Genomic DNA, 526,850 nt, shown 5'->3' with positions numbered 1-526,850 from the left:
GAAAGTTTCCCCCACATAGAAGAGGAGTTTGGTGATGATGTAGCTAGGCTGGTAGCTGGTGTTTCCAGGTTAAGTTACATAAATCAGGTATTAATATTATACACCGGTTATGTAATCTGGTTTTCTTTTCTTGGTATTCTGCCTTCAACTGATGTCAAACGGTGACACATTCATCTGTGAAATGTGAGGGATAGGAAAGAATGGTGCAGATATTATTTCAATGAGAAAGTTATAGACATACAAATTCTAATCAACTGTTGCATTCTTGAAGCTTTTACGGAGACACCGCAGGATAAATTTGAACCAGGGCAGGCTTGGTCATGAGGAGGTAGGACTTATATTCTACATCATAATATAGAATCAGCCATGCTACAATTACTTGAAACCTGAGATGTAATAAGAAAGTAATGGAAAATTATATTATAAATACAATTAATCATTACTGAAGAATAATTTTAGATTTTTGTTATGTCTCAATCTTCATGTAATTTTATGTGTTTCTTAGTGCTCGCTTACACTTTAAATATCTAAGCATTATTACTTTTGTGCATAAATATGACTTTTTATGTAGTGATTTTCCATTAAAGCAATTATGTGGATACGACGGGCACTTAGTTGTATCAAATTCAACTGAATCAAGCATAAGGTCATAATAAAAGATTAACTTGATGTGTTTTATTCTTAAAGATGATCATCATATGAGCACCAGTTTTTTGCTGCTTCAGTTTTCCATATCTCATGCTTGCATTCTTCATCTATCAGGCAAATAATTTACGAGTCATGCTCTTGGGCATGGTTGATGATCCACGTGTAGTGCTTATAAAGCTTGCAGATCGCCTTCACAATATGAGAACAATGTACTGACTCTAAACTTACATTGATATTATAAGTTTATATTGTTATCACTTTCTTTTAATTCCTCAATTTTGATTTCTTTTTTCAAGACTAGTTTTGACTCTGAAATGCGCACAAACACTAAATTGTAATGAAATATTTCTGCCTTCTCTTGAAGATTCTAAATAATATATAAACACAGAACATGTTTATCCTATTATCCTTCAGTTATTGATTGCATGGAAATGTTTGTTGGGACATGGCCAACTAACAGAAACTTTTTTTGGTAACGTGGTACTATAAATAATGCCCCCTTAGCAACAAGTGACCAACTTTAGCTGATAAAGATAATCATATTATTGTTTTGTTGGTTGCTTGGAATTTTCTTGTCTTCTTCACTATGAAGTTTTAGGCTCATAATACTAGCCGATGGGTTACGCTCCTAGATGAAACTTTTTTTTACAGTTATGCTCTCCCACTGACAAAGGCTCAAGCTGTTGCAAAAGAGACCTTGGTAATTTGGTGCTCACTAGCTTCCAGATTGGGTTTGTGGGCAATGAAAGCTGAACTGGAAGATCTGTGCTTTGCTGTTCTTCAGGTCTGCTCACAATTTTTTGGTTGTCATAGAAGATCTAAATATCTGATAAAACTGCTTCTAATAAGTCAGTTGTGGGAATTTTGATACATTAAGCAAGAAAATCATAGTTTTAAGTTTTTCCTTGAAGAGTTGAAATCCAATTGCTTATTTTCTGAGTGTACAAAGACCCAAAAATGGAGATTAGATGATTACATCAAGAATAATTTTCAGACGTTGTGAAGAAACTAGTGCAGGAAACACATTAGTATGATGCCATTTGGGAGACAGGACTTAAATGACTGTGTAAGTAAAGAAAAGAGCAAAACAATGGACATTGTGGATATAGTTTCAATAAAGCATCAGGTAGTTTCTAAGCATTTTTTGGCTACTTAGAAAATGCAGTTGCGAAGCTTTAAGTACCTAAATTAAAGAAGAGGTGGAAATATGGTTCTATTAAAGGTTAATATGATATAATTTGGATGAACCTTATCCCATTGAGTGATTCAAGCTGTTCAATTAGTTGTACAAATGTCTGAAAAGAAACATGCAGTGAATTTTGTTTTTATTAAATTTATTACTATTTGGCCATTACCAAAAACCAGTATGTTGTATTGCACCCAAATGTACCTTGCTATATGAGCATTTGTAGTTCCTTCTTCAATAGTATGTTCTAATCTTCCTTGTATAAGCAGCCTCAAATGTTTAAGAAAATGAGAGCTGATCTAGCATTGATGTGGAGCCATAGCAGCAAAGTAGGAAATTCAAAAAGAATATCCAGCTCGCTGCCCTTAAATGAAAAAAGCTCAATATCTGACAATGAAGGGTCCATAGCAGTTGATGAAGATGTCACAACCATGAAGGCAAGCATTTACGAGGATTTCTTTTTGTCTTTTTATGCTTCTGTCTGAATGCTGTATCCTGAGATTGTAGAAATCGACACTAAAAGAATGAGGATTATAGTTCAAATTAAAGTCACTGCTTAGAAACTTCTGTTTTATATATTTTTCAGGATCTTTTGGAAGCTGTAGTGCCATTTGATGTATTGTTAGATCGGACTAAACGATCTAAATTTCTCAATACTCTAGGACAAGGTTTGGAGCCTCGCACAAGACCAAAGGTTGTGCAAGATGCTGGAATTGCTTTAGCATCTTTGGTAATTTGTGAGGAGGCACTCGAGCAGGAGTTGATCATATCAACTTCGTATGTTCTTTCTTTCCGCTTTTCCTTCGCTGCTTGCAGTTTTACAATTATATATACACACAAACAAACATATATGTCGTCATACAATTTTTATAATAGCCTTATTGTGTCAGTTGGTCAATGTTAAGTGTTCTCGCCGTGTTATGTTTTCAGTTATGTTCCAGGAATGGAAGTAACTTTATCCAGCCGTCTAAAAAGTTTGTATAGCATCTACACCAAGGTAATGCACTTCACAGTTTAATATGTTTGAGGGCTTCTGTGCTTGATTTGATGTTTATAGCAGTTATTTCAAGATAGGCCCTTGTGTAGTATTCCTTTGCAAGTTTTTGAAACATTACGTTTGTATCTGCACTTGTTTTAGATGAAGCGGAAAGATGTCAGCATCAATAAAGTTTATGATGCCCGTGCATTAAGGGTAGTCGTTGGAGACAAGAAAGGAACTTTGCATGGACCTGCCGTCCAGTGTTGCTACAATCTTCTCGACATTGTACACAAGTAAATCAAATTGCACTGATCTTCTATTTTTGTATCACCCTCCTATTTCTTTACTTTCATTTATTTATTTTGGGATCTAGGGTAAGCGATAGTTTGTGATAGATGTGACGGAATGGTAGTTTTATGCATTTATATGATGGCGTGTATGTTCAAATTTGGGTAACGTGAAACTCTTGCTGTCAGTAACTTAATGAATTGACTATTTATATGACTATTTTGCCACAAGTTTATCTGTAGCGCAACTTTCTTTTTCCAGACTCAGAAAGATAACAGACTGATTTCCAATAGAAGGGGACTGTATATATAAAATTATTGTAGGGGATCCCTCAATAGAAGGGGACTATATATATACATAGGCAGATTGACTTATATAATTTCTAATGTGCAGACATTGGACCCCGATTGATGGTGAGTTTGATGATTACATTATCAATCCAAAGCCCAGCGGCTATCAGGTCAGATTTTCCTGTTCATGATTCCATATTTTTGGAAGGTCCTTTTAAATGATTTCACTCCATTCTTCTCAATTTCTAATATCCCCAACTCTTGAGCCATTTTTGGACTGTTCCAACTGAATGTGATATAGGTTTTATATGTATTTTGTAATGTATATGTTTTGTAACTTTATCAGAGGGCACTTTTCATATCTTAACTGCAAATCCCCATCTGCAGTCTCTGCACACTGCTGTACAAGGTCCTGACAGATCACCTTTGGAAGTTCAAATACGAACACAGGTGCCAAACTTCTTCCAAATTTAAAGGAGATCAGAATTACTTGCTACCGTTTGTTTTTAAAGTTTAGCTGACACTCGTAAATTTCATTTCATATTATGCAGAGGATGCACGAGTATGCTGAACATGGACTTGCAGCACATTGGCTTTATAAAGAAACTGGAAACAAATTGTCTAACATAAATAGCACAGATGAATCTGAAATAGATGCGTCATCCTTTTTCTCCACAAATATGGAGGACCAAAATTCTACAGTAGATGATTTGTTTCAGAAGTATAGTTTGTTGAAAATTGGGCATCCGGTCCTTAGAGTGCAAGGAAGTCATCTTCTTGCTGCTGTTATCATTAGGTATATAACTACTTGATGTCTAATTTGCATAAATTGCTCTACGAACATGCCAATCACTAAGATTTGTGTTAAACTTGACATTGCAGAGTAGACAAAGATGGAAGGGAATTGCTCGTTGCAGTGAGCTTTGGACTGGCAGCTTCTGAAGCAGTAGCTGATAGAAAATCTCCTTTCCAAATAAAACGGTGGGAAGCCTATGCGAGGCTGTACAAGAAGGTTGGCTTGCTTTACTTCACATATTGATTCCGTAGTGTAGTTAATCTAAAACTTCATTCATTGATTCCATAGTGTAATTAATCTAAAGCTTCATTCATGGAAAGAGGTTGAAATCTAAAGATAGTTTGTCACTTGAAGTTGACCTGCCTCCAAGCTTTCTTAGTCTACAAATCATCATCATCCTTGCCTGTGTCCCCTTCCTTTCTTTATTTGCAGAGAAATTACAAAAAATTTCAAAGTATCTCCTAATTGAGTTCCATTATGCTCCTTCAAGTAACAAGTTACCCTATTTTCTTTGACTTCATATTCCAGGTGACTGATGAGTGGTGGTGTGAACCAGGACACGGGGATTGGCGCACTTGCCTAGAGAAATATGCACTCTGTCGAGATGGTATGTACCACAAGGTATGTTTAACATGTACTTCCTGAGATCTGTAGGCCACACAGATGATCTCAAAATGAAATTGTAATTGTATGTTCAGAATTAGAGAGAAAATTCAAAAACATATATAGCAGCCTGAGAGACCCAGAGAGTGTATGAATGTCAACAATGTGAAATGATTCAGACTGAAGCATACAAGGACACCAGAAATCCACAATTAGGTTAAATACTGCTTCCTTGTGCAGCAAGACCAGTTTGGGCGATTGTTGCCAACCTTCATTCAGGTCATTGATTTGACGGATCAAGAAGAATCTGAATATTGGGCTGTTGTTTCTGCTGTTTTTGATGGAAGACAGCTTGATGATATTACATCGACACCAAGGTTTACCTCAGCTGCATCAACTTCCATGGAAACTAGCATCAATAACAAGGTTTGCCTGTGACCTTGCCATTGTGAAGCCCATTTTGTTAATGACCAGTTTGTTGAAATTTTCTTGCTTAAATTTGCTTTGTGTTTGCTTTCGAGCATGATAGCCTTATTGCTTCATTCCATAGTTATGATCTATTAATCATGGCTCCTAGATGACCTACTGCTGCAGTCATTGAATTGCATGGCTTGCTTGTAGTGTGATTTTGGATGTGGTAGTCTCTCTCTTAGTATTGCTAAATAGTAGACACACAAGACAGACAGGGCAAATGCTAATTAATTAATGCCTGCTTTCAAATTCAAGGTGCGGTTGTTAAGGACAATGCTACGGTGGGAAGAGCAGCTACGCTCAGAAGCAAGTCTTGGACAAGCAAAGCAAAGTGAAAAGTTTCAGGGCAGTCCTGCTTCTGTCGTCCCTGGGGAAGTGGTGATTATATGTTTGCCCAATGGTGACATCATGAGGTTGAGAACTGGCAGCACAGCTGCAGATGCTGCTAGAAGAGTAGGACTGGAGGGAAAACTGGTCTGGGTTAACGGTCAACTGGTCTTACCCAATACCAAGCTCACAGATGGTGACGTGGTTGAAGTTAGAGCATAACAAGAAATTTGGAAAGAGGGAAGAAAGAAACTGTTATTTGAGTAGAGCCAAACAATTTTAATTTTTTGGTCTGCTATTGATTTCTTTCAGGATGAAATGGAACAGCTACTTACTGTAAATATGACAAATTTTACACCAAAAAAAGAAAGTAAAAATCTGGCTACGATACAACGTACTTGTTTTTTCTTTTTAAAAATAATTTTTAATTGAATGTTATTCTCTCCGATATATAAGTCGTTCTGATTTAATACAAAAAAAGCTAATCGTTCTGATAAATATGTATATTTCCATGAAAGTCATGCTGTTAAATATCAAACTTCCTGTTGTAAAGTCAACAATGGAGATCCCAAAATGGCAAGCCCCACTACCCAATTGATTGAATAATATTAATGATGCTTGTCTGCCAATTATTCGAGTGAAGCCAAATACTTGTGAAGTGAACAGCCAATGTCTTTGGCCTATAAATAGATACCTCCATAAGTAGAAGAGGGTGCTTAGAGAAGAGGAAGAGAAGGAAGAAAGAGAGTGAGTGAGTGGAGAGGAAAGAGAGCAGGGAGAAATTCTCCAAGAGAGAAAATTCAGTGAGCCACACATATTGTAAACACTAAAGTTGTAGCCCTATTATTTTATATAGTGGAAAAGTTACTATTGCTGCTCTCCGAGGACGTAGGCATAGCCGAACCTCGTTAAATACTGTGTTTCATCTACTTTACGTGCAGCTCAATATTCACACATATTCCAGTTCATTTTATAACACTTCCAGGGCTTTTCTTTTCTTGTTTGGTTCCAACACTCAAGTTTTGATCTTTACCCCATATAAAGCAATGCAATAATTCCATATTCTACCCATTTCCTTTATTTAGTATCGTCAATCCCCGGAGTTTCTCGAGTTGTTGCAAAATAATTTCTCCTTTAATAACAGAACAGCGAATTTGAACAAGTGCACGCTAGGCCAAAGGAGGAAGGTTTAGTTTTCGCTACCGTTCTACTCACCCTTTCCGCTTTCAGTCCAAAAAAGACGGATTCCGAAATAGGCGCATTAAGCGTGACGTTCTGAATTCAGAACATAAAAATTGGAAAAGACATTTATTTCAAAATGCAAAATCAAGCAAGCCAAGTATCAATGACCTGTGAGTAACAATGCAGCAGCAAAATTCTAAAAGCTACAGAAGCCAGCCAATAATTCTCGATGCAATGCTCCCTATTTTATAGTTACATCATTTAGGCATAAATATGAATAAGAATCTTCCCGAATCTATGTGACCAGGATCCAGGCTTTTCACTAATGCTGCTAACTTGATGGTTAACCAAGCCCTGTACCAGACTTAATGATCCAACCAAGTTGCTCATGTGAACCAATGGGCTTTGTTGGATTAACGCCTCTCGACTACATCACTGGAATGCTAAGAATTATTGGTCTGCACTGAATTTGTTTCTGATGATCCAACTATATCTTCAAAAGCTTCTATGGCAATGGTCATATCATCATCAATATCAGCTTGTTCTACCTCTGCCATAACTTCATCCCTATCACCTACCATAGATTCCACCCCATTCTGCACTGAATCTGAGTGAAGTTTAGGTTCTTCAGTTGCTTGCTTTGGTTCAGCTGAATTTTGCACCATGGGTTGTGGATATGGATCAGTTGAGACGGTCAGCATAGTTGTCACCAATAGATTCTACAAAAAAGAAAATGCAAGTTGTAAAGCTACAAATAAAAAGTTCAAGAAAATATAAACAATAAATATGTAAGTTGGAACTTAAGTAGACTACTTTAGTATTAGTTAAAATAAGGTTGGCATATATAAGCTTAAATCAAGAGTTTTCTTTGCCCAAACACTTAAGGGGAAGCATTAGAGCAGCTTTATATCATTCCAACTAAGGAAGAAACCCACTAAACTGATGGAAGATGAGTAAATGGTGGAGATAAAGTAACCATTTACATCCCCCCATTAAAGTTGCTCTTAGCAACATCAGATGCATTGGGATGGAAAACAGTGAATCAGGTTCTTCATTACTATACCTTTTCTAGTGCAAAAGCAAGCTTTGAGAGATTTGGATAGGTGGTTTGTGCATCCAAAAGGATCTGTTCAACAAAAATTTCAATACAAAATTACATCTCGTAAAGTGATACATATTATAACATAGCAAGGGAATAATAGTGCATTAACGTATCAGACAAGCAAAAAGATGCAAGCACTCATTAAAGGTCTGCAAACTACTCCTAAATTATAAAAACTACATCCAATTGCCACCATTTTTACAGTTACAAATGATAGGGAAACAAACTTCTAAGGAGAACAGAAGGGTGAAAAGAGGGGGCAAGAAGAGAATAGCAGTTTCAGAAAGGTACCTATTGTACTTGACCCCAAAAAAAAAAAAAAAAAGGGTACCTGTTGTTAGACAAATTCAACCCAACTAATTCAATGCATGGAGCTTTGAAAAGTGTCGACAAAGGGATGAAAGACACAATCATAAAGAATACTGCAGAGAGGTAACGCATGACACATAATATAAAGGTGAAGTGAACACCTCGCAAAGCCTCTGAAGCGTAAATGGAGGACCTTCGGTAAAACTATTAAGAGCTGCAGTGAAGAAACAAACTATAAGCAATTACCATTAAAAATTGGAACTGAAAATTCAATAAAACTGTAGACCCTAACACCATAAACTAAAATATAATTTCAGCTCCACGCCCTTAAGCTGATTTCATATATGATCAGGGGAATGAGAATACCTTCATCCAACCTCTTCACCAGTTCTGGGTACGTTTCTCCTAAAGAAGCAATTTGCTGCTCATCTGCCATTTTTCCCTCAGGATACTCCGACAGAACCTTCATAAATCAAGGAAGAAGAGCAATAGAGAGGGGGAAGAGAGTGAGAGAGACAGATAAATACCATAATCTTGGAACTAGAATGCAATTATGCACATCTATTAAGAGTGCTTGTGTGCACGCAAGTGAGTGACAACCATAAATAGCGGAAGACCCGCATGCTGGCATACCTCCCCATACCTGCTTCAGCTGAAAGGATAGCATGCTTTTTAATTTGTCCCAATCATGCCTGTGAGATATAATTAAATAAATAAAGTTTAAATACCAAGCAAAAACAAATGGATTACGAATGTTACCTTTTTGTACATCATACCTAGAGTAAACACAACACACACATACACGCACCAAGAATAATACATTAATATGCTACACACAAATGAGAGAATTTCACGCCAAAATAACAGCTTACCAAAATTTTCCGGTGGATGCAATAACTGCTAGTATGCCTCTAACTTCTTCTTCAGCAACCTCATGCTTGGACTCCTTATATCTAAAATATCAAGTTCAATACAGCACTTTCTTAATATGAAATCAGAAACAAAAAATAAGTAACATGAACGTGAATTTCCTTTTCTACGGTCTCAATTTTAAGGAAAAAATATTTACTGATCCCTAGAATATGTACATCACTGAAAAGCGTATTGACTAGATAGAAAGGCCCGTTAGTGCACAAAGCTTCACAAACAATGCATCACTGTGGTATAATATGTTGAAATAATTCAGCGTAGGGAAGCAGCCGAGTAGTCAGTGAGAGAAGCTCCCATTTACAACAATTAGGTAGTTGCATCACACTAGACGGTTCATATACTTCCTTGTTATTAGAAAACGTGTAGGATATACAGTAAAATGTCTAGGGAAAGAAGAGCGTACGCATTATTTAAACCATCAGGAACAATAGTCTCATGTTGATTATCAGCATCACTGGTAGAATTCATTAAGGGCTGTGAATTCTCATTTGATGGCATCTCCATTCAGATCCCTTAGCCTAGTTCTGATGATAAACGAGACATAAATGTAAGATCAACAATTATATTGAGTGCACAACTCAGAACCAATTTGACTGCTGAAAAATAATACTCAATTAAATTTCTCAAATTAATAAAGTTTAGGATTCCATTAGCCAGACCTAATAGCTGCGGCCTACTGATTTCACTTTCATTATTTTTTTCCCCCCTAAAAACAAGTAAACGACCTACGGCAAAAAAAAAAATTGAAAATTTTGTGTTCTTCCACTCCGTTCGGTTACCGGGAAAATCAAGCAAGAAAACCCTAACTGGCATAAATCTTGAAGTTTGTGGGGGACCCAAAAGAAATGAAAAGAAGATAGGAAATTTTGGAAACTAGTTTCGTCTATTTCGTTTATATAATCATGGCCGGGCGTTTTCCCGGCAACCAAACAGAAAAGGTGAGGTTGAGAAAGAGATATGGAGACGTTACCAAGCTTTGGGTTTCTTGAGAGCCCAAGGAATCGATTCGAATCTGTGTTTTGCGAGAGAGAGAGAGAGAGAGAGAGAGAGAAGAGAGAGAGAGAGAGAGAGAGAAATAATAATAATAAAAAGAAGACAAAGTGGTGGGAGTAGAAGTGAGAGAGGGTGCCTGCGACTGCGAGTCTTCTTCGCAACAAAAATGGCCAAACGTGCAGAACGTCGTCTTAATTAGCTTCTTTGGGTGCGAGAGCTCAGAGAAGAGCAGCTAAAACGTCTTATAATCATGTGTCCTCCAATTTTATGTTGCCACGTGACGAAGAGTTGTAGCCTTGTAGGTAAAAGCAATTGGGCCGTCTCTTTTTAGTTGTCGACACACGACACACAACACACAACACACAACACTGCCTGCTCTTACTCTTAGTTGTCGAATGCATGAATTAACTGCTCTTAATCGCTTGGGCTACAGCCTCCTCGCTATTTTCTTTTACTTATTGGGTGGGTTAAACTCCTCTCTTGTAATATATAAATATTATTATTATAGATGGACCACCAGTTTATTATAGGCCATTGACATCACAAAGGAGCAGGAAGGAGGAGACTACGAAGTCATAAATCACATTCCAAAGACCATCAACTTAAATATGTATATAATTTACGTATTAAAGAAAGAGAAATAAATAAATAAATAAAACCACCTAAGATACTGCCGGAAGGCAAATTGGCCTTTCATGGTGTCTTCCAACACGTTCTGACGACAACAACAATAATATACAGATTCATACTCCCTACAACTTCATTTCGCAAAACAAAGACAAAAGGATGTACATAGAGAATAAACAGCCATAATCCAAAGCAATGGCTCAGAGAAACACACACAAAAATTACAATTGGAAAAGGTGGTCGTACTACTAGCTAAAATTCGTGAAACTGAACCCTCGTGTCTGTCTGTCTTTCTGTCTGTCTACTCTTCTTAAAGAGACATTCATCCACGGCAGTGCCACCATCACCTGGAAGGAAGTTCTGATGCTTGACCACTAGGCGAAGGATTTGACGAATTGGAAGGGCCATTATCTTGAGACGGTGCCCCGCCCCACTTCAGCTCTACATCAGACGGTTCAACTACATGCACTGAGCCATCAGTCATGCCGACTGCAATCTGGTTAGGCTCAGACGGATGAGCTGCTATAACCAAAGGATAGGTGGGGTTGCCGCTGCACAACATTTTACATCAGTTTGCAAATGTCAAATGAGGCTACAAGTCTTTATAGATAAGCCCAAAAGAAAAAAGCAGAAGATTAGAAAGAAAAAAAAAGTTCCCGTTCAATAAACAGCAAAATACTTTTCCACCCACCTGAGAGAAAATGATGGTATATACGCAGTAGGTGCTACTCGACATCTGAGTCTTAAGGTATCAGCATCAAAAACTCCAACAGCACCGTCACAAAAGGTAGCATAAACCAATAGACCATCGCATGAATATATTGCACTTGAGATGGGAGCGGCAAGTGCATCTTTTGGAGACCACTGCCATCGTAGATGCGAAAAAAAGAAGATAGGAAGAAAAAAGAAAAATCGTCAAATTAGAATAAAGATAATTAATTCAGTTTTACGATAGATGCAAATGTCTAAATAAGAAACTTAAATTTAATTTTATACAAGTCTTATAGATCAAACATTTCTAGACAGATAACTTTTATGTTAGTTCAACATTTTTCTGAGACAAGGACTGCCAGGTTAAGAACTTACTGAGCGCAAACAATCAAGCTTGCAATCATACACAGCAAGTTGGCTTTCATGAGCAACCAACAGGTGTGTGTGATCATTATGAAACTGAACTTTTGTTTCTCCAACCAACGGGGATTGGCGACCAGCTGGTGCTTGTATAAACCTTGTTTTCTTTTTCTCCCATCCATCAATGCTCCACACGCATAACTGCAATCCAAGTCACCGACGTAAATAAAAATGTCATGCAATTAGATAAGAGGAATAGCATTGCCTAGTGTCTTTCAATTAAAGCAGTGGCTCTTCATAATGATCCAAAAAAATTTGTACTCGGTCATAGGAAAGCAATGCTTTAGCTTTAAGTGTGTGAAACACCTCCATTCATATTATTATCCCCTTTAAATTAAGGCATTACATCCACCTTCCCCAACAAAATAAAGCAAAAAGGAGAATCCACACCCAAAAAACCCACCTAGTTGTACAAGAAAACAAATACAATGAGCAGCAGCTTAACGTTCCTCTTGAGGATAGGAAAGAATTGCTATACTTGTTATAAAATCACTAACCTGGGTATCAGCACCTGAAGAAACCAGTACATTAAGACTTTGAGAAAATGCAAGGCCTGTAATCCGATTCTGATGACCCTTCAGTTTGGTTTTAACCTGCCAATCTCATCCAAGGTTTAGTTTATCAGATAACCAGACAAACAGGCAAAACCTCAAAAGACATCAAGCAACAAATACAGATAAAACTAAGAGACATGCTTTACCTCATCAACCCTAACATTATATATTAAAATAGTAGAATCCTCCATGCCAATAGCAATTATATTATTGTCTTGAGGATGAAATGCCAAAAAAGTGGCTGCGGGAGGGGGAGAAACAAATGTTGTCATGACCTGCAAAGTACGAGGTGGATTCGGTCAGCAAGATCATTAAAGGAGATTGCTCGAGTATATATGACAAAAGATGATGTACAAAAATGTGCTATAGAACTTTCTAGATGGTTCTAAAAGAGACAGCAATGACATACCTTAAACGTCATCATGTTGAACAGAGAGACTTTCCCACCAGATGCAGACATGACATAAGAATCATTTTTGGATAAAGCAATACACGCAGTAGATTCCTCAGCTGGTTTATTGTCATTCACATCATTAGTCATGAGAGTTCCATTGGGAGGCTGCCACAACTGTGGTGTAACATATGCAGTAGCCTGAAAACAAAACAAAACCACAAGGTAGAAATCTATAAGAAACACCAAATTTAAACAGGGAGAGATTCACTTGAGGAAAGACAGAAGCCAGACCTTCCCTGATGGATTCCTTTCATTACGCTGCCATTTCCAAAGCTTGTGAACGGCATTGGAGGTGAGGGCTAACAGAGCCAGGCCATTGTTTGTGTACATTAGTCTCACAATCTGCAATTAGCAAATAATTTCTTCAATTATGATATTGTGGAGTCTGTAATGTAAGGAGTAAATGATCTAGTCCACTATAGCACATACATATTTGTTGATTAATTTGCACCAGTTTTAGAGGCAAAATCAACATACTTATGTTTCTCTAACTGAATAAAATATATCTTTAAAAAAATCTGGTTTATTTTGATATAAAAGAAAAAACTAAACCATAAAGTTCGGGACTTCTGTCTCATATTTTATGATTATAGGTGTTAATTAGGAATAGTCCTCTACACCTTTCCAGCAGTTGTAGAGTCAGGCAATCGCAGAGCTTTCATTTGTGAGGGATCCGCAATATCAGAAATTTTCCAGCTCTTAATCTTGTCTATATCCTCGGAAATCCGAGGTTTAACATCAACGAGCCTGCTGTTCTCCATAGTACCCTGCAGTAAAGAAAACCAATATAAACCAACAAAAACAGAGAGCATTAACAATTTCATGCTTCTTAAACTTACCAGATTACTGATAGACACAGCTGGTTGGATTCTATCAGGACGTTCCAGGGCTGGAGGAACAGCATTAGGAACATTCACAATGGGGCCTAGTGCATTAACAATCAGAGGCTGCTAGGAGAAAATTAAGCAACAAAACTTGACATGAGAACCTCACTGGCAAATAAAAATATAAACAATGAAGAATTATGCCAGCATAAGTTATCAAATACAGCAAGCTTCATATTGATTACAAGAATGATGCCATCAAACATTTACCAAATATTGACTTAAGGACCACAGAACAAAAACTACCTTAGAGTTGATGGGCTCAGAAGTGCCTCGATTTTTCTCCATAGCCCTTCCCTCCAACATTCTAATCAAGCGCAAACCATCATTATTTGCTAAGATCTTAATACCACTGTCATTCGTTGTTACAGCCAACAGTGACCCTTCTTTGTTGAATCTCAGTCTAGGACTAGCCTGCAAAAATAAAAGGGGCAAACTAGTCTGACTTCTGCACTCTTCAATGGTATAGAAATAATGTAAAGGAGAGCACTACTGACAGGCAAACCGCCATCTGCATCAACTGCTGTCAACACATTGGTATTATCCATATCCCAGAACTTAATTTGAAATTCATCACCAGCAGCTAAGAATCGGTTCCTTGTTGTGTCAAACTGGACAACGTCTAAAGAGCGCTTCCTAAATCCAGAATATGTCCGTTTGATAGCCCCTTCACTCTCATTCCACTCCACCAGATGGGATTCACCTTCTTTACTTGTTCCGCATGAGAAGAGCCTGCATATACAACATGTATCCTCACTATGCATACGTATGTATTTTAGAAAGAAAATTAATGGCTTACAAGCTAAAAAGTTTTAAGGGAAAATTTCCAGAAAGGAACAGGATAAAAGGTTTAATGTTATACTTCGTCAGATAAAAGCTGCTTCATACGTAATGAAAAATCTTCCTTACAGTGATATATTAGTCAAATAATTCAATATCAGATTATAACCAGCATTAGACAAAAGGTATAATGGAGTACTTCTCCATTATCTGAACAAGATTTACCTGGTTCCATCTGCACTATATGACATCATGGTGCACCAAAGTCCAGGAGCATCATAGTCCACCCTTGATCCCAAGCAATCGTATAGCCAAGCTTTAATCTTCCCATCAATAGCAGTTGAAAAAATGAACTGATACAAGGAAAAGAGGCATTGATCAGAAGGATGGGTGCTTATCTGATTTTTCCCAGCTTCAATTGTTGTGTGGATGAATGTCAGACTCCAATTACAAGTCAGCATATTAAAAAGATAAATTAGAGGAAAGCCGCTGATAAGTTTCTAGAGAATATATACCTGAATATTTTCTTTGTAATGAGGGCAAACTGAATACACAGGAGCTTCATGGCCTTCAAATGTATATTGTCGGCGTCCACCTGCAGCATCCCACACCTGTTGCAGAGAAATTTACAATCAGGGTGCCCGAATCTCTTCCAAGTATAAACCCACATCAATTCTTACAGCTAATACCTTAATCACTTTATCATCTCCACACGTAACAATACACAATTGCTTGTTGGGATGAGCGAATGCAATGTCATTAACCCCACCAACATGAGCATCAATCTAAAAAATGAGACAGATAGTCAATAACCAGTACCTAGTAATTTCACAGGGAGAAAGTTATACGAAGCACAAGCTTACCTCAAAATGTTGTCTCAGTTCTCCAGTTGGATTGTAAGTATATATCTGAACAATGTGCTTCGAAAATGCAACACCTGGGCAATGTAAAAGGCAGGCAGGTCATAAAAATGTAAAAGCAAAAATATACTAATCGTTTGTCTCATTCAGTCAGGAGGGTACATACCAAGCATAAGTCCATCTGGCCCCCAAACACAACGATTCACTGATATTGCAGCATCATTCACCAAAGCTGTCTGAATCAGGATTGGTTTTAAAGTACAATCAGTTACTCTTCTAGATCATGATACTAAATTGTACCAAAATTTGGTATGAAGGTGTAAACTACCCTGGTCTTGGTGAAAATAACATAATACTTGACATTATGACCTTCCTTGAACAGGGGTTACGAGTTTATGATAGGGCCAACGGCATCATGTAGCCCATTACTGACTATATAGATAGACAACAGGAAACTAAGAATAACTCCTATGAAGTCATAGCATACAATACCTGCAATGGCGTTGAGGCAGTTTGCATATCCCAAACCTTGAAAGGTTTATGTACCAGCCTTTCCCGGGACCCTACTTCCCAAAGACTGATGTCACCAACATTTGTCCCAACTACAAACCAAATAACCGGAAACTTCAGAAAAATGAACCAAAAAAATATTTAAAGACCAAATTATCTTCAAGTACAAACCTAGAAGAATAGTTTGTTGTTGTGGATGAAAGTCCATGCTCATTACATTAGATCCTTGACTAAGGGTACGAACAACAGCCTTAGGAAGGTCATCTTGCGAGTAGACATTGGAATTATGCATCACACCAGAAAATGACACCTGCAAGACCATGGTGAGGATGCGTATTTTTGTCATTGTTTTTACTTGAACAGTGGAGGGAGATCTTAGCACTTATTACAAGTGACAAACATGGTAAAGGAGCTTGACAAATAAATTGTTGCTCTTCATACCTCATCAGCTTGGCCAGTGCGAATACGCTTCATCAAGTGCTCCGAATCAGCTGATTGATAATCCATCCCTGTAACACCTGTAGGAGTCCTTGGGTGCTTCAAGAAAGCAGCTGTATAAAGCAAACATAATGGAGAAACATCTTATTTAAGATATTAAAAAGCTCTAGGGAACCAACAGAGAGCTAAAGCATTTAGAATCAAATATGAGCATGCTCACCTGCACTAGAAGGCTGCACGAGACCAGGAGGAGCTGCTGCCACAGCAGGGTGAGGCAATGAAGGATTAGTGCTAGACATCCAACCAGGAGATGGGGAGACAACAGGTTGGAATGGCTGCAGAATGATAAAGAATCAATCCAAGTATTGTTAGAAATTGTTGCAAATCTCTGTTATGCAGATGAATAGGAGGTGCAACTCACGCCATGGGCACCAATAGGAGGAAATGCGCCAGCCTTTGGAATTGGTCCTACAAGGGGACTGTTTGTCGGAGGAGGACGAGATCCATTAGCAGTTGGAGTGCAAGAATGATCCATAAATAGTGTTTTAATATCAGGGTTTGGACGGGGATTCTTGCAAAGCTGGTGCTGCCAATTGAGACTGAAAATTCAAATAGGGAAATAAGCTTCAAAAGAGCGACTCTAGTCAGAAGAAAATTCAATACCAGAAAGAAGTAAAAACATCAGGATCAGTTCTCTTATTAATAAGCATACAAGAAGGAATTATGGGACATCCAACGGTGGCAAAATGTCATGTATCAAACAAATGAATCAATTATTGATTAATAAGCTATTGCAAACGTATCCTAAAATCCAAAAGAGGCAAACTCGCAACAGGATTACCAGGCATCCAGTAGCTAACCAGAACCCTGTGTAAAAAAAGGTTATCGCTGGTTGACCACAAACTAGAACAAAAGAAGTAAAGATAAGTAGCGAGAATTACCTCTGATTTATTAACGTCCGTAGACGTGAGCTTTTGAAGGCTGGAAACGCAAGCTTATCGCGAAATAATGGGTTCGCCTCAATGAGCTTTTTAAGTTCTATAAGCATAATATTCCGAGCCGATTTTGTGTCTCCATACTTGGAAAGCTGCTCGTTTTGCCTGATGATTTGATACAAATAGAAAGAATATATGAGGGCCAATTCCAAGCATACCTCCATATTAATAAAGAAGCAACAGAAGAAAACAAGCAGTACCTAAAGTTATCAAGAGTTAGCAACTGGGTGATCTCCTTGAAAAGTTCCTCATTAAATGATGCAAAAACCTTAAGGTCCTTCACAAGAATCTCAACAGCCTTCGCCCTATCCTGCCTGATAGAAGGAAACACAAAATCAAATTAAACTATCAAACTGCTGAATAAAGGCATATTGAGATCAAATTCTACAATGTTCGGCTCAGCTTCCTTTCTTTATTTTGATAAAACAGCCTAGAAAACCATAACCATTTTAAGTGCCTTTCTAGCATCAATTTCGTATGGAAAATTTGGTACAGTCAATGGATGACAAAATCAGCTTTCTGCATCAGCTTCCGCATGTTCATGAATGTCGAAAGCATTAGTTTTGAACCTCACCTGTCAAGAGCTTCCAAATACTTCTGCTTCCTAATTTCAAAAAAAATCTTCATTGAATATCGGTTGTCTTCCACTTTAGTGAAGCCACACAAATAGCGCTCAACTTCATCCCACTCTCCAGCCTGAACTTGATCCTCAAAATGTTTCATATTGAAGAAAAATCCAGACTCTTGCTCAAGCCTAACGGTCCAGAAGAAGCACATCACACACAAAGCCACAGCAATAAAAATACATTTAAGCCCAATTTATCTTGCTCCAATTTTCTGCTGAGGAATGCAGGGAAGAAAAAGACAAAGGTAACCAATATAGTGCCACCAGTCAGCAAAATCAAAGGCTGGTTTAGAAAGGCGGTTTTGTTTTGCAAGCTTGGTATTGGCAATTTCAAACAGAAAATACAAAAAGAACCAAAGATAGGCATAAATGTTTACAATCTTCTCTTCCCCGCAGTTTCCTCAGCAAAGCAAACAGAAAATGAGACAGAACAAAACAGTGTAGGCAAAACAAACTTACTTATGAACTGTTTCCTTGAACTTCTCTTCGTCTAAGAACTGCAATATCAAGAATACCAGTTCCCTACTTAACGAAGACATTGCCCCAGGTAATCCTAAGCGCTCCAGTGCAAAGATCGAAAGCTTAAATCAACTGCAATTTATTTGGGTTTTACCCGAACTACTTTCCGGATCCACAAAGACAGTGAAAATTTGAACGCCCAGAAACTATTTCTTCTTCACCTCGCTTCTGGTGCAAAGAATTTTTATTTCAAACCATTCAACAAGCACCTCCTTAAAACACCAAGTTACGCAGAGAACCCACAATCATCTAACCTTCTTGTCTGCCCAAGCAATGCCCCTCATCCCCAGACAAATTTCCAAATAGCAGAAAACCCACACAAAAAAAGGCACAAATACCCAAATAAAAACAACACGAGAAAACCTCTTGTTCAAGCAACCCACTTCACATAAACCCCAAATAAGCCTTAAATTTCAGCTTCTACAATAAAGATCCAGCATTTAGTACAAGTTGACATGTGAAGCATAAATTAAAGAGAGAGACCAGATTTTGGAGCTGGATTTGACAATATGTGGAATCTTTCTTCCTTCACATGACATGTAAATCAAGGTTGAGAAAATAACAGAGCCTTACTGAGTCACCAGAGGGGAGCAAAATGAAACATTTTTCTAGGGTTAGGGTTTCTTTCTGAAGCTCTTTTATTCCTCTTCTTCCTCTCTCTCTATGTGTGCGCGCTTTGCAGCTAAACTCTGCAACAACCCTTACTTTCTCTCTCTAAAATGTTTACTTTGTATGTGTCTCTTTCTCTTTTACATCTTTATATACTTTTTTCTCTCTCCAGGACAAAGACAAAGCTTGTGCTGTTTTGTGCTTTTGCTGGGGCACCTCTCTCTCTCAGTCTTTCCACTATTATTTTATTGTTTTCCATTTATGTTTATACATAGAACACGTAATCCCTCTCTCTCCATTATCTATTTCTCTCTCTACCTGATTTTCCTTACTCCCGATTGGACTCTAGCGACTAAACCACACTAGTCTGAGAGAGCGCTTGTACAGAAGAAAACCCTAGGCGAGGCGAGCGAGGTGGAAATGATAGAGTGTGAGAGGGTCCACCCTTGTATTGCCTGAGCTCATCTTCTCATTGGTCAATGGGTCCTATTTATTTTAGGAACGCTTGTGTGTGGGGCTTGGCAAGCATGACCTTTAACGGTAACATAATATACGTGGGATTGATGGATTTTACTTGTTTTTTTGTCCAAAGCAATGAGAGAGACTCGTATCCGAAAGAGGCTCATTAGGTCGGCAGTCATCATTCGTTTTCTTCCACTTCCACTTCCACTTCTGCCCCTCGTTCACTTTAATTCAACACTCTATTCAAAAGACTCGTCAAAAACATAAACATAAACAAAATTTTAAAAGCACCTTCATTTTATTTTTATTTTTATTTTGTCAGAAAAGCCCCTTCATTTTCAAAGTCCTTTTTTCATTGAGTTTCAATTTCCAAAATAAATTTTAATTTTGAAAATATATATAGCATTTTCTTATATAAAATTTAAAGTAATTAATTTTCTTTTATATCAAAACCATAGTTTAAGTATTTTAAATTATCTCATATACGTAGAAAGAGGTTCAAACTTGGATACATATGGTAGGCATATTGTGCTAACTAACTAGCTTCACATATATATACACGTCCAATCTTTAATATAACTTCAATAGTAAAGCACATATATTATTTGAAAGGAAAACAAAAAACAAAAAGGAACGGTTTAGAGCCCATTTTACATAAAACTAAGTTTGGACCACATTCTATATAAAACCGACTAAAATTTGTTAATTTTCGTGTAAAGAATTGTTATTATTTATTATCTAAACACTACATTTCCTCTATTTAACTCAAGGTGTATTCTCGTTATTCTTCTTAACACTTGACAAGTGTTCATATGTATAATCATAATTAACTTTTTGTTTTGTATATATGGAACTATGGTTATGCCCATAAACACATTTCAAGTATTAAAAATAAAGGTTATTTGCAGCAATGGTCCCTCAACTATACCCGTAGTTGCATTTGGTCACTGAACTCAATTGTTAGTTGCAGAGGTCACTCAATTGAATGTTGTGTTGCAGCATTAGTCCTTCCGTCAAACTCTATTAAATTTTATGTCAAAAGTGAGGATGAAATTCATCCACAACCCTCTCCTTCATCCACAACCCTCCATTGTCGCAACCCAATCCTTGCTTCTCCTCCCATGTACAAAAATATGGGCAGAAAAAAGAAAAGAGAGACAACTCGATTGCTTCTCCTCCCTTGTACCAAACTCGCAACCCAATCCTTCCTCCCATCCCAACCCAAAACTCATTGTAAACCATCAACCATAAACATTCATAAATGGGGAGAGAGAGAGAGAGAGAGAGAGAGAGTGAGTGAGTGCTCGCCTCTTCCTTCCTATATTACAACTATTAGTATTAGTGAGGGATATGGATATGGGTTTGGGAATTGTGTGTGTGTATGTAAGGGTAAGATATTTTCACAGAAAATGGGGGGCAACAGGCTGTAGGAGTTGCCTGCTGGTTGGGTATCACATATATAAGAGGAAAGGGGTTTCAGAAAAGAGAGAGAGAGAGAGAGAGAGAGAGAGAGAGAGAGAGAGAGAGAGCGCAGTGAAGGGCTCTCTCTGGGTTTCTTTTGTTTTTTTCATTACAAATCTAAAACAGGTTGGGATTTTTATTTTACGATTTAAGATTGAAAAATCTAAACTCGAAAACTCAAATTTCAAGCTTGAAATTGTTATTAAAACTCAAGAAAGCTCTAGAGAAGAGGGAGGGTTGTGGAGGAAGGGGAGGGTTGTGGAGGAGAGGGAGGGTTGTAGATGAATTTTCAAACTCATCCTCACTTTTGACAGAAAATTTAACAGAGTTCGACGGAAGGATCAATGGTGCAACACAACAGCCAATTGAGTGACCTATGCAACTAATAATTGAGTTCAGTAATCCAAATACAATTACGAGTATAGTTAAAGAATCATTACTGAGAATAACCCTAATAATAATAATAAAAATACAACTTAAATTAAAATGATGAACAAAAATGCTCTTATTATATATTTCGGTGCTTTGCGAGATCATTCATGACATGCCAAAAGAGTCAATGTTAAATGAATGGACATGTCATTGTTGTATACCAAAATTAATATACATGTCATCTTTTGGAAAATGGACAGATGTCGTGTTGCACAAATGAAATGAGGGTTCGGAAACTTACAAAACCTGTGTCACGTGTTGCTTAGCGCCCATTTCCAGCTCAGTTTTTAGCATATGCAACTACTTTTGCTTTTTTCTTTTTCATCTTTTTCTCCGGAATATCAGGCCACACACGAAATGGGAAAAGTCCAAGTGCTTGGGACTCTCTCAGCCAAAAAAATTATATTTTAAATTGCATGTGAATTTATCTACTTATAAATAGTTTAAATTATTCTAACATACAAGAAGGAAATTCCGCACTTAAACGCAAGAGGGCGAGCTTATTATGTTTAAAATAGCATTATAGAAGATTTGTATGAACAACATTAATTGACGACCAAAAAACAAAATAAATTAAACTCATGAAGAAGTTTTCCCATATTTTTATGATAAAGTTAATATATATATATATAGAGGGAGATAAATACTTCCCACTACCGTCTTTCTTTTCCTTATTTTTTGGTTTCGGTTGTGGTCCCACTACTTTCTGCTTTTCGCAACAATAAACAATTTTTATATTAAAGGACTTTTATTATCAAAGAATCTCATTTATTACCTACCAATCAACCTGTCATTGTCTGGCCTAGTGCGGAGTAGCTGTCTGGTGTGGGGTGATAAGTAAGTGCGCTTATCAGCTCTTCGAATTGTGTTCCCACTTTTCTGACACTTATTGTATCTTTCTTTCTTTCTTATTTTCCAGATCTAACGTAATGCTAGGGATTTTGTCGTATGTAATACGTATACCTTAATTCCATCTAAGTCCTCACACCAAAAGGAATATGATGATTTGGTATTGCTATTCAAATTTAGGTTAAAAGATATAATACGGATCTACTAAAATTTGGTGTTATAAACATTATTGTAATGTTAGATGGACCATCATTTTAACCATATTAATTTAACACATCATCTTTAATTATTCTCTAGAAACGCCATCTTGCACTCCAATTCGAATATTATTTTTTATAAATTAAATTAAGTTAAAGTAATTCAGATTATCGCTTGAGAAGTTGTTCTAATAAATTGTCATAATAGGTCAAATCACTTTCAATGGTAATTAATAGATGATAATCTTAAGATTAGGACTGGGGACCACTTGGAACAGTTGAAGTGGATTTGAATGAAATTTCACGCTTTGCTCAGTTACTGAGTCATTCAGTGGCTCAGAAATACACACACAGACACAGAGGCACAGGCATGGGCCGCATCCCCATTCTGCCATAAACTTCGAGTCCAAGCTATTATTATGATTATTATGATTATTATTATTATTATTATGCAACCAAACCAAACCCAACCCAAACCCACGTTCAATTTCAATTTCAATGCCTAGTAATCTGCAACCCATTTCGAACAAAAACAGTTTAATGCGCAACAGGTCATTTTCTTTGTGGCCACGCCTCAGGAGCTCGAAAGGTGTCCGATGAATCTCTCTTTTTACTGATCCCTTCAGACCAGTCAACTCGAGACGTGGCGAAGTATCATTAATGATTCGCTGCCTAACTGTACGGAACAACACGAGTCGCTTTCATGGGCTCTCTCTCCAGCGAGCACGTGGACTCCTTTTTAATAAAGGCCAAATCCAATGAATTTAGAGCACTTCCTCTCCTCTCCTCTCCCCTCCTCCTCTAGGACATATTTTTTCAATTAAACTTGGGTCAAAGTGAGAAATTTCCAACATCAGGCCTCCGATTCATTAATTGACGAACTGACTTAAATCATTACCCCTTTTTATTTTTCGTATTTCTGAAAATAAAATTTTGAAAATCAATCCCACTAGCTCGTCTGTCTAGCGATAGAAAAGGCCCTAAATTTGAATTTCGAAATCTTTCATGAGCTCCATCCATACCATATATTTATGTGAAGTAGAAAGCTTTGCTGATTAATCAATTGAGTTGATCCATCCATATACAGGCATACATAAAGGATTTATACTATTAGAGCATCTTACCCCAGAACCTGCAAACTTTCTTGCCTGCCATGGCCACACCTGATTAGTGGTAATGATGAAGCTTATTCAGCATCAAGAATCAGCAACTTTGGTGATGATGACGGAGGCATAATTGGCAATTGTAGATTCTGGAGATTGCCGAAGCCGTCCGATCACTGAGAACAACTCTGATGAACGGAGGAATTGTTTGCACGGCGGATGCGAACACATCTTTGCCAATGAAAAGAGAGCTATTTTTAGAGGTGACTCATTTACTGAATCTTTCCTACCTGGGTTCAGTGCTACCACCGAACAGTCAGCCACCAACTTCAGTAAAGACTGCAGCAACGTATATAAACACCTCACCAGTTAATGCCATTGCAAAGTGATTCAATTTCAAAAAGCATGGCTCCTTTAGACATCAAATCAAGAACACAAACCTGCATCGCTCCTTTAGATACAATGTCTTCACAAAGTTTGTTGGAGTTGCGGACAAGATTGCTTAGTGCACCGGCAGCATTTGCTTTTGTCTTGTCTTCTTCGGTTGAAAGCAGCAAATTGGCAAGATGGGGTATAGATCTTCGTAGCTCATCATATAACATGTCATTATGGTAGGCAGCATTTCCGATCTGCAAAGAGATAGAGAGAGAGATATATATATAAATAACTGCATATTTGCAAGGCCGCATATGTTTCTTTCTGTTTTTCAGCCCAAAAAACAAATTTACATAATTTCTGATTGTGGAAGAAACAGAGTAAACAATTAAGGTTGACACATTTCATAATAGGATGGTGAAAAACAAGTTATAAACAATATTGCAACAGACAGCCGAAAGCAACATAAGTATTTTATTGCATGGCAAGAGAACTTACAGCAAAGCAAGCAAATTTTCGTGTCCGTTTGTCTGGATCAGAGCATCGATCAATAAGGAGGCCAATGATTTGATGCTTTGCCTAGATCATCATCATCTTCCGTCGTAAGATACTAAAATAAAAATAGTAATCTAACCTCCTTTATACATGTGTACGTGTGTGCTTGCAGAAGATAAGTGGGATGCTTTGATTATCCAGAAAAGTAGTGTGTTGACAGAACCTTAAAACAATCTATTGTTCACTACTTACTAGGGCACTATAAAAGTAGGAGCTGTGCCGGCACATATTGCCTAGAGCACTGCAAGTCTTTGAGCGCACATTAGGATCCTCATGGGTAAGAAATTCCTTAAAGAACTCCAGTACAGAAGCCCCGTTAATGTATTCGTAGAATCCCTAGACACCAGAAGCTCCGTTAATGTATTGATCCAGGATGTTAAATGCAGCAACGATTATTCAATCAAAACCAAATCTGACCTTGTCCATGCGAGCCAAATCAGAAACAATCATCAGAACATCCAGCATCACCTCCCTTGGGCTTGAACAATCGAGCAATCTTCTCATCCTAGTGGGATCCAACAAGCCTTTACCCACAAGTTGAACTGCCAATGGTCGGTGACCAATCATCTTAGCAAGAAAGGCCACAGGCCTTCCTATATCTTTTAACTCCAAATTATCTAAACATCGAAGAATGATGCCTGGCACTCCCACCTGTAAACTTCAGAAGCAATTGAATGAGAAACATATAAGTACCTGAGTACAGGATGATATTCAGCAAATTAACTCATTCTGCATATCTAATATATTAATAAGCTTTATACGCTGCTGTGTAATATCTCACGAACACCATCCTGGAAAAAGAATCTAAACAAACCCCAGCCCCCGGCCACATGAAGAGGAAAAACAAAGAAAAGAAGACCGAACCTCCAAAAGGTTTTTAATATACTTTCCCAGGTCTTCCTCAATTACTTTCACCATGTCTCTGTCTTCCATGCCAACTCTCACACCTGGTGAACCCATGTTGAGAAGGGCCCCGCTGTTCACTGAAGCAGTGGCTGATAGCAATCCCGGAGCATTCTGTACGGCCACAAAAGGAAATGCCAAGAGATCAATTACTGCATTTATTATATCTCTCACACCATCCTTCCCTCCACCAGGCCCAACCCAGGACTTTACGAGCTTGAGATGCATATCAGATATCAGGTCAGAGATGAGCTTGATGTGATCACTTCTGAGCAAAATCTGACGAAAAGTTAAGGCTCCACCTGAGAGGCAGTGACATATTGACGATATTGTCCACACAACTCCGATAGGGGAAAGCCCAACTTGATCATTTGTGCTGTCAACTTCTTGTGGAGACACATTTTGTTGGTTTTTGGCTAACAAACTGACTAGAAGAAGAGGGATATTGCTCGTACACAGCTGTTTGACAACTAAGGGTCCTCCCCACCTCAGTCTGGACTCCAGCAAGCCAACACATCCATCCCTAAGACCATGCCAGTATGAGAGAGCACTCTTGGTGCCATTAGGACCCAATTCAATTCCACTGCCTGGTGAAACTTTGAGGTAGTCACATAGTGTGGCACTTCGAGGAATCAAAGGCACTGCTACTTCGGAGACAGAGGACCCAACAGAAGCTCCAGATTCAAGCGACAATATGGAAGCCAGTGCCAACATGGCCGATGCTGTATGAGTTTGAAAGGAAGTGTTTGTGCTCTCATCAGAAGAAAAATGATGAGCGAGGACAGAAAGTCGAGAAAGCTGCTTCTTTGGGGAGGTTGTCAACATAAATAATGCAGAATTTCTTCCAGTTGCCTTCAAACATTGTGCAATTGTTGCAAGGATGAGGCACGAATGCAGAACCAAGGTAGTGGGATTAGTTAATTTGCACTTCAAGTTGGTTGTTTCAATTGCTTGTGGATCTCTATTTTGAGATGAAATGCACAAAGACAACAACGAGAATATCTCTGAAATAATGGTTCCATCACCCCCACCACTGACAACAGTAGTTACAGGTAGGGAACTAGGCAGGCCACAGAGCATACCAGGAACAATTCCATTATGCAAGCAGCACCTCAACAGTAGCTGAAACATGGAAGAACAATTGCAGAGTCGTTCATGTCAAATTATGAAAGCTAGATGCAGACACAAATGTTAACTAAAAACTGCTGGTAAAATTTCTCAAGATAATTGACTTCTCATTATTTACACTTCTGAAAGACTACACATACATGGCTATTTACATGTGGATCTACCATGTGTTGAAATTTTCTTAACGTAGTTAGGATGAGAGAAACACCTGAATGCTAGCATACAGTGAAGCCTCAAGTCGTTGATGAAGGCAATAATGTATAGCAACCTGTACTGCTTTTGATCTAAGGAATGCCCTAGTCACTGCAGCAACAAGTTTTGCTGATTCTGTCCCAATTAAAGAACTTTGATCTTGATCCCTAATGCCAAGTTGGAGTGAAGGACTGCGCATAGTGTTAAGTGGAAATGAATAGGCATTTCTTTTCATAGAAAGATTTTCTGATGCATCTACCAGCAACCAAATAGCCCTACATGCTTCACAAGCTGCACGCAGCATATTTGAAGAACCTGAAATAAGACTTGACCCCGCAGTAACTAAGCAGAGACAAAGTTGATCCACTAAACCAGATGTTTTAGCGTGATCCAAAATCTGTTTCCATGTTTCATTAGGATCAGAAACCGCCTCAGGAACTGAAGTTGAAGAAACTGCTTTAAGGCCCTGAGTGACTCTGGTTAACACAACAGTTATGCAAGCAATGGACTCATACAGAACTCGTCCGGATGCATCTTCGCTGCAACCAACAACCTACACATTCAACAAGATGAGAACTAGAAGCAGGGCCTTTAAATTGTCTCAATAAAGCAATATGTACCATATCAAAAAGAACCATACTTGCGAAAAAATATCAGCAAACGTAACCCAGTGCCTGAAATATGAGCCTCCAGCGCCACTTCCGGCATTGTCTACCAAAATTTTAATTATTGAGAAACTCTGCAAAAGTAAGAAGGCAAGGTTTCAGAGAGGGAAAAACACTTTTCTTAAGATACTAAATTAATAGTTGCAGAAGATATAGAAAACACATTTCAGAAGTGTAAGTAGACATTGCAGGGGATGGAGAATATAATATGCTAGATTTTTTTTTTCAAAATTTTAATACTGAAATATTAATGAATATTGAGAGGTGCAGTGTGCAGATGCAAGGATCGTAACAGATAAGCTTGACAAGGGAACAATTTGAAGTCAGCGAAAGGTACAGTAAATTACTGACAGCCAATCATAACTCAAGATACAAAACTTAGAATTAAGAAATTTCTAAATAACGCACTTATACCTTTGCTTTTAACTCATTCACTTCAGAAGCTTTCATGCTAACTATGATGCCAGTGTAAACAAGAAGTTCATGTATTATTTCATCAAGTAGCCCACTGGAATGGATGGCACCAGCCGCAACTAAGTTTGAAAGGATCCTCAAAGACTGGTTTGAATTAAGAATATCTTGATCTCTGTATAAATATGACAAACATTCAAGTCTTTCAGATAAAGATTTGGTAGGTATCTGGTTAAATCATTCTTAAAAAAAGGTAAGAACCAGTATAACTTGACAGGAGACTAAGAAACAAAATTTTACGTTATATTTAGTAGAGGAGTGCAATTCAGCTTTACCTGCACGAATTTGGGGATCCTTGGGAACATCTTTTAAGTGGTAGCAAAACATGTGCTACTGCTTCATTATCTTGACTAATTATTTGTGCACCTTTAACTGTACGAGAGTTATTTTCCAATCTGTCCAAAATTTGGCAACCTGAGGCAAAACATTACTTAAGTTCACCCCATTATAGCAACATCATGTAACTTATGAAGTAATAATTGCAACACTTATGCTTTTCCATTAATGAACACAAATCCAGGCCTCATTCATGATATACTAGAGTTATTTCATTCAATTCTTAATCTTGACATATGCAAACACACACACACACACACACACACACACACATTAATCAACAGGGGCAGGAATGTCAACTTTGTAGCTCCATCAAAAGGTTTCCACTTCCCTTTTAAAATGCACTCTCCCTGTCCTAGTGAAAAAATAGTCATACGAACTGATGTAATTTGTCCTGGCATATTAAACAAAATAGAATCAGATGATTTTCCTTGTTATGGAGGCTTCATATACCTGACTGTTTAACTTCATTAGGATTTGCAAATCCTGGGAACTCATTTGGGGAAGAATTGACTGCTGTGCAGTCAGGAATGTCTGATTGAGCATCACCCTGAAAACTTATTCCACTGTTGTTTTCTGAAGAATCTGGAGAGTTGACTTTACCAATGACATGGTAAATAGTTAATGAAAGATAAAAGAAAAAGAAAAACATTTGAAGTAGAGAAAAAAGTAACTACCAGGAGAAGAAACAGCCAAACCAACTGATGTTTGAACTGTGTTTCCTTCACCCCTCCATGCCGCAACACATCCTCTTTCTGCAGCAGTTGCAGAACGCATTTCCTGGAAAAGGTTTAACAATTGTTACAGTTACAACTAGATATCTCGACAGCTGTCTCTGTTAATAAAAGACAAAGAACTAGTACGTCTTGACCTCGTGGCATATTAAAACACTGTGAAACGTAATACAAGGTTTTATACTACTTCAAACTTTATAAATGTAAATATGGAAGTAGATATGTTGAGATATCATTACCCTAGCCTCCACTTCATGAGGCATCTCTTTAACAAATGGGTGCTCCAGAAGAGCTGGCCAAGTCAATCGATTTTGAGGTACCTGCTCTCAAGAATAAAAACACCTGTTAATAATGAAAGTTAGCAGAAATAAGCATTGAAACTTTTCAACTGAAAAGCCGTGCATTTCAAATTGTATAACAACCTTATTGAGCAATCCCTTCAGAAAGCTTTTAAAACTTGGACTCATGTTGTCAGGGTATTTAACCGGATCCTGAAACATTTCAAAGTAGCATTAGATTATACTTTTTTTGAAATACCTAAATCATACTTAGATTTGATTACATGTACCTTAACAATGTGCCTGATGAGTGCATATACAGAATTTGTATAAAATGGAGGCTGGCCAACAAATAATTCATATCTGTTGAGCACACCAAAAAAAATAATTATTTCAACAATATGGGGAAAAAGAAAAGAAAAAAAAGATAAGGCAGAAAACAGAGCAAACCCAAACAGGCTGTGGAACTAGAAATCTAAATTATATTTATATTTCGATTATGATATATGGAAAATTGCAATTAGTTCCTGTATGAAATCCTAAAAAAGAAATAAGGAAAGAAAGCACATAACTTGAAGGAATAGATTAAATAGAAAGCACATAACGGGAAAGAATATATTATAACATGGGTCAAAATCTAACAAATCAGAAGCAGACAAGTTAAATAGAAAATCAAGGAAATTGTTTTAATAGAAAGAAAGAAGTAAGGATGCAACATACAATATTACTCCAAGAGACCATAAATCCGCAGTGTGATTGTAGGGTTGTTCCCGTACTAGTTCAGGTGCCATGTACAGAGGAGTACCTAATGAACATTAATGAAGACTTCACTGAATGGGCAAACAAAGTAGCAAAGTTCCTCCAGGATCTTCAGGAAGTTTCCTAAAAGTTAATTTAGAATAGTAAGCTAACCTTTAATGGATCGCAAAACAACAGTATTTGTGGACATTGCGCGTGCAAACCCAAAATCACAGAGCTGTAACAGACAACAGAATTTATAAGTTATCTGAAAGCAGACATGCACTTGTGCACTTACATAAGGATACTTGTGTAAGTTCTAAAAGGAAATAATTAGGTATCTCACCATGAGAACTTAACAACATAAATATATAATATACATGATAACTGCGAAAGGATAGCAATGAAGAAATAAATTACTAAATAGAAAATAGAGCAATAGTCCTTTGTCTGCTACAAAAGACACAGTGCTATAGTCCATATGATGGACATGAAAACAAACATGAGACAGACGAGGGTACTCAGCTTCAAGACATTACTCCAAGTATCTACTGCGGAGTACTAATGATAATAACGCAAAAGAAAAACTGTACATGATTTAAACATAGATGAAGTTTATGTTAAACCACTATGGCTATTTCTTGTAATCAGCTCACCACATGTATAAAGTAGAACGAGGGGACAAAAGGCAACAACAATAAGATTGGTTAACAAAATGAATTAACTCGCTACAGTTGTTCATAAATTTATGTTAAGCATATAGAGATATCAGTAGAATCAACCTTGACAATAGAACCAGCACCAATTAGAATGTTTTGTGGTTTCATGTCACGATGAATGATACGGTTGGAATGCAGATAATGCAACGCTCTCACCTGTAACATTCAGTAACAAAGAAAGTTTACTGTATTTGTTGTGAACAATTAAGGAAAAAGTATAGCACACAACTGGAAAGACTAGACAGCCAAATATGATAAACAATTGAGATGGAACCAAAATTCGTAATAAAGAAAGTACCAACTGCTTTGCAATTGCTTGAACTTGTTCTTCGGGAAGGCACTTATCATCCTCAAGAATTTCAAATAGCTCACCCTGCATATCAAGAAATTCATTGATAGTTAATGCGTCTGAACATATTCCACAAGAGTCTAGATATTCTTGTGCATCTGCAAGAGTTTCCAAACTAACAAGCTAGTCTAGATAAATTAATGCAGTTATAGTGAAGACAGGGATCAGTACTTGTGCAAATTCTGTGACAACACAGAACTCTTGTGGGCTTTCAAAGGAATCAAGCATTTCAATTATATTTTCATGCTTCAACTTTCTTAGGATCTGCACATTTGGGAACAGTGAATATCACAATATCAATCATAAATGATAAATGAAATCAAGTTTTAATTGTAAACTTTGTTTGATTTGAGATAAAATTGAGTCCAATACCTCAATTTCTTGTCTTAAATTGTGAATATCTTTGTCGCTTTTCCCATGTTTCATGATGAATTTCATTGCAACAGTCTGAAGCAGTGATAAAAACATGGAACCTGCATAAACAAAAAAGAAGAAAAACAGATAACGAAAAATTAGAAGTGCAAAAGGTGCGTACCTGCCCGGTGTACTTGCGCCTTCCCTTGTATACCTTCCCAAAGGAACCTTCGCCTACAAGCTCAATCACATGGTAGTTCTCCACACCCATCCTGTAAGTCTGCAGCTATAATATATCTCTACCCTTTTCAGTCCTGTAAGATAAACGAGCACCAGAACTATTAAACCTATTTGATGCCGCTCTCATAAAACTCATTCATGATTGCTAGATAAAAATTTGGAAACTAATCTCCTTAAGTAATGATAAACTTTGATTAACGGTCAACTTCAGAAGCAGCTTCTAGCTGGTTTAGTAAAAAAATTTATGCAAGTCTAGGTTCAAAAACCATACAGGTAATACAAAAAGGCTAAACTCAACCAAACTTGAATTGTCATAAATATGCTCCAATATAACCAATTTGTGTTTTGAATTTTAAAAAATAACGAAATCAATTGACTACCCATTTATCACCCTAACACAAATTATTCGGAAATTAAATAATAACTTCTAGATCCTAAATTGAAAATGAAACTACAACCCTAATCTTCATGAAAATGAAACCATGTCTGTCTGGTTGCTTAGAGAAGTAAAATAAATGAATCGCTGAATACTTTACCAGACAACCAAATAAAACGAAAGCAGATTAGGAAAGTAACAAATAAAGGCATAAAAAAGAAATCCTGAACTTCAATCTGAATATAAAAGGAAATTGCTGATCATTTTAGAAAGAGTATCGAAGTGAACCTGAAACTGAGAGAGAGAGAGAGAGAGAGAGAGAGAGAGAGAGAGAGAGAGATATTTGAAAATTGGGAATAGAGAGGGACTGAAAGGTCGGGTTTTGTGGATTTTCCCCGCCCATCTTATTTAAATTTATAATTAAATTGACTAGTGCATGAGCGAGAGGGGCTTGGGCCTTGGGAGAGTTTGGGCCTTGAAATAGATGTCGTTAAAGTTATTCAAATTCTAGCGTTGACTTTGAATACGTACTTCAAACGACACTAAAAAAGGCATTACGACTTTGAAGTTTCATTTTTCCTTTTCTTTTTGGAGAACGAAACTTTAGAAATCGAGATGCACAGTATTTGTTGACACTCGGTATATGTCGAGCTCGTTTGACCAATAAAAACAGAACACTCGGACCTTGCATATTGCTTGGCAGAAAATGACCGAACCATCCTCCACCTCAGCCTTGGAGCTACCTTGGGGAAACTCGAAAGGGTGCGAATCAGCCACGTCGATGACAAGACCTTCCCTGACAACGGGTTCACCGCCTCTCATGAGAGTGCCCATGTCCTCTCCAAAGCCACGTGTAAACCACCTAACCAGATGCAACTACAGTTGCGCGTGACATGCTACTCTATTTGCATCCACCTCCTAGCAAAGATGAGTGAAGTTATCATGAAAAGAGGATGTGGATGATCCCCGACTGTTCGCTACCTGACAGCTTGGTGTGACACAAACAGCTCGGCTCCGAGCTAAGATGACTGCCTCGTAATTATCTTGTTAAAATTCCCTATAAATAAAGAGACATAAAGTTCATTCCTTATTCTTCTCATTATCCCAAGATAAGCCCAACACAACAAAACAAATCTCCTCGCCTTTTCGTCTAAAAGTTGTATTCATATTTCATAGGTTGGCCACAGGAATATTGAGGGTTAAACATTATTCATATTGGCCTGCCTGATCATTCTCCCATTGCCAAAAGACTTGATGAATACAAATTGAGGAAACTGGGACCCAATTGAAGCTAATTTCGCTGCCACAGAAGTCTACTTTCTATGCTCCTTTGTCCACCTTAATTAGTGGTTAAAAAACTCTAGGATTTATTTCCAAACAGAATGATCTCTGTAGAAGCAAAATATGATATTGTAGAGAAGTTGACTAGTGTGTATGGAGATTTAGAACAAGTAAAAAAACAGAGGGACAAAAATTGTCAGTCAGTGTTACCAATGTACTGCGATGCCTAATGGTTTTTAAGGTTATATAACTTACTTGTAGTTACCTTTTTTTACAGTCAGCTTTGTTCTGTGATGAGAGAGAGAGAGAGAGAGAGAGAGAGAATTGAATTCTGGAACATATTGATGCTGCCAAAAAGTCATAGTATATATCAATAAGCAAAATTGACTTCTTCCAAGCCCACCATCAGGATTGGGTGGGTGAGCTACATTATTACTCAAGTAATTAAAAAGACCTTAAAGATTCAATGACCAAAATGAACTCCCAAAGCTCTCTTAAAACTCTGAAGGAGGCAAACCAAGGTTTAACCCCACACACTGACTCTTCACCAAAATTCAATTAGAGGACCACATCCAAAATTCAATTAGAGGACCACATCCAAAATCAGTTTCCATTGCCAGCTTTGTTCACAGCCATTTGGTTCTCTGGGACTTCCTGCAAGGCAATTCTTGGCTTCTCTACCATCTGCAGCACATCATCAAAAAGAAACATTATCAGTAAGACAAAAATCATAGTACAGAAATCTAACAATTTCAAGCAAAAGAATAGAGGGATAGAGAGAGAGAGATTTGGAGCCTCACCTTGGTACCATTCTTACTGTCTCCAATATTTAGTTGATTTTTCAGCATTTTCTTCAGCTGCCTTAGACTCTTAGTATCAAGTTCTTTTTGCACGGTGTCAGTGTCTCTCTTCATCTCAACTCCTCCGAGGATCTTATCACTACTCTCAATGTCTTTCTCCTCCTCGTCATCAAAGATGTAGTTCATAATGGCCGATTGTTTCTTGCCTGGAGACTTTCCGGATTTTGAGAGAGATGGACGAGGAAACTGTAGCGGAAGTTGGTCAGCTGCTGCCAATGGTGGCAATTTTGGAGTGCCTTCATTGTCATTGGTAACCATAGAAAATTCTTCTACTGGCATTGCCTCCTGAGCTACTTTCATAGATTTTGGTATCTCATCTGACAAAGGATTGAACTGGGTTACCGTGGCAACTTCTGCTATAGAGTTTTCAGAACTTAAATCACCCCCTTCACTCACTTGCATGTAATCATTTTTCTTATCCTCGAATGATTCTTCATCCATAGTCTCATCTTCACAAGATTCTTCTTCACTGATGTCATCACCAGAATCTTCTTCTGAGCTGAAGTCTGATTCAAAATTGAATTTCTCTGTGTAATCGCCCTCTGCCCCATACATTATTGAGTCCTTGCTACTTATCATAGACTGTCGTTCATCAGACAAGCTCAGGGTCAAATTCAATACCTGGGGTTTAGCAGCTTCTTCTACATTGGTCACGTCCTTGACTTCTCCAGTCTCTCTTACAGGGGCAGATTTTGAGTCGAAATCTTGATCTTCTGCTGCATTGGTTTCAGATTCTTTTATCTCCAGGCTTTGACATTTATTTTCTGGGTTCTGAGCTTGACCATGATCGGAACTCAGAGTCAATGAATTGGGGTCAGTGGATTCTTCCTCACTCAGTGATTCATTTACTTCTTGTAACAATGAAAATTGAGCAGCATTAGCATTGCACATGACCTCAGCAGAAATATCATCAGAAACTTTGGCAGCTGTAGATTTTTCTGTTCCTTCATCATGAGGTTCTGTAGCAATCACAAACAGATTCAAATAAGTTCAACGAAAAGGAACCACAAGAATTGAATTGAGAACCATGAAATCAGATGAACAAACATCCTGGCCGTAGTAATATATAAAATGCAATTGAACTTACCCTTGTCATCTGTTTCGTCTGACCCCTCTTCATGAGATACATCCACAATGACATCTGAGGCTGATTTTGGTTCGGATACCCCAGATTCCACTTCTGATTTTACCTTTGAGTCATCTTTTACTTTAATCATATCAGTCTTGTTAGGTTCTTGAACATCATCTTTCAACTTCCCTTCATTCTCCAATGGTCCATTTGATTTTGGTTCCGATGAAACTTCAGAAACATCAACCCTCTCTGAACTCGCCTCTGATACTGTCTGCATATTAGACCCTGTTTCACACCATACCATGAACTACGTCAGATAACAATACAACTAGTTGATTAAAAAGTCAACCGCATGTTATATAACCCCATCTTACACTACTTATAGTTATCCAGAAACCAAACGGTCTAAGCCAGTCTAAGCTACACTAACAAAACTTGATATCTGTGTAGTGCTAGGTGTAAATCATCAAATGAATGCAACGCTGGACTTACCCATATCAACTGAGCCATTGTTGATTTCTGTGGAAAGTTCATCCATCTTAAAAGACATACTGTTTTCATAATCCAAGCTCAACTTTGCCATGTTCTTTTCCAGCAGCCTCACCGATCGCCTGGTGTTATAGACGCTCTGCACCGAAGGATTCTCCTTCTGTGTGGTGTTCTGTCGAGCAGAAGCAGCGGGAGCCCTTCTCCGGGTGTTTGGTGCGGCAGGAGTTTTAGGCACCTCAGTCTTTTCTTGGTCCATCTCTTCAGAAACGGCTCTCCTCGTCCCGCGGCGACTTTGAGTCAATGGCTGTGAGCTTTCTGGTTCTACTTGGATGGGCTTTCTACGAGTCGAGGTTCTGCCGGCAGTACGAGGGATACTTAGTGATCCGTTCATGGTTTTCTCCGGAGATTGCTGGGGATCCGATTTGGATTGGTTCAGGAACTCTTCAAGCCCTTCGACCTGGTACAGTGATTTGCAGAACAGTCAGATTCCAATAAATTAATAAATCCATCCAGCGTGTGTTGTTTGAAATCGAAAGAATGTTAAGATGATGGGAAAACAGAATCAAAACAACTGCATGTTGATAAACTCTTTTATTTTCTTGTGATTCTCGGCATCCAAACAGAAAAGGAAGTTCTACGATTTCCGTGTTTAATTTATGTTGAGAAATTATGAATTTAGGTGAGCAATATTATGTAGGTTTGTAAGGCATTAGATCTGTTAGCTAGCCCCATAACTACTGAGCTCAACTCAACATTAATCAATGATTATATAGGTTTTTCTTTTTCCGGTCATTTATCACCAACCAAACATGAAAGAATGTTGAACATGTGGTTTACACTAGAAAGTTCGTAAAGAGATAGTATATTAGAGAATTCAAACCAACACAGCAATTCCCAGAATATCTGAATCTGAAAATGTACTGATTTTGGTGACTTCCAATATCACTTTTCTTGGCAACCAAACGGATTTCAAATCTATAATGTTAAAGAATGTAGAACATGTGATTAATTAGAAAGTTCGTAAAGAGATAGTATATTAGAGAATTCAAACCAACACAGAGTAATTCCCAGAATATCTGAATCTGAAAATGTACTGATTTTGGTGATTTCCAATATCACTTTTCTTGGCAACCAAACAGATTTTAAATCCACAATAATAAAATATCAATTAGGTATGAATAAAAAGGGGGATAAAAGTATTACATGTTCAAGAGCCTTGAGAGAATCGGCCATGGCGACATTGGTGAGGTTAGCTGGGAGTTTGTTCTTCTTGCACAGAGCCTGGAGCTCCTTTCTTGTGAGGCTGGAGAAATCCATAGTGTACGGGAAACCCTAGATGATCAAAACAAGCTGTTTTGGTCTTCGCAAGAGAGACGGCTACAGATTGAGTGAAAAATGTTGAAGCGTTTGAGAGAATGAAAGAGCGATTGGGGATATTTATACATGTATAGCCCTATGTATGGGCAAGACCAGGAGAGACGTTTGGAAAACCCTAGAAATTATGACCGTTGGAGCGCGGATTTGAAATTTGAAATTATTGACAACAATTTCTTTTTCTTTTCTTTTTTTAGCAAGTGAATAAATTATAAACTCGGGTCACGTGGGTAAGTATTGGCGTAACTGTGTAATCGCGGACAGGGGCAAAGTATGGAAAATTCGCATTTGGGAAGATGCACATCGCATTAGAATTGCACTTGTTCAGTGAATAGTTGAGTTTTTTTTTTTTAAATATTAACCTAGGCTTTCTCCAAAATATTTTAATTTCACAACATTTTTTTTAATTAATTAAGACTTACACAAAATTAATTAAAATGTCAATCGCATAACCTCAATAACTAATATGATCATATATCTACGAAGACTCGAAGAGTTTGTAGCTCAAGTTATTAAAATTATTTATCCTTACACTCAAAGTCCTATATTCAATTCTCTCCTTCCACGATATTGCTCATATACAAATGTTATAATATGTCATTGGATTTTGTAACTTCCCACATGTCTTCGTAGTACCAACCACTAATAAATAAAAACTTAACTTATTTCCCCACAACCCATTGATCCAGTATCAGGGGCAGAGCTATGTAGGGATTCAGTTTGATCCCAGACCACCTCCCCTCAATCTGTTTACACTTTGCGTTTAAATATTATATATGATATAAATATTGTAATATATTATATTATATTTGGGATATTTACAGTGAAATAAACCTTTTTTCTGGTACAAATTAACCATTAAACTCCATAATCACTCTTTTATTTTCAATTAAACCTATTAGGTTATGTTATGATATTTACACTAAAAAATTCTAATTTTTTTCCTTCTCGTTCTCTTCCTCTTCCTCTTTTGTTTAATTTAAGCTTAAGCTTTGTGATTTTTTCCCTTCCTTTTTACATGTTGAGTAGGGTACTTTAATATTGGGATTTTATGAATTGTTTGTATTTCTTTAATAGTGTAGATGATGAGATTAATATTCAACCATTTTATAATATAAAATTAAAGACAATTATGATTGCAATGCAGGAATAAATTATTAATCAATACGAAATGATATTATGAAATGGGCTAAATCGAGTAGTTAGTATCATATTAACTTATTATCTAGTTAGCGCTTGAGTGCTCCTATTCGAATTATTTTATAAAATTTTATGAAGGGTCTCCTTTAATGCAAAATCTTGACTTCATCACTGTCTAGTATGGCGTATCTTATTGAGCTCTTATTTCTATATGCAATTTCATATGAGTTATCTTTTTGGCTTCCTCTTTACATGTTATCCAATTAAATTAATATTAAATTATAGCATCTCAAGTGGTGTGATATGATATCAAAGGTTCTCAACTATTTTAAGAAACCATTTTGACTTTTATTTTAAATGTTGGTTTAAGTAAGTACTATGTTTATCATGTCTCTTGTGAATTGTTTTAAATCTTATGACTTTTTATTGTTCAGTACAAGAATTGGAAAATCAATTCATTAATGGAGGGAAGTTTGATATTTGAACTTCTGGCCACTCACACTTTTTGGCATGCATAACTAAACAGAATATGAGCAAATCTATGTGTGTTTTTCATAACGATTTATTTGAAACAAACTAAAGATAAAAGTGCATAGATAAACCAAATAGATAATTTTGTTGATGGACTTATAATTTCATTATTTTAAATGTCCATCTTAAGATTAGATAGCATGCTAATTTCATTGTATTATATGTATATGTGACGTCGGATAAAGAGAATAAAAAAGAAATTGAGGAATTCATAATATTTATGTGTGTTTTTTTTCCTCATTAAACTCCTTTATATAGACAGACGAGAGTTACATCAGCTGACAAAGTTAGTGTGCATCCTTATTGCACCCGAGTTCAATCCTTCTTCCTGCACATTAGTTTTTAATATCGTTTAGTTAGGGTTAATTGGACCTAAGTCCAGAGTTATATATTTCACATTATCACTTGGGCCCAAGTGGACATTCATAGACATTAGGCAGGCCTAGAATGTGAACAAGCTAAGTTTCGAAAGGTCAGAAGCGCAGGTAGGCCTATAAAAGCCCAAATCGTAAAAGATGGGAGCCCAAAGTTGTAGTAATCCGCGTGTTAAAAACCGAAAGCTTGCGCAGCACGCGTTGCTTCGGAGCATGTGACACACAAAACTCGTACGATTTCCTCCACAGGCCACAAGCCACAGACAAACAGACCCCACTCTTTTGCTCGGCTGCTTAGCCTTAGCCTTAGCCCACCTTCTTCAAACAAACAAACCGTCACAAAAACCCGAACCCAATGGTCCCAACACACAGAGTCCCGAGTATTTTAATTTCGAAATTTTGATTTTTTTTTAAAAAAAATTTACAGAGAGGAAAAAAACGTAGGCTTCCGGAGAGAGAAAGAGCAGAAAACAAATAAAATAAAGCATAGAAATGAAAAATCCCCAATTCTGAATGGAAACCCTAGCCCCAACCCGAATCCCTCAAATTGGACCCTCCATTTTCGTCTATCTTCGGATCATCCGTTCTTCACTGTTCTTTGCTGGAGGCTGAGTCAAACTCCGACTCCTCTATTGTTCACAAAAAGAGAGCAACCGAGAGACACAGCGAGATATAGAGAGACAGAGAGAAGAGAGATATAGAGTGCGTGAGTATATGTGTGTTATGGGGAGTACGGAATCTGGTACGGGCGATTTCAGCGTAGGATCGATCGTTTGGGTGAGGAGGAGGAACGGGTCGTGGTGGCCGGGGAAGATAGTGGGCCCAGAAGAGCTCTCCGCTTCGCATCTCACGTCGCCTCGCTCTGGGACCCCCGTCAAGCTTCTCGGTAGAGAAGATGCCAGTGTGTATGTCTCATAGTCCTTCCCTAAATTTTTCTTAATGGTGGCTTTTGAACCCATTTCATGTTACTGTGGGCGTTTTTGGTTGTGATTGGATATTTATGTAGAAACGAGAAAAATAATTACTTTACTGAGTGTCTTCTCCGTTTTATTGTATACATGAGCTAAAATAGCGCTTTTGCTGTTTTACTTGAAGAAATCACAAAAGCTTAGGACAACATGTTGGAGCAGAGGTAGAAACCCATACCAGAAACTTACTGCAACTCAGTGGTCAAACTCGTTTATAGGGTTTTAGCATCAACGGAAATTTTAAATCCTAGCACTGAAACCCCATTATATCACGTTTTGCTATGCCATTTTAATCAATCAAGTTTCATTGTACATACAATTGGTTGGCACCTAAGAACTATTTAGCAGAATCATGGTTCAGGCCTTCTGCCCCTTTGCCTTATCCACCTAGTGGCACAAAAATTTAGAAATTATGTACCATGGAATTTATTAAAATGTTATTATAAGAGGGTCGTCTTCTCATTTCAAACTGGAGAGTTGTAACGAAGTATAACTCCCATTGTTCATACTTACTGATTCTTCTACTTACATGCCTACTTTGATTTTGCCAACTATTTTAGTAATGATATTCCGTGGTATTTCTTCTCAGTGATTGGTACAATTTGGAAAAATCCAAGCGTGTTAAGGCGTTTCGATGCGGTGAGTTTGATGATTGTATTGAGAAGGCTGAATCATCGCAGGGTATGCCTGTGAAGAAAAGAGAGAAATATGCACGTCGAGAAGATGCTATTCTTCATGCGCTTGAACTTGAGAAGCAGCTGTTGAGAAAACAAGGAAAGTTAGGTATAACTTCTGAACGCTTGAACAGTAAATTATCTGGTGCTGTGAAAAAGGAGTTAGTTATATCTTCCGAAAGTTTGGGAAATGACAATGTAAAACCTGGAAATTCCAAATCACATCAGTTTTCTAAGCGACTGGATACGTCTCATAGAAATGATATTATAGGCGGTCCTCTGTCTTCCCAAAGAACCAAAGAGGGAAATCAACTGAGTGGTGAAGATGATCATGCTGAGGGCATGCCTCGGATGAGAGGCTTGCAGGACTTTGGTCTCAAAATTGCCCCTTCAAAGCGAAAACTTTCATCTTCTCTTGCTTTAAATGGTTCTTGGAAACCCACAATTGATGGTACTGTTCAAGCTCTTGCTCGTGGTGGTCTTAGCATGGGAGGAACAAATCATGTGAACGGTAAAAATTCTTTAGAGCAAATGAAAAGTTCACATGAGGGATTGAGTGATGAACTTTTGGCCAAGAGACCTGATAAACGTCATCCTCTTGTCCTAGTTTTGCAGAATAGTGCAAAATTAGCTGTCCCACAGTCCTTGCAACCTGACAGTGCTACTGTTTATACTTCTGTTTCAGGAGTGGAGCAGACGGGAGTTGTTTGCAAAGCAAAGAGGAGTAAATGTGTATATTTGCCTGCTGAGTCTGGTGAATCCTTGGAGTATGAAGCAGCTCCTTCAAACCAAGTTGAGATCTCAGCTTCACCAGTTGGTGCTCGTTCTCATGCCGAGGCCTTGATTGAAGAGAACACTTCTGGCTTTACAGAAGATGAATCTGATTCCTCTGAAACTGATTCTTCTGAGTCCGAGTCTGATTCTTCCGAGACTGAACCAGATATGGATGAAGAGATGCCTTTACTCTCAGGTTCAGCTTTTACTGTTTTTTATATTTTGTCAATTCCATGGTTTATGTAGTTGTTAGATTTTGTTGATGCAGAGTAGCCCTACTGCTCAGACATGTTAAAAAATCAGCTCTATGATTCTTGCTTATAATATGTATGCAGGACAAATCTCTTTTAGTCTTTCTTTTTGCAGTTACCTCCTTTATTGTTTGGTATGCATATCATATTTCTTACTGCCATGAAAGTGCATATTACGTGTAAAATGATAACCTCATTGTCAAGTTAGAGTGTGGTTAGCCCTTTCTTGGGGTATGGTGATTTTCATGTATATGCAGCTCTCGAAGTTTGTCATTTTGTGAACTTGTGTGTTTATATTTATTTTTCACCTTTTGTTTTATTATTCTTTACAGAAATTTGGTCAAATTGCTTTTAGCGATTGAGCCATGTTATGGTTCATGTGAGGTTTTTGTTGATTTTCCAGTCAAGATTCCATTATCTGTACCATGTTATGGTTCATGTGATTCAGAAAACTTGCTTTTAATTTTTTGCACTATGATCTCTTGACTTCAGTTAACATGAATAACTTGTTGAATACGCATTTCACGCCATGGAGTTGGTTTTCTGAGCTTTGGCCTCAAGGGTTCATAATGGCTATGCCACTTCTTTGTCCTCAACCTCTAAATCTTTTCTGTACATGTACCTTTAGAACCAGAAGTTGGGAGATATGAAGCACGAGAACATGGAATCATGGTTGGCGACGAGCCAGATGAATCAACACATTCTGGTGATATGTCTCACCTCTACAGTCATGACCCTTTGTTTGCTAGTGAGGCTGTGTCCAAATGGCAGTTGAAGGGGAAAAGAAATATCCGCAATCTTACAAAAAGATCAATGGATGCAACTGACGGAAGAGGCTATATTTATGGACCATATTCTGAAGAAAAGGTATGTCCTTTCAGCCAAAGGTTGTTATAGTTCCATGTTTCTGTTGATACATTGATTTTAATGATTGTCCTCATAGGGCTAATGTGGATAATAATGATTTTCAGACTGATTGGGAAGACTCGACCTGGGAGGATAGGTCTGCCTGGAATGAGTACTGGGACATCAAAAGAGATCGCTTTCACCCGGTTTATGATGGCCGTTATCATTATCGCAGGAGGCCGAGGTACTTGATAGATGTAGACTTGAAGGTCCAGGCAAGTTACCAAAAAGAGCCAGTTCCTATTGTTTCTCTGATGAGCAAGTTAAATGGGAAGGCAATAATAGGGCACCCAATCCAAATTGAAGCCTTAGAAGATGGTTCATCCAACTCTCTTCTTTCAACAGTTGATGAATTTGGTGAGGAAGCAGTTGACAATAATGGGGGTGCAACTGTTCCACATGCATGGAGGACTGCAAGGAGGACGGCAAATGTTCGAGTTCCGCGCCCTCATTTATCGTCTGCGTTGGATGGTGATGAAGCTGCTGACGACCTTCCCCTTTTAGATGAAGAAAGCAGACCACCATTCAAGAAATTAAATTTAGGGAGTTTCAGTAATAAGGCAACCCAGGGTAAGAGGAACCTTCTTCACAACTCCCGGCTTCCCACTGATAGAAAGTTGTCAAAAAAGGTGGCCAAGAAAGTCAGCTTATCATCTAGCCAGAAAACGAGGACTTTATCTTCGATAGCCATTGAACAGAATTTTAGTAACAAGCCAATACATCTTGATAGCAGTAGTTGTCAAAGGGAAGGGCTGATGAAACCGGAGTCTTCTGGACCCACAACTGTAGCTTGCATACCCGTGAAATTAGTATTCAGTAGGTTACTTGAGAAGATCAATAGGCCCCCATCAAAAGCAGCTAGTACGGTTTTATTGAATAGCGAAAAGGAGAGAAATTCATGATAGATTACTTGTACATTGTTATATAAGCACAATAAGTTTATACTGCTAGTACAACATTTATTGCTAATATCTTCTTTCCAGCGGAGCACTACCAAACTGGACCGTATAAGTCAGCATTTTTCTGCTGTCTTTTTGAATAATCGGATGAAGCAGGTAACCGAAGAAGCAGCCGTGCACAGCAGACTGTGTTGTCAACTGCATTGCATTGCATATTTGCTGGATGTGGATTTCTGAGGATTTATTTGAAGGAACAAAGCTCATGTTAGTCAGATGAAGTAGGTATAGATATAATTCATAGGGAAATGTACATTTATTTCCATACAAGCTTATGTATCTTGCTCTGTTTATCATAACTAATTTAAGAAGTATAGAAAGAAGCGAGGAGTCTTCTGTAGATGTTTTATTGAATTTGTAGTTCTCTCTTTGTATCGGATTAATTAACAAGGCAAGAATGGGAGCACTTTGTGTGCGTTGTTGATATTTCATTCTTTTTTACTTCTCTCTCTCTCTGTTTTTCAAATTTGGGTCCGTATTATTTATTACTACTACTGGTAAATAATAAATCTGTAATTACTATTTTATTGGCACTTTCTTACAAGTTGTTGAGAAAAGGTCTTCTCTTAATTAATAGTGATAGAGAATCAAAGTTTCATCTCTTAATTTCATCTCTTAAATACCAGTTGTTTTTTGTTTTTGAGAAGTTATACCTTCGTCATTGACCTCAAAAACTTGAGTAGCCCAACCCATTTAAACTTGGATTGGTTCGGTCTGTTTCATTCAAATCACCAATTGGCCCAGTCCAACTTTCGTGTCTTATTGACCCAGATTTGGATTATAAATAAAAAGTCCTTTATTGGTTAATAAAAACCGCAATGCATTCCCATTGGGAGAATTGGTTTGCAACTTGGTTCTCACCACAGGGGATCCGAACCCCTTGACAAAGCCACTTTCATTGTCTCATTCGCAAAGGTAGATACTAGAGTAGAGGGCAAGCTCGGACCAAAAAGAAAGAACGAAAAGAGAAAAATTAGAGGGAAAGCTTGGAACTTGATCGGAGAGAGAGAAAGAGAGAGAAAGGGACCTGAACTGGTGAGTTCGTTTTCCTTCATACCGTAAACGAAACGAGAATGCCATGTTTCTTGAAAACACTTTTATAATGAAATTCCATTGCGATTAAAGGGTTAGCAGGTTCTCGATTATTTCGGGTTTTCAAAAGTAAATTTTATTTCTTGAACCGTGAATACCATTTATCATACGGCATGTTAGGCCCTCGGTGGTAAACATTATCACTTTCTTCTTTCGGCAGTTTGATAGAAAACAATTGATTGAAAAAAGAGGAACTTCATAAATTGTGATTTGTTTAACTTAAAAACTTTTTTTCTTTGGCTTAGTATCACAGCAAGATTCTTTCTTTTCTGTTGTTTATGTTTGTTTTCAGAATAATAATGCTTCTGCAATCTGCATACTCGGATTTATGGCTTTGGTTTGATTAATGCAAGAAAAAATTCATATATATGTGGCAGGAATTGTAATAGATTATAGATGAATTGGACAAGGTTTTCCACCAAGGTTTACAAAGCTACTGCAGCAGATTCCAAATGCGGTTCGTCATTCTGTTATACTCGAAAACCCCATCAGAAAGCTATTCACGACACTCAAAGAGGAAGTCTACCGGCAACTTCATGGCCTCAGGATGGAGTTGGTGCTGCTACTACTGCGGCTACAGATTTTCGAGATTTTGAACAGAGGTTCATTGTTGCAAGAAATGTCATTTGGAGGTTTAAAGGAAATTCCATGTGGTCTAAACAGAGCCCGGTATCTTTGTCTCGTCAATTTGGACACAAGGCTGGTACTGGTCGTGATCCTGACTTGACTAGGGACTTCCTTGTACAGCTCTGGGTTGCAGATAGGAAAACGGAACACTCCAAAAGAAAGAGAAGAGGGAAAGCTGTTAAGTATAGAAAAGAAACACCATACCACTATTCATCCTATGGATGGTATCCGGATGCATTTTTCAATGCAGCAGACCCTTCTGGCCAACCACCTCTAAGCCAATCCATCTCGGGATTTCTGAAACCGGAATCTCCAGAAGAGGTTAATTTTTGTCTCCTTTTTGTCCTTTTCCACGCTTAGAATTTCAGCTTTAAGATTTATACACGGAGCTGCAATAACCTTATTTTCCATGCTTATCCGGGTATATGTTTTGTAGTAAGTATGCCTGTTTAAACTTTAAACTAGTTCTATGCTCATAAAGAGTAGCAATTCAAAGGTAGTTTTACTCATATGTAACTGGAATGTTGTGATTGCTTTTACTGTTGGAAACACATTCTCTTATCTAACCATGCTATAACTGTTACACCACATTTTCCTACTTATGCTCATCTTTTCAAGTTTTTAGTATCCAAATCATCCCCCGATATGCCTAGTTTGAGTAACACAAAATGTCTTACTTGCCATTTGTTGTATTCTTTAGGTCCAGGTGATGCCTCTTCTTGCTAGATCAAATATGCTGATTACGAGGGATATAGAGTGGGCAAATCTTGTACTTGGCTTTGAGCAGGTGATTGTTTGTCCTAACAATCGTTCTTCCATGCTAATTTGTATGCTCATACTCTCATGGTCAGAAGACTAAGATTATGTGCTCAACCTTGCTGATATTGTGTGGTAGAGGGGATTGCATATTTGGTGGTTCTTAAATTGTCAATTCGACTTCTATTGAAAGCTCTTGGTTTTTTCTCCTCCCCTCAAATGTTTGGCCTTCAGTCTTCCTGAAATATTTTCTGAATTTAATAGGTATCCTGCTTCTATTTCAAATGTTTTCATAAATGCTTTTATAATGCTTCATCTGAGTGAACAGGTTTTAAAATGTCAAGTAAACACAGTTTTGAAGTATGGTTAACAGATGCTTGACTCACATCCTCATTCTCTCTAGATAATGTGCGTCCTTATATGCTCTGCTATATGACATGCCTTTCAGATCATTTTCACTCAATCTGGCTTCTAGTGGTACTTTAGTTACTAATTGTATTTGACATAATTCCAGGAAAACCGGTATGGAATAGTAGATGTGTGCTACCCAGAGTCGGTGAGTAATCGTTGTAACTCATTTCATCCTCTTGAGGTTCCCATACAGGAAGTTTAGGTTTTAAGTTAATTACTCATTTTCTGTTACTCAATGTTTTGTAGCCTGTGGGTTTGATTCGTGAGCAGAGCCATGTTATTACTAGACAGGTACTTTCTAACCCAATCTTTACCATTTTTGACTCTTTATTTTATTGATATTCTGTCATGTACAGTATATGTAGCATGAGCATGGCATTGTTTCTCACTTGTTAAAGTTTATATGCTGGCCAAAGTATAGAATTACTTACGTTTGACAACTTATTGCTTCTTGTCCTTTATGTCATCTTATAGAGGTTTTCCAGTGCTTATGCTTGCTTTTCATGTTGCAGTTGCTTCGCCTGAGGCGCCCTTTTGTTGCTTATATAACTGATGCCATGGGTAATGAGCTCTTTAGGGTGAGGATATAGGGCCTTTTAAATAAATAAATTGTAATAATTTGGTGGATGCCCCAATTTTGGATATATTGATGTTTCAGCTTGACCCCTCATTTTACCTTATTTAGGTTCGCAGGCCTTTTTGGTGGATAACCAGCTCAATTTATGCAGAGATCAATGGCAAGGTAGGACAACATGACATATTTTCTCTGGCGGTGGTCACGACAGTGTTAAAGATTGTTGAGTATATGAAATACATTCTGGTTATTGATGGTGTTGGATGTCTGTTACTCTCTAGGAAGTTGGTGTGGTTCACAGACGATGGCATCTTTGGAAGAGGGTGTATGATTTGTACCTGGGGTAATTTCCAAATGCTTTTTTCTCTTCCTGTAATTATTTATTTAAACTCAAAATGAGTTGATACATATCCTCAAGGTTAGTGCCCTACATTGCACATTGTTCCCTTATGCTGCTTTGTTGTTGAAACTGTGGTTTTATTCTTGGTCTTCTGCATTGCTTTCATCTTTTGCGTCTAACCCCAAGATAAAATGGTTTGTAGGGATAAGCAGTTTGCAGTTGTTGAAAACCCTGGCTTCTGGAATTGGACTTTTACTTTGAAGGACATTGATGGTGAAGTTTTGGCTCAGATAGATCGTGACTGGAGGGGTTTTGGCTTTGAGGTTTGTTTTTGTTTTTGTTTTGTTTATGAGTTTCATCGTGTCAATGTAGATAACTGCCATCAATTATGTCATGTTTTTGAAGATGCATTTGGGGACCTGTATCTTTTGAGATTAGCAATTTATTGTAAATTTGATCTTATCAAATGATGAGTTTCTTGGTTGTGGTTCAGTTTTTATGTATATTTCTCGTGTTCGATTCCTGACGGATGTGTAGTGTGGGGCCACCTCCCATTGTTTGTACCGGCTGTTGGGATCTGCATGTGCCTTCAGGGATTGATTAGTTGAGTCCAAGATGTTAAAAAGAAAAAAAAAAAAGCATATTAGGTTTTAGATAATTCTTTGATTCAACACTCACGGAAGCGTAATGCTCTATATTTCTGTTGCCATGGTTCTTTTATATTTGCATTTACCGGTTAAAATATTAGTTTTTATGTGGCATGCCAGCATATTATGTTGCATGCATACCAACTAATGTTTCATTATGCTTCCACATCATGCAGATTTTTACTGATGCGGGGCAATATGTGATCCGTTTCGGGAGTTCTGATCCCAGCTCCAAGACCGGTGCTGCTAGCTTGGTAGAGTACGCAATCAGAAAATGATATTCTCCTTACTATGGTGTATTCCATTTAATATTCTTGCCACTTTTTTTTTATGGCAGATTGAAGAGTTGGAAGTCAGACGTCCACTGACTCTGTTGGAGAGAGCTGTAACTGTTGCTCTGGCTATATCGTTGGACAATGACTATTTCTCAAGACATGGTGGATGGTAAGCCAATGACTATTTCTTAAGACACCACGGCTTAGAATGTTCAGTGGAAGTTCTGACTTTGGTATGTATTTGCACATCATGGCTTTGGTATGAAGCACTTATTTGTGCTATAAGAACTTAGAACCAGCTCCAATTTATAGACTGAGGCACTCCAAATTTCTATCATCTTCTTCGCATTGTTTTCGTAGTTTATCTTGGAAACTGATATATGTTATTCTTTATCTTGTATATCTTGGACATTGTTACAGTACTTAATATGCTGCCTCATTCCTAGTTCTCAATTGAGAGATAGAGAGTTGAAAACGCACACTAATTTTGTTTGCACGTGCCTGTGCCTGTGCCTGTTTTTTTTCGTTTCCAGGGGATTACCTTTTGTTGAAGTAGGAGAGTAGGTCTGGCTGGCTGTACAGATGAAAATCGATGTGGTTACGTGGTCATTCTTAATACATGAGGGCTCAAGACAAGGCCCGGCTGCTTGTTAGATGTGATTCTAGCGGGGATGCTAATGTTCTTGTTTCTTGGTGAAGACATAATTGTACCATTGAGTCATTGAATTGCTTACTTTTTATGATCGATTAGGATGACTTGCAAAGACCATATCTTGGTATTCTCTGCAGCACAAGAGACATGCGCAAAACTTGAAAGAAGAGAACTTTAGTTAACTCTAAATTGGAATTTGGGTTTTGATAGATAAGTTGGATCATCCTATATCAATGAACTAAAACAGAAGTTTTGAACATGAGAACGACTGTTGGAAAAAGTTTAGGCCTATATTTAGGTCGCTTGGAAAAAGTTTTGTTCCACCTATAACAATAAGAACGACTTTTGCGTAGTTTCACATGTTGAAAACACAAGCTGGAAAGTTGCACAAGAAAAACAGAGAACGCATGTTAAAGTTGCCTGCCAAATTTGAAAGTAATATAGAGGACCACTGTTTTAAAAAGATCACATCTTTCACCTTCCACCTTCCTTGAGGGCGTGGGCTTTGTGTACCAAACGCGTGCTTATCATGTCAACGCTTCTTTTTCTTTTACGGTTACCAAACATTTCCACAGTTAGCATCGTCGATCCAAAAAGCTCAGTTTTTTTCCTTTCTTCTGCGGCGATTTGCTTGTACGCGCGAATGTATGAAGTTTGAAGAAAAGCATTCTTTGTAGATTCGTTTGATTGGTGCGAAGAACATGGCTTCAGTTCACGGAGGTAGGTATTGCACTGAATGTATGAAGCTAAAAGTGATGATAAAGAAGAAGAACTTTATATCTGTTTTTGAATGGAAATTGATTGGTTGTGGATTGTGTTGCTTTTTCTGTTTTCGTTTTAACAGGGATGGCTGTTGTGATTATGGGTGTCAGTGGTGCTGGGAAATCGTAAGCCTTAATCTCTGCTTTCTTCTTCTTCTTCTTCTCTTTAAATTCTGTGTAACCACCGGTAGCGTTGATGTGTTCATAAGTATTCTAACTTCAGGGTACGGGAACATACTCTTCTACATATTAATTTCAAGGATCTTATAAAACTAACAATTCTTCTAGATATCAATATGTCTGAAAATAGGCAAATAAGCCGTAGTCTTTTCTTGAAAGAGTTTCTGGAGCCCTTGATTTGTATGTAATGAAAGCCTCCTCTATATTACTGTTGTTTGATGTCATGACTGGAAATCTCAGCACAAGAATATCTCCAATGGGACTGCTAATTCTTGGAAGCTCATTTCCGTACATGTGATGGTTTGTTCAAATGTCCAGCTTTTTGTGATATTATAAGTAAAATTTCATTAGTTTACTTACTGTTAGCCTAAACAGTATCATTTGTTTATTGATAAATCTCTCTTTCCAACCAATTCTAACTTATCATGTCACACTGAGCCAAGAAACTCTGTATCTCTTGAGGAGTTGCAGAGCCATGTTCAGAAGCACAACTGTGTAAGAAAAATATGGGATTACATGATTATATGTGTATGTTTCTTTGCGCTTCGGTTTACAACAGCACATTGGATCCTAATGACCTTGTCAAATGCCTTTTATGTGACTGGATTTAGATATCACGGCGTAGTTAAGAAAGTTGTAGCTTCTTATATCTGATCTTTCACTTTTGTAGCTTCTGCTTCTCATGCATTTCAATATTTTGTTCAACAGGACGATAGGTGAGATGCTGGCAAAAGAGACAAACTCTAACTTTATAGATGCCGATGATTTCCATCCACAATCAAACAAAGGTACATGCAGCTTTGTATTTGATGTTGGCAACTTCTCTGATTTCTGATTTCTTTCCAATATTCTACTATATTTGGATAAAGATGATAAACAATCTTCTATCTTGTGAAATATTCATTTCTTAAATCAGAAAAGATGCGTAAAGGGATCCCCCTTTCAGAGGAAGACCGGATGCCTTGGCTTGAAACACTTCGAAATGCCTTAAGAGAAAAGTTGGTCGATGGAGGAACTGTAATTCTTGGGTGTTCAGCTCTGCAGAAGCGATACAGAGAAGTTCTACGATCCGCCGACCCTAATTATGAACTTGGAAGTCATGTCAGTCTGGTGAAGTTCGTCCTGTTGGATGCACAGGCAGAGGTGCTGGCTGCTAGATTAGAGAAAAGAATCGCAGAAGGGAAGCATTTCATGTCGCCTGCACTTTTGCAGTCTCAGTTAGGCTTGCTTCAGATTGATGATTCTGAAGGGATACTTAAAGTTGATGCCACTTTAAGTCCTCAAGACATAGTAAATACCATTCAAAGATTGATTTTCAGCTTTAGAGTTAAGATTTAAATTAGGAGTAGCAGCCTGGCAGGAAAAATTGTAGATTTCTTCCCATTCTGGTTCGAAAGAATCTACCATAAAACATTGTTCTGAAAACTTTTTGGTGCAGATGAATGCCACTTTATTTGAACAGATTATTTGATCGATCATCATATTGAACGTCGATATTTGCTTCTGCTTAATTTGATGGTGCCCTATCTTAATTTTCTTCCCATTCTAATGCTTCAGTGATCAGTTTTAAAAGAGTCTCAAATCCATCATCTTGAACACCCATTGCGTGACATAGGAAAGGATTCATTAGCATGTTTATATGAAGATATATGATATAATCCTATCCTGTGTTCTTTTGAATTAAACCAAACACTTAAGCACAAGTATCAAAGACAGACAAAACACACAAAAGTTACGTGGTTCGGCAATTTGCGCCTACATCCACGGAAGGTGAGAAATCCACTACTAAAAATAATTACAAGGATTTCCTATTTGCCTATAACTCTTTATACTTTTATACAGGGAAGTTGTAAAAATAATTTTGTACCGAGAGGGGTGCAGCGCACATGTCTGAGAGATGAAGAGTTGAAACACAACAAATATGTATTTTTTCAATTTAACTTGCGCTTCAAATGAAGAATACTGACGCAAAAAGGCTCCATGTTCTTGTACTTCCTCATGTTCTTGATTGATCAGCGGATCCGATTCAAATGAGCAAAAGGCTCAGGGTTAGATTTGGGAGCTGGTTTAGCCACCTCAGGGACCCCAAACACATTCCAGAATCTCAGTGTTTCATCACCAGCTGCTGATGCCACTGTGCAACCATCTGGGCTCTGAAGATAATTTGCAACATAAGAGAATTTAGTATTTTGTCTAAGAGGAAACATGATTTATGATGATTATAAAGGTAAGGTTGTTACCTGAGCCATATAAAGAACTCTAGAAGTATGGCCAGTGAGTTCTGCAATTTTAGCCATTGAGGGGTACTTCCAAAGAGTAAGCTGATTTTGGGTAAATCCATGTGAACTAAGCAGCTCTCTTTCATTCTTGTTCCACAGCAAAGCACAAACCTGAGAGCCAGTGTCGACTGAGTTCAGGCATGCACCTGTGTGGGTGTTCCAAAACTTTATGCACCGATCACCCCCACCTCCACCAGAAGCTAATAAGTTGCCCTGGAAAGGACACCAAGCAAGGGCTTTCACAGCAGCTGTATGGTCTTCAAGCCTGTGAAGCCACTGAGTCGGTGAATTAGAAGATGCCACTGATCTGTCCCATATATGGAGGAGGTTATCATTTCCTCCACTAGCTAATTGCTGGCCTGAGGCTGACCATTTAAGCCCACAAACCTCTTGTTCATGTCCTCTGTATGTCTCAACAATGTGTGATCTAACTCTTACATCATTATTAACGATACAGCCATCCATTCCTCCGGTTGTAAGAATGTGATTGTTCCATGCCAATGAGCCTACTCGCGATCTGTGGCAACCTCTCAAAGTTCTCAGCTAAAGAAAGAAACATCACAATAACCAAAAGAATGTTAGAAAAATTGGGCAGCAGGTAATATAAAACAGAAAGGGAGGAATACGAAGGTACAAAGATAAAAGACAACAAAAACAAACCAACCTGCTTATTAGCAGTCGAATCCCACAACTGTACTTCAGAATTGTCCAGTCCAATGGCAATGTGGCGTCCATCAGGTGCCCAGCTGACACTGGTAACAGGTCCGACTTCATCCTCAAACGTGGCAAGCTCCGAAGTAGAACCATTGGTAGCATCCCACAAATAAACTGTGTTTGCAAGAGCTATCGCGAGAACATTGCAGCTTCCCCAATCCAACAAATTCAGGTAGTAATCATCCACAAGGTCGGGAGCATCCAATGTCCTCTCTGAAGTCTGCATATATGATCAATTCGTAAGTTGTCAGTTAAACACAACAAATGCTTTCAAAATAACCAATTCAGTTCAAGCAAATATAATCCATTCATGAAATCAAAATCAAATATACACGTACTTGAGGAATGTGCCTTCGGGGCTTTGCTGGTTTATCTTGTGGTAAAGAAGAGAACTCGCGTGGGAAGAGCTCTACAGGGGCCGGAGGCTTGTTCTTGAAAGCAAGGATTCGAGTCCGGTTCATGTTCATGGCCTCAGCCAACTGCTTCCGATAGGCCTCTCTTGATGGGGAAGATACCATAGCTGGGTTTTCCTTACCTTTCCTACCTTCAGTCAGCATGAAGTGCGCGAAATCAAAATCCATCGCTGATCTATTGGGGATGAACCTGTCCAGCTGGTAGTCACATAACACAAGCACATCAGAATATCAGTCTATTAAATATTAAAACCCACATTTTAATCACATTTCTAACTGTTTTTCAAATTCAATTTAACATCAGATCCCAAAATAGATTAACGCTCCCTATACACACATGCGGGTAACCAGATTCAGAAATAAAAAGTCCAATGAATAAATAAAATCCAATTAGAAGTAAAACAGAACCCCTAAAATCAGCAATCAAACAGATTGAACCCTAATAAAGATAAACGTCATATAAAGAACTTGGTATGGATCGAAAATCCAATTCAAAGTAAAACAGAAACCCCGATTTCAGTAGTCATATAGATCGAACCCTAATTTTTTTTTAAAAAAAAACCTCACATCAGATCCCAAAATAGATGAACATGAACCCCAAACGCTATACATACATATAAAAGCGTAAAAAGACTCAGAAATGAGAAGTCCAATCGGTAAAGAAAATCCAATTCACTGTAGAATAAAAACCCTAATTTCCGATATAAAATGGATTGGACGGTAATAAAGATCAACGTGTAAAATAAACAAGCTTACATTTTCCCTAGAATTCCTTTTCTGAAGAAACGGTTCTCGAAGAGGGCACCTAGAATCTGACTTCAAGATAGAAGAAGAACTCATTGATCCTGCATCCATTATGTTTAATGCGCACAAAAGAATATATGTGTGTATATATGTGAAAAAATGAAAATAGTACGAAATAGCAGAGAAATCAAAAATGAAAATTCCTGCAAAAAGATGAATTAGTGTAAAAAAACCAAGCCTGCAAAAGAGAGTTAGATTCAAGAATTGTATCACTACGCAAGAAAAGAAAATTGGAGGCCGCGTTTTTAATCTCTGAGCGTTGCAAAGAATTGCGTATTCAGAGAAGAGGGGAGAGAGAGAGAGAGAGCAAGTGATTATTGATAGGTTGAATTAGTGGGTTTATATAACGATGAGATAAAGGGGATGACTAGGGTTTTCAGGTAGTCTGAATATAATCTTTGGATCTAATTTCAGAAGGAATATTTTGGATGTGGAGAAGACCTGCAACGGCTATATTTACACAGAGCCGTTGTAATTTTGTGTGACGAAAAATGCCCCTGCATCGACCCAGGCCATCGAGACGACAGACCATCCATATACAGGGGTACTACAGTAAAAGTACATTTACCACATTGGTCAAATACATGAGAATTTATCAAAAATAGCCAAAACTTGACCCCCAATTTAAAAAATGTCAGTTTTTGTAAAATATTTCAAATATAGCAAAACACTCACATAAATAGACACAAATGCCCTCAAATTTAAAACTCACATAAACCTAAGAAAGAAAACCTTATTAGATTGGGAATCTTTGTACATACGTTTGCAGAAGTATTGCTGCCCTCGTCAAAATAGTGAGTGCAGTTCTTCCTTGATTCTTCATTCAGTTTCTTCTTCGTCTATTCTTCATACTATATTATATTACATATAGGGTAGACATCTAACAACAATTATTATTATTATTATTTTTTTGGTGAATTAAACAGAAAATTGTATACAGTGAATTTGAATTGTGAAGCATAAGAAACATATGCCAGACTTTTTCCATTCACATCAAGATATAAGTTTTCTCTATCTACAGATGATTGCACTTTAAACTTCCTTGCCTAACTTCTATGATTTTTACTTCCCTTTTATATTTAACTTGCATTTTAGGTATTAATATGGAGTTTTAATTACAATTATGGCAGTTAATGAAATGCTTGAAATACATTATAAATAAAATATGAAGTCTAATGGCAACAATGTAAAAATATAGGAATATTATGACATCTTATATCTTACTGGCCATTTAAGTTTAAATTTGGGTTTTACACATAGATTTATAAAATGATGGGTATACGTCTAGGAAATAAAGATAGTAGGGACCTATCTTGGACAAACCCTAAATTTTATTAAGAAACCACAAAAGGGCACAACAATACAACAAAAAGTAAAATTCAACCAAGCTCAGCAACAAGGATATAATTTTTTAGTGGAAAATGTTGGGAACATTGACTTACATGATTTGATTTTTCTTTGGCCTACAAATCAATTCTTTTCTGTGGAAAATTCTTTTGACTTTGTCACTCAAATTGTACAAATATGGTTGTGTGGCTTTTATAAGGCAACATGACGTGTGGGATGGGCTGCCAATTTTAAAACTTATTAGCTTCTTTGAGAAGCCAGTGCAACATTTATGTGTGTAGGGGAACACTCAACGGATTGATCCATCGAAGAAGACAAAATAATGGTGTCATTCGGATAGACTTGGGCAATTGATCTGGCAACAAGTCTTCCAGTCGTTTGCCAAGTTGGTCTCTTCAGCCTCGTTTGTTACGGAAGATTGTCTTGGCATGAACTATTCTAAGAAATTGTCTTGGCTTGAATTGGCTTAAGTTGAATAACACTTAACCAATGTTTGGTGATGCTTGGATTGGGACTAAATTTAAATTGATTAAAAATATCAATAAATAGGATGATATATTTCAACTTTTGTTCTTGTGTACAAACGTGGGTTAAAAAAAATCCAAAGTTTTATTTAATAAGGTTTATTTTTTAGGTTTATATGGGTTTTAAATTTGAGGGCATTTGTGTCTATTTAAGTGAATTTTTTGCTATATTTGAAATATTTTACAAAAACTGACATTTTTGAAATTAAAGAAAGTTTTGGCTATTTTTTATAAATTCTCCAAATACAACGCACCACTGAGTTTGAATTCATATCTAGTAATTTCTTTTTGTAAAAAAATCCTATAATCTGACTTTTCAAAATTTCCCTTAATTGAAGGAGATTTTTTTCTTGTTATCGAAAAATTGGAGATTTTTTAAAAAAATAAGGAATAATTGGATAGTTAAAACGGTAAGATTGATGTTTTTTACAACCAAAAAAAGAAAGGAAAAAAAAAATGGCAAAGTCGGTTAACGCAATAATTTTTGGAGGGGGGGAGAGAGGAATGGAACATGTGAGGTTGGAATGCTCACCGCTTTAACTAGGGTGGTGAGCATACACCTTGAGTTAAAGTGGTGAGCAAAAATATTTCGGGTTTAGGGAACTATCAAAGCCTCCCCCACCATTCTGTCAAAATTTCTTGAATTTTTTACGAAAGATCTCCATTGGTCTATATATTTCTGCCAAAATCATAACAAAAAATCAAAGATGCTGGATCAAGAGTGGACAAAGTTTGTGAATCCATCGAGTTCCTCCATGCAATATGCCACAATCAAAATTTTGGAGAGATTACTACCATGGATGAACCAGAAAGCATTTCCCTTAGGTTTAAATAATCTATTCAGCTCCTATTCAAACACATTCGGTTTCTTGCACAATGTGTGGTATAAACAAAATCAAATACAATCCTAAGGAACGACAAACCGAAACAGGGATTATAGAGCTATGCCACCAACAGATTATACACTGCATGAAGAAAACTGCCCATTTCCTACAATGGCAATCATTACTTCTTCAAAAACTGCTCATAGGCTCTCTTACCATAAAAGTTCAGTGATGCAACAGGAATAACTGAACAAAGATATCCACGAATCATGTGAATTGTCGTCTCATGTATGTGTCTTCGTGGACGAATACTGGTTCTTGAGTGGTACTCGGTGGAGGGAACTGGGGTTGCCCCATAGCTATTGCCCCTGGATTAGGAGGAGCAGAAGTGCCCCATGGACTGTTACTGTCCTTTACTGAATTTAAGGTGACATAGTAGACAATTCCTAGTACCACACTTGCAAGTGACAAACCGGCACCTCCACCAAACACTCCAGGTTTCACAACATAACAGTAGTAGTTGCCAAAGTACATGCTTTCTACACCATGCCGATCATTGAGTGTAGCACCAGTGAGCAGCAGAAGAAATGCTATAACAAACGTGAACCTGCACCAGTGTGGAATGTGGAGTATGGAGTGAAGCACATCCATTGTTAATCCATTTTAAACAGACAGAAAAATTTCAAAGCCAACTCAACTTAAACAGTTAGATGCACCCAAAATAAGAGGAGAAAAGAAGTATTGGTATTTTCTTTTTAAACTGTACAACATTAAGAAACTGGCAAGATTTGTTTAACCTTTCACCCTGACAAAGGCCAAACTGTCAAAACCAAGCATGCTTTTGGATTAGCAGCCCAAGTCATTTCCTCACGAAAGTATAATATCATAAATGATTATAATAAAAGTATCAGACGATAAGAAGTGTTCTACCGTCGATTCACCATTCACCAAGTTTCAGTTGAGAATTACCAGGAAACAACAAAGCAGAACAAGGCTACTGTCCAGTTAGAGTTGGAAGGCTGGGGGCTCCTCTTGCAACAAATGCAGCCCGTTGAAACATTTAAAATTATTTGAGCTAGCATAAGAGCCACTGCAGCAGTTACACCAAGACCAAGAGCTGGACTCCGAGGATATTCACATTGAGTAACGGAGACAAACCGAACCTGAGAACCCTGTAGGGTTATGAAACAAAGTAGTAGGGTTATGAAACAAAGTAACAGATCATTTCCAGCATCGTTTCCACTACATACTGAGTGTCAACAAAAACTGGGGAAAAACTAAACCCAACATCAGAGACAACTTGTTCAAAGGTTTTAAACAATCCCTCCAAAAATGACAACTTGTGAGAATATCTAACAAATTGAGGTCCAACAATAACTGCCAGATGGAGAGGGAAGACATACTCTCTCCCTTAATCTCTATCTGAGATTCTTACACAAACACTGCTCTTTTGGCATTGAAGGTTAAGATGAGTTATTTGTTCAAAAAGATAAAGATTAAGATGAAAGGATAGCGCGTAGAAGATAACACGAGATTTTTAATCAAGTTGTAAAACATTAAGGCACTTTCAAAACACGTTCTAATGCAGTGAACAACAGGCAAAATTGCTTTGGCAAACTATACTAGCGAGTTTCCGCACCCTCATTTTGGAACCCGCAAAAGTAGAAGCATTGAAAGCGAATAAAAGAGCTGAAGTTTGGAAGTTTAACCAGAGACATTCAAAGTCAACACCAAATATGATATTAATTTCCAGTCTGGCAGTCTTCTAGAAAGGGGTAGGAAGCGTTGAAGTCAGTCAAAGAAGAAGCCATTTATGAAGCTAAACTAAATAGGAGAGCTGGGTTCGGGTGCCAAATAAAAATATACGGAAAAAAAAGGTTTCAGCTTTCGAACAGGAATTTCAAGCAGAAGCAGTAGGAACAAGAAAAATAACAAGAAAGAGGAAATTTGCGGAAAATAAAAGAAATAATCCAAATTATTCTCAGTTTGGTCGAAGCAAAGGAAAAATTGAAGCGCCAAGCTTGGGAATTTTCACCCTAAGCTTTCAGTCCACCATACTAATACAATTTCATGGCCTATTTTGGAATATTACAACAAAACTGAAGATTCCTCTTTCACTTTCCTTATTTCAGAGCAACCAAAACGCAGGGTTAGATTAGTGTATAAGCAGAAAGGAAACAAATTTGAACCAACCCATATGAAAAAAGGACAAGAAGATCTAAGCAAAACCCACTTAATCTTTTTCGATTTACCTTGATTCTTGTTACCTCAGCACCAAAACCTGTAGCAGCTGATAATAGCCCCAAGAGACCCACTGCGCAGCAAACCAGCAGTACCTTTCTCTCCATCTCTCTATCTCAGCTAAAAAGAAGCTCCCTACTCTCTATTTGGGTTGGGCGTAGATTTCGATTGTGTCAACTCTGAAGAAGAGAATACGTAAAGTTGGTGAAGTACTGTGGTGAGTTGCGTGAATTATGATGTCCAAAGATGAGGAGCCCAGAGGGCACTACTCGACTGGAATGGAACAGGTAAAAAAGCGCCAAAAAAGATGCCCAAAAAAAAAGGTTATAACTTTTTATAACTATCTTCGATTACAAGGTTTGGGAGTATTTTTGCTCACCACTTTAACTCAAGGTGTACTCTCACCACCATTCTCAACACTTGACACGTGTTTATTGACATAATCATGGTTCTATAAATATAAAGTAAAGAGTTAACTATGGTTATGCTAATGGATACATGTCAAGTGTTGAGAATGGTGGTTCGGGTACACATTAGGGTTAAAGTGGTGAGCAAAAATATTTCCTTTTTCTTTTAGGGTTATTGACCGAAATGATCCCTTCATTTTTGCTCCAGTCTCATTTTAATTCACTAACTAAAATTTTCATTTCAATAGTCCTCCAACTTTCCATTTAATATCAAATTGATACTATTGTCAAAATCTGTCAATTTTACGTTTAATAAAAATGGTTCTCCATTTTTAAGTACAAAAGGGAGCCCAACAACAGATCAAACAAACAGAAGGCCCAAGATAATAAATGACAAAAGCCCAATTAGACAGAAAATAATAATAATAATAAATTTTTTTAAAAAAAAGAGAAGAAGGTTTTTCAACTTTTTTGTGAAAAGATCGGAACAAAACGTCTGTTCTTTGCAATTGTCCGTTTTGTGTTTCCAACCCCAACCAAACGTTCCTCTTCTCAGTCGCCATTCGTAATGGTTCCTGGAAATGTCATAACATGCGTAGGCGGACTAGTTGTAGTACTGTATAATAATCAACTGGTTTTTTATCACAAATGGTCCTTTATATTTATGAAATTATCACGAATGGTCCTTGAGATTTTTTTGTAACACTAATAGCCCTTAACGTTTGTGTATTTTATTACAAATGGTTTCTGCCGTTATAAATTCTGTTAAGTGTGACATGAAAAATAAGTGGAGCCCATTTGTCCAATTACATTGTGACATGTAGATAAAAAAAAATATTTTTTTAATTTTTTAATGAAAATTCCTTTTTTTTTTTTTTTTCTGCAACTTTTCATCCCCCTTCCTTATTACTCCGTCTCTCCCCCCTCTGCCCTCGCTCTCCACCCTTTGCTCTCTATCTCTTCTCCCTGTCCTCTCATTCTCCCTCTGTTTTTTTCTTTTCCACTGCCACCTGCAAGAAAAAAATATAAGATATACAGTTGCTCTCCACCCTTTGCTCTCCATCTCTTCTCGCAACCCGCAACCCATGCCCAACGAATCTCTTCTCACAGCCCTATCACACAAGGATGGTGGCCAACGAACATGGTTTTTGTTTTTGGCTTATCCCATATATGTACTTCTGTGAACCAAATTTATTTTAACCCAGTGATGCTATTGAACCAATTCCATATGGTTTTTAGAGGAAATTACACTGTTGCAATAATTGATGCATGATCTGAGGACTGAGGGGGCAGTATAATTTTAAACGTACTAGTAGTGGTATAACTAAACAGGAGGAGGAATTAAGAATGTTTTCATTGAAGACCGTATACAAGCAATGCTCCAACCCCGGCAAGACCAGCCAGAAGGCCAATGATGACACCAATCGGAGGCAAACCACCACCAATTGCTTTTCCGGTGTTCACGTCGTATCGTGCGAACCTCTTCTTTGGTGCTCTGCATTGAGGGCATACGTATGCATCCGGCTGCATTGGCATTGCATTGCATTTTATTAATATAAGATTAAGAAGATAGCTTATGCACATCAAAAGCACACTTGTCCAATTACCTGCTCTTCAAAAGGCTTCTGTAATGTGTATATGAATCCACAGTCAATGCATATATGAGTAGCTCTAGCCTGAAAATGGTCAATGGCGCACCAAATTCAATGTGGAAAGTAACAGAAGCTTATGAGAGTTTATAGGGAAGGGAAGGGAATGGATTGATGCTTGCCTTTTGAGCCTCAGTTAGTTTCCTTCCAAAGCGAGGAGGAGCCGGACGCTTTGGCAGTCGTTTAACATCTACAGAAGCACCACCCCTGCATTAAAAAAGATCAGAAATCAGTTTGCAACTTGTGTTTTGGTATTATATATTTCTTAAATTTGCAATCTAAAACAAGTGATTGAAAGAGAACCTGCTAACAACAAAGTAAACAGAGTCTGGCTTAGCTTGGACGGCAGTTTTTGTAAATCCCAGCTTATCTGCCGGCCATAATTCATCGCCAAAGAAGCTGCTAGTGTAGAGGACCTGGTCCCCTGCCTTGAGCCCTGCCTTTGCTGCATTCCCACCTCCATCCACGGCCTAAATCAACGACATATATAATATATTGGTGTGGAATTAATTTTATAGAAAGCTCATTGAAATTAGATCATTTTGCTTCCCTGCTTGGTACTGCACCTGCTACATTAATTAACATAATAAAATATTAAAGCAAATTGCAATTGATTGAAGAATCTTACAGTGATGGTAACACCACCTCCAGGCTTTTGACCCAAAGTGAGGCCTAATGGCTTGTCAACCTCAGCCTCAATTGTCTTTGAAGCCCCGGCAGTTTTTGCTGTAATAATCCCAAGCCCTGTTCTTGTTCTTGCGTTACTCCTCTTCTCAGCCTCAGCTACAGCTACGAAAGAACCAAAGACACCCCTTTTGGCTTCTCCAAGTGACAAGCCTTGGAAGCTACTTTTCTAGAGAGAGAGAGAGAGAGAGAGAGCAATCCTTAAAAGACAGGTTCCGGAAGAAGGGCAAGTGATATTTTGGGCATTAGTAGATACAATTGGGTACGTACCTGGCATTGATTTGATGGCAAAAGTTTTGGACTTGTAAGAAGCTGTGGAGTTTTGATGGAGTGGTGGTACTGGTGCCTGGTGAAGGTGGCAGAGCAAGAAGAGGAGGAGGAGGCAGCTGCAGCAACCACCGCTTGTGACATGTTTGCTGCTACTACCAAACTCTAAAGCGTACGACCAGATCACACAGATAAGCTGGAGAGAGTGAGAGAGTGAGAGGCAACCACACGCCCTCTGTTCTTGTATTCTTTAAGGTCTTGTTTGCTGTTTGCTGAGGCACACAGTGTTGCAGAGGGCCAGATAAACTTTGATTGGTTGACAAATAGCCACACGATCGGCTTTGAGTTTTAACGGCTAGCCAGCCACAAATTATGAGTAGCAATAATACTTTTCTTTTGAGATGCAGGTGCAGCAGCAGCATTGTTCAAAAATGGGCTGGTTGGCCCAAAAGGGTTCAAGCCGGCCCAGCAGTACTTTTATAAGCGGGTGGAATGCTTAGCCAAGCCTGGCCTACCACGCACTCAGGCATCATCCTCTCTTTCGCGGTCGAATCGTGAATGGTATTTCTTGCTTTAATTGAAATGAATTGAAATGGACCCTCTCCATTCTATAGGCCTCATATTTTTGGTCAGTTAAGACATTTGAATCTAATTAGACTCTGTTGGTTGGCGCAATTAATTTTCTAAGTAACCACCAGCGACCAATAATACCACTCATTCATTTTACACATTCGAGCATTTAGCATAACCTGCCTCTTCACACATTGTTGGTATACCTATACCAAAATTTTAATAATAAACAAAGACTACACATGTTCCTCATGATGATACTCCAAACAACCTTTCTTACTCTACACAATTATATTAATTAACACTCCCCGCACATTTTTCTCTTGTAGCACATATTTAATATAAGTTAAACATATCTTAGTATTAGTAGAGAAATATCCAAACAAAAATATTTTCTCCACGTAATTGTTGTTTTGTCTTTAGTCCTTCCATATATATATATATATATATATATTTATTTATTTATTACATGTACAATCATTTGAATCGGAAGGGGGATTTGTGTGAATAATATTTGTTAGTTTTTTCTTGTAGACAAATAAGAAAAATACAATATCTACCCATATTCGAAACCGAGATTCATGCTAACATAACATTATTTGTGTGAATAATATTTATTTCCCTTCTCCTTGCAGATCACTCTTTCTTCTGTCGAAGGATCTATAAGATCGAAGGCAGAATTACTTCTAAGTTGAGTTTAATAGTGATCATTCATTTTTGGATATAAAATTTTTGACAATATCTGTTGAAATCGAAGCAACGACCACACCACGTGGAGGGGGAGCTTTTCTACACACTAGACGCCAATCCTGGGTGGGAGTTGAGCACCAAACCAACTAGGTTACCCTCCATCGGCCTAAAAAAAAAAGGGTCCAATCTCTACCTTATTTTAATAACAACAATTGGGTTATGGCTCCATGTTTGCCCAAACACAACGGAATATTCGAGTTCCCCTTTAGCATAAAAAAGGTCTTGAATTGTTAATTCAAGACTCTTTATTTTTAATTAGGTAAAAATATTTATGAAACTTAAACTTAAGAGATAGATTTGATTTAAAAAAACTTAAGAGATCGATGTGAACAAAACTTTACCAAAATAAAAACAAAAGATTCTATTTCAGCCAAAGAATAGTACGTGTCCTTCCGTTTTAATATAGTTAATTTATATATATAAAGCAAAAGGCAGAGAATGGTGAAACATTCAAAATACCAGAAAATGTTATTGGTTAATGCAAACATTAAGAATTCAAATTATTAATTAAATGAGGATAATATGATAAATTCACACTTTTTCATATTTAAAAAAATTAAAAGAAAAAGAAAAAGCAGATAATGGATCCTATTTTTATGAAACACAACTACCTATTATTTTTTTTAATTTTAAAATAAATTTACTTATTTTTTAAAAAAAACCTCTTACAAGCGCGAAAACGCGTGCAGAGAGACTATTAAAATTATAATTAAATGACGAAGAGAAAGTTTGCACATGTCAACAAACGACTGACGGACCCTGGAGAGTCAACAAACGGCTAACGGACCCTGGAGAGTCAAACACCCACTCACCGACCCACCGAATAACAAGTAACAAACGCCTCCAAAGACGCCGTTAAAGGATTGGAACGAGAATATTCCATCAAAAGAAAAACGACACCGCTTTGTACTAGCAAATAGTACGGGACGGACGGGTAGGTGCGGTCCAAAAGAAACGAGTCTCTCTGCTGGGGCAGGTGAGGCGTGAAAAGAAAGAATCAGACGCTATCCTCTCTTTATTTCTGTGTCTATATAAACACTGAGTCATCAAACAACTCTTGTCATTACAGAAAAAAGCCAACGATCGGTTATTCCCTCGTTTTATAAGCTTCTCTCTCTACCTTCACACACACTCTTTATCTTTGTAAACTTGAGCTTAGTCTTATTTGTATGGCCGCCAATTCGAGCAGTCGAGGGATCGTGAGCTTAGGGAAGCGAGTCGTCAACGAGATCCGAGCGCGCGATTCAACTCAGCTCTCTGCTCTCACTCTCAGGTACTTGATTTGAGTTTCTTCGTGTTTTACTGGTATAATTTTTCTAGGAATTACTTTTGATGAGACTATTCTTCATTTTTGTTTGGAAAATCTGCGGGAAAGTCGTTGAGCATATTGCTTGCTATTGATTATGTGATCAGTTTGGATTGTTAATAATTTTATTTGATGTTAGAGAAAAAAGTTGCGATCTGAGTTGTTTGATGGTCTTAGAGTTTGGCCTAATTCTTTGGAGTTTTTCAATTTATGATCTGAATACCGAACGAAGAAAAATAAAATAGTTGAAATTTATTTTCTTGTCTATATTACTATAATTAATTATGCGCGACTATTCTGAATCTGAATCACTTGTGGAGATCCATTCCTTCTTTTTTATTTATTTATGACAGAGGTGTGTGTGTGTGTGAGAGAGATTCCTGTGAAAGAATTGCTTTCTCTGTTTTAAATTCTTTGCTTTCTTTTTAGTGCCACCTTATTCTCATTTCTGTAGACATTGATGCAGAGTAGAGCTTAGATTTTGAATTTCCATTTCCATTTCATCGAATAATTTCTGCTTTTGTGACTTAAATGAAAATTACAAATTGAAAAACAAAATGCTGAATAATATTTATCTGCTTTTTCGTACCGAGAGGGCTTCATTGCCGTACTCAGTAGTTGTGGATCGTATGGATAAGGACAGACTGCTGTGCTGACTACGTTTCTTATTGGACGATTGTCCACCGTATCATAGATGTACTTAATAAATTAAAAAATAAAAGATAAGGAATTTTTTTTTTAACTTTTGTTTTGGTAATAATAAGTTAATAACGATTGGTGTTTTCGTTTATGTGTCTTGTTCCTTTTTTGTGTGTGTGTAAATTTACATCCTATATGTGAAACTGGTGGAGTGCCGCCATGGACATGCATATCATCATATCATATGCATGGCCACGGTATCTCCCAATGAAATATCGAACTTCTTTTTCTATTTTTGTTTGTCAAATAAGTATATTAACTTCAAATAAGAACTAAATAAGTGATCTAGGGTTCAAAACTTGCATGTTTCATGCTCTATATATAATATATATAGCTTTTCTTTGTGGTTTCATTATTATTTTTTGTGGGACTGAGTTTGTTTCGTATGATAAATAATTATCGGAATAGTGAGACTCCACCGTATCATATTGGTCTGGTTTTACTTGTTAAAGTAATGGGGTAGCTATCTTCTTCTAACATTAATATCAGGAATTCGTTTATTTTGACCATGAAAGATTTTTTTAAATATTTTTTGGTCAGATATTTGGTTTATTATAATTTATATTTTGGATGGAACTTGGAAGGATACCCATATACATACATGCCTGCATGACGAAAATAGGCCGGTGAAGTGCAGTGTGAGAAATGCATAATAGCAGCCCACTCCACTAGTTTATTTATTTGGGGAATGGAAAAGTTGTTGGGTCGGTTTCTAGTCATTATCTTTTTTATTAGATAACATGTTGTTGGTCATGTGAGTAGCATCGCCTTCTCCGTTGGATTGGATGGACTTTGAATATCTTCTTTCTTTTCTTATTAGGTGACACCTAACCCGTCTAAAACTTGCGCCATGGTTGGCAGTCACGTCTACCCTAAGACAAATCCTCACCCTTTATATATGCTTGGCTATTAGGGAATCTAATCTAATTTAAGATAAACTGATGCCCAATTTGCAAGGTAGGCAGCTAATGAGTACAAAAGATAGTGGGCCATCCGTCCATACTTCTTTCTTATCGTCTCAAAAGATGAAAACAAGTAGTAGCTAGGTTTATTAATTTGAGAGGGAAGGTAAATTTAAGCTTGTCTCCATGTTTGATGGAAAAGTTTTGTCCCCTACCTCCTCCCCCTCTTTCAAGCATATGAATGAATGGCTAGCTAAACTGCAATCTACGTAGATTAAAGTTCATTTCATATACCCTTTATTTTGTTTAACTAACTTAAAACTTAAAACTTATGCTATATGTGTTTGTGAGTATGTTTTAATTAATTTAATGATAATTGGTTCCTAGATAGATAATTGATGTGCATATGTTTATTTATGCGTGTGTTGATCAGGAGGGCCGCTCACGCCTCAGTCTACGACAAGAACCCTGATGAACAGAGTCAACCCAGCATTGTGCCAGACAATGTGATCCCGCCCCAACCTGACAAGTACTGGGCTCCACACCCTCAAACTGGGGTATTTGGGCCTGCAGCTGAACATAATCATACCGCAGGTGGAAAGGACGGCTCCTCGCCTGCCGATATTGGCGAGGGAGCCTCGGTGCTGGAGCAGAAGGCTTGGTTCCGCCCTACCAGCATCGAGGACTTGGAGAAGCCTCACCTTCCCTGAGTCTGAGGCAAGACAATTATTAATCAACCTTCCTATTCTATAATATACAGATATCCGTCCTTGCAAAGGAATATATTACGATATTAAAATAGAGAGAGAGAGTCGGTGAATCAGTTAGATAGGGAGTGTTGAATATGTAGATTAATCATATAAATAAGGGTTATAGGTAGGCGTGGTGCACGCCCTGCCTATGCAGTAGTACTTGTATTTTCTATTGCGTGTTGTGTGCGCGCGAACTACTATATACAGAGAGCAGTGGGTTGATGTTCATATATCATAAATCAGAGAGCTTGAGTTGTTGTTGTTGACTGTATGTTATATTATTATATGCAACTTAATTATGTGCGTCCTAGTTATTATGGGCCGTGTTTCTGCGGTATATTGCTATATGATACATGGATATGCCTTTGAACTTGTTCTCTCTCTCTCTCTCTCTCTCTCTCTCTCTCTCTCTCTCTCTCTCTCTCTCTCCAAATTTAGTAGGATGCGAATCAGTTGATGCCAAGCTTAATGAAACTAACGTGAACTTATGAAAAAGAAATGAAGGATAAAAGGAAAATTTGTAACACAACACAAGTTAACCAAAAGATTAGTAATGATCGTGTTCTGATCAAATTAGAAAGTTCATGCACGATTAATTTTTTTATTTATTTATACAGGGACGCGGCTGTGATTGTAAACAAACCAACTAAATCAGTAAATCAAGAGTTTTGCACCCCTTTAGAAAGCAATGGCATGCACGCAGATGCCGTTAAATTAAAGCAGATAATCATAATTTAAAATTCGAAGATAATTATACTGATCTTCGAATCGATCGAGGCCTTGGCTAATAATGACGCCGACTCAGTCATAGCACCTTCCTGTTCATGGCTTTTCTTTTTCTTTTTCTTCTTCTATACAGTATTGATAATGATATGGTGTTCGTTGGAATTTTTGTGAATGGATACTTTTTGTCCACAAAAAAGCATGCATGACCTTTAATCCCTTCCTAACTGTTGGATTTATCTAAGTAATTACAAGTTATATGAATATTTTGCAGAGCGGATGGCTCAAAGGCCACTAGGGCTTCAATTTCAAAACCAGGCCCCGAAGATACAATTCAGCATAAGGACATTCAACCAAAGGTAATCCATTGAGTTCCATTCCTCAATTTTTTAATAGGAACATGCATATAAAATATGGAAAGAGGGAAAAAAAAAAAAAACATGTGGAAAAATGCATATAGCTTGAAAGTTGCATTTAGTTTTCTTGAAAATATATGTTTGAGTTATTTCTTCAATTTTTTTAATGTATACATGCAATATTGGGGAATGAGAATTTAAATTCTTTATGATACCTTCCATTCTAATGATTTCCAACTATTATATTGCTCAGTCACTCTTTTTGACTTTAGTGTTCCAAAGTGTTAGGCCACTCCATGAATGCGTTTTGAATCTAATTTTCCATGTCCTAAAAAAAAGTCTTGCTCGTATTTACTCTTTTTAACCCCCCAACAAAAACATAACTCTCCTTCCTAGTTTCTTCTAGGTGTAGAGTTCGAGAAATATATATGGGAGAGGGAAAGAGACTTAACTCACAACTACTACACAATCACACTCAAATACAAAAGGAAGGGAAAAAATATATATTTATATAGTATAGCCGCGCGGCTATACTATCGAATAATAATAAATTCGAATATTTAAAGGGTATCGCCAGACGGCTATACTCATTACGTATAATAAATTCGAATATATTTACAGGGTATAGCCGACCGGCTATACTAGTTAAACAAAAATAAATTCAAATATTTAAACAGTATAGCCGCTCGGCTATACCCATTACATATAATAAATTCCAATATATTTAAAGGGTATAGCCGGGCGGCCATACTCGTTGGAAATAATAATTTCGAATATTTAAATAGTATAGCCGCACGGCTATACTCATTACATATAATAAATTCTAATATATTTAAATGGCGGCTATGCTCTTGAATTATAATAAATTCGAATATTTTAAGGGTATAGCCGCCCGGCTATACTCAATACGTATAATAAATTCGAATATATTTAAACAGTATAGTCGTGCGGCTATAGGCTTGAATTATATAAATTCAAATATTTAACTGGTATACGGCTATACTCATTATGTATAATAAATTCGAATATATGCAGACGGTTAGATTACTGATTGAGTGTTTATATCTTTGATTACTGAAAAATTAGTTATCTCTTTGATCCTCAGATCAATTTCTTGCTTTATGTTTGACTCTGATATTTATATAGTCAATGTTTCTATGGTCATATTCGTACAAGAGATGAGGGACATAGAGGATTTATCAATCTATCAGCTAATTCTTAATTTTTCATTTGAATTTAGGATTTATCAAGTTAACATCCATATTGAATAGCTATTAGAAGAAGCAGACTTTTCGAATTTTGATTTGAAACAAAGTGTGAGAAAACATATAAGGGTAACGCTCTGTGTGTATCCTAGGACTCTGAAATGTATTTTGTTCTTGAATTGCAATCTCAACTTAAAGTTTGGTTGACAGTGATGATTTCACGTTCATCAGTAGAATTGATTGAGTTCAAGAAAGCAGCCGAGCAGCTCCTGCGGTTCTGAATAAATCTGTTTCTCTACGAAACTCTTATCAGTCCAATTGCTGAAGCTATTTTAGGCTCCAGTATAGTTCTTGGAAATAATAAGTTGATATGTGATAGCGTTTTCTCTTTATCTCATTCGGATGCCACATTTGTAAATGTGAGAATGTCGTTGAAGTTAACCGCAAAACTAGTTTAATGTTGATAAAAACATCTGTCACTGTCTCCCCCTTGCAGGCAAATAAGGGTATTTTTTGAAACAATGGTCTTACTGGAATTATCTCTGATTTCTCGAAGAACTTAATTGTAGATGGGACCGAAACCGAATAGTTTGAAACCATATGTTACGCGAAACTTACAATTTGTCAGGACGCTAATGTACTATGTAATACACAAAGAGCTTCAGTTGATGAATTCCTCAAATAATTTTAATAAATATCCAACTTATCACAAATATATATCATCATTGACATTCACGTGAGTCAAACCACATGAGATGAGATGATAAGTGTAATTAATTCATTCGGCTACGGTGTACCCCGTATGGCAGCAGCACTAAAAACTGGCACTCTGAAATGCCAATTGTTCCACTACATTCGGCTACGGTGTATGGAAACGCGCCTGTTTGAGTTGCAGCACAAGCTATATCATCAAGTTTCTAACATCGTAACCAATGCTGCCCTGCATAGGCAGGCACCAAGTTGATAGCCCACGAAAATGACTCGTGCTTTGAAGTGAGAGTTTGTGTTGCACTTCCTTGCTCTGTTGCCCATGTTTCCAACCGCTAAACCAGAGGGGCTAGTCTTAGCTGTTGTCTTTCCAACATATTACAACAGTTCATCAGTGCAACTCTTGCTGCTTTATCAGTTGTGCATTTTAATGTGGCGAAAGTTAACACCCCATCTGGTTTGAAGTGTTTGTAAAAAAGCGGCACAGCCATCACGTAAGACCTGAGATTACGTAAAGTGAACAACAAAATTCACGAGAGAGAGGATTAAAAAAAAAAAAAAAAAAACTCACCGTCTTTTGACTGCTGAAAGGATCATAGCCTGTGTCCATACCAGATTGAACAAGCACATTGCATCACAACCCAACCATTCACTACTACTCACAATTCCTCTGTTGAAGGACCATTAAAGCAACTTGTAACATCTGCCTAGCCTTCCTATCCGGAGTGCATCCAGCATGTTCCATTTCCTTGTAAACCTCAGGGACCTGATCAGGAAACCACTTGCATTTTGAGAGATTTAGAATAGAAATCAAGCTTCCTACTCTCTTATTCATCATAGCTCGCATTAAATTTTAAAGTTCATGAAGAATATATAGTACCTTATCGAACTTCCTTGCCCGAATACATGCCTTCATGAGGGTAGTATACGTAACCACATCAGGGCTAAAACCCTTCAGAAACAACAAAACCATCACCATTAGCAACTCAGCAGCAAGTACCATGAGAGAACTGTATTGGTTGAAGAAATTCAATATATCTGAAAAAGTTATCACCCGCAACTAGACAAGTTTTATGCAAAAACAAGACTTACACTTTCATTTATATGGTGATAAATGGATAAAGCCTCTAAATGTCTACCAGCAACACCGAATGCATTCATCAGCACATTCAGCATTATGACATTCAGTTCAATTCCCTCAGCTTCCATGAGCTGAAGTACCTTAACTGTCTGTCCGCATAATCCCTGCATTAACGAAAAAAGAATGAGATTATGGGACCAGATGTCGGTGCATTAAGTGAAAACAATTTGGAAGGGGCAGAAAACCTGCTGAGCGTAGGCATTTGCTAAGACGCAAAACATGCTGGCTGAAGGAATAAGACCTTCGGCCTTTAGGGCAGATATACACTCTTCTGCATCCTTAAATTTTCCATATTGCCCATAAATATCAACCAAAGCAGCATAAATGGTCCCACTTTTCTCATGTCCTCGGCGTTTCATATTCTCAAAAGTCTTCTGTATCATATCCCACTTCCCCTGCTCCCCCAGTCGGCTGATAACGGTGACAAAGATCTTTGGATCAGGATATAACCCCTGTTCCTGCATCTCAGTTAACAACTCAAGTGCCTTACTTATATCACCAGCCTTACAATGCCACCGTATCAAGGAATTAAACGTCGTTATATCAGCCTTTACACCTTCTTGTTTCATTTTCACAAACACTTCCAAAGCTTCATCCACCTCACCATATTTCCCAAATGTATCAATAACGCTGTTGTAAATCTGTTTGTCTAATGTCATCCCCTTCTCCCTTATCTCGCCCACAATGTCCATTGCTTTCTTCCACATTCCATTGTCCCTGTAAAGACCAATAACCTTACTGTACACAAATGAGCTTAGCCGAAACCTCTTCCGCTTCATCTCATTAATCATTGACCAAGTATCTTCCAACCTCCCAGCATTGACATAGTAATCAAGAAGAATCTCATATGTCTCTTGATTTTTCTCGGCCCCAAAATCACCCATTACCGCCAAAACTCTAATTGCCAGTCCTAAGAGGCCTTTCTTCAAAAACCCTCTGAGCAAAACATTGTAAAGCTTAATTCTTGGCCTAAGCCCAAAAGATATCATTTCCTGAAACAACATATCAGCCTCCGAAGTCCTGCCAGTACTTCCAAGAGCGTCAATCAAATGAGCGTAAGACATTGAATTGGGTCGAACCCCAAGAGCTTCCATTTCAGCAAGAAGAGCCATGGCCTTGTCAATTTGCCCTGCTCTACAAAAATCACTTATCAAATGGTTGAATGACTCACCAGAGAGTTCCTCACCATTTGGGCAGTTAGTAGTTGCATGGTTTTGATCAGTTAATGCTATGAATTTGACTTCTTTCACACCCTTTCTGCGCTTTGAGTGAGTGAAAGAACCATGGAACTTGTATGTATCAGAGTATTTGAGACAACTTGAGCACAACAAAGGGAGAGGAGTGAAGGCACCTGTAGATGAAAGTGAAGGTGACTTGCGACCCAAAATGGACTGCATCAGCATCTCTATCTATGTCCTTGTGTTAACAAAACGGTTAGGCTTTGCTTTTCTGCCTTGTTTTTCTTTGGCTGTACAAGGCGCTTCAGGCACTGCTTTTTTGCTTTGTGGAATGACGATGATTATAATTTGACAATTAACGGGGTGAAAAGCGTAAAAAGATGGAGTTTAGAATTAGAATAAGATGACTGACACTGGAGGCTGACCCAATCAGGCGGCCCACTTTGCAGGTCAAACCCAAGTGTGCTGGCCCAATCACAAGCCCATTTGAAACTTCCCAAGTCAAACCCAAGTGTGCTAGACGTGACATTGGCATCAGTAGTTTCAAGTTCGAATTTCTATGATATCTTGACAACGTGTGTGTATGAGGATAATACCTCATTCTCTTTAGGCCTCATTTGATTCATGGGAATGAAAATGAGGCTTGGAAATGACAAATCAATTGCTTTTCATATTTGGTAAGTTATGGCATGGAAAATGGTTGTCTTGCACATGAGAAAATGGGGAAAAATGAAGCCATTCTCCCTCGTTGGATTTTCTTTTCCCTCATCATGAAAAAGTTTGGGAAAATGAGCAAATATTAAATGCACATTTTTAATGATAATTTTGTCTCCATTAACAACTTATAATTACAATATATAATTAAATGCATTCTTTTTTTTTAATAATTTAATTTTATATGAGCATAATTTAAAAATTAAACAAACTTTGTTTTACATTCCTATGCAAACCAAACATGTGAAAGGAAATAAAGTGGTATTTCCTTATTACTTTCCTACTATTACCAAACATGATAAATGAATTTTTCATTTTCCATCCCTTGAGAAAGAGACAAGGAAAATTATTTCTCATTTCCTATCGCTTGTATTAAATAAATAAAAAATTAGGTGAAATACAACTCTATTATTATATGACAAAAGATGAGATGACTCGAAAATATGTTTCATTGCTCAAGTGGCAGCAGCAGCACCGAAAACTCGCCTGTTTGATAAAGTTTCCCTGGTCAGTGGTGTGGTGTCCATTATTATGTTTCCAACGGCTAGGCTAGACCAGAAGTTCAGAAGTTCAGAACACAGGTAACAGGTTCCACCATCAAATTCAAATTAGTGCAACTCTTGCATTTTACTATAATATGCTATGGGGCTACACACAGAAATAATAGGCTACACCAGAACACAGGTAACAAGGAAACTTCATTGAAAGACAAAGCTAATACAACCACCAGCAAAAACAAAGGTAGCAAGGAAAACGAAAACGTAAATAAAATTTTGGGCCATCTTCTTGTGTTGGGCTGGGCCTTAATGGGCCTTAGTTAACTTACGATCGAAGTTTGGCCAGTTGATTTTTAAGAAGGAAACTGTGGGAAAGGACAAGGCCCAACACTGCCGACCCAATACGAAAATAGACTCATATCAGCCATTATAAAATCCAAGAAACCCTAGAGCACACAGTCATTCTTGCAGCCGCGAGAGAGAGAGAAAGGAAGAGGAGGTTCATCTGCATTTTCCTCGGCGGCGATTTCAGGTTTGGTTTTCCCTCGCTATTCTTTCCCCCTGTTTGTTTCTATAGAAGATTTATGACTACTCGGCGTCTCATGTCAATTGCTTCTTTCGTTCCATGAAAGACAAAAAATGATAGCCATAACTGAGCTTCTGAGTTTTAAGCAAGCTTTTGTTTAATGTGTTTTTTGGGTTCTCAAGCGTATACTTGAATTAGCTATTGCTTAGATCTGTAGCGTTTATTATTTCTTAGAAGGTGCAGTTTTTTTCTTAATTTGTTCTTTATATCTGTTTGGCATATGTCTTGCATTTTATGCACTGTGGCAGAATATAGAGGATGCGTCTATTTTATTATAATTTGTATGAATCTGTTTTTTGGGTATTTATTTGTTCTTAGCGCTCTCAGAAGAATCTATATTGCATTTTTTGTTCGTTGTATGATTTGTGCACATTGTAGTTAATTCCGACTTAGGTGACTAGTTTACAGGTGAGCCATGGTGAAGCACAACAACGTTATCCCTAGCTCCCACTTCAGGAAACATTGGCAGAATTATGTCAAGACTTGGTTTAACCAACCTGCCAGGAAGACCAGGAGAAGAACTGGTGAGTAACAGTATTTTTTCTATCACCTCTCTTGTTTCTTTGTTTTACATGTAATTTATAATTTGACTTGAATATTTCTGAAATGTCATCAGCTCGCCAAAAGAAGGCTGTCAAAATCTTCCCTCGCCCAACTGCTGGACCTCTCCGTCCAATTGTTCATGGACAGACTTTGAAGTATAACATGAAAATTAGGGCTGGTAGGGGCTTTACTTTGGAAGAGTTGAAGGTAAGTTTATTGGTTTTACCACAATGCTATAACCTTTGGCATTTCTGCTATTTCTTATGGATTGCTGATATATTTGATCAAGGACCATTGAACTTTTGCTCATTGCCTCGCTCTGTGTTTTCCACTTTGAATTTATGAAAAATGTACTGTAGATTTTGTCCAGCTTGTATTTTAGGAGTTTCTTGAAGTTCATTACAGGCTGCCGTGTTATAAAAATAAATATGTAACCTTGTTTCTCGCTTTTTTGTATCATGTTTTACCAGTCTGCTGGGATACCAAAGAAACTTGCACCAACCATTGGGATCGCAGTTGATCATCGTAGGAAGAATCGTTCTCTTGAGGGTCTTCAAGCTAATGTGCAGCGACTGAAGACATACAAGGCCAAATTAGTTGTCTTCCCAAGACGTGCTGGCAAATTCAAGGTGATGTTAAATGGTTGATTGGATTAGTGTAAGAATGTTTATTTGCTGTCTGCATGATATCTCATCTGGTATGTATTCATTTTTTTGCCACAGGCTGGTGATTCTGCCCCAGAGGAACTTGCTAATGCCACCCAGCTCCAAGGTTCCTACCTTCCAATTGCACGGGAGAAGCCTTCCGTTGAGCTAGTGAAGGTTACTGATGATTTGAAATCATTCAAGGCATATGACAAACTCCGTGTGGAAAGGATGAACCAACGTCATGTAGGTGCCAGGCTTAAGAAGGCAGCAGAGGCTGAGAAGGAAGAGAAGAAGTAGAGAGAGCCTGGACCCTTTAAATGAGCCCTTAAAATTTGGTTTTGTTTTGGAAGGTGTTTCGTTTTAGGTTTTGATCTGTTTACTGGACATGACAATTTTAGAGTTTGTAATGTCACTTAAATTCGTGGAAGTTAAAGATTTTATGGTTATTAAAGCTTCTTATTTGATTAATGCGGATGGTTTTGTAATTTGGTTCATCTTATGTCACTTGGTTTCAATTGTAAGGCTAAAGCATTTGCATTGACCGCATGACTATTATCTTCAACACATTGCGTAAAAGGAAGGTACGTTAATGCTATGCTCGCATTGGTTGATGGAATATCCAGAGTCTGTCATCTCAATTTCGCTTTTCAGAAATGCCCGATGCCTTCAGTTGTTTCAGTTACGAAGTTGGGACAAGGCTGTTAACAAAAAGAGTTGTCCCCAAGGCTGCGTTTGTCTATAACCGTTCCCAGTTAGATGCAGTTATCATAAAATGAGACGTGAAAGTAGATCAGGCAGGACGTTTAGGTTGCTTGGTTGCTATATGCAGTGGTTTCGTTTCCTTCAAGTATTTGGATCCAAGTCCGCTTCAACTGTTCATTCACATCATCAATGATGTGAAACGGTGCAATCCCAAATCACATAATCTGTCCGCAAACTCAAAACCCCATTTAATTACAAAGATGGAACAGCAACACGTACGAGTAAGTTTAATGTTTCTCTTTCAAAAACTACAAAAGAAAAAAAATGGTTGTTTCAAGGTTTCTTCTTCATAGGACTTCCAAATCTAATACCAAACACACCAAGAACCATCAGTTTTACACTTAACATGGATAGGATGGAGAACATGTCCTAACCAAATGCTTTCAGCAATGAAACTTCCAGATTGACAATGTGCCATATATGAAATGTGCAAATAATGCTGCAAATGCTCAGTGGTTAGTATCTCGCTTTTGTTCTGCACTCAATGCTTCAATGCCTGACAAAAAAATTGTTGTCAGCAAGCCGGTATCAGGATGTTAAATAACTTAAGAAATTAGTTGTCCCCCATACACAATAGTTATCATTGCCAGATACCTTACTGAAACTTGGAAAGGAAGAAAATATCAAGCATAATTTAGTTCAGAGTTCAAACATCAAATAACTCCCTAGTTCCTGATACGTTAGTCCACAAGACATACTGTCATGAATTACTAAGGGTTTGGTTAACTTCAACCACGGGATAGCTGTAAAAATGCAGCTGAGTGTTACCTAAATTTGACATGTTTAGATTCCGGGTGTTTGCGCACTTTGGCCACAAGTATATAAGAAACTTCTAGGCAGATTCTTCTTTTCTTATTTTAACCTAAATTCGTTTGTGATCTAACATATTCAGCTGAACATCTTGACTAACAGATTGTAAGGAAAGTTTTTGGAAGTTATACCTGAGAAGCCATAACCCATGTTCTATCTATCCAATCTTGGCGTGGTCTCAAATCAGAGTGCTCAAACAGCAATTCATCTTTTGTACCTTTGAAGTAAACTCTGTACCTTGGCCCACGAAGGACCTTGCGGATCACACCTTCCCACCATCCATCATTATAGAAAGCATCAACCTCTTCATTCAGACTAAAACTTTCAACCACAACAGTTTCAGGTGGACAAGGCCTTATGTGCTGTGCATCGACCTCTTCTGTCAAGAACTCTTTACCATCATCTGTTTTTATGCTCTTATATCGAATGAGAAATTTGTCCTTCCCCATTACTTTGACAATATTTGCAGCAAACCAAGCACCTTGAAATCCATCTTCATCAGTGCAAATCTCAACTTGTGTTCCTTGTACAAAGTCCTCTTTCATCCAGAGCTTTGGTTCCTCGGTAGTTGAGACATCCTGCAGTCCAAGTTTTGAGGAGTTTGCATTTCAATTAAAATAAGATAGAGGAAATCCACAAAATAGGAGATAAAACTAGATAATGAAAAAAGTAAATGATCATATCAAATACACTCTACATGTTCAACTATTAAACAAGACATCAGAAACATTTGGTTGCGTCTTACAAGGTTTATGAAATTGACCGTTCAACCTTTAAACTCATTTGGAGATAATTCACAACATGTAATAATTGTCTAACCATTGATATAACTTCCTTAATCAAAAGAGAAGGCCTACAAACATATTCTTTACACTTGGTTGCATTTGACAAGGTTCATGAAATCGACCTGTTCAACCTTTAAACTCATATGATTCAGACTTGTTTTTTATTTTATTTTTTAAACACGAATAATCAAAGGAAAAAGTAGAAATCTACCACTCTTTCTCAACTGCAGGAGGGCAAAAGACCGGTCTTAAATCTTTCAAACATTCTCAGAATCAAGCAATCCAATCTTCTAATCCAACATAAGCTATATGTCAAGGAAGGAGGAGACTGGCCAACAGATCAAGCAAAATAGGAGGGAAAACAAGGTTCGTATACTCTCCCAAAGAATAGCAAAGCAGCTAACGGGGTATTTGGCACTAAACATGGTTTTCAGGAAGTCTGTCATGAATATACTACCTCTTTCTCTGTCGATCATTCTCGACTAAGATCAAGTTTTCCACAATTCAATAACAATAATATTGGTTTTTCGCCTTATCCCCTGACTATAGTCCCATGAAACTAGTTCAAAGGTCAGCTGATCACTGGTCCTCCGATTCCCAGCTCAAGCCAAATGGAAGAAAAAAAAGTAGAAAGGAAAAGAAAAGGCTCTTTACAATATGCGCATATATTATTTCAAAGCAGAACAGAACAGAACAGAACACCCGTAAATTTTCATACTAGGAAAATACATACCCAAATTACGAAATAGATCATGGGAAAAGCACGTAATAACAAAAGTTATTCATTCTTCGGGCTTTAAACCAAAACTAAAACCAAATGCTTCTCATATCTCCTATCCGGTAACAAAACAATCATGGAGGGCAAATCATCACAGAAAACCGCAATATTAATATTATCGCTTGAATTGAATAATGGCACACCAAGAAAAAAAAAAAAAAAAAAAAGGCAATCAAGAAAAAGGCGATTCATTACTTACGCCTTGTTGAAGAGGTGGAAGCCAAGAGCCCTTGACCCACTCCCGGTGAAGCCTGAGCTCCTCCGACTCAAACTCAAACTCCTCCTTGGCAAACCGAAAATAAATCCCAAACGTCGAGTCCTTCATAACATCAGTGATGACTCCCTCCCACCACCCGCCACAGAAGAAGGCATCAACGACGTCGCCTAACTTGAAGCAGCAGTACTTACTTTCTTCGGGCGGCAAGGGCCTTATGAGCGCCACGTCCACCTCTTCCTCCACCTCGTTGCGCTGCTGGTGCCTCTTCCTCCTGCCTAGATTGCCATCAATCTTGGCCTTCACTTTGTTATATTCAACTTTCAACTTGGTTTTATCTCTCGACTTGCCGATGATTTTTGCCGGGAACAGAGTGCCACGCATATTGTGGATTGGACTGGTCACCTCCACCTCGTCGCCAATCTTGAAATTGGAGCCAACCATTGAAGCTCTCTCTCTCTCTCTCTCTCTCTCTCTCTCTCTCTCTCTCTGGGCACCGCCTTCCCTTTAGGGCTTTTCTCTTATTTTTCTTCTCAACTCAAGGGGTTCGTTCGCATCAGGTACAGTAAAGTAGTAGATAGATATAGGCGGGAGATGAAGCGTTGGGGCGGGTGGGTCCGTCAAACCAAAAGCGGGTCTTTTCTTCGTTTACAAGTAGCTTCTAATTCCAGTTATATATAATTTTTTTTCAATACTTGAATGGTTTTATTATTTTGGATTAAAGCAGTATAATATAGACTACACACTGATTGAAGAAATGTTACCAGAAAAGTGAATATCTTTTTATTTTTGGCCAGAAAATGTTTATGATCAGCTTATCCCGCTCAGAAAAATTAATTCATAAAATGATATAAAAACCAACTTCTTCCCTCTCAGAAAATTGAAATGACCAGATTAATAGAAAGCCAAAACTGGACAAAATTCTCTGTTGCGCGGCATATGTCAGCAACAAAATACACTCAGAAAAGAGCTTTCAATGATCAACGTGACATCTAACAATTACTTTAATTACATAATAGTAATGTCTTGGATATGCTAGGACCCAGGCTTTCCTCCTGTTGCAAGTCATACGCTCTTCATTATAACACAGTGGTTTTTGGACACGGGCGTTCCCTGCAAGCATGATCGAGTCTTGGATTGCACCATGGCAGCATGGAACACTACTGCCAAACTAAATGCACACAAATTCAATCATATATCTCAAATTAAGATAAGTCAACAAGTTTCTTGCAATTTACTACAATTGAAATACTTACACACAACAGGATAATGCTATAGTCTGCAAGCCGCCTTCTTCCTAGAGCTTTTATCGCTTTCCTCGTGAAGATGACAAATAAGATCCTTGTTTGTATTTTAATAATTAGGCCTCCGCCCAAAAAGTACATAACGTTTCTTCCTTTTCTAAAAATGCACGCAGCAAACAACTCTTCAGATTACCATGGAAGTTAATCAGAAGATTCACTTTCAAGGGCCGGAATTCTGCGGAAACGTGCAAAGTAACGTGAATACGACACATCAATTTTATTTGACGACACTGATCTCTTCCGCCTTGCCAAAAACCCTTTCCCAGAAAGTGAATCGTGCAAATCTCCCAGGTCCATCTCTTTCCTGACCCGACCACTTTCAAGTAGAAACCTGAAAATCAAGAACAACAAAATTGTAAACGAATCTAAATTGGATGTCAAACATAACTGAAGAGCAGGATATTAAAATCACAAGACAGAAACTAACGCCTTGTAAAGAGAAAAAGCCCATTAGTGTCACACAATTAACTCTCATACATGGAAAACCATACCGCTGGCGAATAATTTTAAAAGCTTCTTTTGTTGCATAAGGTAGCCCTGTCTTTGGATCACGGTACCTGCAACATCAAATAAATTCATTAAGTGGACGTATTATACAAGATGGCCAGCTTAACCTAAATAATTGTATGTTTCCAACACCATCAATCCTCACACTCTCCATGGCCACTCAGAACTGCTCTAACATTTATCATCATTTACCTAGCACCACACATTCATTCATCAAACAGCATGCTTATTAGTGCATTATGTAAGAGGTGGACAATTGCCGTGATACACTAACAACTAACAATCAATCTTTTCAATCTCTCTCTCTCACACACACACACACGCACACACACGCACGCACACACACACACACACACACACACACACACACACACACATGCTCACACACGCAAGCACACCCACACACACACAGCAGAAACCATGACATCAAATATAGGCACTTACTTGGCAGGTAAACCAGTAACTGCACAAACAGCTTTCTCAGGGTCTGGAAATTTAAAAAAAAAAAAACATAAAAAACATTGTTATGAAACATAAAACATAAAAAATAAAAAATAAATCCCTGAGCGACACATTCATCTAAACTATCACTTACAGGGAGCAGTCGTGGTAGAGATTTCAGACTGAAATGATAATCCTCTACTGAATTCCAGATATGAGCAACCTAAAGAAATGTAGTTTAGAAATTTCTTTATCAGAGAATGATATTGCCACAATGATCAAATTTGTGTATACTAACAGTATATATTTTTCAAAAAAGAAAATGAAAAGATCAGAATATTGTAAAGCTGAAAGCATACCATCTTTTGAGAAATATCGTACTTGCGGGCCAGTATAGACAGCTTTGTGCACAATTGCTCTTTTCTTAACTTCTTCCTCCCTTGCTAGAACACGCTCCAAATTCCTCAAGTTCATAATTTCTGAAGTTTTGCAGGTAACAATTCAAGTTTAGATACAGCCAGCTTCAATTTCAAGTAAATATAAATAAGTACCCAGCAATTCAAATCACATACTAATTACGAATATTGAGGCTTAAAGTACAAACCTGTTTGAGCTGCTTCTAAAAGCATCTCTTCTTGGGTCATCCTCTTCTCCTCGCCTTCCTTTTTTCTCTTTATCGGCTAGTGCAAAAGAAAATTTATATTCATTAAAAATAGTATGATATGTTAATCAACGCAATGATCTCACAAACAAATACCACCGGTCTGTAATCAGAATTTGGAGTAGATTCAACATCAAATGCTATTGAAAACTGACCTTCATGGTTGCTTGCAAAGCCGCACGTATTGCATCCCTCTCGGCTTGCCTGATAATCACTGAAGTTCTTGAAGATTTTCTCACGATTCTCTCTCCTTCTCCTTCCTCAGGAGCATCGTGATGCTGTTCAGGTTGGGAAGATTTCTCATTTTCATCCTTAGATTCTTTCTCTAATTCCGTTAGCACTTTCTTCTTCTTCTTCTTCTTGCTTGATTGCTTTCCCGGAAATATCAACCGCTTCTTTGTCCGAACTCTGTAATTATAATTCATTGAATTTAACTAAATTCTGAGTAAAAGAAATCTAAATGTCATTGGGGTAAGCAAAACTCAACCTTTCCTCTGCCTCGTTGTTTTCTACTCCTTCGTCCGGGTCTGGCTCCTACCAACAATTTAAGCAAGTCTAAGCAAGATAGAACTGGTAGGAAACTAACATTTGAAGTGAACAATCCAAGAAAAAAACTCACATCTTCGTCGAAGTCACTATCAAACTCGTCTGCAACCTCAGGCTCTGCTTCATAGTTACCATCCTCTTCATCCTACCAGAATATAAAATTCATAAGGGTAACTATAAATATTTGACTAAATTCAGACTTTTTTTTGTTCATGCACGAAAGAAGAGGTTACAGTAAAACACACCTCTTTAAGAGCCTCCTGATTCCAGAACATCTCGTCCTCTTCGATTTCCTCATCAAGTAATTTGGTCATTCTGAAAATCGTAAAACGAAAAAAAATGCTTGAACCTCAAATCAATCGAATTCATTAACCCAGTTATTGAACTTTAGTTACCTCTTCCCTCTGGTGGCGCGAGAGGTACGATCGAGAATCAAAGGCGGGTCAATTTTGGGGGTTTCCATGGCAACCCAAGAGGAATTACAAGGACGAAATTGAAATATCGATTTGATTTGGATCAGCCGAAATATGCCCTAGCACCCCCCGCCAAAGTTTCAATCTCAGTCTCACTGATAAACTCTCACCCCACAGCCTAATTAGTAATTCATACGTGAAGAGAAAGAGATAAATAAAAACGATATGTCGTTCTATTTGTGGCTGATTATAAATAAACGGCATGTCGTTATTATAGATTTTCCAGATAGAGTCGAGTGTCGTGTTGTATTTGAGTGAATTTCGGAAGAAGAAAATTGATCGACGTTGTAGGCTTGGAGCTTGCTCAGCCAAACCGTACAAAGACGAAGCTCACAGTGCAGTTGAAGTAGAAGTGCTTCGAGAGGCTCTTTCTATCTTTCTTCAAACGTAGTCCATCATCTCAGAATGGCCACAACTCTTCGTTGCCCTCAAGCAGTAGCACCACTTCCATGGAGGGCGAGAAGGCCCAACAACAGCAGAGGCACAATCCCAATGGGGCCCCGCCAGGTGTCGAACATCCGGGCCTTCGGGCGAAGCGACATCGGAAGCTTCGCGAGGGACGCGTGGCGGAGCGCCAACGACGGATTCGAGCGGTTCCTATTCGAGGCCAAGAAGACGGCGGAGCGCTTGGACCGCCGATACGCCCTTTCGCACCGCTTCGACACCATCGCTCAGTCCGCCGCCGCTCGCGCCCGTGAAATTGACAGAGACCTCGAGATTGGGACTCGCTGGCGCGCCTTTAGCATGGATTTTAGCAGAAATTTGCCTAGGGTTTGTTCTATCGCTTTTACCATTTTGCTCTATTATGTATATGGATACGACGTGGTGTTGTGTTTACTGAGTTCTTGTTTGGTTGGTGTTTGCAATTTGTGCAGTACAGGAAGCAGCTTAATGATTTCCTGGAAACCCCATTGGGAAGAAGTTTTGCGGTAAGTTAACATTTGCTACAATTGTGTTATGGTCTTCAGTTTATGTTCAACTAATTCAACTAATTTTTATTTTTTGAATGATTTTGAAGACAATCTTCTTCCTGTGGTTTGCATTATCCGGATGGCTTTTTCGGTTATTGATATTCGCTACATGGGTACTGCCATTTGCTGCTCCTCTGGTCATTGGAGCGGTTGCCAATAACCTTGTTATTAAGGTATTACTAGCTGCCTGCTGCTACAAGTTGAATATGTTAATGTTTGTGTTAGTGTTACTGGGTATGTCTCATCATATTTCATAATTATACTAGCTGCGAAGTCTGCAACTAAACTGAGTGAGTTTTATGGCAATTCAACTTTGTAATGTTACCAATCAGATAGTTCTTTATAGGGCTAATTGTGTTTGTTGCACCAAATTTGTACAGGGGGCTTGTCCAGCTTGCAAGAGGCAATTTGTTGGTTACAAGAACCAAGTAATTCGTTGTGCAAGCTGCGGAAACACTGTGTGGCAGCCAAAAGGGGACTTCTTTTCAAGAGATGGTAGAGGTCCGTCTTCGTCGAAATCAGAACCGGAGATTATTGATGTTGAGTTTGAAGAGAAATGAGGAGATACCCAAGTTGTGTGGAAGATCACGCCTGGTAGACTTTTAGATTACATACATAGAGAAAACGCAAGAGTTTTTACATTTCATTTCTGCTGATATAAAGTCTTATTCTTGGTTTTCATCTTCTTGTAAATTATGCCTCCTGTATTTTGGAAGTAAGAATTGTTCAATCATGCCATTTGTATATCGTTTGCTTTACTATAGGAAGGTTGAGAAACAAAATACATGGCCTTTTTGCTGATGACGAAAAAAATCTTTATATTGATAGGCAGTTCTTCTTATGGTCTGCAGTGAATCAAGTTAGTATGAGTGATCAGCAAAAGTTTTGGTGCTCCTTGTGGCAGTTTTAAGCGAGAAAATTGGTATGTCTTGAGAAAGAAAATTAAATTTACTGTGCTCTTATTACTTCAATTTTCTGTATTATTGGGCAGCAAGCTACTCTCTTCCTTTTGGCCAAGGGTCGTAAAGGTTGTGTAGCATGGATTTAGCTATGTCAATGTAGTTACTCTGTCAGTATCGAGCAACGAAAAGAAACCGGTCAAACACAAATGCAGATATACAGTGCAGAAAAGCTCATGAAATCTTTTACTTGCGTATTTTGAAGTCATGTTTTTAGAGGAGAATCTCGTATCTCTGTTTGTATACTCCAAGAATCTGCTTTTGTTGCAGTGTATTGTTGTTTATTGCCATTTTGAGCTTGGTATCATTTTTGTTGAGAAGAAGGTATGTCGTGTGATGATTGATCTATAAGACGAATGCACATGAAATCAAGCAAGAAATAAACACCGGCATTATGCACATGAAATTGATGTATATAACAAACACCAGCATTATGCATTGACGAGTTTGATTATTAAAAGCTATAAGCCTGTATAGGTTAGGTTTACATGACATCAATTATGCATCTGTAAGAGACTAGAGATGCTTGACGTCCAAACTAAAGACTGAGTTTCATCTTTAAACAAGAGCTTGATATTTCCATTGTTGCTCCTTAGGCTGATTGAAAGGTTGCCCTGACCCTGAGCTTCCTGGGTTCCCTCCATCACGTGCAAAATCTTGTCTGCAAAGCGTTAAGTTTTACTTCACAATTCTAATAAATAATTAAAAGCGTAGTTCAGGGGAAAGAAACAGGAAAACAAAATCAGAAGCCTTTGATCTTACATTCCTTTCTTGTGGCTAAGAATCCCAGATGCTTCTTTTGGAGGCTAAGCATGAGCTGACTATGCTTTGAATATATGCAGGCCCACCCGTATGTTCTGCTTCCTGCTTGCACAAACAAGAATCTATCTTTATTTTTTCATATAACAGCAAAAGCAAAGGTGTTATATTAAAAATCTGTCCTTGCATTTTCTTTTACCAGAAGGAGTGACAACTGATAGCTCGGCTTTTACTTGAAGCAAATTTTGGCTTCTTGGAAAGTAGGCATTGCCCGTAGCTCTTGCTTTGAGCGCTGCAACTCCTCTTAAACCTGGCAACTTGTCATCGAGTTAGTTAACGTGTGTCTTTTATGGGAGAAAAAGAGAGAGGAGGGGTTATCTGAAGATTATGGTGAAGGAAACATTGATCAAAACATTACATGTTGCAGCAGCAGCTGTAAGTGTGATCATGTCGTCGGTTGTTTGGATAGCCAAGCCGGAGTTGATGGCAGAAGAAACATTTGTTTTCTGTGCACCCAATGACTCTGCGGCTTCAGCACATACCGTGGTAACCAGAGCTGCGGCAGAAGCAACGATGTCACCTGTAATGGGGTCGACGTCTTCCGCTGATTCTATGCTGCTGTTCTTGCAGTTGGAAGCAACGCTGGCAATAGCTGCAGCCAAGCGTGTGACAGAAAGGGCTGCATGAACGCTTGCTGTGTGAAGTCGAATATCATCTTTCTTCTTCACTCTCTGCAGTCCGAATATGCTTATTAAGGATTTGCCTCCTAACCATCCCTTTGTGTGCTTGGAGTTCATCTGTGAGAGAGAGAGAGAGAGAGAGAGAGATTTCCTAATTAGACGGGTCATTTTGAAGTGCACATGTGTGTGTGTGTGTGTGTGTGTGTGTGTGTGAGAGAGAGAGAGAGAGAGAGAGAGAGAGAGAGAGAGAGAGAACTAATTACCCATATCGTGTCATCCACCCTACTGATCATAGGGCTTCTAGTACTAGTTTGGGATGGCAACTCATCTATGACTTGTATCTCCAGTTTCTCTTCTGGTTCCCCTGAATTGAACGTGTCTTCCTGTTTCCCTGAGGTCCAGTTGTCATGTGAACCAAACAAGTCCTGTAAAAATTAACGTCATATTTATATGAACTTGAAGACAAGATATACATGATACATGCAAAGTGCCAAGAATTTGAAGACTCTCTCACACTTGATGTAAACATCTGCTGAAAGTTATAGGCTGATGGGCTCCATGAGCGACATAAAAACTCCATGGCATGGACGGGGATCTGTGGAATCTCCGAAGAGCTGCAGCGAGAAGAAGAAGACAACGTTTTTTGTTTTCTCTGTAAGCATTGTTCTGTTCTGTGCCAAGACTCCAGCTTCCCATTCTAATCAACAGTATAATTGGGAAGTCAATTTCTCTTGTTTGTTATTTAAACTTTTCAAGATAAAAGTCTATATGCTGGCTTTAGACTCACTGTGTTAGTTGATTGGTGCTGGGTTTTAAAGGAGACTGATCTGCCTGGCCTAACTGTCCCTGGCATTTCCTCCATGAGAACTCAAATCTTTAGTCAATGCTACCTGTACAAGAAAATTATATATATGGATATAAGCAAAGCCATTTTCGACCAACATTTGATGATTTATATGCATGGGGTTTATGTTTATCTCTTGCATTGCATTAGTAGATTTTTATTCTACAAAACAAAGAAGAGGAATCCGAACGTGAAACAAAAAGGTCAGAGAAGAAGATGATGAACATAACACAAAGTCACAGTAAAGGCGGCTTCTCTTCTCTCTGTAATACAAAAGAAGGAAGAGTTACTTACTGCTCAGAATAATACAAAAGAAGGAAGAGTTGCTTAAATAGGAAAGCTAATGAGAACGCCAGTGTACTTTTATTACTACTTGAGGAAGGTCGCAACTAGAACTGAGACACTTGCCCAAATGGGCTTTACTATATGTAATAAAGCTCCTGGATTTGTCCATTCCGTTTATAATTAGGAACGGGGGTATTTCCAAAAATAATATTCTCTTGATAGCTTGTGAGATTCCATCTCTTTGCCTACTTATATTATATGCGGTTCTTGTGTACGCATGAGACGACTTTTATAACGAGTATCCTTCTCTCTCGTTCTTTTTGTATTGTTGAATCGAATTGATATCTTAATTTTGTGTTGGATTGTATAAACAACGCCTTAGAAAGCTTAAGCAACACTTAAAGATGGGGGAAAATAATGGTTAATGGTTAAAATAACGACATTCTCATCCCAATTGCAATGCCTATTCTCGGGATATGTCAATAAGGCATAGACTAAAGAGGGAGCGAAATTTAATTATTGGTAAAAATAGGCATCATCATCCTATTTTAGGTTAATGGGGCTCTTGGGATCACGTGGGAGCCAAGAAAGATGACCAATTGTGTCTTCTTTGTTCATTTCTTTCTCGTGCCATTTTAGTTTTGCCCAATCGTTCTAATACAACATGCAATGATGCAAAGATTAAGGCAATTGCACATGCAATATATATATAGGGATCCATGCGCCCCCGCCCCTCATGCCATATCCCCATCATTAATCTACAATTTTGATGCACTTAACAATGTGGTCCTTCAGCCTACTACTACTACCACTGCTAATATCATATTAATGGAGCGCTAATCCAAATTGCAAACCAGTTTGCATGCATTGTTTCAAGGTTCAAATGTACGTTTAATTTTTAGAATTTTCGAATTACGGTGTTATTGTGATATGTTTTCTCTGGAAAGTCAAATTGCAAACAGGATCTCTCCCATTGGGGAAAGAATTTTCACTCAAGCCTGCAAAAATTGCATACCAAGGCCAAACGTACAACCTGATTAAAGAAAAGAAAAGAAAAGATAAGATAAGATAAGATTTACAAATTCAAAAATTAGCTTCGTCAACTGTACGCATATAATGGATGACTTAATGAGACGTAAATTCAAAAATAAAACATTCAATGACAAAAATCTCGTTGATTCCACACCCTATATCTGTTCTGTTCAGCAATACATGTGTTTCTGTAGTAGTAAACTTGTTTGCTGCTCGTGACATTATCATGTAACCAAACCAAATGATGGTTGGTTGCAAAGGCAAAAACGACGCAATGACTTGAACCTATACAAGAAAGACACCATAACTGGTATTCCCACGATAAGAACATGTGTTCATGCAGCATGCAGCTTTGAATTATAAACTTCACATTTTCAACTTACTATCCCACCTTACAACACGTATATATGGATGGGGGCTACAACCTTTCTATCTTGTAATCTGCCGCAGAAAAGCTTAGCCCGCACATGTCAAAATAATGATACAATCTTTCTCGTTCGCTGCGTACGACCTTGACATGACAGCAAGACAGGCGAGTTCCAACAAGTCCATCATTCATTTCGGATGGAATAATACTTGTCCGAGAGTGTTGGAGATTTTGAGATTTCATTCATAAGGTTCTTGAACTTAAGGCTGCAATCTCCACCACTGCAGGATAAACAAATATAACAAAGCAGTAGAAGATTCATCAATGTCAAAATAAACACATGCACGCAAAGGAAAGCAAAATACTGGGGAAAGGAGGTCTGACTAATCCAAAGCCCTAATTCAATCCAACCTCTTTACCACCTAGCCAAGGACCACAGTTATTTCTGTTTTACTTAATCACTCCAGTCTATAGAAGACGAACAAATGCACACAAGAATTTCACGCAGAACCTACATCAGGACATAGATAAAAGGCAAAGGGTGAAACCTTATACGATGCAAGGATGCAATTGCTCTAAGAGCGCTGCGAATCATATCTTCATTGCGATCTACTTCTTGCTTGACAGCATCTTGCTTTGGCTTAAAGTTAATAGTTTTTTGGAGAGGATCCACCAATGAGTCCAGCACTGAAGGAGAGAAAATTTTACATTACATAATATACTGCAGACGATCCGAATATTGGGGGGGGGGGGGGGGGGGGGGGGGGGGGGGGTGAGATCAGTAAATTAACTGACCGGCCAGAACAGCAGATGGACACTTGTCCGCAAGCTTTGAGAGGATAAGATGACAAGGCATCTTAACATCATAATGATCTGGAAAAGCAAAATCCAATTCAGTTAGGAAGGTAATAAATTTAACAAGCACCACATGTTAACCATACATCTTCAAATTTGCATAAACCAAAACTAAACTCACCGTCCAAACCAGATCTAAGATAAGGAACAATAAAAGATGAAGGGTTCACTTGATCAAGACAACTGTCCAGCAATGTGTCCACACATTCAAATGCAGCCTTCCTTAACTCAAGCCCATCATCCACAATGTGCTTAAAAGGGCCAAGATCAACTGTCCTGATCAATTCTTTCTGCACCCAGAATTTTCATGTTAAATAAGATAACAACTCAAGAATAACACAGGAAACAAATTAACGAATGATAGAAGGTGGTGTCGCGTAAAACATGGAGCACAGCAGTATTAATACCATGAATGTCCTATATTCTGTAAAGGCACTCTATATCATACATGCATCAACTGTGTAACATAGAGATAAACTTCAAAACACTCCACCAACCTTGATGACAGTTTGGTCATAAAGAAGTGGCAACAGCTCTGGAAGAAGCCCCTTAATCAGGTTTGGCTTATTGTGGGCAAATGTACTTAAAGCCAACACAGCCGCACGCCTAACATGCTGCATGGAGTCATAGCAAATCAGTCACCACAAAGTCAACCAACCTAGAACATAAAACAATACTGAAAAGAGAAACAATCAAGGGGGGAAAAAACAAAAAAGATGGCATAAACCCAAACACTTAGTTTATCAAGCACTAGAAATCTGAGACTTACCCGGTCATCATCCTTAATAAGCATCAGGAATGATGAGATTTCAGGATATAAAATCTCATCTATCTTCTCTGGCCTCTCAACTACTGAATATTTAACTGCAATGACAACAGTAGCTCTTGTGAAAGCAGCTGGGCTGGTTGTTCGCACCTATAGGGAATTAGGATTAGAAACATAGATATGCAACCCATCAAATAATCTCAACTCATAATCTTATGGAGAAGGCACAGGGTCATTTGACCAGATACCTTAAGTGCAGGAACAAGTTTTGCAGGTTCAATAAGTGCAATTTTACCCAGACATTCAGCTACTACATTGCGAACGCCTTCTTCCTCGCTTTCACAGTGATTAAAAAGTAAATTAAGTATCTTCTCAACACTCGAATCCTGAAACTCTGCTTTATCGACAGACTGCCTTACTATGACCTGAAAAATGGTTGAAATAAACTTAAACCCAACAGAAAAAACATTTCAGGAAACAAAATCAGGCTCTTAAAGTTCAGAAGAATGCACCTCCTTCAGAGAATGAAGCAAGAGATACTGTTTTTTCTGTTGATTGTCAATCTGGTCCAAAATAAAAGGCAAATACTTGAGCAGGTTACCAACAGCAATATTGCCAAGAGCGTAGGAGGCTGCAGATTTAATCTCTTCAAAAGGAGATTGAAAGGACTCAATGACAATATTCTCTATATGGTCATGGGAGCTTAGATCTTTCCTCCTTCCAATCTCCCCGAGACACAGCAAAGCAAGGTGCTGCTTAGCCTATATCATATGAAGAAAGCAATTATACTGGGCTCAAATAAAAGTTATACATTAACAAAAAAAAAAACAATAAATCAACTAGATTCAATCAATCTACCCCAAATTTATAACGAGAGTTTGCCTACCACCAAATTGCCTTCATTTTTTAAGATTACCAAATAATAATAAATCGTGAAAAGTTAATTAGTCCATCCCTATTTGCTTACAAAAACCAAAACACTGTAATCTGTGAAGATAACCCTAACTGAGTTGTTTTCTTTTGGGAGGGGGGAACTTACTGAATTTGTACTGCTGTCATCTTTGAGAATTTCAGTTAGCATGTTCACGGTAGATGAACATTGCTGATCACCAGCAGCAAGGCAAAGGACAGCCACACATTGAGCTATTGAATACAAAGCTTGTTTTGCAACCCCACCTGACTGGGGAGATGGTTTAGCACTTGATAGCAGAGAGTCTAGTAAGGTATCAAAACTTGTGTTTGCAGAATACACCAAGGAAGCAAAAAAGTTTTGCAAAGCCTGCAATATCCAACAAAGAATGTTCTCAAACATGTGCAAAGTTTGTAGATCAAGACAAAACACCAGTTAGATAGATAAAATTACCAAAAGGGCTTGCCCCTGCAGCAATGAGCTCTTAATTAACGTTAGTGCTTGCGGAAGAACTTTGTTTCTAACAGCCAAACCAACAACCGGGCTTGACCTGTCTGCCATCAAGGTGCAGCAGAGTTCCAGGGCGAGGGCCGTCATATGCAAGTCCGAATCACTGGAAATGGGTATTAGATAGACACTAGGGTTCAGAAACTAAACCACCCAACCACCAATCACACAAAAATTTGAAAAGAACAAAATAAAATTGGTGGAAGTAGCAAGAGAAACCTTATCAGTGTGGCAAGTTCTACAATAATAACTTCATAAGCAGATGAGCCAATTTTATCTCCATAAGCAACAATTAGGGAATTCAGGGTCCCCAATGTTGCCTGTCTTAGAGGCCGATTAGCCTGATTTCCACAAAGGCAAAGAATATTAAGATTAATTTCATAGGTCTTTGAGCGATTCTAAGAAAAATCTCATAAAACATTTTGTAAAAAAGGTTATGAATTCAACAACAAATTAAGAAAATTTCCATACCTTCCTTAAGAATGCAGTCAACTCTGCAATCACTTGCTCCAACACACATGATAGATCTATTTTCAGTGGAGAAGCAGCAATGACAGCAAATGCCTGGATGCAAAACACTTAAGGTCTTAGAAACTTAACACATGTACATAATAATACGGAGTCCCAAATGTATATCTTCAGAAAAGAAAGGCCAAAAAATAGACATCAGCATACAGATGGCAAACGAACAGTCACACCCAGTCACAAAAATGAGCAAAAGAAATACCTTCACAGCTGTAAGTCGAGTGATCTCATTTCCCATCCGATCAACCAGTACAGGAAGGCATACAGGTAGTTCAACATCAAGGTTATCACCAAATGTTGACACAACTAGACCCATGCAAGATATAGCACATTCCTTTACCTCCTGCATAAGAAGAGGCATGAGCCACAATACAGACAAAAACAATTAAGAAGTAAATATAAAGTAAAATTTAAGAAATTTTACTGACCTGATCTTGATCTTGGTTTGTCAAGCGTGACATTATGGCATTATATATTGGATGAACATAAGGTTTGAAATCAAAACCATCCCCCTACATGGAAAAACCAAATCATATAAGTAGAGAATGGTTTAATTGCGCCACAAGAATAAGATTGCCAACTAATTTACCTCAATATTCGGCCGAACGACACGGACAAGTTCCCCACACACCCTTAATGCCTCAGCTGTGACTTTGTAATAACGCTCTCCCACAGCAGATAAAACAGGACTAGAAAGAGCCTGCAAGAATATGAGTTTATATTTTATAACGTCCCCACACCAAATGCAACTTGTGGTCTACTTCACTTTTTTTTTAAAATAAGAAACTTGTGGTCTATTTCTCGATATCATATCAGCGTATTCATAACATAGCATATTCGTACGAGTTACTGCACTTACCTCGATATAAGGATGGAAAACAGAAGGAGAGTGTGAAGCCAGCACCAATCGTGCAAATATAAGAGCTTCAATCTTCAAATTGGAGGTAGAAGACTTATCCTAGAAAAAATTAAAAGGAACCCCCCAAAAAAGAAAAGGGAACAAATGTCGGCATCAGAAAAAAAAAATTTATATTAGTTCAAAATACACTTCCAATTTGAGACAATTTTACTTACACTTAATGCCTTTTCAATTCCTGGAATGAGTGAACCAATGTGATCAGCCAGGCAATCTGGCAAGACCACTACAAGCTCTTTCAAAACAGAAAACGTGCCAACCTGAAAATAGATAAATGTTATAGTTCATAACATTCCCACAACGGACAATCCAAAAGATACTTAAAAAATCCTACCTTTGTCTTGATAGATTTCTCACGTAGCTGCCTATTTATAGATCTGACAATCTTTGGCACTTCTTGCTTCAATAACCATCTTGGACTGTAAAACATGCCAATAATTTAGCAGAGGCATCTAATAACTCAGAACTAGGACAAGTTCAATTCCCTAGTTAAGAATCTAAGATTTAAAAAACCACACTCAACCGAGCAAATGCTAGATAAGAGGCAAAAGAGAAAACAAACTGCATGTACTTTGACACTCAGATAACATTACAAGTTTACAACTAAGTTACCTCTGTTCATTTATCTCAATCTGTCCTTTTGTAACATTTCCAGTCTGCTGCAACAGTTCAATGAATGTATTGAAAACATCCATCTGCAACAAAATAATATCAGATAATTAATCCCGTGAAGCTTAATGAGAAGATCCAATGACATTCATTCTGGTTTACCTTGACATTTTCCTCCCTCTCTTTAAACCTGTCAATTAATTTTGGACAAGCCTGCGGAAAAGCAGAAAGTGTTTAATGATTTCATTGAAGGACTATCTGAGAATTGAAGGAAATTAATCATCACACTTCAAGTCGACGAGAGATCCATACCAAGTAAAATGCAAAATCATAATGTTACAAATATATCAAAAACACAAGAGAGCACCCAAAAACATAATGAGAAGTTTCAAGAGAAATTGCAAAGATACCTCCTCATACAGCTTTGAAAGCATCTCAGGACGGGAAACGATTAATGCCGCTAAGCATTTAGCTGCTGCTCTTCGGACTTTCCAGCTTACATCTTCATCATCCGTATATTCAGTCGCACTCTCACTACAACATAATAAAGCCAGCATGTTTAGAAATCATAAAGTGTACATGTGATTCTGAATCAAACATAACCTCAAACAGATTGAAAACATACTCATCTTCTTCCTCCTCGTGCGTTTCATCATCAGTATCCTCCTCCATGTTATCAGTGAAGTTCGGGTCATAACTTAGATATTCCAAATTAAGATGAAGAATTTCATCACAATAGGAAGAAATATCCCTGGGGCACCTAAGCAGAAAACTTTCTAATGCCTGCAGTCAAAATAAAGCATATATGAACAAAACCAATATATATGTATATAAAAAATTGGTTTAGACATAACATACCTTTCATATAATCCTGGAAATCTAATGAAAAATACCAACACAACAAAGAAAATCATACATACAGTACCTGCAAGCTGTATTCACGAAGCTCCTCATCATTCTCTGATGCACTTGTGCAGTAATTAATTAGCACTGGGACAGTGTCAGAAAGATGGGGTCCAAAACGATATCCAACAGCACGACTGCACACCATAATATCAAACTAGTTACCAAAAGTAAGTTATCTCTAGACCGTAAGCACATTACACGGTATCTAAGACTAAAGTCAGATACTTGTAATACGTGAGAAACTACGTTGACAGTGAAGTCATGTGTTCCACTCTTTTTTGCCCATGTATGCGCCCCACTTGAAAGTCAAGCAAATCAGCAAAAGAATGCATACCATAAAGCTCACCTTAAAGCACCAATCATCTGAATATTTGTACGAGTCATTTCTGATTTTGAGCTTTTATTTCTCAAGTTCTGAACAACTTCAACTGTTGCCTTTGCTAACAAATCATCTGACAAGCTCGAAGCAAGAGAAGCTAAAGGCAAAACAATTTGTCAAGTTCAATCTACCATTCAATTTACGAAACAAAACAAGGAAAATCTACATCTAATTTCTCAATACCAATTTCAACAAGTATGAACAATAGTAGTACGATAGAACCAAATCAAACAGGTTTCTACGTAGATGGTAATTTATGCATATTTCTTCATAAAATTTGGTTAGTCACAAGCCTCAGAAACTATTAGAATTCAGAAATAAGTACACCACTAAGAACCCAAACCAGAACCCTTAGTTCTGAATGGTAAACAAAAACCCAAAATAGTAATTTTTTATTTTATTTTTAAAAACTGACTAAATGTGAGGGGCAACAGTCAATCCAAACGGCCTTCAGATCTTCGAAAAAACTAATACATGTTTGAGGTAAGCAAAAGTGACTGCAAGGAATCCAGTGAATCTTACCAATGCATGACACAGTTTTCTTCCTGACACCGGCTTGAGTGGAACTCAACTGAGACAAGAGAGCACCTAATAGCAGCTCATGGTCGGTTGCCATTAGATTGCCAAACTTATGAAGAACATCACATAAGATATCAAGACTTTCACATTTTATCTCTTGGCTCATTCCCTGGGATAAATTAGAGCACACAGATTAGCAAGAAAAACCAAAAGTTGGCATCTAGAAATAGCAATGCAATGGAATAAATGAATGAATTAGATAGAGAACAGATGATAGCAGAGGAAATGAAAGATAATATAAATTGATTCTGACTAATCTCCAGTTTTTTCATTGAATTTAACCACTAGTTAATAAGCCCTCGATTTGATTCTAAAACTCAAGAATCAATGGAGAAAGAGAGTCACTGATCCATTCAACCAAGGGACATGAACTCATTTTCACTAATTTTAATTATGGTGTTCCAGTCCTTTATAAACATGGCCTATAAACCAGTTTTCCTTCTAAATCAAGTTGGTTTAAGCATCAAACAAAATTGAAACAAATACAAAAAGAGAGAGCTCAAATGTCCACGTGGAACAAAAACAAAACCAACTTATGCACATCAGTTCTTTGTGCTCCTAAATTTGTAATTTCTAAAGCCTTTTCAATGTTTATACAGCTTTAGTACTTTCCAAAGGGTGATAATTTACAAATTAGACGCATCTCTAAGGCCATCATGGATATAATTTTCTAGACTACATATGCAAATCATCAATCTTGTTAGGTGCTTCATCTCCAAGTTAGTAGCATCCAACATATCTTATTAATTGATAAAGGGAGCCTTGACCCAAAAAGGAAAAAAAAGTCTATAATAAAGTGACAAAAGATAAGAGTTACTAACTCACTGGGCCAGTAATTCCATTAATCAACTGTGGCAAAATAGACAGAAGAATAGACTGTGCAAGAGATTGAGTAGAAATTTCAGCAATAATAGTCTTCAAAGCTATGCTTGCAATGTCACGATGCTGATCCTTCTCCTTTAGCAATTTCTCACAAAGTTTATTTGTCATCTCCACAACTCGTTGCTCGCTGACCTTCTTAACTAATGGAGCAAGACTGTGGTATGACATAAAAACAACAAATAAATAATCAAACTAAAAGTTGTATAAATTTGCTACTATAGCATCTGTATCACATAACTTTTTCTATTTTTTCACTCATTTTAACATTGATACACCGAGAGAACATAAGGCATCGACAGCATGTCATGCCTACTTTTGATTTGTAAACCACTTCAAATTTCAGGGACATGGTACTTGAAATCACCCATGCCTGAAATGTGCTGGGAGACTTCCATAACATTCTACTAATTACCTACAATCTGCGTCAATATGTCTAGAAACTTATACAAGGTTACTTTACATGCAAAGAAGTACCAAAGCATTACGAGTTTGTATGCTTGTTCATTACAATTCAACACGAGTTACATAACAATCACCCAGAACACTGGCCAGAATATTTGTACAACTACAACCACAATAATGAATGCTGAATAGAATTAAACCAGATACATATTCCATACCATTTCACAGCCAATCCAGATACATCACCCGCAACGTCATCAAGTTGCTGAATTATAATATTTGACAACTTTATCTCTAGATCACCATCAGCTTTAAAATTTTCTTTGTTTAATTCGCTCAACAAATCAGATGTTGCCATATATCTGAAATCCTTATCTTTGCCGGTCATCTGAAAAACAAACTCGAACAAGTCAAAATGTATCACACATGCAGCACAGCCGAAAGACGCAACCAGTAAACACACATTCATCTTCCTTTAGCCAGAAAACACCTAAGATGATCACACCTTTTCCAGTATGCCGGTCATTGCTAGGTTCGCCATCTTGGCGATACTATATGAAGGGTACTGTGTGCAGCGAACTGAAGAAAAAATGTTATGCTCGCCTATATCAAAATCTGACAAGAAATAAAAAGAAAATTCAAGTATTAGATAATCAGAGATTATGAAACCCAGTACACATACTACATGTACATAAAAGAAAAATAAACTACCATACTATTTAACCCAACACGAAAAAGAAACCCCAGCGGCCTAATCAATAATAGCAACAAGTTTATAACTACGAAAAACACCAATTACACAAAATCGGAAAACTAACCCTAGCGACATTGTCAAACTAAAAGCTAGCGATAAGCAAAGCTATAAAGTATATATAGATTGTATAGGGTAACAATGTATGGCAAACTTCAATGCATTCAGATACACCATCAGACGCATTCGGCAGAAAGCCTCCCAAATAGTCTATCAAAAATAAATGGTGAAAGAAGGAAAAAACGAGAAGAACAAATTAAATAGAGAGCGGATGGGCAAAAGGGGGAAGATGGAAAAAAGTTGAATCGGTGAAAAGAAAAGTATAAGAAGAGAGAGAAGCTAACCGGCGGTTTGGGACGACCGGCAACGACCGGCGACGAGCTCTCAGTGAGTCACAGTGGAGGGTTGGTTTGGTTCGGAGTTCATTTAGCGTAGGGCATGGTGGAGAGAGTGTAAGGAAGGAATACCTTTTTATATACGTGGACAATCAAAGCACTCGACTTGTATCCCAAGATCCGCAATATCATCCCTCCACCTGGAACTTTGGTATCCCAAATCACGCGCCCAACTAAACATTTTTCTTTTTCTTTCTTTTTATTTCTTTACATTGTGGGGGTTTTTTTTTTTCTTCTTCTTCTTGCCAAAATCCTGATTTTCATACATTTCTTTAAAAATGATCAAATATCATTCTCCACGTTTTACTTCACAAATAACTGTCATTACTTAGCATCCAAGTTCGTTAAAAATAGTCACGTGTAATTATGTCAAATACAATGACCTGATATATTATTTGAAAGATATATAAATGTAACTTGATACGTGTATATTTCTTTCAAATTTTAGTATAACTCGAAATTTGAAGGAAGGTGGACTAAGTTGAGTATAAGGTAAGAAATTAGCAATTGAGTTAAGGGTTGAGAACTTGAGAGACCATCCAAATTTTGAACTAAACATTGATTATCAACTGAAAATTGAAAATCCAAGTAGCTATAGTATTTCTCTTTTTGGTCTAACGATAATGCCTATGAGGAATCCAAATTGCGAAAAAAGTGATTGAGCCCATTATTGTTTGTTTGATTTGCTGGGCTTGGTCCATTGTGAAATTTAATCGGACGGCCCAAATCTCTTAGTATAATTGGAAGATGCGCTTTCAGAAAAAACAAACGAAACCGAAAAGGAAAAAAAAAGGAGTGGTGGTCTCAAACTAACTTTTTACAGCAAAGATAAACATTATCTATATATAAAAAGGTAAAAAACAGAGAATGATAAAGCATTCAAAATATTCAATATTTCGTTAGAATATATATGCATGTAATTAAGTGACACTGAATATTACTAGTTCTCATATATATGAAAATAATACAAATTTTTATTATTAAAATCATTGTCACCATCTCAATCGACATACGTACTAATACTTATCCAGATTTCCTTCACTTTAATTTGATCCGTTTCAACCCCAGAGATTCCAATAAATCATTTCAATTGCTCTGTATATATATATATATCTCATAATCAAATGGATTTGAAAATGAAATTTCTATTAATGAATGCACGGAAATCATTAAACAATGATTTGGGTGGTAAGCAGGGTTTAACTTATATACAAACCACTGCCTTCTTGCCAGCCACCATGCATATTCTTGTGCATGTATTTTGAACACCAAGATGCAGCCAAGAGAATAAACCATTCCAGGAGGAAATGTTTTTTTTTCCTTGATTTTGCCAAGGTATATACGGAGATATTCGTTTGGTGCATCTGTACATGCGTGTTGTTTTCATAAATTTTGTATATTAAATTAAACGGGGATAGCAACCCTTTTAATTAATAAGTGCATGCTGTATAAGTATATGCTGCATTGCATGCGATGGAAAAGTAGTCATGCAGATCGGAGAGAAGAAAGAAATGATGGAGGACGAGAAGTCCAAGGAGGAGATGACGAGAGTCGAAACTCTGGGATTTAATGAACTGCTGAGCTATGCAGACGCATTGGATTGGAGCATGATGTTTTTGGGGACGTTGGGTTCCATTGTGCATGGTATGGCTTTTCCAGTTGGATATCTGTTGCTTGGCAAAGCTCTCGATGCCTTTGGGAGCAACATCAATGACACTGATGCCACGGTTAAATCCCTCAACAAGGTACTGTATGTAAATTAAGTTTAAAAAGCATGCAGGCTTGCTTCACTTCTCTCATGAGCTTTTTTGTTGTTTGTAAATTAGGTTATTCCATATGTGTGGTACATGGCCTTCGCCACATTCCCAGCTGGAATACTTGGTATATATATATTTCATTTCCAACTAGTATTGAATGTCCATGTTAGTAAGATAATAAACCTCTAATCATATCCTGCTGCTTGCTTGGAGGGGAGTTTTGCAGAAATTGGATGCTGGATGTATTCAAGTGAAAGACAAGTGGCACGTCTAAGATTAGCATATCTAAGAGCAGTGCTCAGCCAGGAGATTGGAGCTTTTGATACAGACTTAACAAGTGGCAAAATCATTACTGGAATTAGTAACCACATGAGTATCATACAGGATGCAATTGGAGAGAAGGTTTAATTCCTAGCTACTCTTGCTCATGAGTCATGACAATTAATAATGAATATTAATATCACTCGCATGCGGCATGCAGTTGGGTCATTTTCTGTCATGCCTTGCAACTTTCTTTTCTGGAATTTTGATTGCTGCCATATGCTGTTGGGAAGTGGCACTGCTTACCTTTTTGGTTGTCCCGTTGATTCTTATAATTGGAGCAACCTACACAAAGAAAATGAACGCCATCTCCGCCGCAAGAATGCTTTACCAGTCAGAAGCTACGTCTATGGTAGAACAGGTAACAGCTAGCTAGCCAGCTAGACCCTGCCAGTGCCAAACAACAAAGATATATATATTACTATCTAACTGATTCCTGTATGCATCATCATCACAGACAATATCTCAGATAAAAACAGTGTATGCATTTGTTGGAGAAAAGTCTGCAATCAAGTCTTTCTCAGAGTGCATGGGAAAACAGTATTTGCTAAGCAAAGGAGAGGCTCTAATAAAGGGAGTTGGAACAGGAATGCTTCAATCTGTGTCTTTTGGTTCTTGGGCTCTCGTCATATGGGTTGGTGCTGTTGTAGTCACTGCCACGAGGGCAAGCGGTGGAGATATTATAGCTGCTGTCATGAGCATTCTCTTTGGAGCTATGTAAGCAAGGAAGCAAGCAAGCAAATTTCTATATATGAATTGACTGTTCAATAATTAACCTCAATGAATTGGTTTCTATTGAATTTCAGATCACTCACTTATGCTGCACCCGACATGCAAATCTTCAATCAGGCAAAGGCTGCAGGAACTGAGGTTTTCAAAGTGTTAAACAGAGAGCCAGTTATAAGTTATGATTCAAAAGGGAAGACACTTGATGAGATTTATGGCAACATTGACATACATGATGTGCACTTTTCCTACCCGTCCCGGCCGGAGAGAGCCATTCTACAAGGATTTTCATTGTCAATCCCAGCTGGACAGACAGTAGCCTTTGTGGGCAGCAGTGGGTGTGGGAAGAGTACTATCATCTCCCTTGTCGCAAGATTCTATGATCCCTCAAAAGGTCTGTTGTTGCCTCCCTGCTTTTCAACTCCTTAACCCCACAACTAAGTAGGCAGGCTTTTCTTTGAGTTTCCTTGTTGCACAGAGTTCTTCTTATTGTTACATGAAATTGATAAATGTACGTACGGATGGATATTCAGGGGAGATTTTGATTGACAACCACAATGTCAAGGACCTTGATTTGAAGTTCCTGAGGAAAAACATAGGAGCAGTTTCGCAAGAGCCATCACTGTTTGGAGGGACCATCAAAGACAACATGAAAGTTGGTAAGATGGATGCAGAAGATGAAGAGATCCAGAAAGCAGCAGTTATGGCAAATGCACACTCTTTTATATCCCAACTTCCAGATGACTACTCAACAGAGGTCAGCAACTCAGCTCAACTCATTAAGAGTATAGTATATTAAGACATTATGATAACTTGTGCACTTTGGATGAAATGGGGGTCCAGGTGGGGCAAAGGGGTGTCCAGTTATCAGGAGGACAAAAGCAGAGAATCGCCATAGCTAGAGCCATTCTAAAAAACCCTCCAATTCTTCTGCTTGACGAGGCAACAAGTGCTCTTGATTCAGAGTCAGAGAAGGTGGTTCAAGACGCCCTTGACAAGGCCATGCAGGGAAGGACAGTCATCTTGATCGCACACAGACTATCAACTGTCATTAATGCGGATATGATTGCTGTTGTTGAAAATGGCCAAGTTACAGAAACAGGGACGCATCGTAACTTGCTTGACAGCAGCAAATTCTACAATACCTTGTTTGCTATGCAGAACCTTAACCCCGTTCATGACTCAAGGTTAGTAATATTAATTCACACTTGAAAATCTCCCTTGCTTAATGCTTACACACGTAACGTAATAGCAATAAATCATAACAACCTAACCATTATACAATGTGGACTGAAAAACAGAGACACTAGTTCCTCTCAAGAACCTGCCAACACCCAACAGATTTCTCCCGAAGAGATAGAACAAGCCAAGGAACCTAGGGAGCCTGACAGCCAGCTTAAGGAGTCTCCAAAGCATGAAGAACAGGAAAGAAGAAAAGCAGCTATATTCTTCAGAATCTGGTTTGACTTGAACAAGCGAGACTTTGGAAAGATTGCTCTTGGTTCCTTTGCAGCAGCTTTCTCTGGCATATCAAAGCCTATCTTTGGGTATTGCATTATAACAATCGGAGTAGCATACTACGAGAACGATGCTAAGAGGAAGGTCGAAAAATTTTCAATCGTCTTTTCTGTAATAGGATTTCTTTCATTATTCTCTCACACCGTGCAACATTACTTCTTTGGAATGGTGGGAGAGAAGGCCATGACAAACCTGAGACGAGCTCTCTATTCAGGTATCATACAGTCCTACCCGTAACAATCATCTCATATTTTAAATTCTGCTTCTAGAAGGTAATACAAAACTACAAATTAACACCCATCCATTATAATCTTGCAGGTGTACTACGCAATGAAATCGCATGGTTTGAGAAACCTGAGAACAACATTGGTCCGCTTACTTCACGGATCATCAATGACACCTCAATGGTTAAAACCATCATTGCTGATCGTATGTCTGTTATTGTTCAGTGCATCTCCTCCATACTGATTGCAACAATTGTGAGCATGGCTGTTAACTGGAGAATGGGCTTGGTAGCTTGGGCTGTGATGCCTTGCCACTTCATTGGTGGTCTGATTCAAGCCAAGTCTGCTAAAGGATTTTCAGGTGACGCAGCTGCTGCACATTCTGAACTTGTTACTCTTGCTTCTGAGTCTGCAACCAACATAAGAACCGTTGCATCCTTCTGTCATGAAGATCATATACTCAGAAAAGCCAAAATATCTCTGGAAAACCCCAGGAGAAAGTGCAGGAGAGAAAGTATTAAGTACGGCATAATTCAGGGTGTTTCCCTTTGCTTATGGAACATCGCACATGCTGTTGCATTGTGGTATACAACAGTCTTGGTTGATAGACATCAAGCAAGCTTTAAAAATAGCATAAGGTCATACCAGATTTTTTCTCTTACAGTACCTTCAATCACAGAATTATGGACACTGATTCCCACTGTCATCTCGGCCATCAGTGTGCTAACTCCTGCATTCCAGACACTTGACCGCAAAACTGAAATAGAACCAGCTATACCAGAAAATTCAAATCTTGACAGAATCAAAGGGAGCATCGAATTTCAAAATATCAAGTTTAATTACCCTTTAAGACCAGAAGTAACTGTCCTGAACAACTTCAGTTTGCAAATTGAAGCTGGAAGAAAGGTGGCCTTTGTTGGCCCAAGTGGAGCTGGGAAATCTTCTGTATTGGCCCTTCTGCTCAGATTTTATGATCCTATGGAAGGAAGAATACTCATTGACAGAAAGGAGATAAGGGAATATAACTTGAGATGGTTGAGAAGACAAATAGGGTTAGTTCAACAAGAGCCTCTTCTTTTTAGCTCCTCAATCAAAGCCAATATCTGCTACGGGACCGACGGGGCTTCTGAGACTGAGATTGTGGAGGTGTCTAGGGAAGCAAACATAGATGAATTCATAAGTAATTTGCCTGACGGATATGAAACAGTTGTTGGGGAGAAGGGCTGTCAACTTTCAGGAGGACAAAAGCAAAGAATAGCCATAGCTAGAACACTGCTAAAGAGGCCTGCAATTTTGCTCCTGGACGAAGCAACAAGTGCCCTTGATGCTGAATCGGAGAAATCTGTTGTGAGTGCACTGGCTGCTATAAATTTGACAAACAATGGGGGCATACTGTCAAAAACCACACAAATTACAGTCGCACATAGGCTTTCCACAATAATAAACTCAGATACCATTATCGTCATGGATAAAGGCAAGATTGTGGAGATAGGTTCCCACTCAGCCCTTATAACAGCATCTGAGGGAGTTTATTCAAGATTATATCAGCTACAGAACTTGGCAGAAGAGTAACATAATACATTCAGTTGCCTTGGAGATGTGCATACAGCAAGGGCACTTAAAAAATCCTTAGGACTATATATTTTTATTTAGGAGCTTAAAGTAATATTCTTGTAGCAATTTCGTATTAAAAGGGGGTGGGACGAGGTTAATGACGTATTAAAAGGGGCGGGACGAGGTTAATGACACAATGAATTGTTGAATAGAGAAGCACAGAAGTTGCAACATATATTCCTATTTATTGATAAATGAATAAATTTGTTCTCGGATGATGCCATTTGGACTCTAAATACAATGTACACAAGAGAATACACTCCCGGATGGAATCAACAAAACTTAAGAAAATAATAGACTAACAGGTAGTCATTCGCTCCATCAACATCAACTAAGAATATAAGAATGTTCCCTTGAGCTCCAGCAGGCTTTATTCCTCACCCTCAAAAGTAAGTACACCCCCAGAAAGCAAGCATAAGGGAGTCACTTTTCGTGCTGTGTCTCCTGCCAAATCTTCCAGGCAGCTAAAAAGCAACTCAAATTGATCATAATGATAACCACGATAGCCTAGATTAAGAGCTTGTAAAACATCACAGCATCCTAGCATCTGAAGAGTAAGAAGATCTGAACCCCTGACTCTCTGGCCATCTTGCACATATGAAATCCACTAACAGTAACACATTTCCTCAATATCAATCCATCATTAGTCAGGATCATTTGTAGAGAAGAGGTCAACACAGAAACTGCAGCCAGAATATCTTCAGAAATCAAATTGTCTTTCTAAGGGTGGGGGACAAGCCTTAAAACGAATATCAAATCATTCTCTTTTAGGCTGCGTTAATTTCAAACATATCTTATCTTTCCCTGTCCTGTCAACACTCACTGCATATAAGTGAACACTAATATAGCCACTTGTTCCTCTGTTCACGTATATTCAGAAGAACAAGAATCCAGATCGCAAATGTTCAACAGGTTCCTCTAGAACTCCAGAAAAACACTTTCTATTGTCTTGAGCAACTCCACTTCCTCCCGATTTGCTATTCCAGTATCAATATAACACAACTGAGATAAAATTATTGCATCAAGTCCAGTCCAAATGAGTAGTCAAACCAAAGGCAAATGTTATATTTAAATAATCATTACCTGGTACTGTGGCTTTTTCAGTGTGTGAACCCCTCTTTTGATGAACTTCTGCCATCCGACCTTTTGTTTCAGTGATCTTTCCAGATCTGCTGTTCTCTGTAATTGTGTGTCACAAGAGTGAAAAGACAATTGTATTCAATAATAAATTGCAAAATACAGATGTTAAACCTAAGATGCTCCACAGATTCCTACGAATTGATGGAACATTACATGGCCAGGGTCCAATATTAAGAGATTGTGCTGCTGCATCCCATTATGTTGATGTTTGACTTGAATCCCAACAACCGTTCTCGAATGTCCATCGTGTTGGAAGTACAAGGGTCTGCTCAAAGAACCTCTCTTCAAATTAGAACAAAATATAAAAATAAAGTGTGCACTCTTGGTACTATAGCTACTAACTGAGATAGAAACTTACGTTTTGTCACTGACAACAACCTGACGATTGCCAGATTTGGTAAAATTTTTATCAGAAAAATAGTTCCAGATCCAATCAATGAGAACCTGATGACCCTTGCTATTTCTTGTAAACTTATTTCCCAAATTCTCATTACTTTTGCTACCCAACGAGTCACCAAGAGGAATACTAGAACATCCAGACTTTTCATCCCCACTGGAACTTGCTTGGGAAACATCATGATTCCTTGCCAATAGATACCTATCCATCGGGCCACAAACCTGAATTGCTTTCCTCTTTCCGCCATTATGTATTCTCTTTACTTCTTTCCCAAGACTTGAACCAGGAAGCAAAGGATAAAATGATTCAAGTTCCTTGGGACCAAAATCTACGATTCTTGCTCGAAGCCCAAAAGAACGGAAAAGGGCAGCACATTCAGTAGTTCCAATCCATTTTTTTGAGCCATAAATATTATTAGCAAAATGATCAGAGCCAAGTTCATCAAATCCCTTTTCCCAAGCAATCTCAAGCCATCTTTGGAGAGATGGAATATCAGGAACAAATCCCCAACCACCAAATAAAACCTCCCGAGCTTCGTGCCTTTGCATAAGCAAGTGGGAGCTAAGCATTTGGATGTTACGCCACCCACAACCCCACCCAACGTCCTCAGATGGAATGCTCTGAAAATGATCAATATAACCGGACACAATACTGGTTGTATTTCCACGTTCTGACTCCAAACAGTCTCTCAGCAAGGCCATCAAGCCATGTTCAATTTCGTAGAAAGTGGTCCTAGTCTGTAAAGCAATCAAGCAAGAGACTTTATCCTCCATGCTAATTTGTGCATCACATCTAGAAATTGGCAAGTCACTGATTGCTTGACTATTCTGCGGGTGTATCCAGTACGAAACTAAGAAGTTAGTAGACAGCTTCAGATTACAACTTAAAAGAAGACTAAAGAAGAAGAAGAAAACAAAGTTGCTGTCCAACCATTTGTTAACGACGTTTCTCTTTTCCCTGAGAAAAACGAATAAAAATCCTTTCTTGCTTATAAAAACCCAAGAAACTTTTGTTTTCATATATGATTTGAATGGGCAAGCCATAAGAAGAGAAAGTAAACGAGAAAGTAAAAGAATACCATGGATGATGATGGAGGTGAAGAAGGGGCAAGAGCAAGTTGTTGGGCAAATTCCAAGTCCCTTGCTGCCAGTTGTTCATCTTCATCCTCGACCTCAAAGTGGCTGTTGGCATGCCTGCAACAATTCATTTTATTTACAAATCACATACATAACCACAATCCAGAAATTTTAAATAAATAAAAAAGGATTAACTTTCTTTGCTTTGCTGCAAATATTTATGCAGCTATATATTATGTGTGTATGAGTTGCGTATTATAATACCACTCAAGTTCTGAGGATGGAACTTCCAGATGACAGAATGGGCAAGACGACGGATCCATGACCTAAATTTTCTCCGAATTGAGCCAAACAGCGGGAAGAAGAAGAAGAAGAAGAAGAAGAACAAATGAAAGAAAATTGTAAGCTCTCCTAGTTTGAATTGCGTGGGCGTTCGTTCATCTTTCTTTCCCGGATCAAGCCAGCCCGACTCTGCTAAAAGGATCGGACTTCGGATTCGGGACGGGGCTGTAATGGGCCTGACTGTGTGCTACAGCCTGTTACAACTATAGCGGAATTGGGCCCATAATGTTAAATGATTTTTTTTTTTTTGGGATAATTCTTTCTATTTTTATTTCCAAAATTAATAATAATTATTAGTTTAAGCATTTTCCCATCTCCTTTTTCAAGTTAAGTTCGGTTCCGTAGGAGATTGAAATTTGAATATATGTTGATTAAAATTTAGTTGTTTTCAAAATCATTATTTAAGTAAAAGGTGATCAACTGCGATTATTCCCTTATCAAGGTGGCAAATTCCAAGTTTTTCTGAGAGAGAGAGAGAGAGAGAGAGAGAGAGAGAGAGAGAGTAATGATCAATAAAATTCAGTAAACTGCTTTAATGATAGTAAACTAGTTATCAGTCATGATATTTACAGTCAGTTAGTCCTCCGTTCAGGGCATTCACAGGAAAATGCATGTTCTTGTCACAGCGTGGCAATGGTTGCTCCAGTTATACACACAGCAATCTTTTTAACTGGGAAGCTCAAGCTTCCCTCTAACACAAGAAATACAAGTAACCCACCAATGACCAAAGCTGCAGTATCATTATGCTTCTTCTTTAGCAAGCACCCTCATTCCACTCTTTGACAGTAGAAGGTCTTTCATTTCTTTATAACTTCTGAGCTCCTCCAGCGCATCAGATGTCTTCCGAGGCATAAAGAAACCAGAAGCTGTAGCAACTCCTCCCTCGTGTTCAGGTTTCACAGACTGGGATGAGTAACAACTTGAATCTTGGCGCAGAGGTGGAGCTGTCCTCAGCATCTGAACCAGAACGCCAACCGCAGCATCATGTGATTTTCTGCCTATTGGCAATGACTGTGATGTATACTCAGAAGCTTTTCTGCCATCAAGATTTTGACTGCACCAAAAACACGAATAGAGAAACATATGTAAGATACTAAGCAAGTAAGCTACGCATATTTGCAACAAGCAACATACTAAATGTAACCTCAGATCAAGTGCATAAGATAAGGCTAGAAAACAAATGCATGGCATATCAATTCAAGTCAATAATAGTAAATAACCCATCGTAACTAGCGAACATCTTATCCGTTTCATCCATTTCAATATACTTGAATTCTTAGTTTTAAATTTTGAATAAGTAAATATAAAAGCATGCATAACTTCTCGATGCATACAAGTAATGGTAGAATACCCAGTCAACTGTCTTTTGAAAATTTGACAGATGCTTATCTCCAATTGAGCCAGCACTAGGAAAGCAACTGTCATTTCAATATCAGATTTTGGTGGCATTTCTTGCGGCCAAAGTGAATCCCTACACGAGCTGAACCAGGAAAATGATAGAGCATGATGGGTAATCATGATCGTGCAAATAAAATGCATTGTTTTTTCTATTTGTATCACAGGGATTCAGGTATTGTGAAATAGATCCAACCATGTTCTGTTTTTTGCTGCTGCTTTTTCTGTCATAAAACTCAGCAATTCAAGAGGCCCGGAACAAATAACAGTTAAGAGTGAGAAACAGAAAAAAGATGCATCCAGAAAAGTAGCCACAGCAATTGTGAAGGAAACAACTTCAATATAAATAATACCATTACTCAAATACAAATTTCCTTAGGCCAAAAATGGGCCATGACCGTACATAGATTTTAACCATAAAGATTAATTTAAGTACCTGACTTGAGAATCTGATGTATCAACATCATCCACGTCAAAAGGACATGAGAACTCAAAACCATCCAAATCATCCTGGAAAGATAATCTACTGGAGCTTCTAGAAAATCCTACACGTGGTGAGCCACTAGAAGACAACAATCCTGAGAACCGCCCTGAATCATCTTTACTGTCTTTCATCACCTATGAAACAATAATAAATGGTCTTACTAGAAAGAATGAAACAAACAGTTTAACTTCAAAACTATAAATGTGGAGTGAAAAAGCTGCTAAACCAGAAAACAGGGACTACCTTCTGACCAACCATATGATTTGATGTTCCAGGGTGCATCTCACCGGCCCTTGAAGCCTCTAATTTTCTAAATGCTCTGATTACGGATGGAGACTCTTGAGAGGAAGCGTCATTCCTTATGCTTCTGGGCGAGAATGGAGGAAGAGAATTTCTACTTGGATCAGAAAGATTGGGGGACAGGTATCTAGGGCTTCTGCTCCCCATTGGAAGAGGGATACTAACAGGGGCAGTTCCTGAACGAATTCGAGTTTGCATAGGATTTAAATTTCCACTGGACAAGTATGTTGGGGGAGATGGGGATGGAGATGGCGAAAATGGAGGTGAAAGCTGATACTCATCGTAACTCATATTTCTCTGATGACCACCTAGAGGTCTATAGTTTTGAACTCTGTTAGCAAATGTATCAATAGGAGGAGATCCAACGTCATGTGACATTGGAGGTGCACGATATGCAGGTGGAGATCCGACTAGGGGTTTATTGTGAATAAAAGGAGGTGGCCTGCAGATGCCACTTGTCCAGCTGTGTGGGCGTTGAAGTGGCACAGTATATGGCGGTGGTATTCCTCCTCGCGGAAAGGAAGTTGCACAAACACCCTTCTCTGATGAGGGGAAAGACCTCAGGGGGTCAGTGGCAGGACTACCAACATAATCTGTAATTATCCTTGGTGGCATTGGTGCTGCAGGCTCAAGATTGAAATCAGATAGTGTTGAACGGTAAGTCACGGATAAAGAAAGGCAGCCAGGATGAGCCTCTACAGGAGCAAAACTGTACTCCTCCATTAGTTCCTCCTCCGCCCTTGAGAATGGATCTCTAAGTGAAGACACCTTGTAAATAATATCAAAATTATAAGTCTGACTAGATGTACTTAGCTGTCTAAAGATCCTATAAGCTGGAAGAAGCCTCATATATGAATAAAGAGTACGTAAAAGTATGATTGACTTCTTGTATGTCTTCTTATAAGAGGCCGAAGTGTCACCAGTTTGGGGAGCCACAACCCGCGGAGTTTCATACCGGACAACCCACCTCTCTATAATCGTCTCAACAGATGTCCCCTCCACAGAATTCACATATAGATTGTCAACGGAAGAAGAACTAGGCCCTCCACGAACAAGTATTATGTCAATTATCATTGGATCCATTACATTTCTGTGCCAAAAATTCAAATTTTCAAGAGCTGCAGGGCGGTCCCCTAGTATTAAGTTGAACCACTTGTCACTCTTTCTCACTTGAGGAACGGATGACAGGTCACCACTGCGATCATGTGGGTGAAGAGAAGGGATCCTAGAGTCCAAAACAATATGCAAGCTCTTCAGTAGAAACTGGGAAACTATCTGTTCCAATTTCCCTGATTCGAGCTGAAAATTATTCTGAAAATCCATAATTCTTAAAACTAAATCTCTAACTAGACTCCAAGTCCCTCTTAAACAGCATTTCAGTCAGAAGCAATCGATACCACAAAAACCACTCCTTGCCCAAATCACTTAAACACGAAAACCCGAATTCTGATGAAGTCTTGCACTTGCATTGAACTATACAACTGTTCGATGTGTACCAGTGTATTCTCTGATTAAACGAAGAGACATAAGCAGAGAAAATGAAATACCCTCTTCAAGGAAGCTTTATGAACCGTAAATGTGTACAGAGAAGTAAGAAATTCAACAATTGACCTTGATGATGATGCAAGAAGCAACCAGGCAGCTACTCTGTATAAAGAGATTGAGCAAAATCAAATGACCCATATAAACGAAAATAAAAAATTGAACATATAAAGCATTCAATCACCCATGAGCACCGGAAAGTAACGGATCAAGCATATGGGTCTTCGGATGATCCAAGAACATCAAGAAATTAGCAACAATCATAGCAGTATCAATCAGACGACATGAAAAATCAGAGATCTTGAAAAAGAAAACCCAGGATGATATTGGAAACGTAGTAGAATAATATAATATAAAAAACATGCATATCAAATGAAAAACTTACCGAAAGAAAAGAGCGAAGGTAATTGATGTTCTTCTTCTACAATGCAAGAGACAGCAACGTCGAGGATTGCGTAGAGCACAAAGAGCCCACGCAGTGTATCTTTCTCTTCCTCACTTTGTTGAAGTACACATTTCAAATTGCTTTGAATAAAAAAATCTCTCAATCATTTGTCTTGCTTTAAGTTATGTCATTGCAATAGACTGGCCGGAGGGGATAAACTTAAAAGGACGATCAATTTATTATTATTATTAAAACTAAAAATACCCCGGAGGTGAAATTAAATTAAAATACCCCTGAGTTGATTATGTGTTTTTTCTCTTTCAAGTTATCATTTAAAGAGTAAATTTTTAACATTTTTATAAAGAAAAAAACAAAATTCTTGCAATCTAAAATAAACAAGACATTAGCAAATAGTGGCTTTTTTGTTAATGGGTAATAAAACCCTAAGCCCATCACATAGAATCTATAAACTGAGCCCAGTCCATTATCGTCTTTTCATACTGAAGCCCATTATAATTTTTCTTTTTCTTTTTTCTTTTCTTTAAATTTGGTAGTTGCCTACTATCTACGAAGTTTTCTGGGGAGGACGGAACTTTGGGCCAATGGATTTTCCCAAAGGCAAGAGTTGACAAATGCATGGTAATTTTAGTGGGAAGGGACCCCACCCACCCCCCCTTATTCCCCTAATCCTTCTACCGACACCAATCAAGCTGACGATTCACCATTATTTTATTTAATAATCATGATATAATGCAATGCATGTTCAGTGCTCACCAAGTCATAATCCATGCCTCACCAGCGTACACTCTCAATTTCACCAGGGTCCACTAGTTCATTCTCAAGCAAGTCTCCAGGGCCACGCGGTTGAGATAATAGAAAAGGAAAATGGTCATCGTTTGAAGCAGGTAATATAGTTTGTTTTTTTATTTTACCTTCACATACAATTTAGGACAAGATAAGCAAAACGAAAGAGTGTATAAATAAATATGGCAAATCTAATGTCTTAGATTACTAATTAAGATCGTATTTCGGTCCATTGTGTTGTCATAAAATGTAATGGAATTCGTTAAAACTCCATTTGGATTGAAAGATATTCTAAATTCATGGATTAATATTATTTGTTTAGACTATTACAATCTATGTTGCTATATCTAAATTAATTATTTCGAATCCCTCCATCCAAAGAGAGTCTAAAATAATTTAAGAAACAAAAAAACAAAAAATAGGGATGGTGATTATTGTGAAACATTTGTTTATTTAGATGGTTTGTATTTGCTAAAGTTGTTTTAAGTTTAAGAAATTGGTTTTGTCAACGGAGTCTAGTTCAGTGGAAAATTATCTTAGGCCATCTCTAATCATAGGGTTAAATGTAGTCAAATACTATAAATTTAACCTTCCAAAATATTAATTTTTTAAAGAATAGTGTATGACTAAATTTTTACATCTCCAGCCATGCATGGCTATATTTTAGGATCCTTTATATTTTATTATTTTGAGAAAAACTATAGTACAACACTCATACATTCCACAATTATGTATTGATTAATTTAACTAAGCTACTATTTAGAGACAATATTCCATATATAACACGTATACGTTAATAACATTTAAAAGACTATTTTATATATAAAAAATAAAAAAAATCCTAACGGCTAGCTACCATCATCAATGACATTAGTGGACCTTTAACATTGGATATTGGATATGCATTTGGGAGAAATGTTTCGTGCTCTTGCCCACACTTGATAATTTATCTTTTTGAAAAGCACATGTTTTGGGCCTACATAAAAAATTTGGCATAGGCCAAAGTTGCCATACAATTGACTTAGTTGGAAGGCTAAAGAGCCAAATGTGGCCCTCCAAATTTGACCACATTTTTTTGTTACTCGAGACTGGAGATGAATTTTGCATTATTTTATGTCCGTATTTGACTTATAGTCCATAATTAAAGATGGCCTTAATTTGAAAAAAAATATCTCATATTCGAATCTCCAAAAAATAAAAAAGTTATGGCTCTTGATGTACTTTGTAATGTGTGACCCAACCTTTAGGAGATTAGGACGGGCCACCCACTTGTGCGTCTTCTGCGACCTCGATAGGCCACGATCCTTTGTCCAATAATTACCCACTACAAGGATCCATTTCACAGACATAGTATTGTTTTGTTTTGTTAGTTACCACCACACATCTTGTCGGGCATTTGCTTTCTCGATTTTATTGATTTGCCTTTTATTTACTCCTAGGTTAATTAAAGACCAACCCAAACAAGCTCAAAACTTTTCTTGATTGGGTCATTGGTCAATAAACAATGCCATATGTGTGAAAACAACGAGAATTTGGTCACCTATATTGACATTAATCAACTGAATTTTTTAATTTTTTAATACAACGCGCAGCCTGCATTAGATCAGCAATTTATTTCTAGAAATAAAAAGTCGCCTCATCTCAATCTCCTAATTAATTATAGTGATGAAAGTTAAAAATATATATATATATATATAATTAAGAAAATATTTTTGCTCACCATTTTAATTTAAGGTGTATTTTTAACATTCTTGTTAACATTTCACACGCGTCTATCTATAGGTATAACTATAATTAACTATTTATTTTGTATTTGTAAAACTATTGTTATGTCCATATACACGTTTTTAGTGTTGAGAATAATAGCGAGAGAAAAATGCTCACTCTAATTAAACGAGGCGCGACATGATTAGTTGGGTAATGACGATATGGAAGGAAGATGCCAAGTGAAAAACAATAAGGGAAAAAGAGTTGTCAAATACCAACGAACGAGTTAAATGACAGATGCAAGGGCGTAAGCAGAATCACAAATTCGAAAGCAAGGTAGATACATTGAACCTGGACACACAGTTTTTGCCCTTTATAAACCCCACCACCAGACATACTCTGCAACAACACTTTGTTGTAAGCCTTCCAATTCCAAAGAAAGAAACAAAAATGGCGGTAACAAAGCAAGTGCCGGAGGTTGAAGAAGAGAAACTGCTGAGAAAGAGGAACGAGGAGCTGGAGATAGAGCTGAGAAAGAGCCAGGAGAGAGAGGAGCGCATGAAGGCTGAGCTGCAGAAGGCCCGTGAGAGGCTAAGAGTCGCCGAGGAGGCAGAGGAGCGGCTCTGCTCACAGCTCGGTGAGCTCGAAGCGGAGGCCGTCGATCAGGCTCGTACAGATCACGCTCGGATTCTGGCCCTCATGAACCAGCTCTCTCAGGCCCAACGCCTTCTCCAGGCTTCATCCGTTGCGCAGCCTTTGGGACTCGCTTCCAAATGACAACGTACAATAAGCTCAGTTACTAACCGTTTCGTCTTCTTTGATTTTTTTTCTTCCTTTTTTTATTGGTTGAACAAAAAAAAAATTGGAATTTGGTTGTTATTATTGTTGTTGTTGTTGTATTTTTGAGTTGGGATTGGTCCGTTGTAGTTGTTGGTTGTAATTGTGTGTTGTGTAGAAAGTAATTTGATGATGTGAATCATTTGATTTTGATCCATCTTCTCTTTCAAGAAAATAAAACAAATATATAGAAGAAGAAATATAAAGTTTGTTACTTTGATCTGATTAATTTCTCTTGAGCAACAAGGTTGCATCTTTGTTCTGTTCCACTCCCTCTCCGATACTTGAAAGTCTGTTGTTGTTTTTGGGGTTTGTAATTTCCGTCCGGCCACCAAAACGAAGAAGATGAAAAAGTTGTAATCTTGGAGGAGGTGGATGTCAATTTGTCAAATGAATGCATAAGCAAAATAGTGTCAGGTCTGGTCTGGATTAGTGAATAATTAATTTGAATGAAGATTGAAGTGCAATCATGGTGTGAATGCTGAAAAGTTGTTTTGTGGACAAGTTGTGACTTTTGCTCCACCCAACGAATAAGTGGAAGAAAGGTCCACTCGTATTAAGGGATTTTTACTGGATTATTCCAAATAATTATCTTCCGCCGGGGAACAGGTTGGTTGGTTATAACTTGTACGCAACATGTTTGAATTGAAAAAATTGTGATTTCAAAGTTTTCTGAGCGCGTTGATTTTGGGCAGATTATGTAGCCCGCCGCATTACTGTAATTCATCTGTTTCATTTTCCGAGCTCTCCCTCTTTGCTTAGGATATGAAGTTAGTCTTTTTTTAACAGTAGAGTACAATCTTACGTAATTCTTGCCTAACTCACGAGTTTAATTTGACATTTTAAAAAAAAAAAGTGATGTGATTGTGAGTGGACTCCTAGAGAAAGAAAATGGCAACTGAAGAATGCAGTATCAAATCCATTGCTTTTATCTCGAATATGAAGACTTGAAAGCAGAAGGAAGAAAGAAAAGGTATAGACTATAGGTCCTTCGTCAAGGCGCTTGACAAATGAAAAAGCTTGACAAATGAAAAAGCAATCTATAGAGACGTGACGTGCTCTCACAATTCACAGCAAACGGGTCTTGCATTATTGTCGAGATCAAACGGTACGAGAAATGGCGCGGTGACACCATCGCATAGCGTTAATAAGTTATTATAATATAGATGGATGGACCACACAATTAATTAATTATTATAAACTTATGATATAGTATTAATGAATAAATACACATTATAATATGGATAAATTTCAATTCAAATTATAACACAACGCGGAGGTGTCACGTTGTTCACATCAAGGAAGAATTTATCCGCAATTAGGCACCTCACGTTAATTTCCAACTTCGTAGTACTATTCGCCAAGGAAGGCCACGGGACAAGGGCAACGTGAAGGTGAAGCTACACTGCAATCACATCACATCTGCAAGATTACAAAGAAGAATGGTTGCCATGTGAAGCTACATCTGTCCAAAGTCTATGTGTAATGCTCTGCTGTATCTGCATGCTACTTATTACACATGTAATGTAAGGTCCGCTCGCATCGTGCATCCAAGATATCAAGTACGGGTATTCTCGTGCGTACGATACAAATCTGGCAATTGATCACTGGGTTGCCTTTCTGGAACAAATAAATCCCCACTCTTGAATTTACTTTTATGAATTGTTACTTGTGCAATCATGTTGGCATGCTTGAAGGAGAGTTCCTATAGATCTTCAGGATTGCAAATAAATGAATTTCCATAAATACCAAAATCATGCCATCATTATTTTATCCAGCAAATTGTAGCGGTTGAATATTAAGAACACAGTTGACAGCAAAATGACATTATCTCAACTGAAAATGAGTCTACTGAGGTTTTAACTGGAGAAAGAAGGGGTTCTTCAGGAAGGCCAAGCAGACTAAATCGACAATAGGCAGTTCACTTCAACTACTAAATCCTCGCCTCTCTTTTATCTCAGGGTCCCTGAAATCAAAAATTAATCACCAGTGAGATAAACTCAGAAGTTCAAGGAGGCAATATAACTATTTATGGAGCAGGAGTAAGACCTCTGAATGTGATCAAGAATGAGAAGCCTTGGTCCAGGAGGGATTTTCACGTCTCTCAGTGCACTGAAATGCATCACAAATGGAAGGAAGGCCATCAAAACATATACAAAGTGACTTTACGAGACTATGGGGGTGAAAGAATTTGAAAAGCCTGTTACTTGCCTGTCGTTGAGCAGAGGCAAAGTGTTGTCTGATAATAACCCTTTCTTGAAATTCTTCTCATAATTCTGGAGGCCAAGGTTACTCAACATGCTCCTTGTTTTAGAGTAGTAAATATCTTCAGTTGGTGGTTGAGAAAATTTTTGCCCCAACTGCATCAACCATGTGAAAGTGTTGTCAGCGCAAATAAGTAACCAGCACCAAATCAGTGACTCAGAGTACTAGCACGAGACCCCATATAGATTCATTTATAGTTGGGTGTTTATGAAAAATGTTAGTTCCAAATCTTCAGCTGTCTCCTTGTCTTAAAAAGGACTTGTTCGCTTTGATGTCTCCTAAAAGCTTGCAATGCAATCAAGTACAGCTAGGGACTAGAAAAATGAACACACTTTACCTACTATCAAAATGATAATTAGATCTTGTTCAGGCTCACCTTGAAAAGTCCACCTTGAACTAGTGCGAAGAAAAGTCCAGAAGTGGCTGCATTTGCTGCTTGATTGGGGCCGCCCATGCCACTCACCAGTGAAAACAGGGCTCCCGAACCAAAAGCAGCCACCATGCTGCAGTACATGGGAATAACAATAAGGTTGTGGTAAAACCAAAAAAACACGCCTATCAATATTAAAAATAAATGAAATCTATACTACTTGCGCATTGCAGGTATGATATTATGAAGAACAATTTGATATATGATCTACCTATAGATACAGAAAGACACTTTTCTATGTAAAAGAAAAATGCGGGGGGAGGGTGGGACATACACAAATAGATGGAAGATTTCCCTGAGAACATATAAAATCAGGAAGAAAAGAAAGAGATCCAGATCTAACGCTCATAGAATGAACCAAATAGCAAAATGGCTCTGGGACCAAAAAAAAAAAGCATATGCAGTTTCAGGGAGTACCTCAGAAATTCTGCCTTAGAACTATGATCTCTATGAAACACAGAGAGCCAATAAGTTTCCCTTTTCCATAAGTGGACCAAAGGAAAAAATTCACAAAAGTCTGTTTCTTACTCCTCAAATGACCTATACACAGACATAAAGGCATCGAGGCGATGTCTAAAAGGTGATAGGATAAATTTCAAAAGAAGGGTTAACCTAAAATTGTTTCACAACTTATATAATTTTAGGTGAATCTCAGAAGATTGAACGTGAAGAAATTGTGCTAATTTCTACCTAGAATGATTCACTGAAGCAATCAAAATTAATAGCCAGACTCAGTTCAACCATAACACTAACTAATTGTGATTGGGATATCATAATCAATACGGAGGAAAGAATAGGCTCACCTAGATTGAACATCCTCCTTGCCTCTCAATCTTTTCATGACACAGGATATGCCGGCATTGACACCAGTCATAACAGCAAAGTTGCGAGCTTGTATCAAGGGACCCCCAGCAAGGGCCTACAATCAAAGTGAACATTGCATATATCAACAGAACTGCTCCACCAAGTAACCACGACAACTAATTCAAACACTACCCATGTTTCAAATTAATCTGAGATCATAGTGAGGGAACATGTTTTCTGTTTAATTAGGTTACAATTAAAGCATGGGATAGGTTTCCTTAACTACAAACTTTAGAGTTCATAATAACATAAATGACGAAATGAAAAAACTGTGCCCCTTCAACAAATCCTTAAAACATAAGAACTTTTCAAAGCTTAAACAACACAAGAAATTAAAACTAAAAAATGTGAAAAGTAATCAAATTGGAGTTTAAAGTCAACAAGAGGAGGGAAAAGTTCTAAACTTTGAGCTGACTAATTGCATCATTTTTTGCTTACTAATTGTATACTTCGATCCTATCTGAAAACCACATATTTGAAGAATTATAGGTTTCAACCAAGCCAAGATTTTCCAGCACTGAAAGTAATCACGGTAAGCAACGTCAAAGAACAAAAGAACAATTTATTCCCGTGAAATAAACTTTGCCCGTGTTTGATTACAGAAAATTGATAGAAACAAGAATGAAATATTGGGATTATAATGTAATCCAAATGCCAAATGGGGTTGAAGGGGTTATGATAAAGGTTCAACTTTTCTCAAAAATTTCCCTATAGAAATCCAATCCAATCCAATCATAGGTAATTTGTAATACAGACGAAAAAAAAAAACTATAATATGAGAGGAAGACCTGAGCTTGCTTGAAAGAGGCCATGGCTTGAGGGTTGAGGCCGGCCTGAGGAGGAGGGGTGGGAAGAGAGGAAGAAACGTCGTTGGTGAGAGTACCCATGAAGGCACCGATGGCAGCGCCCTGTGCGCCGCTTGTGAGTGTGACGACGGCTGCCTCCACAGGCAAAGACTGCTTGGCCAACCAACCCTTGAACCCACTCTCTAGCTCCTTGAACCGAGCCTGCAACTGCTCTATTGGGTTTTGGTTCTGCTGAGGTATCACCATAACTCCCTGTTTCCCTTGTTGCATTTCTTTTCACTTCCCAATTCAATTTGCTTCTGCCTCTTCTTCTCTTCTGTTCTCCAGCACTATTTGGAGCGCGTACTACTAGGGTGTGTGAGGCTAATGGATAACGAAGTTTCTTTCTTTTCTTCCCTCTTTGTATTTTATTCAACCTCCTAAGTTCCTACATTTGACCTATTTGATAAACATATTTTTATAATTTACAAATTCAGCAACAATATATTATACTCGCAATTTTAATTAAAATAATAATCTAAAATTTTACCCATGACATTTTATGGAAGCAAATCAATCCATAATTATATCATAAAGTACCTAGAATAAGCTAAATTGGATATATATATTTTGCATACGGATATGAACGTCATTACATCATTTTGTATTTGTGGTTGAATGATCATCATTTTTTTTTTCAAGTTTTTTGTTTTCTTTTGATATAAACTATATTCTACTTGAATCTAATATAAACTACGGAAATGAGGATTCAAATTCGGTGCAAAATTGAGAGCACATCTGCTCTAATAAACTCGACTAAGTCCATGTATGTATCAATTTTCTCTAGTTGAGAGATGAATTTTGTTGCAAATATTTATTATTTTTCCCTTTTTTTTATTTTTTAATTGTTTTGTTTTTGGTTATAGGTAGGAAGGCTCAAGGCCCAAAACACACAAAATTAACAGAATATGACCCTTATGCCGTGCAACGGCAGCCCAGGTTGAGGCCCAATAATTTTGTGCGTGTCATAAGCAGGACCGAAAACAAAGGGGAGATATTATAGCAGGCAGCGGCACACACAATTCCGCAGCGGAACAGTGTGGTTCGCAATAAACATCAGCCGATCGAAGAAAAAAAAATATTTATTTAGTTTTGTAAGTCCCGCGTTTTTCTTTTGTTTGGCGGTACGGTGGTTAATTATCATATTTGGCGCAAATCACACTCAGTTTAATTTCATAGTCAGGCACTTGTTGTAGGAGGCTAGCAGCCGTCCAATTCGTTCTTGCGCAGTCGACCTCTCATATTCCGGTACCTTCTTCGTTATACTTGACAGAAACTTGTATTTTGCTTGAGAGTGTGAAATGTTCGATATCAGATCCGCAATTCTAGTTTCTGCTCTAAGTCTCTCTCTGATTTGTAGGTTTGGCATTTTTACAAACATCTTAAGAGCATAGGTGCTGATTCTTTCTTCTGTATGATAATCATTTGAAATGCATTAAAATTTGTCATGCGAGAAGGGGTAAGACGAGGAATGACGTATTTGGTTGACCCAGACTCGGTCTTGCAATCAAATTAAGTAATATATTACTTTCGAGCAGCCAGCAGGAATGAGCACCTCGAGGGAGGAGTCTCCAGATTGGCTGCGCTCTTTCCAGGTAGTTTGAAGAAGAATCATTTCATTTATCTTTTGCTGGGCTATATATTCCATGGTCTGATCTGATGGTTAGGTCTTGATGCATTTCAATGGTTAAAATTACTTTGCAGCCTTGTGTTTTCCTTCAACTTTATTTATTTATTCTGGATGCTAAGTGTAAGGTTTTCTTTGTTTTCAGGTACCACCAACTCATTCAACGGTGTCATTATCGTCAGATTCCGAGTCTTCACTGAATGGTGTTCCTTCAGGGGACGATCAATCTGATTGCCACGTATTGTCTCCACCTAAATCTTCTAAAATTCCCGATGAAGATGAGGGTTTAGATAAAACTCTTACGAAATCTGTTGCAGAGTCTCCATCAAAAAAGAGATTAAAAAGCAACTCTCCGAAACAAGGGAAAAACGTAGAAGATCAAATATCCCTGAAAAAGAAGAAAACAGACAAACCCAAGGAAGAAGGTAACACAGAAGCTTTGGTTGAAAATTTTGGTTTCCCTGATCACGATGTTCAGAGACTTTTTTAAGAGAGAAATTTTGTTCAGGAAATTGTGGTGATGTGGAAGTTGCAGAGGAAGAAGCATCCGACAAGCCTGTTGAGCCTCATGTAAGAGTAATCTATAGAAGCAATGATGATTGCCTATATAATCTTTTCCATAATGAGTTGCTTTGGTTATATGTAATTTGCAGGTATCCTCGAAGTTGCCTTTGGTGCTCTCTGAAAAAGTCCAACGTTCAAAGGTACAACAACAAATTGCTTGGTTGTAGCTTGTATCTATAGTTATCAAGATCTTGTTCTTAACAGAAGAAATAAATTAAGTTGAAAAGATATTGTTCAATAGCTTGGTGTTCTAACTGACCAGTTCTTTTCCCTTGAAAAAAGAATGGGGGGAGGAGAAACCTGTGATTAAATAAATGATTTGCTTTTTGTGCAGGCACTTGTTGAGTGTGAAGGAAATTCAATAGATTTGAGCGGTGATATGGGTGCTGTAGGACGGGTAATAATTTCAGATTCTAAATCTGCAAATCGGGAAATGTACCTTGATTTGAAAGGCATGTCTTGTTCATATCTCTTTATCATGTAGACAAATGCGCTGGTTGTTTAGCTTTGCCAGTACAACTTATTGTGCTGCATGTTTCCGTATTAGCTGCCTACATCTGATTGGTTTGCTTTTTTTGTTTAACATTACAGGTACCGTATACAAAACAACAATAGTTCCTTCCAGGACATTTTGTGTTGTAAGTTATATGTCTCCATTTACAATTTTAACATTGGGGATCATGTCCTTAATTATGTAATTACTTTGTAGGAATCAGATATCTTCTCCTCTATTACTAATGAAATTACATTTTAAATAATAAGGATTCGACATGACACAAATTTTTTCTTGTCCAGGTTAGCTTTGGTCAATCAGAGGCAAAGGTTAGTTAATCATTTAGTTAGATTAGCTGAAAAAATGCAGGATTTTATGAAGAAAAAAGAAATGTTAACTAAACTTTGAATTGTATATTCTTTGAGCAGATTGAAGCTATCATGAATGACTTTATTCAGCTGAAACCACAATCAAATGTTTATGAAGCTGAAACAATGGTTGAAGGTTAGAGAATTTTCCAAGGGGATTTTGTTGTGATGGCAGTTTCTTTATTTTTGTTTTGTATGTTTCTTAAAAACAACTCGTCATTTTGAATGTATAGGAACCCTAGATGGTTTCTCATTTGATTCAGAAGATGAAACTGACAAACTTCCTAAAGCCATTCTGCATCAAACTAATCAAAACGAGGAGGATGTTGAAGAACAAACTAAGGGGAAAACCAAGGGGAAAGCTGAGAAAGCATTGGTACGTTTATGAACCTTAAATTTCCTTTACAATTTTTGTTGGGGTAAATTAATCTTCAATGATTTTAAGTTGTTTGTCTACAGACTGTTGTAAGGAAGAGGGGTAAAACTGCTGGAGGGAAGCCACAGCCAACGAAGAAAGCAAGAAAGAAAACTCAAGTTTCCAAGAAAGCCAAGAGCAAAAAATGAGGCGTACAGTTTTGTTTATCATTTCTTGTTACTGCAACAAATCATAAATCAGTAACTAGATGTTAGTTCTCATATTGACGAAAGTAGAGTTGATTGAGGATTATTTAGTGACAGATTATTGTATAATGATGGCCATTGGTGGCCAATATTCTGAAAATTTAACATACGCAGATTCGTGGTTACGTACAATATTTTACATTATTGTGGATTGCCTTTGCCTACAATTAACTGAGCCAGGATCTTTATGATTATATCGTCATGAATCATAAACGTCATGCTTAGAACCATGTCGTTGACCCCTTTCATGTACTAAAGGCTTCGGATTCCTTTCATATTTCTAAAGTCAATTGATCCCCAACATTTCAATGCACTTTGGCGTGCCTGAATGAATTATCTAATACATTCTTAATTCCTCTTCGAAATAAAATTTCAAATTCTTTGTTTCTTCAAACCTTCTGTCCCCATGTACTTAATTTCATACCTTCAAGAGAGTATGTAGAAGAAGATGAGAAGAAGGATTAGTGACGGAATCGGTAAGAGCATGTTTGAAGAAGAAACCATCTGCCGCACAACCTTTTCACTGCCAGGCACTTGATATCTTGGAGGAGCTAACGAATCATCCGGTTGTGTCGTCCTGTATCAAAAATATATTTCATTGGACAGAAAAGAGTTTTATGGTGGCTTCATATAAAAATTAGAGTTGAATTTGTTTGAGTGATGATGGGATGAAAAGTGTACCCGTTGCCGTTAGGGCAGAAAACAATGGCATATTCAAAGGCTTTGCATGTAAAAGTGCTTGTGCCATCATCAAAAGCATAACTGTATGCTCTTGGACAAGCCCGCTTGAAAATGGTTGAATAAAAGGAAGGCTGGCATGTTGTTGGGTTAGCAAACTGTCCACTGCAGCAGTATTGGTCCAAACCAAATGCATCGCAGGCACTCTTGCACCCAACCACACTCCCTTCGTTTACACCTCCCACCACCTGAAGCTCTTTTGGGCAACCTGCAACAGTTTTTTTCGTTTCAATTTTAAAAATTTGAAGCATCTGGTGACCAACTTGGTTCAGCATATAACAAAATGTGTCCTGAAAATCGAAGACTTGTGTATGTTGGAGCATGATCAGATTCGAAGCCTTACCTATGTTGATATCTGAAGCACAGCCAGTAGCATTGCAGGCACCATACACGCCGCGTGGAGAAGCGATAAGGGGTAGATTGTAGCCGTCTACAATGCTGACATCGTAAAAATCTTTATCATTGCCATTGCCAAGGGTTATCTCAAAGAGTGAGGCAGGTGGAGTGGCACCGTTGCCATTACATTCCAGTCTTCCTCCACAGTCGCCTGTTTGACATGTGCCCGCTCCCAACTCATCAAATGTGCAACCTGTTCTTGCCCAGATACGTCCTGACCATTCTGGAGTAGGAGGAATTCTGGCACTTTGGCCAGAGTCCAACCGGAATCCAGTTGTTGGGAGTTGGGGCCTGCCCGAACCAGCTAAAGTACCTGGCCAGATGGTATCCGGGCAGTTGTTTGTTATAGTGAATGTGCACGAACAGGATAAAGAGAAGAAAAGGGGAAAGAGGATGAAAAGGAAACAAGGGAAAGTTTGAGGTGTCATTGTGTAGGTGATAGGTTTGGCTTTTTTAGCCTTTCCTTTTTCAGGTGGAATGGATATATTTATGCAATTTGTTGAGAATAACAGGAAACGACCAATCTAAGCATATTTGTTGTATTTTGAAGAATCTGTGAGGGGAAGGGATTGTGTGCCGTGCGTGACAATACAAATCCAAGGGGTTACGTTGCTGTGATGAAATTCTCGGCCACAAGATGACATATTTGGGTTTAGCATTTCTTCTTTTATCTTGGATGGCCTGCCTCCTGCCTCCTGCCTCCTGCCTCTTTAAGAAGCGATTCCTTTCTTTTGCAATTGCATGGCACACGACGGATTTATTAGTAGTAGTACACATTACACAATGGAAGCTAAATGCTCTCTCTCTCTCTCTCTCTCTCTCTCTCTCTCTCTCTCTCTCTCCAAAAGAAACTTAAAACAATATCCTTTAAAGATGTACGAGGAGAAGTTGCAGAGAGGCAGAATCAGTGAGGTTAACGTAACCTAAAACACGAGCGTGGCGTAGTAGGTATCACCGCACAATGGCATTTGCTAAAGAGTAAATGCTGCACCATCATTTAAATACAGCTTTGTGTTGTGTGTATACCATAATGTGAATTAACAGAATCAAAGTAAAGAACAAGCAACAGGAAACACAAGCATTTTGACTAATTAATTATCCAATAGATGAATGGAAAATTAAGAGGAAATTACTATAATGTACACAAACGGATGATGCCAAAGTAATCAAAATATCTTGGCATCACCACAAAATTTATAACAGAAGGGGGCTTTCACCATATTAAGAGATTCGAAAATCCTCTAGAATAAGAAGGGTTTGAATTTAACAGTACTTATAACTAAATTAACTGACCTAATATAGTAACACGGAATATCCTAGTTACAACTTTCAATGCACTTTCTACCTAATCAGCCAAATTTGGTCCTAATTGCTTGCTTAGCCCAGTGACTTTCAGACATGCAAGCTCAAAAGGATTTGCCTTCCATGGAAAATATTAACGAACCAAATAGGCCATGGGCAGGACAACTCAAACACAACTTATTTGGACCTGCCACGGAAAAAGGAGGGCACCAACCACCAGCGTAAGATCAGATGAACATAGTGTGAGCTCAAAAGCAACTGAATATTCGCGCAATTTGCGTTGATGGCTGAGCAGAAATTGCTCTGTTTTCCCCACCAATAAGGCAAACAGAAAGGATCAATGAACTTGAATTCGAAAGCTTGACTGACCTAACATGTCTCTCTGATGTGCAATCATTTCTACATGACATATTTAGGACAGCCAGGTAAACTCGTCAGCATCACCAGGTGTAGCTTTCTTCGCCAACAAGTGATGCAATTACCTACATGAGAAAACGAAAGACAAAATAAATAAGAAGCCATACCAGAAAATTTCTAAATATAAGACATTGTTCATTATTAACAAGCATATTTAATGTCTCCTCGATAGCACATGCTTCAAGCCCTGCAAAATTGACATTAACTTCAGATCCATACTCCCAAATAACCAAAGCAAAAGTAAATAAATTAATAACAAAGTACGATGATGAAAATAAATCAAAGGTGTGAAAACCAGATCATTCCTGTGTAACCTGTACCAAACTAGGCAGAGTAACTCAACAACAACCTATGCTGCATGCACCGGCAGTAAACAAAAATGAAAGATAGTACAGATCCAAATAAAGAAGTAACTAAGGGAACCACTTATTATTACATATAATTAATTACATTTCTGCATTACAACCATCATGTAATGCAAATCAATAGGAAGTGCTCCTAATAAGGCAAAATAATTAATGGGATAAGACAACAAAGTCACAGCTAAATCATGACACAAGTCGTACAAACGACCTGAGAGCACCCTGTACTGAATATAGCTCACATTCGAAGCAGTAAGGTTAGCAAGAAGAAACATAAATCCAAGATTCATAAGCAGTTAAACAACCCCTGACCAACCCCCGAATTGACATTCCTTGTTTAAGTCAAGCTAATGTTTGAGTTAAATTGCAGTAAACAGGACTACAAATATAGATTGTTCCTACAGACGGGTAGGACACATTAGGTCCGCCACTTAAGTACTCATCAAGTTCATCATCCATGTCCGTTCGACGAATGAAAAATAAGGAAAGGTTTCAAAGGAACAAGATAAAGATAAGCAATAAAAGTCTTCCATTTATCTTATAACTCTAGCTCATATCCATGCCATCTCCAACTTTGCTGCAGATCAGACTGACTGTAGAGAAGGATCTCTCGAAAGGAGAAGGATGGAACTGGGCATCCCGTCTGCGCTTAGAAGAACAACTGTCTGCAGAAGAGTTCTCTGACTCAAGCTTCCTCCGGACCCCTCTCACGGCCTGTTCCTCTGCTGGTGTAAGGGGGAAAATCTTTCCGCTTGCTCGACAAAGGGAGCTATGGTTATCATACAGGATCCTCTGGTCACAGTTTTTGTCACAGATGTGAGTGAGTCCAGTTAGCTTGCAGCAATACATATTCGCGCAGACATGCTCGTTCTGGCATTTCCAGTCACATTTGTGAACAGAAGTTGACCCATCTCGGCCCAAAATAGTCGACAGAAAAATAACATTCGTAGGTCCTGCTACCACAGATTTGCCATCCACCTCCATTGCAACTGCGAATTGATGAGCTAATAAAGTCAATTGAACAGATTCCACTCTCGGAGGCCTTTGCCTCTAAAGGTTCTACAGATGCCAACACAACGTAGAAATTCGTTCCCCAGGCTTCATATGGAATCTGTTTAATAACTAAATGCTTGCATGAAATTTCTACAAAGTCCTGACTGTTCAACTTCAGGAACACACTCTGTTTATATATATATATATACCGGATCTCTAACCATATTGTACAACATTGATCACGCATATATTTTCACATCACATCAAATCCTCACATTTAAATTCTTTTTTAAAAAAAATATTGCTTAATAACGTTTTCCTGACAAAGATGGTCCCACAGACATCTTATTTATATTTCTTTTGTCTTTTAGAACCAAGCTGCTCAAAAGAAAATATTTTTATTTGGATAAAAGAGCATTGTTAGCATCCCCAAGATCACAGCAACACTTACCATGGCCCATATGAAGCCAGCAAATAACTTTCTTCATCAGATCTGATACATGTATGAATGTGGGATATAAAATTATACAATTTTATTCCTCTAAAATCAAGAAACAACGTTTATATTTTCATTTACATGATCATTCCTAACACATGCAAAGAACTATCTGAAACAACACTAACAAAATCAAATTTAGAAAGACAAATAGGAGAAAAGAAAGAACAAGAATAAGAAGAGAATGACTTACTTGTGCTTCCAAAAGTCAAAAACAACAACACGCGTTGTGCTTCCACGCAACCCAGAAACAGCAACAGCACCACCTACTCCTCACCTTCTCTCTCTCTCTCTCTCTCTCTCTCTCTCTCTCTCTCTCTCAAAGACTCAAACTTTCTCTCGTTATCCAAAATGCCTAGCAAGCTAACAAAGAAAACGTGAGAGGAGGGGTGGGTATTTATAGATAGATAGTGAGAGAGAGAAAGAGAGAGAAAGTGGGGTACGGGGTAAGGGGGGTAGTTGACGTTGAACTGGGAGAGAGGATATTGTAGTTACAGTGTTTGGATACAAAAATCCAAAAGCCCAACCCAGCCCAGACCCAAACTCACAAAGCGCCAAAATGCCAAATGAAATGCGAGTGAAATTTCGGGTCAATTGCGGGTGAAATTCGTCCCCCCACATTTTTTCCCTATTAAAAAAAAGACCCGATTCCCGAGTGGACTTGACTTTTTGAAGGGTTTACCTACAAATGTGGATAATCCAAGTAATTTTTCTATTTTTCTATTTTTTCTTTCATAATTAAAAATTAAAAAAAATAAAAATGTGAACCCCGAGGTCGGAGAGAGTGTGACTCGGACTGTCATGTGCCCCGGTCCCCACCCCCAACGGTCTCTCTCTCTTAACGATTCAAACGCTCTCCCTCTCTCTCTCTATGACTTTTTAAACGTACCACCATGTGGCACGTTGCCGTCATTTTCGCTGAGCGTATGACTTCCCAGGCCCAAATTGGCATTTCGAGTCTCGGCCCAGTTATTCTTGGGCTGTGAGCTTTTGACCCGGAACCACTTTCTCCACCCGACTTGCTTCCATTGCTCTTCGCTCTTCGCTCTTCGCTCTTCAGTCCTCCCTGTTTGCTAGGGTTAGGGTTTTCAAATCCACGCGCGTAACTCATCTATGCTCTCAACTCTCAGTATCAGACTCAACTATTAGGTCTGCTCATCTCTTTTTCTGCTTCAAATTATTTACTTTTTGTTGCAAGTCGTGAACTTTGTAAAAATCTGAATCGGAAAAACATCTGCTTTGTCAATGATTGTGTTTTATTTAAGTCTTTGTAATGGATCGATCCAATTCTTGTCAACTTTTTTAGGTTTGCTCGAATTGAGAAACATATTTTACTCTAATTGTTATTGTAGATGCTTCATATGTGTCACTGTGTAATAATCTGATTGATGCTATATGATGTGTAGTGTGTAATTTTGTTTAGCTATAGCCTGCCTATATGCTCTATATGTATTATTAGGATTTTCATAATTTTTTATCAGAAATTTGGATTTGTTCTTTTAAAAGTCTGCCCAGCCCAGTGTTTTTCCAGGATTTTTGACAAAATCTGAACTTTATTTTTCCTGTAAGTTTTGGGCTTTGTTGACTTATCATTCCGTATTAGGTTTTCTAGTAACTGTGTGTTTTCAGGATTCTTAACGAAATCAGTACTTCCTAGTAATTTTTGGATTTTGTTGCTCTGTCAATCCTTATTCCTTATTGGGTTCTAGTGCCTCTTTTCGCCTTAAATTTCCTTGTTTGCTGAATTTGAGTTTCAAAACACAGTTTAGGTTGCTTTTCATACAATATTTTCATCTTAAATTCATAATATTTGATAGATCCAATGTTGTGCTGTAAACAGGTAAAGGATCATGGTGGGATTTAAGAATAGGTATATGGTATTGGAGGTTATCTTGGATCCTAATAGAGAGCTGGTGAGAAAAGATCCTGTTATAATTACCTCATATAATGTTACAAACGCTATCAAAGACAGCATTCTTGAAAATTTTGGGAAGTGTGGTCTGGCTTCATTGTTTGGATCATTCCTAGGTAAGTCATGGTTCCAAGTAATTATTGTTTCCTTCATTGTTTATATGGACGTTTGCAACTAATTTTCAGTAGAATGGCTAGTGTAAATTTTGTTGAGCCAATTTTTGTGCAGTGAAGTATGTAAATGACATTACAAGGCTGTGTATCATTAGAGCTTCAAGGGAGGAATATCAAAAAGTATGGTCTGCAGTTACTATGGTCAGGAGTATTGCAGGGTGCCCGGTGCTATTTAATTTGTTGGACCTAAGTGGTGAGTTAAAGAATTGCAACAGAGTAACTTGTATGCTGATGATGCCTTTTATTTTCCTCCAACATAGCTTTGGCTTACATAGTTTTCAGAACAAGTATATTAAAGCAGAGGTTATTCTTTTTTTTTTTTTGGGCGATTTAGATGTAACAAGGTGTCATCTTTAAATGTGGAAGTTTTTGACTCTTGGGTTTTCGTTATTTAATCATTGTGCTTGATTATTGGCCGAAGGAGAAATATTGTGCTTAACTTTTATGGTGATTGGCGAATTACTATTTCCGTAGAAGAAAGCACAATTCTTATTTCAAACATTGTTTGAGACATCTTAAGAGGTTACATATGTGTTACATGATAATGTGCATTTCTTTATAGAATATCATCATTATCATTGCAAAATACTCAAGCTACTCTAATGTTACTGTCAAAACAAAGACACATCGTTATTTTCTTCCGAGTTTTTCATCTGTCAAAGAAAAGTCATTTCATTTCCCTTTTCTTTTACTTTGTATCAGGAAGCATCAAAGCTTGTAAAAAAGCTGCCTTGAAGTGTGATGAACTAAAATTTGAGCAGCACAAGATTGCGGTTGGATCTAATCTTTCAGCTCAAGATACTCAAAAAATGCAGAACTATCTTGACAAGATCAAAGGCCTGGAGCACTAAAGTTCAACTGCATTTGGTGTGACATACTTATTCAGATGGCAAGTCCTGTTCCTATATCTTATTATTATTATTAATTTTAATATATGGGCTATCATGGAAAAAGTATATATTGGTTGTTAAATGGAGCCTTGTTATTGCTCGGTAATAACGAGCTTCTGGTGTTATAGATCACAATCAGCAGTCAGTAATGGCTGTTGGGATTTTGAGTTTATAAAAATATCTGCTTATTCATATTTCATAGAGGGGGTTCTTACTGTGAATCTGGAAAGGGGTGGAACTCTTTAAAATGAAGGAGTTGATCTGTAGCAGACATAAAGTAGATGTTTATGTCTTCTTTTTTATCTAAAACCCGAACTCATTCTTGTTGAACATGTTGCAGGAATTTGGTGAGCCTTCCTTCCCCGTCTCCACGCCCTGGCTCCATTGGTGTTTGGCGTCTATTATCCAGCCAAATCTGTGGCTCGTATGGAATCCTGAAAAGTTAGGAAAGCTGAAAGGAGAGGAAGCTTGCAGGAACATCAAATTTGCTTCTAAATAGGTGTGAAAGGTTATGTGGTTGTAAAATCAAGTAGTGGATTAGGCAGAGGAAGTATTTGATTTGCCTATATATCTATCTAGTTTCTTGGGGAATATGTGCTTGTGCTGTCGGGTTTGTGTTATTTACTAGTGGAGGGGACAAGTACGTGTATTGCACATACTCTGTTGTGATGACGATCAAGCAAGTAGCAAAATTCATTTTGTATAAAACTATCCAACAAGCGAAGCTTATTTTTATTTTATATATACAGCAAGTAAGAACAGCTTTATGTTTATGTTATCTCTGTGCTAGAAATTCAAATGGTAACGATTATAATATTTCAGATAAATTATGAGTTGTTAGGTTACAAGGGCACTATGTGAGCACTAATGATGGTGTATGGTGGAATATTTTAAGTAGCAACCTTTAGAATCTATTTTGTGTGAATGATTGATACCTTTAGAATCTTTTCATTCCGAAGAATCAATTGATGTTGTTGGGACCTACTACATAAGATAATGTCACCTCTCCTCTCCCATGGAGAAGCTTGCCAGATGATCCTCGGAGAAGCCGAATAATATAGAATGGTTTTTATCAGCCATGTGGATTTGGCATTTGATGACAATTAATTTAAGTGTGTACGTTAGTTATAAATGACATAAGTTAGGGCCTAATTGGAAGTTCGATATCATATCACCTCTTGGCCAGTTGGCCCTGCCTCATGAAGCTTGAGATTTTCAAGTGCTTTGCTTATTAGGCATGTGTGCGTATTTGCATGACATGAGAGCAAACTCAAAGTGGCGTACGGCTCTGTAATTTTCTTCAAATATCCAGATAGATTCACATGCTCAAACTCAAAGTGGGTTGGTGCTGATCAATATTTTCTAGGTAATGAAATAGATAGATAGATAGCATAGCACATATTCATGGAATGTATGTTTTGTGAATTTTCGCATGAAAGTTCTTGCCCCAACCATTTTCTTTATACCAAAGTCTGCACTCTGCAATGTGGGAGGAAGATACTAGTAGTGCCCTGTTCCTTTAATAATGATGAGAAACCAGACACAGGTTGTTTTCCATTAAGCATTGATGTTGTTGAAGGTGGGCGGCAAAAGGCAGAAAGACAGTTTGCTTTGTGAATTGTATTTGCTGAGCCTGATTAAATTCAAACGCAGTTTGCTTTGTGAATTGTATTTGCCGAGTTTAGTGGTGGGCGTGGCTCAACCCTTATGCGTCTAAAATTCTATATTTCCACGTATGAATCGCATTTTAAGCGCTCCATCTCCTCTATGTCATGTGTAGCTGGCTGGCTGTTAAGAAGATACATACATACATACATGCATACATAGCCTTATAAAAACCCACCTCATTTTTCTAATTTTTATTCACCCAAATCACTCACTCCACACAACATAACACAAAAACCACACCCGTATTACACTTGGACTCTCCCTCTTTTTCTTACCTTGCTCTTTGAACCTCCCTTGAAGAAGGAGAAGAAGAAGAAGAAGAAGAAGAAGAAGAAGAAGAAGAAGAAAACTAAAAGAGGGCTTTCTTTTTTCTGTTTCTTTTGATTATTAAAAATGCAGGAAAGAGTTCTTGATTACATTTTGGTACCGGCAGGCCTCCTAGTTATGGTGGCATACCACCTTTGGCTTCTCTATCGAATTATAATGCAACCAAATAATACCATCATCGGCATCAATTCCATCAACCGCCGCTTCTGGGTCTACGCTATGATGGAGGTAAAACCCAACCCAACCCAACCCAACACACACCATCACTTCACTTCTTTTATTATATATATGTGTTTTCCTTCCTGTTCATATATTATTGTATGTTGAATGATCTATCGATCGATCCCTCTTGATGATTCAAAATGATGCCTCTTATTTACCTATCATTTATCTTTGAAATTTTAAAAGAACCAACATGAATGATTGATTGATTGATATAAAGACTAATTCCTTATTGACCAATTTGCTTCTGGGCATGCATGAAATACAGGATGCGCCAAAGAATGGTGTTCTTGCGGTGCAGACACTGCGAAACAACATAATGGCATCGACCCTTTTGGCCTCGACGGCCATTATGCTCAGTTCTCTCATTGCCGTGTTGATGACAGGTGGCAGCAAGGATCGAAAGGCGTTTTTCGTCTTCGGAAACAGAAGCGAGCTCGCGTTTTCCATCAAGTTCTTTGCCATATTGGTCTGTTTCTTGGTGGCTTTCCTGTTCAATGTGCAGTCCATAAGATACTACAGCCACGCGAGCATTCTCATCAACGCCCCCTTCAAAAAGATGTCACCGCATCACAAGCATCATTATCTCACAGCAGAGTATGTCGCCAACACTGTCAACAGAGGCAGCTATTTCTGGTCCTTGGGCCTCCGTGCCTTCTACTTCTCTTTCCCTCTGTTTCTGTGGATCTTTGGGCCCATTCCCATGTTCGTGTCCTGCTTTGTTTTGGTCATCATGCTCTATTTCCTGGATGTCACCTTTCAGTTTGGATGGGTTGTTGGGGTTGCCGATGAGGAGGAGCACAACAGCCTTAACAAGGATGAGGAACAAGGCATTTCATTACCACATCGTTAGCATTTTAATTAGCATATTACAACATCATTAGCAGAGAAAGGAATAGTAACAAAACTGCCTACAAGTATTGAACCAAAGAGCAGTTCAGATTCAATACAAGTTGAATTGAATTGCCCAATAAGTTGATGTAACAACACAGTAAGTTGAAATAAAAGTACCATTAGGGAACGCTATGCTCTGCTGGTCTGCTACTGTTATAATATTTAGAGACAGAGACAGAGGAATCTGTTGCTGCCTTATCGTCTTTTATTCTAGTAAGGAATCTTGGGCCGATGCAGTGAGATCATTTGGTCTAAATAAGGCATTTGTTCGTACACATTTCCAAAGAGCACGAAGCAAAGTTTGGCCATGTCCCATGCGAATCAACATCATGCCGAGTTCAGGTAGATTTATTTATTCTTGAAATATCGTAGTCACTCAAAAAAAAGGCATCAATCACATGGAAGTAGCTCAGCAGGCTTCATGGTTGATATTACTAATAAATCAAAACAGACAAAAAGGCTTTTGTTCTTCCCCTTTCCTTTTCTTTTCGATGGAAGAGACAAAAGTTAAAGCACAAAACTAACACTTCGGATAAGTGTTTCTCGTGAAGCAGGTGACATGTGACATTGACAAGGTGGTTGTGAAAGGTTCATGATTCATATAGCCCCATTAGCCAAAAAACAAAAAAGATTTGTGATTCATTTAGTTCATAGATTAATAAGAAGCAAAGTCAATAATATGTATAGTGGCGTCATCCAGACGCCGCCTAAAACTAAAGGGAAGAAACAGAAAGCAAAGCCAGGAAACATGCTGTGGATGCAACACAGTTATAAAGATGCCTCACAAAATCCCCGTTACAAGAAAGTTTATTTTCCTCACAAAGAGATCTTTCAGTTTCATGTCCCATCCATGATCCATTCGATCAAGACATTTAAAAGTTGGGCCATGTTTCAACGAATTGAGTTCCAAGAGAATTGTGAGCTCTCTGTCCCTCTGTCTTGGCTGTCTTTAACCTCTGATTTGGCCCGCGAATGTCCATTAAACAAACACCAACTGTAGCCCGTGTGCAAAGTTTCTTTTCCTTTCTTTTTTTCTTCTCAAGGAGCATTTCATCTTCAGCCATCCTGCCAGCGACAGGAAGTCCTAGTAGCTTCTCCAGCTAATGTAGACTTCAAGTGCTACTGATAATAAATATTCTCACGATAACATAACAGCAGAAGAGGATAGAATCATGTATAATCAAAAGAAGCAATTACATCTCATATTACTCAGGATGCTGTTTACATAATCTGTCATTCGATGAAACAATAAAGTAAAAGATGTATCTCCCACCGTTTCTTCGTATCTTCAAGATGTCTGCATTTTCAACTTATTATAGTGCGCCTAAATAGCATGCTTGATTAGAGTGATGAGCTGTCCAAATACTTTCATGAAGCCCTCAATCTTGTTCATTGTTATGTTCGTTCGACGGAATGCACTGCAGGTAATGGTATTCAACATAATGCTACCTGAAAGAGAGAAAGAGACTAGTTGCTATGGAAACAAATCATGCTTGATATGAATTAAACAAAAATACGAATGCTTACTCATTAATGTGCAAGAAAAAATCCTTTCTGTTGACATCGTGGATGGCATTCACATGCAACTATTCTTGACAGTCACGTCTTAATGTCGTCTAATTTCAATTTCAACTTCATGTTTCCAGCTTGAACCACGATTTCTTCTTTAGAAGGCTCCACTTTTAAAACTGTCGCTTTCTTACCAAGGGAAGAAACAAACACCACATTGCCAACCTTGGGAAGCTCAAACTTCTCTGAAATATAAGAAGTGAAAGACATTCTTAGTTGAAAACTCAGCCAGATTGTCAAAGAGATTTGAGAGTCTCAAAAGTTTTCATTGGTTTTTCAATACCTGATGATGATAAAAAGGATGCACTCCTTCTTTCCATTTGATGTTTATCATCAGTTGTGCGTTGACTGTTAGTTTCCAATTTGTGCTGGCTTTTATGCGTTAAAGCAGGCTGCAAAGGTTGAACCAGAGATGCACGGTGCTGTCTTACTTTTTTGTGAAGGATAGAACGAGCCATTGCAGCAGCCTCAGATATTTCTCTCATTTTCCTAAGTCTTTGATCATTACTATGTTCCATAGTCTTCCTTTTGGCAACCAACAGTTTCTCATACGACTCTCTTGAGAGCCTACAAGTACAAGCATGAGCAGATATAAATGCACCATCTGTAGCCATAGATTTATCTATGCAGCATGATTTGACTTTGTTAACAGATAGCATTGATTATTACCAAAACCTCTGCATGGATTTTATTTTATCAACTTGGATGCCCTAAAATTTAAGTTATGACATCTCTCATTTTCATGTTATTGTCTGTTTTTAACAATTTTCTTTCTTTGTTGAAGATTTTAAGAGTAAGTTCACATCAGAATTATCTAAACTGGGCAGAAAAATCTTACATCAGATGATGCTGTCCTTCATATAAAAGCTTTTGAAAGCCCTGCTTTAACCGTTCCATATCAATTATAACCTGCCATGGGAATAAACAGATGCATTTTTATGCATGACTAAGTACAACCATCCAAAGAACGCCTATAATATATTTTAAAAAAGAATAATAAAAAAGTTTCTCTGTAAATGCAAGAAAAAGAATAAAAGAAACATATCAGAAATTTGTTTTTCTGCCGTTCATACAGTGTTTTTCCTTAACAAATAAGGAGATACATATAAATTAATTAATATAACAGTAATAAAATCTATGCATGTTACCTCATCTATCCCCGCACTAGCTGCACCATATAGTTCGCGGGCATTATCTACTACTTTACCAGGTAGTCCTAACCTTTCAGCTATATTGATTGCATTTGAACGCCCTGCAGCATAAATATCACTCCTTGAGTCTTCATGCAGTAATATAAATATATAATGTAACAACAGATCGGAAGACCAAATGACTACTAGTTGCTTGAGAAAAAGTGTTTTAAACAAATTTTTACACGATAGTAAATTGCAATACATACTAACAGAAAAGAGACCAGTTACTCAATTGCGTATGGAGATGCATATATTATGGATCGTCCCTTCCTCTCTCTTCGGGAGAAAAGATTTAAAAAGGAAAAAAGCAAAACAAAAGTTAAAGTCGTTTGTCAGAATGAAGACCTGGTACTCCCCAGAGAATCCTGTAAGTTGGCTTTAACTTCACATCATCAAACTCCATACATGCATTTTCAAAGGCGTTATTGCTGTCAAAGGAACAACCTCATCAACACAAAACAAGACTTAATGGCAGGGTAGATATTCTATGGGCTCATATAGATTTTAAGTAGGAAGATGGGGCAAACTTGGCTTCAATAAACCACATGCAGAACAACTTTGACTAAATGTCTGACAACCACCACTTATTTTTCCAGACTCGATGTATTAAACAATTGAACTGTAGTAATTCATTAGTTGCATCTTTAACTTGTATGCCAATACCTGTATTTCAGGGTTTTGAGTTCCCCGTGATGTGTTGTAGCAATTGTCAACAAAGCACCAGTTTCAGCAAAAGATTCCAATAGAGACATCCCCAGTGCTGCTCCTTCGTGGGGATTTGTTCCTGCACCAACCTACCAAAAACAAAAGGAGTTGATACCTGTATTCATTTGTAATTCCTTTTCTGTTCTGGTAACAATTTGTTACATATCATATTCCAGAAAAGGCAATTTGACCACACCTCATCCAGTAGTACGAGTGAATGACTTGTTGACTGTGACTGGATGTCCTGCAATATGCAGTAGAGATACTGGTTGAATGTTTCATATCATAAAAGTACACGTTAAAGATTTTCACGAAATTCTTGTAGTCAATCAAGTTTTTAACTATTCTACATTTGTACTTGGTCATGTTTATAGATACACTTTCCAAAATAACTCTTTTTCTTACACTTATATGTTTTAAGTGGCCGGAAAAGGTGGAAAGCGATTGGGTCAGGGATTGTTCATCGCCAATGTCAGCAAAAACTGAATCAAACCAAGGGATTTGTACTGATTCAGAACACAAAACATGAAGGCCTGCGATATTTAGAAAAAGGGTGTCACAAGCCACGCAACTTGATGAATTGCATTTGTGATTAATTCTTCAGTCCCTGAATATTCTCTACCCTCTTGTAGAGCAAGCTGAGACGAAGTGTAAGAACCTCATATTGATAAGAAAAATGATGAGAATTACATTACATGAGTGCTTCCTATCCAAATAAGGATACTAATAAAATATAATAATTAAATTACATCAGAAACATACGTATGCTTGTAAAACTACTGGTAAAACTCCACGAGCTTAAAGGATGATTGAAAGAATTGAGAGATATCAGATAAACCTGATTTTGCCATCATAGCTGCCAATCCTACAGTCTTTAGGCAAATGGTTTTACCCCCCGTATTAGGGCCAGTGATAACCAAAACTCGAGTTTTTTGAGCTATGAAAAAATCAACTGGAATTGGTTTAACCTGTTCCAGTTTTATAGCCTGCCAAACAGAGGTAAAATAACCTTAAAAACAGAATAGTCGTATAACAAAAAATAGAATGTCTGAATACTAAGAGATAAGAATTTATTATCACCTGATATTATGAATAATCAAAATATTTAAGAAAAATTACCTTCAACTCTAAGGATGAAATATCTATATTTTTTCCTGCTTTCTGTGTAACATACTCTCCTTGCAGTTTTCTTTTGATTTCCTAACAAGGAAAAGGAAAATAACCAAAAGATAAGTAACCAAAGAACTGTATATAAATACATTTGTCAAGAAGCAAGCTATATGTGCAACGATTCATATTTGAGAAGAAAACAATGACTGTCGACAAGTGGCAATCACCTCAATGCAATTCCTCCTGTGCAAGGAGTAGACGACCACTCTATTAAAAGAATAAAGTAAAATAACGTCGATTTAAATTAATTATATATCCTGAACCATTATTCAGGAACTGGAATAAGACAAAAACTAATAATAAAAAAGTGGCACCAGGTTATGGATATTGCATAAGTACCATAGTGGCAATTTTTAAATCTTTCCTGGCCTTCTGTAAATTTTGTCTATGCTGGTGAAGTAGTAGAGGATGATAAGCCTTCGGCAGATACAACACCCATTCATTCTTTGAGGGATCGGATTGTTGTGGATGTCTGTTCCCTGATAAGTAGGTATCAGAAGTGAAAGAGCCAAGCCCTCCTGGTAGAAATAGATTGGGACATGTTCCACCAAATGCTAGACCATAAGTTGCTCGGGCATTGACCTACAAGTTAACAGCCCAAGCTAAGGAATTGCCAACTAAAACAAGCAGACAAAGTAGTACCACAAGGGCATTTAGAAAGCAATTCCATAAGTCCCATTGAAGAATAAGATGTGTGTGTGTGTGCGTGTGCGTGTGAGAGAGAGAGAGAGAGAGAGAGAGAGAGGGGGGGGGAGGGAAGGGAAGTATGAGAAGATATCATTAAATGGCGGCAGCAACCTACCACATCCAGTTGGATTATACTGTTTGATAGTTGTTCAATGTTATCAAGATCCATTTGCATCTGTGCAGTAAACCACAACATAAATGTAATTTTTTTTTTCCAAAAAAGGAAAAGATTATATAGCCAGAATAAAAAGAGTTATAACCACATAAAGCCACAAACCTTTTCAGTTAACATTAAGAGAACTTCTGCCTCAGCTTCTGATACTAGGGCCCTTGTCCGTTGCAACTCATCATTTAGAGGGATAGCAGATAATGGCTCAACGATGCTTTCTATGCCTGAACTACTATAACATTATATCACTTTCAGGATTGAAATAATCAACAACTGAGATGAGTGAGTGAGAGAGAGAGCCACACCAATTGGTTAAGACCTATAAAAAATAAATAAAGAGTTCTTTGCATGCTCAGAGGTGATAAACGTTATACAACAAACTTAACAGACCTGGGCAATAGGAGACCCTTAAAACTTGTCAGTTCGCTAGCACTGGATTTTATACACCACCTGCCATCAACAGTACTCACTTCCTGAACGAATGACAGTATAATAATTAGGAAATCATCTTGAAGATTCTACGAAATACATCTCTGAACTTGAGCTTCTTACCAGAGAGGGTGTTTCACTGTCATCCCTAATTAGGCTGTTCATTAACTGATTTATCTGAACAGGAGGAGCAAGCGGTTGTAAGAATAAGTTGTGAATGAGAATGAAGAGAAATGATAATTTCAAAACCATAGCCTATTTGAAAGCTATCACTTTACATTTTAAATAAGCATGAGAGTACATGTTAGAAAAACATTTACAGTGTGTCTGGGTGAGGTACTTTAAAGTATCAAAGAACTCCTAAAGTGATAGGATTTAGAACATGCGTCTCTAACATGTAAAACCCACCAAGAAGGCACACAACTCAAACCCACTAAGGATAGGGTCACTATATTACCAAGCAATTCATGGTCTACTTAAATGTACATAGGAAGTGATCATAAACAAAATAAAAAAGTAGGAATTTACCTTTCCCTCAAGTGTCCGAACTTGATTGCGTAATCGTTTCAGAGTAGGACTCTAAAAACAAGGAATACAAGTTTTGAGTGAGACAAGAATCCAGGGAAAACAGATAGAACATTTATAAAAAAAAATTCAATCAGATAACGTTAACTAAAGACTTCTATTGAAGCACAAAGAAGAAACGCAAAGATTTATTAGAAAGGGAAAGAAAACAATAAATATAGACTAGCACAGTCAGAAACAAACCGCAGAGTCTTTAACACTGCCATCTTCCTCTATAACTTGCTGTATCTGCTTAACGAGTGATCGGTTAATGACAAATCCCAATATCTGCACAAAACAGTTAAAAGTACATTCAAATGCATTTAAATTGTATGCTTACAAATAACAATTGGTAGTAGTTTATTCAAATCTCAATGTTGTGTTTACCACTGGTGAAAGAGGCATAAAACGTGTGTACCAATCTGCATCTTCCTTGATTGCAACTTTAAGATTACTCTGTAAAACCTCTGCGCACTGTAGCAGCGCCGCAACGGCCAACGCTTCGTTCCCATCCAGTGGTGAACTCCTCCGAGCATGTTGTATGGCAGATTGCACCTTCAAACACAACAAAGCAAAAGGTTAGGTGGGCAGTGGGCAAAGTCATCAAATTTTCATGAAAGGAATGATATTAACTTAGATGATTACCAAAACGACATTGAGGCCGCTAAAATCCAGAGAGCAAGCACCGTGCTTGCGCATTTCTACGGCCGCATTGGTTTCGTCCAAAAGTCTGAGGCTTTCTTCGTATGTCTGATTCAAATACCATAGCTGTGCCTATGTATTGCAGTATTACACCAGCAGCAGCAGAACCAATGTCAATATAAAACAAATGAAGAAGACAGAAGATGAAGAGCTTGTTGGAGGAGTACCTTAGTGGCTTCGCGGCCTAAGGAAGTACGAGCAAAGGAGGCAACGGAATCGCAGAGCTTGTCCCATTCCAAAACCCTAAGACTGTCGTAGTGGGCCTGTGATATTTTGTGGGACTGGTAATTAGCCGAGGAGATGGAGGAGCGTTTGAGGAAATTAGCACGGTTGCTGAACTTTGTAAGAGTAAGAGTAGCAAGAGGAGTGGGAGAGAGGGAGACGATGGGGTTGCCAACTCCAAACGTTGCGCAAGAAAGCATTTCTCTCAGTCTATGGGTTCCGTTACCAACGGTCACAACTGGCGGGTACAATTTATCGGCGTTTGTCCTCAGGCCGCCATTATGCTGATGATGACGACCAGGCAACGTGTGGTGTAGCTGCCGACTAGCCGTATTTTAGATTAAGGGCCGACTGATCTTATAGTGGGCTTCAAATAACTTAACGGCCCGGTTCAAATGTTGGAACTGGGCTTATAGTTATAGAGGGATGGGTTTATACCTTGATATGCAAGTAAAATTCAGGCTCTCATCAAGCCCACACCCTCTGGTCGAACTGAAGCCTTGATGTGCAAGTGAAAAGAAGAAACAGGAAAAGCATTCTTGATTGTATAAAAAAGCAGCCTTGGTTGTCAGGGTTTTTCTCATTGCTCAAAAGAAAATATTGTTTTCCCTCCTCTTACTACCCTCTTGAGGTACAAGCCTCTGTAAATATTGGTTTGCCTTAAAGTTGAAAGCTTATGATGGACGTAGGAGAGGCTCTCGCGATTTTAATGGTTATGGTAGTTCGCTTAGAGATTGCAGCGGAGTTTGGATTTCTGATTGTGTTGCCATTCTGGGTGATAGGAATCTTCTAACTGTCGAGATGATTAGACGCTGACCATCAAGTTTCATCCTCTTGGTTCTCTACTTGTGGAATTGTTGGGCTCTTTTCGGGCTTGTGATTTGATGCACTTGTAGATAGAGAAGAAGTATGCAGCTGCTGGCCTTGTTAACTCCAGGTCTCTTTGCTCTTGACAATTCTCTTTACAATTGTAAGTAGTTCTTAATTGATGATTTGGTCCTGTTTTAGTTTTAGTCTTGTGTTTATAACCTCAATCACGCTAATAACAGATATATACGCAAATGCAACAAACACAGCACAAAATCGAAAAGGAAGAATAATGTGGAGGCTGTTTTAAAAAAACTACGTTTGTTTTGGTTTTAAAAAAAAACTAGCCGTTAATTTTGTTTTTCTTTTGTTGCATGTACATTGAAAACGCACAAACGCCTGTCTGTCCTCCTCTATTACTTACTACTGGTCATGAGACAGCGGTCAGTAAGAGAAGGTGTTACCATACAAAGATAGCCTAACGAAAAAAAGATGACAAAAAGATATCAAGTCTTTCTTGCACAAACGCCTGTTGCCGTTGTTGTCGTAACCCATTGGCGGCTTGGCTAGATTACAAAAAAAATTAGAGCTTGACCTCCAACAAGATCAATTCAAATGAATCATCAGTCCAGACCCATAATTCAGAAAAGTCCGAACAAAACCGAGAAGCCGAGGACGATCAGCCACACAATGTGAACCAAAAGCAGGGCTTGAGCGGAGAGAGGGGCAGAACCCCCATTACCCACCTCACAAAACCCTAGCTTGGCCACTTTCACCCCAGCACATTGAGCCTCCTGGCACCCACACCAGTAGGTCACACCGTCCACGCCGCAAACCGGGTCGGGTCGAAAGCAATTGACGGGGCACATGGGGCGGGACCAGGGTGACGACGACGAAGACAAGGGAGACGACGGAGTCGAGCCACATCGATCGGCTGATTGGGAATCCGAGGGCAGTCGGATGATGGTAGATTCATGCTCGGATCGTACGGTGGGGAAGGAACAGAGGATGAAGATGGGGAAGAGGATTAGGAGGATGAGAGGGATTGGTGATTTTGCGAACTGGGGCTCCATTGTTTGAATTTGAAATAAAGGCGAGCTCGTTTCTTTTCTTTCTTGTTTGTTGATGAGAAAGAAAAGAAAAGAAAAGCTCGCCTTTTTATTCTTATGCAGTTGATGTTATGGAATTGTTGGGGAAGCTAACCCAATCCTCTCCTAAAATCTTCCCCAAATTCAAGAAAATTGAGGGGAAATCATTTAATGTCCAAGCTGCAAATCCTTCTTCTTCCCTGAACCTTCCCTAAATTTGAGAGATTGGTTCTCCAAATCAGGTTAGGTTAGGTTAGATTGATTTATGATGCTCCGAAATCTGAGTTTACCATGGAAATGTTGTTCATTGACTACTTACTCAATATATCCTCATTTCGGTGGGAAAAAAATAGGGGGGGAAAGGGATCGACCTTCGAGTTCATCCCTAATTTTTAGGGGTGAACGAAGGGGACGAAGATGAGACACTTGTTTGACGCGTAATGCCTTATTGGGTTAATTGTGCCTTCGATCTTGCGAGACGGCGTCGTTTATGCGTCAAATAGATTTTGACACTGAACGCTGAATTCGGCCGGAATATGGGGACAGCCATTGCCTTTGGACATCGACATTTGAGTTTGTGTGCTCGTCTTTTTTCAGTAAATCTGTTTTTAATAGATTACAACTCTTTTTTTTGAACTATTACGTGTCTTGAATCTTGATTGATTAATTTTGGTGTCGTCTGCAATTTTTTTTCCTTTTCTAAAAACACGTAAAAGAACTTTACCAATTACCACCCATAGAAATAAGGAGCAACAACCTAATTAATTTTGGGCCGAAAGGAAAACTTATTGCAAATTACAATACTTACCAAAGAAAACTTACAATCATGTACATAAATATAAACACCATTATTTCGCAAACTATATACTTAGACTAATAGGCCAAGGAAACATTCAATATTTTGTCTAAGATAGGTTATAACTTATAATGAGGGTTGACAGTAAGGGGGTCCTTAATAGTAGTAGCCGATCAATGAAAATATTATTATTGAACGGTTCCTCAACATAGTCTCCTCATTAGAGAACTTACGGGCTTAGCCCATTGCACATTTGTTATTTCTTTTTTCTTAAACTTTTTCAAGTTAGTTTAGCTCACGGTCCAGTCAATTCCTAACCCAGTTTATCACCTTCAACTGTAGCCAAAATTACTCACCCAAATAAGTCCAACTCAGCCCATAGTTGTAGCATTGTAGCATGGGCCTTCACGTATGCCGCCAGAACAGCCCATAGTTGCTTGTTTCATGTTTTTTTTCTTTTCCCTTTAATAATATTTATTCTTTCTATTTTCTTGATTTGGTCAAGTCTAGAATGGTGGAACAAGAGACACATGGTGTTGGGGCAGCCATGAAATGGGGACAGGAGCAACTGTAATAACTAACTGGAAGCGCATGTCTCTGTAGAGGGAGAGCAAGAAAGGCGGAGGGAGGAGCAAAGGTGAGCTGTGGGATTTGAAAAAGTCAGGGCATATTTATATGGAAATTAGAATGGGTGCAAAATGGAGGTTTTACAGGCCGATCCAGTGAGTTGAGAAATTCAGACCAACAGTTTCTCCTAATCATAAGACCCATCCTTCCACTATATGAACCCATCTTGTCCTAAATTCTTCCCTCAGCCTCAACAGCACCTCCTCCTCCAACAAACAGCAACAGAAAGTTGATAAATAAAAAGGAGAGAGCTTCATCGGAAGAACTCCAAAGACTCGCTCATTCGTCCCATATTTGATCATAAATCATGGGAGGCTGCGCGAGCAAACCAAAGGAGTTCGATACCGCCCGCCCTGAGGCTCTCCCAACTGAGTCCACCAGACCCGAGAAAGCAGACCGTGAAGCTGAAACGACTACTGATAGTACCAACGTTGCAGCTAATCAAGGGGCGGAGGACACCACCAACACCACCAATGTAGAAGCTGAAGCACCTCTGGTAGATCTCTCAGAGCCAAGGGAGGAGGAGGAGGAGGAAGCCGCACCTGTTGTTGTTCCTGCTGCTGCTGCTGCTGAGGCTAAGCCTGAGGCTGCGGCTGCGGCTGAGGTGGTACCAACTCAGAAACCAAAAGAGGAAAAAGTAGCTGATCAAGTTGAAGTTGCTGCCAGGCAACTAGCAGAGGTCAATCTTGTTGAGGCTGCTAAGGAGACCAAAGAGAAAGAGCTGCTGCCGGCTCAAGAGATCAAACCAAAGGCCAAAGAGGAGCAGCCTGCTGCAGAGATCAAACCCAAGGCCAAAGAGGAGAAACAGCCTGCTGCAGACATCATCAAACCCAAGGCCAAGGAGGAGGAGCCTGCTGCAGACATCAAACCAAAGGCAGCTCCTGCCTCAGAGGGCAAGAATAAAGATGCACCTATTCTCACTGTTTGATCCATTGCGCTTCCAATCTAAATCTAGCTACTAATTAATGTGTCTCCCAAAAAAGAGCCATAAAGTGCAACACAGCATTGATGGATATATTGGTGCACTTTGTATCTGAATTTTTGGGACTCCACAACCACAAGTATTGAAAATCCTATTTTACTTATATCCCATAATTATTATCTATGCTATATGCCTCATAGTCGTTTACTCTGGAGTTTTAAGACTAACATGTGTGATGCAAAATATTTGATTAGGACCATCATTTCTTTGCTGCAGAAGAATCTGGCAAAAATAGATCACATGCTCAGAATTCAAAATTGGATTTCTGTGACTCAAATAATAGCTACAATCTTTGCATGGAATTTGCATTACTCTTGCATTACATGGATAAATACAAGAACAAATCAGAAATCTCCTGGAGATGGAGCCACAGATTACTAACTTTTCACTATTGACAGCCAGCCTCCCAAATATACTACTTGGGAAGATTTGAACTTACGAACATTATTAAACTTGATGTCAATTCTACAAACAGCTGCCCCACCACTCTGTATTCCCTTATAAAAATCGATATTTTCTAGCACCTTTTCTGTTACAAAATTTAAAAAGATGGTTCCTTTTGATCTGTAAAGAGTCTTCCACTGAAAAGGCTTTTATCATTACTATAAATGCCCGAGAAAATGGAAAAGACAATTCCAATAAAATTATGACTAAATTGATCTGCTAAGCCCACCCATTGTTATCACTTTTCTGAGGCAGGTCCAGCAAATGAAGGAGCGGCCTCCTTCTCCTTGCTAATTTCCTCTAGATCAGCCTTACTCTCATCCTTCACAGCCAGCAAGACTAGAACCAGCAACAACGGATAGCTCACGGTAGTGAGCGACCAATTCGTAACCAATTGGGTGAGGAAGGACACCTTGTGTGTATCAACTTGCCAAGCAACAGCTGCCCCAGCACTCTGTATTCCCTTATAGAATCCAACATACCTGCCATACACATGCACAAAAGTTGTTAAGCATCACAATTAAATTGATCACAAACTTTGATTACATGTTAGCCTCCAAACAGTCACTTTATTCTATCACACAAAAATCATTGAGATATTAAAAACTTGAGCAATAAGGCATATTCTATTATCTGATCTGATCTATCATCTATGTTACCTGCTTAGGGTCTCAGAGTCATTAGCCAAGGCTCCAATAACCCAGTACACCATGCTCTGGAACATGGAATCCAGCAAGCCAAAACTGAAATACAAGACGAATGGTCCGGCAAAATCCGAACCAGAGTCCTTAAAATCCAACTTCTCTGGCAAATCACCGCGAGAGTAGGTTAGCTGGTTGACAAGCCCACCAACCCAAATTGCAGTGCTAACAATACTAACCACTGTAATGCCAGCAAAACCCCTGGTCCTCCTACTCTTGAAACTGAAATCCATTATGTATCCAATCCCAATCGACCCCAACATCTGGGCTCCCCAATAAAACACATTGTTCAATCCTCTGGTTCTCAAATTAAACATAACCTGATTGACATTGTTGAACTGGTAGGTGTAAAAGAAGTTGCTGGACCAAGCAGCAGGGATTATAAGAAGCATCTTCCAATTTCCAAACAGCTTGGCAATCTCAACAAACTCAGTTGAAACACTAGAGTACTGAATGTTGGTACACTTACTCCCATCATCACGAACAACCTTGCTAGGCGGCAAAAGGGCCAGGGATAAAAGAGTCCCCACAGTCATGAAAACCATGAACCCGATATAAGTAGCATCATTAACAGAAGCTGCCTCGCTTCTATTGTAATTAAGAACGAAGGGAATTAGGCCTCCAATGACACCACCCATGTTGAAGATACTCCAGAAAATGGAAATATATGTCCCTTTCCGATTAGCCGGGGGATAGGAGGTCATGATGGCACCTTGGCCAGCCCAAAGCAGGCCTGCACCGACTCCAAGGATTGCTCCAGCGACAATTGCAAAAGCCTGGTGCTTGTGGTGATTGTAGTACAAGAAGGAGCCAGCGTAGAGGGGATAGGTGGAGCAGGCTGACAGGAGAGTAAGGCGAGGGCCAAGGATGTTGTAGATACCACCGCCGAGGATGCCGAAGACGGCGAAGGTGGTATAGAGGGCGGTGGAGGCGTTGTTGGAGGCTGTTGGGTCAACCTGGCCACCACCACCCATGCCTGAGAGGGCATTGAACATGCCTGGGCAGCAAAAACAGACAAACCCAATAAGGCTCACTTGCACAAAAGGGGAGTTGTACCTGAATCTCGATTGGGGCACCTCAGTGCCTCCTGATTCTTCAGCTCCTTCGAAACCCATCAAGCCAAGATGATGACTTTGACGATTTTAATGGTTTTTGTGATTGCTGAAAATGAAAAGTTTCTTCCTTTCGGAGGGGATGGGAAAGCTCGAGGCTTTATTCGGGACAAAAGAGACAGAAGGGAATTTGGGGAAGAGGGGTTGATGCTCTGAGTTGGGGAGGCCAAAGAGATGACAGGGGTTTTGTTTTGAATGCAGAGTCCGAGTGGGGTGTGGAAACTGGAAAGTAGAAAAAGACTGAATTTAGGAGCAAAGAGGGAGGGGTTGCTGGGGCTGTTTCTGATTCTGACAAGCACATGCTATGTATTGATGGTAGCTTTGATTTAAGTTGAGAAGATATAGTCCATGATGAATTGCAAAAGGTCAAAAAAATAACAAGGAATTTGGAATTTGGGATTTGGAGGAGACGAATTGCATTGCAAATGACAATTTTGGTTCCAGGCTTGCTTCCTTTCCAGAATCCAGCGGGGTGTGAGAAAGAGTGAGAAAGGTCGAAATATAAATCCATGATCCCCAACGGGACGACGTGGATGAATCTGCACAATAATAAAACTATTAAATAATTAAGAAAAAGTCAATCTCAATCAGTTTCAGTTGTTTTGTTTTGTTATAGTTGGAATAGAATCTTGGATTTTAATTCCTATGTGGACCCGCTTCTTCTCGCAAAAAATAACAGGCCAGTCCAGAGACCACCAAAAACATGACATATATTTTTAGTAATATTTTTTTTCACTTGAATGTTATTAGTAACCATAAACCAAAAACAAATGAGTTGGGAAAAACAAGGGTATTATTATTATTATGTCTTATGCCACCCTGTCCTAAAAAGATAACATACGAATATGTTAAAGATTCACTAACATAGATAATTAAGTTGGGTGGATTATGTCTAATTTGCAGGCGCATATTAGAAGGAAAGGAAGGTCCAAGTCCAACAGCTTGACTAACTAATACTTAATGAAGGAAACCATACACTTGCCTTGTTGTTTTCAACTTGTTTGGCTCACCGTTCTTTCTTTATATGCTTCTGCTTTCAGCAAAGGGAGCTCTCATTCATCACTCTTGACAGAAAAAGTCATATTTTGCTGCGACAAATAAATTCTCTATCACACATAACATAGTGATGTTAAGGCATTTAAATAACAGCAGGCCAGCCGGCTGCAACGAGTTTTCAGTGATCATTTTTGTTGTTTTTGTGGAAAAACATTTGACAACACAAGCTCACTTGGGTTGGAACTTGGATGGATGTAAAGCCTTCCTTTCATCAGAGCTCATGGTGGTCCAATCAAGAATTGACCATCAGTAATACGGTTGTAAAGGATAAGGGGATGATGTCGTTCATTTCAAGAATTGACATTATAGGCTTGCCTTCTCTTCTCACTTTTTCGCCTATTGTAATTTCTGGAAGCAGCTCATAAGATGAAAACAAACGAAAACACCACCAGCCTAGTCCTACTACAACAAGACCAGACAAAATATTTTATATATCTTTTTACGGGTCAGTTAACTGCAAGAATTCTATATTAAGAGTCTTATATATTAGATCAAATTAGTTAGCCTGATCTAATCACCTCTTAAGTACCATATATAAGACCCTCACTATAGAATGACTCCAGTCTAAACTATTGATTTTCAAATCTGTTAGGCAGAAAGCCCATATCCCTCTTCAAAAGTCAATCGTTGTATTTGTATAAAGGGGCCGAAGCCCATCAAGAGCCAAAATGGGAGGTCCTCGAAAACACAATAAGGACCTTCCAGGCGGTTCACTTCACTCTATATCCACAGAACGTTCACCACTGTAATAAATTAGATGAAAGAACAATCACAAGGGAAAATAACCAGTTCCAACCCAAAAAATTTCAATTCCTTGATATGATTTGGCATCTGTCATTCTGTCATTCTCATTGCAAAGATTTGACACTCATTAGTTAATCACAGCTCAGATTAAGTGGCGCATCCTACCTTTAGGCTAAATGAACAAAAAGAAAGCATCCATCCTACAATGAAAGAGACTGGTCTGGTGTATAAGAACCCCAAAAGTGGTTTAATTGTGCAAACAACTGAAACAAGTCAACTCTATGCTCCTTTCTTGCGGTTTTGAAGCGAAAACCCTGGTTCCTTTGCATCATTATGTTCATCAACTGTTTCCTCAATCAGTCGAATCCCACGCTCAGATCCTTCTGAGGAAGTATCACCTTTCGTGCCTCCAATTGTTGCAATAGTGGAAGGATCATTAACCAAGCTTTTGTAGATTGTTAGTGCTTGAGAAATCATGCCAGCAGGATTATTTGAAGCACTAGGAAGCAACACTGTTGTGCCCTGCAAAAATTTTAAATAAAAAGAAGGAAAAAAACTATTTTATTAATCAATTGAGCATCATTAGATACAGCAGCATATATACATAGTTAGATGGTTCTGCTCTCACCTGTTTGGCAATATTACCAAAGGCTTCGACATACTGCTCAGCAATTTTCAAGGCAGCTGCCTGCAAATCAGACCATAATATTAGTTCCTTCATCCACACAAACAAACAAAGCACACACATAAGATTTTCATAAAATCTGTACATCGCATGCCAACATCATGGAAGACAAGTCTATATGATCATTGCTTATAAGGAAAAACTATTCTCGGCTCTAGAAGATGCTAAGGAAGAACTGGACCCTTTTCAGATTTACTGATACTTGAACAATTCAATACACTATAATAACATCAACATGGAAACTCATCCACATCCACACCCACACCTTCTGCAACAACCTATAGAACTCATGATTTTTTTTTTTCTTTTTTAAATTTACAATCAAATAGAATTAAAGGATTTAGAAGCTTTGGCCTATTAGACACTAGAGTATGTGGATGGCATCCAGTTAGATATTTGATATGAGATATAAAGGAAAGCTTAGTGGGTCAGAGGGTTGGGGAAGAAGAAGAAGAAGGAACATCATGCAGTTAAATATCAAAATCTCAGGTAAAATGTGAGGGGTTAGAGAGAATAATGCATCACCTTCCACACAAAATCTCAACAAACTAAGCTAAAGAGACCGTAATGTAGCAATATTCTTTCAACTTCCCAATTAATAGTAACCCTATTTGACAAGATGCACGATGGGAAACCATATGATGTTGCATATTTTATATGAAAAATAAGCAAAATAAGGATGAACTCATTTGGAATGAGTGACATGTGTTGGAGCCTGAATGGACTAAGAAAACAAGTGCCAACCAACTATGTGCATATTGCCAAAACAAACAATTTAGCACCACCTTTCTGGAATCCCCAAAACTTTATTGAGAATACTACAAGCACAATGAAGGAGATTGAAGAACCTCACCTCTGCACCGCCACTTTCCTTGAGAGTCTTTGACACAAGGGTAATTCCTCGAGATGTTGCATTTGCTTTAGCAAGGATGGACTGTGCTTCTCCTGTAAAAGAATGAAATGAGAAGAATGAAAAAGGGACAAATGACAAATGGAAATCTAATCAACTAAAGGAACATCAACATCAAATTAACCACAACTTTGCACACTACTGGGACTAAATTATATCAGAATTGCAACTACCTTCTGCTGCTAATATTATAGCACTCTTCTTTCCGTCTGCAATGTTTATGTTTGCCTGTCTTTCTCCTGTGAAAGATCAGAAACATTAGTTTCTGCCAATGCTTATTCTACCTACAAGTGTGACTCGAAATACTACACTTAAAAGAAGCACACGAAAAGACAATGTCATCATCTGTTTGCAACCCTTAAGGTTCACTACAGAATTTCACTTTGCACATATAATTGAACTATAAAACGAACATTGAGTTCCTTACCTTCAGACTCGAGAATTTGAGCTCTCTTTTTGCGTTCTGCTTCTGCTTGCATCTCCATAGCTTCCCTCACCGCACGAGGAGGAGTTATGTCCTCTAAACAAGTATGAACAGTCAAGCATTTACGAAATGATAATACAATTTGATAAAAATAATAAAGAGTATCTGATGAAACACTAGTAAAAGGTTTCTCTTACTTATTTCATATCGGAGGCACTCCAAGCCCCATGCTGTAGCAGCCTTGTTGAGCCCTGTCTGCAAAATGATGCCCGCTCAAAATATTTCTTAACCTAATATGCTAACTTACAAAGAAAATAGAACTTAATTAAAGCTGATGTAACAACGTTTAAAGACAAGGGTACGCAAACTGAAGGCATGCCCCTCATCAGACATTTGCTTATTACCAGAAAATTAACACAGAAATATCATCAAAATACAGGACAAAAGCTTCTTAGCAGAGACTCAAACCAAAACTGTGGCTCTAAATAAGACGCCAGATTCTTAATCTTCATAGTTATCAGAAGCAAAAGGGAAGATAAACATACCACTATCTCATCATTGAGGGATTCTCTTTCCTCAAATGTCTTGTCAAGAGTCATTTTCCCAATTGCAATACGCATAGTAGTCTGTGCAAGCTGAATAGCTGCATTAATAGGATTGTCAACGCCATAGGAGGCCAGCATAGGATCCATAATCTGCACCCACACAAGAGAAAACAAAGCTCCGTGTAACCCACTAAAGAAATATATATACGAAGGCACACAAATCCGATTCAAGAATGTGATATTACCCTGATGTAAAGCACACCATCAATCATAAGGGCGACATTGTCTTTGGTGATAGCGGACTGGTCAGGAACATTGATGACCTCTTCTTTCAAGGAATGCACATAAGCGATTCTATCCACAAAGGGAATCAAGAAATGGATACCAGAATCCAGAGTCCTGACGTACTTTCCAAACCGCTCAATCACAAAGGCCTTCTTCTCAGGTACAATCCGAATGCCAAAATTCGTCGGAGGCGTAATCTCATAGTTTCTACACATAAAGATCCAAATTTCTCACTCAAATCGTATAAAAACCACCAACCCATAACTTGAAAAAGCACGCACACATGAAACCCAAACTAAATCTGTTTGTCATTTGGTATTTCCAATAATCCACCAACCCAATACTTGTAAGAAGAAACACGCAGGAGTAGGAATTACCTGAGATCGCGACTGCTTCGGTAGTTCCGAACTGCGAGCAGATTGTGTGAGGAGGCAAACGGGGAGGAAGATGGAGGGGAAAGAAGTGGGTTCGACTGTTTGAGGATTAATGACGAACAGGTGGTGAGGGCTCTTACACCGGCAGATTGGGAATGGTGGAGATGCCTTAGAGCTCTCAACGAGTTGAGGGAATTGAGCTTAAACATATTCATATTGTTGGCTTTTCTCTTTCTTTTTTTCGGATTTCTCTGCTGCTAGTAAGAATTCAATGGGGGGGTTTTACAAAGTCGAAGGGTTTTATGAAGCCCTCGTGGCCTTGTTCAAATCTATCCTTATTTTCTTGCTCTCCAAGAAGAAGTACGGTATTTTCTTTTTCATTTCTTTAACTGATTGCGGTTTTACCTGAAAATTTCCTCGGCCAACACTATATAACTAACTATTACCCGAAAATTACCAGTAACATTTTGTCCTTTTTTAAAAAAAAAAAAAAAATAATGTCGGCTTCCCTTTGAAAATTAAAAAGAATAAAAATCAAAACTATATTTTTGATAGGTTGATTAACAATTGGCCACATCATAATCTCATAGGATATTCGAGTTGCCCCAAAATTAGCTCTCAAAAACTTGTGGTAGGCCTAAGTTGGGTATCAACGTTACATAGCAATAACAGTGATACTCTCGGATGAACTTGCGTCAATGGGTTTCATTTCAGGCCTAGTGGCAGGCAGCTCCTCTGGCTTACTTAGAACAATGGTGAATAGTGAGGCCCCCAACCCAAGAAGGGCATGCGTAAAAAGAATTCCAATTGGCACCTGCAATTGATATTGCGTATGACTTGTAAAAATACATGAAGGAAATGAAGCACAGCAGCACATGTTGCTAATTGGCTTTTACATTTGCAATCTATTATACAAACATGACCATTAAAGGCCGCGACGTCCGAACCTCAATCAAAAGACTAGTAATTGTAGCTTCATTTGAAAGAAGCACAAGAATAACCAGTGCAAAGGGCGCCGGTGCTGTTGTAAGGGAACAGAGCAACCGGTCGACTCGGTGGCAACTCCGGGATTGGTCTCTCCATGCTAAGAAACTCCACCACTTGCTCCATACAAGGCCTCCCCTTGGTCACATTCAGTGTGCATAGCAACCCAATTTGCATAACTCTAATTGCTTGCTCCAAGTTTATCACTGTGCCCATCCTCCTATCCACTACCCTCGCCATTTCATCTATCTCGTGCATTCTCCATGCAAAGTCCAGCAAGTCCCTCTCCTCCAATTGCCCCAACTCTGCCTCCAGTCTCTGCCTCCCACCAACCACTTCCAACACAAACAACCCAAATTCAAACACATCCGCACTTTGGCTCACTGCTGACTCGAACCTTTTTGATTCTGCACCACATAGCACAAACCCAAAGTCCCCAAGGACTGCGCGGAAACTAATATCAAGAAAGACGCTAGTTGTTTTCAAGTTCTTGTGGGATAATTGATTGGAGTGTAAGAAACTGAGGGCCTCAGCCACATCTTTCACAACCTTGAACCGCCGAGTCCACGGAAGAACACCCATCCCAAATAGCCATTTGTCAAGGCTCCCATTGGGGAAAAACTCATACACAACCATGGTTTCTTTCTGATCTTGACACCACCCTCGGATCGGAACCAAATTTGGATGCCTAACCAGGCTAATGCCCTTTATTTCCTTCAAAAACCTTCGCCTATCAAATCCTTGAGAGTGCAAAAACTGCGAAGAAAACCGCTTCACAGCCACTTGACATCCATTCAAAAGCTTTCCTCTATAGTACACACCTCTCGAGCCGCTACCCAGAAATTCATACTCGCTGAAGCATTGAGTAGCCAAGGAAAGCTCGGAGATTGTGAAGCAGCGGGGCTTGTTGGGAGGCCTTGGTCTCTGCTTCTTCTCCGGCAGCACAATGGAAGTGTCTGATATTTCTGTACTTTTGCGCCTGCTGTTGTAGTATAGGCTGAGCACAACAGCCAGAACCAAAACCAGCACAGCAACAAAGATTAAGAATGTGCCTGGAGGCTCAGCGCTCGTGGTACCTGCTCTGCCATGTACAATGATGTTACTCTCGCATGTTTCCACTGAAGGCGTCCAAAGAAAAGCCTGGCTAGTGGAGCTGAAATTCCAAGAGAGGACGCTGTGGATTTGGGTATGGTTGCCAGTGGAAGCTGAGAATCCGACGAACATGTACTCGTTGAGAAAGGGTGAGAGATCAAGAGGGCCAGAGAAGATCGGCTTTGATGGAGGACTGTCATTGCTGCCGCCGTCTGATCCTAAATGAATTTCCATCCAACGGCGTGAGCCGTCGTAGCCAATCCAAACTCGGTGGACTGAACCATCGTCGAGAAAGACACCAACATCGGAAGCGTTGATTGTTTTGGTGGAGACGATCGTGCCGAGGTTGATTCCGACATGGTTGTCATTGGGGTCTCCGAACTCAGGATTGAGACGCGTGTCGAACTCGACTGCTATTGCCTTATAATCATCCTGACAAGCGTCGTTGAGCATGCCGAGCCACGGGCCAGGCCTGCCAATGGTGAACTCGTCGGGGACAATTATGAAGGTGAGGCCACTGCCACCATGATCAGAAGAATTAGCACTGAAATTGGAAGAAGAAGAAGAAGAAGAAGAAGCATTGTGGAATTGAAAAGAGAAGGTTGTTTGGAAAGAAGCAGGGGACTGGGTGTGAGGGTCAAGGAGACGGATGGGAGAAGAGTAGAGGGCTCTGCCTGCTTGGTGTCTGAGATGATCAATATCATTGCCGTTGCCGTGGGGTGGATCATGATCATCAGGGATTTGGATGGCTGATGAGGCGGAGAACTTGGCACTGCCAAGAAGCTTTACATCATCTAAAACTCGGGGGTTCTTGGAGAAGCTGAAATCTGGGAAAGAGAGATGCTTGGTGACGTTAACTAGTGGTCCATGTATACGGTGCTGCTTGTCACTACCTGAATGAACTAGAACTGTGTGTTCGATAAACACCAAGCATATGAACCAGATAAGGCCATAGTTGTAGTTGCAGCAACCCATTCATATATTTTGAAGATTTGAAATGCTTTGATAATGGAAGGAGGTGGGGTGGGGGGATCCAATAAAGAAACAAGATTTGGACGGCTACAGAAAATACTTGTAATAGTTGGGATAAATACGTATTGATATTGGACAAGTAGTTCTGTAGCTTTGTTTGATTAAAATCTGCAATTAGTTAGTTATGATTGAGAATCAAGTCGACAATAGAAAGAAATAGTGGCCACATATACAGGTAAGATAGGAAAGCAGGCAAGTTAGAGAGAATTTTTTGATTACAAACATCCTGAACTGAAACTGAAGAAGAGGAATGATGAATCATTTGTTACCAATCATATTATATGACAGATTATGAGTCTCTCATCATAGTCATGCAACAAGTCATGGACGATGGAGATGGGCTTTGGGTCCATGCCATGTCCCTATACTCTTTTTGCTCTCCCACTGAGTCTTCATTGGAGGACCACCAGTTTGTGTCTTTTTCTTCTTTTTCCTTGGCTCTTGTTGGGCTGTTGTCGACCACCAGACTAGACCAAATCAAACTCAGATATTCAATTCTTACCCGCAACGTATCATGTGTAATATCATTGATTCGACCCTTCAATAAAACACTCTCAAATACCAAAAACATAAACATGAAGAAAGAATGTCATTAAAGATAGGGCCGGGCCAACCGCGGGTTGAAACCATGGAAGCCCAATATCTATCTAGGGTAGATCAATTTTGTGTGTTTCTTGTTGCCCCGTTCCACTTCCTTCTTTTTCCTTCTTAACCTGTTATACTTGTTTCTAAATCTGTGTTAAAATGTAAACCATACAAGTATTATAATTGTGAATCGCAAAACCGAGCATCGAGACATCACATAATTAAGCGGTAGGCACAAAATTTGTTCCCCCATATATATAAGGTCTAACAGAAAATCAAAAATCTAATGAAAAATTACTTTTAACACAAAATTATCGATCAGACGTCAAACAAGCTTATAAATGATGCCAACTCCAACAAAAGGATAACTTCAGTTCCATGAGGAAATTAAACTACGTTCGGAAACTAAAACAAAACAGGCACAGTTCATTCCTCTTCAAGGATGGTTCCCTTCTCGCTAACATAGATACCATCAAGAAACTTCCTGATATCCTTGTTCTTCACATGGCATTTCTGTCAAAAGATCAAATAAACAAAATTAAGGCTTCAGCATGTGCAACTACCATGTTAAAAGCAACAACAATAATACAAGGGTCTCCGAGCATTTGTAGAGAAAGAGAGAAATTGATACGAGTGATACATAGCGAGAGAGCGAGAGAGCGAGATAAGGAAATATAGACCTGGTTGATCAGAGCACATGACCGAGAAACAAGCTCAATATCATTTCCGTCCAATATCAGCTCATCCTTCACCTTTTCAGATCGGAGGATAGAAACCCCATCAAGCATATCCACCTTTCTCACCTGATTGAGCAAACACATAGTTCATCAAGACCCACACACTATAAATCTTTGTTAGTTAGATTAAACAAAATTGTGCCATATCAAAATCAGTTATTGGCTCACAGGACAAAACATTTTAACCTAACCAATGACTTATTCGTTAGTAATTCATAACTGCAAACAGCACAACATTCTAATTTATCATCATAACCATGCCATTCAGGTTTCTGAGCTCAAGCAAGAGCTTGAACACAGGTCTTTTTCACATGCCCATATATTTGCATGAAATCATTTCCAATACCTAATTGCATTTTATGGGGTCAAAAGCCGCACAGATTCCAGATAAAAAAAATGGTATCATCTTTCTTGAACATAAAAATTAGTGCATATGGGACTCATATGATAAACACAGAAAACAAAGTGATTATAAGGAGGACAAATGACTATTCTATTTGAAAATATTTCTTCAACAATAATAGTCCACATGCTAATGAAATCTGTTTCTCTTCCATTGAAATCGAAAACAAGTACACAACTGACAACGGTAAACAGCATATGTCAGTAAGGTCTAAAATATCTAATGTCACCTAATGCCTAAGCACAGCCATGAAGTCGGGCTAACCAGATAACCATAGACTACAAGCATGCTTTCACTAAATTCAAACGGAAAGTTTAAGAAATTCCAAAACATCAGCACAAAAGGATCAATAAATCTCATTTCTAAATCAAAAAGGCATACTTCACAAATCAAAAAACAGTTGTAAGAAACTATCAAACAAACAAAAACACCAAAATGCACAAGAAACATTGATCACAAATGACTCAGATACAAAAAACGCAAAACAAAGCAAAGCCAGCTAAAATCTAGCAAAAGGGTACCTTCTTTTCACCCAAAAAGTTACGGATCTCGATCGACTTGGCTGCATTAGTGATGGAAGCATTGATGGGAAAATGGGCATATACAAAACGCATCTTGTAGCGGTAGCCCTTGGTGACACCAGTGATGAGATTCTCAACATGGGAGAGGGCAGTGCGAATGGCTGCGCTGGTTTTGCGTGAGCCAAACCAGGCATCGATCTTGAGCTTTCGCTTGCCGGTTTCCTCATCCTTGATGAGCTGAAAGTCCAAGTTCAAATGCTTGAAGTTACGAACAAGCTTGCCACGAGGACCTTCGACCTCTATGATCTTGGCATGGACCTTGATTTTGACCCCATCTGGGATGTCCATGGTCTCGGAGGACAGAATGGTCTTCATCTCCGCTACCTCTCTTTATCTCTCTCTCTGCGGCTCTGGTGTGTAAATGAATGATTTGGGAGAGACAGCAAACCCTAATGTGTTATGTATGCTTTATATAATACGATTGATGTTAAACCCTAAAACCCAATTTATAAAGGCCGGGCCGTTCGTAGCCGAAAGAATGGAGCCCAATATAAATCTGGGCTTGATCAGACGTAGCAAAAATGAATATGTTTCTTGGGCTTCGAGTGGAAAAGTCATAGCCTGTTTTTATCTCAAATGATCATTGAAGTTCACGAAATAATCATATTTCGCCCTTAAATTTTTTCTGTGACATTAATACTTCTTAACATTACCCTCTCCATCTTATTCTTAATTTTAACCTAATTGTTATAAATGTGTAAGAAGCTTGAGACAACAAAAGTGAGTTACCTATCGTATCAAATCAGATCATGGGTGGGTACCAATCATTTTATGATGAGCGAATTTCAACCATTTGATAACAATTCAACTTCAACCCCATATTCTTTTGGAGAGAGGGAGAGTAGAGGGTAGGGGTGAGTTGCGGGTGGGGATGGGGTGGTCAAGTTAATGAGTCCGCCCTTTACATATAAATTAAGCTCCCCTCATTAATTTAGAGAAATTTTATATAAAATAATAATAATAATGCATTGTTAATTCGAATCATATAACCAATTAAAAAAATTAATAAGAGACCATAATAATCCTTTGACACCTCTATATTGAATTTGAAGTGATCATGAAAAGTTGGTGAGGGAGTTTGTTTGAACCTCCAACATGGGTTTTGTTTCAAATTCCTTCCCCACGTTGATCTAAAAAACAATCAGAGTTTCTAATGGCCGAGATTAATTGCACATATTTGGTCAAATGAGAATTTCAATAAAAGGAGAAAACAAATGCAGAGGAATAGAGATAATTTGGGTAGTAAAGTAATATGAAATTGCCACGTATAAAACATATTTATTCATTAATTAAGATTTGATTTTGTTTTTTCAGTAAATACATAAAGAGTTTTTTCAACTACTACTTAGTTACGTGACGATGTTAAAAGCAAAACCAGGTACAAAGATGATGATCAAAAGTTCAAAACAGATCTCTTATCTTTCGTGGTTGTTTATAGCAAGCAACACACAGTTTCAGAGGAAGTCAGTTAGGTGAAAGGCGCCGCACAGAGTTTGAGTTTTGAGATATGAAAAGGCAGGGCAGTGAGCAGAGGCCGAGGCAAGGCCAGAAATAATAGAGAGAGAGAGTAGTGGCATGGCAGTGAGGCAGAGTAGTGGCTGACACAGAGAGGTTCCTAACGACGAATATATGGCATCTGTAGCCATCTGTGCCCCATTGGATTTTCTATTTCTAATGCGCACTTGCATTCATTTCTCTTATTTCTCTCTTTGGCTCTATGTGTTTTCGGAATCATAACATACTACAAATTAATTAGGAACCCCACGGCAGTTCAAGAGTTCGAGAGAGAGAGAGATGGATATGGGTTTGTTGAAAAAATGGTTTAAGTGGTCAGAGTTGGTGCTGGCCATGGTGATGGTGCAGATATTTGTAACTGGGATGCAATTGCTTTCCAAAGTGATATTGCGTGAGGGAACCTTCATTTTTGCACTCATGGCCTACCGTCATATCGTTGCTGCCATTTGTGTTGCTCCTTTTGCCTTCTTTTTCGAAAGGTTTAATATTCTTTGCTTCACATTCTTCTCGTGATGTTTTCTCATCTTTTCCATGTTTTAACTGTTTTCTTTTTTGGTGGCATTGTTGCAGCAGTGTTAAACAAATCAAGTTGGGTTGGTCAGTTTGGTTCTGGCTCTTTGTCAATGCCTTAACAGGGTAAGCCGTGTTTGGTTTGGTTGGTTTCACATCAAGTTTGGCATATTTTGCTATCTTGACGCACTTTAAAGATTATTGCAAATCTAATCTGCTTTTCATGCATTTTGTTTTCTACTTTTATACAAAGTGGCATTTTAAATACATAGAAAATAATAAAAATGCAGGATCACATCTGCGATGGGATTGTTTTACTATGGCCTCCGAGACACCACGCCTACATATGCTACAAACTTCCTCAACTTAATTCCGATAGCAACGTTTGTGCTCTCCATCATCACTAGGTAAGCTTATCTGAGACACCCCTCAACTGAAGCTTTGTGTGTGTGTGTGTACATATATATAGAGAACATGTTGTTAGAAGTTTCTTTTGCTTCTGTTTTGAATTGTTGCTTGCAGCATAGATAAATTGAACCTGCAAACCAGAGCAGGCAAAGTCAAGACTTTTGGGGTAATTGTATGCGTTGGGGGGGCCCTCACTGCTAGCCTTTACAAGGGAAAGGCATTTCATATGCGCCAGCACAGCCATCACTCTCATATCACTGTCAACACAACTTATGCTCACTGGACACGTGGCACTATCATGTTGGCCGGTAGCTGCCTGTCCTGTTCTACATGGTTCATAGTGCAAGTATGTAATTCTTTTTGGCAAACCATTTGATTAAGCAGGAAATGTAGCCTGCCATGGTCTAGGATATGATTTCTGTAACTGATGCTGGTAAATGTTCTTGTTGTTTCTCATGAACAGGCTAAATTGCTCAAAATATTTCCATTCAAATATTGGGCAACAATGCTAACGTGCATTATGGCAACCCTGCAATCAACAGGCATAGGCCTATTTTTCGACAGACGGGCGGCTTCGTGGAGGTTAGGGTGGAATTTGCAGCTAGTTACGATAATTTATTCGGTAAGCTTAATTACAGACCATCAAGCACCACTTCTTCCTTGATGTGTAAATTTTAACTGATATCCAGTGGTCAAGACTCAAAAGGTTTGTTTTTTCTTTGAACTCTAGGATAAATTATGTGCAAGCTGCTGAACGAATCGATTGTAATTGTTGTATAGGGAGCGCTAGCCACAGCTGCAACGTTCTGCTTAATTTCATGGGCCATCTCAGTCCAAGGACCTCTCTATCCTCCCATGTTCAACCCATTGTCTCTAATTTTTGTTGCCTTATCATCAGCTCTCATACTTGGCGAAGAGATTAGAATCGGAACGTACGAGTTTTATACTTTGCTAAGTATTTACTGTATGTATATTTCTTACATTATGCTGCAAATATCAATCCAAACTTAATTATTTACTTTGCTTGGACTCAAATTTCTGCAGTTTGCTGGGCATGATTCTGATCATGTTTGGATTGTACTCCTTCTTGTGGGGTAAAAGAAAGGAAATGAAAAGCCCAGATTTGCCAAAATCAGAAGCTCCGGTAGTAGCGAAAACAAATGGTGAGCTGCCCGCAGCGACAGGGTTGCAACTATCACCCGGGTGCTGATTGCACTGCTAATGTTGAAGATGGTTGTGAGGAAAGCCATTTCCCAGAAAAAGTTCACATCACAGTAAGCAAAGAACTAGTTCTAAACAAAATCGAAGGCTTTTTTTTTCAATCATGTTGTACTTCAAAGGTTGTTCAGACTGTATCTTGCTTTCAGAAAACAAATTTAATTAGAACATAAACTGAGAAAAGCTTCCCTAACAATTTCATGAACCTCTGGTGGGTTAAGAGCAACATAACAGTAAACTAACTCTTTCATATCATTCCAATCACAAACACCCTCGTACCGGATCATCTCTAGTATTGATTCCCTCATGTCAAAAATTGGGTCTGTGCTGTACTTGACCAAGCATGCACTACCTGCAAAAACACCACAAACATCATCAGGCAAGCTGGCTGAGAGGCTGACTCTGTTTCTCGACCTCTGCTTCTCTTTGTTTTCTCTCTTCTTGTTATGTTCCTCGGTGATATCCATGGCTCCTGCCTGCAAAACGTAACACAATGCTTTGCATGAAGAAATTAAGTAGCTAGCTTGAATTTGTAGTAGCAATATTCAGCCATTGAAAGACATCAATGCATGCGAGCCTGCTTCTTGTGAATATAGGCGGGTGCCAATGGAGAATTCATGTGAAGAATTTAAAAGCACACAGTGTCAGTGAGTGAGTCATTCATGGATCGGATCAGAGATTTAACGTTGCCCAAATTGCATGGGCTTCGACCCGCCATCGTACTAGCCCAAGCTTCCCCTTACTTTTCGCAAAACATTTTGGTTTTTATCATATCAAAATGTAACTCATTCTCAACTTTCTGCGCCAACCCATTTGTTTTGTTGCGATGAGTCTCTAAATGTCACACACCTGACGCCATGGCCAAAAGCTGATGGCAACTTGCACGCCTAGTTAAACCAACCCCTCATGGGTCCGTGGGGGCAATGGGGCATGGCGTGAAAGGTCCTTTCTCTGTCTGTGGGGTTCTTTCACGCCAATTAAGCAAGATACAGTCAGTTGACTTTGAAGTACATAATGATTTTTTTTTTTTTAAAAAAAGCCTTTGACTTTGTTTGCCAATTTCGTTTTTTTCCAGCAAACTGCAGAAACTCGAGTCCAGGCAAAGTAAATGATTAAGTTTGGATTGATATTTGCAGCATAATGTAAGAAATATACATACAGTAAATACTTAGCAAAGTATAAAACTCGCACCTTCCGATTCTGACCTCTTCGTCAAGTATGAGAGCTGATGATAAGGCAACAAAAATTAGAGACAATGAGTTGAAAATGGGACGATAGAGAGGTCCTTGACTGAGATGTGTTGGCGAGAGTCCTTATTATATTAAGATTTTGATTCCTTACTATGTTAGGATTTTGATTAATTACTCTCATGAATTCATAAGGCCAATGGGGCATGGCGTCTGTAGAAATGTCTTCATCCATCTCCGAAACTGATAGGTCCTTTCTCTGTCCTCACTCTCTCATCTCACGTCTCCAATCCAATTGTTTATGCTTCAGATTTGGAATTATACGTCTGACTTTGCACAATATAATTGAATACAGATCATTTTCATTCCAAAGCGAAACATGCCAATCTCGTCCATCGCTGACGTGTTGTGATGAATAGTTATGCCTCCCATTCCATGTCCATATGTAAACAAACAATTAATCAAATATTTCTCGACTTCCTTTTGGGGCCACCACCTACATTTGGCGATTATAAGTCATAACTTTGGGACCCATCATTTATAAGATATTTTACTAGGATTATGTTGAGGACATATGAAAATTAAATACTACTCTGTTTGCTTTATAGAGTGTAAAACACACACTAGATAAGGCCGAATCGAATTTCTTTTTATTCATCCACGACCACGACCACGATCACGACAATATTTGATTTGAGATAGATAAATGAGACAACAAAAGATCACAATCTCTCTAAATGATGCGTTTATTCTGTAAGGCGTGGCCAAGATCGAATGCTTGCAGCATCTAATACCTTAAAGTTTTGCACAATGCTAGGAGGACCAAGAGGAACAAGAGAATGAAAAAATGAAGTACCCTTTTCGATTCGATAGTGCTATATTCATGGTAAACGTTAACTCAGGCACATTATTTGTGGTTGGATCTTATCACCCTACCACACCCATTTTATTTAGAAAAATTCCGACTTAGGCGTGTGCATATTACACGCCTTGAGTGCACGTCGATGACTATGACTGCCGGCCGGTTGATAGTAAATCACAATTTCTAACTTATTATTAATAAACGATGTCTGTAATGAGTCGGATTAACAATCCTAATCATTTATGCGCTCATGGCAACAAGCACTGTTTTGTATTAATAATTAGCCAATACAAATCCTCAATCCATATCCAACAGTTTTCCTCCTCCTCATCATCAACACCCTTTTCCAACTCTCGGCTGAGGGAGAGGATGAAAATTATGTGGACCCCCCTATTGTGTCAACCTTGCCTTGCCTACGTAATTACCGAGATATTCGACCTTTTATTCTCCCTGTTTTAATAATAATAAAGGTGATTTAAAAAGGCAGTCGCAAAATTTACAATAAGAAAAGGAACTTATTTTAAAATAAAGAAGTGAACTTTTTTTTTTTGGGCAACGATGAAGAAAGAAACTTGAAACGTGAAAAAGAAAGCAAGAGGCAGAAGAGGCCGCGTTGGTTATAGGCAAAGAAGGAACCTTTGGCAAGTCTTGGGGAAGAAGACTCAAATTGCAAAACGCGAATAATGCGCGCAAGATTAGTATTTTTGGGGTGCCCTAGGAAATTTGCCATTTGCCCCATTTGCAAATTGCAACTTCTATACATAGAGAAGAGAGGAGAGAGTTATGGCCGCGGCCATGTAAAACTCTAAATATTATTCAAAACACGTTCTACATAACTGCCGTTTTGATAAAGACAACAAAAATGAGGTTGGCCTTTCACAACCCGCAACAAGTTGAAGAAGGTGGTTGTGGCGGTGGTCTTTCTTCGTATTCTTCTCTTTGAGAGGCCGAGGATCACTCCCCACTACCGGTATTTCTGTTAACTTTTCCTTTTCTCCCCAAAATCAACGTCGTCCCCAATATTTTCTTTTCTCCTTTCTCTTTCGAATGCAATCGGGTCAGAATCCGTCTTAGAAAAAGCAGTTTTTCTGTTGCATTGGACGACCAGACCATCATCATTCGGCTATCAGAGCCCATTGTTTTATTGTTTTGTTTTCACCAGGCAGGCGAACTGTTTTGCATTTTAATATTCTGGGTGCTGGTGATATTGTTGTGTGCAAATATTATATATTATATTTTAGTTGAAAGGTGGGTGCTTATTGGTGAGGAGCAGACAAGACAGCATGACTAAAATGAAGAGCAGGGTATCACGAATTGGAAGCTACGCAATTGCATCTTCCAAAAGAGACGGCCACCATCAACAGCCTTGCATTACGTGCACCACTTTCAACATCCTGGCTCCAATCTACAAGCGCCTCAACCATGACGTACGTATGCTATTCATTCTTGTTCATTTCGCAACAATCGTAAAGGTTTCATTTTTGAGTTTCATTGTAAAGCTTCGATATTTGATGCTGTGTTCTATCATTTGTTAATGGGTTATTGTTGATTTTGCCTAAACCATTGTTCATTATTCGTATATGTAAGTATATATAATGAAAAGCTTCTCCTTTTTGATTTTATAGTCCATAATTTCTGATGGGTAATCTTAATTTGGCCTCAAGCCAGATTCTTCATTTATTTTATGCCATGATAAAAAGTCTCCTCTTGCTTCTGTTTTACAATCAATTTTTATAATGGGTAATCTCATTTTCAATTCTTTTTGTTCATTTGTTATAAATTCAGGACCCCAATTGTCGAGAAAGTGATTACAGAGCGTATTGGCTGGCCAGGAATCAAAGGATATTGGATTGTTTGTTGGCGGAGAGATCTTCCATCATTTGTCTTCAGGTTTTCATTTTAAACTTACTAACGGATTAGGATTCATTTTGTGATGGCGTAATGCTAATATGGTGCTTATTATCTCTGTATTTGGTGCACGGATTGGCACAGGAGTTCTGGGTAGGAAATGAAGAGCTAGTGAATATTTATGAGAAGCGACTTGGTGATGCTGGTTATGTCAACTTTCAGCTAGCACGGACCAACAACCGTGGCGATGGTACTGTCTTCTTCATTGTGAATATAAAGAAAAATCTGTTTTTTAATTGGGGGTATTAAGGAAACTGTTCATCCTATTTTTATTGATCTTGGCCCCCGCCCAGAAAATGAAAAAGGGAAAAGTTTCTGAGAAATCTGTCAAATGAAGAGATGGGGGTATGAAAGTACCACCTTTGATTTAGTTAGACAGAGAATTGACTACAACATATAACTTCTGATTCAGGGTGATCCTTAAGCTGACTCTTGTGTTCTCCAGTAGCCATTTAAGCTTTGTCAGAATTTCCTTCTTATGTCAGTCCTAAATAACTGTTTATAACTTGAATTTGAAGCACAGACACATTATACATCATGATTCATAAGGGTTTCTGCTGGTGTACAGGTTTGCTGACTGCGGTGCATAAGGACTACTTTAGAGTTGTAAACTATCAGGAGATTCTATTCAATGATTGCGGTGATCGTGTTGCTCAGTTGTTACATGTGGAATTAGCTACCCCAATTTCACAGTTTCGAAACAATGATATTAGGCAGGATATCCTCATTGTGAACACCCACTTGTTATTTCCTCATGACTCAAGTTTGTGTATAGTTCGATTGCATCAGGTAACTTCATTCTCTATTGCATAAACATTTTGTTAGTTATTACCTATTACTAACCTAATGGTATTATCCTCTGACAACATCCTGTCTTTTTCTAATCACAGGTCTACAGAATCTTACAATACGTAGAGTCTTATCAAAAAGAGAACAAGCTTAATCCCATGCCCATCATACTCTGCGGGTATTTCTAATGCCTTATTATTTCTGAGATTTTTTCCCACTTTTCAAATTATATTCATTTGTAACCTTTTGTTGCAATCTATTCTTGCTTCAGTGACTGGAATGGAAGCAAACGTGGACATGTTTACAAGTTTCTTAGGTCCCAGGGGTTTGTATCTTCTTATGATACTGCTCATCATTACACCGATGCAGATGCACACAAGGTCAATATCTTCAACTTTACACCAATAGTTTCGTTTCCATATGCCTGTAACTCATGTCTTTCATGTTTTTCATACAGTGGGTTAGCCACCGAAACCACAGGGGAAACATATGTGGCGTTGATTTTATATGGCTTCTCAATCCTAATAGTTACCGCAAATTACTAAAAACAAGTTGGAGTGAGGCGGTATTTGGCATGTTCAAGGTCAGCAATACATATTACACTTTTTTTAGTTGCATTGCCATAAGACCTTTCTCAGATGTAGTTGCATGAAGTTATATACTTTCAAATGTTGTGTTCCTTTAAACCGACCTTTCTTTCGGTCTCTGATGGGAGAGAATTTTCGCATTTTCAGTATCTACTACGAAAAGCTTCCCTGACAGAAGATGATGCCTTTGCCTTTTTGAAGGCTGATAATCCTGGTGATTACATTACCTCTTCAGGTTTCTGTGAAGCACTTCGACAGGTGTGATATCAATTGAAACAAAGATTTTTTTTTTCTCTCTCTCTTTTCACTCTTGTTCTGAACAGAATCTCTGCCTGTTAGTAAATATGCCAACTGGTTCTTGTTATATTATGCAGCTTAATATGACTGGTCATTGCCATGGACTTAGCCTTGAAGAGACCAAGGACTTGTGGGTCCAAGCAGACATAGATGGAAATGGTATTCTTGATTACGCAGAATTTCAGGTAAATTATCTTCACCAACTATTTCTCATTACAATTACTCTTCTATACACCACCAAGATACTTGTAAAATTGCATGTAGACTTTAAGCACCACCATTAGCAGTGCCGGGAGTTTAAGCTTATATGTAGGAAAAGGCTTTTGCTTCCTGGTGCCAGTGGGCTTAGTTTGTTCACCTATGTGGGTTCTTCTGCGATTTGGTTCTAACAATTCAGCAATTTAAATCTATTTTGACACCATTAGACAGTTTCTTCGTTACATTTTGTAATGTTTATGTTACTACTATTGGCATTGCAGCAACGAATTTGGAATCCTACGGGATCAGAGCAGAGAGATGAAAGTGGTAATGACTGTGATAGTGGTTCCAAGGGAAATCAGGAACAAACAATTGGTTTCAGTGTCAAAAATGCGGTTCTCTTCCCTCCTGAAGTGGAGAAAGGAACTTGGCCTGAAGACTACTCTCTTTCCGATCATGCACGACTCACAGTGGTGTTCTCACCAATAAGAATGCCATGCTCTCAGATGATTCCCTGATCAACCTCAGGTGCAGCGGAGCTTTGGTTTAAGACTTGTACATAAAGAACCCAAAACCTGCAAACTGGAAAAGGTCAGTGGCTGCCAGATCGTGGAGAATGGATGTAAAACCAGTTTTCTTCAGCAAAGAGAGTAAAAAGAACTTCGATCGTAAAGCCAGAGAGAGAGCAAAAAGACCGTCGATCGGGGTTCCTCATTTCTTCCTGTGCCCGTGTTCGAACCTTCTCAATCTTCCATATACAAGTAGCTCCAACAAACACACTAGAACTGGCCCTTTGATCTGCAATTGATAAATTGAACTAGCATCTGCATTACACTCGGTTCTATATATTGCCTCCATTGTTGCCCATTGATGTGAAAAAGGAAGCTAAGAGTAACAAACAAAGATTTGTGTAGCCGTGCATTTGCATATGTGTCTAGAGAGTTGCATAGCAGTGCATATGCGTAGGCTTGCAGCGATCCCCCACTATTTGTAGCATGGTGAGATGAGATGTACCAAATTAGAGGGTTTTTGTACTTACGGTGCATTCAGCATCAATGTTAATACAATCATATCGCAACTGATTTCGCTATTCTGCAGCACGTTGACATATTATGACAGCAACAATAGTTTGTGACAGACTTTTATCTTCTGGTTTGGTTTCCTCAATATTATGATACTAGAATATGCAAAAAACCACCAGATCTTTTGACTCTGTCCATTAATTCAGATATTTTGAAAATAACATCCTTGTTTCGACTGTGATTCAGAAACCCATTACTTGTGATTAACAAAGGAGCATGCCGGAAGTTTTAAATGCAATGATTAGAGAACACAATAAACAGTTAATTGTGTTCTTCTGCCAAGCCTAACATGAAACTAGAAAGAAAAAAAAAAAAAAAAAAAAGCACAAAGTTTGCAAAAAGATGTAGTAAGTGGAAGATGACCTCTCTCTTTGTTAGTTTAATGATAAGGATGATTCAAAAACCCTTTTGGCTTTCTAACATAACATATTAACATGGTATATATGTAAAAAGAGTTTAAGATTAGATTAAGGATAAAGGTCCTACTACTTGCTGTCTCCTCCTCAAATTTGAAATCACTTTCCACACCCATTCAAATTGCATTAATGCAATGCAACCCTGCAGAATGAAAAATATTCTTTTTCCAAGTCACTTTTCTTTGTGTTCACACTATTACCCATGATAGGATGAAAAGATGAATTCATGATACTATATATAAATGAAAAATTAAGCAAAACCTCTTGAATCATTTAGAATCCTAATTATAAAATGTTGGATTAATAAATTGTAATCTTTTGAAAAGTATAAAGTAATAAAGACCACACTAATTTAACATATCAACAGCATAACTAAATATTCGAAGCTTTTTCTCTTTTTCGTATACAGAATATGAATATCCCGAGTCTTAGGGCTTTTTTTATTATTTTTTTCTGGGTTTCCCACAAGCTTCTCAAATTTTATTCATTATAAATATCGTGGAATTTGTTCTCTTTTTCTTTCGTGATAATTATATTTTCTGTGACACATATAAATGAATGCCAATGGCGTCTTTATCATCAATAAAATCAAGGCACATCACTATAATTTTTTATTTTTAAGATCACTATTATTAATTTTAGACTCCATATTTCCATGCATGATGCTAGCTAGCCATCACTACGGTCACTTTGTTGCTACCAAACTATTTTTCTTTTAGTAGTGAGGGAAAATAGGATCCCCTTGTTTGTGATTAAAAAACCACATCGTTTTAAATCACCCCCAAAAAAAAAAACACACACACAAAAACAACATCATTTTGGCATTTATAGTTGAATATCTAAAATTTTCGAAAATATGAACAACAACAAAAAAAAAACCCGACTCGAGGAGAACGCCACCAACAATACAAATATTACATTTGGAAAATAAGAAAAATAATTATTGCACAACAGTCTAATGTGTTATGTTAAAAACGTCAATTTCAATTAAGTAAATTCTTATTTAAAATATAAAATCTAGATTTACAGTAAGATAACATACCATTTTAGAGTAAATAATAAGAGCGATACCTGAAAAAGAATAAACATACTAAAAATGTTATTTTCACACATTCTACAAGAACAATGTATATTACTATTGGTTTTGTTAATTAAAAAATCTCTCCACTACGTCATTTTTATTGACAAATCTTGTATATTAATGTTCTTTTCTTTTCCTTGGTGCTAAAGTTTCAGTTTACCTATCACTGTATCATACTCGTTGATCCTATGACATCAGTCTCTTTCTCCTTTCTCAGGCCACCACATTCAAATTGTTTTTTCTTTTGATAAGAACATTTCAAATTGCAAAAATACAAAAATAATATTATGAAAATAATAACGATAATATATAGGAGGGCGTAATGTTCTTAGCAATTTCATAAAATAATGAAACAAGCGGGACCAGGCTACCAGGTAAGCCCACTTCTATTACGTGTCCGTATAGGATTGGCTTGCATGCACAACCCGTCCTCGTTACCTTCGTCGCAACGCTTCCTGAATTTTCCATTATACCCCTACTTTCACTTGAAAACTACCGCTTCTACCCAAACGCGTTATCCTGTAGGACCTTTGATTCTATGGGAACGATGGCATTCCCGAAATTACGAATAAAATGATGGCATTAAAATACCCCTACTCTTTGTGGGACGCGGTAAGTACGTGGAATTTAAACGCGGGTTGGCAGTCTGATTGCTAGATATAAAACGAAGACTGAAAGACCAACTCTCTCTGTTCTTTCTTTCAGCAGAGTCTCCCAACTTTCTTTACTTTCTCTGGTGAATGAAAAAGTATGGGCCACATCTAATCCCCTTTAAAAACCAATTCTTCAATTCAACTTCAAGAATCCTTCCGATTCCTAGGGTTCTCTTTTGGGTTCCTTGAAAAAACCTTGCTTTTCTACTGTTTCTCTCTCCCTCTCTCTATCTCTGTCTCTCCAGTCTTTGTGAATGTTGGTGGTGGATATGGCAGTGCTCTCTACGAATACCCTGCCACTGGGGTTCAGATTTCGGCCTACGGATGAGGAGCTTATTGATTATTATTTGCGCTCCAAAATCAATGGCAATCATAAGCAAGTCACTGTTATTCGTGAAATTGATGTTTGCAAATGGGAGCCCTGGGATTTGCCTGGTATTTTTCTCTCTCTCATTACTTTCTCTGTTTATGGGTTTTGATTGAATGTAGTAAAAAATGGTTAGACTTCCCTTATGATTAAAGCCTTATAGTAGAAAACGATCCATTTATGTCTTATTTAGTTGTTATATTCACGATTCACTTTCCCTTCACTTGTAATTAGGCAGGGATTTTGTTTAATTTTTGAAACTTGGGTAAATTTATAAACTTTTGGTAGCAACTACTTGATTTTCTCACCAATCATCTATCTTTGGATCTTAAATTTGGAATTTTTTCGCTCAATTTTAAGTTTATGTTGTGCTGCAGATTTATCAGTGATACAGACAACGGATCCAGAGTGGTTCTTCTTCTGTCCACAGGACAGAAAGTACCCAAATGGGCACAGGTTGAACAGGGCTACAGGTAAAGGGTACTGGAAGGCCACTGGCAAGGATCGTCAAATCAAGTCAGCAACAATCTTGATTGGAATGAAAAAGACCCTGGTCTTCCATACTGGTCGTGCTCCTAAGGGTAAGAGGACCAATTGGGTTATGCACGAATACCGCACAACACAAAAGGAGCTTGATGGCACTAATCCTGGCCAGGTTGGATTTTTCTTCAACTCCTGTTTTGCTTCTAAGTTTTCTGATTATTTTGTTTAAGACATTTAATTGATCTTGGCTTCTCCAGTAATTGTTTTACTCTTTATTTATTTTGTTTCTATGACCGTATTTTGTTTCCAAAATCGTTAATGTTAAGTGTAAATTGTATAATTTAGTAAGGGAGGAATTGGTGATTCAGGCGATGAAGGGAGGAATTGTTTGATGGTTTGGGTGTCATATCATAATTGATGGAGCCTGCCAATAAATATTGGAATGAGGCAACCAAAAAAGAACAAATAAGGTCATCTATAGACAAAACATGTACATTTGTTAGTGATTAGCGAACCCCAATTATGAAGTATTAAGAAGCAATTCGAAAATCTCAATCTTTATTTGAGTCTCTTTGCATGGAAATAAGTACAGTTTTTAAAAGAAAGTTCTTTAATTGTTTGCATGTGTGGTTGTATATTGCACTTTTGTAGATATCCAAAACACATATGCACATATCACTGGCCTGTAATTTAAAATGACTAAAATTTCAAGTATTAAATCAGATGACCGTGTTTGTTGCTAATTTCCATGTTGTATTATGCAGAATCCCTTTGTTCTTTGTCGTCTGTTTAAAAAACAAGATGAGACTATCGACGATTCAAACTTTGCTGAAGTTGAACCTGCAGTTTCATCCTCTACTGCTGCCATATCTTCTCCTCAAGACACGCAGTCTGATCATGCACTGGGTCCAACATCACCATCATTTGAGAGGCTAGATGAAAAGCCGACTAAAGTAGAATGTACCATTGCTGATTATTCAAATGGGATGGAACCAGACACTCTACAACCTGTTGAGTGCCCTAGCAACACCTATAATGGTTATGATGCAGAAGATCAACTGAATGTGCCGCTGGAGGGATTAGACATGTTTTATGATCCCCCGCAACAGCCACTTTTTTCCCCACTGCACTCGCAGATGCAAACGGAGCTTTATTACTGTGGCAGCAATAACTTCAACAACGGTCATCAGGGGGTGAAGATTCAATACGGCACCAATGATCAAGATGCAGATATTTCTGAATTCTTGAGCTCAATTTTTAATAGTTCAGGGGAGCACAGTGATGTAGATGCATTTGTGGCAGTACCAGTGAGTGGAAACTTTCATGCTACTTAATTTTTAATCAAAATCGTCTTTTCAAGTTTTGCCTCCAAACTTGCAGCCGTAAATATCTGCAGCACTATACTAAAATAGTTGATTTCGGTGTCATGTGCTTTTAAATAGTTGTATCTAGAAAATTAAATTTCCATTGATCTCATTTCATACAGTGCGAGACAGAGCTTCAAAATCCTGTTCAGTCTGAGGGGAATATTGACAGAAAAGGTCCAGTGCAGAATGAGTCAACTCAAATAGATTGTTGTAAGTATTTTCTGATATGAACATTTTTTAGTTTCGGAGATGCGTGCATTACTAGATGAATGTTATTAACAGAATGCTTTCAAATGTAGTTCTTACTGGAGACGCTGGGACTGGAATCAGGCTTCGGACTCGGGAAACACAAAATCCAACTAGCACCGAGAACTTTGCGAGACAGGGTGATGCACCAAGAAGACTACGGCTTCAGCGTAAATTTGAAGTACTCCACTGCTGCAATTTATCTAAAGATTGGAACTGTAGACCAGAAGACCAAGAAACAAAACCAATGGCTGTGGAGGTGAGAAGTTTGTGAAGCCCAAATAATGTCAAAGTCTGATGAGATTTGTTCAGGGATTGGTAATCCTTTTAACGCTGTTTGCAGGAGATAAGAGATACTGAAGAGAAAGCTATTGATGCAGCTGTTAGTGATGTTGTTGATGCTGCTGTTAGTGATGCTGTTGATGCTGCTACTGATCCACCAAAAAAAGAAACCATGTCCACAAGACTAAACTTCACCCCAGAGGGCAGCATTCTGACAGGCGAAAGGGTCCCTAACGCGATCTTGCAGGGCTCTCCTGCTGGTCATTCTATGTGGTCATTTGCCTTTCTGTTTAGGGTAGTTGTTGTGGTTGCTTTCTTGTTCATAATGTTGCTAGCTTATGGAGATTTCATAAGTTTTGAAGCTGCTGGAAGCCCTTTAACCGTGCGTATGGCCTGAGCCCCATTTTTGAGGGGGCTGTTTTGTGAGGCTCACAGGATAGATCATAGAATTGTTAGGTCTGTTGATATTTATTTTTTACGTGCTTATTTTAGTATAACTCAGACCGAGTTCTCGTGTGTTTATGTACAGCAGCTAACAATTTTGAGGGTATTTTTCTTCCATAAATAAAATTATGAACTTTAGTTAAGCTGCACGGATTTATTTGAAATTGATCGGTTTTTTTTTTTTTTTTTTTCCCTGTATGGTTGGTTGCCCTTTATGCAATTAACAACATTAGTCTAGTGAGAGTGAAAAAAAAAAAAAAAAAAACTCTTTTTGGGTCAAAAGCAAAAGCGTTTACGAAATTACGTCTTTTGAAAAGTAAAGCGGAGTGTGTTTTGCTACCATCGCCAAAGTAAAAGCAACGCGCTTTACAAGTGGAAGAATATTCACTTCATAATTCTACCCTTCTCTTACAGTCAAGTCAACAGCTACTCTTGTCCTCTTTCCGACCCATGTCAGTTATTGGTTTTCTTCGCAATTTCGATCATACCAACAACAAAATGGATTCTTGTTCGATCGCCAATTTTCTGCTCGTTTTACTGCTCTCACTTGCTTCTCTTTGTCCCGTCCACGGCACTCATGAGGAGGATCATAATACCAACTATGCAAAAGAGATTCTAAGCGCAGCCCAGCAAGATAAACAGTGGTTGGTCTCCATAAGAAGGCAAATCCATGAAAACCCAGAACTCAGATTCGAAGAGTACAACACCAGTGCTCTTCTACGCAGAGAATTGGACCAACTTGGCATCACTTACACATACCCAATTGCCAAAACTGGTATTGTTGCCCAAATTGGCTCTGGTTCGAGCCCTGTTGTTGCGCTTCGAGCTGACATGGACGCCCTCTCATTGCAAGTAAACCCCTACTTCTTTTTATTTTTTGTTCTGTAATTTTGAGCAAATTTCTTTTTTCGTTTTTGTTTTTTGTTTTTTGTTTTTTGTTTTTGTGTGAATTTTATAAGAGTAGTAATTGATGGCTTGCGGGGTGGGGATTTTTAGGAGCTTGTAGAGTGGGAGCACAAGAGTAAGGTTGATGGTAAAATGCACGGTTGTGGTCATGATGCTCACACGACCATGCTTCTTGGCGCTGCTAAGTTGCTTAATCAACGGAAAGACAAACTTAAGGTCAGTTAAGTTTTATGTTGTGCAGTCTGAGCACAAGTTTCAATTTTTCTGTGGATTCAGCAAGGAAAAACATCACTATATAATACTGATAGAATAGAATAACTGGTTCAGCTTCTTCCCAAGAAAAACCAAAGCAAAACCCTTTTAAGGCAAGAAAAATTTGCGTAAAACTTCTCTTTCATATGGTGTTGAAGGGAACAGTGAGACTTATTTTTCAACCTGCGGAGGAGGGAGGTGCCGGCGCATCTGAGATGATAAAAGGAGGTGCGCTTGGTGAAGCTGAAGCAATATTTGGGATGCACGTTGCTTATGGAATACCTACCGGAACTATAGCATCCATTTCAGGGCCACACTTAGCTGCTGTTTGCTTTTTTGAAGCCAAAATGATCGGGATAGGCGGGCATGCTGCAGAACCCCATCTTTCTGCCGACCCAATACTTGCTGCCTCATTTGCAATTTTGGCATTGCAACAACTCATCTCAAGAGAAGTTGATCCCCTCCATAGCCAAGTAAGCGGCCTCCCCCCAAAAAAAACCACCCCCCCCCTCTTTTTTTTTCTAAAGAAGAAAAGAAAAATCTTTTCATGTTACTTTAATTTCGTTCCAATTTCTATTGTTTGTCAACTTGAACAATTGGTGAAGAGACAGTTGCTCGACATATCTGAAAGAACTTATATGATGACTCTATTAAATGTAGGTTTCAGAGCCTTCATCTGTTTATGTTTAGCATTTATTTTTCTATATAAGATTCTGTTTATTTTTCCTGTCCTTTATCCTCTTCTCTCTGTTCGGTTAACTCTTCTCTCCCACATTGTTTCATCACGTTCAATTTTCAGCCTGTTTTGGTATGCAAGAATTATGCATATAGAAGGAACAAAGACATAAAAACCTGCACTTCAGCTTAATGCTAATAGCTAGTTTTCTGCTGAAGGTTCTGTCCGTTACTTATGTTAGAGGTGGGAGTGCATCCAATGTAATTCCATCACATGTTGAATTTGGGGGCACATTGAGGAGTCTTACAACTGAAGGCTTGTGGAAACTCAGGAGGCGGTTGAAAGAGGTACACGCCATTCGCTAACCATTTCTCATTACACTTAATAGATAAATTACTACATCATTGTCATCACCACCCTATTATCTTTACTCGAAAATCATGCCCGATGTTATGTCGTAGCTGAGTAGGTAGGCTGTTAGCTTGTTTCAAGAGAACAAAGATAGAAGTGAGTGAAGTAGCTGGTTCATATTTATAAAGTTGGTGATGCCTTAAAAACTGGAATTGCTTGCAGGTTATTGAGAGCCAGGCAGTGGTGCACAGATGTAATGCATATGTCGATATGAAAGATGAAGAATTCCCACCATTACCTGCTGTTTTCAATGATGAAAGCTTGCATCTGCATGTGAAGAGGGTTGGAGAACTTACGCTTGGTCCTGAAAATGTGAAGGTGTGCGAGAAACTCATGGCAGGTGAAGACTTTGCCTTCTATCAAGAATTGATACCTGGAGTGATGTTTAGCATTGGAATTAGAAATGAGGAAGTGGGTTCAGTTTATTCTCCACACTCCCCTTACTTCTTTCTTGATGAGGATGTCCTTCCAATTGGGGTAGCATTACATGTTGCCTTGGTGGAGATTTATTTGGAGAGCCGCCAACATGCAGTTAAACAGTAAAATTTTAGAGCAACTGGTGTGGAGCGTTTTGGAAAGACTTGATGGTTTGGTTGCGTGCTGCTATATTGTACTAAGCAGTGTCAAGCTGATAAAGTAGTGTAAGAGAATGTATTGTTTCAAACAAGTAAAGAATTCGTTCTTGTTCAATGATTCACTTGGGTACGGATAAATAATTTTTCTTTTTTAATACAAGTAATAATCTAAACTATAAGGAGAGGGGTTTTTTCGCACACACACTACTGGGGTGTCATGGGAGTTGAACTTGAGACTATTGATCTGCAAATCAATGTTCATTTCCATTGGGTTAGACCTTATTTACACAAATAAATAAATTTAAAAAAGGTAAAATAAAATGAAATTTTCAGGTGGAAGTTTACTAGAAGAGTAATTTAAAAGTGAACGTTTCATTTCCTCATATTTGGACCCATATGGATGTACCCGATGGACAAAGATGGGTCAGGCTTTACAAACTATTGCAACGTCCATGTACAACCCCAAGACAACCCGATAAACAGTCTATGATGATGCTATGCTTGCTTCATAACATAAACTATTGCCTAGCAGCCTAGCCATTCTTGGATTATCTTTCGGCCTCTTTAGGTGAAACTCAATGCCTTACACTTTTTTTCTTCTTTTCTTTCTTAATGATACGACTAGTTTTCTGTTTAATTGGAGAAATCTTTATATGTTTGCGGGAATATTGAATATTGAATAATGCTGTAATATTTATATGTTTGCGGGATCATCAAATGATTCAGAAGACCATGTGTATTTAGTACTAGCAACAAACAAATCCAAAAATAATTGGGTGGTTGATTATGATTACTTTACTAACCAGGCTAAGTAATCATCCAGATTCTTCTAACCACCCATCCCAACCAATGCAATGCATTGCATGGAGCGCACCCTGGCTTGATTAGAATCTCTTATTTAGCTTAACCTTTTGAAAGTGCAAATCAATCTCACCCACGTAACCTAAATCTTCCAACTTTATTATTGAAAAAAATGGATAAAGGTAATCAAGGTGGTCAACCTAAATTCTTTTTGGCTAAACTTTAGTTAAGCATGAGGCCGCACAAGATACGTTGTTGGTTGGTGAAATTTGGTTGGTCCTTCAAATTGAGTGGTTGTGATCATTCACCAAACTTCTCAACTTAGGGCTTCTGTTGGTGTCCCTTTGCTGACTCACTCCCACGTGTAACCACCATGGTAAGTTGGGCCTCCTCTTTCTGAATTGGTACGAAAGAAGAAAATCTTTTTGTTCAGAAAGTTTCTGCATTTAACTTTGGCTCTTGGGAAACAAACCAAACAAAGGAGGACGATCAGTTTTCAGCTTTAGTTTCAAAAGCATGGTTGGCTTTGATTTGACACAAGGAGATATATGAACCAAAATGGATAAATATTTGCACCAAACTTACAAATTTTAATCTCCTCCTCTCCTATATGTATTTGCTGCAAATGGGTAAAGGTAAGCTGCACCTGCATGGTGAAAGAAATACCATCACTCTTTTGGTGAGGAAATTAAAGTGGGAACTAATTAATTAATCACCAAGAGAGAGAGAGAGAGAGAGAGAGAGAGAGAGAGAGAGAGAGAGAGAGAGCTTTTTCAATAACCTGTGAAAACAGCAACAGAAAGATAAAAGGGAGACTTAAGCTTTGTGATGTGGAGTGGAGAAAGCAACCCATGTGAGATCAACTTTACTTTCTCCTGGATTTTTATTTACTCGCAAAACTTGGGATGCAAATTTCACATCCCCACGCTTCTTCCATCCCAACTCAAGAGAGTTATATATGATTCATGGAAATTGGAATATGGTAAATTCTACGTGCAACTTTATCAAATTCTTTTAGAGTCCAGGGACGGCATAAAACCTACAATTAATGGCTAATTTAACCTGGACCACCAAGAAAGTTGGTCATCATTATCTAAGTACAGTATGAAAACATGCAGAACAGCAAAAACCCAGATCAAAAGTATATTTACTTTTTTTATCACCTCAAGTAACTAAGGCGTGATCATCACATAAAATGATGATGATCACTGACGTGGCAAAAGACTAGAAGATCATAGAGCGATGATGGATGGTTTACCACAACAGGGTTTATAGAATAAGTTCCTTCAGGAGCAAGGTATCCAGGTTGTACACATCAGATGCTACAGATGTCTGACACTTCACCGCCTAGTCATGAAAAATCCACCAGTCGGTGGGTGATGCATGTATTATCCTTTTTCATCAATTGGTTTCTTTTTCTCTTTTTTTTTCTTTTTCCATAATCTATCTAATTCACCTCCCCTTCTCTCTATAAATCTGCCAACTCTGCTCCACTGTTATCTCCCTCTTTTTGTACCTCCTCAGTCTTGGAGATTGGAAAAATAATTCAAAAAGAAACATTATTATATTAACAGGTTCTTTGTATAATTTAGTGGCACTGCATGTGCTCTTGAATAACACAGTCACTTTATATTCTAATAACCCAACCGTCCATCTCCATCCATCCATTATACTCTCACTCCCCTCCCCCGCATATAAAATCGCCCCCTTCTTCATTTGTTAGCCCTCTCCCCTTCTCTCTCTTTATCATTATCTCTTAAATTTATCTGTGCAATTTCAGATAAATCATATATTTTGATACTCAATTTATTCAGTGAGATAACAAATGGGTGAAGAGGCTAAGCAGGTAATTAGTGTGTATTTGCATGTTTCCTGTTTCTTTTTTTACTTATATAACATTCATTCCATTCCATGCATTTGCTGTAATGCTTATTGCTTGCTCTTCTTGGTTTTCGTTGGATAGGAACCAGCTCAGGCAGAGGCTAAGCCAGAGGAGAAAGCAGAGCAGAAAACAGAGGAGAAGAAAGAAGAGAAGGCAGAGGAGAAGGAAGAGCCAAAACCACCATCTCCTTTTGTGCTATTTGTAGACTTACATTGTATGGGATGTGCGAAGAAGATTGAGAGGTCCATCATGCGACTTAGAGGTCTTTCCTTTCTCTCCCTCTCGCTTTCATTTGCATGTCTGTAATTTGGTGTGCATTTTTGCTAACGCGGTTTCTTTTGAGAATGCAGGGGTGGAGGGGGTTATGATAGATACGGCTAAAAATGAAGTGACCATAAAGGGAATAGTGGAGCCTCAAGCAGTGTGCAACAAAATCATGAAGAAAACCAAGAGAAAAGCAAAAGTCTTGTCCCCATTACCAGCTGCTGAGGGTGAACCCATGCCGGAAGTTGTTGCTTCACAGGTCCATGCGCAGAACCTTAATTAATCAGAAACATTAAACAAACTGAAATTAAGTATGTTGAAACACTGAGCCAGTAATAACTTGCGGTTTCTGAATTCTTCTTACTGCTTCAGGTTAGTGGACTAGTAACTGTGGAGCTCCAAGTTAACATGCACTGTGAGGCCTGCGCAGAGCAACTTAAGAAAAAGATACTCAAACTCAGAGGTATTTACAGTTCATGTACTCAACTTAAGTTAAACCTAATTAGTCACGTTAATGACCTAATTTACTCTTCATGTAGTTGGCAATGTCCTATCACATTATGCCTTAATAATGATGTCATAATAATTACTGTCAACATATTAGCAGATTCAGGAGCAAGATGAGATAAATTTGATTGTGACTGAGCAGTCTAAGAAATAGCAAATTAAAGTTGGTGGCGAAGGAACTTCAGAAAAGGGTGCATTATGTTATGAGTCTGCCTGCCCTGCTTTCTTGTAGCCACGTTGATCTTTACAACTAAGCATATAACCAACCAAATTTTGGGCCCTATCTGACGTGTCCCGATAGAGCTAGATGTCCTCAGATTCATCAGTAGAGCTGTAAATAAGTATGGCTTAGGGACAAAACTGTTTTTATGTTTCCAAGAATTGGGGCCTATCTAATTAAACAACTCATTAGATATACAGTTTAGTTGAGGTTAATTTAAACAACTTGATTAATTAATGGCAGGAGTGCAAAGTGCTGTGACTGATCACAATAGCGGGAAGGTGATGGTGACAGGAACCATGGACGGCGACAAGCTAGTAGATTATGTGTACAGACGAACCAAGAAGCAAGCCCGAATCGTCCCACAACCGGAGCCTGAACCCGAGAAGAAAGAAGAGAACAAGGAAGGTGATGACAAGGCAGCAGAAGAAGCAAAACCATCAGAAGACAAGAAAGAAGAAAATGCAGAGGAAAAACCTGCAGAAGAGGCAAAGAAAGAAGAGGGTGGTGGTGATGGTGGAGAAGAAAGTAAAAACAAGGAGGAGGAGAAAGGTGGTGGTGAGGAAAACAAGGTGGTGGAGGAGATGAGCGGCAGTTACGTAAATAGTGGTATGGATGAGGAAAGTATGAAAAGAATGATGCAGTACTATTATCAGCCGCTGTATGTGATTGAGAGAATCCCACCTCCTCAGCTGTTCAGTGATGAGAATCCAAATGCATGTTGCATTTCATGACTCACCAACTTCCAACTTTGATGATCAATCAAATATTTCATAATAACAAGTTATTAAAATGTTGTTATGTTACTTATGTGTAGTATATTATTTATATTTATATATATATATAATGTTTTTCTTTTCTTTTATACATACTATATAGCAAGTTCTTCCACTCGTGACCAGAATTTTAGACAAGTAATTGGGTGCATGGTGTCAAGTAGTGGAATATTCATCCAATTTGAATTATTCTAGTCATAATTAATAACTCGAGATGATCCACCAATATATTATTTTTGGTACGTCGAATGTTCTTGTTTCCTTGGTGGTAAATATATTCTAGCCCTTCAGATTAATTACTAATTAATAGAGGAGAAGAAGGCTCGACCTAGTTAGAAGCTTTTCATCCGCTCTATGTGAAAAATATGATTATTTTTTTATAAAAAAAGTCGAAGTTGATCCACGTCCACATATAATACTGTTGAATCACGTTCCATAAAGCAATAACATGAGGGTACGAAAAGAATTGGATTGGGACGACGAAGAAAGGGTGTTCATGAACATTCAGTCAATCTCACTAGTGAATTTTTGGTTGGAGGCTAAATGTCGCATCAAACAAACACAATCTCTATTTTTTTGTTTAAAAGTAATCTATGATGATCTAATCTTTTTATATATCCACTAATTAATGAAACTTAGTCAAACCTGATGGGCAGGAAATTGAAACTCCTCCTTGATTACCCCCAAAAAAAAGGTGATTAATCAAACCCAAAGTTTAGGTTGGTGTTATGTCACACGTCGTATAGATAGATGGATAAATGGACAGGATACAAAATCTGATTGGGGCCGCCCGAGATTCCCTGAGAGAAATCAGAGCTGGTGTGGGTTTCACATGGTGGGGTCCAAATGTATTTGAAATCCGAGTCATCTGTCTGAATGAATAAGCCAAGCCAAGCACAAACATGGCCGCTGGGACCCACTATCCAAAACTGTAACGTGGCATGGGTGGTGAGCTGTCTATTTGTCTTATTTTGTCGTATATACAAAACAGGTACACACCCGTCATGGCCAATGTCAAATTGTTTCTCAAAAGTGGGAAGACAATGTGAGGTCGGGTAAGCAGAGGCCAAAGTGTTAGAGAGAAAAGCCAACTTTACTCTCTTTTTTTTCTTTTCTTTTGTATGATTACAGTACTTAAAAACAAAAGTGTTAGAAGAAGTGATCAGAGATGGAGCTAAAGCCTGAAGATGATATAAAAGCATCACTGTAGAGAAAAGGATGACAAAATTAAAGCACCTACTTTCTTTTAACCCGAAATAAAGCATAAACATCTAGTTTCTTTGATTATTCTCAACGCATCAATGGTCTAGTCTGCATTCTAGTTACTTGAGAGAGAGTTCTAGATTTATTTGATCGTTTTTGTTCTTAATTAACCTTAATTAGCATGAATTTAATAACAGGTTTATTTAAAACTATAAAGGGGTCTTGGTACGATGCATGCATGCATGTGCATGGTGGCATCACCAATGAGAGCGCAAAATGATGACATGATGCCCTGACTACGTAATGCGCATTTTATATATATATATATATATATATATATATATATATATGTAGAAACTAGAAACCCCAGACATTATATATAATGATGACAACCACAAAGGAATTACGATCGCATAGTTTGTATATAATATTCTATATTTAAAGTTACGACAAAGCTAAGTAACTAGTAAAGTGTTCCAAGTTCCAACGTTAGAAAGCCAAACTTGTTTGTTAAGGAAAACAGAAACAGCCCACATGGGATGGGAGTCATAATCTGAAACTACAAGTCCAATGCATATGAAAGGGAAGGGAGAATACATACACTGCACTTTTTTTTTGTATATCCAACAATATAAAGCCAGCGCTGCTGACACATCCTTCCACTCATCTCACTCATAATCCACATGACATGCATCTTTGCAATTTACAAACCATGATTTCTCTAATCAAAGTATCTTTAATTACGATATGACATAATACTAATCCTTTCTCAAATCAACTGAAAAAGCCGCCATCCATATCCATGGATATGTTAAAGGATAATACTTAGCCTTCTTTTGTAAAGGAATTCCGGATTACTTAGCTCAGTCGACTTTCTTCTGCGATGTCTACAAAATATATAAAGCCATGCAATACAACAACAGAACATCTAAAGCTGCCAAGCAAGAACGATAGCCATCTTAATTGCATGCATATTTGGATGTTGTTCAATTAGAGTTAGATTAAACATGGCCGATATGCAAATTGTTCTGGCTAAGGCTTGCAAAAATGTAGAGGCGCAGTATGTGGAGATGATGGTTCCTCTCTATTCTCATGGATGTGAGAAGAAAGTCAAGAAGACCCTCTCCCATCTCAAAGGTAAACTAGTAATTTTCATGTATCTTTCTTCTATGTAACACTTTGTAGCAGCAATCGTTTCTTCGTTCTTCTGGCTAGGTAGTTTGACTAGGCCCGATCGCAGGCGCTTCACAAAAATGCAGCCCGCAAGGAGACAATTAACTTTTGTGGGCCTGTGTGTGCATTTACATTATCTTACAGTCTGGGTTGGTCCAGTAACAGTTGGGGAATTAAGCAGCAGCAAAATACTAGAGCTTTAATTTTTCTTTCCCTTTCCTTTTTTTACTCAACTGACTGGTTGAAACTTGAATTGGAAGTCAGTTTGAAATTATTAATAAATCTCAAGATATCTAAATGATATTTATGCATATGTACAGGGATATACTCGGTGAAGGTGGATTACGACCAACAAAAGGTGACAGTGTGGGGAATATGCAACAAATACGATGTGCTTGCAACCGTGAGGAGCAAGAGAAAGGACGCCTGTTTTTGGAACCCCCAAGACAACGACATTGCCTTAGAATTACAATCGCAGCCTCCCTCAGACTCAAGCTCTCCTCCAATTTCATCAGCTTCGAGATACGCAAACTCTTCTTTAGCTCTGATCAGGGTTCGCTCTCTAAGCTTAAAATTGAAAGCATGGAAGAAAGTCTTCACTAGATCCTACTCGTTACCCTGATCCCGAGAGAGGCTTTCTCGAGGGTTATTCCTAATAAACCCTAATACTTTTGAATTTGTATCTAATTTTCTAAAAAATTAACTTGAGGGGTACGTACGTTAAAGAGAATTGTCTGTTGTCATCTATTTCCTATTATAATTAGTCAAAAGAAACTGGGTGCTGGTCTAATATTATATACCCAGCCAGTCTTTCTCTTCAAATTCGTATTATTTGGTAAGATTTGACAAGTTAGTTCTCTCTTTGGTTTGATTTTCAGGGGTCAGCTTGATAATAGTCAATCATACCTCCATCCATACACTGTTACGTACCAACTATTTGTGGGTGGGTTGCAACTTGCATTGCACACCTGCTTGACAACACACAGAATTTTCTCTACCACTTTACTGCAAACAAACATGCAGATAAAGCAGATCACATGGCATTTTGTCCTGCTGATTTCATGCCAACCATAAAATATAGCATGTACAAGAGACTTTTTAGCTTTCAAGCCACTTGTATATCGCCGACGCCGATCCATCCAAAATCGTCGAAGGGGTTGTTGCCACGTGATCCAACAAAAAAGTTTGAAGACTTGATTGCACAGAAGAAAACAAAAGTCTTATAACAAGGCGAACAAAACGTTGGGCTGAACAACTTTAATCATGACTATTTACGCGTAAGCTGACCAAACCCCACACACAGTGACAGTCCGTTCCGTTGGGCTGAACAAGTTAATCAACTTCCCCATATAGTAATTTCTATCATAAAATCAAAAGAGTAATCATAGAACATACCAGAAAGAAAGTTGAAAAAAAGGCCACCGGCTAGCTTAGCGACATAGCTTGCTTATATTATATATTATGTAGCGTGAATTTTGAATTCAATGGGGGCTACACGTTACAACAACGAAAAGGTACGTATATAACAAGGCAGAACGCTTTGAAGGGGAAGGGTGTCTTGTAAATTCTATCAAGCTAGCCACCTACCAACGCCAAGCTCTCCTTTCTCTGCTGTGAATTGGTGTGTGGAGGAGGAAAGGAATCTGAAGAGAATGATAAGGGTAGGCGTGGTTGCAGAACTGTTAGAGGCATATAGAGCAGCGCTTTCGATGATGACAGAGCACCTCTTACCGCCACCACCGCGGCGGTGGCGTAGCGCCCGTTTTGATGGTCTCATCAATACTATTCGTTTAGTTTCTCGCCCGGCCTCAACTCCCGACTCTGCCTCTTCTTTCTATCTGTACTTTTAAACTTAAATTTGGTTACTTAATTTGCAATATCTGTGTTCAATTTTTAGGATGCTGTACTCCGTGCGTCCTTGAAATGGTGTACATCTATATTTATGAAATTCTTTGTTTTCTTTGGTTTATCTCTTCTTCTTCCTTTGTTTTCTTTTTTTCTTTTTTTCTTTTTTTATAAATATTTTTTATAATAAGATTTACCTGAGAGACAGAGACAGAGAGAGATGTTTGTCTGAGATTTCCGGGCTGTTCTTAAATTTGGTTTTTTTTTTTCCCCTTACTATAGTAAATTAGTGATAGAACTAGACAGAGGCATTATGTAATATGTATTAAGCAAGCAGACGCGAAGAATTATAATATTAATTTGACATAAATAACCTAAATGATGGAATGGGATCATGGGACTTCCTATTAGATGACAATTTTTTATAAGCTTAATTATATTTAGATATATCCACTTTACATATGTTATGTGAACCTCAAACTAAAAAAACAAAACAACCACTCCATGTTCCTTGTTGCTTGTTTGGTTTTTTTATCACAATAACCTCGCGACATATTATGTGGGACCTATTCTTTCCCATAATATATATATATATAATGAATATTCAATATCATATGAACTAATAATATAGCAACATTAGAGAAATAGGTTGGCCGAGAAACCTAATTTAGACCTTGACTACATTTTAATGTCATACATGCATGTGGCCAAAAACGTGCAGGTTCTTGAAGATTTTTCAACACATGTGAATATATTATAATCCATAAATTATAACATGTTTACTCACTTCTTCTTACTATATTTAATCAATATGGAATATCCGTCCCTTTATAATATCGAGTTTGAATTGCCACTTTATTAACTAGAATAGTTTATAATATCTCATTTTCGGAAAAATAAAATAGAACAGGCTATCCATCCCTTCGATGTTGTGTGTAACATATCCATTATGTGTTGCATTGCACATTTAATTCAATTGAAACAATGTAAAAGGGGAAAAACCAAAACCAAAAACAAAATAAAAATGTAAAAGGGGAAGAAAAGCTAAACGTCAAAAAGCATGAGGTGGTAAATCATTTATGCACAATTACATGGGCTTCTTTGGAGATAGGCATAAACCGAAGGCCAAAACTAAAAAACAGAGTGACGTTCACCCAAATTCTCTTTCCTTGTTTCTCTTGGACGGTGAAGACCCAGAGGACACTGCCACCAGTCACCACCACTGGCTCTGCCTCTCTCTCCTCACTCGTCACTGTTGTGGTATGAATTTCTCTTCAATTAATGCAAAATCTCAGATTTCTTACGATTTCCAAACGGATTGATGTGGTCTCAATAGAAATTAGAAGAATCCCAAGATTTGTTTAGGATTTTGTTGTATATAATCATCTGGGTTTGGTTTGGTTTTCTGATTGATGTAGCAGTAGGGCTTAGTTAAGCAAGACAGCTATTGATATATTTGATGCTACCGTTTTATAAATTTTACAGCAGCTTTTCTGCTTTTGTTCCTCTTGTTTTCTCTTCGTAATTGGGCGATTGCTGAAAACCGACGGTTCGGTCGTCCTCACTTTGCAATTCTCAGAACATCATATTTTTCCCTGATATAATTTCATTGTTATTCTATCATCTTTATGTTGTTTGATATTGCGTTCTTCATTAATTTTTAATTTCTGTGGTAAACGGGCCTGTTTTTGAATTTTTTTAGCTCTTATTGTTATTTCAAAAGCTCTTAATTGATGTAATTCCTAGTGGGTCTTGATCAATTTACTTCATTTTTGTGTTAGAACCAAAATATAAGAATGACGGGATTTGGGTCGTATGGAAATGGAGGACCTTATCCATATTCATCATCGCCTTCAAGTTTGTCGGCTTTAGCGCCACCTTTTACTGTCGATCGGTCTGTGCCCAAACCCATTTCAAGCCCACTTGTGGATGTGACCGAGACGCCTTATGTTGCCCCCTTGAATTCTTCTTCGCACAATTGGCTTCCTTCTCACCCTCCCATTACAGGGTCCAACTTCTTTGCCAATCCTACCCCAGAGTTCAATTCATTGCCTTCATCAAATGCGTATAGATACGCAGGCTCGCAGATTGTTGACCCACCCAATACAACTTTGCCTCCTTTGAACACTATTACACCCGCTTCATCCAATGCATTTACATATGATCAATCCTTGGATGCTGTTGCAACTAGTTTTGTTGAGGCCAAACCATATTATCCCTCTTATTTGTCACCTACAATTCACGGGGATAGTCCCTTGGTGGTTCCTGATCAACCTAGTTATGATTGGCTATCTACCACTCATTTTGCTCCCTTGGATGGCTGCTCTCGCAAGGATTACACTCAAAGGCCGCCTGATTTAAAGTATACAGCACAATGGGGTGGCTTGTGGAATGGACTGTCAGAGTGGGAGCAGGGTAAACAGGGAGACTTTGATGGAAGTTTCTGCTCAAAGAAAACTGATGTATCGGGCTCATTTCTATACAAGAATTTCATGAACCAAGGTATGCATTCCCCACAGTTATATGTCTATGGAATTTTTTCAGGTGGAAATGTTTGGAAGCTAATTTAACTCCTCTGTCTTATCATGGTAGTTTGTTTCGGATGTTTTACTCTGTTTTTAAAATTTTGTCTTTCATAGTGTTCATGATTTCAAACAATTACCTTTTGCTTCTGTTTGTGTTGCATGTTGCACTTTCAACAATTTTTGTTGAATAATAGGATGAGCATATGATTCTTTTCTTGCTTTGTTTTCTGTTAATTATCTGTATAATATGCAGAACCTCATTCCTCCAATAGCTTGAACTCATTTGAAGAAGCATCCCATGGCATCAATACTCTGGGTTGGGAAAAGCCTGGTGGGTCTGGAAATGCGCACTTAGGTGATAAGTCCCTTGTGGGGAAAAATTCCAAATTCACCCCTTCTGACTTTTCAAAATCTGTCATGGGATCCCTCTCGGTAGTTCCAGAACCCCATCTTAAGGCACCATCCTCACAATGTGTCACTAAGACCTCAAACTGTAAAACACCATACAGTGTGTCATCTGAGACACAACAGCTTGATGCTAGTCTGGATTATATAACGTCCATTTCAGAGTCGTCCCCTGCCTTTGCCACTAGAACACCAGCACTTGGCACTAAACTTTCAGAACCAGGGACAGGTTTATTCAGAAGGTTGAATTTCATAAGTGATGCAGCTGATACAGATCATGGTGATTATTATTCCTCCGGTGTACAAGAGTCTCATCTGCCACAAATTTCTGAAGGAAAAGTTCTTTTCGATTCAAGCCAGCTTGGCTTTCACCTTGGAGCAAAGGATTGCTTCTCTGCAGAATCATCATCAGCAAGAAATGAGGAGCTGTCAAATAATAGAAATATTATCAACAAGGATGCCTGGGATAAAGTTTTTAAAGCGAAGCCTGGACTTCAAAATTCTCATGTTGGTCTTGATGGTTTTAAAATGGCATTTAAAACAAATGAAACCATCAATTCTTTTCTGAGTTCGTCTGACAATGTAGATCCTAATAACCCAGGTGTGGACTCGCCATGCTGGAAAGGAGTTCCTGGTAGTTGTTTTTCTCCATTTGGAGCATCTGAAGATGGAGTACCAGAACAGATAAAGAAACTAGAGGACTGTAGTGGTTTGAATATTCACATGCCGATGTTTCCACTAAGTGCTGGTGAAAATGTTTCCTCCCAAAAGCCTATCAAGAACGCAGTCGAATACAATGAATTTGGGTGGCTGGAAAATGGTTTGAGACCTCCTTTGAAGAGATATTCAGTTGCAAATTCAGCTTTTGGAGAACATAAATGGGATAATTCCGTGAAGACCACCTATGATGCAGAAACAAGCCATGATAGAGGACCTCAAAGTTACAGGGATGGCCTCCATCAATCAGGGAATGGAGACAAGTCCTTGGGTCTCCTTGACGATTCTCACGCCATGCAACAGGGTCATGGAGAAGATGGATTAGCAACGGAAGTAAAGCAAACATGGAGTTGTGTTGCAGATGTGAAATTGAATGCAAATGACACCATGGAATATGGTTCATCACATGTGCCTTCTCATGTTGTGGAAAATGTATTGTGTTCTTCTGCAGAGGATGCTGCGACTAAGCTTTCCAAATCAAATGGGGAAGAATCTATGCTGAAAGTGGATGTCCAGATGCTTGTTGATACATTGAAGAATCTGTCAGAATTGCTGCTTACTAATTGTTCAAATGGCTTGTGTCAATTAAAGAAAACAGATATTGCAACCCTAAAAGCTGTGATCAATAACCTGCATATATGTATATCGAAGAATGTTGAAAAATGGTCGCCTATGCAAGAATCACCAACTTTCCAGCAAAACACTTCTCAGTGTTATGCAGAGTTAAGTGAGCATCATAAGGTATGGTGCTTAATTTTTTTTGAATTTTATTCCAAAATTTAATTTGTCTGATGAGTAATGTGTGTTTCATTATGCAGTTACTTACTATCTCATATTCCTGAATAATTGTGTTTTGCTTGGCCGAATAATCTCTTCAGGTTCTGAGTGCAGACAGGCCCCTGTCAGCATCTGCCCCTGACATTCAGGATCAAGTTATAGGTTCCATTCATGTGAAAAGTGACATAGACGTGGTGAAAGAAGATAAAATGACCCAGGTACTCTATCTCTAGCATCATAGAGTATAATGCTAAGTTGTTTTCTTCCCATTGAGGGATGAGGAAGTATAAATGATTATGTACTTATTGTGTCATTTACCTTGGTTTTCTAGGCTATAAAGGAGATTCTTAGTGAGAATTTTCATTCTGAGGAAACAGACCCTCAAGTTCTCTTGTACAAGAATCTCTGGCTCGAGGCTGAAGCTGTATTATGTTCCATTAATTATAAGGCTCGCTTTAATCGTGTGAAGATAGAAATGGATAAGTGCAAGGCAGAAAATTCCAAAGGTTGATGTTCTCAAACTTCGTAGTTTTCTGTCATATAAAGGATAAACTTATATCTTATCTGATTTTCTTTATTCTTTTTTTATGATTCTTTTTCAGACGTCTTTGAATATACTGCAGATATGATGAAGCAATCAAAGTCTGAGGTTTCCCCTGATTCAAACCCAGTTAATCCATTAACACCTGAGGCTCAGGGTTGTCCAACTTCAAATGTTCCGGATTTACCTATTTTAAGTCAGGAAGATGAGGTTTTGGCCAGATTTGATATCTTAAGGGGCCGCGTTGAGAACACAAATTCCATTAATGCTTCCAATGCGGCTGAATTGAGCTCCAAGGCTTCTCCTGAACCCAGCAAGGTTGAGAGAATCGCACCTGAAGCAAATGGTACCCCATCACCTGGTATCTCCATCCAGGATTCTTCCATATCAAGCACAATTGGGGTGACAGATGATTATGAGGCTTCTGTTATGGCCAGATTTCATATCTTAAGAGACCGGGTTGAGAAATCAAAGTTCATTAGTGCTGTCAATATGGAAGAACCATCAAGCCCGAAGGTGTCTCTTGAACCCAAAACTGACGTAATTGTACCTGACAGAAATGATGGCTCAGCATCTGAGTTCAATCTTTTTCAGGACTCTCCTCCTTCAATCACAACCAGCCACGCAAATGATTGTGAGGCTTCTGTTATGTCAAGACTTCATATCCTCAAATCCCGGGTTGACAACTGTAGTGACATGCATACAGAAGGGCAACAACTGCCAGAACCCAAGATTGAGGTAATTGCACCTGACACAAGTGATAGCTTAATGCCTGAGTTCAGCATCCAGGATTCTCCCGTTTCAAGAGCAACCAGCCAAGCAAATGATTGTGAGGCTTCTGTTATGTCTAGACTTCATATCCTCAAATCCCGGGTTGACAACAGTAGTTACATGCATAGAGAAGGGAAACAGCTGCCAGAAATTGGTGGTCTTGGAAATGCTGGTAAGAGACACCCTTGGCCAATTATTAGCAAGAGATCAGAGGGTGGAAGTTCAGATATAAAAGAGCAGCCTATTTTGCGAAGTTTCAAAGCTGACAATAGTGAAGGCAAGTTGGATACTGCTAAGGAGTTCCATCTGTTCGTTGAGGACGATCCACTGACACAATATTTCAGGATCCACAAGCCTGCAAATCAGCTTCCTGCAGGCGGGCATGATAACTCTTCATCAGATTGGGAACATGTCATGAAAGAGGAGATTTGGGGGCAGAACTGTTGAATCTGAAGCTGGAAACCCAGATGTACCTGGGTGGTGAACGATTCCTCTTTCTTCTGTGCTTAATGTCATATAGTGTCTGGGTATATGGTCGTGGTGGTTGCTTCAAACAGTATATGACTATTTTAAAAAAAAACTCAAAAGTTAAAAAAGAGCTAAATGACTCTTTGATATGTTATGCATGTACAAAGTTTTTGAACTTATTTAAATATTCCGAACATGTGTGTTTTGTAATTATCATAATTATCATCATCTGGTCTTGCTGTCGATCTATCGTATGGCCAGGTAAAAGCTTGCATTTGATCATGAATATTGCAGTCTCAAGCAAATGTTGTACGAAACAATTTTACATTTTAAGATTTTGGCATCATAGATGTCCAGTGTAGGATTTTGTACATAGAACATGCACTCGGTATAAGATAAGATGCGACTTCAATGTTCTGTCTGATAATTAATTAACATTTTTTTATAAGTGAGATTCTAATTTATTCTAATTTAAATTATGTGGAGGAGGATTGAATTCGGGTGGGTGTAGGGTGGGAAACATATTTGCTCTGGTCAACCTGGCTAAGCTCATGTAGGCAATTAATTAGCATTTTAAAAGTGTTTCGGTGCAAAACCAAAAAAATCCACTGGGGCACGATAGAAAGCCTCTTCCAAGACTCCCAAGGGTAACAGCTCTCTACCTGGATCCTGGTCTTAATTTGAGCTAAATTACAAACATTTTCTTATCCATTTTCAGAACTCTTTGACAAGGAGGAGCCCCATTTTAATGGAGGGTTGTGGGATATGAGGGCTCTAAATATTAAAAATACACTGCTTATTTTATCGTATCCAAGTCACCTTTGTCTGGACCGGAGACAAAACCTCATTGTTAGCTTTCGGTTTCAACCTGTTCCCAGGAAATCACATATAAAAAACTACATCCTTAACTGCATGCATTTGGATTTCCCTGGTTTCTGGTCAACCTGGCTCTGGCTGCCACTGAAATGTAATCCCAGTTCCTCATAAGTCTTGCTGGTGGCTTTTGATATGATGCAATAACAGTATAAGCTAGTCATATATGAACCCACTCTACTTGTCCCCTTCTTCTACTTGCTCAATAAACATGTAGTAAATCTTTGGTGACTTGGCAACAGCGACATTCCAGTCTACTGTCTGCCTGCCTGCCTATCTCAGTTGGCACGGGTTGCTTAATTTCCTGGATCTTTAATAATAAATTCACAATTAAATACACTTTTTTCCGGCTATAAATATTAATCATCCTGTCATAGGCCTCCAATTAAGTCAAGTGGGAAAATTAACCAGTAAACAAAATGAGACCACAAAATCTAAATCGTGTATCTATTGTTTTAATTGCTGCTTTGTTATGTCGAAGTGTGCATTCACAGCTCCAAGTTGGGTTTTATACAACTTCATGTACCTTAGCGGAGTTAATCGTCAAGGACGAGGTTAGAAAAGGGTTCTTTAAGAACCCAGGAGTTGCAGCTGGTCTTGTAAGATTGCACTTCCATGACTGCTTTGTTAGAGTAAGATTAATGTCCCCTAATTAAGGCAACTTATTGTTTTCATGTTATCAATGGTTCAACTTAACAAGGAACATAAGTATATTGGTAGATTCTAACATGCACGTATGTTCCTCCTTTTGACTTGACTACTAGAAATGAGGTTACAATTGTATACTAGCTGTCAGGCTTGAGCTATTTGAGTTTGACAGAGAGGGTAAACTAATTTAATTTGTTGCTTCTTTAGGGCTGTGATGCATCGGTGCTCATTGATTCCACTTCCTTAATTTGGGCCCCTATATCTCCCTAATATACGTACGTATGTGTGTGTGTGTGTGTGGCTACTTTTTGTATCAATTTCTTATCAAATCTGTGATCTCCATGCAGACTAGAGGGCTTGGATATATCGTTCCTGCTGGAAGAAGAGATGGCAAAATTTCACAAGCTTCAGACACATTCACGAACTTACCTCCCCCATCATTCAATGTCGACCAGCTCAGTAAACTTTTTGCAAACAAGGGTTTTACACAAGAAGAAATGGTTACTCTCTCTGGTATTAACAACTCTGATCTGAATTCTTCCTTGTGAAAATCCTAAACACTTTTCTGTTGCTTTCTATTAAGTAACAAATACAGATGCTAATGAATCAGATACTGTGATTTACAGGAGCACACACCATTGGCCGCTCTCATTGCACAGCTTTCAGTAACAGATTGTACAATTTTAACAGAACATCAAGGCAGGACCCAAGTTTAGACCCCCCGTACGCTGCTCAGTTGAAGCGGCAATGCCAACAGGGCAACTCAAGTCCAAATTTTGTGGTTCCGATGAACCCCGCCAGCCCTGCTGTCACTGACACCAGCTACTACGCCGACTTTCTTACAAACCGAGGTTTGTTTACATCAGACCAAACTCTCCTCACAAACTCAGCAACCGCAAACCAAGTCAATCAAAATGCCAAAATGCCCTTCCTTTGGAGGACTAAATTCGCTTATGCAATGGTGAAGATGGGCAGACTTCAAGTCTTAACAGGCAATGCTGGTGAGATTCGAGCAAATTGCAGGGTTATTAACAGCTAGAGAGACCAGAGAGGTTTTCTTATGCGTGCTCCTCAAACTTAAGGATGGGGATGCTTCAGCTTACTTTTCAATTCTAGTTATTTGTTTGTTTGGTTGTCCTTGTATTTGTGTTTTTTCGGTCAATGGTTGTTCTTCTATTAGTTAATAACATAACAAGCACCTTGCTGTTATGTTAGCCAATAATCACCAAAGTAATAAAATAAGTGCCCCCGGTTAACCTATCACCATTTACCTATCAATCAAGTATTAAAGTAACCAAAAGATATCAAGAGATGAATAATGAAATCCTTAATTAACTCATCAAGAGTGACGGGCATCAGCAAAACTAAAGACCCTCACTGCGATTGTTTTCAGTCCCCCGAAAAATGAAAAGAAATGCATAATCCAGCCTCATAGATGGGCGTCCCATTTAACTAATTACGACACCAATTCAAAAACACTCATCATCAAGTAAACAATGAGCATGAGGAAAATTATGATTGCCCAAATCAAGTTGTGAGCTCCATGATAGCACTGACGATGTCCCCGCTGTGAGTCTTGAGAGCCTTGACAGCTTTGCTCCTTGACACCCCAGCCTGTGTCATGACCAAATCAATGTCCCTAGGTTCCACCCCGGCTTCATCAACCTCTTCCTCCTCTTCATCTGCCTGAGCTCCAGCAGCCGCTGCAGAAATCTCTGATTTTGTCATCACAGAACTCATGTCTGGCATCCTGAACTGCTGGGCGGCCTGTGTCTGCAGCTGAGAGCTCAAATCCTCTATCTTGGCCTCACCAAATATGACATAGGTCTCAGAATTTGGACTCTTGAAGATATCAGGTTTCGAGATGAAAAATAGTATCTGAAACACCCAAAAAGAAGAAACAATGAATATTGTGCATGTTATTACCATATCTCAATTAAATGAGCGGGAAACCAAACAGCAGCTTACATTTTTGGTTCTCTTGATGGTGACCCTGCTAACACCCGTAACAGGCTTCATGCCCAGCTTCAACATTGCCTTTCGACTCTTCTTCTCACTTCTGCTCTGCTTTGAAGACTCATTTCCACCTGTTACTAATTCTCTAATCAAGATCACTTGAAGACAAAGATAGATAATATGCATTTCATTGTAACTGAGTAGCAAAAATGCTCTAGCCCACAATGAAACCTCAGCATGAATGAATGAAAAAGTTTGAATTTTTATACTTCAGAACAATGACTCAGGTCGAAAAAACTTTCAAATTTTCAAATCAAAATCACCCAAGCTAATTTTTATGCTTTCATAGTTTCTGTTAATTCTTTTATTTTCTCCCTCTAACATGCTCCAAACCCAAAACACTCCAAGCATTACAGAAAATCCTGGAACAGTATATAATAAATCACAGAAATGACAAATACGCCCTAAAATGGAGCAATTGACACCATAACAATGAAAACCCTCCTCTTTTTCCGGAAGGAAAACAGGGAAACCGATAAAGAAGATAAGACGAAAAGGACGACCTTGAGCGCCATCTTCCTTGTCATCATCGTCGTCGTCGTCGTCGTCATCCTCGTCGTCTTCGTCCCTGTCGTTGTCGTCCTTCACGTCCTCAACCACGACTTCGTCTTCTCCCTTGTTCTGTCAATAGTCGCAGTACTGGGATTACTTAAAAATATAAATAAATAACAAAATAGATAATGTAAATGAGGAATATTGAATTCCAAAAAGATAAAAGCGAGGAGCTTTACCTGATGAGAGTTCTTGAGGGATTGGTCGGTGGACAGGACCTCGTCGGCCGCCTCCGTGTGAACCAGTGGAGCCGGTGACATCTTCGGCTTCGTCGTCTAAACTCTACAACTCTAAAACGGATAAATATGGAGAGTCTTAGCCGTTTGGGTCGCACGCAGCAGTCTATACAATAGGAATGGGGATGGCTTTTCTGTTATATCATTGGTGATTTGCAAGGGTTTCTCTTTGGATTTACCATTTTTACATGGGCCTCCAAGTTTTGGGCTTTATATATCTTTCATTTATTGCTTCGGCCCACACATACACACTAAGCCAATTCATTAAATTAAAGGAAAATGCTAGGGAGACCAACTTTAGATACCAACTTGTGTACCAACTCTCTAATAGAGTGTGGGACCCATTGTATTGGTGGGCTCCACCTCTATTAGAGAGTTGGTACACAAGTTGGTATCTAAAGTTGGTCATGCAGTCGACTCATTCTATAGTTAGATAAGGCCCTATCTCTTAATCGTTATCTCTTAATCGTTATCGAACCAATTTGATTCAACGGAGATAATTTTTTATATTGATTTTTCTATATATTCCATTACAGTTTATACTGCTGAATAAATTGTTAATAGATTCTTATCTGAATAAAAGAACAGTTCTGAATAGCAAATCCCATTAACATAAATTCATTAAAAAAAAAAGAATTATTGTAATGTTTGATCTAACCCATAATGAATAACAAGCATTCCTTAAAGCATTATTTTTATTTTGTGTGTAATTTTTCAACCTGTATGCATCATCTTTTTCAACAAAACTGGAGTGACCGAACACCAGTTACAATCATGTAACCCCAAAATGTGACAGTTTAAACATAGCCACAGGGCAGTGATAGAGTTTTTTTTTTTTTTTTTTTCTTTTACTGTGTAGATATAATTGCTCATAATAGATATTCCATTTCATGATTCATGAGGCATATGCAATTCTGATTAACTCTACTAAAAACCACCTGCAGCTGCAACTGCTGAGAATAAATCAAATCAAAAGCATAGAATGCTTCTTCTGCATCATTTCATAAGATGTAAACTACATATTTTCAAGCCAGACATAATACAAAGCCAAGTACAGTACCCCCTATGAACAACAAAATTACTTGAACTTGACCACCTAATAGCAAAACAGTACACTTTTCTTGGAATTTCTGGTATACCATTAACTGCAATCTGGCTTAAAACAAGAGTTTGGGAGTTTGTTCATTTCTTAGCAGCCGCTTGCTGCTTCCTTAAATATCTTCTGGACTTCCAATCACCAATGTGCTCAGAAGCATGGCAATGTGCTAATTTCCATAGCACACATGGAGCTGCTGAATCACATACATAGCAGTAGCACTACAAACAAATGGTGAATTCAGTTTATATGTCATGTTAAACAAAAGAAATGGGATGCACTCATAATTGCAAATATTTGAACTTGTAAACTCTATTACCAGCTCACAGTAGCTTTCGTGAGGCGTTGTTTCAAAAGGGAATTTCAAACAGAGATGCCTTGAATGTGGATAATCTCTACAAGCAACCTGCACATCATCAATTTAAATCAAGACAAGGCTTGATAAATTCACAAAACTAGCTATTCAAACCCTCCTCTGAGTCTGAGGTATAAATTAGATGTAAATGCAACACATTGGCCTGCATTCAATGTTTGGCTTCCAGAACTTGGAATTACAAATGAACAAGAAACATGTTTGAAATCTAAAGTTTTATGCTTTCGATTTCTCTGCTTCAGTCAATATAAACAGATAAGTGTTAAAGTTCATTTATTTGTTTCAAAGACCTAGAAGGCTTACAGGCAAAATGGGGTTACGATTTCCACAGCAACCAAACAGAGCAACAGAGAAAGAAAATTGATTGAAAAGAAAAGAGCAGAGAGAGACATCAAATGGGTCATGGGGAAAACAAACAACCTGGCCTTTCTCAGCAACAACGGCGACGTCAGGAGACTCCGGAGCATTATGACCAGCAAAATTATCGGACACGGATAACTTGGATAACTGAATGGGCTCAAATGGGTCGAAATCTAAGATGAAACAGTCATCGACTTCCTCGAACTGCTTGACATCGACCTTGTTTTTGACACAGAGAATGTGTCTGACGGGGCTGCCATCTTCCTCCAAGGAAGAAGACGAAGTTCTCGGAGCGACTCTCTTTTTCTTCTTCTGGCCTGAGGGGCTCGATAACTTTACCGCTTTCATGTTGTTTTCACTTTCCCCCATTCTCTCTGTCGCTCTCGCTCTCTTTTGGTTACCCAGGATTTGAATCTTTTCGAATTTCCCCGAATGCTGCCCTCTTCGCTGAACAATGGCGCTTTGACTCGCACGATCCCACATCATTAAACGACATGCTCCTTTTTCGAAACGGAAACGAGGACCGGCATCAATTGAGACACTGAGATTCGATACGGCAAAGTGGCCCAGAAGGCCCATGGGCTACTGCCATGCAACATTTATATCCAATTTGGGCCGACATGCCCATAAAAAAAAGATATGGGTAGTGTCCTTGGTCCCAATGATCCAATCATTAGAATAATACATCCCTCCATTTTGTTTGTGCAAACTAATCATAATGTAACAAATATTTTAATAAAAAAACGTTGAACTAATGTTTTGTGATGGCTAATTAATGCTGTGTTAGTTTGTTGGTTGGATGGGTTAGAAATAAAGCTTGGAATGAAGAATGCAGGGTTGGTGAAGAAGTTGTTAAAAGAGGTGGCCTTTTGGACCTTTTCAATTCTGAATTTTCTCGATCCTTTTTATCGTCTCTCTATCTGGGAAAACACTCTTCCAGAAGAATAGTGGGGCCAATATGTGGAATTGCACTCCTTCTGGTCGCCAATAGCTGCATCCACTGTCTACATCTTCGAGGAGTTGGTGAGATGCTATCCCATCCACAATCAAACAAAACAACACAGGGTTTGTTTACAAAATTAATCTACTTTGTGCTGTTTTTTGTTTTTCATGAGTTCACTTTCTGAGGCAATCAGCAAGGAACTCTGCCATCTTCTCTTTGCTAGCAAACTAAGAGGAACTCTCGTTTTGACTCAACTGATATGAATCCTAGGAGCATATATATCTCTTACCACAAGAACCAAACTTGTTACATCTTCAGCTTAAGTGGAGTAGAAGAAATCAATTATATATATATGATGAAGAAGCTGAGGCATAATTAATTTTGTTGCCTAAGTTGAAGTAACACCAAATTATACCATGTGGATGGGTTCCACTCACCTACTGATTTGATATCTGAGCTCAACTTTGGTAAAATATAACATTATAAGATAATATACATATAAACCCATGACAAAGGAGATCTTAATTTTATGCGCTTGGGTCTCATCAAACTCAAACATGCCACCTTCTTGAGCCATCACTGGCAATGGCATGACGAGAATATGATGCTTGATTACGAATGATAACATGTATATTTCTCTTAAGCATAGTATTAGTGTCCATTTGCAATTCTCCCTAATTAGGCATGTTGTTTAGACTTTAAACCTTGCAATAAGACATCGCACAACTTTCATAATATGTGTTACATTTATTCAATCGGAATTGTTTTTCAAAGATTGAATTAAGGGATTCACTCTTTAATGTTAGAGTTTAGATTTATTAAATCATGATTACATTTGTTTGCGTGAGATACAAATTTCTGAACTCTAATTAAGTTCAGGAGGAAATTAAATAATTAATCAATGGTGAAGTTTAGAGCCTTAAAGGTCAAGATGTGTAGGATGTATGTGGGGTCATGTACTGTTGTGGTGGTGGACACAGGTAGCACATCAAGGTGGTGGGTGAGCAAAAACACCATATATACATTTATATAATGCCACTGGTTAGCACACCCATTTCCTCAAGCCTCTGTCTTCTTCTCTGTTTTACCTTCCTCAACTTCTCTCTCTCTCTCTCTCTCTCTCTCTCTCTCTCTCTCAGAGGCTCTCTGTCTAAACCCACCAAACCAATACCAATACCAATACCAATACCAATACCAATACCAATACCAAAATGGGTTCAACTGGTGAGACTCAGATGACCCCAACCCAAGTATCAGATGAAGAAGCCAACCTGTTTGCCATGCAGTTAGCCAGCGCCTCTGTTCTGCCCATGGTGCTTAAGGCAGCCATAGAGCTTGACCTCTTGGAGATCATGGCTAAAGCTGGACCTGGTGTTTTCCTTTCCCCCACAGACATAGCTTCTCAGCTCCCAACCAAGAACCCAGATGCACCTGTCATGCTTGACCGCATGTTGCGCCTCCTGGCCAGCTACTCTATTCTCACGTACTCTCTGCGCACCCTGGCTGATGGTAAAGTTGAGAGGCTCTATGGTCTTGGCCCTGTCTGCAAGTTCTTGACCAAGAATGAAGAAGGTGTCTCTATTGCCCCTCTCTGTCTCATGAATCAGGACAAGGTCCTTGTTGAGAGCTGGTAACCTTTTTTCTTCTTCCTCATCTCAATTTAACAATCAGTTATCAATGTATTGTTAATGGTTTGATCAAATTTTCAATGTTACTAACTGTGAGCTGTGACTTGATTGCTTTCCTAGTTTGTTCATCTAGGCCCTCCTTAGCCTTATTCGCTTAATCATTATGCTGGCTGGGGGATAAGCCAAATTATTTTATGGGGACTTGATTAGCCGAGAAAGAAAAAAAGAAAGAAAAAGGCAGAAGATGTTGTTGAGGCCCTGCCAAACCTTTTTTGACTATTGTGGGTCATTTTAGTATAGAGAGACGATACTTGTTTCATACTCAAACAATATTCATTATATACAAACAAAATCTCTATGAGTCATGACTACTAGTGGTCTTTTGAGGATCACCATTCAAAATCTCTATGAGTTGGGAAGTGGGGACCACCACTTCACCTACCGCAACATAGTTCATTAAACGACAAGCCGTTTTCTCCATCTTTATAAATTATATGATCTATGCTTTTGGCTATGTTTCTCAGTTTCTGTCTATGAATATTGTTGAGCGACACAAATGAGTTGGATGTAGGTTACATTTTACTATTTTTCCATTTTGGACTTGTGTAGGTATCACTTGAAAGACGCAGTTCTTGAAGGTGGCATTCCATTCAACAAGGCCTATGGAATGACTGCTTTTGAATATCATGGCACTGACCCCAGATTCAACAAGGTCTTCAATAGGGGAATGGCTGACCACTCTACCATCACCATGAAGAAAATCCTTGAGACATACAAAGGGTTTGAGGGCCTGACATCAGTCGTGGATGTCGGTGGCGGGACGGGAGCCGTCCTTAACATGATCGTCTCCAAGTACCCCTCGATCAAGGGCATTAACTTCGACTTGCCTCATGTCATTGAAGATGCTCCTCAATATCCCGGTATAAATGTGCATCATATTACCTTTTGCTTAGTAGATTTAGCCACTTCACAACATATAAGTCCTTTTTGACCTCTATGGATCTTTTGGATATAGGTGTGGAGCATGTTGGGGGAGACATGTTTGTAAGTGTTCCAAAAGGAGATGCAATTTTCATGAAGGTGAGCTAGAAATTATCTGAAACCTGCACTGTATCTTATCAGTTATTTCATTCATGAGAATAGGTTATATATAGACATCTTGATTAACTTACTTAACCCATTAATGATGCTAAGGTGATGTTCATTATATTGGGAACTAATATCTAATTGGGTGTGCAATGTTACAGTGGATATGTCATGATTGGAGTGATGAGCATTGCTTGAAATTTTTGAAGAACTGCTATGCTGCACTTCCAGACAACGGGAAGGTGATTCTTGGTGAGTGCATTCTTCCTGTAGCCCCAGACAGTAGCCTTGCAACTAAGGGAGTTGTTCATATCGATGTGATCATGTTGGCTCACAACCCTGGGGGAAAAGAGAGGACAGAGCAGGAGTTTCAGGCCTTGGCCAAGGGAGCTGGATTCCAAGGCTTTAACGTCGCGTGCTCTGCCTTCAACACCTATGTTATAGAATTCCTTAAGAAGAATTGACTGCTTCACGGGCTTGGTATGCTGTCATCTGCATACATATTGCTTTGGTTTTTGACATGGTGATCAGATCAGATCCCATGCGGAGTTTACATTACACCATATGTAGATTTTAATTGCACAAAAAGTAATAAGTGTTTCCATGTTGCTTGCTTGTACCTAGTGAGCTTTTGATATTTGGATCCATATATATGACTTTCTTGCATCCAGAAATAAAAAAAGGGTGGGGAAAACAAAGAAAATGGCAACGAACAAGGGGTAATTCATGCGAAGAAATAACAAGACATTCATATGATATTATTCAGAACCTTACAGAGCATCTCAACCCTCTGTATAACATGAAATAAGTTTACAAAGAGGCCTTGCTGCATACAATAACAATTATATGGCCAATTATTCCAGATGTTACAACAATGGAGGCAAGTAGTTCAGAGTAATAGAACAACCAATAAAATAAACCAGCAGAGTGGAAATTATTCAACATATGCATAAGTCAAGACACTTCAAACCTTTCAGAACAACTGCGATGCGCCAACCTGTGGCTTCCAATACCATGCTGCAATCCCTCCACCCCACCAGGTTATAAAAGCAGCCCTACATGCCATGACGAGAAATATATAATCAGATTGGCAACAACTAGCAAGACACAAATTGAGGCTACTGATCGGTCTTGAAAAGCTCCAAACAATGCTCTTGATTCAAGTCCCTAGTCCAAAACTTCTTATAATACTCTGTGTACGTGTAGCCCCTATAAATGGCTGCAGACCCATCATCTGTAAGAGCCTTTGCTGGGCTGATCAGTGCGTCATCTTGTGGGCAGAGGAATGAAGCCACTGATAGCCTTGCTCTGTCAGTATTTGTAATGGCACGGTGCCACACACTCCTATAAATCCCATTACTCAAGGCCTGCAGCAATTCACAAGAATTTTGTTATTCGAAGGTGATTCGATAACATGATACTTCGAGAGCAGGAGTAACTGCTTTTGATCACTTGAGTGACAATTGGGTTAATTCATTAGATTGATTGTTGAGTAGAAACAATGAAGGGGGTACCTGTAATTGGTCGCCAAGGTTAATGACAAAAGCGTTAGGGTGGGGATTGACAGCAATCCATTTGCCATCTTTGAGAACTTGAAGGCCAGCAACCTCAAGGTCTTGGAGAAGAATTGTTAGGGCATTTGGGTCAGTGTGTCCTGGCAGCCCATAAGTCAGCTCGGGCTGTGGACATGGCGGGTAAAAGTTCACGGCCATATGCTGTCCTTGCTCACCCAACGTACTCTTTATGTAATCCTTCTCCAGCCCTAAACTCTCCGATATTAACTCCTGTAATCTGAACCCCAGTTCTCGAACTTCTTCAGAGTACTTACTCACAATGTCCCTGCAACCCAAAATGAATTCACGTAAGAAATTTGATATATTCACCCCCAAAAAAATTAATTAATAAAAAGCCAACCCCGGCTAACACACCCCAATATTTCTAAAAGTTGGCCCAGATAACCGAGCACAGTTATTGGAAAAGCTGACCCGTTAACCTAGCCCAATTATTCAAAGCGCTGTCGGCCTGATTGGGTTTTGGATTAACAAGAAAAAAGTTTTCATTTTGGACCGGCCCGTCCCACAGTAATCATAGCCACTAAAAGAATATCAAAAACTTGGGTTTCCTTTTAATGCCCGTACTGAAATCCGGGAGATGCTACAATAAGGGGGAGTTTTAGTGAGGGGTTCAATCTAACTAACCATTCAATCATTGAAAAAGTTTAAGTTGAATATTTTTTCTCTTTCTTATTGAATAGTGGGATTGAACCCCTCCCACAATCCCCTCATTATAGTATTTTGGTTGAAATCCAAGACTTTCGCCAAAGTGTACGAGTGTTGCAAAACTCTATTTTGTTTTTGGTAATAATTTAGTATTTTCTATTATTCTAATATATAAGATTACTTTTCTCAAATTCTAACCTTTAGTAGTGTGTGTGAGAGAAACTTCTCTCTTCTATAATTTATGACTATTGCTTGTACTAAATAAAGTGTATAAGAAGAGGGGCACGTTACCCATGTCTACACGAAAAATCTAGTTCATAAATAACAAAGTAGCACGTTATCGTATCTCACCCGTATTCACGTGGACCACGCGATTTAGGGCATGTTTAGAAGTGCTTCTGGAAGGGCCAAAAGCGCTTTTTAATAACTAAAAGCACTTCTAACAGCGTTTGGCATTAAAGTTTAAAAGCACTCTCAAGTGCTTTTCCACAAAGCACTTTAATTTCTTTTTTGAAAATTCAAAAATTTTATAATAAAAATGCTTTTATTAGAAGCGATTATGAATAAAAATACTTCCTAAAAAAACAGTACCAAATGAGCCCATAATTTGAATTAATAAAGTGGCCTCATACGTGTGGTCTCCCAACTATTTTAATAGCTTTAACACACAATTAACATAGAATAGAGACAAATAACCCCAAAAACAGAAAAACAAAGTTAGTCCACTGAGTCCTGATCAAACGTGCGGGACTGAACCAATGAAATATCCATCACAAGAAGTGGTGTGATTGTCAGGAATAGCAAAGTTTTTCAGTAAATTTAGGTTTTACCCATAAAAAAACTTTCACTTTTGAAAAAAGCCAAAGCTTTTTCAAAAAAGACAGAATAACTTCTCAACTTTCAAACCAAAGACATGTAAATGTAAAGGATTTCTTAGGAAATTAAAAAATAAATAAGAGTAATTTTGTCCATTTTTACTTCTTTTAAAAATTTTCTCTCTCCTTTGGGTTTTTCCAAAGTCTCCCAAGTTTTTCTCCCTCTGCCGTAGCACTTGCTGACATTTATTTTCAAAAGGTTGCCTGACCTCTGTCGTACTCTTCCATGCAAGTTTATTGCTTGGCCACCCGATTAAATTAAATTCACAAATAAATTAATAAAATTGATACCGTGGATTGTGGACCACTATGATTACACGGAACCTATGAATTCATCCACCACATGATTCATTCATTCCGCTTACGTCAACACGGACTAAATCCGACTACGTCATAAAACTATTTAAAATCACAAAGCTATCAACGGCTGACACATCGCCTCTTCCAACCGAAAATGCCGTTATCACCGTCAATCAGGGTAAGGGAAAAGATAACCCGAGGGCCCGGCAAAGATCAAAATTTATATATCACCGACAGCTACGCCACATCAATTTGTCTACCTATCTATGGCGGGACATCCCAGTACAATCCCCACCGTCAATCGGATATCCTGTTAAGAGTGATGGACGGTAACGATGAACACAAGATAATACTGCCAAGTCTGCCTAGGTGTTGACAAAGTCAACCTGGACCCTATTTTCCTCCTGTTTATATTCAGAAAGGACTACAAATCGCGCACGACTATACGATTACAATTATTTCATTTATTTCTTAATAAACTAATAGAAGTGGGTTTCTACTTTTAATACAAGGATTATTCTAAATAAATAAAAACAACACAAAGACTATACTTTTGCAGTCCTTTAAAATATTTGCATTATTAGGTCTTTTTACCACACAAAAAAAGAAAAAAACAAAACAAAAAGATGCTGCGTACCTATTCGTAAATCTTTCTTTTAGGAACGCCATGTGGGCACATGCCAAAGTCAATCATGAAGATCGTATTCATATCGAATGCATCTTTCTCTGATTTTAGAAATCAAAAGAGCTAAAGTATGAGATCCAATCGAAGGCCAATTACCATTTCCCACATTTGTCATATGCCTTGTTTATGCATAAAGCCAACTCTTAATCAACATTCTTCTGAGAACCCTAGCTATCACCCACCAAAACCCTAAAATTTAAACACTATATAACTTACATCACACTAAATTTATCGTATCATTCTATAATACTTGAGTTTTAAATCATGCATAAAAGATTGTAGAATATCTAAGATTTCAGAATGTCTTCCAGTAAATTTTAGAATATACAAAGAGTAGGTCAATACTTTACCATTATAAAAGTTCCTCGTATCGTAGTAGTTATAACTCATGAAGTCATCTTCTACAAAGTTTAGTGATCAGATAAGCATGTCATGTGTCATGAAAAAATATGACGTTAATTTGTTTGCATTATTTATTTCTCTCAACATCGAACTCATTTTATTAAAAGACCCATATAATATAAAGCAACGTGGCAGACAGTCAGCACCGCCTTTGCCGAAAGAAAAATGCAGCCATTGGTGTGTGAAGCTTATCTCAGAGAGAAGGAGACAAAGTAATAAGAGGGATAGAGAGTTAACGTACTTGAAGGAAGAAGGATTGGAGGGCCACTCTGGAACGTACTTCTCCAGAGGATAGCAATGGAGTCTGAGATAGTCTCTCCAGTTATGAACCTTCTCCTTTTTCACATTAAAACTTGTAGAAAGCCTCATCGTCTTTGATGGATCATCTGAATACAACTTCATCTTTTCCTCCACGGGAAGGCTAAAGAACTCAGTGGCCGTCCCTAACATCTTTTCCACTGCTTCCGTAGACACACCATGATTGATAACCTATGGTACCAAAATCAACGGATATAAACAGATCCCAACATATATATATATATATGAATTATATACGTGACAAACAAGTTCTTGATATGATATAGAGAGTGAGTGACGTAGATACCTGAAAAAAGCCATAAGACTTGCAAGCATCACCAACTTGCTGCACAGTTTCGGCTCTATTCTCCGAGGCCAAATTAATTACAGGAATGTTTTTGCATTCGGAGACTTCAGACAAGCGAGGTCGCTCGGATTCTGGTCTGACATAACCTTCCGGCAAGTTTTCGTATTTGAATCCGGAGGAGAGGACTTTGGTTTCCATGTTTCTTATAATTTTTGGGGGAGGGGGATGACAAAGACAGCAATTAAAAATGTGCAGTCTCTCTCTCACCGTCGCTCTCTTGGTCTGCCTGCTAAGCTTAATTGGAGTAAGTAAAGTTCCAGGAAGATGCACTTCTTAGTGACATTGCAGATGGTATTATATAGAGGCGCTGAGAGGCGTGTCAGATGTTGACCATTGACTTGTAGGCTTGGGTCTTGCAGCCACTCAAATGGGGTTGTATATAAATGGTGCCATTTAAAAATGAAAAGTGGGGCTTGAGTCATTTATCATAAACAAGGTTTAAAATATCGTTAGTTTTGAAAATATCGGTAGTTTAAAAATATAAAAATTTTAATAGAAATATCGGAATGTTATCGATATAGATATAAATTGAATAAAAACCATAGAAATTATAAGAAAAACTTGGAAATTTTTCTTGAAATTTGGGAGGAAGTTTATTTGGTCAATTATCTATTATTTTATCACAAAAAATTAGAAGAAAATGCCTTGCAGGATGAGTTTAATTGATTTAAATTGATTGTATACCAAGCTGACAAACATTGCGAGTGTATAAAATATGTAATAATTAATGAAAGAATATTAAACATAACATAATTATTTATTTATAATGATTTACTATAATATTTTACACTTTATACATTGTATGGTAAGATACATGAGTGACTTAGTACCATATAGAGTTCCTATAAGGATTAAATTTAAGTTATTTACATTAACACCTCATGAGGTTTTCGACTTTTCACAAAACTCCTTGAGGTTTTAGAAATTAAAAGAACACCCCATCAGGTTTTAAATTGTGTTCACAAAACTTCATTTTATTGATTTTTCATATAAAGATTGATGATTTTATACCAAAAAAATAAAAAAATTCTCCAAATGACAAAGTTGGCATTTGAGATTAGATTGCATATATTTCATTGAGGTTAATTTTGTCGTTTGCATAAGTTTTTTTTTTTTTTGATGAAATCATCAATTTTTGGACAAACAATCAACGAAAAGAGGTTTTATGAAAACAAACTGAAACCTCAGGGGTTGTTCGTGTAATTTTTAAGACTTGATGAGGTTTATGAAAACACAAGAAACCTAAGGGGGTGTTAGTGTAATTTTTAAGACTTGATGAGGTTTATGAAAACACAAGAAACCTGAGGGAGTGTTAGTGTAAATAACACTTCAAAATTTTCATTGTCTTCATCATCTCGATATTCTCAATATTATCGATATTATAGCAATATTTTGGCCAAATATTGCTAAAGTTTGAGAGAAATTATTGATATGAATATTTTCCGATATTATCGATATTTATACGATATCTGTATGGATACGTTCCAAAATATCATTAACCCGAAAAACGATAATATTCTCAATATTTCATCGATATTATCAATATTTTAGACTATGATCATAAACAGTTGAGAAAAGACGAATAAAAGTACTGGAATTGCAAATAGTGGCTTTTCTATGATCCTCTGATTCTTTAACTTTAGGCATGCATCTAAAAAACCTCACCTAAACTGAAGTACTTCCATTTGATGCATGGAATGCTAGGGTTCGCATTTTTCATATCTCAATTCTCTTGAGGAGTAATTGATGAATTGCATCTAAAAGAGGTTATTTTAGTTTTATGCATTAATTGAATTAACAATTGGTGCCAGTTTAGCATTGTTGTGCTGTGAAAATAATCGTTGTCAGATTTGTTGTGAGTGAAATCAGCTGTGAGATAAAATAGTTTGGTGTTTGGTAAAATTTTTGTTAAAAGTGTTGTTGGTATTGATTTTACGCATAATCAGAAAATGATTGTCACATAATCATTAAATCCAACGCCTCTTCGATACTGATTCCTGCATAATCATAAAATGAAAGCACATCATTAGCTACTTTCCCTTATAGCTTTCTTTCACAGCAATTTTTAACAATAAGTGATTTTCTCATAGTTTACCAAACGGGTTGGGCTTCTCAATTTTTTTTTTAAAATCACTTATTACCCTAAATAAGCAATGTCAAACAGGCACTTACTATCAATCTATCTACATCTCAATTTAGACCACAAAATTCTGCAGTGACGTCACACATGAACTAGTTTTTTTTCCTAGATTCCCAGGATCCACCACAACCCTATTGGTCCACATCCGAAAAGCTATCTTTACTGCCTTGGCTATATATGTCTAGCTGGCTACCTAGTCAATCCTCCTAGCTGGCTTTTTTTTTTCTTTTTTTTTTTCGATCTCTCTTTCGACCAAAAATTAAATTTAAAAAAATTATCTTTTTTTTCTTTTTTTCTTTTTCTTCTCTTTTTGTAATGAGATATTTAGTGATATACCCATTTCTAGCACTAATATTATAAATAAACCCTACACAATTGAATTCCTATAAACAAACCCAAAAAAAACCCAAAAAATAATAGCTGGCCTTATTGAATTTAATATTAATTATTAAATTACTTTGATGCCCTATTGAGTGCTTTGGGTATTTTTATGAGATTTTGGGGTTGGGCTTGTTTTAAGAAATTGATGGCAGTTTTGTAATTTATAAGAAGTTAAAAGCTTTTTTGTTATGTTGTAAATGGACTTTGGGTGTGTTTCTAAAGTCCATTTTATATAGGGTATTTTTATAATTTTGGCTCCCATATTGGGTATAATAGTGAATCTCCCTTTTGTAATTCGCTAGGGAGGGGGAACATTAAATTTAAATTAGGTTGTCTTAAGATTATTTGTTACGAGAATCGAATCGGAGTGCATGTTGGGGAAAGGTTAAGAGTTTGACTCACTTTTTCACTGTGGTTCCACCTCATATGCCTTATAGTACGTAGTAGCCTCCCTGGCACAAATTATTTAAGGCTAGCGTCTACGTTGGAGACTTGGAGTAAAGAAAACGCTATTTATTTGTGTGGTTGAAAATGGGCAATATACACCCTAGGCTATAAAAGACGATACACATACTTGTAAGCTGGTTAGAAATGCTAACCATACATACACATCATTGTGGTTTACACGTAAAGGTCGGGTTTATGATATCTATATATAGAAGAGATGATATTGTTGTCAATTTTAATTCAATGATTACATATTACATGTGATTTAGACATTGCTGCGGGTTTTTAAAGCTAGCTGCTATGCATATGTATTAAGCACGCAGATAATGACTTGCATTTTTGAGGTGGAGGTTTGGGTATTGGCGGTATCTGTCACATGTCACATATGTCATGTTACATATATATATATATATATATATGACGAACGTTGTAATCTTATCTTTAGTTGGAACTTGGAAGGATGACTTTGGAGTGCGGTTGAGAGTAAAATGCCATGTATCAAAATGAATGATTGGTATTGAAAGAGGATGAAGGTTTTATGGACCAGAAGACTCCAACCCTAAACCCACTACCTTTTGAGTGTGAGTGTGTTGGCCCAGAACCCATAAAAAAAAGGTGGGTTGACTGTTTGTTAGTGTTTGTGTAGTATCTTTTATTAAGAACCTTCAAAACGTGCAGGTGCAGGCATATACCATTTAACCACTACCGGAGAAATACAATGCATGTGATGTGAGCTTGTGATCGATGTTTATATGGCTGGCGGTACAAAAAAAGGGGGGGAAATACATGTGCCTATTTTTTTGAATGGGGCCAGGTGACCGGGTCCCTATTTTCCGTTTGATATATATGGTTTTGAAAAAGAAAAGATGGAGGAATTTCTCCTCCTCGTAAGTCATAATGGAATGGTCATCATTGGTTTTTTCTTACTCGTCACTCATTACGTAAGCACACTACAGCAGATAGCACAGGAGGCTGGCTTGCAGCCACTAAGATCCTAGCCCCACACGTGGCCATCATACCTATAAAAACCATTATCGATTTTCCTAGCCCAATTGTGTTAGTATTATTCTTTCTTTTTCGAAATCGGTTTGAATTAATTACTGCCTAATTTGCACTTTATTAGGGTTTTGGGATGTAATCATGTTGACCGGGAGGGTGGCACCCCTGGTTGACTGGGGCCCTGCCTCGAGTCAGGAAGAGTAAATGAGTAAAACAGGTTTGGGGCAGACGGATCCTTGTGAATTATCTGGATAGTGAGATCCTTGTGATCCTTTGGGACAGCCAAAGGACTATTTTGAGAGAGAGAGAGAGTTTTGAAGGAGTGAATGTAGAGTTTTTTTGGATATGGCAGAATTATTACCTTTGTCTCAATGTAGGTGAATGATATTTATAGGGGAAGAAGATGGATTATATCTCTTTAAATTCAACCTAGAAGAGATCCTCAGCCACCCTCCATGCTAGGATAAGAGGGTGGCTAGATTAGTGATGTTTTGAATGAGTGAATGCGTGGAGTTTTTTTTGGATGTGGCATAATTATTATCTTTGTCTCAATGTAGGTAAATGGTATTTATAGGGGAAGAAGATGGATCATATATCTTTAAATCCAGCCTAGAAGAGATCCTCAGCCACCCTCCATGCTAGGATAAGAGGGTGGCTATATGCACTAGTTGCTATGCTGAGACGATACCTGGCCTGGATTTGAAGCGCATTAAGTGCTCATTTTTAGTCTTGTCCTAACACCCATGTAGGGTAACTTGTTCAGAGATGCGATTTCCCTTTGATTCTCTAATCACCTTGATTTGCCCTTCAGGTTGGACTCAGAGGGATCTTCTAGTGGTTTTGACCGTGAACATATACCATCCGACCGACCTTGGTCTGGTAGGGCATATGATCCGGTCGGATCGGTTGATTTGCCTTTAAAATAATGACCCGTCACGACGAGTCGGGTCATATCGGCACACGGGAGTATCTACTTTACTGACCATGTAGCGCCATACTATAGGCTTGGCGTCCATTAATAAATCATGTTCAAACGAAAAAAAAGTTCTTAAAAGTTCATGTCGTCATATAATAAGTGTTGGCCGACAGATACGATAAATCTAGATGGCCTACAATTACAATGCGTGGTATTTGTTGTTATAAAATTTGTTCACACTTAAATTTCAAACTTGCAATCAATTGAGATTTAGAGACGTTTTGTCCTACTCTCTTGTACTTTTTTACACAAAGGTAAATTAAGTCCCACAATCAGCTCTTTGCCTAAAAAGTTTGGTTTCCAGTTTTAAAAAAGTTCAATAGCGCACTCGCAGAGTTGCAGCTGCTGCAGAAAACTTTTACTCGTTAGCCAGCAGCAATAGGTCTAAACCTTTCCAGATCCAACTTCCATTATAATATTTGTTCTTTTTTCTTTTTTAAGTGGCTTTTTGTCTTCATATCCCAAATTCTGGACCATTAATTCATTAATTAATTAGTTATGGTAGGTTAAATTATGTGCCCCATGCCCTGCACCCATGCAGCTTGAGCTAACCCTGGGTTAATTCAGGGAACCCCAACCCAGTGCAAGTTTCCTGGTCATGACATCATCTTTTGAACCCACGTGTGCGTCATCCGCTGACAATGCCAAGTCTCTCTCTCTCTCTCTCTCTCTCTCTCTCTCTCTCTCTCTCTCTCTCTCCTCTGGCATTACCATATCCGACACGCATGGTGACTTGATCGACCTTTGCAAGTTGCACCGAATATGCATGCAATGCCCCCACATCACACGTTATCATCATCATCTTCTTCTTCAATTGGTTGGAGAGGAATGGAACCTCATCTTCTATATCCCAAATTAAGCTCTAATGTCCAAAAAAAGGTTTACTAAATGCTGACTAAAGACAATGATTCGACGACTCCAGCTAGCTGGGTCCCCTTCACATTTGATTTGATCCCTCACTAGTTTTTTATTTGTCGGTATCGTAATATTCTAAGAGTGATACTACATTTACCACATTTTTATCCTATATTTTTATATCACATGATGTGGATGATATAAAAATATGATATACAAATGTAGTAAGAGAATGAATTATAAACATGACCAATAAGTTAAGGGTCATGCTAGAGAGACCAACTTGTGTACTATCTCTCTAATAAATATGGAGCCCGCCAATACAATGGGTCTCACGCTATATTAGAGAGATGGTATATAAGTTGGTATCTAAAATTAGTATCCCTAGCATTTTCCATAAGTTAATAGCTACCACCGCCAATTGCGTTGAGTGCACTTTATAATCACAAACATTCTAACACGTTCTTATAAACTAAAACATTATAAAACAATGACTCTTAACAAATTAATCACCTTTTCATTTTTTTCTTTTCCCAAATTGATGTCATGACAGAGTACCTTGACTTTTATACTTTAGTTATGTTTCTAAACTCTCCGCTAATAAGCAATAACAATGATGTATTAATTGTAACGTGAAAGCTTGTATGTAAATCTTATACTAGTGTTATAAATCAAACCAAATAGCAAGGCTTAATACAAGTATTACCCTCACACATAATAATTTTTTGTCGTATTACACAAAAAGTCGTTCCTCGGAGTCCGGGATTTCCTTGCAAAATGCCCTTGATGCTTCCTTTGCTTTCCACACTTGCACTCAATTACAAAAAAATTAGTGGGACAAAATTTAAACACCCAAGGGCCCTTGTTCTTGGGACAATGCGGTCCTACAATTACGAGAAAACATTAAGTTTGGGCCCATTCGGCTTTAGACCAAAAACAGCTATACCTCATTAAAAGTCCATGTGGCAATGAGTTGGAATTAAAAGTCCATTTCTTTTTCTTTTTATTTTTCTGGTTACAAAAATCCAAATCCTTTTACCAAATCTTTTCGTCCATTGGATTCTGGCGTAAGTAAATGTCTTGAAAGCCCATTAGCCCAGTCAAATTATGTGTGCGAGCAGCACACTGGTAGCTTACTTTGACTGTTTGACTTGTTGACCAACCAACTTTTCAGTACCAACTACATGTCGTTTCTTGAGTCAGCAATCGCCTGCTTCTCAAATGCATTCGCCTTGAAAATCCAAACCCCAACTCCCATCTTCCGAGCTCCGACCCAAACATTTCCCCACCCAGAATACCTCTGCTTCATCCTCTCAACCAACCTTTCCGTCACTTTCCCCAGAAAAAAAATTAAAAGAAACAAGAAAAGGAAATGGAGAACTCAGCACAAGAATCCCATCTCGGTCAGGAGAACTCGGTGACGTACGAGTCTCCGTACCCTCTCTACGCCATGGCCTTCTCTCCCTCCCAAACACGAAACCGACACCAACACCACCGAATCGCCGTGGGTAGCTTTATCGAGGAGTACTCTAACCGGGTCGACATCCTCTCCTTCGACCCGGATACCCTTTCTGTAAAACCAAACCCGACCCTCTCCTTTGATCACCCTTATCCACCCACCAAGCTCATGTTCCACCCAAACCCTAACTCCCTCCACAAAAGTAACGACGTCTTAGCGTCTTCTGGCGACTATCTCCGTCTCTGGGAGGTTCGAGACTCTTCCGTCGAACCCATCCAGGTCTTGAACAACAGTAAGACCAGCGAGTTCTGTGCCCCATTGACCTCATTCGATTGGAACGACATCGAACCCAGACGAATTGGGACTTCCAGCATCGACACCACCTGTACCATTTGGGATATTGAAAAGGGGGTCGTTGAAACCCAACTCATTGCGCACGATAAAGAGGTTTACGACATTGCCTGGGGCGAAGCTAGGGTTTTCGCTTCGGTTTCGGCTGATGGGTCCGTGAGGATCTTCGATTTGCGGGACAAGGAGCATTCTACCATTATCTACGAGAGCCCCCAGCCTGATACCCCTTTGCTTAGATTGGCTTGGAACAAGCAGGACCTGAGGTACATGGCCACCATTTTGATGGACAGCAATAAAGTTGTGATTTTGGATATCCGTTCGCCGACTATGCCCGTTGCCGAGTTAGAGAGGCATAGGGCTAGTGTAAATGCCATTGCTTGGGCACCCCAGAGTTGTAGACACATCTGCTCTGCCGGGGATGATACTCAGGCACTTATTTGGGAGCTGCCCACGGTCGCAGGGCCCAATGGGATCGACCCCATGTCAATGTATTCTGCAGGGGCAGAGATTAATCAGTTGCAGTGGTCTGCTGCACAGCCTGATTGGATTTCGATTGCATTTTCTAACAAGATGCAGCTTTTGAAGGTTTGAGGTGCAGGACGCTTTTCTCATTTGGATTGTGAAGTGCATTGCTTTGAGTCTATGACTGATATGTAGTGATCTGTTTTGGGTAATTTGATGCTTTTGATTTAAGTGTTGAATAAAGTGCTTTGCTTTAGGTGAATTTGGGTGAATTTGAGACTCATAAGTATTGCATGACCGAATTGCTACTGTGAATGCCAGCATACTTTATTGTTGCAAATTTTGTGTGTGTGCTAGTTGGAGTTGCAGAGTTAGTGAAATACATTTGCATTTGCTGTAGCGCCCCTTCTCTCTCTGCCTATTTGCATAGTATATCTGTCTTTCTGGTTATGCTTTGTAGTCATTTCTCTTGACATTTTCCTTGTTTGATGATACTCACCTCATTTCATTGCATTTGTGCACATCACATTTTGGCGCATGCTGTTGCACCTGGTTTGGACTATCAAAATGTTCTTCTGTTTGAGTTTCTATTTTTATTTTATTTTCTTTCTTTCACCGTTCAAATTACAGCATAATGAATTGGTCCCACAATTTTTCTAGGGCGAATTGTCTCTAGCTTTGCCTGCATTCTTCCCCTTATGGCCTTTAACTTTAATTCTTTACCCTCCTTGCAAATATTTCCTTTGAATTTCCGATGCCAGCGATCTGCTTGGGAGTTAGTGGCCTTGTGCTAATATTGCAAGCTGTATTATACAATTGAAACCCAGCCACTGAAATTTTCTTGTGGATGGGAACTTTGCGAATGTATTAGTAATTATGGAACAGGCAGGCATACTCTGCACCTTCAGTTATCATATTTAAGAAAATTGTTCTGTATAAATATGCATTCTATTTGTCTGTTTTGTAATGCTGGTGCTTTCTGCTCTAGTTGTTTTTTCACTATTGATGAGCTAGCAATTAATGATAAGTCACCCTCATGGAGGGATCTCCTACATGGCTTTGTGTTTGGTATTGTTTTGTTAAGCTGCTACTATGCTTCTACACATTGTTACTATCCTACGCTGATACATTGACAGTGGATTGTGTATTCTTTTACCGTCCCCTTGAATTCGGTTGTTTTCTCCCTATTAACTGGATAAGTTGCATGTGTAATTTCGTTCGATGCAGGCCTCCTGATGGAAGCAGTGAAGATCACTTGGCGAGTCAGCTGGAAGTACTTACTTGTTCAGTCAGCTGTAGGGTTGTTTGTAAAGGAATACGGTTAGCTTTGAACTGGTAGAGATCTATTTATTGCTTATTATCTACTAGTCTTGTCATCTTGGTCTAGAACCCCAATGAGAGTACCGTATCTTACCCTCTCACTTTTCATCCCTTGTTAGATCCAATGTTAATTGTACCTGTTAGTGTTGCACTCCCTCGATTGCAAATGTTATAACTTATTTCCTCATGTTTGACAGTACTTTATAGAAAGAAAAAGAAAGTTGTCAAGAAGATTTTGAGTGGTTCTATCTATGTATAAAAATGAAGTGGGGGAAGGATTTATCTGCACTTGGTAAAAGAAGTGAGGCTAGATTTTTTGGATATCGATTTCCGTGCTTACCTGTTGCATATTATTTCATGTCTCATTCATCCCACGAAAGAAGTGAAAAATTGTTAATGGTACTTGGAAATAACGGGCAACGGATGTTATTTTTTATTTTATTTTTTTCGTCGAAAGGGCAATGGATGTTTGGACCTGGGTAAATCTGGTTTCAGTTCAACCTGCTATGCCGAATACAGCAAATTCATTTATCCCCCTGACATCCCTTTCCATGGTTATTTGCATCACAAATATTTTCTCGATGACAATTGAATGATAGGTGCATTAGTAACTTTGTGGTAAATCCTTTTTATTGGTTTATATCTAACAACTAAGGCAGGCTGAGTCTTCATATTGGAATGAGTTTTCACATTGGAATTATAAGATAGTCGAGGCGCAGCACTTTGTAATGGATATATGTGCACCACTTCAATTGAAAGTTGTAGGGCGAGTTTAGTCTAGCATCATCATCGAGCAATTGAATCAGTAAACTTTACGATACGCCAAGACATTGAACACGAGCCTTAATAATCAGTTAATTTTCCAAATTTTCGATCCATTATGTTATGACGTGGTGTGTGTCCATGTTTAGAAAGAATATTCTGGAATGAGCATGCATGGGCATGGCCCTGTAAGTGGTGCAGCAGCAGCTCCTTCACCAGCACCAGTTGAATTGCAATTTTGCATGGGATTTTGCTTGCAACCCTTGTTTTTAGCGTACTATCCATTTGTACGCAGTCTCTCTCTCTCTGGGGCCTTACGTCTCACAGCTAAGCTAAGCTAACAATCACATGAATGAATGGCCAGGGTAAGTCAGCTAATATTAAGGCTTCCTCCTTTCATAACTAAGAAAGAAGTAGAAACTAAGCATTATAATGTAGATAACAGCTGAAAATGGGAGCTATCTAGCATGCTTGACGCGTTGAGAAAACCTCACTTTTTTATTGTTCAATCAACAAGAGAGAGGAAGAGAGTGAGAAGAAAAGAGGAGACTTTTTGAAGGCATGAATTCGACGGCTCCCAATTTGTTGTAGTGACGGAGATTTTATATAATTTAAAGTGAATCATTGGACACATTCCCAAAGTTTGTAGACTGCACCTCTCCTCTGAGATATCATATCATTGGAAGCATATATATATGTGTGTGTTCCATAAGTTAACAAAATTAATGAACACGTGTGTGTGTGCAATAAGTTAACAAAATTAATCAAGATGTGTGATCGCTGATTTCAATGTTCTATTAAATAATTTGACCAAATGATTAGAGCATAATTGTAATAATTAATGCCAAATATATATATATATATATATATATGCAAGTTAAAGATTTCAGTGATCTTCATAATATGATATGGTGGCCGCCAACAAATTGAATATATACAACCCTCTTAGACTTAAGCTATGAAAATCGCATGTGATAAGCTATAACATTAAACTATATCCTCAATCCATAATATATATAGCAAGTATATGGTGTTTCTGTATATATAATACTCCCAAGACTCTGGATTAAAGAATGCGTAGTTATACTTGTGTGATGAATTAATTCTTCAAGGGGAAGACTCTGGATTAACGGATGCACATAGTTTGTGTTGTGATTAATTAATTCTAAGGGAAGACCCACCTGTGCCACACCACACAAACATATATAATTGAGTTGTGATTAATTAATTCTATGGGAAGACCCACATGCCCTACCCACACACATATATAATTGACTTCATAAATATGATATATAGTGATCGAGATATAGCTAATTATGGCTAATTATGTTTAGTCTAATGAAAAAGAACTTTGACTCGCAAATTAATAGTTTCATATTTAAACTTTCCATCACACCTTATAACAGGGTGTGTGAGAAAATCCCATCATCCTTCATAACTTTGGGAAAAAAAAAAAAGAGTCATCAAATAATTGATGTATACATATATTTGTTAGTTCAATTATCTATCTAAACGTCTAACCACATATGTCCTCACCTAACCTCCCAGCTGTCCCCATGTCCCTAAGGCTCGGGTAACTTGGTGAACATGTATTAGTTTTATATACACTATACTAGAGAGAGAGAGAGAGAGAGAGAGAGAGAGAGAGAGAGAGAGAGAGAGAGAGTTGTTATATATACCTCATAGTTGTATAGAATACTGTATCATTTGAGTTTGTAATTAGCCTGTCTTGAATGCTCTTCATTTACTGCCAAAGGGGTTAGGTTTAGATCCTTCCACTATCCTCTTTGTTTTCTGTTTGTGGTCCTTCAACCATCCTTTCATTATCTTCATTAATTTCGTAGGTGAAGGTCCAAATCCATCGTTTCACAACTTCAAGTGTATTGAACTAGTCTGCTTTTTTGGGTGCATCAAATCAAATGAGCTGCCATTGCGGTTGATATTGATAGCAATTAATAAAAGTATATGCTTCCAGTTCCAGTATTTGTGGTCCCTCACAACATTCATTAATATCTGATGGGAGAGGAGGATCAAGCAAGAAACAATAATATCATCAAAATGTTACTCTCTCTTCTCAATCTATTCGGGATCAAGCTACACCACTCATCCAAACGTGGTCAATATCAAAAGGATAATTATATTCTTGATCCCCAGCCCGAGATCAATCCTTCAACTCAGTGGCTGGTACCATTACCCGTCCACTGCATAGCTGAATCCGTGAAGAACCAACTGCCAGTGGTGCAATACCGGGACTTTCTCAAGATCAAAACAGGCCAACCAGCAGAAGCAGAAGATGACTACAATAACAATGATCATATGTGTATTGTGTGCATGAACAGCATGGAAGGTAGCCAAGGGGTCAGAAAACTCTGCAATTGTTCACATGCTTTTCACAAGGAGTGCTTAGATGTTTGGATCGATGAGGGTCAGCTCACATGTCCTCTCTGTAGATCTAACTTATTGCCTAATTCCACTCCAAAATCAAATCATCATCATCACCATAAGGAGGTGGGAGAATTTGGAGAGGATCCATGGAGGGCCGAGAGGATGATTTACTTGTTTGGTGAGGATGAGCTTGCCTAAGCCTAGCACCAAAATGAGAGCTCACTCTGTACCAAGCTAGTTTTAAAAGGCTGAACGCATATCATGTAGTCTCTTGAAAGTTGTATTTTTTGGTTTGTTTCAGAAATCAGAATGCCTTTTACGTATTCTTTGAAGTCTAAAACAAACAAATTACTGAAAATGTTCATTTGTTTGTTTAACCTTGTTCTTTGATCTTCGATCTTCTTCCCACCCACTTGTCATATTTACTTATACATATGTAAACATAAGTAAATATAATATATAGGTACTGGTTTTGACAGTAAACGGAAATTGAGAAGAAAAAGAAAGAGGTGAGGAGAAAGCATGCAATAAGTGATGGCCTCATCATGAGCATGACTCGAGATAAGATTTGCACGTTCCATCATTCGCATGGACCCTACTTCTCAAAATCACTTTCCTAACAGCCAGGCAACATGGAGATGGACACCTCTTCATTTCATCAACACGTATATACTATATAGTTTTTTCACGTGATCTAATTTTTAACGAATTTCGTCAAACTCATTTCATTTCATTTGGTGTATGAAGTGGGGGAAGGATTTCTCTGCACTTTGCAGAAGAAAGAAGTGAGGCTAGTTGTATTTATCTTTTACAATATTAAAACGAGTGTTAAGTTCAATTTGCTCTCTTCAACTTCGAATATGGAAGAAAAAAAAGAGAAGAAGATTTCCCAACTTTGCTGGCCGCTCAAACCTTACCTTGTGTCTTTAATACTACTCTTCACAGTTTATTGTTGAAGGGATTAGTTTAGTTAGGTTGATCCTTTCAGGATTTCACTATCAATTTTCATAATTGAATTTGAACATTGCATTCCTTTCACTGAGTCCGTCAAGACCCGTACGCATTTCCTATATGCCGATCTAATCCAAGATTTATATTTTATACTATAGCTGAGATATTCCAAGAGATTAAAATTTGACTTTGGCTGGCATATGCGTCCACCGACCTTACGTCTCATAGTCAAAACTTAAGCCAAGCTAGCTGCGCTATCCATCACATGAATGAATAGGCAAGGGTGAGTCAATGCGTCCACCGACCCTAGACTTCCTCCTTCCACAGACTCTTTTTTGAAGTAAAAACAAAGCATTACTGGCTGAAAATGGGAGGTAGCTAGCGTATCATACTTGCCACGCTGAGAAACCTGACTTTTTGTTCAATCAATAACAGAAAAGAAGACAAACAAGACTTTTTGAAAGCATGAATTTGATGATGATTCAATATAATGCTCAATTACCAACTGCATTATTGAGTGACTACTACTTCATCATCATCTCATCTTCAATCAACTTTTAATTATTCATATTGCTTCCTTCAATTTCCAATATATCGCAACTGTACACAACATTAAACTATCCTCATCAATCCATAATATACACATATAAATATATATATATATATATATATACACATATATCTATATATGGCGTTTATAGTACTCCCAATACTCTAGATTAACCAATGCATAGTTGTGTGATTAATATTAATTCTTCCAAGGGAAGACTCTGGATTAACGGATGCATTATGCATAGTTGTGATTAACTATAATTCTTCAAAGGGAGAGCCACATGCGCTATAATTGACTTCATAAATATGATATATATTGACCTGGAGAGAGAGAGAGAGAGAGAGAGAGAGAGAGAGAGAGAGAGAGAGAGAGAGAGAGTTCTTATATATGGTAACATTTGAGAATCTGATTACCGAGGGAACTTGCTGGCGGCTCAAACCTTACCCTACTGTCTGTCTAGAATTTTTTCCAAAGGATGTAGATTTAGATCCTTCCACTGTTCCACTACCCTTTTTTGTTTTCTGTTTTTGGTAAACCATTCTTTCACTATCTCTTCATTAATTCGTAGGTGAAGGTGGTTAGAATTAATCGTTTTCACAACTTAAAGAGTGTACAATTATTAGCTAGTCTACTTTTTTGGGTGCATAAATATAAATGTATGTGGGGTTGCCTTTGTGGTTGATACAGTATATTTGTGATTGTGGTCTCTCACAACATTCATTCATATCTCAAGTACTGACTACACTTCCTCATGGGTCAAGCAAGAAACAATATTCTCATCAAAATGTTACTCTCTCTTCTCAATCTACTCAGAATGAAGCTACAGTACTCATCCAAACGCGGTCAATATCAAAAGGATAATTATATTCTTGATCATGATCATGATCACCGGCCTGAGATGAATAGTTTGCCAGCAGCAGCTACAGCTCCTTCGCCTTGGTGGTTGGTACCATTACCGGTCCACTGCATAGCTGAATCCGTGAAGAACCAACTGCCAGTGGTGCAATACTGGGACTTCCTCAAGATCAAAACAGGCCAACCAGAAGCAGAAGCAGAAGACTCCAATACCAATGATCATATGTGTATTGTGTGCATGAATAGCATGGAAGGTAGCCAAGGGGTCAGAAAACTCTGCAATTGTTCACATGCTTTTCACAAAGAGTGCTTAGATGTTTGGATCGACGAGGGTCACCTCACATGTCCTCTCTGTAGATCTGACCTATTGCCTAATTCCACTCCAAAATCAAATCATCATCATCACCATAAGGAGATGGGAGAATTTGGAGAGGATCCATGGAAGGCCGAGAGGATGATTTACTTGTTTGGTGAGGATGAGCTTGCCTAAGCCTAGCACCAAAATGAGAGCTCACTCTGTACCAAGCTAGTTTTAAAAGGCTTAACGCATATTATGTAGTCTCTTGAAACTTGTTTTTCTGTTTGTTTCAGAATCAGAAATCAGAAAGCCTTTTACGTATTCTTTGAAGTCTCTCAAACAAACAAATTACTCAAAGTTATTGATTTGTTTGTTTAACCTTGTTCTTTGATCTTCATCGATCCCACTTGTCATACTCATACTTATTATTAGATGTAAGTACATATATAGATAATGGGTTTGTCCGAATTGTTTTCACAGAGACACGGAAACTGAGAAGAAATAAAATTAAAGTAAGAGGTGATGAGGAGGAAAAGCATGCAAGTGGCTGGCCAGGGAGGATAGGATGGGATGCATAATGCATTCTCGTTCGGCGCAAAAGAAAAGAGACGACTTTTTTTTTTAAGGCACTAATTTGACGGTTTCCAAGTTGTAGACATGCATGAAATCATACTAAAAGTCTGTGATCCAGTACTCAAGAAAAGGGTATAAAAAAAAGGGTCTCTGTGTTGGAAAGATTCAGTAACTTGACAAAGTCAAATATGTGAATCAATGAAATGCTCAATTGATGTGTCTACGGACCCGTATATATGTCAATACAGTAGCTGCTGGTCATTAGTTGATCTTGTATATTATTATTACAAGCATATATATATATTCATGTACGGTGTACGTACTTGTACATCAACCAAGAAACTGAAACGAGAGCCCTTACGTACATTGACTGGACTTCATGTGATATTCAATCAATTTATTCATCAAAGATTTCCAATATATTATACATATACATACCCAATTAGTCCACATACATATACATATATGTAGTGGACATAGTGGTGGTGTTTATATATTCAGAAGACTACGGAATTAATGAATGCATTTACATGTAAAGTAAGTAGCAGGATCGAGTTTTAGTAAAAATACAGATATATTTATAGTTCAGTTGAGGCGACTTTTTGATCATGTATAGTTTTTACAATGCTCGAGTCACTATACCCAATTCCAGTGCGGTATCTGATCCCTTTTTTTATAGTAAATGAGATTTAGAGTCAACCCAGAATTATACAAATAAAACACGACAGAATCATGCTTGGTAAACATATTTAGTATTATATATTGTGTAGTTGTTGTATTTGAGGCCAAGAATAAGCAGTAGGAAGCCAAAAAAAAACACAGTAGGTAGGTAGGGGTTGTCTTTGTGCTCCAAACAGATATTATGTTTCCGATTGGGTATTTGTGATGGTGGTCTCTCAGAACAATAACACATGTATCTGATGATGGGCCAAGCAAGAAACAACAACATGCTCATCAAAATGTTGCTCTCTCTTCTCAATCTACTCAACATGATCAAGATACACTATCACTTCTCATTCAAACCTGATCAATATCATAAGAATAATAATCATACGATTGATGATCATGCTCATCAGCTGGTCCAGAATAATCTGGCAGCGGCAGCGGCTCCTTCACCTTGGTTGGTAGTACCATTACCGGTTCAATGCATAGCTGAATTCGTCAAGAACCGACTCCCGGTGGTGCAATACAGGGACTTTATCAGGATCAAAACAGGCCAACCAGAAGCAGATGAGCCCAGTAATAATAATATGCGTATTGTGTGCATGAATAGCATGGAGGGTAGCCAAGTGGTCAGAGAGCCATGCAATATTGCTCGCATGCTTTTCATAACGAGTGCTTGGATTTTTGGATTGATGAGGGTCAGCTAACATGCCCTCTCTGTAGATCTGAGCTAGTGCCTAATTCTACTCCGAAAACGAAAGACCATAAGGAGATGGGAGATTTTGAAGAGGATGATCCATGGAGGGCGGAGAGCATGGTTTACTTGTTTGGTGAGGATCACCTGATGAGCTATAGCATTGGCAGACTAGACAATCCATCACTTATATCATTTTGGATGACCAAAACTCGAGCTCACTTTGTAATTTTGATTATATTTCCTGTTCTTTCTTTCTTCTTTCATCTTCTTCCCACTTATCATACGTACATAAATAATATTTGGGGTTGTCAGAATTTTTTTTTTGACAGATAGACCGGAAAATTGAGAAAAAATTGAGGTCAAGTTGCCTTGTACTGTTTCTGGTTACTTTTCCCACATAGCCCAAACGCTTCTTATGGCCCAATATTACGTCAACTGATAAATTAATATGTCAACAAAATTTCATACAAAGCAATATTATGCGGTGTAGTCGAATACATGACTTCAAATATACGATAAATTACTTGAGTTATAAATTCCTTCACATCTGTATTATGTCAACTTGATAAATGCAGGATATTCGTATAGTCTTATTTTTTTAATAGAGGATATTCAGATAGTCTCTTTTTTGGGTCAAATATTCATATATTCTTGATTGATTGTTCTTGTTGTTTTTATTTAGTTATTAATAAATTGATCTACTCCAAAATAGCCGAAGAAACGTAGCGCGAATAAAAATGAGAATAATATACGATACTGATGCCCTCAAATTCCCACCTCTTATTTTTCCTGTTCTCGTCTTCTCCATCTTCTTATTCGAAAATTCTATGACACAGAGAATGGACCTCCTCACCAAAATTCCGTCATTCTTTCGATCAAACATGAACCACCATTGTTGTAATTATCATCTTCATAATTGTTGACATGCCACCGCCGCCGATCAGAAACAACCACACCAACCTTCTCCAAAACCCCAACAACAACCTCCCAACCCTACGCGATCTCCTCCTCACGGCCCTCTCCTTCTGTTTCCTCTTCTCTTCCTCCACCACCAGAGCTACCCTCTTCTCCAAAACCCCATTTCTTCATTTCCCTTCCTCCCCTCGCCGCTTTCTCAAAATCCCCATCATGTCCCTCCACCACTTCTCCACCCCACAGTCCCTCTCCGACTGGCTCAAGCCGCGCCTGCTCTCCGACTCTCTGGCCTCCTGGGGGGTCAAGCCCGGCACCAAAAACGTCCACAACCTCTGGCTCGAGCTCTCCGAAGGCGAAAGCTCTCTAGCCGACTCAACCCCTCCGGTTCGAACTGTTCACGTCGTCAAGGTACGGATCATCGACGATAAATTCCGGGTCTTGATCGAAGCCCACCAAGAATTATCGGACGGTAGCGTCCGAAGCCGAGGCCGGCCCTTGTCGGAGAAAATGAAACCCGGCGAGGACCCCGAATCGGCCGCTAACCGGGCGGTTATGGAAGAGCTCGGTTCGATTTTAGAAGGGTCGGTGAAAGATTCGGGACATAGTGGCATTCTAAAAATTGTTCCGGGTTCGTATGAGAAGAAGGTGGAGGAGCGTCATTCGGCGTCGTATCCGGGCTTACCGGCATGCTACGTTTTGCATTCGGTGGATGCTTGGTTGGATGGTTTACCAGAAGGAGAGTTTTGCACTGAGGAGGAGCATGAGTATGCGAATTGCGGAGAGATGAGTATTGCTCACGAGGCTGTGTCTGTCAAGAAGCATTTTTGGAAATGGGTTAGTCTTGATTCAGTAAGATCTTGATTTGGTTTTCTGAGCTTGAGCTCAATTTCGTGACTTTTTTTAGGATATGAGAGGAAAAAAAAAAAAAAGGCTTCTTCCCAAATTCACAATGTAATGCGGTAATGGTATGTTTCTATCAATTGTTGGGTTAGAGGATGTATGATGTAGGTCTTATTAAGATACTTAACCTTAAAAATCCTGTAAGATAATGTTATAAGCTTTTTGGCTACAATTTATTGCGTAGTTCATGTCTTTTTTGCCATTTGAGAGAACTGCTTGATTCAGTTTTCAGTTCGGATGCATCCATTACTTTTGCTATTAATCAGTAATGAAGAAAAGTACGAACCTTCTTGTATGTTTTAAGATTGTGTGGTTGTGGTAATTTTTGCTTCAGCTGTATATCTCCATGTTTTCCTTGCAGGTTTTAGTGTGCACGATTTCTGACTTGATGATTCAATGTCAAACTCCTCGTTTTGTTTGTCTTTTGGGAGTTGATTACTAGTCACATACTCACACGCATAGAGGGACTTGAGAATGCATTTGCCTTAGGATCCAATAATGGTTTTTTGGGGAAGCATGTGATAGAAGGTTGACAGTCATAGATCTCTGAGTTTGCAAATTAAATGAATGAGACCACTTAAACAAAGAAGCATACAGGCTACAGCTTGAATTTGAGTAAATTAAAGGCGTCGGATTGAACAGTTAGTCATACCCAATGAACTCTGTCAATGATTTAATCATTTGATAATCTACAAATGAATACTTGATGAAGCTGTTGGTTTACTTGTGTTTAAGTGAGTGCGAAGAGATTGTGGTTAAAATATATTGGTGTTGCGTTAACTTAGCCATTGTTTACAGTTTTTAATAGCTTGTCTCAAAATGTCCTAAATCCTTTAGTAGGTTCAAATGCAGATTAAGAGTATAGTAGCAGAGGCAGCTAGTTGATATAGATATAGATATAGATAGAGGGAGAAGTACTCCAGTGATTTCTATTTACAGCTTCACTTTCTTTTTAGGAAATGGCGCTACAAATCACTCCCTTTGAGTTCTGTAGTTGAATATGAGTTATATATATAACATATGCACTCAAAGGTCTTGAATATCCCATTTAGTGTTTGGTTATGTCTAGGTCTTGAATACTTTATGTCCCTTGCTTCAAGATTTGAAATGGATTTTAGTATTCTTATTCAGTATGCTGATATAATAATTTGGATATATAGAAATCTTCCATCCAGTTCATGGTCACCCTTGAATCTGGATCAGCTTATTGGAAGTTTTACCATAGAGATGGACCTATGGTTGGTTGTTGCTACTTAAGATCGATTGCCTTGTTGTTCATTAACTTCTGTGTCAACTAACAACTGTTGCAGTATTTGTCTGTAGAATGTTGACATTTTATTAACTCAAATCATTTGTGTTTCATCTTGAACTTTAGCATTTCACAATTCTAATGTGGTGCCTGTAAAATGCATTGCATTACTACATAGCAGAAGGATTCATAGGCTGTGAGTAACAGAGGCAGGGTTTCGAGTCCTTGTAGTTCGGACGCTTTGCTAATCTTTGTGTGTATGGCAAGTTAAGTTTGAATTTTGGCCTATTCATATGTTATGCCGTAGCAGTTAGTTTTGTATGAAAGGAAATAATGTTTAAGATGATGGAAGAAAAACAAGTAGAATTTGATTTTGTTGGCATGCTTTGAGCTCTCTGTTTTTAGTGCTTCTCCCTCCCTGACTCCCACATGGCGCTGTCTCTCTGACTGGGGAAATAAAGTTGGATGGCTCTTTATATTGTGGAAGGACATAAAAATCTGCTCCCGTTGTGTCACTCTTGTAGTTTTCTTGTAAAATTTATGGTTTTGATTGAATTACCGGATGGATGGTGAAATGCATTTCTAAAAGCACTTTTGTCGTGAAGTTTGTGAGGTTCTTTCAGCTATTCAGAGTCATTGTGTGGGGAACATATCAGGTAAGGAGACGCTAGCTTTCTTTCGTATCCTTAAAAAGTAGTGTTACTTTTGAAATTTGTGGAACTAGATGTTTTTTCTTTTGGGTTTAGAATTATTTGTTTCCTTTTGCTTTTTGAAGACGCAGGGAAAGCTTTTTTTGTCAGCATCTTAAATTTTCAAGTATTGAAGAGTTTCTGTGTTGCAAGATGCCAAGATGGTAGTGTAGTGCAGTGCAGTGGTTGAGTGTGAACTAATAATACTCTGATTTATTAGCTATCATTTGTCACTTTCACCTGCCATTTAAGGTTAATTTGCTAATTGAAGGAACCAAAAAGGTTAATTTCAAAGTTAATCAAACTGGAGGCGGTCAAAGGTGAAAATGCATCCACCTCCTCCTCCCTCAAAGGCTGTAAAGCTGTAAAGCCAAAGCATATTACTATTTGTCATACATTTGATTTGCTTCTATAATCTATTAAAGTCTCTGTTGGGCAGTTCCCTTGTTACCCAAAAAAATTCGATTATAATTTTAAACCAGTCAATGGGTTGACTAATCCTAGTTTAATTGAAAGAGGAGAGAGAGAAAAGAAGTAAAAACAAATGAGTTTTCTGCCCAGAATCAGCACAATTCTGCAGCATATTCAATTGACAAAGCCATATAAATTTCTAAGTCAAGCTTCAAGGAAGATACAGTATATTTCACACAGATTCTGCCAAAAGAGGCAAAGAAAGAGTCCATATATGCATGAAGCCATTTTCATGTGATTACTAATTTAAAGGCGAGGGTTGAAGTGTAAATTTGGAGATTCCTTAACGAAGAAAATAATGGGTTTCTCTCCTTTTTCTCTTCTTTTTCTTGTTGGCATCTCACCTATCATTACCTCTTTTATGTCTTTTACCGGCAATCCTTCCTTTCTCCTCCTCATGCCCACAAGCACAAGCAAAGTAGCAAAGTAGCAAAGCAGAACAGCAACAACTCCTCATCCATCCTTGCCTTCCCAAAATTAAACCCACTACTCAAAAAAGAATCTATGGCAACATCCCTTTTCTGAGTTTCTCTTCTCATCACCATTGGCCTTAAGATACAATAGAGTTAGGCAAGCTTTTCATTCTCACTTATATATGATCAATACATGCAGTCCTATATGTCAATCATATATGATTGCTAATTTACAAACACTTCAGAGGAACAGAGCAAGATACATACGTGATCAACATGACCAACCATATATTAATAAAAAACCAATCAATATATAGATATAGAAGAAAAAATGTAGGCAGGCTAGTCATGATGTCATGTTAGAAATAGATCAAGTAGTATTTCATACGGTGGTAGAACACTGAGTTCCTTGCCTTGAAGTGAGTGGACCAGTTGGGATAGAAGGACCAAAAGCCATGACAGCAAGACAGTCCACGTTCACTCTGTACTTCCCGGAGACCCAAGTCCCGACCTTCCATCGAAGCCTCCCGATCACTTTGAGGTTTAAAACCAGTCTACCAGCTGTTTGGTCACGCCCCACTTCATAACCAAAGGAGGGAGCCACAGGCAGACCTGTTCCCACCAAAGAAGCTGTCAAGACATTGCTGTCTTCATGTCCTTGGTAGAAGGGAGGAAGAGAAGTGTAAACAGTGATTTGTTGACCCTTGTATGCGGCATACACTTTAAGCTCGTCGTAGTAAATCCCAACTTTCTGGTTTGGGTTCTTGGAAAGCAGAGTGAGCTGAACAGAGGAGTTGAGAAGGTGGCCGCCTGAGAGGTTGAGCTGGTAGATATCGGCTTCTTTGAGTGAGAACTCTGGTTTGGTGGGGTGCAGGATAAGCCAAACAAGTAATATGATAGACAGAATTGTGGTGGAAAGTGTAGAGAATACCAGGAATAGCTTCTTGTAGAGCTTTCCAATGCTCAGTCCTTGCTTATTGCCACAGTGTTTAGGAGATTTTGTGAGGGCTTGAGACATTTGCAGGAAGAAATAAGAGATTGGTTTTCAGAGAGAGAGAGAGAGAGAGAGAGAGAGAGAGAGAGAAGGTTTACAGGGCTAAGCAAGAGGAGGGAGATGATGGGGGGTTAATAAAGAGAGCACTGGGAAGCAGAGAGTAGCAATAATTTTGCTCTTTTTGGACTTTTGACTGGCAGCTCCTCCTCCTTGCGGGACTTGGCTGTAATATATTTACTTGTAAACTTCTGGAATGCGCTTCCAATTTAAATGTTGAATTAAAATGTTCTAGATATTAACCTTAATATGTTATATTGTTAAACCGTCAATTTATACTATTATTAATTTAATTAGGAGGATTCGTGTACGAATGTGTGGTTTTAGATTAGCTGTTAGCAGTATAGCACACACTTTTAGATATCTGAAAAGAAAATATTACGTGTTTGCGTAAATCATATTATCAACCATTGGATTATTAGAACATCCATTAATGTTGACCATGTTCCAATCCTTGCTGTGTATCAATCCAACACATCTGGTAGGGTTGTTCTGGCATGATTTATGAATGGCCCAAGCCGGTGTGGGGAGCGAGCTTAGCCTTTTCCTAAAAGCAAATTGGATGGGTTGCTACATATATTCGCCAACTTACTAACTTGCAATTGCAAAAAGTTGCATGTTTGAATAGTGCGCAGTGAGAATGACATGAAAATCCAGAAAGTCGTGCTACTTCAGTAAACCCCTTTGCGGCTTTAGAGTTGAAAACAACTTAGGACTTGAGAGGAAAATTTCTTGTTAATTAGGAAAACAGGGTAATCAATTTGCCTTTTTATAATATGCCTTGATTGATTCATGAATATTCGAGGCTCCTCTTCATTTCATTCATTGTCTTTTTGTTATTTTCATCTGCACGGCAATCACAGTGGTTATTGAATCCATGGTATAAATTCAGTCAATATCAAGACAAATAAACATGATTCATGAATATGCAGGCTCTGTGCTGCTATCTTAGAGAAGCCCTGCAACCAATTTTATTAGTTTAATTAATTTATGTACACTTCTCATATCCCATTATGCTTTAACAAGAATTATAATGTAAATTAGAGCTACCATGATGATCAAAAGCAGAGGATACGAAGAATATCTGTCTTAGCCAGAATCAGAGATTGGAGAAACTTTTGGAATAATTGAGTGGAAAGTGAAGGCTTTTAATTTATAAAAGAGCAATAAGAGATGGCATAGCCAATAGCCGATAGCCGATAGCCTTTTCTTGTTGATTGAATATGAGTGAGAAATGGTGCAATAGCCCCCTTCTCTATCTTTGTCCTCCCTATTTCTAGTAAATGCAACATGGTCATTAAAAAATTGTGATTAGGGATTAAAATATAATTAACTAAAGGTGCAACCTTGCTTAAGTATAGAGACTGAGAGTTTTCAAGTTATGGGTTTTTTTTTAATTTTTAAGAACTTATTTAGGTGTGCATCAGAAAGAGTTCAAAAGGAGAGAAGACATGGAGAATCTGTAAACAGGCTTTTTGGAAATCACTGGGAAACATCATCAATCATTCATTTCTTGGTTTATTATGACTTTTTGTATCTGTTACTTTTATGTTAAGGAAAGGCCATGTATGGTAGAAGACTGTTAGTTGATGAACGTTCATTGGCCGTTCGATGTGAATACTCAGGAAAAATTGTTGACACCAAAGTGGGGGTCAGTGCCATTGAATGTGAATACTTGACAAAACTATGCTTTGGCAGAAAAATACCACTGGTTTTGGTTTGGTTTATTAGTATGAGGGACCCTCCTTTTAAGAATCATGAAGAGAATATTATACAATACAAGACTTGCAGGCTTACAGTAGCTCAATCGTTTGAAATTGCGAGGTGTTTGGTTTTTGCTTTTTTGAAACTTTTTCAGGTTTTAAGCCCTTCAACAAAGTGTCAAGAGAAAGCACATCACCTTAGTGATTTCTCATCTACTCATCTAATAAAAGTTTTTCTTTCTTCTTAAATTTTGCTTATTTCTTCGATTCGGGTCCAAAAAAAAAGTCTCTTTATGACTTTGATTATATAACAGGGATTTTTTGGCTTTTCATTTCATTGATTGTTTAGAGATAAACATGTTCAAATGGGGCATATGATAGTAGCCCTTTGGCTCCACCACCATCACCTTCAGCCAATCCAGATTTGTGGAGTGTGTGTTGGGTCACTTTTTGGTTGGCCCTAAAATCATTGCATTGGGAAGATAACCAGAGCTAAGAATCTGATAGATCACCAGCAAACTGCTGGTGGTGATGAGACTGACTCTTGTTTATATGCATTTGTATTTTTGTATCCAGATATCTTCAAATGCCAACATTATTTCACCTTCAAAGCTAAACCAGATATGCACAATTTCATCACGGCATGACTTGTATTCAGTCATGATGCGTTATTAGTCCAAGAAAAGCCTTTGAGTTGGTTGCCTATAAACTAACACTCGTTTCGAACTTTTAAATTGGGCTACCCCTTATGGGAAATTACCAACCACAATTAGTGGGAAGAAGGCATGATCATTTTGATGACATGGACGACTCCGAGAAGTCTCTGTTTGGACAATAGTGCAGCACGCAGCAGTAGTGGAGGCTGTACCCAAAGACGTATCTATCTATTGCTGGTTGAAAATGATATTTATGAATTGGAGTTGCAGTGGAGAAATCGCTTTTCGTTCACCCCAATCAGAATTTATATTTGCAAAACAAGTGATATTTATTAAGCACTCAAAGATGTCACTGTTTGAAAACACCACCCATTTAAGCTGTTCGAAGGGGCACTAAATCATCACTATCAAGTATAAAACACTGATTTTGGTAATTCCCTTTGTTAAATGAAACAGTTCTCCTTGCCGTCTCAAATTACAAGATGATAAGTATAAATTAAGTCTGTATACCAACTAAGATCTGAAATTCTGAATGAACAAACCTATGACTAAGCAGCCCTAAGGAAATTTTAAAGGTAAAAAAACATGTACAACCCTCTTTTACAAGGGATACGGTGGTAATATGAGTTAATGGATATCCACAACAAGATGAATATGGAAGTGGTGTCAGAAGCATCTTCAGACCTGTATTTTTCTCTTCATCTTTGCTTCTTGGTATCAGATTCAAAAACTGAAAATGGTGTACCAGAGCTATACTACTCATCCTGCTATCTTAATTAACTTTAAGTACAAGAAACCACGTAGTTAACTATCATATGTATTGACATCAACTTCTGCAGGTGAAGGATCAGTATTCACTTGACGAACAAACTGCCCTTTTATTCTGGGACGCTGCTCTGCAAGTTTCTTTCTGCTCTCGTAACGAACCTGTGAATCAAAAATCTCGTTAAGGAATTATAGAATTACAGTGTAGTTTGATTTGAAAATCTTTGTTGTTTTTGGGGACAGGTTTTGGGAGGGAAGCAATGGTATTAGTAAAAGTGAGAGTCATTATAGAAAGGATAACGAAGATATTGATGTACCTTCTTGTCATAGCACCTATCTTTCCGCTTCAAGCGGAACTTATTTAGAGCTGCTTCTCTTTGGATGGACCGATGAGAATTTCCACTGTGAGTAAAGAAAGTGTCTTCATTCTTGCTCTCTGGAGCAGTCCTAAATATAGCTCCCTGATCAACATTGCTATTACTTCCACAAGCACTTCCATAACCCATGGTATTAAGATGACCTGCAGTACCATTACAGAAACTACTACTTGCACTCTGATCTGTTGTTGAAGAAATATGCCCTCGGTCCTCATCAAATCTTTGATCCTGATTGTGCAAAGTTTGTTCCATGGGAGCTTTGGCATGTTGATACAGTGTGCCGTATACTTGCTCAGATTTATCTTTTTGAAGATTTGCCGGATAAAATGTATTCATTAGGAATGAGGATTCCTGCTGAGTAGCTGAACTTGGCATTGGTGATGGACTTGATTGTGTACAAAACATTGGAGGCAGTGCAGTACCATACCCATTGCCTAGATTATTAAACCTTATACCTTTCACAGGAACTGGAAGAGGAAATAGTCTCTGCTCATGGCATGATGTTCCAATTTCAGATTGGTTAGATTGTCCTGTAGCTAGAGTGATAATACTCCTGGGAATACTTGAAGTTGTACCAGGCGTATCGCAATCAGTATTTGTATTGGATGCTTGCTTTTCAAATTTAGTTTCATGTGCCTTTTGTTCATCACAAACACCAGCCAATGTTGTACTCTGGGGCTGCATTGGCCTGTTGATGTATCTGCAAGATGGATCATTGATTGAATTAGAAAATAAGTCCAGTGAAAGAGTAAACTGATGTCCACAAATCACAAAAATCAAGTGCAGAAAATGAAAATGGAAACTCACCTTGAAAAGGCTGAGGCATTAGAATGGCCAAGAGTATGCCTTTTCTCAGTAGTTTGATTCTCAAAGCCACTGGAATCAGATCTTCTCAAGGAGAGATCCAAGTGTGGAGCAGAATCAAAAGTTCTAGGTCTATTACTTGAAGAAGAATTTCTCTGGTTTCTGTTTGGATAATTATTAAATACTCCAAAAAAGTCAGTGGCATCTTTAGAAGAGTTGACAAGGAGATCGTTATTGTCACAAGCTTCACTAGCCATATTAGCATCCCTCCTTTGACTTTCTGGACTGACACCCTCGCCTAGTGAAATTGCTGTGTCCATGTCCTCATAGGCATCAACGGTTGGCCCTAATTTGATAGACACATTGTAAAATGTTAACAGGCCTTCCTACCAGACTGAATAGACAAGAAGCTACTAAATTGGAAAGGTAAAGCTGTAATACCTCTAGCTGCATTTTTGTGCATAACCAATTTCTCGCCAAAATTGATGTTTGCTTCATCTTTTTGCATTCTCAAGTCACCCAGAAAATTTTGGCCCTGTATTTGCTGCGAAAATTCCTGCATATCCACTGGGGCACTCTCAGTTTCGAAGTCCGGCTTCGTGCAAGAGCTCTACAAGAGACAGAAAGCATGCAGTCAGTCTACCGAAAACTTCATGTAGCCAACCTAAATTGATTTACACATACATCAAGCATTCTGGGCATTAGATAGGTTGGTCATTACAATTCTACACTTGCTTGAAGGGTTGTCAGTCCACTTTACAAGGCATTTAAAGACAAGCTAATTAATGCTTTCTCTGTGCCATGTACAAAATATGAAACACAAACCTGAGAATCGGTCCCTTTCTCCATGTTCTCCTTGTTTCTTTGAACAGATGCCCCACAGCCACTTGAATGATTGCTTGCCGCATCGTTTTCAGAAGTGGCTTCATTTTTTTGTTGTCCAACACTCTCATCCTGGGGGCAATTTCGGGTTAACTGATTGACAATAAAATTCAATAAAGGTTTAGTCAGAAACAGTAAGACAAGATTTCCAAACTAAACTAAAGAAAGAACAGAAAGTTAAGAAGGCATACAGATTGTCTCCTCCAAACATGCTGCCATAGATTTGTCAGCTCATTCTTCCTAATAGGCTTAACTAGATAATCAGAAACACCTCGCATCATGCATTTGTAAACTGTGCTAATTGAATCTTGGGAGGACATCACTGCAAGATCACAAAAGAAGGGAAAATTCTTTCGTTAAACACCACTGCGGTGAAAAATCAAATCAGTTAATATGTCATATCCACAATTATTTGTTTTGTAAAACATACTTATAACAGGAATGTTTTTGCAGATCTCATGGTCCATGATTAGCGAAAGCAAAGCGAATCCAGATATTGACGGCAGATCTATTTCTGTCAGTATGAGGTCTATGTTATGCGGTCGTGCCTTCAGTATCTCCCAAGCTTTTAAGCCGTCAGGTACAGCAGCAACTGCTCAAACAAAAACAAGATCCATATGAAGTTCAATGGGTAATGTGTCAGCCTTAACACAGACCCTTAATAACACTAGCCTGAAAAGTTTCTTGCTTTAACAGAAAATATAAGCCTTTTAGCGATAAAATCTGCAGTATATTATCTGTACTACTAACAAGAAGCAGCAAATGCCAAAAAGAGTGACTTGAACCATTAACCCCTTTATTCAATAAACTCGAGACACGTGAAAGTAGAAAGAAACCATTCTCTCACTGTAATTAGAACTTAGAACTAGAAGTCTTCCTGGTTATGGTTAATTCTAAACAAATTTACTACTATTGGCCTATGTTCCTTGTCAGCACAGGCTTCAACTTCAAGCTAATTCAACAAAATTCTTCAATTATTCATCCGCACAGGCCCAGAAATAGAATACCTAATCTTTATAATTATGAAAGAAAAAGAGAAAAAAGAAAAAGAAAAAGCAAATCATCTAACTCATTAGATGAACACAAGCTTAACACACACCAACAAACGATCGCCAAAAACAACCCAGTTGATTATTTAGCAAAAGACGCTAGATAATTGAACAAAACCAAGACTTTAAGCAAAAGCAACAACAGTACAGCAGAGCAGCCAAGAAAGAAAAGAGCCACTGACCTCTGTAGCTACATTTCCTAAGAAGCGCAGCTATAATATGCCTGGTGGAGTCATCAGCTTCGACCAACAAGACCCTCATGTTCATGGTAGGCAACAGCTTATCCCACCTCATTGTCCCAACTGAAGAATCACACTCACCCCCATCCTTCTTCTCTGTCTCTACCCTGTCTTTCTTCGCTTCACCCTCTGCTTTCAGTTTCGCTTCCATGTCCTCACTACTCAGAACCGCCTCACCCATTTTATATTTTCTATTTTCTATTTTCTTCTCTATGTCTCACGTTGGTTGAACCCACGGAGGAAACAGAGAGTCTTTTGTGTCTCAGTGAAGCAGCTGGAGAATTCGAATTCTCAATATCTGAATCCTTGGCTAAAAGGAGAGAACTTTTTCTCTGCTGAAAAAATATCTGAATTCTCAGTCTGAAGTTTAGTGAAGGTAATCGGACGGCGACGATACCGATTCCCACGAAATCTAACGGTGTTAAATATCTTAACCTACCACGAGAGAGGAAAATATCTCGAACAACTGTTCTGGGTGGGACCTGGTGGTGCCACGTCATCAACCCAATCTAAGACTAGGGCCATAGATTGATCAAAAGGCGAGGCGTCATTGGCTTCTGCATTTGGTGGTCCAGATTTTAAAGAAATCATTTTTTTCTCGGAAGATTTTTTGGGTGGAGACAGGTGGCAAGGTTGTGGGTCCCTAGAGGGAAGATATAATATTAAGATCTTTTGGCAGATATTTTTGAGTGCATGAGGAGGAGGCGATGGATCCCATGGACAGGATTGAGACACGTGGAGCACTAGTGGGTGGAAGTTCATTTGTGGCCTTGAACTCTAAAGTAGTCAATGGACCGAGCAATTGGGTGGAGGTTCATTTTTGTCATAATGAATTTGGCAATCTCAGAGGCTGTACTCGCTTGACTATTAGGGCATAAAAATGTGTGGTTGTTAGGCTGTGATTGGGTAAAGGCCGTTGACGAATTCTATTGGATACAATAATATATAATACCCACATTGCCATTGGAGTAGAGTATTTATTGATGGGTTAAAATATTTCTAAACCGACATTAGTGACTCTAAATCCTTCATTATAGCGACTATAATATTTGTTTAATGGGATTAAGACAGAGATTAAAGACCCCTCCATTTACTCTCCTTTTTTTCTTTCATGGGCCATTGTCCCGTGCTAGATGGCATCCATCCGTGCATTCAGTCCCCATATTCTCAAAAGCTATGTGTGTGTGATGGTCATCTAGACACATCGCATCATTTTCCATTTCAATTTTTTGTATCTAACCTAGTTGTTTCTTTTCCTTAAACCATACTCTTCGTTTGCACAATGATTGACTTAATTAAATTTATAAAATAATTACTTGGGTGTCTACCAAATATGTATTTGCTTCACTCATCTATATTAATCTACTTTAGTTTATTCCAACAAAAGAGGACGAAATTCAAATTTGTGAATTTTTCTACTATTGAAAAAAGAAATACCACTAAATTTACCGAAAAACATATTAAAATCCGCAGCTATAATGTGCATAGGCGGAACCAAGACGGGAAAGTGGGTTTGGGCTGTTGAGTTGAAAAAATGGGCCAGACCTGAACAAAATGGAATTGGGACGGGCCACCTCCGGTTTTTTATTATTTATTTTTTTCAATAATGAAAAAAAAGTTCCAACTTGACAAATAATTCTCACGCGACCGAAAGAGATTTTTGTGGTGTTTTTTTTTTTTTTTTGGGGTCAATTATGTGGTCTGCCATATAACATGTTGGACTAAACGTATCCAGAGACGTGCCTATCCGAATGGGAAGGAATCGGACAAATGGAATTTTGGGACGATCTCGGATCCAACGTACCATAACCACGAGCCATCAGGCCCATCACTACAACACAAACACGTGTCGGTGGGTCTCCCTCTTTGAGGCATTGAATGTAGACGTTGAATCAACCAAAGAAAACCATCCATCCAATCTACACCGTCCAATCACGTAAGTACAGAAGATATGCGGTTAAGATTTCTACTGTGTCTTACACTTAACTGTAGAAGATGAAGTGGATAATGTGTGAAATTGCCACGTGTGACATGGTATATCCATTTCTGTCATCTTGTCCGCTTGCTCTAGAACCCATAACTCTGCTCCTAAAACCCCTCTTATTGATTTTCTTTCATTTTTTCCTTTCAACTTTCCATCTATCCAAACACTTCCAGAAACTTATCCCAAACCTAAACTCTGCGAGTATCACGAAATGGCTACTCTGTTCACTTCCTTGCAGATGCAGACAACCTTTCTTTACCCCCTTCATCCCTCTTCCTCTTCGGCTTCTTCTCAATCAATGTCCACTCTCTCATCGACGCTTCTCACAAAGCCCCAAATCTTCACGCTATCGTCTACCTCTTCCACTTTCTTCAACCCCGCTAAGCATCTGAAACCCATTTCCATTGCGATTAGACCCACAAACAAGTGCCATGGCAACTCACTCTCTGTACGGATGTCCTGGGACGGCCCACTCTCCTCAGTCAAGTTGATCGTACAGGGAAGGAATTTGGAGGTATATAAATTTTTAGCTTACCTTACCTCTTGTTGGTTTTACGCGGCGGGTTATAGTGCTTGTTTCTACTTGTAGTTTAAAGTTTGGGCTTTACAAGCATTTTGTTTTCTGTAATGTATATGTTTTGGACTAAGCCTTACAGAGAAGACTTGAATTAAATCACATCTACTATGATCCGTTCATGTTGTTTGTCGAAAAGTACATTATGTGTGGAAAATTAGAAATCTAGGTTATATTTTGTAAATCCCATTCTGATATATTGATTAGGTGTGGTGACTTCCAAAGCATTTTTCATGTGATCAATGATGTGATGATGACTATTGGTTGATGACCCTGATTCTGGTGCTGTTTCTATCCACAATGCTCTCCTCTAATTATACAAGGAGTGGACTTTGAATGTTAAATTTTTATCCGTGAATTTAGTTATCTGAAGCGGTCAAGAAGCATGTGGAAGACAAGGTTGGCAAGGCAGTTCAAAAGCACAGTCACCTAGCCAGGGAAGCTGATGTTCGGTTGTCTGTTCGAGGTGGAGAGTTTGGAAAAGGCCCAAGGATTAGGAGATGCGAGGTATTATTACCCTATGCGCATTGGCATGAATAGTTTAGGTAATCTGGAATCGCCATAAATGGTTCGTTCATAAGGCATTGTGTATTTGTGTTTGCTTAGGTGACTTTGTTCACGAAGAAGCATGGAGTGTTCCGGGCTGAGGAAGAAGCTGAGACACTTTATGCAAGCATAGATCTGGCTTCTTCTATCATCCAGAGGAAGTTGAGGAAAATAAAGGAGAAGGACTCAGACCACGGTCGGCACATGAAAGGTTTTAACAGATTGAAAGTTAGGGAGCCCGCAACACAAATAGTAGTGGAAGAGGAAGAGGAAGAGACAGTTCCCCAAGAGGAGGAAGGAGACTTCATCAATGACGAGGTTTTCTCTTGGACTTCTACTTTCCTCCAAAGTTATTCAGTTTTATATTTGACATGTGTTTATACTGAATTGTCGTTACATCTTCTCTTTATTAATGGTTTTTTTATTATCTAAAATTGAAAAGCAACTTATGGCATTAGAAATTGTTGATTGTGGTGTACGAAACAGATGGTTAGTTCATCTTAGTTTTCAAAGGCCTTGCTGTCTGCTTTTAACATTTTAGATATTTCTACTCATAACATTATAAAGAACTGCAGGATGGGATTGAGTGCAAAAGTTGCAGAGATAAAGAGTTTTTGTGTTGTTGTTGTTGAATAGTGCCAATAATCGTTAGACTGCTTTGGTTAGCTAGCTAGATGACGTTCTTCTCCATCATATACTCATTCTTTTCTTCTTCTTGTTCTAGATTGTCCGTATGAAATACTTTGACATGCCACCTTTGACTGTCGCTGAAGCAGTTGATCAACTGGAAAATGTTGATCATGACTTCTATGCTTTCCGAAATGAAGAAACTGGTATGAACAATAAAATCACAGCTGCGTTATTTTCTTTGTTCTTGATTACTATCAACCAGTGGTTGAAATTTTTCTTTGTTCTTGCTTAGGTGAAATTAATATAATATACAAAAGAAAAGAAGGAGGTTATGGGCTTATTATACCCAAAGGAAATGGTAAAGCTGAGAAATCGGGGCATGTGGTGATAGAACGAGCTAGAGAACATTCCTTGGCAGAATAAAGAGGCCTAGCAAAGTGCAATCCTTCTGTACAGTTACGTTTTCAAATCACCTCATAGATTCCTGAAGGCAACAGAGTGTTTAAAGGCGGAGGCCTGATGAGACGATCGTTGATTCAGAGTTTGAGAGGCATAGTTTTGTAACCCATGGATGAAAGTTTCTGCGGATGTACAATTACAAACAAAATTCCATTGGTGCCCAGCACAAAGGAAGCTGATATTACATATTTTACTTTCATTGCATATACATTTGCTCAGTCATCTCTTCCTTCTCAGTTGCCTAATGCTAATTGAGATTTAACATAACATCAATGTGAAAAAGGGTGAGCGAGAAAGAATGATAGAAAAACCGATACAGATATGGAAAAGATTTAATATATAACCCTGTCAAAAGGTGTCGCAACTCATTCTTTTTTCAAAACGTCGAAGTGGTTTTGTTCTTGGAAGGGTACAGAAGGTACATTATTTATCCGACAAAACTTCCATTTCCTCGTTGAGATTCTCATTCTCAACAACATATGCTGGCTTCTTTGTCGAAAATCTCTCGGACGAAACAGTTAAGAGCTTATTCAATGACATTCCTTCCCCTAAAACCTTCTTCCTTAGTTCATACCTGGCTTTGATTCTGTCATCAAGTTTGTAACCAAGGAATGCCGGAAAGTTCAATAACTCTCCAACTTCACGACCAATCTCATTTATCAAGTACTCCATCTTCTTCTCTATAGCACTATGACTGTATTGCAGTATCTGCGGATGCTTCGTGCTCATGATAACAATGTCGCCGCACGAAAGCCCATAACTCAAGAACAACCCAATTACCTTTTGCAAATTATCACAGCTTGTCCTGGTGGCGGATCCCATTGCTGCAGCCATGTCCTTGGTTCTATATTTGTACCCAATCTTCACCAAAAAGGCAAGTTTATATGCAAGGTTGTCTTCAAATGACAAGCCTAGAAACAAGGGTGCTTTAATCAAGAACTTGTAGATATCATTTGAGCTATACCCACATTGCTTGAGAAAATGAATTCTAGGACGCAATTTCCTCTCCCTGCTGGCGCTCACCACATTGGGGAAAACAAGCAAAAATTTGAATATTTGCTCATCAGTTAGGCCGGCCAACGACCTCAATAGCTCTACATGGCCTTTCGTGTGATCCACGGTGTAACTCAAAATTGCAGGGAGCTTACCCAACAAAGTCCCTGTGGCATCCTCATCTCCGCCGCTAAGCTCTGTGAGAAACCCAACTCTTGGAACCAGCTGGGTGTCCAGATCATAATTGAGTAGTGTGGGACGTCTCACAATCAAGTCGATTCCACCAAAGCGGCTCAAGAATGCGATGGTCCTTTCAATTTCTTCAACTGACTTGAGGCACAAAGCCTTGTACAAATTAAGTTTGTTCAGAACATCAAAAATCTTCTCACGGGGAACTCCTCGGTGAAGAAGCAATCTGACTTTTTGATCAAAACCCACCAAGAATCTTGCTTCTGTTGTACCGAAAAGGCGCTTCAGCTGCGGCGGCTCAATCTTTCCTTCAAAATCATGGCGCACAAAATGTAGGAAAGCATCAATTTCGTCAGCTGTTAATAGACTTGGACATTTGGTAATCAAGCGAGAAAGCTCAAGGCCATCAACTCCAACAGAGCGGAAGGAAAGAATCCGAGTACGTAGTAAATCCAAAGACGTCGACGTGAGTGCTGGGTTCTTGTCCAAAACCACTTGGGCTTCTTCCCCGTCGATCCCAATTTCTTGAAAGAATGAGAAGAGCATCCCTGGAAACAAGATATAACAAAAAAAATCACGTTGTGTTTTGTTTGTGGCAATGTGTTTGACAATAGGTCTCTGAGAGTTGCATACCCATTTCGGCGAGAGCATTGGTGGCGGAGTTGATGCAACGGCATTGGATAAGAATCCGTTGATTGGGTCGCAGACCCACTTGGGTTAACAATGGTTTTGGGTCAGCCCTCGGGGTTCTAGTGAACTTTAACAGAGAAAACCATTCATGGTTACGGAAGGTTGAAAGTGAAGGTGGTGCGAAATAAGCAGTAGGCTGAGGAGATGGTGGGAATGAAAAGAGAGAATCAGAAGAAGAAGAGGGAAAAGCGTGCGTGAACAAAGCGTATACAGCGACCATGTTCGTGATAAAAATGGTTTCTCTCGGCTCAAATGGAGCTTTTTATTTACAGTCTTAACCAAGGGTTAACGTTTGTCATCGGAAATTAGTTGGGGTGAGACAATTTAAAGACAATGTCTGTCCGGGCCATACCTAAATGGGTTATTTCTTGATGGATTTCCAGAATGTTTAATTTATGGACCCAATGGGCCTACAAATAACAATTTGAACAAAATCGTGCAAATTTGAAGTTCCAGCTTAGTTTTGAGGTAATTCTAGGCAGCGACACAACGCTTCTTGCAAGTTGCAAGACATATCCTTCAACCCCATTCTTGTTTTTGCAGAATACACTGATATCTTTCGTTAGAATGATTCCCTAGATTGAATTGAATTTTCTATCAACAGGTTTGCAGGAACCGGAACAACAGAACAATCCTTCGGAGCAAACACTTTTCTATCGTGCATTACAAATGAAAGAACAAATTCACTATTTCACAACATTTTGATTCCTAAGGACAAGGCAGCATGATCACCCCCATCTCCAAGTCCTAAACGAGACCAAAACGCATATACTCCTTTCTGGAAGGAGATCAAAGGGCCAATCAAATCCAAACACTGAAAGAAAGACCGCTGCCGCCATTGATTAAGCGGCCTCTTTCCAGTGAAACATTTTTATGGTGACTGATCAATCAAGCCGTGTATTGCTTTTGGATGTCCTTGAGACACGTTCTCAGAAGCTTTCCTCCATTTTTATTGTCGGTAGGAATGCCTTTAATAAGTATAACAGAGGAGTCACCCTTTTTCATTTTTCTTGGTGATCTGTTCAAAGGAAACCTGCAAGACATTCGATAAGAGCAGAATAAATCGTTATCACATACAAGCAGCAGCAGAATATTGAAATCAGATAGAACTTGCAAGTGCACTTGCCCTTTCTTGGCATCTTTGCTTTTAGCATCTGGCATGTCTTTGCCAAATTCCTCCCCTCTTTCATTAAGACTATCTGTTGTGTCCTCGCAGGCTTCATTGCTTGTGTCATTCTGTGAATTCTGTCCCTGGACAATGAAGCAAGGCAACAAACACACCTTTCTCAGTTTCATATAAACATGTACAGAAACTCTACGATTACGACATCAAATGAAATGCTACAGTTTCAAAGTAATTAATAGCAGAAGTCCCTTTGCACAGTTATACATCGTGCTGCGATTCATTACTTCATTATGTTATGCAAGAGTCAGATGCTAAACTAAAACTTGCAACACGAAATCCAGAACCACAAGGTGGCACAAGTTGGAGGCCGCAATAGCCTCAGAATTTAAAGGCTAAGAAACAAAGAGGCATGCATGCTCTCAGCAGAACTTAGCAGTAATCTCCCTTACATAGACTTAAATCAGCTAAATAAGTTCATCATCATTAGGGATTAGTTCGACTGCTACCCTAATAACAAAGAGGACGGAGATGAACTGAATAGAACTCCCAATTACAATTGGTAACAAAGAAACGAGTGATCAAAATATCACAAAATGAATACAAAAATGCCTAAAGTAGGAAAAGGAAACAACCATGAACAGAAGATGAACTAGATTTATACAACTCTGTGAATTCTGAACCCAAATAAGATATACTGTGAGCAGATAATCCAGCATATGCGAATGCAGTGGAGGCAATGATCATATTAAATCCTTTACTCGAAACAAACATGAAAATTAAAACACATGAAATCACAAACTGTATACGAATTATCACACTAGAGATGACATCACATGTAGCATTTGAAAGTGCCAACAAAGATCTTGACACCAAGGTGCATCATTTTAGTAAATAGCAAGTATAATGTAACAAAATCAGCATTAAGCCTTCTGAGTTGCGCTACCAAAATGCTTGCGCCATCCACAACCACTTACATGATTGAGATCTAAAAACCCTTTCAGACACCAACCACTTAAATGAAGTTGGCATACTAAATCTTTACCAACAATTTCATTCCAAAACCAAACAAATTAAAGCATGTGATAATGAGAAAACAAAAAAGGAAAAAACAGAATTGGTAATTCAAGATCACCACACAAACAATGAAAATGTACTCATAATAAAAACTCACAAGCACAATCAAGCAAGAAATCAAACAAATTATTAGGACAGAATCTTAATCTTACTTCAGTGGACTTGAGAGCTATACATTCATCCCCATCAGCTTCCTTCAAAGCTGAAACCTTAGCCTTCTTCTTGTCAATGTCATCACCGCCTTCAACACCAACTTCCTCATCAACCACTTTTCTCTTACGTCTCCCGAACTTCCGAACTTTGGCCTTCTTCTCCCTAACTTTCCACACATTCTTCCTCCTAAACACCACCTTCTCCGTCTTCCAAACCCCGCAACTTGTATCGATCACCGTCACTTCGCTGATCGAATACCCTTTCAGCTCTCTCAACTCCTCCTTCTCTTCCTCTTCCTCCTCTTCCACCTCCTCACCTTCCTCACCACCCACATTTCCCAAGTCCTTATTCTTCATCAAGCTGCCGTTTTGCGAGTCCAAGCACGCTGCTTTGTCGAGGACATGTTCGTCATTTCGACCCCAGTCGGAGCTCTTCTCTTCGGTGGCGTTTGCAGTAGCAGCATTGCTGTCATAGTTGGCCGTGGAAGTGACACAAACTCTAGGGTTTGCTTGTTTTCTACGAATCTTTTTCCCTAAAAGTTTGGAACGTTCGTCGGAGCCGCCCATGAAAAATAGCTCCGAGAGAACGTTGTTCACCAGGCCGATGAATGCCTCTCCCTGGTTATCTCGGTTCGGGCACGAGGTTGTGGACTGATTCACCACTCGGTCCGAACCCGGCCGAGTCGACTCTGTGGACGATGAGACATTGGGAGTTGGGACTTCCGAGGAAGAGTTTGTGTTTCGGCTAAGGAAGTGGTCGAGGTCAAGATTGTCGCCGGTCGGAAGGCCCTTGTTTGACCGGAGCCGGTCCAGCCAGTTCGAACCGGACTTGCTGGCAGGCACCGAACAGAGCATTGCTGAGGTGGACGGATCTGATTAGCCGACTGGACAGAGCTTGATGGGGGGCTTCTACTGTCGAAAATTGCTGTCGGAGACGAGCAGAAATTAGGTTTTCGGTTCAAAGCTTGAAATTTTTTGTTTTGGGTCTCAAAAGCTTGAAAATTGAAAGGTGCGCAGTCTGTTCTGGGTTATGGGTTACGTGGCAGGCAGTAGGTGTGAAGTTGCTTTTACTTTTACTATGAAGCATGAAACACGTGAGGTTTATTTTTCAGTACAAATTGGCCAAAAGATTCAATTTTCAGTAAAGATTGTTACTGGATTTGGTCTCGGTTGGATTCTCTGTGTAGATATGGTAACTAATCTTCGGTCTTATTTTCAAACGCTGCAGCCGCTGAGACAGAGGTGACCTCCGGAATTTGTTCCTCAAACCAGAGCTTAATGGTCCACCTCAGAAAAACAGACCCAAACTCGGCAAAATTCAAGCTCTTTAAAATGGGCTGGACTGGACCCGACCCAGATATGATCCAATGATATGATCTAATGAGCATATACAAAGTATAAAGTCCCCAACTTTTCTCAGAAAAAAAAAAAAAAAAAAAAAAAAAAAGATCCCTTAAGTTTACGGTTCACAACTTCACACCATATTTTGGGACAATAAGAAGACGACTTGCCCCCAGTGTTGATGCTCTGTAGCCGCAAGTAAAAACCCCCCACAGAACAGAACAACAAAATACAGATTGCCCAGCCCAAGTGCTGCACAAATACAAAAAAGAAGGAGTTCAAAGGTTTTAGCCAACGTGAAAAACAAGAAACCTCAGCCACTGGCAGGCATGTACTTGGAAATTCGAACGTAGAACGACAAACGTACGATTTAGGAGTTTTGTCGTTTTGTCTTCTCTTCTGCTAAATCTATGGACGTATCAAAGTACCCATCTTTGTAGTCCGCCAATCTTCTATTTTTGCTTTTTCTGATTCCTTTCTCACGTTCTTTTGTTTACTTGCCGTCGTAAGGCTCTCCTCATTTTCCTCCACCAATTCTCAGTGTAAGCCATTGGAACGACACCGTCACATGAATCCCGAACCAACTCCTTCTTCCCGCCTCTCATGTCCCCCACGTCAATAAGCTTCCCTTCTGATATTTCTCTTCTGGGTTTTATATTTTTCTTCCATATCCTCAAGGGTCAAGCTTTTCCTTCTGCGTGACTATTTATTTTTGCATTTGTTGAAGTTGATATTGATCATTGTCTAGAACCCAATTTCCAAAACTTAGAAAAATTATGCTGCTTTCGTTGTAATTTTCTTTTTTCTTTGGTATGGCTTTGATTGAGGCTTTGCCTGAATTATCGGAAAGACCAGCAAATACAATGGAGTACACAGGTTTGATGGTGTTTCTATGTCCTATATGGATGGTCTTACTTCTTGGTGTTGTGATCGGATGGTCGTGGAAACCCAAGTGGGCACCTTTTGGGAACGGCAAGGACAAATTTGGCTGCTCTGTTTCTAAAGGCTTCGATTTTTCGTTGCCTTCTTCGCCGTCCCGGTCGTTAATGTCCCCATTAAAAGGCTTTTCATCGGCTCCGTGCTTGAATTCGTTTGAGTTGGCTTCCCAAGGTTGTGAAGCCTTGTTCATGGATAGGGAATTTGAGAGAACAACTTCTGCTTCACCTTCCGAATTTGATGAGGGCAGGTACTTGGTATTTGTCATGCGACTTTTGTCACAATGCAATTATAAAGATTCGATTGTTTGTTAAATGTTTGTCAACTTTTATTTTGTAGGATTATAATATTGACTGATTAAATTCAATTTCTCCTTTGTTTTGTTATAATTTAAAAGATTACCTCAACATTATTAGGATGTCTAGTGCGTTTAAATACAAAATTATGTTGAAGGAAGAGCCTAAATTGAATAGATTTTTATGTTCAAATTTCTGACTAGTTTGTTGTACTTGTCTAGCACATCGCAGCTCAATGAAGAGAAATCTAATGCAGTGACAGAGGAGGACTTAGACCTTTTATGCACGCTTGTAGATATGAAAGATGGAGGTCCTACTTGGATACAGATGATGGAACGTTCCACTCCAACTATGAACTACCAAGGCTGGTGTAGGGATCCCGAGGTAAGGTTTTTCCTTATTAGTTGCTTTCTCTGGCCAATAATTTCACCTAAACCAGAATCTGCGGAAGGCAAGACGTTCAGTCAGTTACTTGCTTCTAGAGAGTTGTTTCTCATCTCCAACACCAAGTTGCGTGAGTTTGGCCAAGCAGTACTGTTATGGCAAAGCGCATTCTTAACGGCTTTAAACCAGTGATGTGGGTTTTATCAAATGTAGCTTTAGCTGTTATATGAGGCCTTCTCCTCTCGCTGTATCAGATTATGTGGGTAGGAACTCATTATACATCTGTTTCGTTGTTTTCTTCCTGTTGGGTGTTTGTTAGATTGGTCCTCCTCAATATCGTAGCAGAACTATCTATGAGGACGCAACACCTGAGATGGTAAGGGACTTTTTCTGGGATGATGAGTTTCGATTAAGGTGGGATGACATGCTTAGGCATTCGACAACGATAGAAGAGTGCCCTACCACGGGAACCATGGTGGTACAGTGGATACGGAAGGCAAGACTTCCCTTTTGTATATTCTTCTAACTGATTGATGTTTGTTTCACTTTTACTAGTACTTCTCCCTCGCGTATTCTATCTTACCTCTGCAATGCTTTCATTTTGCAGTTCCCGTTGTTCTGTAAAGACAGAGAATACATAATAGGTCGTCGAATTTGGGAATCTGGAAGGTTGTATTATTGCGTGACAAAGGTACGAGTAGTGGAATTTATGTCTGGCATAAATGTGCCTTCTTGACTCACTTCCTCTGATGATTTCCTAGCAGCAGGTTTTTCTGCTTTTGTTTGATGAATTGTCTCTCTTGTTATAGGGAGTACCCTATGCCTCTATTCCGAGGAATGACAAGCCAAGACGCGTTGACTTGTACTACTCGAGTTGGTGCATTCAAGCAGGTAAGTTCAGTTATGGCGCTCTTCTCTGGTTCCATTAAAAGGGCCATATCTATATTCAGTTTGGTTATCTTAGGCTCACTAGAGTTGGTCAAGCTGTTCTGTTACTAAGTGACCTTATTTGTACATAACCAGTGGAATCAAGAAGAGCCAACGGCCAGCTGACGGCATGCGAGGTTCTACTCTTTCATCACGAAGATTTGGGTATTCCATGGGATATTGCAAAACTTGGAATACGAAAAGCAATCTGGGGGACCATCAAGAAGATCGAGGCTGGCTTACGTGCCTACCAAACAGAAAGAGCTTTAGGACTGCCACTTTCTCGGTCAGCCTTCATGGCTCATATCAACACCAAAATACATCCGGAGTACCTGAAAGCCTCAGGAGACACCGAGGATTCGTCACAGACTGAGGTGGTGACTGCATCTGGCAAAGCTGTGCGTAGGCACATATCGAAGCTCCTAATATTTGGTGGGACCATAATCCTTGCTTGCACTCTTAATCGAGGGCTCTTGATAAAGACATTGGTATTTGGGGTAACCAGAACGTTTGCAAAGGTAGGAAAGAAATTGTAAAGAAAGTGATTGGATCTCATCCAAGAACGTTGATTAGTATTTGGTAATTCACATTCTGAATAATGCCTTTTATATCCATTCTTCAACGGGAGAGGAAGAGCGCACTATGATAAAAACCCTCATTCCACTCTACTCTTATGAGAAATATGAGAGTTGCTTTTCTTTTCTTTTTTTTCTGTTGAATAAAGGATGTGAACGTTACCCTGGAGTTTGAGTTTGTATCCAGTAAATGGAGACATTTTGTTGCTGTATATAATGGATGTAACAGATGCTTTAGGTGTCCAATTCAGAGTCAGAGTTTTTAATGCTTAGTATAATAGATGGCTTTCTTGTTCAAATGATGATCCCTCGTTTGGAATTGGTGTTGGTGTGTGAAATTGTAACTTCACTGAATATAATACCGTCACATCATAGCAGAAGGAAAATTAGGTTGCCTGCTCTTAGTAATGATGCAGGAAAACTAACTATATTGGAGGAGGAGATGATCATATTTCATGAAATATGTACAGGTGGAAGATGTAAGGACATATCTTCCTATACTGCTAAAGAACACTTAATAATACTCCTTGGAAGGAAGCACCAGCATACTCTGCTTAGCTGCAGGGGTAACGGGAGCTAACGAGCCACCAAGGTTTCAAAGGAGTCCAACCCGTCAAATTGGGGTGCCAACTCTAGCATCTGAGTGGTGTTGTTTTGCTCCACCTTCGGTTTTGGTACGACATGTTGGATGGTTTCTCCAATCCCACCTCCGAGTTCCTGCTTTAAGAAATTTGCAAATATTTAGCTTAATTAGAAAGTTAAAAATAAAACAGAAATCAGGGAAATCCGGGAGTCAGATTCTGAGTGCTGATGTTTGTACAAGTGCAGAGGTGCACTAACCTTTGGTTGGTTGTGGTTTTTGTCAAGGAAATATATCCCAGCAGCAGCAGCAGCAGCAGCAGCAAAAGGCATTGACACATACTTAGCCATTGTAGCCTTTTGGGTTTACAGAAGAGACAATTGGGGCTTTTGGTGATGATAAGTTCGCAAGTATTGTAGATGGCTTTGAGTTTGAGTTTGAGTTTGAGAGAGAGAGAGAGAGAGATTAAAGCAAAGAGGAATGTGAGATGCCTTGGTGGTGAAGATAAGAACAAACTAGAGAGTGGTGGTGTGGTGTGAAAGAATAATCAAAAGGGCAAAATTGAAAAGCGGTTGTGTGAAAGAAAGAGGGTTTAGTGAAGGAAAAGTAAGGCTAATTAATGTCCTGAATCATCACGGGTGATGTGGATTGGATAATGCAGAATGTGAAACCCATGCTCACTCATTGCTCATGGCAATTAATAATTTTGAAGAGAGATAATCGCGGTATAATATAGGAAAAAGTTAATAATCACAGGTGAAGGAACAATTTAGATGGGTTAATTCAAGTTGAAAGAGTGGGTGGCAAGATAATGATTTTGATTGAGCATGTAAATTTGTTGATTTCCGTATCATGTTAGGTAGGCCCCGCCATGCCATGCCATGATCGGGCAAGCGCCGACCACATCCTCATTCTTTCCATCCTCTAAGCAACTTGGAGGACAAGACTTCATTGAAACGGTGTAAGTTGCATAATTTTTATGTAATCTTTCTTTTTTAGAATCAATCGTCAACTGCTTGCATACATTGATTAGAATGATAACAACGTTGTTGAACAAAAGTTACAGACAGAGAGAGACCTAGATTGATTTGATTCAGTAAGGAACAATAGTTTCAAAACAGTGCACTCCATCAAGTTCGGGGGTAAACCAGCATCCCCTGTTGCCGTGGTTGCTGCTGCTGCAGTTTGTGCTCTGCCACTGCTTGCTGAGTCTCCGTTATTAATATTGTGATTGGCATTGGCATTGGGCTTCCGGGACTTGCTTTGGTTGCTGCTGCTGAATCTCCATTATTAATTTTTTGCTTGGCCTTGGCATTGGGCTTCCCGGACTTGGAGAAGCTCAATCCCAGCTTATGTAGCGCATCCAACAACCGAAGGAGGCTCTTGGCTTTTTTGATACAGAATTTGCACCAACGAAACGAGACTAAGCCAGAGGAGAAACACTTTCATGTAAGCTATTCACTTTCAATAACACAATGACACGTGGAATAACTTTTTCACATATTATAATATTATTGACCGGGAATAGCAAAACAGTATTATCCCAATTGCAAGTAAGTTTGTCTGAAGCCCAAGGGATAAATTATAATTTGGAGGGAACCAGAAACCAAATGGATTTCAAAGAAGGTCGGTGTTGCCGATTGCAAGAACTTACATTCAAAGAAGCTTAAACCACATTCGAAGCCAGCGCAAGAACTTACGACATTTTTCTCCACACCATGCGTAGGTTAAGGAACTTTCCAACTCCGGTGAGGACGTTTCCAATTTCTAGCGACTTCTGGACAAGACTAGCACGTACCATGAAAGCTAATCACACATGATAAGAAGAATCGACAATAGACCATTAACAATTTCAGGCACATGATTAGAATGTCAAAAACACAATTGATCGGGGTCTAAAACTAGAGTTGCATGCCATGTTTAGACGTGCACATAAAAACGCTGAATAATTTCAACTGAAGAAAACCAACATTAAAACAAAACTATCAATATCTTCTTCCAACTCAGTTGCCAAGTTAAAAGCTTTTAGAACATATATGGAATGACGAGTGAGAGCCACTTCAACGTACAACACTGGGAAAAAATTTCTCAACTTGAAACAAAAATTTCAACTTCAATTGATCCTAAATTGTCTAAAATAAAATTTTAAAAAACAGCTCAACTCATATATGAACTCTCCTAATCAAACAAGCTGAATCCCATGTCGTCGTCACTCTCTTCTTTGGGTTCTTCCTGTAAATACACAAACCAAGAATGAAAAACGAAGTTAGGCAACCCACCAACAATAGTGATGTCAATCATATAAATCAAATCACTACAATTATAAACCTTTCCGGACAATGAAAGTTCAAGCAATGTCGCGAAGAATCATAACTTACAAAATGTAAATGCTAAGAAGGAAAGCCAAGGTTCATAATCATCAAAACTCTTGTATATTTTATATGTCATACATAAAAAGTCTAGAATAATAAATACACTGATGCAGAGCACTTAAACAAAAGGAGCAGTCTTAAGCAAGGTATATTAGGTATACAAAATCATCAAGACTGAAATCTATGCATGTATGACATTCTCACCTTCTTCTCCTCAACTGCAGGAGCAGCAGCACTGGCAGCACCACCAGGAGCAGCAGCCACAGTTACGGGAGCAGAACAGCCACCGGAGCCAGCATTCAAAATAAGGTCCTCAAGGCTCCTCTTCTCAGCAAGCTTGGCAAAGAGACTTGGCCAGTATGATTCCACTGCCACATTAGCTGATCTCACCAAGGCGGCAATCTTCTCTGACTATTCAATTCAACATAAAATAGACAAACCAAATGAGGGTTAAAATTCAGGAAAAGATAAGGAAAAGCAGAACCAAAAAATACTAATAAACCCAAAGAAACCTAAGGCTTAATCAATGATATTCCAGCTTTGTTTTCGCGCTTTAGATGTTAGTTTTATATTCAACGCTCTCTCCTCTTGCTTTCACCAATCTAACGAAATAAAAAGAAGTGGAAAACAAAGGTCTTACAGAGATTATATGCAAACCATTTTGGAACAGGATTCCACAACATAAACGGATGCACAAAAACTAAAATGAAGGTCTTAGCATAAATGTTATGGCAGCCTTAAACATAAAACGGAAATCTGGATTATGATAAAGATTTTGTATAGATTAATAGGTGGTATTGGGGTGATTAGCATAAAGGAGTCGTGTATTATGAAGTAAAGCATAAGAGATTAGGCGAATAGAGAGAAATAATAAGGCGTCCTTACTGTGATTGCGATGCCGTCGTCATGAAGAATCATGGCGGCGTAGGAACAAGCAAGCTCAGCGGTCGACATTGTAAAGCAATCAAACTGCAACAGTGAAAATCAAAATCAGTGACCTCGAACAAGATATAATTTTAGTGGGGGAGAGAGAGAGAGAGAGAGACCTGTGAGACTCTACTCTGGGTGGCGCAGCGCGGAAGCAAAGGACGAATAGAACTTAGGGTTTTGTAAATGGAGGGATTTTATATACAACTTTTAGCCCCAGTTCGTAGTGTTTTGTGCTACCAAAAGCGGAAAAGCCCAGTTGTAGTGTGGCCCACCATCACCATCTGCTGTATTTTTCAGTGCAATCCTGAACTTAACAGGCCCAATTTTCACTTGTGAAATGAAATTTGACAATTAAATTCCAATTATGTCCCTACTCTGGGGTGTCTTTTTTGCTGACTCCCATCCCATCAACACAAGTAACTGGTGAAGTACACAAAGTAATTTTTAGTCTAGTAATGTTAAAATAATCCAAGTTTAAATTCTTCAAATAATATAAATTAAAGTTTTGAGATTTAGATAGAGTGTTGTTAAACAAACCTTAAAATTAACTAAGTACACCCTATTATCAAAAATATTTATTGAATTACTAATTTATTCTAATATAAATCAAAAAGATATATTGAATTGTGAAATAAATGTAATTTTAATAAGTACACCATACTTAGTTAATTTTAAGGTTCGTTTAACAACGCCTTCTAAATATGAGGTGTGTCAAACAACATAGAACAACTTAACTTAATACATGCATATACATAAATTCATATTCAGAACATTTTCTAACATTGAAAAGAGAAGTTCTACTGGAATAATAACTTAGTTGATTTTACTCCGTTACTTTAGAATGCACAGCCTTCCCCAACTAGCAAAGCAACCAGACATTTTTCTCCATTCGTTTGTGGAAGTCCCATACTTCCAAATTCGGAATCCATCTCATAAATAAAATGCATGACTTCTGCAAATGTAAATCTTAATGTTCTTGTTATTCTTTCTATGGGTGTTATTCTGAGGCCAAAAGATATAATCGCAACCGTGCTTGTACAAATTTAGTGAAAGATTGTTGGAACTGTCAATTTTTCATATTGACATTTGAACAGCCTTCAAAAAACGATAGTTCCTCTCTGCATGACCCACAGCAAAAGGCAAATAAATTTAGTGCCACAACCTTCATACCAATAGGTTCCAAAATGGTATAGCTTAAAATAAAGTTAGCGTCCCAACCTTCATACCAATAAGGTTATGTCTTGTTTCGGGCACATAGAATCAAAACGACCAAACAAGAAAAAAACCAAACGATAAAACCCCTAGTACTCTCGAGAACAACAAACGTAATAACCATTCCATAGTATAATCACTAGGCATTATCAAAACCACACATACTGGCCATAATAAGCCAATTAAGGTTTCTTAATTACGAAAAATCTTTGCATCTAACACCAAGGATGGCGTGAGGATGACTTGCCAGAGGATCAGCCGCTACCCGACCGCACCTGAAAATAGATCAAGTTTAATCAATAACATCAAATCATTTTATCGTGTTTCAACAATGCAGTAGCTTTAGAATCGAAAAACCTATAAAATATATTTCTAGAGCTCTGCGTGTTCTAGGTGGCTTTTTAAAGACATTCAATTCAAGTCAACTAAGCATACATGATTTCTTTCCTATGTTATTTTCAACGGAACTGAGCTTTTCTTTTTCTTTTCTTGTTTTTGGACGAGGGCTTCGACCTTGGGACTTCTAACAAAGTGTAGAGAAATACCACTAGACCAGTTCTAAGTGTCTACAAGGGTGTAGGTAATTCCTTAAATCCATCTCTACCAAAAAATAACCTGGAAAATCTGCGTTCATTTTTCAAATTACAGTTTAATGTTTATAAATAGTGCCACTTGTCAAAACAGATTCCACTTACCGGACGGGGAGATTCTGACCCTGACCTTGATCTTGGCCTGCAGATTATAGGCATGTATTAAACGTCATGTATTAAAAAATAACAATAAGAATTTAGTTCACTAGAATTAGCTAATAGAAAGTGAGTAACAAAGCCAAATACCTGGAGGATTTGACAGGTGATGCAGACCTAGATCTTGATACTGATCTTGAGACGGATCGGTCCCGAGACTTACTGCATAATACAGAAAAGCTCTCAAGATGTAGATGAACACATAAAAAGGACAAAATTATCACAAGATAAAAGGGTGGGGGAGGACGGGGGTCCAGTACCTCTGATTCCTTCTCACACTTCTGCTTCTGCTACGACTTCTACTCCGGCTCCTTGACGGACTGCTCTCGTACAATTTAACCTGCTCAGTTGATAAGCAAACAAGCAACAGCAAAATCTTAGTGAACCTAAGTCCAGATTTTAGCATCATTACTGTAATGTATAAATGCATAAACTATTCTACACCTCTTAAAGAACTTTGAGAAGTAAAATCCTAAAGTTAGAGAGAGAGAGAGAGAGAGAGAGAGCAGGTACAGAATACATAAAATGAAACATAAGAGGGACATATTTCAAGATTACAGACAAATATCTTTTAGCAAAGAATCATGGCTTCACAATGGTTTGGATAAACATACAAATATCCACATGAAAGAAAGACAGCCTAGCAAACTTCTAAAAATATAAACGTTACCCGAATATAAGATCTTGTCCAAGGATTTTTAAATTCTGTATCATCAAGTTTCCGAATCTGGAAAAAGAAATAAAATGTAAGCTAGAGAATTCGTGTGAAAGCATAATCGCAGAAAAGGTCCAGTATTTCTACTTACAGCATATTTCATGTCATCAGAATTGGTATAATCAACTAGACCATAAGTCCCTGAATATAAGCACCAACTCCATTGAGTGAGTTGATAAAATTTCATAACATAAAAATTCAGGATAAAGATCAGTAGCATGCTATATCATGATTTTCGTTTTCTTTTACAGTGTGTGATGACAATTTCTTGATAAAATGACATGCTATTAGGAATGTAGACATTTTATTCTCTGATCCTACAGCAGCATTGCCACAAAGGAAAACGAGGGAGGGGGGCTTTAGTTCAAAACTTAACTGCACCTTAAAATAGAGTAAGTTGGTGCATTACAGTATAAAGTTCTAATTGCCATAATCTATACCTTCGCTGTCACGAGAAACCTCAGCAAAACACACATCACCAGCTTTTCGCATATGGTCCTGAAATCGATAACCAGTCAGGCTACCAGTATTGCACAAACAATATTGGAGTACAAAATTTGTGACAAAATTTCCATACCTTCAGGTCTTGCCATGAAGCAGAAGAAGGGAGGCCACGAACAATAACTGGACAAAATGAAAATATGGATCAAACAATAAACACTAAACAAAGGCTAATAGAACTCTTTTTACCGCATTGTTAACCATATCCTAATCTTGTTGAGCAATAGTGTGCTATCCTAGAAGACACACCCCTATATTCAGAATGACGTGAAGCACCAAAGCGACCACCACCGCTACCTCCACCACTGCTGCCTCTGTCATATCCACCACGACGATCGCTTGAAGATGGGCCCCTACCACCATGGGCAAGCTCCACCTGTATTGAGGATAAATGAGAGATCAATGAATGAAGAAGACTAAAACAAGAAAGAAAACCACAGAAATATATAGTTTTAGTAAGTAACAGGGACTTTTAGTACCCTTAAACGGCAACCGTCAAAGTTATACCCATCACGCCCTCTGATTGCATCTTCTGCATCACGAGAACTCTCAAACTGAAAACAAATCATGTACATTAGCATCCATGAGAGAACCAACTGGTCCAAAATTCATGAATCCAGAGCATAAACCATTATAGGTACCTCAACAAACGAATAACACGGAGGGCGAGGTGGAATCTTCAATTCAATATCCACTATGCGGCCATACTGCATAAGAAATTCAATTTTAAAATGTTTTCACTAACAGAACTAAGCCCATTCCATCTCAAACAAGACTCACATAATATAATGATAACAGTTTTTTTTCTATAGGACTACCTAAAATCAATAAAGGAATTGCCAGCACCAAACTACTTAATCCTCTAATTTTCAAACGCAAATGACACTACATATCATACACATACATAGGGCCATGTGATGTTTAGTACTTTAAGTACAGAAAACAATTAATGTACTTGCATGCGAATCAGAAGCTGGAAAATGAGTCAAAACATGATGACGTAATGTGGATAATGAGATTTGCAGAAATGCACTGGTTATTCTTTGATGTGATTTACAGAAATATAGGAAGCTCATATACCGAGTACAACTGATATACTATGAAAAATTTCATGCCAACCTTATAGAACAATTCTTCAACCTCTGATTCTCTTATATCTGAGGGTAGGTTGCCAACGTAGATTGTGCGAGAAAATCGACCACTCATATTTGACAACAGAAGACTCCGGCTGCAAACTTTTTACTGCATTCAAGGAATGAATTCTCGTAAGTGATTAATCCAACATTTTGCAAAAGAGAATAATGCTGCAACTTTGGAGTCCAATTATCATCTGCATGCACCCTGTTGACAATATCAAAAGAAAATCAAAACCAAACTATGAAGCAAACCAAGAGAGCAATCCTTGAGGTGAGCCGTGCTCCACAAGCTCCATTGCTCATTTGCTCCAAGATGCTCCAAAGCAATATTTATATTGAAATAAAATTTGATCTCCTCATCCTCTCCAGAATTTTAGCAGATGTATAGATCTTCTGAGAGTGAGCAAGAATCTCCAATAATAAAAAATAATACCCATAACTCCAAAATGATTCTCCCACTCCCTCTCTATATCCCTATGTATGATTGCAAAGCTCATATTTGTCCAAGCGCTTGCCATCTATCATAAAGAAAGCATCCGTGTCATGAGATCAGGCAAGATTGACATACATTTATGAATTTACCTCATTCATCTCTCTTTAACAGCATTGAAAATTAGAAAACCCCGGGAAAACAAGTTAATATCTAGTAATTAACTTACTTTTGCTAATTACTGCAATGTTGTATATATCATGTCCAGGGTAAGGGATGGAGATAAATGTCTCCAGGCTCACGTAATTGGTAAATTACAGAGACATTAAGAATTTTTTCATGGGAAGGTTTCTGACAATGATGCACTTTCCAGTTTTGTGGATTCTGTTTGTTAACCCAACGTCTCATTAAATTACATTCAGGACAAGAAGCAGGTGTGAATTCTTCAAACTTAATGCATATATATACACACAAGTTGTACTACTTGGAGTAATACTCCTAATTAAGGCTCCAATCTGAAAAACTCAAAACAATGCATAACAAGGGGAAAGGGAAGAATAGTGCACAATTCATTTCCTGCATTGCTTGCATTGGAACATTATGATTAACATGAAATTCACCAATCCAGCAAAGAAACAATAAAAAGTCTTCCTGAACATATATAAAAAACCATACTTGTAATAGATGTTTCCCAAAATCATTATCCACTGTCGTTACTGTTTGAGACCAGTCAAATAAATGAGGTACAATATTAACAATAACTCCTTCACCCTCACATCCAAATATCCTCTGGTTAAACACCAAGTCAGCACAAAGTCTACTGTTTGGTAAGCCGTGACTAAATGGACAGTATACATGATAATCGAAAGCTATTCAACCATTCAAGCAAAACCCACATCAAATTCCCAAATCAACCAAACCTAAAAAACAAGCGCGCGCACTTAACGGCATTATGGGTTTTACGGACAATACCGAAATCAAATACTCTTTAAACAATACCGACTTCTAAAAAAAACCCCAGACAGTATTATAGGCAATCGCACAAATCTCGCAAATAAAAACCCTAAATGCAGAGAAAGAAATAGGAAACAGGACGAGTATCAAACCGGAAATGGATTGGCGAGCTTGACAGCTGGAGTGCGTTTCTGGGCAGCACCGACCAAAAGACTCGCGTGCCTGGACCGTGCAAACAGTGGATGAAGAGCTTGAGACTTGAGCGCTTGGCAAATTGTCTGCTTTCGCTGCGCCAAGCAATGAGAAAATAAATTGGGCTAGGGCAAAAAAGGGGCAAAAAAGGAAATGGCTGATATTAAGTGCAAGAGAGACATACATAGAGTCGATTATCAACGGCTGACGTGGGTTTAAGCCTTAGGCTGGTCCTGAAATCAGAATATAAAAATCAGCGCAAATCTTGGATAAAAAATTGGGGCAGGACCTTGGGCTTTAATCAAGATAGAATTTAAGGCGGCCCATTATGAATATATATATATATACATATAACTTTTCGGTGTTAACGGTCTTTTTCAAGCAGTTAACTGGTGGGTGGACCCCGTCCGGTTCCCCCGAAAACAAATACCAAACCGGAAAATATGATGGGTTAGTCATATATCAAACCAAATTGATCCAATAATTGTTGGGTTTGATCGGGTAGGTTCTGTCTGGCTCAGGCCTACTTGAATTATTAGGAAGCTGATGCCATTTTGTATATGCACCCTTGTTTGACTAAACATAAGATAATTGCCTTTTGCTTCTTCTTTTTCTCCTTCGTCCGCTTCTGATCACGTTGGAGGTTTTTTCAAAGTTTATGACTTCCAAGGTTGCTTCCCCGGTTATTCTTTTGTTACCTAAAGTTGACCATCAAAATACAAGCCTTAGCTTTCTTCTTCTTTGGCCTAATGCCGAAACATCCTTCACCAAGTTGTCTGTTTCTCAATTTCAAAATACCATCCACGTTTGTGTTTGGTTAAATTAGCTAGGAGCCTAGGACGATGATTCCATGCGTGCAAATTTGGTCAGAATGGAGACGAGAGGTTTGATATATTCAAACTAATCACTTGACTGGCTTTTGCCCCATGAGGATTTGTTTTGACATTATTCCATATGTTGAATAAGTCCATGACTATACGCCCAAAATGGACCTGCCAAACCCAACCCATATAACAGATTGTAACATTGATTTCATTAACGTAATAAGAAATAAAAAGTATATGTAAAATTAAGCGGGTTGGTAATAAGTTCGTACCCTTACACACAAGTTCGAGTCTCATTTTATCTACTAAATTATACTAGTTTAGACTATCCTTTATATAAATGAAATAAATATCTAAATAATAAGAAAAACCATGAATGAATATTACCCCTTCTCTCAATCTTTTATCCATTTCAAGCACACGGCAGCACGAGAAGGGGGCCCAAGCTAAGCAACCTGAACCTGGTCATCTGTGAAGCTGTGATCACGGTCTTAAAACGGCAAACCCTCTAAATCCGAAAATGACCAATCATATATTAAATATTATGAAGACACAAAAAAAGAGGAAGAAAAAAAATAACGATTAATTAACCAGTAGGGTTCTGTCTTCTGTTTAAGAATTTGAAGTCTTGCATTTTTTCAGCTCATAAATTGACAAATTTGTTGCTAATATGTGATTAGATTAGAATTGATTGTGGTTTCGGTTGATTTCGTTTGCATGACTGGATAAGCATAGCAATAGATTTGGCTGTCACAATCAGATTCATTGCCTTGGAGAAATAAAACAAGAATCAATTGTATTACGTGGCAATAACGCAACCGTTGAACAAATTCAGGGCAAATTGAAATCTGGTCTGGGCAGGCAGCGTCCCATCATATACTCCGGACTCCGGTCTGGTCCACCACCAAACAAAAATGCGACAACTTGTGATTGAAAATTAGCAATAAAAACCAGACTGATGATGGGTTCCGTTCCTTACAACAAAGTCCCTATTAGTATTCCCATCATTTAAAACATGTTTTCCAAATTCTAAATCTCGTGTTTTGTAAATAATACGATTTCCTCATACCAAAATACAAAAAATTAAATTTACATAATATTTTTCCATTGTGGATATGGATCAAAATTTCTTTGCTTAAGACAAAACAAATTAAAATAAGACAAAATTTGTTATAGTTTTGGGATGGGTGATAGATTACTTCCATCTTTTTCTTATCAATGCTGGACCACCACCGCCCAGCCACTTAAGGGTTTTTTTCAAATCCTCAATGGGAATTTTTTTATATATATTCAAATGCATTGATAGAAAATAATTTTCTTTAACAAATTTAGGTTTTTTTTCTTTCTAATAATTTAGGCAACTTTTTATAGTTTCTTATGCCAAAAAACAATAAATTGGAACCTTGCGATGATTTTATTTTTTTCTCTTTTGGTAGTTGGGCATCAAATCATTACTTTTTTCTGGTAAGCGTAAACAGCATCAAATTATAATAAGCATGTATGTTTTTAAATTACCACATGATGGTTGTGGACCAAATAATATATAAGTAGAATAATTAATTGTTGGTTATAAAACAATTGTTTCACCAACAACTAATGGTCACTTTTGATTATATAAACAAAATAAAAACAAGGAATGGTCACATGATTGATAAGTATTTATGCAAACAAATTATAGTTTATTGACTTTATTTTTTTAGCAGTGAAAAAAATAGAGAAGAAAAAACAGTTACTTATTTAAGGAGCTTCTTCCAAGGAGCTCCAAATCCACCTTCTATGTATAATTCGTGGATAGACTCCACATATTTAGGGACTCATACATTTTAAGTTATGTTTATGATTTAATAAAAATGTGAGTGTTTGGCAAAAGTGGAAAGTCACGTACTAAGCACCTAACTTACTTATGATGACATATAGAACTTCTTTATTTAAAAATGACGTGAAATGACCAAAAGACCTTTAAAAATGAGTCACGTGTTTTATCTTATGGACATTTTATATGGAATTGCAATAAATATGACATTGGAATAAATTGACTAATTTTGTATAATTTACCGGGGGGAATTGGTTGCCAATGAAAAGTATTAGGGGCATATTAACATTATTAGTATAATTGAGGGGGAACCGACATATTATCCTATTCTGATAGTGCAACTCGCCTTGCCAAATCCTTATAATATTACATTTAACATTTAACCCTAAAAACCACCCTCTAGCTCATGTCGTAATTTAGCTCCACCAACCTCTCCTCATCCATTTGGGGCTGATGTCCCTCCTCTTTTATCTTGGTCGACACCTCTCTTCCTCCATTCCTCGATATCCTTCTTCAAATTTTTTGTGTGTTATCAAAATATCCATGTTGGTTTATATTCACAATTCAGGTATTTATGATACACTAATTAATTAGAATCTTTGAAATGAAATTTGGTATTTAGTGTTTTTTGCTTGATTGCTCTTGAGTTTCGATTTTGAATTTGCGCTTTTGTTTGGTTGTTTATCAAGTAATGAAGGAGGGAAGAGCTTATAATGTTGAACTTTCGTCACCCAATAATCCAATTTTACCCAATTGCCTATTTGAGAAATGGATTGGTCCGATCCATTGTAGTCGATCGACTTCAATTTTGAAGTATCTTCATTGAATTAGATCGGGTTGATTATTAGGTCAAGCCGCAACCCGTATTTCAACCCGATCTCGACTTTTGTATATGTCATGCATCCAAATCCAGGTATGTCAATATAAGTTGATTATTTACAATATTCTATGCATTTGGTTGGTTAGCAAGTACACAAAAAATCTATATATATATTCAGCAAAATGTTTTAATGGTGATATTTTAAATTGTTCAAAATTGTCCTCATTAAAAAAGAGAGCATAACTACTTCATAAAAAATAAAAAAAGTAAAAAAAGAGTATATTAAAATAAGCTAATTTAAAAAATTAAAGAAACAATTAACAAAAGATAAAGACATGTCATCTTAATTTTTTCGTAACCTATAATTATTAAATTACTAAACGAGATTGTCAAATTTTTATTCAAATGAAACACAACAAGAGATTCAAAGTTCATTTTGATCACCGAGAAAGAAAACTAGAAAACAGATGCTAACGCAATCGAAAAGACCAGAATTCATTCATACATATACATACATGCTTGAATGCTTCCATTGTCAACGTCAACTGTCAAGTTATTCAAATACATAACAAATTCAACATGTCTTTGTATTTTTATTCATCAATAAAAATAAAACAATTCCAGCTTATACTTTTAGGAGATGCTTAATACCAATAAAGTTTATTCTCGAACAAAATAAAACAATTGTAAAGTTTTATTTAAAATATTAAAATAGAAAAAAGAAACAATATAGAGAATATAGAGCACTTCTAAATCGGGAATTACCTTTCTAATTTTTTTATTTTAAATGTGAAGTCAACAACCTCTTCTGGATTGAATATGAAACGTAACCACCTAATTGAAAAAAATTATTCTGACAAAAAAAATTCAAAAAACGTCATGATGTATATCCAAATACCAGATTTTTTTTTTTTTTGGGTGAGTAATATGATAATGAATACTTAATTTGTTTCCATATATTATAGAGGCATAAATAAATAAATAAATAAATCCCATCCCATGCGTGTATGTAGGTCACACATGCATGATGCATGTCATACACACATATATATATATATATATTAGAAAAATCACAAAACACATGGGCTATTGTGGAATAAAAAATAAAAGGAAATTGGGTTGGTGGGTCTTCCTTCCAAATCATCTCTTTCATAAGAGAGAGAGATAGGAATGTATCATCATCATCATCATCAGCATTATCATTTTGGTACGTTGTGAAGGAGGTCCAAAAAGGCAGTGCTGCGTAAACGGACGATCCCAAGCACAAACAAATACCCTTTTCTTCTTTTTTCTCTCCCTACTCTCATCATCTGTGAAATATACAAATAATATATATAAGAGAAAAAAAAGGTATTGTTCTGTCTTACCAAATTGCAGACTTTTTTCCCCTATTTTTTGCTTTGCCCTTTTTAATCTGTTATACTTAAAGCGATCTTAAGGTGCTTTCATTTCATTTCAATGGAGTTTCTCTAGATTAGCCAGGTAATTTTTTTTCAGGGAAAATAATCATCTGACTCTCTCTGAAAATTAAAATTTGTTTTTATTTTATGTTTTTGTTGAATAAATCATCTATTTTTGCTCATCAGTTGTTGTGAACAATAACTTTACAGATAATCTCGAGAAGAAAAAAAATACAGTATTTGGATCAAATAAAAGGAGTTGTCTTTGATCATGGCGGTTGCTGAGAATGCACCAAATTTCGACAACACAGCAGTATCATCAGACTCAAATGCACAGAACGATCTTGCAAACCCAAAACCCAGAGTTGATTCCTCTGTCGTGTTGAGTGCGGAACCCAATTTACAGTCAAACGGAGACGATCAGAATCCGCAGGACAAGTTTCAGAACCAGGAGAAAGTAACAACTTTGTCAGTCCCCACAAGCAATCACAAGCCTCAAATGGGTCAGATGCAAAATGGGTTTGACACCAATGGGGTCGATAACCATCAGATGGTGGCGGTCAAGTCTGGCGGGTATGGAATTGATCAGAGGTCTAATGGGGTAAGAAATGGAGGGGATGGGGATGAGAGTTTCAAACGTGATATGAGAGATTTGGAGGAGTTGTTGTCCAAGTTGAATCCCATGGCTAAGGAGTTTGTGCCTCCCTCACTTGTCAACAATCATGGGTTCAGTCTTGCTGGTGGGTTTGGCTATGCTAACAATTTTCTAGTACAAATTAATTCTGACAACGCCAATGGACTTATTGGAAGAAGGGTATGTATGATCTTTCCATTTCCTTGCCAAAGTTAAATTTTGCTGTTTGGTTTCTGAAAAAAAAATGTGGTTTCTGAAAAAAAAATGTAGAAATGAAGTGATGAAAAAGTCGAGTTATTTTTCCTTTTGTTTGGTTTCTGAAAAATGAAAGACTCAGCCAAGGAAAATGTTTTGTTTTCTTCTTGGGCTCACTTGAATGGGATAATTTGTTGTATGATGGATATACTTATGATAATTTGGTTTACTTTTGTTTTATTTTTTGTCTTCCGCAGAAGAAGAATGGCTATAGTAGTCAAGGTCGGCGAAAGAACTATTACAAAATGAGTTTGGCACAGAGAGAGGAGATGATCAGGAGGACTGTGTATGTATCTGACATTGATCAACAGGTAATAATTACATTGTTTGTGGTTGTCACATTTTGAAAATTTTGTGTATTCAAAAAATAATAGTTGTATAACTGCCACTCCATTCTCTGCATATCAGGTTACTGAAGAGAACCTGGCTGCTCTCTTTCTTAGTTGCGGACAGGTCAGCAAGTTTTTACTATTCTCATCTGTACTCATTCAATAGAGATAATGCCAGAATGGTGGATCATAATTCTGAATTCTTTCCCGTCTTCTTCCAAAAGGTTGTAGACTGTCGTGTATGCGGTGATCCAAATTCCATTCTTCGATTTGCCTTTGTTGAGTTTACAGATGAAGGTATTATCAAAAGCTAACATACTTCAAGTACATTGACGTATCTGTCTTGTTACTATGAATTGATGAGTATTTGTCTTGTTATGCTGAATCAACTATTGTATGCTCGCAGAAGGTGCAAGGGTTGCCTTGAGTCTGTCAGGAACCATGCTTGGCTATTACCCAGTGAGAGTCCTGCCTTCGAAAACTGCAATTGCACCTGTTAATCCAACATTTTTGCCAAGGGTGAGGACCATACTTGACTGCTTGTCATCAATATATAATTTTACTAATTATGATATGTGTATAAATTTATTGCAGTTGAGTGTTACAAACTGATTAAGTTATGCTGATTTTACCTGTTCTTTTCTTACTTGGATTTATTCTGTTATTGTATTCAGTCTGATGATGAGCGTGAGATGTGCTCAAGAACTATTTATTGTACAAATATTGACAAGAAGGTATTTTTCAACTTTTTAATCTCGTCTGGGTGTTTTAGGACCAGAACTTGTGCACCTGTTCCTGATTTTTTTTGTTCACTTGATGCAGGTCACTCAAGCAGATGTCAAACTGTTTTTTGAATCACTTTGTGGAGAGGTTTGTGTTTCCCTCTGTGACAAATTTTTATTGCTGCTCGTTCTAAAACTGCAACCTTATTGTATTCACATCTTCCTGGCTTGTATAGGTTCAACGCCTGCGGCTACTTGGAGATTATCATCACTCCACTCGTATTGCGTTTGTTGAATTTACTGTGGTAAGGACCTTAGGGCTCCGTATATTTATGCTGGGTTTTTTTTAGCACTCACAAGCCTACTGTGTTATGTGCACTGTGAGTTTGTGTGGGTGTGTTTTCATCTCTTTTTGTGAAACCAGTAGACAGTTTATGATGGCAGGTGTCTCTGTAAACTATGACAGAGAACTCAGTTCGTTTACTCCATTGTGTGTTCTAATTACTTGAGGTCAAATGTACAAGTTTTGCTTGATCATCTCAATCATTTTGACGTTTCTTTTCTGCCAGAACAATTAGTTAATTTATTGTCTGAGTTACTATATACAGCATTCCACCTATTTTTTCCGGTGGTCTTTTGTATTCTAAGATTTTGATCACTCATGCTAGCATGCTGTAATTATTATGATCTGCTTATAACCTGGAATCTAGAATAGTTTGTACTACTGTTTTATTATCTAGAATGGTTCCTTACCACAGTAATACTTTTTATCCATTTTAAGTTGGCTTTTATTATCTGATTCCAATAGAATATCACAGTAAGTTTTAACTATTGTCACTATGTAGCAATTGCATTATGGTAAACAGAAACTCAGGTAAAACATGTTTATTCACTACAAGTAAACAAGTTCATATTGTCATTGTACTTCTTCATTGTTTTTTAGATGATTGATGATTCATATGTGGGCCATTGAAACTTACAAATTATTTTCAACTAGGAAAGGTCCTTCTGTTCTTTTAATCAATTTTGCATTTTTATCGAGAATGATTAGACTAAAAGTCTTTTTCTTTTCTGTTGTTAAATGTTAGTCTCCTCCTTTCTGTTATGCTCTGTAATTCAGATAGCGCTAATCTGAGAATGATTCTTGTTTACATTCGCAGGCTGAAAGTGCAATTGCAGCTCTTAACTGTAGTGGTGTCGTTTTGGGATCACTGCCGATAAGGTTAGTTTGGCAGAATGTTTAGCTTACACTGTTTTCTCTCCCGACAACATACACCCCCAACCCCAATGTTCTTTCAAGAGCAGTTTACTTTGGACCTCCTCGTCATTTGAATGTATTATATGTATGCAGGGTAAGCCCTTCAAAGACACCTGTTCGGCCCCGTGCTCCTCGCTCTCCATTGCAGTAAACCACATTTTCATGTTTGCTGGACTAGTTTACCGGTGATAGATATATCGACGCATGCATGCACAGAGAAATATTTTGGCGTACTTTGTGTTTATCTATGCTTTTGTCCTGGTTGCTGGTGGTAGGCATGTTTGATACCTACTACGAGGGGTTATCTGTGGGTTTATTTTAAAGTTGTAGAGTTGGAATGGAATTCAGAGGAGCTAAATGGTTTAATTTTATTAAGTGTTATGATGAAATCTCTTTAGTGTTTTGATGCTTGTGATGACCATAAACTCTTAAAGAAGAATTCTAAGAGTTTGTTGGTCTTAATTTGTGGCGTAGCAGCGTAGGCGTACACATGCTGCTTTGATGGCAATGGCATGAAGTGGGTGAAGAATTGATGTTTGCATGCATAGTTTAGTAATTAGTTTAGTTTAGTTTCAAATCCATATGGAAGAGAGTTAACCTATATATATATATATTATGTGGTTATTGACGATGAAAGAATGAATGGATAAGATTCATAAAATGAAACCCTTAATGAAGAGGAACAGAAGAGAAGACAAGTGGATTTTGTAATCTCAGGTCAGTTTCTTCTTCTTGTTGGATCTTGTCTGAGGGGATGCTGTTGCTGTTTCCCTGTGAGTGTGAGTGTGTGTGAGGAGGCCGTTGGTTCTAGTTTGGCGTTGGAAGTTGTTGGGCCCCGTTGCTGTGGCTGCTGCTGCTGTACAAGAATCATCATAGGTGATGGAGAATAGAAATAAAACGGATGATACCCTCCAGGACCTCCAGCAGCATTACTAGAGTTAGGGTAGCAGTGGTGTTGGCCCCGACCACCGCCGCCACCACCATATCCATTGTAATTATAACTCTGCATCAAAATGTTAAAACCATTTGTAATTATTATCAAGACAACGTGTTCATATCATGAATGAATGAATGAATCATTGATCAGCCCAAGTAAATTCTAACCATTGCATAGTTGTCCTGCTGGTAAACTGGATATCTGAATGACGAAACCAAGACCATTCACACTTAGAGTATTAATTTATAAAACAAATGAATTGTTAAATAAAAAAATAAATATATAGACCAGTGTTTCTTAATTACCCGTAAGCAGAATAATAGGGGAATGCATATTGGGGGTTGTGTTGATGGAAATATAAATACGTAGAGGTTGTGTTGATAAAGGGTCTGGATGATGCTCTGGATTTCTTCATTCCCTCCTCAGTTTCTGAAACATACAACAAGTATTAAGTATATATAATATAACGAACTTAGGAAAGGTCATCAGACTTGGTTTTTAGACCATTCAGGTTCAGCAAACCACCACGTTCATGAGGTTGAGGAGTGGCTGAATGATTCTTCTGGGCTCCTAGGGCTGCAAGATTACAATTTGCCCTCCTTCCATCAATGATAGGATTAGGATTTTCACAAGCTCTCCCTGCTGCTTCTGGATCCTTGAACGTTACCTGACAATTAAAAATATTCAACAACTCATTAAAACAACTGGACTTGCTTACAAAACTAAACCATATATATAATATAGGCAAGAAAAGAAAAGAAAAAAGAAGAAGAGTAGAGTGAACTTACAAAACCATAGCCTTTTGATCTTGCTGTGATTTTGTCAGTGATGACAACGGCCTCTAGGATCTCCCCGAACTGCTCGAAATAGCGTTTCATGGTGTCTCTTTGAGTCTCCCATGGCAATCCACCCACAAATATCTTGGTGTGACTTGTATCACCGAATTGTACATGTGTGCCACTGTTTGAGTTTGAGGAGCTCACCATCTTTAAATTATTTGCCTGTGTGAGTGTATGAAAGATTATATATATATATATATATAGAGAGAGAGAGAGAGAGAGAGAGAGAGAGAGAGCGAGAGAGAGAGCAGCTAAGCTAGTCCAAAGCCAAACAAACAAACAAGCAAAACTAGCGCCAAATGCAAAGCCTAATAAAATAAACCCAGGAAGGAAGGAAGAAAAACAACACCACCAAACAGAGTAACAGACAGCGTGATGGTTTATGGAGAGAAAAAGTGAGAGATATAGCCGTTGGTTTGGATCACAAATAATAAAGGTAAACAGAAATCAATCAATTCAAGCCTTTACTTAACCTTTTGTCGTACCTTGTTTTTTTCTTTGTTACTAGATCTTCATAGTAACAAAGATTTCAGATTCGAGAAACAAAGATACCCTTAACAAGAAAATCAATCGATCACTATTCACCACACTTTTTTTTTTTTTCTTTAGAGAAACGTTGAAAAATATAATCCAAGGAATAACAAGAAAGGTGCAGACTGCAGTGCTGCAAGTCCAAGCGGTAAGTGGAGCCAAATCATTTCCAACAAAAAGGAGAGAGAGAGAGAGAGAGAGAGCGAGAGAGAGAGCAGCTAAGCTAGTCCAAAGCCAAACAAACAAACAAGCAAAACTAGCGCCAAATGCAAAGCCTAATAAAATAAACCCAGGAAGGAAGGAAGAAAAACAACACCACCAAACAGAGTAACAGACAGCGTGATGGTTTATGGAGAGAAAAAGTGAGAGATATAGCCGTTGGTTTGGATCACAAATAATAAAGGTAAACAGAAATCAATCAATTCAAGCCTTTACTTAACCTTTTGTCGTACCTTGTTTTTTTCTTTGTTACTAGATCTTCATAGTAACAAAGATTTCAGATTCGAGAAACAAAGATACCCTTAACAAGAAAATCAATCGATCACTATTCACCACACTTTTTTTTTTTTTCTTTAGAGAAACGTTGAAAAATATAATCCAAGGAATAACAAGAAAGGTGCAGACTGCAGTGCTGCAAGTCCAAGCGGTAAGTGGAGCCAAATCATTTCCAACAAAAAGGAAAAAGCCAAAGGGACTCAAAAATCTCCATTTTCACGTTTGCTTTTCCACACTTATAATAATAATAATGGGATGGGAGGTCCAAACAAAGATACTGTCGCCTTGCTGTGTTCAACTCTATATATATAGCAACAGGCACATAGCCCATTCTTTTTTTACAAGCCCAGTTCATAAGTGGAAGAACTACTGGTTTTATAAATAAATAGGGTATCTGCAAACGCCATGTCCTTTGGTGAGGATAGGAATAAGAATATTGTACAATTTTTAGGAGGCTCAAACTCAAAACAATGCCAATTATCCCACCCAGGCATGCCATTTAATTACCCTTTTGACCTCTTCAAACATGCTTATCCCACTTGTGTCTATGTTACCAACAGCTGCAAATTAAACCAGAAAACAAATTAATTTCAGGGTTAAAAATGTTACATTAATTTTCTCGTCAGCACTATTGGTTGAAATTGAAAGATAGTTGAAATCTGATGAAAGAAAGCACACACCATTCGAATCAAATTGTCTGTGGTGCCATAGCAGCTGGGTGAGATGGAATGTTGAATTAGAAACCTTAGATCTTCTGTGAGTAGTTCTTGCACCATTCTCAAAGTCCACATCAACAAACTCTCCCTGCATGCGTGTTGACGACTAATTTATCCTTTCCTTTTCTTTACCCCAACCAAGACCACCAGGAATTATAAATCTCTCATTCCTTCTTCATTTGCCTCCCATTTCTCACTCTCTCAACAACAGAAACACAGTTTTCTATCTCTTCCTTTCACTCCACACGAAACAAACCCCTCATTTGGGACACGACTAGCCCTGGCTCCCAGACCCGCCCAGGCCGCCTAGCCGTCCCCCCTCTCTAACTCCCTGGTGTCGGTGTCCTCCAGCCTAGAATCGCCCAGGCCGATTCACCAGAATATTTTAAAAACAGAGTATAGCCGCGCGGCTATACTATTTTTTTTAACCCTAAGAGTAAAGCCGCCCGGCTATACCATTTTTTTAAAAATTAGGTAACAACCGAGAATGGCCGCGTAGAAGTACTATTTTTAAAATAAATTTGGAAACAACCAAGTATAGCCGCGCGGCGATAATATTTTCCTTTAAAACTATGAACCACCATTCTAACCTTTCTAAGAGAACGGATTCATCTTCATAGGAATCTTTGGATCTACCATATGAACCACCTTTGACTACGATTTTTTCTCTTATTGTTCCTTCTTTTTTGTAAAATTTGCATTTTGTAACTATTGTGCACGAATTATAATAATTTGAGAAATTTTTGATAAATCACATCAACATGTCATGTGGATATGGCTAACTAATTTAATTTAGTTAATAGAGTATAATTCAATTGGTTTAGCTCTTCTACTTCACTCGTGTGAAAATGGATAGACTTGTCAATATTATCAACGATTCACGAACATTGTTGAGAGACGTCAAAAATCACATCAAGCCATTGTTGAGAGATGGTGAAAACCCTAACAAAGGCATCCATGTAACAACTTGTGACATGGCTGGCAACGAGTACCCAATGGTGTTCAAGACTTAGGTCACCAAGATTCCTCTCCTCACTGGAGGCTGGGAAACTTTATGTCATGATCTTGGACTGGTTCGGAAGCAGGAATTCATGAAGGTTGCAGGTGTTCATTTTGCTATGAGTATTATGACAAAGATATATTGCTTTTGGTTTCATTATTGTTCGTACGCATGTTCCAAGAGCCTAAAACTCAAACTGGCTTATGTTTACTGTAATTAATATATTTTACCCCACCAAGATGGTTAAATTTACAAGTCAGTAATAGTCTCCTTCAGTCAAAGTATATTATACAGGTTGTCAGTTAGTTATAACAGATTTAGTCCGGAGACTAATATGTAATTTGGGCTCCATTATCAAGCAAAAAAGGTTCGATCAAGAAAAATCTCTTGAACTGTCTAGAAAATCCATTTCCCATTTCCCATTTCCCATTTCTCTTGAACCAAATTTATCTCCCAAATAAACACTTTTTCTCTTGCGATCAGAAGCACCATTGTGAAAGAAAACAACACTATCAGTCTATCAGGCATGGCTGATGATCATAATGAAGACACCCCAAATGAAGTTCCAGCAGCTGTTCCCAATGTAGAGCATGCAGAAAATGCGGAAAGAGCAAAGGCAAGAAGAAATTGTTGCAAATCAACAAATGCGAGAATATCTCAGATCTGTTTTTCAAGAAACTGAAGTTGAAGCCATTGCTCCACAAGAACAACCACAGCAAGTTGCTGCGCCAGAATATGAAGATTTTGCAGCACTTTTTCAAGAAATGGAACCACAGCAATAAAATGAAGATTTTGCAGCACTGTTTCAAGAAATTGAACCACAGCAAGAAAATGAAGATTTTGCAGCACTGTTTCAAAAAATTGAACCACAGCAAGTTGCTGCACCAGAACAACAACTAGAACAAGGCTCTTCCTCTGGAATTAACCCTTGTTATAAAATCAGTCCAAGGCCTCCAAGAGTTTGGTCGGTTTCAAGAAACTGGAGTTGCTGCACCAAAACAACTAGAACAAGGCTCTTCCTCTGGAATTAACCCTTCTTATTATCCGCAATCAGTCCAAGGCCTCCAAGAGTTTGGTCAGTTTCAAGAATCTGAAGTTGCTGCACCAGCACAACTAGTACAAGGCTCCTCCTCTGGAATTAACAAGTATGTCCCTTCTTATCCCCAAGAATTTGCTCAATTACAAAAACGTGGAACCCAACATGCCCAAGAAGTCATTGCAGCACAGGGCATGCCCGAACAACAAGAAGAACTTGAACAAAGTTGGAGCCTCCAAGTCTCACCTCAGTTTCACGAACCTGCAGCCCAAGAACATGCAGTCATGGCAGCACAGGACATGCCTCTGCCTCAACAACCGCAACAAGTAGAACAAGGAGGCCATGCCCCTCCTGACGTCCCCCCAAGCCTCCAAAACAAGATCACAAGGTGCAGCAAGCGTTTTGAGAAGCAGTTGGCATGTAGTGATGTGACACGAACTACGCTGTACATGTGCAAAAAAGACGTGGAAAGCCACATCTTGCCATTGTTGGAGGCTGATGAATTTCGTAACGAGGCATCCAGAACCAGGAGGTCACAGTGTATGATATTGATGGTGACGAGTACCCCATACATGTCACCTTTGCTCCTTCACACCAGCAAGCTTCGTCTGTCTTCATTTGGAAAAAAAAACAGGACACGACCCGCCCTGGGGCCCAGACCCGCCCAGGCCTCCTAGATCCGCCTAGGCCTTCTAGGCGCCGACTAGATCCTCCCAAGCCGCCTAGGTGCCGACTAGATCCTCCCAGGCCGCCTAGATCCTCCCAAGCCGCCTAGATCCTCCCAGGTCGTCTAGGACCCCCCTAACTCCCTGGTGTCAGTGTCCTCCCGCCTAGCGCCTAGGCCGATTTTTCGAACACTGCTCAAAACCTGGAACGGGCTTGCTCTGTGCCTTGGACGTTCGTAGTGATGAGTTCGAGTCTGATTCGCCAGAATATTAAAAAAAAACAGAGTATAGCCGCGCGGCTATACTATTAAAAAAATTACGAAAATACCGAGTAAAGCCGCCCGGCTATACTATTTTTTTAAAAATTAGGTAAAAACAGGTATAGCCGCTCGGCGGTACTATTTTTAAAATAAAATTAGGAAAAAACCTAGTATAGCAGAGTGGAAGTACTATTTTTAAAATAAATTTGGAAAAAATTGAGTATAGCCGCGCGGCTATACTATTTTTTAAAACAATATGAACCACCATTCTAACCTTTCTAAGAGAATGGATTCATCTTCATACGAATCTTTGGATCTACCATATGAACTATTTTTGGGTACGATTTTTTTCTCTTATTGTTCCTTCTTTTTGTGTAAAATTTGGATTTTATAACTATTGTGCACGAATTATAATAATTTGATAAAATTTTGATAAATCACATCAACATGTCACGTGGATATGTACACAAACAATAAATAACTTCTCAAGTGAGTCAGTGTATTACTAAAGTATTTTCGTGATCACAAATTTATTGATTCAATTTAGCACTCCAGACATAAATTTGTTTTCGTAATTAAGGCTCCATTAACATAATATTTTAAACGTATAGCCGCACGGCTATACCCTTGAAATATCATTATCTGAATTTCTCTTTTTTAATTACTTTATTTAGTAGTTATGTTTTAATTATTATTTACTTAGTGAATAATTAGTATTTAAGTATTTTATTAAAGAAAAAAAATAAAAAACCAATTACTATTTATTAAGTAATATATTTATGAAATTAATTAAAATATTTAATACTAATTATTCACAAAATAAATAATGATTAAAACATAATTACTAATGAAAGTAATTAAATAAGGCTAAGATTTTATTGAATTACGAAAAAGAAAATTTAAAATAAAAATGTATTGACCTAAAGATACCAAGTTTATACTTATTATTAAAAAAAAACCTCTCCCGACGAACTTTGGTCGGCACAGGTCTATCTCGGTGTAATTTTGCCTGATTAGACCTCTCCCGATGACATTTTGTCGGCATAGGAAACTTTCCTCGAGAGAGGTCTAATCCGGCAAATAGTTGCCGACAAAGACCTATGGTCTTCTTGCAATTTTTTTTTTAAAAAAGTATAAAATTAGTTTCTTTACTTTTATTTTTTGCCCAACTTCTTTAATTTCATATATATATATATATATATATCATTAAGTAATATCTTTGCCTTTTTTAATTACTTCAATTAGTAATTATATTATTATTCGAATATAGACGCTCCGCTATACTGTTTAAACATTCGAATATATTTAGGAAATATGACAAGGGCCACCTAAAGAGATAAGCAATGTCATTATATCACTTCTCATACACATGCAACACACAAACAAGGCATAAATTTTCTCTCAACCCTAAGCGCACACAGAGGAACAAAGCTAGAACGTAAATACATATCATGTCTAATTGATTCATTATCTCAAGGCTCATCTTTGCTAAAGAGAAATCCATATTTTTATTGTTATATTTAAAGCGTATAGCCGCGCGGCTATACTGGTAAAATAGAATATTTTAAACATATAGCCGCTTGGCTATACTCTATAAACAGAATATTTTAAAAGTATAGCCGCTGGCTATACGCTATAAGCCATAAACAGAATATTTAAAAAGAGAGTATAGCCCGCTATACTCCATAAGTTCTCTATTTTAAAAGAGAGTATCGCCGCACGGCTATACTCCGTAAAAATAATATTTTAAAAGTATGGCCGCGCGACTATACTCCATAAAAAGAATATTTTAGAGTGGCTACCTGCCATAAATAGAATATTTTACGAGTATAGCCGCTCGGCTATTCCGTTCACAACAATTTGAGACCCTTCGTTGATATGTAGCTGAAGCGATGAATGTCCAGATCAATCTCAAAGTAGTTAGGACCCTGCATGTGAGAGAGCTTGATAAAGTCAAACAACATGGTTTTTATGTTCAGCAACATAAATGTTCAATGTTTACCTTGTAAAAATTGTGCTGGGGGCGTGAAAGAACTGGCTTGTCATTATATGCATGTACAAGCTTCTTCTCAGCAGAACTCCGACCGAGATCTTCAGGATTTACCACCCCAGCCAAGATCTTTAGTCTTTCTCTAAAAGGTACAGTGGAGTCCTTTGCGAATCCTTTAACTTTTTCCGTCTCATCGTCAACCATTTTCTAAAAGCATCATTCAAATATACCAACAGACTGAGTGTTCCAATAGAACATAAGATCATTTCCATCAGGGAGAGTACATCAGAATAAAGTACATGCCTATCCAAATGGATGAAGTTGCATACAAAATGAAGTTACCTTGATGCTGTCCTGGAATTGAGGAGAGATGTCTTTATCAAAATTCTCAGAAACTTTGAAATACATTACAAGACTCATCCCCATTCCATCACTATCACCAAGAAACATTGCAGCAGGATAAGTAGGCAACTGCAACAAGGCGCAGAGCAATATCATTAGATATTACCAAAATATAACAAACTAAACATAACAAGATAAATCAATTCTGAAAAAATACCTGTACGTTTACAATGAACAATTTCCCATTTGCTTTCACTTTGGGAAGCTCAGGATGCTGGGCAATGTGATGTATCTTTTTGGGGCATACAGACACATCAAAGCCTATTGGAGTATATGGACTGTATTCGGAGTAGTTGACTTCTGTTATCTCTGGATGGTAGACCAACATAAAATAATATTATCATTAGCAAGGCAGAATAGAGTAATTAGTTGCAAATGTCTAAATTCAGTTAAGGTTGGTTTTGACAAAAGAAAAAACCAAAGTCATACTTGAAATAGTTCTCGCCACGAAATTTAAAAGTTGAGGGTGGAATCTCAGACCAAGATCCTGAAGTCGGCTTCTCTACTCTACAACATGGAATGATATATCCTGGTCTAGGCCGATACAGAAACCTTTTTGATTGACCTGTGGATATATCATTGAAATGTTCAGTAATATACATGTACACCAATCCCAATATTCTTTTCTTTCTATTCAAAGAAAATTGAATTATTTGAATGCTTACATTGTTCAATGGTTTCTTCTGCATCACAGGATCTCCTTTTAAAAGAAAGTCTGAAAACGGCTGATGGCTTTCTTTGGGACTGCGGAACCAAACTCTGTGCACTTAGAATCTTATCGTTGAAACTTACAGAAGGTACCAATCGAGTCAAGCCGGATTTCAGGGCATTGTCTTGAATTTTTTCATTAGAGTCACGTCCATCCTCTGTAAGTCCTTTAAAGCTGCCATAAGAGTGATCTAATATATTCTTCCTCTTACTGCAAACTTCATTGGTCTTCCCTAAGTGAGAAAGCTCATAGCCCTGGGTATTAATAAGCGAAAACCGATTTGATTCCCTGCGCTCATCCCTGCCTGTGATTTTATCTGATTTACCTCCATCAATTTTCATATAGCTTTGGTATTCTTCATACTTACACCCATTATCAACAAAGCGAGCAGATCTTTCATGCTGAAGTACTTGGCCACATGAGATATTCCCCACTGGATTGCTTGCTAATGGAAAACCATCTGTAGAATAAGTGAAGAAAATTAAGAAAAGAAAACAAAATCCTTTTCCAATAAGTAGCTCAAGAAAAATTTACTTCAGTAGTAATGACGTTTTGCAATCAAACAAGACCACAAGGCTTTCATTCTGTAATATGTAGTTACAGGCTGATGGCCAATACCTCCATGTATACTGATAAAGTCATCATCCGAGTCAGACTCCAGAATACTCACCGAGTCAAACCAAGCTTCCTCTTGGAAAATTACTGCAAATGAATAACTTTCAAAATATGAGATTCAAGAGCTATGAATATTCTTGTCAGCACTATTGGTTGAAATAGAAAGATGGTTGAAATCTGATGAAAGAAAGCACATACCATTTGAATCATATTGACTGTGGTGCCATTGCAGCTGGTTGAGATGGAATGTTGAATTAGAAACCTTAGATCTTCTGTGAGTAGTTGTTGCATCATTCCCAAAGTCCACACGAACAAACTCACTGACAGCATAGTCACTCTCGCGAGCTCCTGCATCACTATTTATTTTCTTGAAACTGGTATTTCTTTCTATGGCGTTTGATGACAGTGTTTTTCCCTTGATTTAATTGTTTTGGATGGGGTTGACATGCAACCAGCCATTGTAGCCTTTAAATCATGCAAGTCCCAACTACAACGATGCCTTCATCAAGTCCTCTCCAACCTGTGTGCCTATAAATGAAACAAAATACATCAGAGAAGATTAAAGGATTTCTGGAAAGCAGTTTCTATGATCACAAATAATCATGAGAACGCAATCAATTCTTTCATCATGAGACTGTTTCAGTAATTTATGGCTCAAACACTAGGCCAGTTAACCAACTTAACACTTGGAAATTTTTAGAATCAAAAGGATGACACACAGAGGTCTCTATGTTTAATGAGTATGGTGGCACTATCAGAAAGCACCTTGGTTAGAAGCGACTGGTAACTTGAAGCACTACACTAGTTATTCAATCAATTTGTAGATGAAAATTTGTGCAACATCATAAAAATCAAATGTCTGATTCAAACCTTCACAAACAAAGTAGGATGTCTCTTTCCCAGTCCCAAATCTTTAGTTCTGGCTCACTAGAACATAAACATGACCAGAAAACAAAAAGATAGTACAACCACCTCAAGAACAACTCAACAAAACCTTAGTCCCTATTATCTATCTTAAGCCCCAAATCTTTAGTTTTTGCTCAGGTTTAATTAATTAGTACCTTTCTCTTAAGTAGTTGGTATTTGCAAAGTAAATGGGAGCATCAATCTCAAGTATGAGAATTCCAGGAACATTGCTTGCATTGGGATACTGCTCAACATTTCTGTAAACCATGGAATTCGGAATGTTTCCTCGAACAAAAGTTCTTGGCCTTGCCACAAACAAAAGTACCCTGATCACAGATATTGCAACCTATACAGAAGTAAAAAGAAATATTAGTTCTAATGCGTAGTTTTAAGTTGTTAAATTTAGTGTTACTGTCACACACAATAATGATACATACTGCGAAGACTAGTCCAATTTCAACACTGCCAAAAACGACGTTGATATAGGCACTCATGCAGACAACAAAGTCAAACTTGTCAACCTTCCAGAGGTGAATTGCGACTTCAAAGTCTAAGACAACAAGCAAAGCCCGACTATGTGTTTCTATGTCTGTATATTCCCCAAGTCTGATTCAGTCAGGATTTCCAACTACTCATCCAACTTAGGCCAAACCAGATTCTTAAGAATTGCGTACTACTTTTACATGCAAAAATCTCTATTGCTCCCTCTAGTAATAACTGTTCGACCACATCCTTCTCTTTTCAGGATGCAAAACACATAATCAAAAGCAAATTTTTGTATAGCGGCCATCAGAAATTGAAGCGAGTTCATGATTTAGCTAAAGTCAGGAAAAAAAAAAAAGGGACCCGCCTAGGCGGCCACCTAGCGCCTAGGCCGATTTTTCCAACAGCCTAACTGAACGAAAGCACAGTTTATAGGTTTTGAGCTCTAATTATGAACATCATTACCGAATTTAACATTACAGAACAAAATCCACCACCTGTTCTAGATTTCTGTGCATCATAGATTTTCCAAAATAAGCAAAATATAAAGATAATTTAGTTAAAACTACAAGTAATCTGAATGCATTCCACTAAAAAGCAGGAGGCAGAGTAATTGAAGACTGAGCTTAGTGAAAAGAAAAACCTTGGGTTGAAGAAAGTATCCCACCAGCCAGAGTCTGGGGCTTTAGGCTCGACTGAAACCAAGCTTAAGTTTTTCTTCAATTTTCCTATCTTTCTTGGGAGACGGCATGAGAGCTCAAATGAGGAATTGCCCACCTCTTTTTTGGCCTTGAACTTGAAGATGGGAAGTGATTCGGTGAAGCGAGCCAGGCAGGGAGGGAAATATAAAGCTCCTAAAGCCATTTTTGGCCTTTTTTTAATAAATAAATAGTATAGCCGTTCGGCTATACTATTAAAATAATATTTAAATGGTATAGCCGCACGGCTGTATTATTTAAATATAATATATTTGGACAGTATAAAAAGACATCTTTTTTTCCACTGATTTTCAGTTATCCGTCATCTCTCTGAAGGAGTGTACAACAGCACTTGTAAAGCTCGTATAGCCATTTTTGGGCTTTTTTCGGGCTATACTATTTAAATAATATTTAAATGGTATAGCCGCCCGGCTGTACTCTGTAAATATTAGCCACCCGGATAAATCAAAGGAGCCTTACAGACCTCGTGAAAAAATCTCATTTCTCAAGAGGTTAGTTACTTGAAAAGTGAATTTTATTGATCTTGTAGATCGTGGTAATTAGAGTAGGCCTGCATATACTGAATACTGATGGAACTCTAGTACTCTACCAAGAGTCACTCACTGTCACTAGTAATCATTGAAACTCTCCCAGCTTCAGTTTCCCTAGACAACTGTTAAGGCTTGATTACTTATATTTTTGTTCTATAATATCCTGTCCTTATATATGAACATTCTGATGTTTTATGTATCAGATGGTTCACAAGAAGTGGGTGGAGAAGAAGAAAAGAAGATACAGTTTTAGAGGTGAAGATTCAGAGATTCAGCTTAAAGTTACAGAAGTATCTTGTTTTATTGATTCAAGGCATTGGTTAATCTGTTGAAGCTTCTTTCTTCTATTCTTTCATGGCTGTCCTCCATCCCCGATATTTTGATTCTAAATTCCACTCCTTTTTATGTTTTGGTTTGATGCATAGACTACTACTAGGTTGGCTATCTGATGCCATCCGCTGTAATTTATTTATGTTGCCTTGGTGTTAGAGGAATGTAACTCATTTTAAATTTAGAATGCACAAGTTTATATATTTATAATTCACCTTCTTCTCCAGATAAATACTCTAATGGAAAATGGGGACAAAAATTCTTTAAGGAAAGCAGTTACAGAGAAAATGTTTTCCGTATGCCTCTGTTCTTTTTAGTTTCGGTTTCTGCTGCAGTTGTGCTGCTTTTTCTGATGTAAAGGGATTGCTATTGAGGTTCTGACTGAGACATTATTTATTATCTTTTCGTTTACAGGAACTAAAGAATGAAATAAAACAAAGAGACTCCATATGGGAAATGGTGGAACCAGTTGTGAAAATACCAACTTTGCGAGCACTTATTTTGCAGTTCTTCAGAAACTGTCCTTTTGTCTTCCAAGAATTTGCAAGGAGCTCATTTGATCTCACATTGCAGCTCTCTTCAAAGGGAAATGTCAAATCTAAAACATCAAATTGAAATTTGATAGCTGACGTGGCAATTTGATTTTCTCATTTCACCCGATATGCCTTCTGCATTTAATAAAGTAAACAATAATTGGTTAAAAAATTAATATCATTAAAGAAAAAAATTATTGCTTTTGATTGGTTAAGAAAGAAAACACTTGACAAATGGACACGTCTTCATTTCAGTCCAAAACATCAAGGATAAGAAGGTCTTTTTACCACGGTAAAAGTACTGTAACTATCCGGACCCGCCTTGGGCCATTCATAAGGCCGACTCCGTGGCCTCATTCTACTATCTGTTGTGGTTTTCCAATCAAGGCCGAGGGGCTAGGGTTTCTTCAGACAATCAGGGCCCAAGGTTTACATTCTCTAGAAATTCAAGGCCCGAGTTTATGATTTGCTAGAGAAAATTGTGCGTCTGTCTTTTTCTAGGAATTCAGTTTTTATTTTCGCAAGCGCAACTATGGCGACGATGCTAGCTTCCTGAGAATTACTAGCATCGTTTGGGTTTAGGGCTTTTCGATGGCAAGGGAGAACGAAGCGGCTTCGCAAGCCACCGTCAATGGAGACGATACACTCACGAGATCTCTACGATGTCGTCCATAGGGGTGAGCGCCGTTACCCGATCTTTTTGTTCGCACATTTTTCCTGTATTAATTATAGGTTTTTGTATTTAGATCGGAAGAGGATGGGTTTTTGCTTAGGGAAACACATCGAGAATGTACGAGATCTCGATGGTGCCGTCCGAGGGTTCCACATTCTCGGTGTGATGATAGACTTGTGTTAATAAGGGTGAGCATCTTTGCCCTATTCTTCTGTTCACACCTTTTTCTTGTATTAAATCTAGGGTTCCTTTGCGTGATAGAAGAACGCTTAGGGTTTCACTACACGCGGTGATACCTGATTGGCTCTAAACCTAGTAGTTGTAGAAATAATAGCATTTAAACAATACATGAAGTTTATGGAGTGGAGTCGAATTAGGGTTCTTCAATGTAGGTGTGCACCAGATGCATTTTTTAAAGATTTGGGATCACAGAGAGCAGAGAGCGTTCTTCTGATCACCAACTTCATATCTTCCCTTATTTTGAGGACAAGAAATTGGTGGTGAAAAAGGAGAGCACTAATGAGTTTTCCTTTTCTATTTTTTTGTTTATATTTCCAACTTTATCCATTTATTAGTTAAACTTTGTGCTTTTCAAACATAGAAATCAATCATATTTTGAGTCTTGGATGCATAAAGGTCTCGATTATCAATTTCCAAAACAATCTTTTGGCCGTTGGTTCAACTAGTAAAGGTTCAGGGTGTGGTGGGTCCAGGTCTTTCCTTCGAAGTTAAACGATTGCAATTGGAAGAAGTATCCTACGAAATTTCTGTACTTAGCCACATAGGTTTTCATTATATTCATCCAAACCATGTTGATATTTATTTGTATGTCTGTATATCTGTTGATATTCTCATATCCAATGCTAAAAAATTAAGCATAATAAGGTTACCAAGTATTTTACCCTTAGCTTCTCATTTTCCAGGAGCTTACTCAACCACTATGGAGAATTTCTTGGATTGGATTCCAAAAGAGTTCCTAATAATCCTGCCGCCAGTCAATTTGTAGAGGCTTTGGCTAAAGCTTGGACGGAATACAATAACCCAAGGTTAGAGCTGACACAATGTCTCATTTGTTCCTTCTGCTGCTGCTGCCACTTTCAGCGAAGTGAATAAAGGTACAGTTAACTCCAAATATATGTGTAGGGCTGTAGTCACGTTCATGGTTCAGGCTGATGAACGCAACATGTATGACCAACACTGGCATTCTGCTCCATTGAAAGAAATATATCCTTTTACCTTACAACAAGCTTTATGTTGGAGGAAGTGGTATCTCTAGGAAAATGTATAGTTATAGTTATATAAGCTTATATCTTTGATAAGACGCTAGTTTACAAAATTCATAAATAGTCATGTTCCTTAACTGTATAACACACATAATGTATCAACTCTTCAGAAAACATTGGCAGAAATTGACACAGAGGGGGAGCTTCTACCAGATGGAACACTTGCTGTGTATGTAGCCTTATTAGCTGTGGAAAGTTCATTATACTAATCTAGATTTGTGGATCTAGCATGTTATATCTTTGACTTTAATGTCATGAAATGCCTTTAACTTGCAGGGGTGGCCAAGCAATTGCAGTTGTGTTACACACCAAATGATTATCCTACTGAATCAGTAAGCAAGTCTTACTTTCCTGCTACTTAAATACTGATTCTTTTTAAAGAAGAATGTGACGTTCTTCCTTGTGGTGAGCTTCTGTTGTTCAGTAGCAGAAAATGTAGTTACTTATCCGGTTCAAAGTAGAAGAGTAAATCTCAAGTCCATAAAGGCATGTGTAGATCTGTTCTATATCTGTTGGGGGTGACTTTGGTGGGCTAATCCTGCATGTGTTTTTATTTGTATGATTGGGCATGTAAGTGTGAATATCTCTTGGATGTTGTTCCATACTTTTTACGCACACGATCATTCTTGTGCTTGCTTGTGTCTTTATTTCGTTAGCTTGACTTGAAATATGCTTAAGATGATACTTAAAAGGCTACTTATAAAAGAAATATGATACTTCGATTGCAAAAATGTGTCCTCAGAATATGATGTCTATTGTATGGCTTTTATACCATGTCTTTTTAATTTGTAGGAGTGGAGAGCAAGGCTACTCATGGATTTGAGTTATTCAAATAGACCCATCTTATGTGGCGCCACAACACAGGGACAAGTATGATTTGATGGAAGTGTAATTTTCAAAATTCATACGAATGACAAAAAAACGCTGGTCTCTTTGCATTGCAGGCTCCAAAATATAGCAAGGAATTCTTCATGGGGTCTTGGACACACCCAATCCGCAATCTGGGTTTGATTTACTTTTAATGATCTTGAACTCTCTCCAATCACAAATTATGTTAAACCTTCTATATGATAGAATTTTACCACTCATCTTTAGGACTGTATTACTAAATGGACAATGCTGACTTTCGTGATCTGCAGAGATCCGTATCTGTGGTCTTCTTCTTTTGTGTGTCTCTGTGAATGCTCAAACGTCTGGTTTCATATGTGATATCAAACCTTAGTTGATTGCATAACATGAATTTATAGTAATATATTTTATTAATTTCCTAACATGATTTTGAGAAGTCATGGGTTATGAGAAGACTGTCGTTTGCAGCACTGGATTAATTCATAGTTGTAGAGCAGAGAGACACTGCACCATGATGTCAATAGACTGTTTTCTAACTGACGGAGGGTTATCCGTTTTCCTTTATTATTTGTCCTTTTTTAACATTGTCGGACTTGTAAACTGACTTTGCCCTTGCAGGGATATGTGAGTTGCAGAATCATGGTCATATCCTCAGTTTGATGTCAAATTTCTTCAAATAGAATTAAAGGTTGCTGGGCGATTTATTTGTTGCTTTTTTCTGTGCATGGATCCACTTCCTATTAGATGTTATATTTAGTCAACAGGTCTAATTTTTGTTATTAGATGGAAATTATAATCTGCGTCTGGTTTGCTGAAATGCATCACTGGTTGGGCCCAATAACTACAATAGTTGGTCGCTCAATGGTTGGGCCCTATTTTTTTTTGATGATTTTTTATGACGTGTTCAGTCCGAGAAAGTGTTTGCCCTTAACCGTTAAAAGCAACCCAATAACAGTGAACGTGCCCTAATAGCCCCGACATTAGCCCCCGTATTTGTTTGGATGATTTCGACGACAATGTAGGCTCATTTATGGCCCGTAAACGACGAAGTCGGCCTAAACAAAGGCCCATGAACGATGTAATTCTGCTCCACAGGCCATTGACGACAAATAGGCCCCTAAAGGTCCCGTACATGACCAAATAGGGCCACTGAATGCCTCAAAACGACAAATCAGGCCCAATGAAAGGTATGAAAACAACAAAATGGGCCGATTAAGGGACACTAAACGACAAAATATGCCCAAGGAAGACTGATTAAACGACAAAATCGGCCCAATAAGGGACAATATTGCCCAATGACGGCACACTAAAAGACAAACAAGGCCCAATGAGGGCACAGTAAAAGACAAAATGGGCCCAGTAAAGGATCGTAAAAAGACAAAATAGGCCCAATTAAGGTTCACTAAACGACAAAGTAAGCCCAATGAAAGTCACTAAACGACAAAATAGGCCCATTAAAGAGCTCGAAAACGACAAAATAGGCCCAATTAAGTCACTAAACGACAAAATAGGCATTTCGCTTAATTGGGCTTGTTTTGTCGTTTATGGATATTAATGGGCCTATTTTGTCGTTTATTGTTCCTTCTTTGGGCCTATTTTGTCGTTTATTGTCCCTTCTTTGGGCCTATTTTGTCGTTTATTGTCCCTTCTTTGGGCCTATTTTGTCGTTTATTGTCCCTTCGTGGCCTATTTTGTCGTTTATTGTCCTTCTCGGGCTATTTTGTCGTTTATTGTCCCTTCTTTTGGGCCTATTTTGTCGTTTATTGTCCCCTCTTTTGGGCCTATTTTGTCGTTTATTGTCAGTTATTAATTGGGCCACTTTTTGTCGTTTAGTGGCCTTCATTGGGCCTTTTTTGTCGTTTAGTGGCACATATTGGGCCTGTTTGTCCTTTAGTGTTCCATTATTGGGCCTATTTTGTCGTTGAGTGCCCCTTATTGGGCCTATTCTGTCGTTTAGTGAATTTTTATTGGGCCTTTCTGTCCGCTAGTGACCCTTCTTTGGGCTTACTTTGTCGTTTAGTGGTCCTTCGTCGGGCCCAATCGGTCGTTTAGTGACCATCCGTCGGGCCCATTTTGTAGTTTATTTGCCCTTCATTGGCCCTATTTGCGTCATATGGGCTTTCCAGTGGGTCTTTTTGATCGTTTGTGGCTCATTCATTGGGCCAATTTTGTCTTTCATGGGCTTTAAGTGGTCTTATTTGGTCGTTTATAATATAACCTTAAACTTGACGACGCCAACAAATCTTTGGGCCTAATCTATGTTCCAAGTGGCTAACAAAAGAAAAAGAAAACCATGCATACAATACAAGTAATAACTACAATCCGCAGCACTCAAAAAAAGAAAACGGAAATTTGAGGCGAAATCCTGGTAGCCTCTGGTTTTAGATATCCTGGGAAAAAAAAACAGTTAAACAATTAATAAAACAATTAGAACCATCAGAAATAATAACAATTGGAATAAGACTGAAATAAACCAGATGGTCAGTGTGCAAAATAATAAGTTGAACCGAAGCAGAACTACTGAATGCGCATGCGGACGACAGAACAAACAAACATAAGAAAGCGTCACACTAACAAAACGAACTAACAAAAAACATCATTGCATGTCTCTAGAAGAAACATCAATCCTCAAAAATTACCTACAAAATAAAAAGCTAACAGTAACAGACTCCAGCGCTGGCATTTCAGGAACGAATAATGTCTTTAAAATGTGGACAAACTTGAAAGGTAGTAATATAAAAGCATATCCAAAAAACCATATAATTAAAAATAAAATAAAATAAGTTAAAATGCAACAAGTGGGAAAGATAGGAAGAACAGTTCGTTATGTCAATAATAAAAAAGAACATATAACAACAGGTTCTTTTATTTGGTGTGGGATAACCACTGAATGTTAAAGATTGCAAACCAGAACACAACATCCTGAATAAACATTTTAAAATACTCTATTACTATATTTGTCCATTCATAACTTCATTTTAAACAACATTTTACTACCAAAAAGAATACCTGCCAATACACGGAAATACAATTAACAGAGAAATTATATATGTTATATATCTTCCAGCTTTTACACAATCCAACGGTATAGTCAATAGATAACAAAAAAATGAATGATAAACAGCTACAATGAGAAATTATATCAAATTAATATTGATATGTACCAACTACAACTAGGAAATATAACAGAACACCAGAGAGAGAGAGAGACTGAATAGGCTTCTAAATTTATAACTGCCAATCTATTGTCGATATATATTTGACAATGTGGGCAGATAAATTTTAGTTCTATGAAATTTACTGCTTCAAATTTTATTTCCATGGTAATAACCTATAAACATTGCTTGGGTGCATAGATGCAAAAGAAAATACTGAGAACTTCTGAGACTCCTTGCAATCTCATCCTAACTTGAAAAGTTGAGGAGAGAGTCTAATTAAAACACTCAGATTACTGACATTGCCTAGAACATTGTGTACGACAATATTTGAATAATGCACTAACCCATTTATGATTTTTCACTTTCTAATGTCTTTAACCTCATGTTACATTGAAAGTTAGAGAAACCCCATCATCTGATGTTCTCTTTTTGTCGGAACATCAAGTTGTCAAAAAGTCTAGTTATGCCTGGTTATTAGACCATCCGATATTGCTACAAATGCTTACTTTTAAATTCACCACGCCACCGTGTATCACTGATGTAATGTCACAATGTTCCCGATTCCATATGTAAGGTACCCAACCCCACTCCCTCATATCAGAATATATCATTCAACAAAAATATGCTATTTCAAAGCGCTCCCATAATGTGTGCCAACTTTGTTTTTTGTCAGATATATCGTTCAAGTTTTCAACAATACTATGCTATTTACCTCTGGAAACTTATTTTGTTCATTTTGTTTCCATTTAAAAACAAAAATTGATATTTTACAAAAGAAAAACATACATCCAAATGCTTGAATGAGAAAGGAGTAAAACCTTAAAGATAAGGGAAGGCCCACTGTCAGTGCCTATCAATCCACATCGCACTCTATCACATCTTGAGCAAGCTGACAGGGAATGTAACTGGAATGGAAGCAAACAGCGAACGCATTAATGCATTGAATTAAAGACCGACCTACTAATTAACTCCCCAGGCATGTCACTCCATCTAATAAAAAACAATGATCTCCATAAACCATAAACCTAAGTAAACCCTAAATTTCAAAATCAACTTTGACGGGTCCTGGAAACCCCATACCTAGCCCCATCAGATCTCTGGTCTTGGTGTTAATTACGACGCGATTTCAACAGTGAGCTCTTGAACGGATCCGATCGTGGATCAATGGCGGCCATCGAGGCGTTAAACCTCGCAAAACAAGAATCGCATTGGAGGAGCTTTTCTTCATGCCCCGTCGTCTCTCTCTTTCTTCACGCTCATGTCTCTGATCTCCAACGAAGGCTCCGATCACAGAGCCAACGCCATTGTTAGGGTTTCCAGACCACCTCTCTGTTTCTCATCTCTCATTTTCTCAGATCTGCTCTGACTCTCGTCCGGGACTCTGAGGGGCCGAGGGTTAAGTTAATGTTTTATCATTTGAGAGATCAGGAGCCTCCACCCTGGACTTGGCCGCGTGTCCTCACTTTCAATTTGCATTCGCCCATCCTCTTGTATTAGTCCAGTAGTGATAGCCTTTCTTGCGACATGTCGTATAAAATTACCGATGACTCCCATGATTAATGAAAATTATTAGGCATAGCACTTCATTGAGTTAAAAAAATAAAATGACCAAAGCCGGTCCAGGGTTTTCTAAGACCCTGGGCAAATTTCGAAAAGTGTGCCCCTTCAGACAAATTAAACACTAACATTACAATTTTTATCAAAATAAGACACTGCTTAGATGCATTTAGTAAATTTTCAAATGAAGCATTGGTCTTTTTAACAAAATATTTATTCAAAGGAAGAACCTTGAAAGATCTGATAGATAAAAAAACACCTTGAAAGAAAGGCATTGGTCTGGTATTGTGAATGATTGTTTTCCAACTTAGTGCTGGAGAAGAAGAGAATCACAAAAAATATAAATAAAAATTTGCTTGCATTTGAGAGTCTTCTTGTGTTGTTTTTGAGAGACTTTTTTCTTTTTGATTAAAAAAGAAGAAGAAGAAGGCATGTTGGTTTATCTTTGTTTTGTTTTTCTTTTATTATATTATATTGACTTTGTTTTTCAAGTAAGGAAGTTTCCTTGAGAGAATCAAAAAGTGATTTATGACACCACAAAATATCAGGTACGGCTCCTTCTAGTTTTGAAGTTTGGTTCCTTTTTTCTTTCTTCTTTTAAAATATACTCCACAAATAGAACATTTTAGAAGAGAGAGTATTGCCGCTCGGCTATTCCGTTTTTTAAGACGTTCATAAAACAATTCGAGACCCTTCCTTGATATGTAGCTGAAGCGATGAATGTCCAGATCAATCTCAAAGTAGTTAGGACCCTGCATGTGAGAGAGCTTGATAAAGTCAAACAACATGGTTTTTCTGTTTCATCTTCTTAACACTCAGCAACATAAATGTTCAATGTTTACCTTGTAAAAATTGTGCTAGGGGCATGAAAGAACTGGTTTGTCATTATATGCATGTACAAGCTTCTTCTCAGCAGAACTCCGTCCGAGATCTTCAGGATTTACCACCTCAGCCAAGATCTTTAGTCTTTCTCTAAAAGGTACAGTGGAGTCCTTTGCAAATCCTTTAACTTTTTTTGTCTCAGCGTCAACCATTTTCTAAAAGCATCATTCAAATATATCAGCAGACTGAGTGTTCCAATTGAACATAAGATCACATTTCCATCAGGGAGAGTACATCAGAATAAAGTACATGCCTATCCAAATGGATGAAGTTGCATACAAAATGAAGTTACCTTGATGCTGTCCTGGAATTGAGGAGAGATGTCTTTTATCAAAATTCTCACAAACTTTGAAATACATTACAAGACTCATCCCCTCTCCATCACTATCACCAAGAAACATTGCAGCAGGATAAGTAGGCAACTGCAACAAGGCGCAGAGCAATATCATTAGATATTGCCAAAATATAACAAACAAAACATAACAAGATAAATCAATTCTGAAAAAAATACCTGTATGTTTACAATGAACAGTTTCCCATTTGCTTTCACTTTGGGAAGCTCAGGATGCTGGGCAATGTGATGTATCTTTTTGGGGCATACTGGCACATCAACACCTATTGGAGTATATGGACTGTAGTTCGGAGCAGTTGACTTTCGTTATCTCTGGATGGTAGACCAACAGAAAATAATATTATCATTAGCAAGGCAGAACAGAGTAATTAGTTACAAATGTCTCAATTCAGTTCAGGTTGGTTTTGACAAAAGAAAAAATCAAAGTCATACTTGAAATAGTTCTCGCCACAGAATTTAAAAGTTGAGGGTGGAATCTCAGACCAAGATCCTAAAGTTGGCTTCTCTACTCTACAACATGGAATGATGTATCCGGGTCTAGGCCGATACAGAAACCTTTTTGATTGACCTGTGGATATATCATTGAAATGTTCAGTAATATACATGTACATCAATCCCAATATTCTAAGTTTTCTTTCTATTCAAAGAAAATTGAATTATTTGAATGCTTACATTGTTCAATGGTTTCTTCTGCATCACAGGATCTCCTTTTAAAAGAAAGTCTGAAAACGGCTGATGGCTTTCTCTGGGACTGCGGAACCAAACTCTGTGCACTTAGAATCTTATCGTCGAAACTTAAAGAAGGTACCAATCGAGATAAGCCGGATTTCAGGGCATTGTCTTGAATTTTTTCATTAGAATCACGTCCATCCTCTGTAAGTCCTTTAAAGCTTCCATAAGAGTGATCCAATATATTCTTCCTCTTACTGCAAACTTCATCAGCCTTCCCTAAGTGAAAAAGCTCATAGCCCTGCGGATTAATAAGCGAAAACCGATTTGATTCCCTGCGCTCATCTTTGCCTGTGATTTTATCTGATTTACCTCCATCTATTTTCATATAGCTTTGGTATTCTTCATACTTACACCCATTATCAACAAAGCGAGCAGATCTTTCGTACTGAAGTACTTGGCCACTTGACATATTCCCAACTGGATTACTTGCTAATGGAAAACCATCTGTAGAATAAGAGAAGAAAATTAAGAAAACAAAACAAAATCCTTTTCCAATAAGTAGCTCAAGAAAAAATTACTTCAGCAGTAATGATGTTTTGCAATCAAACAAGACCACAAGGCTTTCACTCTGTAATATGTAGTTACAGGCTGATGCCCAATACCTCCATGTATACTGATAAAGTCATCATCCGAGTCAAACTCCAGAATACTCACTGATTCAAACCAAGCTTCCTCTTGGAAAATTACTGCAAATGAATAACTTTCAAAATATGAGATTCAAGAGCTATGAATTTTCTTGTCAGTACTATTGGTTGAAATAGAAAGATAGTTGAAATCTGATGAAAGAAAGCACGTACCATTCGAATCATATTGACTGTGGTGCCATTGCAGCTGGTTGAGATGGAATGTTGAATTAGAAACCTTAGATCTTCTGTGAGTAGTTGTTGCAACCTACACAGAACAAAAAAGAAATATTAGTTCTAATGCGTAGTTTTAAGTTGTTAGATATAGTGTTACTGTCACACACAATAATGATACGTACTGCTAAGACTAGTCCAATTTCAACGCTGCCAAAAACGACGTCGATATAGGCACTCATGCAGACAACAAAGTCAAACTTGTCAACCTTCCAGAGGTGTATTGCGGCTTCATAGTCTATGACAACTATGTGTTTCTATGTCTGTATATTCCCCAAGTCTGATTCAGTCAGGATTTCCAACTACTCATCCAACTTAGGCCAAACCAGATTCCTAACAATTACATACTACTTTTACAGGCTAAAATCTCTATTGCTCCCTCTAGTAATAACTTTTCGACCACACCTTTCTCTTTTCAGGATGCAAAACACATAATCAAAAACAAATTTTTGTATAGTGGCCATCAGAAATTGAAGCGAGTTCATAATTTAGCTAAAGTCAGGAAAAAAAAAAGAAAAAAAAAAGGACCCGCCTAGACCCGCCTAGACTCGCCTAGGCCAATTTTTTCAACAGCCTAACTGAACAAAAGCACCGTTTATAGGTTTTGAGCTCTAATTATGAACATCATTACCGAATTTAACATTACAGAACAAAATCCACCACCTGTTCTAGATTTCTGTGCATCATAGATTTTCCAAAATAAGCAAAATATAAAGATAATTTAGTTAAAACTACAAGTAATCTGAATGCATTCCACTAAAAAGCAGGAAGCAGAGTAATTGAAGACTGAGCTTAGTGAAAAGAAAAACCTTGGGTTGAAGAAACTATCCCGCCAGCCAGAGTCTGGGGCTTTAGGCTCGACTGGAACCAAGCTTAAGTTTTTCTTCAATTTTCCTATCTTTCTTGCTTTTCTTTGATTTCTTGGGAGACTTCATGAGAGCTCAAATGAGGAATTGCCCACCTCTTTTTTGGCCTTGAACTTGAAGACTTTGATGGGAAGTGATTTGGTGAAGCGAGCAAGGCAGGGAGGGAAATATAAAGCTCGTATAGCCATTTGTGGCCTTTTTTTTTCTTTTTTTTTGTAAAATAAATAGTATAGCCGAATGGGTATAATATTTAAATAGTATAGCCGCACGGCTGTAGTCTTTAAATATAATATATTTAGATGGTATAGACGCGCGGCTATACTGGCATCGTTTTTTTTTTTTCCCTCCCCACTGATTTTCGTTTATCTGTCATCTCTTTGAAGGAGTGTATATTAACAGCACTTATAAAGCTCGTATAGCCAATTGCTTGCAGACGCCACATCTCATAAACTAGACACGCACCCATGAATTAATGCAATTATGTTCTTTGCTTCAATGCCATCGTGTATGGTCTTCTAGCCAGAAAGTCTTTTAAAGGAACACAAGAATAAATATTCCTCTTCAGAATCATTGGTTGAGAAGGAATTGGGCGTGGACAAATTAGAGATCTCTAAGAGATTTACAGAGCCCCGTCAAGAAGGCAACAAGAGAAGGATTCTAGAAAGACTTGATTCTGATGTACAAAAGTTGAGAAACCTTCAAATAACCGTGGAAGACCTGAAGAGGAAGGTGGAGATTACTGAAAAGAGCAAAAAGGGGGAAGGTATTGAATTTGAAAACGTGAAGGGGCAGCTGGAAGAAGCTGACGAGGCCATCACTAAGTTGTAATATATCACCACTGTCAATTCTTATATTGTGAAGTAAACAACATACCAAGATGATGCTCGGAAGTTTCCGCTTATCGGGTCTCCACATGACCTTGTTAAGGATTCTCCAAATGCCCTTTTAACTGCGAGAATGCCGTTACTGCAAGTGACCTTGCAGCCCCATGCACGACATCGGAAATGGAAGCTGGGAGGCCATTGCTTTCATAAGGTGTTATGAGCCAGGGAAGCAGAGGATATAGCCAACCTCACCAACTAAGCATTCTCTAATCTCTACTCCTCCAGATAAAGTTCTAACATTTTCATTCAAACGCTGTCCACCTTCACAGAGCTTTAAAAACCTTGAAAACTTAAAAAGTCTAGACAGCGTCATGCCCCCAGGCCAACCAGTTACAATGTCAAGAAACCTCATCTCATGGTCAACAATTCCCTGCAGCAAGAGCATGCTGTAGTTGTCCTCCAGGTCACACCAATCGTCTGATGTTTGAACGGTAGGAAGGGTCATAATGATGTGTGTACCATCTATGGCTCCACAACAACTGGGCAATCCAAAGGCTTCTTCAAGTTTGGACTTTATTTCTTCCGTTCTGTGGGAATCAGGCCACTTGAGATGGTGCTTGGCACGTTCTTCCAATGCTTCAATGAATCTCCAAGTCACCTGAGAAACTGTGGACTGGCCTACCCTGAAGGCAGCTCCCACTGATACTTGAGACCTCTACACCCTTATTATATTTAATTTTTAACCGGTATAGCCGATCGGCTATACTGTATCTATTTTTTTTTTATATTTAATTTTTTAGGAGTATCGCCGCTGGCTATACTATATTTTTTTTATTTATTAATTTTTTTTTCAAGCGTATAGCCGAACGGCTATACTATTTTTAACTTTTTTTTATTTTTTACGAGTATAGCCTATTGGCTATACTAATTTTTATTTATTTATATTCTAGAGCGTATAGCCGCGCGGCTATACCGTTTTGAATTTAATTTTAACGAGTATATCTGAGCGGCTATGCGTTTTTTTATATTCAATTTTTAACGTGTATAGCCGCACAACGATACTTTTAAAATATTCTAATATATTAAAGAGTATAGCCGCTCGGCTATACTATTAAAATATTCATATATATATATTTGAAGAGTATAGCCGCATGGCTATATGTTTAAAATATTCGGATATATTTGAAGAGTATTGCCGCTCTCGGCTATACTGTTATTTCTCCAACAACCAAAAGAAAGGGGCAAAACGTCTCTATCTGTCTGTCTCTGGTGTTTCTCTTTAAACGTCAAACAAGAAGAAGCAAAGTCTTAGCCCTCCTCATGCTGTGAGTCTGTGACTGTTGGCTTGGATTCATTGAACTTGTTTGAAATTGAAACCAACCAAGACAAAAGTGAAGGGACATATAAAAAGAACATAGAGAGTAGAGGGAAGCCTCAGCTGTGCAAATTGCAAGCAAGAAAAGAAGAATGGAATTGGAGAGAAGGTGACCACTTTCCATAAACATATGGGGTCCACGCCATCTTTCTTCGATCTCTTCTCTGCACGCATAAAACTAATACCAGTTTTTTTATGTCCCCACTTTGACTAGACAACACACCATGCTGCTGCAGATAGAAAGAATTAAATGGTTCCATTTGTCTCCTTCTCTAACTTCTAAGTTGTAAGTTGTAAGTTGTTGTTCATGGGATCGGATCAATTACCCCTTACCTCCATCAGCAACAAAAGGGTATCTGCACTGCAGCCTAGCTAGCTTTGCTTTCACTTCCAAGAGCCCTCTATCTTATCATCTCAAAGAGTTCAGTTAAATCTAGCAGAGCCAGAGAGACTACATCAACTAGTTTAAAATGGACCACTGAGAGAAGGCCAAATCTAGGGGCCAGCTTGCTGGGTTAGGTGTGCTTTGGATCTACTCATTCAAATGACCTATTTTATTGTAAGCCAACATCTTCAATAAACTAATTACCAAAAAAAGCCATCTTCAATAAACTAATCATTAGAGGTGTGCTTTTGTGTCAGCAGGGGATCTTTGTCTCTGATTTCACTTCTTTTTCCATCTTTCTTTCTCTCCTATGTGATAATGACCTTCCCTCAGTGGAGACCCCAAAAATGAGATGTTTCTCTTGGGTTCAGTTAAGTCCCACCTAACCTCCTTTATTTAATTATTGTTTTTTCTCTCTTTTGCCAGTAACTAATTAATTAAAAGGCTAAAACTAGTTGAAGCTGTCCCTCTTCGTTCCAGAATTGAAACAAACAATTATGATGCTTCTTTTGACATCACCAAAGCCATAAGGATGATGCACATCTACACTACAAGCCTCCAAAATAAGGTTTACAAAATTTCAGCCAAAATTTTCTTTGAATCTGTTGAAGAAGATTTCATTGGCCCATACTATTACCTCCTCCTCAATATCAAACTCATTCACAAAGTCTAAAGTAGTGTCCAGCCTACAGTGCTATGCCACTTTGTACAGTCAAAATATTTAAATAAATAAAAAAGTTTATAGGCATGTAGTTGCAGAGCAGAAGATTTAAGGATTTTCTATGTGACTTTATTAGACAGTAACATTAGGCTTCTAGTATCAGAAAGAAATCAATAAAGCAGAAAGGCATGGGTGAGCAATGCCAATGCGCCTCCCTCCACTAACCGACCTCTCCCTGCATGCGTGTTGACGACTAATTTATCTTTTCCTTTACTTTACCCCAACCAAGACCACCAGGAATTATAAATCTCTCATTCCCTCTTCATTTGCCTCCCAATTCTCACTCTCTCAACAACAGAAACACAATTTTCTATCTCTTCCTTTCGTTTCACACTAAACAAACCCCTCATTTCTTATGCCTTTCATTATTTTATGTCACTTTTCCTCCTTCTCACACACTATACATGTCACCTTTGCTCCTTCGCATTAGCAATAGTTAATATAACTACAAATTCTCTCTCTCTCTCTCTCTCTCTCTCTCTCTCTCTCTCTCTCTCTCTCTCTCAGCAAATTATAGGATCACCTTTTCAGAGCTACACACATCTCCCAATCGGCTCCATTATCCCAGAACTAGCTAGAACTATAACTATATACACATATATAGCTTGTCTCTAGTTCTGAGGAAAAATGGGCAACTGTTTTGTTCTCTCCAAGCCGGAGAAAGTTTTGAGGGTTGTGAAGACAGACGGGAAAGTTTTAGAATTCAGGGCACCAACTCTTGTTAAGGACATGTTGATGAACTTTTCGGGCTCTGGTATTAGTGAATCAAAGCAAGCCTCAGAGCTTCTCTCTCCTAATTACAAACTGAAGCTTGGGAAGGTTTACTATATGATTCCTCTTCTGGGTTCTGTTGCAAGTGATGCGAGCAGTGCAGGTATTATTTCATCTGTGGATGTTAAAGAAAAGGACCGGGCTGCTACAAGAAGGATTAAGATCGTCATAACAAAGCAACAGCTTCAAGAGCTATTGACAAAGCAAATATCAGTGCAGGAGGTTCTTTCAACTTCAGGGCTTGAACAGAAATCATGTTCGTCTAATGATTCTTCAACAAATTGGAAGCCGAAGCTTGAATCCATCCCTGAACTTGAAGGAAGCGAGTAGAGTTACTTTCCAGCGTTTTGCTCATAACCATAACTTACTTTGCCAGATAAGAAAGAGAGGCTCATAGATGCCCCCTGCATGTTATAATTATATACTGTAGATTATGGAATTGAATCAACATGTTTTTATCAGTTTAATGCTTTCTTGCGAAACACGTACTGTGGCCATTAATATTTTTCCAGTCCTGTTTCATCATCATCTTTTGTGCAGTTGTTGTTAGGTAGGTTCTTACTTGGTAATCACTCGGCAGACACAAATCTATATATAATGTATGGTTAACAATTAATTAATAAAAAGTGTGTGCGTACTTTCTACACATTTTCTTAAACAATTCAAGTTGAAATCTTAGGTGGTAAGACAATGAAATCATGCTTTTTGACTCTTCTCAAGTGTGATTAATATTCTGGCTTACTGTTTTCCATTTTACATGCTGACCGATGTGGGCTGAGGCAATCAAAAGGGGTGTTATTTTAATGGATTAATGACCTAAATAGTCCTTCAATTATTGCTCAAGTATCATTTTGGTCTACGAATTAAATTTTTTATTTGAACCATCCTTCAACTCTTTTTTTGGTATCAAGATGGTCATACCTTTAAAGTCTGTCAAATATTCCGTTAAACTGAGGGACGAAAAAGTAAAATATTATTTAAAAAAGAGTTAATGGCTGAAATGGTCCCTCAATTATTGCTCTAGTATCATTTTGGTCTACCAACTAAAATTTTCATTTGAAACGCTCTTCCTTTTTTTTTTTAATATCAAGATAGTCCTACCGTCAAAATCCGTCAATTTTATTGTTATTTATTTTTGTATTTATCTTCTTTTAAAATTTTTAATTAATTTAAACAATAGAGAAAAAAAACTATTACTTTTTAAGTCCATGTCTATAAAAAAAAAAAAGCTAGGTTGGTAGTGAGATTCAATTTTTCAATTTTAAAATTAGATACAAGTTCCTATAATAGTTTCCTTTAATTTTTAATTATTATTTACTCTTTTAAAAAATTTGTTATTTTATTTTTATATTTATGTGATTTTAATTAATTTAAATAATAGATAATTTTTTATTATTAATTGTTAGGAGATGTGACTGGTGAGATTCAATTTTTTAAAATTCTTTAAGTTTTATAATAATTTTCTTTAATTTTTAATTATATATTATTTTAATTCATAGAGACATTTTTACCTCTTAATTTAACAATAAAATTGACAAATTTTAACAATAGAACCATCTTGATACAACCAAAAAAAAAAAAAAAGTTAAAAGACAAATGAAAATTTTAGTTGGTGGACAAAAATAATATTAAAGCAATAGTTGAATAACCATTAGGATCAATAACCTTTTTAAAAAAGAATACTTACTTAAAAATACGATTTTATCCCTCACTTTCACATAATAACAAACAGACTTTGATGAATAGATCATCTTGGTACAAAATAAAAAGTTTAAAGACGTTTCAAATGAAAATTTTAGTTAGTGAACCAAAATGATACTGGAGCAATAATTGGAGGAACATTTAGGTTATTAACCCTATCCCTAACCCTATTTTAATAGAGGCCTCGACGAATACTGGCACAAGCTTTGGGGCGCCAAAATTTTCATCACTCTGGCAATCAAGTTCTTGAATGCAGAGGCATTTTGGGATGAAGCTGATACTAATTGGGGTTGAGATATATGTATGTATATATAATTGGGGTTTATTATTTATATTTTGTTAGAAACAACTTTGTACATTACAAGAAAGCACAATGAAAGAGACCAAAACAACACACAAAATAAAAAGCCACAAAACCTAGAGCAGAATACAAACAGAGAAGGCTTGCTTTCACTGGATAGCAACATCAATGACCTTGCGTTCAACTTTAGTTTTGGGAATGGATATGTAAAGAACACCATTCTTAAGCTCTGCCTTTATGTTGTCCTTCTCACAATTATCAGGAAGCTGAAGGCGGGTATTATAGGAGCTAAAGCTCCTGCTCGACCATGAATCATCACCACTTTCTTCCTTTTTGTGCTCTCCCTTTATAACAAGAACATCATCTTCTACAGCCACCTTGACATCCTCCTTGGAGAGGCCGGGCATGTCAAACCTCATTTTGATCTCATGTTCATCATCTTTGATGTCCCAAGGCGCACGTACTTCCCCTGATGCTCTGTTTCTGCCTGGCAATGTCACAGTGTCCTCCAGGAGCCTGTCCACTGTGTCCAGCATTTGGCGCATGGTCCTCACTGGGGAGATGGGATCCAATAAACCTGCAAACAAATTGAAACTCATTTTTAAGCCAACAAGTTTGATGGTGCTTTTTAAAGAAACAAAGAAACCACTAAATAAACATTAAGAACTTCCTGTCTAATTTTCCTCTGTTTCCTCTGTTCAAACAAGTCAGAATTCAATTAAGAACAACTTATGAGAGATTGTGACACTTACCAAAAGGTGAAATGTCGACAGCCAACCTCCTTGGCCTCCTCTCGACTTCAGTTCCTTGGTTGCCCTGATTGACTTGCACGTCCAGCTTGCCATCTCCACCAGCCTGAGCTCTCACCACGGGCAGCCTATGCAACCGCGAAGGAAAGGTGGCTGAGCACGGCGCAGTGACATATGTTTTGATTGAAGACCTAGCTTTGGTTGATAGCAGAGGTGATGAAGATGACAAAGCCAAAGTTGAAGACATAGTGATTGCTGAAAGCTAATACAGAAAGAAAATATAAGAATTAGAGTGGTTGCGAAGTGGCTCTACACTCTACAGTGAGCTTCTCCTCCTTTTTGCCAATTAGAACTTGGAGATTGCTTGGTGAGCCAGGCAGTGACCATTATGCAATATATAGGTTAACTTATAGGATTCTGGAAAGGAAGCTTGAAGAAGGGTCTTGAACGTTTGAGACTGAAACTTCTGGACCCAACGACACCTGTAAATTTTACATTTTTCTCCTGCTTTCCGGAAAGATCCATGTCATCACATGCATCTTGATATTGTCATGTTATGCCATAGAAAATGTGATTTTGTAATTAGACCCTTGTGCTTTAAAGATATTTTCAGACAACCCCTTGTCCTGTATACTGCTGTGTTGTGTTCTTATCCAGTACAAGGTTTTGATATTATCTTCTCCCCAAATCCATCTCTGTCTTTTTCCTCCTTTATCTCTTCAGTCCGAGAAAATGAAAACTAAAAGATTATGAAATTATTTTGTATGTAGGGGCTATTTGTTTGCCAAAGTTAATTTGACATTAGAACCCCGTTTAACCATAACATAATCATTCACGGGCTAGCAAGCAATAGGAGCCATTCTGAGTCATTTGACCACCACCTGCGGACAATTTGGGGCCCACATAAGAAGTGAGGCAGTTTTTGTTTTTGTTTTTCTTGTGTGGTAGACGGCATACCAAAGTGAGATGTCAGTGGTCATTCTTTGTTGTTTCTCCTTGTTAATGCTTATGGCGGACTTTTCTGAAGCAACTGCTTTCAAATATTCACCTACCTTTAAACACACAGAAAGAAAGAAAGAAAGAAACAGAGAATTCAGAGAATCCGAGAAAGTTTGACTGTTGTACTGAAATGCACTATTTCTAACTTTGTAATGACTCAAATGCATCTCAAACTGCATCTTTTAGTGTTTAGTAATGACTCAAATGAAACTCTTTTGCTCAGGGATTATGATTATATGATTTCATCACATCTTACTACTATACTAACTTTTAATGTTACTCTTTTCTTTTGCAGCTCTCTCCCTCTTTCTTTTTTTATATTTTTTTAATACGGACAAATAAAGCAAAAGCAAAAGCTAAGCCCTCCTCCCCATCTTTGCCTCAGCTTTCAGCATTCTCGAGAGTATTTAGTCTGACACAGTGCTCCATTAATATCCTCCATGCCACAAGAAAACAGCATTTCCTTTAGCATTATATACTGCAAATGTTAACGTTATATGTTCACACATACAGTGAAAGTCCTGCCAGGCTGCTCCTAAATGCATGTTGTTTAGCATTAATTCAAAACATACCAACTACTCAAACAAGAAGCTCCTATATCCCAAAGAAATCCCCACGCTTCATATAATAGGATCAGTTGGTTTTACCATTATTGTAGTTTTTGAGTTTTTACCAGTCAACATTTTCATGGGGAAGATTGGAGGGGGCTGGTGGTTGACTGCGGTCAAAAGGGCTTTCAGGTCTCCTACCAAGACTGAGAGAAGCAACACCAGAAGGAGAGAAGAACTACACGAGCAAGAGGATCATGAAGAAAAGGTACAAACTTTGCTACAAGGCTTTGTATAGACAGATTTATTACTGCATGTTTGTTTGTTAACTTCGCTATGGCTAGCTCTGTGTTCCTTGTTCACCAAAATAATTGAAATCTGTAAATGAAGTACTTGTTCACCAAATTATTGAAAGTCGGTTTTTGCGTATGCTTTTGCAGAAGAGAGGAAAACGCAGATGGATTTTTAGGAAGCCTGTGAGTCAGGAAACAGTTATACATGTACAACACAGTGAAGCAAGAAGCTTAAGTCCTACCACCTCTGCTGATGCCAGAGCCGCCACTCAAACTGCAACTATGGCAGCTCAACATGAGGCTTCTTCTGATGCTCTTGCCATGGCCGTGCCCACGACAGCAGTTGCCACAGTGCAAGCAGCAGTGGAAGCTGTTCGTTTAACTAAGTCTAATTGCAGGCCTTCCATTTTCGTTAGAGACTATGCTGCCATTGTTATTCAGACTGCCTTCAGAGGATATCTGGTAATTGATAAATTTTAACTAGCCAATGCCATGTATATATAACATAATAGCTCCATTGATGGATTTTGGTAAATGTTTAAGGCGAGAAGAGCTCTTCGGGCGCTCAAGGGGCTGGTGAAACTTCAAGCACTGGTGAGAGGCCACAATGTTAGAAAGAGGACAAAGATGACTCTAAAATGCATGCAAGCTCTGGTTCGAGTGCAAGCTCGGGTTCTTGACCAACGGACAAAGAGGCTTTCATATGAAGGCAGCGCAGATTCAATCTTTAGTGATCCCAATAGCTTATGGGGATCACATTTCTCAGACAGGAGGAAGTCCATTGTAAGATATAATTAATTTATCCAATATGGTTTAAGTCATTATTATTTTTTAGGAGTTAAAAGCTTCATCTGTGATCTCTGTTTACTTGATTGTGTATTAATGCAGTCAAAAGATGAAGAGAGCGGCACCGTAGATGATCTGATCCATTGGGATGATGTCCACCCAAAGACATTAGAGCAAATTCAGGCCATGCTACACAAAACAAAACAAGCTGCCTTGAAACGTGAAAGAAGTACCATTTCTTGTGCCTTCTCTAACCAGGTCTTGATCATCTACCACATGTTCTGTCTTTTTAGTTTCTGTAACATCTGTGCACATTCTTTAACTTCTGCAATTAGAGCTCATAACTTCTAACTTTTATTTTGTGCATGGTTTCATAAAAAAAGAAATGGAAAACCGGCAGTGGTGACCAAGATGTTGGTCATGAGCATGAGGAGCTAGAAGAGAAATTTAATTTGCTTGATGGGTGGACAAGAAGAAAGCAATGTGAGAATTTTGCAGGCAGAGCTTCATGTGATCAGCAAAGAGACCCCATCAAAACCGTTGAAATGGACACTTCTCGACCTTACTCTTATTCAAGTACCCCCAATTCCAAAAGAGCAGATCATCAATATAATTTTCAGAGCCAGCTGCACTACCACCAACAACAACAAAGAGTGCCTCTGACTCCTCAGTCATATGATCCAGTTGCCTCTGCTTTACATCAAGGCCAGACAAGTCCCTCCCTCCAATCACCAATCACACCATTTGCATCCATCCCAAGAAATCTTCAAGTGAACTCAGCTAGTCCTCGTTGCAGTGTTAGAGTTAGAGGAGATCAGAGGAACCATCCAACGCCTCCACATACACCCAACTTCAACTTAGGCTCCACTAATTTCAACAATGGGTTTGTGGGAGTGATGAGTGGTTCTGAAGTGCCAAACTACATGGCTGCCACAGCATCAGCCAAGGCTCGGCTTAGGTCACAGAGCGCACCAAGGCAAAGGCATTCAACGCATGACAGAGAGAAGCCAGGGTCTGCAAGAAAACGCTTATCGTTCCCAGTTCCTGACAATGGCACTTCAGATTCTAACTTGAAAAGCCCAAGGTATAACAACAACATGAACGGAGGCCATGCTGTTCGACTGGAGCATAGGGCTAGTATGTCTTCTTGTTTTACAGATGGTGAGACATCTCCAACTTCCAGTGGTGATCTCAAAAGGTACTGGTTGAGGTAAGAACCACATGCAATGACAGTATGATAATATGATTAGGTGAGTGATTAAAGGAACAACTAACTAACTTTTAATTCACTGGATCTTGTTTAATTAGTCTTTCAATCCAATAAAGTTATCTTCTGTTGAGTTTCAGCTGTCACATTGTTGGTGATGTAGACATTTCTTCAGCATAGCACTAAAATGCATTTAGCCCAAGATAGCACAGATTTGAAAGATCCATGCAATTTTCACAGCGTCAAGTGGCATTCAACTTTGGGGAAGGTGCCTTGGTGTTGACTAGTTTAGCAAATGTAATTACTCAGACTGAGACTAAACCCTGAGTTAACAGGCATCAATCAAATTATATGGGCTGACAGTGTATGGCCTAAGCGAAAAAATGTAATTCCCGTTGAAACCAAGTTTTTCTCCCTCTGTACTCTGTATTGTGACTTGTGAGTCTGTCACAAACGAATCTGGGCCTAACAGAAGCTAAGTGGACCAATTGGAAGACAAACTCAGTCTGCTCAGAGAGAGCGAAGAGCATATCAATCAGTTTAAAATAAATCTCAGGGATATGTGCAGACGAGCCGGATATTGAACGAAGTAGATGAGATCATTTCTTCCAATGTTTCTGCTAATAATAGCACTAATAAAAAGAATCAGCATCAGCAGTGACTGGTAGCCGTGGAACCGGTTAGAATAATAGCAACAGCTTCTTACTTTAACCGGCAATAAGCCACAGATATTTCTCCTACAACCCGGAGATGGTTATTGCAACGTATTATGAACCATGATCACATCGTCTGCATTACGTCTGTGCACTTTTCCAAGAAAATGCACCATAAAGAGACAAAAACAAAGGATTATATTAATTCTTATGAACAACGGACAGGCAGCTGAAAAATATGTGCACAACTCTTAACTCCCTAAATAGGAATTTTGGAGACATTCTACCATAATATTTAACATGGTTGGATTATACAGCAAGCCCCTTGAATGGTATAAGAATGAAAGAATCTGATACCTGAGTTCAGAAGTATACAAATATGATTTGTCAAAGATTGATGAACATGATTACAAATGTTGGAGGCAAATTATGGATGGGCCAAAAAGTATATTATCAATTTGATGGTAAGCTCATCATTAGTAGAAGAATCTTGCATAAACAGTGGAACCCTGTTGGGGGAAGAAAGCAGTCTACAAGTCAATGCAGATATTTCTTCCGACATAGATCCAGACATACGCACACAGCCCCTAATAGGCTTAGTATACGCAAAATATTGAAGTGATCTACCACAAGCAAAAAGGTTAACAAAGGTTCTTCAATAAAAACGACAGAATACAGCAAGCTTGGAAAATTAAGAGAAATCTTGTCACCGAGTTCAAAACTCACTTCGAGAATCACAACGAAACTACCCCAGTTCATCTTTTGTAGTCAAAGAACCAGCCAAAACAACTACCAAACTAAACCAAAAGAACATGGTTTTCGTGGAACAAGGAAAAATTGATTATGCTTTGTTCTGATTCAACCACAGAGAAACAATCTCTGGCTGCTTAGCCCTTGAACTTGCAAGGGTTGGGCTGCTATTACCACTACTATCAGACAGTGAAGCAAACGTCTTCTGAAGAACCCCAGATGGTGATGAAACCGTTGTCGCCAATGGGCTACCCAATTCTCCATTGGCAGTAGCAGCTGTTATAGGAGACGATGGATTTGAGGCTGCGCTGGTCGTGGGTTTTAGGACCTCAGCTAATGGCCCGCCTGGTGCCGAAGCAACCCATGAAGGAGGGCTGAGCCATGTTGAAAGCCCTGGCTTCATACCATTTCCATTGTTTCCTAAGCTCATTTGCGTCTGACCCATTTCCTCATTGATGGAGTTGTAACCTCCCATTGACAGTGTAAGGGAAGAAGGTGAGAGCTGCCCACTTGATGGAGCAGAGCTATTGTCTTTGTTGTTAACAGAGTTGGCCATGGTGTCTTCATTTATCACTGTTTTGGACCACGCGTCAATAAAACATCTTGGGGTTTCTTCCAACAGAGGATTGTCTAAAGAAACCACATCTGGATTGAGAAACATATTGCACTCGTTGTCTGGTTGATCCTCTCCGCCGGCGTTGAAATTTGTGTACGAATTCAAATTCAAGAAACACTCGTTTTCAGAACGTTGGGCGAAAATAGAGGAATTAGCATCAAAGAAGGGGATCTTGGAGTTTAGCTCTGTTTTGCTCTGCATCAGATGCTGCCATTGTGGATCAGAAGTGGCCATTTGAACAGGTTCTCCTTTCATCATCAGCCAGTCCAAGCTCCTGGAATGATATATACAAACACAAAATTATGAAAATGAAACACCCACAAATATAATTCGTGATAAATTGGAAGTACCACCATTCCCAAAAAACTTGTACATATGTTTGCGAATATTTGGTTCTCTGCTTTCACAAGTTTGAGTTCTACTAATTTATTAAAGACTACTAGTACTATTATTCCAAACACCTCCTTTCCTTTTCTTTCCCTCGCGTCCAGTCCAAACCAAACCTCAAAAGGAAAAGGAAAAAACAAAAACATATCAGATTGAAGAATGAAATTGAAAACCTATCACCTACCTAGGCTCTCTGTCTGATGAAGCAGAGTTCATAGAATCAAAAGTTGCAGCCTTGACAGTGTCCCTATCCAGAAACATAGGAGACTGATGGTATGGTTGAAGAGTAGATCCAATAAACTGAGTCTGGCAAACATTCTTGTTGATGGATGTGGTGTTAGAAATTGACACAGTTGCCGGGGACATGGTAGGAGGAGCTTGATTGATGTCATGGCGAACCCTCTTGGTTGTGGTGTTGGCATGAACTTCCACATGCTTTCTTGAACGGGGACGGCCTCTGTGCATATGGCGCTCACAGTACTTCTGGTCAGGCGCCACATCTCTTGAACACCTCCATTTCTTTCCATCTGTTCTCTTGCACCTCCCTGGCTCTGGATCTGTACTGTTTGATAGCCTAAGATTGAAACCGCTACTCACTGCGTGCCAACCGAAACAGAGCAAAATACAAAGATGGTTACTTTAAAGGAAGACGAGTGATGAATAAAACCCAACACATAAACTAGAACAAAGAGCTGAAAACCAATCAAACTATTATTAGCTAGAAAGAAACAGAGACTTTTGGGTGGGAGTTAATCTGATGAAAACAAATTGAGAGCAAAAACAGAGAGAAAGGTGAGTACAGGGTGATTGAGAAATAGTTGGGCCTGAGGGAGCTCTGTTAATTGGGAAGAGGAGATCACGAGGCACAGGGAGAGATGCAACCATATACTTGTATATCATGGCTTGTCTCTCAAGCTCTTTCCACTGTGTATTTGTAAAAGGAAAGCCCAAAGATGTCGTCATCCCTCCTGCTATACATAATACATGTATATTATCAAACATCTGTGGCTCGGACGAAAGAAACAACCTTTATTCTCTTTTCATAATTACAGATTCAATCTTTCAAAGGACAGAGAGACAGAGAGACAGAGAGAGAAAAGAGAAACATTGGTTTGTTGTATGAACTAATCTTATATAAGAAGAGAGAAAGAAAGAAATGTTTGGACTTTGCATTTTGACTTGAAAAGAGAAGAGTTACAAACCTGGGGACCTGAAGGCGGTATGATGAGCAGAAATAGAAGTGTTTGTTGTTATGTTTGAAATGTCAAAAGGCTGCAAACCTCTTAAAACTGGACCGCCACTAGAAGAAGAACCAGCTGCAGCAGCAACTGCAACATCGTATACACTATTATTATTAGGATAGTTTTCAGTCACAGGGGGTCTGTTACATGTGGGACCATCAGCTTCACCTCTTTCTGATGATGAAAATGGACGACGGTGATTATCACGATGAACCATCATCATCTTCTTCTTACCAGGCAAGGCAAATGATTCTGTACGTTGCAGGTTGCTCACAAACTCAAACCAAGATCCTATTTTCTTCGGTTTCCTTGTGTGAGACGCCAAAAGCTTTGTTCACTCCAAAAAAATATAAAATAAAACCAGTTGCCTTATTTGGGAAACTACCTTTCCATGAATATCAAACATAAAAAAATGGAAGCTCTTGCCCAAAAACTTAGAGACCAACTTTTTGGTTCTACGTCCAGGAAAAGCTTTATGCTTGTCTAATGCTTTCTTATGGGGATTTTTCAGAGACACTGACGACATCATCGTCAAGTCTCAAGATATAGAAAGAATACAACAATAGACCCATATCTTATTATCTTATCTTTCTCTTTCTCTCTCTCTCTTTTTCTCTCTCTTTCAATGTCTCTTATATTTTAATGAAATTAAATGAAGTTATCTCTGACGGTGATACTAGTATTACGTGGGATTTATGATTTGATTAATGGGTTGCCGCCATTCTCGGCCTCTGCTTTGCTTCCATGCTTCCAACATTCGCACACCATGCTTGCTACTTGACAAATACACACATCTTCTTTTCTCACCCTCTCTCTCTCTCTCTCTCTCTCTCTCTCTTCTCTTTCATCATTACTGTAGCATCTATCGTTTTCTGCATGTAAGGCTAAAACCCGTACAAATCTGATCTTTTCTTTTTCTTTCCATTCTTATGAATTGGCCACTTTGTTAGCAAACCCTCTTCCTTTCTTTCTTGTATACAAGATAGGCAATGATTATCTATCTAGTGGTGCGGTGACTGGTGATTTTATGTACAAGGCGAGCAGCATCGACCATAAAAAATGTTACATCTGCTATGCTGCTCCATGATTCACTATTGTCTTTTTCTTTCTTAATCTGAATCAGTATTTCGAAATTGGGTTTAAACATCTCCTCACCACCGCATACTTTGAGCAAAAGTTTGATTAATATTCATCAACTTCTCTTGTCATGTTAATGTTATTACGTGACAGTTTATAGTCACTTGTTTTGTTATTTTGATGTTTTTGTTTTTGTTTTTTTGGTAACTAACTTTAAAAAAGACATCATGTTCGTGTTTGCTGTCAATGCCTCTACGACTAGGACAAGGACTAGGAGGGCCCAACCCAACAAACCCTTCAAACATCTCAAATCTCAGTCGGCTAATGAAATAAGGGATCTTTCTTTATTTGCCAATTTAATAAGATTAAAATAAACAATGAGTGAGGAAAGGAAATAATAAATAAACAAAAGAAAGCAGAAACCAAGAAAGGATGAGAACGGCGTCAGATTTGTCGTGTTAAGCACCGTTAGCCCTTTGGTTGCATCCGGAGGTGCAGTGGCCGAAGACGTGATGCGTTTGCGTTAGCTAAATGTGTAAAGAGAGCCCCACTCGCTCCTCTTAGCGCGTCGTCGGTGAAGTCGAAACGCATAGACGGAGAGTGAACCGGGCATACAATACAGAAATGACAAGTGGGGTGCACGCGAGGGGGTCGTGGTGATGGGAAATTATATAAGTAAGGAGGATAGCGACTACACATGAGCTGGTGACAAAAGGATTGGATTCTGGGCCACTTTTGATCTTCTTAAGATTTTTATTTAATTTGTATGGGCTTTTCTTTTGTAAAATATCTCCCATAAATTAACACCAAATAAAAGCAACCACTTCCCACTCTTGTTCTATTCTTCTGCTTGGAAGTTGGATGGAAGTTGGATTGTAGTTTTATCACCATTTAATCAAACACTTAAATGTAATCACCTCATTAATTACTTCACAAACAACCCATAACTGCATTTGTATGCCTTAATTAATTGTCTCTGAAAGATTTGGTCCAACCATGAAAGTTATTCAGCTCCAATGGGTTGGATCAAATTTCAAAAACAGTTGTCGCTCTCTAGAGTCAGTCAACAACCTTTCTACCCTCCGCTCCAAATCTAATAAATGGATTGCATTTTTTTTTACCCCCTGCAAATACTTTTTCCTTTCTTTATACAAGCGATATTGATAGAATTCAAACACATAAACTCGATTGCATGAATAACTACTCTTCGTCATTTGACTTACAAGCCCATGAGTAATACGATGTTACACAAGAATATACAGGAATATAACAAGTTTCTAATTTGGTGACACAAACAAGTGGTGGCAGAAAAGAAATGGGGGATGTCTGAGAATAAAAGGAGGAAGGGTTTAGGGTTTCAAAGGAAATGTTAGGGGACTTGGGAGATGGAATGGGGGATGAGGTGGCAGCTTGGGGGAATGGCAGAGGAGAGAGGAGAGAGGAGAGGGTGAATTGAATTGAAATGAATTGATGGGTTGGGTTGGGAGGGACACAGCTAGCTGGAGGGGTGAAATGGGATGTCCCCATCATCTGCAATGTGCAAAGACAAATACCTCTCTCTCTTTTCTTTCTCTTTCCCTTTGAAATTGAACTCCTGCCTTTCCTCTTTATCGCCACCTCCATTTGGAATCCTGACTGTTTTACTCTCACCTATTTTCTATCAAGGTTTGTGTTTTCTTTTAGTCCAAAAGAAAAAACACAAAGCTCTCTCTCTCTCAAATGCACATGCATGAAAATAACCATGTCCGCATATATGATTGTTATATGATGCATAAAGAGTAAGAGGTCCATGTGCCATGCAATGGGGTGCAAGTCCAACGTATATATGAATGATTATGTATGATATAATGATAATAGTTAGGGTTGCTTAGAAGAGAAGTGTGTGTCTCCGACGAAGGAACAATCCATTCACTAACAACGCTATCTAATCTATCGGCGTGGACGGCTTCATTTTGTTTGGTTGAATGATTGAATTTGAATTGATGTTGTTGATCGATGAATTCGAAGCTACCACCGCCAAGGAAACAAACACCAACTCTTTTTATTCTATTATTTTAGGATTTAATTATTCTTTGTCGTCAGCACTGAGAAGAACCCACTCAGCAACTGATGATGTCTATCATTTTATGATTAGGCTTGCTCTGTCTGAACCAGCATCGTCATCTGGTCATGGTCAGGGATGGGCTCTTCTATCTCAAGGGACCACATACTTGATATTCATTCCATTTCCCAATTGTTTTGTTTTTGGCTAAACGCAAGGAACACTCGACCTTTTTCATTTTTGTCACTTCTTTTTCCCAATGCCATACCATTACCATCCCTGCTTTTCTATTTTTTCCTCTTTATGCACATAGGATAAGGATAGGAGGAGGGGTACGGACGGTGCCTTCTCTTTCTGGAAACAATTCATGGTACAGCTTCTGAGTCTGAGGTCCACCACTTAATGAATGTATGTCATCCTCCTCCTCCTCCTCCTCCTCCTCCTCAGAAAGGGAAGGGAACAGGGGAGAATGGGCTTTGCTCCCTTCGCCTCTTTTCTTGACTTGACCAGTTCTAGATTGGGCCCTGCAACCAACCAACGCTACCAACCCCTCCGGTTTTTTTATTTTAGCTCTAAATAAGCTTCACAATCACATGGAACAAATTTGACACACCCAAAAGCACATACTACAGCCATACCATAAAAATTTCAACGACATATTCATAGCCATAACCGATAGTCGGATGCATAATTTCTCTCAGACCTAGTCACTGTTTTCATCTGATACGAGAATACAAATACTCAAAAGTATTCTAGTAAATCACAAATGATTGGGCATACCAAACAGACCAATTATGTCATAAGTAATTATTCTTTGCAAAGGGAGGAGAAACTACATAGAAACCATCTGCATAAAAACACGAGACAAAAAGGATCTTTCGTGCCACAGGATTCAACTGCACTAGCATTCTCAAGGCATCTATTCAGCTGCTTCTGCAGGTTGTGAAGCTTCAGTTTGTTTTAAACTTTCGAGAGTTGAAATTCGTCTATCCAATGACTCATGGAGGCCTCTCACCTGGAGAAACAAAGAAAAAACATTCACAATTCTTCTATCCTTTAAATGCCTAGAAACTATTAAACACTCATGGCAGTAAAAATGCAACCCCTAAAAGGCCGGATATAGTAAAGATCCCATCATGTCAACATAAGAACACAAATCAAACAAACATGCATGCGAAAAAATACCATTGCATCATAAGTGCTTCTTAGGTAGCTTTCTCAAAATTTGAGTCAGCGGAGTGGATAGTGAATTTACAGGTTGCATGTGTGCGTGCGTGGGAGCACCTGTGAACAGTTTTAAAGCACGGATACTGTCATTCTTCATGACCAGTTCCAGCAGCATTATGTTATTAGCAAAATTGCTTTTACCCAATCAACAGAAAGGACTGGTTAAATCAAGGACTCTTTTCTTGTCCTAAATAGTAAGGGATGCTTGTTTCACACCACAAAAGGATACATCATACACAATTTATTTTAAAGATAGCCTATAAACATACGCGGTCGACTGTATACATAGCCTTAGTTTTAATTGAAATCATCTCTTTTTTTCCCTCAATTTGGTAAGCAAATCAGTTGAAAAGAACCAATAGGGGTACCCGCTAAAATCAATCCAAATGACTGCAAGTAGACAATCAATAGATAAAGATAATTGATTGCTCTAAAGAGCAACCATCAAAGCTCACACGTAACTAGTAGATAGGGATCCAAAACAGGATGCAAAAGAGGGAAATATAAATTTTTTGAGCTCAAACTAGACAAAAAGAATAAAACATTACGGACGGGTTATGATTCGTTCATAGCCAGAAGGGGAACTATAAAAGACCATTAGTGATAATTTTCTGTGCAACATAATCGGTCTACATTGTTTATAATATCAACATTCTGTTTTCAATCTTCCTCTGCAAACATAACTTGAACTACCTAAACCCACGATGGAAACCACAATACCAATCAATGTCATCAATGGCCGAAAGAATTTCAAATGCCTCACTCCTCCTAAACAAACTAATTTGACCTACTCAGCAGCAATTCATGATATTTACTCAAAAGCTTTAAGAACCAATGTCTTTTTAATTCCAAATAATAAAAGCAAATGTTCATCAATCATTTTCTGCAAGTTTGTTTTTAACTTTTCATAATCGATTTTGAGCCTAACAGCCGTGGGGTTTCACAAATATAATAGAAAAAACAACATATTTTTTACACACCCATTTTCAAGATCCACTTGAAGATTCAACATTCCGTCTACACATAAAAATGGAAGGTACCGAAATGAGGGAAAAGATAAAGACCTAAGAATTGGGGATGCAAATTCTAAAAAAAAGAAAGAAGAAAAGACGTACCTGTTGAGAAATGGCCTGGTGGGCAACCTTGTAATCATTGTGAAGGATATAGAGCCCAAGAAAGGACGCCACCGCAGCTCCGCCGAAAAACGATGCCAATCTCACTCTCAGAACGTAACCCATCTTCTTCTCCTCCTTTTTTTTTCTTTCTTCTTTCTTCGTTTTGGCTTTTTGGCTTTGCTTTCTGATCTTCAATTCTATGTAGCCTTCGACCAACGCGACGTCGTTTAAACAACTGGGCTTTTAGACACGTCCCTTTCGCACAAGTAGGCGTGCTTATAACCCATAACGGATCGTATTCGTATATTCTTGGACCTACTAAATTTCAGCTTGGCACCATGTTTTCTAAATTGTAGCAATGCTGCTTCTTGAATTATTTAATGTATAAGTAAAATTACAATCCTCAAACCAAGAACAAGACTTGCCATATGAACAAATACCTTTCCACTCGAGATTGTGTGTTTGAATTCGTCTCCCCAATAGCACGTGTATATAAAGAGAAAGATGTCTTGAATTGTATCTATCTAATGTGACAAATTTCATTTGGTCATATGTTGTCCATCACTCGCAAATGCTTTGAGTTCGTCTTTTACTCGTCAAAATTCGTTAGGCCTTTGGAACGCGTTTCAGGTACAAGGGCATTTTACTATTCCAATGCCCACAAAATAAAACATACGAAACCCAGTGGAGGCTTCTTTTTTGGTGAAACCAGTGGGGGCTTTCAACAAATAGAAACTTAGTGGGCGGATCTCAGCCCAATTAGCCAGCCAATCAGCAAAGACAAAATAAAAGAAAAATAAAAACTATTGTTTAAGAATTAAAGCATCCGCGAACAAAAGGGGCAGATCAGAGATGCGCACAGAAGCAATTTTGTGCATGAATATCAATCACTGCAGAATCAGATACAGTTGAGTATGATAAAACAGGCTTTTAAACCCAAAACAAAAAACAAAACAAAGGAGGGCAAACGTTTCCAATCAGAGAATTCTACAAGATGCAAGAGGTTGATGGTCATTCAATCTACGAGGATGTATTCATTCTCCCACATAATAATCCTGTTGCCATTCCAAAATAATCTTCTGTCCGCACACTGATCCACAATAAGATGATGCTTTCCCTGCTCTCTCTCCTGCCAACACCAAATTAACACTGCTAGTGAGAATTTGTACAATGAAAACTAGGCAAAAAAGAACAAATTTTGCATGTGCTTCCTCATTGCAAGCACAACCTAATAATAAAGAAATTTTAGTTATTATTATATTAACTATCACCCATCAAATTTCAATATTTGAGTAATCGTACTTACTATCTTCTGGAAGTAAAGGCAGCAGCATTGCTCATCCTGTCACAATAACAACCCATTAAGCACATTACATAATGATAAATCAGTAGGCCTAACTACATAATCCACCACAATACAACTGCAAAAGTTTTGAAGGTTTAGAGAGGCACACCTGCCATGTTGTTTCCCGACAAGATTCGAGCTCAACCGGCCATTGGTCAACCCTGAGCTCTGGGTACTGCTCGCACTCGATCTATCCAGAATTGCTCCATTTCCACCATTCAAAAGCACAGATGACTGGCTTGACTTAGTTTCAGGGCCATTCAGTTCCCAACATTCCTTAGATTTGCTCAAAATCTTTACATTTGAGAGACCTCCAGGAACACCAAAGGATACACCATTTAATTGATGGTTCTGCTTTACAGACTGCAAGTGATTATCAGTTGCATTAGCAGTTGAAATGACCACGTTTTGGGAATCAAGAGATGATATCTTCCTTGAGCGGTGAGTCTGTGCCACTGGAGTAACAGCCACAGAAGGCAAGCTTGAAGAGTAAGGACATGATGCTAGAGCAGCAGCAGCAACTTTCGCAGCAGCAGCTGTAGCTGCTATCATCTCTTGTGCTCCTTCCCTAAGCTGAATATAGTCGCCCTCAATCACAAATAACTGAAAAATACAAATTAAGGTCCTCATGAGATAATATACATCCATACAAAAACAGAAACATTCTAAATCATTTATACAACTTACTTCGCGATGACTAGCCACGAAGTCATCAAGCTTTCCATACTTTCTCTTGTAATCATGCCAGTGTAAAGGTGCAAGCATCTTCCCAAGCCTATTTGGTAGCTGAACTTAGAGCAAAAAATATTATCAACTAAACTAGAAATGAGAAAAATAGAAAATGCCACACTCACTACAAAGACCTAGTAGATAAAATGTAGGCTCACCGTTGAACTGATGCGAATTCTACCACCAGCCGGAATTGTGCGAACCATGCAAGCCAACAATGACCTTTCATCAAGAAGCGCAGTCTCTGATGTCTTTCCCACTGCCGGTGCATTTTTGTGCCCGGTTGAGGCAAACAATTCAGGCAAAACTGCACCAGCAGCATTGTTAATTGTGGTTTCCATGAGGTTGACTGAAGGGATTGAAGTATCAGGTTTTGACAGATTGGTGGTAGAAATTGGTTGTTCTGTAGTTAAAACTTGTCCCTCCAAGCCATGACCAGTCAAGGTCTGAACATTTTGCTCCGAAGCCTGTTCAAATGCAAGTTAGTATGAATTTTTTTCTCTACTTACTTTCTGCACACAGCCTAATCCTATAAAGGGAGAAAATAATTTAAAAAAAAGTTAAATACCTTAGTTTCACTGTTCTGTTCAAGAGAATCCAGTCTTAAAGAATTGTGGAATTGGGAAGAAATTTGTTGCAAGCTCTGCTCAGGTTGGGATGAGACCAAGAAACCTCTATCAATTGACTGGAGCACCTGAAATTAAATAATTAAGGTGCTTCTACTCAATTTTTGGGGAAAAAATAACAAGAAAAATAACAAGAATACCTGTGCTTCCCCACTGGACGACGATATTACAGGATCAGACTCTGCGCCTTGGTTAATTTGAACATCCAAATAGTCTTGATGAAGTGATTGTCCATTAACAGATGTTTCATAGTTGTACTTCACATCTGATCTTATTATGCTTTGATCATTTTGGGACGATGGAAGTTCATTTTGTGTAGATATCTGCAAACCCTCCGATGGAGCCTAAAAAGAGAAAATAAAGAATGTAAATATGTTACCATTATATATTACAATAATCAGGACAGAAAATATATATTCTTGTATCACCACCTGTTGGTTCTGCCACTGTTGATGAGATGACATTGCAGGTATTGAGTGAAAATGCCCAACATGGGACTGAGGAACTTGTGGTGGCATTGAATGGGGTACCCCTTGTTGATGCATAAGAAATGGATGCAGAGCAGTCACCTGTCCAGGTGGAAGATAGGAAGGCATCCCAAGTAGAGATGATGGAGAAATTGGAACACCAGCAACATGGTCGATCTAATAATGATCCAGAAAAATTAAGGTTATCGAATGATATATTTAAATTTCTATTTATCAATTTCATTTCAAACTGAGGACCTTATCCATGTTTCATTTCCTTCCTCTTACCTCTCAAATCCAAAATATTTCAGAAGAACTATTGCCTAATTCAATACCAGTAATAACCACAAAAAAGAAGCAACTACCTGAGTTGATGCATTTCCAGTTGAAGGAAATGATTGAACATCATCTGAATTCCCATTTGGGATGGCCCCTGTATTTCCACTTGATGTATTCATATCGAGCTGGTTTCCATTGTTCTGACCAAATTGAGATGCATCCTTAGAATTTGATTGTGCTATGCGTGATTCATCAGTGTAAGTTCCACTCCTTTCTCTTGCATCAGCCAGCTCAAGTTGAAGCTGTTGTATTGAATGCATATGAAGTCTTTCCATCTCAGCAAACTGAAATCAATGATCCAACAAAAAATCAAAGTCATGTGGTCAAGCTTAGCAGAAAACAAAACTTGTTACAATTAAGTACAGTATCAACATCACTTGTGATTTGGAAAAACTATAGCAAAAAAAAACACATGAAAGTTCAGCATATAGACATGCACACAATGTGTGTGTGGCTGCATGCCCACATTTGTACATACGCCCCAAGTTGCAAGAGAAGAAAATACCTTAAAACGAGATAGAGAAAGAAAACAAACCAACCTGTCTTTGACAACCAAGCCAGAGCTGATTATATTGTTCTGTACGTTCCCGCAATTCAGCTTGTATTGTAGTTGACTGCAAGGCATCCATTTCCTGAACACGAGTGATCCACGCTTGGGCCTCCCTCAACTGTTCGTCCTTATAGAGAATGGTTTCTTGAGCGAGCCTATGCTGAAAATATTAACACTATCAGGTACTGGCCTCACTGCATCCCTAGAACTAAATTAGTATGCAATTCCTTCCTGAAAATACTATTCAATTTGTTCCAAATTGTATCTCACTTGTTATTCACTGTCTAGCATTGCAAAACAATACCATGATGGGAATTTGTTTGTTCGGATAAAGAAAACTAATAGAAAAGCACATTCCATGAATAAATAAATAAATATATATATATATGCTTGAAAACTTGAGTTCTTAAATTCCACTTCGGTAAGGATATACACGTACATCAAATACGTGCAAATAAACAGACCTGTTCCCGTAACTCAATAAGCTGCCTATCTTTTTCTTGAATATGTTCTTGAAGGTCATGTATTTGTTGTATATGCTGCGCTCTTTCAGCTTCCGAATGGTCATGTTCTCTTCTGTAGCAAACAGTAACCCATTCAAATTCTTTCATATGATTAAAAATTCAACCCACGGCACTATTAACCAAAAACATTAAATACAAAGCCTTTAAATATCATGCAATAGTAAAACAAGAATATTTCATTACATTCAAGTAAATCCAGTGAAGAACTTGGCGTGCATTATGGGAAAGGAGCTTAAAAGCGCAGTAAAAAAGTTAAACAAACAGGCCAGTACCTGAAATTTGCTAATTCTTTGTTCTGTTCTCTAAGAAGGTCCTCTTTAGCCCAGGCCTGCCAGAACATTATGAAAATCAAAAGAATAAGAATTTGCAAATTATTCTTCCAAACAGCTCAAACCAATAGCAAATAGAAACATATCAAAACAGAAGCATTCAAGTTACCACTTCATTATCTAATTTTATAGCATGCAGCTCTCTATCTTTCTCTTCCATTTTCCTTTCCAGATCATGTATGGTCTGCTCCCTTTCATGTAGTTGCTCCTGTACCGTATGTGGACCCAATATTTAGAAAAAACTGTCAGTAGTTCATTCTACACATATATCTCAAGGAAATAAGCTAACAAAGTAGTTTAAGGGATAACTTTTGTGCCTTAAATTTGCCCCAAATTCAAAAAAAAGTGGGATACGCATGTGACATTATAAAATCACTATAAGCATGCTAGCATAACTTCTATAATCATCACGTCTGATGAGATTCTTGTAATTGAAATTTGAAAAACCCCTATCGAAATACACATTATAAAGTACAATCCAATTATCAACGAAAACCTGAAGCTTGGCGGCAGCATTAGCATGGTCCTTTATTTGAGCATCAAAGTTATTTTGTAGTTCAATTATCTCAGATGTTGCAATCATTTGAGCTTTAAGCTCAATCTCCATATGCTGCAGTTCCTCTCGTTGCCTAGAAACATCATCAATCTGCTGCTGCAAAAGGTCTTGGTCTAAAGTCCCATCTATTGTGATTGAACAGAAGTCCACATCAACCGGCTCTCTCCCCTGCTGCACCTTGATAAACAACAAATCAACTTCGCTTTCAGTGAATCCTTCAGAATACAAGCTAAACTAGAATCAAAATCTTTACCTCATATATTGTTCTCTCATCTGATTGGCCTAGTTTTGATCGTTCCAACTCCTGCACATGGGAAGATGCCCAATTCAAGAACAAAACAATGGAAAAGCAACAAATACAAATGCTGTACAAGTAACACATTTTTCCCATGAATTCAGTCACAAAAAGGCAAAAACTTCACTTAACTAATCCTAAAGAATTTCTAAGGTACATTGTTATTTTTATATATAAATGAATACCAAATTAGATTGCAAAGCACCCAACTGTACATTTCTCCTCATCCAATTACTCAGCATTCAAAGAACTAATGAATTGTGAAATTTTCCTTCATTTTTACTTCTTAATCATGAGACAGAAAGTCGTTGTTCTTTTTCATGATAATCTCATTCCACAGAAAATTGTGATTTCTTTTTTTTTTGCCAGAAGAAAGTCAAGGTTGCTTCATTCAAATTGTATGCACATTCACCAAAATGGTCTCCTTCAAGTATTTAGAAATTACAACCTTGTAGATATGTCAAGTCATGCGAATATAACATTACCCACCTACCCACAAGCACAAATTCAAACCTTTAACCAAAAGAAGAGGAAAACAACAGGCACGGAAAAATAAGTGAGCTGAAATCAGAAATAAATAACTTATGACACTCACCCTCCCTAGTTTACACATCAGGCATAATGAAAAAAGGGTTTTTTGCATTCTTAGTACCAAAACAATAAAAAGGATAAACACAACCTGCAAACCCTAATCCTCAAATTAGTGAAGGACTTTTGACATTCACAACCCAACTTAAAAACTCATTGTTCCAAATTTCTTTTTCTTTTATCTATTTAAATTATTCAAGCAACCAAAAAACTCCAATGCCAGTGGTTTTTAGCAAACTAGTACCTCATCCCCGACGTTTCGTGCCGAATGATGGTCGGAGACGGCGCGCCACTCTTTGCGCGTAGGCGGTGGTGGCATCGGCATCGAACTACCACGCGCAGCGGCCGTAGCCTCCATTGAATCAGAAGCTACGGTACAACTCCAACTCTCTCACTCACTCTGCTTAATGAAACCCTAGGGTTCGAGAAGCTCAAACAAAAGGGGAAAATGCAAAACCATATAACTGCAGGAATTTATGAGACAAAAGGGACCGGAACGGGAATGGACTTACTCTACCGAAACGATGGAGAGAGAAGGGGAAGTCCCCTGGTGACGATTTGGGGGTGTTTTAGGATTGGAGGGTTTTTGAGGGGTTGATATGTAATTAGCGAAGAGTTGACGAGGGAGAGAGAGATAAATAGAGAGAGAAAGATAATTGAATGTGAGAAAATTACAAGTAGGTGAGGCTCCCGCCATTTATAGGGCAATTTCTCTACCATTGCATGATTGTCCACGCCTCCAAGCGCCACGTGGACATAAACCTTTTTCTCTTTAGATTTGTTTTTTATTTGAGATATTTATATAAATTTTAACCCCTATAGATGTTTTACGCGAGCTCGATTGATGGAAGAGGGATTCATAAATAATTTATCAACGGCTGATAATTATCTATTTAACATACTTCGAATTTTGTACTTGTTGAGCCAGTTTGGTTAAGTTTGAAGTCAAGTTGTTGACTTTTTAATGAACACGATTTTTTTCTAATTTTTTCCATCCGATGCAGTATGATTTTATAGTTTTTCGGTCTCAATACCCATCCCTAATTATAATCCTCCATGTTAATTATAATCCTCCATGTTATTGTTTTCGTTTTTTCTTTCCAAATGATAAATTTTTTCGATGAATGAGTTAAGTATTTTCAGAAACACTTATTCAAAGCCCAACAAAGGATCGGTCTCTAAACATAATATGAGTTGGGCCAATATAAGTTTTTGGGGTGAATTTAATAAATATAATCCAAGGCTAACACAGTGTGGGCTCTAGTATAGTAGCACCAGCAAACGTCGGCGAGAAAGTTGTAGGTGAGGCGGCTCGATCATGTCAATCCGTGTGTCTATTCTCACTCCTCTTCATGGAGAGAAACTCTCGTGTAACGGAAATAGCACTTTTTGTTATTTTTGATAAATAATGCAGTAATATATATGATAATTTTTTCACGTGTCATTATTTCATTAACCGAAAATAGCAAAACTGTATTATCCCGGTTATAGGTAAGTTTTTTTCCTTTGTCTGCATGACACCCGACCTGATAAGTATAGCCTGTAATCATGGTTACCAACTTTTTGCAGAGTTGAATTGCCAAATACAAGGGCGGGACAATTTCAGTATCCTTGTTGTTACAAGTAGATGAGATTCAAGAGAAATTTCAAATGTATATCAGCACGTATCAGACTGGTCCAGTTCTATATGTCATAGGTAGAAGAAGCAGAAGAAAGACGGCAGAGAGAAAAATTCCAACTTTGTTTGGTTTTTTATATTAAGAAAGGGGCAGATAAGAAATTTTCCAACTTGTTCAAAGCTTCAATTCTCGATGACTTGATTTGGTCACCTACTTATTGATTGGTGGGTATGGTGATTCTCAAATCAAGTTCACCGTGACCTGTGAATTATGCATGACTATAGTGAACTTAATTATTGATGAATTAAATAATTATAATACATATGAAATATTAAAAACAAAACCAGCAGAGCGTTGTATTCAAAGAAAGAGAGGTTTCTTATAAAACTAGAAGAATGACGATCTCGAAGTTTTTGAGAAGGAGAAATTCTGTCCCATCCCCCTCCGATCCCAATCTCCCCAACAATATAATATTTTTTTAAGAAGGAAGAAAATATTCCACAATTTGATTCGATTAATGCGGTTAATCCAATTGTTTTTATTCCTAATTACCACCCGCAATCTCGTCAATAGCCACATTTAAATAATATGTTGGTTTCTCTGAATTCATGCTTGTGTATAGACACCAGTATGACGCCAAACTACGTTATATCAAAACTTCTGAGTTTTTCCAAAATTTTATCTTTATATCTTTATATGGTGGATGATTCATTACAAAACTATAACTATTTTTCACTTGTTTTTTATTTATTAAAGAATTAGCTTACTTTGGTGGATTCACATATCATCCTTTCAAAACATTTATAATTAGATTATCATTTTCATATCGTATTTAGACTATCGAATTTTACCTATCAAATCATATACGTTACACGTCAAATTCGAATCAGATTATATTATTATCGAATTTATTTTGATATTTATAACAAATAAAAATTTCAGTCTCGTTCTTTTATTGTATTTATCTACTTTTTATATCAAATTTTGATATTTTATCATACTAAGTCATATCAGATTATTATCATATCAGATCAACTATAATTCATATCAAGATTTATTTATAATCGAATTATCGAATTCGTATTGTAATCGGATTATCAGATTGAGAAGTCCAATCTACCTCCTATTAATTACACCGGATACGGATTAAATTCCAATCCATTGATAGGTCTACCTGGAGGCTGTATTTGAATTCTTTAATTTTAATATTGCTTATATTAAGAGGAAAAAAGAGAGTAGGGATTAAAGGTAAAAGTGGAAATGAAAATTTACGATGAGCAGGGGGTGAGTGCAATTGATAGATAATTGCGGATGAGACCCGCAGAAAATTATAGATGATTAAGATCAACGGCCAGGTATTAACCATTCAACATAAATGCCCCTGGTTTGCTGTCAAATTAGCATATAACTCCAACATTCAAACTTAAGGCACCAGCATTTCAAGACACCACTCTCTTCTCTTTCTTATTCACTTTCTTTCCTTCTTCCTTCTTTCTCTCTCCCGCCTCTGTAAGTCGTCGAATTCTCTCCACCGTCCGATGTTCTTACTTTGACTCCTCCTCCGCCAAAACCCTAAATTCAACGATGGGACATTGTTGCAGCAAGAACGTCTCGGTGGCCGACAACGAACCCACCGGCCGCCAACAGTCAAAACATTCGCCAGTCGCCCCGGTGCCACCGAGCCCCAGCACCACCGATGTTCACTCCGGCAAAGAAACTCCGGCGAACTCTTTCTCGGCGAGTCCGCTGCAGAGCCCACTACCCGCCGGAATAGCTCCGTCTCCGGCGAGGACGCCGGGAAGGAAATTCCGGTGGCCCTTGCCTCCACCGTCACCGGCGAAGCCGATTATGGCGGCACTTCGAAGGCGACAGGGGCGTGAGGCGAAGCCAAAGGACGGGCCGATACCGGAGGAGCATCAAGGAGACCAAGTCGAGGCTGATAGAGCACTAGACAAAAGCTTCGGGTATGGGAAGAACTTTGGGGCAAAGTTTGAGCTGGGGAAGGAGGTGGGTCGAGGGCATTTTGGTCACACTTGCTGGGCCAAGGGCAAGAAGGGACAGCTCAAGGGACAGCCTGTCGCGGTCAAGATCATAGCCAAAGCGAAGGTTTTGCTCATACTACGATTTATATGTTCTTTTTCATAATTTAGTTGAATGTGCATTTTCTTGTTTTGTAGATAAGCTTGTTTTCTTTGTGTATTTAAGTAAATATGGAATAAATGAAAAATACAAATCATCAGAAAAAGTATATGTGGCAACATTCTATGGATAAATTAGAAGGTCAAAGTGCACAATTTGAGTTGAAGCAATTATTGTTTTTAGTATAAGCTTTTATAATTTTGTTTTAAATTGAGAGAGGCAAATCAAATGATGAACAGTCTGATCATTTGGTTAAGCATGGTTATGCGAATTATGCCTTCCCTGCAACAAGTCTGGGGGATTGAATATGGGTAAATCTTTTGGCTTGTACATGTTTTGAGCCTGTTGATCTTTGTCTGCGAAACGTTTTTAAAGGAGTTTTAGGTCATTAATTTGTACTGACCTTCCATATTTTCTCATCTGCATGTATTATATAGGTGAGGCAGGGTTCATACATGATTTACTAACTTACAGAATTTAACTTTTAATTTGAAGGCATATTGGTAATTAAATGAGGGATTTTTCGCAGATGACAACAGCAATAGCTATTGAAGATGTTCGTAGAGAGGTGAAAATACTGAAAGCATTATCTGGACATAAGAATCTGGTCAGATTTTACGATGCATTTGAGGATGCCAATAATGTCTACATAGTCATGGAGTATGACCTTGCTCTCTTGTTTTTTATTATTATTATTATTTAATAGTATTTAGTCTTTTTTTAAATAAAAACCAATATCTTGGAGTCATAGCTCAACTTTGTTACGTAGGAAATCATGTGAATTGTTGCTTAGTGGTTGATTTGTATGAATATATCAGTATATTTTTTTGAATTGATGAGAAGAATTTAGTAGATAAGCCTGTTTTGAAGCTTTCTGATCTTGTTGACTTTTTAGGTTGTGTGAAGGTGGAGAACTACTGGATAAAATTTTGTCAAGGTAGAATGAAATGCTTTGTTTTCTTGTATTGTATTTGTGATTTGCACTTTCGGATTTTATGAGTTCAAGGATGTATTCTTAATCACTCCTTGGTGGCAGGGGTGGAAGATATACAGAAGGAGATGCTAAGACTATTGTTGTGCAAATTTTAAGTGTAACAGCCTTCTGTCATCTTCAAGGTGTTGTGCACCGTGATCTAAAGCCAGAGGTACTACATTCAAAGAGTTTGAACTAACAATTGTATTTCCAGTTAACTAATTATTGCATTTGATAAAGAATAGAATAATTGTGCATGTTCACATGTACTTCTGTTTTGTGTCTACAGTTCTCATTCCAACCAATAACTAATTACTCTGCTCGTTATGACTGCTTGGCAGAACTTTCTTTTTACCACAAGAAATGAGGATGCTCCAATGAAGGTTATTGATTTTGGTCTCTCTGATTTTATTAGGCCCGGTAATGGTTGCTTTCTACACACTATCCTTTGGCTTCAATGTATAATATATAGCTGCAAATTGTTTGTGTCATGAAGTTCTCCTATTCCTATTAGCATCTTCTCTAACCATTTATTTCGTTGGAAGTTTTTTTTCTTCCTTCTAGTATATTTCAAAGAGGCTTTTTTTTTTTTTTTTTTTTTTTTCTCCTGATGTGTTGTTCATGTTCTTTTGAGAACAAACTTACCTTCTTAAGAATCAATTTAACTATGAGAACTTCAATTATCAGAACATTACATTGTTTTCACAGCCCATTTAGTTCTACATGTGCAGATCAACGCCTCAATGATATTGTTGGAAGTGCATACTATGTTGCACCTGAAGTGTTACATAGATCTTACAGTCTTGAAGCTGATATGTGGAGTATTGGTGTCATAACGTATATACTGCTTTGTGGAAGTAGACCTTTCTGGGCACGAACTGAATCAGGAATATTTCGTTCAGTGCTAAGAGCTGATCCTAACTTTAATGATACACCTTGGCCTGCAGTGTCCTCAGAAGCCAAAGATTTTCTGAAAAGGCTTTTGAACAAGGACCACAGAAAAAGAATGACTGCCGCCCAAGCTTTAAGTAAGTGGGTTTAAAATATTTTCACAATCCTCAATGGATTCAAAATATAACTCTCTCTAGTTTCTAATTTTTAATTTTTAATTTTGCACTAAATTTCCCTCCTTGTGGCATTTACAGTTATTTTCTTTTGATATATGTTGATAGTTATCTCCTGTGTTCACAGCTCACCCATGGTTACGGGATGAAAAACATGATGTGCCTTTAGATATATTAATCTACAAGTTGGTTAAGTCATATGTTCGTGCCACACCTTTCAAGCATGCAGCACTAAAGGTAACATACATTTACAAGATACGTGCCTTCCCAATCCTCGCGAATGTGAAAAGAAAAAAAAAAAGACAAAAAAAAAAAACCTTAAAAACGAAGATAAAAATGTGGGCAAAACAAGGTGTATGGTAGAAGTTGCATTTGTTTAGCATTCAATGCTGAGTGGAGGTTGGCAAAACGTATGTGCTGGCATCTTTTGTAAGTTTGTAACATATTTCTTTATGCACAGGCTCTTTCCAAGGCTATAACAGAAGATGAGCTCTACTATCTTAGGGCTCAATTTAGGCTCTTGGATCCTAAACATGGATATGTGTCCCTTGATAATTTCAGAACGGTTAGTCATCGTTCTAATTGCTTTAACCATCCCTCTTTGGGTCATTTTTGGACACGTATTATCTATGTGCATGGTATATTACGGCTATTCAACATGTCCAATAAGTGCTGTAGGTAGAAATTTTAAATTTGTTTATCTTTCATTGTTTTATAATGACATTTCAACTTATCAAGAAAAATGCTGTAGGCCCTCATGAGAAATTCAACTGATGCCATGAAGGAGTCAAGGGTTCATGACATTATAAATGTGGTAAGAGATATTGTTGCCTTCAGTGCACTTTCTTTGATTTGAACGAAGCAATTTTCCCAAAACTGTTTGTTATTTTCACGTATAGTAGATACCTATATAACATTGAAACTTCAGTGGAATTTCTCTGTGTTAATTTTTTTCAAATGACAAACTGCACGCTGTTGCATATCTTGGGATAGGTCAGATGAGATAACAGCCTGTTTCTGTGAAGGTTGTATTTAATGAAACAAACAAAGAGAAAACCCCATTTTTTCTTAATATTGGAGGACTCTAGAATGTCTCATCTTTTGTGCTCTTGTTGGACTTTTTTGGCTTATTGTTTCTATTGACAAATACAGCCTTGATCACAGAATCGATAGTATTGATAACAAAGCAACTTTTTTTAATTCATTTTTCTATTTGTGTTATTGTGGCTTTTGCGTGAGGTATATTCTCATATTCTAGTTTTAAATTTAAGATGGAACCACTCTCGCACAAGAAATTGGACTTCGAAGAGTTTTGCGTTGCTGCAATAAGTACATATCAGCTAGAAGCTCATGAAGGATGGGAGAAGATTGCAAGTACGGCTTTTGAGTATTTTGAAAATGAAGGAAACCGGGTCATCTCTGTGGAGGAGTTGGCACAGGTATGCACATCAGTTTTTCGTATAATTGCTCATGTAGATGTTACTTTCAAAATAGCATATGGAACAAGAATCTGCATGAGTTTTACTTTCAAAATAGCAAACTCAAGAATAATGAAACATTATGCAGGAAATGAATCTGGGGCCTACCTCTTACCCTTTACTCAATGACTGGATCCGAACTTCAGATGGAAAACTTACCTTCCTTGGATACACCAAATTTTTGCATGGTGTAACAGTACGTAGTTCCAATACTAGACAGCGGTAAATGTAAGCAGGGATATATAATTTTTCACCAATTTTTTACTGAAAGTGTTTTTCCAATTTTTTATAAACCTCGTCATCCCTTTGGAGAGTGAAGGTGAAAGTTGAGTGTGAGGTTGAGATTGAAGAGATATGGGTCGATGCCAATAGTTTGTTAGAATTTATGCAAAAGAGTTGCTCAAGAGAAGACCCTTGAAAACACATGAAGATATTTGTAAAAATAATGCATGATACTGTACCAGTTGTGACTTTTGTTGAGATCCTTGAGGCAAAATAGAAACCAAGAAAGTTTCTGCATTTACATTTGTACCTAGTTTCTGCATTTACATTCCGATACCAAAAGCCATCTATACGGACATTCTGCATACTTTGAATTATGATTTCAACAAGGAGAATAATTAGTGCAATGCAAGGAATGTTGACATCACTTGATTTTTCAGTACTCTAAGCTTTATGTTACAAATTGTTTCCAAGGCCAGCAATATATGATTGCCTTTTCGCCTGAACTTTTTCACTTGGGCAAATATGGGTCTGGAAGCGTCGAGGAGTAAAATAGCGGCCAGAATCAGATAGATGGTTTTGTTTGGTCATTCATATTGTATTGAGTTTGGCGTCCCATTTTGGGTATGGTCCGTTTACGTGTGCCAATCGACGAATGATTACTAAAGAAAGGTTCCTTTGAAAGAAGAGCATGTTTACTACATGCCCCAAATGGAGTAGTTCACATTTGTGCACATGGGCAGCGGTGGAAAGTCAAACAAACTAATCTATACGAAACGAAGGCAAAGCAAATGATTGAGTCAAATATGTATTACTTTCTGCCTTGCCATTTTATCTATATCTATATCTATAGGAAGTCAATGTCTTATAAAACGTAATATTTCAGTTGACGTATTCAATTAGATAAGAATAACTCGTCAATCAAGCATAATACTAGTTTAAGTGTAAGTTAATTACCCCCTAAGTTAATGGGTTTTGCGGCGAAAACGCAAATGTGAACAAAAAACAAAATATTGGTAAACTAAACACCACCACCGCAGATACAACAACATCTGATCGATGGTAAGCCTTAGCCCTATTTCTTATCTCCAACAACCAGCTTCATAGTTTTACGCATTTCACCTATCAACAACAAGAAAGAAAAAGAAACGGAAAAAGAACATGTACAAATCAAAGGCACCCAACCCAAAAGGTGATTTTCATCTTTATTGAGGCACCAAAACGAATATACCCAAAATCATACACATAAATATGATCCATTGATCTCTTTCCAAGATCATCGTAAACTCACAACCAAATACGAGTATGAAGTCCCAACGAAATAGAAAAGAACCCTAGGCGTCCTCACAACCAAACAATCAATCGAAGGAAATTAATATATGGATTGTATATTTACATAACTGCCCAACAACAATGAAATCAAACCCTAAAACACAAGACATGATGATGTTGGTGGTGCTGCTGCTGATTATGGTGGTGACGGCAGTGGACTGAAGTCTCCCTATCGATCATGCCTTGAACGGTGCGGAACTCCTCCACGTGACAAGGAATGGTGATTGGGCCCTTCTGATCAAAGCCATACTCTTCCTCGGCTTCCTTCAACAGCTGCATGAAGAGTGGGTGGTTGATGTAGATCACAGGGATCACAAACCTCTGTTGCTCCTCGCCCTGGCCCACCATGACGGCCAAACAGCCCTTTGGAATGTCTTTGGGCTCCTTGTTGTTCTTGACATGGTGATGAAGAAGGTGGGGAAAGTGAAGGTGAAAATTGAGGTGGTGGTGTTTGTTGTCCCTGTCGCCGCTAAACCCCATTTCCGATCACAAGAATATTGATTACGTACCCAGAAACCAAAAATACCCTAGCTAATAGAGTCTAGTGGAAAAATTAAAGAAAGACTAACAGAAGTGAATTTTCTTGGTGGGTTATAAAAAGATGAAAGAAAAAGGCCAAGGATCAGAAGCAGAGATTGCAAGATTGAAGAGGGTGAGGGCGGAGTCGGTTAGAGATCTTGGAATATTGCTCATGATAGATGAATATCAGATTCAACAACCCACATATATGAGATGATGAACAATAGAAAAAGATAAAGTGAGAGGTTTTTGGAGAGGGCGAGCTTGCTATTTATATAAGGCTTAAAGGCGTGGAGGTTGTATGTGGGTGACGATGTTTCTAGGGTTTGCTTACCTTATACACAAAGGTTCCTTCTCACCTAGCCTCTTCCAGAGACGAAAAATGAAAAAAGAGTCACGTCTAAATGGGCTGTGGGTTCCGAATTATGACTTTATGACTTTATGAGAGAGAGAGAGAGAGAGAGAGAGAGAGAGAGAGAGATCATCGCCGTCCAAGATATATATATATATATGGTTTGCGAAGCTCTCTCGGAGGTTTTCACAGCTGGAAAAACTTACAAGACGTTACAAATATTGGGACTTAATTTGACTTTTTTGTTTTTGGTTTCCAAAACTAGAATTCCTACGCCTGCTAAAAGGCTAAAAAAAGGACTATTGGCACTCCCACAATTCATAGTTAGTTTCCAAATTAATTTGTTTCTTTCAAAACTTATCATCTCACTCGTATTTCACAATTACTACTGTTAATACTTATAGCTAATATTAATCAACACGTTAACAGACATTATCTTTAATAGGGATATTTTGGGAAATAAAATAAAAGCTGGATTCTAAATAATCTCATCATATCAAACGTCATTTTTTAATTTATAGTATTGAATCTATTGATAAATATACAGTCAGAAATAACCTGGAAATAGAAGAATTTCAACCGTGCATAGAAAAACATCACCAAGAAAAATCAAAGAATTCAATCTTGCGAAGCAGGTAAGCCACGTGGATGACGACGAGTAGCAAACGCTTCTCTGGCAAAGCAAATTTGCGGGGTCCTTTTCGGCTACATGGGACCGACGACAATGAGGTGTCACGTGAGCGTCTCACATGCCTCCAACATGTCACAATTCTCCATTGTTTACATCAGGGACAGGGAGCGTCACGTCAGCTTCTTATTATTAATTTTTAATTTGTCAACAATTGCTTGCTTGTATATTTGTTCTCTGGAAATTATCCTTTATTTGTGAATTGTACCCCTAATAAAATTATGAAAATGCAAATGAGGGTTACCCTTGACTAAGTCGATGCGTCCGCGAGCTCGTTAAATCACCTTCCCGTGCATTAAAATAGTTAAAATATCGCTTTGTTAAAATAAAAATAAAAACACACATTCATAGCATAGAGATAGAGTAGTGAAAAAGGAAAAAAGCAAATCTACCCAAAGTTTTTCAAGTGCTACTAGTACCCCCACATGGGGCCCAGCCCCAGCCTCAATCTAGGAGCGGATTCTGTGCCAGATATTACTGCAAAAATTGCTGTGAAGGAAGGTATTGTGATGACTTTGTGGAGTGTGACATTGCCCAGAAAGATGCATGGGCTCCTAATATCTTGGCCCTTGTTATTTGGAAAATTTTGTTTAATCACACAACTAACAAAAGCATGCGATTGATTGATGCACAAGTTTCCTGAACGGGGAATCCTGAACCGTGCGATCAAGATGGCGAGATTATTACGTCAGTTTTGAATATTAGGTTGATGCATGGGATTCTAACTTGAAAGAAGAACTTTTGAGATATAGCCGTTGAATAATGACCCACAAAATGGGAATGGTTAGCTAGCTGTGGCCCTGTGGCCCGGTGGGTGTGGTTCCTTTCTTCTTTTGTTTATTTATTTATTTTAGGTCAAAAGACTCACGAAAGGAAGGAAAGTTGATTGTGTCTGTCGACAGAGCATCTATGGAAACAGAATTGAGTAGGCCTTTTGCTTTTTCTCTCTCTCCTTTCTTCTTTTGTTTGCTTGGCACTGGCAGCCTGCCTCTCTCTCCAACTTCTTAGATACACAATGTCCTTCCAAGAATACGGCAACGTTTTCAAAATGCAACTAGTTTTTCAGAAAAAGGAAATTGTCTGATCGGGATTTTTGAAAATGACAGGTAATAAGATTGGTTTTGGGGTAATTATGATATATAAAAAATTATGTATTAATAAGAAAAGTTTATTTGTTTCCTTGTCTGCCAATGAGTATTTTTCATAATTAAATGCCATCTACCTTGATTATAACAGGCAACCAATTTGGGTTTTCAGACCATTTGATTTTCAGGTGGGTGGTGGTCCTTCGGAGTTGGGGGGACCATTTGATTTTCAGGTGGGTTTTCAGACCAAATATATATATATATATATATATATATATCAGTCCCGATCTCTTGGACCACAGGAGTCCAAGAGATTGTGGTCACCCACCGTTGGATATTAATTCAATGGTTCAAAAAAATTTCTTAAAAGGAGTGCAAGAGTGAGTGAATCGTTAAATTTATATCCAACGGTGAGTGACCACAAATCTCTTGGACACCTGTAGTCCAAGAGATCAGGACTGATATATATATATGTTTTTTTGCTTTATTATGTTCATGATTCATGAATCATGAAAGATGGTCCATGGTACAAAAATATGGCTGGACATTGAAGATCAAGTAGATTTTGAGGCAGCAGTCTAAACCCCATTTTTTCGAGGCAGGTTGCTGCATGGTAGTTACTGGTAGGGTATCTCCAAGTTTAAATTGTTGGGCTGGATAGCACAAAGACACCACATATGGATTTGGAGAAGTCCAATCTGAGGCCAGTGGTGAAAAAAGCATCACCAGGCCCAGAAAAAGAAGAGTATTTCAATGGGCTTGAACTGGAATTCATGATGTGGAAAATAAAATATTATGAGAACAAAAAGAGAACATGCAAGTAAATTAGGGTTCATTACAAAGAAACATTTCGGTTTTGATTTTGAGTTTTAATTCTGTGTATAATTTCATAAACATTTCTTTCACATTCCTGCCACTATTATTTATTATTATATCTCCACCATTCTATATCCCTAATTTCTCCCATATATTTTCCCTCTATCTCTCTAATACGAAACTGAGAACTAAAAACGAAATGGTTACCAAACAAACTTTAAATACTCTCGGATTCATTGCAAAAGACTGATTTCAATTTTTCATATATAATAAGGACTTCCTAGACCCAAAAAAAGAAAAGACAATAAATTCAAAGAAAGTTAAAGATGATTTGCATGAATTTCAAACAATCCATTTAATTCAGTAACTCCAGTAATTCAATCTCATTATAAACAACAACAACAACAGCATCAATTGTTTTCAGATCATTCCACCCATATAACCATGACACAAAAACTGCTACGTTTCCGGAGTGCCAATCTAACACACACACACACATATATATATATATATATAAAATAAAACATTGGAATAAGAACAAGCATGAAAACTTGAAGGATAAAAGGGTATCGCACGTGATTTTTTCTCATTTCATCATCACAGTTTGCAGTAATTTAGCCAAAAAAGAAGAATGAAAAGAAAAAATCTATATAAAATCTAGAGGGGAAGAAAGGAAAACATCAAACATACGCACTAGCTTCACATTTTCCTCCCTTGCAATTGCTTCCTTCCATGTTGTGTACTTACCCGAAAAAGGAAAAAAATTTATTGCATGGTGACAAGTGACCGAAAGGCCCTCATAATTCTAACTAGAACATCATCTTCTTCTTCGTCGATCGTAACCGTACGTTGAGGAATATCCAATGATGAATCATTAGTTCCCTTAATCAGACGGCACACTTATCTCCACTATCCGCGACCTCCGCCGGTTTTTTCTCCCTATTCCACCGGCAAGCATCTCCTCCGGCCGCCAAGGAGTCACCGATGGGTTTAATGACCAAAATGCCCTCCCCCACCGCGGCGCATGTGAGCGTGGCGAGAAACGCAACGAAGGAGACTGCGGCGAAGGCCGGGTGGTCCGGCTTCCAAAAATTGCTCAGCCCCATGAAAATGATCTGCAGCGGCAACGGCACCAGTACCGTGGCTGCCAGGGTGTAAATGCGCGTCCTCAGCCCTTTGTTGATCACCAAAGACAAAACCTTCCAGCACGAAAACAAAAACCAGAGCGAGTACGCAGCCCCAAACGAACCGAACATGATGGTGTTCAACAAAGGGTACGCGCAGGACACCATGCTGATCCCCAACTCGCTCTTGCTGACGACATAGCTCCGCACGAAAAAGTCGGGCACGGGGAGGCGGAGCTTCTGAAAGGGGTTGAAGAACAAGAAGATAACTTGGACCAGAGCCATGGGGAGACAGGTGGCGAGGACGAAGGCAATGGCCCAGAAGGCATTGGGGGTCTTTTTCTCGATGGAGACGTCGACGAGGAAGAGGAGGGTGACCAAGAAGGCGGGCTCGAAAAACCCCAGGGAGAGAGCCACATGGATTTTGCAGAAGTGGGGCTCCTCGAAGGGGGCGAGGGTGGAGAAGAAAGGGTAGAGGTAGGTGCGGCGGAGGGTGGGGATACGGAGGAGCTCGTTGAGGGACCAGAAGATGACGAAGAGGACGAGGAGGAATCGGACGGTCCAGAGGGAGTTGAAGTGTTGGAGATGGAGAGCGGTGCGGGACTTGAAGCAGAGGTGGAAGATGAAGCAGAGGGAGAGGAGGGAGAGGATGATGAGGGCGGAGATGAAGAGCAGGGTGGCAAGGTCTAAGGCGGAGTCTAGGAATGGTATTCTGGGAATGAAGAACATCGAGAGAGCGAGAGCGATTCGTTTTGATTAATTAATTAACTAATTTTTTTAATAAAAAAAATTAATTAATTAATTAATCAAAGAACTATGTCGATCTCTCTCTGATGATCGGCAATATATTTGGTTTGTAGGTACGTCCTCCTTTTGTGTGTATATATCGATGTCGAATGTATCGAAGGATGAGATCGTAGGGATATTTTTGTATATCGATATGGATATCGATATTAAAATATTGCTACCTAACCACGGCTATGGTAAAAGAGAAGCGGAGGAAGATATGATGAATACTGAGGTTGTACAAAAGTAAGGGCGGCAATATTGATGGCGGCCGTGGAGGTGAGAAAGGCGGCGGAAGGTGGTGGGACCGGAGATTATGCATGGAATGGAAATAGTAGTATTGAAATGATGATGATGTGAGTTATTGGGAATGTTGGAGGAGGAGGAGGAGGGCATTGGATGGAGGGCGGGGTACGTCGGAAAAGGAGTTGGGGAGAGAAGGGTAGAGACTTATTTTCTCTCCCCTATTCCCTACCGGCGGGAAACAGGCTGGTTGGACAGCTGCAACAAAAGGAAGAGCGATGATTTGGGGTTTAGTACTTTAGATAGAAAGACCGAGACGAGAGAGAGAGAGAGAGAGAGAGAGAGAGAGAGAGAGAGAGAGAGAGACAAGAGAGGAGAAATGTGGTGTAATGAGATGGCTCCTTCCATTTCGGGCTTTTACGGTTAAAATTTAGAAATTAGGGATTTAATTTGCACCTTGTGTAAATTAATGAGTTGTGTTTGTTTTATTTTGGTAAATGATGAGCTGTGTGTATGTAGTCTTGTGTTGACGTGATTCTCTTCTATTAATATGTCTATATATTAACTGCATTGCATTTGCAAATTGCAAATTGCATGCATGCGTCATGCAGTGCAGTCAATTTCTCAATTTACTGGCCATATATGGTTAATTAAAAACAATATTCCATTCCATGTGAGTGTTTTAGCCAATGATCTGCTTCATCACACTAATAAATAAATCTAAATCAACTTCATTTTTATATAATTTTATAATTGAAGGGCCGGCCATATATCAACTAGCTGTGGCCTGTATGATATATTATTTATTTTCAGAAAATAACAAGAAGTATAAATTTAGGTATTATCATAGGATTTGACACCCCACACTAGATATTCTAGGATTTTTGTTTATTTTTGCTGCCCTGATAATTTTTTTCTTCTTCTTTTGTGATCTCCAAATCTGCAGTGAAAAAAGACAGTTGATTATGAGCTCATGCCTAATAACTTAATAAGATTTATATGCATATGTAATAACGTACAGCTAGCAGCTCATGTTGTTGTACATTCACATTTCGATGGGTATAAGGTAGGTTATCGACTATTTAGAGCAAAAAAAATTATTCATAACAGGATATCATTGATTTGTTATCTTCGACTAATAACACAATGATATTCTTGTAACATGAGAATTTCTCTTCATTTAGAGGGTGATATTATAATCAAGTTGTCAAGATGCTTATTCCAAATACATTTTAAATTCATTCACCTTCCTCAAAGTGGCAAAACACACATTTTGGGATGATTAACAAAATTAATAAACTAGCTACTAATTTATATGAGTTAAAAAAATTGATTTTCTCAACCCCGATCCCCATCCCCGTCCACGTGCCCGATTTCCTATTCCCTATCCCTACCCTAATATAATCGAAGCCAAACACCAATGGTTGGCAACTCTTCTCGTGAAATGGTCACTACATTTATTATTGTATTGCATACTCACAGGTAATGGAGAGCAAAGCAACTAAACCTACTGCATTTGGTCGGTTGGTCTGGTGTGCAACGTTGCCAGCCATCCTTAAAAAACAACTTAGCAATTTACCTTTACACTAATGAAAGCAGCAAAGAAATTGCTTTTGCTGATCCCAAAACAAGTCCAATTGTTAATTTCTGGTAATCTTGTACATTTGGCTTTGTAAAAATTAAAAATTCTTTTATATATTTAGCGGAATGAATTGAGAGTGATTTTAGATGAGACAAAAAACACTTCTTGCAGAATCACTTCTCTATGAAGAAGTACATAAGAGGTAATTCTCCTCATAAATAAACAAGCGAGTCTTGAAGTGTTAAGGCATGATGCTTCATCGTCTTCACTGCAGGTGGCAATATAAAACCTGCATAACATTTCCAGAGTGATCGCTTTCTGTTCCACCTAATGAAAATAAAAGTCGTCTTCTTCTTTTTTTGTTCTGTCCTTTGTCTCGCACATTGCACATTGCACAATATTGCACATTGCACACCTGCAACCCACTACTCTCACCATATAATATATAATATATAAAATGTACCAAATGTTTATTTTACTAATCACGTGGCCCTCCCTGCCATTAAACAGTACTAAGTAGTATATATATATATATATGACAAAATGAGAATGTGCATACATGATCCAAGGCAAAGCCATATCCCAACTCACAATAATTAAGTAAATGTGGACATGGAAATTAAAAATGCAAAAACCGGCATTCTCAGAATTGGAGGCAATATAAGCTCATGCCAATCTATATCTGTATCTGTAACAAAAGGGGGGGATGTCTTCGATTCAAACAGATCATAAGGAAAAAAACTAAATGGTGTGATCATGCTGTATTCAAGCTGAACCTCAAACCCCTCCTCCCCTCCATACATTACAGACACATGAACACACACGTATATAACATAGATAAGTATATATGTAGAGGATATAGATGGCATTGTCAAGAAAAAACACTGAAACGAAAAGAAAGATTTCGAAAAGACATGAAAGAAAGATGATGCCCCTCTTTTACAAAAGGAAACGGTATCACAATAAAAAAGAATCGACAGAATATATGTCCGCACTGCGAGTGTGGATATATCTTTACGGCAACTCCATCCAAGTCTTTTCCAATAAAAGTCTCAAAACATTGGAGTTAAACAAATAATATATTGACATCAATACATTAGTAAAGCTGCTGAAAGGGGATGGAGATCAATATCATACTTATACTGTGATACAGCTCTGCAACTCCATCCCACCCCCCCACTACCACTACCACTACCACCAAGTATAAACTGCTGAAATCATTATTTAATTAACAAACAATTAGCTTAATCTTAGCGAACCAATTAGCTTAATGTTTTTGAATGGATCGATATTATCCAAGAGATGAAACCCCAAAATTTGTTTGCTCTTAACAAACCCTAGGGAGGTTTGAGAAGAAAACGAAAAGTAATCATGAGATCTATTATTTATTAATAAAAAAAGAAACAAAAAAGAGCAAGGAGGTTTAACCCTAGATAGCTAACACCAAAGACAATATCAGACAGATTGGAAAACCTAGGGTTGTCAAGAGAAAACTCTATCCAATGATGAACCAAAAAAGTAAAAGACAGACAGAAATTCACATCCAAATGTGGAAAACATGAAATTTATAGTGAAAACATGAATCATAAGTCAAAAGCAAATGATTAATGTTTTTTCTTTTCCAGACCCTATACATATATCATTACACCAATCTGCTAGTTGATCAACATCTCAAATTAGAAACAGTTTTGGGATTAGTCAAACCCACCTGGAGATCGATGGATCCGCCACACGCAGTAGATCGGAATACCAATATTGGCGAAAATAATCAAGAACACTGCTGTGTTGGCAAATTAGATGAAAGCAGTGAATTGAGGGGAATGAAGCCTGGTCCGAGGACACTAACATACACAGTCCCTGAGCGTCTGTACGTAGAACGTAAATTCTGATCAAAGATCGGTATGGATTGAAATTTGGAAGGAACCAAGATTGGTGGCCTCGTGCCAGACAACATTCCCCTCAAAAGGACATGCTTCCTTTACATAAACTCCAATTCATCGTCATCGTCATCATCATCATCTCATCAATCTGCAACTCGGCTCTTGTCCAGGGTTGTTCTTCATCTGTTGTGTTAATCCAAACCAAAGAGGCAAAGGGTAAATAAAGCATATTTCTTGTATGGAATGAAATAGGTTAACTATAAATTATATTGGGGTTTGTGTGGTACGTCATATATAAATAAATATATAATCATTTGGTTTACTTACTTTACGAGAAAGAAAAGAAAAAAGAAGGGCTGCATAGACAGAGAGAGAGAGAGACAGTGCATGGGTCCGGTACTAGTCGATCGTGTTGATTTCTGGAACCAGCTGTAGGGTTAGGGTGGGCTGCTTTTGTCGCTCACACTAATGTTTATATAGGCGCACACTTAACACTCACTTACCCTATTATTAATATCTGATTAATTTAACAACAGAGTCAACGTCTACCGTTGGATCTGGATCCTTATTATTTATGACTATCATCTTTGATTTCCACAGTCATATATTATCTTATTAAAAAGAATAAAAAGAAAGAGAATTAGTAGTGTAGGGCAGTGCATGGTATATTTTAGTGGATATGTTAGATTGTGAAATCATTGTAGGTAGTCATGACTTACATATAGTGGCCAAGTATGTTATTGAATCATAGCATTCTAATTCTTTTAAGGCTAGTTTCGCATTAATGTGCTATGAAAATAATCGTTGTTAAATTTGCTGTGAGAGAAAATAGTTTATAAAATTCATTAAAACACAATGCCTTCTTAAATCTGATTGAAGTATAATTAGAAAATGAAAGTAGCTCATTAGTTGCTTTCTCTTATTATTGTTTTCCACAATAATTTTTAACAATAAGTGATTTCCTCATAGGTTACCAAACAGGTTGAGCTTCCCAATTTTTTTTATAAAGAAAAAAACTTATCACCCCAAAAAATCAATGCAAAACGGACACAAAGTCTATCTCTTTGAAAAAAAAATTTTAAAAAAAAATCTGTCTCTCTAGTCTTCTCTCTAGTTGGGCTAACACACCAAAAGCATCAGAGGCCAATTTATAATATTCGGCCGAAAATGGGACGAAAAACAAATAAGGTTGAAATGATAGTGGGTTGGTCTAATGGGCATTTGATATTGGGCTCGTTTATTATTCTTTGATCCATTAGGATAGTAGCAGTATATCTTTGCTCTTTCTGGGTTTTGCTAAATTGCAAGTTTCCCTCTGTTTAGTGTTTGCCTTTCAGCAATTTTCTTTTGTCAGATTGGAATTTGAAGATAATAATAATAATCAAAGAACATAAAAATGGATTAGAGAAGCACACAAGAAGTGACTGTAGAGATATTTTGAGCTTAAGGGACAACGTAAGGAATCAAAAACTTAAATGTCAACCTACGGTGACCAAGGAAGAGTGAATTGGTGATGTTGAAACTTGAAACCATACAACAACGACAGCGATTTAATCCCTTCTTCCTAATGATTGGACAACCACACAAGTCACTCCAGATTTTTAGGCACCAAAATTTTGCCTGCTAGTTGTCGTCGGCAGAGGCAGACATTTGGCACGAATCGTTTTCTAAAACGTGTCATTATAAAGCACCTAAACACCAAGCCAAGACCAGCATGAATTTGGTAAGGTTATCCACACACACATACCACATCAGAGACTTACCCGAACGAAAAGAAGAAAATATGGGTAATCATGGTCGTTTAAGACAAACTATTGGGTCGTTTTCACAGGCAGAGTTTGGGTAGGAGAGAATGCTTTAATCTTTATTATGCTTATCTTATCAGGCCTCACTCACACGAAACGAAATGCAGCCAGCCAAGCCAAGTATCCTGGACAACAAACTTCTTGTCCCAACATGTTCAATACTCAGACGACATGAATGAACCGCTAGTTCGGCCTATGGAAATTAGGGTTCTTCTGCTTACTTGTTTTATTTGGAAATTTGGAACCAAATTAATGCATAAACTCTCACACACTTTGATTTCAAATTAAAGGGGTACCGTGGCGTGCAAGCGTGGCCTAATCCCACAAGCCACGCAGGCAGGCAGGCATCTCTCAACCTCACAGTTTGATTCATGAATGAATGAGCTGAGAGCACGTCAGAGTAGGGTTTTAGATGACAGCACAGCACACCAACCATGAATGAAACTGCATAAAAACCAAGTCACCCCAAATCAGTCAAGTAAATGACAACAATAGTGAACAAGCCCTGAAAAAGATTGGACCTAAGAATTGACCCATCAACTTGTACTGGATCAAGCTAAAGACGAGAGACCAAATTGCAATAAATAAATAAAATATAACACTAGAAACCAAACTGGAGAGTGAGGTCACTTTGTGCAAAGCCCCACTTGTATGATTGGCTTGAAATGAAAAAAAGCCATTGCCTTTTTCCTATGATTTAACTTGACAATTGAGCATTTCGTTTGTCGATATTAGGCGACGCAAATTGATCCTCATCCGCTGCGTAAGTAGTCATGATGGTTTGTTGTTCATCTAAATTAAAGTAAAACCTATATCATGACAAAAGTGCGACCATCAATTCTACATACGATGACAAATTTCTTGTATAATACATGGTACGTATTATTTTTGGTTTTTATACAGATAGTATGATTACTTTACAAATACTATAATTTGCAAATTTAACGTTACACTCAACTCAGGAGTCAAGAAAGTGGCATGAATTGTCAAAAAAGAAAGTTGACACCTAAGCTAAACTAAGCGGCTAGCTCATCATCAGGTTCAAGTTTCTTCTTTTCAAACACTATTTGTATTGTATGTACTTTTATTATTATCCACCCAAGAGAAGCACACAAGCCAAATTGTATGCAAGTCTTTGTCTTTGTTGTAGAGATGGGAAAGAAAGAAGATAAGAGAGGTCCACAAGGCATGAAATGGAGAGTGGCTTACGTTTGCTAACACCATTGGTTAGGATAATCCATCAATCAACACTTCCAATTACCAGAAAGCAACCGCGTGGCTGAGAAGATACTTTCTTCAATCTTCTTAACTATATATTCTACAAGCTACCATTATTGCCAAGATTCTAAAAGCACCTTCATCTACAATTAGCAATATCTTATTCTTCCCTTCATTATTATTTATTTCTCACAGCAACACACAGAACCAAGATAATATATGGAGAAGACAGAGTGCTCTGAAGCAGAAAACTTTGGTTCTGTGACCACTAGCCTAGAACCACAGGCTACTGCCAAGAGGAAGAAAAACAAGAGCAAAAACCAGAGGAGGTTTAGCGATGAGCAAATCGGGTTGTTAGAGTCCATATTCGAAGCGGACTCAAAGCTCGAGCCAAGGAGGAAGGTGCAGGTTGCAAGAGAGCTTGGGCTGCAGCCTCGCCAGGTTGCCATATGGTTTCAGAACAGAAGAGCTAGATGGAAGTCGAAGCAAATAGAGCAAGACTTCAGAACACTCAGGGCTGATTATGACAACTTAGCATCACGTTTTGAATCTTTAAAGGAGGAGAAGCAGTCCTTGCTTATGCAGGTATACTTTTACTTTTAACTTGTAATAATAATTTGAAAATGCATTCTAAACTTGTAGCTAGCTAGGCAGTCAAATTAAACATGTTGTTTGCTTTTGAACAGATGCAGAAGCTAAATGAAGTTGTGGGAAAACCTAGTCAAGGGTTGGAAGGAAACATCATGGCTGATGGCTCGAGACTAGATGAGGAATTAGAGCCGAGAGGAGTGATACAGTCACACAAGAACAATACAAGCAATGATGTTGGGTGCCATGGAGACGAAATACATGAGCTTCTGAGCGTGGCTCATGTGGATGCCTCCTCTTTGTCACCTCAAGATTGGCATAGATTTGATCCAAGCATCCTGTTCGATCCGTCGCGTTTTACTAGTTCACACTGGTTAAATTTCTGGACTTGAAGATTGGATGTAAATTGTAAATTAGTTTGAAGATTTTTCCTCTGATGTATTGAGCATGAGTGAGGTATATATATGAATGGATTCAGCAAAGCTATTGATTAAGGTCAATTAACATCTTCTACTGATTTGGCCAGAAAGATAGAGACATAACTCAAGACAGACAGGCCTTGAGAGCAATTAAAGAACATGACAACATACAGTTGTTCTTGTTTGGACAACTTGAGAAGAAGCAAGTTTAAGCCTTGTCCTTGTCCATGCATGGATGTATGTGTTTGTGTGTGTTGCACTTGCAGCAGGACCATGAGCTTGTTGAAATATGACATCAAGCATCAAATTGATCAAGAGTGTGATGAATTATTGCATGAAACAATAAAGCAGTTGAAATTATTTCCACACAAACTAATCTATTCTTCTCACCATGTTTTGAACTGTGGCTTGAAATTGATATCAGGCCACCACTAGAAAATTAATACAAGTTAGAGCATCCATAGTGGGGGGTGTATTTTCGGGGGTGTAAAGCCACTTTTACATCCCCTTTACATCTTCGAGGGTTGTAAATGTGGTTTTTCCTCCAATAGGGAAGATGTAAATCTAAAGAAGTATAATTAATTTTGCTCACTTTTATCCACCTTTTCTCATGTAGGCCTCACCTACATGGGATGTAAAAAAAGATGTACATGTGTATCTAAATTTGCATCTCACAGTTGTGATGCAAATTTATAATCATTTATACCTCTTCATTGCAGGTGATTCCAATCACAAATAGTGTATATTTAACATACATCTCATTATACAACCTTTACTAGAGATGCTCTTAGAAACAGAGATATGCATCGATTGAAGGTTTTTATTAGTGGGTCTATCCTTTTTGTATTATATGGGATTTCATTCACAACGAAAAATATTAAACAAATCCTTCAATTTGGCGCCAGATGTTAAGAAAGGTAACTACCATAACTTGAAAGCAAAACGAGTTTTTTAGCCACACTCAAGCAACAAGGCCAATATTTTATCATGTGTTTCATATCTATACTGCACTGCACATAAGCCCAACATAACAAGGAGACAGAAGCTGACAGCCTGAGACAATAAAATATCACAATTTTCCTTTATAAATCTGTACTCGGCAAAGTTACAACCATCGGACAGTTTGGCCGAGTGGTCTAAGGCGCCAGATTTAGGCTCTGGTCCGAAAGGGCGTGGGTTCAAATCCCACAGCTGTCAACAGATTAATTATTTTCCTTTTTTATTTTGTTGGTCCACATCTTCTTTTGATCAAAACTATATATGCTGCAGGCGGAACCTCTACCAACAAGACAGTTTGGCCGAGTGGTCTAAGGCGCCAGATTTAGGCTCTGGTCCGAAAGGGCGTGGGTTCAAATCCCACAGCTGTCAACAGATTAATTATTTTCCTTTTTTATTTTGTTGGTCCACATCTTCTTTTGACCAAAACTATATATGCTGCAGGCGGACCCTCTACCAACAAGACAGTTTGGCCGAGTGGTCTAAGGCGCCAGATTTAGGCTCTGGTCCGAAAGGGCGTGGGTTCAAATCCCACAGCTGTCAACATCAAACAATTTTTTTAATTTATATTGCCACATGTTTATTTTGGGCTTTGCCATGCGGGCCCATTATATTATATAACCCACTTGCAGCCCATCACTAATTCAATATCCCAATTCCTGACCACATACTCACTGACATGACAAACTCTTCTTCCTCAATTGTCTTCCCAAAGTGACACAATTGAGCAAGAAAGGAGAAAGACAGGGAAATCAATGGCTTACTTAACCTTAAAAGCTGCAGCCTATTTCAGCCCTTCAATCAGCTCTTCAAGTGAGACTTACCTCCCTTTTTCACCCTCCAAGCTCCTCAAGCTCCCTCCCTTCTGGCCATGGGAAAAGGTAACAACAATTTCTCTCTCACTTCTCTCATTCTGCACTATACTGTCATGTACAAATGTATGCATAAAAAAGCATGTTTCAGCGTCATCAGTTATAACTTATGTATAGTGAGCAGGTGAAGGTGGGTCCGCTGAGTGTGTCTCCAATGGGGTTTGGCACTTGGGCATGGGGCAACCAACTTCTCTGGGGGTACCAGGAATCAATGGACAATGAGCTTCAACAGACTTTCAGTCTGGCTGTGGACAATGGCATCAACCTTTTTGACACTGCGGACTCCTATGGCACCGGCAGGTTGAATGGAAAGAGTGAAAAACTACTTGGAAAGTTCATCCGAGAGTATCAAGGTCTGATTTTCTTTTCAAGTTTTTTACTTTATTTTTCTCGTATAACCCATATGTTGGATAGATGATGAATGATAAAATGTCCACAAGGAAGGTGGTTTAATTCGTAAAGCTATTAAGATATAAGAACAAAACTGGTTGAGTTTTGCTGCATTGCCCCCATCACTTGGAGTTTTAAAATGCTGCACAATATGTCCTGTGGTTGATTGATGCTGAGTCCAATTTCTCTACAATTACAAGATGGAATTCGATTCATGCGTAAACCCACTTAATATAATCGGTAATCTACGTGTTTGATGCAGAGATAATATGATAATATTTTCTTAATTTGATGATGAACTTGTGCGTGTCTAATCTGTTAAATAACTATCTCTTCAGGGCAAAAGAGGCTGCAGAAGGACATTGTAATTGCTACCAAGTTTGCAGCCTATCCTTGGCGCCTAACACCGGGGCAGTTTTTGAATGCTTGCAAGTATGCTTTTCTCCTTGTGCTTCTCTCCTCTGCTTCCCCAACTCTACTAGAATGCTGTTGCACCTTCCCCACTTTTAATTAATTTGTTAATCCAAACAGCTCACTAGCTACCTTCAGCTAATCAGGCTATGAACAAATATTGCTTTTCCAGTGCCTCGATAGATCGTATGCAGATTGAACAAATTGGAATAGGACAATTACATTGGTCAACTGCAAATTATGCTCCTTTGCAAGAAAAAGCTCTTTGGGATGGGTTGGTTGCAATGCATGACAAGGTAAGCACAAGACGCACAGCATAAAATTATGTAAAATTCCTTGTGGCTTCAAGATTGAGCACAAAATGATCAACTCATAGAGATGGTACCATGTAGGGTTTAGTTCGAGCTGTTGGGGTCAGCAACTATGGACCGAAGCAGCTTGTGAAGATCTACGATTACCTCAAAACCCGGGGAGTCCCCTTATGCACAGCTCAGGTAGTGTGCCCTTGTTTGTTGATGATATGAAACTAATCGGGTTCTATTTCACTGTGAAAAAATGGCGCTCAAGTGGAATCAGCACTGCTTTTAGTAGTAAAACTATTGCACATGCCGTGCGCTGAAACACTTGATCTTATATTTAGCCGATTCTAGGTGCAATTTTCTTTGTTAAGCGTGGGAGAAGATCAGCTGGAGATCAAGAATATATGTGATTCTCTTGGTATCCGCCTGATTGCTTATAGTCCTTTAGGACTTGGAATGCTTACTGGGAAATATACACCCTCTAATCTTCCGCGTGGCCCTCGGTACGTGGTTTCTTCATTTATCCTTTTCAATATGGTAGGTAGACAGAGTGTGAAACCAGTAGACATTGTTTACAGATTAATTGGTGTTTCTGCAGGGCCTTCCTATTCAGGCAAATTCTTCCAGGACTGGACCCTTTATTCAGCTCACTTGAAGAAATTGCACAAAAAAGGAGCAAAACCATACCACAAGTAAATTCAATTTTTATTATTACATATTGGCACGCGTCCTACTTATGACACTAACATAATTTAAACGATTATACGGCCATGAATAGCTAGACAGGCTTTGGGCCTAATGATTTAAGTATGAATAAAAACTGTCGTGTTTGTAGGTTGCCATAAATTGGTGCATTTGCAAAGGGACCATTCCCATACCTGGAGTGAAGACAGTGAAACAAGCAGAAGAAAATTTGGGTGCTTTGGGTTGGCGCCTGAGTTCCCAAGAGTTGCTCCAGTTAGAATATGCGGCACGGGAGTCACCTCAAAAAATGATCCAAAACATTTTCCAAACAAGGTGAATCCGATTGTTATGTTTGTTTCTTGGAGCAGGGAAAATAGAATGATGCTAATCACCAGATTATATTTAACACTATTGCGTCTGCGTTCTTTTTCTCCTCCGTGAACAGATGAATTTGGACAAGAAGCTTTGGCAAGTTGTTGTGTTGAAACTTAAAACATGGAATACACGGGAGAAATGAAATTGAAAGTGCCCTTAACAAGATCAGAATGTGAAGAATAAGTGGGGAAAGTAAGCAGGAATGAGACTACTTATTTGCTTTTGGTGTAAAGAAGCTGGGAAAACGAACATTACTCAACAAATAATCACAACTGGTCATATTGGAAAGAGTATCCCTAACTAAGCCTTGTCTTGTATGCTAGAATGTACGTTCTTATTACTATTCGCAGTAATCACGGTCATATCCAAATTATATATGGATTGTGGAAGTACAAATTTCATCATTCCTGTTACAAAAATAACACACAAAAATAAAAGTATGCGATATGGAAAGGCTCAAACTTAATGAATGCCATTCTTCAAAAAGGTTCAAACCATGGCGAAATAAAACATAGGAAACTAGAAATCCCAAAACAAGTTAAGTTCAAACATATTGATGTTTCTAAATTTTCTAACAGAAAACTGTTTGAGGCTAATAGAGTTTCAAAAGAAACAGCCAATAACCTAAATGACCTAATAAAACACGATATACTGCTGGCACGATCCACAGTCTACTTGACCTTCTTCTTTGGCCTCAACTGCATTCATACAGAAAATAACACAAATAAAGAACAAAACTACTAAAAATAAGGTACTGAGAAAAGTAACAGGATCATTCTCCTATATAAAATACCTGGTTGCTGTGTCCACACTTCTTTTTCCTGCAGTTGACAGCACGAGGGTGCAAGCGTGCATAACACCTGTTCATAAGCATTCATACAATAATGTCAAAGAAGTTCTGTGTGTGGAAAAAGTAAGGAATTTAATGAGGAAATTGAAGTAAACCTAGTTAAAAGAAAAACATTTTCAGTGGGCTTAAATACATAAAACAACCAGATGACTTCAATGGAACTTGACAAACAAAAGAAAACCGTGTAAAGATTAATCAAACATTTTACAAGTAACATAAAGGTGGAAACTCACTTGCGGCATATCATCTTATCTTGGTTGTATTTCCTAGCCAATGCCATGAGAGACGGCTCAATAATCCCACCACGGAGCCTCAGAACCAAATGCAAAGTTGATTCTGAAAAATATTAAAGCAACATAAATTTCAGGCAACCTACAAATAAACAGAAAGCATAAATGCTCAAGTATTAACACCACAAAACTGCCTGCAACACAAATAAAGTGGGTCATCACTGGGTCCAAACCCTGCTTTGAGACCTTTGACCAAAGTTGGAATAAATTGACTACGAAAATGCTGAATTTGTAATTATCAAAATCATTTCTCATCTATCTGTACTATCAGCCAAGCATAATCCCCATAGTGACGGGAAACATAATTCAAAAACTCATTCACATTTTAAAATCAACTTGAACACTTGACAATTATACTAAGTCTTAGCGCTAATCGCATACCCTAACGATATCAATAAAGGAATGAAATGGTATCAATCCAGATAACATTTTCCTAGAGTTTCTGAGCAACCAAACAGGGGGAAATAAGAAGGTAACCTTTCTGGATATTGTAGTCGGCGAGAGTACGGCCATCCTCGAGCTGCTTCCCGGCAAAAATGAGCCTCTGCTGGTCCGGTGGAATACCTTAAAAAATAAATAATAAGAAACAAATTAGCCATTAAAAATCATCACCGTTCAATAGTACTACTTTGAATTTGAGCATGCAATTGATGATTGCAAAATGTAGAGAGAGATTAGAGAACGGGAATGGTTTACCTTCCTTGTCCTGGATCTTGGCCTTGACGTTGTCGATGGTGTCGCTGGACTCCACCTCAAGGGTGATAGTCTTCCCGGTTAGGGTTTTCACGAAGATCTGCATCTTCTCCGACTCTCTCTGTCTCTCCCTCGACGGCAACAAACCTCTGCTTCCCGTAAGCTTTCTTGTTTATATGCGACACGAAATGCGCATATTAGGGTTTTGCGACTTGGTAAAACAGAAATGGGCTTTTTAAAATGAAAATGAAATGGGCCGTATTTAACAAAAAAATTCAAGTGGGCCGAAGCCCAAACAACCTAATAGAAACCCACGCGCGTCCCTTGGGTTTACCGCCCAAGTCAGTTTCCGTTGAGACCAAAGACCAAACTAAAGGCACACTATCGAGCTCGAACCGTACGTGCTCTCACTGGTCACTGCAAGACAACTTTTGGGTCCGATCCGATCGGTCATTTTCATAACCAGTAGCTAAAATAAATTGGGTGCGCACTGCGCATGGCCTCCTCCATGTGCGCAACTACCCCTCTTTCTCTCTCATCGTCTCTCCGCACGAATCTCTCATCGTCGCGTACATCTCGCGCGCCGTTGATCTCACTCCGAGTGTCACCAATATTCCAAGCTCTCTCGTTTAAATCCGTTCGCACCAATTTCAAGAACCCAATTTCTGCATCGGCATCAGCATCAGCTAGGATGGCGGGTCAGAATAAGAAGATAGAGAAGTTTGAGACGGAGGAGGAAGTGGCGGTGCGTTTGGCCAAGTACACCGCAGATCTGTCCGCTAAGTTTGTGAAAGAGAGAGGGGCTTTCACCGTCGTTTTATCCGGCGGCTCTCTCATTGACGCGCTCAGGTCCCAAAAACTTATTTTTATAGTTGTATTTTATTTACTGTCTTTTTATTATTTATTTATTCTTTGGCGACGCTTTGTTTATGTTTTTTGTGTGTGGGTATTTTGTTATTTTGTTGGATTTACAGGAAATTAGCGGAAGCACCGTATAAGGATTCGGTGGACTGGTCGAAATGGCATGTGTTCTGGGTGGATGAGAGAGTGGTGAAGAGGGATCACGTTGACAGTAACTACAAGCTTGCTCTTGATGGTTTCCTCAGTAAGGTAAATTATATATCGTGTACGGTTCGCACTTTATCTAGAATTTTTATGCTTTCTTCTGAATCGTTGTGTAAAAACACTAGCTCTTGCTATCTTCCATGTAAAAGCCGTGAATTTTATTTTGATACTGCTCTTGTTGTTTTTCTTCTCGTTAAATTTGGAAATTTTTGGTCTTGCTTTTGTGTTTATGGGTTGGATAGGAATTATGGTTTCAATAATGAAGAAAAGCAATGGCATTGGCAGCATAACTTTGTGTTTTTGTTGATGTATTTCTGTAGATTATACTTTGAGGCTTAGTATTTTCTATTTTGAAAGGAAAATAATTCTATGTTACGAAAAACTCGTTCGATTAGAGGTGATAATATTGTGATAAAACATGATGTGACGTTAGTGAGTGCACCAGTAAATTGAAACTAATAAATAACTGGTTATGAGCAAAAGAAAGAAACGTACACTTGAGGTTAAGGGTGACTGGAGTAAATGTTTGATGTGTGGCTATGATCCATGCATATTATTTTTAGGTTTCCTTTTCTAATTATTAGGTGGTCTCATGCTTTTCAATTCAACAGTAAGCTGTCTTGTATCAAACTTTAAGTAAGCATGTGGCCATACTTAGTCTTGCAAGGGCCTAGAGAGACATATGTTAATCATTCATCCACTTAATCTTGCCATGTTTTGGTATTTTCGTAGGTACCAATTCCCCCGGGCCAGGTTTATGCCATTAATGATGCACTTTCAGCTGAGGGAGCAGCAGATGATTATGAGACCTGTCTTAAACATTTGGTTCAGCGGAATGTGATAGCCACTTCAAAAACTACTGGGTTTCCAAAGTTTGATCTCATGCTTCTGGGTATGGGCCCAGATGGACATCTTGCTTCTCTATTCCCCGGTCATCCTCTTGTCAACGAGAAGAACAAATGGGTCACTTGCATTAAGGACTCACCAAAACCACCTCCAGAGAGGATTACTTTCACCTTTCCAGTGATCAACTCTGCTGCATATAATGCAATGGTAGTGACCGGTGAGGGAAAAGCTAGTGCTGTCTGCACGGCACTTGGAAAAAGTCAGCATTCTGAAACTTTGCCTGCTCAGTTGCTTTCAGCTGAGGATGAGTTAACATGGTTTTTAGACAAGAGTGCAGCTTCAAACCTATAGGAGGAGGATGACGTTGGCTCTGTGAGATGTTGCACTCGCATCCTATGTATTTGCGTGTGACCTTGGTAATGTGTTCTATGCTTTAGGCAGAAATCACTGTGATTCACTGCTGGCTTTTCTTACTAATAATTAGAACTGGTGACCTTCGAAGGTCCTCGGTGGTGGTGATAAGAACTGAAATAAGATGTAGTTTGATGTATTTTTCAGTCCTGGATACAATTTTATTGTCCTCCTCTCCCTCTCTCTATCTTGTGGTTGGTTGCATTGTAAGGCACAGGTTACACGAGTCAGATTAATTAGATTATCCTGACCGTGCCGTGCTTTGGTTGGATCACTTTGTCTATAGCATGAATAAAGTTATCCCTTGCGTTTGGTTTACATTGTTTTATGATTAGAAGAACCATATTGGGAATCTGCAAATGCACTCAATGTATCTATAGCTATCGTCTTCATTACAGGTACCTTCATTTTTAGGACTGACGTGCTAAGATGTGCAACCTTTCTTTTTTCTTGTGGATCTTTTCCGTGCACATGCAGGTTAAAGATTCCTTTGCTTTGTTCTAAAACTATTATTTTCTGGGTTCAATTACTATTTTCTTTGTAACTTGGGTTATTTTAGGGGCACTGGGAATGGCCCATGACGTTTTTATTCTCAATTTGGAGATCGCCAGTGGTCATTCCAAGACTTCGAACATGAACCACACCCTTAAAAAATAAAAGAGCTTTTGCCAATTCAAATTGCTTGTGGGTTTTACTTACTTCTTTTAAGCACGTGTATAAAATTATAAAACCAATGCCTGACTTGAGCACTTGACAAGGAAGGAGCACGAGAGCACCATCTCCTTGCAGACCATCATCCACTTGTTTAAATATGTGTATAGTTTAATCAAGTGCATTGTTCTATGGGTGACATAAGATGAGGCTGTAAACTTTTGTATCTTTTCCATTTCCATCCAAGGAAAACTGACTTGGGTTTCTAAACGTGCGTTGAAGTCTTCAAAAATTTCGTCCTCCTCCTCTCTTTCAAGCAATCCATGCAATTGGCCCAAGAAGATAAAGTATATTTTACAAAGAAGAAGCAGATGTTTTTGCTCAGGTTCATGTTAATGGCTAAATGAACCTCATTTTCATGTATGGCTGAGAAGAAATGGTGTCTAAAATAAGTAATCTTGTCTTTGGCTTTGGCTTTGGCGCTGGGATCTACCAAATGCGACAAGCTCATTGATTCTCCAGACCCACTAAGAGGAAACACTATTTAAGTATAAACCATCATGATCATAGTACATACACATATGTATTTAGTTAAAAGGCGCGTTTTAATGCCGATTACCAAGTGTAGTGTTGTGACGTTAATTAAAAGCGATTATTAAAGTCACTCTCACATAATTGGACTTAGTAGTGGAGAGGAAATGAATGATGGTGCAAACCATTATGGACAATGAATTACAATATATCAATCAATACCCTAATTAAGTTTTGCCAAGAATGCCAAAGCAATTACTTTTTTGGAATGGCCATCATATTTGATTTCAGGTTCTTTAACATGCTTTAAGAATAGCAGATTGATGGAAGGCTCACTGTCACTGCATTTTCATCTCAGCAGGCAGGAGTTTATTGAGACAAGCACTGACCACAGGCGTGTTGTCATTGTCTTATGGCTCACTTTGGGGTCTCAAAATTATGCTCTGGAATCTCTTTCATGATTGTGGTAGGTGATAAAAAAGAATGTAAAGTGTAGGCCATGCAACATACAAGGGCCCTGCAGAAAAGTTCATCATTTTGCATGTTTTTTGTAACAAAATAACAGTAACCAATAATAAATAACTCCAGTAAAAAGAGAGAGAGAGAGAAGAAAATATGCAAAAAAAATAGAAAAGTGGGAAGAAGAAAGAAAGAAAAAGCATATTCTCCACAAACCATCGTTTTCCCTTCTTTTTTCATTCTTGCTTTTCCTCTTTTATGAAAGGAAATTGCTCTTAATGCATGTTTTCGTCTGTGGACTCTGAACTGTTGCATATCATATGCAGATATGGTTTTAAAGTAAGCTTGTTCTTAAAACTACTACAGTGTTATGTACCAAGATTTTCAATTAAATGTGACACTTGAGGTATATCTTCGTGAAAGAGGCATTATTATTCACATCATATTCATAAGGTTGGAGCCTTTTTCTTGACTATGTCCAAAAGCTCTGCGGCCGATTTTGTTGACCATAATTTGCTGAACAACCTTCCTTTCCACAGCCAACTTTACTTCCTCGTTAGTTAACAATTTAGTTGTGCAAATTTGAGCACTAGAACTATTATATCTGCATGCATGATGCATAGCATGATTAAGTAAAGTGTCACACTGCTCTTTCTTTACCGCTAATTTAAGCAAATTAATCATGTCTAAATCAACTCAGTTTGACTGGATTTGACCCTTTCTTTTAATCCATGCAGACAGCTCAAGGAAACAGTGTTTGTAATTAAGAAATCTGATAAACTTTGACTGTTATTTATTTTAGCATGGGAGCAAGCAATAATAGGTTAAGCATGCTGCCGAGGGTCAAGTAAAGTAAAGGGGTAACTTGAAGGAGATGTACCTTTGTATAATAATGGAGGAGGTAAGAAAGAAGCAAGCACTCAAATCAAATGACAGTGGGTTGGGTTTGGTGAACTTTACCAACTAAAATCAAAGCTGTGGTTAAATTTGCATAGAAATGACACCCTATACCAAACTTCTCAGATCCCAAATATTTGTTTATCTTAGACTGAGAGACTCCACATAAAAGCTCTGATTTTTCTTTTTCTTTTTCTTTTTCTTTTTCTTTTTGGTCCAAAGAGTTCTGTTGATTTGTATAGTCTTGTTGCTTGGCACCATGCACTCTGAATTATTTTCTATCAATAATGCCCGAGTCCCTGACCCTTGCATCTAATTTGACTAATTGCCCATCTCACATGATTGGGCTGATTAGTCATATAAACCATTAACATAATAATGTGACAAGATACATATTTATAAAATAATAAAAAATAAATAGAAAGGTATATGAGTATAAAAGTAGACACTATACAATACCCAGTAAAAGAAGAAAATTAGGAAATGCTTGACTTGACCTACCTATATTATATGGCTAATGGCTACTACTGGGGTAGGATTTTCAGTCTTCCCACTCTTCTTCTTCCCACTCTTCTTTATAATGGGGTCTACTCTAGAGACACTCTCTGGGCGCTAGAGAGAGACAAAGAAAAAGACTTTCATAGTAAAACAAAGCAAGCAAACCAAAGCAGTTGGCTTTCTTTTTTGCCATTCAATATTTCATTCATTCACACTTCCAGTATTCAGTTGGGTAAATTAATTAAACATCCCATTCATCCCAAACCACTTCTGCAACAAGGAGCAGAAGCAGCAGATCACAAGGGCATTCCTGTCATTTACTACCCACCTCCATGATCCCCTCCGGTACCGGCAACAACCTCATCTCCGGTGGGGGCGGGTTATGGTCGGCGGCTCCGTCGTACGTGGCCGTCGCCGTCACTGCCTTGGCTGGGCTTGCTGTGGTGGTGGCCGTGTTCTGCACTGCCACTAGGTAAAAAAGCTTTGAACTTTTTCAAAAACAAACCCTAGAAGAAGAAGAACAGACAGTATATTATTGATTTAACGAAAAAGAACAAAAATTACTCATAGATGAGAGCTCTACGACGAAGTCACACTTCGTCGCCTTCGAGTTCAAATTCCTCTCCTTCTTCATCTTCGTCGTCGTCGTCTTCGTGGATTCATTTGCGTTCGGTTCTATTAGTTGTGTCCTCTTCCTCACCAGCTCATTGTTCTTCCTCTGATCGGTGAGTCTCTCTCTTTAACTCTCTAAAGCTTTTGTTTCGTTTTGCGGCTCTTAGATCCCGATCTTGGGAAACTTCAAGTTCATGTTTTTAATACCAATTTTAGCTCAATCTTAGTGTTTTAGTGGGGTTTTCACTTCCATCGCTCTTCTGTGTCACCTTCTTCACTCACATTCTGTTGCCTTTTTCAATCAATTATATTTTAAATTTTCACTTCATGTTACTTGATTTGTTTATTTTAATTTTTTTTCAACTCTTGGGCTGTGGTTGCTTCCTTGAGAGTTGTTCCTCTTTCATTTTCTTTTTTTCTTCTAGCCATTTCTTAAGTTCGATTTTGTAAAAAGTTTTGGGTTCGATCGCTGCAAGTCGTAAATAGGATGATTTCATATGAGTATGGGGTTGCTTCTAGAAGATTTCTGTTGTTTTTGGCTCAGGGGCATGGTTTCTAATCAAGTTGGATTTTAATGTTTTAATTAGATAAATGTGGGGAGTGTGTTTTTCTGCTGCCAATGGGAAACAATGCAGTGGCGTAATGAGTCAAACATGATAAACCTGATTCTAGTTCTAATTTACCTTTTAACTAGTGTTCTCAACAGCTAGGTGGGTTTAAAGTGTTTTGGGAATTCTAAGTCAATCAATTTAACTGCAATGTTATCGTGATTATCAGTATTTTAATTCCTTATTGATGGCCTTCTGTCTAGTCCAGCTGCATAGGCACAGTGTTTAAAGAAAAGATAGTGTGTATCTATTAATGTACATCCAAAGCTTCATGGAAAGTAATTTGCTCAAACAAGCTCATTTGCTCAGATATTAGACTTTAATTGCATGCTTATGTTGGATGCCCTGAGTTTTAAAATGATCTAATTTCTTTTTCACTTATGCAAGAATGTTTTTTGCATGAAAGTGTCAACCTTGCAAAATGCTTTGCAAAGTCCACTTCTTTATGCTAGGCTAGCCTTTATTCATACACAGACACATTGTATCTTCAATTTTTTAATTTTGTTGTGTGATTGTTGGCTACCTGTATTAATTCAATATAGGTGTGGTGGCTTCTTTATTGACCATTATTGATTGTGGTTACTCTTTTTAATATCAGGACTCGTCTTAAGTCACCTTGGTCCCGCCGGAAAAGAAAACATGCCCTTGCAGCTCATCACTGGAGAAGTTTCTTTACACCAGATGGAAGGCTTCGCGATGGTGGAGTTAAGTTGGTGAAAAAAGTTCGCAGTGGAGTGAGTTACTATCACGTTTGTCCTATATATTTGCTTCTCAAAATGCTATCAGATCTATTTTTTCAAGTATTTATCACCTTCATTCAGATTATTTATCTTAAAAGTTTCTGAATGTAGGGAGTTGATCCAAGTATTAGGGCAGAGGTTTGGCCATTCCTCCTTGGAGTGTAAGTATGCTCAACACCTACTTTAAATTTTTTAACAACTGTAACCATACTACGTTACTACATTGCATTTCTGAGATTGCTTGTTGTTTGATATTTTAGCTTCACCATCTGGTACTTTGGTATGGCATACCTAGGAGAGGATTGGATGGGCTTTCCCTCCTAGGATCTGAGTGATTGCTTTTAGACGTGTTATTTATCTTCAAACCAAGCATACTGACTGATAGATATATTTTACTTATGGGCTTATATTTAGGTCTGATTGTGACTGTATGACGAGTCAGTTCTGTGTTAGAGGGCTTTACTTAGGTCTGGCCTTTATCATTTCTATGTACGTACACTTAGTAGTGTAACTTCTCTGAAGTTCAAACAACTTGTGTTGGTTTTTTTTTTTTTTCTTTCTTCATATCAGATTTTTAATGTGATTTCTTCTAGTTTTGGAAATAAAATTTGCTAGCAGAACTTGATCAAAATTGTACTTTCTTTATTTTTTTTTTATAACTCTGATTATATGTATACTATTTCCATTATCGCATTATCAAATGGCCTACTGCTTCCTGTGTTGCATATAAATTGTAATGTTGTTTCATTTTTCTCAAATTTATACCTAAATTGTATTTGGGAAGAGGCCAAACCATACTTACATATGTTGACTGGATTTCTCTATCTCAACAGCTATGATTTAAACAGTTCGAAAGAAGAACGAGATTTAGTAAGATCTCAGAAAAGGTATTAGTGCCAAGTTCACTTAAATGTTTCCTATTACTATGGTGCATAAGTTGACTGCAAGTTTTCGCCAGTTGATGTAATTCTTTGTTTATACTCCATTGGCCTTTCTAACTTCATGGTATATTTGTTCCAATATTTGGTTTCAGAAAGGAATATGAGAAACTCCGCAGACAGTGCCGCCGAGTCATAAAGCGCATAAATGAGAGCTCTAAGTTGAATGGGGACAGTTGTAGTTTCACCCAGGATACAGATTCTCCCAGCTCTGAGGATGTGGTTAGTGCCAGGGACTCCCTTTCTAGTGAAGAAAGGATCCCAGATGTTGAATACTCAGATGACCCTTCTAGTGCATTGTTGGATGGAGATGATAGTTCAAGACGAAACACAAATGCTGATGCCAAAGTACTAAATTCAGACTCATCTGATTCAGACAGCTCTGAAGAACCTGAGGTGATTCAGACTTTCCCCTCAGGTGAAGGAAGGGAAGATGATGATCCTGATATGAGTTCCAAGGATGAATCTTCTCCCTCGAGAACAGAAGTCCAATCAAAGTTAAGCAGTGAGGATTTTGCCACATGGCAGCGGATCATACGCCTTGATGCTGTACGAACTAATTCAGACTGGATTCCGTACTCCCCATCTCAAGCTGAAGTGTCACAGGATAGAGCATGGCGTTCTGCTGAGGCTGTTGGGTTGAAGGATTACGATCACCTGGAGCCTTGTAGAATTTTCCATGCTGCTCGACTGGTTGCTATTCTTGAAGCATATGCACTCTATGACCCAGAAATCGGTTACTGCCAGGGTATGAGTGATCTACTTTCTCCTATAACTGCTGTAATGACAGAGGATCATGAGGCATTCTGGTGTTTTGTGGGTTTCATGAAGAAGGCTCGACATAATTTTAGGCTTGACGAGGTGGGGATTCGAAGGCAGTTGAGTATTGTTTCTAAAATTATTAAATGCAAGGACTCCCACCTATACAGGCACTTGGAGAAGCTCCAGGCAGAGGATTGCTTTTTTGTTTATCGGATGGTGGTTGTGCTATTTAGGAGGGAATTGACATTTGAACAGACAATATGCCTATGGGAGGTAATGTGGGCCGATCAAGCAGCCATAAGGGCTGGGATCGGAAAATCTGCCTGGAGCAGGATAAGGCAACGAGCCCCGCCAACAGATGATTTGTTACTTTATGCAATTGCAGCTTCAGTTTTGCAGAAGAGGAAACTGATAATAGAGAAGTATAGCAGCATGGACGAGATTATCAGGGAGTGCAATAGCATGTCTGGGCAACTTGATATATGGAAGCTCCTTGATGATGCACATTACTTGGTAGTAAACCTCCATGACAAGATAGAGCCATCCTTCTGATGACTGCACGTTTTGCTAGCTAGTTTATTGTTATCAAATCCGGTTCTATGAGGGCAGCCAAAGTCCCAATTTCTTTTTCATTCCTGTTAAGCAAGCATTCCAGAAGCTTAATCCAATCATTCATGATACTCAATTTTGCCACTCTGCCTACGTACTCTAGTGTAGGTGGCAAACATTCAAAAGACATTGTTATCCACATTAGATTCATTTGCATTGTATTCTACCATTCTACTGCTTTGTATGTGATTTTCTTAGACGTCACAGTTTTCACGTAAAACGACTATTAGTATTACTGACGATACTGGATGAAGAATACATCAAGCATGCTCATGCTGCCAAATTAATATCATTCTTTTTTTTCCTTGTTTCCATGGCTGCCACAAGTTTTAGCCTAAGGAACCAATACATTTTTCGAATAAAGATGAATATCCTTTTTCTCCTTTTTTTCAAGCAGGACCTCACAAAAAAAGCAATTGAAACAACTACAACTACCATAGACCAGCAACAAGTTATAAAGAGGATTGCAGAAACGAGAGTGTCAAAGAAAATATGCTCTCCATAATCATCCTTTAATTTTAAACATCGTACAGACTAGAAAGCGACCAGAACCAAAAAGGCACTATAAAGTTCTCTGATGAACAACGACATAAGTGAAACAAGCAATTGTACTTTCAACTGCTCAACTGATGACCAATAACTAACCCTTAAAAGGGGACAACGTAGAAAGCAAGACTACTCTTTCTTGGTATAGTGACGGACAGCAAAGGCTAAACCCAAGATTAGAAGGGGAACCAGGAACTGCAAAATCTTAATCACAAATTCGGATATCTTATCAGGATTGTACCGAGCCTGTGGCGGTGGAATGTAAATCCGTTTTAACGGGACAGTTGATGGATCAACCTCTCCAATGTAATACTTCTCCATCATATCTCTGGCAGAATCACTGTGACCCACATCTTCAAAATCATTTGTTGCATCTTTCCCTACAGAGTTATCAAACAAAATTAATCTCATCAACCATGCGTAATTTAAGGTTGAGAAAAAGGCAAGCATACAAGGTAAGGTAACTGAATGCCTTACCAGTTGCAGACAGCAGAACTTCATCACCCCCGGGATGATCATCCATGAATGGTGTCACATCAAACACCTAAAATTGATATTCCAAACCATAAAAATTCAACCATGTTATATCCATAAAAATTCTGGTGCAGTTAGCATACAATCATCAGCTGAAAATTGTTGCTTTTAAGTTGAGATACATAACACCCTAAAAACACAGGCGAGCACAATTACAATCATTTGGTTGGTTCCATTCCTCTGAAATTCTACAGATAACAACCGTTTCTTCCCAACAGAGTAGTAATAACATTGACATTGCAGAAACATAAAAGTCAATTTCTTCAGGGTTGAGGGTTCTTTCATATTCCTCGGTTTTATCAGCAACCAAAAAAACAGAGTAGTAATTAATCAACTGGGAACTAAGTTTTATAAGATGAGAAACAAAAATCCAATCAAGAAAGATCTCACCTTCCCAGAAATAACAAGCCAGCAATCTTTGGTCTTGTTGTGCTTCGCCACCTCTTCAAATATGTGAACCTTTGGATCTGAAGCCATTTTTCACTGCTACCAACACAAAGCATCAAACGCTAAAACCCACAAAAATTTATACACCAAAGCCTAGAACTTTATTGCTAAAACATAAGCAGCTTCTACAATCACAGACAAAAATTACAATTTTAGAAAAAAAACCCATAAAAGGTTTAAACACAACATCTTGATACTTATAACAAATAAGGGATGCAGATGGTCATAAAAGAGAAATTCCCAATTACGACCAAACAAAGATGAAGACACTGTGGCTTACCCACGACAGATAAGGCTTTGTCAGATAAAAGATTGTGCCGTGCGTCCTTCCTCTTTGTACTCAATCTGAGAAGTCAGCGATGCTTAAGTGGGCCATTTATGTTACAAGATCTTGAGCAATTTAAAGCCCTTAGCCTTTGTGGAAATTACGCACTTATCCTCAGCCTCGGTAATTGAAAGGTTTTAATCCTCAAGGGTACATGTGCCTCAAATTTACGAATTGCGCGTTACCGGTTCGCATTTGGCAACCAAGAGAAGCAAATTTTGAAACGTCTTGTTTTTTTGGATCAATTTTAATGCTGTAGTAATATACTTTATGGAACAAGGTCAAAAAATATAATTTACCCATTTACTTTTCGGAGCTTTATTTTGTGGTCGGAGTTTTACTATTGTGATACTTGTGGTGTGGGGTTAAATGGCTGCCCAAGTCCCAACAAGCAACGACGTAATGATAGTAACCTGCTGACTCATCAGCTGAGTTGGCAATTCTGTTAGGTAGTTGGTTAGCTGAGATAATCCTTAGTTTGTAATAAACTAAAATAGTTGATTAATTGTGTATTGGCAGGGTTATGTTGATTGTATTAGTTTGTTCTTAACAATAAAAGATTCATTCTTTCTGTATATGATATGAGCTGAGGTAGAATTGAGGAGTCGTTGTGAGGGTGTCATTATCATACATGATTCATCTTAATAGTAATTTTACTTTAATGAAATAATCATGTGACTAATATGAAAATTCACATGAGAGGTTCATATATGACACTCTCACTATAGAATTTCGCCGGAATTGAGTTCCAAAAAAGTGAAGGGCTCTTGACCCAAAAAAATAAATAAATATCAAAGTGAAAGGCTGGACCTGGAAACAACAGCCCTGGGCCGCGCAATGGCAATGAGGTCAATCCATCATGTAAGGGCCAACAGTAGAGGAGGGAAGAACAAAAAACACGAGCAACCCAAGTCCACGTCTTAAACCAAATTGTGAAATATAACAGGTTTGATTTGGATTAGTTTAGTTCGGTTTTATACAAATTGTTTTGTATGCTATACCTACAAGCTGCTACGGTCAAAGTTGTCAAATTGGTTATGTGAGGTGCTTTCTGCAGAATAATTTCTCACTAACAAGGGTTGTTATTTGGTTGCTGGTGTCGTAACTTAGGCTGGCTGGACTGAAGTTGTTTGTGATGCTAAAATGTTGGATAAAAGAGGGCCCGAGTTGGCTTACCTCTTTGATCCAAGCTGATCCATCAATGTCAATGTGGGTCCACTCTACTACAATCTTTTTTAAAGTAAGCAGTGGAAAGTCAAGTCAATGTGGAAAATATGGAAGTGGGAGTTGAGAACTCTGCCTGCCTACCCCTACCGCATGCCATCACAAGTTGAAGTTGAACCAAATTTAGGCCTGCCTGCAGAAGGTTCTTAAATACCATGCAGAAAACAAGATCAAATTGTTGACACACAACACAAGGACAAGGGTGGTCCAAAAACAAGGGGGCTTGTATTTCGTATTTGATCGATTGTCCTGTTTCAATTTTCATTCATAAATGGATTTCTGCCCTACTCTGCTCTGAAATTCATCAGAATCATTCAATTATATCCGTGTTCATCTTTTACAAGCGGAACCTTGATCCTAGCTACTCACAAACCGCTTCATTCAACATACTTGGTCTGGTCTGGTCAGGCCATTTACTTCCATACCACAATATCCTAAGGCGTTGAAATGATAGGAATAGGACCACTGCCCATTATATGGGGGGTCATCTTAATCTTAATCTTCACCTTCACAGCATTGTAATGTCTGATCGCTGATGTGAGCTTCTTAAACCATGCACATTCACTTCATCCCATCAATGACGTGAAATATCTTAAATCCCAACCTTATCGTTTTAATTGGCAGTGGCACAAAGACAAAGGATAGCTTAAGCAAGAGACAATCAAACTAAAACCATATTTATTTACACAAAACCAACAGTCAATCCAACAACATTATGCTCGAATCGAATTGCTATGTTTACAGTGGTTTTAAAATCATATGATTCATTTGACTAAATGTTATGTGATACAACTTGCTTGTATAGGATACAGAATCCTACCATCTAGTCATCTACTATGCTGCATTATGATCCGATGCATTACTTGAAAATACATAGCAGGGAACTTCTATATTATCCCTAATTCCCAATACTTGTCTGAAATTACATCTGCAGATTACAATTACTGTAACTCTACTAATGAACGCAACTATGTTTCTCTCCTTCCACACAAACTCTACTTGGTTGTGAGGAAGTTCATGCAGATGGGAGGACGAATCTTGGCCAATGCAAGAATTGATGAAGGGAGGATCCACAATCCATCTCCACAAATCAAACCAGAAGCAACTGCGGGAACCATTAAACCTGCCTCGTTATTTTTTAGTTTGTGCCACACGAACACAGCCAAACTCCCCACACACATATCGATTGCAAAGTAAGCTCCAACTAGGAAAGGAACAGCCATCGCCATCGGAAGTGGAACCCATTTACCAATTTTCTTAGGAGCAAGATCTCTCAGCAAATTAGCTGCTACGGCAAATGCAAAAAAACCATAACACAGCTGTAAGCAATGCTGGGGCAGGGCAGAGAAGCCTTGAACACCTAGAATTGCCATGTTTCTGTAAATGATGGCATAAGGAGCTTTGTATTCACCATCCGGGTCACCAACATTAAAAGCCTTGTAGAAGAGAAAGAATGTCAGAGGAGCTACCACACAGCCTATAGCTGTCCCAATCGCCTGACTTAAAAGCATTGATCGAGGAGATGTAAGCGTGAGATGTCCAGTCTTTAAATCGTGCATCAGATCAGAAGAGATAGAAACTATGGATTTGATCAGACCACATCCCACAAGTCCCGCAACAACACCATCATTTTTCCCAGCCACAGCAGCAAGCACAAAGAGAGCCACTTTCCCGTAGTTATAGGCCATGTTCATGTCAGTTAAACCCGCACCATAAGCATTGCAGAAGCTTAGAGAGGGTGCGATAATATAGGCTACGACTACATAGTACCATTTCAGTTGAGGGAACATGAGCGGGATAATTATGATGGAGATGATGGAGAACAAGGTGTACCCTAGGCAAGCTATCCAAATGGGAATGCTATCTCTTATGAAGACCTCATTTCGTCGAAGATCATCAAGAGCCTGATTCTGGTTATTTGAAACTGCATGAGAGAGATGATTTAGTTTACTCAACTTAAATGCTTGTTGATAATTACGGGCACTGACACCCATTGCAGGATGCAACATACAAATTATGTTACAAACTCATAGCACCTGAAGGTGCAGCTCCTTTTAAACCATAGGAGAAGGGAAGCTCTAAAAGGTGCTCATGGTAAACTGGCTATATGCTAAGCTAGAGAATCATCACGAATATCATTCTAAGTCACCCATTACCTGTTTTGGGGTTCTTGTTGTTCATTTTGGTGTGGATGCTTGAGCCAGTAAAGTATAGTATCTTGAGAAAATTGTATAGCCCATCTCCTAGTATCAGGGCAATGGAAATGAAAACCTGCAGCAACATGAAGATACATGAGACTCAATTGCCTATACACTTGAATTCAAAAATCGATACGACTAAATCTGTAAGAATTTGATTAAGAAATGGACTTGAATATCTAGTCCACACCTTGTAGCCGTTTAGACTCTTCATACTACTTTCTGATAAAGTTGCAGGGAACCACTCTCCTTTGAGACCCCTTATTAATGGCCACATTATTCCCCAAGAGAGCACGGCACCAAGAAGCAAAGATAAGTTCACAAGATGCGAACAGATCATTCCCGCTCCTATGTAAGTCATACTGAAATCAAAGTAAAATCTGCAAAATTCAATTCATGTAATCAATGATTAGAGAAGGATTAATCATATGATAAACAGAAGGGGAATGCAGACATAGAGCACGCACGAGTTTTTCCACGCTGCCAATCCAAATGTTGGAAACTGAGCGAATCCGCATTGGTCTCCTCCAGAATAGAACCACTGAAAGAAACTCCACAAGAAACTCATCGAGAAGAATTTCATGAACCCGTGAACCTGCTTCCTGCAAGAACCACCTCAACATGTTAGAGTTATTTCAAACTCAAATTCTATTTGATAGTAAGCTGAAATTTAGTAATTTATAGAAATAGATGCCTACTTAGCCATCTTGTCTCCTTTTGGAGTATGGAACCCGTTGATAAGAACAGCAGTAGCAGTTCCACTTGGGTAACTTAACTTATAGTCTATTATCATGATCTGCAAAACAACTCAAAGTGCATGAACAAACAAAATTCTAAAATTCAAATACGGATCAATAACTTTGTAATTTACATAGTTGAGAAACAAAACCCCACTTACCTTCGAATCCCTATTCCCTAAAACAAGCCTTTGCAATTTCTTACTGAAAAATCGGTAGGATAAAAGAACATACCTTTCTGAGAGGAACCAAAGCCAGCAGCCCAACAAAACTACTAACAAAGAGGAAACCAGTCATCCAACCAATCTGAGGTTCTTTGGTGCTCCTAGGAGTGTTCCCCTCAGTATCAACACCTGCTTGCTCATAAGTCTTCCTGTTCAGACCCAACAGATAAGACCCAAAACCTCCTGCAGTGTCACATATCTAAGTGAAAACCAATAATTAAATTGTGTGAAACAGACGCATCAACATGTACCTTAAAAATAGTGAAAAAACAGAAAGACGGGAAAGTTTTCTGACCTCCAACTGCAATGCTATAACATGCAACTGCACAAGTCTGAATAATGGTATTTTCCTGCCTTGTGAAAGGAGTTGATACAATTCCAGCCTTCTGAAGAAGCTTAGTCCATGTGCGGATGAATACAAAGGCCAGAAGAGCAGCAGAGACATTGAGATTGGGAACCAACCCAGTTGTGAGGTTCAACTTCATCACTATAACGCTGTAAATGGTGCCTATGACTATGCTAGCCACAAGTCCCCGAATTGTGATCTGTCTTGTCCATGGAATGATTCTGTTCAAATCCTCTGGCTCGCCTCCATTCTCTTCAACTCCATCCTCTCTCTCAAAGGTCTCAATCTCTCCGTTTTCATCATTGTTTGTGCTCCCCATTTGCCCCTTTCCTGATCAAATTCAGTCAAATGAGAAAAAAAAAAAAAAAAAAATTGCACTAGAATGTGTAGAATTTGATGAAACGCAAAAGGACAAAGAAATAGCCGTTAATGATATCAAATGTATTCTTGACTCCAGTTCAGTCAAAATCTTGAAAAACTAATTTGATAGTTGAAATGAAAGAAAACACAGCGCACAAACCCATGAATGATCTTTACCTCAAGTTTCTCTTCTTCTGCGTCTTCAGAGATTGAGAGGAGACGAAATTTCAGAAATGTACAAATGGGAAATTTATAGACCTACCGACCCTTCTTTCTCAATCTACAATCTACTGGCCTCCAAATTGCATTGAGAATCCTTAAACAACTGAAAGGGTGGGGGTGTGGGTTTTCCTCAGCTTTGACTCTCAAGAACCCTCCAAAAAGATCAAAACTGCAAGAACGCCCACAAGACCCAATAGAGAGTCCTCGAATTTAATAGGATTAAATACCAGTGCAGAAAGGTGAAAGCCCAGAAATCCACAAAAAATGCTGTCTTTAGTTTGATAGCTGTGGCTTCCACATGCGCATCAAAACTCTCAGGAAAAGTCTACTATATATATTATGATTGCATGAAATGCTTGAGCAGCAACCGAGAACGGAAACTGAGGAAAGTCTGCATGTACTACAATGAAGTACAAAATAGGTTTTTGTAGTACACGAAGCAAATTTCAACTCCACAAACAGGAAAGATTGCGTTTTAATACACGTAATGTTAAAAATGCACCTAAAAGAAAAATCCCATTAAGAGCAAATCCTTATTGTATTTGACAAAAATCATTATATGTATGATCTGTATGAGGAGAGGGAGAGAGAAAGAGAGAGGAGGAGGAGTGATGGATGGAGTGTTGGAACTAATAGTGATTCATTCCCTTGAAAGTGTGTCTACTTTTATGCGTGTGGCTTAAACATGGCGCACTGGGTTTGGAAAAAGACAGAGCTTCGTTTATAGACCCCAAAAAATAAATGAAAATAGCAATAAAGGACTGGACTTTAGGGTCAGGTCAACAACCCCAACAGGCACAGGACGACAAACCATGATTTTGATGTTTTAGAATCACAATTCGCACTGGTAAATTGATGTTCACGGAGGGTTGGATACACGCTCCTTGGACGAGGGTAGGCCAGAAGAGTATCTTCATTCTAATCACACGTGTTTGGGATGAAAATAAAACGGATATTTTTTTTAATGTCAAAACCAAATGTCACAATTTTTTTAGTGAAAAAATTATTTACCACTACTTTCATTACGTTTTAAAAAGTCACCTTTTAAAAATTAAATAACAATATAATGTGTATCATGACTATTTGTTTGGTGGCCTACAGTCTTCACTTTATATGATTTTTTTTTTCTTTCTATATGTGTGCTCGGGGTATAAATTATCATTGTTTCAATAGTAACGCTAGAATATGTCTTGTATCATTGCTTTTTAATTTTTCTTTTTCTAATCAACTTGTGTGCCTCATCTATCATATAAAGTGATATAGAAATTGTAATATATAAATGTGATAAGAGTAGTATTATTCGATAGTTAATTGATTTATCGGCTCTTAATTTTCCTTTTTCATCACAAGAGGCAACATGATACATGGAATTTATATTTGTTAACAACACATAGTAGTTGGACAAGTTGCTTACAGATTCAACCAATCTTGGTAATGAAACTGGCGAATCATATGTGGCAGCAACATATAATATAATGATTGTATATGTCACGAAGCGCAGGGCTGACGAGGCATATTCTCCCTTTTTCTTGATATTTTATTTATTTATTTACTAATTTGATTATTTGACAATCACTGATTCACTGATGGTGAATTTTATTTTATTTTTTAAAGTCTAAGATTCGCTCTAGCTGGTAACTGATGGTCCTCGCCAAAGGAATAAAAGTATCTTGGGACCACAACTAATAAATTACGTCTTGTGGAGGAAATGTATATGGATCATAGTTTGGATCCATCTTCTTTGCAACCATTCAAATTAGAAAGCTAATAAGTTTGGAAATTCTCTACTTTCTGAGTACTTGCTGATCTTAGACTAACTTTTTCTTTTATAAAATTAGAAAGAAAAAAAAATAAATCCGGATGTATTTATGTTAGATATTTATTTATTAATTAAAAAGTGGGTTTTGAACTTGAAACTTGTTTATTTTTTCCATAATCATTGTTAGGCCCAAGTATACGTCGGCCAAAGGATCAATAATCCAGGCCTGACTCTGTCGTGTGGAGCAAGATTGGGCCTAAACCAATTCCAATACCAAGGCCAGTCTGACCACCGAAATTTGAGCCCGAATCTTAACGGTCAGTTCCAGTTCTAGAGACTTACCCGAGTTCCCACGGAAAACCAACGGCCACAAACAACTTAACAGCCTCATACCGTCATACGCCATCAAAACTTCTTTACCAAGCAGAAAAAAATTACCCAAATAAAATGAAAGAAATATTTTATCAAAAGCACAACAAAGAGGCATAAAGCATTTAGTAGCACCTTCTGTTTCTTGAAAACCCTGCGTTCCAAACCCTGTGTTCATAAAACAAGCCCTAGTTTGCTGGAATTGCAGAGCGCAGTGGGGATTAATTTGTATTTCGTTTATTGTGCACTAAAGATTTCTAATGGGGGGTTCATCGGATAGGGAGACCAAGTTCTTGCAAGAACTGATATTGTACGCGGCGAGTGCCGCTTTGAGTTGCTTGGTTTTGTTCGCGGGTCTCCGGCATCTCGACCCGAACCGTGAAGCCTCCAAGAAGGCTATGGAGCACAAGAAGGAAATTGCTAAGCGCCTTGGTCGTCCTCTTATCCACACCAATTCTTATGAGGTAAAAAGACGCACCTTTTCTGCCATCTGGGTTTTTCCATAACTTGCCGCTTGATGGTTTTTTATTGTTGGAAGCAAGAAGTTTTGGATGATAATAATATATAGTTGTTTGGGATATGTGGGTTTTGAGTTGCCCGTCGGAAAAGGTTGATATTTTATGTCTTTGTTGTGGGCTTGAGAGGGTTTTCCGTGTAGTGTCCTTGAAATGCAGGTGTTTTTGCTATTTTCCTTTGGGAACTTCTTGTGCTGTCGATGACCATTAATTTGATTGCACGACTTATCCATTTGAAATTTTGCACCTTTTGAGTTGATGACAGTCTTTTTCGTCGTTAAGTCGCTCAATTACTGTTAGATACACAAATGCTAATATAATAATCATTATCAGGATGTCATAGCTTGTGATGTTATAAACCCTGACCACATTGAAGTAGAATTTGAATCTATCGGAGGACTGGAGTCTATAAAGCAATCCTTATTTGAACTGGTGATCCTTCCACTAAGGAGGCCTGATCTGTTTTCCCATGGGAAGCTCCTCGGTCCACAAAAAGGAGTGTTGTTGTATGGACCACCCGGTACTGGGAAGACTATGCTTGCCAAAGCTATTGCAAAGGAGTCTGGAGCTGTTTTCATCAATGTGAGGATATCAAATCTGATGAGCAAATGGTTTGGTGATGCACAAAAACTCGGTGAGTGTTTGTCATGTTAAAACATACCTTTTGGTTTACAGGAATTCATACTGTCCCTTCTCAATTAGAGGATGGTTTTTTTGTTCCTTTTGTGCTTCTGTCTGATTCAGTGCAATATTTTAATTAGTTACTTCTGGTGAATTTTATGAGCTTCATTTACTGAGAAATTGACCTTAGCACCCTAGCGTTAGAAGCAAAATTGGACAGGCTGTTATCAATTGGTTAGAGTTCACCGAGGTGATGCTATCAAAATTTTGTTTGGTTAAAAGTTTACGCAAGAAGATGCTTTATAGGGTAGAACCATTTAGATTTTCTTTGGTTTTGGGGCATACAATATTCCTGACTTCTCTATTTTCGTAATATCTGTGTTGCCCTTGTACGCTAGCGAAATCAACACAAATAAAAAATGACCATGCTAGAAGAATTACAAACTTTCTACTTACTAACCTCCACACTTGTTACAATTGCTTCTCACAACCTACTCAACTAATTAATCAAGGAAACAACTATTTTATCATGTCATTAGGACTTATAATGATCTGTAGATATCCTCCATACTTCTCTGCATGAACTTCTCCCAACCTACTCAACTGATAAATCAAGGAAGCCAATTATTTTGATACTCATGTCATTGGGAATTGAAATGATATGCTTAGAAGAAAACTATGTTCTCATCTAACTAGTTGATTGAGACGGCTGGCCTTTTATTTTGAAGTAATCCTTTCGTAGACCTTTAGCCATACTTGTTTGTTGCTTTTACCTCAAGAGATCAAATTATGCTTGTGTTGGATTTTGAAGTTTTCTTACTCTTATATCTACTGTGCTTAGCATGTTGTTTAACTATTCTTCTGCAGTTGCTGCTGTGTTTAGCTTGGCTTATAAACTCCAGCCTGCTATCATATTTATTGATGAGGTTGATAGTTTCTTGGGTCAGCGCCGAACTACAGATCATGAAGCATTAACAAACATGAAAACTGAGTTCATGGCTTTATGGGATGGCTTTACTACAGATCGTAAGTCTTCATTTTTCGTCTCTCTTTCTTTTCTGTAAAAAATAATGCATTTTCAGTCAGTTATCATGTAAAATAATTTCTCAGTGAGAATCATGATTTTTGAAAAAAATAAAAATAATATATTCCTTGGATAAGGCATTTGGTTTCATAATTTATCTTGTTTCTGTAGAGAATGCTCGAGTTATGGTTCTTGCTGCTACTAATCGTCCATCAGAACTTGATGAAGCAATACTTCGGCGTCTTCCTCAGGCCTTTGAGATTGGGTATCCCGATCGAAGGGAGAGGGCAGAGATACTAAAGGTGATTTTGAAGGGGGAGAGAGTTGAAGACAATATTGATTATGACCATATAGCTGGCTTGACTGAGGGTTACACAGGTTCAGATCTACTTGAGCTTTGCAAGAAAGCAGCTTATTTCCCTATCAGAGACCTACTAGATGAAGAAAAGAGTGGAAAAAGATCTTCTGTGAGTATATGTGGCATTGTCATTTTATATCTTGGCATTATAAACTTTAGACAATAGGCATGTGGATTTGTTTGTACTGAGAGTATTGATCTATGCTTCTTTATTCAGGCACCAAGGCCATTAGCACAGTCGGATTTGGAGCATGTTCTTGCAACGTCCAGGCATACAAAGGTTGCTGCAAATGACTACACTGGGTTGAACTCATCACAATTGTCGCCAGGGTGGTCGAGGAACAGAGACACCGGCGATTATCAACCAGTTCCAGATGCAATTAACGAGCTCTCAAGACTAGTGGTTTCCCACATCTTGAATATTCAAACCGATGCCCAGGACCCTTAAAATACCAACCTCCGCTCCAGCCGCCAGTCCCGATAGGTGACATGTTGAATTCAACACTATCAGAGTTGTGGCTGTAGTTACCTCTTCAATCATCATCTGTTAGGTTTACTATACATATTCTAAGTTGATCACGCAGTTCCGTCGTTTTGAATGCCTAAAATTATATTGTGATTTAGCACGTGACACAGTGATTCAATATTAAAGGGCTGTTTTGCATTGTTAATTTGTAGACGTATTCGGAATTTAACCATTGCCTATTATAAAACCTTTCTGACTCTGTAACGTTGTTCATGGTGGTTGGTTTGTTCATGCCTCTGGAATTATACCTTGTTGAAGCCATTACATTGTTTAGGCCTTTTAGCTTGTATTTCACATGGTAAGAGCAAGTTGCTTGGGCAACCAATGATTAGGACCATCTAGGACAGATCTGGCATGGAAGAAGTGCAGTCGGTTTCCCCAAAGCCACGCCCTAAAGTGAGGCTTATCATTATCTTTCAAAATTGGAAGCCTTCCCCTCACTCTCATCACATGTTTTTACTATAATATCAGCAGGACCACATCTTCACTCACTAGAAGAAGAATCCACAAAAGCTGCGATGCTTGTCAAGGTGGGCAGAGATTTTTAGAAACACAATATTGCAATTTGCAAGTGAGTGAGTTAACAAAGATTGATGTTGATACAGCCTGAACTTAAACCTCTCAAGTTGTTCTTCCAAATTTGAAACATGTACTGAAGATGACAATTAAACAAAATTATCTCCCAAAAAAAGCACTGAAACTCAGGACATTGATTGACAGAAAACAAACCAAACCACTATATATTGGGTGGGTGGTGGGGGGATTAGGACGGGGTGAAAATAGCAGCAGCACTCTGTATATATGTATAGCATAGCACATGAAGTGGGCATGACATAAATTTTAGGGTTTTCCTCCAAAAACAAGTCATGTCCGTCAGAAACTGTTGATGTAAATTATTGTGGCCACAAATTTCAGCAAAGTGAGACGTCCCAATCAACAACTTGTTGCGTTCTTAAGTCTCAATTTTATTATTATTTTTAAAAATATAAGTTGAGTACATTACTTACTGTCCACAAAAAAAAACCAAAAAAACATGACGCTATCTGTGGCTTTGGCACTCGTAAATTCCGGGCCAGTGTTGTACAAGGATGTCCATTTCTTAATCATTAAATAAACCCTTGGCATGGCATTAGTTATTCCCACTGACTCACTCACGTAGAGGCTTCAGTCTTTGACAACTAAATAATTAAGGACATGCATGTTGAATATGAAGATTAATTTATAAGTAAACCAAACCAGGTCGTAGTTGGCGAGCAAAACCACATTTGACTGGTTGAACTCGCTTCTCTCACAGATTTCTGTGTTGTTGACACTGACAGAGCCAACACATATGAGATGAAGCCTTGAATTGAAAGGTCTGTTTACTAGTTCAAAATCAGCATGCAGAGGAACTTAGGAAGAATACGACAACTTCCTTTGGCTTTGGATCTCTCTCTTTTCTTTTCCCTTTTCATGTATGTGCTAAACAAGTGAGCTCTGCGACATTAAAGTCACAACTATAACATGCAGAATTCACAAAAGGCTGCACAGGAGCATCTAACTCTGCCTTTTCGTGGCTTTAGGCAGGCAGGCAGCACCCCCGACGTCAAATTTAATAAAATTTCATCGATGGTTATAACTCAGTTGGTTGTTGAGTTCTTTCACTTATATCTGTGGACAAAAATTCGAAACTTCAAATAACTCAATAAATATTTGTGTAAATTCCTTTTTTAATCGCTTCTACTTAAAAATAAAAAATAATTCATCACTACCTAAACCTCTCAGAACCGGAATATTAATTATCGTTTTCCCTCTCAATATTAATTTGCCCGTTTATAATATAACAGTACTTGACTCATGTTTTGGGGGGTCGTTTATGATAATAAACCTAAAAGGCAAATAACCATTACGTGATTGTTATGGCACGACCACTATTTTTGAAAAAAGCAACAATGAATTCCCAACAAATCCAGCGCCGTTTGTCAAAATCTAGGGCCAATTTGGTTGGGTTGGGTCAATAGAATGGAATTAAAATGGGCACATGTGAGTAGTGCTATAATTTATTATTCAATCATCTAAACTCATAATAATAATCAATAAGACTGGGTCCATGGATGAACAATAGTCATTCTGGTCGTCATTTCACCGCCAACACAGATACAAGCCATTTCTCTCCTCTTTCTCTCTACGTTCGTACTAGACGCATTGACATTGGAGTAGCAGCTCATTTTGATTGACCCATTAATATGCCGGCTTGAGCCGTCTCCATATTCCCCCCGTTAAATCCACCCCCACCCTCATTCCTTTTCCACTATTATTTTCCATCTCCACAGTCTCCTTCTTTGGTTTCATCAAATTAATCTCAACCCACCCAAATACCCAACCCTCTCCACTCTCAATTTTCCGGGTTAACATTCCTTCATCATGGTTGGGTTCGCGGGATTCTTTTATTTCTTGCTCATATTCATTTCTCTGGTTTTGGTTCTTAGATTCTTGTCCAAAACATCTCTGCTTCAAATATTTATCAAATCATGGCAATCCTTGATAGACCGCTTCCACGTGTACCAATTCTACAAAATCCCGCAATTCAACGAGCATTTCCAAGAAAACCAACTCTACCGCAAGATCTCCCTCTACCTCAACTCCCTCCCTTCCATTGAAGACTCCGACTTCACCAACCTCTTCTCCGGCTCCAAGTCCAACGACATCTTCTTCCAGCACGACGCCAATCACTCCGTCGTCCACGACACCTTCTTCAGCGCCAAGGTCTCCTGGACCAACCAGAAATCATCCCAGCCCGATGGAATCAGGTCCTTCGTCTTGAAAATCAACAAGTCCGACAAACGTAGAGTGTTCCGTCAGTACTTTCAGCACATCCTCACCGTCGCCGACGAGGTCGAGCAGCGAAACAAGGAGATCAAACTCTACATGAACCTCTCCACCGAAAATGAACGGTGGAGATCGGTTCCCTTCACTCACCCGGCCACCTTCGACACCGTCGTGATGGACGCCGAGTTGAAGAACAAGGTCCGGTCCGACCTCGAGAACTTCTTGAAATCCAAGCAGTATTATCACAGACTAGGCCGTGTTTGGAAGCGAAGTTTTTTACTCTGCGGCCCCTCCGGTACCGGAAAAACCAGCTTCATCGCCGCCATGGCCAGGTTCTTGAGCTACGACGTGTACGACATCGACATGTCCAAGGTCTACGACGATTCTGATCTGAAAATGCTCTTGCTCCAAACGACGTCCAAGTCGCTTATCGTGGTGGAGGATCTCGACCGTTTCTTGATGGATAAATCGACGTCTGTGAGCTTGTCGGGGCTGTTGAACTTTATGGACGGGATTGTATCGAGCTGCGGCGAAGAGCGAGTGTTGGTGTTTACGATGAACGGAAAGGATCAGGTGGACCAACTGGTTATGAGGCCAGGTCGGGTCGATGTCCATATCCAATTTCCCCTCTGCGATTTTTCAGCTTTTAAGAGCTTGGCCAGTACTTACTTGGGGGTCAAAGAACACAAGCTGTTCCCTCAGGTGGAGGAAATTTTCCAAAGCGGAGGGAGTTTGAGCCCGGCGGAGATCGGAGAGATTATGATTTCGAATCGGAGCTCGCCGAGTCGGGCCTTGAAATCGGTTATTTCGGCCTTGCAGACCAATGCGGAGAGTGTTAAGGGAGTGAACAAAGTTGCGCAGGCATTGACGAATAGTTTGTCGGGTCGGTCCGTGGACGAGTCGGGTGAACCCGGGGCCGTGTTTTGCAGGGAAAGTGTTCACACGGTGAGGGAGTTCAGGAAATTATATGGGCTTCTGAGATTGGGGAGTAGGAGAAAAGAAGAGCCGTTAGATTCAAGTTCCGCGGATAAGGACGGTTCGCTTCACGCCGTGAAAGGGTGAATCTGTAAATTTTAATTGTTGTTTTTTTTTTCTTTCAAATGTTTAGTGCCTTGTAAAATAACCTCGTTACGATAAATTTTTATTTATTTCTTCCATATGATATTATTTTTCTCAATTCAATAAGCCTTAATCAACGATGACTTGTAGCACTTGAAAGTCAGACTGTAAATTTTGATTTGAATTGGCTGAAGCTCGTGTTTTTGACCCCTATTTCGGAAGGTGATCCATATTCTTGGTGCGCCCAACAATTTTGACAAAATATCGAAGTTATGATTTTGCTTGTCATAAGCTGAATGTTCCAAAAAATTTGGAAATTTTTATGAACCATGTAAGATTTTTAAGCAAATTACAACTTGTCCAAAGGTTAAAAATTGATCAATAAGACACCTGATTTTCTTTTCAAGTTGCTTCCATGCTTACTTTGTTGGAATAATCGACATGACAAATTAACCGTATGAATTGTATTGTTTTTAAATCCTTTGTCTATTGATCAACTTATTTTAATTCTATAAAGTTGAATTAGTCTAAAGTCGATCAACTCAAACTCACATATTGAAAGTCAACTTGGCATAATTTTGATTAAATGGAGAGGGTGGGATTTACTTTTATTTTATTGATTGGGAAGACAATTAATTTGATATAAGCGATATTGAAGAATAAGGGGTTCGAACAAAACACCTAGTGTGTAGGGGTTATCGTTTTTAATTACTTGAGTTACAAACCTCTTACGACAATTGTTGTTAAAAGTAAAAGTGCTTGCCACGAACATATTTGTATTAAATATGAAAATAAATCTTGTAACACAAATACTTATAGAATGCCAAACCCAAATGGCATGATGTGCCAACTGAACATCCTCTCAAAATTATATTTCCTTTTTTATTTTTCTTCAGATAAACTAGAAAATAATAACTCTAACTCTGGTATTCACGAAGTAATCAGAAACTAAATAATTAATGCATATTATATGTAAGTATATATGTCATATAATATGCATTAATTTACTTCTAAAAGCCTCCTCCTTTTATTTATGTATGCCAATAAAAGCCTCCCCCTCAAACGTATAAAATGCCAAATGGAAAAAAAGAAAAAGAAAAGGCCAAAGCTTTGGTCACGTGCTCACACGTGAGACCGAGCTTTCCTTTCTTTTTTTTGAAGAAGAAAGCAATAGACTTTTGAGTCTCATTCCCAACTGTCGATCAAGGAGAGTAGTTTGCTCTTCTTTTCTGTCAGCCCTAAACCCCCAATTCACAGCTCTCGCCGATCTCTTTGTTTCTCGTCATAAGGTACAGCAAATTCATAAGTCTCCACCTCCGTATTAAAAATATTTCTTATATAAATTACTACTTTTCTCTGATTTAAGCTGGTGTTCGATTGAATTTGATCTCAATTAATCCACATTTTATGTCTATATAGAGCCGATTATATATCTATGTAGTTCAATTTAAAATTTATTTTTATCTAGGAGTTGTAGGGTATACAAAATTTGAGATTGGAAATATTAGGTGGTTGTGCATTTTAGCTGTTGTGGTCGACGAGGCATGCATTGGCTTTTTAGCATTCTAAATTATATGATTAAGTGGGTGAATTATGATTTTCAAAGCTTCTAACAAATATGTTGTGCATAAACAGATACTTTTTCATCCACTGTAAGTACACTGCCTGTTTGTATGAGTTCACGACTATTAGTTTTGAAGTTTATTCTAGTTGCAAGTCGTGGGTTTTTAAGGAAACCAAAACTTTGGTATTTGGTAATTAGCAAGAGGGTATGCTTTGCAATGTGTATGTAGATGATTTTTTCACATTGAATTTTGCAGGTCTGTTGAGTGAGCTTTTAGGAACTGGGTTTTTATCCTGATCAGTATGGTAAGGTTTCATGAACAGCTTACCGTTACTGCAGTCATTGTGTTCTTGTGGTTTGTCTGGGTATAATTGCCATGAAACCTTCATAGTATTGATTTGGCGCATTTCCAATTTGTCTCAGAATTACTTAATCGGAGCATTCAAACCATCCTGCAACATTTCAATCACATTTTCTGATGCAAAAACTCGGAAGCAGGTAATCTATCTGTAAAGAATAAATTTTGTTGATGATTTTTTTTTTCCATCTGTGGAATTATTAAATTGAAATTTATTATCCCAAGTGCGATTACACGAGAATTGGTATGTTCAATTTGCTTTTTCCCCTTATCTATGATCTGTTTCTGCAGGTCCCCTTAAAGAAAGAAAGTGGCCAAGCAGTGTTGGTCCCACTTTTTCAAAGTCAAGAAAACATTTCTGGGAAGGTATATTGTTTGATCACATTGTTTTCAATGTTAAGCATTATAGTATGCGAAGGTAAACATTTTGGAAATTGATTTAGCCTTAGCCAATAAAGATCATCTATTTAGAGATCTTCTTTCCTTGTCGTTTTCAGATTTCTATAGAACCAATTCAAGGGAAGAAGGTTGAACACAATGGAGTCAAAGTTGAGCTCCTCGGGCAAATCGGTATTTTTTTTCTTTTCTGTTGATAATTTTTTGTGCTACATTTGTCATGATTTGGGCTAACAAGTTTCAATGTGAAAATAATAGTATGAGATTTGTTTTTTGGATGATTACATGCTAATCTACCAGTTCCTGCCTGTAAATGTTGTTGTTCCTTACTTCCTGGTCAATAACAGTTCCTAGGACTATTGTTTCTTACCCCTTAAAACGAGCACTCTAATAAAACTTAATTCATGTTGCAGAGATGTACTTTGACAGAGGCAACTTTTATGACTTTACTTCCCTCGGTGAGTATGTTTTGTCTTCATTCCGTTAACTTTGGACAGTTTCTACTCATTTTTTAAAGTACTGATCTTGGTTCATTGTTTTTAATTACCACCAATCCCTTTCCGTTAGAAAGTAACAAAGAAAAAAGTAACTATCATTTTGAGCTTCCAAATTTTAATATGATATCCATCACTATAACCTGTCTATTTATCATTTTACTGAAAAAAGAATAGTGCTGTGTTCCATTTAATTGGCTTTCAATTTGCAAATTTTCCACTCCAACTTCTTCTTGGATGCTGTAATTGTATTGCTCTTGTCAACAGTTCGTGAACTTGATGTTCCTGGAGAGTTATATGAGAAGAAAACATATCCTTTTGAGTTTTCTACAGTTGAAATGCCATATGAGACTTACAACGGGGTGAATGTGAGACTTAGGTAAGTCTCAGAACATTAAATATATTTCCTTTTCATTTTACCTTTATCGTTTAAAATTAAGTATATTCTACATTCATGAAAGATCGAATTGTTCAGAATGCCTGATTACCTTTTAGACATGGTTATGTACAACACTAGTGTAGATGGAAAACATGATGTTGATAGTAATAATAGTTCATGCTATGACATATTGTAAATGTTCTCTTTCTAGGTATGTTCTGAAAGTGACAGTTAGTCGTGGTTATGCTGGTAGCATAGTGGAATACCAGGATTTTGTGGTACTCTCTCTCTCTCTCTCTCTATCAGAATTTGTGAACATTATTGTTCAGCATGCGTTGACAACCATTACTTAGCTGGCATTCTCATAGTTTATGTTGATTTCATTCTGTGCTTCAGGTTCGCAACTATTCCCCACCTCCTTCTATTAACAATAGCATCAAGGTGAGACAATTTTCCACTCTTTGATGACCATGACAACATGGTTATCATTCATAGGAATAAGGAATGTAGTAACTAATAAGAACTGCTTATCGATTATAAAAAAAGTTTGCTTCCATTCACCCAACAGTTTTATTCCATTTTACGCTGCATCTATCTACTGTGCTGCAACAGCTAGCCCCATTGTTAATCCTCCCTGAATGAATCTTTCTTATAATTTTATTGTCTTTGCAGATGGAAGTGGGAATCGAGGATTGTCTGCATATTGAGTTTGAGTACAACAAGAGCAAGTAAGTTAAAAGCTATTTCATGACCAGGGCTGTCTGTTTATTGTTACTGGTTTACATGCCCGAGATGAAATCCGGAAACAATGGTTGTTTCTGAATGTTGAGTTTCATTGCTTTTCCAACCATAGCCTGAGCATACTTGTCTAGGGTGGGTTTGTACAAGGAGAACTTCATGCCTAGAGTGTAATAAATCCGAAATATGATATGTCTATCTAGTTAAAACAACAGAGAACAATTTGGATCTAATTATTGGTGTGTTGAACAGGTACCATTTGAAAGATGTTATTATTGGCAAGATATACTTCCTTCTTGTAAGAATCAAAATAAAGAATATGGATCTGGAGATCAGGCGTCGAGAGTCAACAGGGTCGGGGCCTAGTACCCATGTTGAGACAGAGACACTTGCTAAGTTTGAGTTGATGGATGGTGCTCCAGTCAGAGGTATATGCTTATAACTCTTCTGCTTTCTTATATGTTTGGAATAATGCTGATACAGGTGATTGATGGCTGCAACGTAACCATGCTTGTAAGTGCAATTCAAAAATATATGACATTTAAAATTTTTTGATGAAATTTGTAATTTCAATGGGGATGGTCAGGTAAGATGTGATTGAAGTTTCTGGAAAACAGTTTATTATTTCCTAAACTTGCTGCATTTCTTCAACTGTCCATGGATGAATGGCTTACATTCACGTACTTGAATTTTTCAGGGGAATCAATTCCCATTAGATTGTTTCTTAGCCCTTACGAACTGACACCAACACATCGCAACATCAATAACAAATTCAGCGTGAAGTATTATTTGAATCTTGTTCTGGTTGATGAAGAGGACAGACGGTATTTCAAGCAGCAAGAGATCACTATATACAGGCTTCAGGAGACTTCATGATCACTCATCTCGCATGCTATCTCCATTTGATCCATTCGATATGGAAAAGAAGATAATTTTCTCATGGCACCTTGTAAAGCTTAGAAATTTATGATCTTATTGTGCTACAATGACTTGCTATTGTTGCTGAGTTGCAACTTTGATACGGGATTGTCGCGAGTTATGTACATGGGCGGTGGAAAGGACAAGATCTCCCGTTGCTGTGATGATACGTCATGTAACAAGCATCCTGTATCTTACTTTATGAATTAGCGTTGGAGAAAATAAACCCCTCGGTTTGATAAAAATTCTCCATGCTATGTATGAACTGTGAGCCTGATGTTTTCATTATTGTCATTTCTTTGATGGAATTCTGCTGTTTATTGAAATAGAGAAACGATGAAGACGCATATCTTCGTGATTTCCTTTTTTCTCGGGTGTTTAGTCTCATTTGGTTAATCAATGCATCCCTGGTAATTAAATTCATCAATATTCCCTTTTGGTAACAGAACCGTAGGCAGTCATTAGCAAGACAATATTTTGGTGGATGGAAATCGGAAAGAAAAATTCAGAATATTAACGGATATTTGTTATATCTCAATGTAACATTAAGAGCATCTCCAAGAGGTCTCTAAATTTTAGTTAAATTTTAGCTAAAATAGTTAGAAAGTCATTATAGCAAACTACTTACTATTTTGGCTAATCTCCACTTTGGCCAATCTCTAATATTTTACTATTTCTCTCTCCTCTCTAAATTAAAAGCTCATTAAAAAAAATTAAAAAGTAAGAGGTAAGAGAGGGTTGTGCCTAGGGAGAGAGAAGATGAAGAAATGGAGAACCCTCAATTTCTCTCCTCCTCTCCAAATGTAGAGAGCCACCAAATTCAAATATGGAGTTCTCCAAAATAGAGAGTTAGATAACAAGTCTGCTGGAGCTGCATTTTGCCCTCATTCTAGTCAAAACGGCTAAGGATTAGAGTATAGCAACTCTGCTGGAGATGCTCTAAGTTATTGCTGATATTTTCATTACATGAACATTCAAAATTCCACATGGAAACCTTTTCAATTAAGAGATTTGCATCAGAATTCACAAGTGCTGTTAGTTATGCAAAGAAATCATCAGCACGCACTCACTCATCTATGGACAAAACAAAGGCCACCTTTGAAGCATGGTCTTCCTTCCAAACCAGCACTTCACTCTTCTTCTTCTTCTTCCGAAACTGCTGGCAGGCCCTCTTTGAACCAGGCGTAAAGCCCTCCTTCTAAGTGGAACACATTGGTATAACCGTTGAGGACAAGCAAGTAGGCTGCTATCAGTGATCTGTAGGAAGCGCAGTGTGATGTAATGTAAAACTTGATGATGAGGGAATGAAATGGAAATCTCAAGCGAAAAGAATTTTAAACTGAATCTGAATCACCTTGACTGTTGACCTTCTGGGAGATTTTGGGTTGGTCTCATCGTGCCCCCGGCGGCGCAAGCCACTATGATCTTTGCCTTCTTATCAAGTTGTGATTCCACACCTGTTGTCACATACCAAACATTTGGTGTTTCCATATCTGTAGAAGTTGTCTAAAGAGAAAGCATAATGGGGGCATTGATTTAGGTATATATACTTTGTATGAACTCAGGGTTCTCTTCTGTGCCAGCAAAGATGCCAAAGAATGCAAATGCAGCACGCCTGGCAATGTCCCATGCTGTCCACTCCTTTATAAGCCTGTATATTTGCACGTTAATAGCACCCGGGGGATGAGCCTACATGCACCAGAAACATTCATTTCTCTGGTAATTAGCCTACTGATACTGAAATCGCCAGCAGGAAGATTAGAAATGCAATGATTTAGGGAGCAGAGCAGAGCAGACAACCTCTTTAAATTCTGCTTCAGGCCGGACATCGAGAATCACGAATTTGTTTTCTTTTTGAAGTCGCAGAGCTTCTTTTACATCCACACTCCTTACCTGCAACTTGTAAAAATTTTGGAGTTAGCAAACGAGATTGCTTCTACGCCTTGTAGGGGGCAAGGCAATACATGCACTGTTTCCTTCGTCAATCTTTACTCGTGTTCCCTTTATAGATGATGCTCTTTCCAGTCTTCTTGTGTTCCCTTGAAAATTAGTTGGAGATTTGGGAACTGAACATTTTCTTGCACAAAAATAAAACCATAGCAAATAAACAATGAGAAGTCTCTTGTTCCAGCTACTTTGATAGATTTGAAACTTGTGATTAGAATTCTACTTTTTTATTTCTTTGGTTGAAATCTATCTGTTTCAGTTTGGCTCTTCCATTGAGGCTTGTCTGTGTGTGTGTGTGTGTGAGAGAGAGAGAGAGAGAGAGAGATGGAGGTGCACCTTGTTCTGCAGCAGAACTTCCCTCTTAGTCTTCCACTCCTCTTCAGCTAACCTCTCCAAAAGAAACCAAGTGAGAGTGGATTCATTTAAGAGATGAAGATATACATATAGATAAGGAAGTAGTTGTGATATTAGAAGAGTTAGTTATACGGTACCTGGCGATTTGACTTGTTTTGTTGCTGCACTGCGGATTTTGAGGCCCCTTGATGACAACCGTTGCCTTGTGGTTGTGGAGGAGGATCTTACTGATCTCTCCGTAAGCCAGCAGCAAGTGTGATTATTATGTTGGCACTGCTTTGAAGCCAACCCCAATGCTGAAGATGCAGATGAGTGTAGGCTGATCGAAGTAAGAGAAGCAGCAGCCATTTATGAAGTTATATATATATGCTCCCAAAACCAAACCAAGAAATTTAATCAGCTAATCTAGGCTCTAGCTAGCTCTTGAACTGAATGTTCAGAATGATGTTTGATCAATATATCATATAGATCATTAGGTTGTGCTGAAACAATAGATTAATTGGAAGTGCTGCCTGTGCTTGCTCTGCTTTCATTTGATTGGTTTGAGATCTTTTGATTGCTTGATTTCAAAGTCACTGGGCCATGGATATTTTGCAATTTTATCTCTCCCAGAATCCGAGTTTGTGGTTCTGGATATCTGTTTGAACTTCTTTCATCCTTTACCTCCCTTGTCTTGTCCTTTTATTGGACCATACCCAAAACCATAAATCCTCCTCCTTCCAACCTGGCTCTCATTACCTTTTATCCTTTATTCTTTTTCAGTCTATTTCTTCTCTCGAGCAGACACATGTTCACATGAGGGATCGAACCGTAGACTACTAACTTGTATGTTAACAACTCTATTACTGAGCTAAGACCCCATATGACCTATGAGTTATGTGACATATGTGCTATTTGTCAATTTATCATTAAATTAAAGTACGAAGTCAGCATCTGTCTGAGCATTAATTAGCACATGACTGGTAAATTGAAAGTAGTCAAAATAATTTTGGACCGTTAAAGGGTTGTCTCAGATCAGATCCGTTCATTTTAAGATTTTAAGTTTATTGATGTAATCAAGTTAATAACGTTTTTAAATAAGAATTGATCCCCTGTTCTGTGTTGATTAGCATACTTGCAATTCACACTACAACAACCTTAATTACTTTTTTTGTGTGTGCATAAAATCCATCCAAAATTAATATCAAATTCCTGAAATTCTGGTAGAAACAAATTGAATAAGAACAAGGCAAATCCCCCACGGCCTTTCCAGACTTTCAGTACGAACGAGATCCAATTTACGCAACCGTTTAATTTTGTTTTGGGTGCTGCTGCTGCTGCTGTTTTTGTTTATATTTCAATAACTCACTTCACTTCCATCCCACTACACTGCTATGTCCCCACCTTAAAAGAACCACCGACACCAACGAATACTCCATCACGCAACTAGATGTCGCCGCGTGTCACATCGGTGCAATTTGGACCTTATAAATTACATACCGCGTCCTCCAAGTTTCTCTCTTCTGCAGTCTTACCCTTGGGATTATCCTACACTCGCACTCTTGCCCGCTACAACTTCAGAGTCAACACACTTTTACATCACAAAAGTCAAAGTACAACCGTACGATGCAGGGTTCATAAATTGTAGAAACACAAGTCGATATACACAGGATTGAAGCCCCAACTTCTCCTTCTACTTGTTCTCATTCTGTTTATATATATCCTGACCCCCAAAAAAAAAAAAAACAATTCTGTTTATATATAATACAATCCGTCTCTCTTCACGTACCTTTAATTATCACTCCCTCTACCTCTCCCTCTCCCTCTTCCTCCCTCTCTCTCCTTCTCTTTAGAGTGCAGTGAGTAACAATGGAGGTCTTCTACTACATGGTGTTTGGGATATTGGGGGTGGTGGTGGCAGCGACGGAGCTCAGCAAGAGCAACAAAGACCGAATCCATACGTCGTCAACTTTTAATAGCTTCAAGAACAATTACCTTTTCGTTTACTCTCTCATGATGGGTAAACCCGCTAGATCTCACCTGAATATCATCTCTCTCAATGTGAATATGTTTATATACGTATCTGTGCAAATGTCTGTCTCTGGATTTGCTGAATTTTGATCCGATCTGATGGTGTTAGTAAGTTTTCTTAGAGTTCTTAGAGTTCCCAAGTGGAATCTAAAGTAACCATTTGTGAGATCTGTGTATTCAGTCTGTTTTCTGATAGTTTTGATTGATTTGTACATGTTTTAGATAAGAATTTTGGACTTTCTTTATTGCTTTTCTCAAAGAAAAATGATGGTGGCGTTGCTTTCATTTTAGCTATTTTCTTTTTGAATTGGTGAGTGGGAAGTTGGATCTGGGCTGCATATGGTTGTAATGGCTTCACATATTGAGACATTAGTCTATCTATTGCGGCAGCTGAATTCTTGTTACTTAATAAATGAAATATTTGTTGTCACAGTCAGTAGATGATATGTGCATCATATCTTGATTGCGTTTAGTACTTAAAAAAAATTACATAACTTTTTCAATTTGAGTGAATTTTGCCAATTATGTTCGAACTTCTCTAATTGAATGAAACTATGGTCTAAATTACTGACAAATTAATGTTTATGTGCCAATAGCCGGGGACTGGTTGCAGGGTCCTTATGTCTACTACCTGTACAGTACATATGGATATGGAAAAGGCGACATTGGACAGCTATTCATTGCCGGTTTTGGCTCCTCCATGTTGTTTGGAACAATTGTTGGATCTCTGGCAGACAAACAGTGAGTTTTCCACTCTGATCTCTGTTTAATGGTTTCATGCTTGTTAGATATTAATAGCATTTGTTAGCTGATGATGTCTGTAATTTAGGGGCCGAAAGAGGGCATGCGTGACTTATTGTATAACTTACATACTGAGTTGCATCACCAAGCATTCTCCTCAATACAAGATTTTGATGTTGGGTCGTATTTTGGGAGGTATTGCCACATCACTTCTATTTTCAGCATTTGAATCATGGCTTGTTGCAGAACACAACAAGGTAAGGGGTCATTGCTTTGCCCACTCGTTATTTTTTTGAATATTTCACTCACATATTCACCTTAGATGTATAGTTTCAGTGAATATGGTCTCTTTGTATTTAAAGGGTACTATTAGCATGCAGGTTAGTTTAAATAGAAAAGACTTGCTTGCTTGGGGTGCAAATTTTGTTGTCGTTGTATTCTATTTGGATGTCGTTTTTGTTTTTGTTTTTGTTTTTTTCCCACATAGGCAATGAGTTTGATAACGATGTAAGAGCTAGTCAGTCATTTGACTAAGCATTTTTCCCTTGGTTGGGGTGTGGACTGTGTAAAATTGTTTTGTTCTTGGAATGTTACCCCCCTTGTATCAGTAAATCATATATGTGATGTTCCTCTTGACTGTGCAGAGAGGCTTTGAACAACAGTGGTTGTCAATAACATTCTCAAAGGCAATATTTCTTGGCAATGGTGTTGTTGCTATCTTGGCTGGGTTGCTTGGGAATACGCTTGTTGATGCACTGGCTCTCGGGCCTGTGGCACCCTTCGACGCTGCTTCGTGCTTTCTCACAATCGGAATGTTTGTAATTCTATTCTCATGGACAGAGAATTATGGAGATCCTTCAGAGAACAAGGATTTGCTTACCCAATTCCGGGGTGCTGCTGTGGCCATTGCTTCTGGTAGAGTCTTAACTATATACTTCAAGATATTATTTTTGGATGATAAATTGTGTATGTTTAATTTAATGGGAGACTCTGGTGATTGTTTCTACATGACACATGCTTTCGTTCTGGATTCATCTTGTTTACTAATTGTTTTCTCTTCTTTTTTCCAAACTTCCCTTAGAATAGCCATGTAGTATGTGGAAAGGGTGATAGGCTTGCACAGAGATTACCTTGTCTTTATTTTGTTCTTCAACATTCTGTTACTAAATCCTTTCTGACCCCTTCACCCCAATAAAAGGAAGTATAAATAACCACTATCCTCTAATCCATTACTGGTGATGTTTATATAGATATAGATATGACCGGCCACGAGGGACTGTAAAGCTCTGACCAGCCACGATCAGTTCATGATTGTCAATCTTTTTTCAACCTCGTAGTCTATTTTTCTGTTACCTTGAAAGAATTTTCCTTTTGTTTTGTTTTTCATTTTCTTTTTAACCTTGCTCTATAAGTTATGTGTTTCCTCCTCATTTAGTATTATATTTTGTGTGGTTCAGATGAGAAAATTGCATTACTGGGTGCGATACAGTCTCTGTTTGAAGGTTCTATGTATACCTTTGTTTTCCTCTGGACCCCTGCTTTGAGCCCAAATGACGAGGATATTCCACATGGCTTTATTTTTGCCACATTCATGTTGTCTTCGATGTTTGGAAGCTCCCTTGCATCTCGGTTGATGGCTCGCCAAGCACCCAGAGTAGAGAGCTATATGCAGATTGTCTTTGCCATCTCAGCTGCCTCTCTTCTGCTTCCCATTGTGACCAGCGTATGTTATGGATTCCAGTGTATTTTTTTCTTAATGACTGGTTTTGCGCTGTTCTCTAACTTTGCTAATTTTAAACAGTTCTTGGTAGCACCTTCAAAGGAGAAAGGAGGGAGCATCTCTTTTGCAGGTTGTATCCAGCTTCTTGGGTTCTGTGCCTTTGAGGCTTGTGTAGGACTATTCTGGCCATCCATTATGAAGATGAGATCCCAGTACATTCCTGAGGAGGCCAGGAGCACCATCATGAACTTCTTCCGTATTCCTCTCAACATCTTTGTCTGCATTGTGCTGTATAATGTATGTTACAATTCCTGACTTCAAAATGCATTAGACCTGGGAATGTGGGGCGAAGTAGATAAACTGACCCTTAGGTGGTTCAATCTTGTTTTGTGCTGATATAACCTTAAGTAAAGTTGAAACCAGTTAAACTCAAATTTCAAAACCAGTTTGTCAGAGTACCTTAGAAATAAGATGTTATGAAAGCATGCTCAGTTAAGACCCAGTCAATACCATTAGCAAGTCTTTGTGCATATTGTTGACTATGGAGCTTGTGGACGCAGCGGAGAAATGTTCTACCCAAAAAAAGAAAAGAGAAACAAGAGAATGTGATTGTCTCTCTTTCTTTTCTACCTCTTCTGTCACTAACTAATTGGTTTTGTTTGTCTTTGAAGGTTGATGCATTTCCGATGACTGTTATGTTTGGTATGTGCTCGATTTTCCTCTTTGTAGCATGTTTCTTGCAGAGGCGCCTCATGGCAATTGCAGACAAGCCTAGTAAGTCCAATTTTCACCCCATAATCTTTGCCGCCTCTATCTGGCACTAAAAGCAAATTGTTTGTCTTATATATCCATGTAGTGAATATCATCTAAAGATCATGTCTCTCAAGTTTTAATTACTGCAATAAATATCAAAATGATACCTACATTGAATCCATGGGTCATGCAATAACCTGATCCTAGGCAAACCTCCTACATATATATTGACTTGGATCATCCAGCATCCTATTTCTTGGTGCTTATGGTTGGAAATAACTTGCTTCTGTCAACAGAGACTGAAGATTGGGTAGCAATGAAGGAAAGGGACAGCGAGGCAGAGCCATTAAACATATAAATGATTCTGAGCTGACAGACCACCAGACTTTTGAGAGGTTGAAGACAACGACCTGATTCGTTCAATATACTGGTAAAGTTCCTGTTAACTAAGAATGTATTCGATTTCAAAAAAGTGAAGGTTGCAATGTATAAGGACAACAGTAGTGTGCACAGCAAAGATGGGAAGGAAGAAGGGTCGGTTGAACTTCTGTAATTGTTTTTGGTTGTCAAGTCATTACGGTAGTGAATTAGTTTTTGCAAAATTTTCGGCGAAGTAATCATCTCTTCTTGTAACGCCATTGTTATTCTTTTTATAGCATCCATAGCCTATGTGTTTCTTCATTACAATTTAAGTGAAACTGTACCTACGATTAGCAAATGCAATTTTGTTTTATGATCTTTATACAAATTGGTCCCTGTAGATTCGATTCAGTGCTCGAATGCTTTTAAATTTTATGTTATAACCTATTTCTTGGGGAGGGCACTTAAAAATTGGTTCTTGCATTCCTAGAGATCAAGATATCGCAATTGGTCCATATACGTTTACGTCTGCATTTACCCAATTAATATAAGCAAAAAAATTTAATTGAATTCAGCTGATCACGAAACGATGCTGTATATACTATTTTGAGTCGGTTGAAGATACATTTAAAAGGTATAGCCGCGCGGCTATACCTTTTTTTTGGTTTTCAGTTTCATGCTTCTTAATAGTCCTGAAACATACCATAGCTACATAACATAAAGTTCCCACGGGTAATAAAACTAACAATAAAAGTCATAAAATTTCACCTTTGTCTCCACTTTCTATGAGAGTCCTCCACAGATGTAGTCACTGCAAGGCAGAATGGGATTGTTTCTTCGATTTAGCTTCTGACACACAGGACTCCTGATTTTGTTTGGAATTTGAGCTCCTTTCACAGAATCCTCATTATCAATGTCAACGTCTCCAAAGCTGAGATTTTCAGTCTGTATCAACCAGTTAAGGCAATGAATCAAGGTATAGCCAATTGAGATGGAAGGTTGATGTAATGAATGTATGGTAAACCCAAGTTCAAATTACAAAATAGCTGGTGGGTACATACAAAAGTAAAATTTTAATGTCGGAATTCACTAAATTAAGACAAATATTAGGATATTCCCCACTAGCATGCTTGCCCGGATGATGAATCAAGTCTCCCAATGTTTTCATCTTCTCCTTCACTTAAGTAAGTATCGCTTCCAAAAGAATCATCTCCAGAAGAAGCATTTCCAAAACTGTACCAACTAAAATGTTAGAGATAAATGGAAAGGTAAGCATGATACATCATCTACAATTAATCGGTGACAAAACGAGAGTTTACTGAAGCATGTGTGGACACATCACAGAAAAGTGTGCCTTCTGGATGATCAACAAGCACTCTCGTTTCTTTTATTATTCTTCGACAAAAAGAAAATATATCAAAATTGTTAATAATCTATTGATAATCTAACTAAAGGTACCACACATATCATAGAAATAATCGTCTAATAGTTCACATATTTAATATCCGTAGAGGCTACACGACATTCCCACACAACAACTCATCTGCTGAAAAGCTATGAGTGCATTCACGTCTTCAATAAGTGACGTCAGAATGGACATTGGGCATCGGTGCCCTTTGTAACTATTTGCAATATGTTTCATCCATTTTTTTCCCTTTTTCTTTTGGATGATAAAAACTAATTACTTATAGGTATATCAGACAGGTCTGAAAAAGGCAAATATGGTAATGCAGCACAAATGTAAAAAACATCTTTTGTTTCCAATGTTATCATTCAGAGATGGCCTCAGCACGTATAATGTACATGTGGGTGTGTGTGTGTGTTTGTATGTTCTTGTACAAATCTGTACACGTATATATGTATCTGCTTTGCATATTTAGTATGCGTGTACTTAATTCCTGCAGCTTCTGATCTCTTATGACAGTATCTAGTGAGTGCAATAAAATGTTTAGGCCGGTACTAGAACCGTTTTCCGGCAGTTCTTGCTGAAAGTCGAACAGGTGTTGCTCTCATCAAATCTTTGTTTCCATCATCTGATACATTATCTTCAACCTTAACATTTGGGGAACGTTCTGCACCACCTTTAAAGTCATATTCTGTGTGTTGTCCCTGAAACCAACAAATTCCTGAGAGTGGATCACCAAAAAATGTTATGTACATTCTATCAACACGACAGACCTATATGAACAGAAACTAACCTCAGTAAGTTCCTTAGGGAAATCAAGTTGGGCTTCTTCACGGTTCTCAGCTTGTGTCCCAATCCACCAAGCATCGGAAAATACGATCTGGGACATGAAAAGCTAATGCTGAAATATATGCGTAAAAAATAGCGTTACCACACTCTGTAAGAAGAACAAGAAGATGATTCTAGGTGGAAGTTGTATGAAACAATAGCTCTGAAAATTATGTACACAAAGTATAGAAGGGCACGCAAAGAGAGAAGAGTAGGTTAAATTTTTCTCAGAAACCAAAAACAAGCAAAATAAAATTAGAAAAGGAGCAAGGATGAAAGTAGTAGACCAGAGGGAAATCGAGGTATAAGACGGAGTTCTTGGTGCCCAAATCCTTGAGCTCACCGATCTTACCGCCTCCGATGGGGGCAAAGAGGCCAGGGAAGGAGAAGAGGAACCTGTTCTTTCGCTCAGATTTCTTGAGAATGTCTTCGCCATGGTGCGTAACAACAGTGTTTGAGCGGGTGAGAGGCGCGTGGACTTAGCCGGGACCTCTGAGAGTAGGTTGTTGGAGAAGGCGTTGGGTTTGGATCCTCTTCGTCATTGCGCTTCTTCTTCGATGACGAGTTTCGGCCCACCATACTATTTGACAGTATAGCCGCGCGGCTATACTCTTTAACAAATTTGGACAGTGGCCCCTCTCGGCAATACATTTTAAATATTGCAATATCAATAGTATAGCCGCGCGGCTATACTAATTCAATTAGTTGCGTTTAAATGGGAATATTTGAACACTGGAGCCGCGGGGATATACCTTTCCCCCCAATTGAAACAGATCCATATATTTCGTATCACTACGCCTCGTTGGATCATATGTATTACGGAAGAAATGATAGCCAGAAGGATCACTACGCCTCAGTGGATAATATGTATTCCTTTAGTAAAACAATAAACATGGCGTCTAGTTTACACTCTTTGTTTAAATATATACATTTCGAATCACTACCTAACAAAAAAATACACAACTCGCCACTCCGAGTGCAAAGACAACTATTTTGATTGGGAAGAAAAAGCTCATCATGCCTTCTCATCTAGCATTGGTTGAAAGCAACGATAATGCACCCTGGATCAGATTTTCCAACTTGCCTCTCAAACTAGAAACAACATTTTTCAAGGTTTCTTGCGAACGCGTCTCATCAAGGGGGTCATGTAGTCCATGGAGCTGCACCTCTAAAAACCGACCAAGACTTGCCTCTGCAACATTAACAAGACCAAGTGACGCATTTGTGTGCATAAATTTTGTAACAATGAGTCCTGCCAGAAGTTGCTGATCTGCCTTCACAAGCTCTGAAATAAAACAGGGGAAGAGCATTCTTCTAAAAACCAACAACCAACTCTCATTTTCTTCTTTGCATCCACCCTTTCCTTTCTGAACAAGCCTCTCATTTTGTAACCGAGCTGCTTGAAACTTGTGGGATAAGTTGCCGACCAAATAGCAGATACAAGATAAAGTGTTACCATAGGAAGAATTGGAGATGATAGTGGGCAAAACCCCAGAGAATAATACTAGCATTAATAACTCATGGTCCCCACCAATCGAGTCGGAGATGCCTCCTTGCTTCAACTTGTCTTCAACAGCGGCCAAACACTGCAACTGTAGCGTTTCAAAAGGCAGTAGTAGCACCAGCTTTAAAGCCGTGAAGCAATCTCTTTCGAGAACAATCTGGCTCAAGCTCCTCGCACCATCTTCATCAAGCAATATCCCATTAGATTTCAGCAAGGACTGATCAATCAGTCTTAGAACATCTTTAAACTGGGAGAGCATTACAAGTTTTTTGAAAATCTCCAACCAACATGCGTGCAAAGGGTGAATGGAAAAGGAACTCTCCTTTTCTTTAACAGGAGGTTCTAATTCCTGGAAACTCTCCCATCCTTCATCCCAGTTTTCATTCCAGTCATTTCCAGCATCAGAAGCTTCTACAGAGGGTTTCTTATCTTCCCTCACCAAGAAAAATCCTTCCCACTCTCCTAACATGGCGAGCAAAGAACCAACATGGGAATATGATTGAGCAACATCACACAGCTTTAGGAAGCAAGAAACAGCTTTCTCTAGATTCGAGAGATCATCGGAAGTAATTTCCAAGGTGGGTGATATGGTTGCCACAAGCTGTGATGATTTGAGGGCAACTAATGTACTTGTAAACCTGTTAGGTGTATCATTATGATCAACCAACCCCTGATCAGTAGTTTCACTTTTGTTACTCATAAAATGCACCTCGTCCCATCCTTCCCATGGCATAACACTAGATTGTATACTAGCAGACAAACCTTTGGTACTTTTACCAGTGAGGAATTGCATAAGCTCTAAAGTACAAACTCTAACTGACCCTGGTAGCTGCAGGTTATCTGAGAACTTAGCCATTCTTTCCCAAACTAAATGCCTGACCTTATCCAAATACTCTAAATCACCTTCTAATTTACTCAAAGATGATAAAAGCTTATACAAGTTCTCATAGTCCTGCCACTCACGGACAACCACATCCTTTAAAATGTGTTCCAAAATATTTAAGTAGAGAAGGGGAAGTTCCTGGACTTCAGTGTCACCTGCCAAAGTGGAACCAGTGGGACCCCCTACTGCTTGAGAAAATACTTCAGCCACAGCTCCAAACCCACAACCAGAAAAAATCATCGATCTACAGAACATATATGGTTCAGAAGCAGAGTCGCCAATTAAACCATGACTGACAAAGCTGACAATTGTACCCCAGCCCTGACTTGGCGAGACAGTGTCTTCTATTACCAGCCTCATGAAAATCTTTAGACAACACGCTAAGCAATCCAGATTCAGCCTGCAATTTTCTTTGGCTTCCTCATGAGATGCAATGTCCTTCATCTCATCAATCATTCTTATCCAAAAGTTCAAGAGAATTATAAGACATTCTTGCCAAGCTGAGTTATCTGGTAGAGTCCCATAAGAACCCAAAAGAGGAACAATTATGGTGAAATACCGCTTCATAATGTTCAAAGAATCTACATGCGCCAAGAGTATAATATACTTTCTGCAATATTCATAGCTCTGCTCAAGTTGACAAATGAAGCATTGAAGGTCCTCAGTGCTTTTGATGATCGAATCAGTTCCGGCTTTAGCCTCCAAAGGTGTCAACAAACTCAAAACATGATGCTTGTAGACATCTTGCCATGTTATGAGACCCTTCGACAATGGGTCAGAATATATACTGGCAAGGCTCTCTACCATCGTTGCCAAGGCTTCCAAGCTACTTTCATATATGTGCATGTAGACTTCATGGCTTAAGCACTTTAAGTTTAAACCACCTAAGCCAGCAATATTTTTGAAGTTTAGGTTCGCAAGAAACGAAACTCTCTTGCACTCTTGCTCCATTAACTTGTAAAAACGAGATAATCCAAAACCAGATAGATGCTCTTGATCAGGGTGTATAATTGGTAATTCTTTTCTGCTTTCTTCCAGTTGCAAGTAGCAGTCAGAGAACAGACCAAACATGTAAGCAAGACGCAACTTGTTGCATCCATCAATTGCAGGGTATACATCAGAGGAGACAGCTTTGATGGTTTCTACAGCATAGCCAACTATTTCTCCTTTAAATTCTGAAATTTCGTAAGTAATATCATCATTGGACCAAACCTCAGAAACAAGGACAGAACTCAGATAACGTAGAAAGACCTGCAAGGAAACAGTAGAACACTATCACCCAATGGGCAAAAAATTTATCTTCTATATTGAAGTTTTCAGAGATATATGCCTACGAAGCTGCCTACCTCTGCACGGTTCAAGCCATTATCATCAGCTAATTTTAAAACGTCCTTCAAAATGTGCTTCTTCTCTAACTTTACTGAATCAATCAGGGGAAAAACAACACTTCCAATGTAATTAAAGTCCCGAGACAAAAAGCGTGCAGTGTCAACGCCAGGGATTATTTTCTCTAATGCTCTACAGCGATCTGCAACGCGCTTTTGGTCTTCTAATTTCAGTTTCCATTCTCTCCAAAAGGTAGACTGTACCTTGTCAAATTTGTTTATTTCATCTGAAAGCAATAAAATAACATAAGAAAACCATTAAGTAACACCATATCATGGAAAAGGTGTTGAACAAAAAGGTGAAAGACATGATAAAAAGTATATTTGGCATATATATGGTAATTAATAGAGCTGTAAAATGATAGCATTGCAGATTGCAAATAAGTATAGAAAAACACCAGTACTAGGTGGTGTGTGCTTTTCTTTAAACTTCCTCAGTAGCAGCTCCCTCCTTTCCATAGGACCTTCACACTCAATTGCTGAACTATATAACAAGCTATAAGTCATCCCCACATTCATGATGCTAGAAATTTCTTGGTAATCCTTCCTTGTTCTAAGCTGCTCTTCAATGACTTCAACCCCATTAAAGGCATCCCCCAGATTCAAGAGAAAGGAGCAACCCACTATGTCTTCCTCTTCGGTAACAGGTGGTTCAATAATTGATTTTGCCAAAGACGCAACCGCATGGTCTGTAGGAGCAAAACCATTTCTTGCCAACCAGGACAGAATGGTCACTAAAGCTTGTGTTCTTACACTCACATATTGCTTTCCAGGAATCAAGTTACCAATCGATTTCTTACTGTGTTCTGTATTCCTACTTAGTTGAAGCAACCATGGAAGTTGTAGGGCAGCAAAAGACAAAAGTTTTCCATTTTCTGTCAAAACAGATTCCCAACTGGTTCCATTCACAACAGGCAAATTTTTAGCAACAACAGAAAGTAAATTTTTAATGTTACTAAGATGAACTTCTTGATCGTCACAACTAGCTCCTTCAACCATTTCCAAGCAACCTTTTAGGTTGATTATATCTTGAATACCATGGACTGGGCCTGTAATAACCGAGGAGCCTTGAATTGAAAAATCTGGACATTCAGTCCCTGTCAACATCATTAATGTCTCACATTGACCTTGCAAATCTAAATCTTTCCATGCATGGAGCAACTCACTAACGGATTCCTCATCACAATTGCTCAAAGCAAAACCCAATAACTGCTTTCGAGAATTTATATCCATGTTTTCAAGGGCAGGACCCCTTGCTATTGCAGCACATAAGTCCCAAATGTGACCATGCCCTTTCTTAGCCAAAACAAGACACAGATCAAGGGCCAATTGGAGATCACCAGCAACTGCAGCTTCTCTGGCAATCGCTTCCTGAACAGAAGATATGTTGTCTGGAGAACTCAATCCAAGAAGTTTAGCAATCTCAATGAGTTCATCAACATGTAAATATGCACCATTTTGGCATGTGATTGCCGTTTTAATAATCTCCATCGGATCTTTTATTTGCCTGAATTGCATGGGTAAGAGAGTCACTCCAAGTCTGGGAAGTCTAACAGTAAGTGCATCAATAATATCAGACTCCACTTTGACATTTCTGCTGCTTGGAAATAAATTGAGGCATTCCTTAGCCTTCCAGATCTGGAAAGTTGTGCAATGATTTAATTAACACAGATAGCAAGTATTAATGTGCTACGGCATTGAACGCTTAAATGTATCATTTAATGCTCGAATATCATAAATAATCAGAAAACATAAGCATATTCATACTTACTTCAGTACAAGTAAGACTCGAAGCTGAGAAAAAATACTCCCTTGCAGCTTGTATGACAAGATTTTCAGCCTTCTCAGATGCCAAAGCAACTGAACTTGTACCCTTTAAATAATTCCTGGCAAGAGAAAACTTCCCAGCTTTCAGCAGCCCTCTGCAAAATTCCATCAACATATACTCCAGGTCCAGGAAAGGAAATGCCTTATCCCTAATGCATTGCATATCACGCCACATGCTTGCCCAATCAGTATCTGATCGACCAGGTTGTCGACGTATAAACTTTGACAGTATAAGGCGAAGAATTTGCTTTACACCTTTTCCATCAGCATGAGATTCTAGGAAAAAATTCAGAGGCTTTGGTACCTGAAACCACGACAATATTAATTAAATTTTAAATTTTAAAAAAAAAAAAAAAAACAGAATATAAAATTGCAGCCTGAGTCATATTCTCAGAACAGTTAGATACCAAGATTTTTGGATCTGCTCTCTTAATTATTTACGATGTCATTTATTCTTACTCTGTTAAACACACAATCTAGTGTGCCTGCCCTCTGTGCAATTTTTTTTTCTTTTGTTGGGTAAAAGGTAGTAGTATAATACCATAATTGGAACAAGCTTCCCTCTCATGGAAGAATACAAACCTGATAAAATGCCAGGAGCCTCCCTACTTCAATGTGGCCTTCTGCCAATTTCAATCTTCTCTCAAGATCATCAACAATTATTTCACCATCTGTTCAGTCAGCAAGAAAAAAGGTACTCATCAGAAAATAAAATTTTCATTAACTATCACACAAACCAGACTTCTAAATAAGCAATTACCTTGAATATGTGGAAGCTTTGACAATATGGTTGCCATAGTACTCCACCTATCAGTAGAAGTGCACAAATAAATGCACTGCAGGGCACAGTCTATGACTTCAACCTCATCCTTAAATAGGCTATTACTTTGGAAATCACAGCACCCTTCCTCTATTACAAGCAAGCAGATGTCCAATTTGTTCTCGGAAGCAGTTTCCTTTAGCCATCTAACCAGAAATGACTCGACCTTGTTATGCTCTGGGGTAAGATGATTATCTGCAACCTGATCCTGTGAAACTGAGACTGTATAATGAAACCTATTTTGCATAAATGGAACTGCCATATTACGCAATCTTCCAATCATATTTTCTTCTTTAACTCCTTTAAGCATCATCCCAAATTTCTCATAGTCAGATAATTGTTCCCAAATGACAAGACTCAGACTGGAATTTATTTCACCAATACTGTCATCAGAATAAATAAGTTGGTGCAAATATGAGACATCCTCATGGAATCGCTGCAACTCATATACACCTTTGCGATTAGCAAACTCAATCAAGCAAAGGCAATTATCTAGCTGTCCACTACAACTATCAATATCTCTAGCTCTCTTCTTGTACCATGTTGAAAGTTCATTAGTAGATGGCCAAACAGATCCTCGGCACTGCTTGAGTATGGGTTCAGTCTGGATTTGGATACAAATCTCATGGTCCTTGGGTGATCTGTTGATAAAATTTATCATTTTCTCACATTCAACCCAATCCTCTTCTCTCAAAATTACACTTGTTGGGGGAGACCTCCCTGGGAGAAGCTGCCCATATGTTTGTACAGGAACTGTTTCAGGGATAGCAGCTAAAATATCCAATATGAAAGGAGCCAGTGAATAAGGATGGCGCTTGAACAGGAGATTTAAAGCCCCAATTTTCCCACTTTCAGCAAGAGTAAGAGCAGCTTCATTTATAGGCATAGCTCGAAATTTTCTATATTCCTGCACAGAAAACCTGCATAAAAACTATGTCATTCAACTGTTGGTTAGTAGCAATCATCACAGGTATGGCAAAAAATCAAAGTTCCGAGCAAATCATCACTCATATTCCTATGGGGAAATCAAAAACATATTCAATCAACTCCATTTTTTCAATAATAACTAACAACACACACAGAGAGAGAGAGAGAGAGAGAGAGAGAGAGAGAGAGAGAGAGAGAGAGAGAGAGAGAGAGAGAGAGCAACTGCAAATACCAACCAAAGAAAGAAAATAAAAGTTTAATTTGATGCTGATGAGTGTCTACTTTGTAAAAGTTACTATAATCCAAAGTTGGCATATAAAGACAGAGAGGTATTCAAAAATATAACATTTTGCTAATGTAAAAATATAGCTCCTGAAGAGTAAAATACCTGCCCATATTTATCCCAAGAAACGTCTCCAACCGGTCTTTGAATTGCAATAACTGAAGTCTAGCCATGCGGAAATCCCAAATTTCCGTACATTCATCCTTTTCAGGTTCAGAAAACCCATACTGGTTGGTTAGGCGCAGCCCATATGCAAGTAAGGCCCTCACAGCATCTTCTGTAGGTCCAACTTTATCAACACATTCAGAAAGTATAAAAGGTTTATCCTTAATTTTTGATAAAAAGGTACTTATTTCATTTGCTCCTTGACTTGAATGCAACCACTGTGATTTTATGACTTCATCTTTATCCAACCCATGACAATCAGCAAAATCCAAGGCAGCCTGATATTTTTCATTTCTAATCAAAATGTTATACATTTCCAGGATGGACCTCTCAGAAAATGATACAAGGCTCCAGTTCAATGAAGAAATGTCAATTTGGTCAAGGCTGTCCACTGCAATATGCTCCATACTATGTGAATCATTAGTTTCCTTTGAGTTTGATCTCTTTTCAGATGAAATGGTCTCCAAAAGAAAAATGTTTCCTTGAAACATATTTATTCTTTCTATAATGGGCTTAGAATATACAGTTCCATTTTCCTGAACTTTCAAGCCACTAAGGATGTCAAGCATGGTAACAATGCCACTCCTTCTTGCAAAAGCAAGGATGTGGTCAGACCACCAAGTAAAATCCACAATGTCACTTAAATGTTCCCCCTCTCCACTTGACAAATTATTGGTCAGTTCTGACTCGCATCTCTCTCTGCATGTAAAATTTGAAAGTGAAAAGCAGTCTTTATCCAGCTTAAATATGTGCAAGCATCCTGTCACATCTAAAGTTGCAACAAATTTGGCTTGTGGGGAGATTAGCACCTTTGGATGTGCTAGCTTACTTTTCTGACCTTTTGGTTTGGAATAAAAACCCTCAAACTGAATGGTAACAAGCTGCTCCAGATCAATGATCCTACTTCTACCCCAAAGAGAAAGATAACAAGAACCTGGAAGATAATCATGAATTAATTAATATAACTAGTCTGGTTATTATATTACATCATTTTCCATCTTTCTAGAAATAATTTGTAACTTAATGTCAATACATTTTTTGTATCCAGGATATACTTAGATCAAAGTCCCAAAAACAACCACATAAAATTTTATTACGGTCAACGAACACAGTGGTTAACAACCAACCACAAAAGTCACCACACCAAAAAAAATCATATGCAAGTATCTGCACAATCTGATGAACCAACAAAAACATCTAGAGTTTTTCTGACATTCTTCCAACAACAAAGAAGGTCACCCGATCAGCCAGATTCATGTAAGACGTGCAGATTTGTTTAAGATTCTAATCTAAAAAATTATATCAACCACATAAAGGCCCGTATAAATGACTATCTTCATGCATAACCAATGAAAAAACTAAAATGAAGGTAGTAGGAAACATGACAGGGTTTCAACCTGAGGTTAGTGTGACAACAGCAAGCAAAGAAAGCCCTGGTTGGTAGTCAACGCATAAAACATTGTCAGGGAACTGCCCCTTTGCAGTTAATCCATTATTTGAGGTGCGTGCAGAATATATGGAGGAACTTGGATCCTGACAGATCTCAACATGCTGAAGGGAACCATCAGATGTGACCACAATAAAGCTACACCTGAAAACATCTCATACTCAAACAATGAACTAGAACCTCAAGCCACAAAATCAAGAACAGAACAACAAGAAACTACTTTTCACAAATGTTCTTTTATGCATAATTTTTGCACAGCCTATGGGCAGGAAAAAATAAAATACTTACAGACAAGATTTCTGTGCATCAGAATCATCCTGCACAATCAGGCTTATTACTGGTAGAGATACTTTTAAATGCCTCCTCGCGATCCTCGTTATCTCATCACCGTTTGCTTTGATAAAATATAGTGTATCAGTGTCATCAGCAACTCCGAGAACATCATGACTTTCTGACCAAGTCCCTGTTGTAAATGAAGCAAGGCTGCCACCTGATGCATAGAACACAAATTAGTAACTATTTTAATGTAAAACAGAGATGAGGTAACCTACAAATTTGGTTGCCAAAATAAACAAAATTCAAATTCAAATTTCTAAAGCATATATATATATATATATCTCATACAGGCAAACTTTTCATTGGCAAATACCCCACCTTTGCAGGGATAACATATAATACCGAAAATTCAATGCCCTTATAATATTGATAACTTCAAGGCTTTCAGTTTACAGCTATTAAAACGAGGCAACAACAGAAACTGATGATTCCACAAAGGTAAGGTCAACGAAATCAGCGAGTACATCTTACTTGTAAAAGTGCCACATGGCTTTGAGTAGTCATCCTCCTTCTGCAAAATTGTTATCTGATTTCCAGAAGCCACAGCCACACGTTCACCTCTTGGAGAGATAAACAATGATGCCAATTTTCTCAATTTTCTTGGCTGTTTGTATTCGTTCCATTTCTCTTTGAGTTGGTTCACACCTTCATGGATCAAGTGGAAAGACAAGTCAATCAATTAAGATTAGGCGACATGATCACCGTGTCAAACACCATAATTCATCCAAAAAACAATTTTAATCTTCTATCAGTAAGAAATAAACAATAAAAATTAGGGAAAATGAGATGAACCTTGAAGGGAAAGCAGTGAAAGAAAGCTCCCTTTACTGCCGTCATTGGCCTGAACTCCGTAAATCAATCGGAAAAGAAAACAATCAGGAAACTGATTAATTGAGCGATTATGGAAGATGAATTTGATTATGTTGAAGTTCAAGAAAACAACATAATTAAGAACCTGTTGGGGAGGGTAACTGGGAGTATAGGGCCTCGTAATGTGACGTCGTGTCTCGTAAAACACTGTGGGGGTTGGTTCATCCATGGCCAAATGTTTCAGTGTCTTTTCCACCCTCCAAGATCTCAAACCCTAGACCTCAAAAACCACACCAGCATATGATTTTCGACTCTTTAGAAAGAGAGAGTAAACGCACACCACCATTGGTTTCGTTCATGTCTTCTTTCTTTCTGTCTTTCCTCTTTCTCAAATCTTTTTTTTTTGTTTTTTCGGGGGTGAAACCGCACCCGGACTCAGAGTTTTCGGGCCTGGACTAGAATATGGGGCCGTCAAAAAGAATAATTGGCTTTAAACAGTTAGCTTTTGGCTTTGGACTTGGGGACAGAACTTGACAACTTGTGGCCGCATGGGGCCTTCAACACTGATCCTATTTTGAATGAGAGCCCAAATAGATGGACCATCCAATTGTATACACCTCATCCCTATAATAGTACTATTGTTATAAATCTAGAAGAAATTGTAGAGATAATTGAGATATAAAGAAAGTATAGAAACTGATTTCTCTTCATTGAATGTTTGTTCTCTTCTCATTTCTATCTGTGTTTACAAAGGAAGGGTGTGAACCGTTTTGTAGGCAAAGCCTCTTCCAATTGGAGGTGGGCTCTACCTTATTATTTACAACACTCCCCCTTGGAGACCACAAATGATATGGAATATGCCTCGTTAAAAACCTTGCCAGTAAAAACCCACTGGGACAAAAACTGGTCAAAGGAAAAAAGAGTACATAATCATGTGTAACATAAAATTCTGTGTATATTGACACGCGTGCGACACTGCCTCGTTAAAACCTTGCCAGGAAAAATCCAGTGGGATAAAAACCTGGACGAAGGAAAAAGAGTACAGTGTTTGAAGATCTTTATTGATAGCACGCTCCCCCTGATGCTTGGCAAAATATCTTTAAGTCATACTGTTGATCACCTTTCTGAATATCGTAGTTGACACTGCTTCTGTGAGTCAATCTTGAGCGACACTGCCTCGTTAAAACCTTACCAGGAAAAACCCAGTGGGATAAAAACCTGGATGAAGGAAAAAGAGTACAGTGTATGAAGTTCTTTATTAATACCACGCTCCCCCTAATGAATATCTCCCCCTGAAAACTTCATGACTAGCTTTTTCCAGTAAGCGACCATAGAGATTTCCAGAGTCCGCATATCTAATAACACTTGGGCTATTTGTAAGTTCACTCAAAAAAAATATGCCTGTATATGGTATTATGCTGAGATAACATCAAATATGCCTCACATCATCCCAAAATGATGGTGATGGAGTTGAGCTCTATCTGGAAAATACAATGTCCGGTCCAATATACTTCCGGAAAATCTTTAGAGTGCCCAACGGATAATCCTCATAAAAATGCTTCAATACTTTCTTAGTATAAGCAAGAATCTCGTTGGCATAATGCTCGATCTTTAAGTCGAGACAAATATTTCTTGAACTCTTCAAGAGTTTCAATACGTTGCAAACATATTATAATCAATGTACTCATTGATGCAATTTATGCGTGTTTAGAGAGTACAGGTTTTGTGCTTCAGGCACATGTCAGTCAGGGACTTGCTTCATGCAATTTCAATCCTTTCAAGGATTTTGGTTAAAGGGATTTAAACTTTATGACACATTAAATAGCTTTAACCCTGCTATTTATACATCTTTAGGGAATCACTTCTAGTGATATACTCCGTGCATTGAATAACCCTTAAAGATAACATGTTGGTCTCTGTAAATGTGCAACAAGGGGGCACAATTGAATCTGTAAATATGGAGAAAACCCAACATTCCTTGTTTCTGCCAAAAAACACTGTGTCATACAAAGTAGGTATATTCCCTTTTATTCCGAACACCCAAGTATAAATTTCAGTATTAACATCTTTTGGGGTTCGTACTGTGGGTTTATTCTTTCACGTTCATTCTCATCTATAATGGAATTACCTCATTCCATTTTGGCCAATGATATTGTCGACATTTAATAATTGAACGTGGTTCCAATCAACACAGCCCATTGATAATTTGAGTAGCTACTCTAAACTAAAAATTGTCATTCATCAATTCATGATCTCATCATTCTCATTTGCACGTGCATGCATCAATTATAAGCATTTCTTTGCTTTTGGGTACCCAAGCCACTTCATGGGGCTTTTATTATGTGAGAATGTGGATTATAACCTCCAATGGAGCGTTATTTTACAGTAGGGCGTGGATAATCTCTATTTTAGGGAGTTGGAACATTTAGAACCCATATATCTGTCATGCTGCAGGCATGCCACAGATTAATACATACATGTCAATTAATTTCTGGGACTTTAACCCATACAATTTGCTACGCATTAGGCGTGCACAATATCAATATTGACATGTCAAAGGATTGTCCTTTCGGGACTTCAATTCACATCATTTGCTACGCAACAGGCGTGCATCATATTGATTACTGCTATACCCATATTCTGTTCTTATGGGACTTTTAATCTGTGCAGTGTATTATCAATGTATCCAACTTGCAATCTGTAAAATTTGCATTAATAATTCATGGATACATACAAGCCATTCTTTTGGAACAGACTTATCTCCCCATTTGGTTACCTTTCAAGATAAAATATCAAATAAGTATATAAGCATATAATAACACAAATATTGCTTACATCCTTAGGTGGGAGAAACTTTTCTCAAGTATCATTCAAGCTCGTATCGGCCTAGTAAATATAATGTAGCGCTTGATGATCTAGTTATATCCTGCAAGAGCAAAATCACAACTCTTTTCTCTGTCAAAAACAAATAACCCTCAGAGTTAGGATCACTCCATGGATTCTTTCTTCAGATGTTCATTCTAAAGAAATAAAATCTCTTATGAACAGAGAGTTACAAAAAGAGAAAAAAGGCAAAAAAATTGTGATATTGATTGCAAGAGAAGGTAAGCAATCAGGGAAGGAAGCTGGTGGGAGCAGACAACAAGCTCAGCAATCAAGGAAGGAAGCTGGTGGGAGCAAACAACAAGCTCTCATTTCTTCTAGTCTAGAAGAACTTCCGGAGATTAGAGCATAAGGTTGCCTTCACAGTTCCCTGATGTGGCGGAAACGTGATCAGGGATAGTCTCGCTTCCTGAATGGATGATCAGAGATAGTCTTGCTTCTCGGGCATATTAAGTGCTCACTGATAAGAAAAACAAGTAGATATCGCATCACTAGGTATGGAGAAAACTGGATGTCTTCTGCAAAGAAAATTTCGTTAGTAACACATTTATACACAAATAAGGGGAATAGGTAGAACAGGTGAATTTCAAATTAACCATAAGAAAATTGCGAGATTCTCGGGGTGCTTTTGAAAAAATAGCTCCATGAAATCCGCAAAGCAAGATCGGCTTTTGACGAAAATAATACTTTGAAAACGCCGAAAGTGCCGACAAACATTAATGGAGGCCACGTGAAGTTTTGGAATCTGGGAAAGAAAAAGAGAATATGGGGATCCGAAAAGATATTGAGATCCTGAAAAACTGTAGCCATATTTCCTCATATAGATATTGCCTTTGCAAAACTTGATTGGAGCAACTGCGTTTCAACTTAACTTCCTTCATTTTCTGAAACTTTAGTTTTCTTAAGACTTTCTTCGAAACCTTCTTAAAAATGGCTTCCTCTTCTTCCTGCCCAAATTATTTCAATTTAAATGATACTCCCACAACAACCAGTGACGCCAAAGTTTGGCGTCCATCCTTTGTATCCCAAAATCGTCATCTCACAGTTAATGATTCTGTGATGATGAATGATGCTACTGCTGTCATAGTAGCTAGGAATTTCATTACTCCAATGGATGAAATGCTGTTAACAGGGAGGTCTGAGGAAGAGGCTATTGATGACTCAATGGCTTTTAGCATTCAGAGTGCTGCTTCTGTTTCTAACATGGCTGATCGTTTGCGTGCTAGAGCAAACGAGGTTGAGAGGCTAACAACTGAAAATTCGTCTCTCCAAAGAATGCTTCATGAGTCTCAACAAGAGGTTGAGAAACTTAAAGGAGAGAATAATGCCTTGTTGAAACTGGTGAGTTCGTACTCTGTTGATACACTGAGAAGGCTAGACATGCTGCAGGTCTCCAATGAAAGAATTTTGGGAGACCATGAGAGGCTCATGGCTAAGCTTAAGAGGCGTCGTCCTTTTCCTTCAGAGGCTTCCAGAACATAATGTATTTTTATAGATTTTACAGGACCTGCACCTTCATTGCAGGTGGAAAAATCTATATGTTGTATGTTCCTTTCATATTATAATAATTGCGCACATTCTTAAATTTGCACCTGTGGTTTATTATTATTTTTTTTTTTTTATTTTTTTTTTACGTCTTTTCAAAATGACGGTTTGGAACCTTGTGCCTTATAGGTTCAAATAACCACATCGACTCTCCTAAATTTCATATTTCAACGTATGAAACTTTTGGCCTGGGCTAAACACAAACTCAGAATTTATTCGCCCTTTTCAAATGGACATGAAATATGAATTGAGTAAAAGCAACGATAATATCGCAATATAGTAGTGAAGAGCATTAACTATTATATATCCACAACCTCAAATTCGGGATTTCTCATATATTTGAATCCATGTGCTTCTGGCCCAGATATATCAAAATATGTGGGGAGCCTCAATTCATCATTTGAGGTTTATATTGATATTATCCATTTCACGGTGTATTCTTAACAATCGGAATTCACAAAATATATTTCTTCCTTGAGGTGTCGATTATAACAGAATCGAACTTTATTAAATTCATCATTCTCTTATGCCAAAAAAATATGTGGCGTACCACAATTTGCAATAATACCTCAAGGGTTGTCCATTTAATTGTTGGAACTTCAGGTTCTCAACACTATTAGATTTTGAACCTCAAGCCAAAATCACATGTTCTCATGGTATGGACATTTTTACAATTTTCTGTACATATTTCTGGACTTCAAGCCCTTACATAATTGTCCATATCTTGAGGAACTTCTGGCATCTCATTTAATTGCTCATCCATTTTTGAATAGTGACAGTTTACCCAAAATGGTAAATATTTATGCATACATCACTATTCATGTATACGGCACTATTTATGTGTACAGTATATTTGCCAATACAGTTATCATCCATGTGTACGACGTTATGAACCAATACAGTACTGTTACATCATTAAGGAACCCCAGGTCCTTATTTACATGTCAGGGATCAAGGACCCTCAAGTCCAATCACATGTTTACAAATATAGTACCGGAGAGACTGCCAGCTCTCATATTAACATCATCATCAAGGATCTTCAAGTCCTGATGTAATTTTATGATGAGGATCAAGGAACTTCTGGTCCTGATCTGCATACTGTAAAAACTCATCATACAGCACAATTAATCCATAAAATAAATTGCTGGTAAATAAATTACTGGTATGGACGATAAACCCGCACCATACTTTAAATAAATGTAAATGTGCGGTAAAATAAATTCATAAATTAAATTGTTTGCTGTATGGACGTTAATCCCGCACCATACCTTAAATAAAATTAAATGTGCGGTAAATTAAATTCATAAAGTAAACGTGCTTGTATGGGCACTAATTCTGCTCCATACTTTGAAATAAAAGTAAAGGTATGGGCGATAAACCCGCGCCACCCTTTTAAATAAATACTGTCGTATGGGTAATAAACCTACACCATACAGTAAATAATGTACAGTAAAGTAATTTCATAAAGTATGAGGGTCAATTCCACATCATACTTTAAGTAAATGCAAATTTGCGATAAAGTAAAGGTGCTTGTATGGGTACTAATTCTGCTCCATACATTTAAATAAAAGTAAAGGCATGGACGATAAACCCGCACCACCCTTTTAAATAAATACTGTTGTATGGGTAATAAACCTACACCATACAGTAAATAAAATAAATATGGTGTTAAAACCACCACCGAATAAAATAAGAAAAATGTTAGTATTAGTAACGGTCTCCCACTGATAATATGTTTAGTATTACCAAGGGTCCATTTTTGTTAGTGGTTAGTAATAGAAAAGTGAATAGATATAGCATATTATATTACCATCAACTTTTCATATATAATATATATATATATTATAGAAGCATGGCCATCTTCGTGCTAATTTGCTGTAAGGTATCATGCTTGTCACTGTGTTTTCATTTGACCTGCCATTAGCACATGCATTAATATTAATATTAAATAATATAGAATAATAATAATTGAAAAGATGGTGGGAATCTCATCATTTCGGTGGGTGCTTTTCTTTATCGGTGGGTGCTGCTCATCATTTCGGTCGTGGCCGTCACCATGGGTCTGTCAAAGTTGCCTCTGCATTTACACTGTTTTATTCTCTGTCTGTTATGAGTGCCACATGATCGTTGACCCTAGCAGGTACCCAATTCCGAGGTCTAGTGTTTGTGTTTGCTCTCAGTGCGGAGAGATCAACTCCCAGCTCCGATACAGCATGGCGAATTGCTTGGTGATGTTCCAAACTATCCATCTTGGGGAAGATCTCTCTCCACTGAGGCCACAGAGCCCAAGAAAACACAGAGCAAAAGTAGAACTTTCAACGGCAAGCTCATGTGAAACTTGGTCGTTCTCTTCCAGAAGGATAGAATCTTGGGTAGCAACATCGACCGGTTTGGGGGCCTCGCGGCGGCTCAGCTTGTCTCTTCTCTTGCCTCTGCCGCTGTTCTTCTTTGTCTTCTCGCTATTGGCCAGGTGATCTTCGAAGGCCTCGATGACTTGTGACTGTGGGCGTCGTTTCAGAGTTTCAGAGGAGCTTTTCCAAGTAAGCTATGGAGCTTGATGATGAGCTCATCTTCTTATTCTGTGAAATTTCCACGCTTGAGGTCAGGGCGAAGGTAGTTTATCCATCTCAGCCTACAGCTCTTGCCGCACCTAAGCAACCCAGCGGCTTTGGGGAGGGAGCGCCAGCAGCCTTTGCCATGGACGCGGATGTAATCGATGAGGCGCTGGTCTTCTTCTTTGGTCCAAGCGCCTTTGTTGGTGTGAGCTTTCTCACAGCAAGGTGACCTCCCCATCAAATTTTTTTTTTTTTTTGTTCTTGTTCTTGTTCTTCTTGTTGCTGCTTAATTTTTGTAATGATTAATTAAGAAATCAGGTTGAACAGAAGACAACAGAACTGCAATAAGTAGCTATATTGGAAGAGAGAGATTGTGGTATATGTAGCAAACAGTGAGTTGTTATATGGATGAGTTTTGGTTTCTAAGGCAGCGAATGAGTGATCTGCAAAGAAACAAAAGACTGAAAAAGAAAGCCAGAAGGATGTCAAGGAAAAAGCCAGTGGCAAGAAAAAATCGAGCAAGTCCCCGGCCAAGGTTTCGACAAAGGATCAAGGTGAAAAATGATAAAAGATCTGGGTTTCATCAGAGAATTCAACTGGTATTGTTAAAGCGAATTCGTGCTGATAACGTGTTATAAATCTAGAAGAAATTGTAGAGAGAATTGAGATATAAAGAAAGTATAGAAACTGATTTCTCTTCATTGAATGTTTGTTCTCTTCTCATTTCTATCTGTGTTTACAAAGGAAGGGTGTGAACCCTTTTGTAGGCAAAGCCTCTTCCAATTGGAGGTGGGCTCCACCTTATTATTTACAACAACTATGAATTTTGCTAATATCAGGCGTCCAGTGAATGAGATGCAGGCGTAACATGCTTACAACGGTAACACAACTTATGGTATAATGTCATTGCATCTCTCTAATAGAAACGAGACTGACATTTCTAAGTGGTTTATCGATGATGGTCTGGTATATGTTCTATATCTTGGAAATGTCAAACAATATTCCAGTCACACACATGAAGTTGATGGATTTTGGTGGATGGATAATGACCTGGATCGAGTGATATATAAAGGATAATATTCTTGTTGCTGCAGGTGCTTCATTGAAATATTGCGTGCAAATATAGTTTGAAGAAGATATAGAGATGTATCATACAAGTATAGGGCGGATTATTATTCTGCTACGATAAAGCTGTTGCAAGTCAACAGCTAATTAGAGTTGTGTGTATAGCTCATGCATGCGCAGCGCCAAGATTGATTAATATTCTGTTGCAGCCGCCCTCCCCAAATGCAAAAAGATGACCACTCCTTTTATTTTATACTTGATAATTAATCAAGGACCACTCTTTCAAAGTAAACAGATTCTACGTACTAGTCTAATCTCTAATTAAGTAACTAGTTGTTTTTAAGAAAAGCACCAATACACCACCACCACCACTCATAACAGACGACGTAGTTTAATGCTTGAATTACCATTTTTTGCCGACCAAAAAAATACACATTTGCCAAGGAGAATGTGATGCTGTATAAAATGATAAGTAAATAATTTACTTCAGCACAACACAGTAACTTACACATGGATGGACATGGATGGATCATGGATATGTGCATCCAAGATTATATGCAAGGGAATCGGCATGGTGTAGCCAGCCAGATCATCAGGTGCGTTTTAGCTGTCACCATGACGTGCAAATCAAACGACACATTTGATGGCGTGGCATGCGATATTTGATATATATTTCATTGATCACGTGCCAGCAGTGCAGCAGGAGCAGGACGTCTAGAATTAGTCCTCCATTATGTTATTGTTATGCGTAAAATAAAATAAATTAATGAGGGAGAGAGGATGAAAGGGATTGGATTGGTAGTGGGATTCTTAAATCTTGATCATAAAAAAATGTTCTTTCCTTATCCTAATTAATTTGTTATTAATCTATAATAATATTCACAAATATATTTAATTGCTTCCTCTCCTCTCCTCTCCACTCCTCTCCTCTTCTTCCTATAAATAGAGGTGGAAGCTACAATGTCTGTATATTCAAGCAGCTGTGCGCAGCAGCTCAAAGTCTAAGGGCTATGTGTGTGCCCTAATGTTTCTTTCTGCACAAGTAGACATGGTGTGATATTGGTTCGGTTCATATCTTTTATACTTTTTGGATATATCCATCCATCCATTCATCCATCCATCCATCCATCACACTTCACGAATCACAAACAAAGATGACGAGCCGAATCAATATCACTCTTGTATGCTTGTCTGCATGTACAGTATAGCTTTGCCTATCTACCCAGCTAGCTAGCCTGCCCTTGTCAGTTCATCAAAGCAAGACCAAGGCCAAGGGCACACCATCACCAAGGCTCAAGGCTTCGTCGTGCTCGTGGGTACCTATTCTTTCTTTCTTTCTTTCATGTCTTTGTATGTGTACATGTTTACTATGCATATATGTGTGTGTCTGGTTTTTGTGGGAATTAATGTGGAAATTGCAGATCTCTCAAATGGGGAATTTATGATGGTGATGATGATGATCTTCTTTGCTACCAAACTCAAATTGGGTATTTATTATTTTATTTTTATGATCATCATCTCTCCTCCATGATTTCATATCCACACATATTATATCATTTGCTTTTCAAAGTACTCATCTCATCTGCCTAAGATTTGTTAATGTGCTGGCTTTACATAATGATTGCCGTGTCGGTTTGTTTTCATTTATTTATAAAAGTAAGCGCATTATTCACTGGCTACGCATTCACAGAGCACACACCACACACACACACCTCTTCCACTCCTTTTCTGGATCTCATCAGTTTATTTCACCCTAGTCAAGAGTTGCTATGCTATGATTGCGATGCGAACACCTGCTTCTAACCATTAACTTGCATACCAGAATAGAAACTTACATATTTTCCTTAGTTTCTTTCTTCGATCAACTTGTGCTAAATTACCTAGCTGTCCGTATTGATCAACAAATCCTTTACCTTTTGCATAAAGTTGGGCAATGGCAAGCAACCTCGTACAGAATACAAAGATTGACACGCTTCACCTATAAAATAGTCAGAGTATATATCAAACTGGGTGGTTCGGATATATGATTGATGGGATTCATTTTCTATGTGCCCAGTATATATATAAAGTATAATTTTGACCATGTAGCAGAGAGGTCATTGGCCCGACCAGACGGACCTAAAAGTAACAGAGAAAACATGCGTTATCCAACTATAATAATTCCCCATTTAGCCGCCCTTGAATCATGCGTGTATTATTATTATTTTCTTTAAACAAGCTTGTTATTTTATACCTACGTAGATCGGAATTCATGCGCCCTTGAATTTCTTTATTAGCAAAAAATATTTAAGGTCTCGATCGAACCGGTGAACTGACACCCCTTCAAAAATTATATATGCGCTTGCAGTTGCAGAAAGTCAAAATTATTCACTTTCATTTCATGCCATCACATCCTTCTGGTTTTCTTTCTTCTTCATCCCTGTTAGAGATTTTGAATGTTTATTTCATTATTTATAGCTGATCTTTAACAGATATAGTAGCTGAAGAATTAAGTGCAGCTGACAGAATAGTTCATGTTCCTATTATAACAATAATCAATTCAGCTTCCCAAGCTGTTGCGTTTTTTATATATTAATCTGCGTCTTACCTTGCAAGAGCAACTAGCAGTTCCTCTTGTCAGCGTTGCAAGCTTTCAGTCAAACTAGCTACTTTTTTGGTAGACGGCAAACTTCAAATGAATTATTTTCTTCTATCTCTTTTCGGCCAGGAAAGTTCCACGACATTCAGAGGAAAACAAACAGAAAAACAATGTATTACTATTTTCCACAATCTGAACAAGGAAACTTGCCAAAAGGGTAACTCATCTCATTTATGTTCTTCCGAATTAAAGGGTGGGCATAAATAAAAAGCTTAATTAAGTCAGCTGGCCCATTTCAAAATCTTAAATTAGAAAAAGCCCATTGGACTAAGATGATAGTGCAATCCAAATCCAATCATGTGAGTTTCTCTTATTGAATTGCGCAATAACTCACTAAAAGAAGTTGAATTACGTTAGCGTCGCTCACTTGTGTGTACTAACGGTCATGTCTGCTCTACGAACTACGAAGTCAAGGAAGCTTTTCCTTTCTAATTGTAATTTTTTTTTGTAAATACCGTAAGGTCTCATACAGAGTTCGGTTTGTCCCTAGCCACACAGTACTTTCAATATATTTTGAACTCCTGCTATTAAGACACCAAATAACTTACTAACTGAAAGTAACAATTTATCAACCACACCAAACCTTATGATTTTTTTCTAATTGTATTTTACCCACTCATTAAAGTTCGAAGAAGTTTCAAGAAGAGTATTCTTTTTCCCTTCTTACTTTTCTTTGTGGTCAAAAAATCAGAAATTAAGGAGATTATGTAGGACATAAGACGCGCAATCCAATGGACCACAAGTCTACCGCATTTATTTACACTAGCGACCCAAAATCCGCAACGTAGGCACCAAGGTGAAGTGGAAACTACGATCACGATGACGTGGCAAAATCTGTATAGCCCTCCTCCTCCTAGGCACATATGATTGACCATGTTGAGGCGGAGCACTTAAGAGTAAACAGCGTTGACTTGGTTGTCAGCTATCATGTCCAGCTCGACGTTAAGCTGCTTGGAAAACATTAGGCAGTCCAAAAGAAAAAATATTAAAAAATTTATTAACTAATTATAGAAGTCGTTCTTTCGTTTTCTGGGTTCAGAGAAAGACTCCATGAAAGTGAGAGAGAATTGCTTCGTAACAGAAGCTCTTGAAAGCATTGTGTTTTTCTGGTTTGGCTTTGCTTGTTATCTGGAATATCAACCAACCAAGGTATATAGACATTTGTTGACTCATGATTTCAGGTTATCTCTCCATCTCTCTCTATCTTTTATTTTTCTTTTCATTTGATTGAGAACCATTGTTATTTCTGTTTGGTTGTTGAGAAAGTGAGGGAAACAGAAAAAGGAAATGGAACTTTGCATACAGGACAGTATTGTCTCAACTACTAACTGGAGCATAACATGACTCGTGAGCACATCAGTTTAGTTAAAATTCAGTAAGTATTTCAAGCTCAATCATCTTGTCTGTAATGGGATTGACCAGTTTTTGAAGCTGGCACTGCTCTCAATGTGAACGATTGAGTTCATAAGCTGTAAAAAAGATGCATGGTATACTTGGGTTGGTTGCCATGAAACAACTAAGGACGATAGAAGAAACTCAATTTTTTTGATATGAAGCTAATGAAGTATATCTTCCTGGGTTTCTTTGGCTTACTATGTTGGATTATGTAATTTATAAGTAGAAATTAATGTTGAATATGAGGATCGCTATCTTGTTGCTGCTATGTTCTTGGTATACTTTTTTCTATATTAAAAAGAACACATTTTTGGTACCTTTTTTCAAAGGAGAAAAAAAGTAAGAGAGAAAGAAATCTACCTTTGTAACAAACAAAAAATGGTAGTTGTATTAAAAACCAATATGATCTCAATGCTGGTTTTCAGATGCAGACTGCAGTTGCCAGCAAAGTGATGAGGGTTCTTCCCCTTTGTGGTTGAAAATTGAGATTTGGGCCAGTCAGAGCTGAGGGTCTATCTTCTCTCATACAGAGATGGCGAAGGATATTGCTGTTAGTGCCTCCTTGGTTCCAGTGTCTGAATTACTCTCTGAGACATTCCTTGCCATGTCTGATACTATACATGCAGCCAAGGAAGTCCTCATTCAGAAAGAAAATTTCAAAGTATTCTCAAGGTACTTGGAGAAGACCTCTTCTATTTTGAAAGAGTTGTCAAAGCAAAACATTGAGTGTTCAGAAAGCTTAACCAATGCTCTGAAGATTCTCAACCGAGAGGTTGATGTTGCTAAGCAGCTAGCTCTAGATTGCAGCAAAAGAAATAAAGTTTATCTCTTAATCAATTGCCGGAAGATTGTTGAGTCCCTAGAGAGCTGTACAAAAGAGATTGGCAGAGCTCTTGGTCTAATCCCACTAGCATCTTTGGATGTTTCATCTGGTATAAATAGCCAGATTAGCAAGATGTTCAAGAATATGTTGGATGGCGAATATCGAGCAACTGTGGAAGAGGAGGAGATTTTGGCAAAATTTGAGCTAGGCATACAAGAGCAGAATGCTGATCGATCCTATGCAAACAATTTGCTTGTTCATATTGCTGAGGCTCTTGGGATCTCTAATGACCAGTCTGCATGGGAAAAGGAGTTTGAGGAGTTCAAACGCGAATTAGACGATACCAATACCAGAAAAGACCTGGAAGAAAATTTGCATATGGAACAGATATTAGCATTGCTTCAGAAGGCTAATGCCACTACATCTGCTGAGGACAAAGAGAATGATTATTTTGAAAAGAGAAATTCTGTGGGTAGGCTACCATTAGAACCTTTTGACCAATTTTTTTGTCCCGTCACTCGTGAGATCATGGTGGATCCTGTGGAAGTTTCCTCTCATTGCACATTTGAGAGAAGTGTGATAGAGGAGTGGTTTGCAGAAGGTAAGAATCACTGTCCTGTGACTGATATTCCCTTGGACACTTCAGTTCTACTTCCCAACAAAGCACTAAAGCGATCAATTGAAGAATGGAAAGATAGGAAAACCATCTTTATGATTACCTCTATTAAACCCAAACTCCAGTCAAATGAAGAGCAAGAAGTGCTTCAATCGTTAGACAAGCTACAGAATCTGTGCACAGAAAAAGAGTTGCACCGAGAATGGGTGACACGGGAGGACTACATTCCTGTCCTTGTTAGACTTCTTCTTTCAAAAAACCGAGAAATAAGAAAGCATGCTCTTGCCATCCTCTCAATCCTTGCAAAAGATGGTGAAGAAACTAAGGTACCTTCCAATGTCATGTTATGTTATCATTGATGCAGCTAAACAGATTAATCTGCATTCTCTGGAAAGCTTCTTTCTGTAGTGTTAATACTAATGCTTATCGTGTATGGTATTTCTACCAATGGAGATAACATGACTTCCATATATACAATTTTAAGACACAAGGGTAATAGTTTCTTAGTAGAGCCTAGAATTGGCATTTCCGAATTCCGAATATTCATACAGTTCATTTTATTTTTAACAGGGAAGAATCATAAAAGTGGATAATGCACTGGAATCCATTGTCCACTCACTTGCACGCCATATTGGGGAAAGAAAGTTAGCATTGCAGTTGTTACTGGAACTATCTAAAAGTAGGGCTGCACGAGATTTAATGGGAAATGTTCAGGGATGCATACTTCTCCTAGTAACAATGTTAAGTAATGAAGATAATGAAGTCATCAGAGATGTGAACGTGCTTCTAGAAAATCTGTCTTTCGATGATCAGAATGTTATACATATGGCGAAAGCGAATTATTTTAAACCTCTGTTGAAGCTTCTTTCTTCAGGTATGCTCGAAAGTCGGGTTCTTTGATACTTTGGAGCATGCACAAGATTTAGTCACCATCAAATCCTGTGCCATTATTATCTCATAATACCTTCTTGTAGATTGTGTGCAGTAACAACTTAAACTTGATGCAGGACCACAAGATGTTAAAGTGCTTATGGCTGGAACTTTGTCGGAAATTGAACTGACTGACCACAACAAACTGTCCATAGTTAAAGATGGGGCACTAGGACCGCTTCTTCAACTGCTTTCACATAGTGATTTAGAAAAGAGGAAAGTGGGCGTCAAAGCTCTTCTTCACCTCTCCAAATTACCACAAAATGGCCTGCAGATGATTAGAGAAGGCGCAGTTGGACCACTATTTGAACTTCTGTATTGTCATAGTTTATTATCACCAACCTTGCGTGAACAGGTAGCTGAGACAATTATGCACCTTGCCATATCGACCACCACTGAAGAAGCCGCTCGGGAGCAGGTCTCTTTGTTAGACTCCGAAGAAGAAATTTTTAAGCTCTTTTCCCTAATATCTTTAACAGGACCTGACATACAAAGAAGCATTCTCAAAACCTTCCATGCAATGTGCCAATCTTCTTCTGGTTCAGACATCAGACGAAAGTTGAGACAGGTAACCATCCTAACAATATTGGTGGTACAAGAGTGTTCATGATATTGCAGGTTTTTGTTGGACAGTAGTTTCATGTGATTCTGTATATATAACTGCCACTGTGATGTTTAAAGTAGTTTCACGTCTTTGTTAGTCTTAAAGTTTCTGTTCTTTTGGCGTGTGATTCTGTTCTGTATATACTAACAGCCACTTTGATGTTTCATGTGATTCACAGCTCTCTGCTGTCCAAGTATTAGTTCAGTTATGTGAGGCTGATAACCCTGCTGTTAGGGCAAACGCCATGAAGTTGTTCTTTTGCTTGACAGAAGACGGCGGTGATGACAGCACATTTTTGGAGCATGTAAGTCAAAGGTGCATTGAGGCGCTGCTAAGGATTATAACAAGTTCCAGTGATGTGGGGGAAATAGCTGCTGCGATGGGTATTATTGCTAATCTTCCCAAGGACCCGGAGATGACCGGGTTGCTTCTGGATGCTGAGGCACTTCAAATCATCTGCAGTTGTCTAAGTGATGGAAATAGAGACGCGTCGTATCGAAGGCAGGTAATAGAGAATGCTGTTGGAGCTCTATGCCGTTTCACAGTTCCAACAAATCAGGAATGGCAGAGAAAAGTAGCTGAAGCCGGTATTATCCCAGTGCTGGTACAGCTACTGGCTTCTGGAACTGCTTTGACCAAACAAAATGCTGCTATTTCACTTAAACAGCTATCACAAAGTTCCAAAAGCTTGAGCAAGCCAATAAAGAAGCCTGGGTTTTGCCTGTGCTGCTTGTCTGCACCTGAATCTGGCTGCCCTGCACACCTAGGCATTTGCACAGTTGAATCTTCATTCTGCATAGTAAAGGCCAATGCTCTGGAACACCTTGTGAGATTGCTTGGGGAGGCAGATGTGGGAGCCTGCGAAGCTTCTCTTGATGCACTTTTGACACTCATTGATGACCAAGAACAAGGGCAAGGAGGCAAGGTGCTTGATGAAGCAAAGGCCGTCGTTCCGATTGTAAAGTTGCTTAGTTCACAATCTGCTAGGTTGCAAGGAAAATCTCTCATGGCTTTAGAAAGGATTTTTCAAGTAAATGAGTTGTTTCTTAAATATGGAGCTTCAGCCCGCATGGCATTGGTGGACATTACTCAGAAGAAAAATAGTGACATGAAATCTCTGGCTGCCAAGCTACTTGCTCAGTTGGGTGTGCTTGGTACACAGTCTTCTTATTTTTGATTGATGATGTTATACATGTTAAACTTGTTACCCGCTGTAATGTAAATCTCATTCTTGATTGATCCCTAAAGTGTGTTATTAAATTCATGGTCCCATAATGTAATTTAGTTACTCTGAATATCATGTCGTATATTCCAACTAAACTAAGATTCAACACTCAACTATGGGAAGAAGAGATGAATTCCTTTGACACATAAATAAACTATTGAAATCAGAATGGCAAAGTTAAATAATAACCAAAAGTCTCTAATAAACGGTGATTAGAAAAGAATCCCTGATAAACTATTTACAGATTACCGAAAAGAAAATAATGCTACTTCTAAAAGAACTAAAATATGAAGTTTCTTTTTTGGGTCAGAAAACAGGGCAGCCATCAACTACAACCCCCTTGGCAGTAGGGCAAGCAGCCAACGGGCAGCCCTCTCCCCTGTTCCCCCACCAGTCAAGACCAATGTTACGGGACTGAAGGGTAAGGAACATCAATATTGTAACAAAAGCAGTTCCAGCATCAAGACCACCAGAAAGGACATAATTATAGCGCGACCACACATCTGGCCGGTACCTGTAGACAACAAAACCAAAAAGAAACCCAACAAGGATCCAACTGGTAAAGTTTACGGCACTGGCTGGGGGCATCATGGATGTGGCACCCAACAAGATAGGCATGTTGATGAAACAAATCCAGTTGTGTTTTGGGAAAGCTAAGTGTGCAAGCTTAACAAGCGCAGGGGCAATGGCTCCACCAAGGAAGAACCAATTGACATTCATATATTCACCAAGATTTCCAAAGATTCTGCGGGGGCCAACTAGGCCCCAAATAACAGATGCATCGAAGAACACACGGTCCATTGGACAAGTCCATGGGCTGTCCTGTGGCAGCTTGGATGTATCACAAAGGTTGGGAATGTCTCCCATCAGCCACCAGGCCGTTCCCAGGTATACAATCACAGCTACAATTGTTCCTACCACCTGTAATTCCACCAGTTTAGCTATTGAAGATTGCAATCCAACACCATGCAATGCAGATTTGATAAATTCAGAAAATCAAACTGACCTGAGCTGTGAACATTGCTCTTGGCGGAATCTTCATGTAGTGTCCAAGCTTAAAATCAGCTAGAAATGTTAGAGCTTGAGTCATACTGATGTAACCGTACACTTTGAAGCACATGTTAGCTACAGGGTGCTCTGGGTATAAGTACCCAATCACATATTCTGTGATGATGTTCAAACCTGGTTGCTGATACCATGAAAATGAGAGGGCAAAGTTTCAGACACCTAACATCATCGCATGAATTTGAACGTCGTAAACTTACAGCTAGCAACGTTAGCAAACAAATGAAACTTATAACTCTGTTACCTGGTTTGTTGTGGCTGTGATGATACCAATTGGAACTGTGTACACAATGGCAATGGCACAAGCAAGCAATACACCCCACCAAGGCAATTGAAGTGACTCACTGTAGTACTGACACGCAAAGAAGATAAGAGCAATGTTTACCACAAGGATGGCAAGAAACCACCATGTCGGCACTGATTTGTAATGCTTCATAAGCCTTGCATGGATATCCAATTTTTTTTGTCGTCGATATGCATTTGTAAGGTCACTGCATTGAAGGTAAGACGATGAACTTCAGCTTAAATTCACAAAGACCTTTGCAATGGTTTCCTTTAGTAAAGAGACAAGAAGTATACTTTATTGCTAGAAATGCAACTTACTTTTGTGAATTTAGTTAAAATTATGTATATATTTTGTAATTGCTTCACAAGCAGAGTGAACAGTACATCAAATGCTTCAAGTGTAATTACCTTATATTAAAAAGTAGAACATGCATAAGAGTAGCAGGAAGTGTGGCGAATCCAAGACCATAAGTCATAGCGAAGAAGGTGCTCAAGTTTACAGGTCCAGTCTTTGTATACATACCATGGTCAAGTTGAAACTTTGAATCAATGATGCTCAGAACATCATACTTTGTACCATTAGACATGAAAAGGTCACTAGAAAATATTGGGAACTTCTTGGCATTGTAGAAATCAAGCCAGTAAGTGATGGGCGTCATCACATACATGACTAGGGCAAATCCAAATGCAATATTGGCAGTGGCAAACCATGGGCTAGCTAGTGGACTACCAAGATATGATGAAATTGTTGACCAGTCAATCCCAAAGGAACCAATACCAAGGCCTCGTAAGCCAGAACCCAGTTGTTGGACTAGAACAGACTTAGGAGCAAGCCAACAGACCCAAGAGAAGGATGTTATCATAATAAAAAGATAGCCAGGAAATATATAGTAAGCAAAACTGCAGATCATGACTACGAGGAAGAATTGGGTACGGGACATGCCACCTTTAGGCCTTTTCTCCTTCTCATGCAGAGCTCTGCAGCATAAGACATACTACTGTGAGTAATAATAAATAGGCTACGAAACCAATTATTGGCTGATTACTGAACTAAGATACGTTTACCTGAACAATGAAACCTGAACCAGATTAGAGGGCCACCACATCTGTACTGGGTCAACCAAAATTCTCCGGAAAATTCCAGCCCAACCAAACCCTAACACCTATAATTCAAACAAGATGAATAGAAACTACAAGATCAGACGTCACTCATAACAATCTGATGCACAATGAATATATGAAATAATTTCAGTATGAAACAAAAAGTTCATTGTGCTGTTATTGTCCTAAAATTCAGCAAATTTGAGCCATTTTAATAGTCTTATAATTGATGAATATAATATGAACACATTTTCCCCGAAGATAAAAAGTAAAATACAAACTCCCTTTAGGGTAATAATATGTAACAAAAATCATAGCAGTCATAGGTACAGTTTTAAATATTCCAATTATCCATGAATCCAGTACTTTCCTAAATGCTTCCGGAACAAATTTTCACAAAGAGTTGTTAAAAAAGAACGATGGCAAGAAAGAAGTTGTCAATACAGGATTCTAATTTCAAGGACGTATCAACCATTTAACACTTAAATTAAAGGTCCTGGACACAATATGGAGTTGGGAAGTTTAAAATTGATCCTTTTTAAACTTTCAAATGTTAAAAAAACTCTGGATAGTACAGTGTATTCCAAGAAAGCAATGCCTTCAGTTTTTTTGTTTCTCTGTTCTGATAAATCTAAAATCGAAATTACCAGAAAGGTTAAATTTTTCCACAAGGAAAGATGAAATCATTTGAAATCCAAAGAAGAAGGAGAAGAAGAAAACCTGAGTGGTAAACAAAACGAGCAAGGCAGGAATAAAAGTGAGCTTCCTCTTGTAAAAGAGCTTAACAGCAGACAAGATATGGGTGGCATAAACACTCCCAGCACCAGAGTTTGCAAATATGGTGATCAAAACATGTTCTTTGATATTGAAAGGACCTGGGTTCATAGTGAACTCAAACCGAGTACCCTTGAAAATAAGGCGTGTAGGCAGAGTCCTGGCCATGAGATGCCCAATCGGCAACACAGCAATCTGGGCAGAAATTGAAGTGATGGACAATGGCTGCGTCCTGTACCAAAAGAACTGGTTGACAAAGGAAAGCAAGATGCATGAAGCCAAACCCAGAACCCACATTCTGAATGTGAGGACTGGCATGTTAGGGTCATCGGTCTTGGGCACGGTTAACTCGACTTGTTTAATGGGGCAGTCATCGTTTTCCTCCTCAGAGGCACCCATCGTTCCACTGTGTATCTCAGCCATTAATTAAAGCAACCACCTTCCTTCCTTAAGATCCTGAGTGAAAGTAGACTAGAAAACCAAATAAAAACAACCAATGTATCATCAAATACGTATTCAATACGATACAGTATCCTCAGCTCAGTGCCGTGTGAACAAGACACACAACGCTGAGAGAAAGAAGCAATGGGGCAAGACTAGGGTTGGATTTGGAGTATAATAATAGTAGTATTTATGTAAAGAAAAAGGCGTTGTATTTGTATGATATAATAAATAAACGAAAGAGGGAGGGTTTGTTTGGAACTTTGAAATTTGAAGAATTATAATCCTAATATGATATGGTATTATAGTAGGATAGATTAGATAGGAGGATGATAGGATATACATGGCATTTATTTATTTAATGTCAAGGAGAGGTTGAGTAGCTGTAGGAGTTGGAGTAGTAAACCTAGAAAGATTCGAATGCATGTGAGAATCAAGATCTAAGGGCTGCGAAATTAAAGGGAAAGTGTCCCAAGGGGCCACAACCCAACTACGCAGTTGAAATTCTTTGAATTTCATTTTGAGTATGGGAGCAGTTACTAGCACTCCACAACCCAACTACGCAGTTGAAATCTTAAAGGAGCGCATGATAACCATTTCACGTGAAAGTCCTTATTATCGTTATTATTATCATTATCACTATCGCTATCCCTATCCCTGTCCCTATCCCTGTCGTGTTATTACTGTGTATTTAATAACTAAAATTATTGATTCAAAGTTTAGTTAATGGGTAGGGTAGGGATTAGACAACCAATTTGTCGATAATCTTAATAACGGATCCTCTGGTGGTGGCTACGGGGTTGAAAGATAACAAAGAAATATCCCTCTCTTTTAACCAGACTGATGCTGACTTTGACTGGCTTCACGTTTCCTTTTTCCTCACTTAAAAAATTTACACTTGGTGCGGATGAAACTGGACACTCATCCGTCCCCGTCAATCATTATTAATCTCGACTTGGGTATTTGAATCTTATCCAAATTCTCACTCTTTCTTCTTCTTTTTTCACTTTCTCCGTTTCGAATAATACTTTTTAGTGTTGATTTGGTCCTGCGATTGTGTTAGAACACTCTTCCCTCAATATCGCTTATATATCAGCATAATGATTTCATATTTTTCAGTCATTGCAAAACACTTCATCTTCTTCCTTCAGCCAAAAGAAAAGAAAACGTAACTCGAGTATTAATATTCCAGCATAATCATCATCATTACCCCGTTGTTAAGTTAACCAACGGATTACATTACATTCTCATATGGGCGTCTTTGATCAAATCCTATTATTGTTGGTTAATTTAGTTTTATACTCTTACCGGCTCGGCTGCTATGAAAACATAATCCTCATGAAATGTAATTTGACTGTACATAATGATATAAACCTCTGGCCAAAGTTGCTCCCCACCCCACACCGCTCCTGTTGATTTTGAGGAGATCCACCATCTTAATTAATTGTTCACTTGCGAAGCCGAAGCCTACCATCTTAATGAATGTGAACATGTAATGTGTGGGTGTGAGCGCATACAGCTTTTGGGGCAAAATTCATCGTCTTTGACTAGACTGAAATAGTAATTTGAGAAAAGATCAATGAAGACACCCGTTACAACAACTGACCCAAACTTGTATGGTATCCGTACCGTGGAAAATGATCACGACTTTCATTCTGTTTTTTGCTTTTAGGAGGCGTCTACTACTGACAAACAGGAAAAGGCAACCTTTATGATTCACGTGGAGCACCAAAAGCAGGAAAATATTTATGACCTCGCACTTAACTTGAGAAAATAAGAGATTAGAGATCCATCTACAAACCAACCCAACCAAACCCAGTCAAAACTCAAAAGCCAGAATTTTTCACAGGGAAAGAATTCCTTCATAATAATAATGATGTTTTAGATGATAGTCATGGCCGACAGGCTTTGCTCTGTCTAATTTCTACCCACTACTATCATAAAAACTCTTCTGTATCACTTCCAAAAGGAGAAAAGAAGAAAGGAAATGAAACATCTATATGATAAAAAGGCTACAACAAATTCAATTTAGGATTTTAATACCTCTGAGAAAAATGCGCAACCGACACAGAAGAAGCCAGTTATTTTCGATATATATGACGCCTACAGCAGTTACCACACTTCATCACTAAATAAATGTCAAATACTAGACCCTCATCCCAGAGCACATGCATATGCAAATGCAAAGAGACGGCTCAACCTTAAATAAGTTTTTACATTTTCTAACAAAACGCATATTGTGAGATAGTCTTTAAGTAATCATACTGATATCCCAAAGTAAACAAATGAAAATATAGTCTGCAGTTGTCTAAACAGAAGCACTCTAGTAATCGCCCCCAATTATCAGGAATCACCCAATTGAGTTGGTCCTAACTATGCGCCTTTAATTCTCGAGACTGCAAGTTTGTTGTATCGCCCCTCATTATCACAACCTCCCAATTCAAGCAAGTCCTACAGAGAAGATTCGTTCCACGATTTAGCGTGATTTTTTTTTAAATTTTACTCAGCACCTAACGGCGATGAATAATAAAGGGTCGTACGGATCGAGAATTGTGTTAATCACCTGAAAACCGCATAATTCAACGCTTCCCTCGGTGCCCACCACCTGACCTCGCACCAGGATACCGAGCAAATTGCAACCTTAAATTGACCGAGTCACGGTCATGCTCATCGAATTTATAACCTGCAAAATCGAGCTCCACCATTTACGCACTAACAACTGGTAACGTTTTCAACGGCGAATCAGGGCATCAGCAGATAGATGATATAAGACGTGAAACCGTTATCTTAGACATATAATACCTATCACTTTGCAACACACTTAGCAGCAAATGTGGGTACCCCTCACATGCACTAGATTGACAGAATGCGTAAAATGGATCTCTCATTCCAAAATAAAGCTCACACGATTCCTCTCTTAGCATAAAGATACAGTACGATTCGAGAAACCTCATCAGAATGAGATGACTATATTGAGAGCACCGTTGTTAACAACACCATTCTTATGACTGAATTACAAGTGTGGTCAAACAATTGATTATATGGGTTCTCTAACCAGTCCCGGTATCCTAATTCACTAAATGAGCTTAAACTCATCAGGTCCCAATGAAACCAACCAGATTTAAGGCATTCATCAGAGATTCACAATCTAGGAGGATTAAAATGACCCAGGAAGGTAACCCCTTCCATTGTTTGGAAAAATTTACTAAGTTTGGCTCGTGGTACACTGGTACTGGATGACTTTGCAGACCATGCAACTTCTGGCCTAAAGTATCGTGTCGTGTGAAACCAACATGTAATAAATACTAAACAAACTGACAGATGCCCATGAAACAACACCCAGAATAAAACTGCAGAATAATACATATGGGCATCGGCAATCTATGTTCACCTCCTTTAATGCCAATATGGCTCAAAAGATCGTGTCATTCTTCAAAAAAAGAAATCCCGCACCTTGAATAGTGTGTTATGTCACTTTAAACGGGAAATAAATTCCACAAAACTAAGGATTTAGGAACCTTTCTGTAATTGTTGAAACTTTCAGGCATCTTTGGAAGTGAAAAGGGTTTAAAGTCAGAAACACTTTGTACAGATTTTCTATGTGAACTGTGTTAAATATTGATAGCAAAGTAAACTTTCCTTTCCATGCAGTATACCATACATTGTTAAATTTGGAAAAACTAATAGCCTTTCCTTTTTAATTTTGGTTAATTTCATAACACAGCCAAAAAGCAGTTTGTGAATCATTTGGCAGTCCCTCTTCTCGCAAAGTGAAATAATTTTAGGAAATGCAACTCCTCCAACAATGGCATCAGAAAGGGCAACAAAATAAGCAATTAATTGAATAGGCCAGTGAAACTATGGGGCTAGGATTGCAACAAATTAAATGAAGTTGTAAGTAGCTTACCTTGCAACGCATCCATAGCTGTGGCTGCATGGGCTGGGCTCACAAAATCAACGAAACAAAGTACCAGAGGATCTCCTCCAGGCTGCAGAGATTACTTATTAGTGAATGCATCAATCACTAAATATTGAATCTACCCTGGGGAAAGATGAACTTACATGTCTCGATTCCTTGCTTACGAGTCTCACTTCCTTGTAGCCAACAAAAGGGCGAAATATATCTTCAAACTCAAGTGAAGGGAAAATCTAAAAAGCTAAAAATGCAAGTGATGATTAAAATTAAGGAAAGAAAACTGCAAATCCCCTAGAAAAATTAAGGATACGAGCTACTTCACGTCGTGTACAGTTGGGAGGCAATCCCTCCACAAATAGCGTACTGGTAGCACCAGGAGGTAGGGGAGCCTCAGGCCGTCCACTTCCCATTCCTAAAACCCTGTCTTTTACAGGTGCCCCTGGGTCAACACCTCCCATTCCCATCATCCGTGGATCATCAACAGAACGACCAGGTAGTCCCCCACTCAAGGTTCTAGCAGACTGTCCCCCACTATATGATGGCATTTGCTGAAACATTACTTGATACGTTAGCCCCATAAACATAAAACGTATGGTGAAAAATGTGAGAGTTCCAAATACAAAAAAGAAAAGTAAGTACCGCACTGCGCAGGTAGCGATCATATGAGGCATTAATGGAGTCAGTATCTCTAATTCCACGGAGAGAACCTCTATCATCTTCATGGGAATAATAACTCGGCAGGTCGTGGCCACCATGGGCATCTAAAATATTAAGGATGTACTTCAGTAGATACCAAAAGAGAAAGAAAGAAACAATATTTGAATGCATATGATTCTAAAGGCAGACCGTGCCGTTGTGAAGAAAATCAAATTGCTACAGCATAAAGCTACAAACAAGACAATATTAAGTTAAACTACAGACAGCCTATCAAAACCAAATTTCTATAATCACTAGAAGCTACTGAATTGCTCATAAGCAGGTAATCAAGTTGCTAAGATCCCTAGGTTTATACCCAAATATTTGCATATGCTAACACAAACATTTGGAATTTCCTTCTGCATATGCCTAATATATGCCAAATATCTCATAGAAGCTGAGTAGTTTATATGGCAACTATAGCGAGCCAGCTTAATAGCATATCTTCAAATAAATAATATAATCTGTACACTGACCAATGCTTGCAGGAAGGCATAAAAGGTCGATCCTTGAATGAAACAAAGTATTGCTTAATGATTACCCGAACTTCAATATAGGCACAGCAGCTACCAATAATGCAAATTTATCATATAATCTAAGTGCATCTTAGAAATAACCATGGAAGCACCAATCATACATATCATGAAGCCTAGATAATGTCTTAATAAGCTGATTCACATATACATCAACACTGATTAACCCACATACAGCATACATCAAAAGAGACACATTTCATCCCCACTTCAAAACTTCATTAGGTTGCTTAGACACTGAATGGGAAATTTAAGGAAACAAGTGATCCTCAAATTTCAATCCTTCAGCCCACTGAAAACCTAATTCCACCGCTTGGAAGTCTGCTGAAATCTCCCTTTATTGTTAAAAAATACATATATTCTTAGTGCAGTTTTTGCCTTTAAAAGCAACCAAAAAAATCCCAAGAACCCTAATTTAATCAAGCACCAAACAAACACAAAAAGGAGATAGAACTCAAAATCATGGAAATTCGAGGAATTTGATATACCGTAATCGGAGCGAGGGCGCTTTCCGACGACTGAATTCATCGCCGACGGTGGTGGTTGCCGAGCGTCGCTGTACCTCCAATAAGCATCCGCCATAGTTTAGGTTTGAGGGGGAGACTGTGTGGGTGAACGGTGGTTATTATCTGCGGCTTGGTTTGTATCTCTTTGAGATAACAAATGAAGAGGAAGGGGAAAGATTCTGGTTTTTTGTTTTTTCAGTAGAGTAGGAGAAATAGAGTGAGAGATGAGATGAGATCGTGTGATGTCGAATGTTGAAGTTCAGTGGCGAAAGTTGCAAAGAGCGGGCAAATACCCCAAATCCCTAATGCCTTTGCGGTTACTTCTAATTTTTCCTCTTTCCTTTTTCTTCTCTCTCCTTTTGTATTTTATATATATATATATATATATTTGTCTATAAAAAAGTTTGTCTTAATGTAAATCGTTTGTATACTTTTCTAGCAAAAAGTCTCATGGTTTTCTTGCCGTAATCCAATTGTATTTTGTTGATGATTTTGTGAGACGTTTAATTACGCAAGAAATGATTACTTAATTAATTTAAGATGGATATAGTCCATAATTACGAGATAGAAATTGAGTGACAAACCCTTTTTTTCTTTCTGTGATTTGTATGGTTTTGTTGATGATGTTGATGGATGTGTGAGAGGGTTAAAATGATTAATGTTGAAATCGTGAAATAAATTTTAGTGGCACCTTCACTTAGTTTGGCTCTTCATTTCAAGGAGGGAGGCTTTTCTTTTTTGTGCTACAATTGCAAGAAGGGTTGCATAACTCCGTGGTTTGTAATGGAAATTGTGAAGAAGAAAAAAAATTTGGTTGAACTACTGGAAATTATGAATTGGATGTGGTCGTTCATTATTAAGGGTATTTGTCTCGCATTGAAAGATGAATGAATCTAGTCTAGATTTATAAAGAGTTGGACTATTCCTCTGTGATCAATTGATTTTGAGTAGAACTTCCTTCCTCCATGCTATAGATAGAAATGCAACAATTTGTTATATTTTCGGATTATTTGTTTTTCAGAGTTATATTTTCGGCATTGTATGATGCAAAAATAGTATAAAACTTGAGTGCTGCTAAACAAACCTTAAAATTAACTGAGTACACCTTATGATTTAAGTACACCCTAATATTTTAATTAAAATGTAAAATTAACTAAGTACACCCTATAAAACTACCAAAAATACCCCTGATACACCCTAATACTTGTAGCATTATTTTATAGTTGATTTTTAGCTTGATTTTTTTAATAATGTTTATAAATCTTTGACTTTTCATATGGATTTATGCTTCTACTAAAATTGTTAACACTTTTTTTGCAATTCCAATTTATTGCAATCACCACATCTTTCGTTAAAAACACAATAGGACAAGCAATCTCTTGATTAGGGTTGAATATGGTTAGTAGGGTATACTTATTAAAATTATATTTGTTTCACAATTCCATATATCTTTTTTGGTCATTTTATATTAGGGTAAATCAGTAATTCAATATATATTTTTATAGTATGGTGTACTCAGTTAATTTTAGGGTTCGTTTAACAGCACTCTAAAACTTTCCCCCTTTTCACTTTTCAGTGCAGTTTATCGCCTATTTCGGTTTGAATTATGGCATTAAATATTGTCTTATGATCTTGTTTCATTATGGCTTCCTGTAAAAATTATTAATTAATAGCAAAATCCTAGATTATGAAAAGCTGATTGGTAAAGTTCTTTGCTTTCCCCGGTTTCCGATTGATATTTTGCCTCCCGTCCCGACATAATACAAGGCACAAAGGAACCTCCTTTGAAGGTTGAAACTTTCAAGTGTGCTGCTGCTGCTGCTGCTGTTATGCCAATTCTTAATTAACAAAGAGTTGCAGGGCTTTAAATGCCATAAATATTAAAACTTGAAACATTTTTGTCGAAATTTTGGACCTCCTGCTGCTGTGTCTACTCTTCTTCTAGTGTGGTAAGCTTGCGCGTGTGAAGTCTCTATCTTGGCGCGCGTGAGTTGGCTTTTGCCTCTTGGTGACTCAACAAGTCATCAAACTCAAAAATATTGCAGAAAATTCTTCCCCTCACTCTATTAATTGTTAGAGTTTGCACGCAAACCATTCCCTATGAAACCTCAAGGCCCAAAGTAAAGTCACACTGCCGAAGAAAAAGGTCAGTGTTTTTGGCAACCGAAAAGAAAAAACCTCCGAAATTTACATTTTGTTTTTGTTATTTCTCTGTAAATTTCATGAATTTGATTGCAGTGTTTGACTGTTAGTAATCAACGAGATTTATTGCTTCAATTCTTCAAGTATAAATTAAAATAATTTATCCACTCTTTATCAGACCCTCATCCCTTCCCATTATAATACGCAATTAATTAATGGGTTCTATTCTCTCCCATGGATTTCACTTGAAAGACTCCAACTTTTCCTTTCCTAATCATTTATTTATTTATTTTAACATTTGGTTGTTAATATTCATCTTGCAAATGTTCTTGTTGTTTACCCTTAATTGCAATCCTGTCTCTTTCACTCCACACCCATTTTTAATATTTTACTTTTGGAATCTTTGTTCGAACTCGTAATCTGTCTGGGTCTAATCGTGCACGCTAACTCGGTTGGTGCCCCTTATCCGTTGTTGCAGGCTTCTGGGTGACTTTTGATCTTGTTCTAGGTAAATAAATTTATGATCTTTCCCTTTATCTTTTGTTCCTGTTTTGATTTTACCGAATTTGCTGCTACTTGGGTTTCCACCCGTTAGACTTCTCTGTCTCCGTGAGTAATTGTCTCTGTTTCTTTTGCTTCCTTTTCTCTTTCTTTTTTTTTTTTTTTTTTTTTTTTTCTGGTTGGCGAGCAGTGAGGTGTTTAGAGCTGAATTTGTTAATTAATGGCGGATTTGGTAGGGCCTAGATTGTACAGCTGTTGTAATTGCCGAAACCATGTTTCACTTCATGATGATATAATTTCTAAGGCTTTTCAGGTGAGGCATCCAGAATATTGTTCGACTTATGCTTCTTTATCTTTATTTTTGAGAAATAAGACTTTTGTTTATATTTCTTTCGAGTTTTTATTATTTTCTTCCCAAGTGATAATTGACTGTTGTAGAGCTTTAAATTGATGGGGGTTAGGAATCAAGTGGTTTACAGAAAGAGGGTAAATTTTGTTAGAGAAAGATCATCATCTATATTCCATAGCAGAATTGCAATTGGGGTGCCTACTCCATCTTTGTAGGTTCTCTGCTTTTTGTTCTTTGTTTTACTATTTGGCTAATCATTAGGGTTCTTTGCTGTGATCAATATAAGAACAGAGAATGTACCAAATCAACATGAGAGGGTAACTTTCCTTTAGCTTTACATGAATTCATATCGGTCAAAGAGAAAATGAAGGCGGAATTAGATTGACTAAAAAACCTAGTTTGCTCTTTGTGCTTGATCTTGTAACTCCAGTGTTTTGCGTCTGTGTTAGAAAACAAACAAAGAAAAACATCTGACCGTATGGTTTCATCTCATGTATTTGGCTGTGATAATCGGATCTGGGCATATGTTCTCTTGTCAAACATTTGTTCTCCAACATTTTGTTATAGGGAAGACATGGCCGAGCTTTTCTGTTCTCCCACGCGATGAATGTTGTTGTTGGGACAAAAGAAGACAGACATCTGTTGACTGGACTGCATACTGTTGCAGACATCCATTGCGGTGATTGCCGTGAGGTGTTGGGGTGGAAGTATGAACGAGCTTACGAGGCATCACAGAAGTACAAGGAAGGGAAGTTCATATTTGAGAAGTCAAAAATTGTGAAGGAGGATTGGTAGCAGCAAAGCAATAGCAAAGGGTCCTGCCATTCATTCCTATTGATGTAATTAAGTGTACCGAAGGTCCGAAGGCATCCATTCCTATTGAATGTGGTATTGTTGTTTGTACAGCAACTTGACATTTTCCTTAAAAGTTTGTAATTGTCTCTTGCCATGTGCTTTGAATGAACCCATTGTAGATGGAAACCATCATCAAATTTATGTGTTAATAAATACAGTTGTGTGAAGATATCACATGCGTAACTTAAGCTCCTTTTAGTTTTGGTTTGGGTGGAAAAGGGACTGATTTCCTTATCAGTTCCAGAGAAGGTGAAGAAATATTTATGCTAGATGAAAGTTTCTGTTGCTACCGTGGTTCGAATGGGGGAATTGGTGAGAATGTTTGAAGGATCAGTAACTTCCACCATGACTTTCTTCTCCATATACTCAACAACCCCCCTCACAAACCCAGAGCTTACTTAGCTAAGGTTTTCCGATTTCTCAAGTTTCGCGTTTCGCTCTTGCAGCACTTTTGGCCCACAGCACCAGACAGCCCATTGCTTCAAATATGAGAGTCCCCCAATTTTATCGGTATGGGCTTTTTCCTTTTTAAGTCCATACCTTATGGACTTGATAAAGGAGCTACCCCACAACACTTCCGGACCAACTTTTCAAGCCAGCTATGCCTAATGCTTTATATTCAACAAACTAGGGGTGAACACAGTTCGATTTAGATTGGTTGTGACGAAAATACTTCGTACTAGCTGAACCAAACCACATTGATGAGCTACGGTTTGGTTTGTGGTTTTGCCGAGTCACAAAGAGAAGAGTGGGGGAAAGTAGATCCACAATCGATTCTGACGGGTGAGATAAATCCGCGCTAGAGGTGTAGTTGATTTACCCAATCATATGAAGACATATGTTAAAAAAAATTATTTAAAAAAAGATGATTTATGGGTCTAATGGTACTTGAATTTTGACTCGATTCGCATTTTGGTCCTCAATTTCCAAAGTCGTTCTTCAACTTCATTTTCGTTAGGACAAATGGTTCTACCGTCAATTTTGTTATTTTTTCCGTTAAATGCATGGGCAAAATAATTTTTTTTAAATTTTACATTTCCACCATCTAAATATTCATTTCACTCAAAAAATAAAAAATATAAATAAAAAACCTTCTTCCTATCCTTGCCATAATATCCACAACCTCTCCAACCCAACCCCACCGAAATTTGCCAAGTTGAAGGACCACAAGAACGATTTTAAAAATTGAGAGATCATAATGCAAATTAGATCAAAATTCAAGAACCATTAAACCTAAAAATCCAAACAACTATATCAATTTGGGTTGAGCAGGCTTGTAAGATGGTGAACAGTTTGACCTAGTCCTACAGTGCAACTCTCTCTATATCTCACCGAATCAAATAAGACCAAAATCGAAAAATTAAAACAATTAACTACGATTTTGCGTCACAACATAGTGACCAAAGTTGTGTTTTTACCCTAATATTATATGTATATAATATTCACACATTGTAATGCATTGACTAGTTAGATAGCTACTCTGCGTTTTCTATTTGTTTTGCTACACTAGTACTGTTGTCCCCATGAACCTAATCAATCCTCATCACCGACACTGTATTGTTGGAAACCTGTGACTAATTCTTAACTCGAATAATTGACATAAATATGCGAAGTTCAAAAAGAAAAAGAAACAGCCCATGGGTTGGCATTTGTTTTTCGGTTGTTAAGAGAGGAGAAACTCACACACACGTGACATGAATATCATGGGAATTTAAATCCAAGACCTTTTGAGAGCATATTAAAGATTTGAACCAATCCAACTAATACCCTATTTGTATAAGTTGGCAAATTTCACTGAGCAAAATGAAAAAAAAAAAAAAGAAAAAAAAAAGAAAAATCAAGGGAAGCAAGATTGGTGGAGTAGATTGTAGAGATCCCTAATAAGGGTTTGGCAAGAAAGGGATGTTCATGGTGGGTGGTGAACCTCCACCTACAATATTACAGTAACAAGCTAATCTAGCCCTAGTGCTCGACACCATAGCGTAGAGAAGGAAAAGACAATGGTATAGGAAATCTTAGAAGCTCTATCCATTCCTATATGAATCTAATATATACAATATATTAAGGTCTACATCTGGAAGATTTTGTAGAGTGGAGGAGATAATTCCCTAGCATGGTTACCGAGGGGAATGTTTGTGGATCCCACCTCCTTAAGCCAAACCAAGTCAAGAGTAGGGACTAGGGACTAGGATAGGGAGAGAGAGTAGAGCTCCTTTGTCTTTTAATATAACAATAATGAATATAATGATATGACAAAATAAGGGAATATATATATATATATATATATGTGTAGTAGAGAGAGTTTGTCTATCAATTTTCAAGAAAATATAGACAACAATGCTATCACCGGACTAGACCTTCAATTCAAACGGAAAGGAATAATTTTTAGTTTTATTTTAATTTTAAATAGGGTTTTAACGAAATTTTGAATTAATCTTTTAACTTAATTGGGTGTGTATACAGTATATGATGATGGAGGGTTGGGTTGGTTGGGGGTGGCCATGGCCGTGCCATAAATGGGCGGAAGAAAGAATCTCAAAGGCGCAGATGGTGCTGAAAAGACCTGACACTTGTGACCTGTTGCCAAGCAAAAACAACACACAAAAGCAGAAACTTTTCCTAATAAAGGATTGACGCCCATCATTCCAACTCACTTTAATTACTTCAAACCAATAATTAACCCCATCATCAACTGCGCTAATCAACCCACAAATCCAAATGTTAACTAGTAAAATAATAAACAACATACAAGTCATTCTGCTCTGCTCTGCTGGCACTGCTGCATACATAATTTAACAAATCATCGCGACGACTCTTGCTTTGCTACCTAATTTATCAGCTAATTAACTGAAAAACATATATCACCCCAAGCCAAGGCCACAGTGCAAGCTGAGCTCAACAAGCAGCTAGGAGATGGAGATGGAGATGGAGATCGATCGTCTTGTAATTTATCTTCTTTAAGGAACCCTAAAAAGAAACAGGGAGACTTCCTTGGACTCTTGTTCATGACTTTTTTAGGAATTCAGCATTCATCATGACATGGCCCTTTTGAAGCCAACCAAAAATTAAGCTTCAAAACATCCACATGGATCCATCAAAGAGTAAAGAAAGGGAAAAACAAAAACCAAAGAGAGTGAGAGTGAGAGAGAAGAAAAAAGAAAAAAGAAGAAGCAAAATTAATTAATTCACACACACACTGATGATCATGACAAAGGAAAGGAAGAAGCTCGTGTACCCTATTATTACTTTGCTCTTTTCGTCAAACTCCAAACATGCCACGGTGCCACCCACCAGGTGAGGTGATCCAGAAAAACAAACCAAAATACCTTCACCTTTTTTCTACATCATTATATATCTCTCTTTTTTCTTTTTCTTTTTACCATGAACCTCCACCTAACATTCCGTTCCAATACCCACCAGAATCCCCTTCCCCTCTGGTGTGCTGATCAAATTCAGTGGTGATAGTAGTGGTGCTTGGAATCTGCTGCTTCAAATCCTCATCTGTAGGAAACAAGAGCCTTGCATGACTATTGTTTGCCTCTTGCACCCCTTGAAGACATCCGTACCCGCTACTCTCGAACCCATCTAGAGAAAAACTCAGCCCATGACTTGGCTTGAATTCCTGCACACCCATGGGAAACCCAGTAGAAAACATTGTAATATTATTATTATTATTATTATTCGAATGATCAGGCACACCCATGGGCATGAAAGAGGCCAACCCCCTTGATGCAATCCCAGTCTTGAGCAGCTCCATAGCTGACAAATGATGATGATGAGATGAAGTCGTGGTAGAAGAGCTAGGGTTCAGCTGGTGCTGGCTTTTGTTGTCAATACTAAAGGGTAGTACCTGATCATATTCCTGATCAGTTGGTGGGTATGCTAAGTTGAGATCTTGGCCTTGGAAATGGATCTTAGGGTTTTGAGACGCAGAGTCGTGGTGCTGAGGGAAATTGCCATGTGGGGTATTGGTGGTGACATGATTATGATGATCATGAGCAACCTTCTTTGCTGAAGAGGTTGACGGTGAAGATGAATTCGATCTCTTATTATTCTTCCTTGAGCCTCCACCCACAGGAACATTTCTTAGAGAGCCGCCTTCAGTCCAATACCTTCTACAAGTCTTGCAAAAATATCTTGGCTGAGAGAGACTATAATTGTTGTAATAGCAGAATTTAGTGGTGGTTGAATTGCACCTTGGACAATTCAAAGCTTGATCCTTTTGAGGCCTTGCCCTTCTCTCTAAGATGGGCCTTGAAGGAGAAGAATCTTCCATGGATTTAACCACTCCAAACCCCTGAAAAGAAGAAATAAAAATAAACCCAAAAAATAAAAGCGACAGGAAAAGGCCATAACTTTGGGGATGATCGAAAAACCAGAAAAGTATTTGTATCGTCTGTATGTAACTCGAAAAATTAAGAGAAAGATGGAGGAAGAAAATAAAAGGAAGAAAACAAGGACAAAGTAAACAAGAGGGAGTTGCTTTTTTACACTTTGATGATCAGGATTACAACAGCAGCAATAAAAACAAACCTACTTTATCAGATGATGGGAAGAAAAAAAGAAAGAAAAAAGTGCAATACTTTCAACTTCCGAGACAAAAATGAAAGACCTTGGAAGACAACAATATAAATTTCAGATATTAGTGGGGAGCTGAGCTAAACATGATTCTCTTCTCAGTGTGGATATGTGGAGAGAAGAAAAGTATACAAACTACTTTAAACAAAGTATCAAGAAAGAGATATAAGTTTGAAAACCCAAAGCTAAGCTAAACTTAGCTTTGAAAAACCCAACCCTAAGAAGATAATTTCATGATTTCATGGAAGAAAAAGAAAAAGGGTTTGCTTTACCTGTGGCCAGTGAGCTGTGTCCATGGACTAAGAAGGAGAAAAGGGAAGAGAGAAAAAGCTATATCAAGTCTTGAGAGAGGATAAATCACCCACTTTTTTAGCGCAGATGGTCTTAAAGGCAAAACATGAAGCATTTGAGAGATGATGGTATATGTGGTGTGGTTCCATGTGTTGGCCAACTATATGAGAGAGAGAGAGAGAGAGAGAGAGAGAGAGAGAGAGAGGGGAGAGAGAAAGCGAGTGGGGTAGTTTTGTCTTTTACTGCTTTCATTATCATTGTATATGTATATTAGTATCTCTGTACCGCATATATATATTGGGGAATAATATGTACATGCACATAATTAAGTTTTAGTAGAATATATATAAAATTTATTTTCTCTTGGTCAATGCTATTAATTCTTTGTGGGCGTCTGTCTCTGTATATATATATATATATAGGAAAATGCTAGGGAGACCAACTTTAGATACCAACTGGTGTGCCAACTCTCTAATAAAGTGTGAGACCCATTGTATTGGTGGGCTCCACCTCTATTAGAGAGTTGGTACACAAGTTGGTATCTAAAGTTGGTCTCCCTAGCATCACCCATATATATATATGCGTGTGTGCGTATGCACTGTAGACTCTTTTTTGGTCGGTTCTTTCTGACCAGAGAATAAGGAAGATGGGATGAATTTTCCTGCACTACATAATTAACCCTGTTTCCCCTGTATAATATTTGGATTTTCACTTTTCTTCCTTGAGGGGGAAGGAGTAAATTGGTCATTTCATGTTATACCAATACAACTAGAGCTAATAAGCAAGGGAAAATGGAGACTGATATCATATACTAACACGTATGCATATCTTTACTCTAATTCCTATATCCTCCCATTTCGGAATACAAACAATGCAGATAGTGACGAAAAGAAAATCTCTAATGTCTGTCTCCAAAAGCCATATATATAGCACTACTATAGCTAGCCATTAGGTGTGGTATTATTACCTAGGCCTAGCAAATTATAAAGCATAGAAAACCACAAATTATTACAAAGGCGGGATCTAAATCATCTAACTAACCATACCAATGAACTGATGTTACATATTTTATTATTTTCTAATATAAGTAAAAATCTCTGATATGAATGCGTCTTATTGATGAAATTTTTTTATAGAAAACATAAACGACAAGAAGAGATAGTGTGGCAAAACGACAAGTTAAAAGGTCTTAGTCATAAAACTCATAAGTAAAGTAACTCAGGGACTCTCATATCACACGTATAATCCAAATAAAACTTGTAGAAAATGAGGTAGGCTAGCAGTCGCAGCTGACGCTGAGGCTGAGCCATTTCTGCAGAAAACGGTGACGGCGGCAGGGCGACTACTGCTGAAGGACTGGAGGCAGTGGACACGTGGCAGAAAATAATGGGAGCCCACCACATGAGAGCTCATGTGGTCGCGAAACGTGTCGACGATGATGGAAGAATGAGAGAGAATATTTGGGGCTCCGCGCGGGTGCTTCCATTTTATCCATACTTCCATCCCATCAATTTATTAAATAAATAAATAATCGACAATAATAATAAAGAAAAAAAGCAATTGTTGTAATAATGAACGTGCGCATGTGGCGGTGTCCATCTCTCTCGCTCACTCCTAACCGCCGTACGATTATCTGACCACAATGAGACTTTAGTCAAACTCCCATACGTCACGCGATGCTGCTTTACAATCCCATTCCATTGTCTGCCAGACAGACACGTCTCACTTCTTTGTTTCGGGCGAACCCGTTGCTTCATACGACTTGTCGTTGTTTCATCTCTGTAAAGTAAACTTAGGGAAGAAGAGCAATGCTTCCCTGTGCGGCGTAACTGCATATGTGCTGTGTGCAGCGGACATGAAACATGATTTAATTGAATTTTGATAGGAAGGAGCAGTGGGGTCGCGTCTACACATTTACGCACCCATATGAGGGGCACACCTACACATGCTCCATAACATATTAATTATATATTTCACGTAAATTATATACATAATCTCAAATTATATTGCAATAACTTGTGTTTACATTAATTTGTATTGTGGACATAATCTCAAATCAAGTGTCCTGAAATGCCCAATTTTGAGAAGACTAGAAGCTTTAGCTATGTCAATGGTTAACCGACCAAAAAAGAAGGCATAGAGAGAGAGGAGGCATTCCTCATTAAGAATAAAAGAAGGCATTCCATTTTTGGGCCTCACCGTCTCTACAAGAAAAAGAACCTCTAGGCTGGTCCAACTTAGGTGGACCCACCGCCACAAAAGCAAAATAAACGGGTGGGGCCCAATGGACATTCAAATATTAACCCTCCTCTCGATGGGGATGGAGGTGGAGCCTTGACCAAAGTAAGTAGTTTGTTCTTGTAAGATTACCTTATCTTCATCTGATCTGAATCATGCTTTGCCTAACACCGACTACTTTTGAATTAATTATTAAAAAATTACTGAGCCAATTATAAAAACTAATGGTGACTTGGTTACCCAACCAAAAAGTTACATAATGCATATTTAAAGATAACTTGAGGTCCTAAATAAGATTAATTATTAATTAACATAGCAAAGCAAAGCCAGCAAGTTAAATGGCCTATGCTTCGCATTACATTATTCTCGAAGGCAGACCAAGAAATTTCAAAACTTCGCATTACATACTCTGTAATCAAGATAGTCATCGCCCCGAACATTCCCTACTTGACAATGAAAACGATTTATACGTTAAAAGCCGTTAACTCAGGAGCATTTGTCCCCTACTTTCATTTAAGCATCCAACAAAATCTCAAATTTAGCAGCAGCTGTACTTTTTCTTCATCAAGCTGACTTCTATCTATTGTGGGGCATAAGTGAATATTTTGCGGCATGTGACAGGTTGAAACTACAGGGAGGGAAAAGGAGGACAACTGATAAAAATAATATTTGAACATCACAAGTGAAAGGCATGCTCATTGCTCTACTACCCCCTCTCAACTTGAATCTGTCCTAATCTTTTCTATTCTTATTCTTCTAATTTTAGCCGACAGCGTTTCCGCAACAAAATGAAAGGTCCAACCAATTGGATGTGCATCATCATCAAATTCAAATCGCCAAAACAGAGTTGGGGATGTTTTGTTAGGCATATATATGGATGACAACATACATTACTTCAAAACACTTCAACGTGAATATATTACCCCTAACAATATAAAAAGGATGAAGGAGAAGATATGAAAAAGCATGAGTGAGTGGCAATATATGGGCCACTGACAGACTAGTGCACAATGATTATCAACTTCAATTTACTCATTCAACTTGCAAACATCAATGAACTTCTGGACTGCATTGTGGTATTGAGTTCCCTGTAACAACAAAAAATTATTTTTTAAGACAGCTAGCAACACTATTCGACAATGAATTGTCATATTATATCAAAACTCTTGACAGCCTCAAAGTGGTTTTCCGAAGAAATAAAGGGCAACATATCAAATCATTTATAATTTGCCTAGCACATGAATTGAATATAATCTACAACTCAAAAGAGTTTACGGGGGAGAGAGAAACATAAATCTCTCTCATTGTAGGCCCAAGAATGGGCAATTAGCTCTCCTCAGATGACTGCAAGCCATCACACAGCCTCTCATTATCACCTGTCAATTATCCAATCTATTACCCTTAAACAAGATAATTTGGTTTAGTGTCCATGTGGTCCTTCCTTTGTAAACAATGGAAATGCGCATGTTGCTTTTCCAGGTTTTAATTAGAATGCAAACTGACCACACATGCAGCTCCACTATAGTAAAGTGGAGAGAGAGACAGAGAGACAGAGACAGAGAGAGGGAGGAAAGGATTGATAAACATACCTCCCAGTAAAGTTGGTTGCAGTCCATACATTGCCAAAACTCTAGATTCTTATCAAACAAATAGTTAGGAATTCTTTGAAAACCTTTCGCAGCTTCAACAGCCTCTTCAGTCGTCAAGGGCTTTTGAATAAATCTACCATTACATTTGGTGCACCTTGACATCAGCTGATCCTCACAAATTTTCAGCTGGAAAGTTTCAATGATCTGCAAGAATACACTTCAGAATCAGATTCATCCTGTTAACAAAAATTCAACGTTCTAATCGCTTCTTCGAATGTTATGATCTAGGAATATGTATCAGCATTACCTATGCACTTCCGAAACTAAACACAAACTAGGAGTCTAGGATGTCCCACTCAACATATCTATCACATCTTCATCAGATACTAACTCATCATAAATTCTTAAGTTTTGTAATTTAAACTTCCTAAGCTAAACCCACCATGCTTACATTAAACATAATACGTTGTCAAGATTAATATATTCAATTACAGCCTCATTAAATCTAATGCTAGACTCTAGGTAGTGAGATCTTTATATAAGTTAACCTGAAGGACCATGAATCACTAGCAATGTTTTATGAATTTTTTAAATTAATGATTGTGAAATAGTAAAGTAGTTTCCAAACATGGCATGTATATGTAATTTGATTTATAAGGTACAGAATTTTCAAAATGAACACAGACATACCTCGAGTAGCTGTTCATTCTTGAGAAGATTCTTTACCCTATAGATTTGATTTTTTATTAGATAATCATGTCTCAGCAGCTTGGCATCCCGTGTCAACAGCACTCTCTTCTCTTTGTTTGCTTGTTCTATTAACGCCCTGCATAAAATGAAACCTCAATACAATCATTCAAAAGATGTTAAAACATATTCAAACTCTACGAGATATTGAACATAGAAGAGCACAATCATCAGAATACCTGGGTCCAGGCTTTTTTGAATATGGGATTGCAGCATTGATCCCAACGCATCTTAAATGTTTAGCTAAGCCTTCAACCTGAATAAGCATGAGCAAGCAAGTAGCACACACAATTCAGCAGCAGAAACTCTTTGATCTTAGAATAACTCTTATAGGGCAACAGAGAAAGAGGGGGATGGGGATGGGGAGTTCAATTGCCGATCACTCTTTTTTCCTGTGTAATCGGCACCAACCATGTAAGCCAAAGAAAAAGTGAAATAAATAAGAGCAAAGAAAACATAAACAGATAGGAAAAAACTTACCATCACGTCACAGAGAAACTTTGGGTGTCCATCACCGCCCAAGGTCAAATCCCATGGAGGTGGACCTTGCCAATCTTCAAAACTCTGTCCTTGCTTTTCCTTGCAAATCAAACCCACTGATGACCGTCTTTTTGATTTTCTTTTGCTAGTTCTGGCCCTTTTATCAGATTCTTTCAACAAAATTTCCTCCCCATATTTGTTTACAACCCTCGCGAGTAACTCATCCATAGGCAGGGTATTCCTAGGTCGCGTCCTCAAAGCCATTCCCTCTTCTGTAGCTATATTAGGATAAATATAAGAAGTGGTAGCTCGGACTATATCCAAAGCTTCATGGAATTTCATCCTTACAATTTTATTACATACATCAAGCTTCTCAAGAACCTCTTTCAACCCAAGATACACGGTTGATTCAGTGGGACTGTGAATCAAGCTCCCTGAAATTTAGATTTCCAATAACTTTCCATAACTAACAGGATATAACAAAATACAAGAGTGGTATTTCAAGAAAGCAGTGTGTTACATCTCTAGTATGACAGACCTTCCTTGATGACCTTGGCTTGGAAGACATTAAATATTTCAAGCAAACACTGTGCATCAATGGCTGCATATGTTTTCTGCTCTTCTGTAAGAGGACGACATGACCAATCACTACATTGAAGTTCCTAAAGAAGATATGTTACATTAACAAATTTTGATAGGAAGTAAGAACACCCATCCCATCCCTCCCTCATGTAGTTAAAAGTCTAAAATTTTACATCGCATAGCAAAATAGGAATTTCACTTGGTACTCGAATGAACATAGCAAAGGTCTTGAGAAGCCAAACCTTTGAAAGAGAAATGCCAAGGATTTCTTTGCAGATAGTTGCTAAACTCTTGATATCCTTTGACGTCTTCCTTCCAGGTTGACTGTGCTGCAGATGATGGTATATGCTCGTAATATCCATAAAGGGTTCCACCTGATAAATTTGTGAACTTTAAACAGAATCCTCTTATGAAAATATCAACTGAGCTTCTACGAAACAAGCCCTCTACGGGGCCATATCCTCAACATCTCACAGACACAAAGTACTCTACGCCATAAATAAATCAGTTTGAGAATTATAACTTAGCTTTCACCAATCCAAACCCAGGTTACACTTCCGCATAAGTTCAAGTTACTAGATTGCGAGCAATAAGGGAAGTTCAGGTCATGTTTGATTAAAATTTCTCAATTACTTTACTACCATATTAATCATTTCTATCACCCAAGCAAAAGCTTGTGATTATTTTCATTCATGGGCAAAAGTTGTGAAATGAATAAAACAGAGGTATATATAAAAAGAAAATTGCTTGATGTTAAACTTTCCCTTCATTTCCCGCATTTTTCCAGCAAGCTAGCAGTCCATGACTGATAAATTTAAAGCTCTTACCTTGTCAAACCCTTGTTCACATCCTTGTGAGCTGAAAGTGGAAGACAAGTATATTAAATCCTGCTTAAATCTAAAACCCAGTTTCAGAATGTCGGGGGAAACAAATGCGTCTCTAAGTAATTCCCAGATTGAAGGTAGAGGAATGGAGGATAAGTCGAGCAGGAAAACGACTGAGTCATCTGACTCGACCGAGTCACTGCTGAGTTGACAGGCGAGTTGGAGGAGAGAGACTGTTGGGAAAGACGACTGGTGGGTGCGGATGGGCTTCCACTCGGCATCGAGCGCAATGATTCTGGAACGCGTCAGAGACTGAGTTAAGTCTGTGAACTCGGGAGAATCGGTGGATGAAACTAGGTGGATTTTGAGGGGCCTTGGATATCGGGGATCCATGGAAAAAGTTGAGCTAGTTTCCTCCCCCACAATTTGACGGAGGTTGGGTTTTTCCTGGGTCAGGTCGTTTTTGTCCCGGGCATGGGCATGGGAATCAAGCGAACTATAAAGTAAGCTCTATGTATTTTTTGGTTCCCTATGCTAAATGCACCCAATGATTTTTCAATATTTAGAAGAAAAACAATCAAGAACTAGTTGGTCATCCAATCATGGATTTTTCTCTTATCTCGACGGTGTATTAAAAAGTTAAATGTTTATTATCATAAAATGTCTTTAAGGTTTATGAAATTATCAGATTGCATTTTTAATGTTTTTTTTTGTTACTTGTGGTTCTCAAGGTTAGTATGTGTAATTACAAATGGTCTCTGTTGTTAGATTCTGTCAAAAACTCTGTTAGTTTGCTGACGTGGCATACATATATATCACAAAACATCCCTGACGTTTATATACTTATCACAAATAGTTCCTACGAATTTTTTTTAATTTTTAATTTAAAATTCATAAAATTTTGGTTTTCTTTTTAAAATTATTTATAAATGAAAAAACAATTTATAGAAGGATTTTAATCTTGAGGACCATTTATGAACCCTAAACCTTTAGTTTTTTTTATTTTTAAATTTTATGGATTTTAAATTATTTTAAAAAAACTTCATTAGTTTGTTGATGTGGCATATATATGGAGCCTACATCTATAATAATATAGTGTCACATGTATTTAAAATTTAATACATATTTTCTAATTATAATTCATAAAATTTTAAAAAGATAACAAAAATTTTACGAATTTTAAAATTTTAAAATTAAATTTTTTTGTAAGGACCATTTGTGATAGGTGTGTGAACCTCAATGATGTTTTGTGATATAAATATATGTCACATCAGTAAACTAACAGAGTTTTTGACATAACCTAATGGCAGAGACCATTTGTGATCATACATACTAACCTTGAGGATCACGAGTGACAAAAAGAAACATTAAGGATGCAATTTGATAGTTTCGTAAACCTTAGAAACGTTTTGTGATAATAAGCCAAAGTAAAATAACATAAATTCAAATTTATGACAACCCGCGAAGTATAAGAGAAATGTCTAAATAAGGAAAATAGAAAGCTCAATTTTAAGCACTCGAGTCTCCATTAATTTTTTGGTAGAAGTTCAAGTCATGCACTATAAGGAACAATCCCATACTATCCTCAACATGTACTCACACATAGCATAAATAGTTATTTATTTGGAGCGAATTCAATTTGTACAAATTAATCAATCCTTAATTACATTATAATCACCAACTTATAAATTGATTAACAAACTAACTAATATTGTCGTGCAAAATAGACTGTTATCTAACTACTAGTATAACAACCGGCTAACTACTAATCAACAAGTGATCATAGCTATACATCGCACGTGGACTAATTATCAAATATCGGTGATAATATGGTAATAGTACAATAGTAGAGATAATGATAATGATGACGATATGGTATGTAATTTATTTCCTCAAAATTCTCACTCTCGCATAATTTTAGAAATAATAACTATTTAGATGAAATATGGAATACATATTTTTTATGTAAGGAATTTATATATTTTTGTTATGTGTTTTATTTTTATTACTTAAAATTAGGCTCAATAAATTGACCAAGTACAATTATTTCAAGGGTTACTACTATTTTTTTTTTGGGTCGAAAGGGGTTACTACTACTGGTACTCGGAATAGAGGTAGGAAGGAAGTAGGAAATGGGAGTCGCCACGTAGGCTACATTTCCACGGTCATTGGTCACTGTTGTACGAAACAAACACAAACTTCACAAGAGTAAATTCCTTTTTCTATTTTCATTTTCCATTTTCCAGACCCTTCGATTAGAACCCAATTCGGGTACTCTCGTCGGCCTTGGGCCGCCGCATTTCCACAACAACCTCTCTCACTCACATCACACTTCGCTCTCATCCAATCTCTAAACTACCCTCTCTCTCTCTATCTCTCTCTCTCTCTCTCAATATCGGCTCCTGCATTTTATTTATTTGGCGGAGAAATCTATTATCTTGGCGGCAGGCAGATAGAATAGATCGGAAATGGAGAAATCTTCCAAGAGCTGCCGCAATGGATTCGAAGACGATGTCGATGAGCCCTCATTAAGGATTTGAGGTATTTCTCCCCTCTCTCTCAGCTTAGATGGTGATTGCCTTGGTTTTTTATTTTTAATTTATATGAAAATATGAAGAGTTTTTTAAATATTAATTGGGCTTCGCTAAAGGAAGCACAAAATTGTATAATTGGTCTTTGCAAAAAATAAAAAAAAAAAATTAATTGGAATAAAGAAAATAAAGGGGAAATTGCTGTGAAGGCGTAGTTTCTTTTCCCTTAATATTTGGGTCACTTAGTTATGGGTTTAAATATTTTCAGCCCAAGCCCAACCCCGCACATGCTTATTGGGCTAGACCCAACCCGGCCCATCAGGAAACAGTGGCGCCAAATAATTAATGAAACGACCCAAGGTGGCGCCAACATCATTTCCCGCGAACCAAAATTAGCGCGCGAAATGCGCCCCATTGGTTAAATAGGCACAACAACATCGCAGGAACCAAATCCGTAAAGGCCAAAAAAAAAAAAAGACAGCAAGAATTAAGATATGGTGGTGCTGGGGAGAAGAACCCAAGCCCCCAAGCCTCTTTCTCGTTCTCAAATAGTCGACGATGACTCTGATAGTGCTTCGGATTCTGAATACGGCGACGTTTCCTGCGAGGAATGTGGGTCAGGTGACTCTCCGGCCGAGCTGCTTCTGTGCGACGGCTGTAACTGTAACAGAGGGTACCATTTGTTTTGCCTGAGACCCATCCTTGTTCACGTGCCTAAAGGAAAATGGTTTGGCCCTTGTTGCTCCAAGAACAAAAAGCCCAAGTGTACGTTCCTGGTTTATCTTTCTTCCCATTTTCGTTATTTATTCTGTCCAGATTCATTAGCTAACTACTGGGGTTTTTGTTGCACTAAATTTTATGGGTGATTTGAATGTCTCCAATTGTATTTCGTTTTTATTATTTGGGTTTTCAATTTAAGCTGTTTGGTTTGTTTGGAGGCTGAAATGCTCAGATTTGACTGATTCTTCTATTGATTCAATTGCCTTTCTCCTTGTGTGCTACAGCTTTCCCTCTCCATCAGACCAAAATTAGTGATTTTTTTCGGATTAAGAGGTCTGCGGACTCACTCCAGAAGATTAATCAAGGTAAACGCCAGTGAAAAACAGTTTATTAGGATGCATATTCATTTTTTATTTATGGGTTACTCTGAAGGTTTTATTTCTTTATATGTCTATGCTGGTTTATAACTGGGTACATCTTGGTCCTGTATATTTTGTTACTTTTATAGATAACCGAAAGAGGCGAAGGCGGGCAAGCAGCCTGGTGATGTCCAAAAAGAAAAGGAGATTATTGCCCTTTAGTCCCACCGAGGATCATACAAGGAGAATGCAACAAATGGCGTCACTAGCAACAGCATTGACTGCCACTGGGACTAAGTTCAGTAATGAGCTTACTTATAGGCCTAGATTGGCACCCAGGTCGGCCAATTGTGCAGCTCTTGAGCAAGGAGGAATGCAGGTATGTTGTAAACAGTGACCTCTCCAATAAAAATGTTTCAATTCACATGTGGATGTCTTCTAGTTGGTTGGGCTAATAGAGTACAGTGAATTCTCTCTCTAACCAATTAGGACAGGTGTAGAATTCACTGTGTTGGTGGATCTGAATTGCTGGGTTTGAGATTATATTAGTTTCAATAGCGTATATTTATGTTCTGAAATATGGTCTTCTGCTGGTTTAATTGTGCTGAAATTCTGCCTCAACTGCCCTTTTATTGTGAAGTTCCTTATAAGTTAAAAAAAACATGTGGACAGTGTCCAGAGCTCTGCATGAGGTCTCAATGTTACTTAACCAGGGAATGATAAAAATTTCAGTGTATGTCAACAAAAGCTCAGTATCATGATAGAAGATTGCATTTTAACCACTGGGATTGACTGAACATTAGCACTTGCAAGCATATGACTCCGGAAACAGCATGTCTTTTGTTATTTTCATGTATCCATAAGTTACATCTAGAGATTGATGTTATAGCATAGAAATATCCTGATTATTCTGGTAGAGAAATCCTACTATATGATATTTGATTTTCTGAATTTGAGGGGTGATCCAAAAAGTACATTTGTCTTATGGCTTGCATTGACAATGTCATAACTGATTATCACAATACTGTCTTTGCAGGTTTTGTCGAAAGAAGATATTGAAACTTTGAATTTGTGCAAGAGCATGATGGATAGAGGAGAATGTCCACCCCTCATGGTTGTTTTTGATCCTCAGGAGGGGTGAGTTTATGAAAAAACAAATATTTTCTCTTGGTAGTTGATACAATTGAGTCCCTGATTCAGTATAGTTACTTGATTTTCACAGGTTCACAGTAGAGGCTGATAAATTTATCAGGGATTTGACAATAATTACAGAATATGCTGGAGATGTAGATTACTTGAAGAACCGTGAAAATGATGATGGGGATAGCATGATGACATTGCTTTCAGCTGCTAACCCTTCAAAAAGCCTTGTCATTTGTCCTGACAAGCATGGTAACATTGCCCGCTTCGTCAATGGCATCAACAATCACACGCCGTAAGCTCATCTCCATTCCAAAGTTTTATTTTCTGCCTTCTGTATGTATATTACTTCCAACCTTGTCTTGCTGGCCACTTTGCCAATATAATCTAAGTTACTGAAATTTGGTGCAGGGATGGGAGAAAGAAGCAGAACCTGAAATGTGTAAGATATGATGTCAATGGTGAGAGTCGGGTTTTACTGATTGCAAACAGAGACATACCAAAAGGGGAGCGATTGTATTATGATTACAATGGATATGAGAATGAATATCCAACCGAGCATTTTGTCTAGCCCATTTTAAGTTATTCAACACCCACTCACCTTCACCATAGCTAAATCAAGCTTTTTCTTTTTAGCCAAGAAGCTAAATTAAGCTTACGGGGCCGCTAACAGGCTAATTGTATACTCATGACTGTTTTTGTTAGACCACAATTTTGGGTTTATTTAAATTCAAAGTTCTGAAATGAGAAACTTGAAAAGGAAATGTGAGCGAGTGCCTTCGTTTAAAATGGCAACGCTGACATATCAGTCAATTTTTGGATAATAATAATATGGTGGCTTGAATCTTGAAGGTTTGAAAATGGCCTAAACTGTGCATCGATTTTTACGAGGTTGACTGCTCTTACCTACTACTCTACCATCGCACTACCCAGAGAAGAAAAAAAATGTAATGCATGTTGCCTTGGAAATAAGTATCATGTGTCTATTTTAATATATATATTTTTTAATTGAATAATTTTTTTTATTGAGAGAAGCGATACCATACTAAACTTACTAACCTTTTGTTGAAGAGCAATTGCTCCAAATTGGCACTACTGGGTTTTTTGCATTTTGAATCTTTTTAAACGTTGTGTATTTGTCATGTTCTCTTTCCTTCAAGTGACCCACACACATGGGCTCAGGAAGTGTAGGCCTAATGGCCTAAAGCCCATTTTACATCATTGCTGATTAGAAAATAATTCCAGCTCATCTTTACAGCCTACTACTTTTCAAAAGCAAGGTGTAAGCCCATAGTTAGTTATGTGCATTAATTTAACACAATGGTAGGTTAAAATACCATAAAGTCCATGCCGTACAGTTTATATAGCACTACGCATCTCCAACATATCATCGGATCCGTGGCGCAATGGTAGCGCGTCTGACTCCAGATCAGAAGGTTGCGTGTTCGATTCACGTCGGGTTCAATTTTTTCTTTTTCTTCCTTTATTTTAAATTTTTTTTGTTGAAAGAATCCGAGACAAAATGCTTTCCCGTAATATCAAACAGTCTATTTGGAGAAGACAAAGATCAGAAAAGTTGAAAATGGCTTTTGGCATCCCCAACACAACCCAAGGCAATTAAGCAAGTAAATGATTATGGTGGTTGAGAGAGAGAGAGAGAGTGAAGAAATTCATGAGGCCGCAGAGCCATGACATGAACACAGCAGGCTTGGCAGCTTCAGGACTGCCAGCCCAAACAGCATACACTTGCCTCGCATTTGTTAATCAAGTTTTAGAGGACCACTTCTTCTCTGCTTCAGAAAAAAAAGAAGAAGAGTTGTTTGTAGCTAGACTAGAGTGGTCCAAAATCAGGAGCTACCGTAACCCACAGTACGTACAGCAGTAGCAGCTGGCAAAAGAGGCAGAGAGAAGGTAGTTGCCTAAGCCTTTCTGCTGCTGCCATCCCCACAATTGTGGTCCTACCTACACAACACATTCACTAATTTTGTTGCTACAAATTAGTGCGACTTCTACCATCAGATTTTGCTTTAGATACAGCTAGTATCCTCAAAATTGTGGTCCTATCAGAACTATGTTTATGAACTGAGTTTTGTGTACCTATATATATTTGCTGTTAATTACAAGGTCCAGCCAACAGGTAGAATCTGCTACCAGAGATTTTCCACCAGATCTTCCATCCCGAGATGAAGGATTTGAAGCTTTTTCATGTGCTCAACAGAAGAATTGATCATAACGGTTATTGGACTATAGTTGTGCTAGGGTTAGTAGAATTTCTGACCATTCATCCATGTAAATTTCATCCATATCTTATCGACAGCTATAAATCATCCACACGTCATCGTCAAGATAATTTTGTATGTGTAACAGGATAGAAAATCAAATTACTAGAAAGTTATACGTGCTGTAGATTAACAGTTTAATTGATTAACTTTGCCTGCATGATGAAAAACATAAAGTATATGTCATTACCATTGCATTTGGCAAATATATATATATATATATATATGTGTATAGTTTGATGGTTTTTGGACCATCCAAAGTTGTGACTTGTCCTTAGATTTGTTACTTTTCGTTCCCAAACAAAAATGTGGGGAAAATAATAGAGGGGAAAAGTGTAAAGGAGGCATGCCCTAAAGACAAAGTGGGTACCCATCCTAGAAATTAACAATACACAATATTAATTATGCATAGAAATGGAACCACTCGAAGTCGTAGACCCCCACCAGCAGCCTGTTTGGTGGAAAACCATGCATTAATCTGATTCTATTTCTATCAACAAATTATAATAGTACATACAACACTCAGTTTTCAAAATGGTGAAGCTCATGCAACATCGCACTTGTGACTTGTAGAATTGTAGTTTTCGCTACACTTTTTTCGTGCTTTTCATTTCTTGAAAGATAAGCATAAGCCTGAAAGAAAGGGCTCTTGGCTCCTGCATGCATCTGTAATTTGAATGTTGTGCTCTTACATCAAAAGTCAACTAATTCACCATATCGAACGAAGCCCAACAAACAAGTATTCCATGCATCACATATACTCACATGATGCAGCCGCATTAACCAGTTGATTACCAAATAGAAACTCATGACGATAATATCATATGATTATGGAACCAAATTAAGTTGATTAACTTATTTTCTGGCTCAAGTAAGCATTTCTTTCATTAATTAATAATTAGCTCAAACATTCGTGCAATGTATCTATAACAAGAGATGATGATGATCGAGTTTGTTTTTTTTTGCTTTATTTTTTTCTGAGTGGAGATAAAAAGAAAGAAAGAGCCAAAGTTGTACATAGTATGAAGCCATTACTTAAAGGTCAGTCTATCAATTGTCGGGCGGGACACGCACACATCAATGCATGATGAGAAAAAAGAAACCAACAACATATATAATATATCTTTTGTTTAATCTATGTCGGCATGCCAATTTATGGAGTAATATAAGGCACTCTGCATGTGCCCTTTTTTAATTATAAGTGCACACACGTTGCCACGCACCCATAATTTGCCATGCATGCATGCATGCTTACCAAATTCTTGAAAAAAATGATGGTATGGGAATGGGAGGGTCAACCGTTAAGAGAATCACAAATTACAAGGCAAACCACCATGCGATATCATGGGAAATCTTTCTCGATAAAATGCTTAATTTGTTGATTAACCAATACATTAATTATTTGGCAATTTGGCTCTTGGATTTACAACTCATATCCTAAAATTGCAGTTTTTATTTATTTATTATATTTGAGTTGTAAACTTTGTACTGTTGGGTTGGCTATCGAATAATTAAAACCCAGATTTTGATTGTTATTTGTTGCTGGTACACCAACTTTATTATTTGTGAGTTGTGCATTATGCGCCACGTGACACTTTTGGTTGTCAAATTCCCAAATTTTTTTTATGCGATTGCCGTTGCTGTGCATATATGCAAGGAATGTTTTCATCTAATTCAACACTTTGTGCTTATATTCTCAATAATAGAGAATATCTCGCGTCATGTAGAGGCAACTATTTGCTCATGCATGATGTATATGTTACTTGGTATCAATACTTTCAGTACCCTTTTCTTGATTCGAGCAGCGAGAAAGATTGGGCATTAACAAACGCCCATTTGCCTAATATATTATTACCAAACAGAAATGGAACCACCCAACCCACAGAATAATATTATTGTGTGCAGTAAGCTGTCAATCAACGAGAGCGTTTTAACTTTTAACCCAAAAAGAAAAGATTTAAAAAAAAGGTTAGTTTAAGTTTACGTGTTTCACTTCACTTTATTATGCAGAAAAAGAAAAGCAAGACTGTCTGCATGTTTCTGTCCTGGGTGTCAAGTGTGACTTTTGCAGATCACCATCACAGAAAAGAAAAAAACACAGAGTTACCATTTTTTTAAGTTTTCTATAATAACAACATTAATCAACCTTAATTATTATTATTATTCTTGGCTTTTACTTGCGTACTTTTGTTGCAGGCAGCCTTTGCTTAATTATCAATTTATAATTGAAACAAGCTCCCTTCTTGCACGGTAATTAAGACAGCAGTGACAGTCAGTCGGAAAATTGATGATATCAATGCAAACAAAACAAAACAAAACAAAGGGTGGCTGGGTGGCTGGGTGGCCGGCTACCTAGCTCTCTCTCAATCTCTCAACCTCTCAACCTCTCAACCTCTCAACCACCAGCTAGCTAGCTAGCTAGCTCCTCTGCCAATGACATGAGAGACGAGACACATCAAAGAGTTTTTAAGCAAACTGCCCGGTTCAACGGAAACAAGCCGACTTTTACTTTTTTGACTTTTTAAGACTTTGTATGGCTATAATGGTGACATTAACCTAATCAAAACCCACCTAATTACTACTAATTCACTTTCTTTGTCAATTTTCAATCATGATGCTGTTTTATGTTATGAATTTACTTTTTGACTTTTAAATCTCCCCTAATTACTATTGCTATCATTTGAATGCAGGAATGACTGAATAATTCCAACATCATGCCACAAATTAATCTCGTGAAATTGTCCTAAAACACTCGAAAACCCAGAGACAAAACATTTTCATGGTGGATGGAGGGATTGTCATGGAACCCATGCCCTAAACTAGAGGTGACATCCAGGATCCAGCTTTCACCTGTCACTGAGTCTAAATGGGCAATAGCTGGAATGCCCATGCCCATTTCCCATTGCCCTGCTATGGTAATTTTTTATTTTGGAATTTCTTAAGTAAACTTTTTGTTTAATAATTCTTATTTATTATTGTCACCATGGGAAATAATAATAAGGGTCATCTTTGACCATTAACATGCAATCCTTCATTGGACGGTCATAATTTTCGCTATTTGATGCTCATTTATATATAAGATTTTCCTTTTTAAAAGTAAAGTCATCCATTCTTCAATCAGAATTCCAAGTCAAACAATTTGGCATTGACCACCTCTTCAAGTGGAAAGTGAGACCTAACAAATTGAAGCTATAAGTGTATATATATATATATAAAATAAATCACCACACCTCCTCATCCCCATCTCATACAATCTTACAACCAGATTTATATAGAATGAAATATTAAAAGTAAGACTAAGATACATGGTTCATCCACCGCTTCCCTTTGCTGATTCAGGAAATGGCTTCTTATTAATTATATGTTCACTTCATCTTTATGAGTGCAAATCTTTAAAATTGTCAAGGTTATGTGTGTTTTTTTTTTAGTATAAACGATAATCAAAGTTATATATGTTTTTAGGTACTTTAGGTCCCCGCCCCGATTGTCATTTATTTTTATTTCTTATACGAAAATTGGAGTCTAAAATCTCGTCTCATTTGTTTTTGGTCGGAAAAATCTCATTAAAGTACTCGAAACATTTAATTTCATTAAAGTAGAAAAAGAAAAAAGAGAGGAAATTACCATTTTATTTTGTAGACAGAGATACAGCGAGAGAGAGAGAGAGAGCAAACACAACACAACACAACACAAGCACATCCTACTCTCGAAATCTCGTTTCTCGGACCATCGTTCACGAATATCAAGGAACTCGTACCTTTTCCGGTTTTACCCCTGGCTATTTGGCTACTTTTTTTTTGTTGTTGCTGAAATAAATACTAAATTGCTTATTATTTTATTTTCGCATTTCTCTGTAGAGTGCTTCTTTGCTTCCTCGAGAGAGCGAGTTCCGGAAGCTCCAAATTTGTATGGCTGCTTCGATCTATGCCCTCTTCAGTTGCAAAGGAATCTCATAGACACGAAACCCATGTAATCAAAATTGTATGTTTGTTTCATCCATTATTTCTGTCCTTCATATTTTTATGGTTCATTTATTCAATTGTAATCATATGATCATCAAATTCTGCCAATGGGGTTTTCTCTGTGTGCCGAGAAGTGTTTTTGGAAAATTTTGGTTCATTGCAATTTTCATTTGTGGCTCCGTTTGCATAATAAATTGTGATTTTTTTATTGTGGTGGAAGACCAGGTTCAATGGGTGTGGATTGGGATCCATGTTGGATCTCTTGGTTTTTGTTTTATTGATATTATTTCCGTTCTTGTTTAATTTAACAAGTATTTCTGTTAAACTGATCTTGGATTCTGTGTTTTTTTGGTTTTTTATTTTAATTTTGTAGTTACTCTTACTCAATAAGGTTGCTTGTCTGGAGGGGGATTGAATATTGGCACGTTGCCTGGGGCTTAAAATGTTGGTTTCTTGATGTGGAATCTCATGGGTTGAACTCAAAGCATAATGGGTAGCTTTAGTGAAGAAGAATATGGGTTTTTTGATGCCCAAGAGGATATTGCATCAACATCTGATGCAAGTTCTGATAACATTGAGGTATTTGATTCAACTTCTTCCTTCATCAATTGGGTTCCACCTAGTTTTCCATATGAGGTTTGGGTTCAAAGCCCCGGAAGTGTTAAGGAGCGTAGGGTTAAGTTTCTGGAGTGGATGGGACTGAGTTCAGATCAAATTGTGAGAGAGACTTCACTAGACATATCTAGTGACGTTCCAGGGGAGGTTGAAAGAATTCAAGAGACTAGTGGGGCTGTGTTGAGAACCTCACGTTTTGAAGATGAGTTTTGTTTCAGTCAGTCTTCTATGTCATGCTGGCGTAATGGCTACTCCAATTCCTCAATTGAGTTGGGTTCAAAGGATAATTCTGCATGTAGAGGTGGAAATCCAGGTATGATATTGGAGTGTAATGCCGATGAACTGGGGCAGGATGGTAAAGTAAGTGAAGGTCAAGAAGTGGCTGAAGAGTCTGAGCGCACTTCTTGTTCATCATCTTCCTTGTCTCTACAATTGATGGAAAATCAAGTGGAGGAAGTGCACAATAGAGCTGGGATACTGAAGAGAGTTAAGAAGGTGTGGTTGAGTAGGTTACGGTCCATGTCATGCCTTGTTGATAGGCAAGGGGAGGCTGACAAATTGACAGACAACGAAAATGATGCAATTGTGGGGCACAGGGCTCAGAGAGTTAAAGTTCGCCATTGCAGGAAGCGATTGAAGGAACTTTCAGCTCTTTACATGGGGCAAGATATCCAAGCCCATGAGGGTGCGATTTTGGCAATGAAATTCAGTCCTGATGGACAATACCTAGCAAGTGCTGGTGAAGATGGGATTGTGCGAGTCTGGAATGTGGTGGAGGATGAGAGATCTAATGAACATGACATTCCAGAAATAGATCCATCCTGCATTTACTTCACGGTGAATCATCTCTCTGAACTAAATCCACTATTTGCGGATAAGGATAAAAAATCAGGGAGCCTTAGGAAAACACCGGATTCAGCTTGTGTTATTTTCCCCCCTAAAGTCTTTCGGATATTGGAGAAACCATTGCATGAATTTCACGGGCATGATGGTCATATATTGGATCTCTCTTGGTCAAGGAATAATGTAAGTGATTATTTGACTTGCAGCTAAATTTTAGGAATCTAAGAAAACATTGATCGTTTTTAGTGAAATATGGCAGAAATTTAATTTGGTATATTGTTTTGGATGCAGTATCTTCTGTCGTCTTCTGTTGACAAAACTGTTCGTCTCTGGCAAGTGGGATGTGACCATTGCCTCAAAGTCTTTTCCCATAGTAATTATGGTGTGCTTCTGGCTAGTTTGTATGATTATATGAAACAGCAAAGTTTTAGTCTCTTCTGTTGTATTATATTGAATCTACCTCTTAGAATTTTTCTTTATGTTACGGTGCTGTGCAGTGACCTGCGTTCAATTTAATCCTGTGGATGATAATTACTTCATCAGTGGTTCAATAGATGGCAAAATACGCATTTGGGGAATTCCTTGCTGCCAAGTTGTTGATTGGAGTGATATAAGAGATATAGTTACTGCTGTGTGCTATCGCCCTGATGGGCAGGTTTGGTGATTTTCTTGCCCTTCCATTGTGTAGAAATGTTGCTGTATGATCACATATGGATTAATGTTTATTTAAACACTACCGATTTCTTGTGCAGGGAGGAATTGTTGGCTCAATGACTGGCAATTGCAGATTTTATAATATATCAGGTGATCAGCATTCCTCACCCTCCTTCTGTTCGCCTCCTTTTCATAGGAACTGACTAGATGTCTGTGCTCAATTTAGATTTTTTGATGCTGGTTGAGTAATTTCATCATATTTAATTGAAATGTTTAAATTTCCAAACCCATTTTTGTGTAAAATTTTCAATACAAAATGCATCACAATATCTCAAATTCTTTTCATGAGAGAATTGTTATACTTGTGTCACATTTTGACCTTCAAATCGATTGATTTTGGGGATGTTTGTACTGATGAAGTGGTTATGTTTTTCTGGGGCAGATAATCATTTGCAATTAGATGCTCAAATATGCTTGCATAGTAAAAAGAAGTCTCCCTGCAGAAAGATTACGGGCTTCCAGGTAGTTATGAGTTATGACTTTCTCTCAATGCTTTGTTTTCTTGTTTCTGTTTTGGTTTCCTTTTTATATCACTTAACCTTTTCATTTGGGACCTGAAATTCAATGATTGTATGTTATGTTACACAGTTTTTCCCACACAATCCTAGCAAAGTGATGGTCACTTGTGCCGATTCACAAGTCAGAATTCTTCATGGTCTTAATGTGGTTGGCAAGTATGCAGGTATGCACATAACTCATCTTTTTCTTTATAGTAGTTTCTTGTTTTTTTAACAGTCTGATTATCTAGAGGCAGTTCACTGTGCATATTGTAAGCAAATATAACGTAATTGTTAGTATGTATTAATACTCTTATGTCAAATATATGTTTGTGCTCTTTTGAATTTGAAACTTATAGTTTTCTTTTTCTTCTTCTAAGCCTTGTCTCTTGTACTTTCAGGACAACGTAATGCAGGAAACCAGACATCTGCTACCTTCACTTCAGATGGGAAACATATAGTTTCAGTTAGTGAGGATTCTAATGTATATATATGGAACTGCGGTAATCAGGAAGAACATGTTCTCTCTCAAGCAAAAAAGATCAGATCTTGTGAGCGCTTTTCCACCAATGTATCTATAGCAATACCTTGGTGTGGTTTCAAACGTGATTCCTTAGAAAATGAGGGCCAATTTCAGGCCATGGATGGGAAGTTACCAGAGACTCTGCCTTTCTCTTCACCTGCATGTTTTTCTCTCAGCCAGGATTCTTTCCTTGAGTCTATTCCCAAAGGATCTGCAACTTGGCCAGAGGAGAAGCTTCCAACTTCAAGCCCACTGGCAAAGCCATCTACCATGCACAGATCTGAGTACAAGTTTTTTAAAACTTCTTGTCAGAGCACATCCAGTTCTCATGCATGGGGTATGGTTATTGTGACTGCAGGCTGGGATGGACGGATCAGATCATTCCACAATTATGGTCTACCAGTGCCTGTTTGACACTATAGTGGCTTTTGGCATGGTTTTCAAAAGAGTTTTAGCTATACCCCTTGCAGGACACTTTATGTGTAGTGCCCTCTTTGGCTCTTTGGCTTTTGGCATTGTTTTCAAAAGATGCAAATCTAATGGATTGATGAGTGACATTAAGTTTGGCAGCATCAACAGCCACAGCAGGCTCAGGTTGACAACTCTAGCAGGCATGTGGAGGATAGATGAACTTGTGTATTTGGTTCTCCAATGGGACCCTTCTCAGATTTCAGAGGTGACTGACCATTTTATGTCGTGACAAGTGGCTGCAATTCCATGGTTCTAGTGTGCAATCCAATTTGGAGTCAGCCAGCCAGTGGCCGAGGTTAGCTTGTCTTGATATTATAATTTCTAATCAATGTGGGATGTTTTTGGTCTGCCGGTTCTCAAAATTAGATGTGAAGTCATTTGTTAGGAGAAGGCCAAATTGAGATATTATATCTATATAATGCAGGTGCCCGTGGGCCTTGTACAACTTCTTTTGTTCTCTATGATGGGATAGGGTATCCAGAGCTGGTGGCTGGAATTTGTTTGGGAAAAGAATGGTGGGGAACTTTCACCCTTCCACCATGGTGGCCGGTCAGAATGATTGAATTGTTTGTCTGCCATTTCTGGTCTGTCTCATGGTAGGGTCAGTGTGCTTTGGTTGGCAGTGGGAATGTGGAGGAAGCCATTTCCTCTCAGCCAGGGGCTGGAAACTCATACCACCACTCTTCCGGAGAAGACATTTATCTCTTTAACGGGAATGATTGCGGCTCGTGTCCATGGAGGATGGGCACTCCCAACTTTGTATATTTACACGGTCAGTTTAGTCTAACATAACCTTAGATTAGACTCTCTGAGTGGTTAGGATTTTGTTAACCTTAACAGGAATAGCTTTTGAGATTCATATAAAAATGTAACTTCAATTTTCCTCGAATTTGTAAATGGAATTTTGTCTGCATGCTCGTGCTTGAAACAAAATATGGCAATACAAACAATAGAAGTTGGACGTGGATACAAAATAAAACCTCGAAATATTTGCATTGTTGGCATTGTGATGTGATGCTTTATAGAAATCGTGTTTTTAAGGCAGAAAGAAACAGTTGGGAGAATAAAAGCGCAAGAAGCGAAAGAAAGATGAAAATAATGGGCATGTTTACAGGTGGAGAGGTTAGTCAATTAGGAGACAAGGAGAACATAGCATATGTCTAATTCTAATTATCAAGGGACATTCATTAGTGGAAGCACTTGGAAAGTGCAAAAGCGAAAGCGCCACAAACAAATTAATTTTATGGATCAATTATTGAACTTTCATATTCTGCTTTTGGCCAACCAATTACCAACCTAGCTTACATTAATTTAAAAGGACACTCAGAAACAAAACATTCAATTAGCTATTGAAAAGTTTCTGGATCTTGTGATTAGCTTGACAAAACTTGTTTATCAGATCTAAATGCAAATCCCCGACAAAGCGACATAGGATCATTGTCACTCGGACTCCTCCCTCCTATCCTGTTTAGCTATATACTACGGTTCCTTAACTAATCCATTATTGTAATCCCAAAAGGTCATTTTGTTTTTGAGTTTAGGTAAGAAAATTCTTTTCTTTGTGTAAATCTTGTCTTGACAGATAAATAAACCCAAGCCATCCCTTCGAACCAGTCCATGAAACCCAAGCCCATTCACATTCTTAAAATCCAGAACAGAACAGGGATCCCTCGCCATTCAGGGCCCATTCACATTCTTAAAATTCTCAACAACAATCGAAAAACAGTTCATACTTCTTAGTAGGAAAGAGTCTTCACTTGAGAAAACAAGACAAAACAAAACAAATCTTTTGACATCAGATTCTGCTTCATTTTAAGAGAAGAGAACGTTGATTCATTCATTCAGGAGGATAATAAATCAAACAACACCCATTGCACAGAAATCAGAGGAGAGAGGAGACCATCATTTTCCCATTAACTTTAACTATATATAATACACTTTAAAAAAAAAAAATTGTTACAGGCAACAATACAAACAGCAACACATCACATCCAGGGTAAAAAGCATATAATCAATCAAATCATACACAAATAAGAAATCCAACCCCCAATTTTCCCGATTCAATTTCGACTTTCACGACCTGAAAACATCACAAATTGAATGGAAATAAATCCAAAACCCAAAATTTCAAAGAAAAAAAAACCTAGAGAGAACAAAATGAACCCAATTTTCCGATCCCATCGAGGATGCTGACGTGTCTGTCCCTCATCAGACCGGGAGATTGACGACGTCGTTTGGGGCCGACGAGGAGGAGGAAGAAGGGTAGTGAGGACGGTGGTCGCTGAGATTGACGGAGCGAGAGGCGAAGAGCATGAGGGGTCGGTCGTGAGCTTCTTCTGGGTTCATTTCGTGGTCGTCGGAGGTGGAGAGGTTGATGCAGGAGCACCGCTCCAGCGATGCGAAGAAGGCCGATGCCACGTGGGTCCCAAGCCAGCTGGCCACCCCGTTCAGCTTCTCGTACGATAAGCACGAGCTCTGGCTCTGGCTCTCCATCGCCTTTAATTTTTGCAGTGGCAGAGAAAGAGAAAGAGACCCAACCAAAAGTCAATTCCCAAATATACAACCAACCAAACAACAAAAGATCAATTCAATTCACAACACAATGGAGGCCGACCGTTTCTCCTTCCTTCCTTGTTCGTAGGAACTAGCCTTTTACCATATTTTACCTTACCGTGTTTTCTTTTCTTTTTTTCTATTTACGTATACAAATAAATAAATAAATAAAAGTAAATTTTAAAGAATATTATCTGCCGGCCCGGCATGTTGTTTATTGACTGTGACTTTGCACTCCTACGACATGTCGTTTCTATCGCCGTGTGTGTTGTATGTATGTATGTATGTAGTAAATTGACAATTCCATGGTGACCCGGGATAAGGCCAAAGCGGGAGCAAATATACATTGGCGTCAGACACGATCCCACGTGTCATGCCACGTCATCTTGATCTTCTACGGAAACTATAGCGGATAAGAAGACGCCATCGTCTGTCTCACACTGCCATTGTTTCGAAAATGGCTGCTTCACTTGCTTCAATTCCATTCTCGCGCAATGGTCTCTCTCTCCAGTTCTCCCCAACGAAACGCCATTGTTTCACAGTTCCAGAATTCCACTCACCTATGCGTGTGTGTTGCTCTGGTGAGCCTTCCGCACTGATTCTTCTCACAATACTCATTCTTGTCTTGTCATGTTCAATTTTGGTTCAGTTGGTTGAAATGCTATGTAAAGCAGTTCCAAGTTCTGGGTTTTGATTCTGTTGTTTGTTGCCCAGTTAATTAAATTTGGAAACTTTTATCTTAAACGATTTATAAGCCTAGCTTTTCTCTGTTGTTATCTTCCCAGAAAGCAATTTTCCAAAAGCATTTACAGAATCAGAAAACAAAATGGTCATATATAGATTTCGACTTCTGTTGCTTTTGATTTTGCTTACCAACCTCTGCAAACAAATAGTGGAGGGATTTCTTTTCTCGTATTCATGATATTACTTTGGACCATGCAGCATCTAGGGATGGTCATGAATTAAAGGAAAACTTGTCTCAACTGAAGCAACTTAAGAATGTAGCTTGTGGCATTCTTGCTGTTTGGGCTGTGACTGCTGCCTCGCCTGTAATTGCTGCTGGTCAGGTTTGAAAATTGAAACACACTCTTAGCCTACATTACTCCCTTTTATTTTTAAGGGCCTTAGTTTACCTATCACCATCTATGTATATTTTTCACATGCTATGCTTAGTGGACTAATGGAATGCCTGCATTGGAGATTTGAGTGCCCCATGTTGAACAGATCTAATCCGATGGTCACAGTTTTCTTACTTCTTCTGAATGTCTTATGGTACTTTGTATTTGTTTAGTCAAAAACCAAGCAAAACTAGGACATACAACCAGCTAAGCAGTAACAAACAAATTCCACAAGTTACAAATTTCTCTTTAATTAAGAGAAACAGAAATACGCCTTTTTCTGCAACTTCAGCTTGAATATCATGAATAATCCTTGAGGACCCCGACAGAGCTCCATGAAGCAAAGCTGTTTTCATGTTCCTTCCGATTCCTTTACACCAGGTGCGATATATGCGGCCATCCCAACCAAGTTTGATAGTTAGAAACCTTAAGTTCTTTCCTTTACTCTGAGATTTTATCCAATTAAACTCATCTTGAAAACGAATGTGCCGAGTGTTGGCTGTCTAGCCCCAGGAAATTTGTCTGGCCTTAGTTGGAAGCCTGTCATGAATAAGTTAAGCAGACAGTAAATAAACCATGTTTTAGAATAGCTGTAGAGAACCAGACAAGTCTACCTCAATTCACTTTATGAAGCTTGCCTCCAATTGCATTCCAAGTATCAGAAACTTTTAGAAAATCCTTATTTTTCTGGAACATTTATGGTATGAGTAGAAAGTCGAGATGCTTCATAAGAAATTTCATTACATTGCCACTTTTAATATTCTACTTTATTGTATCTCTTCTGAAGTCCACTTTTCCTTTAGTTTGTTTTCTTTCAGCTCTTGTGAAATGTCACACGTTCGTTAAAATAGGTGGAGCCAAAATGTCATCATCCAAACAATAAATGATGATGACAATGATGAAACTCAAACCTACTAGTTTTTCTAGTTGTGATTATGAAAGGGTACTAAATTGATTTTTTGTTTGTTTTTGTTTTGCAATAGAGGTTGCCTCCATTGTCAACTGATCCAAGTCGGTGTGAGCGTGCATTTGTTGGCAACACAATAGGTCAAGCAAATGGAGTTTATGACAAGGCAATTGATCTCCGTTTCTGTGATTACACAAATGAGAAGTCCAACCTGAAGGGAAAGAGTCTTGCAGCAGCACTCATGTCTGAAGCAAAATTTGATGGTGCAGACATGTCAGAAGTTGTGATGTCAAAGGCTTATGCTGCAGGAGCTAGCTTCAAGGGTAAGATTGCATATCATCCTAGACATCAAATGTACAAGATGATGATATGGAATGAAAGAAATCAATGGTTTTCTTTTTGCAGGTACAGATTTCTCAAATGCAGTTCTAGACCGAGTTAACTTTGAGAAAGCTAATCTGCAAGGAGCTTTGTTTAAGAACACTGTGTTATCAGGCTCCACCTTTAATGAAGCAAAACTTGACGGTGCCGTGTTTGAGGATACCATTATCGGGTACATTGATCTTCAGAAACTCTGTAGAAATACATCTCTCAATGAGGAAGGAAGAGCAACTCTGGGGTGTCGATGACCATTTTCCCTACTGTTTTACTTGCTAATTCAAGGTTCATCTGTTGTATAAGAAGCAACCACGGTGCTTAATGCATTTTCATTCTGTATTTCAAGTTTATTTCTAGGCATTTTTTATGTATAGCCTACCCTGCATCTGTGCATCCTTCCGAAGACAATTTTGTTAGTCTCCTTCTGCAGAGCATAGTGTTTTTCTTTCTTTGTTATGTCTCTCAGAGTTTGAAATATAAGTTTTTGCTTCTGTCAAGTAGCCTAGGTAGGTAGCTTTCGAAAAAAAAAAAAGTGAAAAAAAATCCCTTGTTAGTTAGAGTAATTTTCTCATGAAGTTGCATGAATCTCAGATAGAAAAGGAAAGGGAGATCGTGGTGGGTAGCTAGCTAGAACACAATTCACATGTGCCAGCCGGCAGCCACATACCATAATATCAGATGCTACTGCCTCACTTGAAACTCACCAACCCACTCTAAAAGTAGAGTAAAGAATTCTAGTACTTGATGAGAAACTATTGAACGACGTGACCCTGCATTTGCCAGAAAGGTCAAGTTAGCTGAGGCACAGAAGACAGCACTTGCAATTTCCAATTAAAAAACAAGTTTGACGGTCGCGAAAACGCCATAGTTGGGACTGACTTCATCCCTGGAAACTCGCAAAGTACAAAACCACTAAAACTTTGACTAGAAAGTAGAACAAGAAAGGCATATATAGCTCGATCGTGATACTGTTTTCAGATTTGTTTTCTCTGAAGAGGGTCTTCTCAGGTTTTCCCTTTTTTATATTCACCTTCTTCGTGGAAACCACCATAATTGTTTATGATGTGTGCCTTTTGTTTTTCAAAAATTTTGACTCGAAAATAATGACAAGAATAAATGAATGATGGCATGAATGATGGCGATTGATACCATCCCTTCAAATAGTAGGTGCTCAACAATTCATCAGGTAGATTAGATTGATGGGTAGATTATATAGTAAAGGAGTTGTAGTTTAAATAATTAAGAACAGTTCTATATATGTACATTCAAATATACATGTGCGTCAATATTTATTTACTTATTTTGGTAAATGAAATTGTTGCTATAATAAGTTATGGTGGTTGGCGTTTGGATGGGAGAAGTACTTGAATTAGCTACCATGGAGATGTAGATATACAAGTGAAGTAACCAACCATTCCAAAAACAGCCACCTACAATTCCTAGCTGATGATGCTGCATATCATGCAATAGCAATAGCAGCACCCTTTCTTCTGCTCTGAACGGACTGTCAAAATTAAACCAAACCGACAAACCACATACCCCCAACAAGCTCCCATCGCCTTTTCTCCCTTCCTTTGGATGATCATATATTCCATAGTATATGCCATTGCCAACCAACAAACTTCCATGAACCAGATTATAAGTTACATTCATTTATATCATATAACGACAACCAACAACACAAGTGAACAAGGGCTCTACAGAGATGACCAATAGGGGTATCTCTCTCTAGCCCTGGGATCTGAATAATTCTTAGTCAACATATTCCAATCACACGCACAAGTAGTAGACTTACCGTGCTTTCACCCCCACCAGATCACATCACTGGCGTATGAGAGTTATATATAATCCCTTCCTCTATATAGCACAGCCCTACATTGCAGGGCTATTACAAGAAAGAACCATATGCTTGCTTGCCATCAGTTCTCTCTCTCTCTGATTATTAAATAATCCTCTTTGTAATGTTTCTTGCTCAAATGAGTATTCCAAGCCACAGTTGCATGCAGTTTGCAAGCACTGGTGCTTCTGCAATTCTGAGATGCTCATTTCAGCAAGCAGCGTTACAAGAGGAAGATTTTTCCACCAAAAAGGCCTTCTGCTAGCTACCTGATATATATCATCACCCTTATACAGATAAGTACTACTGCTTATTATTATTCCACTTTCTCCATCATCTTCTTGCTGCTTAAACGTAGCGAATATATATTACTTCAATTAATTTGCTCACATCACATCAATTAGCTAAAAGTTTTCCCCTTTTTTCATTTCAAATTTGGATACATGTTAATTAACACAAGAAATTAATTAAGCATCAATTAATTTGCTCACATCACATCAATTAGCAAAAAGTTTTTCCGTCTTTTCATTTCAAATTTGGATACATGTTAATTAACACAAGAAATTAATGAAGCGTCAATTAATTATCGGATCATATATACCATATATATATATACAGAGAGCTTCCATTGAGGGATCCCTCAAATAAGCTTATTTGAGGGACACCCCTTGTAGGCCCCACTCCGGATTGTATTTCACTAATCCAAACCGTCTATTTTGTAGATACTCATTCAAAGATCATCCCTACAAAAAATCACTTGAATCCGATATCATTTGACCACTCAATTAAGTTATTGAAATTTTAGCATTTTCTTGAAGCACCGTGTTCATTGATTTTGTAAGACACAATTGGATGTCGAAACGGTTTCCGATTTGTCTAATTTTTTGTTAGGATGATCTATGAATGAAGACCTAAAAAATAGATGGTTTGGATCATTGGGAAAAAAATTGTAGGTACCCTAAAGGGCGTCCCTCAAATAATTTTATTTGAGGGATCCCTCAATAGAAGGGGACTGTATATATATATATATATATATATATATAGAGAGAGAGAGAGAGAGAGAGAGAGAGAGAGAGAGAGAGAGATCATTGCTTTGGTGCCGGATTTTGAAGTGCCATAACTAATAATTACCATTCATTTTATGTTTCATTACTAGCCGTAGTTTTGTCTTGTTCAGGCTAAAGCTAGCACTGGAGCTGGAAGGGAAATTAAGACAGAAAAGGACTGATGATCGATGTGCGCACTTCCAGGAGCTACCTCTCTACTCGCTAATGATCGAATTGAATGCATATGTATTGTATTGATCCAAGTTTTTCACCATCTTGTCTCACCAAAGCAAACCCTATCTCTGCTCATTTATCTGATTCTGAGTATATAAGTGATCTCTCTATTATATATATATATACACGGACATGCTAGCTGCATTTATATGGAGGTTTTTTTTTAATAGTAAGGGGATTTCTGTAGTAAGGATGCACTTATTTTCTTTAAAATCAAGACATCCTATTTCTTGATTGTAATTCAATAATCTGAACCGTTCAGTTTTTAGGTTATTTTTCAAGGATTATTTATGCAAAAGTCAGCTAAAATATAAACGGCTCTAATCATTAAAATACATTGTTGGATAGTCTAACAAGATTTCTATGCCATGCCAGCTGAGCTAGCTTAATTCATTTTTCCCCTTAATTGTGATTGCAAAGGAACAAAGTTGTCTGCTACTTTAATTAGTTATTGGTAATTACCCCACCAAATTACAATTTAATTTGGAGTAGCTCAAGGATGAAGATCGATATGTATGTTGAACTCGTCCAAATCTATTAATCCAACTTCTATAATATTACTCTCTCTAATATTAATTTGGAGTTCACTCTATCGAGGTGTTGAAAAGGTTAGTGGGCCTTTAAAATGTCATCCTGCAATTCCTTATCCATCATGGCAAGTAAAGATATAATTAGCATCGACTCATATACATATAAAAAGCAAGCCAGATTATTTAGCTTTAATCTTCAATTACTGATATAAATCCCTTGCTTATTACTTTTATAACAGCATATATTCAGAGCTTTTATCACTTTCTTCTATTGATAACTAGTTTAATTGATAATACTAAGTTTTAACAACAAGAGTAAGATAAAACAAGGAAAAGAAATTACGGAACAGAATCAAAAAGATATCCACAGGAAAAAGTAAAGCTCTGTCTGTCAAGACATGCACAGACACTTAACCCTTGGCAGCAAGATATCCTACTCCCTGGCCTCTCCCAATTGCAAAGCAAAGAATCCAAAAGTTACTTCTTCAAGAATGGTACCCTAAGCTTGCATCACCATTCACCTCCCAAACATACAGCACCCACACTCTTCTTACTCATGGCAAATTCTCTTCCCAATTTTGCATCATCTGGATGCTGTGTTTTGCTCCTTCTTGTCTCAATCTTCATTCAAGGTATTAATATTGCAAATTCAATTTATATATATATATATTTTATGTACCAAAAATGGATTTACTTTAATTTCTTTTAAAATTTGTGCTAGGAGGAGTGCAAGGATCTATTGGGGTGAACTATGGCACGGTGGCAAATGACCTCCCTCCACCAACCCACGTCGCCCATTTCCTTTTAGAATCCACCATCATCAACCGTGTTAGGCTTTTTGATGCAAACCCTGATATACTACAAGCCTTTGCTCACACTGGCATTGCAGTCACAATCACTGTCCCAAATGACCAAATCCCCCACCTTACCAAGCTTAGCTTTGCCCAACAATGGCTCAAATCCAATGTCCAACCTTACGTCCAGGCCACCAACATAGTCCGCATCTTAATAGGCAATGAAGTTTTGTCCACCACAAACAAGTTGTTCATTGCAGGCCTTGTTCCTGCCATGCAAACCCTCCACGCCGCCCTTGTCGATGCTTCGTTGGACCGCAAGATTAAAGTCTCTACCCCACACTCTCTAGGCATTCTTTCAAGTTCAAGCCCACCGTCCTCTGGCAAATTTAGGCAAGGCTATGACGTCCATGTGCTTAAGCCGTTGCTTAGTTTCTTGAAAGCCACCAATTCTCCTTTCATGGTGAACCCCTATCCTTATTTCGGATTCTCTGCGGACACACTTGATTACGCACTTTTCAGGCCAAATTCCGGCGTCTTTGATGACAAAACGAAACTCCTTTACACCAACATGTTGGATGCACAATTAGATGCTGTTTTTTCAGCCATGAAGCTTTTGGGCTTTGTGGACCTTGAGATTGTTATAGCCGAAACGGGCTGGCCATCAGAGTGTGATCCGGCCCAAGTTGGTGTTGACCCACAGAGTGCAGCGGATTACAATGGAAATCTCATTCGTCATGTGACATCCGGTAATGGCACCCCGTTGATGCCAAACCGGACTTTTGAGACGTACATCTTTGCCCTCTTCAATGAAAATCTCAAGCCCGGCCCAACATGCGAGAGGAATTTCGGGCTTTTCCGGCCCGACATGACACCAGTTTACAATGTCGGGATCCTCCGGCACACGGTAGCTGCTGCAGCTGAAAACCACCCTAAAAAATTCCCCTTCTTGATATCATCTTTATATATGTGCTTGATTGGTTTGTGGGCTTCGCTTTGACAGGCTAGTTCATCTACACCTTTGAACCCAGGCCCAGGCCCAGGCCCAGTTCCAGTTCCAGGTCTTGCACCAGCGAGCCCATCACCGCCGCATGGCGAGAAACTATGGTGTCTCCCGAAGAGGGGAGCTGACGCGGAGGCCTTGCAGAGGAATATTGATTATGTTTGTGGGCTGGGATTGAATTGTGGGCCAATCAAACAAGGTGGGCCGTGCTTTATGCCCAACACAGTTCGAGCCCATGCAGCATATGCCATGAACCGCTACTTTCAAGCAATGGGAAGGAACGGTTATGATTGTGAGTTTGAAGGAACTGGAGCCACCACTGCCGTCGATCCAAGTGAGAAGTTTAATGCAAACAATTTTTAGTTTGGTTTTATTATAGTAATAATTAATAATTAATAATTAATTTTTTAATGACAGGCTATGGAAAGTGCAAGTACTGATGAAGGAAAGAAATGCAATTGGAGGATGGATGGGACCCATAAATTATAAACAATTCCCTACCAATGCTTTCTTTTTGGCCATAGAGATCAACGTAGGGGATTAGTTTAGTGGCTCATGTTTACTACGATGTAATACCACAGTATTAGTAATTATAATTGTTATTTGTAGTCTGAATTTACGCGATGAATGAAGAAAAATATGTTATTTCAAATTCACTTTATATAATAGTAGAAAATAATGTTTATACTTTTTTTGTTTTTAACATTGCTAGATGTTTATTATTTCGGTTGACAGAAAAAAAGAAAAAGAAAAGAGTAAATTGAAAACTAAAATTAAAATTCAATTTGATCACGGAGCTAGCTTGCACTTGTCCGCGGAGCACCCGATTGTTTCCCCCCTAGTAACGACCACCAACGCAGCAAGCCCCTTTCCCTCATTGCCATTTATGCGGTGCGCTCTGTTTCCCGGAGCGCAAAACGCCATATCTCTGAAAAATCTTCATCAGTCTTCTTATTTCTCTCTCTGTAGTTCCTCAATTTTTAGGGTTTTTGGGCGTTAGTTCAATCCATTGAGAGACTTCTAGGGTTAGGGTTTATAACTCACCGTACCGAAGAAACAATGGGCGAGTGGCAACAGCTCCTCCAGTCGATATTCCTAGGCCTCATTTTCTCTTACCTCCTCGCCAAGCTCATCGCCATAGTCATCTCCTTCAAAGAAGACAATCTCAGCATCACTCGCGCGCACACTACTCCCACCGACATCAATCTACCCCGTCCCAAACCCCAACCCCATGACGATCCTCCTCGCTCAGCCGATTTGACCTCCGCAGCAATCGAGGCCGAATCGGTCGTCGCAGAGCATGGCAGTGTCAGGAACGAGAGCAGCGAAGCTGGAAGTGATGATGACTGGGAAGGCGTGGAGAGTACAGAATTGGACGAACTGTTCAGCGCAGCGACAGCGTTTGTTGCATCAGCCGCGACGGATCGCCAGAAGGTATCGAACGATGCGCAGTTGCAGCTCTATGGGCTTTACAAGATTGCTACTGAGGGTCCCTGTAGCGTGCCGCAGCCATCGGCTCTGAAAATGACAGCTCGCGCCAAGTGGTATTTGCTTCACCATTGCTCCTTTTGGCAATTTAATTGCATAATTTTATGCTTTATTTGTTTAGATTTAAATGTCTGCTTGATAATGATGGGTGATGTGTTCCATGGATCGGTTTTATTTAAGTCAAGTTTACGTTAATGAAAAATTTTGTTTTTCGAAGAACTAAGCCCTAATCTAATGTTTTTTACTGGGTAATTGATAATTTAGGGTTGGTTGAACTGTGTAGTTTAGTCTACAGGTTTACTCGCTGAGTGTTTGAATTCTTTTCACTGGGTAATTTCTGCTAGGCAAGCATGGCAGAAATTGGGTGCTATGCCTCCTGAAGATGCCATGGAGAAGTACATTGATATTGTTACGGAGCTATATCCTACTTGGGCAGCAGGTTTGACTGTGGTGAGTCTTAATCCTTTTGTTTTCCACTGTATTTTAGTACTGCTGTACATCTACTCACTTTCTGTTTCGTTTTCTTTGCTGGCCTCTTTCCTATCTCTCGAAATATGATGACTAGAAGAGCAGAGGCGGAGATGGTAATGCACCTGGTACAGATTCTAACGGACCAATGGGGCCAGTTTTCAGCACCTTTGTTTACGAGGAGGAATCTGAAAATGATTCGTAAGTTTCTTAAGACCAGTTTCATGTTTACAATTACACCTCATTAGGTGATACTAATTCTTGGAAAAACATTGCTAAGGAGTACTTGTTTTACTTTTCAGCAAGATGGATGCCATTCATGCCTTTGCCAGAGAAGGAGAAGTGGATAATCTGCTTAAATGCATTGAAAGCGGTGTTTCAGTAGATCTGAAGGGTTTGTTTCCTTCTGTCTGTCTCTTTAATTAGCTTCATTTAATTTCCAACTGATTCTGAATTTCTGTATTCCATGAATATTTCTATAACTACAACAACATGGATATTTTCTTTCTTTTTGGGTGGTTTACAGACTAAGGCTGCTCATAAAAAGCTCAGGCCCAGCTTTATTAGAAGCTCGTTTCCTTCTTAAATCTCAGCTCTTTAGAAGCTCATTTCCTTGTCAAATTAATGAGCTACAATTTGAGCTTAATATCCAAGCTTGGTTGCTTAGAACAATGCTTGATCAAGACTGGATTGTACTTAGGCTTGTGAGCAAGTTAGGTAGGTCAGTAGGTTCATGCTATTGTCAACATGCTTCAGTAATAAACTTTGAGAAAATGTAGGATAAAATAAAATCACTAAGGCATGTGTAGAATGAAGGTTGGAATTATGCATTTCAACGCCAAAAGTGTAATGTTTGATTGAACTGACTGGCTAGTTCAGTCAACTAGAGAATAGACTCAATTTCACTCAAACATGTTACATAACAAAACTTAAAAAGACCAGGCTGGAAACTAGATTGACCTATGGCACCCCAAGTTCGACTTACTTCATACTGAGCTGTGTGCAGAACTCTCCCTCTCTCTCTCAATACATGTACATGTATTTTCTTTTCAACCAATGAGATATTCTGACATTATTAATTTTCTATTTAGGGTTTTGCTAAAACTTGCATAATTTTCAATGAAATTGGTTAATATAGCTACAAAAGCTAAAAGTTCAGAGACTTCAGTTTCTTATGTCTATCCTGATTTGTGAAGCTTTTAATGTACAATTGACAAAAGTGTTCCATTTATTTATATTGAATGTTGAAGGGAAATTTTCTTGGTAGTATGGTGCTGATATCGCCTTAAAACAGTTTACGTGCAATGATTGCAGATAGTGAGGGAAGGACCCCATTGCATTGGGCTGTGGATCGTGGCCATCTGAACATGGCAGAGCTACTTGTTAGCAAAAATGCCAATGTTAATGCAAAGGTAAGGTTAAAATGTAAACATTTATTTTAGGTGGGAAAAAGTGTTTTCCCAATTCCATCCCCTGATGATGCCCGTTTTAAAATTCTGTTATTTTGGTGTTGGAAGGACAATGATGGCCAAACCGCACTGCATTATGCGGTTATGTGTGATAGAGAAGGCGTTGCTGAATATCTTGTGAAGCAAAATGCAGACACAGGTGCAAAAGACAATGATGGCAGCTCTCCGTGTGATCTCTGCGAGTCAAACTGGCCTTGGTTGCAGCGTGCAAAGGAGTAGAGTCACACTGACTGATGGTTTACTTACTTTGTTGTTTGTTCAAGCTGTAGTAATTTTTGAGAAATTCCTTGTGGATGATGTATATTGGTGATGTATAACCCCAAACCTTTTTGAGTCTTTTGTCTTTGGAAAGATTTTCAAGTAGGGCAGTAGGTGTATGTAGTTTTCTACCTTGTCCTTGTGTACCCTTCTTTTTTTGGATCATTCAATTTCCCCAATCGTGGAAGTGAAAAGAAAGGTGGAATTCACTGGGTGTAACTTTTACACTATTTGCATATCAAATCAATCCCTACCGTTCCGTATCGATGCCTAATTTTTACCATTGTATTAGCAATTTGTCTTTTTTCATATTTTGATAGTTGTCGTTCCTAAATGCTGCAATTCTTTGTTTACCTTTTTATTTCTTTATTTTAATAATAAATTATCTTTAACTTTTCTTTGGTAATCTCGTTCTCTTTAATTAAAATCACAGAAACGAATATATAACTAATCAAATTAGTTATTTAATTTATAAATATTAGAAAGACAATTATTTTCTCTGGATCAGCGGCCATGAGTGGTGTGAATAATATCCATCCATTCATAACAATTTTATCAGTTCCCTTTAACTACAACATGAAAATTGTAAATATTGGAAAACACCTGCCTGCCTGCTATTGCCTAATAAGATTGCTAATTTGGTACACCCCAAGATGTCCCCCAAATCTTCTCTAATAAAGCAAATGCTATATCCTATATGTGCCTCCCACTTCTAACGATCACTAACCGTTTCTGCCACCACCCAATATTCAGTTGGTCGTTGGCTTATCATCATCACCTTGTCCCATGCCCTGGCTTCTTTGATGCCAAACAATGGCGAAGGCAGTGGTCTATGCGCTACTTGCCACCGCCTTTATCCTTGTCATGGTCTTCTGTCCCTCCAAACAACATGGCCACCACGATCATCTTGGCCTAAACCGGCGTCTTGGCTTCAGAGATCATGTCCCGGTTTTCGACCCTCTTGTTGCCAAGATGGAGCGATATGCGGAGGAAAATGGATTAGGAGGCCAAACTCATAACCTGGATTTGGTGGAACACAGTCCCATGATGGATACCAGTGAGGTTGAAGAAGTACATGAATATTTTAGCGACGAGGGAAAGTTGAACCTCACATTGAGGCTGCTCAGTTTGTTCCCTTTGATAGACCAGGCACCAAAAGATAGCTACATTAGCTCCAATGAACTCAAGCACTGGCTCACACAACAGGCCGTGGAAAGGTTGAATTACAGGACCCAAAAAGAAATGGAATCATATGATAAAGATGGGGATGGAAACATTTCTTTCAGCGAGTATCAGCCCAAGTTTTCCAGTCAGGATATCAGTACGTAACCCTTTTATTTATTTAACTACTTATTGCCTTCTTGGATGGACGTTGATGTTATGTGGCTGTGAAACAGAGAAAAATGGAATGGAGCATGGAGAAGCTGGATGGTGGAAGCAGCAATTTGATAATGCAGATGCTGATAAGAATGGAACTCTTACCTTCAATGAATTTAAAGAGTTACTTCTCTTCATTTTTCCATATCACCAAGGCCAAAACTTTTTTAATTTTTTTTAATTTTTTAATTTTGGTTGATTTACCTTTCCTTCTACCTAAATCTCTATTTCTGTTGCAGTTTGCTGCACCCAGAAGACAGTAATAACAGCGACATTCATAAATGGCTGTTGGCAGAAAAAATGAAGTACGTTCTCACGCGTCTTCTCTGTTTTACATACTTCACATATAATTCATGCTTCATTTTTTCTTTTCCTGAATAGTTTGTTGCAATGCAAGGCAATAGATTAACAAAATGTCTGCCTGTAATGCGCAGACGAATGGACCAGGATGACGATGGAAAACTAAATTTCATGGAATTTTCACACAATGCTTATGATAGTTTCAAGAGTTACGTCGAATTCGAAACAGGCGGGGTCAAAGCACCCACAGCAGAAGAGAAATTTGCAGAGCTTGATTTGAACAAGGACAAGTATGAACACATGCCTTGGCTTGACCCTAGTTAACAAGTTTTTATTCTAAATCTTTTTCTTCTTGTTTGCTTTGCTGCCAAGATTATGGCTAGAAGAATTTAATTAATTACTGAGCTGTTTCAAAATTGCATGGCAAATTTATGACAGTCTCTTGGAAGTGGAAGAATTGAAACCCCTGCTGCATTACCTTCACCCAGGAGAACTGTCCTATAGTAATTATTATGCAAGTTTTCTTATGTCTGAGGTCAGTAATTATATAGATTGCCTGAAATTCCTGTTTCAATTTCTATTTCTGTTCCTATTGTTTGACATATGCTGAGATGAATTTCAAATGAAATATGTGATGTGTTTTTTTTTAATACAGGCGGATGATAACAAAGACGGCAAATTAACGCTGGATGAGATGCTGGATCATGATTATGTTTTCTACAGCACAGTCTATGATGCCGGCGTTAATGACGATAATGAAGAAGATTATCACGACGAATTCTAAAGTGTGATGTGATCCCATGGAAATGCTTTTTTTTTTTTTTTAAAATATTCTTTTTGGCGGAAGCTTATCTTAATTTTGTAATTTTGTAATTTTGTAATTTTTATTTTTCATTTGAAGTTGCTAAAAATACTCCAGAAAAAAATAGAGCAAAAGATAATTATGTCTTTCTTTAGGTTAAACATTGAGTGATGAAAGCTAGTGGTAACTGGGTATTTAGGATCGTGTCTTGTTAGAAGCAAAATAGAAAGTTTCATTAAAAATTCAATTGTTTTCTGCATATTCACCCACTTGACATAGTTTCTTCTTCTTCTTCTTCTTCTTCTTCTGCTAGAAGGCACTTACGTTCATTTTTACCAAAATTAAGAAAAGGTAACAAACTTTTTTAGTCCTTGAGAAGTGTTTGGAATAGAAAAACATCCGGACAATAGCATTGTAACATTAAAAATAATGATAATAATAATAATTTGACATAATCATTGTGTCCAAAGTGATATGCTTTGCCTCTTTCCTTCTTGCTTGACCAGAGGTTGGAGACAGAAGGAGCAGGTAATGTGCGTATGCAGACTGCAGTTGCAATCTGAATCCATCCTTACATCATTGTATCACATTAAATTTCTTCAAATAATCATAGCCGTCAGATCACTTGACCGACCATTACAAATTTGACTACATAATGGTCAAAGCTTATCTATACTGTCTTGTTTACTACAATACTAATTATCTCCTTCGTACATATAAATAAGATTAATGATTTTGACTTTCATGAGCTTCTAGCTAACAAGTTTTTATTTCGAATTTGGATTTTCTGAAAACCTATTTTTACTTACTTAGCCCAAAAGAAAAATACAAAATAATGCCTCTTGGGTCCTAAGATGGGCCCGTAACTTTCGATACTGATTCATTCATAAGAAAAACCTATTTCCGCGAAAAGCGTACTGCATAATAGGGCCCCACGAACAAATTATTGTAACCAATTTGTTTGAGAAAAATAAATTTATAGCTTTCTGCAATCCATCTTAGCTCAATTTGCTTCTCTCTCTTCGCTCTCTGTGTCTCGGTCTCTGTCTTTGTCTCTGTCTCTGAGGAAGACTTTCCGCTACCGATCCGTAATCGTACGGTCTCTCCAAGTCACTTTTTTCAGGTAATTCTATCGCTTCCCTATTCAAACCCTAATTTGTTTTAGCGCTAACTTGGGTTTTGAATACTGTTGTATGTTTGATCTTGATTGTATCTGTTCGATTCGCTTAATTAGTATTCGGTTCGTTATTTTCTTAAGTAATTTTATGGCCTGTGATTGCTTTTTGTGATTTTTGTTTTTGGTATGTGTTAGGATTTGGTGAAAGTGTATGCCTTACTGTATGTAATCTCATTCGATCCCTGATTTTCCTTTTATTCAATTGTGGTTTGGATTTTCTGAGTGGGGGATGCGTTCGTTATGGATTTGTTTGGTACAAGTAGGGTTTTTATTGGATTGATATCAGTGGGGTAGGGTTTTTGGTTCGTGAATCTTGGTTCTTTGAATTTAAGAAAGTTGCGCTATATATATATATATATATATATATATTTCTTTGATTAAATTTGGTTTCTCGATAATTCGCTCGTAGTCTACAGAAACAGCCACTATACGTTTTGGTACGTTATTTGTGGATTTGGGACAAGTTTGTGTGTGTATTTTCCAACTAATTTGAATATGTTAAATATTTGAATTGTTTGCGACCTTTTTGCAGTGCTTTTGTGAACGGTTGTCAGTTTGATTATTTTGGATTTGCCAAGAAAAATTCATGGGTTTGCAGTTTGCAGTCACATCTTTCTCTAAACCAAATAGCTCAAAAGGAAAAAGATATTTCCAGCCTTCTATTTCTCTATGCTCGTTTCATTTCATTTTCTTTACTGCCAATAGTTGTGCTCTAATAATCTAGATCAATCAAAATTTCTTTTGGACAGTTTTGTGTTCTCTTTAAAATGTTATGATTCATTTCTCCTTTTGCTTTTATATTGCTCCAATGTATCTAAGCAATGAAATTTTTGCACTCTCAGATACAATACAGCGATGGAAGTTACCCAGGTGCTTCTGAATGCTCAAGCTATAGATGGAACCGTTCGGAAGCATGCTGAAGAAAGTTTGAAACAGTTTCAGGAGCAAGATCTTCCATTGTTCTTGTTATCTCTTTCTAGAGAGCTAGCAAATGAAGAGAGACCTGTTGAGAGCCGTAAATTAGCAGGTCTTATACTTAAGAACGCCCTGGATGCTAAAGAACAACATAGAAAGTTGGATCTTGTTCAGAGATGGCTGGCACTGGAAACTTCTGTGAAAACCCAGATTAAGATGTGCTTGTTACAGACCCTCTCTTCCCCTGTATCAGATGCCCGTTCAACTACCTCTCAAGTTATTGCAAAGGTTGCAGGAATTGAGCTCCCCCAGAAACAATGGCCAGAACTGATTGGATCATTGTTGTCAAATATTCACCAGTTACCGGCACATGTAAAGCAAGCCACTTTAGAGACTCTTGGGTATTTGTGTGAGGAAGTCTCTCCTGATGTCATGGATCAAGATCAAGTAAATAAAATACTGACAGCTGTAGTTCAGGGTATGAACGCATCTGAAGGGAACAATGATGTTAGACTTGCTGCCACCCGAGCACTGTACAATGCTTTGGGTTTTGCTCAGGCCAATTTTAGCAATGATATGGAACGTGATTATATAATGAGAGTTGTGTGTGAGGCAACTTTGTCATCTGAAGTGAAGATACGACAGGCAGCTTTTGAGTGTTTAGTCTCCATTTCTTCAACTTATTACGAGAAATTAGCCCCTTACATGCAAGACATCTTTACCATCACAGCAAAAGCTGTTAGGGAAGGCCAGGAACCTGTTGCCCTTCAAGCCATTGAGTTCTGGAGTTCGATTTGTGATGAGGAGATAGATATATTGGAAGATTATGTGGGTGATTTTAGTGGGGACTCTGATATCCCTTGCTTTTACTTTATCAAGCAGGCACTCCCTGCCCTTGTCCCGATGCTTTTGGAGACTCTTCTTAAGCAGGAAGAGGACCAGGAACAGGAAGATGGCGCTTGGAATATTGCTATGGCTGGGGGCACATGCCTTGGGTTGGTTGCTCGGACAGTGGGAGATGATATTGTTCCTCTTGTTATGCCATTCATCGAAGAGAACATAACAAAACCAGATTGGAGGCAAAGGGAAGCAGCTACGTATGCCTTTGGTTCCATCTTGGAGGGTCCTTCAGCTAACAAGTTAACACCTATTGTTAATGTTGCTTTGACGTTCATGCTCAGTGCTTTAACAAAGGACCCGAACAACCATGTGAAGGACACTACTGCCTGGACACTGGGAAGGATTTTCGAGTTCCTTCATGGTTCAACTATGGATACGCCCATAATTACCCCAGCAAACTGCCAACAGATCATCACAGTTCTTCTTCAGAGCATGAAGGATGTTCCAAATGTTGCTGAGAAGGCCTGTGGTGCTCTCTATTTTCTGGCTCAGGGTTATGAGGATTTTGGCCCATCATCTCCCTTAGCCCCTTTTTTCCAGGAAATTGTACAGGCTCTACTCACTGTTACTCACAGAGCAGATGCTGGGGAATCACGATTGAGGACTGCTGCATATGAAGCGTTGAATGAAGTTGTAAGGTGTTCGTCTGAAGAGACTGCCCCCATGGTGTTGCAACTTGTTCCTGTTATCATGATTGAACTGCACAAGACTCTTGAGGGCCAGAAGGTTGCTTCTGATGAGATAGAGAGGCAGAGTGAATTGCAAGGACTTCTTTGTGGGTGCTTACAGGTCATTATTCAGAAACTAGGCTCATCAGAGCCAACTAAATATGTTTTTATGCAGTATGCGGATCAGATAATGGGACTTTTCTTGAGGGTATTTGCCTGTAGAAGTGCTACTGTCCATGAAGAGGCCATGCTTGCCATTGGGGCCCTTGCATACACAACTGGCCCAGACTTTGCAAAATACATGCCAGAGTTTTACAAGTATCTGGAAATGGGGCTTCAAAATTTTGAGGAGTACCAAATCTGTGCTGTCACAGTTGGTGTGGTAGGGGATATTTGTAGAGCAATTGAAGATAAGGTTCTGCCTTATTGTGATGGAATTATGACCCAGCTTCTCAAGGATCTATCAAGCAACCAGTTGCACCGCTCTGTAAAGCCTCCTATATTCTCCTGCTTCGGTGATATAGCTCTTGCAATAGGAGATAACTTTGAGAAATACTTGATGTATGCCATGCCAATGATCCAGAGTGCTGCAGAGATGTCTGTCCACACAGCAGGTGCTGACGATGAAATGACAGAGTACACCAATTCTCTGAGAAATGGAATATTGGAGGCATACTCTGGGATTTTCCAAGGTTTCAAGAACTCCCCAAAAACCCAGCTCCTGATATCTTATGCTCCTCACATCCTGCAGTTCTTGGATAGCATATACATGGGGAAAGACATGTGAGTTGTTTTAATGTCTAGTTCTTGTTACAAAATTGCATTTTTTGTTTTGTTGTTTTTCTAAATTTTTTAAATAATTATATCCACTGGTATGTAGGGATGAAGTGGTGATGAAAACAGCCATTGGTGTCCTTGGAGATCTAGCAGATACACTGGGAAGCAATGCAGGTTCTTTGATACAGCAATCTCAGTCATGCAGAGACTTTTTAAATGAATGTTTGTCTTCAGAAGACAATTTGATAAAAGAATCTGCAGAATGGGCCAAGTCGGCCATCAGTCGTGCCATTTCTGTTTGAGGCTACTGCCACTTGGTATATTCCATTTGTTTGGAAGTCCCTGCATGCATTTGGGTGTGTTGAGTTGGGTCATAGGATTGCATGTGTCAAGTCATCGCCATTTTCGGACAACAGAAGCTGTCAATAATCTTCAAGTTGTCACTAACTTGCATCATCTCCAAAAGTTGTGACTAACAATTGCATCAGCCCCTCAGGCTTTGGTTCCTGGATTTTTCAAGGAGATGAAGAGTTGGGGGTAGTGAATGTCACAGAAGCGGGTCAAGGCCTGCAATAAAAATTAACAAAAATTCTGTGTGTCACAGAATATGTGGGGCATCGGAGGAAGGTCAGTGACATTCATGAGTGTCAGTTTTCTGAGTCACCAAGGTTAATTGCTGTTTGAAAGCTAAACAAAATCTTGTTAACCTTTTCCACCACCCCGTGGTGATTTCCTCCAAAAGAGATTGGGGTCAGAACGGATGAGTAATGCCTAATGTTGTCGGGGTACTGATGTCTTATCACTACCCTCAGCAGCATATTTCTGAAAAATCCTCCGTAGCAGGTCTTCATTCCTTGAATTCAGTCAGCTCCTCCTTTTGTTTAGTGTTTGCATATTCGCCATCTTTTTACTTGTCCTGGTCAGTGCGTATTCCTGAGCATCTCCGTATCAAGTCTCTACTGTTTTCAGTTCTCTCAAGAGTTGAGCATTAGCATGAGCTATTTTGGAAACGCAGATCTTACATTTGCATTAGCCAGTTTTCATTTTTCATCTTTGTTAGGAGGTTGTGTTAGCTCATATTGTCCAATACCATGCATTCGTGAAATCATTTGTTATGTCGCTTTTTGAAAGACAGGTTTTTCTTTTTTGCTTGGGGAACATGTAATCATATATGTTTTTGTTTTTTTCTCTTTTGGGAAGTTGTTTATCATTAAACATCACAAATTGTGATGGCATAGCGAGGAATGGAGCATGATATTATTTGTTGGAAGAGGCCTTGTATTTGTTTATCTGCCTGCCTCATGTGTTGTTTCTTTAAAGTGATATTCCAAAGTTAATGCATAGCAAATACGTTGCTTGAATAATCATCTTCTTGTTGAAACTGTCAGATCAGAATGATGGATTATTGCTATATTTAGTTATGCGCATATTGCTAATGCCTTACTAAGATTTTATATTCGATTGCATTGGATTGGGTTCGAGGAAGCAAACCCTGAGAATTGGGTTCTCGGTTTAAAAATGTGGCTTTTATCGAAGCCCACCAGGTACTTTCCCTCATTCCGAGAAGGCCCCAACTGGGCAAAACAGCAGGCCCAAAATCGATCCTGGTTTAAACTTGAAACTTAAGTATTTATTTTTTGGACGAAACTTGAAACTGAAGTTGGTAAATTGTAACTAGGAATCCTACACGACACGATCTATTGTCAGCATTGATTGGATTGGAGGGTAAAAGTAAGAGGAGTTGGATAAAAGGTGGTTTATAAAAGCATCCACAATGGATTCTTTAAACCACTTCTTTAGACAAATTTTAGGAATGAATTGTAAAAATGCAATTCCAATCATATTTCCTATCCACCTCTTAAAATATGGAGTCTTCTAGGAGCTCCGAAATATGAGGGGAGAGAAAGGACTCCTAGTGGCTCCTTATAATTTAATGCTGCTTTATTTAATGAGTATTTCAAACTTTTATTTAATGTTAACTATTTTTTATTTTATTTTATAATAGAGATGAACCAATCGAAAAAGATGTACAGTATTTATGACTCTCCAAATTAAAGAGTATGGTTGGAGTTGAAATTTTTTAGAGAGCTCCTAAAATAACTTTATTATATTTTTAACTTTTAGTTAAGAAATAGAGAACATCATTGTGGATGCTCGAACCCATCATATTCTTATACTTTTTTGACCAAGTGCGCATTCAGCGCACCAATTCGTATTCATCCCTGAATTGAAAAACAACCAAATATGGTCATGTAAAGTTTTCAAAGGAAAAAAGATATGGTCAGGTAGGTTCAAAGAAGGTAGCTATTGACAATTTGTGATATGACTGCCACCATCCATTCCATACCCAGCAGCAAGCGCGACATCTTTTTCTGGTAGCCCCCCTCCCCCTCCACATCATGTGAGGTGTGTGAGTAGTACTACTACTATTACTTTTTAACCCAAAACAATTGGATGTTTTTTAATCAGAGAAAAACAAAACAGAGGGCAAAGGGCAGATGGGGATGACATCATCACAGTAAGCATCCAAAATGAATAGCAAGTACCACTTTGATTGAGCACTTGCACTCTCTCTCTCTCTCTCTCTCTCTCTCTCTCTCTCTCTCTCTCTCTCTCTCTCTCATCCATGCCATTGCCATTGCCATGATCCAACCATACATAGACTTAATCTATATGTACAAAACCCTAAATCAATCATCTTAGTTGTAGAATCATTGATGCCTTGCCTAGGTAAAATAGTAAAATACCATTTTATTTGTTTTCATAATAATGTTCCCTGACAACCTAGAACCATTGCCAAAAACGGAGTTCCTCTAAACACCATCATTACCAACATATACTCCTCTTGGGGGATGATTACTTACTGCAACATTTTCTTTGTCGTAATGTTAATCTACGATTATTTTTAAAAAAAGTTGTAGTCCGTGTTGGGAGAGTACTTCAAAATGTTGACTTGTTCCCTCCCTCGCTACCTTACCTTATGATAGTGCTTGCTTCCATTCATTCCATCCCACTAGTGGCTCACCAATCTTTCAATTCTAGTCCTTCCTACTTGATTTTTCATTGTGGCCCTCTCTCTCTCTCTCTCTCTCTGTGTGTGTTTGTATTCATCCATTGACAAACCACAAAGTGATGAAAGCCAAAATATGAGGACCTAAAGCACAATTAAACTCAAGTGCTGTTTGGTTTGGTACCACGGAAAATGAAATCTACCAGAGAGAGAGAGAGGTCAGAAGAACATAAAAAGGTTGACAGTCGTAGAGAAAATGATGGCCATCCATAAACTCCTCCCCCATTGTTTATGTTTTATCATCATGATTCATGGGGCTTAATTAAAAGTTCCATTGAGATTGAGCAATAAACTTATCGGTCTATATCAACAAGAGAAAGCGTAATTAACCTCATCAAATCAAGGATATATAAGTTATCTTTCTGTATCTCATAGAGCCATAATCTTAGAAGAAGAAGAAGGGGAAAAAAAGTCTAGGTCTAGGGTTTTCTATAATATTCATCGCATGTCATGATCCTTCACTCAATTTCTGTACACCATGAGCTAGACATATCTACTAGTTTATTAGTTTTTACTGAAACAATGGGCACTTTAAAAAGTAGATGTGCACTGCACCATTGAAACATTTGCAACACAAATTAGGCTTCAAGGGGTTATGCGTCAATGTCGACACATAGTGGTGAAGACAAGGGAAAAAAAAACGCACCACACAAAAGGAGGCAGAAAATAATCCCTCCCTCTCTTCTCTTTTTTTTTTTTTTTTTTAAAAATGGCCATGCAGGAGATTGTTATGGTGTTTGTCCACATGCATAAGAGTATAGCTATGCGTCTATCCTCTTTAAATAAATTTGAATATTTTAATAGTATAATTGTGCGGCTGTACTCTTTAAAATATATTCGACTATTAGTTAGCACAAATTGGATGAAACCTTTTCTATTCTCTTACTGCAAGTCAACTAACCTTTGTTTCTGATGCTCGGAAGTTTCCTTCTCCGGTTGCATCAGCAAGGTCTTGTATCAAAACCTTTGATTCAAGAGAACACTTCGAGCACGGTGAAATTGCAACAGATTAGCTACTGAAAATCAAGTTCCATTTTGGACGCAAATGAAATGATGAAATAGTGCAGTTGACTTGTGTTGTGTGCTCTAGGGTAAAAAGCATTTCATCATCATGCTGTTGGGTTGCTATTGGGTGGAGTGAGTGCACAGCACACAATGACAACAGCTCTCTCTCTCTCTCTCATAGTAGTGCATAATATGCTACCACTCACTCTGAGAGTAAGCATAAAAGGCGACTTCCCCACCTCCCCCAATAGAGCCAAACATATTCATCCCCCATTTTAACTATTGATATTTGATACAAAAAGAAGAAGAAGAAGAAGAAGAAGAAGAAGCCATATGGCTCTTAGAATCAATGTCTTTCTTCTTCTACTACTTTTCCTCTCACTTCTCCTCATTCCCTTATCTTCAGGTGAGCAGATTCCTACAATACTTAGTTAATTATATCCCATTTCAGTTTCCTTATGTTTCAATTATCTTTTTTTATTTTTTATTTTTGTGTTTGTGTATAAAATGTTTCAGTTATCTTAATAAGCTGACTTAAGTAGGCATTGTTAATGAAGGGTTCAAGGAGGATGGCATAGACCCCATTCACTTACTTCACAAGGTACAATTAATTAATCTCCTTGTTCTCTAGTTTCTATCATAAGATTAATTATGGGACAACATTCTACCATGCATTATTATTATTAAATACAATATTTAACATTAATTTATTAAGAGATGCAAATCATATGCCTTCCTTGCTAACGAATTCTTTATGTTTCTGAAGGATGGAATCGTAATGAATTCGAGGAAGCTTTGGATGCTTGATGCAACAATGCAGGATTATGATGATACAGGAGCCAATCAAAAACACGACCCTTACCCTAGAAGGAAACCTGGCAATGGAAGGAACCCATGACTGCCTTAAAACTCTTAATTAACTAATTAATAACACTACTATTTGCTCTCTCCCGCCAGCCGCGCCCTCTCTTACTGAGGTTTTTATCGATCATCTGTAAGGAGACATATATAAGATATAGCTAGCCATCCGATCGAATGAGTTTCTTCATCAAATTAATATATATGTATTGTTGTATTTGTCTAGTTCTTCTTGTGTGTGTGGCCATAGGAATATATACAAGCATCTTTATATATATATATATATATGTATTAAGTGAAGAAGTGTAAAATAAGTACTTGCCATTGCTTTGCTACTGAATAAATAATTTTTAAAAGAATGAAGCACTATCTTTTATCTCATAAATAACAGCATAAAATATTAGAAACATAAATTTAATGCCTCAAACGTTCATGAATCATGCATGTCCATGTCCCATACACGATGTATAGTTGTTAGTGTCGGGTTCCAGTGATTGGGGTTTCTTCATTATCATTTGCAATTTGCTTTAGTTGGGATTTCGGAATCTCAAAAGTCATATTATGTATTCTCATCTCATGCACCTTGTCTCTGCCATCTCCTGTTTGGAAATTCATCAACTGTGATTTCAGAACCTCAAAGGCCACTCCTGTAGTTGTGTTGTGGGGAAAAAGGCACTCCGTACCGCATGAGTTGATGGTTGTGTGTGTGTGTGTTTGTGTGTGTGAGAGAGAGAGAGAGAGAGAGAGAGAGAGAGAGAGAGAGAGAGAGAGAGTCTGAGAGCGACCCTCCCTCTTTGGTTTAACCATTGCAGAAATTCATAGCTAGATCACATGTTCTACACGTATTTATAGATTTTTTTTTTTCAAATTCAATAACAAACTATCAAGCTAAACATGTGAATTCTTTGTTTGCTACTAAGATTATTCTAATTCACCTAAACCAAAAGTATCAAGGTGTGGAGTGAGGCATGTACACTTCAAGATTATACAAATAAAATGTGCGAAAATCTACGTTGATTTCCATACTTCCATTATATACGTTCTCTGGAGTCGGCAGGGTCCCAATTGATCCGGCTACTGTGAAGTCAGCTGAATGAATTGCCGAGCTGAGGATGCCTCAGAGTCAGATTCATGTCTAAAGCAAAGAAGTCGACATCCAAATTCCAAGCGACACAATCCCAATTGTAGCAAAAGCTTGCCCCAATTCATATGCGAAATTTTGTTGTTGAAATGGCAAACCTTGCCAGTCTGTCCGGCTGTGGATGAATCAAATAAAACATATCACAAAAACCCAAAACAGAGAAAAAGAAAAAGAAAAAGAAAGAGGAAGGTGAAGGAATGTATATCATTAAGAATAAAAACCATAATGCATGAAGAAGCCTACCCCAAATCGGCAATTACAATGCTGATATTATCTTGCGAGCGTTGATCCTATTCAATATGTGCAAATTTCAGGTCATTAGAAAACTACCCGAGTAAAGAATCTAGCTAATCTGTGCAGAGTAAAACAAATACTAATGTAATTTGTTACCAAAGCAGCTTGAGCAAGCGCATCACAAGCTAGCTGAAACATAAATAAGACGGTATAGTTAATCACTGGATCACCATTTGTGTTACAACGTTAAAGGAGATTGATGTTGATGCATTCAAATAAAATAAAGGAAGTAGTTAAGCAAATTGATGCACAAGCCATACCTGAACATCTCCATGTTGTCGAAGCTGATTCCTTACAAAAGCCACTGCATCTGAGCTGAAAAAGTGATCAAGTTTTACGTGAGCGATTAAATGATAATTACATGGAGTTTTACCAAGAGTGTCAAAGACCAGTCCAACAAACCTGTTTATGTAGTCCCATAAGCCATCAGATGCTAACAGTACAAATTCAGAATCTTTCCCAAAAGTCACTTGAAAAATGTCTGGAGATGCAGTAACAAGGTCTCCACTGAATTGTATACTGGCATAACATAAAAGGGATTCTAATTAATGTATTCCTAGTTGTCTATATACCTAAAACGACACACTAAAATACAGAGAAAGAAACAATCTAATTTACACTACTATATTGAATGTTTAGTGCTGTGCAGAAACCAGAAGCTTATTCATATGAGATGTATCTCAGACACTATAGGCTACTTTTTATAATGCGAAAGCATATTTCAGTACTGCGTAACCGAAAATTTTGAATTGTATAAGAATTTGCACCTCTATTGTCATTCTCAAAACCTAGACAGGGGAGGTTATCATAGGAATTGGGCGATATTGTAATCTAGCAGGCACAGAGAACACACACTTCCTCAATTTTTCACATAAAAATGGTGATCACTTATATATCAGCCTCTGATATGAATTCAATCATCTAATTATTCCAGGATATTTGGTCCAACTATATGCATTTGGTTAATATACGAGTAGACTAGAGTTTAAACCTTGTGTTGAACCTTATCAACTATTACCGGAAAATTCGTATCCTTATGAAATTCATCCACTACATACTTGCTAGCATTGAACTAATCCAAAAGCATCCTAATTAGAAGGAAAGAAACAAATAGGTGAAACTAGTAGTCAAGCAAGAAACATAAGAGATTACCTACCGAGAAGCAAATTTTTCTGTCCATCTCCTTTCTTCAACTCCTTTCTTCAGCATCCTTTCCATAACAAAATGCAAAAGACCATCAGTATATGCATATTCTGGTTGTCTCTATATACCAAAGCTTCCAGGAAAAAACCCTATTTTTAACAAGGATAAGTAGAATGTTAAAAGACTGAACTCGTTTTTCTTTGTCTTGAACCGCATGTCACCAAAAGCACGAGATACAGCAATGTCTCCACAGATTCTTCCATTGACGATCTATAGGCACCATATGTAAGTTGTCATCAGGTTTGTTATTGGCATAAGAAGTATGGGGAATTAACAGTAATATCCAAAAAAAATGTGATGATTAGTTTAGAGTTATGTTGTCCAAAAGCTTGGAACATTTCCAAGGTTAGAAATTATATCAAGGTCAACAAAGCAGGTTCTAGCTCTCATTTTCTGTAGAAGAAACTGAGAACTATAAGATATGGCTCAAAGAAGTAAACATGAATAAATAAACAAAGATGAAAAACACACCCATCCACCTGCTTCTCTGATTCTTTTGATTTCTTGAAGAGAGACCTTGTTGCTTCCATATGGTCTATGAGGATGGGTCAGTACCTCTGCTTTTCCAGAACAAGATTGAACCTGCATCAGCCAGTCAGCTGATAAATACAGCTAATTACATGCAACCCTTGAATTTATTGTTTCATCATCTTCCTTTGTCTTCTTCATTTAATGGCATTTGATAAATGAGCTACAAATGCTGAAGACACCAAGAGGACACTAGGATTGAATACATACCACGCAAGAATCACCAACATGTGAAATGACCAGCGTATCATTTTCAACGAACATAACGGTAGCTGTTGAGCCAGATTCATCTTCCTCTCCATTCCTTTCAAGCCTTTACAAAATCAAACATCATCTAAACCTTCAACGCAATAATATACAATCTACAATCATATTTGATGCAAGCACCAAAATCAAATTTTTTTTTTCCTTCTCATCAAACCATGTTCTTTTTTACTTTTTTTGCTTACCAATTTAACAATTTTGCATCCACTTTTTCGAAAGTCTCCTGTAATGCCTCTCTAATGGTCTTGAAATCATTTCCACGCAATAGCAGCCCACCCTGCAAAGCCGCACAACACTCTTTGTAGAGCTCATCCCTGGTATACAAAAGAGTTTAATTTTAATTTAGCTTACTGGAATTAATTAAAAAGTTAATTCCAATTAGTTGTGGTCAAATTTTGACAATAAATAAATAAAATTAGTAGAGGTCAAACCTGAGGAACTTGACCGAGTTGAACCCGGCATGGCCATCAAAAACGGCGGCAAATGAAAACCCATCAAGGCCATCGGACCGCACAACGACACCGTCTTCCATCTCTTCTCGGGCACCCTGCAAACTGGTCGAACCCCATCGAATTCCAGCCACATCCGTCAACGAAGAGCCAGGCGCGTCAATGGCAATGGCCGAGCAGCTTCGGCTTCTTACTTTTATATTAACAAGGCTGCTTTTGTTGGCTGTGGTCTTCAATGAGTCTCCATGGTATTTGGTTAAGAGGAACCTCTGCAACCGCGGGCTCAACAAAGCCATTTACCACCACCACTAGTGCTACTGCTACTGAGTTGAACCAGGGAGTTGGGACGAGTCCAGAGTTCAGAATTAGGAGTTGTGGTGGTGGTGGGAGGTGATTTGGTCATCATGTGAAGGATAAGAGAGAGTGAAGCTACACCTTTAACTGCATTAACAGATTGGGTAGGAACGTGGGACCCTTTTCCATTTGACCTTCCACCCCAGTTTTGCCACGTCAGATGTGACCCACTTTATGGTGGGTCCGGACGATGCTGTTAAAGATTCAACATGGTCTGTAGCCACAACAGCTGTGAGATTCACTTCCAAATTCATGCTTAGTTTTTTTTTTTTTTAATTTTTTAATTTTTTATATCAAATAGAAAATTTTCATTCATCACTAGCACCAAACAAACAATAAAAGTTTACAGGCGAACGGAGAACGTTAATGTGACCTCATTAAAATCTTGCCATCAAAAAACCCCTCAGAAGGAAAATTCTGTAAGAAAAAAAGAGTATCACCGCACCTCAAAAATGCAAACAAAAATCTACGCCATAGTTCTATCCTAATCTAACATAATGCTTAGCCATGGGGGAGCACGGTCTGTCCAGAAAAGTCGAGATCTCTCTCTCAATCCATGCTGGGCTAGGCCAAAATTCATGGCTTAGTTCAACTGACTGAATGTGAATGTGAATTGTGAGTAAAAATTAACCCAAACAAAAAAAAAAAGAAAAAAAGAAGGGCGATCTTAGAAAATATATTTATAATACGTTACTGTTGTTGTTGTTTTGTTTTTTTGTTATAAGCAATAGGGGAGGAGGGGGATTCGAACACAAAGACTCCCCTGCTCTTCACGATTCGAACTACAAGCCCTTTGCACTAAATGAATAGCCGAAACAAAAGAAACAGGTACAGATTGAACAACTTGCAAGCGCACCTGTGCAGAAGTAGACTAAAAAGATAGGGTCTGAGAAGCAAAACTAATGCACTGAGATTGAAAACGGAAAGTATCATAGATAATAGCAGCCTCTAGTCTAAGATTAACATTACAACATGAGTAAGTGGTGTATGTAATCAAGTAAATTCTTCTTTCAAATAAGAAGGGCCTGGCTTGAAGGGGTCAGATTCTTCATATGCCTCTGGTCTAAAAAACCCAGCATCATTCACCCGGTTACTTATCACTTGAAGGATGGCTTTCTTCTTGCCCCCATACTCATCTCGGTTGTTCTCGACATACTCGCTAGCCTCGGCCGCTATATCATTGACAAAATCAAACCGGTTATCCTCTGATAGGAGTAGTCTCTCAATATCCATTCCCAAGAGCTGTCCTCCGTCCTTTACCTTCCGAACCTGCTCCTCGAGGAAAGGTACTCTCTCCATCTTGTATCGCAACATGTCATCCTTCTTTGTCTGAAAAATGAAAATTTTGCAACCAATTTGAGTCAATGCCCAATAGTACAACATGAGGAGGTTCTGAATCACACCTTAATATACTCTATAGTCATTCAAGAAGCAAATTTCATTTCCAGATTTTCAGCCCACATTTCCTTTTCAGATGGGCAACAGCAACGGATTGAAAACAGTAAAAGACTTCATGCCTAGTAGCCAGCTACAACTGATCTTAGCACTTGCCAGATAGAGATTCAGCTGAAAATGTCACTTTTGCTTACAAAACAATCCTACACTAGAATTCCTCATGAACTCAAATTCAGCTGAAACTCGAATTCTTGATAGATAAAGAGTAATGGGTTGTTTCTACAATCTGAGATGAGTAACATAAATACTATATTACCATAGCCTTCTCATGAAAACTCTAAAATTGAGTTCCCAAAATATATTTCTTTCTTTTTTGTTTATCGCTTCTTTTACTGCTCCATGAGATATAATTCACACTACTAAGTAACTAACAAGAAAGACTAGGCTGCAGTCAATTGGAGTTTTTTCTTTCGTACCAATTTCCTTCGCCGCCACACTTGCCGGCCGCTGCCATCTTTTTGCATTCGGGAAATTACCTGCAAAATGTTTATATAACAGAATTAAGAAAGATTACCAATTAAAAACAAATTGAGAAGAAAGCTAGAAAAAAAAAAAACAGCAATTTGTAACCTGCGGCCTAAAGGAGCAATTGGAAAGCATTGAACTTTCCACTCTCAGTTGCACCCTCTGCAGCCAAAAAGATAACAAGAACCAGAGTACAAAATAAGAAGTGGAATTTCCTACACATTTAGTTTCATTTTTGTCCAATTATTTCAGAGAGATAGAGAGAGAAAGAAAGATTACATGGGAAGCAGGTGAGAAACTGAAGCCTAGTGTGGAAGAAGCCATCGCTGTGCGTTGGCCGCTGTGTTGTTATCCTCCACTTTGATCTTAGGTTTAGTGGTTTAGCAGTTCTTGTATAAATGATAAATGTCCTCACACTAACCTGAATTTACATGTATGCCATCGCCTTTGACGCGACCTTGCAGGGATCAGAATTCAGAACCAACCAAATCAATTTGGATGGCACCACGAGGGGTCGATAATCTACAAGTTCGGGTTTAAAATCCGAATTCAACTTGTTCAAGTTATTCTTTTATTATCCAGACAAAAAAAGAAATAATATTTTTATATCCTGGCGGGAGTTGGTAGGAGATAGGATTTCCAATATCCCTCATTTTTTAATAACAAAATATACACATGGGACTGGAAAAATATATATTCATTTAAATTGTAGAAACATTTTGGAAAGAAATAAATCTATATATATAAAGTAAAATGTAGATAATGGTGAAACATTTAAAATACTTGAAAATGTCTTTGGTTAATTCAAATATTAAGAATTAAAATTATTAATTAAATAAGTATAATATGGTAAATTTATTTTTTTCATATTAAAAAAATTAAAATTAAAAACAAAATTCAAATAATATGCCATATTTTTATGAAACATAACTACCCATATTATCTTTTCTTAATTTAAAAATAAATAAAAACTAAAAAAGAAAATCAATTAGCACGTGTGTGAGGTGAGGGCTAGTAATTTAGAAAAATAATGCTCGCTAGAAATAAAGGACTTTGGTGCCAACGTTATAACTTTTTTATTATTGAATTGCGTTTCTTATTTCAAAATTTAAAAATCCAACCATGACTGGTGAAAATATGTACTCAATATAAATAAATAAAAGAAAAGGTCATATTGAAAATTTAACGGTATAGCTTGAGAGCATACTAGGCTAGGCATAATAGTAATACTATGAGAAAATGTTGATTATCTTACTAAATATAAACAATGATTAATAGTTTTAATAAAGATAATTAAGTTCTATTGTGTTGTCATAAACTATGTTCAACGAACATTTATGTTTTAGATTAATGTACGTCTAATCTAATCAAGTCTCATTTATGAAATCAAATGTAATTCAAAGCGAAATTAAAGTTAAAATTGTTGAAATATTATCATTGAAGATAATCATTTTATTAAACTTCCTCATATCATTGTTGGTTACATCAAAATAAATTTTAAAAAAAAATTTTCATAAGAACACCCAATAAACCAAAACACCATTGCATAAGAAAAGTGTTTTAGCATAAGCCTTTAGTTGTAGTTAACTTATGATCCGCTAGTCTTTTTTGCATGGAATATAATTTGTTTAATTTAAATATGGATATAATAAGAATCATGTGATGAGGCTCGAGCTCACTTTTCCATTAAAGAGACATTAAACAACTTAATATAGAGTTTAAATCAAATGCAAAAGTTGCAAGCAAGGTTTTTCGAATATTTAGCAAAAGCAAGTACACATTTTACATATAAAAAATTAAATAAGTTAATTGGTTAAGATAATGAATCCCGACTCTCTCTTTAAAAGATGTATTTAATTAAAATTTTATAAAATTTTAAAAAACTTTAATAATTTAAATGTATTTAATTTAAATTTTTACAAATTTTTAAAAAGTATATAAAAATTTAGGTGTATTTAATCCATACTTGTTTGAATTTGAACTTTTAGACTCACTTATAAAAAAATGTTAAAGTTCTTAAACAACATGTACTGTATGTATACAGTATATTTTCCATTACCTCACAACTTTTGTAGTACGTTATCCTAATATGAAGGGGTCCGTTAATCGTCGTCGTTTAGTCAAATCCATCTGGAAGAGACTATAAAATAAATAAATTATTTATTGTTATTATTACCTCAGAGTTGGGTGGGTGTTGAGGAAAGTAAACCAGACTGAACTGGTAAATCTGGCAGCTCAGACTCTGCAAATTGGACTCCCTCTCTCCCTAGATTCTCCACATCTTCTCTAGGGTTTTCAAATTTGAACATCTCTCTCACGCTTTCCCACGAAACACACAGAAAAGAAGGAAAGAATTGGAAAACAAAAACCAACAACAGAGGAACAAGGACTAAAAATGACCAAGCTCCCCAAGTGTAATCCTTTACTTCAACTCTGGAACAAAGACAATCTGAAGCCCTAGACCTCAAATTCCAACAGCACAATGCTTGATATTGGACACTGACGAAAGGATCTATTTCTTTCTTTACCTGGAGAGTTAAAAACCCTAGCTTTTGACACACTGTTGGAGATGGAGAGGTCTAGATCTAAGAGGTACTACTATGACCAAGACTACGATACAGAGACTGTCGGTAGGACGAGGCCTCGGTACAACCACCACTACGCGACCAACAACCACCGCCACCGTGGCAGCGGCGGAGGCGGTGGCGGTGGCGGTGGTGGTGGGCGACCCTCTAAGCCTCAACAGGACCCATCAATTACGGTAACAACGACATACCGTATTCTCTGCCACGACATGAAAGCCGGAGGCGTGATCGGCAAGTCCGGTAGCATCATTAAGTCGATTCGGCAACATACCGGTGCGTGGATCAACGTGCATGAACTGATCCCCGGTGACGAGGAGCGGATTATTGAGATTTCCGACACGCGCCGGCGGGATCCGGAGGGCCGGATGCCGGCATTCTCTCCGGCACAAGAAGCCCTGTTTTTGATCCATGAGAGGATTCTGGAGAGTGATGTGGCTGGGTTTGGTGGAGAGGAGGAGGATGAGTATGGCGGTGGTGTTAGAGGAGGAGGAGGAGGAGGAGGTGGGGGTGGTGGTGGGACCCGAGTGGCTACGCGGCTGGTCGTGTCGAGAATGCATGTGGGGTCTTTGCTTGGCAAGGGAGGCAAGATAATTGAGCAAATGAGGGTTGAGACCAAGACCCAGATTAGGGTTTTGCCTAGAGATCACAATCTGCCTCGCTGTGTTTCTATGTCTGAGGAGATTGTTCAGGTTTTGGAACTTACAGCTTTAACTGCATCTGATTCCTATGTTGCATGTCACAAATTGCTGAGTTTTTCAGTTCCATTCTATTATTGGTTAGATTGGAATGCCAGAAACTTTGGTTTCCTTTTAAGTTAACTAATAACTGCAAAATGTATATAATATATACTCTGAGGACCCTCATTTTAAAATTTATCTCCGGACCAAAAATAAGGACAGTTGTTGGCAGCTTATATCACTGTCAGCTGGAGTGGATTTGACTGAATGCTGGAGTACTATGATGTTTATCGAATTAGTTTAGGTTTTCGTTCTATATTGGTGATAGTGTTTTCTATTAAAAATTTCAGCTTTCAGTTGCATCTTTGTTGGGCACTAATGTGTGGGAGTATTTTGCAGTAAATGGTTCACACTGATCTTTTAAGCTAGTACACTGGGAAGCATATGGTGTCAATACACCATCTAAAGATTTATGTGAAATTGTCCTTTTCCTTTTCCCCCTCATCAACATTATTTGAAATAAGGGAATTATCAAGCTTATGATTTTGCATTTCTGCTGCAGGTAGTAGGTGAAGCGAATTGTGTTAAGAATGCTGTAGCAACTATTTCATCACGCTTGAGGGAGAGTCAGCATCGGGACCGCAGTCATTTCCAGGGACGATTACACTCACCAGAACGGTTCTTTCCTCCTGACGATGATTATATTCCTCATATGAACAATACATCACGTAAGTCACCCATGGATGGGGCTGCTTTTGGGGCACGATTACCTACATCCAATATCAGAAACAACAACTATGCCTCCCGTTCATCTGGTTTTAACATTGAACCTGGGTCTGCTCCCATGACCGATAATCTGCAGCCCTTTTATGGCGAAGACCTTGTGTTTCGAATACTTTGTCCTATTGACAAAGTTGATCTTGTTGTTGGAGATTCTGATGGAATTATTGAATTGCTTCAAAATGAAATTGGTGTGGATGTCAAAGCTACTGACCCTGTGGCTGGTGCAGATGAACAGATAATCATCATCTCTTCAGAGGAGGTATTTTACAATTTTCTGTAGTTAATCTCGGTATATAATAATATAAGTTTTTGACTCATAAAGTGTAAATTTGAAGTGATGATACACTCGAATTGCTGATGGCACTGCTAAAATAATCTAGGCATGTGCATGTATGCATCTGGGGAATCGTAAATGTTGTGATGATTGGCTTTTTAAAATGATATGCTTCCTCCTTCTCTCTTTTTCTCGAACGGTTTTGACCATGTTGTGTGTGTACGTAGGGTCCCGATGACGAGCTATTTCCAGCTCAGGAAGCTTTGTTGCATATTCAAACTCGCATTGTCGATCTTATTCCAGACAAAGACAACATTATCACTACTAGGCTACTTGTCCCAACTAGTGATATTGGATGCTTAGAGGGAAGAGATGGGTTGTTATCAGATATGAGGCGACTTACTGGTGCAAATATACAAATTCTGCCCAGAGAAGAACTTCCTGTGTGCGTATCGGGGGACGATGTGATTGTACAGGTTTGTCACATGTTTGCTCACCTTTCTTCTCATTATCTGAGAGACTTGCTTGGCAGTTTTATTTTTGGTTGAATGCCTTCTTAGCGGACTTAAAAAATGAAGATGAGTTCTTAAATTTTGAAGCATCACATTATGGCTCCTTTTTAAGTGGAGCTTGTATCTTTAGATTTAGGATGATCATGGACCATTCTACGTGAACAATCCACTGGAACAGATCAAAGGTCTGCTTATCTAATTATGCATTTTGACTAGAATATCTTGTGAATGCATGCTTCTTTCCCTTGTCTGTGTGTATTTGAATATGCAACTTCGTTTTTCACTGTCATTTATCAGATGAACTGTTTTTAACAAAAAGATAAAAGAAAGGACCAAAAACATTTGTCACCAAGGTTACAAAGCCCTGGACCACCTGGTGGACAGGATGAGTTATACTTGAGGTAATTCTGAATGGCTCCTACATGTCATCTACAGATCATAGGGGAAATAAAAGCAGCTCGAGATGCCCTTGTTGAGCTGACATCAAGGATACGGAGTTACTTATATAGGGAGTTGTTTCGAAAGGATACGACACCACCTGTTTCTGCACCAGCTTTGGAGATATCTCCCAATAACGCATTTCCACTTCGTGAAGCTCATACTGGAAATAATCCTCCTATGACAACCTATCAGAATTTGCAAACTGGGGCAATCGCACTGGCATCAAAGGTTGTCCTTTCTATCTTTGGCTGGATTAAGAAATGCTCATATTCTGTCATTTTTATAGTTTCTTCTCTCCTCAGATATTTTGTTCTCTTCAATATCCATTAGATGGTTGTATTTGTGTTTATTGCTATTTCATTTATCTGCAATTTGGGGAACTGGAGTCTTCATCCAGTTAAACTTAATCCAGGTGACTAGTTGTGAGAGTTATTTGAGCGAACAAGAAATGTTGTGCCAGAAGGTGGAGAAAGGCATTTTAGAAGTGGGTTTTTCTTGAGAGTTTAGCTGACTATGTTCAGGCTACCTTGATATGATTTTAAATTGGAGGCACATTGTTTCACATACATCTTGTTTTTGTGTTATAAGATTTTCACTCTCGTATTGTAGGATACTGGAGGGATTTCCAGTGAATTGGTAAAGCCAAACGAAAATGAACGGCGTGAAGATGTTCTGAGTGCATTGAATAGGTAGCAAATTTCTTCTTCGTTTTACTATTATGGCCTCATATAAATCATAGTCTCATTTTACTCTCTCTCTCTCTCTCTCTCTCTCTCTCTCTCTCTCTCTCTCTCTCTCTATATATATATATATATATTTCCTACCAATTAATATCCATCTTTTTGATGTTTGCTCTATATCTTCTGTTAGAATACCTGTGACACTAGTCACTAGGAGTACACTTGAAGTTGTAATACCTGACCAGGCAGTTTCAAAGCTCATAACGAAATCAAGAAACAAGCTTGCTCAGATCAGTGAGGTCAGCCTGATGAGCTCTTAGTAATTTCCTATCTTTATTTTCCAAGTTTAGCTTTGATTAATTGTCTTTTGGAGTGGAACAGTTATCAGGAGCCAATGTGACCCTGGTAGAGGATAGACCAGAGGAAACACAAAAGATCATTCAAATTTCAGGTACTCCAGAGCAGGCTGAGAGAGCTCAGAGCTTGCTCCAGGGCTTTATTTTAAGCAGTAAGTCTCTCTTTCGCTTTCTTCCATGTCTGACTTTATAATTTTCTGGTCTCCCTCCCTATAATTTGACTCTTAATCCTCCTTTACTTTGAATCAGCACAAGAAGACGGCCCTTAAACGAGCTGGAGCAACATCTGTACTAAAATTTTGAGCTGGTCTTGCCTTGATATTGTTGTTCAGATCATTTCTAGATGTATTATCCTGTAAGGCAAGGGAGTTTTTGCTCCATAGTTTAGGCACATCGGTTTATATGAATGCATCCACTACCACTGTAATTTGTAAATGTAATATCTGAAGGAGTTTTAGCTTTAGTTGTCTGCGAATCTGGGAAGTGCGAACACAATCCAGTGACAACTATGTTTTGTGTATTTTGTGTCGATGATCAGTGATCACGTCCCCACTTGTTTCCTTTTGCAGTTATTTGACCCAATTTATTTGGACAAATCTATCTCATTGCCACTAATGGTGAACTCGCAAAATCTCATTGCACTTGAAACTCCAAGCACGCCTTGTGAATTAGTCTATTCTGAACGTAATTATGTGATTGCGACCGCTAACCAAATGCATTCAATATCGCTTGTATAAAAACGAAAAAACGAAACTGTTGGTATTTGACCAAAATTCTTAAGATACAAATACCAACTCCTAACCCAAGTCCATATCTGTTTTATGCATACAATATGGTAAACAAAACATTTTTCCCTAAGCACAGTTTGACATTTTAACTCTTCATTTTTGTACTAGCATTAGAAATTAGAAATTATATTTATTTATTTATTTTATTCAAACAAATGAATTTCTATATTAAAGTATGCTATAGATATTTAATATCAAATTTCATTTAATATAGCAAGGTATATTTTTTAGGAATTTTTGAAACCATAGTGGGCGTGCAAATTTGTTTCAGTTCAGGGGTGTTTTAGATATTTTGCTTTAAACCCCTGATTCTGAATTCCCTTTCGGCTTTCTTTTCAATTTTCACTCTTCCACTGTGACTTTCAGCCCCGTCACAGAAAACCCTAAACCCCTCTCTCTCTCTCTCTCTTCTCGCCACAGTCGTTATCGCAATAGCTTGCTAATCGACTGTCAGAGCTGGTACGTCTTCTTCTTCTTCTTCTTCAGTACAAAAAAGTTGATCGGTTTGTACCTTTTCATCACCATGAAATTAATTACGCATCTGTGTTTGGTTGCTGAGAAACCGGGGAAAGGAAAACAATTCCAGAATGGAAAACCGAAACCACGTTCCGTATATCGTTATCTAGTTTGATTTTGTCATCGATATCTTTTCTGTTTAAATGTTTTGGCGTAGATTAGAAGAAGCTTTGTGGATGGCTGGCTTAAGAAATGGCAGAAATGTCATCCGTCAAATCATTAAAGACACCAACATCCATAGCTCCGACTCGGATCGCATGATAAATCCTCTGCTCTATGCTTGTCAAGGAGTTAGGTACAGAAAGTTGGAGGTCATTCTAACAACGGTGCGCATTTCTCCTCGAACTCAATCATTAGGGTTGGCGTTTAGTTAGTGAATTGATTGATTGATTTTGATTGGTTAACGATTTATTTGACGCATTCAGAGCGTAGAAAAGCTTGGCAAAGCTGGCCAGACAGTGAAGGTTGCGCCCGGACATTTTCGCAACCATTTGATGCCCAAGTTGCTTGCTGTCCCAAACATTGATAAGTATGCCTATCTCATCAAACAGCAGCGGAAGGTTCTTTACTTTGCCCTCCCTGGATTACGTTATCAATGTTCGTCCATTGCCTATTATTTTGTTAAATTTTGTTATGCTTGTCCCAAATATATTTCAGAATTGCCTGCTTCAAGAAGAAGAGGAAGAGGAGGAGGTTAAAGTAGTTACTGTGTCTGAGGAAGCTAAGCAGAGGGAATATCAGAAGGCAGCAAAAATTCTGGACAATGCTCGTCTGGTTCGTAGCCTATCTGTTAAGATTTTAATTGCCGATTGAAGCGTATGTCTTTTGCATTATTTGTTGTACAAGACAGATATAAGCCCATTTATGTTCTTAAACCTGGTTAGTTTTTGATGTACTAATAGAATGCTGGGTTAAGAGTCAAATGTCATATATGGACGTTGTTAGAAGTACGAACTGAAATTCCATCAGATTTGAAAGGTGTTGGCTAATTGAGTGTTGGTCAGATTGATTTCTTAATCTAGCTAATTCTCTTCCTGGAGAGAAATGTGATGCTAACTTTCAGAAAGCTGATTGAATCTCTGATGCATACAAGAACTAAAATGTTTTGCTTTACATATATGGGGCAGCTGAACTTTGTTAACTTTTACAGGTACTGAGGAGGTCTATCAATCTTGAAAAGTTCCGTACACGTGCAACGAAAGAAGACGCTATAGAATTGAAATCCCCTGTGACAACGGAAGATCTTGTGGCTGAGGTATGGTTATGTTCTTCATGGTTTCTAGCTTTATCCTTGTAAATATCAGAAAATGGCCAATCTTTTTCGAGTCAATATTTCCATTGATTTGTTTTTCCTTTTTAGCTGATACATTCTCTATGTTGGTTTAGGTGGCAAGGCAGCTTTGTGTGCACATTCTACCCGAAAACGTGCATCTCCCATCTCCTTTGTTAACTGTGGGAGAGTATGAGGTGCCTTTGCGTCTTCCGAAGTCCATCCCTTTGCCGGCGGGGAAGATTCAATGGACTCTTAATGTTAAAATCCGTACTGCATAAACACTGGTCGTTTCAAATGGATTCTCTCATAATGTCGTGAGGTTCACTGTTCCGGTTTCGTGGTATAATTGTTGTATTGCCTGATATACTTTGGAATTGAAGTCATTCCTAGAGTAACCCCCGGTTTAAGTACTTAGTTTCTGGTTTCAACAATTTTGATGACAAAGCCTGGATTTGGCGGGTCAATGGGTGCAATTATTTTGGGTGTGATAGACATTGATTTTCAATCTGCCTGGACAGAGCCTGCATACACGTTATTAGGCAGACTTATAGACCTGCTAAACGTTATTGGGCCGACTTTTTTGGGTATTTTAGACGTTATTGGGTCGAATTATGGGCCTGATTGGACATATTGGGGTGCAACCTGGGCCCATTTGCATATTTTTGGGCCAACTTTTGCGACTGTAGACAAGTTATTGGGTTGACCTTTGGGGCCTGTTTCACTTTATTGGGCCAACTTATGGGCCTGTATACACGTTATTGGGCCGACTTTTTGGGCCTGAGAAACAATTTTGGGCCGTTATCTGGTCAATTTTACGGGCCTACATACAAGTTATTGGGCCGGATAATGGGCCTGCACACACGTTGTTGGGCCGACATTTGGGAAGTTATTGGGTCGGCTTATGGGCCTGCATACATGTTATTGGGCCGACTTTTTGGGCAGCAGAAACAATTTTGGGCCGTTATCTGGGCCATTTTATGGGCCTACATACACGTTATTGGGCCAGCTTATGGCCCTGCATACACGTTATTGGGCCAGCTTATGGCCCTGCATACACGTTATTGGGCCAACTTATGGGTCTGTATACACGTTTTTGGGCCAAATTATGGGCCTACATACACGTTTCGGGCCAACTTATGGGCCTTTATACACGTTATTGGGCCTACTTATGGGCCTGCATAGAAGTTATTGGGACCTTTTGGGCCTGTTTCACGTTTTTGGGCCGGTGCTTAGGCGTTATTGGGCCGGATTTTTGGGCCTGCACACATTATTATTGGGCCGTTTCCTGGGCCCATTTTCACTTTATTGGGCCAACATATGGGCCTGCATACACCTTATTGGGCCGACCTTTTGGGCCTGCTTCATAAGCTGGCATATGGGCCTGCCTACAAGCTATTGGGCCAACTTTTGGGCTGTATAAAAATTTATGGGCCTGTATCCACTTATTGGGCCAACTTTTTGGGCTGCATACACATTATTGAGCCGACTTTTCGGGCTGCATACACATTATTGGGCCGTTATTGGGGTCAACTAATGAGCCTGCATACACGTTATTGGGCCGTTACATGGGCCCATTTTCCCGTTATTCGAGCCAATTAATGGGCCCGAACGTTTTTGTGCCGACCTATTGGGCCAACCTTTTGGGCTTGCATACACATTATTGGGCCGACTTATGGGCCTTCTTACACGCTATTGGTCCAGTTCTCCTTACACATTATTGGGCCTAGTTTTAGGGCTGCCGACACAATATTGGGCCTCATGCCACCTTATGGGCCGGCTTATACATTATTAGGCCTGTTTCACATTATTTAGCCGACTTATGGCATTGATAGATGTTATTGGCCTGTTTCACGTTACTGAGCCGACTCATGGCATGCATAGACCTTATTGGGGCTGTTTGACGTTATAATCCCGATTTATGGGCTTATACACTATTGGGCTGACTTTTGGGCCGGCTTAGAAGTTACTGGGCTGACTTTCCGGGTTTTTCCCCATTGGGGCTAGTAATGTCGTTTGTACAGTAATTTCAAACTATACGTCCAATTGCAGTGTTGTACCCATTGTATGGGATGATGACTTTTGACTACTTATAGTGGGTTTGTGCTGAATTTATTTTTACCAAAATTTCAACACACATTTGGACCGATTAATCAAAGAATAATCATGCATTGGGCATACACGCTCAGAGCTGACATTCGATGGAGGCAGGTAATTCGATAGTGTGAAGGGCAAAAGTCCAAGCATACCTGTAGGATAATTATTCTCTGATTAGAGTACATTAAGCGGAATTGCAATTATATATAACCTGTTGCTAATATATATTAAGAATACATAAAAAAGAAGTACCCAATAGGTAAAAAAAAACATTTAAAACGGATAGTAGAGACTGGTGAGGACACTTTTTTCGAACAGTCCTTGTTTATCAGCACCTAATTAAGGAATAGTTTAAACACATTCCTTATCACTGAAAACTTCCCTTGCTTTCTTACTTCATAGGAGGGATTATCAATTACAAACGCTCAGCAACTATTTACCAATAGAAAAGAAAAAAGCAAAAACATAGAATCTGGACTGGACAGACAACTAAAATCTTTGTCAAACCTATAACATCAAGGATGATAATAACTGTATTTAACAGATGCAGAACAGGAATCACACTGTTAATTAAGAATAAAAACAGGACACTCCACCAGGAAAGCAATGAGCAGATTCCAATAAAATTATGTGAACTTACTTGTTATCCGCTACGATGTGTAACTATATTTGAGAATCCCAACTCCTTGTACATTCAATCTGCATTTTGATTCAAGACCAGTTAATGCAGAACCAGCTGCCTTCATAACCAAAGAGAGTAACATGTCATGCATAATGTTCACGTGTAGGACTGCTAGCCCAAGGAGTTTGTTTGGGTCCAAAAACCTATTTATGCCAAACTGTTAACCTAGAGAGTTTGTGCTGGCTGAATCGCGGCCTTAATTACATTCTGGTGGGGGCCAAAGATCCCAATGGAACAGAAGAACAAGTACAGGATATCCAAGGAAATTACACAAAAATCAAAAATCAAAAAACACCTAGAGAAATTAAAAGAATACATCAGCAATTCAAATACGATCTAAATAGAAGAAAAGAGAATGTACAACAGTTGAAAAAACGATGGAACATCTGGGATTGCACTTATATACCAGAGCAGAACATTAGCAAATGATTTAGTGCGGTGACAGATTTACTCGCAAAAGATCCAACTAGAATTATAGGTTCCACAGAGTGGCTGAAGACAGCATTTACAAAGAGATATAAAATAACAAAAAATTCATAGGAACAATTTCTTAATTTAAAATACAACATGAGGAAAACTCAAGGGAAGACCATGTGGTGAGAAAATGACCAACCTAAATGTTTAAGAATGGAAGATATCTCATTATCACATTTTTATATTTAGTAAAAGTACAATCACATTGAAAGGCCAATATAAAAATATACTGGTGTTTAACAATGAGATGTAATTGCAATTATGATGAGATATCATAGCATATTAAGATTTATGTATACCTAACATTATTAATATCTGCACTTGACCGCTCCAGAACTGAAGTTGGCTGTTATGCAACTTTCTAGGATTCCTATGATAATGACCGGTACCTGCATACCCTCCTCTTTGCTTCAGGTAATCGCTTCTCCACCATGTCAGGAGCACCAGTAGCCATCTACCAGAGATTGGCTGCAGATCATGATGTTACCATGGTCTCCTGACATAGTGAAGGAGTGATTACCTGAAAGCAGCGGGGAGGGGGGGGGAGCCAGATAGCGTACATAATCATAGGAACCTGAAAGAAAACTAACCATCTGCCCAAAAAAATGCATAGAAATCTGAGCAAAACATGCTATCAAACTGTTCAGTCGGAAGAACGATTAAGGGGTGCATGCTACTGAAAATATATCTGATGCAATCCCATGACATTGGCACTCATTAACAAATATGAAGGAACAAACAGGTTATGGAGCTGAGCTTGAAAAAGATGCGGGGTTAAACCTATGCTATATCCTACCACAGCAATCCATCACACGATTGACACTAGAACAGGGCAGTAAAATACTACCGCTGAGATTTAAAATATGGCCATGAGTACATCACAAAAAGAAGGTAGCAAAATAACGGTACTCCTTATACCACAAACAAAAAATAAATCTCCTCCTCAATATCGGAACAAACATTAATCAGAAGTTCATGCGTGGCATGAAAAGTTTTTAAGAATCAAACATATTTTGCAAAAGTACTATGGGGCCATAGAGGTAAACTAAAAAAATGTAAATTTGAGGGAACATGAGCAAATGCATAATAAAAAATATGACGTCTCTGCAACAAAGCAAATTCACTGCACTAAAATTGTGATAGTAAATAGAAAATTAAGCAAGACCTGATTTATGCATAGCTCCAATAAGAATGCCACCATCTCTTGCAGCTTCAGAAGCGGAAATGAAGCAGCCATACCTAAATGCCATGTAAAGAGGACACGAGGAAATGTCAAAATTAATCTAAGATACACCAAAAATAATTACCCTCACGTCAATGAAAATCGAAGAATTCAAACCAAGGCTTGGAAGAGTCCGAATTCTTCGATTTGTGGAGACGTCAAAACTAATTTAAGATACACCCTACATTATTACCTTCGAGTCAAAGGAAATCAAAGAATTCAAACCTAGGGTTGGAAGGGTCGGAATTCATCGAGTTGAAGAAACGTCAGTACAAATCAACGAAACACCCTAAATAATTACCCACAAGTCAAATGAAATCGAAGAATAAACCCTAAATTATCTTCAGCTGCCGCCATCAGGATTCAGAACCACCACATACTTGCCGCCGTTCCGGTCACGATCTCGCGACGGGACCGAGCCTCCTTGTTAGCAATTAGGGTTGTAAAGTGAGAGCAGATCAGCTTTGATTCAATGATCTCACACACCGACGAAGCATCGTTACTCGATCTCACCGAGGGATAGAGATCTGAAGGGATCTGGGGATTTTCATTTTTAGCGAAAAGAGTGGGAAAAAAGGGAGAGCGCGAATAGATTTTATTTGAAAGGTCTAATTTCTGTTCTTGGCAAATACACGGACATATAATAAACAAATAATTCGGGGTATAATTGTAAATAACAAATAAAATAACATTTGTAGAGCTAAAGCTTGAACCGACCCAGTCACCCGACCCAAACCCGGATCGTTGAGTTAACCCACTCACATAACCGACCGCCATTCTCATTATCTTTACCGCTTTGGCAGCTTGGGCTTTCTTTCGGTTTTCACTCTTCTGCAACTCCTTTTCTTACTCCAATGGCAGCTTCCCTTCTTCTCCCTTCTCCCTTTTTCAACAACTGCGGGTAATCTCTCTATCTCTCTGTCTTCAGATTCTCAATGTTGTTGTTGCACGTACCACATATATAATTTCAGTTTTAATTGTATTGAATTATGATTCTGCTGGTTTTGATTCACCAAGGATGGATTTTAAGAAAATCATTGCCCAATATTTGAACAGGGATTTTTTATGTAGTTGAATTTGTTGGGTTAGTGCGCTCTCATGATCTTGCTTGAACCATTCAGGATAAGCAAAGTGTGCTTACATCACATCCAGTCGGGCTATTTTCACAAAGGCCTCACTTTCTTCTCTGGCCGTCTCCCAAAAAAGAATTCCAGCATTTTCATGGTTCCTGTTAGAGCCTTTGCCCTCTGCTGCTATGCCTCCAGAACTTTTGCTTCTGTTGGCTCATTAGATACGGATGTGGCAGGCCGAGAAAGTCATGTTTCAAATTCAAATAACTTTCAGACGTGCAGCTATTTCCTTTTCCTTTCTATTGTTTTTTGCTAAGTTTCACCATAAAATAATAAGTTACTGACTGCCCAATTTTTATGATTAGCAGGTCAGTTACTTCTTTTCAGCATTCAAGTGACAAATTGGATGGGATGAAAGATTTTGAGAGAGAACTGCAAGAGTTATTTGATGAGGTCAAAATGATGATTATGATGGGGAACCAAAATGATGCCATAGACCTACTTCAAGCCAATTATGAGGCGGTGAAGGAAAGGATGAATGCCGGTGTTAGAGGCATTGAAGAAGCTGCTACCATTGACATCATAGCTCTAGGATACATGGCTATTGGTGACGTAAAATTTGTTAATGCCCTACTGGATATGGTAATTTCTTTTTTCCTTCTATAGGCAAGGCGTATATTCTTTTGAAGGGCGTGTATAGTTTTTCTCCCCCATTTCCCTCTGTAAGCTGTTATTCCTCTCCTTTTTGTTGGTGCATTTTAATGGGTGGCCAGTTGAATGAAGTTGTTGACAGTCTAAAGGATGATGAACCACTTCTGGATTCCGTTCTCGTGCATATGGGAAGTATGTATTCAACTTTGGGGAAGTTTGAGAAATCAATGTCTGCATATAGGAGGGCTATTGGTAACATGGAGAGCATTTATGGTAAGCTCTGTGGTCAAGTTGGAGCCTTTTCGCTACTCATAAGCTAGTTGGCTGTTTCCAGATGGTTTTATATGACTTTTGTGGTGAATGACACTAGATGGCTAAATGACTCGATCTCCTTAACACATTATAATAAAGTCATGATATATGTGATTTTGCATGATGAACTGAAGGATCTCTTTTTTACAGTAATATTCGATAGAACTACAAGTTTAATACAGTATGAATCCATTGTAGCTTCACGTATTGTTGTCTGCGAGATTTGAGGTTTTCCATCTTTGTTCAATGGTTTTGCCATCTTGTCTTCAGGGAAAAATAGTGTCTTTCTTATCACACCAATTTTGGGCATGGCAAAAGTTCTCAGCTCCATTGGAAGAACTTCAAAAGCAGTAGAATTCTACCATCGTGCAATAAGTCTTCTAGAATCAAGTAGAGGTGCTGAAAGTGAGGATTTGGTCATACCTTTATTTGGTGTTGGCAGTCTTTTACTCAAAGAAGGAAAGCCTGTTGAGGCAGAAAGTCCTTTTCTAAGGTTTAATTGCTTTCCCCCTTTTTGTAGAATGGCTTACTTTGCTTCCTTGTGCACTGACTGAATCTTAACAGGTTTAGTTCATTCTTTCTTGTCCTTTTGTAGAATTTTTGACATTTACAAGAAGTTATACGGAGAGAATGATGGAAGAGTTGGATTGGCCATGTGTTCTCTGGCACACGTGAAGTGTGCAGTGGGTAATCATGCAATCTCTCTCTCTCTCTCTCTCTCTCTCTCTCTCTCTCTCTCTCTCTCTCTCTCTCTCTCTCTCTCTCTCTCTCTCTCACACACACACACACACACACACACACTGTGAATAGCTTCTCAGTTTCACGTATGGGTTCATATGCTCTAATTTGCTGCAGGAGATGCAAATGAAGCCATCTCTTTATATAGAAAAGCTCTCCAGGTCATCACAACTTCCAACTATATGGCTTTAGATGACAGCATAATGGAGAAGATGAGGATAGATTTGGCAGAGTTACTTCATGCTGTTGGAAGGTACAGTTCAATTCAATATTGTGATTGGAAGTTTGGATGTTAATTTCCTATATTTCCAAATTTCATAATAGTGGGGGTTGTTTAGTGATGTTCTTTACTGATTGGTACACTTGGTAGATGTTCTTAATTATCGTCTCAGAAGTATCCTTATCTTTCTACTTCTTACATTGTAAGTTTCTGCTGATGTGAAATTAAAAAACAAAAGCCTACGGCCTACAGTTGCTCCTTTCTCTTTTAGCATATTAATTTGGATGCTTGCAGAGGGAAGGAAGGCCGAGAGCTACTGGAGCAATGTTTGATGATCACTGAGAAATATAAAGGTAAAGAGGACCCGAGCTCAGCAACACATCTTATTAATCTTGCAACGTCCCATTCGAGGTCGAAGAATTATGTGGAGGCTGAGCGCTTGCTGAGGACAAGTTTGGAGATCATGGGAAAGACAGTGGGGCCTGATGATCAATCCATCACATTCCCAATGCTGCACCTTGCCGTTACTCTCTACCATTTAAAGCGGGATGAAGAAGCTGAACAGCTTGCCCTGGAGGCTTTGCACATCCGTGAAAAAGCATTTGGAAAAGATTCCCTTCCTGTTGGTATGTTGTTGTTTTCTTTATGGTCAAGTAAATGACAGGATCATTTGGTCCTCATCTGATGTGTTATGGTGATGTATTTCGCAGCGGAGGCTCTCGACTGTTTGGTGTCAATCCAAACTAGATTGAAGAAGGATGATGAAGAGTTGCTGGAGCAGCTAACGAGGGTTTTGAGCATCCAAGAGAGAGAGTTTGGCCCCGAGGGTGAGGAGGTTATGATAACCCTGAAAAAAGTTGTATTCTACTTAGACAAACTAGGGAGGAAAAACGAAATTTTCCCTTTGCAGAAAAGATTGTCTGCACTTGGAATGAAATTCAAGCAACGGATTCAACATTAACAGCAATACTTGTGTTTTGTTCTGCGCTTGATTATTTTTTAAATACAAATTTTTATATTTCAAACGATGTCGTTTTGCGGCAATTATGGCGTGCATCGTTCATTAAAGTCAACGACAATAATTACGGTGTTCTTCATTATGAGTTACGACAATAAGTGGAAGACAGCACCGGAAGGCACCAGGCCAGACGACGTAAAGTAAACAACAACACTACTTATTTTAAAATGACATGTCGTATATGGTGGGTTCAAGTTTGAACTTGCGTCCTAAAATACGTACGAGTTACAGTTGGAGAATGATGTGAGATCTTTTGTTTATGTTTATTTCAGAGAAGGAAAAAAACTCGGTGGGCGTTGGTTGGCCCCATATTTGTAAATTGCCAATTTGCTAAGAAACATTTCAAAGTGACACTTGACAAGTGTCACATATATATCCCTATCAAGCGAATGGGTGGGATGCGATATTGCAATTGCACATCCAATTATGGCAACGAAGGTGTATTTTCCCACCAAAAATAAGGCCTGGTACACTTTCCACATTGCTGTACAACCTCTTTAGCACAACGTACTACTTCATTCAGCACATAAAAAAGTGTCACCCAAAGTTCGGATTTTCAGCCTTTGCCGGATAGAAACAGAAAAAGGTTAACTTCCAATTGGTCTTTCTTTTGGATATTTTACACTTCAAATCAAACAGGATATCACCGCTTGCATTATTATAGCAATCAACGGTGATGTAGGAGCCAATAAAGAAGGAGGTCTCTGTGTCTGTATCTGCGTCTTTGGATCTCAAAAACATATGCAAAATCCAGAGTACCCGCCTCCCTTTGAAGGTAGTTTTCTCTTTCTTTTCAGATTTTACAGATTCTGTTCAATACGTTGGGGTGTTAATGCTTGAATCATGATTTTTATTTGAAATGGGAATATGCTTATATTTGTTTGTTGGTCAGTCAGTGTTTGATGTATGTTATGAGGTGATTGTTTATATGCTATTGAATCTTTCAACCGTAAAAGCTGTTTTTTTTTATAGCATCTATTGGGAGAAGATGGTGAAACTGGTTGAGATATTTTCTTGTTTCTCTTTGATTTCTCAATTTCATGGCATGATTTGAGTTGGGTATTGCTTTAATTGTGTCAATATTTCAGTTTTTTCAAAATTTAAAGGTTCTGTGGGAATCTTGAGACGTATTTCAGTTATTTGAAGCGCTGTCTGGGCCCAATTGTCAGTTTGTAGAACGTGGAACTTGATTTTTGATATTCAACTATTATAGATGGAGTATGAACTGACTTGGAATTTATAGATTTTGATTATCGCTTCTGTGTTCGTATCATACTATCGCATATTTTACGTTTATAGAGATTTTCTATCAATTACTTGAAGCAGAAGCACAGAGCCCTGTTTTTCACCTTGTAGAATCTGGATTTGATTTTAGACCCAGTTAAAATATTAAATACAAGTGAGTTTAGGTGTTTTTTTCTGGTTGAGCTTGTAGTTTTACTGGGTTGAGTCTTAAATTTACATCAATAACATCAATTCTTTGTTCCCTGTATCGTCTCTGTGAGGTTGTATATTGTTACTTTTGTCTTACTTCTGATTTTGTATCTTCATTCTTATTTTAAATGTTCCTGCCTTTCTCGGATCAGAGTTCTGTTAATTTTGTTGAGATTTGGGATTCTTGCCCACATAATGGAATTGCGCGTTAGTACTTGAGTCTCTCTCTGCTTCGGGCAAATTTCTTTTTTCTGGTTAAAAGCTTTCAAATTCCTAATTATGCATTCAGGTTATATGCCTTACCGGTTGTGCCTAACTGTAAACTATAACTGATTAATATTTTGTTATTTGTAAATCTGCTGCAGATTGATAAGGCATGGCAGCAGCAGAAGCACGAACTGCATGGCAGTGTAGAGCAAACTGTCGTTTTGTGCAAGAAGACGTGAGGATCGCTCCAAGATTTTCTTCCTTTCCGTCATCATCTTCATCAAAAGCAGAATCTGATAGTGCACCTGAGAATGCTCCAGAAGGGATTGATCACTTCACACCAGGTTGCATGTCTTATAACCCAAGTTCTGAACTGGCACCCAACACTAAGTGGTGGTTGAACCTGGAACCCAACTTTGGGCCTCACAAGGAATTCACGTATGAACAGCTAAAACTTCTTGAGGCTGAACTTGAAGATCTAAACTCCGGATTTGTTAATAAACCTGCCATTATTAGTGACTATTATCAGTGCAACGGGGTAATTAGAAATCAAAATGATAGAAAAAATACTGTTGATTCATTTGTGGAGCAGCCATGCAAGGTTTCTGTCACTTGTTCAAAAAATGACCAGAGTAAGGGAATGCAAGAACTCAAGGCAGAAACTGGTAATGATCCTCAATTGCCTAAGAAAAGGGACCCGGGGGAGTTTTGGTATTCAGATGATCATCTCATGAACTTGGATTCTTTCAACTGCTTGAGCTCTGAAGAACCCAAGAAACTGTCTTCTGGTTTGGAATCCCAGTGGGTGGGAACTGAGAAAACTGAACCATGGTGGCGCTCTGCAGGTAAAGATGAGTTGGCTTCCTTGGTTGCTCAGAAGTCACTTGAACATATTGAGAATTGTGATCTTCCACGGCCCCAGATTAAGCATAGTAGGAAGGGCCCTTCTGCTTTCGACCCTAATTCATCAATTGATCAGATGGCTGAATTGGGTTTCTCCAATATGGACACTTATACATGGGGAAGCTTTACTTCAGGTCACTCAACACATGAGTCTGACAGTCCATCAAGGTATTTGTATATCTTTTACTTTACAACAGCTTTTTCAGTTGCCCACTATCATTTGGTATTCATAGAGCATTCATATAAATTGCAAACCAATTAAAGAACTTTATGATCTAAGTGTCACGAGGATTGAGGATCAATATCTAAATTGTATATTATTTTCCCTCTTTTATGAAAGGAACAATATATTCTTTGTATCGCTCTTCTTAAATGCTTAGTTTAATTCTGACAAGCTATATAATTTGTTTCATTTCCAGCCAAAACAATGATTACGGTACAATCAGCAAGGATGAGGTTGCCACCCAAAATAACGCAGAAGATGATCGAAGTAAAGCTGAGCTGTTGGAAGCTTTGTGTCATTCTCAAACGCGAGCAAGGAAAGCTGAGGAAGCAGCACAGCAAGCCTATACAGAGAAGGAGCACATCATCACTCTGTTTTTGAAACAGGCATCACAACTCTTTGCCTACAAGCAGTGGCTCCAATTGCTGCAACTTGAAAACTTCTGCCTCCAGCGTAATAGTAAAAAAGAACCAATTTCCGGGCTCTTTCCAGCTTGCTTTCCATGGTCCCCATACAAAGGCAGGCACATGAAGAAGGCCCAGCGCAGGGCTGGAAAGAGAATTGGCAGACCAAGGTATGAGATTAGCAAGGGTGCTGTTGCTTTTGCACTGGGATTGGGTCTTGCCGGTGCCGGTTTGCTCCTTGGATGGACAATGGGGTGGTTGTTTCCAACTATTTAATCTTGATGCTTGTCAGTTGGTAGCTTGCTTGAATGGTATTTGCTCTTCGTAATGTGGCTGGGTTACATAGGATTGATACACGAGATTAGTAACTTTTTTCGTACGCATCAACTTGTTCAGATTTGTTAATCCTGTAAATACCAGAACTGGTTTTTTTGTACAAAAGATGTAATTAATTATGCACATGTATGTAACCATGTAATCATGCGTATGTAACCAATCTTTATTTCATGTGTTCCCTTCTACTTGTAGATTGTCGCCTCTTGTGAACGTTACGGTTTGAAACTAGGTTTTCAGAATTGTACGAAAGCTGCTTAGTGCAGATTCTAAAGCCCGGATCCTGTTCAAGAACCAAGACGCACACATGATACATAATACAAAATCATAGAACCACATTTGCCATGTGAGATATTATTGTTGGATAGGAACAACGAAGGAAGCTCGACTTTGTCACCATCACTCTAAACCGACCATCCTATGCAGCATCATCAACCACCTTATATCTGCCACGATTTTCCTTCCAACCACTCATTATCCCAAGAGAAAAACAAAACCACAGACCAAACACTCCTCCTTCGCTTTGTTCCAAAATTGGATTGAAGTTCCAAACTTCTGTTTTTCTGTCAACAAACCTACAAGTCCAACAACACTTGATAAGGCGCTTTTATGAAAAATGCAAGTGTAGATTAAAAATACACAAGAATTAAGATTACTAGCATCTAATCTAAACACTGTTTAGTTTTCACTGTTGCCAATTGGTAAAGGTCATTGAGTTGACAAAGGGAATTCAAACTTCTGGAATACGTGCTTTGAAAACCAAAGGCGTCTCTAGTTTGACTCGCATCATTTATTTAATAATGCCCCTAATTACTGTTTGCTTTTGGGTCTAATTACATGATTGATTAGCAAGATATACGGGTAAAAAGGACCCATCAAAACGAAATTCGTCTAAAGAAAGTGACAATGAACCCAGGAATTGTTCTTAAAGTAACAATTTAATATGAGATTAGTTAACAAGTAGATGTGAAAATGTGAACAATGCCACCGCGCACCCCAAATAAAAAAATAAGTATAAATAAACAAAAGCATACACATGCTTCCTAGTGTCTTCCCCAACTTTTATTGGCTGAGTTTGTTGACTTTGACCCCATCCGGCTTAGCGGACTATTACGCTACATGGCAACAACCGCTCATTTTTTGCCACGTATTCCCGCCGACCTTCTAGACCATATTAGAGGATACGCCCAGACCCAAAGGATAGCCAAATTCTCATGTTCGTTTCCGGCATCTGAACAAAACGCAGAGTGCCTGACCTCCCAGCCTTTCTCTAAAACCTTTTTCACTTGTTCGTTCATCATCAAGACGATGCCGTATGGCGAGGTCGGGTCGCGGCAGAATGCCACTGGCCACGCCAACCTCAACAATGGAATCAAAATTTTCTATAGAACCTACGGTCAGGGACCGACCAAGGTCCTCCTCATCATAGGTCGCCTATCAAGATTCAATATTTTCTTATACAATATTTACTTTTGATATTTTACGAACTGAGTTTTGGTCGGAGTTTTCTGGGTTGTTGATAAATTTGCAATGGATTGTCAGGTTTGGCGGGGACTCACGATTCATGGGGCCCACAAATCCAGGGGCTGACAGGGTCCGTTACGCCCAATGATGATGATGAAAGGAGGGCCGCCGATGGCTGTGACAATGAGGCTGGTTTTAGTGGCGGTGGCATCGAGGTCTGTGCCTTCGATAACCGTGGTATGGGTCGGAGCTCCGTGCCCACCAAAAAATCCGAATATACGTGAGTTTCATTATTTCATTAATTTGAAAAAGTCAATTTTGTTCTAGCTCTATAAAATCCATATTGAATTTTGAAAAAGAAAAAAGATTGCTTTTTCTCAGTATGGAACTGGGTTGGTTTTCTCATCAATGCGCTTTATGAAACCTATTGGCTAGTTCAGTTCTCTTTTTTATGGAATTTGATCAAAAAACTGATTTACATTTGTTTTGTATTTGAAGTTTCCCATTAATCAAACTTCTGTCAAGCCTACTTATTTAAGAGAGTTTAGTTGAATTATGGTATCTGGTTGTTTTGTTGCAGAACAAAAACAATGGCAAAGGATGCAATTGCGTTGATGGATCATTTAGGCTGGAGAGAAGCCCATGTTTTCGGGCATTCCATGGGTGAGTCTATGATTCTGAGGTTCCTTGCAAGGTTTTTGAACAGTCTATGATTAAGTTAATCCTAGCTTTTGGCACTGAGTCACTTACTGGACGACAAACAGTGAGCTGAATTTTCTTTGTAGCAATACTTTTTTTTTCGTTTTCGCATTTCATTTGAATTCAAGTTCTTTAGTCTGACTTGAATTGAACTACCACAACAGGAGCTATGATAGCCTGCAAATTAGCAGCAATGGTGCCTGATAGAATTTTGTCATTGGCTTTGCTTAATGTGACTGGAGGAGGTTTTGAATGTTTACCAAGGGTTTGTACATATCTTGTCATTGCTGCATTAAAATTTTCTTTTACCAAGCATTCTCCTTGAAAAGAGAGTTAATTATGCTCACTACCCATGAAGTTGAAACAGTATTTCAGTTTGCAGTTGAAGTTGACATTTTTCTCATTGATATGTTCAATATTTTGCAGCTTGACCGACACACATTATCAATTGCTGTCCGTTTCTTAAAGGCAAAGACTCCTGAGCAAAGGGCAGCTGTTGACTTGGACACCCACTACTCCAAGGTCCAAACTGCTTTGCATTCTATCATTTTGCTGTCTGTTAACTCTGCATCAATAATCAGTGAAAGAAAAAGCGGCTCTCTAACACATTACTCTATTAATGTGCAGGGATATCTTGAGGAATATGTTGGATCCAACACGAGAAGGGCAATTTTATATCAAGTAAGCCCTTAAAATTTGCAATAAAATTCAAAGAAAAAAACAGCGGTATCATATCTGTGAATGAGAATCGCAAATATGTTACAAGGAGTATTCTAGTAACTCATCTAGGGAATCTGTTTGCTATCATTATAAGGAACTTTTTTGTAAAATAGGGGGATTAATTTGGGATCTGTAGTTTGGGGTTTTCAGATTTAAAGGAACTAAGTTCTTATTGAATTATTTTGATATTTAATTATTGCCGGCAATGGGTTCGGGGTTTAATATAATTGTAGCATAAGATCCATGACCTGATCTAGAACCTGGTTCCAGGAATATGTAAAAGGCATATCAGCAACTGGGATGCAGTCTAACCATGGTTTCGAGGGTCAAGTCAATGCATGCTGGACGCATAAGATGAAACAAATGGAAATAGAATTGATCCGCTCTGCAGGATTTCTTGTTTCAGTCATTCATGGAAGGTGCAGTCATACATACTATGCAGTGCATTTCAAATGTCATTTCTTTTTTCTTCTTCAAGATAGGACTATCAGTTGGGCTGGAATTTGTATGCATACAAAAAGGCGATGGTTCATATGTACATTTCCGGCTCTCAATAAAAACTTTCATCTCTGTAATGAAGTTTTTAGATGGAACTTGTAAATTTTGATTTTCCATTTCATTGCATCACAGTTCTTCGAAAAACCAACTTGACATTCATTAAATTTACAGGCATGATGTCATTGCTCAAATATATTATGCAAGGCGACTGGCAGAGAAGCTGCACCCTGTTGCTAGAATGGTAGATCTTCCTGGAGGGCATCTAGTGAGTCATGAGAGGACGGAAGAGGTATGTTTTTCTTCTGGTAGATTTGAATAACAAAGTAGGTCATTATTTACAAGATTATATTGTAATCAGTGATATGATTCATTTATGCTTGACAGTGGAAATGATTGGCAACTTTAATTTATTTCACATATCAGGTCAACAAAGCTCTTATTGAGTTGATCAAGGCATCAGAAGCAAAGACAGAGCCACATGATTGGACAAATTTGCCTGAAAAAAGTTTGGGTAAGCAATTTAACTTAAAAGGAACTGTTCTCTCGCTATTCTGTATGATAGCATGAACTAATGGACAGCATGCCTGCTGTATTTTGTGAATTTGTGCTAATATATGCTATCGTTTACAGGGTGGATGGCTACAAGAATGTCACTAATCGGAAAAAGAACTGATGAAGGGAACTGTGTATCTTTCATGTGCAATATGTTCGAAAAGCTACATCTTTGCCTCTTATACCTCTTTGGCCTCTTTGCATTGGCATTTGAGAAGGCAAGGAGAACCTTCAGAAGTATAAAACCAGCTAGAATTGGACATTCCATCACATAGGCTGAGACAAGATAGCCACTAGACCCACATGTTTTACTGGTAAATTATACTGTATTTTTCCTTCAAGAGCCCATTTAATAGACCAAGTGAAGCTCAACAATTGACATAGTTGTTTCTTTCAACAGGGGTTTATCAACTTTTCATTCTGTTGGCAATTTGGCACTGCCGAATGTATTTAAGCGGTTGGCGCTCTCAAGTAAATGCTGTGAAGAGTTCCCAACACGAGTATAAGCCAGAATTATTTACAAAATGAGGCCCTTTATAGGCAATACAGACATGTTGCAGATGGAAGCAGGAATGGAGAGAGATCACAAGGGCCGATATTTAGGCGGATCCCAATCCTCGTTCACTTGCAACATACGATGCTAATTCATCCATTTATTATTTGTACTTTACCACAACGAGTCCTTACAAATGACACCTTTTACAGATTAAGCCTCCAGAATGAGAGGGAAAAATAATAAGGGGTTTTCTATTTGTATCCATCTTTCTGATATCATATATCAACTTTCCCTGCAAAAAGGTTCATATTTTACATCTATATATATTTTCAATTTTTTAAATTTCAACTACATTCATCCCACCTCTGAAGACTTTGAATTGAGCAAAATTTTGGGTGTCGAACCTCGAGTCGAAACTCAAGATCTTTGCATATGATATGGACAGTCCCGATCTCTTGGACCACAGGAGTCCAAGAGATTTGTGGTCACTCACCGTTGGATGTAAATTCAACGGTTCACTCAATCTTGAACTCCTTTTAAGCAACTTTTTTGAACCATTTGATTAATATCCAACGGTGAGTGTCACAATCTCTTGGACTCCTGTGGTCCAAGAGATCAGGACTGATGATATGGATTAAGATATCAAACTTTATACAGCCAATTAGCAGCATCACTAGTTTACCTCAAACAAACATATGCATTGAGACAAGGAACAGATATCATGCATGCCTAGTAAATTCTTATGTTTATCAGACATGCCTTTGTTCAAAAGAAAGCAGAGCATCAAAGTGAATATCATTTTAAGACATGTCGTATGTACTTATGTTCATAAAGAAACAGTAAATTTTAAGGAAAGCAGAGTGTGCAAATTTGTATGTATAGGCCGCACGACAGAATTTCATGGCCAATTCTCAAACATATAAACTATAAGAAAAAAAGAAGCAAGTTTATATATAAGAGATAGAGAGAGAATACGTGCCTGGCACTTGCATGTGTCTGAGAGATATATCAGAGCGTTGTATGTGCTCTTTGCTTTGTTGAGAAGGTAACCAAAATAAAAGAAAGAAAGAAAGGTTTGGATGGCGAGGGAGACGCTTTGTTGTACTGGAAAAGATACCATCTTCTCAACTCTGATAAGCACTGAGAGTTATAGAGCATGGCAGATATACCACTCGAATATACCAATATGCCTTGCGAAGTTGCGAGTAAACCTCAACAATCCAATTTCTGTAGTTTTCCCCAACTACTAAGGGTAGTTGTGTCATTCTAATACCAAACCCAATTCGTTAAAATTAGGGATCAAGCACGTGACAGAATTACCAGCACAGTCTTTATTTTACTTCCAAACCTCCAAACGCAGCGTTTTGTTCATCTTGAACCCGATAAACCCCCGACATTTTGCTCATCTTTTCTAACTTCTCAGCTCTACAGGACTATGGCTGCTGTAGCTTCTGACAAGGCAGATGGCCAAACCCAGTGGGAATTTAGCTGGTTTTACTCTCTCCCTTTCCTCTCTTATATTTCAATATGTAATTTTGTTCTGGTTCTGTCTTTTGGCGTCTCTTTGCTTTTTGTAATTTAAGTCAACAGTTCAACTGGGTTTTTCTGGGTTTTGATTATCTTCCTCTTTCAATCCCATAGGAACCAAAAAGTAAATATTTTTTTTAATGATTTAATGATTTTCCAGTATGGGTCAGTTTGTTCCTATCACGTATCTGTTAAAAACATTAGTTATGGTGATGTAGTTCAAGCTGAATTTGTTTTTTTCTCACAAAGTTGCCTTCTTGAGTATCTGTTTCGATGAATTTGTGTAGTCTCTCAGTTAACTTCCAAGTTTTTCCATAATTTTTCTTCTGCTTTTATGGTCTTTTCATCTCATCCCATTGAGCTTCTCTGTTACGTGTTCCCCATTTTTGTAATTTTAATATAATATTTGTAGGCTGTAGCTTTTTCTTCCATGTCATATCCGAACTCATGTTGTTCCTTACAGTTGACATACTAAATTTCTTGGAGAAGTTGAATTGGTCCTATATTTTCAACATTTCGCCTCAGTTTTAGATTTTTCTAATTTATGATTGGAGCTAACTTGGGGATCCATAGGTGCTAATATGTGGTTTTCAGCATTGTTAGGGAGGAGTTCTAGAGCTCCTGATTAGGTAGGTAGATCAAGATATGCCGAGGTTAACCCTCTTTAAGAAAATTGGGTGAGGTTTCTGAGATTGCTCTAGATATTTTTGAGAATAAACTTTAAATGAGAAAACTGTCATTTGAAAATTTCAAACCAGTAGTCTCTCTTTTTGTACCAAATATGCATCAAGGACTACAGGAGTATGAACAATTGAGTGACCTGGTAAAGTTTTCCAATGGTTGTGCTTCTATGGGAAGTGGAGATCATTTATCCAACTTTCATCATTTACAATCTGGCTTTGAGAATTCTTTAACCCACAGAGGAACATTGTTATCTTAGATTGAAATTTTGTCTGCAGTGACTTGGAGGTAGATTATGAGTCTGAGGAAAGCGCTTCTATTGTCTATGCAGCATTAGCTGTTGATAAGGAGGTGATTTTTCATGTGCTTAATCTATGTCTTGCTTACTTCAATAGTGATTCAGTTAGCATCTTATCTGATTCCATTTATAATTGCAGTTGCAACCAGATAAGGTGAAGAGGCAGATGTCAGTTTCTAATGGAAAGCTTTCAGTGTAAGCAAATTTCTTTCTTCGTGAACCTTAATTGTTCAAACTTTAATCGAAGAATGATTTTGATAGTAATGATTCTGATGCAAGAAAGTGCTATATCGGGGAGGGGGAGGAACAAATTTTTCTTTCTGCCTATTTATTTTCTACTGAATCTGCGGTTGTTTTTATCCTATGTACAGGCACTTTGAGGCTGTTGAGGCAAGATTTCTTCGAGCATCATATAGTGCATTTGTAGATGTATTGACACTTGCCACAAAAACAATTGAAGAATTCGGAAAAGGAATGGAATTGTGACCACTAGCTTTGCTAGTTTTTCCATGAAATGTGCTGTAATGTAACACAATGAATCAAAAGTCGGTGTTTGTGGAACTTTTCAAAGCATGAATTGTAGTTTGATTTTTTAGCTACGGATCTATAAGATATCTGGAAAGAAGGTTGTCGTTCTACAGTATAGTACTCGTGATTCAGTGTTGCCCTTTAAGAGCACTGCTATCCATTCTCCATTGCAAAAGGCAAAGGGATGCAAGGGCAGTTACTGTTTATGTGAATAGTGACTGCCTTAGCAATTTTTTTGATGCATTCTCACCCATTGCCATGGCAATCCAAGAGCAATCACTATTCACGTGAAATATGAGGAGAGGAATTTGTATGGAGTTTTAGTGTGGGAAGTGAAGAATATGGTTAGATATTTATAGAAAAAAAATTATCAAATTTCTGGTTTTTTTTTCTCCTCTTTTTTCATTTTTTTGGTATTTAAATTGACTACTAACGTCACAATGATGTTAGCATGATGTCAGCTTGCCCAGACAACAGCCAAAGCAAGTCTTGTCTTTGGGCTTGCCTAGGGTGGTGGAGCCCAGCACTAGCCCTAGCAAGCCTTGGCCGCTAGAAACGGGATTGGGGGTCTAGGAGCCTCTTGCCTGAGTAGCCCCTCCCCCGGGAAATGCTCTAAACCGAGCGTTTAAATGGGATTTCTGAGGTGAGTTCAACTGGGTTTGCAGCGAGCAATGAAGTTCATTTGTTCACGATCTTATGCACGGCAATCTCAGCATTGCATTTTTACCTAAAATAAAATCTCAACCGCACAGGAACTTTTGCGATGCTGCCGACAGATTAGGCCATTTAAGGTGGCAACTAAACGACAACGTAGTTCCTCCCAACATAACGTAGTGGTACAGAGAAGCTTTTATCTTTCCTTCGAACTTGTTGCAGCTAATGTCGTCTAATGATTGACGCTAAAATGCATTACCCATCAAGCTTCTGAAATGATATATAATGTTTGTAAGATTTCAAAACGCATAGGAACTTTTATGATGCTGCCGACAGATTAGGCCATTTAAGGTGGCAACTAAACGACAACGTAGTTCCTCCCAACATAACATAGTGGTACAGAGAAGCTCCTCTTTCCTTCATACTTATTGCAGCTAATGTCGTCAATGATTGACGCTAAAATGCATTACCCAGCAAACTTCTGAAATGATATATAACATTTGATATATAATGTTTATAAGATTTCCAAACGTACATTGCTTTATAAAAATAAAAGGTAATCAAATAAAGGGTGAAGCTGAAAGAAAAACTATGCAGTAATTTTCTGCTTCCAATGTCCATTCTCAGTATTCGTCCAAGTAAGTGTATAGCATGTCGTCTTTCTTTGACTTGCGCCGGCTAAGCAAGGCTTTGAGGAGGCGTTTACTTTTGCTGGGGTATTGTTCAACCTCTCTTCCATTTTCCCTTTCAGCATGTAATCGCATTGAAGCTGATTTACGAGGCTCCGAAGGGTACTGGCATATGCATAAACGTTTTACTTTATAAGTATCTCTATTGAAGGGAATGGTGGCAAGTATATGAACTAGTGAAAATGCAGGTAAAGTCAATCCAATTCCCACACTCACCCGTCGTCTTGCATTAGAAGGATTCGGAGTGGTAGGCCTACTTGAGTTTGGGGTAGTTGACTGACTTTTGTTCGGGGTCGTTGGCCTACTTGCAAGAGATCCAGACCGTAAAAGTGGAAACCGATGAGGTGAAACTGTTCGCTTCTCTGATTTTATAGTAAACAGCATCATAGTCAGATTCTATATGGCCAATTCATTATAAAGGTGTCAATATCACAATGTCTAACATGCATACGCACCTAATTCCTTTTTGGGCATGGTAGATGTAAAAGAAAAAACTCCAGGCCGCTGGGAAGGTTGTGGTGAAGGAGATGGAGAACGCCCTTTGCTGCACAAAACAGGACCAATATTAACCTGGGTTACAAGCTTGGTTCAAACAAGTGCTGCAACAATATTTACCTGACTGTAGGTGGAGGGGTTTCTCTAATGGTAGCACGAACAGCTTTTAGGAATCCAATCAGATTACAACAAGAACAAAGTTATGTTAAACAATTGCTTACTTATATGCATTGAAACAAAATGGAAGATAAAGCATGGTACCATTCCGAAATTGATGCCATTCATCTTCATCATCCAGGTTGCAACCTTCATATTTGGATTTAGTTTTGTTGGCACCGCGCATGGTCTCACCAACTGAACGTGAATTTAAGTTTTAAGAATTATCTCTTAAAAGCGGACAAAAATTACAAAATGGAGAGAGTGCTTAAAGTAACAAAAAATATATTGAGAGGAAGCTGAGTATTTGCCTGGCAAGATGTACCGCTTGTGGTATTTCGGAGTATCTATCACTGATGACTGTTGGGAAAGACCCTCATGATCAATATATTCTTGGCATGTCCTTAGCCTCTAACGAACCACAAAAAAGAAAGAAAATTGTCAGCATCTCTTAAGTATTGGTTTCTTGTGATTGAAAAACATAACTAGAAATTAACGGAGTTGAGTATGGTCTATGGTGCAGTAATTCACAATGTTGTTGAACCGACTTAGGCTCTCCTAAAAGGAATTACTACTCCTTGCTGTGTAGCATAAGAGTTTCATTGAAATTAAAATACCCACCAAACAATAAAATGTGATCTGGGAAATATTTGTCATGCAAAACTTTGACTAATAAACTATGAACCAGTAGAAGAAGTTGGCTTTTTAGCAGACCAACAATTGAAGCAGGTATATCATGTGAGCCAATCTACATGGAAACTTAATTATCTTCTACCAAACCCAAAAAAGCCAGTTTCCACTGATCTTTTAAATAGAAACAGACATCAGACAAGCTTGTTCAAGATTTCTTTTATATCGATAGCCCTGAATCAGAAGTGTCTACCGGATGACTGACAAAGGCATTACTTTAACAGTTTAACCTTACCTGTTCAATGCAAGATACCCGAAATTCTGTGCCGGAAACTTCATCCACTTTTTCATCAAAGAAATCATTAACCTTATATGTCACAGAACCCAAATGGTCCACCGTATTCACGAGAGCTTTAATGGCATAATCCTTCAATGTTTCTACCACTCTGCATAACAGAAGGGAATTTTTTTTCTTGTTGTTAAAATAATGACAGAAAAGAAATATTTATGAAAAACCCAAACTTCCACGAGTCAAAATAACTCACATATGTTTCTGGTCATCATTTGTGTATGATAGTTCAAAGTACTCTGCTGCTGAATATAATTGTGTTCTCAAATTCTTCAAATCCTGAAAAAGTAATCCAATGCGCATGCAAATCATAGAACTTCAGTTGTAAGGGTCTCTGACTGAAAAAATTATAAAACTCTACAAAGAGATATTTCCACCATCACAAACTAACTGCCCTCGGATTCCGATATTTTTTATTGAGGTATACAGAAAACCAAAGATTGGATTTTTCCAGATGATTAATTTAAAACCCCCTGTACATTTCATTGAACTCGCAAAACTAAGAACCAACTAACAATAATCTTTAAGCCGAAGAGCAGTACCTTGAGACTATCAGAGAAGAGCAAGCTCTGATGCATAGATACCTCATCAAAATTAGATGCTACTCGAGGGACGGGCATACTTGTAGTCATTGTTCCCATGAGCATAAACGTGGAAAGTGAACTAAGATTTCCTTATGCTGCAAACAATCAAGATAAGAACTTAAAAGACTAGGCCAAGTAGGGGGTCAAAAAACCCAACAGCAAGAACATATGAGGTTATAGTATGCACAACTCAGCATCCAAAACCCATGAAAAATCTGAAATCACCGCCCCCCGAAAAGAAAAAAAGAAAACAATGTGTGTAGGAGAGAAAGCGAGAAACGGAGGAAGAGTGAGGTTATGCACCAATAAAAATCCCATTTCAATTTTTTATTTTTAAACTGATTAAGCAACACCAAGTGTGTGTGTCTGCGCAAGAAAGAGAGGAGAGCGTCTCATTTAACAATTAATTAATAAAATACCAGAAGCTACTATTTTAATTAGACAACAGCCATGCCAGAGATAAAAAGAATATATGGGAATAAGAAAATGAACAGCATAAAGATAGTGCTTTGCCACATTTCCGCAACCATTTCAGACAGGAAAATCAACAGAACAATATACTAAACACTTGAAAACACTTAAAGCTCATCTTATCTGCATTTCACCAACAATAAAAGCTGTCAAATTTCAGTACCCTCTCTTTTATTGTTGAGATAATCGTTGGTTTTCATGCTTTTCTTGTTCAAATAGGTAATGCTGGAAAGGAAAAGGAACAGTAAATTACATAAAGAGAGTAACTAACATCCCAATCCTAACAAACATCAAAATCTGCAAAATTTCACAACTTTTTCTTTTTACAGGAGAAAATCCTGGAAATGAAAAGCAATTGAATGCATTATGCCTTTTCAAAGATAAGCTCACCTCAACCAACCATGAGCAGTTGCATTAGCTCAGTTGAAAGTTGTTCTTTTCTCCGGTCATTTTGTTCTCTCTCAAACAGCGTAACAAAAGTCTAAGGGGGTATATTTGAAAGCAAGCTAACCATTAACCTTAGTGAATGCTCTTCTGGAGCTGAAAGCGCAACTACCCAGAAGTCCAAAACCCAGTAACCGCCTTCCCAATTCGAAGCAGGAGTATGTGAAACCTAAATGGTGAAGAAGAAGGGCAAAGTAGAAAATAAATAGACAGGCCACTTGTTGACAGTGACCAATATGGTTTGGTATAAGATTTGACTAAAGCACAGAAAACGACAACTCTAGTTTGGGAGATTCAAATACCATGAGGACTAGAAAAAAAGCACAGGACTTGCGAAGAGAGAGAAAGAGGGAGAGAGAGGCATGGAGGGACATCCATCAAGGCGAGCACGTCTGTGTGTAGGCAAGGAATCTGAGGCACACTTCGATTTCAGAAGATTTTTAAAGAGAGCAAAAGTCTCTCCTTTTGGTAGCAAGAAGAACAGGTGATTAATTTAGGCCTCCCTTTCCCTCATCATTAGCCACTTAGTGGGTCCTACTTCCTTGGTTTTGTTTTTAGAAATTTCTTGGTATCATTGGGTCCCACTGTCTCTAAACACAAACACTGACCACACCCAAAAATTGGAAATTGCAATGTTGTTTTTTTCCGGTTCATGTTGTTGAGCCTCTTTGTTGGGTCTCCCTCCCTCCCGCTTGTTTTTGTTGTGGTGGTGTGTTGGTACCGTGGTAGAGAAGGAGCGGGTTCATGGGTTCCACTTTCTTCTCAGAAATGGTTTGAATCATTGAAAGCTTTGGGCTTTGTGGAAGTTCCCATCAAAAGCTCTAGCCTTTTTTCTGTTTCTTGGCCAACCCATGAAAAGCTCTACCCTACCTTCCTTGAATTGCCAATTTCGTAAAAATCTGGTCTGAGTGCCTCTACAGAGAACTTCATCCCATTAATAAATGTGTCTAAAACTCTGCTTAAAAAAAAAGGATCCAAATTGAATTCAAATGTGGCTGGCAATAAAAAAGAATGAAGAATCTTCCATCAAAACGTACCTACTGTATTGTTGCTATTGCTAATTTAATTAATTTACACAAGAGGCATGTGAATTAAGATCCCAATTAAAGAATGAAAAAGATTCTAGTAGTAGTGGTTCCCATCCCAATTCTCCATATCGTACCTGACTGATAGGTTTGATCTCAACCTTCCATTTTAATGACCGAATTACCATGAACTTCTTCGTTGGGAGAGGATGGATGGGTCATGGTTGGTTGCTAGGAGGCCCATCCCCATGCCCTTCGTAATTAAATCTGTAAGGCACGGAAAGCAGCTGGTAGATAGATACAGACACAGTGGATATTTTCTGAGTCCCCACATACATTATACATACATGATAAAACATTGGAGTGGAATTGGATTAGAGAAGCTGTTGTGTTGTGCTTGTGGGCAATGGCTGCTCTGCTGAATTGGCTGCACAATTGCTTTTCAATCTAGTGGGTTGAAAAGCACATGTCAAAAGACCACGCCATAGATAGATGAGTGGAGTGGGCATTACATAATATAAATCAAAGGCGTGACCTTGGAGGCACTCATGCTGCCTGGATTGAACGTGCAATCTAACATTAAACAAACTCATCAACAACGACATGTGTGTAGATAGAAACAGAGAGGAGGAAGAAGAACCCCACCACCACATGACATAATTTCGGACTTCTGGGAGTCCCCTCCAATGCACCAAATCTCAATTGATCAACGGTTGATGATGAGACTTCAAAAATCATATCATATGGGTCCACCGTGGGGAACCACTACCGTGGAAAACATGAAATGAAAGGTGTTGATTGATTTAGAGCAGCCAGGTAATTAGCAGAAAAACTTGTGTGGAACAGACGGATGTAGCATTATTTTATTATCTTCAATCAATTATGAATTGTCATGTAAAAAAAAGTTATCATAAATGGCATATCGTAATTTATCGAGGATAACATGACAATGCTATCTCAATTTCACACAAATGTTTTTCACCAACGAGGGTATGGATCCCACTGATTTTCTTTTTCTTTTTCTTTTTCAAAACAAAAGCTGTTTTTGGGGTTTGGAGTTGTTTCAGCTTTTTCCTTTGGGAGTGAATCCGTGATTTTAGCGTAACTGGTTCCCAATAATTTATAGTGTGATAAGTGGCGTGATTGGTGGCAATTGTCATGTAGATTCGTAAGAAGAAGACCAACACAATATGAAGTACCTTTTTTGTTTTTGTATTTTTATTTTATTGCAGGAATATGATTTACCTTTTTCAGAGTCTAGGAATCAATATGCCTAGTCCTGAGAGCTGCTGCGGGAGGACACAGGTTCTTGGGCTGCACACAACCCTACCCCCCAAGTGAATCCCAGGAGAGCAGAGGTTGGCCCATCTGAACTCAAATGAACCAATTGTGAATTTTGATGGATAAAAGCCCAAACCAATAATAGAATTCAACAATGCAGTCCAGAATTCAATCAGTCTCTCTCTGTCTTTTTTAATTGATACATGATCGTTTCGAAGAGTTGTTAACTTATATTACAAAAAGACTTGGGGACAAAAAAGAATCATCTCGATCGTCAATGCTAAAACGCCATATTCATATTACTTTTCTTTTATTTTTTATTGACCAAAAAAATAAAAAAATTATTAGTTTTCCTTAAATTTTTGACCTGCATGATAATTAAGAGATTAAACAAAACCTTGTGTATACATAAAATGCGCTGCGGGTATCTTAAATTTGGTTTTCTGCCACTCGAATGCTCCTTGTTCCTTTCTCTCTGTCTCTGCTCCGCCCTGTAAACTCAAAACCTTCTAAACTAGCAGTCAATTGAGTGATTATGGGTAGCATCACAGTAGCTGCAGATCCGGAGAACCTGACAGACAAAACAGATGGGTTAGTTCTTCTTCTTCTTCTTCTTTTTCGTATAGAAAAATGTTTGTTGTATCAACTAACTATCAAGCTTATAGGACTTGTATCTGCCTATGATTCTATGAATAATGCAGGCACAACGTTCCTTAACTCATATCATATATATGAATCTGAATCTGATGATGCATTTTCATTGTTTACGCTTTTAATATTTCAACCCAAGTATTCAACTGATTTAAGAAAAGCCGCCCTATATTTTGAGCTTCTTCATTCTTATTTGTTTTTCCAGTCCAGTTAAAACGCGGATGTATGCCATAATGAAGAAAATATGTCATCCAGAGGGGCAATACCGTCATATATGGACTAAGATATTTGTAACATCATGTGTGTTTGGTGTCTCACTGGACCCTTTGTTCTTTTATATTCTAATCATCGATCAACAAAACAAGTGCCTTCAAATGGACACAATGTTGCAGACTGTTGCTCTTCTTTTACGATCATTCACAGATATCATTTTCTTGGTGCATTTCATATATGAAATCTGTGACGGTGTCAAAACTCAAAGGGCGAAAAAGTCATATGGTGCTAATTTGGCCTCAAATGCCCTTAAAAATATGGCCCCAACCCCAAATACCCAGAAAAATGGACCTTCCACCAATTCCAAAGTCATTCGAGTTGCCAAGAAAATAGCTCACAAGATGTCGTGGTTATCTGCCTCCATCGTAGTTGAATTTTTCGCTCTTCTTCCCATCCCTCAGGTAAGACAAGACAACTTATAAAACTATTGTTTTTTAGCTCTCTCCTTAATTATATATTAAGATTAACCACCTACTATAGCTAAGTTCTAACCAATTTTTATTTATTTTCTCCAGCTGCTAATAGTAGTCACTTTTTACAATATGAGAGGCTCCCCGTATTTTGAACATGAAAAGGTTTTGAATTTCTTTCTCCTTGGTCAATATATACCAAGAATATTGCGAATTCACATGTCGTCCAAACAACTTCGAAGGACTAATGAAATGTGGATTAAAGGTCTATTCTATTTTTATCTCTACATTCTTACCAGTCACGTAAGTTTCATCTCCATTGTCATTTTCGTTTAATACTTTGATAATTAGTAATGTTATGGATGAAGTTTTCTTTTGAAAATGTTGGACTTACCTCTCCCGTACATGATTTTTCCTTAATGGATCAATTAATCATTAATTAATAATTCATTTGCTAATTAAGTTGTTATTTTTTAGATACTCGGAGCGTTGTGGTACTTTTTTTCAATTCAACGAGAAATGTCATGTTGGCATTGGGCTTGTGTAAATTATAGTACAGATCCCTCAGGATGTATGGATACTTTCTACTGCAACAGTCGGATTGTGTCAAGAAATGTCACATTTCTAAATGAGCATTGCCCGACAGATACTCCAGATAGTGCTTCAGCGCCTTTCAATTTTGGGATATTTCTTGATGCCCTTAAGAACAACAACACAGCGCATGTAGAATTCTCAACGAAGGCTCTTTACTGTTTTTGGTGGGGCCTTCGGAATATAAGGTTTGCTTTTATATACATGCATTGTTTATAAAGTCATCGGTAATTTCTATTTTAAATATTGCTTGATATCCTCTCTAACTTTTTGCAGTAATTTTGGCACCAATCTCACAACAAGCACTTATATGTGGGAAAACGTTTTTGCAATCCTTATTTCTATCAGTAGCTTCCTACTGATTTTATATGTGATGGGAACTGCGCAGGTTCGTATCCAAGTCTCTCTACTAGTATTGATTTTCAATCATTTTCCTTTAGCTTATTAATTAATTGTTTGTGGTGAGACAGAATAATATGGCAATGCAAGATTCAATGAGAATTGCAAAGTCAGAGAAGATTATGACGAAGAAGCTAGATATACTAAGCTGGTTATCCACAAAGGACCTCCCTCGAGATCTAAAGAAAGAAATAAAGCATAACATAAAGCAAAAATTGGAAGAGCACGATAAAACTTTTCCCCAGAATGATCTATTCTCTATTCTTCCCGTGGAAACTAGAAAATCTCTAAGGCGTTGTCTTTGCATGGAACCACTGAGGACGGTATGTTGCTCAACCTCGATCTCTCTGTAAATGAGTCAAATTTTACTTCATATGTGTGTTTTTATGTACAATGTGCAGGTCAAAATGCTTAAAGATATGGATGAAAGGGTGTTGCATTTGATGTGCGACCATCTGAAGCATGTGACGTATAACGAAAATAGCTTCGTTTTTCGGAAGGGAGATCCACTGGATTGCATGTTCTTCATTGTCGAAGGGAATGTGTGGACCTACTCGACTGCTGGTGAGAATGAAGCTGGAAAAGCAACCCCATCATCAATGACAATGGCCACCAAGACGCTTGAGAAAGGTCACATTTATGGGGAAGAGCTTCTCAATTGGGCATCAGACAACTTCACGGAACTTCCACTCTGCCGTCAACATGTCAAAAGTCAGACAAAAGTGGATGCCTTTGTTCTTATGGCCAGGGACTTGGCAACTGTAGTCTCCAGATACCAACTACTGTGGAACTTCAACAAATGTAACATTCCTCAAGAGGTGAAGGAGGTGGCTGCTTCTACCATATTGCGCCGTTTCCGCCATAACCAAAGATTGATGATGTCGCGTCGTCTAGCCGTAAATTATTATTTGAAGAAACGTTAAATATAGAGTCGATTTAAGCTAGGATTTCATCCATTTCCGCCGACATACAGTCTCACATGAAGGAATCGTGAATTTTAATCGATAAAAGCCCAAACCTTAATATTATTCAAGAATCCAGAAAGTTTCCATTATTTTCTGTACCAAAAAAAGTTACCATTATTTTCAAAAGCCTGCTTCTGTATCCACTATCCACCACCACGTCTTTATTTATTTGTGGTTATGTTAAATTACAATTTTAAGTAATCATGATAACATCCTGATTACCATTGATAAAATATATATCTCGTTCATTGACAATTTTGTGTGCATAAAATACATTAAAAATATATATAAATGTTATTTTCACCAAATAATTTAAAATCTAAGAATATAGATTTTTATAAAATTGATTCTTAGTTTAAAGTCTAGTCTATAATTGCATATAATATAACACATTATTTTTAATAATGTAAAATCTAAGAATATAGATTTTTATTCCCAGACATTAATCGTATAATATGAATGATAAATCAATCACAATAAAGAAACAAGTTCTAGAACTTCAAACCGGCCTACTAAAAAATGGAATTTAAATGTAAAATTGCATACCAAGCGGATCTTGAGAGCAAATCCAACTAATAATAAAGTAAACTTAGGAGATCTTATCAATCTGTATATAGGAGGAAGACTCAATCACTGCCGTAAAGAATAGAGGAGTCAACGTGTGAGATGGGTTGTTGGTCGCCGTCGACAAAATGATAAAAGAGTGGGAGCTTTTCTGTTTCTGAAAAAAATCTTAAATGAGATGGAGAGATGCTATGGCTTGGAAAGGCCCAACATAATCTTTTCTATTTCTTTTTCTTTCTTTTTGAAAAATAAAATATATAATATTTACCTGAGATGGGTTGTTGGTCGCCGTCGCACTGTAGACGTTAGTGGTTGGTGCTAAGTGTGAAATCAGCTACTTAGCTACTGCATATTAATAGCTGGGTTGAACTACTTGAATTCAGTTAAGCCATGGATCAGACTCTCTCTCTCTCTCTCTCTCTCTCTCTCTCTCTCTCTGCTCTCTGAAAAGTAATTTCCAAGTTATAATCCTATGGCTCGATCTAGTTTTATTGTCAGTCTCACATCAGGTTTCACTACAAGTTTCTTCCGCGATGATGAGGAGGAGGGGCAGTACCAAGTGATGAAGAGGTCAAAACTTGGTGTACTTCTTACAAATATTCCATTGTGGAATAAGATGTTCTTGATTTCATGTGTCATTGCAATCTCATTAGATCCTTTGTTCTTTTACATTCCAATCATTGACGAGGATAACAAGTGCCTTGGAAAGGACAAAAACTTGAGGATTGCAGCTCTTCTTTCGCGATCGCTCACGGATATCATTTTCCTCCTACATTTTGTCTATGAAGTTTATGAAGCTATTAAAACCAGAAACAGTACATTTACTGTGGTACGAAGAACAACATGGCATTCAAAATCGAAAATACAAAAGCTAATTGAATTTGCTAAGGGAATACCTCAGAAAATGTCGTGGTTATCTCTCTCCATCGTAATTGACTTTTTGGCTCTTCTTCCAATCCCTCAAGTAAGATAAACTAAACTTTGCCAAGTAAATTATCAGCTAGCTGCTACCGCTAAATTGACTTCCAAGTTCTAACCCCATTTTTTTTATGTATTTCTTCTTCCAGCTGCTAATATTAGTTGTTTTTTACAAAATGGGAGGCTCTGGATATTTGGAACATAGGAAGGTTTTGAATCTCTTCCTTCTCGGTCAATATTTACCAAGAATTTATCGAATTCATCTATGGTGTAAGGAACTTACAAGGACTACTACTAGAATATGGACTACTACTAGAATATGGGCTAAAGGTTTACTCAACTTGCTTCTCTACATTCTTGCCAGTCACGTAAGTTTAATCACAATTGTCTTTTTATTTTCAAAATTCCTTATTTTGTTACAATTGTTACAAGTATTCTCTATATCATTTTTCTTAATGCATGCATCATGTTATTTATTAACGCATTTCTTTGTTGTCTCTTAATTAGGTACTCGGAGCGTTTTGGTATTTTTTTTCTATTCAACGAGAGACATCATGTTGGCGTCAAGCCTGTGTAAATTATAGTGCAAATCCGAAGGAATGTATGAGTGCCTTCTATTGCGATGGTCGGAATACATCTTCAACAACTATCACATTTTTGAATGAGCGTTGCCCATTAAATACTCCAGACGGTACTGAAGCACCCTTTGATTTTGGAATATTTCTTGATTCCCTTAAGAATCATAACTCGGAGCATATACATTTTGCTAGGAAGTTATTTTACTCTTTTTGGTGGGGCTTGCGGAATCTAAGGTTTGGATACATATGCATTGACAATCAATAATTTTTCCGCAATAAGTTATTTTCATAAAAAGTGACATTATTGTTCAAAGTTGACTAATGGGGGTCATTACTGATCCTGCAACTAATTTATTGCAGTAACTTTGGCACGAATCTCACAACAAGTACATATATGTGGGAAAACTTGTTTGCGATTCTTATTTCTATCATTGGTTTGGTACTGTTTCTATATCTCATTGGAAATGTGGAGGTTGGTACTGAATTATTAATCTCTCTCTTAATGTATAACCTTGTTAATTAGTAGCTATATATAAATTCTCATATGCGGATGTCTGGATGTTATTATTGTGCGGACAATATGTATTTTTTACTATCTTCCATATTTTCCTATATGTTTACAATAGCATCCGTACGGACATCCGAATAAGAAAAAAAATATATATATATTTGAGGAGCTGATCTTACGTTGAGCTTTGTATATATGTGGTGAAACAGGCATCTATGAGATTGGAAGCTAAAAAATCAGAAGATAAAACTCAGAAGATTAGAATGAAAGAGCTAGATGTACGAAGCTGGATATCCAGAAATGAATTACCTGATAATTTGAAGAAAGAAATCATGAATATCATAAAGCTAAAGTTAGATGAAAACAAGGACGCCGATTTGGTGAATCTATTCTCTATTCTTCCTTGGCATACCAGAAAATATCTAAAGCGTTGTCTCTGCATGAAAACACTAAAAACAGTATGTTTCTGAAACCCTGTACGAACCTCTCTTTTCTCTCTTTATATGGTTCTTAAGAAAATGTTGTTGGGTATGTATTGATGACTTGATATTCATGTATATATATATATAGGTACCAATGCTTAAGAACTTGGATGAAAAAGTGTTGATAATGATGTGTGACTATCTGAAGCCAGTGGTGTACAACGAGAATAGCTTCGTTTTTCGAATGGGAGACCCGCTTGATTGCATGCTCTTCATTGTGGAAGGGACCATGTGGACCTACTACTCGCCTAGTACTAGCGATACCGATACTACGAGTGAAGCTGCTGCTACTTCACCATCATCAATATTAATGACCACCAAGGCCCTTAGGAAGGGTGAGTTTTACGGGGAAGAGCTTCTCAAATGGGCATCACCCACTTTCACCACACTTCCAATCTCCACCCGGCATGTCAGAAGTCAGAGAAAAGTGGAAGCATTTGCTCTTATGGCCGATGACTTGGCAACTATAGTGTCCAAATGCCAACTGCAGTGGGACTTAAACAATTGTGACAATCCTCAAGAGATGAAGATGATGGCAATTTCTTCCATAACAAAAGCAATCCGTCGTTTCCGCACTAGTAGGCACCGTTCAACGACGGAAAGATTGTTAGAGGAAGTAATCGGGGAAAAGGTCGGATAAAATGGCTTGGGCCATCTTTTGGTCTCACTCCAATCCAAGTGTTTTATAGTTTTAAACGCGGGCTTCATGTATTTCAGCCTCAAAAGCCCATCTTGCATAATGAACTTATTGGATAAAAGCCCTAATTTATAAGACAAAAGTGTAGTAATGATTCCTCAAATAAGATCCTATTCTATTTTTCGTCCTTCGACTCCAAATATTGTTATGACTGTCCTTCAATGGTTTTTCCATCAATTGTGTTAAATTTTCTATCAAAATTAAAAGTAGATTAAAAAATTCATATAAAATATTTATTAGATAATTAAACTCAATTAAAAAAACAAAAAATACCTAGTCTCCCAATTTGAGCCTGTGGGAAGGAGGGTTGGGTGATTGGTGGAGGAAGGGGTGGCGATTTCTATAATTGGCTTGCTGCTATTCTTGTATCTCATTGGGAATTTGCAGGTTGGTCTTGAAATCTTCATATGAATTTTGTTTCTAACATTAATTATCTGCCCATATATACTATAAATTCGAGGATTTAATCATGAACTGAAGTACTGAACCAATAGCAACTCTTGTTCTGGAATATCTATATATACAGACGTATTTGCAGTTTGCAACTACAAGATGAGAAAAGCTTAGACGGAAGCTGAAAACGAAAGATCTAGAGACAGATTTGTGGCTATCTAGAAAGGGCCTTCTTAAGAATTTGAAGGAAGTGATCATGCAAGTCGTTCAACAAAAACTTGAACAAAATAAAGATGTTCAGGTAGAGAACATCCTCTCTGTTCTTCCATTGGAACATAGCAACTTTATCAATCAACTACACATGCACAGGGCCGGTCTTGAGATTTTGAAGGCTCTGTCATCATAGGTCATATTCAGATATTAAATATTTTTTAACACCTAATTTATTTTGTATCAATATTCCA

At 38.2% G+C, this 526,850-nt stretch overlaps 110 protein-coding genes, 6 long non-coding RNA genes, 4 other non-coding genes and 3 pseudogenes across 189 annotated transcripts in view; 63 read left to right on the top strand and 60 right to left on the bottom strand.

Annotated features, from left to right (window-relative positions):
• The window catches only part of LOC18784888 (probable GTP diphosphokinase RSH2, chloroplastic), a 6,931-nt gene extending 935 nt beyond the window's left edge, over positions 1-5,996 (top strand). For 2 of the 5 annotated variants that reach the window (XM_020557563.1, XM_020557564.1), the window contains exons 4-18: positions 1-87; positions 272-328; positions 763-857; positions 1,300-1,432; positions 2,104-2,271; positions 2,421-2,611; positions 2,765-2,831; positions 2,973-3,106; positions 3,495-3,561; positions 3,779-3,841; positions 3,943-4,187; positions 4,274-4,403; positions 4,716-4,808; positions 5,031-5,216; positions 5,517-5,996. The exon at positions 1-87 is cut by the window's left edge and continues 54 nt beyond it. In XM_020557563.1, coding sequence (XP_020413152.1) covers positions 1-87; positions 272-328; positions 763-857; positions 1,300-1,432; positions 2,104-2,271; positions 2,421-2,611; positions 2,765-2,831; positions 2,973-3,106; positions 3,495-3,561; positions 3,779-3,841; positions 3,943-4,187; positions 4,274-4,403; positions 4,716-4,808; positions 5,031-5,216; positions 5,517-5,810 — 2,010 coding nt within the window. In that variant the 3' untranslated portion in view covers positions 5,811-5,996. The other 3 variants (XR_002270222.1, XM_020557565.1, XM_020557566.1) reach the window with 3 other exon arrangements.
• LOC18786864 (serine/threonine-protein phosphatase 4 regulatory subunit 2-B) lies at positions 6,858-10,354 on the bottom strand. 2 transcript variants are annotated; one of them, XM_020558353.1, is made up of 8 exons: positions 10,241-10,354; positions 9,515-9,635; positions 9,054-9,134; positions 8,825-8,873; positions 8,548-8,644; positions 8,343-8,395; positions 7,834-7,896; positions 6,858-7,489 (listed from the first exon to the last, which is right to left on the bottom strand). In XM_020558353.1, the coding sequence occupies exons 2-8, from the start codon at positions 9,613-9,615 to the stop codon at positions 7,214-7,216; spliced, it is 720 nt and encodes a 239-aa protein (XP_020413942.1). In that variant the 5' UTR covers positions 9,616-9,635; positions 10,241-10,354; the 3' UTR covers positions 6,858-7,213. The 2 variants fall into 2 exon arrangements, with proteins under 2 accessions (XP_020413942.1, XP_007218292.1); XM_007218230.2 differs by having other exon boundaries at positions 10,082-10,340.
• LOC18786865 (protein TPR2) lies at positions 10,685-19,459 on the bottom strand. Its single transcript, XM_020557001.1, has 25 exons — positions 18,422-19,459; positions 17,912-18,091; positions 17,538-17,651; positions 17,284-17,442; positions 16,764-16,941; positions 16,563-16,677; positions 16,346-16,455; positions 16,076-16,214; positions 15,887-15,996; positions 15,561-15,630; positions 15,398-15,471; positions 15,224-15,319; positions 15,050-15,145; positions 14,760-14,887; positions 14,252-14,486; positions 14,001-14,168; positions 13,710-13,817; positions 13,491-13,637; positions 13,102-13,212; positions 12,826-13,008; positions 12,563-12,691; positions 12,360-12,455; positions 11,818-12,003; positions 11,423-11,595; positions 10,685-11,282 (listed from the first exon to the last, which is right to left on the bottom strand). Exons 1-25 carry the CDS (start codon positions 18,499-18,501, stop codon positions 11,075-11,077), a joined length of 3,393 nt encoding a protein of 1,130 aa, XP_020412590.1. The 5' UTR covers positions 18,502-19,459; the 3' UTR covers positions 10,685-11,074.
• LOC18786888 (serine/threonine-protein kinase TIO) lies at positions 23,520-32,516 on the bottom strand. 2 transcript variants are annotated; one of them, XM_020558240.1, is made up of 23 exons: positions 32,296-32,516; positions 31,573-31,705; positions 31,410-31,484; positions 31,209-31,301; positions 30,987-31,061; positions 30,752-30,844; positions 30,144-30,207; positions 29,952-30,036; positions 29,522-29,594; positions 29,376-29,444; positions 29,193-29,273; positions 28,897-28,999; positions 28,673-28,804; positions 28,159-28,297; positions 27,827-27,998; positions 27,388-27,486; positions 26,764-27,300; positions 25,389-26,549; positions 24,942-25,175; positions 24,717-24,860; positions 24,468-24,548; positions 24,035-24,223; positions 23,520-23,933 (listed from the first exon to the last, which is right to left on the bottom strand). In XM_020558240.1, the coding sequence occupies exons 2-23, from the start codon at positions 31,660-31,662 to the stop codon at positions 23,688-23,690; spliced, it is 4,035 nt and encodes a 1,344-aa protein (XP_020413829.1). In that variant the 5' UTR covers positions 31,663-31,705; positions 32,296-32,516; the 3' UTR covers positions 23,520-23,687. The 2 variants fall into 2 exon arrangements, with proteins under 2 accessions (XP_020413829.1, XP_020413827.1); XM_020558238.1 differs by having other exon boundaries at positions 28,673-28,816; positions 32,296-32,515.
• Positions 33,630-37,629, bottom strand: LOC18786798 (microtubule-associated protein futsch). The gene is made up of 5 exons (XM_020558662.1): positions 36,913-37,629; positions 35,713-36,166; positions 35,236-35,505; positions 34,089-35,107; positions 33,630-33,972 (listed from the first exon to the last, which is right to left on the bottom strand). Exons 1-5 carry the CDS (start codon positions 37,024-37,026, stop codon positions 33,892-33,894), a joined length of 1,938 nt encoding a protein of 645 aa, XP_020414251.1. The 5' UTR covers positions 37,027-37,629; the 3' UTR covers positions 33,630-33,891.
• On the top strand, positions 39,463-44,088 carry LOC18787553 (uncharacterized protein At1g51745). Of its 3 annotated transcripts, none has more exons than XM_020557996.1 (5): positions 39,465-40,033; positions 40,686-41,281; positions 41,456-41,740; positions 42,424-42,662; positions 42,767-44,088. In XM_020557996.1, the coding sequence occupies exons 1-5, from the start codon at positions 39,843-39,845 to the stop codon at positions 43,601-43,603; spliced, it is 2,148 nt and encodes a 715-aa protein (XP_020413585.1). In that variant the 5' UTR covers positions 39,465-39,842; the 3' UTR covers positions 43,604-44,088. The 3 variants fall into 3 exon arrangements, with proteins under 3 accessions (XP_020413584.1, XP_020413585.1, XP_020413586.1); XM_020557997.1 differs by having other exon boundaries at positions 39,468-40,033; positions 40,686-40,879; XM_020557995.1 differs by having other exon boundaries at positions 39,463-40,033; positions 40,686-41,740.
• On the top strand, positions 44,570-49,226 carry LOC18787554 (altered inheritance rate of mitochondria protein 25). The gene is made up of 12 exons (XM_020557998.1): positions 44,570-44,692; positions 45,127-45,697; positions 46,077-46,163; positions 46,647-46,688; positions 46,790-46,834; positions 47,056-47,121; positions 47,229-47,285; positions 47,399-47,460; positions 47,660-47,780; positions 48,281-48,358; positions 48,442-48,548; positions 48,913-49,226. The coding sequence occupies exons 2-12, from the start codon at positions 45,146-45,148 to the stop codon at positions 48,941-48,943; spliced, it is 1,248 nt and encodes a 415-aa protein (XP_020413587.1). The 5' UTR covers positions 44,570-44,692; positions 45,127-45,145; the 3' UTR covers positions 48,944-49,226.
• Positions 49,324-51,483, top strand: LOC18787683 (probable gluconokinase). Its single transcript, XM_007218414.2, has 4 exons — positions 49,324-49,751; positions 49,876-49,918; positions 50,681-50,760; positions 50,889-51,483. The coding sequence occupies exons 1-4, from the start codon at positions 49,733-49,735 to the stop codon at positions 51,308-51,310; spliced, it is 564 nt and encodes a 187-aa protein (XP_007218476.1). The 5' UTR covers positions 49,324-49,732; the 3' UTR covers positions 51,311-51,483.
• On the bottom strand, positions 51,607-54,651 carry LOC18784990 (cell division cycle 20.2, cofactor of APC complex). Its single transcript, XM_007221086.2, has 5 exons — positions 54,135-54,651; positions 53,304-53,576; positions 52,916-53,185; positions 52,213-52,794; positions 51,607-52,125 (listed from the first exon to the last, which is right to left on the bottom strand). The coding sequence occupies exons 1-5, from the start codon at positions 54,231-54,233 to the stop codon at positions 51,985-51,987; spliced, it is 1,365 nt and encodes a 454-aa protein (XP_007221148.1). The 5' UTR covers positions 54,234-54,651; the 3' UTR covers positions 51,607-51,984.
• LOC18785338 lies at positions 56,846-59,448 on the bottom strand. Its single transcript, XM_007218338.2, has 3 exons — positions 59,130-59,448; positions 57,847-58,049; positions 56,846-57,484 (listed from the first exon to the last, which is right to left on the bottom strand). The coding sequence occupies exons 1-3, from the start codon at positions 59,223-59,225 to the stop codon at positions 57,145-57,147; spliced, it is 639 nt and encodes a 212-aa protein (XP_007218400.1). The 5' UTR covers positions 59,226-59,448; the 3' UTR covers positions 56,846-57,144.
• On the bottom strand, positions 60,716-62,443 carry LOC18785176. Its single transcript, XM_007218715.2, has 6 exons — positions 62,129-62,443; positions 61,803-62,027; positions 61,478-61,644; positions 61,297-61,381; positions 61,133-61,201; positions 60,716-61,049 (listed from the first exon to the last, which is right to left on the bottom strand). Exons 1-6 carry the CDS (start codon positions 62,267-62,269, stop codon positions 60,879-60,881), a joined length of 858 nt encoding a protein of 285 aa, XP_007218777.1. The 5' UTR covers positions 62,270-62,443; the 3' UTR covers positions 60,716-60,878.
• Positions 64,476-67,475, top strand: LOC18784620. Its single transcript, XM_007218540.2, has 2 exons — positions 64,476-64,718; positions 66,786-67,475. The coding sequence occupies exons 1-2, from the start codon at positions 64,615-64,617 to the stop codon at positions 67,060-67,062; spliced, it is 381 nt and encodes a 126-aa protein (XP_007218602.1). The 5' UTR covers positions 64,476-64,614; the 3' UTR covers positions 67,063-67,475.
• On the bottom strand, positions 70,061-72,730 carry LOC18785002 (pentatricopeptide repeat-containing protein At5g42310, mitochondrial). Its single transcript, XM_020556434.1, has 5 exons — positions 71,423-72,730; positions 71,189-71,341; positions 70,977-71,048; positions 70,668-70,862; positions 70,061-70,597 (listed from the first exon to the last, which is right to left on the bottom strand). The coding sequence occupies exons 1-4, from the start codon at positions 72,638-72,640 to the stop codon at positions 70,752-70,754; spliced, it is 1,554 nt and encodes a 517-aa protein (XP_020412023.1). The 5' UTR covers positions 72,641-72,730; the 3' UTR covers positions 70,061-70,597; positions 70,668-70,751.
• On the top strand, positions 74,071-75,941 carry LOC18787068 (60S ribosomal protein L13-3). Of its 3 annotated transcripts, none has more exons than XM_007218350.2 (5): positions 74,071-74,158; positions 74,621-74,736; positions 74,829-74,962; positions 75,226-75,384; positions 75,478-75,941. In XM_007218350.2, exons 2-5 carry the CDS (start codon positions 74,628-74,630, stop codon positions 75,697-75,699), a joined length of 624 nt encoding a protein of 207 aa, XP_007218412.1. In that variant the 5' UTR covers positions 74,071-74,158; positions 74,621-74,627; the 3' UTR covers positions 75,700-75,941. The 3 variants fall into 3 exon arrangements, with proteins under 3 accessions (XP_007218412.1, XP_007218413.1, XP_007218414.1); XM_007218351.2 differs by having other exon boundaries at positions 74,614-74,736; XM_007218352.2 differs by having other exon boundaries at positions 74,606-74,736.
• Positions 76,330-79,353, bottom strand: LOC18784805 (DUF724 domain-containing protein 3). The gene is made up of 3 exons (XM_007220465.2): positions 78,737-79,353; positions 77,106-77,552; positions 76,330-76,660 (listed from the first exon to the last, which is right to left on the bottom strand). Exons 1-3 carry the CDS (start codon positions 79,193-79,195, stop codon positions 76,646-76,648), a joined length of 921 nt encoding a protein of 306 aa, XP_007220527.1. The 5' UTR covers positions 79,196-79,353; the 3' UTR covers positions 76,330-76,645.
• LOC18787543 (SWR1 complex subunit 2) lies at positions 79,538-82,830 on the bottom strand. Of its 2 annotated transcripts, none has more exons than XM_007218133.2 (12): positions 82,606-82,830; positions 82,456-82,525; positions 82,284-82,355; positions 82,152-82,198; positions 81,820-82,072; positions 81,608-81,683; positions 81,363-81,482; positions 81,158-81,226; positions 81,007-81,049; positions 80,547-80,612; positions 80,008-80,386; positions 79,538-79,922 (listed from the first exon to the last, which is right to left on the bottom strand). In XM_007218133.2, exons 1-11 carry the CDS (start codon positions 82,671-82,673, stop codon positions 80,197-80,199), a joined length of 1,074 nt encoding a protein of 357 aa, XP_007218195.1. In that variant the 5' UTR covers positions 82,674-82,830; the 3' UTR covers positions 79,538-79,922; positions 80,008-80,196. The 2 variants fall into 2 exon arrangements, with proteins under 2 accessions (XP_007218195.1, XP_020412410.1); XM_020556821.1 differs by having other exon boundaries at positions 80,533-80,612; positions 82,606-82,800.
• Positions 82,933-84,928, top strand: LOC18787219. 3 transcript variants are annotated; one of them, XM_020558153.1, is made up of 5 exons: positions 82,933-83,454; positions 83,559-83,612; positions 83,702-83,827; positions 84,035-84,248; positions 84,506-84,928. In XM_020558153.1, exons 1-4 carry the CDS (start codon positions 83,089-83,091, stop codon positions 84,212-84,214), a joined length of 726 nt encoding a protein of 241 aa, XP_020413742.1. In that variant the 5' UTR covers positions 82,933-83,088; the 3' UTR covers positions 84,215-84,248; positions 84,506-84,928. The 3 variants fall into 3 exon arrangements, with proteins under 3 accessions (XP_020413742.1, XP_020413743.1, XP_007221007.1); XM_020558154.1 differs by having other exon boundaries at positions 84,483-84,928; XM_007220945.2 differs by lacking the exon at positions 84,506-84,928 and having other exon boundaries at positions 84,035-84,467.
• On the bottom strand, positions 85,031-87,105 carry LOC18786845 (VAN3-binding protein). Its single transcript, XM_020558152.1, has 7 exons — positions 86,840-87,105; positions 86,567-86,749; positions 86,316-86,477; positions 85,791-86,169; positions 85,572-85,682; positions 85,376-85,477; positions 85,031-85,274 (listed from the first exon to the last, which is right to left on the bottom strand). The coding sequence occupies exons 1-7, from the start codon at positions 86,912-86,914 to the stop codon at positions 85,108-85,110; spliced, it is 1,179 nt and encodes a 392-aa protein (XP_020413741.1). The 5' UTR covers positions 86,915-87,105; the 3' UTR covers positions 85,031-85,107.
• LOC18786212 (cullin-associated NEDD8-dissociated protein 1) lies at positions 88,256-98,417 on the bottom strand. Its single transcript, XM_020557493.1, has 29 exons — positions 97,912-98,417; positions 97,322-97,431; positions 97,035-97,204; positions 96,358-96,568; positions 95,476-95,641; positions 94,921-95,050; positions 94,594-94,708; positions 94,294-94,451; positions 94,079-94,202; positions 93,831-93,881; positions 93,672-93,754; positions 93,394-93,478; positions 93,218-93,319; positions 93,003-93,101; positions 92,733-92,843; positions 92,572-92,655; positions 92,346-92,486; positions 92,090-92,182; positions 91,838-91,959; positions 91,565-91,724; positions 91,241-91,480; positions 90,714-90,962; positions 90,450-90,626; positions 90,205-90,351; positions 89,933-90,049; positions 89,557-89,725; positions 89,376-89,453; positions 89,129-89,267; positions 88,256-88,861 (listed from the first exon to the last, which is right to left on the bottom strand). Exons 2-29 carry the CDS (start codon positions 97,355-97,357, stop codon positions 88,765-88,767), a joined length of 3,654 nt encoding a protein of 1,217 aa, XP_020413082.1. The 5' UTR covers positions 97,358-97,431; positions 97,912-98,417; the 3' UTR covers positions 88,256-88,764.
• On the top strand, positions 99,476-104,340 carry LOC18785885 (ABC transporter B family member 19). The gene is made up of 10 exons (XM_007219601.2): positions 99,476-99,707; positions 99,789-99,843; positions 99,946-100,121; positions 100,201-100,401; positions 100,498-100,757; positions 100,847-101,160; positions 101,300-101,523; positions 101,610-101,953; positions 102,068-102,498; positions 102,603-104,340. The coding sequence occupies exons 1-10, from the start codon at positions 99,477-99,479 to the stop codon at positions 104,078-104,080; spliced, it is 3,714 nt and encodes a 1,237-aa protein (XP_007219663.1). The 5' UTR covers position 99,476; the 3' UTR covers positions 104,081-104,340.
• LOC18787081 (zinc finger with UFM1-specific peptidase domain protein) lies at positions 104,288-107,495 on the bottom strand. Of its 3 annotated transcripts, none has more exons than XM_020557496.1 (6): positions 107,000-107,495; positions 106,738-106,852; positions 105,621-106,486; positions 105,416-105,527; positions 105,206-105,301; positions 104,288-105,124 (listed from the first exon to the last, which is right to left on the bottom strand). In XM_020557496.1, the coding sequence occupies exons 1-6, from the start codon at positions 107,056-107,058 to the stop codon at positions 105,041-105,043; spliced, it is 1,332 nt and encodes a 443-aa protein (XP_020413085.1). In that variant the 5' UTR covers positions 107,059-107,495; the 3' UTR covers positions 104,288-105,040. The 3 variants fall into 3 exon arrangements, with proteins under 3 accessions (XP_020413085.1, XP_020413086.1, XP_020413084.1); XM_020557497.1 differs by having other exon boundaries at positions 105,621-106,396; XM_020557495.1 differs by lacking the exons at positions 106,738-106,852; positions 107,000-107,495 and having other exon boundaries at positions 105,621-106,721.
• Positions 107,584-111,373, bottom strand: LOC18785209 (autophagy-related protein 13a). 2 transcript variants are annotated; one of them, XM_007220478.2, is made up of 4 exons: positions 111,184-111,373; positions 109,200-110,903; positions 108,909-109,090; positions 107,584-108,131 (listed from the first exon to the last, which is right to left on the bottom strand). In XM_007220478.2, exons 2-4 carry the CDS (start codon positions 110,577-110,579, stop codon positions 107,819-107,821), a joined length of 1,875 nt encoding a protein of 624 aa, XP_007220540.1. In that variant the 5' UTR covers positions 110,580-110,903; positions 111,184-111,373; the 3' UTR covers positions 107,584-107,818. The 2 variants fall into 2 exon arrangements, with proteins under 2 accessions (XP_007220540.1, XP_020413083.1); XM_020557494.1 differs by having other exon boundaries at positions 109,200-110,898.
• On the top strand, positions 114,086-114,760 carry LOC18785389 (protein RESPONSE TO LOW SULFUR 2). The gene has a single exon (XM_007218575.2). It carries the CDS (start codon positions 114,145-114,147, stop codon positions 114,469-114,471), a length of 327 nt encoding a protein of 108 aa, XP_007218637.1. The 5' UTR covers positions 114,086-114,144; the 3' UTR covers positions 114,472-114,760.
• LOC18787480 (mitochondrial import inner membrane translocase subunit TIM22) lies at positions 116,253-119,338 on the bottom strand. Its single transcript, XM_007218769.2, has 6 exons — positions 118,879-119,338; positions 118,030-118,145; positions 117,173-117,299; positions 116,743-116,891; positions 116,581-116,643; positions 116,253-116,497 (listed from the first exon to the last, which is right to left on the bottom strand). Exons 1-6 carry the CDS (start codon positions 119,164-119,166, stop codon positions 116,458-116,460), a joined length of 783 nt encoding a protein of 260 aa, XP_007218831.1. The 5' UTR covers positions 119,167-119,338; the 3' UTR covers positions 116,253-116,457.
• Positions 119,678-122,750, top strand: LOC18787656 (DNA-binding protein BIN4). Of its 6 annotated transcripts, none has more exons than XM_020556683.1 (12): positions 119,678-120,029; positions 120,119-120,183; positions 120,393-120,530; positions 120,708-120,987; positions 121,071-121,132; positions 121,216-121,266; positions 121,461-121,578; positions 121,718-121,764; positions 121,922-121,948; positions 122,048-122,123; positions 122,221-122,363; positions 122,447-122,750. In XM_020556683.1, the coding sequence occupies exons 3-12, from the start codon at positions 120,483-120,485 to the stop codon at positions 122,549-122,551; spliced, it is 957 nt and encodes a 318-aa protein (XP_020412272.1). In that variant the 5' UTR covers positions 119,678-120,029; positions 120,119-120,183; positions 120,393-120,482; the 3' UTR covers positions 122,552-122,750. The 6 variants fall into 6 exon arrangements, with proteins under 6 accessions (XP_020412272.1, XP_020412270.1, XP_020412271.1 ...); XM_020556681.1 differs by having other exon boundaries at positions 120,296-120,530; XM_020556682.1 differs by having other exon boundaries at positions 120,115-120,183.
• Positions 122,848-124,574, bottom strand: LOC18786966 (thaumatin-like protein 1). Its single transcript, XM_007221059.2, has 3 exons — positions 123,690-124,574; positions 123,290-123,554; positions 122,848-123,185 (listed from the first exon to the last, which is right to left on the bottom strand). Exons 1-3 carry the CDS (start codon positions 124,168-124,170, stop codon positions 123,035-123,037), a joined length of 897 nt encoding a protein of 298 aa, XP_007221121.1. The 5' UTR covers positions 124,171-124,574; the 3' UTR covers positions 122,848-123,034.
• Positions 124,850-127,691, bottom strand: LOC18785119. 3 transcript variants are annotated; one of them, XR_002270193.1, is made up of 3 exons: positions 127,506-127,691; positions 125,414-126,812; positions 124,850-125,347 (listed from the first exon to the last, which is right to left on the bottom strand). XR_002270193.1 is itself a non-coding variant. In XM_007220362.2 (2 exons), exon 2 carries the CDS (start codon positions 126,805-126,807, stop codon positions 126,370-126,372), a length of 438 nt encoding a protein of 145 aa, XP_007220424.1. In that variant the 5' UTR covers positions 126,808-126,812; positions 127,506-127,691; the 3' UTR covers positions 124,850-126,369. The 3 variants fall into 3 exon arrangements, 1 of the variants encoding a protein (XP_007220424.1); XR_002270192.1 differs by having other exon boundaries at positions 124,850-125,231; XM_007220362.2 differs by having other exon boundaries at positions 124,850-126,812.
• On the top strand, positions 128,312-131,060 carry LOC18786563 (probable ribonuclease P/MRP protein subunit POP5). Its single transcript, XM_007218480.2, has 5 exons — positions 128,312-128,461; positions 129,153-129,340; positions 129,453-129,590; positions 130,100-130,286; positions 130,628-131,060. The coding sequence occupies exons 2-4, from the start codon at positions 129,163-129,165 to the stop codon at positions 130,246-130,248; spliced, it is 465 nt and encodes a 154-aa protein (XP_007218542.1). The 5' UTR covers positions 128,312-128,461; positions 129,153-129,162; the 3' UTR covers positions 130,249-130,286; positions 130,628-131,060.
• LOC18787151 lies at positions 132,140-133,673 on the top strand. Its single transcript, XM_007219952.2, has 2 exons — positions 132,140-132,510; positions 132,773-133,673. Exons 1-2 carry the CDS (start codon positions 132,349-132,351, stop codon positions 133,355-133,357), a joined length of 747 nt encoding a protein of 248 aa, XP_007220014.1. The 5' UTR covers positions 132,140-132,348; the 3' UTR covers positions 133,358-133,673.
• On the bottom strand, positions 134,548-141,103 carry LOC18785246 (endonuclease MutS2). 3 transcript variants are annotated; one of them, XM_020557876.1, is made up of 21 exons: positions 140,754-141,103; positions 140,530-140,658; positions 140,272-140,439; positions 140,089-140,172; positions 139,849-139,899; positions 139,444-139,497; positions 139,282-139,364; positions 139,000-139,123; positions 138,838-138,897; positions 138,375-138,617; positions 137,985-138,065; positions 137,704-137,851; positions 137,271-137,398; positions 137,062-137,109; positions 136,824-136,954; positions 136,506-136,588; positions 136,116-136,219; positions 135,806-135,876; positions 135,251-135,534; positions 134,926-135,152; positions 134,548-134,847 (listed from the first exon to the last, which is right to left on the bottom strand). In XM_020557876.1, the coding sequence occupies exons 1-20, from the start codon at positions 141,006-141,008 to the stop codon at positions 134,998-135,000; spliced, it is 2,484 nt and encodes an 827-aa protein (XP_020413465.1). In that variant the 5' UTR covers positions 141,009-141,103; the 3' UTR covers positions 134,548-134,847; positions 134,926-134,997. The 3 variants fall into 3 exon arrangements, with proteins under 3 accessions (XP_020413465.1, XP_020413466.1, XP_020413467.1); XM_020557877.1 differs by having other exon boundaries at positions 134,548-134,816; XM_020557878.1 differs by having other exon boundaries at positions 139,000-139,120.
• LOC18786413 lies at positions 142,109-142,781 on the bottom strand. The gene has a single exon (XM_007218617.2). It carries the CDS (start codon positions 142,686-142,688, stop codon positions 142,257-142,259), a length of 432 nt encoding a protein of 143 aa, XP_007218679.1. The 5' UTR covers positions 142,689-142,781; the 3' UTR covers positions 142,109-142,256.
• Positions 143,986-145,293, top strand: LOC18784592 (triadin). The gene has a single exon (XM_020557683.1). It carries the CDS (start codon positions 144,434-144,436, stop codon positions 145,052-145,054), a length of 621 nt encoding a protein of 206 aa, XP_020413272.1. The 5' UTR covers positions 143,986-144,433; the 3' UTR covers positions 145,055-145,293.
• On the bottom strand, positions 145,377-147,909 carry LOC18787533 (UNC93-like protein 1). Its single transcript, XM_007217905.2, has 2 exons — positions 146,212-147,909; positions 145,377-146,034 (listed from the first exon to the last, which is right to left on the bottom strand). The coding sequence occupies exons 1-2, from the start codon at positions 147,366-147,368 to the stop codon at positions 145,791-145,793; spliced, it is 1,401 nt and encodes a 466-aa protein (XP_007217967.1). The 5' UTR covers positions 147,369-147,909; the 3' UTR covers positions 145,377-145,790.
• Positions 149,199-152,862, bottom strand: LOC18786765 (stomatin-like protein 2, mitochondrial). Its single transcript, XM_007220934.2, has 9 exons — positions 152,392-152,862; positions 151,975-152,221; positions 151,730-151,879; positions 151,382-151,439; positions 151,188-151,280; positions 150,934-150,999; positions 150,704-150,795; positions 149,794-149,853; positions 149,199-149,687 (listed from the first exon to the last, which is right to left on the bottom strand). The coding sequence occupies exons 1-9, from the start codon at positions 152,601-152,603 to the stop codon at positions 149,445-149,447; spliced, it is 1,221 nt and encodes a 406-aa protein (XP_007220996.1). The 5' UTR covers positions 152,604-152,862; the 3' UTR covers positions 149,199-149,444.
• LOC18785040 (L-type lectin-domain containing receptor kinase VIII.2) lies at positions 153,181-156,176 on the bottom strand. Its single transcript, XM_020558370.1, has one exon. It carries the CDS (start codon positions 155,437-155,439, stop codon positions 153,364-153,366), a length of 2,076 nt encoding a protein of 691 aa, XP_020413959.1. The 5' UTR covers positions 155,440-156,176; the 3' UTR covers positions 153,181-153,363.
• LOC18786614 (60S ribosomal protein L9-1) lies at positions 156,300-158,197 on the bottom strand. The gene is made up of 3 exons (XM_007218393.2): positions 157,743-158,197; positions 156,762-156,884; positions 156,300-156,594 (listed from the first exon to the last, which is right to left on the bottom strand). The coding sequence occupies exons 1-3, from the start codon at positions 158,115-158,117 to the stop codon at positions 156,508-156,510; spliced, it is 585 nt and encodes a 194-aa protein (XP_007218455.1). The 5' UTR covers positions 158,118-158,197; the 3' UTR covers positions 156,300-156,507.
• LOC18786360 (WAT1-related protein At5g64700) lies at positions 158,906-161,646 on the top strand. Of its 2 annotated transcripts, none has more exons than XM_020557940.1 (7): positions 158,906-159,796; positions 159,891-159,953; positions 160,118-160,234; positions 160,350-160,581; positions 160,699-160,857; positions 161,016-161,167; positions 161,280-161,646. In XM_020557940.1, the coding sequence occupies exons 1-7, from the start codon at positions 159,597-159,599 to the stop codon at positions 161,443-161,445; spliced, it is 1,089 nt and encodes a 362-aa protein (XP_020413529.1). In that variant the 5' UTR covers positions 158,906-159,596; the 3' UTR covers positions 161,446-161,646. The 2 variants fall into 2 exon arrangements, with proteins under 2 accessions (XP_020413529.1, XP_020413530.1); XM_020557941.1 differs by having other exon boundaries at positions 159,888-159,953.
• Positions 161,612-162,171, bottom strand: LOC18784630 (transcription repressor OFP4). The gene is made up of 2 exons (XM_007219749.2): positions 162,094-162,171; positions 161,612-161,929 (listed from the first exon to the last, which is right to left on the bottom strand). The coding sequence occupies exons 1-2, from the start codon at positions 162,169-162,171 to the stop codon at positions 161,612-161,614; spliced, it is 396 nt and encodes a 131-aa protein (XP_007219811.2).
• LOC18784740 (uncharacterized calcium-binding protein At1g02270) lies at positions 164,074-168,686 on the top strand. Of its 2 annotated transcripts, none has more exons than XM_007217945.2 (11): positions 164,074-164,472; positions 164,751-164,929; positions 165,288-165,392; positions 165,495-165,600; positions 165,979-166,199; positions 166,301-166,377; positions 166,471-166,579; positions 166,657-166,782; positions 166,934-167,044; positions 167,161-167,268; positions 167,563-168,686. In XM_007217945.2, exons 2-11 carry the CDS (start codon positions 164,786-164,788, stop codon positions 167,797-167,799), a joined length of 1,344 nt encoding a protein of 447 aa, XP_007218007.2. In that variant the 5' UTR covers positions 164,074-164,472; positions 164,751-164,785; the 3' UTR covers positions 167,800-168,686. The 2 variants fall into 2 exon arrangements, with proteins under 2 accessions (XP_007218007.2, XP_020414138.1); XM_020558549.1 differs by having other exon boundaries at positions 164,744-164,929.
• On the top strand, positions 170,526-173,845 carry LOC18784617 (NAC domain-containing protein 91). The gene is made up of 6 exons (XM_020556473.1): positions 170,526-170,948; positions 171,258-171,535; positions 172,128-172,670; positions 172,850-172,940; positions 173,030-173,235; positions 173,320-173,845. The coding sequence occupies exons 1-6, from the start codon at positions 170,768-170,770 to the stop codon at positions 173,653-173,655; spliced, it is 1,635 nt and encodes a 544-aa protein (XP_020412062.1). The 5' UTR covers positions 170,526-170,767; the 3' UTR covers positions 173,656-173,845.
• On the top strand, positions 173,943-176,660 carry LOC18785862 (IAA-amino acid hydrolase ILR1-like 5). The gene is made up of 5 exons (XM_007217932.2): positions 173,943-174,554; positions 174,699-174,824; positions 175,019-175,333; positions 175,755-175,883; positions 176,110-176,660. Exons 1-5 carry the CDS (start codon positions 174,153-174,155, stop codon positions 176,488-176,490), a joined length of 1,353 nt encoding a protein of 450 aa, XP_007217994.1. The 5' UTR covers positions 173,943-174,152; the 3' UTR covers positions 176,491-176,660.
• Positions 176,990-178,252, bottom strand: LOC109947650. Its single transcript, XR_002270429.1, has 3 exons — positions 178,105-178,252; positions 177,909-177,969; positions 176,990-177,781 (listed from the first exon to the last, which is right to left on the bottom strand). It is a non-coding gene; the product is annotated as an uncharacterized LOC109947650 (long non-coding RNA).
• On the top strand, positions 178,813-181,065 carry LOC109946994 (heavy metal-associated isoprenylated plant protein 9). Its single transcript, XM_020556181.1, has 5 exons — positions 178,813-179,169; positions 179,287-179,467; positions 179,556-179,728; positions 179,842-179,932; positions 180,440-181,065. The coding sequence occupies exons 1-5, from the start codon at positions 179,149-179,151 to the stop codon at positions 180,928-180,930; spliced, it is 957 nt and encodes a 318-aa protein (XP_020411770.1). The 5' UTR covers positions 178,813-179,148; the 3' UTR covers positions 180,931-181,065.
• LOC18787125 (heavy metal-associated isoprenylated plant protein 36) lies at positions 182,863-185,317 on the top strand. The gene is made up of 2 exons (XM_007219251.2): positions 182,863-183,312; positions 183,669-185,317. The coding sequence occupies exons 1-2, from the start codon at positions 183,183-183,185 to the stop codon at positions 183,968-183,970; spliced, it is 432 nt and encodes a 143-aa protein (XP_007219313.1). The 5' UTR covers positions 182,863-183,182; the 3' UTR covers positions 183,971-185,317.
• LOC18786134 lies at positions 186,194-191,737 on the top strand. Its single transcript, XM_007220523.2, has 6 exons — positions 186,194-186,453; positions 186,975-187,695; positions 187,972-189,581; positions 189,719-189,835; positions 189,949-190,123; positions 190,220-191,737. The coding sequence occupies exons 2-6, from the start codon at positions 186,990-186,992 to the stop codon at positions 191,374-191,376; spliced, it is 3,765 nt and encodes a 1,254-aa protein (XP_007220585.1). The 5' UTR covers positions 186,194-186,453; positions 186,975-186,989; the 3' UTR covers positions 191,377-191,737.
• LOC18784960 (peroxidase 5) lies at positions 192,682-194,138 on the top strand. Its single transcript, XM_007219523.2, has 3 exons — positions 192,682-192,902; positions 193,266-193,431; positions 193,545-194,138. The coding sequence occupies exons 1-3, from the start codon at positions 192,690-192,692 to the stop codon at positions 193,955-193,957; spliced, it is 792 nt and encodes a 263-aa protein (XP_007219585.1). The 5' UTR covers positions 192,682-192,689; the 3' UTR covers positions 193,958-194,138.
• On the bottom strand, positions 194,223-195,853 carry LOC18786272 (nascent polypeptide-associated complex subunit alpha-like protein 2). Its single transcript, XM_007218302.2, has 4 exons — positions 195,666-195,853; positions 195,438-195,555; positions 194,887-195,005; positions 194,223-194,796 (listed from the first exon to the last, which is right to left on the bottom strand). The coding sequence occupies exons 1-4, from the start codon at positions 195,744-195,746 to the stop codon at positions 194,446-194,448; spliced, it is 669 nt and encodes a 222-aa protein (XP_007218364.1). The 5' UTR covers positions 195,747-195,853; the 3' UTR covers positions 194,223-194,445.
• LOC18784777 lies at positions 196,683-198,181 on the bottom strand. Its single transcript, XM_007219661.2, has 3 exons — positions 197,612-198,181; positions 197,138-197,224; positions 196,683-197,039 (listed from the first exon to the last, which is right to left on the bottom strand). The coding sequence occupies exons 1-3, from the start codon at positions 198,128-198,130 to the stop codon at positions 196,905-196,907; spliced, it is 741 nt and encodes a 246-aa protein (XP_007219723.2). The 5' UTR covers positions 198,131-198,181; the 3' UTR covers positions 196,683-196,904.
• Positions 199,550-201,859, top strand: LOC18784868 (caffeic acid 3-O-methyltransferase). Its single transcript, XM_007218105.2, has 4 exons — positions 199,550-200,124; positions 200,732-201,042; positions 201,138-201,202; positions 201,370-201,859. The coding sequence occupies exons 1-4, from the start codon at positions 199,706-199,708 to the stop codon at positions 201,670-201,672; spliced, it is 1,098 nt and encodes a 365-aa protein (XP_007218167.1). The 5' UTR covers positions 199,550-199,705; the 3' UTR covers positions 201,673-201,859.
• On the bottom strand, positions 201,939-206,641 carry LOC18784862 (protein DOWNY MILDEW RESISTANCE 6). Its single transcript, XM_007218207.2, has 4 exons — positions 206,294-206,641; positions 205,931-206,178; positions 202,723-203,047; positions 201,939-202,575 (listed from the first exon to the last, which is right to left on the bottom strand). The coding sequence occupies exons 1-4, from the start codon at positions 206,489-206,491 to the stop codon at positions 202,327-202,329; spliced, it is 1,020 nt and encodes a 339-aa protein (XP_007218269.1). The 5' UTR covers positions 206,492-206,641; the 3' UTR covers positions 201,939-202,326.
• Positions 213,282-216,064, top strand: LOC18786278 (protein TRANSPARENT TESTA GLABRA 1). 3 transcript variants are annotated; one of them, XR_002270221.1, is made up of 2 exons: positions 213,282-214,631; positions 215,651-216,064. XR_002270221.1 is itself a non-coding variant. In XM_020557544.1 (2 exons), exons 1-2 carry the CDS (start codon positions 213,524-213,526, stop codon positions 215,657-215,659), a joined length of 1,032 nt encoding a protein of 343 aa, XP_020413133.1. In that variant the 5' UTR covers positions 213,283-213,523; the 3' UTR covers positions 215,660-216,064. The 3 variants fall into 3 exon arrangements, 2 of the variants coding, with proteins under 2 accessions (XP_020413133.1, XP_007218262.1); XM_020557544.1 differs by having other exon boundaries at positions 213,283-214,546; XM_007218200.2 differs by having other exon boundaries at positions 213,288-214,553.
• On the top strand, positions 218,452-219,304 carry LOC18786259 (RING-H2 finger protein ATL29). The gene has a single exon (XM_007219667.2). The coding sequence runs from the start codon at positions 218,522-218,524 to the stop codon at positions 219,086-219,088; it is 567 nt and encodes a 188-aa protein (XP_007219729.2). The 5' UTR covers positions 218,452-218,521; the 3' UTR covers positions 219,089-219,304.
• On the top strand, positions 224,157-225,504 carry LOC18784993. Its single transcript, XM_007218316.2, has one exon. The coding sequence runs from the start codon at positions 224,405-224,407 to the stop codon at positions 225,254-225,256; it is 852 nt and encodes a 283-aa protein (XP_007218378.2). The 5' UTR covers positions 224,157-224,404; the 3' UTR covers positions 225,257-225,504.
• Positions 227,821-229,331, bottom strand: LOC18786418 (NDR1/HIN1-like protein 1). The gene has a single exon (XM_007218341.2). The coding sequence runs from the start codon at positions 229,133-229,135 to the stop codon at positions 228,500-228,502; it is 636 nt and encodes a 211-aa protein (XP_007218403.1). The 5' UTR covers positions 229,136-229,331; the 3' UTR covers positions 227,821-228,499.
• Positions 231,940-236,033, bottom strand: LOC18785339 (two-component response regulator-like APRR5). Of its 2 annotated transcripts, none has more exons than XM_020557757.1 (8): positions 235,587-236,033; positions 234,786-234,947; positions 234,547-234,677; positions 234,299-234,448; positions 233,915-234,083; positions 233,477-233,819; positions 232,610-233,369; positions 231,940-232,454 (listed from the first exon to the last, which is right to left on the bottom strand). In XM_020557757.1, the coding sequence occupies exons 1-8, from the start codon at positions 235,822-235,824 to the stop codon at positions 232,332-232,334; spliced, it is 2,076 nt and encodes a 691-aa protein (XP_020413346.1). In that variant the 5' UTR covers positions 235,825-236,033; the 3' UTR covers positions 231,940-232,331. The 2 variants fall into 2 exon arrangements, with proteins under 2 accessions (XP_020413346.1, XP_020413347.1); XM_020557758.1 differs by having other exon boundaries at positions 234,299-234,427; positions 235,587-236,010.
• Positions 237,731-240,054, top strand: LOC18787706 (ribosome-binding factor PSRP1, chloroplastic). Its single transcript, XM_007218716.2, has 5 exons — positions 237,731-238,141; positions 238,565-238,708; positions 238,808-239,065; positions 239,472-239,580; positions 239,670-240,054. The coding sequence occupies exons 1-5, from the start codon at positions 237,839-237,841 to the stop codon at positions 239,798-239,800; spliced, it is 945 nt and encodes a 314-aa protein (XP_007218778.2). The 5' UTR covers positions 237,731-237,838; the 3' UTR covers positions 239,801-240,054.
• Positions 239,997-242,087, bottom strand: LOC109947175 (transcription termination factor MTERF8, chloroplastic). The gene is made up of 2 exons (XM_020556745.1): positions 241,652-242,087; positions 239,997-241,566 (listed from the first exon to the last, which is right to left on the bottom strand). Exons 1-2 carry the CDS (start codon positions 241,926-241,928, stop codon positions 240,260-240,262), a joined length of 1,584 nt encoding a protein of 527 aa, XP_020412334.1. The 5' UTR covers positions 241,929-242,087; the 3' UTR covers positions 239,997-240,259.
• LOC18786595 lies at positions 242,224-245,073 on the bottom strand. Its single transcript, XM_020556747.1, has 3 exons — positions 244,061-245,073; positions 242,835-242,959; positions 242,224-242,741 (listed from the first exon to the last, which is right to left on the bottom strand). Exons 1-3 carry the CDS (start codon positions 244,913-244,915, stop codon positions 242,597-242,599), a joined length of 1,125 nt encoding a protein of 374 aa, XP_020412336.1. The 5' UTR covers positions 244,916-245,073; the 3' UTR covers positions 242,224-242,596.
• Positions 245,227-248,791, top strand: LOC18786479. Its single transcript, XM_020556746.1, has 6 exons — positions 245,227-246,587; positions 246,855-247,017; positions 247,337-247,513; positions 247,625-247,708; positions 247,827-247,908; positions 248,041-248,791. The coding sequence occupies exons 1-6, from the start codon at positions 246,214-246,216 to the stop codon at positions 248,478-248,480; spliced, it is 1,320 nt and encodes a 439-aa protein (XP_020412335.1). The 5' UTR covers positions 245,227-246,213; the 3' UTR covers positions 248,481-248,791.
• Positions 248,897-249,737, bottom strand: LOC109947176. Its single transcript, XR_002270124.1, has 2 exons — positions 249,360-249,737; positions 248,897-249,236 (listed from the first exon to the last, which is right to left on the bottom strand). It is a non-coding gene; the product is annotated as an uncharacterized LOC109947176 (long non-coding RNA).
• On the bottom strand, positions 251,033-252,624 carry LOC18785768 (60S acidic ribosomal protein P1). Its single transcript, XM_020558658.1, has 4 exons — positions 252,518-252,624; positions 252,357-252,440; positions 251,676-251,882; positions 251,033-251,331 (listed from the first exon to the last, which is right to left on the bottom strand). Exons 2-4 carry the CDS (start codon positions 252,423-252,425, stop codon positions 251,278-251,280), a joined length of 330 nt encoding a protein of 109 aa, XP_020414247.1. The 5' UTR covers positions 252,426-252,440; positions 252,518-252,624; the 3' UTR covers positions 251,033-251,277.
• Positions 253,546-258,504, bottom strand: LOC18784677 (serine/arginine-rich splicing factor SR34A). Of its 2 annotated transcripts, XM_020558132.1 has the most exons (14): positions 258,248-258,439; positions 256,964-257,229; positions 256,695-256,817; positions 256,217-256,282; positions 256,055-256,129; positions 255,825-255,951; positions 255,652-255,698; positions 255,515-255,572; positions 255,166-255,215; positions 255,030-255,086; positions 254,620-254,699; positions 254,450-254,521; positions 254,309-254,345; positions 253,546-253,888 (listed from the first exon to the last, which is right to left on the bottom strand). In XM_020558132.1, exons 3-14 carry the CDS (start codon positions 256,779-256,781, stop codon positions 253,868-253,870), a joined length of 777 nt encoding a protein of 258 aa, XP_020413721.1. In that variant the 5' UTR covers positions 256,782-256,817; positions 256,964-257,229; positions 258,248-258,439; the 3' UTR covers positions 253,546-253,867. The 2 variants fall into 2 exon arrangements, with proteins under 2 accessions (XP_020413721.1, XP_007219219.2); XM_007219157.2 differs by lacking the exon at positions 256,964-257,229 and having other exon boundaries at positions 258,248-258,504.
• LOC18786702 (polyadenylate-binding protein-interacting protein 12) lies at positions 262,860-266,789 on the top strand. Of its 2 annotated transcripts, none has more exons than XM_020557500.1 (11): positions 262,860-263,094; positions 263,355-263,958; positions 264,231-264,344; positions 264,442-264,486; positions 264,587-264,659; positions 264,769-264,881; positions 265,037-265,096; positions 265,185-265,232; positions 265,321-265,389; positions 266,245-266,306; positions 266,436-266,789. In XM_020557500.1, the coding sequence occupies exons 2-11, from the start codon at positions 263,416-263,418 to the stop codon at positions 266,491-266,493; spliced, it is 1,185 nt and encodes a 394-aa protein (XP_020413089.1). In that variant the 5' UTR covers positions 262,860-263,094; positions 263,355-263,415; the 3' UTR covers positions 266,494-266,789. The 2 variants fall into 2 exon arrangements, with proteins under 2 accessions (XP_020413089.1, XP_007218059.1); XM_007217997.2 differs by having other exon boundaries at positions 262,860-263,226.
• LOC18787305 (RNA-binding protein 38) lies at positions 266,974-270,147 on the bottom strand. 2 transcript variants are annotated; one of them, XM_020557501.1, is made up of 7 exons: positions 269,825-270,147; positions 269,652-269,704; positions 268,068-268,280; positions 267,784-267,946; positions 267,585-267,708; positions 267,447-267,480; positions 266,974-267,345 (listed from the first exon to the last, which is right to left on the bottom strand). In XM_020557501.1, the coding sequence occupies exons 1-7, from the start codon at positions 269,952-269,954 to the stop codon at positions 267,061-267,063; spliced, it is 1,002 nt and encodes a 333-aa protein (XP_020413090.1). In that variant the 5' UTR covers positions 269,955-270,147; the 3' UTR covers positions 266,974-267,060. The 2 variants fall into 2 exon arrangements, with proteins under 2 accessions (XP_020413090.1, XP_020413092.1); XM_020557503.1 differs by lacking the exons at positions 269,652-269,704; positions 269,825-270,147 and adding an exon at positions 268,604-269,085 and having other exon boundaries at positions 266,974-267,351.
• On the bottom strand, positions 274,458-278,790 carry LOC18786633. The gene is made up of 12 exons (XM_020557465.1): positions 278,570-278,790; positions 277,881-278,049; positions 277,599-277,789; positions 277,058-277,065; positions 276,736-276,960; positions 276,541-276,624; positions 275,879-276,382; positions 275,632-275,778; positions 275,371-275,513; positions 275,154-275,282; positions 274,824-275,018; positions 274,458-274,749 (listed from the first exon to the last, which is right to left on the bottom strand). Exons 1-12 carry the CDS (start codon positions 278,788-278,790, stop codon positions 274,672-274,674), a joined length of 2,094 nt encoding a protein of 697 aa, XP_020413054.1. The 3' UTR covers positions 274,458-274,671.
• LOC109947014 lies at positions 280,421-283,625 on the top strand. The gene is made up of 6 exons (XR_002270026.1): positions 280,421-280,715; positions 280,785-280,899; positions 281,635-281,826; positions 282,105-282,163; positions 282,271-282,326; positions 282,787-283,625. It is a non-coding gene; the product is annotated as an uncharacterized LOC109947014 (long non-coding RNA).
• Positions 285,038-287,473, bottom strand: LOC109947047. Its single transcript, XR_002270055.1, has 3 exons — positions 287,082-287,473; positions 286,820-286,906; positions 285,038-285,233 (listed from the first exon to the last, which is right to left on the bottom strand). It is a non-coding gene; the product is annotated as an uncharacterized LOC109947047 (long non-coding RNA).
• On the bottom strand, positions 287,935-290,563 carry LOC18786672 (annotated as a pseudogene).
• On the bottom strand, positions 291,793-293,785 carry LOC109947455 (annotated as a pseudogene).
• LOC18784953 lies at positions 294,695-295,834 on the top strand. The gene has a single exon (XM_007220020.2). The coding sequence runs from the start codon at positions 295,180-295,182 to the stop codon at positions 295,651-295,653; it is 474 nt and encodes a 157-aa protein (XP_007220082.1). The 5' UTR covers positions 294,695-295,179; the 3' UTR covers positions 295,654-295,834.
• Positions 297,327-298,482, bottom strand: LOC18787699 (small heat shock protein, chloroplastic). Its single transcript, XM_007218295.2, has 2 exons — positions 298,078-298,482; positions 297,327-297,902 (listed from the first exon to the last, which is right to left on the bottom strand). Exons 1-2 carry the CDS (start codon positions 298,319-298,321, stop codon positions 297,475-297,477), a joined length of 672 nt encoding a protein of 223 aa, XP_007218357.1. The 5' UTR covers positions 298,322-298,482; the 3' UTR covers positions 297,327-297,474.
• On the top strand, positions 299,287-302,580 carry LOC18787498. Of its 2 annotated transcripts, none has more exons than XM_007221102.2 (6): positions 299,287-299,889; positions 300,062-300,376; positions 300,458-300,697; positions 300,803-300,958; positions 301,084-301,910; positions 302,048-302,580. In XM_007221102.2, exons 1-6 carry the CDS (start codon positions 299,617-299,619, stop codon positions 302,085-302,087), a joined length of 1,851 nt encoding a protein of 616 aa, XP_007221164.2. In that variant the 5' UTR covers positions 299,287-299,616; the 3' UTR covers positions 302,088-302,580. The 2 variants fall into 2 exon arrangements, with proteins under 2 accessions (XP_007221164.2, XP_020411918.1); XM_020556329.1 differs by having other exon boundaries at positions 299,288-299,889; positions 301,084-301,950.
• LOC18787061 (growth-regulating factor 7) lies at positions 302,896-306,159 on the bottom strand. Of its 3 annotated transcripts, XM_020556406.1 has the most exons (5): positions 305,723-306,159; positions 305,516-305,641; positions 305,114-305,284; positions 304,498-304,909; positions 302,896-304,200 (listed from the first exon to the last, which is right to left on the bottom strand). In XM_020556406.1, the coding sequence occupies exons 1-5, from the start codon at positions 305,775-305,777 to the stop codon at positions 303,402-303,404; spliced, it is 1,563 nt and encodes a 520-aa protein (XP_020411995.1). In that variant the 5' UTR covers positions 305,778-306,159; the 3' UTR covers positions 302,896-303,401. The 3 variants fall into 3 exon arrangements, with proteins under 3 accessions (XP_020411995.1, XP_020411993.1, XP_020411994.1); XM_020556404.1 differs by having other exon boundaries at positions 305,516-306,159; XM_020556405.1 differs by having other exon boundaries at positions 302,897-304,200; positions 305,114-305,281; positions 305,516-306,158.
• LOC18787143 lies at positions 309,308-311,259 on the bottom strand. Its single transcript, XM_007220458.2, has 2 exons — positions 311,015-311,259; positions 309,308-309,687 (listed from the first exon to the last, which is right to left on the bottom strand). Exons 1-2 carry the CDS (start codon positions 311,135-311,137, stop codon positions 309,592-309,594), a joined length of 219 nt encoding a protein of 72 aa, XP_007220520.1. The 5' UTR covers positions 311,138-311,259; the 3' UTR covers positions 309,308-309,591.
• Positions 311,803-318,037, bottom strand: LOC18785431. 7 transcript variants are annotated; one of them, XM_020556759.1, is made up of 16 exons: positions 317,607-318,037; positions 316,733-316,783; positions 316,420-316,656; positions 316,033-316,131; positions 315,867-315,922; positions 315,535-315,646; positions 315,060-315,230; positions 314,547-314,804; positions 314,146-314,358; positions 313,855-314,058; positions 313,657-313,773; positions 313,247-313,555; positions 313,047-313,145; positions 312,469-312,962; positions 312,321-312,356; positions 311,803-312,143 (listed from the first exon to the last, which is right to left on the bottom strand). In XM_020556759.1, coding segments are annotated over exons 1-16 (2,571 nt in total). In that variant the 5' UTR covers positions 317,721-318,037; the 3' UTR covers positions 311,803-312,142. The 7 variants fall into 7 exon arrangements, with proteins under 7 accessions (XP_020412348.1, XP_020412349.1, XP_020412342.1 ...); XM_020556760.1 differs by having other exon boundaries at positions 313,657-313,731; XM_020556753.1 differs by having other exon boundaries at positions 313,657-313,782; positions 317,607-318,036.
• Positions 320,366-325,158, top strand: LOC18785165 (CDPK-related kinase 4). Its single transcript, XM_007218813.2, has 11 exons — positions 320,366-321,087; positions 321,650-321,780; positions 322,016-322,057; positions 322,157-322,265; positions 322,435-322,513; positions 322,825-323,121; positions 323,285-323,394; positions 323,618-323,722; positions 323,909-323,971; positions 324,429-324,596; positions 324,724-325,158. Exons 1-11 carry the CDS (start codon positions 320,566-320,568, stop codon positions 324,859-324,861), a joined length of 1,764 nt encoding a protein of 587 aa, XP_007218875.1. The 5' UTR covers positions 320,366-320,565; the 3' UTR covers positions 324,862-325,158.
• LOC18785952 (auxin-responsive protein SAUR32) lies at positions 326,022-327,160 on the bottom strand. The gene has a single exon (XM_007218529.2). The coding sequence runs from the start codon at positions 326,667-326,669 to the stop codon at positions 326,277-326,279; it is 393 nt and encodes a 130-aa protein (XP_007218591.1). The 5' UTR covers positions 326,670-327,160; the 3' UTR covers positions 326,022-326,276.
• LOC109947454 (high mobility group nucleosome-binding domain-containing protein 5-like) lies at positions 328,174-331,463 on the top strand. The gene is made up of 2 exons (XM_020557464.1): positions 328,174-328,249; positions 330,541-331,463. The coding sequence occupies exons 1-2, from the start codon at positions 328,174-328,176 to the stop codon at positions 331,461-331,463; spliced, it is 999 nt and encodes a 332-aa protein (XP_020413053.1).
• Positions 333,422-335,681, bottom strand: LOC109947085. The gene is made up of 2 exons (XR_002270078.1): positions 335,592-335,681; positions 333,422-335,447 (listed from the first exon to the last, which is right to left on the bottom strand). It is a non-coding gene; the product is annotated as an uncharacterized LOC109947085 (long non-coding RNA).
• LOC18784769 (homeobox-leucine zipper protein ATHB-12) lies at positions 338,263-339,609 on the top strand. The gene is made up of 2 exons (XM_007218307.2): positions 338,263-338,872; positions 338,974-339,609. Exons 1-2 carry the CDS (start codon positions 338,507-338,509, stop codon positions 339,265-339,267), a joined length of 660 nt encoding a protein of 219 aa, XP_007218369.1. The 5' UTR covers positions 338,263-338,506; the 3' UTR covers positions 339,268-339,609.
• On the top strand, positions 340,412-340,491 carry TRNAL-UAG. The gene has a single exon. It is a non-coding gene; the product is annotated as a tRNA-Leu (tRNA).
• On the top strand, positions 340,583-340,662 carry TRNAL-UAG. The gene has a single exon. It is a non-coding gene; the product is annotated as a tRNA-Leu (tRNA).
• On the top strand, positions 340,754-340,833 carry TRNAL-UAG. Its single transcript has one exon. It is a non-coding gene; the product is annotated as a tRNA-Leu (tRNA).
• On the top strand, positions 340,951-343,696 carry LOC18785170 (pyridoxal reductase, chloroplastic). Of its 2 annotated transcripts, XM_020556120.1 has the most exons (9): positions 340,952-341,171; positions 341,287-341,515; positions 341,891-341,984; positions 342,136-342,259; positions 342,356-342,457; positions 342,614-342,765; positions 342,861-342,954; positions 343,098-343,279; positions 343,392-343,696. In XM_020556120.1, exons 1-9 carry the CDS (start codon positions 341,046-341,048, stop codon positions 343,393-343,395), a joined length of 1,107 nt encoding a protein of 368 aa, XP_020411709.1. In that variant the 5' UTR covers positions 340,952-341,045; the 3' UTR covers positions 343,396-343,696. The 2 variants fall into 2 exon arrangements, with proteins under 2 accessions (XP_007218157.1, XP_020411709.1); XM_007218095.2 differs by lacking the exon at positions 343,392-343,696 and having other exon boundaries at positions 340,951-341,171; positions 343,098-343,283.
• LOC18785272 (ubiquitin-60S ribosomal protein L40) lies at positions 343,684-345,376 on the bottom strand. Its single transcript, XM_007218534.2, has 5 exons — positions 345,158-345,376; positions 344,939-345,025; positions 344,405-344,507; positions 344,115-344,181; positions 343,684-344,019 (listed from the first exon to the last, which is right to left on the bottom strand). Exons 1-5 carry the CDS (start codon positions 345,258-345,260, stop codon positions 343,993-343,995), a joined length of 387 nt encoding a protein of 128 aa, XP_007218596.1. The 5' UTR covers positions 345,261-345,376; the 3' UTR covers positions 343,684-343,992.
• Positions 345,389-347,794, top strand: LOC18785532 (probable 6-phosphogluconolactonase 4, chloroplastic). Its single transcript, XM_007218648.2, has 3 exons — positions 345,389-346,003; positions 346,129-346,264; positions 346,952-347,794. The coding sequence occupies exons 1-3, from the start codon at positions 345,651-345,653 to the stop codon at positions 347,414-347,416; spliced, it is 954 nt and encodes a 317-aa protein (XP_007218710.2). The 5' UTR covers positions 345,389-345,650; the 3' UTR covers positions 347,417-347,794.
• Positions 350,516-355,041, top strand: LOC18785157 (GTPase-activating protein gyp7). Of its 3 annotated transcripts, XM_020556119.1 has the most exons (6): positions 350,560-350,984; positions 351,088-351,237; positions 352,331-352,466; positions 352,584-352,633; positions 353,306-353,359; positions 353,506-355,041. In XM_020556119.1, exons 1-6 carry the CDS (start codon positions 350,845-350,847, stop codon positions 354,722-354,724), a joined length of 1,749 nt encoding a protein of 582 aa, XP_020411708.1. In that variant the 5' UTR covers positions 350,560-350,844; the 3' UTR covers positions 354,725-355,041. The 3 variants fall into 3 exon arrangements, with proteins under 3 accessions (XP_020411707.1, XP_007218980.1, XP_020411708.1); XM_020556118.1 differs by lacking the exon at positions 351,088-351,237 and having other exon boundaries at positions 350,516-350,984; XM_007218918.2 differs by having other exon boundaries at positions 350,516-351,237.
• On the bottom strand, positions 355,261-356,691 carry LOC18786761 (cytochrome b5). 2 transcript variants are annotated; one of them, XM_020556121.1, is made up of 4 exons: positions 356,589-356,691; positions 356,252-356,344; positions 355,805-355,871; positions 355,261-355,707 (listed from the first exon to the last, which is right to left on the bottom strand). In XM_020556121.1, the coding sequence occupies exons 2-4, from the start codon at positions 356,336-356,338 to the stop codon at positions 355,457-355,459; spliced, it is 405 nt and encodes a 134-aa protein (XP_020411710.1). In that variant the 5' UTR covers positions 356,339-356,344; positions 356,589-356,691; the 3' UTR covers positions 355,261-355,456. The 2 variants fall into 2 exon arrangements, with proteins under 2 accessions (XP_020411710.1, XP_007218582.1); XM_007218520.2 differs by lacking the exon at positions 356,589-356,691 and having other exon boundaries at positions 356,252-356,568.
• LOC18784725 (metal-nicotianamine transporter YSL3) lies at positions 358,557-362,533 on the bottom strand. Of its 2 annotated transcripts, XM_007220150.2 has the most exons (8): positions 361,900-362,533; positions 361,312-361,692; positions 361,027-361,199; positions 360,754-360,851; positions 360,523-360,657; positions 360,246-360,435; positions 360,014-360,128; positions 358,557-359,781 (listed from the first exon to the last, which is right to left on the bottom strand). In XM_007220150.2, exons 2-8 carry the CDS (start codon positions 361,679-361,681, stop codon positions 358,853-358,855), a joined length of 2,010 nt encoding a protein of 669 aa, XP_007220212.1. In that variant the 5' UTR covers positions 361,682-361,692; positions 361,900-362,533; the 3' UTR covers positions 358,557-358,852. The 2 variants fall into 2 exon arrangements, with proteins under 2 accessions (XP_007220212.1, XP_020411706.1); XM_020556117.1 differs by lacking the exon at positions 361,900-362,533 and having other exon boundaries at positions 361,027-361,215; positions 361,312-361,574.
• Positions 364,111-367,347, top strand: LOC18787595 (ATPase family AAA domain-containing protein 1-B). The gene is made up of 5 exons (XM_007218048.2): positions 364,111-364,536; positions 364,921-365,221; positions 366,076-366,234; positions 366,404-366,699; positions 366,808-367,347. Exons 1-5 carry the CDS (start codon positions 364,333-364,335, stop codon positions 367,036-367,038), a joined length of 1,191 nt encoding a protein of 396 aa, XP_007218110.1. The 5' UTR covers positions 364,111-364,332; the 3' UTR covers positions 367,039-367,347.
• On the top strand, positions 369,124-371,172 carry LOC18786969 (AAA-ATPase At2g46620). Its single transcript, XM_020556211.1, has one exon. It carries the CDS (start codon positions 369,520-369,522, stop codon positions 370,984-370,986), a length of 1,467 nt encoding a protein of 488 aa, XP_020411800.1. The 5' UTR covers positions 369,124-369,519; the 3' UTR covers positions 370,987-371,172.
• Positions 372,138-376,198, top strand: LOC18785403 (vacuolar protein sorting-associated protein 26A). Its single transcript, XM_007220365.2, has 12 exons — positions 372,138-372,272; positions 372,804-372,852; positions 372,971-373,045; positions 373,197-373,271; positions 373,403-373,475; positions 373,715-373,759; positions 374,063-374,174; positions 374,386-374,452; positions 374,571-374,615; positions 374,847-374,902; positions 375,165-375,340; positions 375,610-376,198. Exons 2-12 carry the CDS (start codon positions 372,850-372,852, stop codon positions 375,786-375,788), a joined length of 906 nt encoding a protein of 301 aa, XP_007220427.1. The 5' UTR covers positions 372,138-372,272; positions 372,804-372,849; the 3' UTR covers positions 375,789-376,198.
• On the bottom strand, positions 376,740-378,828 carry LOC18784608 (rhodanese-like domain-containing protein 14, chloroplastic). The gene is made up of 6 exons (XM_020557258.1): positions 378,269-378,828; positions 378,114-378,160; positions 377,631-377,723; positions 377,381-377,519; positions 377,185-377,287; positions 376,740-377,087 (listed from the first exon to the last, which is right to left on the bottom strand). Exons 1-6 carry the CDS (start codon positions 378,477-378,479, stop codon positions 376,961-376,963), a joined length of 720 nt encoding a protein of 239 aa, XP_020412847.1. The 5' UTR covers positions 378,480-378,828; the 3' UTR covers positions 376,740-376,960.
• LOC18786535 (molybdate-anion transporter) lies at positions 379,925-384,126 on the top strand. Its single transcript, XM_007217922.2, has 8 exons — positions 379,925-380,130; positions 380,738-380,882; positions 380,971-381,139; positions 381,527-381,797; positions 382,340-382,605; positions 382,684-382,899; positions 383,274-383,376; positions 383,652-384,126. The coding sequence occupies exons 1-8, from the start codon at positions 379,980-379,982 to the stop codon at positions 383,711-383,713; spliced, it is 1,383 nt and encodes a 460-aa protein (XP_007217984.1). The 5' UTR covers positions 379,925-379,979; the 3' UTR covers positions 383,714-384,126.
• Positions 385,455-386,759, bottom strand: LOC18787108 (annotated as a pseudogene).
• Positions 386,782-396,975, bottom strand: LOC18785852 (MAG2-interacting protein 2). Of its 2 annotated transcripts, none has more exons than XM_020556311.1 (12): positions 396,481-396,975; positions 396,318-396,366; positions 395,997-396,170; positions 395,478-395,679; positions 395,140-395,333; positions 393,683-394,676; positions 392,308-393,287; positions 392,130-392,218; positions 391,492-391,851; positions 390,125-391,358; positions 389,682-389,947; positions 386,782-389,586 (listed from the first exon to the last, which is right to left on the bottom strand). In XM_020556311.1, exons 1-12 carry the CDS (start codon positions 396,562-396,564, stop codon positions 386,974-386,976), a joined length of 7,239 nt encoding a protein of 2,412 aa, XP_020411900.1. In that variant the 5' UTR covers positions 396,565-396,975; the 3' UTR covers positions 386,782-386,973. The 2 variants fall into 2 exon arrangements, with proteins under 2 accessions (XP_020411900.1, XP_020411899.1); XM_020556310.1 differs by having other exon boundaries at positions 390,119-391,358; positions 396,481-396,974.
• LOC18786778 (U-box domain-containing protein 43) lies at positions 407,953-412,684 on the top strand. Of its 4 annotated transcripts, none has more exons than XM_020556278.1 (6): positions 407,953-408,170; positions 408,288-408,396; positions 408,848-410,181; positions 410,426-410,729; positions 410,863-411,353; positions 411,568-412,684. In XM_020556278.1, the coding sequence occupies exons 3-6, from the start codon at positions 408,949-408,951 to the stop codon at positions 412,564-412,566; spliced, it is 3,027 nt and encodes a 1,008-aa protein (XP_020411867.1). In that variant the 5' UTR covers positions 407,953-408,170; positions 408,288-408,396; positions 408,848-408,948; the 3' UTR covers positions 412,567-412,684. The 4 variants fall into 4 exon arrangements, with proteins under 4 accessions (XP_020411867.1, XP_020411866.1, XP_020411868.1 ...); XM_020556277.1 differs by having other exon boundaries at positions 408,842-410,181; XM_020556279.1 differs by lacking the exon at positions 408,288-408,396 and having other exon boundaries at positions 408,842-410,181.
• On the bottom strand, positions 412,765-420,269 carry LOC18784901 (oligopeptide transporter 6). Its single transcript, XM_007220168.2, has 7 exons — positions 420,188-420,269; positions 415,786-416,310; positions 415,030-415,127; positions 414,373-414,942; positions 413,924-414,170; positions 413,621-413,803; positions 412,765-413,535 (listed from the first exon to the last, which is right to left on the bottom strand). The coding sequence occupies exons 2-7, from the start codon at positions 416,260-416,262 to the stop codon at positions 412,921-412,923; spliced, it is 2,190 nt and encodes a 729-aa protein (XP_007220230.1). The 5' UTR covers positions 416,263-416,310; positions 420,188-420,269; the 3' UTR covers positions 412,765-412,920.
• LOC18787023 (RNA-binding protein 1) lies at positions 418,264-422,303 on the bottom strand. Its single transcript, XM_007218243.2, has 7 exons — positions 421,914-422,303; positions 420,836-420,957; positions 420,507-420,744; positions 420,343-420,404; positions 420,188-420,269; positions 418,844-418,963; positions 418,264-418,731 (listed from the first exon to the last, which is right to left on the bottom strand). Exons 1-6 carry the CDS (start codon positions 422,005-422,007, stop codon positions 418,860-418,862), a joined length of 702 nt encoding a protein of 233 aa, XP_007218305.1. The 5' UTR covers positions 422,008-422,303; the 3' UTR covers positions 418,264-418,731; positions 418,844-418,859.
• On the top strand, positions 423,975-425,952 carry LOC18785838 (protein yippee-like At4g27745). 2 transcript variants are annotated; one of them, XM_020558344.1, is made up of 4 exons: positions 423,975-424,077; positions 424,552-424,581; positions 424,765-424,887; positions 425,491-425,952. In XM_020558344.1, exons 3-4 carry the CDS (start codon positions 424,795-424,797, stop codon positions 425,716-425,718), a joined length of 321 nt encoding a protein of 106 aa, XP_020413933.1. In that variant the 5' UTR covers positions 423,975-424,077; positions 424,552-424,581; positions 424,765-424,794; the 3' UTR covers positions 425,719-425,952. The 2 variants fall into 2 exon arrangements, with proteins under 2 accessions (XP_020413933.1, XP_007220482.1); XM_007220420.2 differs by lacking the exon at positions 423,975-424,077 and having other exon boundaries at positions 424,119-424,581.
• Positions 428,409-430,789, bottom strand: LOC18785563 (dof zinc finger protein DOF4.6). 3 transcript variants are annotated; one of them, XR_002270462.1, is made up of 3 exons: positions 430,629-430,789; positions 429,014-430,075; positions 428,409-428,848 (listed from the first exon to the last, which is right to left on the bottom strand). XR_002270462.1 is itself a non-coding variant. In XM_020558382.1 (2 exons), exons 1-2 carry the CDS (start codon positions 430,650-430,652, stop codon positions 429,155-429,157), a joined length of 945 nt encoding a protein of 314 aa, XP_020413971.1. In that variant the 5' UTR covers positions 430,653-430,789; the 3' UTR covers positions 428,419-429,154. The 3 variants fall into 3 exon arrangements, 2 of the variants coding, with proteins under 2 accessions (XP_020413971.1, XP_020413972.1); XM_020558382.1 differs by having other exon boundaries at positions 428,419-430,075; XM_020558383.1 differs by lacking the exon at positions 430,629-430,789 and adding an exon at positions 430,270-430,615 and having other exon boundaries at positions 428,419-430,075.
• Positions 433,661-437,645, bottom strand: LOC18786313. The gene is made up of 8 exons (XM_007218951.2): positions 437,111-437,645; positions 436,526-436,657; positions 436,240-436,363; positions 435,702-436,135; positions 435,401-435,477; positions 435,165-435,300; positions 434,475-434,678; positions 433,661-433,973 (listed from the first exon to the last, which is right to left on the bottom strand). Exons 1-8 carry the CDS (start codon positions 437,498-437,500, stop codon positions 433,914-433,916), a joined length of 1,557 nt encoding a protein of 518 aa, XP_007219013.1. The 5' UTR covers positions 437,501-437,645; the 3' UTR covers positions 433,661-433,913.
• On the top strand, positions 439,197-442,621 carry LOC18787154 (histone-lysine N-methyltransferase ATXR6). Its single transcript, XM_007219702.2, has 7 exons — positions 439,197-439,648; positions 439,907-440,403; positions 440,643-440,723; positions 440,867-441,096; positions 441,754-441,854; positions 441,940-442,152; positions 442,269-442,621. Exons 2-7 carry the CDS (start codon positions 440,133-440,135, stop codon positions 442,426-442,428), a joined length of 1,056 nt encoding a protein of 351 aa, XP_007219764.1. The 5' UTR covers positions 439,197-439,648; positions 439,907-440,132; the 3' UTR covers positions 442,429-442,621.
• TRNAW-CCA lies at positions 443,250-443,321 on the top strand. The gene has a single exon. It is a non-coding gene; the product is annotated as a tRNA-Trp (tRNA).
• LOC18787038 (WD repeat-containing protein 44) lies at positions 447,783-452,674 on the top strand. 4 transcript variants are annotated; one of them, XR_002270122.1, is made up of 10 exons: positions 447,783-447,901; positions 447,994-448,117; positions 448,472-449,739; positions 449,848-449,938; positions 450,054-450,211; positions 450,309-450,360; positions 450,653-450,732; positions 450,859-450,952; positions 451,169-452,056; positions 452,186-452,674. XR_002270122.1 is itself a non-coding variant. In XM_020556713.1 (8 exons), the coding sequence occupies exons 2-8, from the start codon at positions 448,588-448,590 to the stop codon at positions 451,702-451,704; spliced, it is 2,163 nt and encodes a 720-aa protein (XP_020412302.1). In that variant the 5' UTR covers positions 447,783-448,117; positions 448,472-448,587; the 3' UTR covers positions 451,705-452,674. The 4 variants fall into 4 exon arrangements, 1 of the variants encoding a protein (XP_020412302.1); XR_002270121.1 differs by having other exon boundaries at positions 447,783-448,117; XM_020556713.1 differs by having other exon boundaries at positions 447,783-448,117; positions 451,169-452,674.
• Positions 454,640-457,177, top strand: LOC18787464 (thylakoid lumenal 17.4 kDa protein, chloroplastic). Its single transcript, XM_007219189.2, has 4 exons — positions 454,640-454,895; positions 455,257-455,381; positions 456,416-456,662; positions 456,745-457,177. Exons 1-4 carry the CDS (start codon positions 454,772-454,774, stop codon positions 456,966-456,968), a joined length of 720 nt encoding a protein of 239 aa, XP_007219251.2. The 5' UTR covers positions 454,640-454,771; the 3' UTR covers positions 456,969-457,177.
• On the top strand, positions 460,830-462,848 carry LOC18784833 (glucan endo-1,3-beta-glucosidase). The gene is made up of 4 exons (XM_007220863.2): positions 460,830-460,996; positions 461,086-462,065; positions 462,162-462,495; positions 462,579-462,848. The coding sequence occupies exons 1-4, from the start codon at positions 460,921-460,923 to the stop codon at positions 462,599-462,601; spliced, it is 1,413 nt and encodes a 470-aa protein (XP_007220925.1). The 5' UTR covers positions 460,830-460,920; the 3' UTR covers positions 462,602-462,848.
• On the top strand, positions 462,889-466,109 carry LOC18787670 (acyl-CoA-binding domain-containing protein 1). Of its 2 annotated transcripts, none has more exons than XM_007218165.2 (6): positions 462,889-463,705; positions 463,994-464,099; positions 464,215-464,318; positions 464,420-464,511; positions 465,432-465,529; positions 465,635-466,109. In XM_007218165.2, the coding sequence occupies exons 1-6, from the start codon at positions 463,221-463,223 to the stop codon at positions 465,803-465,805; spliced, it is 1,056 nt and encodes a 351-aa protein (XP_007218227.1). In that variant the 5' UTR covers positions 462,889-463,220; the 3' UTR covers positions 465,806-466,109. The 2 variants fall into 2 exon arrangements, with proteins under 2 accessions (XP_007218227.1, XP_007218226.1); XM_007218164.2 differs by having other exon boundaries at positions 462,993-463,705; positions 464,218-464,318.
• LOC18787136 (calumenin-B) lies at positions 466,658-468,616 on the top strand. The gene is made up of 6 exons (XM_007221073.2): positions 466,658-467,165; positions 467,242-467,344; positions 467,461-467,526; positions 467,656-467,811; positions 467,960-468,056; positions 468,177-468,616. Exons 1-6 carry the CDS (start codon positions 466,658-466,660, stop codon positions 468,303-468,305), a joined length of 1,059 nt encoding a protein of 352 aa, XP_007221135.1. The 3' UTR covers positions 468,306-468,616.
• Positions 469,235-474,127, top strand: LOC18784730 (importin subunit beta-1). The gene is made up of 3 exons (XM_007220534.2): positions 469,235-469,446; positions 470,343-472,766; positions 472,864-474,127. The coding sequence occupies exons 2-3, from the start codon at positions 470,356-470,358 to the stop codon at positions 473,060-473,062; spliced, it is 2,610 nt and encodes an 869-aa protein (XP_007220596.1). The 5' UTR covers positions 469,235-469,446; positions 470,343-470,355; the 3' UTR covers positions 473,063-474,127.
• Positions 477,067-478,056, top strand: LOC109947485 (protein PSY2). 2 transcript variants are annotated; one of them, XM_020557783.1, is made up of 3 exons: positions 477,067-477,241; positions 477,378-477,436; positions 477,602-478,056. In XM_020557783.1, the coding sequence occupies exons 1-3, from the start codon at positions 477,169-477,171 to the stop codon at positions 477,731-477,733; spliced, it is 264 nt and encodes an 87-aa protein (XP_020413372.1). In that variant the 5' UTR covers positions 477,067-477,168; the 3' UTR covers positions 477,734-478,056. The 2 variants fall into 2 exon arrangements, with proteins under 2 accessions (XP_020413372.1, XP_020413373.1); XM_020557784.1 differs by having other exon boundaries at positions 477,069-477,241; positions 477,393-477,436.
• Positions 478,487-481,992, bottom strand: LOC18785099 (protein phosphatase 2C 57). Its single transcript, XM_007218053.2, has 11 exons — positions 481,555-481,992; positions 481,309-481,437; positions 481,070-481,172; positions 480,803-480,913; positions 480,462-480,541; positions 480,285-480,338; positions 479,531-479,647; positions 479,389-479,443; positions 479,225-479,257; positions 479,078-479,124; positions 478,487-478,949 (listed from the first exon to the last, which is right to left on the bottom strand). Exons 1-11 carry the CDS (start codon positions 481,866-481,868, stop codon positions 478,829-478,831), a joined length of 1,164 nt encoding a protein of 387 aa, XP_007218115.1. The 5' UTR covers positions 481,869-481,992; the 3' UTR covers positions 478,487-478,828.
• Positions 482,812-484,382, bottom strand: LOC18785498 (protein PLASTID TRANSCRIPTIONALLY ACTIVE 7). 2 transcript variants are annotated; one of them, XM_007218459.2, is made up of 4 exons: positions 484,126-484,382; positions 483,952-484,008; positions 483,798-483,857; positions 482,812-483,255 (listed from the first exon to the last, which is right to left on the bottom strand). In XM_007218459.2, the coding sequence occupies exons 1-4, from the start codon at positions 484,168-484,170 to the stop codon at positions 482,920-482,922; spliced, it is 498 nt and encodes a 165-aa protein (XP_007218521.1). In that variant the 5' UTR covers positions 484,171-484,382; the 3' UTR covers positions 482,812-482,919. The 2 variants fall into 2 exon arrangements, with proteins under 2 accessions (XP_007218521.1, XP_020413371.1); XM_020557782.1 differs by lacking the exon at positions 483,952-484,008 and having other exon boundaries at positions 484,126-484,265.
• On the top strand, positions 486,035-490,750 carry LOC18785788 (RNA-binding KH domain-containing protein RCF3). The gene is made up of 8 exons (XM_007218883.2): positions 486,035-487,120; positions 487,671-488,150; positions 488,393-488,641; positions 489,113-489,346; positions 489,728-489,807; positions 489,989-490,097; positions 490,180-490,306; positions 490,404-490,750. The coding sequence occupies exons 1-8, from the start codon at positions 486,416-486,418 to the stop codon at positions 490,421-490,423; spliced, it is 2,004 nt and encodes a 667-aa protein (XP_007218945.1). The 5' UTR covers positions 486,035-486,415; the 3' UTR covers positions 490,424-490,750.
• Positions 491,264-493,221, top strand: LOC18784586 (50S ribosomal protein L9). Of its 3 annotated transcripts, none has more exons than XM_020558630.1 (6): positions 491,264-491,401; positions 491,621-491,784; positions 491,884-492,018; positions 492,116-492,232; positions 492,609-492,713; positions 492,845-493,221. In XM_020558630.1, exons 2-6 carry the CDS (start codon positions 491,635-491,637, stop codon positions 493,007-493,009), a joined length of 672 nt encoding a protein of 223 aa, XP_020414219.1. In that variant the 5' UTR covers positions 491,264-491,401; positions 491,621-491,634; the 3' UTR covers positions 493,010-493,221. The 3 variants fall into 3 exon arrangements, with proteins under 3 accessions (XP_020414219.1, XP_020414218.1, XP_007219239.2); XM_020558629.1 differs by having other exon boundaries at positions 491,265-491,401; positions 491,616-491,784; XM_007219177.2 differs by lacking the exon at positions 491,264-491,401 and having other exon boundaries at positions 491,409-491,784.
• On the bottom strand, positions 494,775-497,803 carry LOC109947042. 2 transcript variants are annotated; one of them, XR_002270053.1, is made up of 5 exons: positions 497,397-497,803; positions 497,147-497,220; positions 496,281-496,574; positions 495,466-495,524; positions 494,775-494,977 (listed from the first exon to the last, which is right to left on the bottom strand). It is a non-coding gene; the product is annotated as an uncharacterized LOC109947042 (long non-coding RNA). The 2 variants fall into 2 exon arrangements; XR_002270052.1 differs by having other exon boundaries at positions 497,147-497,803.
• LOC18784601 (nephrocystin-3) lies at positions 497,980-501,291 on the top strand. Of its 3 annotated transcripts, none has more exons than XM_020556123.1 (9): positions 497,980-498,104; positions 498,325-498,549; positions 498,642-498,915; positions 499,047-499,197; positions 499,507-499,729; positions 499,832-499,923; positions 500,092-500,227; positions 500,489-500,820; positions 500,905-501,291. In XM_020556123.1, exons 1-9 carry the CDS (start codon positions 498,058-498,060, stop codon positions 501,153-501,155), a joined length of 1,731 nt encoding a protein of 576 aa, XP_020411712.1. In that variant the 5' UTR covers positions 497,980-498,057; the 3' UTR covers positions 501,156-501,291. The 3 variants fall into 3 exon arrangements, with proteins under 3 accessions (XP_020411712.1, XP_020411713.1, XP_007217961.1); XM_020556124.1 differs by having other exon boundaries at positions 497,989-498,104; positions 498,260-498,549; XM_007217899.2 differs by lacking the exon at positions 497,980-498,104 and having other exon boundaries at positions 498,473-498,554; positions 500,905-501,222.
• LOC18784712 lies at positions 501,616-504,910 on the top strand. Its single transcript, XM_007217915.2, has 3 exons — positions 501,616-501,987; positions 503,012-503,924; positions 504,176-504,910. The coding sequence occupies exons 2-3, from the start codon at positions 503,023-503,025 to the stop codon at positions 504,657-504,659; spliced, it is 1,386 nt and encodes a 461-aa protein (XP_007217977.1). The 5' UTR covers positions 501,616-501,987; positions 503,012-503,022; the 3' UTR covers positions 504,660-504,910.
• LOC18785216 (putative aminoacrylate hydrolase RutD) lies at positions 505,915-509,496 on the top strand. Its single transcript, XM_007218034.2, has 11 exons — positions 505,915-506,145; positions 506,259-506,460; positions 506,761-506,843; positions 507,044-507,144; positions 507,306-507,401; positions 507,507-507,560; positions 507,870-508,018; positions 508,269-508,386; positions 508,521-508,608; positions 508,728-508,963; positions 509,050-509,496. The coding sequence occupies exons 1-10, from the start codon at positions 506,025-506,027 to the stop codon at positions 508,922-508,924; spliced, it is 1,209 nt and encodes a 402-aa protein (XP_007218096.1). The 5' UTR covers positions 505,915-506,024; the 3' UTR covers positions 508,925-508,963; positions 509,050-509,496.
• On the top strand, positions 510,491-512,324 carry LOC18784878. The gene is made up of 4 exons (XM_007218585.2): positions 510,491-510,636; positions 511,632-511,704; positions 511,791-511,846; positions 512,023-512,324. Exons 1-4 carry the CDS (start codon positions 510,581-510,583, stop codon positions 512,135-512,137), a joined length of 300 nt encoding a protein of 99 aa, XP_007218647.1. The 5' UTR covers positions 510,491-510,580; the 3' UTR covers positions 512,138-512,324.
• LOC18786562 (protein ABIL2) lies at positions 513,300-518,249 on the bottom strand. Of its 4 annotated transcripts, XM_020556927.1 has the most exons (11): positions 516,598-517,519; positions 516,371-516,432; positions 515,695-515,831; positions 515,349-515,431; positions 515,099-515,249; positions 514,485-514,584; positions 514,279-514,371; positions 514,138-514,180; positions 513,978-514,066; positions 513,739-513,884; positions 513,300-513,627 (listed from the first exon to the last, which is right to left on the bottom strand). In XM_020556927.1, the coding sequence occupies exons 3-11, from the start codon at positions 515,797-515,799 to the stop codon at positions 513,457-513,459; spliced, it is 981 nt and encodes a 326-aa protein (XP_020412516.1). In that variant the 5' UTR covers positions 515,800-515,831; positions 516,371-516,432; positions 516,598-517,519; the 3' UTR covers positions 513,300-513,456. The 4 variants fall into 4 exon arrangements, with proteins under 4 accessions (XP_020412516.1, XP_020412517.1, XP_020412518.1 ...); XM_020556928.1 differs by lacking the exons at positions 516,371-516,432; positions 516,598-517,519 and adding an exon at positions 517,814-518,249; XM_020556929.1 differs by lacking the exon at positions 516,371-516,432 and having other exon boundaries at positions 516,726-517,531.
• Positions 519,206-522,247, top strand: LOC18787611 (cyclic nucleotide-gated ion channel 1). 2 transcript variants are annotated; one of them, XM_020556925.1, is made up of 7 exons: positions 519,206-519,548; positions 519,819-520,282; positions 520,397-520,594; positions 520,769-521,070; positions 521,159-521,270; positions 521,353-521,604; positions 521,683-522,247. In XM_020556925.1, the coding sequence occupies exons 1-7, from the start codon at positions 519,545-519,547 to the stop codon at positions 522,202-522,204; spliced, it is 1,854 nt and encodes a 617-aa protein (XP_020412514.1). In that variant the 5' UTR covers positions 519,206-519,544; the 3' UTR covers positions 522,205-522,247. The 2 variants fall into 2 exon arrangements, with proteins under 2 accessions (XP_020412514.1, XP_020412513.1); XM_020556924.1 differs by having other exon boundaries at positions 519,814-520,282.
• On the top strand, positions 523,283-525,936 carry LOC18785575 (cyclic nucleotide-gated ion channel 1). Its single transcript, XM_007221014.2, has 6 exons — positions 523,283-523,774; positions 523,878-524,096; positions 524,236-524,540; positions 524,667-524,778; positions 525,024-525,272; positions 525,385-525,936. Exons 1-6 carry the CDS (start codon positions 523,283-523,285, stop codon positions 525,934-525,936), a joined length of 1,929 nt encoding a protein of 642 aa, XP_007221076.2.

Source organism: Prunus persica, chromosome G2, assembly GCF_000346465.2.
Source record: "Prunus persica cultivar Lovell chromosome G2, Prunus_persica_NCBIv2, whole genome shotgun sequence".
Classification (NCBI taxonomy): Eukaryota; Viridiplantae; Streptophyta; class Magnoliopsida; order Rosales; family Rosaceae; genus Prunus; species Prunus persica.
Note: the sequence above shows the minus strand (reverse complement) of the source record. Positions and strands in the feature narration are given on the sequence as shown.

Excerpts from the sequence above, each read along its gene's own strand:
- LOC18787136 (XM_007221073.2), top strand. The coding sequence starts at position 466,658 with ATGGCGAAGGCAGTGGTCTATGCGCTACTTGCCACCGCCTTTATCCTT. Across the intron at positions 467,166-467,241 it reads GTTTTCCAGTCAGGATATCA|AGAAAAATGGAATGGAGCAT; the intron begins GTACGTAACCCT and ends GCTGTGAAACAG. Across the intron at positions 467,812-467,959 it reads CTTGATTTGAACAAGGACAA|TCTCTTGGAAGTGGAAGAAT; the intron begins GTATGAACACAT and ends AATTTATGACAG.
- LOC18785403 (XM_007220365.2), top strand. Across the intron at positions 373,272-373,402 it reads AAGAAAACATTTCTGGGAAG|ATTTCTATAGAACCAATTCA; the intron begins GTATATTGTTTG and ends TGTCGTTTTCAG. Across the intron at positions 373,760-374,062 it reads TTATGACTTTACTTCCCTCG|TTCGTGAACTTGATGTTCCT; the intron begins GTGAGTATGTTT and ends TCTTGTCAACAG.
- LOC18784620 (XM_007218540.2), top strand. The coding sequence starts at position 64,615 with ATGGCCGCCAATTCGAGCAGTCGAGGGATCGTGAGCTTAGGGAAGCGA. Across the intron at positions 64,719-66,785 it reads CTCTCTGCTCTCACTCTCAG|GAGGGCCGCTCACGCCTCAG; the intron begins GTACTTGATTTG and ends TGTGTTGATCAG.
- LOC18784740 (XM_007217945.2), top strand. The coding sequence starts at position 164,786 with ATGACTAAAATGAAGAGCAGGGTATCACGAATTGGAAGCTACGCAATT. Across the intron at positions 164,930-165,287 it reads ACAAGCGCCTCAACCATGAC|GACCCCAATTGTCGAGAAAG; the intron begins GTACGTATGCTA and ends TTATAAATTCAG. Across the intron at positions 167,045-167,160 it reads TCTGTGAAGCACTTCGACAG|CTTAATATGACTGGTCATTG; the intron begins GTGTGATATCAA and ends TATATTATGCAG.
- LOC18784833 (XM_007220863.2), top strand. The coding sequence starts at position 460,921 with ATGGCAAATTCTCTTCCCAATTTTGCATCATCTGGATGCTGTGTTTTG. Across the intron at positions 460,997-461,085 it reads TGTCTCAATCTTCATTCAAG|GAGGAGTGCAAGGATCTATT; the intron begins GTATTAATATTG and ends AATTTGTGCTAG. Across the intron at positions 462,496-462,578 it reads CACCACTGCCGTCGATCCAA|GCTATGGAAAGTGCAAGTAC; the intron begins GTGAGAAGTTTA and ends TTTTAATGACAG.
- LOC18785838 (XM_020558344.1), top strand. The coding sequence starts at position 424,795 with ATGGCGGATTTGGTAGGGCCTAGATTGTACAGCTGTTGTAATTGCCGA. Across the intron at positions 424,888-425,490 it reads TAATTTCTAAGGCTTTTCAG|GGAAGACATGGCCGAGCTTT; the intron begins GTGAGGCATCCA and ends ATTTTGTTATAG.
- LOC18784677 (XM_007219157.2), bottom strand. The coding sequence starts at position 256,781 with ATGAGTGGTCGATTTTCTCGCACAATCTACGTTGGCAACCTACCCTCA. Across the intron at positions 255,216-255,514 it reads GGTTTCTCGTGACAGCGAAG|GGACTTATGGTCTAGTTGAT; the intron begins GTATAGATTATG and ends GCTTATATTCAG. Across the intron at positions 254,346-254,449 it reads TCACCTGTCAAATCCTCCAG|GCCAAGATCAAGGTCAGGGT; the intron begins GTATTTGGCTTT and ends TATAATCTGCAG.
- LOC18787656 (XM_020556683.1), top strand. The coding sequence starts at position 120,483 with ATGAGCACCTCGAGGGAGGAGTCTCCAGATTGGCTGCGCTCTTTCCAG. Across the intron at positions 120,531-120,707 it reads ATTGGCTGCGCTCTTTCCAG|GTACCACCAACTCATTCAAC; the intron begins GTAGTTTGAAGA and ends CTTTGTTTTCAG. Across the intron at positions 120,988-121,070 it reads AGACAAACCCAAGGAAGAAG|GAAATTGTGGTGATGTGGAA; the intron begins GTAACACAGAAG and ends AATTTTGTTCAG.
- LOC18784993 (XM_007218316.2), top strand. The coding sequence starts at position 224,405 with ATGCCACCGCCGCCGATCAGAAACAACCACACCAACCTTCTCCAAAAC.
- LOC18785099 (XM_007218053.2), bottom strand. The coding sequence starts at position 481,868 with ATGGCTTTGTTGAGCCCGCGGTTGCAGAGGTTCCTCTTAACCAAATAC. Across the intron at positions 480,914-481,069 it reads ATGTTGGTGATTCTTGCGTG|GTTCAATCTTGTTCTGGAAA; the intron begins GTATGTATTCAA and ends TGGCTGATGCAG. Across the intron at positions 479,444-479,530 it reads TTATGGGACTACATAAACAG|CTCAGATGCAGTGGCTTTTG; the intron begins GTTTGTTGGACT and ends TCACTTTTTCAG.
- LOC18784769 (XM_007218307.2), top strand. The coding sequence starts at position 338,507 with ATGGAGAAGACAGAGTGCTCTGAAGCAGAAAACTTTGGTTCTGTGACC. Across the intron at positions 338,873-338,973 it reads AGCAGTCCTTGCTTATGCAG|ATGCAGAAGCTAAATGAAGT; the intron begins GTATACTTTTAC and ends GCTTTTGAACAG.
- LOC18786259 (XM_007219667.2), top strand. The coding sequence starts at position 218,522 with ATGGGAGAGGAGGATCAAGCAAGAAACAATAATATCATCAAAATGTTA.
- LOC18786212 (XM_020557493.1), bottom strand. The coding sequence starts at position 97,357 with ATGGCGAACCTAGCAATGACCGGCATACTGGAAAAG. Across the intron at positions 93,320-93,393 it reads AGAAATCTATCAAGACAAAG|GTTGGCACGTTTTCTGTTTT; the intron begins GTAGGATTTTTT and ends ATCTATTTTCAG. Across the intron at positions 90,352-90,449 it reads AACTTGTTCCTGCACTTAAG|GTGCGAACAACCAGCCCAGC; the intron begins GTATCTGGTCAA and ends AATTCCCTATAG.
- LOC18787154 (XM_007219702.2), top strand. The coding sequence starts at position 440,133 with ATGGTGGTGCTGGGGAGAAGAACCCAAGCCCCCAAGCCTCTTTCTCGT. Across the intron at positions 441,855-441,939 it reads GTTTTTGATCCTCAGGAGGG|GTTCACAGTAGAGGCTGATA; the intron begins GTGAGTTTATGA and ends TGATTTTCACAG. Across the intron at positions 442,153-442,268 it reads GGCATCAACAATCACACGCC|GGATGGGAGAAAGAAGCAGA; the intron begins GTAAGCTCATCT and ends AATTTGGTGCAG.
- LOC18786865 (XM_020557001.1), bottom strand. The coding sequence starts at position 18,501 with ATGTCTTCGTTAAGTAGGGAACTGGTATTCTTGATATTGCAGTTCTTA. Across the intron at positions 16,215-16,345 it reads GCACTGGCCAAGCTGATGAG|GTGTCATTTTCTGGTGTGAT; the intron begins GTATGAAGAGCA and ends ATGGTCTTGCAG. Across the intron at positions 14,888-15,049 it reads ATTACAAAGAAAATATTCAG|TTCATTTTTTCAACTGCTAT; the intron begins GTATATATTCTC and ends TCCTTGTATCAG.
- LOC18784601 (XM_020556123.1), top strand. The coding sequence starts at position 498,058 with ATGGCAGCTTCCCTTCTTCTCCCTTCTCCCTTTTTCAACAACTGCGG. Across the intron at positions 498,916-499,046 it reads TTAATGCCCTACTGGATATG|TTGAATGAAGTTGTTGACAG; the intron begins GTAATTTCTTTT and ends ATGGGTGGCCAG. Across the intron at positions 499,730-499,831 it reads GCAGAAAGTCCTTTTCTAAG|AATTTTTGACATTTACAAGA; the intron begins GTTTAATTGCTT and ends GTCCTTTTGTAG.
- LOC18786778 (XM_020556279.1), top strand. The coding sequence starts at position 408,949 with ATGGCGAAGGATATTGCTGTTAGTGCCTCCTTGGTTCCAGTGTCTGAA. Across the intron at positions 410,730-410,862 it reads GTTGAAGCTTCTTTCTTCAG|GACCACAAGATGTTAAAGTG; the intron begins GTATGCTCGAAA and ends AACTTGATGCAG. Across the intron at positions 411,354-411,567 it reads TCAGACGAAAGTTGAGACAG|CTCTCTGCTGTCCAAGTATT; the intron begins GTAACCATCCTA and ends TGTGATTCACAG.
- LOC18786633 (XM_020557465.1), bottom strand. The coding sequence starts at position 278,790 with ATGGCTTTAGGAGCTTTATATTTCCCTCCCTGCCTGGCTCGCTTCACC. Across the intron at positions 276,383-276,540 it reads CTTTATCAGTATACATGGAG|ATGGTTTTCCATTAGCAAGC; the intron begins GTATTGGCCATC and ends CTTATTCTACAG. Across the intron at positions 275,019-275,153 it reads AATTCCAGGACAGCATCAAG|AAAATGGTTGACGATGAGAC; the intron begins GTAACTTCATTT and ends TGATGCTTTTAG.
- LOC18786563 (XM_007218480.2), top strand. The coding sequence starts at position 129,163 with ATGGTGGGATTTAAGAATAGGTATATGGTATTGGAGGTTATCTTGGAT. Across the intron at positions 129,341-129,452 it reads ATTGTTTGGATCATTCCTAG|TGAAGTATGTAAATGACATT; the intron begins GTAAGTCATGGT and ends ATTTTTGTGCAG. Across the intron at positions 129,591-130,099 it reads TAATTTGTTGGACCTAAGTG|GAAGCATCAAAGCTTGTAAA; the intron begins GTGAGTTAAAGA and ends ACTTTGTATCAG.
- LOC18787611 (XM_020556924.1), top strand. The coding sequence starts at position 519,493 with ATGGGTAGCATCACAGTAGCTGCAGATCCGGAGAACCTGACAGACAAA. Across the intron at positions 521,071-521,158 it reads TGGGGCCTTCGGAATATAAG|TAATTTTGGCACCAATCTCA; the intron begins GTTTGCTTTTAT and ends AACTTTTTGCAG. Across the intron at positions 521,605-521,682 it reads GCATGGAACCACTGAGGACG|GTCAAAATGCTTAAAGATAT; the intron begins GTATGTTGCTCA and ends TACAATGTGCAG.
- LOC18785119 (XM_007220362.2), bottom strand. The coding sequence starts at position 126,807 with ATGGAGGTGGATGGCAAATCTGTGGTAGCAGGACCTACGAATGTTATT.
- LOC18784953 (XM_007220020.2), top strand. The coding sequence starts at position 295,180 with ATGGGCAACTGTTTTGTTCTCTCCAAGCCGGAGAAAGTTTTGAGGGTT.
- LOC18786313 (XM_007218951.2), bottom strand. The coding sequence starts at position 437,500 with ATGGATCCCCGATATCCAAGGCCCCTCAAAATCCACCTAGTTTCATCC. Across the intron at positions 436,658-437,110 it reads GTGAACAAGGGTTTGACAAG|GTGGAACCCTTTATGGATAT; the intron begins GTAAGAGCTTTA and ends CAAATTTATCAG. Across the intron at positions 436,364-436,525 it reads TTGGCATTTCTCTTTCAAAG|GAACTTCAATGTAGTGATTG; the intron begins GTTTGGCTTCTC and ends TATCTTCTTTAG.
- LOC18787305 (XM_020557501.1), bottom strand. The coding sequence starts at position 269,954 with ATGCAGGGAGAGTTTGTTGATGTGGACTTTGAGAATGGTGCAAGAACT. Across the intron at positions 269,705-269,824 it reads CAGACAATTTGATTCGAATG|CTGTTGGTAACATAGACACA; the intron begins GTGTGTGCTTTC and ends TTTAATTTGCAG. Across the intron at positions 267,481-267,584 it reads CCCTATTATTCTGCTTACGG|ATATCCAGTTTACCAGCAGG; the intron begins GTAATTAAGAAA and ends TTCGTCATTCAG.
- LOC18784777 (XM_007219661.2), bottom strand. The coding sequence starts at position 198,130 with ATGGGCCTTCTGGGCCACTTTGCCGTATCGAATCTCAGTGTCTCAATT. Across the intron at positions 197,225-197,611 it reads TTGTTGCTGAGAAAGGCCAG|GTTGCTTGTAGAGATTATCC; the intron begins GTTGTTTGTTTT and ends GATGATGTGCAG. Across the intron at positions 197,040-197,137 it reads ACGAAAGCTACTGTGAGCTG|TGCTACTGCTATGTATGTGA; the intron begins GTAATAGAGTTT and ends ATTTGTTTGTAG.
- LOC18785272 (XM_007218534.2), bottom strand. The coding sequence starts at position 345,260 with ATGCAGATCTTCGTGAAAACCCTAACCGGGAAGACTATCACCCTTGAG. Across the intron at positions 345,026-345,157 it reads CAAGATCCAGGACAAGGAAG|GTATTCCACCGGACCAGCAG; the intron begins GTAAACCATTCC and ends TTATTTTTTAAG. Across the intron at positions 344,182-344,404 it reads GATAAGATGATATGCCGCAA|GTGTTATGCACGCTTGCACC; the intron begins GTGAGTTTCCAC and ends GCTTATGAACAG.
- LOC18786562 (XM_020556928.1), bottom strand. The coding sequence starts at position 515,799 with ATGCTCATGGGAACAATGACTACAAGTATGCCCGTCCCTCGAGTAGCA. Across the intron at positions 515,432-515,694 it reads TCTTCTCTGATAGTCTCAAG|GATTTGAAGAATTTGAGAAC; the intron begins GTACTGCTCTTC and ends TTACTTTTTCAG. Across the intron at positions 513,885-513,977 it reads CATGCCCAAAAAGGAATTAG|AGAAGCGAACAGTTTCACCT; the intron begins GTGCGTATGCAT and ends CTATAAAATCAG.
- LOC18787498 (XM_007221102.2), top strand. The coding sequence starts at position 299,617 with ATGTTGTTTAGCATTAATTCAAAACATACCAACTACTCAAACAAGAAG. Across the intron at positions 299,890-300,061 it reads AAGAGGATCATGAAGAAAAG|AAGAGAGGAAAACGCAGATG; the intron begins GTACAAACTTTG and ends ATGCTTTTGCAG. Across the intron at positions 300,377-300,457 it reads CTGCCTTCAGAGGATATCTG|GCGAGAAGAGCTCTTCGGGC; the intron begins GTAATTGATAAA and ends TAAATGTTTAAG.
- LOC18786798 (XM_020558662.1), bottom strand. The coding sequence starts at position 37,026 with ATGGATTTCTCCAGCCTCACAAGAAAGGAGCTCCAGGCTCTGTGCAAG. Across the intron at positions 36,167-36,912 it reads CTCTCAAGGCTCTTGAACAT|GTCGAAGGGCTTGAAGAGTT; the intron begins GTAATACTTTTA and ends TCACTGTACCAG. Across the intron at positions 35,506-35,712 it reads CAATGGCTCAGTTGATATGG|GGTCTAATATGCAGACAGTA; the intron begins GTAAGTCCAGCG and ends GGTGTGAAACAG.
- LOC18787595 (XM_007218048.2), top strand. The coding sequence starts at position 364,333 with ATGGGGGGTTCATCGGATAGGGAGACCAAGTTCTTGCAAGAACTGATA. Across the intron at positions 364,537-364,920 it reads TCCACACCAATTCTTATGAG|GATGTCATAGCTTGTGATGT; the intron begins GTAAAAAGACGC and ends AATCATTATCAG. Across the intron at positions 366,235-366,403 it reads GGATGGCTTTACTACAGATC|AGAATGCTCGAGTTATGGTT; the intron begins GTAAGTCTTCAT and ends TTGTTTCTGTAG.
- LOC18786479 (XM_020556746.1), top strand. The coding sequence starts at position 246,214 with ATGGCTTTGATTGAGGCTTTGCCTGAATTATCGGAAAGACCAGCAAAT. Across the intron at positions 247,018-247,336 it reads GCTGGTGTAGGGATCCCGAG|ATTGGTCCTCCTCAATATCG; the intron begins GTAAGGTTTTTC and ends GGTGTTTGTTAG. Across the intron at positions 247,709-247,826 it reads TGTATTATTGCGTGACAAAG|GGAGTACCCTATGCCTCTAT; the intron begins GTACGAGTAGTG and ends CTCTTGTTATAG.
- LOC18785389 (XM_007218575.2), top strand. The coding sequence starts at position 114,145 with ATGGCGGTAACAAAGCAAGTGCCGGAGGTTGAAGAAGAGAAACTGCTG.
- LOC18787554 (XM_020557998.1), top strand. The coding sequence starts at position 45,146 with ATGAATTGGACAAGGTTTTCCACCAAGGTTTACAAAGCTACTGCAGCA. Across the intron at positions 47,286-47,398 it reads ATGCAGAGATCAATGGCAAG|GAAGTTGGTGTGGTTCACAG; the intron begins GTAGGACAACAT and ends GTTACTCTCTAG. Across the intron at positions 48,359-48,441 it reads AGACCGGTGCTGCTAGCTTG|ATTGAAGAGTTGGAAGTCAG; the intron begins GTAGAGTACGCA and ends TTTTTATGGCAG.
- LOC18785338 (XM_007218338.2), bottom strand. The coding sequence starts at position 59,225 with ATGGAGAGAAAGGTACTGCTGGTTTGCTGCGCAGTGGGTCTCTTGGGG. Across the intron at positions 58,050-59,129 it reads CTGAGGTAACAAGAATCAAG|GGTTCTCAGGTTCGGTTTGT; the intron begins GTAAATCGAAAA and ends ATAACCCTACAG. Across the intron at positions 57,485-57,846 it reads TTCTGCTTTGTTGTTTCCTG|GTTCACGTTTGTTATAGCAT; the intron begins GTAATTCTCAAC and ends ACACTGGTGCAG.
- LOC109946994 (XM_020556181.1), top strand. The coding sequence starts at position 179,149 with ATGGGTGAAGAGGCTAAGCAG. Across the intron at positions 179,468-179,555 it reads GTCCATCATGCGACTTAGAG|GGGTGGAGGGGGTTATGATA; the intron begins GTCTTTCCTTTC and ends TTGAGAATGCAG. Across the intron at positions 179,729-179,841 it reads CGGAAGTTGTTGCTTCACAG|GTTAGTGGACTAGTAACTGT; the intron begins GTCCATGCGCAG and ends TTACTGCTTCAG.
- LOC18786765 (XM_007220934.2), bottom strand. The coding sequence starts at position 152,603 with ATGAATATGTTTAAGCTCAATTCCCTCAACTCGTTGAGAGCTCTAAGG. Across the intron at positions 151,000-151,187 it reads TCAAATTCTCGAGTCTGAAG|GAGAAAGACAGGCAAACATA; the intron begins GTAAGGAACTCA and ends GATCTTTCACAG. Across the intron at positions 150,796-150,933 it reads TATAATATTAGCAGCAGAAG|GAGAAGCACAGTCCATCCTT; the intron begins GTAGTTGCAATT and ends ATTCTTTTACAG.
- LOC18786966 (XM_007221059.2), bottom strand. The coding sequence starts at position 124,170 with ATGACACCTCAAACTTTCCCTTGTTTCCTTTTCATCCTCTTTCCCCTT. Across the intron at positions 123,555-123,689 it reads TGCTTCAGATATCAACATAG|GTTGCCCAAAAGAGCTTCAG; the intron begins GTAAGGCTTCGA and ends AAACTGTTGCAG. Across the intron at positions 123,186-123,289 it reads TTCTGCCCTAACGGCAACGG|GACGACACAACCGGATGATT; the intron begins GTACACTTTTCA and ends TTTTTGATACAG.
- LOC18786888 (XM_020558238.1), bottom strand. The coding sequence starts at position 31,662 with ATGGGTGTGGAGAACTACCATGTGATTGAGCTTGTAGGCGAAGGTTCC. Across the intron at positions 31,062-31,208 it reads TTGTCACAGAATTTGCACAA|GGTGAGCTATTTGAAATTCT; the intron begins GTACTGATCCCT and ends CTTGATATGCAG. Across the intron at positions 25,176-25,388 it reads ATATTAAAAACCTTTTGGAG|GTGGGAGTGCCAGGCATCAT; the intron begins GTTCGGTCTTCT and ends TGAAGTTTACAG.
- LOC18787699 (XM_007218295.2), bottom strand. The coding sequence starts at position 298,321 with ATGTCTTCAACTTTGGCTTTGTCATCTTCATCACCTCTGCTATCAACC. Across the intron at positions 297,903-298,077 it reads TGTCGACATTTCACCTTTTG|GTTTATTGGATCCCATCTCC; the intron begins GTAAGTGTCACA and ends ATTTGTTTGCAG.
- LOC18786272 (XM_007218302.2), bottom strand. The coding sequence starts at position 195,746 with ATGTCACCGGCTCCACTGGTTCACACGGAGGCGGCCGACGAGGTCCTG. Across the intron at positions 195,556-195,665 it reads CCCTCAAGAACTCTCATCAG|AACAAGGGAGAAGACGAAGT; the intron begins GTAAAGCTCCTC and ends GACTATTGACAG. Across the intron at positions 195,006-195,437 it reads CAAGGAAGATGGCGCTCAAG|GTGGAAATGAGTCTTCAAAG; the intron begins GTCGTCCTTTTC and ends AATTAGTAACAG.
- LOC18784617 (XM_020556473.1), top strand. The coding sequence starts at position 170,768 with ATGTTGGTGGTGGATATGGCAGTGCTCTCTACGAATACCCTGCCACTG. Across the intron at positions 172,941-173,029 it reads GTCAACTCAAATAGATTGTT|TTCTTACTGGAGACGCTGGG; the intron begins GTAAGTATTTTC and ends TTTCAAATGTAG. Across the intron at positions 173,236-173,319 it reads CAAAACCAATGGCTGTGGAG|GAGATAAGAGATACTGAAGA; the intron begins GTGAGAAGTTTG and ends CGCTGTTTGCAG.
- LOC18785575 (XM_007221014.2), top strand. The coding sequence starts at position 523,283 with ATGGCTCGATCTAGTTTTATTGTCAGTCTCACATCAGGTTTCACTACA. Across the intron at positions 523,775-523,877 it reads CTCTTCTTCCAATCCCTCAA|CTGCTAATATTAGTTGTTTT; the intron begins GTAAGATAAACT and ends TTCTTCTTCCAG. Across the intron at positions 524,779-525,023 it reads ATCTCATTGGAAATGTGGAG|GCATCTATGAGATTGGAAGC; the intron begins GTTGGTACTGAA and ends GTGGTGAAACAG.
- LOC109947175 (XM_020556745.1), bottom strand. The coding sequence starts at position 241,928 with ATGGTCGCTGTATACGCTTTGTTCACGCACGCTTTTCCCTCTTCTTCT. Across the intron at positions 241,567-241,651 it reads CAATGCTCTCGCCGAAATGG|GGATGCTCTTCTCATTCTTT; the intron begins GTATGCAACTCT and ends TCTTGTTTCCAG.
- LOC18784878 (XM_007218585.2), top strand. The coding sequence starts at position 510,581 with ATGGCTGCTGTAGCTTCTGACAAGGCAGATGGCCAAACCCAGTGGGAA. Across the intron at positions 510,637-511,631 it reads ACCCAGTGGGAATTTAGCTG|TGACTTGGAGGTAGATTATG; the intron begins GTTTTACTCTCT and ends TTTTGTCTGCAG. Across the intron at positions 511,847-512,022 it reads TCTAATGGAAAGCTTTCAGT|GCACTTTGAGGCTGTTGAGG; the intron begins GTAAGCAAATTT and ends TCCTATGTACAG.
- LOC18784990 (XM_007221086.2), bottom strand. The coding sequence starts at position 54,233 with ATGGATGCAGGATCAATGAGTTCTTCTTCTATCTTGAAGTCAGATTCT. Across the intron at positions 53,577-54,134 it reads AAAGGAATTCTAGGGAAAAT|CTGGACAGGTTCATCCCCAA; the intron begins GTAAGCTTGTTT and ends TGTGACTACCAG. Across the intron at positions 52,126-52,212 it reads GAGTTCTTTATATGGCTCAG|AGCCCAGATGGTTGCACAGT; the intron begins GTAACAACCTTA and ends AATTATCTTCAG.
- LOC18787553 (XM_020557995.1), top strand. The coding sequence starts at position 39,843 with ATGTGTGTTATGGGGAGTACGGAATCTGGTACGGGCGATTTCAGCGTA. Across the intron at positions 41,741-42,423 it reads AGAGATGCCTTTACTCTCAG|AACCAGAAGTTGGGAGATAT; the intron begins GTTCAGCTTTTA and ends ATGTACCTTTAG. Across the intron at positions 42,663-42,766 it reads GACCATATTCTGAAGAAAAG|ACTGATTGGGAAGACTCGAC; the intron begins GTATGTCCTTTC and ends AATGATTTTCAG.
- LOC18786413 (XM_007218617.2), bottom strand. The coding sequence starts at position 142,688 with ATGGAGCCCCAGTTCGCAAAATCACCAATCCCTCTCATCCTCCTAATC.
- LOC18784725 (XM_007220150.2), bottom strand. The coding sequence starts at position 361,681 with ATGGGGAGCACAAACAATGATGAAAACGGAGAGATTGAGACCTTTGAG. Across the intron at positions 360,852-361,026 it reads CTTTGGTTCCTCTCAGAAAG|ATCATGATAATAGACTATAA; the intron begins GTATGTTCTTTT and ends GTTGTTTTGCAG. Across the intron at positions 360,129-360,245 it reads AGAGTCTAAACGGCTACAAG|GTTTTCATTTCCATTGCCCT; the intron begins GTGTGGACTAGA and ends ATGTTGCTGCAG.
- LOC18787480 (XM_007218769.2), bottom strand. The coding sequence starts at position 119,166 with ATGCAACAAGGGAAACAGGGAGTTATGGTGATACCTCAGCAGAACCAA. Across the intron at positions 116,644-116,742 it reads TTGCCTCTGCTCAACGACAG|TGCACTGAGAGACGTGAAAA; the intron begins GCAAGTAACAGG and ends GATGCATTTCAG. Across the intron at positions 116,498-116,580 it reads ATTCTTGATCACATTCAGAG|GGACCCTGAGATAAAAGAGA; the intron begins GTCTTACTCCTG and ends TTTTGATTTCAG.
- LOC18784730 (XM_007220534.2), top strand. The coding sequence starts at position 470,356 with ATGGAAGTTACCCAGGTGCTTCTGAATGCTCAAGCTATAGATGGAACC. Across the intron at positions 472,767-472,863 it reads ATATACATGGGGAAAGACAT|GGATGAAGTGGTGATGAAAA; the intron begins GTGAGTTGTTTT and ends ACTGGTATGTAG.
- LOC18786864 (XM_020558353.1), bottom strand. The coding sequence starts at position 9,615 with ATGGAGATGCCATCAAATGAGAATTCACAGCCCTTAATGAATTCTACC. Across the intron at positions 8,874-9,053 it reads GCATCCACCGGAAAATTTTG|GCATGATTGGGACAAATTAA; the intron begins GTAAGCTGTTAT and ends TATATCTCACAG. Across the intron at positions 8,645-8,824 it reads TATCCTTTCAGCTGAAGCAG|GTTCTGTCGGAGTATCCTGA; the intron begins GTATGGGGAGGT and ends TGATTTATGAAG.
- LOC18785216 (XM_007218034.2), top strand. The coding sequence starts at position 506,025 with ATGCCGTATGGCGAGGTCGGGTCGCGGCAGAATGCCACTGGCCACGCC. Across the intron at positions 506,844-507,043 it reads TGTTTTCGGGCATTCCATGG|GAGCTATGATAGCCTGCAAA; the intron begins GTGAGTCTATGA and ends CTACCACAACAG. Across the intron at positions 507,145-507,305 it reads GTTTTGAATGTTTACCAAGG|CTTGACCGACACACATTATC; the intron begins GTTTGTACATAT and ends AATATTTTGCAG.
- LOC18786418 (XM_007218341.2), bottom strand. The coding sequence starts at position 229,135 with ATGTCTCAAGCCCTCACAAAATCTCCTAAACACTGTGGCAATAAGCAA.
- LOC18785532 (XM_007218648.2), top strand. The coding sequence starts at position 345,651 with ATGGCCTCCTCCATGTGCGCAACTACCCCTCTTTCTCTCTCATCGTCT. Across the intron at positions 346,004-346,128 it reads TCTCTCATTGACGCGCTCAG|GAAATTAGCGGAAGCACCGT; the intron begins GTCCCAAAAACT and ends TTGGATTTACAG. Across the intron at positions 346,265-346,951 it reads TTGATGGTTTCCTCAGTAAG|GTACCAATTCCCCCGGGCCA; the intron begins GTAAATTATATA and ends GTATTTTCGTAG.
- LOC18786761 (XM_020556121.1), bottom strand. The coding sequence starts at position 356,338 with ATGGCTTCAGATCCAAAGGTTCACATATTTGAAGAGGTGGCGAAGCAC. Across the intron at positions 355,872-356,251 it reads GGCTTGTTATTTCTGGGAAG|GTGTTTGATGTGACACCATT; the intron begins GTGAGATCTTTC and ends TATCAATTTTAG. Across the intron at positions 355,708-355,804 it reads AGTTCTGCTGTCTGCAACTG|GGAAAGATGCAACAAATGAT; the intron begins GTAAGGCATTCA and ends ATAACTCTGTAG.
- LOC18787023 (XM_007218243.2), bottom strand. The coding sequence starts at position 422,007 with ATGGCGGATGCTTATTGGAGGTACAGCGACGCTCGGCAACCACCACCG. Across the intron at positions 420,745-420,835 it reads ATCGCTACCTGCGCAGTGCG|CAAATGCCATCATATAGTGG; the intron begins GTACTTACTTTT and ends GTAATGTTTCAG. Across the intron at positions 418,964-420,187 it reads AGCTATGGATGCGTTGCAAG|GTTATAAATTCGATGAGCAT; the intron begins GTAAGCTACTTA and ends TCGATTTTGCAG.
- LOC18787706 (XM_007218716.2), top strand. The coding sequence starts at position 237,839 with ATGGCTACTCTGTTCACTTCCTTGCAGATGCAGACAACCTTTCTTTAC. Across the intron at positions 238,709-238,807 it reads CAAGGATTAGGAGATGCGAG|GTGACTTTGTTCACGAAGAA; the intron begins GTATTATTACCC and ends GTGTTTGCTTAG. Across the intron at positions 239,581-239,669 it reads TTTCCGAAATGAAGAAACTG|GTGAAATTAATATAATATAC; the intron begins GTATGAACAATA and ends GTTCTTGCTTAG.
- LOC18787151 (XM_007219952.2), top strand. The coding sequence starts at position 132,349 with ATGCAGGAAAGAGTTCTTGATTACATTTTGGTACCGGCAGGCCTCCTA. Across the intron at positions 132,511-132,772 it reads GGGTCTACGCTATGATGGAG|GATGCGCCAAAGAATGGTGT; the intron begins GTAAAACCCAAC and ends CATGAAATACAG.
- LOC18787543 (XM_020556821.1), bottom strand. The coding sequence starts at position 82,673 with ATGGAAACCCCCAAAATTGACCCGCCTTTGATTCTCGATCGTACCTCT. Across the intron at positions 82,356-82,455 it reads ATCAGGAGGCTCTTAAAGAG|GATGAAGAGGATGGTAACTA; the intron begins GTGTGTTTTACT and ends ATATTCTGGTAG. Across the intron at positions 80,387-80,532 it reads CCAGCGGTATGGTTTTCCAT|GTTTCTACTTGAAAGTGGTC; the intron begins GTATGAGAGTTA and ends CTTGATTTTCAG.
- LOC18785768 (XM_020558658.1), bottom strand. The coding sequence starts at position 252,425 with ATGTCGACCGCTGAGCTTGCTTGTTCCTACGCCGCCATGATTCTTCAT. Across the intron at positions 251,883-252,356 it reads ACGACGGCATCGCAATCACA|TCAGAGAAGATTGCCGCCTT; the intron begins GTAAGGACGCCT and ends TGAATTGAATAG. Across the intron at positions 251,332-251,675 it reads CTGCAGTTGAGGAGAAGAAG|GAAGAACCCAAAGAAGAGAG; the intron begins GTGAGAATGTCA and ends GTGTATTTACAG.
- LOC18786535 (XM_007217922.2), top strand. The coding sequence starts at position 379,980 with ATGGAGGTCTTCTACTACATGGTGTTTGGGATATTGGGGGTGGTGGTG. Across the intron at positions 382,606-382,683 it reads TGCTTCCCATTGTGACCAGC|TTCTTGGTAGCACCTTCAAA; the intron begins GTATGTTATGGA and ends AATTTTAAACAG. Across the intron at positions 382,900-383,273 it reads TCTGCATTGTGCTGTATAAT|GTTGATGCATTTCCGATGAC; the intron begins GTATGTTACAAT and ends TTGTCTTTGAAG.
- LOC18784901 (XM_007220168.2), bottom strand. The coding sequence starts at position 416,262 with ATGGCTGAGATACACAGTGGAACGATGGGTGCCTCTGAGGAGGAAAAC. Across the intron at positions 414,943-415,029 it reads GTTCAGGTTTCATTGTTCAG|AGCTCTGCATGAGAAGGAGA; the intron begins GTAAACGTATCT and ends CTTATGCTGCAG. Across the intron at positions 413,536-413,620 it reads GAGCAATGTTCACAGCTCAG|GTGGTAGGAACAATTGTAGC; the intron begins GTCAGTTTGATT and ends GTGGAATTACAG.
- LOC18785165 (XM_007218813.2), top strand. The coding sequence starts at position 320,566 with ATGGGACATTGTTGCAGCAAGAACGTCTCGGTGGCCGACAACGAACCC. Across the intron at positions 321,781-322,015 it reads AATGTCTACATAGTCATGGA|GTTGTGTGAAGGTGGAGAAC; the intron begins GTATGACCTTGC and ends TTGACTTTTTAG. Across the intron at positions 322,058-322,156 it reads CTGGATAAAATTTTGTCAAG|GGGTGGAAGATATACAGAAG; the intron begins GTAGAATGAAAT and ends CCTTGGTGGCAG.
- LOC18784862 (XM_007218207.2), bottom strand. The coding sequence starts at position 206,491 with ATGGAAACCAAAGTCCTCTCCTCCGGATTCAAATACGAAAACTTGCCG. Across the intron at positions 206,179-206,293 it reads AGTCTTATGGCTTTTTTCAG|GTTATCAATCATGGTGTGTC; the intron begins GTATCTACGTCA and ends TTGGTACCATAG. Across the intron at positions 202,576-202,722 it reads ACCTTGGCGACCAATTACAG|GCCTTGAGTAATGGGATTTA; the intron begins GTACCCCCTTCA and ends GAATTGCTGCAG.
- LOC18786969 (XM_020556211.1), top strand. The coding sequence starts at position 369,520 with ATGGTTGGGTTCGCGGGATTCTTTTATTTCTTGCTCATATTCATTTCT.
- LOC18787081 (XM_020557495.1), bottom strand. The coding sequence starts at position 106,702 with ATGGCTTGCCCATTCAAATCATATATGAAAACAAAAGTTTCTTGGGTT. Across the intron at positions 105,528-105,620 it reads GTTGTTGTCAGTGACAAAAC|ACCCTTGTACTTCCAACACG; the intron begins GTAAGTTTCTAT and ends TTCTTTGAGCAG. Across the intron at positions 105,302-105,415 it reads TAATATTGGACCCTGGCCAT|AGAACAGCAGATCTGGAAAG; the intron begins GTAATGTTCCAT and ends ACACAATTACAG.
- LOC18787143 (XM_007220458.2), bottom strand. The coding sequence starts at position 311,137 with ATGGGTTACGTTCTGAGAGTGAGATTGGCATCGTTTTTCGGCGGAGCT. Across the intron at positions 309,688-311,014 it reads ACCAGGCCATTTCTCAACAG|GTGAGAGGCCTCCATGAGTC; the intron begins GTACGTCTTTTC and ends TTGTTTCTCCAG.
- LOC18785170 (XM_020556120.1), top strand. The coding sequence starts at position 341,046 with ATGGCTTACTTAACCTTAAAAGCTGCAGCCTATTTCAGCCCTTCAATC. Across the intron at positions 341,516-341,890 it reads GTTCATCCGAGAGTATCAAG|GGCAAAAGAGGCTGCAGAAG; the intron begins GTCTGATTTTCT and ends CTATCTCTTCAG. Across the intron at positions 342,955-343,097 it reads GGAGCAAAACCATACCACAA|GTTGCCATAAATTGGTGCAT; the intron begins GTAAATTCAATT and ends TCGTGTTTGTAG.
- LOC18785563 (XM_020558382.1), bottom strand. The coding sequence starts at position 430,652 with ATGGACACAGCTCACTGGCCACAG. Across the intron at positions 430,076-430,628 it reads ACACAGCTCACTGGCCACAG|GGGTTTGGAGTGGTTAAATC; the intron begins GTAAAGCAAACC and ends TCTTCTTTTCAG.
- LOC18785040 (XM_020558370.1), bottom strand. The coding sequence starts at position 155,439 with ATGGGTTGCTGCAACTACAACTATGGCCTTATCTGGTTCATATGCTTG.
- LOC18785209 (XM_007220478.2), bottom strand. The coding sequence starts at position 110,579 with ATGGATTTTCAGAATAATTTTCAGCTCGAATCAGGGAAATTGGAACAG. Across the intron at positions 109,091-109,199 it reads ATCATATGGTTGGTCAGAAG|GTGATGAAAGACAGTAAAGA; the intron begins GTAGTCCCTGTT and ends ATTGTTTCATAG. Across the intron at positions 108,132-108,908 it reads ACATCAGATTCTCAAGTCAG|TCAAAATCTTGATGGCAGAA; the intron begins GTACTTAAATTA and ends TTTTTGGTGCAG.
- LOC18787219 (XM_020558153.1), top strand. The coding sequence starts at position 83,089 with ATGGCCACAACTCTTCGTTGCCCTCAAGCAGTAGCACCACTTCCATGG. Across the intron at positions 83,455-83,558 it reads TTAGCAGAAATTTGCCTAGG|TACAGGAAGCAGCTTAATGA; the intron begins GTTTGTTCTATC and ends CAATTTGTGCAG. Across the intron at positions 83,828-84,034 it reads CCAATAACCTTGTTATTAAG|GGGGCTTGTCCAGCTTGCAA; the intron begins GTATTACTAGCT and ends AAATTTGTACAG.
- LOC18786134 (XM_007220523.2), top strand. The coding sequence starts at position 186,990 with ATGACGGGATTTGGGTCGTATGGAAATGGAGGACCTTATCCATATTCA. Across the intron at positions 189,836-189,948 it reads AAGAAGATAAAATGACCCAG|GCTATAAAGGAGATTCTTAG; the intron begins GTACTCTATCTC and ends TTGGTTTTCTAG. Across the intron at positions 190,124-190,219 it reads CAAGGCAGAAAATTCCAAAG|ACGTCTTTGAATATACTGCA; the intron begins GTTGATGTTCTC and ends ATTCTTTTTCAG.
- LOC109947485 (XM_020557783.1), top strand. The coding sequence starts at position 477,169 with ATGGCTCTTAGAATCAATGTCTTTCTTCTTCTACTACTTTTCCTCTCA. Across the intron at positions 477,242-477,377 it reads CCTCATTCCCTTATCTTCAG|GCATTGTTAATGAAGGGTTC; the intron begins GTGAGCAGATTC and ends TGACTTAAGTAG. Across the intron at positions 477,437-477,601 it reads CCATTCACTTACTTCACAAG|GATGGAATCGTAATGAATTC; the intron begins GTACAATTAATT and ends ATGTTTCTGAAG.
- LOC18785885 (XM_007219601.2), top strand. The coding sequence starts at position 99,477 with ATGGAGGACGAGAAGTCCAAGGAGGAGATGACGAGAGTCGAAACTCTG. Across the intron at positions 100,402-100,497 it reads CTACGTCTATGGTAGAACAG|ACAATATCTCAGATAAAAAC; the intron begins GTAACAGCTAGC and ends TCATCATCACAG. Across the intron at positions 101,524-101,609 it reads CAGATGACTACTCAACAGAG|GTGGGGCAAAGGGGTGTCCA; the intron begins GTCAGCAACTCA and ends ATGGGGGTCCAG.
- LOC18787670 (XM_007218165.2), top strand. The coding sequence starts at position 463,221 with ATGGGCGAGTGGCAACAGCTCCTCCAGTCGATATTCCTAGGCCTCATT. Across the intron at positions 464,100-464,214 it reads GGGCAGCAGGTTTGACTGTG|AAGAGCAGAGGCGGAGATGG; the intron begins GTGAGTCTTAAT and ends TATGATGACTAG. Across the intron at positions 464,319-464,419 it reads GAGGAATCTGAAAATGATTC|CAAGATGGATGCCATTCATG; the intron begins GTAAGTTTCTTA and ends TTTACTTTTCAG.
- LOC18785157 (XM_020556119.1), top strand. The coding sequence starts at position 350,845 with ATGATCCCCTCCGGTACCGGCAACAACCTCATCTCCGGTGGGGGCGGG. Across the intron at positions 351,238-352,330 it reads CATTGTTCTTCCTCTGATCG|GACTCGTCTTAAGTCACCTT; the intron begins GTGAGTCTCTCT and ends TTTTAATATCAG. Across the intron at positions 352,634-353,305 it reads TGGCCATTCCTCCTTGGAGT|CTATGATTTAAACAGTTCGA; the intron begins GTAAGTATGCTC and ends CTATCTCAACAG.
- LOC18787683 (XM_007218414.2), top strand. Across the intron at positions 49,919-50,680 it reads GTCAGTGGTGCTGGGAAATC|GACGATAGGTGAGATGCTGG; the intron begins GTAAGCCTTAAT and ends TTTGTTCAACAG. Across the intron at positions 50,761-50,888 it reads CCATCCACAATCAAACAAAG|AAAAGATGCGTAAAGGGATC; the intron begins GTACATGCAGCT and ends TTCTTAAATCAG.
- LOC18786595 (XM_020556747.1), bottom strand. The coding sequence starts at position 244,915 with ATGCTCTGTTCGGTGCCTGCCAGCAAGTCCGGTTCGAACTGGCTGGAC. Across the intron at positions 242,960-244,060 it reads TAGCTCTCAAGTCCACTGAA|GGACAGAATTCACAGAATGA; the intron begins GTAAGATTAAGA and ends TTCATTGTCCAG. Across the intron at positions 242,742-242,834 it reads AGCAAAGATGCCAAGAAAGG|GTTTCCTTTGAACAGATCAC; the intron begins GCAAGTGCACTT and ends AATGTCTTGCAG.
- LOC18784805 (XM_007220465.2), bottom strand. The coding sequence starts at position 79,195 with ATGGTTGGCTCCAATTTCAAGATTGGCGACGAGGTGGAGGTGACCAGT. Across the intron at positions 77,553-78,736 it reads TTCCACCTCTTCAACAAGGC|GATGTCTCAACTACCGAGGA; the intron begins GTAAGTAATGAA and ends CTTGGACTGCAG.
- LOC18786278 (XM_020557544.1), top strand. The coding sequence starts at position 213,524 with ATGGAGAACTCAGCACAAGAATCCCATCTCGGTCAGGAGAACTCGGTG.
- LOC18784592 (XM_020557683.1), top strand. The coding sequence starts at position 144,434 with ATGGGAGGCTGCGCGAGCAAACCAAAGGAGTTCGATACCGCCCGCCCT.
- LOC18785952 (XM_007218529.2), bottom strand. The coding sequence starts at position 326,669 with ATGGGGTTTAGCGGCGACAGGGACAACAAACACCACCACCTCAATTTT.
- LOC18785788 (XM_007218883.2), top strand. The coding sequence starts at position 486,416 with ATGGAGAGGTCTAGATCTAAGAGGTACTACTATGACCAAGACTACGAT. Across the intron at positions 489,347-489,727 it reads CAATCGCACTGGCATCAAAG|GATACTGGAGGGATTTCCAG; the intron begins GTTGTCCTTTCT and ends CTCGTATTGTAG. Across the intron at positions 490,098-490,179 it reads AGCTTGCTCAGATCAGTGAG|TTATCAGGAGCCAATGTGAC; the intron begins GTCAGCCTGATG and ends GGAGTGGAACAG.
- LOC18785002 (XM_020556434.1), bottom strand. The coding sequence starts at position 72,640 with ATGCTGATGCAGTCCATTTTGGGTCGCAAGTCACCTTCACTTTCATCT. Across the intron at positions 71,049-71,188 it reads ATCACCATATAAATGAAAGT|GGTTTTAGCCCTGATGTGGT; the intron begins GTAAGTCTTGTT and ends TTGTTTCTGAAG. Across the intron at positions 70,863-70,976 it reads GGGCAAGGAAGTTCGATAAG|GTCCCTGAGGTTTACAAGGA; the intron begins GTACTATATATT and ends TTTCCTGATCAG.
- LOC18785339 (XM_020557757.1), bottom strand. The coding sequence starts at position 235,824 with ATGGGTGAGGCGGTTCTGAGTAGTGAGGACATGGAAGCGAAACTGAAA. Across the intron at positions 234,948-235,586 it reads TAGGAAATGTAGCTACAGAG|TTGCTGCTGTACCTGACGGC; the intron begins GTCAGTGGCTCT and ends TTGTTTGAGCAG. Across the intron at positions 233,820-233,914 it reads GCACAAAAATGCAGCTAGAG|GGCCAACCGTTGATGCCTAT; the intron begins GTATTACAGCTT and ends CTATCAAATTAG.
- LOC18786702 (XM_020557500.1), top strand. The coding sequence starts at position 263,416 with ATGGCGGTTGCTGAGAATGCACCAAATTTCGACAACACAGCAGTATCA. Across the intron at positions 264,345-264,441 it reads TATCTGACATTGATCAACAG|GTTACTGAAGAGAACCTGGC; the intron begins GTAATAATTACA and ends TCTGCATATCAG. Across the intron at positions 265,390-266,244 it reads CGTTTGTTGAATTTACTGTG|GCTGAAAGTGCAATTGCAGC; the intron begins GTAAGGACCTTA and ends TTACATTCGCAG.
- LOC18785246 (XM_020557876.1), bottom strand. The coding sequence starts at position 141,008 with ATGCTTTCTTGCGCAACGTTTGGAGTTGGCAACCCCATCGTCTCCCTC. Across the intron at positions 139,900-140,088 it reads GCAGTGTTAAAGACTCTGCG|AGTCCTACTCTGAAACGATT; the intron begins GTTTGTTTCTGA and ends CCTTGTTTTTAG. Across the intron at positions 138,898-138,999 it reads TCTTAATGTTAACTGAAAAG|ATGCAAATGGATCTTGATAA; the intron begins GTTTGTGGCTTT and ends TTTACTGCACAG.
- LOC18787068 (XM_007218350.2), top strand. The coding sequence starts at position 74,628 with ATGGTGAAGCACAACAACGTTATCCCTAGCTCCCACTTCAGGAAACAT. Across the intron at positions 74,737-74,828 it reads GAAGACCAGGAGAAGAACTG|CTCGCCAAAAGAAGGCTGTC; the intron begins GTGAGTAACAGT and ends AAATGTCATCAG. Across the intron at positions 75,385-75,477 it reads GACGTGCTGGCAAATTCAAG|GCTGGTGATTCTGCCCCAGA; the intron begins GTGATGTTAAAT and ends TTTTTGCCACAG.
- LOC18784712 (XM_007217915.2), top strand. The coding sequence starts at position 503,023 with ATGGCAGCAGCAGAAGCACGAACTGCATGGCAGTGTAGAGCAAACTGT. Across the intron at positions 503,925-504,175 it reads GAGTCTGACAGTCCATCAAG|CCAAAACAATGATTACGGTA; the intron begins GTATTTGTATAT and ends TTTCATTTCCAG.
- LOC18784608 (XM_020557258.1), bottom strand. The coding sequence starts at position 378,479 with ATGGCTGCTGCTTCTCTTACTTCGATCAGCCTACACTCATCTGCATCT. Across the intron at positions 378,161-378,268 it reads AAAACAAGTCAAATCGCCAG|CTGAAGAGGAGTGGAAGACT; the intron begins GTACCGTATAAC and ends TGGAGAGGTTAG. Across the intron at positions 377,724-378,113 it reads AAGTTCTGCTGCAGAACAAG|GTAAGGAGTGTGGATGTAAA; the intron begins GTGCACCTCCAT and ends TACAAGTTGCAG.
- LOC18785431 (XM_020556753.1), bottom strand. The coding sequence starts at position 317,720 with ATGGAGGCTACGGCCGCTGCGCGTGGTAGTTCGATGCCGATGCCACCA. Across the intron at positions 314,359-314,546 it reads CTGGAAATGCATCAACTCAG|ATCGACCATGTTGCTGGTGT; the intron begins GTAGTTGCTTCT and ends GATCATTATTAG. Across the intron at positions 313,146-313,246 it reads GAATTCGCATCAGTTCAACG|CTACCAAATAGGCTTGGGAA; the intron begins GTGAGCCTACAT and ends CTCTAAGTTCAG.
- LOC18785862 (XM_007217932.2), top strand. The coding sequence starts at position 174,153 with ATGTCAGTTATTGGTTTTCTTCGCAATTTCGATCATACCAACAACAAA. Across the intron at positions 174,555-174,698 it reads TGGACGCCCTCTCATTGCAA|GAGCTTGTAGAGTGGGAGCA; the intron begins GTAAACCCCTAC and ends GGGGATTTTTAG. Across the intron at positions 174,825-175,018 it reads AACGGAAAGACAAACTTAAG|GGAACAGTGAGACTTATTTT; the intron begins GTCAGTTAAGTT and ends ATGGTGTTGAAG.
- LOC18786360 (XM_020557941.1), top strand. The coding sequence starts at position 159,597 with ATGGATATGGGTTTGTTGAAAAAATGGTTTAAGTGGTCAGAGTTGGTG. Across the intron at positions 159,954-160,117 it reads TTTGTCAATGCCTTAACAGG|GATCACATCTGCGATGGGAT; the intron begins GTAAGCCGTGTT and ends ATAAAAATGCAG. Across the intron at positions 160,582-160,698 it reads CTACATGGTTCATAGTGCAA|GCTAAATTGCTCAAAATATT; the intron begins GTATGTAATTCT and ends TCTCATGAACAG.
- LOC18787038 (XM_020556713.1), top strand. The coding sequence starts at position 448,588 with ATGGGTAGCTTTAGTGAAGAAGAATATGGGTTTTTTGATGCCCAAGAG. Across the intron at positions 450,212-450,308 it reads GCTATCGCCCTGATGGGCAG|GGAGGAATTGTTGGCTCAAT; the intron begins GTTTGGTGATTT and ends TTTCTTGTGCAG. Across the intron at positions 450,953-451,168 it reads TGTGGTTGGCAAGTATGCAG|GACAACGTAATGCAGGAAAC; the intron begins GTATGCACATAA and ends TTGTACTTTCAG.
- LOC18784960 (XM_007219523.2), top strand. The coding sequence starts at position 192,690 with ATGAGACCACAAAATCTAAATCGTGTATCTATTGTTTTAATTGCTGCT. Across the intron at positions 192,903-193,265 it reads TCCATGACTGCTTTGTTAGA|ACTAGAGGGCTTGGATATAT; the intron begins GTAAGATTAATG and ends ATCTCCATGCAG. Across the intron at positions 193,432-193,544 it reads AGAAATGGTTACTCTCTCTG|GAGCACACACCATTGGCCGC; the intron begins GTATTAACAACT and ends TGTGATTTACAG.
- LOC18784630 (XM_007219749.2), bottom strand. The coding sequence starts at position 162,171 with ATGGCGGGTCGAAGCCCATGCAATTTGGGCAACGTTAAATCTCTGATC. Across the intron at positions 161,930-162,093 it reads ATGACTCACTCACTGACACT|GCAGGAGCCATGGATATCAC; the intron begins GTGTGCTTTTAA and ends TACGTTTTGCAG.
- LOC18785498 (XM_007218459.2), bottom strand. The coding sequence starts at position 484,170 with ATGGCTTCTTCCACACTAGGCTTCAGTTTCTCACCTGCTTCCCAT. Across the intron at positions 483,858-483,951 it reads ATTGCTCCTTTAGGCCGCAG|GTAATTTCCCGAATGCAAAA; the intron begins GTTACAAATTGC and ends AACATTTTGCAG. Across the intron at positions 483,256-483,797 it reads TGTGGCGGCGAAGGAAATTG|ACAAAGAAGGATGACATGTT; the intron begins GTACGAAAGAAA and ends TTCATTTTTCAG.
- LOC18787061 (XM_020556404.1), bottom strand. The coding sequence starts at position 305,777 with ATGATGATGGTTCATCGTGATAATCACCGTCGTCCATTTTCATCATCA. Across the intron at positions 305,285-305,515 it reads TACCGCCTTCAGGTCCCCAG|CAGGAGGGATGACGACATCT; the intron begins GTTTGTAACTCT and ends TATTATGTATAG. Across the intron at positions 304,910-305,113 it reads AACTATTTCTCAATCACCCT|TGAGTAGCGGTTTCAATCTT; the intron begins GTACTCACCTTT and ends GTTGGCACGCAG.
- LOC18787464 (XM_007219189.2), top strand. The coding sequence starts at position 454,772 with ATGGCTGCTTCACTTGCTTCAATTCCATTCTCGCGCAATGGTCTCTCT. Across the intron at positions 454,896-455,256 it reads TATGCGTGTGTGTTGCTCTG|CATCTAGGGATGGTCATGAA; the intron begins GTGAGCCTTCCG and ends TGGACCATGCAG. Across the intron at positions 456,663-456,744 it reads TGCAGGAGCTAGCTTCAAGG|GTACAGATTTCTCAAATGCA; the intron begins GTAAGATTGCAT and ends TTCTTTTTGCAG.
- LOC18785852 (XM_020556310.1), bottom strand. The coding sequence starts at position 396,564 with ATGGATGAACCAACCCCCACAGTGTTTTACGAGACACGACGTCACATT. Across the intron at positions 392,219-392,307 it reads AAAGCTTCCACATATTCAAG|ATGGTGAAATAATTGTTGAT; the intron begins GTAATTGCTTAT and ends CTGACTGAACAG. Across the intron at positions 389,587-389,681 it reads ATGGCTTGAACCGTGCAGAG|GTCTTTCTACGTTATCTGAG; the intron begins GTAGGCAGCTTC and ends GTTTCCTTGCAG.
- LOC18787533 (XM_007217905.2), bottom strand. The coding sequence starts at position 147,368 with ATGGGTTTCGAAGGAGCTGAAGAATCAGGAGGCACTGAGGTGCCCCAA. Across the intron at positions 146,035-146,211 it reads GACTCTGAGACCCTAAGCAG|GTATGTTGGATTCTATAAGG; the intron begins GTAACATAGATG and ends TGTGTATGGCAG.
- LOC18787125 (XM_007219251.2), top strand. The coding sequence starts at position 183,183 with ATGGCCGATATGCAAATTGTTCTGGCTAAGGCTTGCAAAAATGTAGAG. Across the intron at positions 183,313-183,668 it reads GACCCTCTCCCATCTCAAAG|GGATATACTCGGTGAAGGTG; the intron begins GTAAACTAGTAA and ends GCATATGTACAG.
- LOC18784868 (XM_007218105.2), top strand. The coding sequence starts at position 199,706 with ATGGGTTCAACTGGTGAGACTCAGATGACCCCAACCCAAGTATCAGAT. Across the intron at positions 200,125-200,731 it reads AAGGTCCTTGTTGAGAGCTG|GTATCACTTGAAAGACGCAG; the intron begins GTAACCTTTTTT and ends GGACTTGTGTAG. Across the intron at positions 201,203-201,369 it reads GAGATGCAATTTTCATGAAG|TGGATATGTCATGATTGGAG; the intron begins GTGAGCTAGAAA and ends GCAATGTTACAG.
- LOC18785176 (XM_007218715.2), bottom strand. The coding sequence starts at position 62,269 with ATGTCACAAGCGGTGGTTGCTGCAGCTGCCTCCTCCTCCTCTTCTTGC. Across the intron at positions 61,645-61,802 it reads GAGGTGGTGTTACCATCACT|GCCGTGGATGGAGGTGGGAA; the intron begins GTAAGATTCTTC and ends TCGTTGATTTAG. Across the intron at positions 61,050-61,132 it reads AGAAGCCTTTTGAAGAGCAG|CCGGATGCATACGTATGCCC; the intron begins GTAATTGGACAA and ends ATGCCAATGCAG.
- LOC18786614 (XM_007218393.2), bottom strand. The coding sequence starts at position 158,117 with ATGAAGACCATTCTGTCCTCCGAGACCATGGACATCCCAGATGGGGTC. Across the intron at positions 156,885-157,742 it reads ACTTTTTGGGTGAAAAGAAG|GTGAGAAAGGTGGATATGCT; the intron begins GTACCCTTTTGC and ends TTGCTCAATCAG. Across the intron at positions 156,595-156,761 it reads CATGTGCTCTGATCAACCAG|AAATGCCATGTGAAGAACAA; the intron begins GTCTATATTTCC and ends ATCTTTTGACAG.
- LOC109947454 (XM_020557464.1), top strand. The coding sequence starts at position 328,174 with ATGGGGCCCAGCCCCAGCCTCAATCTAGGAGCGGATTCTGTGCCAGAT. Across the intron at positions 328,250-330,540 it reads AAAAATTGCTGTGAAGGAAG|ACGGCACACTTATCTCCACT; the intron begins GTATTGTGATGA and ends TCCCTTAATCAG.
- LOC18786845 (XM_020558152.1), bottom strand. The coding sequence starts at position 86,914 with ATGGAGGAAATGCCAGGGACAGTTAGGCCAGGCAGATCAGTCTCCTTT. Across the intron at positions 85,683-85,790 it reads TACAGCTGCTGCTGCAACAT|GTTTAAGAGGAGTTGCAGCG; the intron begins GTAATGTTTTGA and ends ACAAGTTGCCAG. Across the intron at positions 85,478-85,571 it reads ATCAGTTGTCACTCCTTCTG|GAAGCAGAACATACGGGTGG; the intron begins GTAAAAGAAAAT and ends TTGTGCAAGCAG.
- LOC18784586 (XM_007219177.2), top strand. The coding sequence starts at position 491,602 with ATGTTTTGGCGTAGATTAGAAGAAGCTTTGTGGATGGCTGGCTTAAGA. Across the intron at positions 491,785-491,883 it reads TGGAGGTCATTCTAACAACG|AGCGTAGAAAAGCTTGGCAA; the intron begins GTGCGCATTTCT and ends TGACGCATTCAG. Across the intron at positions 492,233-492,608 it reads TTCTGGACAATGCTCGTCTG|GTACTGAGGAGGTCTATCAA; the intron begins GTTCGTAGCCTA and ends TAACTTTTACAG.